The 474,920-nt window shown below is 39.6% G+C and overlaps 1 protein-coding gene, 2 long non-coding RNA genes and 2 pseudogenes across 3 annotated transcripts; 2 read left to right on the top strand and 3 right to left on the bottom strand.

The window, feature by feature from the left end:
- Positions 1–9,416: 9,416 nt before the first annotated feature.
- LOC141363577 (5S ribosomal RNA) lies at positions 9,417–9,533 on the bottom strand (annotated as a pseudogene).
- A 29,649-nt stretch (positions 9,534–39,182) lies between these two features.
- Positions 39,183–416,368, top strand: prkx (protein kinase X-linked). The gene is made up of 8 exons (XM_073863571.1): positions 39,183–40,433; positions 66,711–66,879; positions 145,527–145,790; positions 222,106–222,225; positions 320,498–320,593; positions 389,487–389,544; positions 410,695–410,772; positions 411,019–416,368. Exons 1-8 carry the CDS (start codon positions 40,286–40,288, stop codon positions 411,142–411,144), a joined length of 1,059 nt encoding a protein of 352 aa, XP_073719672.1. The 5' UTR covers positions 39,183–40,285; the 3' UTR covers positions 411,145–416,368.
- LOC129439329 (uncharacterized) lies at positions 120,465–122,588 on the bottom strand. Its single transcript, XR_012367975.1, has 3 exons — positions 122,039–122,588; positions 121,774–121,826; positions 120,465–121,628 (listed from the first exon to the last, which is right to left on the bottom strand). It is a non-coding gene; the product is annotated as an uncharacterized lncRNA (long non-coding RNA).
- LOC141361974 (uncharacterized) lies at positions 123,728–125,904 on the top strand. The gene is made up of 2 exons (XR_012367974.1): positions 123,728–124,718; positions 125,182–125,904. It is a non-coding gene; the product is annotated as an uncharacterized lncRNA (long non-coding RNA).
- Positions 159,389–159,505, bottom strand: LOC141363576 (5S ribosomal RNA; annotated as a pseudogene).
- Positions 416,369–474,920: the final 58,552 nt, after the last annotated feature.

The raw sequence follows: 474,920 nt of genomic DNA, 5'->3' as shown, positions 1-474,920 counted from the left end.
CTTCAAGATGCATGTGTGCTATCAGGGTCTGAATGCACTGACAGAGGGCCCCTCACAAAGCTTTGCTTAGGGCCCCCCAGCATCTAGGAACGGCACTGGTTGGAATGGTGGTTCATCCATTCTAAACCTGTATAATATTTTCCCTTATAATTAAATACGTAAATGCAAGTATCTACTTCTTATGAAAATCATAATTCACAGTTAAAATGTTTAGCAAATGGAGAAACACTTGTCAGCAAAGTATGTGGGTTTTGGAACATCAATATATTCTTGTCATTAATTGCTCTTAACACTCTGGGGTTGGCTGCGGCGCGGGCGCCGCCAACTCTTTATTTTTCAATCACTCCGTAAAGAGACTTAGATAACTCTGCTGATTTTGGACATACAGATATGACTTATACATCATTTAAAACGTTAAAGTGTCTAGTTTTTTTTCTGTCCACTCCCAATAAAAACAGAATGTTGTGCTTTTCGCAAAATTAAGAAAATAAACATGATGCGCGTTTTGTTCTCTTTCCCTCAGTGAAGCCATTTCAGAAACGCGTCAGAAAATTAACTGTAACTTCACGAATACATGTCATATAAACAAAAGATAAATGTCTACATAATGCTTGGAATGTCAGCTTTTAAATGATGTAAGTGAGATCGAAAACATATATTGTCATTCGGTGTAAACTGTATGAGAAGTAGGAGAGGGACCGTCTTTCTAATGTTACCTGATTATCTGTAATGAGAAGAGATCGCCACGCCCCCGCGCCATTGAAGTGAATGAGCAGAGACATCCATATGCATAACTTGTGCCTCCTGCAGTCAATGGATACGCAATCCAGTCCACAACCCAGTCTCTCCATTCCCTGTTGTTTCATCCGATTGCACCAAAACATGACATCTAAATCCTTATTTACTTGCGTATGTGTGTCAGTATCTCCAAACGCGAGTGTTTTCATTGTTCTTCCGTCAAACATTTCACGCGAGGGGAACACACATAAACAAACACACGAGTCAGGAAACTCGACGCGGTTTTTGGTATTCTTATAAAATACGCGATTGAAAACAGTACAATCCTTATTTACTTGCGTATGTGTGTCACTATCTCCAGACGCGAGTGTTTTCTTTGTCTTCCGTCAAACAGTTCACGCGATGGGAAACGCATGCACAAACACGCGAGTCAGGAAATCGACACGGTTTTTGGTATTCTTATAAAATACGCGACTGCAAACAGTACAATCCTTATTTAGTTGCGTCTAAGCATATATCTCCGCACAGCACGTTTATTAAACACAGGATCACTCGCATGTGCACACATAAGTTAATAGGCTTGTTCGACTTAGTGCGGCGCCGCGGGAACCGGCAGCCGGGTGACGTCGGAGTTTCGCGAGAGCGATTTAAAAGCAAACTCTTCCATATGATTTCGCGGATCGCTCTCGGGGTGGTTTGACGTCGCCCGGCTGTCGATCTGTGCGGCGCCGCATGAAGTCGAACAAGCCGACTGCTTTCATGAGCAACACGTGAGGTAATGGCGGCGGCTGTAAACAAACATTGAGCAAGTTTGTCGTGCAAGTTTATCATGCTTGTCCCTTGTTGTGTTTTTTACTATAATGATATAATGATTACAAAAACACAACTAAGAGTCCAAACAACGATAGGCAGTTGTTCTTTTGAGCTTTTTGCTGCACACAAACCCTGTGTTCACTTTGATTAGGCTACTATGGTTTTTAAAAGGTAACTTATAGCCTACATGTGAAATTAATGTAATATATATATATATATATATATATATATATATATATATATATATATATATATATATATATATATATATATTGTGTGTGTATTTACATTTAAATTGAAAAGTAAACCATCATGGTTTTACTACAGAGAAAGTTACATTCCTGTTGAACATCCCCACAAGGCTCATGTGGCTCATTATGCAACCCTTTTGTCTCTCAGCTGTCAATCATTGATTATTCAGGAGCTTTCCCGCCTCCACGCATACAGCCTTTCCCAAGCAAAAGTGTCTTAGAAATTGTAAATCAATATCTTGCTTTATGTGAACGAGTAGGCCGAATGATTTTCCCATCATTTTGAAGAAAAAACTCTAGACTACTAGATCCTGTTTTGAAAAGTCTTGGGAAAACATGTTTAGAATTAGTTTTGTGGACTTATATCAGTGACTTAAAATTTTTGCTTTTTCAAAAACCACGCATAAACATTTTTCTCTCAAAAATACAAACATGTACATACATGTTGATTATATGATATTGTAGCCCAGTTTGTGCTGAACGCAGTGTTATGAGACTTTTGCCATTAATATGTTTTTAAGCAACTGAAAAAAGCACAAATGTCAGTGCATGTCAAAACTTCCCCAGGGCCCAAAAAACCCCTTAGACCCCAGAGGTTTAAATTGTACACTAGATACCATTTAGATTTATGTGCTTGAAATGCTAAGTTTGTTTGTTATTTCTTTTCTCTATTCTCACAGCTTTTTTCTTGTTTACCTATGGTGTTATTTAAATTTATTTCTTTTATCTATTTTATTTTCCTTTCTGCCATAGCTGTTCTATGCCATTTATATTTGCTTTTTAGCTTAGTACCTTCATTGGAGTTCTACCTTCCTCTGTAGAATACCAAATTCAAAAACCCCAAATTTTCATTATGCATTTCTTCCTGTCAGATTAATAGGAGTCTGATTTGATTTCAGAACAGGTAGTCACACCTAACAACATAAGTTCTTGATCAGCCTTTAAATTTGTCTAGCTGATTTTCTCATAAAGATTGTCTGTGTCCCTATAGTAACAGGGTCTTTTGCTAAACATTGAACGGCTGTTTACTCTTTCCCCTTTTTCACTCAACGGCTTGTATGAAGATGGAGAGTTCAGTGTCCACTTTTTCTCTTGTCTCCAAGAAAATTATTGTCTTTGTGAGTCTCCTTCTGGACTCCACTCAGTCTTTTTGGTGTTTCATCCTTGTAATTGTCTCTGAACATATGCAGTGCCCCCTTCACTGCTTGAGATCAATTATAGTCCCATTCAAATAGAATGTGTTCTCAGTCCAGTTTATGAGTTACTCCTCTCTTTGCAACTCCAACACTTTGATGTCACACACAGTTTTTCATTGTCTGTTTCTTGCCAGCTTTTTAGTCACTTTCTTGAATGTCAAAGGATGAGAGCTTTCAGCCTTTCAAGGTTTAACTTAACCCATTGCAAAATATTGCCTTTCAATTTAAAATAAAATGTATTTTGTGACCACCTTTAATCATCAGATGAAGACTCTTCTTCATTTTGTTAAATCTTTTTTTTTCTTTATATAATTTATCTGTGTCATTCACCTTTTAATAATTTTTCTGTCCTTTTTAATTTTTCATCTTTATTTCCACCTTTAATAACTTGGTATCTACTCTTTTTTCTCTAATTTGTTGTTTTTCTTTTAAAGCTTCACCTCTGTCTTTCTGCTAGATTTTGCTTAATCCCACAATTCCCTCGAGCAATAAGAGTTGACCTTTACAGGTCAAATCTGGTGACCATTTAGAACCCTTTCTCTCTCTCTCTCTCTCTCTCTCTCTCTCTCTCTCTCTCTCTCTCTCTCTTTCTCCCTTTGAGCATTTCTTTGTCTGTTTTTTTTTAAGAATTAAGAATTATCTCCTCTTATCTTATTATTAGTTTATATTTTTATTTAGTTGTATTTCTCCTCACACGATGCCACATCAAATGTTTCCTCATTTGAACATCCAATTATTCTATTTTCTAATTCTCCACACAACAGTTGTTTAATCCTTATTTTTCCATCAATGTGACTGCCATAATCTTTTCTTTGCAATATAACACACCTTATATTTTATAATTATTTCTCATTTAACCACTTCACAAACGTATTGTTTTTATTTGTCCAATTTATATATTCTCCAAATAGTTACTTAGATTTCCAATGTGTCTTTAAAATAAAATTTCCTTTATAATATTTTGTAATGTTTTGTCAAATAATGTCAAATACCATCACCAACATCTGTCCTTTTTTGGACAAGCAATCTTTCCTATTGAGCACAATATTTTATTTTAATCAATCATTTAAATGAATTATTTAATTTCTAGAAGTAGCTGTATACTTCACTGTAATAACTAATATTTTTTGCTACAATACCTCAGAACCACAATGTCTTCAAATCTAATCTTTAATACCCAGCATTTATAACTGTCTCTTATCCATACTCATATTCTTACTCATATTCACATCCTTTAAACTTTATTCCCTTTTTTATAGTTTTAAACAACCATTCACTCCTGTAACACAACACCTCTCTGTGCCCTCTTTAGAGCCACAGGAGAAAGACACACCCACTACTCACTCAGCCCCCACTCTTTCCATCTCAGACCTGCTCACACAGACTCATTACATCACAGACACATTACATTCTCACACAAATAAAATAAAACAACTCTATCTAGAATACCTGGCCAAGTTCATCTTTCCACTACACTTCCATCAACGTGGAAAAGATTCACTTACACAATTTACCAATCCGACATGACAAATAAAACAAAAACAATATCTCTCATCAGCCCGGGCGTTCCAAAACAACAAGACAAATAACACATAGACCGTACCTGACCTACAGGATTTGAGTACTCTTCTCTCCGAACCCCAACGTGTCTGCCTCGACACGGTAACACTCAGGTTCCTCACGACTCTTTCGTGAAACTTCTTAGGCGTCTTCTCAACTTAACATTAAATCTTTATCCAAGCCACTCAATGACAAAATAAAAACTCATTCACACAATAAACCATCATCCGTCCTAGCACACATTCCTTTTGAAAATGAAACCCTTTATTCTTATCATTTAATCTAATAATCTTTAATTTGCCTTTTTATTCCTAAATTTGGAAGAGCATTTGTGAGTTTTGACCACCACGAGCCATCTCAGGTGAACAATACAATCTTTTAACAAGCAAAGCTGCTCATCTCTTTAGGTGGCCACCTGATTGCATTGCCCATCGAGAAAGCCAGCTGTGGTCTCAGGTTCTGTGCTCTTTTTGATGTCCCATCTGGTGTCAATTGTTTTTACCAAACCTTAAATTTCAAATGTATGTTTGATAACCTATAAACCAAATTATTAACCAAATCATTTTTCAGTAATAACCAATTAGCATTTATGTCAAACACTTTATTTATTTTTATTTTTTTAGGGCTCATTATTCCACACTCTAACCCAGTAGTCATTCACCCTACCCTCACAGGAAAGCAATTAAACCCCCCTTAACAGCCTGCAGAGACTGCTCAAGGGAAAGTCTCTCCCTGCTTACCAGATGCAAATTCATATTTCTCTCACTCACACAATGCAGCTGCATACACACTCAAAATTCAAACACACAGAGTACATATATTTTCATACATAAAACCTTGTATGCCACCTCTTGATATCACCTTATATACCCCAATCGAATGACCATTACATCTCCATCAACATGGTCGTTAACTAAAACAATAAAATATACCACTTTTACACGGTATACTGTCAATATCGATAAACACTTCCAACCACACGACATTGACCTCTGTGACCTTGCACCTCCGACCACAGGCACAGACTTCTATATCATACATTTACAACCACAGATATAGGCAACTCTTACGCGTTCTCTTCATTTAAAATCTGTTTCAATTCACCTTGATCATCAAAGCAAAAGTAATTTAATACAGATTCATGCATGCCTTAGTTAGATTGTACCCTTGAAATCAAAACCCAGTTCACATATATGGTTCTTAAATTTAGAAGAGCTTAAATTTCTCACCACTTGGAGCAAATTCTGGCAAACAACACAAACCTAATAAATAAGCAAAAAGTGCTTACCCTTTAGTATATGGCCATACGCTGTTTGTGTTGCTCGTCAGGTTCGCTCAGGTGGTGCGACTGTCCAGCTCTTTTCTATCCCGGGTTTCGGCACCAAATGTTGTGGTTTTCCTTTTCCTCAAATGCAACAATCTTCAGTCTAAGGTTTTGATTTCAAGAGATAGACTTTTATTTTCCGGTCAAATAAGAAGCCGAGGCCGCCCTGGTGAATCCCCCCAGAACCAGAGTGTAGTCCTGGGAGGATCCTCAAATCAGTCTGACTCTCTGAGCCATGGCTTGGTAAATATATAGGTTTTGGTTCTCTCCCCTCCCTGGTTCAAACAATATGTTTCTGTTCAGGCTTGTAACTTGAAGAACCACATGACATTCCTCAGACCAGTGTCTCCTTCCCATGACCTATTTGACCCTAGGTTATTCACTTACTTAAACCCTTTGTGCCCTTTGACATGAAACATGAATAAACACAGCTGGGTTGCAATAGCAATCCCATGTCAAACAAACTCCTGACCCACACACAGCATAACACATGACACAAATAATGCATAACTTCATGGTAAACAAATTGCATGTGATTATAATGGTAAACTCATATTCATGTAGATTAGGATTAAAATAAACTTCTTCATTAGTTAGAATTGAATGATAATTAAATAAACATTCTGTTTGATGACATGCTTTCTGTGTAGTCAATAACATGATGAGTTCAGTGCCATGGACAGTGAAACACTGTAAATATCAAATAATCAAATTTAGTGATGCACCGATGCATCGACCACCGATATTTATCGGCCGATTTTTGATGAATCTGAAACCATCTGCATATCGGCAATAGCACGAGAAAGGCCGATACCGACTGTTTATTAATAAACCGCATAAAGTCAACGAATTGCATGTCTGTTGTTCAATTAAAATGATTTAATGTTTGGGTGTGCACTAGGGCTGTTCCGAATACCATTTTTTGAGCTTCAAAGCTCTAGTAGAAATCAAATCAAATATTCAAAGCTTCGGAAGGAGGGGCTGAACATATGTTTCTCTTTAATAAAGGCAGGAATCTGTGTGCGTATGTAGCGGCGTGCCTGTCACGCGTGCTGCGAGAACAGCATTAGTGAAACAAAACACGAGCAATACTTTTAATAAGGTAACGTTAGCCTAACATTTTTCTAACAAACAAACACTTCCGTATCAGAAATTAGAAGCATAGTAATTACTGATAACGTAAAGGGTAACTTAGGCCTTTTAAATAAAACAACGTAAATAAATGAACGAATGAATGAAGTTCAACAAACTGTAATAAAACGGTAGCATACTTTCAAAATCAAGTTTATTTACTTACACTTACACCATCCAATATGTTTTTCATCAGTAGAACAATAAAGAAGATATTTTGCAGAAACCCCAGTGCTCCGTCATGCAAGTCAACCGATTCGCCACTTTAAACATGTATATCTAATACAAAAGTAATCCCCCATAACTCCGTGTGACATATTGATGTCTTGTGAAGAAACTGAACGTTATTTACAACACTATTAGCGTGAATGCCAAAGCAGGAAGCCCGCTTTCTGTTGGAGGCGATAGCCGTTTCTCAATACCAAGTACGCCAAACTCAGACTTGTGTCCTTCGTAGTTCGAACTTGCAAGTTTAGACTCGGAAGAACGAACTCCTGACGCAAAATGCATTCTGGGAAACTTCGCTGTCATAAGTCCACACAAGTCTCCTCTGATGCATCCTCGATAAAATGGGCGGATCAAGAACACATCCGAGGATTTTATGTGAACTTGGGCTTGATGCGAACTTTGAATTGGAACAGTACTTGGGCCGCGACTGATGATGTTTCACAAGTCCACAAGAACGCAAGTACAGACAAGAATGCATATTGAGAAACGGCTGATCTCTTTCTGATCTCTTCTACTGGTGGCGTTTGATGCTGTTGGCTATGGATGTTGGTCTCTCTGCGCCACCTATAGAGCTGGAGCGTAAAGCGCACTTCCTGCTTGGCAAAAGCTCTGCATTAACGCTGTAAAATATATATATATTCGAATCTTAAAACTGAAAATCGAATGTCAACCAACGGAACGAATATTCGAACATTCTGGTCCAGCCCTAGTGTGCACTATACTTAAGCACCGACAGAAAACCTTTGTTGAGCTGGCTCAAATGTCTTGGGACAATAAAAGAAACAGACTGCACTTTAGTGGGGCAAGAAGTCCAACTTTTTTGAAGTAGCAATATTTATACTCTGTTTAAAGCAATAGCACTGGTATTATTTATGTTTATTAAAGAAATCCATTATATGTAAAAAATTTGTTAATGTTGTTAATAAAAGAAATGCTGAATAGCAAAAACCACCTTTGAAGGTTGTCATGTTGTCTTATTATATTTGTTTAAGCTTAATTTGTGCCTCTTATTATGTTGGTCAGTTGAATGTTAATTAGATACAATCCATGTTCAGTAAAAATAATTTGATGCAGAAATAAACTAGCTAATAGACCAACTGTATAGTATTGTATACAAGTTTTTAATATCGGTATCGGCATCGGTATCGGCCAGAAGTTGTCTGCTTAAATCGGTATCGGCCCAAAAAAATCCCATCGGTGCATCCCTAAATCAAATCATAAATTAATGCACAACACAACAGTTAATACTGTGAGAGTTTAATGTAATAAATAAAGAAAATCTCATACAACAAGAAAATATAAAAGATGGTATACCCTGTCATTCAACATTTAACACATGAAGAACACTGTTACGTTTTATTATAATGATCACAACTCTTCATTACACTTAACAAAAACAGATAAGAACTCAAAAAACTGGGGTGTAACTTGTTCTGTATGGTCCAAAATAGGATTTCATTGGAGCACTCAGTCCATCTTTTCCAAACCTATTGAACTTCTTTATGACATTAATAAATCAACACAACACAGTGGCAGAAAAAAATCTTCATCTAATGCAAATAGTTATAATAGTTGTCTGATTATCACTGTGATGCACACAAGTGTGGATGGTATAACGTTTGTATAAACCCAAACATGCATGTATATTTCTGTAATGACTTTATCCCCGATATGCAAGAAACAAAGCACTTGATATGCTGTAAGAATTGTAAACTTAAAAACCGCGACTTTTTAATTAATTAATCAATTAGTTACATTTATATAGCGCTTTTCTCAGTACTCAAAGCACTTTACATATGAATGGGGGAATCTCCTCAACCACCACCAATGTGCAGCATCCACCTGGATGATGCGACGGCAGCCATATTGCGCCAGAACGCCCACCACACACCAGCTTATTAGTGGAGAGGAGACTGAGTGATATAGCCAATTAGTATGAGGGATGATTAGTAGGCCAATGGGCAAGTTTGGCCAGGATGCCGGGGCACACCCCTACTCTTTTTCGAAGGACATCCTGGGATTTTTAATGACCACAGAGAGTCAGGACCTCGGTTTAACATCTCATCTGAAGGATGGTGCTTTTTTGACAGTATAGTGTCCCCGTCACTATACTGGGGGGTTAGGACCCACACAGACCACAGGGTGAGCACCCCCTGCTGGTCTCACTAACACCTCTACCAGCAGCAACCTGGTTTTCCCAGGTGGTCTCCCATCCAAGTACTGACCAGGCTCAGCCCTGCTTAGCTTCAGTGGGCAGGCTGTCTTGGGCTACAGGGTGATATGGCTGCTGACTTAATCGCCTTGTAAAATATGCACATTTTGATTGGTAGGTGTAATCTGATGAAATTTTCACTATTAAATGCATATTAACAAAGTTATTGAACCCAAAAGTCCGAATGCCTGAATATCAAACCAACTTTACCGCAGTATTTAGCGAAGATAGCTTACCTGAAACTGACCTCCTTTTCAACACCCGACGTGGTTTAAAGTTACCGGAACATCGTTGTCGAACCATTACTTGGGAAAAGGGTGTTCCTAAGTCGGCTTCCCGTCCGTTAAAATTGGTAAGAAACAAACATAAAGGCGCTTAAGTGAGCTTTTTAAGTTTAACACGTCGCCTTCAGCCACTGCCTCAGCTGCTCATCTATGCGGCCGGAAGCACGTTGACAAAATGAGCGAAATGGCGCCGCCCTTGTTGTCGTGAAAAATAAGGTGAATAAGGTCGCAGCCCTTGAATTGGGACACAGCTCTATTGTCTTCTCTTCCGGCTCGAGCGTGAAGTCATGTGACTGTAGTGACGCGGCTGCCCTGTTCCTCAGACATGTTTGCTAAGTTTTTTTTTTTTTTTAACTTATAGCGTGCATCTCCCCAGACTGTAAAGCTGGGGCGCACAAAACAAAAGAAAAATAAAAGAAGCTGGGGTGGAACAAATAACAGTCAGCCGCATCGTACGTTAGCCGCGTCACTGACTTTATGCGGCGCCGCAGTCGGATGACGTCAAAGTACCGCGAGAGCTCTTCAAGAAATCTTACGGAGTAGTTTAATTTCGACTCGCTCTCGCGGTACTTTGACGCCATCTCTATGTAAGTTCTTGCAGCACAGCATGTGTCCAAACACACAGAAGTTACACAGAGATCGTTGTATTCTTTATATAATTGGCTACATGCTTTGTCTATCAATGTTATCCATGAAGTTATTGGCTGATGGAGGAACGAGCGAGCGATTGGTATCATCTCTAAAGGACGTCACGTTTTCGACGGCGCTGTTTGGATGATCTATTATACTACCTCACTATTTTAAATACAAACGTGAAGGCGGGTTCATGTGTTTAACGGAGTGTAATCTCATATACCCTTACATGTTACGATGTAAATAGTCTTCAGATTGTATATTATATTGTATTACCAGACATTCATGCGAAATCTGATGTAAACAATCTATATTTCACGGATTATACGCATTTGTGGACAAAAATGGTCATTGGATAATCTGAAACAGACTGGATTCGACTTGTGATCCCCACAAAGGTAAAAAGAGTCATGTTTATTTTTGCATGTTGTTATTTGGTCATAAAATACCACATATCATGCTAGAACAGCTGTATCTCAAAACGGCTTTACAGTAGGGATCGACCGATATGGATTTTTTTTGTGCCGATGCCGATTTTTTTCCATCAGCCTTAGCCGATGACCGATACAGGCTGCCGATTTTCATTTTTGGAGCCGATACTGCTTTTGCTCATTCAGTTCACATCATAAAAATGACACAATGATAAAACCAAATGTTACAACTCTTAATTTAAAAAAGGAACATTTATTGAACTATATTTAACAAATAGTAAAAACAGGTGAGGTAGAACAAGTAAGAAAATTCAGTGCTGCTGAAAATACTAAGCATAAATAAAATAAGTACACTATTGCACACAGTAGCAGCAACCAAGCAGCATAACAAGGGGAACACTGTACTTTTTCCTTGAAAGTACCCACCTATTTACAACCCATTTAATGCTTAGGTCTAAGTTTTAGTGCACTTCACTTAATCTCTTGTGGAGCAAATGTCTTTCATAAGAAGACAAGGGAAATGTAAACAGCAATACTGATCAAAAAACAACTTAAAAAGAATTGTGAATAACATGCATTGCCCCACTTCGTACCTCACACACCCTAGGGTCTGATAATAAATGCGAGGGATAGTTAGTTTGCCTCAGCTCGCTTGAAACGCATAAAACTGAACAAATACATGACGATTTGTGTTCGGACTTCGGTCAGATAGTAGAGCGCGTGCACGTGAGAGAGATGCAGTGAGAGAGACATGGATGAGAGAGTGCATTAGTGATGGGAAGTCCGACTCTTTTTTTTGTGAATCAGTTCTTTCGGACAGTTCGTTTCAAAGAACTGGTTCAAAAATCCGATTCACCAGTTCTTTAACGTACTTTACGTAATGACGTCATTCGCATCTAATTCTATCATCCAGGTGGGTAAAATGCATAAAAAAATTCAAGTAAAGTCGTGTATGGTTGATTTATTATTATTTAGTTGTCCAACTAAAGCACATTCAAAAACTTTTAACAGAAATCATGATCAAGCTCATAACAACTTAAAATATAATCTGCACACAAACCTAACAAATACATTTTAGTCAAAACTGTGTTTAATATAATTAGCTGTACCATGCATATTTCGCGTAAGTTTTATGGTAAAATTAAATAAACTTACTTTATGTCTGTCAATCATCTTAGTTCAGTAGGCTACAGTATTAGCACAGCAACTCACTGATGTCCGTACTGTTTGGCTCACGCATGCTGCTCAGCATCCACAGTTCTTTAGTTCTTCGGACGCGTCCGATAGAAACTGTTCTCAAATCAGTGAACTGGTGACTCCATAAATGCAGCAACCTGTTCCTTTCAGTAACACATGCGCAGTATTAACGGCTCATCAAGTCGGACGCGTCCGATAGAAACCGTTCTTGATTCAGGTATTCATTTTATCGGTGACTCTGGAATACCAGTATGTTTGTTGCGCATGCTCAGTATAACAAAATTCACCATGTGTCGGTTCAGTCAGTGATACTGTTGGGGAGAGCTTCTACGGATTACTCTCTCTTAATTAGAATCTGAATGACTGTCGAGCACATCTGAAAGTGAGTAACTTGTGGATCATTACTGTCTCGAGACACAAACGTTTTAAACGATTCAGTCCGATTAGGTGTACTGATTCAAGTCGTTCACTGAAAAAAAACAGTTCAAAAGAACGATTTGTTCACGAACTGGACATCACTAGAGTGCATGTACCTTTGCGCTCTTAATGAACGGAAATGTTGACAAAACTTACAAAATAACACTTCTCGGGTCACATTAAAGTCATTTGGGAACTGCTCTGAGCTAAGTGCTTAGCGTCGAATTTCTTAATTTTCTTCGCTGATGAAAATTCCAGTTAACAACCATGAACGTATGCAACCATGAACTGCGCTCTCCACAATGACGAGAAACTATCAGCTATCAAACTGTTGATTTTTAGCCTTTTACTACTACATATATTTATGGAGATGAGAATTAAAACCCACCCTGTCCAGCTATGATTAGCTGTTCGGTTGATCACATGACCTGCGTTCGCTTGCGGCATTATAAGCACCAAACGTCAGACTGGTGGTCGCTGAATAAAACTCCTACAAATACCACGAAATCACGGAACAACGTCAGCATTATTTAATCCTATGACCAGTGTTCGTAACAGCTGCCGTATGCATACGGTTAGCCTAAAAGCTATTTGAGGCTCCCTAAATACAATAGCAAGCAGTTTTATAGGCATTCGCGTTTTCCATTTGGATCACCAAACTTTCTTAGCTATGGTTGCACGCACATATAGAGTAACGTGTTTACACTTTCAAAGTATATGGCAATATTTCAGTCAAACAGTTAAAAGATGCTTTGAAGTTTAAAACTTACCAGAGCAGGCTTACAGAGCTCCGCTCTGCTAGTGGGGGGAGGGGCAATGCACGGGCTGCAGGCAGCTCTCAAGCAAAACAGAGCTGCCTGTGGACGCCTGTCTGTAATTAATGCCGGGGAAAAACTATCGGCGAACGCAAGCCACGTATCGGCCGATGCCGATACACCTAAAACCTGCTAAAATCGGCCCGATGTATCGGCCGGCCGATAAATCGGTCGACCACTACTTTACAGAGGGTATGGCTTAGCTAAATGAGATGTAAATGAGCCCTATTGTCTCCCCCAGTTGGAAAGAAGAGTCCCTTTCATCTCGATTTTCTCGGTTTGAGTATTTCTGAGTTCCTATATTCAAATGGCCACAACTTCTCCAAATCTTATCAGATTTCCATGTGTTACACATCGTTGGAAAGCTTAGAAACTTTCAGAATCTGTGAATAACTCAAAATGCCCCAGATCCGACTTGTGTCCCTACTTTCTGTGACTGGTCACATATTATTTAACACTGAAGTTAGAGGTCGTGTGTATAACGTTACTGTCTCCTTTTAATGCATCTCTCTCTCACACACTGTTGAGTTTAAGTATGGGTGCCATTTATATATTAATTCTCATGATGCAAGTTTATTTTAAATGTTAACATAAAAATGTTTATGGTTATATTATTTTCACAGATACATTGATGCGTGTCAGTGATGCAGTGGACCACTGTGAGGATGTTCCTAAACTGTGATGCAGAAACACAATGGCCCTCATTTTACACCAAATTTCTAGCGTACACCTGGCGTACACCCAAAACCACGGTGACTTTGAGATTTATCAATATGGACGTTGGCGTATGGCACGCTCAAATCCTATGCCAGCTCAGGAGATGGTGTACGCACATTTTGAGTTAGTGCAGAAATGCGCAAACACTTCCTAACACCACAAAACGCACTGACAAACTAAAATATATGATATATTATGACACACCGTAAAAAAAGCATAGTAATTATAAACTTCAGTGTTTATTTTTATGCAACATGAACTTCAATGTTTAATTTGTGAGACTTAACCAAAGCATTTGATTTGTATGCATATGCATTCCTTCAGTTGAGAGCCTGTACGCTTTACCTGACGTTTCAGAGCGAGCATGTGAACGGAGCTTAGTGGGAGTATTGGGTAATATTACCATCAAAGCGCCTTTCCGAAAATTCCGCTTGCTCAGCACCGCTCGTTGAACCCAGAACGATTGATAATTTGCTAGTTCGAGAATCTGTAAAAACGTCTAGCAATAAGTTATGGAATTCAAGCCTTATATATATATATATATGTAAAGTAAAAATCAAAATGCGGAGAGACTGTAAAAGTTAGCAAATATTCTTCATGGAATCTGAAGCGGCACATTGCAAGAAAGCACAAGGATGTGCTACGAAAACATGGTAATGCATTAAAAGGTAAGCTAGTTACATACCATTCGATGATAAATAAATACAGATGAGGTAAGGTAAAATGCTTGTGTTGAAAGGAGCCGTACATCCGATCATGATGACCTGCGGACAAAATTATGGCCACGAATGATCTTTTATGCTACATTATGGACACTTCTTTTTCTTATTTTGTCTAAAGTATGGCCATAAATTTAGAATTTGTTCCCAATATTCAACCGTTTGTTCCTTGGAATTAATTATTATAATATTTCGTAATTACTATTACAATTATTATCACTTCAAATTATGAATTAGCTTAGTAAAACATGTGGATGTCGTGGAAACAAATTGTTAATTTGAATTATATCCGGAGCTCCGTATCAAACTGGATCTAAAATACAGCTAAAACAACTTTATGTAAATACAGAACAAAACACAACAAAAGTTACTCCATCATTTTAAAATATTATTAAAACAAAACTTAACTGAACTATAAAGCAGACATAGGCAACAGTAAATAATAATAATAATAATAAATATTTATTCTTCTAAATATCAATAAGCGGCATTTATAATAAAAATAATAATAAAAATATTACAAATTGTCATGCAATTATTAATGTGTCTTTAATCCCACTCTTTAAACTCCCAAATAAAACAATTTTGTTTCTTTCCACTTCCCTGGTTTCTCTTCTTTGCCGTCTTTCGTGTGTCAATGCCGTAAAATGAGGGCGTGAGGGAGGTGGAGACTTGAATTTATATGGGCGTGTTATTCTAATGACGATCGTTTTCAGCCGCGGCATTTATGAAGGGCAGATATTGCTTACACCTGAATTTCAGAGGTACGCACAGCTTCATAAATCAGGCAGTGAGAGAAGTGTAACCATAAGGTGTGTTCGACTTCATGCGGCGCTGCGCAGACCGATCGGCGGCTGACTTGAAGCAGTGCATTCCGGTTAGTAATTTTGTCTGACTTAAGCTGGCGCTGCAGGCACGTGACTGTGTCATATGGTTTTTAAGTACCGCGAGAGCGGCTCGAGATCAGCCGCCTGAATTAGCCAGCGCAGTTCGCGAAGAGGAGCTGCACGGGCTGTAATGACGACACAGCTGTTTCACGATTGGTCGGATTCACCACATGACAACAATCACGTGTATTTTGTGTTTATTTTCACGCCCTCAGTTCCACAAATGCTCACAAATCTGTATTTTTATAACAGTTATAGCTCTTTTCATGTAGTCGCGATGTTATATTGTGTCATCTTCATCAAAATAAAATGGATAAAAAACGTAGACCCCACTACATTGGTATTTAAATAATATATGTTTATGTTGAACTATATTCTTGTAAAAACAGATGCTGTAAGCCTCTTCAGTTCCACTCATGCTCATACACGGACATTCAAAACAGTATTATTCACTTTTTATGTAGTTTACATCTTACAAATCATGTTTAATGCAATTAAGCAAGCAAACGGCACGTGATCAGCCATGCTTGTTTTATCACAAGATGCGCACCAGTCTTGTTTTTTTGTAGGGTTTGTTTGTAAAAACTAACATGTCCTAATATAATTAAGGCCTAGTCCTGGATACCCTGTCCGAGAAACTGCTCCAATGTGTTGAGCTGGCACAAATGTACATAACTCTGCTGAGAAAAAAACATCTTTGTCAGCTTTACACAGGGTTGATATTGCATGCATTACATTCAGGGTTGACATTCGATTTTCAGTTTTGATATATATATATAAAAATATTTTTCAGCGTTAATGCAGAGCTTTTGCTAAGCAGGAAGTGCGCTTCACGCTCCCGCTCTGTAGGTGGCGCAGAGAGACCAACATCCATAGTCAACAGCCACCAAACCACACCAGTGAAAGAGATCGCCTCAAACGGAAAGGGCGCTTCCTGCTTTGGCATTCAGGCTAATAGTGTTGTAAATAACGTTCAGTTTCTTGCAAAAACTGATTGATTTGCTTCACAAGACGTCAATATGTCACACGGAGTTATGGGGGATTACTTTTGTATTGGATATATATGCTTTAGCTCTTAAAGTGTGCGGATCGGTTGACTTGCATGACGGAGCACTGGGGTTTCTGCAAAATATCTTTATTGTTCTGCTGATGAAAAAAATATATTGGATGGTGTAAGTGTTATGAATAAACTTGATTTTGAAAGTATGCTACTGTTTTATTACAGTTTGTTGAACTTCTTTCATTTATTTTCGTTGTTTTATTTAAATAGCCTACCCTACGTTGTCAGTAATTACTGTGCTGATAATTTCTGATACGGGAATGTTTGTTTGTTAGAAAAATGTTAGGTTAACGTTACCTTATTAAAAGTATTGCTCGTGTTTTGTTTCACTAATGCTGTTCTCGCATGACGCGTGACAGGCACCCACTTCCGGCTTGCGCTGTTCTGTAGTATTTTTAAAGTTTATTAATTCTAAACGTGTCACATGTCCATATTGCACGAAAAAAAGGCACTACACTCCCTTGGGTTTGCAGCAACACATCCGCCACATATTAAAACTGTAGATAGACAGACAGACAGACAGACAGACAGACAGACAGACAGACACACACACACACACACACACACACACACACACATACACACAAAGATTCCTGCCTTTATTAAAGAGAAAAATATGTTCAGCCCCTCCTTCCGAAGCTTCGAATATTCGATTTTATTTCTACTAGAGCTTCGAAGCTCAAAAAATGGTATTCGGAACAGCCCTATATTAAACCTTAACTATGTGATCAGATGTTACCTGCCATGCAGTTATATTAAACCTTTAAAATGTGATCAGATGTCAGGAATTTCTTAAACCATATTTGAGCTCTGTAGATTCCAGTTTTTTTAAACCTTTATTTAACCAGGTAAAAACTCACTGAGATTAAAAATCTCATTTACAGGAGTGACCTGGCCAAGATGAGCAGCAATACAAGAAATTCAGTAACAGACTTACACAACCCAAAACAGTTTAAAACAATTACATATCACAAACAAAGTTTAAAAACAGTTACATCGTCATTCAGTTGCCAAATATCTGCTTTAAACTGGTCAAAAGACGGAAGGTTTTGCAACTTCAATTTCGATTGAATAAAATTCCAGTCAAACGGTGCTGCATATGCAAAAGATTTCTTACCCAATTCAGTTCTAGCAAAAGGAACTGACAGCATATAGCAGTTTTGAGAGCGTAAAGAATATTTTGTGACAGATTTCTGCTGTATTAAACTACAAATGTACGAAGGTAACATCCCCAAGATAGCTTTATAAATAATTAAGTACCAGTGGATTTTTCTCCTACTGGACAGAGAGGGCCAGCCCACGCTTTTATACAAGGTGCAATGATGCACAGAAGATTTGCAATTTAATATAAACCTAAGGGCGCCATGATAAACAGCATCTAAGGAGAGACAGAATAGAAATTGGAGCAAACTGATATACTACATCACCATAATCAAGTACAGATAAAAATGTAGCAGAAATCAATTTCTTTTGCGCATTAAATGACAAACAAAACTTGTTCCGAAAATAAAACCCAAGCTTAATTTTCATTTTTTTCTTCAGTTGCATAATATGAGAGCCAAATGATAAAGTATCATCAACAATAATGCCAAGATATTTTTACTCTTTAACTAATTCAAGCATTACACCTTGTAATGTCTGAAGAGAAATCAACTTACTATCAAATTTCTTTGAACCCGAGAACACCATATATTTAGTTTTCTCACCATTCAGAACAAGCTTTAAATTGAAAAGCCGTGACTGAATGACATTAAAAGCTGACTGAAGTTTACACAGAGCTTGCTGCACAGAAGGAGCACTACAATACAGGACCGTGTCATCTGCATAAAAATGGAGATTAACATCTTGTATGGCATGATCAAGACTGTTAATATAAATTGTGAATAAAAGGGGCCCCAACACGGATCCTTGGGGAACACCTTTAACAGTAACTAATGACCCAGATAGACAACTTTCAATTTGGACACATTGAGTTCTACCACTCAAATAATTTTTAAACCAAGAAATTACGTGACTTGATAAACCAACACTTTTCAATCTATGCAACAGTATGTCATGGTCCACCGTGTCAAAAGCCTTAGATAAATCAATAAAGAGAGAGGTACAGAAATTACCTTTATCAATCGAACCCACTATGTCATTTAAAACTTTCAAAACAGCTGTAGTGGTACTGTGTTTTTTGCGGAAACCAGATTGATTTATAGACAGCACTTTATTTGTATTCAAATAACATGTAAGCTGTTCGCTAATCAAACTTTCTAAGATCTTAGATAAAACACAAAGCTTCGAAATTGGTCTATAGTTATCTAACACCGCAGGATCTCCCCCTTTTAATAGAGGCAATACAAAAGCGGATTTCCAAATTTCCGGAACAGCACCAGTATTTAGTGAAAGATTAAAAATATAATTTAACGGGGAAGTTAAAATATCTGCAGCTAGTTTTAGAAAGAAGGGGTCTACTTGATCAGGGCCTGATGACTTATTTGTGTCCAACAATCTTGAGTGCTTTATAAACATCTGAACTCCTGAATTGTATAAACCTAAACTCCTCCTTTTTTAAATGACTTTCTGCATATATAAAATCTGAGTAACAAACCATACCTGTTTTATTTTGAGTGTCAAACAAAGCACCAGATGCAACAAAATGTTTGTTAAAACAATTGAGCATCTGCTCTTTATCTGAAATACTATTGGAATCCTTTTTTATACATGAAGGAAAACTAGAGCTATTTTTACCATCTCTTAACAATTTTATACTCTGCCAAAATTTCTTCGGATTATTTGAGCTAGCAGTGTTCGCAATAAAATAATCAGCCTTAGCTTTTCTGATAGCAGCAGTACACCGATTTCTAAGCTGCCTAAAGCAGATCCAATCTGAGCATGAGTCGGATTGTCTTGCTGTTGCCCAAGCAACATCACGCTCACGAATAAGAGCAGATAGTGTTTCAGAAAACCAGGGATTATATCTACCTTTAACTCGGAATTTTTTAAAAGGGGCGTGCTTATTAATAGACAACATTAAACCTTCATAAAAATATTTCCAAGCGGACTCAACATCCGGAATGAGGTAAATCCTGTCCCAGTTATACAGTGCTAAATCAAAAAGAAAACCTTGCTCACTAAAATGCCGCAAACATCGTCTTGTAATAATACGAGGCTTATACTTTGGTAACTTAGTATCTTTAACTGTAGCAATGACGCAATGATAACTAACATCATTAGCAAATACTAAGGCTGAAGAGTACTTATGGGGGGTGTTACAAAAAATTAAATCAATCAATGTGGACTTTTTAGGATCCTTCAAGTTTGGTCTGGTAGGGGTCTCTACTAACTGAAAGAGATTCAACGTATCACAGATTGCTTTAAAACTATCAGATACCGGCTGTAACCAGTTCACATTAAAATCACCCATAAGTACTAACTCCTTATAATTCAAAGAGGCCACTGCATGCATTAAAGAGGAAATAGCATCAATGCTAGCTGATGGAGGTCTGTAACATCCAACTAAAGTAAGATGCAAGGTTTTAGAAACAATAAGATTTAAGGCTAATAATTCATATTTGTTTACAACCGACTCAGAGAGTAGCAGTGAGACTTCAAATCTGTCCTTAACATAAACAGCTACCCCCCCTCCCCTTTTTGGTCTATCAGCCCTATAAACAGTATAACCATCTATGCCTATGGTTTTATCTGAAACCGTCCTATTAAGCCATGTTTCAGATATTACTAAAACATCAGGGCTTGTATTTAATACCCAAATACGCACCATATCCAATTTTGGGAGCAGACTTCTCACATTCATGTGAATAAAACCCAGACCTGATCTAGATCTAAAATCAACCGGAACTTTAAAAGTGGGACCACAATCATTAAATGAACCGGGGTTTGGAGAAACATTTCCAGATATGAGTAACATAAGAATTATAAAACTCTGTCGTCTCACCGTCTTACTTACATTTCTAGCAGATGAGCTTAAAAAAGTGGAGTACTTCACCATGCAATATTCAGTTTCTGTATAAAAATGCATGAAATCATCAAACACAAAATTTGAAAGTACTTCAGATGGTGATCCCGTGCAACATATACATATGTATACACACCTGTACTTGTCAAGTTGGACAATTCTAAAACAACAGGGAATTCATAATGTGAAAAGGAGATTGAATCATACCTGTTGTTGCCGCTTCCCAGGTTGATTGTTAAAAAAAGTGAAACCGCCAGTGCAGCGCAAATAAAATGTACGTTCCGCATTGTTCTAAAATCCACAGGTAATAAACACAAGAGTAATCAAGATAAGTCTTTCCTTGCTGATGTAAATGCGCCCCAAATCGCCTTCTTCCACGAAACGCTGCCCAGCGCCACGATACAGGGAAGAGGATCCACCACGCCAAACCACGGGAAGAAAAGCCAACAGAAAAGGGACACTATCAAAAACTGCGAAGGATATCTTGAAATCCAAAGCACCGAGCAAGTGCGCTTATATGGAATAAACACTTTCCTTTAATAAGGGAAGTGAAATCTTTAAACCTGGTAAAAAAGGATTTAAGTCTCCTGATTTGAAGGAATAAAAGTGTTGGCAAGTTTGCAAATGATTTATATCGTGGTACATTACCAAATGAAAACGGATGGATGAGTTATTGGACACGCTGGGGTGCACATTTGCTTTAAAAAAGACAAAATCACTGTGTAACAGTACACAACACTGTGTAAATATTGGTAGGCATCAGTACTTTTAATGCTGCTCCATCAACTCCTGACAGGACGAGGTAGTTAAATATGTCCTATAGGTTACCTGCTGCGGTCACAGCCACTTCGTATCGTTTACCTACGTAAAGACTGATGGGACATTATGAGACTATCCGAGCGTTGTATGTAAGTTTTCACCTTGCTCCCAACTTAAAACATTTACAGCCATTAGCGTTATTTGTCATTTTGCTAAAGTTATAGTGAACTATAAACAATCTTCTAACTACTAAGCTAGCTGTCGGATGCGTTGTGTCGTGCTAGCGGAAGTCGGTTGGCAAAATGCGGAAGAGCGAAGAATTAAAAAGGGGCGGAATAAGGTGAATAGATGGTATGCACATGACATCACCGTCGGCGAGAGAGACTGCGGTTACACCCACTGAGTGGCAAAAGACAGAGCGGCAGCATTCGAGTACAGCGTGACATCAGCAAAAACACGGTGAAAACGCATCGAAATGGGAAAAAGCTGTTGTGCGATAGACTGTACTAACAGATTAACAAGAATGCGGAGCAAACGTTTTACAGACTGCCAAAAAACACCGAAAGGAGAAGTAAATTGATCGTTCATGCCAACGTCCTCCACAGACCACAGGTGGGCTGATAAGTAGGGTCACTATCAACCAGAGGTTTTACTTGCTACTTAAAAGTATTTTTCAAGTATTTGTATTTCATCCGTGTTTTTCTTTGGAAAACATATATTCCAAAGCATATTATCATAATTTTTACTTTATTAAATTTTATAAATAATACGTTTTTGTTTTACATTTAATCTTCAAGTACATTAACGTACTTTAACTCAAGTAAAAGTACACAATTTAAATGTAATCAGGTTTAAATAAATTGTAATATGCAATAATAAAGGATACACCGTATGATTCTCAGTGCCGGTCTTTCCTATACACAAATTACACAATTTAAATAGGGCCCTGCACCACTAGGGGGCCCCCTTGTTCTCAAGATAATTTAAAACCATTATACCAAATAAAAATTATTATTATGTTTAATGAAAAATAATTTGCAAACATCTGTCACGGCCGGAGCGGACCACAGACTACGTGTGTCACTACCAAAGTTCCACCTCGAGGAGGTCCCCAAAGCACCCCAATGACCAGACAAACAAGAGATTAGTAAAATATAAGAATAGAATTTGATTTAAGCTAATTTAATTAAAATTAGAAAGGGGAAATGGGAAGGGAATCTAAAAACTTTCTTCTCTCTCCCTCAGGGGAAACTACGGGCCAGCGGGCGTTGGAGGGGGAGAAGCCTGGTTCCAGGGAATCTGGGAATAGCAGGGCAAGGGCCGGGAGGAGCTCCTTCGACCTCGGCCCACCTCCTGCAGAGAGGGGCTTCCCGGGGCTCCTAGGTTCCTCCTGAGGGCAAAGCAAACACACGTAAGTATTGCGTCGGTTCCAGTCAACTCAGTATCTCCTTACTAACGCTCTTTCTTCCTCTGCAGGCACTTGGCCCTGATACTACAGCTGCCAGGAGCTTCGACGACTGATGAGTGGGAAGACAACTCGGTGTAGGAACGGTAAGTATCTCCCTTGGTAAATATCCCTTAGGTGGTGCGGCTCGTACACAAGGGGGAGGGGGGTCTTACTTTACAGGCTTCTCTGGCCTTCGAGTCATGCGCGGTAGGTTCTAATCTTAGTTCGGGGTACGGTGAGTATCTTGCTTTTCAGGTTTCTCTGGCTTTTGAGTCGTACTGGGTAAGTCTTAGCCTTAGCTCATATCACAGTGAGTATCTTACGTTTCAGGTTTCTCTGGCTTTTGAGTCGTACTGGGTAAGTCTTAGCCTTAGCTCGTATCACGGTGAGTATCTTACGTTTCAGGTTTCGCTGGGCTGCGGATCGTGCTGGGTGAGTTTTAGCTTTAGCTCGTATCACGGTGAGTATCTTACGTTTCAGGTTTCTCTGGGCTGCGGATCGTGCTGGGTGAGTTTTAGCTTTAGTTCGTATCACGGTGAGTATCTTATTTTTCAGGGTTTCTCTGGGCTTCGAGGGGTATAGATATTCACTAGGCACAAAAGGAGGGGGAAGATATGAAGGCTAGGGTCATACGTCACCACACCGTCTAGGGCAGCACAGCACGGGGACGGGGCCTCTCCAGGCGTTGGGGTTGCGACCGATGCGACGACACCTGTGCTACCGGTGGATCCACACTAACTGGGTCCACACGTCCTCTTCCCGTTCTCCTAGGGCAGGCGAAGATCTAGACGAGATAGCAGGAATGAGTATACACTGGTCACACACAGTACACACACAGCGCCGGACCCTCCGTTTCCCCCTTAACAGTTCCTCTGCCAACGGGTGCCCAATCAACCTCCTACTTTCCCCTCAGTACCTTTGTCAGGATCGTAACCGATGCACACAGGGCGTAGCCAGCGACAAATGGATTTTTGGTAGGGGCCTACGACAGCGTAGCGACTCCCAATGGTCTCTACAGAAACTGGTCTCTTCCTGAGGGGAGCACAAACATCAAGGACACGACACCACACTGCAAGCTTAGTGTACTCATGTCAGAAGATCACTCTTGCACTACACAGCACACACTCTAGTGAATGATTATGGTTTGCTCTCCTCCTTTGGCACAAACCAGCTCTTGGCAGAGGGAGAAGAGATCTTGTCAGTCACACTGACGATGTCCCAACCGGGCTGGAAAGCTTCGCTGGCCAATGCCTGTAAACGCACTCGATTCCCGGCTCACCCACCCGCTTCACACTTGGTGGGGCCAATAAGAAGACAAAACACACACTCCTTTAATATTGTATCAGTGTTTCCCACAGATCTGAAATTTACTTGTGGTGGTAGCTCGTGAAAAGGGCAATCATTATATCCACCGACAAAAAATGGTCTACTATACATGTGACAAAGAACTAATAATGTGTGACACAACACAATACTTTGATTTATTAAACATTAATATTAATTTCACATTATAGTTCATTAATCTAACCACCCCAAACTTTCTTTGCCATAAACAAAGCTGACACTGTTTGTTAAAGCACCACGAAAACACTTTGTTTTTGCACTGATATATGAAGCAATTTGATGACCCCTTTTATCAAACTCAATTATACACTCTAAAAACAAACGGTGCTATATAGCACCAAAAGTGGTTCTTTGCTCGTAATCATAGAAGAACCGTTTTTAGTGCCATATAGCACCGGTGAAGCACCGGTGAAGCACCTGTGTAGAACCATATAGTGCTATGTAGAACCAAATGTGGTGCTATAGTGGTGCTACATGGCACCTATATGGTTCTACACAGGTGCCTCACCGGTGCCACACGGCACCAAAAACGGCTCTTCCATGGTTACGATTCAAATCAACAGTCTTGGTGCTCTATAGCACCGCTTGCTTTTTTAGAGTGTATACAATACTATGTACAGTATATTAATAGACAGTGCAGGTCTATAGATTATAAATGTGACTGATGTTATAATGTTAATAATTTCTATTAGTTAGGCACTTTTACTGCTTCTGCTTTCTATTTCTCTTTTGCAGATTAAAAAAGCTTAATCCACTCATTATTTCAGATTTAAAAGTCTACTTGCTGTCCCGATGACAGACTTTACATTACAGCTTTGCGTTTTTTATATCCTGAGTCAGCTAGAGCTTTGCTCATTCAGTATTAGCACTGCTTTTTGCTACAATCTCTGTGCAAACTGTTTAGATTTTAGTAAAGATATGGTCTATTAATTGTAAGATTATAAAAAAATGGGATAAAGAAAAAATGAAGCGGCGCGTGGTCGTGACAAGAGCCAGCTGTTATCGCCAAAGAAACCGGAGGCACGCTGAAACAGCACTCGAGCTTTGCGCTAGCGGCCGTTCTCCGATCGACTCGGGTTTTACACACAATATTAATCATACTTGGGACCCGAAGTAATGAACTAGGACCGACCCGGACCAGACTGACCATTTAAAATATAGACCCAGAACCATACGGGTCCCGCGTCCTCATTGAAGAAAGACCTCTAATGGTAAAACTCTGCTCAAGTTCAGAAACATGAAAGGATACAATGTGACACTGAGGTTGCTTCGCATCGCACCCAATTCATTGAGAAACAGAGAGCACGTGAACGGACACTCAACGGGAGAGACACAACGTGCTTGCACGCAAAATGAAGCCAACTTGGATGCTATAAACACATATGCACATAAGCATATGCGACCATTTTGGTCGCAGTGTAGTTCCCTGGTTGCTCAGTTACCTCAGTATGTGCTGCAGTTGATCCAGTTTGCCGCGCTGGATGATGAGTTTATGACGCGTGCATAATCTTCACGGTCACCCGGCCCCCACCTTTCTATCTCTCGCGCGCGCGCTCTCTCTCGCTCTCTCTCTCTCTCTCGCTCTCTCCAAAACACGGGTCATCCAGTCGAGTTCAGAAAATATGGAAATTCGTAAAGTGATTATTTTTACCTGGGCGGGTCGCAATTTACCTGGGCGCACCGCCCAAGTAGAGCCTATGTATGGGAAACACTGTGTATAGTCGTCATATACACATATCTGAGGTTACTCACGGCTCTGTTGTCTCTGATCAACACACTCGATTCCCGGCTCGCCCACCCGCTTCACACTTGGTGGGGCCGCTAAGAAGGCAAAACACACACTCCTTTAATGTTGTGCAGTCGTCATATACACATATCTGGGGTTACTCACGGCTCTGTTGTCTCCGATCGTCGTTTCTCCCTTCTCTAGGAGTCCTTCAGTGTCATCAACACGGTAGTTGCAATTCGCCCAGACTGTTGTCCACACACAGCGGTAATCCAATGTTCAAAATGCAGTGTTTCCCACAGATCTGAAATTTACTTGTGGTGGTAGCTCGTGAAAAGGGCAATCATTATATCCACCGACAAAAAATGGTCTACTATACATGTGACAAAGAACTAATAATGTGTGACACAACACAATACTTTGATTTATTAAACATTAATATTAATTTCACATTATAGTTCATTAATCTAACCACCCCAAACTTTCTTTGCCATAAACAAAGCTGACACTGTTTGTTAAAGCACCACGAAAACACTTTGTTTTTGCACTGATATTTGAAGCAATTTGATGACCCCTTTTATCAAACTCAATTATATACAATACTATGTACAGTAAATTAATAGACAGTGCAGGTCTATAGATTATAAATGTGACTGATGTTATAATGTTAATAATTTCTGTTAGTTACTCACTTTTACTGCTTCTGCTTTCTATTTCTCTTTTGCCGATTTAAAAAGCTTAATCCACTCATTATTTCAAATTTAAAAGTCTACTTGCTGTCCCGATGACAGACTTTACATTACAGTTTTGCGTTTTTTATATCCTGAGTCAGCTAGAGCTTTGCTCATTCAGTATTAGCACTGCTTTTTGCTACAATCTCTGTGCAAACTGTTTAGATTTTAGTAAAGATATGGTCTATTAATTGTAAGATTATAAAAAAATGGGATAAAGAAAAAATGAAGTGGCGCGTGGTCGTGACAAGAGCCAGCTGTTATCGCCAAAGAAACCGGAGGCACGCTGAAACAGCCCTCGAGCTTTGCGCTAGCGGCCGTTCTCCGATCGACTCGGGTTTTACACACAATATTAATCAGACTTGGGACCTGAAGTAATGAACTAGGACCGACCCGGACCCGACTGACCATTTAAAATATAAACCCGGAACCGTACGGGTCCCGCGTCCTCATTGAAGAAAGACCTCTAATGGTAAAACTCTGCTCAAGTTCAGAAACATGAAAGGATACAATGTGACACTGAGGTTGCTTCGCGTCGCACCCAGTTCATTGAGAAACAGAGAGCACGTGAACGGACACTCAACGGTAGAGACACAACGTGCTTGCACGCAAAATGAAGCCAACTTGGATGCTATAAACACATATGCACATAAGCATATGCGACCATTTTGGTTGCAGTGTAGTTCCCTGGCTGCTCAGTTACCTCAGTATGTGCTGCAGTTGATCCAGTTTGCCGCGCTGGATGATGAGTTTATGACCCGTGCATCATCTTCACGGTCACCCGGCCCCCACCTTTCTATCTCTCGCTCGCTCTCTCTCTCTCTCTCGCTCTCTCCAAAACACGGGTCATCCAGTCGAGTTCAGAAAATACGGAAATTCGTAAAGTGATTTTTTTTACCTGGGCGGGTCGCAATTTACCTGGGCGCCCCGCCCAAGTAGAGCCTATGTATGGGAAACACTGAAATGTCTTCAATGATTCCAATGCTCACCCCTTTGTTGTCTCTAACGATGTTCTCTTTCTTACAGGTCTCCAACACTTGCCCACTGTTATCTCCTCTTGCAACGACTCAGCCCACAGACACTTCCAGCGATCTTTTCGGCGCAAACGAACACCTCTTGTTTCCTCCCAACTCTCATCTATATACTCCTCTGCCAGCGTGACTCACTCAATCATTGTTTGCCACGTCAATGGCGCAGCTGCGTCTTGTTTTGAGTGATTGCGGGAATCCCCGGGAAACCCGGAAGTGACGGTGTTTGTACTACTGGGTCCGGGCGGAACCTCTTCCTACCTACTTTTGGTTCCGCCTCGTGGAAGTCACTCCGTGACACATGCATATTTATGCGGGTTTAAAAAAAATACTTTATGATTTCTTTATTCACTGATATGTACTCAGACAACATGCAGGCCGTTTCTTAATCTGAAGGCTGTTGGCTTCAGAGGTCACATTTGTAGGCTGCATGCGTCATAAAGACGTATTTCAGAATATTAACAATTATAAAGTTGACTACCACATTTATGTATACTCTTAATACCACATTACTGTATTAAGAGTATGTATTTATATTTAATTTGATTCATTAAATTAGTTTCAATTTAAATCAGTTTTTTTTGTGCTTCTCACAACACATTTTAAATCAAAACAGCTTTACAGCAAATACATGCTTCATGTTATAATCAGCAAGTTTATCAGTCAGGGTTTTAAAATAATGTGCATATGGAAAATTATACAGCTGTAAGATAATACAGTTTACAAATAGTTTACAAATAACTAACAGCAACATTGAATGGTTTTTAAAAATGCCCTGACAAGAGGGCCTGTCACAAAGGTTTGCTTAGGGCCCCCAGCATCTAGGACCAGCACTGATGAATCTTTTTTTTTTTATAACTGCAAACCATACAACAGATAGTTAAATAGTAAACAACAAAAACAAAACAGACAACAAAAACAACAATTGTGACAATGATTTGTTCTGCTCAATGATATAATAAATAAATGAATAATAAACTAAACGGATAATAATACGGATGATAATATTGTTATGAAGCAATGATAATAAGCAAAATAATAATAATAAGACAAAATAATAATAATAATAATAATAATAAGTTAAACAGATAATAATACATATTTGGGTAGTATTAATAATAATAATAATGATAATAATTATATATCATGTATATTATGCAATAACAGTATTTACAATAATAATGGTAATACCCATGATAATTCGGGATTGTTATGGTTTTAGGATTTTTTTTCTAATCCCATTATAATAATCTAATAATAATAAATAATAAACAATGATTATTATTAATAGTAATGATCATTATTAATAGTAATAACAGTAACAATACTGACAACAATCAATATAATATTATATAAAATGATGATGATGATATTAATATTTTGTAAAAAAAACAGCGACAGTATTAGTATTAATAATAATAGTAATAATAATACCAACAACTACATCAACAACATCAATAGCACACATACCCAACACATAACACACCAATCCAGACTTCTGTATCAGTGTTTGTTTCTTTTTCTTCTTTTTGATTCATGATAAAATGATTAATTGTATGTAAATATGTCTAAGCTAAGGTGGTGCATTAAAAGAAAGATGCGGTGCATCAAAATCTGCATGTGGTGCATTAAAATCAAGGGTAGTATGTGTTGGGTAATAGATTTAGTTATATTTATGTATTTTAATTATGTTTATTTTAATTTTGTTTTATAATATGTATTAAGTCGTTACTTATACAAAATAAAAAAAAACATCCCAACACTTTTCAATACCTCTATGTAATGAACAAAAATATCACTATTACTATTATTAATAATAATAATAAAAAAAATGTTTTCCCATGAGGAAAATGCATCTAAATGAGAAACAGCTGTTGTGCGATAGACTCTACTAACAGATTAACAAGATTTCGGAACTATCGTTTTACAGACTGCCAAAAAACACCGAAAGGAGAAGTAAATTAATTGTTCATAACGTCCACAGACCACAGGTGTGATGATAAGTTGCTAGGGTCACTATCAAGCAGAGGTACTTAAAAGTATTTTTCAAGTATTTGTATTTTTATCCAGGGGCGATTCTAGGATTTTCATTTTAGGGGGGCTCAGCCCCCAGTAAGGGTATGATTAAAAAAAAGTATTATTTGACTATTAGGGTAGGGTTGTATACTACTAACCTTATTGCAATCCACTAATCCATTGTATTCCCTGTGTTTCATATATGGGACTAGAAAATTTTCAGTTGGGAATGGAGATTTTTTTACAATGAAGGCTTCCTGATTCATTATTCACTGTGCAAATACACGACACACGTTTCCAGTACTAACACATCATTTTACTGTTTTATTGTAATTTATCTTATAGGTTAATATTATTAGTTGATATAGCCACGGTGTTAATCTGGGAACAAATTTATACAGATCTAAAATATAGAAATGGGGATTGACCAACAAGTGATCTACCTTAATACTGAGTTGTCAAGATGCAGTATGATGTGGTTTTCAGGACAGGGTTTAGATTAAGCCAGGACTAGGCCTTAGTTATATTAGGATGCTTATGTAGTTTTTACAAGCATACCTTACAAAAATAGTACAGGTGTGCATCTTGAGACAAAACAATGTGACGGATGTATTTTATGTAAGTGCAAGATACTTTTAGTTAAGAACTAAAACTCAAACAGGCATTTTAGTCTTGGACTTAAGCCCTGTCTGGGAAACAGCCCCTATGTCTATAATGTAGTAGGTGAACCCTCAAAAACTTACAAGGAATACACAATGTATACTACAGTACCATACCACAGACAAATACACAGGTGGCATACACTTTTTAAAAGGAAGGAGTTCAAATGTTAAAATATTAATATTTTAAATGAAACAAACATATTTAATAATCTATACTTTACTTATATTATTAGATTAAAAAAAGTTATTTTAAAGAACTGCAAATGTAAGGTGAAATGGCCATAAAAAGCTTGATTTGCACTTTTGATCCAGTTTTTCCACAAAAAAAAAAACAAGTTTTATAAAAGGATAAACTTCACAATCACCCGGTGTTTCGCTGCATGAAATTATCTGCCTGATGCGTTCAGAACAACAACTGTACATAAAGCAATGCATCACGCCAGCACATGACTTTAAAGAGCCAGTAAGATGACAATTTTAAGCATCCTATCACTATTTATAAGTCCCGGACAACAGGTTTAAATGCATGCAAGGTCAAAAAACACTGTAATTTTCTCAAAATATAAATTTAAAATTACCCCATTTCTCAGAGATCCCCAAAGGATTCGTGTGAAGCCGTTCAACGACTCAGTCTGCCTAAACCCCACCTTTCAGTAGCATACTCTGCTCTGATTGGTCAACTGACAGAGTGTCTTTGCACAGATCACAGATCAGTCTCACAGACTACAGATCGGTGGCACAGACCAACAAGACCAACCTCGTGCTAACATGATTTACTGAGAAGACATTATCAACGTCAATACACATCATTCATCATTAATCCAGGCAATAACAACGACGATTGAAACTAACATTTTACACTCATTTAAGCATTTATGTAAACTAACCGGGTCATAGCAAAACCGTAAATGAGCATGCGTTAGCCGTTTGCTAACGTGACTCTCTGACAGTAAATTAACAGTTTAAACACACAACATCATTCATCATTAATCCAAACAATACAAACAACGATTGAAACTAACAATTTTACACTCATTTAAGCATTTATGTAAACTAACCGGGTCATAGCAAAACCGCTTGCTATCATGACTCTGACAGTAAATAAGTTAGAGTTAAACAACGATATCATTCATCATTAATCCAAGCAATAAAAACGACTATAGACATTTTACACTCATTTAAGCAAGTATGTAGTAATCATACTTACAGGTTGTGGTTAGAAGACGCATGTTGTTCCAAATAAAGTGGGTACTGAATAAAGATGAAACTCTCAAAGTTAACACATACCTTGACTCTAGGGGTCTAAAGACACAAAATAAAGTCAGAAATCTTGGTGTAATTTTAGAGTCTGACCTTAATTTCAGTAGTCATGTGAAAGCAATAAGCAAATCAGCTTACTACCATCTCAGAAATATTGCCAGAATTAGCTGTTTTGTATCAAGACGGGACTTAGAGAAACTTGTTCATGCTTTCATCACCAGCAGGGTGGATTACTGCAATGGACTTCTTACGGGCAAGGGCGTAGGTTTGATTCTGGCATTGGTGGGGACATAAACAAAATGGTCGCATTGCAAAAACTGTTTATCACCGTTTACTTGACATAAACAACAGACAACTCAGTATGCACTTTACTCAGTGACATCTGACTCGCCACCCCCTGTGCCATCCCAAATTTAATGTACTAAACAATTTGTTATGTCCTAGAGCCTAATAAACAGTAACTGTTCAAGTCTTTGTCAAAAAAAAAAAGAAAATCACATTGTATCATATATGAATCCATATATTTACTTTATAACAATGAAGAATATGCAATTAATATTTAATTTTTAATTTAATTTTGCCAAAAAATCCCAGTGTTGAAGTAGGTATGTATATCATGCTGTTTCCTGAACAACGTTTATTAACGTTTCTGTAGTTCACATTAAATCTTCTTCTCATTAACAGACAGTTAATCAGTGTGAAAAAAACAGTTTAAGTTGAAAATGCAACCTTACATTATGTCTACATCTGTGCAAGTATGGACCACAGTGCAGTAATGTAAAGTATTCAGCAATCATGACATGAATTCATGTTTTACCATGTTGGGGTTATTTTCTTTCATGGATTAGGGACCCCCTAAATAACCTTGCTACCCCATTTATAAAAGGTTGACACAAGTTTGCAACTCCTCAGGTTATCATGGGATTGTCGTGTATTGGTGAAAACACTGTCCTTGAATCATTATGTGACACAACTTTTTTTGTGCATGAAACAGTTACAGTGGGTATAATAATACTTTCTTCCTCACTTACCTGTATCCCGAATAATCACGCGCGTCTTGTTGAGTGAACTTTGGCGCGTTGTACAAAGTGAAACCATCCTATCACACGTAGCGAGTAAAGACTAGCCCATCAGAAAGTGATGTGAGTTAGAGAGGCTGGACTCAAGAAATGCTAATCCAATCATATTAGCAATGTGAGTTAGAGAGACGGGACTAAAGAAATGCAAAGCCAATCATATTAGCGATGTGAGTTACGGAGGCGGGCATTGCAGAGAACGAAAGCTGTTAACCGTTTGTGTACCACATAGAGCGTTATTTTTACAGAACGGGATTGCAAAAGATTTCTAATCTCATTTAAATGATTCCTGAAAAAATATATAATAAATAAAAAATAGAAAACACAAGAATAAGACGGACACCAGTGGTTATATATAAATACAGATTAATTGTTTGGTCGAAATTATTGCTAGGGACAATTCAGTCTTCCCTGAATATTGGTAAGGACATGTCCCTAGCGTCCCACCCTAAATCTACGCCCATGCTTACGGGGATCCCCAAAAAGACCATTAGACAGCTGCAGCTCATACAAAACACTGCTGCCAGAATTCTGACCAGAACCAAAAAATCTGAGCACATTACTCCAGTCCTCAGGTCCTTACACTGGCTTCCTGTTACATTTAGAATAGATTTTAAAGTATTGTTACTCGTTTATAAATCACTTCATGGCTTAGGACCCAAATACATGACAGATATGCTAACTGTATATAAACCTAAAAGATTACTCAGATCATTAGGATCAGGTCAGTTAGAAACACCAAGGGTTCACTCAAAACAAGGTGCGTCAGCATTTAGTTATTATGCCACCTCTAGCTGGAATCAGCTTCCAGAAGAGATCAGATGTGCTTCAACAGTAAACACTTTTAAATCTAGATTAAAAACACATCTGTTTAACTTTGCATGTACTGAATGAGCACTGTGCTGCTTCACACTGACTGCACTTTTAACTCAAGTCACTTTTACTTCTGTTTTATTCTTTTTAACATTTTAAAGTGTTTTTATTAAAATCACATTTATTTTCTTTAATTGTTATTCTAAATTCTCATGTATCTTTGTTTTTATTGTGATTTTATTGTGTATCTATTATTTTTACATTTTCTTTTTTCTCTTTTATATATTGTTTTCTCATTTCTATGTAAAGCACTTTGAATGACCTCTGTGTATGAAATGTGCTATACAAATAAACTTGCCTTGCCTTGCCTTGCCTTGCCTTGCCTTGCCTTGCCTTGCCTTGCCTTGAATCATCTTTCATTGCCAAACGTCTAAATCCCTCCGTTAAAAATTAAACGTTTAGTATATCCTTCCTTGAACAAGTCTCCTTTGGTAGTGAAAACAACACAAGCTGAAAACACAGCGTGAGCTGATGTTTACACTCACACTCTAACTATAGTAACTATAGTACATAGTTTTCGTTTCTCCCGGGCAAGGCTGTAGGCGGAGATAGTGGCTGAATCCCAAACCGCCTACTTCCATACTATATAGTATGTAAAAATCGCTACTTTGCGTACTATATAGTATGGAAGTAGGCGGTTTGGGATTCAGCCAGTATCTCATGTGAAGTGTATGCGTTCGTGTGACGTGGATAAAGACAGGCAGGAGATTCAATCCAAATAACAACTCGTTTCAGCGATTCAGAGTCGACTCCCTGCTTTAGAAGCCAATAACTTTATTAATCGTGCACTTTTTGGTTCAACTACTTTAAACGTTGTTTACATTGATGGACAGCTACACGACACACTGCAATAAAGGTTAGTTTCGATTTTGGATCTGTGTGGCTCTTTAAAACCTGTAACGTTAATAAGCAATATATAGATGCATGCTTTTAATGGTAACTAGACTGACCTGCTCCCTTCTTGGTGAATATTTCTGTGATTTGGCAGCATCTAGCTGCGTCTGTCTTTCTCTGCTTCTTCTTTGCGCTGCATATTTGTTAGATAAAGCCAAAAAAGGCAGTGGGTTGCCGCCGTTAGGTCATGTGGTGGCATTTTTGCACCGCGATTGACTGACTCGTAGATTTTAAGAGGTCCGTCATTCATTCATATCATATCATATTATTTCACATGTCAACCTGAGCTGACTGCACGGCGGGTCAGAACAGCCGCCAGGCCGAAATGGCCAGTCCGCCCTGCACACACCTTGTACTACTGATGTTCGCTCTGCTCGGCCCCCCTGCGGATTTAAAAATGCGCTAAATCCATGCTGACTCAGATCAGGAGAGGAGCCGAAACTTGACGCAGCATGCCGCCTTTTCTAAAGAGTTTTTATATGGGACTGAAGCGATCACAAATTAATGAATCAAATAATTTTTTAGGGGGCTGGGCAGAATTTTAGGGGGGCTCAAGCCCTGTTTTTATCCCTGTTTTCTTTGGAAAACACATTCCAAAGAATATCAAATTCTTATTTGATTACATTTCATAAACACACGTGTTTGTTTTACATTTAATATTTAATTACATTAACATACTTAAACTCAAGTTAAAGTACACAATTTTAATTTAATTAGGTATTAAATAAATTTTAATATGCAATATGAAAGAATACACAGTATGCTATGCTTTAGAATGTAGTGAAGTAATATTTTTCCCAATACAACAACCTAATAAAGGACAGATGCTTGGAAAATGTAACTAATGTAACTAGTATTGTCCACCTCTGCTATCAATTCCAACTAAATTCCCTTTAAGCTGATAATTGTCAGTTTTACTGGCATTTTCGCAGCAGCCGCTATCAAAACAAGCCATTTTGTTGCACGTTTTGCCACTCAACCGGGTGCGCTCTCGCGTGGTCACGTGGAAAAGTGACGTCCATGCGCTCTATTCAAGTGGTCAAGTGCAAAGACGCAAGCAAAGAGTATAGAAGCCCAAGAGGCGAAACTCAATAGAACGCTCCATAGCAACAGTTGCCCCCATGACGTGACGGCGCGGCCGCCATTATGGACTGAAAACTGAAGGAAAACGCCGAAAAATAATGAGAGTCAATGGCACTGAACCAACTTAACATAACAAAAACTTGGCATAACTTTTTTTTTTCTGGTCGTCATATCTAAATACGAAAACAACGTGGTTATGCATGGCCTAATTATCCTTAGGAAAATAGTATTTTGGGACAAAATATTACTATAAAAGTACGATAAGACTACTATAGAAATACTATAGCGGCTTTAGGATATTATAGAGGTATTACAGAACATAACATACTTCTGTGATGTTCTAATACCTCTGTAATATTTTAAAGCTTCTATAGTATTTCTGTAGTAGTCTTATCGTACTTCTATAGTATGTCCCAAATTACTATAGTATTCCTATAAGATTACTATACTATTTTGTCCAAAAATACTATAAGATTCTTTTTCGTAAGGGTATGTCCCCCACCGAATCGGCTTCATTAGCCTACCACTTACGGTTTGCAAAGATACAATTATAAAATTACTGCAAACCTTTAATCTATCAATATTTATGTTATATTATGCATTTTACTTGTTATATGAATAACAGAAATTCATGAAAAAATATATAGGCAGACACACAGTAATAAGATATTTATTCAAATGTTGATTTTGAAATGAGTGAACATCACCATATATGATTTGGAAAAATAAATAAATAAAATAATAAATGAACATTTCTTAAGAGTTAATCTTTTACATAGAATATCACAAAAATATTAACAAGTTTTTTCAACATCTTCAGTGAAAGTGATAATTTTTGCAATTTATTGCAGAACACTGCTTGCGTTTTAACCACTTGCTCATCTTCACAGTTGTGAGGCGCGCTAACGATTTCAGCAGCTTTCAGTCCATAATGGCGGCCGTGGCTCCGCAGCGCCATCTACAGACTGTTACCCATAACACAACAGAGTTTCGCCTCTTGGGCTTCTATACTCTTTGCCGCAAGTGTGTTATTTGGACCCAGCCAAAGTCGAACACACCTAAAAACTTTGAGTTGGGTGGACGTACAGGCATAGATATGTATATAAAGGCTAGATGGCTCGTCCGCGGCCGCGCTGCTGACCAATTGAGTGCAACGTCCGCATTTTGGCGGCCATCTTACGACAGGGCGCTCGCTCACTCGTAGCATTGAGTTTTAATGATGCAGGTACTTTTAGATGACCATGACTTGCTTAATTTTTTACCGATTTTCAAACGGTTTGGTTTGTTATAAACGTCAAAGTACCTATGACACTGCATACCTATACTAAAAATAAAAAATAAATTCATGAAACATGTTAAAGCATCCAGAATTATAGCCACGTTAATAACGTTTGTAAAAACCCAAACCGTTTGAAAATCGGTAGAAAATTGAGCAAGTTATGGTCATTTAAAAGTACCTGCACCATTAAACTCAATGCTGCGAGTGAGCGAGCGCCCTGTCGTAAGATGGCCGCCATAGGGACTCCGCCTTGAGCCATCTAGCCTTTATATACATATCTATGCGTACAGGTATCGCCCGCCTCATCGTCCAGGCTGCACTAGGTGCAGTCCAGAGCCATAGAGCCATAGAAGGAGAGAGTTACGTCAAGTCTGTTCACTCCAATGGAACGTTTTTTTTACAGCAATGGCAGACCACGGAGTCTCTCCAGAGTTCCCGGAAGTCACAGTCAGCTCCATAGAGTTGCATTAGAAAGATTGAATGTGTTGAACTTAATACAAGTTTTAAGACTTAATACGCTTGACAAATAAGATTGTATGTTAGCAATACATGTGAATCGAATGACTTTATGCATCAGTGTGTTTGTAGTGCATTATTTCTCATTTAATTAGTACATTTAGGGGGTGTTAGTAGAAAACGGGTCAGGCTAGGACAAGCTGTGGATAACTTTAGCAACACACAACAAACCACGTAGGGATGGCTCCCGCGAAACTGACGTTTCGACACTGTGTCGAGATCCCGAAGCGTAAATGTTTCGAAACACTGCTCCGAAATGTGATTCGAAAAACCCATGTCACGTGATGAAGTGATTCGAAACACCAAGCGGTGCATTTCACAAGTATTTCGAAAGGTGGCGTGCCTGTCGAATCTGCGTCGAATCTTAAACTGACAGGGTAGGAAACAAATCTGACAATACATCATAGATGCGTTTTTGGCAAGATTAAATACTATAATTTACTGAAAAGAAGTCATTTTTCCTCATATGTATGTAACACTTACAAAAAAATGCATGCCAGCAAAAGTGTCCCTTGTGTGAGAATGTTTTCAAAGGCTGGAGAAATTATATGTAAAAAAGAAGCTGGTTGAGTTTATCAACACAGAACAATTTATATATTTGAATAAAGATATTTATATGTAAACAATGTGGCATATTATGGCTTGATATATTTTATGAATCTCTTATTCTATTCCATTTTTTTTTATTAAATAGACCCGAATAGCCTAATCGACAATTGTGAGCCTAAAAGCTCATGTAGTTGTCAAACAGATGTTAAAACAACAACAAAAAGCATTTTTTTATGATGACGTAGCACATGCATTTCCCGGGTTCGATCCTAAGATCTACGTATGAGAGTCAAGAGCACTATCCACTCTCCCATTCTATCACTTGTATGTCAATTAAACAACATGTGGGATACAATTTGTCAGCGCTCATCTAAAATCTTGTCAAGGCTGCTTCATGTAAAGACATGCAAACGACCGCTAGGTGTCACTGTGGAGGCGGTTTCGGATTGATGTTTCGAAGCCTCGAAACATAAGGCACAATTGATTCAACTGTTTCAGTGTTTCACGAAGCCTCGCTCTGCCCACCACTAAAACCACGAACAGCCTTGTATTGGTAAATTTCGTTTTCTTAATGCAGATTCATCCATTATTGTAAATAGTGTGTAATTAGAGAGGCTATTAAATAAAGTGATGGTGGTATAAAGTGCGTATTTATGCATGAACGTATGGGTGTTTTTGACACTGTGGTTTTGCTGGTTAATAAATAAAATAAATGTATTTATTAATAACTTGTCAAATGTATACTTACATAGTTAAGAGATTAGTAATCATTTAAAGTGATGATGATGTTATTTCCCATCAGATGTTTATATTAACAACAAAAAGAAAACTACACTAAGCCAGAAATATTATTATAATTTATAATAAATTAAACAAAGTGCTTTGTAAGTCTTTTTTTAATGTTGTGCTTTATTTATAAATTAAAACCAGTATGAGTTACATTCACAGCACATTCACTTTGTACATTATAAACAAGCATAACATTATAAACTTACATTAGTACAGTGTGATGCATTTTAAAGTGGCTAAAGGCAGCGTAATACATGTTAACAAGCCACATACCAGCAGATGACCATACAAATGTTCCTATATTGGTGGATTTAATTTGTCAAAAAACATTGTTTATATAACTACATAACAATACTACATTCTCATTTTGATGTGATGTATAAATATTGTAAAAAAAATGCGTTTCTTGACTATAAATTAAGAAAAATCACAGTTCTTTGCCTCTAACTCAATGTATTTCAATGGCTCACTATGGGCTTCTAGGAACTAACTGAAGTCTCCGTGAATCACGTGACGGCCGAGCTTCTGGACTTCCGTTGGCACAACTTTTGCTGCGTCCGAAAACTCAAGGCAGTGACTCGTTGCCTCGCTGCCTCATGAGGAAATGACTTCGGAGGCATGAAGGTAGCTCAGAGAAAGACTTTCGGACACACTTCTAAGGCAGCGTGTTTGAAATTTAAACAGAGAGCGCCTTTGTGATAACTAATCACATATTTGAAAACTGCAATACTAATTTCTCGCTAGAAATGCAATTAAAAGGTGTAAAAAGTGAAAATATACCTTTATTTACACTACATTGGTGGTCCAGTCGCGTCCTTGGCCGCCATTTTATTTTTTCGAACTCGACCAGACTCGACCAATCACATTCTTAATGTACGTCCACGCATAGGTATCTCAGGAGACAGGAAGTAAACCAAACATTGAATTCGGACATGCCTTGATGCCTTGCTGCCTTGGAAAGCTGCCTCAGAAGGCAGCAATTTAGAGTTTTCGGACGCAGCCCACGTTTCTCTATGGCTCTGGTGCAGTCAAGCTGTCAGTCAAGATATGCTCCACCTTTTCTATCTCTATTGGTCGTTTATGACATTGCGCTGCCTAGGATTGGTCGACTCCGCTGTCTGTCAGTTTTTAAGAGATTCTCTGCTTCCTTGCCGCCGTGCAATGTTTTGAAGGAAAATGGGTTCAGGTTTCTGACACGGAAGGGAAAATAATAATTGAAACATTTTTAATATCTGCCAGCCTAACGTTACATTAGAGGGACCAGCAACCAACGTCCATACCGTGTTCTTTCTGAACATTTGGACTGGGAAACTTCCGGAATTCGTAAGACTAAAGTTTAAAACCTCGAATCCAGTCCAGTTCTGTCCTGTCTTTTTTACTAAGTGCAGGAAACGCACTGGGAACTTCCGTGATGAAGTAGAGAATAAATTACATTCAAATTAAGATGAGTCGCTTACTATTTTAATTACTTTTGTTTACTAGTCTTTAGTTAAAATATCTGGTTCTGGAAAGCGGAGGTTTACAGTCCGGTATGTGCTAACAAAGAAAACGTTAACTCGGAACGAAACAGGTCAATGTGTGTATTATTCATAGCGCGTTGCCCACAAGTGGATATATTGGACTTTGTTTCTAAAAGAAGCCACTATTTAAAAAAAAGATAAAGCACACAGAAGAAAATGGCATCGACAAAGGGCAAAGCTGGAATAAATAATGAAAGCAGTTCTGCTCGGGATAGTAGCAGTACCACGATATCCGCAGGGGCCGCATCCCTGCCCACCAACAGTATTTATACCCTAGATGACCTGGACACTATTGCCACTGTAGGTAAGTTCCCAGCAAACCCAAAAATGTTATAAAAACGGTTTTTACGTTGTAAAAAGGTTGTGATAACTTTATTTTTTCGACGTACTTAATACGACAAATGTCGTTTTTTAAAATACGTATTTAACAACGTTGCAAAAAACGTTTTAATAATGTAATCTGAATGTCACCCCGCAACGTTTAAAAAAGTTATTAATACCTCTCATTTTGCACGTTCACCTGAAACACGTTGAGAACGCGTTAATCATGAAACATGTGAGCTTTCAATCCTTCTGGAGGTAGACTTGTAGATTTTGCCAACTTTGTCTTACATTATTCAGTGAAAAATGTAGTAGATTTCATTTAAATGAACTAATTTTGAACACAATTCTTCTTGGGACCCGTTAGCTACACTGACAAATCACTGGACAAAATATATTATGGTAAAAACATTCCCAAGAACTACAAGGATTTAATTTAATACAACCTAATATGACAAAACATCTAGTTGACACCACATATAATTATAAATATTATGAACAATGAAATAATGTAAAAAAAAGTTTATTAACTTGTCAAAGACGCCATAACACACACATCAGGTTAAAATAATTGTATACAAACACTGGAAAGGTTTACTAAAAACTAAACAAAATGCCAAAGAAATGTAACCCTTTGCATGGTAATTAAAATCGTAATAATACCAAAATATTTAATAATACCACTTAACTTAGTTCTCAATAATGAGATATTAATTTGTCAAACAAGGGTGAGTATTTTAATTATTAAAGTGTACTTTAATGCATTTGATTTATTTTCTGAGCTAATCTGCTTTCCCTTACATATGATATTTTACGTATAAAGTGTAAACCGAATTTAATCTTTTAATTCAACTGTTGGGGTTGTCCATAGAAGGTTGGCATCTTGGGTTTGTTATTAAATTAATATTGTGATTAGGGATGCACGATATATCGGCCGATAACTGCTTATTTTTAATATTATCGGTTATCGGTCTGATAGCAAAATTAGGCCGATAAATGAAAGCCGATAAATTATGGATTATTTTGGTTTGTTGAACCACTTCACTTGCTCATTGCTGGCCATGTGGAGTTTTGATTAGTGCTTTCTGTGACATAGCACAAAGATGACACGTGTTGCAGGCTTAAGAAGAGTATGCTAGTTTAGCGCAAAGACAAGATTTCCGCGGCCTGCAAGTTTTTCATTGTGAAAATAATATAAATATTTATCGGCCTATAGATATCGGTTATCGGCCCCCAAATTTAAAGAGTTATCGGTTATCGGCCAAAATTTCCATATTGGTGCATCCCTAATTGTGATTATTATTTACTAAATTATTATTAAATATTTTTATATACAAGTTCTTTACTAAAGTAACAATTTGCCAAATCCAAATTGATTTAAGCTATTTTTGTGTTACATTTTTTGGAAAAGACTGCGGAAAAATGGTTTACAATACAAATCCAATCATATTTTAGAAATAACATTTTAAATAAAAGCTTTGACTAATATGCCTGAGCTTATAGTCTGTTATTATTTTATACCATTCTATTATACTTTTTCCTGATAAAAGTGCCAAAAAAAGTTTTTATATAATGAATACTGGTCTCTGTAAAATGTATAGAAGAGCAGATGACAGCAGATTTGATCAACTGAGAAAGAGAAGTGATGATTTGTGATTGATTGGGGCTAATTCAATGAAAATTAAATGTCACAATGAAAATACACAAAAACAAATTAGCACTTTATATTAAACTAAAGCAATAGATAATGTGCATGTCAAGACCATATTATTATATTTTGTATTTAAATATATTATTGTTAGTAGGTGTCAAAAAAAGTTTTTTTTTCTTTTTTTACATTTTTCTTTAATTAAATTTTTTTCTCTTAAAAAAACTGTTACATCAAACGTCATATACAGGCTTACAAACATGCACGCGCGGTTGAAGGTTAATTAAATCTGCAGTTTTCTGAGGGTAACTGCATGCGTGGAATCCGGGCAGGTCTGCTTTTCATCCAGACCTTGACGCTTTGTGTGTTCGACTTTATATGGTGCGGCACTGACTGATTGGCGTATGACAACCAGGGGGCAGGGTTTCATATTTTATTGAAGCTTCTCCGGGCTCCGCCATCGATAAGCCGACCCCCACCTGCTGTTAGAATAACTTTACATCTGAGGTAGGGTTGGGCGATGTCCCCATAAATTGGCAGTTGACGATGGTTACGTAAACCATCGCGATGGACGATGATATCGTTAGGTGGGGGGGTATTTTAATTTTTCGTTATTATATAATTATTATTCGTTATTTTACTTTATTACTTTCACTTAAGAAGAGTTTTGCACTTTTTATTTTAATATATATTTTACATAAATACTATTCTGTACTTAAAATCTATAATTTTGTTATTTTACTATCCCAACTAATGTCTCTTTCCTATAGGTTGCACATAAGGGGAAAAAGTAGCTTTAATCCACTGAAGAAGAGTTGTGCACTTTTAAGCACTTTTTAATCTCTTTACATAAATATTTTTTTCTATTTAAAAGCTATAATTTCGTTATTTTACGAACCCAACGACTCCTCCGCGCTTTCCAAATTTTGCACGTAAATATCTGTGCATATGTGCCACAAGTACTACGTCAGAGAGCGGGTCTTCAGCACCGCGGGGAGCAGCCAGCACTTCAATCCGCAGCTTATTAAAACTAGACAAAGTGAACAGGGCCAGACACATCGAAATTTAAACATGGTCTGTGTATGTAAATCCCGCGTTTCGGTCGGAGTGTTGTTCCCGTTTTCTTGTTCTTGACGTTTGCTGAATTCTGGGTTTATATCCTAATCTGCCGCTTCAGTGCAGTATAGCCTCAATGTAACAATGAGCACGATCTCCCGAGACACTACAATAGGCTACTAATAAATGATTAATATGGGCTGTTTTCTTGTACAAAATGAATTATTTTAAGATAAATGTACAACATGTAAAAAGACAAGATTCTAGCAATGTCAAGATTAGGGATGGGCATTTTCCAGTAACTTACTATTACCAGTAATTTACTATTACTTTTAATATTTAATTTTTCGAATATTTAAGCTCTTAAAGAACGAATATTCGTTTATTTAAATTATGTTAATTAAGACATGCGTGTTTTGTATTTTTCATTTTGTCATAATTTCACAGAAGGCTTATAATTAGGAAATATCCACAACAAGCTAAACTTATATTCTGTATGTATATATATATGTATGTATTTTTAAGTTGAAAACATTGTAAAATATATATATATATATATATATATATATATATATATATATATATATTTATTAAATTCTTCTTAAAAAATATCCTACAGAAAAAAATGCGTTAAAACTTAATGCGGAGCGAAGTCTAGTCAAATCCTTAGTTTCAAGTCGGTCGTTAGTATTAATTCATTACTGTTTGATCTTACATACATTATATTATACCAAATATTATACACTAACCCCAAATCTAAGCGAAGTTTGAGGACTTGCGAAGTTTAAAGTTTGAGGACTTGACAAAGTAGGCTATCATCATTTAAACAGACTCAAAACACCAAGAGCCCGGAGCAAATGAAAAAACACATCTACATAACCGACTGCTCAGTCAACATATAAATATCTTCTAGTTTGACATGTATTTGTGAATAAAGAAACCATCTTTACCCTACCTGCTTCGGTGAAAGCCCGTTCTTCTGCCTAGATACAATAATGCCGGTGCTGCGGAGAAAACTCTTCCTGATGATGGTTATCCGGTTCATTTTCAAAAGAGCACCGCATATATTAAAAGTTCTCCGTTTCATTTCGTTCTCCGTATCTGTCTCCTTATTAACAAAATAAAGTAGACTTTATAACAGAAAGCTTACAAATCTCTCGTGATGTGTTGAGTCGGGCGGCGGAGAAGCACGTTTAATAACACGTGAGCCCTCACTGAGCCAGTGGCCAAATACGGCGCGGCACGGACAAACCCGGAGATAAAAGGAAAAACTTAAATTCGTCTGCAATCTGCATTGCCAAACAATCAGAAATACATAAAAATTAATGTTCATGTATATTTTACATTTAAGTCTGTAAAAGACAGTAATGAAGTGAAAAAGCATTAAATAAGTTGTTACCCTTTGGTGGCACATTAAAAACAAACAAACATTCGAATAGCATTTTTTAAATTCGAATTATTATTGCCATTCGAATATTCGAATATCCGTGCCCATCCCTAGTCAAGATCAAATGCCTGACAGGATATTTTCACAGACGTCACGTCTCAGGCATAGACTACAGTATTTAAAATAGCATATATGCATTAGTTATATTTTCTATTTAATTTATAGAGCAATTCACGCAAAGATATTAGGTTAACTATAGTCTATATAGAAGAGAGTAAGTGTATGTCGACTCGCAGCGGAGTGGGGAGGGGGCGTGGCATCACGATGGTGTCTCTCCATCGTGATGTCAGTCAACCATCACGATGGACGATGATATCGTCTATCGGCACAACCCTAATCTGAGGCGTTTAAAAACTCCATTTGTCCATTAATTATTTCTAAAGAAACACGAAAATGTATAAAAGGCTCCATTACCATGTATCTTACGTTATGGGACAGTAAAAGCAGTTTTTGTAAAAATAGGCTAACGATTGCATCATAACCTGCGACTCCCTTTCGCTCAGTAGAGAAATTACCGTATGGACAGGAGGAGAAGCTCGTAGGCAATTATTTTCTGTCTATGAGGCAATCGGGTGGACGTGGATGCATAAAGTGAAGGAGGATTATTAATCAGAATACTTAACAAAATTTGCTCCTGTTTAAGCTCACCGTCTCTGCAAGATTCGGTGGGTGATTAAAATTTGTCTTGGCACGGCTATTAGAAGACTTACAATTGTCAGGCAGGTTGCTGACGTGACATCTAGGTCATTAAGCTCAGTTTGAGTCTGCGCAGTACGTCCGACCCCCAGGAAGTGCGTGCTTCTAATTGACTTCACTTATCTCTGTTGAATCCAATGTGGATGCTGTGTCCATTTCTTTTACTGTCTATGATGACAACAGAGTACTGCGAGAGCAAAGGTAAAGGCGGACCATCTTGTAACATTTCGACTAGTTTCCGCGGTACTCTGATGTCCTCACCGCCGAACTTTCTGCGCAGAGCCATGTGAAAACGCCCTTTGCATCAAAGTACCAGGAACATGAGAAGTGGTGGCACGCAAAAGATAGTGAAGGTACGCTAAAATTTAAAAGTGTCAGTACTGCGAACACTGGTTTAGCTACTTACATCGTGTGTTGCTCTTTCACCCTCGCGCAGCCGCGCACTCACTCTGTAGTATGTAGCTCACGCTCCGGCTTTGATTTGATTGGCCATCGCATCATTTTGACTTTGACGAGCACTTTCATATGCTGATGGAGGCTTGCCGGCTAGAAATAGGCGTTGTATAGTATTTACAGTTATGGCGCTTTTCCATTGCATAGTACCCCACGGTTTGATTTAGTTTGGGTCGGGTCAGCTTACTTTTGGGAGCTTTTCCATTGGGTGCAGTACGTAGAACCCGATACTTTTTTTTGTACCACCTCGGTTGGGGTTCCAAGCGACCCTAGCTGATACCAAATGTGACGCGAAAACACTGTAGATCATTGATTGGTCAATTGTCACAAGCGTCATTGCTATAATGTAAATATTAGCTTTACCTTTAGTGCTAGCTTGCGCTGTCTCAAGGAAAAATGTTCTCATCTGTGCTCTGCTATAAGTTCCAAAACTCCCTTTTAGCAATGAATAACATCCACAGGTTGAGAATCAGGGACACCATAACAGTTTTTTTTAAACTTGCAGTTTGTGGCGAAACATTCAAGACGAGCACGTCAGTATTATATGCTTAAATGTAACTTCAATGAGGCTCAGCGGAGTGCGTCAACTACTGACGCCACGGGTGTTTAAACCAAAACTGTCAAGAGATATAGAGGTAACCTTAGTGATAAACGCGATGTGAAAACATCTATTTGTGGTAGCCAATTTTAATTTTGTGGCGGACTGATGAATAAATAAATGAATGGGAATGTACAACAACGCTCTCACTTGTATGATGTCACAGCAATATGCGCGCAAATATAACGACAATCCCTCTCACTGCGAAGTGATACCAAACTCGATGGAAAAGCTAACCACGCCAAAGTGAGGTGAGCTGACCCGACCCAAATTAAACTAAACCGTGGGGTACTATGTAATGGAAAAGCGCCATTAGGCATATTAGGCAATTATTTCATGACTTTTAACACTTAATGCCGGGGATCTCAATGGTGGGTACGAGACTCTGTGTAATAATGGATGTGTGGTAGACCTGCACGATTAATCGTTTTTCGAACCGAAATCGCGATTTAAAACGGCACGATTTTCGAATCGCAAAATCTGCGATTATTTCGATTCAGAACTATCACATATAACACGCATGTAGTATGCTGCTTTTGACAGTTAACGACAGTTTGCGACATGCACATTTTACGTTTGATGCAGAGTTCAACCAATTGTAGCTCTGACGTGCTGACTAAACGCCATTTGGAAAAGATGAGCACGAGCAGCAGTTCAACTTCCCAACAAAGTGCGTCTGCAGAAGAGCAAAGTTCTGCAGACGACTTGGTACCTAAGCTAAAAAGCACCGCATATGTTTGGAATTATTTTGGATTTCGTCCTTCTGATGCACTTCAAAGGCAGGTACTTTGCAAAACCCGCCGAACGTCTGTGTCGACCTCGCGGGGCAACACAACCAACCTGTATCAGCACCTGCAAAGATATCGCAGAAAATTCTAATATAATTCAATATAAATTAAAATGAGCTTAAATAATAAAAAAAATATATGTTGTGGATTTTGGATTGATTCACATCTTAGATATTGACTTGCATGCTGAACTTTTGATGGTATTTTTCAGAAAACGAACTGAAGGGTTGCAGGAGCAGTTAGCCTGGCTCCGCCCTCCTACGTGCTTCCGCTTAATTTTCATTTCGCTTCAGTACAACGTCTGGGACTGCTGTGTAGAGTTTCGTTTTCTCCGGCAAAAATCTGCAGGTCCAATCAGCGAACAGAGGGGGGGGGGGCTAAGAACGAGGACATTGAGGTCGTTCACCAGATACGTTATGGCCCTCCTCCCCACGGGGTTTGGGAAAAGTTTGATTCGTTAGCGATTGGTTATGGCAGATTCAGAGTGACTCTGGGCAGATCCAATAGTTTTAAACTTCAACAGAGGACCCTCCTTAACGGAAGTAACGCTTTGCAATGAAGCGTGGCCAGACTCTCTGTACAAATGAAATTAATGTACGAGAGTCTGGTTGGACCAGGCTAGCGAGCGGTGGGCATTTGCAAGAGGCTGGTCAGTCAATTCTCCTACAGCTGGAAGAAAAGAATGGCATTGACAGCAGCCCAAAAAGAGCTGAATCTGCCTGGGCATTCATTGATTACAGAGTGCCTCACAAGATGGGGAAACAAGGAAAAAATGATTGCAAGGGTTCTAGAGCAGTGTAAAGCTTTGAATCATGTGTTGTCTGCAGACAAGAAAACAAGGCTTCTAACGCTGACATGGCAAGACATGGAGGTGTTAGAATCCATCCACCAAGCTCTGCATCCACTTCAGGAGTTTACAGATGTGCTTTCGGGAGAGGAGTATGTTAGTGTCTCCTATCTTAAGCCAGTTATTCACCTTTTGAGAACAAAGGCACTCGCTGAAGATCAAGATGACACTAATCTGACAAGGGGAATCAAAGACAAAGTCCTTCGGTACCTAAAGGAAAAATATGATGACCCATCCACTCAAGAACTTCTGGATGTTACATCATTCTTAGATCCTCGCTTCAAAATAAATTACATCAGTCAAGACAACATTTCAACCATAAAAGACAGAATGATGACAGAGATGGAGGATGTGGCAAGAAAGGTAAGAAAATGGCACTTATGAGGAAATGTTTTGAGCATTCTTTTCGAACTGAAAATGTTAAAACAAGTAATTTGTTGCCCTTTTTGTTACAGGAGAAACGATCACGTGTCTCAGAGTTGCAGGATTTAGCAGCAGCCCCATCTGTGAAAGCTAAGACACTTGGAAGCTATTTCAAGATTTCTCTAGAAGTGTCTCAGGAAGAACCTCCTAATTTTCATCATGTGGTGGAAACGGAGCTAAACAGCTACTTAACTGCACCAGTAATTGATGGAGAAGAGAATCCCTTGACCTGGTGGAAACAGCACCAGATTAACTTTCCCAGGTGTAGTCCCGCAATGTAGTAACATGTCAGCGGTCATGCCTCAAACCAGAGAGAGAGTGGATATGCTGCTCTTTTTGTCAAAAAATCTATAAGCACATTACCCTAAACAATATCTAAATGTGAAGGTTTAAAGGCCTTTTGCCTCAGAATTATTTATGTTCTTTGCACTTTAAATGGCAAAAACTCACTCTCATGTTGTTTCAAACCCGCATAAATGTCTTTGTTCTGATGAACACAAAGGAAGATATTTTGAGAAATGTTTGTAACCAAACCATTCATGAGCCCTATTCACTTTCATAGTATTTTCTTTTCCTACTATGAAAGTGAATGGGGTCCAATGGTCCATGAAAGGTTTGGTTACAAACATTTCTCAAAATATCTTCCTTTGTGTTCATCAGAACAAAGACATTTATGCGGGTTTGTAACAACAGGAGAGTGACTAAATGATGACAGAATTTAATTTTTGGGTGAACTATCCCTTTAAACTTTTAAGAACCCAAACACACTGTAAACATTTTACATCAGTAAAACACTGACCATAACCTACATTAAGGTTGAAACAATGACAGCAAACGTTGCTCAGCTCAGGTTTTGTTCCACAAGAATTAAAAACATCATGCATCAGTAACCCCTATTCTAAACAAACCAGACCTGGACCCCTCTGTATTGACTAATTATAGACCAATTTCCCATCTCCCATTGCTTTCGAAGCTCCTTGAAAATGTCGTTGCAGCTCAACTTCACAACTTCTTGTCACAGAATAGCCTTTATGAAACTTTTCAATCTGGTTTTCGCACTCACCACAGCACTGAGACAGCATTATTTAGGGTGATTAATGATTTACTCATGGCTTTTGATCGTGGTTCGGTCTGTTTCTTGATTCTTCTCGACATTTCTTCAGCATTTGACACTATATCTCACCCCATTCTCATCTCACCACTATCTGCTCTGGGTGTCTCTGGTACTGTCTTGTCATGGTTTATTTCATACCTATCTGATTGTCAGTACTACATATCTATAAAACAGGCACAGTCTGCCACTGCTTCGGTCACATATGGTGTTCCTCGGGGATCTGTTGTTGGGCCTCTACTTTTCATCATATATATGCTTCCCTTAGGTCACATCATTCGTCGTCATGGGCTTAGTTATCACCTATATGCGGATGACACACAACTGTACTTGAGCTTTAAGCACACTGATCCCTTTCCCATAGATGTTATAACTCCTGGTATCAATGAAATAAACATATGGATGACCAAGAACTTCCTCAAACTTAATACAGGAAAAACTGACCTGCTCTTAGTTGCCCCTCCTAAATGTACTTCATCTCTTAATATTGATCAAATTAATATCCCTGGCTGTCAGGTAAAACCCTCAACCACTATCAAAAACCTGGGCATAGTGTTTGATTCTTCTCTGTCCTTCTCTTCTCACATCTCATCTCTTACAAAATCCGCCTTTCATCTACGAAGTATTGCCCGATTACGCCCATGTTTAAATATCAATGACGCTGAGACCCTTGTCCATGCGTTCACTGCCTCCCATCTAGATTACTGTAATGCTCTTTTCTATGCTTTACCATCAACTTCATTAAAAAACTCCAATACATCCAAAATTCAGCAGCAAGAGTGCTAACACACACACAAAGAAATCCTCCCACATTACCTCAATCCTTTACAGTTTACATTGGCTCCCGCATTCAATATAAAGTTCTCCTCACTACATTTAAAGCTATCCATGGCTCCTGCCCACAATATATCACTGATCTCATCCTCACATATTCCCCTGCACGTGCACAAAGGTCTTCTGACTCTAATCTATTAGAGGTTCCTCCCTATAGGCTGAAAATCGTTTGGTGGTAGAGCCTTCTGTATTGCAGCTCCCAGCCTCTGAAATTCTCTCCCCCAAAGCATTCGAGACGTGGCATCATTACATGATTTCAAAGTTAAACTGAAAACGTATCTTTTCATTTTGTTTTCATTTTGTTATTGTGAAACCAAACTTTGTACATGCATTTGGATCTCTAATGTGAGGATGCACATCATCAAAAAACATTTTTTTTTTCTAAAAATTTTACGCCGCCAAACAGGAAGTAGTTTATACCTCAGGAACGCTTTAACGTATTGAAACCAAACTTTGTACATGAATTTGGGTCTCCAATGTGAGGATGCACAACATCAAAAGAAATTTTTTTTCCTAAAATTTTACGCCGCCAAACAGGAAGTAGTTTTTATCTCAGGAACGCTTTCACGTATTGAAACCAAACTTTGTACATGAACTTGGGACTCCAATGTGAGGATGCACAAACTAAATCAGCGGCACCAGAGCAAGCACACTTTTGCAGTTCCTCCGGAAATGCATTTTCTAGTTATTATTATTATTGTTGTTGTTATTATTATTTAAAGTGCAAAGAACATGAATAATTCTGAGGTAAAAAAGCCTTTAAGAAAACCTTCACATTTAGATTTTCATATTGCTTAGGGTAATGTGCTTTTTTTGACAAAAAGAGCAGCATATCCACTCTATCTGGTTTGAGGCATGACCGTTGACATGTTACTACATTGCCTGCAGCACTGAAGAGTCTTTCCGACGGTGTGCTTGTGACAGGAACACACGGGTATCGGCAAGCCAACCTGGAGGGGTTGGTCTGGTGCTGTTTCCGCCGGGCCGGGGGATTCTCTTCTCCATCGTTTGCTGGTGCAGTTAAGTAGCTGTTTGGCTCCGTTTCCACCGCATGATGGGAATTGGTGGGTGGTTCCTGGGACGCTTCTGGAGAGGTCTTGGGGTGGCTTCCGGGTGTCTTGGCTTTCACAGATTAATAATAAATGGGGCTGCTGCTGGATCCTGTGACTCTGAGACACATGATCATGTCTCCTGTAACAAAAAGGGCAACAAATTACTTGTTTTAACATTTTCAGTTCGAAAAGAATGCTCAAAACATTTCCTCATGGGTGCCATTTTCTTACAGTACCTTTCTTGCGGCGTCTTCCGTCTTTGTCGTCGTTCTGTCTTTTGTGGTTGGAATGTTGTCTTGACCGATGTAGTTTGTTTTGAGGCGGGGATCCAAGAATGATGTAATATCCAGAAGTTCTTGAGTGTATGGGTCATTATATTTTTCCTTCAGGTACCGAAGGACTTTGTCTTTGGTTGCCCTTGTTGGATTGGTGTCGTCTTGGTCTTCGGCGGGTGTCTTTGTCCTCAAAAGGTGAGGAACTGGCTTAAGATAGGAGACACTAATATACTCCTCTCCTGAAAGCACATCTGTAAACTCCTGGGGCCTCATGTATAAAACTTTGCGTAGATTCCATCCTTAAAGCAACACCAAAGAGTTTTTTTACCTTAAAATAACGGTTCCAAAAAAGTTTCAGTCATTCATCCACTCGAAACAGGGTGAACGGCAATTTCACATTCGCTTTGCAGCCCTCTATCGGCCAAAACCGCACTAAAGAAGTTTCCAACCCTGGGGTTGCGGTCCTGTAGTTTGAATGAAAACTACAAAAACTTGCTTTACGGCAAGTTACAATTCAATCAGAGCCAGCCTTGCTGCAGTGGGCTAAATTATTTACGACAGTAGTAATGGACAATTCCTCTTCCAACCTGTAGGGGGAGCAAAGAGCAAAAACTCTTTAGTGTTGCTTTAAATTGTTCGTACGCACATAAAACAGAATTTGCGTACGCACAAAAGTTTTCAGATTTATAAAACCATGCGTACTCCAGAAACTGCGCAAAATTCCATTCATAAATCCCAGTGAGCGGAAGATTGTGCGTACGTGTGTCCCGCCCCATCTCCTCCCCGAAACAACCATATATGGAGCGTATAACCCTTAGTTTTACTGGGCATAATGTGGTCTGCATATCATTTTAATATGGATTGACGTTACAAAACATTAAAAAATATATTTAGCCCTTCATTTATTTGAATTCAAGGAAATATATTCACGTCGCATTGGAATAAAAAATTTGTTACGAACCTGTAAACATAACAGTTTTAAAAAGGTTAACATTAGTTTCAACTTTAAAAATATACTTGGAGATTGTTTCGGTTCATGTTCGTCTTTATCTCAGGTGGCAAGTGCATCAATAATAGGCTACAATTGAACGCGACCTAATGCATTAAGACTGCAATATTACATACCTTATAGAGAATAGGCTGCTATAGGCAAGTAGACGAGCACAGCATATAAAAGTTTTGCATTAAGTGTTTCCCATAATAAAACATAAAGACAATGATGTATTACGCAGCGCAGCCATAAGGCATTAATATATAAAAAACAAAAGTTTACTACAAACGAAAAGTTCAGTACAAACCTTAAAAAGCATATTTACAGGTAAGCAGATTAAACCAGAATATAAAAACCAATGAGTTTAAATACTTGTTAGTGTTTTTCTTATATAAACCCGCATAATAAGAACGTCTCTTTATATAAGGCTAAACTTTAATTATTAAATGTTCTAGTACATCACATTATTTTTCATCATCTTACAAGTTATAAAGTTTATTGTAGCAATGAAGTCACTCAGGTTTATTTCTCTCATTTGGCCTAATAAAATTAAAACTATTATTTTTTTACAGTTTTGTCTATGATCCGATGATAAAGCCTAACAAACTTCTTATTATTCCTAAAATTTATGAAACATTAGCCTTTAGTGTTTGATGAGTGAAGAAAAGACTTATTCATATAGTTCTTTTGCGTTTTAAACATACAGACGCGGTCATGACAGATGTGTGTGGCACTCCATTCACCGCAGAGGCTTCTTCTTTTCAATACTTTTCGTTTGTTAAATATTTGCTATTCATAGGCAGGTGCGACAGATGCAATTCGAGTGCTGAGCTTCATGACTGAAACAGGAATATTAAAACTAAATGTGTATAGAAACAAGAACAGAGTTTGTGTTCTTTCACTCCGCTCAAAAGAGTGCGTACGCACAGTGGAGAGCATTCGTACGGTGCACACTTATTTACGGCAAGTTTATTTTTTTATAAATCCCGATATGTGCGTGGAAAATTGCATACGCATATTTCTATGCCCATTTTTGCGTACGCAACGTTTATACATCAGGCCCCTGAGGTGGGTGCGGAGCTTTGTGGATGGATGACGCGAACTGTTGCTAACTGTCATAAACTGTCAAAAGCCGCATACTAGATGCGTGTTATATGTGATAGTTCTGAATCGAAGTAATCGCAGCTCTTGCGTTTCGGAAATCGTGCCGTTTTGGGCCGCGATTTCGGTTAGAAGGCGATTAATTGTGCAGGCCTTATTGAGAGTGTACACTTCAATGGAATACAAACTGATTTTAGACAAAACTTATGTTTTCTTATGTTGTGAATCTCATGTCACGTGTGTGTTGTAAGAAGCACTTACATCATACTAGGGCTGCACGATTAATTGAAAAATAATCGAAACCGAAATTCAGAAACTTACGACCCTATTTTATCATGTCGGTTATTTTCGGTTTTTAATCCTGTTAATACTTTCCCTTTAAAACAGTGGTTTTCAATTCCAGTCCTCGGGCCCCCCCTCCCAGAACATTTGAGATGTCTCCATATATTAAAACACCTGATTCCGATCATCAGCTCGTTAGTGTGTTAATTAAGGAGCCGATGAGTGAAATCAGGTGCTTCATATAAGGAGACATCCAAAACACTCCGGGTGGGGGGGGGGCCCGAGGACTGGAACCGAAAACCACTGCTTTAAAACATACCGCGTGTGAGATTACGTGGTTCTGCCTCGTCCAGTCAGTAGCATAGAGACACATGGAGGAGACCTCAAACACTGTGTTAACTGAGCAGATTATCTAGTGCCAAAGAGAAACTAAGTAGTTGCGCATATGTGCGCCCCCGTGATAAAACTACGGAATGCGCGATCAGGTTTTTACCGCAAATTTGCATGACGTGTAAAAGTTTTATTTCACCTTGCGCTCAGTTGAATCTACCCATGAGTCGACGCAGCCTGGGTAAAGTCAACACATACCTCAGAACCGCGAGAAGACGTGGGCAAGCAGGTTTTATTAGACATTGCAGAGATGAGAGAGAGAGAACGGGAGAACTTCTAGTCTACATTAACACCAGAAACATTATAGATGAGAGTAAAGGTCTAGGTTAGACAGCCGTGCCCAGTTAAGGAAAACTGAATAGAAGACAAGAAACGTGTGTAGGATACAATGTGTATTACCATGCCACTCATCTCATTATTTGGATATAACTTATTGCATATGTATGTATCTTATGGCTAGAATTAGTCATGTGGGTTGTATATGAATCTTTGGTTCATAAGTTCCTATTCTAAAAGTTTCATCAATTGTGCATAGTAACATGTGCAGCAACTGCATGTGGTCAAGTCTATTTAATATTTTTCAGTAATGCAGTTATTTTGGGGGGAAATGTGAATAATTGCATTGCAGGCTGATTTAAGGTGTGCCCTAAGTTTTCTGCTTGTGCTCCTAAAATTTTCAGTCAGGGGGTACAGTACTTCTAATAACAAAAAAGTTAGGTTGTGCATGTTTCACTGTGTCTGATGACAAAGTCGTCGCACGTATATTATGGCGGGTACACCTGTGAAGTTTTGCTTTTTGATCTAAGTTAAATGTGTGTTTACACTACACCTGGGGAAACTCACTTCACTCGGTCGCTCCAGCCAAGAGTTGCAGGGCCACAGCCGCAACGCAGCAGACTCGCTGTGTGTGTGAACTATGCTCAATGCGAACGCCGCTCACACATTTAAATTAGGGCCTCGCTTAGTATTTGAAGGGAGGGCCCAGCAAACATGTCCCTTTGGGCCCTGTGTGGTGCCATTGCGGGCAAAAAATTGGGGCCCACAGGGGCGGCCCAGCTACCGGCGTGAAATGCGGGGTTACGATGGGGACCCCAGTGGGACAGCCCAAAGTATGGGCTGGGTGTGGGCTTGCCCAAAAAAATCAGAGTGGGCCTCTATTGGTGTCAATTAGGGCTCACCGTGTGGGGAAAGTATGGGGCTTATTGTGGCACACTGGGCAAAGCGTGGGTTAGCTGTGGGCAAAGTGTGGGCTTACTGTGGGCACATTGGGTAAAGTGTGGGCTAACTGTGAGCAACATGTGGGCACAATTGGCAATAAATAGGCACCCTGGCTATAAATACATGGAAGTAAAATATAGAAAATGATGTGCAAAACATGTGAATTGAATACTGAATTTATTTTATTTAACAAAACCACACAAAACCACTTATTACTTAACAAAAGAGACAGAACAGTATGAATCTCCTCAGGGGCAACAGTTAATATTATCTTCTGGACCTTCTGATTCTTCCCCTGTCCTGTCACTGCAGATGTGGTGCCCTGGTTGCTTTTTATAAGTGAAAACATAAAAAAAACATATAAAAATCATAATTGAAAGACATTTTTTTAAAACAAACAGTCAATCATGATTAATCCAAGTATGTAACTTATTTTTGTTTTCTGCATTTTAACATTGTTTTTTAGCCCCAATTATTAAAATACTTCAAATACTTGATTTGAGACCTAGTTTTTATTTGCTTAAAGTCTAAGCTATATATAAGATATCTTTCAGTGCAAGATAACATTGGTGTAGCGTAGGGATGGGCATGATTAATCGACGATCGATAATTGATCGTTAACAATTTAGTCAATGACGTCAATTTGTTATTGATTAATCAAATACTTTTTTATCTAATGCAGGTTGTGTTGCCTAGCGTAGCGTGTGTCTTGAAGCAATTAAATGAATTTCACTGTGTGGCAGCAATTCAACATTTTACCACCAGGGTGCAATTTTTGACACCATACTCCGTTATCTGTGACCTTCCGTTTGAAAAAAAATCATGAAGAGGTCATGATTTTTTGGAACAAATGAGGTCTCTCTTTAAGAATGCGGCTCGCAGCTGCAGGTTCCGCTGCTTTAGAGCACCGCATATTCAAGCGCATATATGTTCCGTTTGTCTAAGTAAATGTAGTTTAACTGTTTGCCACAAGTTGATCTTGTAATAAAGGTCTCATGGAGGAAAACACGCTGTATTTTTGTATTCAACATTTTTTAATTATTAAAGTTAAATAATTATTTTTTATTATAAAAATATTAATGATTAATCGATAGTCGATCGTTAATTCTCCCGACAATCGACTAAATTTTTTTTATCGAATGCCCATCCCTAGTGTAGCGTATACAAGTAAATGTAAGCAAAGGGACTTTGGGATGTTTATGCGTGTTGTTTGCTCATGGCTCGCTCCGCCTGGATTTATTCCTAAAGAATCGGTACAGCTGATCTGTCTTTTATAAGTCTGATAAAACTAATATATCTGAAGGATGCAATACTACTCTATAATGAATGAATGAATGAATGAGTTTATTTTTTTTACATACTTAAGTAAGGGATAATGTAGAGGCAGCCGGTAGTTATCGCGAAATAAGCTTATTTTTGGCTTATTTTGCAGTAACTACAGGCTGCCTGTACATTATCCCGCTTATTAAACGGCTACTTGCCACATAAGGAAAAAACTGGACATGAATATGAATTTGAAACATTTTATTAGCATATTTGTTTTAAATTAACATTTTTATCCTTCCGCGAAACAATATAGTACCACGTGACTAACATTCAAAGGGATTACATAAAAAGACAGAAAATGCAGAAGGACTATTTATAACATCAACATATGAATATATATATATTTGAGTATTTTATATATTTACAAGTATTAAATTGCACATTTCCATTAATTGTGAACTGTGACATTGTAAATGTGGTCCCAGCGGGGATGTTGAAGTTGATGTTTTTGGTAGAGTCAGCGAAAGTTTCCTCTATGGACGTTGTGTTGATTGCACCTAAAATCACACTTATCATTAAAATATGTTGGTGATTGCATTTTATGATAAATATTATATTTAATACGAACACTTACTGCTTGCCAAGCTGTTGTCAGGATTTGATGAGAGTATACTGCTCCATTTTTGTCTGTCAGCGGTGGTCGGAGTCCAGTAAGTCTTTAGACTGCTTTCACATCTATGTCCGGTCACAGTCATAATCTTTCTTGTTTTCAATCCGGCACGCGAGAGAAGTTGCACAGCCGTGCTTCTTGAACTGTGGTTTGTGTATCTTCGTGAGAGGCCAGCTGCTTCGCTGATTGTGGGCATCATCTTGGCAAGGTAGTTATGTCCCATCAGCTCTTTAGAGTACCAGACTGTTCTTTTGTTCAGTGTTTCCTGGTTTTGTTGTAGTGGATGAAGATAAAATGCGTCTGACGGACAGAGTGCCAGGTATTTTTTGAAAGTAGTTGCTGTGTCTGGCGACAGCACATCGGAGTTTCGTATAAGATGTTTGTCCAGGTTGTCTGGTGGCAAACGTAGAGTACAAGTCCACTTGGGGGGTTGTCCCGAAATGTTCAGAAATGAGTTGGTAGTTTTCTGACGTCTAAAGATCCACAAAGTTACCAAATCCGTTCAGCTGAGTTTGGCCTAAACTCACAAACAAAAGGAAATGCCAGGCTTTGAGGACTTATCACCCGTTCAACCCAACAATCCCCCCACTGGGTTGTTGGATAGCTGTTAGCTAGAGAAGAAGGCCAAAGAGAAGAGACTGAACTAAACATCTCTTCTTGTCATAGTTGATCTAGAATAGTTATGGAAGCCCAAATGTACAGGAGAATACAGGTTAGGGCTGGGCGATTAATCGAAAATAACCGAAACCGAAATTCAAAACCTCTAACCGACATTATTTTATCATGTCGGTTATTTCGGTTTTTAATCCTGTTAATACTTTCCCTTTAAAAACAAACTGCTGCGTAACTCCGCCCCGTCCTGTCAGTGGCACAGCGAAACATGGAGGAGAACTCAAACACTGTTTAACTGAGCAGCAGGATCATCTAGTGCCCAAAAGAAGCACAGTACTTTTTTTAAGAAGTACTCGCGAATGTGCAGGCACCTGTGACAAAAATACGGAATGCGCGATCGGGTTTTTACCGCACACGCGCTCAGTTTAATCTACCGATGGGTCTCTAAGCAGCCCGGGTAATGTCATCACATCTCACTCACTCAAAACCGCGAAAAGACGCGCCCGCGTAAGTTTAATTAGACACTTCAGAGATGACGGAGAGAGAGAACGGGAGAACTTCTAGTCTACATTAACACCAAAAGCATTACAGATGAGAATAAATGGCTTAGACATCAGTGCCCAGTTAAGAAAAAATTGATTGAATACAAGAAACGTGTAAAGGATACAGTCCAAGTATGTATTTTGCCCTACTTATCTCATTACAATATGCTATCTGGATACAACTTATTATGTATGTATCTTATGTCTATAATTAGTCATGGGGGTTGTATGATTCTTTGGTTCATAACTTCCCATTCTGAAAGTTTCATCAATTGTACATAATGACATGCAACATCTGCATAGAGTTAAGTCTATTTAATATTTTTCAGTAATGCAGTTATTTTGGGAAAAATGTGAATAATTGCATTGCAGGCTGATTTAAGGTGTGCCCTAAACTTTCCAACCTTGTCAGGGAACTATGAGGCAAAAAATAATCGTTTATTAATCGTAACCGATGTCAAATGTTAGATTAACCGAGGTTTTGATTTTAGGTCAAATCGCCCAGCCCTAATACAGGTTGCTTAAAAGGTTTCAAAAAGGTAGCCAACATGCACACATGTATTGAAATGGACAGTTTTTGGTATGGTTTCATCAAAGACATTTCTTAAAGGTGCAGTGGGTAATTTTTAGAAGGATCTCTTGACAGAAATGCAAAATAATATACAAAACTACATTATCAGGGGTTTATAAAGACCTTTTTATAATGAAGCGTTATGTTTTTTATTACCTTAGAATGAGACGTTTTTATCTACATAAACAGAGGGTCCCCTTACGTGGAAGTCCCCATTTTATGCCGCCATGTTTCTACAGAAGCCCTTAATGGACAAACTTTTTTTACTAAGTTGTCTCTGACGATAACATGTTTTTCCGGTGGCGGCTACCATAGATTTTCTATGCGTTTCAAAAGCGAGGGGTGAGCAGTGGACTGAGCCATTGGTTGCAATTTGCAACCTCCCCACTAGATGCCACTAGGATTTACACACTGCACCTTTAAGTCTCTGATAGAGGCCAGGTGTAACATTTCACACCTAATCACCTTTCTATTGAGCTTCAAAAGGGGTCTTAATGTCTAACAGATATTGTTGGGATGCTTTCAGGTAGAGCCCGACCGATAAAGGATTTTGATACCGATACAAATGTTTGTTGGTTTTAAAAACCGATAATCCGATATATCGGCCGATAATTTTTTTTTCAGAAACGCGCAACAAAACATTAACAGATTTCCCTAACAGATTGCTGCTACAGCCACAACTATTACTTCTATTATTATTATTATTATTGACAGTAATAATTACAAAAAATAATGATGACATTATTACTATCATCATCATTTATATTATCATTAAACAAGATTAGGGATGCTCATATCAGTTAATTTTCCCGACCGACAACCGTAGCTTCTAAACCTAAAATTAACCGTTAACTTATAAGATTTTAATATGAAATTGTGATTGAGTAAAAATACAGTTGACGGTTGTCTGTGAACTAGTAAAAACAAAACATTTAATTTGAACGTGCAAACAGCAGCGACAGATCAACAACAGAACCAGGATTAATACATTATCAGATATTCACGCAACATTACCTTATTAAAAAGCACGCGATCGGTCCAGAGGATTAATATCCAAAGGGCAAATTGTCTCAGTTTCATCTACCACAGTGGTCATTTCTAAAGCAGGACGCTTTTCAGAAAGTTTTGGTTTTGCGTCGTCTTTCTCCGTTTGTGCAAACAACAGAGAGATGTTTATGGTTAGGGTCAGAGGCCATCAGCGAACGTCTGTCCGGATGTGCGCGAGACGGACCACGTCATCTTGCGCGGACTCGCGCGCGTCTCCGTTCAGCTTCCAAACACGCACACAAATGCATTTCTCATACAAATGATTACTTTATCAGACCGTCAGGGCAGCAATCCTTTGTGTCATTTACAGGACATTCACGAATTAAAGATAGAAAAGTGGCGAAATGTAGAGATGTTCCGATACCATTTTTCTCTTCCCGATACCGATTCCGATACCTGCGCTCAGGGTATCGGCCGATACCGAGTACCGATCCGATACCTGGGTGTATATCTGTAAAATATACAGCTATACATACTACTAGTCCTGTATGAATGGAGATAACGGTTTTATGGTGTGCTTCAGACTTATTCCTGTATAAAACATGAACAAATACATACAGTGAACTAGGGTATTTTTATTATCTGAAAGACATTTGACAGTAATATTTATTTTTCCTAAGAGAAAACGAGCCACAAATCTAACACTGTACACTGAAACGGTATTTTAGTTTTAGAATAATTTGAAAAATCTGTGGAATTCTGTGGGATGATTTTAAATGTTTTTAGAAGAAATTAGAGAATTTGAGCTATTAAATATTACAAAATTGCATCTAAAATAATTACTTTTTAAAGGCTTACAATTAAAATGAATACACCAAACCAATGAGTCCTCTGAATTAAACTGGACCAACATGAACCAGATAATGTGCATGTCAAGATAGAATTATAGTTTGTAGCCTATATAAAATGACATATATTATTGTTAATATATATTATAGCAGAATAAAAAAGCTTGTGTAAACGTTCTCATTATGAATTAAGCACGTATGAAGATAATTTCATCATTTTTACAACACAATGTAAACTTTATATTAAACATAACAAGAGCATTCGTCTTGTAAACGGATTTGAAATTATGGATGTGCTGTGCTGACTGTCGCATCACATAGACGACAGAGACAAGTAAGATCTGCGGTAAAACTCAGTGGTAAGTTTTATTTCATCTCAAATATCAAACGGTTCATGCTCTTATCATTAAAAACAATCACAGCAAACAGCACACGCAGGGTTTATGTACTTATCAATGCTGCTCACAAACGCGCGAGGCTATGTATGCGTACTTGTTGTCAAGGACAGTACTGGTCACTCACAAACGCGCTCAAGCGCAGGGTATGTGTGCTTGTCAATCACGGGCATTAACTCCGTTGAGTACTCCTCCAAAATCTGCGGGCGCGGATTCCGTTGAGACATGTCGATGTTTTGTTTTATTAGTCTGAAATACTAACAAACAGTGGACATACGGCTGCATGCTTTCATTTCTTTGCCGCTCTAAGTAAACGGTGGTTGCGTCACGCATGAGGTAACTTCCTGGTGTTTGCATTCAGAGCAGCGAAGAAGAAATGAGTTTCGCTTTGCAGCGTTAGCTTTAACGGGCATAACAAGGTTTAGTAAGAAAATGGTATCGGATCGGTACATGGGTTCAAGTACTCGCCGATTCCGATGCCAGAATTTTTTGTGCTATCGGCCGCATTTCCGATACTGGTATCGGAATCGGAACAACTCTAGCGAAATGTCTGTCGGCTCATGACGACACGCACCGTGTATTAACAATTTTTTTTTATTTTAACTGATAATGTTAATCGGTCATAAATTCTTACCTTCGGTTAACGGTTAAACGTGAACATCCCTAAACAAGATAAAGGTCACTCCTAAATGTTTGTGTGCGTGTGTAATAATTAGTCCCTATATTGCCTCACCGAATATAAGACAACCCCACCCCATTTTCCAAATGTATTTTTGGGTTTTCACCAGAAAATAAAATAAAATTAATTTTTTATTTTTTCTCTCTCTCTCTCTCTCTCTCTCTCTCTGCGCCTCACATGCGCACCTCTCTCTCTCGCTCGCTCTGCGTCTCGCTCGGCAAGTTTTTGTTAACCGTAAACGTGCAGCGTTTTAATTCAGTTAAACACAGATATTATGTTGCTGCTCTAATTTTAAATGCATATTGGAAGGGAGAGCTGGTTTTTTCTTAATGGGTTGCTTTTCAGACACTATTTCAGATTAATTCCGTTGTGCTTTCCCCCCGTCAATTTTTCTATATCGCGAATATAAGACGACCCCCTATTTTTTTAACCTACTTTTAGGACAAAAAACCTCGTCTTATATTCCGGTATGCTACAATGTCAGCTTGCTTGTCCCTTTACCTGCACTTTTCAAATTCTTTTCATCAAGCTACTTCAAACCATTTTTAATCATCAGTTGCTGCCTGCCTTCTAAAACCTACTATTTAACTAAAACCTACTATTTCTAAATCCATTATGTGACTCGTTAATGCTGCGGCTGAATGACAGTCTGCAACGCACACTTGGTGTCAGTGGATTTCACACACGTGTAAAAGAAAAGCTTACTTTTATGCACAAGCTACGTTTGATACTTTTTCTCTATGTCTAAATGTTCACTCCACGCAAGTCTAACTTTCATTTTACTATGCAGGGACTGTAACCAGAGATATGCTAGTTATAAATACAGTAATCATTACTTTATTTAGTGTGATGGCCATTGATGCAGCCACACATTAGAGCGGTAACTACATACATACATTACATTCACATTTCTGTTTACATAATTTGTTTCTTTAGTATTTAATGCAATATTTGTTAAAGATCACTTCATATTATTGGATAGTAAAAATGACAGACACAGTTGTTTTGTTTAAGTTTATTTTTCATTTGCATTCTTTCCTACCACCAACTAGTTTGGGTGCACACTTTCTAGTTAGTGGTTTATTTCCTTTTTGTTAATATTTATTTCTTTGAGTTTAAGTTACCTGTATGAGGAGTGGAGACCGGGCGCTGCTTAGTGCTGTGTGGAATGCCTGTGGAAGTCCGTGTCTATAGAGGACCGGCTGGCAACAACAACCATCTTTTAAGTTCCTGGAGTATTCCATGTTGTAAATTAGCTGGGGGAAATGTAAGATGGTTTGTTGATTTTGTCTGATATAATTTGTATATTGGCTAATGGTCTATTTTGATGATATATTTTGATGACAAAATTGTGTTTTGTGTTTTGATGCTATATTTTGATGACCAAATTGTGTTTTGTGTTATCCCCTGTGTGTGTGTAATGGACTAGTCCGGTGTGTATATAAGTTCCCTCATGTGTCATTTGAGTGGGTTTTTTTGTTCAGGTTAGAACTCTTGTGTTAAGTTTGTTTGTTTGTTTAGTTTATGTTAGCACAGATTTGAATTTCTTTATTCAAATTTAATTTGCTATTTTTTATGGTTTTGACCTTAAAATAAACCTTCTTTGTTTGGAAACCCTGTGTTCTTTTTGCCTCTGGCTGCTTGGTCCCTTACATTTAGGCAGAATAAGTTCGTTGTGGTTTCCAAGCTCGTTAACGTTAGCTCGTTGACATTAGCTAGTCTATGATGAGACATAATTTAGCAAAGGATAACGTCACACTGCAAATTGTAAAGCATACATTTTCAATATAACAGGCTAAGAAGAGATGATACGTCTCATTGCTTTAACTTTCACGCTATTAAAGAAATACTTCAGTCACATTGTCAAAAGTTAAAAGGACACTCAGTCAACTACTCTGTAACAACATAACATTACTAGGTAATTCCGCTTCAATCTCGGCTTATTTAACAGCAGCAAAACTGGACATGATAGTCACAAATTTTGTCATGCTTATTTGAGTTAAGAGAACTGATTGGGATGTTCTTTTAATTGTTATTCAAGCAATGTATGTCTCGTGACCAAACTCACCATCAACTAAACCTCTGTTGTCTCTGCCCTACTCTGGCTGGATCAGCAGGTTGCAGGATGTGTGACGCGTTATACACGAGTGTTGCCAACAGGGAGTTAGTACAATGCCCTCTGGTGGACAAACTATACAATGGTAACACTCATGACATGGTTGAAGGCTGTTTCGTCCGTGTTTTTTATTTATTTATTTATTTTTTAATATTAATTTATCGGCCATTATGAATGCCGATACCGATAGTTTGGAAAATGCCTAATATCGGGTCGATAATATCGGCCTGCTGATCTATCGGTCGCTCTATTTTCAGGGGAGTATTAACCTACTAGGAACAGACCAGTTTTTGGCCCTTTGATGTTGATTTCAAGAAGAGACCTTAGGAGATAAAGAGTGAAATTCAGTTATAATATTAATGCAACATTAAATCAGATCCAACAGTCATGGCTACCAACCAGACGTTACATCAACCTAACAAAGTCACATTTTAGAAAATCAAATTGGTTTAATGTAACAATTGTACGTGGAAATCTGCCACATAATTAAATTACATTCATCTGATGTCAGGGAACTACACTAACCTTTTCCACTGGTGGCACTTGCGCTACCAACTTTTTCAGTTACTGGCGCAAAATATGATTTGGTCGCACATATTTTTTTCAAGTTATATTAAGGTGCTCTGGATAATAATGAACAATAATGAAACTGTATTGCATACAGATATGCTTTTTATTTTACTTGCCATCTTTTAAACCACATGCCTTCTTGTTTTCTTAAACGTTGCAGTCGTGTTTCCCACAGATCTGAAATTTACTTGGTGGTGAAAAGGGCAATTATTACCCACTGACAAATAATGGTCTACTATACATGACGTAGAACTAATAATGTGTGACACAACACAATACTTTGATTTATTGAAAATTAATATTAATTTCACATTATATTTCATTAATCTAACCACCCCAAACTTTCTTTGCCATTAACAAAGCTGACACTGTTTGTCAAAGCACCACGAAAACACTTACTGTTTTTGCACTGATATATGAAGCAATTAGACCCCTTTTATCAAACTCAATATAATACATTACGATGTATAGTATATTAATAGACAGTGCAGGTCTATAGATTATAAATGTGACTGATGTTATGACTGATGTTATAATGGTAATAATTACTATTAGATAGAGCAGAAGCAGTAAAAGTGCCTATCTTTCTATTTCTCTCTTGCCGATTTAAAAAGCTTAATCCACTCATTTTTTCAGATTTAAAAGTCTACTTGCTGTCCCGGTGACAGACTTTACATTGCTTTGCTCGTTCAGTGCAATTGGCTTGACATTAGCATTGCTCTTTGCTACAATCTCTGTCCAAACTTAATATGGATAAGGTTTTAGAAAAGATATGGTTTATTAATAATAAGATTATTAAAAAAATGTGAGAAAGCAAATGCAGCGCGTGGTCGTAACAAGAACCATCGCCATAGAAACCGGAGGCACGCTAAAACTGCACTCGAGGTAGCGCTCATGGCCGTTTTCCGATCGACTCGGGTTATAAACACAACATTAATCAGACTTGGGACCCAAAGTAATTAAACTAGGACCTAACCGGACCCGACAGACCACTTAAAATATAAACCTGGAACCATACGGGTCCCGCGTCCTCAGTGAAGAAAGACCTCTGCTCAAGTTCAGAAACATGGAAGACACTGCGCTTGCGTCGCGTCGCTTTTAATTCATTGAGAAACAGCTGAGCACGCAAACGCACACTGATAGGGAGAGACACGACATGCTTTCACCCAAAATGAAGCCAACGTGTTGATGGCTCAGAGCACGTTATAAAACGTATTCTTAAAATCCACATTTCTGTTTTAATAAATGCTCATAGTAAATCATAGCATATTGTCTAAAACATTAGGTAGCACATTTGCGACCCATTAAAAATTAGGGTCGCAACGGCAGTTCAGAAGGTCGCATATGCGACCATTTTGGTCGCAGTGTAGCTCCCTGGATGTGGTGTTTGATTTTAATGAAAGTTACATCAGGTCAACGTAATAAAGTCAAATTGTTTTGAGTGAAGGCTGGTTTTTGAAAGGCAAGTCATACTCGATAGTATGATTTTGCACATTGTTAAAAACAACAACAAAGATGTTATTGCTAATGATATATCTTGCACATCCCTATAACATTGTTTTTAAAAGGCATCTTTTGTTTGCAAATACCACTTTCCTATATGGTATTTTATTATCTAATGGAAAATATGGTATGCATAACGCATGTTTAAGGGCATATTTTCTTATCTCGGCCCTTGCTGGGATTGAGGAGAGCATTTTAAATTAAAACAGACAGCAACAATAAGTCCTGTTTTTGTTTTTGTCTGTCAGGTTTTGTATAGCCACATTTTTACAGTTTTTTGCACTGTTTCAGGTACAGGGACCTTTGGAAGGGTTTTTCTGGTTAAGGATAAGAAGACACAAGGTTTCTTTGCACTGAAGGCGATGAAAATTCCAGATGTGATCCGTCTAAAGCAGGAGCAGCATGTTCTTAATGAAAAAGAGGTTCTGACAGAAGTGAGCCACCCCTTCCTCGTCAGACTGTGAGTGGTTACTACACAACGTTAACAAATATCATGTAGAACAGGGGTCCCCAACCTTTTTTACACTGCGGACCGGTTCCAGCTTTAATAAATATCCGCGGACCGGGGGGTGAGGTTGAGGGGGGGGTGGGGGGTTGGTCGCTGAGTTGCTGTTCAAACAAAGTGCTGAAAATTCTCTTTTTGAAATGTATAACGTTTTAAACGGAATAAACATAACCTTGCATTAGGAAAATGAATAATTGCTTTATTTATAGTATATTTTCTATAGATGTGTAAAACCATATTTTGGCGGATTGTTTTTTTACTTTCATTGTTTCACTAGTTTACCTGTCCATTTAGTCTTAATAATTAATGGTAAATGAACTTGGCTTGCTGTTCTCGGAGGCAGCTCGAATCTTGGTCGGGCTCGAGCCCCAAGTTCAAGTAACAGAACAAAAAAAAAAAATGCAGTGAAGGAGGAGAGATGCCAGAAGAATTGCGGCTGGGCGCAGAGGCTCACGTTGATTTTAATGATGATTGACAGTTTAGGTTCCTTTTCAAACCTACGTTAAAAGCACAGCCGTTAAAATATGATTAATAGTTTATTATGATGCCACGATCGCTGGATAATTCTGAAGTTGTTTTAAAGAAGAATAAAATAATTACTTTTCAGTCATTTGCGATGCCCATGTCACACAGTTGAACGTCTCCGCGTATTTACATGATTTGCGAGGTACATTTGCAAATTATTCATAAAGTTATAACTCTGCAATTCTTTGATCGATTGTGTTTTAGAAGTACTGTCTCCTTCCGTTTCAATGTGTATATATATATATATATATATATATATATATATATATATATATACCTCCCAAGGTTTTTTTCCTCCTATGACTTTTTTTACTTCCCCGGCTAAAATTCCGGGGTTTTTCACCCGGGGAGGCAGCCTTTTTGGGCTTAACTTCTATACGTTACATTAGTAATACGTTTGCTTATAATGTTGATTTATAGCCGTAGCAAATTTAACTGCTTGTGCTATCGTTTATTATGTTGTGCTATCTGTCGATTTTCTGTGCTTTTTACTGCATCTATTATGTAAAGCTGCTTTGATACAATTACCAAATTGTGAAAAGCGCTATATAAATAAAATTGAATTGAATTGAATTGAATTGATGCGCTGGTAGAGAGAGAGAGACCAAGAAAAAGAGAGAGCGACTCTGTACAACAGTGGAAATGATCACTGTTATTTGAAGTCGGCTCTAAGTACAAAATACCCGATTAAGCTATTACGTGGCTATTATAAAAAAAAGTTCCGGGACGTTCTTGCGACCCGGTGGCAACTTGTCCACGACCCTTAAAGTAAAACTAATTTACATTTCACCAAGTTACCCTCTGTAAAAAACTTGGCAAAATATCAAAATCATAACACAGTAAAATGTTTGTGAAAAGCTAATAATAGCATAATATTAATATTAAATAAATAAATAAAATAAAAGTGAGATTTAAATTTAACTCCCTGGGGTCGACAGCGCCGCGGGCACAGCAACCTCTTTATTTTGTAATCATTATACAAAGAGACTTAGATTACTATGCTGATTTTGGACAGATATGATTTATATTAGGCATCAGCTGGGTATCACGCTAACTTTAATTAATAAATTTAGCATTAACATTAATATTTGCCAGCCTCCAAGTTTGCAAATCTATGCATTATTCCATGATAAACCAGAGATATTGCATTAGTTGTTTTCCAAATTATTGTAATTTATTGTACATGGCATGCTACCTTTTTATTTTTCAGTTTTTAGCTCAGCAACCTCGTTTTTGCATATTAAGCTAGCCTTAATTGAAACCCTCATTTGTCTGCTATTAGTGATGCACCAATATAAAAAAATTCTGGTCCGAAACTGAAAATTTAGGATTCACGGTCAAAAACGGAAACAGATGCCGAAAATGGGTTCTTTTGAAAACTTTAAAATGTTTAACTTTTTTCTGTATATCTGCTTGAATTTAATGAATCTGAATTTTGAAACACAGAATGGCAGTGCATGGGGCTATATTTTGCAGTTGCATGTAAATATTTTTTTCTTAATTTTAAATTGCTGTGCAAAACAACAGTGTAAAAACAGCAGTAGAACTTAATCCAAACCCAAACTGTCAAAACGTAGCGTATTTAGCTAAACACATGTGTAGTGCTATGCAAATTTTAATGTAATACACACTATACTGTAAAAAAAAATTTGCCGCCCTAACTCAACATTTTTTAGTGACTTGCGGCATAGATTTTCTGTGAATTGAATTTTATCACTTCTGGCAATGATCTGTAAACATTAGCTTAATGGGAAATAACAGATTAAGCCAATTGAAAATAAGAAACTATGGTTTTTGCCCAATTAACTTTTTAAAATTGTGGTAGCATTCTTTTTTTAATTTACCCTTTTTTTAAAATTTAATCTGAAAATGTATATCTTAATTTAAAATCATCTTGCACCGACATATCTTAACAAATATCAGTGCCATTGTTTTGTCTCAAGATGCTCACCTATAATGTTTTTTATTAGGTTCGTTTGTAAAAAGCGACCTAAATGTCCTAATATAACTAAGGCCTAGTCCTGGATTAATCTAGACCCTGTAAACGCCCAAGTGTTCAGTAAAGCTTCACATAGATTTTAGTACTCAAAGCTCATGGAACTGCCACTTAACAATTCAAACGTTAAACATGTAAAACATATTACTAGGGCCGTGACTCGATTAAAAAAATTTATCTAATTAATTAGAGGCTTTGTAATTAATTAATCTAAATTAATCGCATTTTAATCACATATAAATATTTGACCTGAGAACATTAAGAAGTATTTTTTACAAGGATTTTTAGTATACACTCTTAGAAAGGATGTGTTAATTTTTTACACATCATTGTGCGGTAAGCTTTTAACACATTATGTGTAATTTTAACACATTATGTGTAATTTTGTGTTGATTTTGTGTTCAAGTATAACACATGTTGTGTTAAAACTAACACAAAATTTGTTGTTTCAATAATAACACAGAGATGGGTGGATTCCAGGACGACGCAGTTAGTGTGTTGTCCCAGAATCAACACTAATGTGTTGTTTTTAACACATCGTTCTTAGAGTGTACCATGAATAATGACTGAATAAATAAGCTTAAGCAACAAAATATTGTTTATTTTTGTTCAACCAAGTCGTTGTAATCGGAGTCGGGCTAATGTCCACGCTAGCTGCTGTATGTTTTGCATTGAGATGATACTTGAGGCTTGATGTGCTGCGGTGATATGTGAATTCCTTGTTGCATAGCTTACACACAACCATGCTCTTATCGACGCTTACATCCGTTCATTTTTTATAAAAAAAAATTCCCATCCACCGGGCCAACCACAGCGATCTCATCAGCCTCTTCGTTCATGTTCACTGTGGGTTGTTGTTGTCTGAAGTCATGAACGCTAGTTGGTGCTCCAGTATAATCGGTCCGCCGAAACTCATCCAATGAGAAATGTTCCGCGGTGCAAAAATAAGTGCGATTAAAATGCGTTAAAAATGTTTAACGCGTTATTTTTTGTGTAATTAATTAATCTTAATTAACACGTTAAAGTCCCGGCCCTACATATTACAAATATTTCCAAAAACACCAATATAAAAGTTGGGAGGGTTCCGTACCCAATGTTAATCACAATTTCACTTGAATTTAACATTCTCACACTAAGTAAGAGCTTATGAAACTACTACTTCAAACATCTTACAAATATAAAAAAATTGTCAAAACACTATAAATGTAAGTAACTGAGGAAAGGGTTCCTCTCTCAGTGTTCAGCAAAATGTCACTTGATTTTAGCATTCTTACACTCTTAACCCTTTGTCTTAATTTGGCCACAAGTGTCTCTGTGTTTCAGCAAATTGAATGATTTTTGGTGACAAATCTTATATTGTCACATATTTTGAGAAAATGCTTTGAAATTTTTCAAAAACGTAACAATATACCGTGGGCAGATTTACTACCCTTACGTGTTGTTAGCGGCCAAAAAGGCCACTAAATTAACCCCCTGGGGTCCAAAAACGCTGGGCCGCGTTTTGATCTGTTTTTTCCTTATCATGGCAGAATCAACTTAAAATACTCCATTATTAATAATCATACACTTACGTGTTTGACATCATTTGAAACGGTAAAGGGTTTTCTTTAATATGTGTTCATTCACAATAACAACAGATCCTTGTGTTTTTGTCAAATAAAGAAAATAAACAGGGTGTGCATCCAGACATTTCTGTCTCCGCCAGCTGTCTCTCAAAACACGTTACAAAAATCAATTGAAACTCTGCGAATAGTCGTCACACAAGCATGATACACACATCCAAAGAAAGCCTGAAATGTCTACTTTTAAACAAGCTAAATATAATCAAAAACAAATATTGCCTGTTTATGTAATCTGCATTGAAGTAAAGAGAGTACCGTTTTTCCTGGCTGACTTCATTATCTTTAATTTGGTCACGCCCACAGCTGTTGACATGGTAATGAAGACACGAGCTGTTCAACCATAACAAGCAAAGCGTAAAGTTTGATCAGATTTAAAGACTTTTTACCGCATGTTTGGATTATAAACTTTATTCACACACGTGAGGAATATCTTAATTTATGTCTGGACATTGAAGAAGAGAAGCATTTATCTTTAACGTTGCCTAAGAAGAACAATGGAGAACGCACTGCTGGATTAGAAGTAAGTAATGTTAACAGTTAATTTATACCATTTATATTTGCTATCATGTAACTTAATATGCTCATGGCTTGTGCAGTTCAGCCTACATACAGTAACGTTAAGCAACCTTAGCAGACTACACGCTTCGGATTGAAAAAGTTTCGCATTGTTTACAAACGAACGCGATCTCACGTAATGGCGGATTTCACTGTTTCATCCTGTAACAGTGTTAAACACAGTTATTCACTTATATCCTTCGTGGAAACTTTCAGTAAGCCTGAACTGCTGTATCTTTTAAGTGTGTGCTGTAATATGATTCCATGTTTACATGCTTATTTACAAACGAGTACGCGTGACCTCCCATAATGGCGGATATCTGTTACATGTTGTACAGTGTTAAGACACAGTTATTCACTTTCATATCTGTCATGGCAACTTTGAGTAAATGCTGCACTGGGGGATTTGCTGTAAAATGATTCCATATTGTTTACATGCAAGGTAATTCCATACATTGCGCTTTACACGCGACACCGTTTATTATGAGCTCCGCGTTGTTTACACGGAGACGCGAGCTCACGCACATCCATTTGCGATGTGTTTTTAAAGTTCATACTCGCTTACAGAAACGCGTTTAAAACAGAAGCTAGACGATAAGGGGATGGGCATCTGAAAACAGTCATCTGAAAACAGCTTTTTATATAACTAATTATTGCAGATGTTTATGATAGTTTATCTGAATGTAGTGCTATCATTTACCCATCAGTTATGTATGTAAGGGTATTTCTGTGGACAACTTATGCTAACAGCTGTTTATAACTCTCTTAGAGGTCTGCATCCCTCTCATCAGTACAAAACTATGAAGTGGAAAAACATATTCACACTCTTTGGACATAAAGTTATATGGTAACATGAGCCACATGAAGTTTACAGCTCTGTTGTTTATCAGTTTCTTATACAAGTTAAGGTTTTTAATAGGGTTCGTTTCCAAATAAACTGAAAATGTCCTACTGACCTTCATTTCTATTTTGATTATATTGTTAACTTCTTAATAAACCTCAAACAAACGTGTACATTTGTCCTCACATTCTTTACTGTAGTTCCCTCCTGCCTCATTATGCAGCTCAATATGCAGCTCATTATGCGAGCCTTTGTTTGCTAGCTGTCAATTAATCCTTCTCGCATACGGCCACTCTAAACAAAAAGTGTCTTACAATTTCTAAATCAATACATTGTTTTATGTGAATAAGTAGGCAGGATGATTTTCACATCATTTTAAGGAAAAAAACTCTAGGCTACTAGATTCTGTTTAGGAAAGTCTTGTTAAAACATGTTTAGTATGGGTTTTGTAAACTTATATCAGTGACTTAAAATTTTTGCTTTTTTAAAAACCACGCATAAACCTTTTTCTCTGAAAAATACAAACATGTACATACATGTAGCTCATATAATATTTTAGCTCAGTTTGTGCTGAACACAGTGGTATGAGACACTTGCCATTATTATGTTTTAAAGCAACTGAAAAAAGACCAAATGTAAGAGCATGTCAGAACCTCTGACAGTGTCCCAAAATGGTTGGACCCCAGAGGGTTAAACTGCTGTAACTTTTTTTGCATAAATCTGTTAATCAACCTCAGTACTGATCAAAACTACCAAATGTTTGCAAAAATTCCATGATTTTAACTCTTTCATTGCCAAGTTTATAAGTAGTGTTACTGATTTGTGGGAAAAAAAACACACAAAATGACCAATTTTCAATATAAAAAGTGACTGTGGACTGGATTTTTTTTTACCTTTTTTACAGTCTTGGGCATGTCAAAGATTGGTAAAAACATTGGATTTGATGCATTTTTAGTTTTTGTGCAGCATCAGATTTAATTGTTTTCTCCCTAATTTATTGTTTGTGGCCATTTTTTCCCCATTGACTTCTATTATAACAACATTTTTTGATTGTAGAGCCATGACACCTTATTATTATGCATTTTTGATTCTTTGTGGTTTTACCTTTTGCAAAGAGGTACAATTTGTCGTTTTTACTGTTGATCACCATGTGGCACCATTAATATGGAGCGAGATATGCGTCTTTATTACATGCGATAAATTAAATGATCTGAGAGAAATAAAACTATTTGAAAGAAAAAGTTATCACACTGATAGCAAAGAAGCATTTCGTGAGAAAAAAGGAATATTTGAGAGAAAAGGTTTTCATACCAATTGCAAAAAATAATAATATTTGAGACTAAAAAAAAGTTTTGAGAGAAAGTATTTTCTCATGATAGAACATAAAAATTATAAATTTGAAATTTTTAAAATTATTTTTGAGAAAAAAAAATCTCTCAAGTATATGTTTTTTGCTATTAGTGTGAAAACATTTTCTCTTAAAAAAAAAGTGTTTCTATCAAAAGGCTTTTCTTTGCTCTCGATGCAATTTCTTGCTCTCGTGTCAGGATTTTGCTTTCTCTGTGAAAATTGTGTCATGGGCGTGGCCACGTTCCTATTGGCCTGTCGGGAAAGCATCGTCTCTCCAGTCTTGGGAATCGAACTGAATCATTACACCGTTGTTCGGTTCACCTAGATAGATGCCGTCTCTGCTTTTAGTTGAGCACGGACTCCAATGTTTGAGTAAGATGATGACACACAACTCGATGGACAGCCGGCTGAGCAAGTTCACAGCACCGAAGACCAAACACCAAAAAATGAAATGGCACCCCCATTCATGAACGAATGCGTATTATATTGTTGGCTTGCTGGTCGCTGGTTGGCCATCATGCTGGGTGGACTTGCAAATGCCAAATGGATGTTCCGAGTCACTCCCCACCTAGTGAGCAGTGATCCAGTTTCCACCTTTGCACCTGCCAGCCTCAAAGCACCCGAAGAGCAACTGCCCGTTCATCATACACAACCTCCCGTACAACCCCCAACCAACGTCAGTGTGCATGGAAGGTGGCAATGCCACCCGTCCCGTGAAACACGAAATCGTCCCGTATTTACAGGCAAAATGACGCGTATCAAATCAATACGGGACGCGATTTGTTTTACATACACTCTTAAAACGAATGTGTTAAATTGAGACATCGGACAACACATCTAGTGTTTTATTTACATGAACTCAAAATCAATACGAAATAACACATAATGTGTTGTTGAATAGTTTAACATAAAACAATGTGTTACAATTAACACACCCAGTGTTGTTACAAACATAACACATTATTGATATTGATATTTGATGATCCGATAGGTGAACACAGCTGTCAAACACCTTGTGCCACTACATGTCAATCACCTTGTACCACTACATATGGATCTGTTAATTTAATAAGTTAATAAAAATATGGTTCAAATCTCACAAGTTCCTCCAAAGCTTATTTTTTGTGGTGTTGGTTGAGGAGATTCCCCCTTTTATATGTAAAGCGCTTTGAGTGTTGCAGAAAAGCGCTAAATAAGTGTATCAAATTATTATTATTATTATTATTACTTTGTTGCCCTATTTATTATTGTCATAGCTGTGTATTGATATTGATAGACTGAGTGCATCTGTTCACACTGATTTCAATAGCAGCTATCTTATTATAATGGTATCAATGTTAATATTTTTATGAAAACAAAAAACACATTTAAGTTATGATATACCACCAATGGCACGTACATCGGGACTGTGGTCACCGGCGTAGCCCCGACGCGTGTGGCCCCCCGCGCTGCGGCAGCTAGGCGTCCCTTATTTTTCTGTACTTCCTCCATGCACACCAACGCTGGTTAAAAGCCACACAGGAGGCCGCACATGATGAACAAGCAGCCACTCCTCAGGTGCTTTGAGGCTAGCAAGTGCAAAGGTAGAAACTAGATCACTACTCACTAAATAAGGAGTGACTCAAAACATCCATTTGGCATTTGCAAGTTTACCTAGCATGATGCCTAATTAGCGATTAGCAAGCTAATAATATAATACACATTCATTCATGAATAAGAGTACCATTTCATTTTTTAATGTTTAATCTTCAGTGCTGTGAACTTGCTCAGCCAGCTATCCATCGAGTTGTGTGTCATCATCTTACTCAAACATTATAGTGTCCGTGCTCAACTAAAAGCAGAGACGCCATCTATCTAGGTGAACCGAACAACGGTGTAATGATTCAGTTCGATTCCCAAGACAAGACGATGCTTTCCCGACTGGCCAATAGGAACGTGGCCCCGCCCATGACACAATTTTCACAGAGAAAGCAAAATCCTGACACGAGAGCAAGAAATTGCATCTAGAGCAAAGAAAAGCGTTTTGATAGAAACACTTTTTTTTTAGAGAAAATGTTTTCACACTAATAGCAAAAAACATATACTTGAGAGATTTTTTTCTCAAAAATAATTTTAAAAATTTCAAATTTATACTTTTTATGTTCTATCATGAGAAAATACTTTCTCTCAAAACTTTTTTTTAGTCTCAAATATTATTATTTTTTGCTATTGGTATGAAAACTTTTTCTCTCAAATATTCTTTTTTTTCTCATGAAATGCTTCTTTGCTATCAGTGTGATAACTTTTTCTTTCAAATAGTTTTATTTCTCTCAGATCATTTAATTTATCGCATGTAATAAAGACGCATATCTCGCTCCATACATTAACCCTTTAGTAGCCTGTGCAAAAAAACAGAGCTTAAATTCTGGATTGTACATTGAGTAATATGGAGTATAACGGCATATGAGAGAGAGAGAGAGAGTGGAAAATCTGTAAAAAAATCTTCTTTGCATCAGATTTATGAACAACATTTATTATGAACCAAAATGCAAAAACAATTTCAAATAAACTGAACAATGAAGCAAGAGTAGAGGATCGATGGGGAACTAAACAATCAAACAAATTTTTAGTGTGTGTGTGTGTGGGTTCAGTCTTTTAAGCAGGACTTGGAGCATATTAATTTGTGATCTCTGCAAGTGTGTCTACCACAACGGATACAAGTGCTGACTGTTCTTTTTTTTTGTTGTGTAAACCACTTGCATGTTCCCCTCTTCACTCCTGAGCTGCTGGTGTCTGTGGATTTGTGTCTAGAGGGACAGCTACAGGAGACTAAATCCCTCTCACCAGTGCAGCACTAACTGGTGCGCGAGGGAGGTGCTCTCTCCTCAATACTAACACTAACCCTACACACACACACTCGTACACACACACACACACACACACACACACACACACACTATGGTTTTATAGTCCATATAACTCAATGTACAACCAGAAATTAAGCTCTGTTTTTTTGCACAGGTTACTAAAGGGTTAAAGGTGCCACATGGTGATCAACAGTAAAAATGACAAATTTTACCTCTTTGCAAAAGGAAAAGCCACAAATAATCAAGAATGCATCGTAATAAGGTGTCATGGCTCTGCAATCAAAAAATTTTGTTATAATGGAAGTCAATGGGAAAAAAATGTCCACAAACAATAAAATATAGCTGCAAGCAGCAATTGCGGGGTCAAGCACCTTCAACGCAATGAGGACCCAAAGCACAGCAAAAACCACACGACGCAGCAAATGCGCAAAGCGCAGAAAGCGCGCAATACAGAGCCCGAACCCGAAGCAAAGCAAATGCAGAGCACAACCACTGCAGTGCGGAGCAACAACAGAAAAGATGGCAAAAATATAACACGTGTGGAAAACCAGACAAGTCGAGAAGAACGTGTTAAAGGGAACACAAAAGGAAATCTCAATAAGTGAAAGTAAGAGCTGGGATTCGAACCCATGACCTCAGGTTCCCAAAGCACGGCACTAACTGCATGCGCCACTGAGTAAACAATTAAACCACTGAGTTGGTGTGTCCAAGCTATAGAATACAGCTTTACAGCTATAAACATTGATATCCAGTAGGGGTGGAACGGTACATGTATTCGTTTCGAACCGAATCGGTACGGGGGTCACGGTTCGGTGCATGAATTTAAACGGAGAATACACGGTATGAAAATAAAAAAACTTGCGTGCAAAATAATTAATGTAATGCGTAACTACTGTTGGATACGCGGGTTCTTTATGGACAGCTAATCTGTTGCCCCGCTTTAGCTCTGAAGCTCTGATTGGCGCCGATGCAGCCGAGCTCCGCCTATGTATGCGCTCTATCAGAGCCCGTCTACATTCTGGCACTCTGCAGTTTTTTGTCAGGTCGACGCCGGTCAGTCAGTTAGTGAGCAGCGATAGCGAGGATGGCAAGTGGTGTTCCACAAGACGCTCCGCCAGCCTCTTTAAGATCGCAAGTTTGGCAAAATTTCAGTTGTCCAGTCAGTTACAATAGTACAGGCGAGAGAGTGGTGGAAAAGACAAGGACTGTGCGTCGGCGTTGTTCAGCAGTTGTTAGGTAACGTTATGTGAGTGGAAATACATCTAATCAGGGCTCTCAAGTCTCACGCATTCACCTTGACACGCATTTCAGTCAGTTCACACGCTCACATGCCACACTTTGTATTTCTCACGCTGAGAAGTAGGAGATAAATTGTCCTGCTAATATACAATTAATGGATGAGGCGCAGTTCTGTCGAGTTCAGCTGCTTTTGTAAAGTGTGCTCAACTCAGCGCCATCAGCGTCAGAGTACCGCGAGAAATCTTGCGGAGGAGGCTGATTTCAAATCGCTCTCGCGTTACTCTGACGTCATCCACTTGTCGTTTCTTGCAGCGCCTCGTTTAGTTGTACACGCCTATTAATTCATCCTACAAGCCTATTTTTTTGTTCTTTAGTACATTAATATGAAATAAGGCCAAAATGTAATTTTAAAATGTATTTAGGTAACACTTGTAATACATTTGAACCCATATTTGTATGAAAGATGAGTACAAGATTACTTAAAGTGGTATACATTTTTTGAATATGAGATAGTATGTTAATGCATTTCAGTTCATATTCATGACATCTCAAAATAACACTGATAAGGACACCTATGTTTTTAAGATTATCTTAAGTACAAAAAAAAATGCCTTCTTCATTTTTGTTTTGCTTTTCCCTCCATTGTACCGCAAGTGAATCGAACCGTGGGTCCTGAACCGAGGTACGAACCGAACCGGGACTTCTGTGTACCGTTCCACCCCTAATATCCAGCAATTACCAAAAGTGTAGAAATGACAACAGAGAGCACAAATAACTGAAATACAATGTATAGTATGAGGATCACAAAACAAAATAACACTGCACATGGGATTCAAACCCATGACCTCAGAATCTCATGGCATGTAATTAACCAGATGCGCAACTCAGCTCAAGTGGCAGCAAAAAACAGCTTAGGTGCTTCAAGGATTGACATGTGCCAATCAACACAGATGCAGAACTGACAGTGCAGAGCAGAACTATCAGAAATACCATGTATATGATGATCAAAAAGCTCAAATGAGATTGAAGACAAGAACATCATTCTGTATAGTAATGCTATACAATGTAATATACAGTCACATTAATTTACTATGACATATAGACAACGTCACAGGCATGGTCGAAGCTCCTTACTAATTTTTGAACAAATAGTTCAAAAAATATAACAAATTATGTGAAATTTCAAAATGGCGGACAGGCAGTTCGGTCAAACCCGGCATAATACACATCGACAGATGCGGCATGAGGTAAGCAATCCATAGATATCAAGATCATAATTTTCTGACAAACAGTTCAGAAGTTATGGGCAAAAATAGCCAATTTTATTATCTCATGACCCATAGGTGGAACTGTCACCAAATTTGCAATGGACCCCAAGTTCATGGTCCACATGAAATGTACCAAATTTAATTTCAATTGATCAAAGAATGACTAAGCTACAGCTTCAGAACCATTTTTACGTCAACCTTGTTAAGTTTGCGCATTTATTACTTTTGAACAAAGATAAATATCAAAATTCTGTTTGGTCATTTCTGTGCGGCTCACTCCAAAGATCACCTGTGCCAAATCTCATAAGAGTTGAACCACATTTGAAGGAGGAGTAGCGTAAAAACAAAATACTGTACATTTCAAAATGGCCGCTACTTTAATGGGTGGAGTTTTACAGTAAAGTATCAAATTCAATAAGCAGGATGAGAGCAATCACGTGTACTAACTAGAATTTTCATAGATCAAGCGGATCACCAGTTATAACCATTTGAACATTGAATTTTTGCACTGCTGGTGGCGCTATAGAGTTAGTGCTAGAGACCCCATTTTTGGTCACTTGACTTTCCAGGACCACCTCTACAACTGTGCCAAATTTCATAATTTTTCATGTATGGTTCATAGGGCTGCCATTGACTCCCATTGGGAAAAAATAATAATAAATATAGCTGCAAGCAGCAATTGCAGGGCCAAGCACCTTCAGCGTAATGAGCACCCAAAGCCCAGCAAACACCACACGACGCACCTCAGGTTCCCAAAGCACACAAGTAACTGCATGCGCCACTGAGTAAACGATTAAACCACTGAGTTGGTGTGTCCAAACTATAGAAACAAGTTTTAGAGCTATAAACATTGAGTGCACAAAAGTGCAGAAATGACAACAGAGAGCACAAATAACTGAAATACAATGTATAGTATGAAAATCACAAAACTTAAGTGAGAAAAAAAGTTAAGACAAAAAACCACTGCACATGGGATTCGAACCCATGAACTTAGGTTCCCAAAGCACGGAACTAACCGCATGCGCCACTGAGTAAACGATTAAACCACTAAGTTGGTGTGTCCAAGCTATAGAATAATTCAATTCAATTCAATTCAATTTTATTTATATAGCGCTTTTCACAATACTCAATTGTTTCAAAGCAGCTTTACATTAATAGAAGCAGTAAAAGCACAGAAAAATGACAGATAGCACAACATAATACACAATAGCATAAGCTGTCAAATTTGCTGAGGCTATGACTCGACATTATGAACGAGCGTATTACTAATGTAACGTCTAGGAGAAGAAGCTAAATTAAGCCCAAGCAGGCTACCTCCCCGGGGTAAAAAACCCCCTAGGAGAAAAAAAACAAAAACCCCGGGTTGTTGAGCCGAGGAAAAAAAAATAAAAAGTCCTAGGAGGGAAAAACCCTTGGGAGATATATATGTATAAACACATATAAACGGATAAGGAGATTAAGCGGAGATTAAGCGGGGTTTAAGCGGGTTCTGCCGGTGGTCGTTGGTCAGGCATCAGCTGGGCATCACAGTGATGGACGACCAGTAGATCATAGGTGAGTCGACTTTCACATCTACCGGAACTGGGTCTGTTTGTCCCATTGTCCTCAGGGTCGAGGACAGGACAGGGAGAGAAAAACAAGATCATATTAGCGTAGGGGCCGTTCACATGTAATGCAAGTGTCACACAGTGATGTGGTTTAATCAGCTTAGTTTCAGACAGACTAACTATTGCGGCATAATTATATTATCCACAGTTGAGGATTTTGCAATTTGGGGGCCCACTGCGACGGTATATATGGTAACTAAGGGTCACCTTCTGATTTTTAAGAGAAAGAGAAAATGAAACCTGTCGACCCGTTTGACTAAGGCCTGTAACCCCACTGTCGTCGTTAATGCAGGTTCAGTGGCAAACGGGTCTATATTGCATGCTATTTACAAGATCATGAGAAAACGCCAACATCGCAACCTGACCATACGTGCCAACCCGTTTGACTAAGGCTGGAGGCCCCACTGTCGTCGTTAATGCAGGTTCAGTGGCAAACGGGTCTGTATGGCATACTATTCACAAGACACAAAAAAGCGCCAAAATCGCAACCCGACCATACGTGCCAACCCGTTTGACTAAGGCTGGAAGCCCCACTGTCGTCGTTAATGCAGGTTCAGTGGCAAACGGGTCTGTATGGCATAGTATTCGCAATATAAAGAAAGCGCCAAAAGCCCAACCCAACCGTACGTGCCAACCCGTTTGACTAAGGCCGGATGCCCCACTGTCGTCGTTAATGCAGGTTCAGTGGCAAACGGTTTGTATGGCATACTATTCACAAGAACACGAAAGTTCCAAAATCGCAATCCGACTATACGTTAAGATAAGGTTTTTATTTATTTATTTGGTTGGTCTGTTTTATGACCGCGAGTGCTTTGTTCGGTACAAATAACTATTTCGAGTTAAGTACTTTTACTAGACAAATTATGCGAATGCTTTGTTGAAGAGAAAAGTTTTAAGTCTAGATTTAAAATTATCGACTGTGTCTGATTCTCGGACATCGGTTGGTAAATCATTCCAGAGCTTAGGGGCTAAGTAGGAAAATTACCTTCCACTTTTAGACACTTTTGATAGTCTAGGGATAATCAAGAGACCAGAATTTTGTGACCGTAGTGTGCGTGATGGATTGTATTCTGATAGTAATTCTCTAAGGTATGAGGGTGCTAGGCCATTTAAAGCTTTGTAGGTGAGTAGTGATATTTTAAATTGTATGCGATATTTAACTGGTAGCCAGTGTAAAGATGCCAGAATTGGGCTTATGTGGTCGTACTTTTTAGATCGAGTAAGTACCCTTGCGGAAGCGTTTTGAACTAGCTGAAGCTTGTTTACTTGATTTGCATGGCATCCCCCGAGTAGCGAGTTACAATAGTCTATTCTAGAGGTCATAAAAGCATGGATAAGCTTCTCTGCGTCAGATGTAGACAGTATATGGCGTATTTTCGAGATATTTCTAAGGTGGAAGAAAGCTGTACGGCAGACGTTGGCGATATGACTATCGAAGGATAAGTTGCTGTCGAACATCACACCTAAGTTCCTTACCGTGGAAGATGGCACCACAGTGCAGCCATCTATGTGCAACGTGTAATCTGACATATTATGTTTGTAGCGATTCGGTTCAATAATAAGTATCTCTGTCTTATTGGAGTTCAGCTTAAGAAAGTTATGTGCCATCCAGTCACTAACATCGCTAAGGCAGTCTGTTAGCTTAGAAAACGTGTGTGTTTCGCTGGGATGTGAGGAGATGTAAAGCTGGGTATCATCCGCATAGCAGTGAAAACTTATGTTATGTTTCCTGATAATGTCTCCTAGAGGTAACATGTATAACGAGAACAGGATAGGACCTAAAACCGATCCCTGCGGTACACCGTATTTAACCAGGGAGTGATATGACTCTTCCTCGTTTACATAAACAAAGTGATAGCGATTGGTTAGATACGACCTAAACCATGCTAGCGCCTGACCACTGATACCAACATAGTTTTCTAGTCTATTGAGTAAGATTGTATGATCTATTGTGTCAAAGGCTGCACTAAGGTCTAATAATATAAGAATTGAGATTTCACCACGATCGGATGTTAATAGGAGGTCATTTGTAACTCTAAGCAACGCTGTCTCTGTGCTATGGTGGGGCCTGAATCCTGATTGGAACTTTTCATATGTACTATTATTTGTCAAAAATGTGCGTAACTGGCTTGCCACTACCTTTTCTAATATTTTCGAAAGAAAAGGGAGATTTGAGATTGGTCTAAAGTTATTAAGCTCTCCCTGATCAAGCTGTGGTTTTTTAATCAGCGGTTTAATAACTGCTAGTTTGAAAGATGTTGGAACGTATCCTATTTCTAGCGATGAGTTAAAGATATTTAGAACCAGGGTTGACACTACAGGAAATACCTCTTTAAGTAGTTTTGTGGGAACGGGGTCTAATATACAGGACGATGATTTGGATGACGTTACTAGTTTAGAGAGCTCTTCTATTGTAGTAGGTTTAAATGAATCAAGATGTTCGTGTGGTAGTCTAGTGTTAAGTGAACTAACGGGTAGAGTGGTGGCTGCCTGTGTAGCTACGATGTTTTCCCTTATAGCCGTAATTTTGTTAGAAAAGAAGTTCATGAAGTCGTTACTATTGTGTTGGAGTTTACTATTGGTTTCTGTTTGTTCTTTGTTTCTAGTCAGTTTTGCAACGGTGCTAAAGAGGAAACGAGGGTTATTATGATTCTCATTTATAAGCTTGCTAAGATAGGTAGATCTGGCGGTTTTAATAGCCTGTCTGTAGTGTTTAACACTATCTTTCCATGCTGCACGCCATACTTCTAATTTTGTGCTTCTATAATTTCTTTCCATTTTCCTAGTTGCCTTTTTAAGAGCTGCGGTGTGATGATCATACCATGGAGCTGGCGGCTTTTCTTTGATTCTCTTTTTTCGAATGGGAGCAACGGCATCCAATGTGTTAGAACAGACATTGTTTAGGTTTTCTATTACAATATCTAGATCATCACAGTTATCTGCATGTTTAATTTGGGACAGGTCTGGAAGAGTGCTAATAAAGCTATCTTTAGTGGTGGAAATTATTGTTCTGGCTAATCTGTAGCATGTTGTGGATTGAGTGATCCTATCTAGAAGTACAGTGTATGACACAAGGTAATGGTCAGAAACTGCATCACTCTGAGGTGATATTTTGATGTCATTAATATTAAGCCCGAGTGACAGAATTAAGTCTAATGTGTGCTTACGAGTATGCGTTGGCCCTGTCACGTTTTGTCTAATATTGAGAGAATTTAGAACATCCATAAACGCACGTCCTAATGCATCTTTATGGTTATCCGCATGAATATTAAAATCACCAACGATAAGAGCTTTATCTACAGTGACTACAAGCTCAGACAGAAAATCTGCTATTTCTTTAAGGAAATCTGCATGGTGGCCCGGAGGTCTATAGATTGTAGCTAAGGCAAAAGAGAGCTGTTTGTGGTTACGATCAGTTATTTCCATATTTAACAACATTAGTTCAAATGATTTAAATTTTAGTTCAGATTTTTGGTTTACTTTAAAAATTTTGTTGTATATTGTAGCTACACCACCCCCTCTCCCCTTTAACCTAGGTTCGTGTTTATAATAATAGTCTTGTGGGGTGGATTCGTTTAAACTAATGTAGTCGTCTGCTTTAAGCCAGGTTTCTGTTAAACAGAGTGCATCTAAGTTTTGGTCATTAATTATTTCATTAACAATAGGTTCTTTATTGGTAAGCGATCTAATGTTAAGAAGGCCGAATTTTAACATTCGAGGTTCATCTTGTAATGTATTGTTTTCTAATTTTATGTTGGTCAAATTTGTACGTGATGTGGCAAGCGGTGCTCTGTATTTGATTTTTCGGGGAACAGATACAGTTGAAATGTGTTGATATTCTGGTAAGATCGACTCGAAGTTCTGGGATATATGTGATCTAGACATATCATGCCAGCTAACAGACGGACAGTTAAGCTGATCCATCTGTTTCCTGACCTGGGCCCTGGATAGTCATACTATATCAGAATTAAGAATATTAATCAGATTTCTGGTGAGTATAGCACTTCCTTCTGATGTCGGATGAAGGCCATCTCGGGTTAGGAGAAATGGTCTACCCCAGAAATGCTTCCAATTGTCTATAAACCCTACATTATGCTGAGGGCACCACTTTGACATCCAGCCATTGAGAGACACTAATCTACTCTGTGTTTCATCTCCCCGGTAGGCGGGGAGGGGACCAGAGCATATTACATTGTCTGACATTGATTTTGCAATTTCACACATCTCATTAATATTATCTTTGGTGATTTCCTACTGTCGGAGTCTGGTGTCATTTGTTCCGGCGCGAATAACAATCTTAGAAAACTTCCGTTTAGCATTAGCCAGCACTTTAAGTTTGGATCTAATGTCAGACGTTCTGGCTCCCGGTATACAGTCGACTAGGGTGTTTGGTGCCTCAATGTTAGTGTTCCTGAGTATAGAATCTCCAATGACCAGGGCACTTTTAACAGGTGTTTCAGCTAGTGTATTCCTTAGGGGATCGAATCTGTTAGAAAGTACCGTAACGTTATGGGTCTTAGATGGACGCCGTATATGACTAGGCCGCCTGACAGTCACCCAGTTAGACCGCCGATTTGACTCTGATGTCGGAACCGAGCCATGTGTATTATGATAAACACTATGCGCGCTCGATACAGTATTTATAATGTTTACATTAGCATCTGATGTCGGAACACTATGTGCGCTCGATACATTGTTTGTAATGTTTACATTAGCATCTGATGTCGGAACCGAGCCATTAGTCTTTTCGCTCGATACAGTATTTACAACAGTAACATTAGCGGTTTTGCTATCCTCAACTAGCGTTCGGATGCGCGATTCTAGTTCAGCAACCTTCTCAGTTAATCTTAATACTTCAATACACTTAGTGCATGTAAACCCATCTATGCTAACGGCAGAAGCTAAACTATACATGTAGCAAGTAGTACATGTTACAATAACAAGCGGAGTCTTACCGCTTTCATGCTGGGCGATGGCGTCTTTGTTTACCCGAACGCGCTCCGCGGAGCTGCATCGCGTTGGGGGTTTGGTTGTGGTACGCCTCAGTCGCCTGCGAACGTCTGGGTCCAGGGTGATGTTGGGCATGCTGAATCTGCGAAGGCCGGGCAGCGGCTCCTCCACAGCTTCCCGATCGCTTTCATGTTGGGCAATGGCGTCTCCGTTCACTCGCTTACGGTCCGTAAAGCTGCATCGCGTGGAGCACTCGTTTGTCGCATTCCTCGGTCGCTTGTGGACGTCCGGAGACATGGTGAAGTGGGCGCTGTAGCTCGCGTTGGATCTGCTCAAACCGATCAACTCCTTCGCAGCTTCCCGCTCAGGCGAGGACAGGTCAGAAAAGCATATATCAGATGAATCCGCCATTAGATCGGAAAATGCTAGCTTCGGTCGGCAGCGTTTGTTGAAGCTAGCGGGCTATATGCTAACACTGTGGGTGTTTATTAGTGATAAATAGTTTCACGTGGTAGTACTGCTCAATAATCCTCACGGTAAAGTATTCCTAGGTAAAACTTAATATATAAATAGGAATAAGATAGTAAAAAAGGCTTTTTAGATGAAGAACTCGACGGAGCTCCGATGCACGATCTGTTCAGCGTGAAACCGGAACAATATTAAATGCTGGAGGACGCTACCACTATAGTGATTTAGAGCTGTAAACATTGATATCCAGCAATTACCAAAAGTGCAGAAATGACAACAGAGAGCACAAATAACTGAAATACAATGTACAGTATGAAAATCACAAAACTTAAGTGAGAAAAAAGTTCAGACAAAATATCACTGCACATGGGCTTCGAACCCATGACCTCAGAATCTCATGGCATGTGATTAACCAGATGCGCAACTCAGTTAACACAGCTCAAGGGGTAGCAAAAAAACTGCTTATGTGCTTCAAGGATTGACATGTGCCAATCAACACAGATGCAGAACTGACAGTGCAGAGCAGAACTATCAGAAATACAATGTATATGAGAATCAAAAAGCTCAAATGAGATTGTAGACAAGAACATCATTCTGTATAGTAATGCTACACATTAATTTACTATGACAAATAGACAATATAATAGGCACTGTCAACTTTGGAGTGGTATTTCTAATACTAATAAGAGAACAGAATATCAAAAATCTGTTCGGTCATTTCTGTGCGGATTGCTCCAAACATTATACGAGCAGTACCTGGCATAAAATAAACAACATTTGTAAAAGGAGTAGCGAAAAAATCATACACCATATGCTTTACAATAACACATGAACAGAATGTTGGAAAATGACAAACAAGGCATCGTTGCAATCGGCATAAACCAGTGAATACAATTTCACAAAGAAATTAATATCAGACAAAGTATTCAGAAGTTATAAGCAGTTCCATAAGAACTGTCATAGTTTATAACCCCTAGGTGGCGCTGTACTCTGACTTCCCAGGTACCTTCAGGACATCATGTCGAAGCTCCTTACTAATTTTTGCGCGGATATGTCCAATAGTTAAAAAAATATAACAAATTATGTGAAATTTCAAAATGGCGGACATGCGGTTCGGTCAAACCCGGCATAATACACATAGACAGATGCGGCATGAGGTAAGCAATTCATAGACATCAAGATCATAATTTTCTGACAAACAGTTCAGAAGTTATGGGCAAAAATAGCCTATTTTCATATCTCATGACCCATAGGTGGCGCTGTCACCAAATTTGGCATGGACCCCAAGTTCATGGTCCACATGAAGTGTACCAAATTTCATTTCAATTGATCAAAGAATGACTGAGCTACAGCTTCAGAACCATTTTTGCGTCAACCTCGTTAAGTTTGCGCATTTATTACTTTTGAACAAAGGTAAATATCAAAATTCTGTTTGGTCATTTCTGTGCGACTCACTCCAAAGACCACCTGTGCCAAATCTCATAAGAATTGAACCACATTTGAAGGAGGAGTAGCGAAAAAACGAAATACTGTACATTTCAAAATGGCCGCTACTGTAATGGGTGGAGTTTTACTGTAAAGTATCAAATTCAATAAGCGGGATGAGAGCAATCACGTGTACTAAGTATAAATTTCATAGATCAAGCGGATCAGCAGTTATAACCATTTGAACATTGAATTTTTGCACTGCTGGTGGCGCTATAGAGTTAGTACTAGATACCCCATTTTTGGTCACATGACTTTTTAAGACCACCACTACAACTGTGCCAAATTTCATCATTTTCCTATGTACGGTTCATAGAGCTGCCATAGACGCCTATGGCTAAGAAGAAGAAGCAGAATAATAATAATAATAAATATAGCTGCAAGCAGCAACACGGGGTCAAGCACCTTCGGCGCAATGCACACAAAGCACAGCAAGCTCACAATGCACAGCAAGCACACAAAGCACAGCAGGCACACAAAGCACAGCAAGCACACAAAGCACAGCAAGCACACAAAGCACAGCAAGAACCACCACAATGCAGAGCAACAACAGCAAACATGGAAAAATAGAACACATGTGAACTACAGACAGGTTGAGAAGAATTGATGAGGAAGAACAAAACGTCATGACTCAGGTGGGATTCGAACCCAGGAACTCAGAATCTCAATGCATGTGGTTTAACTAGATGCGCCACTCAGTTGACACAGTTCATGAGGCAGCAGACAAGAGATTAGAGAGCTGAAAGGATTAACATATGTCAATCACCAAAGATGCAGGAAAGAAAGAGCAGAAGCAGAAATAACAGAAATACAATGTACATGAGCTCAAGTAAGATTGAAGACAAGCAGATCATTCTGTATAGTGATGCTATACAATGTAATATACAGTCACATTAATTTATTACTATGACAAATAGACAACGTCACAGGCACGGTCAACTATAGAGTGATATTTCTAAGAAAGAGAACAGAATATCAAAAATCTGTTCGGTCACATCTGTGCGGATTGCTCCAAACATTATACGAGCAGAACCTGGCATAAAATAAACAAAATTTGTAAAAGGAGTAGCAAAAAAATCATCTACCATATGCTTTACAATAACACATGAACAGAATGTTGGAAAATGACAAACGAGGTATCGTTGCAAACAGCATAAACCAGTGAATACAATTTCACAAAGAAATTAATATCAGACAAAGTATTCAGAAGTTATAAGCAGTTCCATAAGAACTGTTATAGTTTATAACCCCTAGGTGGCGCTGTACTCTGACTTCCCAGGTACCTTCAGGACATCATGTCGAAGCTCCTTACTAATTTTTGCGCGGATATGTCCTATAGTTAAAAAAATATAACAAATTATGTGAAATTTCAAAATGGCGGACAGGCGGTTTGGTCAAACCCGGCATAATTCACATCGACAGATGCGGCATGAGGTAAGCAATCCATAGACATCAAGATCATAATTTTCTGACAAACAGTTAAGAAGTTATGGGCAATAATAGCCTATTTTTCTATCTCATGACCCATAGGTGGCGCTGTCACCAAATTTGGCATGAACCCCAAGTTCATGGTCCACATGAAGTGTACCAAATTTCATTTCAATTGATCAAAGAATGACTGAGCTACAGCTTCAGAACCATTTTTGCGTCAACCTCGTTAAGTTTGCGCATTTATTACTTTTGAACAAAGATCAATATCAAAATTCTGTTCGGTCATTTCTATGCAGCTCACTCCAAAGATCATCTGTGCCAAATCTCATAAGAATTGAATTACATTTGAAGGAGGAGTAGCGAAAAAACGAAATACTGTACATTTCAAAATGGCCGCTACTGTAATGGGTGGAGTTTTACTGTAAAGTATCAAATTCAATAAGCGGGATAAGAGAACTTAAGTGTACTAAGTAGAATTTTGATAGATCAAGCGGATCAGCAGTTATAACCATTTGAACATTGAATATTTGCACTGCTGGTGGCGCTATAGAGTTAGTGCTAGAGACCCTATTTTTGGTCACTTGACTTTTCAGGACCACCTCTACAACTGTGCCAAATTTCATCATTTTCCTATGTACGGTTCATAGGGCTGCCATAGACTCCCATTGGGGAAAAATAATAATAATAATACTGACAATAACAATAGGTGTCTCAGCACCTTCGGTGCTTGACCCCTAAAAACAATAGGTGTCTCAGCACCTTCGGTGCTTGACCCCTAATAATACTAACAATTCCAATAGGTGTCACAGCACCTTCGGTGCTTGACCCCTAACTAACAATTCCAATATGTTTCTCAGAACCTTCGGTGCTTGACCCCTAACAATTCCAATAGGTGTAACAGCACCTTCGGTTCGTGACCCCTAAATATAGCTGCAAGCAGCAATTGCGGGGTCAAGCACCTTCAGCGCAATGAGCACCCAAAGCACAGCAAAAATCACACGACGCAGCAAATGCACAAAGCGCAGAAAGCGCGCAATACAGAGCCCGAACCCGAAGCAAAGCAAATGCAGAGCAGAACCACTGCAGTGCGGAGCGACAACAGTAAAGATGGCAAAAATATAACACGTGTGGAAAACCAGACAGGTCAAGAAGAACGTGTTAAAGGGAACACAAAAGGAAATCTCAATAAGTGAAAGTAAGAGCTGGGATTCGAACCCATGACCTCATGTTCCCAAAGCACGGCACTAACCGCATGCACCACTGAGCAAACGATTAAACCACTGAGTTGATGTGTCCAAGCTATAGAATAGAGATTTAGAGCTGTAAACATTGATATCCAGCAATTACCAAACGTGCAGAAATGACAACAGAGAGCACAAATATCTGAAATACAAAGTATTGTATGAAAATCACAAAACTTAAGTGAGAAAAAAAGTGAAGACAAAAACCACCACACATGGGATTCGAACCCAGGAACTCAGGTTCCCAAAGCACAGCAGTTACCGCATGCGCCACTGAGTAAACGATTAAACCATTGAGTTGGTGTGTCCAAGCTATAGAATAGAGATTTAGAGCTGTAAACATTGATATCCAGCAATTCCCAAAAGTGCTGAAATGACAACAGAGAGCACAAATAACTGAAATACAATGTATAGTATGAAAATCACAAAACTTAAGTGAGAAAAAAGTTAAGACAAAATATCACTGCACATGGGATTCGAACCCATGACCTCAGAATCTCATGGCATGTGGTTAACCAGGTGCTCAACTCAGTTAACACAGCTCAAAGGGCAGCAAAAAACAGCTTAGGTGCTGCAAGGATTGACATATGCCAATCAACACAGATGCAGAACTGACAGTGCAGAGCAGAACTAACAGAAATACAATGTATATGAGAATCAAAAAGCTCAAGTGAGATTGAAGACAAGAAGATCATTCTGTATAGTAATGCTATACAATGTAATATACAGTCACATTAATTTACTATGAAAAATAGACAACGTCACAGGCACGGTCAACTTTGGAGTGGTATTTCTAAGAAAGAGAACAGAATATCAAAAATCTGTTCAGTCATTTCTGTGCGGATTGCTCCAAACATTATACGAGCAGTACCTGGCATAAAATAAACAAAATTTGTAAAAAGAGTAGCGAAAAAATCATCTACCATATGCTTTACAATAACACATGAACAGAATGTTGGAAAATGACAAAAGAGGTATCGTTGCAATCGGCATAAACCAGTGAATACAATTTCACAAAGAAATTAATATCAGACAAAGTATTCAGAAGTAATAAGCAGTTCCATAAGAACTGTTATAGTTTATAACCCCTAGGTGGCGCTGTACTCCGACTTCCCAGGTACCTTCAGGACATCATGTCGAAGCTCCTTACTTATTTTTGCGCGGATATGTCCAATAGATCAAAAAATATAACAAATTATGTGAATTTTCAAAATGGCGGACAGGCGGTTCGGTCAAACCCGGCATAATACACATTGACAGATGCGGCATGAGGTAAGCAATCCATAGACATCAAGATCATAATTTTCTGACAAACAGTTCAGAAGTTATGGGCAAAAATAGCCTATTTTATTATCTCATGACCCATAGGTGGCGCTGTCACCAAATTTGGCATGGACCCCAAGTTCATGGTCCACATGAAGTGTACCAAATTTCATTTCAATTGATCAAAGAATGACTGAGCTACAGCTTCAGAACCATTTTTGCGTCAACCTCGTTAAGTTTGCGCATGTATTACTTTTGAACAAAGATAAAAATCCAAATTCTGTTCGGTCATTTCTATGCGGCTCACTCCACAGATCATCTGTGCCAAATCTCATAAGAATTGAACCACATTTGAAGGAGGAGTAGCGAAAAAACGGAATACTGTACATTTCAAAATGGCCGCTACTGTAATGGGTGGAGTTTTACTGTAAGGTATTAAAAACAACAAGCATGAGGAGAGCAATCACGTGTACTAAGTAGAATTTTCATAGATCAAGCGGATCAGCAGTTATAACCATTTGAACATTGAATTTTTGCACTGCTGGTGGCGCTATAGAGTTAGTACTAGAGACCCCATTTTTGGTCACATGACTTTTTAAGACCACCACTACAACTGTGCCAAATTTCATCATTTTCCTATGTACTGAGTAAACGATTAAACCACTGAGTTGGTGTGTCCAAGCTATAGAATAGAGATTTAGAGCTGTAAACATTGATATCCAGCAATTACCAAACATGCAGAAATGACAACAGAGAGCACAAATATCTGAAATACAATGTATTGTATGAAAATCACAAAACTTAAGTGAGAAAAAAAGTGAAGACACAAACCACCACACATGGGATTCGAACCCAGGAACTCAGGTTCCCAAAGCACAGCAGTTACCGCATACCCAGTTCATAGGGCTGCCATAGACGCCTATGGCTAAGAAGAGGAAGCAGAATAATAATAATAAATATAGCTGCAAGCAGCAATTGCGGGGTCAAGCACCTTCAGCGCAATGAGGACCCAAAGCGCAGCAAAAACCACACAACGCAGCAAATGCGCAAAACGCAGAAAGCGCGCAATACAGAGCCCGAACCCGAAGCAACGCAAATGCAGAGCAGAACCACTGCAGTGCGGAGCAACAACAGAAAAGATGGCAAAAATATAACACGTGTGGAAAACCAGACAGGTCGAGAAGAACGTGTTAAAGGGAACACAAAAGGAAATCTCAATAAGTGAAAGTAAGAGCTGGGATTCGAACCCATGACCTCAGGTTCCCAAAGCACAGCACTAACCGCATGTGCCACTGAGTAAACAATTAAACCACTGAGTTGGTGTGTCCAATGTATAGAATACAGCTTTACAGCTATAAACATTGATATCCAGCAATTTTCAAAAGTGTAGAAATGACAACAGAGAGCACATATAACTGAAATACAATGTATAGTATGAGAATCACAAAACAAAATACCACTGCTAATGGGATTCGAACCCATGACCTCAGAATCTCATGGCATGTGATTAACCAGATGCGCAACTCAGTTAACACAGCTCAAGGGGCAGCAAAAAAACAGCTTAGGTGCTTCAAGGATTGACATGTGCCAATCAACACAGATGCAGAACTGACAGTGCAGAGCAGAACTATCAGAAATACAATGTATATGAGAATCAAAAAGCTCAAATGAGATTGAAGACAAGAACATCATTCTGTATAGTAATTCTTTACAATGTAATATACAGTCACATTAATTTACTATGACAAAAACACAACATCACAGGCACGGTCAACTTTGGAGTGGTATTTCTAAGAAAGAGAACAGAATATCAAAAATCTGTTCGGTCATTTCTGTGCGGATTGCTGCAAACATTATACGAGCAGTACCTGGCATAAAATAAACAAAATTTGTAAAAGGAGTAGCGAAAAAATCATCTACCATATGCTTTACAATAACACATGAACAGAATGTTGGAAAATGACAAACTAGGCATCGTTGCAATCGGCATAAACCAGTTAATACACTTTCACAAAGAAATTAATATCAGACAAAGTAATCCGAAGTTATAAGCAGTTCCATAAGAACTGTTATAGTTTATAACCCCTAGGTGGCGCTGTACTCTGACTTCCCAGGTACCTTCAGGACATCATGTCGAAGCTCCTTACTAATTTTTGCGCGAATATGTCCAATAGTTCAAAAAATATAACAAATTATGTGAAATTTCAAAATGGCGGACAGGCGGTTCGGTCAAACCCGGCATAATACACATTGACAGATGCAGCCTGAGGTAAGCAATCCATAGACATCAAGATCATAATTTTCTGACAAACAGTTCAGAAGTTATGGGCAAAAAAGGCCTATTTTATTATCTCATGACCCATAGGTGGCGCTGTCACCAAATTTTGCATGGACCCCAAGTTCATGGTCCACATGAAGTGTACCAAATTTCATTTCAATTGATCAAAGAATGACCGAGCTACAGCTTCAGAACCATTTTTGCGTCAACCTCGTTAAGTTTGCGCATTTATTACTTTTAAACAAAGATAAATATCAAAATTCTGTTCAGTCATTTCTATGTGGCTCACTCCAAAGATCATCTGTGCCAAATCTCATAAGAATTGAACCACATTTGAAGGAGGAGTAGCGAAAAAACGAAATACTGTACATTTCAAAATGGCCGCTACTGTAATGGGTGGAGTTTTACTGTAAGGTATTAAAAACAACAAGCATGAGGAGAGCAATCACGTGTACTAAGTAGAATTTTCATAGATCAAGCGGATCAGCAGTTATAACCATTTGAACATTGAATTTTTGCACTGCTGGTGGCGCTATAGAGTTAGTACTAGAGACCCCATTTTTGGTCACATGACTTTTTAAGACCACCACTACAACTGTGCCAAATTTCATCATTTTCCTATGTACGGTTCATAGTGCTGCCATAGACGCCTATGGCTAAGAAGAAGAAGAAGAAGCAGAATAATAAATATAGCTGCAAGCAGCGATACGGGGTCAAGCACCTTCAGCGCAACGAGCACCCAAAGCACAGCAAAAACCGCACGACGCAGCAAATGCGCAAAGCCAGAAAGCGCGCAATACAGAGCCCGAACCCGAAGCAAAGCAAATGCAGAGCAGAACCACTGCAGTGCGGAGCAACAACAGTAAAGATGGCAAAAATATAATATCAGACAAAATATTCAGAAGTTATAAGCAGTTCCATAAGAACTGTTATAGTTTATAACCCCTAGGTGGCGCTGTACTCTGACTTCCCAGGTACCTTCAGGACATCATGTCGAAGCTCCTTACTAATTTTTGCGCGGATATGTCCAATAGTTAAAAAATATAACAAATTATGTGAAATTTCAAAATGGCGGACAGGTGGTTCGGTCAAACCCGGCATTTTACACATCGACAGATGCGGCATGAGGTAAGCAATCCATAGACATCAAGATCATAATTTTCTTACAAACAGTTCAGAAGTTATGGGCAAAAATAGCCTATTTTATTATCTCATGACCCATAGGTGGCGCTGTCACCAAATTTGGCATGGACCCCAAGTTCATGGTCCACATGAAGTGTACCAAATTTCATTTCAATTGATCAAAGAATGACTGAGCTACAGCTTCAGAACCATTTTTGCTTCAACCTCGTTAAGTTTGCGCATTTATTACTTTTGAACAAAGATAAAAATCAAAATTCTGTTTGGTCATTTCTATGCGGCTCACTCCAAAGATCATCTGTGCCAAATCTCATAAGAATTGAACCACATTTGAAGGAGGAGTAGCGAAAAAACGGAATACTGTACATTTCAAAATGGCCGCTACTGTAATGGGTGGAGTTTTACTGTAAGGTATTAAAAACAACAAGCATGAGGAGAGCAATCACGTGTACTAAGTAGAATTTTCATAGATCAAGCGGATCAGCAGTTATAACCATTTGAACATTGAATTTTTGAGCTGATGGTGGCGCTATAGAGTTACTGCTAGAGACCCCATTTTTGGTCACTTGACTTTTCAGGACCACCTCTACCACTGTGCCAAATTTCATCATTTTCCTATGTACGGTTCATAGGGCTGCCATAGACACCAATGGCTAAGAAGAGGAAGCAGAATAATAATAATAATAAATATAGCTGCAAGCAGCAACACGGGGTCAAGCACCTTCAGCGCAATGAGCACCCAAAGCACAGCAAAAACCACACGACGCAGCAAATGCGCAAAGCGCAGAAAGCGCGCAATACAGAGCCCGAACCCGAAGCAAAGCAAATGCAGAGCAGAACCACTGCAGTGCGGAGCAACAATAAAAAAGATGGCAAAAATATAACACGTGTGGAAAACCAGACAGGTCGAGAAGAACGTGTTAAAGGGAACACAAAAGGAAATCTCAATAAGTGAAAGTAAGAGCTGGGATTCGAACCCATAACCTCATGTTCCCAAAGCACGGCACTAACCGCATGTGCCACTGAGTAAACAATTAAACCACTGAGTTTGTGTGTCCAAGCTATAGAATACAGCTTTACAGCTATAAACATTGATTTCCAGCAATTACCAAAAGTGTAGAAATGACAACAGAGAGCACAAATAACTGAAATACAATGTATAGTATGAGAATCACAAACCAAATATCACTGCACATGGGATTCGAACCCATGACCTCAGAATCTCATGGCATGTGGTTAACCAGATGCGCAACTCAGTTAACACAGCTCAAAGGGCAGCAAAAAAACACCTTAGGTGCTGCAAGGATTGACATATGCCAATCAACACAGATGCAGAACTGACAGTGCAGAGCAGAACTAACAGAAATACAATGTATATGAGAATCAAAAAGCTCAAGTGAGATTGAAGACAAGAAGATTATTCTGTATAGTAATGCTATACAATGTAATATACAGTCACATTAATTTACTATGACAAATAGACAACGTCACAGGCACGGTCAACTTTGGAGTGGTATTTCTAAGAAAGAGAACAGAATATCAAAAATCTGTTCAGTCACGTCTGTGCGGATTGCTCCAAACATTATACGAGCAGAACCTGGCATAAAATAAACAAAATTTGTAAAAGGAGTAGCGAAAAAATCATTTACCATATGCCTTACAATAACACATGAACAGAATGATGGAAAATGACAAACAAGATATCGTTGCAATCGGCATAAACCAGTGAATACAATTTCACAAAGAAATTCATATCAGACAAAGTATTCAGAAGTTATAAGCAGTTCCATGAGAACTGTTATAGTTTATAACCCCTAGGTTGCGCTGTACTCGGACTTCCCAGGTACCTTCAGGACATCATGTCGAAGCTCCTTACTAATTTTTGCGCGGATATGTCCAACTGTTCAAAAAATATAACAAATTATGTGAAATTTCAAAATGGCGGACAGGCGGTTCGGTCAAACCCGGCATAATGCACATCGACAGATGCGGCATGAGGTAAGCAATCCATAGACATCAAGATCATAATTTTCTGACAAACAGTTCAGACGTTATGGGCAAAAATAGCCTATTTTCATATCTCGAGACCCATAGGTGGCGCTGTCACCAAATTTGGCATGGACCCCAAGTTCATGGTCCACATAAAGTGTACCAAATTTCATTTCAATTGATCAAAGAATGACCGAGCTACAGCTTCAGAACCATTTTTGCGTCAACCTCGTTAAGTTTGCGCATTTATTACTTTTGAACAAAGATAAATATCAAAATTCTGTTCGGTCATTCCTGTGCGGCTCACTCCAAAGTTCAACTGTGCCAAATTTCATAACAATTGAACCAAATTTGAAGGAGGAGTAGCGAATAAACGGAATACTGTACATTTCAAAATGGCCACTACTGTAATGGGTGGAGTTTTACTGTAAGGTATTAAAAACAACAAGCATGAGGAGAGCAATCACGTGTACTAAGTAGAATTTTCATAGATCAAGCGGATCAGCAGTTATAACCATTTGAACATTGAATTTTTGCACTGCTGGTGGCGCTATAGAGTTAGTACTAGAGACCCCATTTTTGGTCACATGACTTTTTAAGACCACCACTACAACTGTGCCAAATTTCATCATTTTCCTATGTACGGTTCATAGGGCTGCCATAGACTCCCATTGGGGAAAAATAATAATAATAATAATACTGACAATTCCAATAGGTGTCACAGCACCTTCGGTGCTTGACCCCTAAATATAGCTGCAAGCAGCAACACGGGGTCAAGCACCTTCGGCGCAATGCACACAAAGCACAGCAAGCACACAAAGCACAGCAAGCTCACAATGCACAGCAAGCACACAAAGCACAAAAAGCACAGCAAGCACACAAAGCACAGCAAGCACACAAATCACAGCAGGCACACAAAGCACAGCAAGCTCACAAAGCACAGCAAGCTCACAAAGCACAACCAGCACACAAAGCACAGCAAGCACACAAAGCACAGCAAGCACACAAAGCACAGCAAGAACCACCACAATGCAGAGCAACAACAGCAGACATGGAAAAATAGAACACATGTGAACTACAGACAGGTTGAGAAGAATTGATGAGGAAGAACAAAACGTCATGACTCAGGTGGGATTCGAACCCAGGAACTCAGAATCTCAATGGATCTGGTTAACTAGATGCGCCACTCAGTTGACACAGTTCATGAGGCAGCAGACAAGAGATTAGAGAGCTGAAAGGATTAACATATGTCAATCACCAAAGATGCAGGAAAGACACAGCAGAAGCACCACAATGCAGAGCAACAACAGCAAACATGGAAAAATAGAACACATGTGAACTACAGACAGGTTGAGAAGAATTGATGAGGAAGAACAAAACATCATGACTCAGGTGGGATTCGAACCCAAGAACTCAGAATCTCTATGCGGTTGCCTTACTCGCCACGCCACTCAGTTGCCACAGTTCAAGGGACAGCAGAAAAGAGATTACAGAGATGCAGGATTGATATATGCCAATTACCAAAGATGTAGAAATGACACCACAGAGCAGAAATAACAGAAATACAATGTATATAAGAATCAAAAAGGTCAAGTGAGATTGAAGACAAGAAAAACATTCTGTAGAGCAACGCTATAAAATGTAATATACAGTAATTAACTATGACAAATAGACAACATCACAGGCACGATCAACTTTACAGAGGTATTTCTCAAAAAACTGCCTAGGTGCCAGAAAAATCTGTTCAGTCATTCCTGTGCGGATTGCTCCAAACATTATACCAGCAGAACCTGGCATAAAATAAACAAAATTTGTAAAAGGAGTAGCGAAAAGATCATTTACCATATGCCTTACAATAACACATGAATAGAATGTTGGAAAATGACAAATGAGGTATCGTTGCAATCGGCATAAACCAGTGAATACAATTTCACAAAGAAATTAATATCAGACAAAGTATTCAGAAGTTATAAGCAGTTCCATAAGAACTGTTATAGTTTATAACCCCTAGGTGGCGCTGTACTCTGACTTCCCAGGTACCTTCAGGACATCATGTCGAAGCTCCTTACTAATTTTTGCGCGGATATGTCCAATAGTTCAAAAAATATAACAAATTATGTGAAATTTCAAAATGGCGGACAGGCGGTTCGGTCAAACCCGGCATAATACACATCGACAGATGCGGCATGATGTAAGCAATCCATAGACATCAAGACCATAATTTTCTGACAAACAGTTAAGAAGTTATGGGCAAAAATAGCCTATTTTCATATCTCATGACCCATAGGTGGCGCTGTCACCAAATTTGGCATGAACCCCAAGTTCATGGTCCACATTAAGTGTTCCAAAATTCATTTCAATTGATCAAAGAATGACCGAGGTACAGCTTCAGAACCATTTTTGCGTCAACCTCGTTAAGTTTGCGCATTTATTACTTTTGAAAAAAGTTAAATATCAAAATTCTGTTCGGTCATTTCTGTGCGGCTCACTACAAAGATCACCTGTGACAAATTTCATAACAATTGCCCCAAATTTGAAGGAGGAGTAGCAAAAAAACTAAATACTGTACATTTCAAAATGGCTGCTACTTTAATGGGTGGAGTTTTACTGTAAGGTATTAAAAACAACAAGCATGAGGAGAGCAATCACGTGTACTAAGTAGAATTTTCATAGATCAAACGGATCTGCAGTTATAACCATTTGAACATTGAATTTTTGCACTGCTGGTGGCGCTATAGAGTTACCGCTAGAGACCCCATTTTTGACCACCTGACTATTTATGACCTCCACTACAACTGTGCCAAATTTCATCATTTTCCTACATACGGTTCATAGGGCTGCCATAGACACCAATGGCTAAGAAGAAGAAAAAAGTACAATTCCAATAGGTGTCTCAGCACCTTCGGTGCTTGACCCCTAATAAATATAGCTGCAAGCAGCAACACGGGGTCAAGCACCTTCGGCGCAATGCAAACACAGCACAGCAAGCACACAAAGCACAGCAAGCTCACAATGCACAGCAAGCACACAAAGCACAGCAAGCTCACAAAGCACAGAAAGCACACAAAGCACAGCAAGCACAGAAAGCACAGCAAGTACTCAAAGCACAGCAAGCACACAAAGAACATCAAACACCCAAAGCACAGCAAGAAACATACAACGTATAAATCACCCAGGGCGCATTGAGCACCCAAGGTGCATCAAGAACAAAAGGCGCTGCAAAGAACCCAAAGCGTAGCAATCACAGAGCAGAACCACCGCAGTGCCAAGAAGCAACCGAAAACACGGCAAAAACTGAACATATGTGAACTACAGACAGGTCGAGAAGAATAGGTAAGAAAGAACAAAATGTAATAGAAGCGACGAACACTTGCCTCAGGCGGGATTAGAACCCAAGAACTCAGAATCTCATTGCGTGTGCCTTACCCGCCACGCCACTCAGTTAACACAGTTCAAGGAACAGCAGAAAAGAAATTACAGAGATGCAAGGATTGACATATGCCAATTACCAAAGATGTAGAAATGACACTGTAGAGCAGAAATAACAGAAATATAATGTATATGAGAATCAAAAAGCTCAAGTGAGATTGAAGACAAGAAAAACATTCTGTAGAGCAACGCTATAAAATGTAATATACAGTAATTAACTATGACAAATAGACAACATCACAGGCACGATCAACTTTACAGAGGTATTTCTCAAAAAAATGCCTAGGTGCCAGAAAAATCTGTTCAGTCATTTCTGTGCGGATTGCTCCAAAGAACCTACGAGCAGAACCTGGCATAAAATAAACAAAATTTGTAAAAGGAGTAGCGAAAAGATAATTTACCATATGCTTTACAATAAAACATTAATAGAATGTTGGAAAATGACAAATGAGGTATCGTTGCAATCGGCATGAACCAGTGAATTTAATTTCACAAAGAAAATTAATATCAGACAAAGTATTCAGAAGTTATAGGCAGTTCTATAAGAACTGTTATTGTTTATAACCCCTAGTTGGCGCCATACTCTGACTTCCCAGGTAACTTCAGGACATCATGCCGAAGCTCCCTACCTATTTTTTCGCCGATATAGCCAATACTTCAAAAGTTATAGCAATTTATGACTCATTTCAAAATGGCAGACAAGCGGTCCGGTCAATCCCGGCATAATACACATCCACAGATGCGGCATGAGCCAAGGAATCCGTAGACACCACAATCATAGTTTTCTGATAAACAATTCAGTAGTTATGGGCAAAAATTGCCTTTTTTCATATCTCATGACCCATAGGTGGCGCTGTCACCAGATTCAGCATGGTCCCCCAGTTTATGCTTGACATGACGTGTACCAAATTTCATTTCGATTGATAAAATAATGACCGAGATACAGCTTCAAAACCATTTTTGCGTCAACCTCGTTAAGTTTGTGCATTTATTACTTTTAAACAAAGATAAATATCAAAATTCTGTTCGGTCATTTCTATGCGGCTCACTCCAAAGATCACCTGTGCCAAATTTCATAACAATTGCACCAAATTTGAAGGAGGAGTAGCGAAAAAACAAAATACTGTACCTTTCAAAATGGCTGCTAATGTAATGGGTATAGTCTTACTGTAAGGTATTAAAAACAATAAGCATGAGGAGAGCAATCACGTGTGCTAAGTAGAATTTTCATAGATCAAACAGATCTGCAGTTATAACCATTTGAACATTGAATTTTTGCACTGCTGGTGGCGCTATAGAGTTACTGCTAGAGACCCCATTTTTGGCCACCTGACTATTTATGACCACCACTACAACTGGGCCAAATTTCATCATTTTCCTACATACGGTTCATAGGGCTGCCATAGACACCAATGGCTAAGAAGAAGAAAAAAGTACAATTCCAATAGGTGTCTCAGCACCTTCGGTGCTTGACCCCTAATAATACTAACAATTCCAATAGGTGTCACAGCACCTTCGGTGCTTGACCCCTAAATATAGCTGCAAGCAGCAATTGCGGGGTCAAGCACCTTCAGCGCAGTGAGCACCCAAAGCACAGCAAAAACCACACGACGCAGCAAATGCGCAAAGCGCAGAAAGCGCGCAATACAGAGCCCGAACCCGAAGCAAATGCAGAGCAAAACCACTGCAGTGCGGAGCAACAACAGAAAAGATTTCAAAAATATAACACGTGTGGAAAACCAGACAGGTCGAGAAGAACGTGTTAAAGGAAACGCAAAAGGAAATCTCAATAAGTGAAAGTAAGAGCTGGGATTTGAACCCATGACCTCATGTTCCCAAAGCACAGCACTAACCGCATGCGCCACTGAGGAAATGATTAAACCACTGAGTTGGTTTGTGCAAGCTATAGAATACAGCTTTACAGCTATAAACATTGATATCCAGCAATTACCAAAAGTGTAGAAATGACAATAGAGAGCACAAATAACTGAAATACAATGTATAGTATGAAAATCACAAAACTTAAGTGAGAAAAAAGTTAAGACAAAAAATGACGGCACATGGGATTCGAACCCATGACCTCAGAATCTCATGGCAAGTGGTTAACCAGATGCGCAACTCAGTTAACACAGCCCAAGGGGAAGCAAAAAACAGCTTAGGTGCTGCAAGGATTGACATATGCCAATCATCACAGATGCAGAACTGACAGTGCAGAGCAGAACTAACAGAAATACAATGTATATGAGAATCAAAAAGCTCAAGTGAGATTGAAGACAAGAAGATCATTCTGTATAGTAATGCTATACAATGTAATATACAGTCACATTAATTTACTATGACAAATAGACAATGTTACAGGCACGGTCAACTTTGGAGTGGTATTTCTAAGAAAGAGAACAGAATATCAAAAATCTGTTCAGTCATTTCTGTGCGGATTGCTCCAAACATTATACGAGCAGTACTTGGCATAAAATAAACAAAAATTGTAAAAAGAGTAGCGAAAAAATCATCTACCATATGCTTTACAATAACACATGAACAAAATGTTGGAAAATGACAAACGAGGTATCGTTGCAATCGGCATAAACCAGTGAATACAATTTCACAAAGAAATTAATATCAGACAAAGTATTCAGAAGTTATAAGCAGTTCCATAAGAACTGTTATAGTTTATAACCCCTAGGTGGCGCTGTACTCTGACTTCCCAGGTACCTTCAGGACATCATGTCGAAGCTCCCTACTAATTTTTGCGGGGATATGTCCAATAGTTAAAAAAATATAACAAATTATCTGAAATTTCAAAATGGCGGACAGGCGGTTCGTTCAAACCCGGCATAATACACATCGACAGATGCGGCATGAGGTAAGCAATCCATAGACATCAAGATCATAATTTTCTGACAAACAGTTCAGAAGTTATGGGCAAAAATAGCCTATTTTCATATCTCATGACCCATAGGTGGCGCTGTCACCAAATTTGGCATGGACCCCAACTTCATGGTCCACATGAAGTGTACCGAATTTCATTTCAATTGATCAAAGAATGACCAAGCTACAGCTTCAGAACCATTTTTGCATCAACCTCGTTAAGTTTGCGCATTTATTACTTTTGAACAAAGATCAATATCAAAATTATGTTCGGTCATTTCTGTGCGGCTCACTCCAAAGTTTACCTGTGCCAAATTTCAAAACAATTGAACCACATTTGAAGAAGGAGTAGCGAATAAACGGAATACTGTACATTTTAAAATGGCCACTACTGTAATGGGTGGAGTTTTACTGTAAGGTATTAAAAACAACAAGCGTGAGGAGAGCAATCACGTGTACTAAGTAGAATTTTCATAGATCAAGCGGATCAGCAGTTATAACCATTTGAACATTGAATTTTTGCACTGCTGGTGGCGCTATAGAGTTAGTACTAGAGACCCCATTTTTGGTCACATGACTTTTTAAGACCACCACTACAACTGTGCCAAATTTCATCATTTTCCTATGTACGGTTCATAGGGCTGCCATAGACGCCTATGGCTAAGAAGAAGAAGACGCAGAATAATAATAATACTGACAATTCCGATAGGTGTCACAGCACCTTCGGTGCTTGACCCCTAAATATAGCTGCAAGCAGCAACACAGGGTCAAGCACCTTCGGCGCAATGCACACAAAGCACAGCAAGCACACAAAGCACAGCAAGCTCACAATGCACAGCAAGCACACAAAGCACAGCAAGCACACAAAGCACAGCAAGCACACAAATCACAGCAGGCACACAAAGCACAGCAAGCTCACAAAGCACAGAAAGCTCACCAAGCACAGCAAGCACACCAAGCATAGCAAGCACACCAAGGACAGCAAGCTGACAAAGCACAGCAAGCTCAAAATGCACAGCAAGCTCACCAAGTACAGCAAGCTCACAAAGCACAACCAGCACACAAAGCAGAGCAAGCATACAAATCACAGCAAGCTCACAAAGCACAGCAAGCACACAAAGCACAGCAAGCACACAAAGCACAGCAAGAACACAAAGCACAGCAATTACACAAATCACAGCAGGCACACAAAGCACAGCAAGCTCACAAAGCACAGCAAGCACACAAAGCACAGCAAGCACACAAAGCACAGCAAGCACACAAAGCACAGCAAGCACACAAAGCACAGCAATTACACAAATCACAGCAGGCACACAAAGCACAGCAAGCTCACAAAGCACAGCAAGCATACAAAGCACAGCAAGCACACAAAGCACATCAAGCACACAAAGCACAGCAAGCACACAAAGCACAGCAAGCTCACAAAGCACAGCAAGCTCACAAAGCACAGCAAGAACCACCATAATGCAGAGCAACAACAGCAAACATGGAAAAATAGAACACATGTGAACTACAGACAGGTTGAGAAGAATTGATGAGGAAGAACAAAACGTCATGACTCAGGTGGGATTTGAACCCAGGAACTCAGAATCTCAATGCATATGATTAACTAGAAGCGCCACTCAGTTGACACAGTTCATTGGGCAGCAGAAAAGAGATATCAGTATAATATCAATAAGAATTGTTATAGTTTATAACCCATAGGTGGCGCTGTACTCTGACTTCCCAGGTAACTTCAGGACATCATGTCAAAGTTTCTTACCAATTTTTGCGTGGATATCTCGAATAGTTCAAAAAATATAACAATTTATGTGAAATTTCAAAATGGCGGACAGGCGGTTTGGTCAAACCCGGCATAATACATATCGACAGATGCGGCATGAGGTAAGCAATCCATAGACATCAAGATCATAATTTTCTGACAAACAGTTCAGAAGTTATGGGCAAAAATAGCCTATTTTCCTATCTCATGACCCATAGGTGGCGCTGTCACCAAATTTGGCATGGACCCCAAGTTCATGGTCCACATGAATTGTACCAAATTTCATTTCAATTGATCAAAGAATGACCGAGCTACAGCTTCAGAACCATTTTTGCGTCAACCTCGATAAGTTTGCGCATTTATTACTTTTGAACAAAGATAAATATCAAAATTCTGTTCAGTCATTTCTATGCGGCTCACTCCAAAGATCAAATGTGCCAAATCTCATAAGAATTGAACCACATTTGAAGGAGGAGTAGCGAAAAAACAAAATACTGTACATTTCAAAATGGCCGTTACTGTAATGGGTGGAGTCTTACTGTAAAGTATCAAATTCAATAAGCGGGATGAGAGCAATCACGTGTACTAATTAGAATTTTCATAGATCAAATGGTTCACTATTTATAACAGTTTGAACATTGATTTTTTGCACTGCTGGTGGCGCTATAGAATTAGTGCTAGAGACCCCATTTTTGGTCACATGACTATTTATGACCACCTCTACAACTGTGCCAAATTTCATCATTTTCCTATGTACGGTTCATAGGGCTGCCATAGATTCCCATGGGACGATAATAATAATAAATATAGCTGCAAGCAGCAACTCGGGGCCAAGCACCTTCAGCGCAATAATGAGCACCCAAAGCAAGCACAGCAAGCACACAAAACACAGCAAGCTCACAAATCACAGCAAGCTCACAAAGCACAGCAAGCACACAAAGCACAGCAAGCACACAAATCACAGCAGGCACACAAAGCACAGCAAGCTCACAAAGCACAGCAAGCTCACAAAGCACAACCAGCACACAAAGCAGAGCAAGCACACAAATCACAGCAAGCTCACAAAGCACAGCAAGCACACAAAGCACAGCAAGCACACAAAGCACAGCAAGCACACAAAGCACAGCAAGAACACAAAGCACAGCAATTACACAAATCACAGCAGGCACACAAAGCACAGCAAGCTCACAAAGCACAGCAAGCACACAAAGCACAGCAAGCACACAAAGCACAGCAAGCACACAAAACACAGCAAGCACACAAAGCACAGCAAGCACACAAAGCACAGCAAGAACCAGCACAATGCAGAGCAACAACAGCAAACATGGAAAAATAGAACACATGTGAACTACAGACAGGTTGAGAAGAATTGATGAGGAAGAACAAAACATCATGACTCAGGTGGGATTCGAACCCAGGGACTCAGAATCTCAATGCATGTGGTTTAACTAGATGCGCCACTCAGTTGACACAGTTCATGAGGCAGCAGACAAGAGATTAGAGAGCTGAAAGGATTAACATATGTCAATCACCAAAGATGCAGGAAAGACACAGCAGAAGCACCACAATGCAGAGCAACAACAGCAAACATGGAAAAATAGAACACATGTGAACTACAGACAGGTTGAGAAGAATTGATGAGGAAGAACAAAACATCATGACTCAGGTGGGTTTCGAACCCAGGAAGTCAGAATCTCAATGCATGTGGTTTAACTAGATGCGCCACTCAGTTGACACAGTTCATGAGGCAGCAGACAAGAGATTAGAGAGCTGAAAGGATTAACATATGTCAATCACCAAAGATGCAGGAAAGACACAGCAGAAGCACCACAATGCAGAGCAACAACAGCAAACATGGAAAAATAGAACACATGTGAACTACAGACAGGTTGGGAAGAATTGATGAGGAAGAACAAAACGTCAAGACTCAGGTGGGATTCGAACCCAGGAACTCAGAATCTCAATGCATGTGGTTTAACTAGATGCGCCACTCAGTTGACACAGTTCATGAGGCAGCAGAAAAAGATTAGATATCTGCAAGGATTGACATATGTCAATCACCAAAGATGCAGAATTGACACAGCAGAAGTAGAAATAACATAAATACAATGTACATGAGTTCAAGTGAAATTGAAGACAAGCAGATCATTATGTATAGTAATGCTATACAATGTAATATACAGTAATATTCATTTACTATGGCAAATAGACAACGTCACAGGCACTGTCAACTTTGGAGTGGTATTTCTAAGAAAGAGAACAGAATATCAAAAATCTGTTCAGTCATTTCTGTGCGGATTGCTCCAAACATTATACGAGCAGAACCTGGCAAAAAATAAACAAAATTTGTAAAAGGAGTAGCGGAAAAATCATCTACCAAATGCTTTACAATAATACATGAACAGAATTTTGGAAAATGACAAATGAGGTATCGTTGCAACCGGCATAAACCAGTGAATACAATTTCAGAAAGAAATTCATATCAGAAAAAGTATTCAGAAGTTATAAGCAGTTCCATAAGAACTGTTATAGTTTATTACCCCTAGGTGGCGCTGTTCTCTGACTTCCCAGGTACCTTCAGGACATCATGTCAAAGCTCCTTACCACTTTTTGCACGGATATGTGCAATAGTTCAAAAAATATAACAATTCATGTGAAATTTCAAAATGGCGGACAGGCGGTTTGGTCAAACCCGGCATAATACACATCGACAGATGCGGCATGAGCCAAGCAATCCATAGACATCAAGATCATAATTTTCTGACAAACAGTTCAGAAGTTATGGGCAAAAATAGCCTATTTTCATATCTCATGACCCATAGGTGGCGCTGTCACCAAATTTGATATGGACCCCCAGTTCATGGTCAACATGAAGTGTACCAAATTTCATTTCAATTGATCAAAGAATGACCGAGGTACAGCTTCAGAACCATTATTGCATCAACCTTGTTAAGTTCACGCATTTATTACTTTTGCATAAAGATAAATATCAAAATTCTGTTCGGCCATTTCTATGCAGCTCACTACAAAGATCATCTGTGACAAACTTCATAACAATTGAACCAAATTTGAATGAGGAGTAGCGAAAAAACAAACAACTGTACATTTCAAAATGGCCACTACTGTAATGGGAGGAGTCTTACTGTAAGGTATTAAAATCAATTAATGTGAGAAGGGCAATCACGTGTACTAAGTAGAATTTTCATAGTTCAAATGTATCATTAGTTATAACAGTTCGAACATTGAATTTTTGATCTGCTGGTGGCGCTATAGAGTTACTGCTAGAGACCCCATTATTGGTCACATGACTATTTAGGACCACCACTACAATTGTGCCAAATTTCATCATTCTACTACTTATGGTTCATAGGGCTGCCATAGACTCCCATTGGACAAGAGTAAGAATAATAATAATAATAATACTAACAATAGCAATAGGTGTCTCAGCACCTTCGGTGCTTGACCCCTAATAATAATAATAATAAATATAGCTGCAAGCAGCAACTCGGGGCCAAGCACCTTCAGCGCAATAATGAGCACCCAAAGCAAGCACAGCAAGCACACAAAACACAGCAAGCTCACAAATCACAGCAAGCTCACAAAGCACAGCAAGCACACAAAGCACAGCAAGCACACAAATCACAGCAGGCACACAAAGCACAGCAAGCTCACAAAGCACAGCAAGCTCACAAAGCACAACCAGCACACAAAGCAGAGCAAGCACACAAATCACAGCAAGCTCACAAAGCACAGCAAGCACACAAAGCACAGCAAGCACACAAAGCACAGCAAGAACACAAAGCACAGCAATTACACAAATCACAGCAGGCACACAAAGCACAGCAAGCTCACAAAGCACAGCAAGCACACAAAGCACAGCAAGCACACAAAGCACAGCAAGCACACAAAACACAGCAAGCACACAAAGCACAGCAAGCACACAAAGCACAGCAAGAACCAGCACAATGCAGAGCAACAACAGCAAACATGGAAAAATAGAACACATGTGAACTACAGACAGGTTGAGAAGAATTGATGAGGAAGAACAAAACATCATGACTCAGGTGGGATTCGAACCCAGGGACTCAGAATCTCAATGCATGTGGTTTAACTAGATGCGCCACTCAGTTGACACAGTTCATGAGGCAGCAGACAAGAGATTAGAGAGCTGAAAGGATTAACATATGTCAATCACCAAAGATGCAGGAAAGACACAGCAGAAGCACCACAATGCAGAGCAACAACAGCAAACATGGAAAAATAGAACACATGTGAACTACAGACAGGTTGAGAAGAATTGATGAGGAAGAACAAAACATCATGACTCAGGTGGGATTCGAACCCAGGAAGTCAGAATCTCAATGCATGTGGTTTAACTAGATGCGCCACTCAGTTGACACAGTTCATGAGGCAGCAGACAAGAGATTAGAGAGCTGAAAGGATTAACATATGTCAATCACCAAAGATGCAGGAAAGACACAGCAGAAGCACCACAATGCAGAGCAACAACAGCAAACATGGAAAAATAGAACACATGTGAACTACAGACAGGTTGGGAAGAATTGATGAGGAAGAACAAAACGTCAAGACTCAGGTGGGATTCGAACCCAGGAACTCAGAATCTCAATGCATGTGGTTTAACTAGATGCGCCACTCAGTTGACACAGTTCATGAGGCAGCAGACAAGAGATTAGAGAGCTGAAAGGATTAACATATGTCAATCACCAAAGATGCAGGAAAGACACAGCAGAAGCACCACAATGCAGAGCAACAACAGCAAACATGGAAAAATAGAACACATGTGAACTACAGACAGGTTGAGAAGAATTGATGAGGAAGAACAAAACTTCATGACTCAGGTGGGATTCGAACCCAGGAACTCAGAATCTCAATGCATGTGGTTTAACTAGACGCGCCACTCAGTTGACACAGTTCATGAGGCAGCAGAAAAAGATTAGATATCTGCAAGGATTGACATATGTCAATCACCAAAGATGCAGAATTGACACAGCAGAAGTAGAAATAACATAAATACAATGTACATGAGTTCAAGTGAAATTGAAGACAAGCAGATCATTATGTATAGTAATGCTATACAATGTAATATACAGTAATATTCATTTACTATGGCAAATAGACAACGTCACAGGCACTGTCAACTTTGGAGTGGTATTTCTAAGAAAGAGAACAGAATATCAAAAATCTGTTCAGTCATTTCTGTGCGGATTGCTCCAAACATTATACGAGCAGAACCTGGCAAAAAATAAACAAAATTTGTATAAGGAGTAGCGGAAAAATCATCTACCAAATGCTTTACAATAATACATGAACAGAATTTTGGAAAATGACAAATGAGGTATCGTTGCAACCGGCATAAACCAGTGAATACAATTTCAGAAAGAAATTCATATCAGAAAAAGTATTCAGAAGTTATAAGCAGTTCCATAAGAACTGTTATAGTTTATTACCCCTAGGTGGCGCTGTTCTCTGACTTCCCAGGTACCTTCAGGACATCATGTCAAAGCTCCTTACCACTTTTTGCACGGATATGTGCAATAGTTCAAAAAATATAACAATTCATGTGAAATTTCAAAATGGCGGACAGGCGGTTTGGTCAAACCCGGCATAATACACATCGACAGATGCGGCATGAGCCAAGCAATCCATAGACATCAAGATCATAATTTTCTGACAAACAGTTCAGAAGTTATGGGCAAAAATAGCCTATTTTCATATCTCATGACCCATAGGTGGCGCTGTCACCAAATTTGATATGGACCCCCAGTTCATGGTCAACATGAAGTGTACCAAATTTCATTTCAATTGATCAAAGAATGACCGAGGTACAGCTTCAGAACCATTATTGCATCAACCTTGTTAAGTTCACGCATTTATTACTTTTGCATAAAGATAAATATCAAAATTCTGTTCGGTCATTTCTATGCAGCTCACTACAAAGATCATCTGTGACAAACTTCATAACAATTGAACCAAATTTGAATGAGGAGTAGCGAAAAAACAAACAACTGTACATTTCAAAATGGCCACTACTGTAATGGGAGGAGTCTTACTGTAAGGTATTAAAAACAATTAATGTGAGAAGGGCAATCACGTGTACTAAGTAGAATTTTCATAGTTCAAATGTATCATTAGTTATAACAGTTCGAACATTGAATTTTTGATCTGCTGGTGGCGCTATAGAGTTACTGCTAGAGACCCCATTATTGGTCACATGACTATTTAGGACCACCACTACAATTGTGCCAAATTTCATCATTCTACTACTTATGGTTCATAGGGCTGCCATAGACTCCCATTGGACAAGAGTAATAATAATAATAATAATAATACTAACAATAGCAATAGGTGTCTCAGCACCTTCGGTGCTTGACCCCTAATAATAATACTAACAATTACAATAGGTGTCTCAGCACCTTCGGTGCTTGACCCCTAATAATACTAACAATTCCAATAGGTGTCACAGCACCTTCGGTGCTTGACCCCTAAATATAGCTGCAAGCAGCAATTGCGGGGTCAAGCACCTTCAGCGCAATGAGCACCCAAAGCACAGCAAAAACCACACGATGCAGCAAATGCGCAAAGCGCGCAATACAGAGCCCGAACCCGAAGCAAAGCAAATGCAGAGCAGAACCACTGCAGTGCGGAGCAACAACAGAAAAGATTTCAAAAATATAACACGTGTGGAAAACCAGACAGGTCGAGAAGAACGTGTTAAAAGGAACACAAAAGGAAATCTCAATAAGTGAAAGTAAGAGCTGGGATTCAAACCCATGACCTCATGTTCCCAAAGCACAGCACACACCGCATGCGCCACTGAGTAAATGATTAAACCACTGAGTTGGTGTGTCCAAGCTATAGAATACAGCTTTACAGCTATGAACATTGATATCCAGCAATTACCAAAAGTGTAGAAATGACAACAGAGAGCACAAATAACTGAAATACAATGTATAGTATGAAAATCACAAAACTTAAGTGAAAAAAAATTAAGACAAAAACCACTGCACATGGGACTTGAACCCATGAACTCAGGTTCTCAAAGCACAGCACTAACCGCATGCGCCACTATGAATCATGGGTTGAAAGGCTTTGGAAAAGAGGCTTCAAAGCTGCAAACATTGACATGCCAATCACTGAAAGGGCAGAAATAACACAACAAAGCAAAAATAAACAGAAATACAAAGTGTAGGGCAATCAGATAACTTAAATGGCACTGAATTCGTGAAGAACATTTTGTACAATAATGAACAACATGGGCAAATTTTGTCAGATTCTTTTTAATATGACAAAGGGACAGCATGACAGGCATGGTCCGCTTTACAGAGGTATTTCTCAAAAATTTGACACTCAGCAGAAAAATCTGTTCAGTCACGTCTGTGCGGATTGCTCCAAACATTATACAAGCAGAACCTGGCATAAAATAAACAAAATTTGTAAAAGGAGTAGCGAAAAAATCATTTATCATATGCTTTACAATAACACATGAACAGAATGATGGAAAATGCCAAACAAGGTATTGTTGCGATCGGCAAAACCAGTGAATAAAATGTCACAAAGAAAATGTATATCAGTCAAAGTATTCTGAAGATATAAGCAGTTCTATAAGAACTGTTATAGTTTATAACCCCTAGGTGGCGCTGTACTCTGACTTCCCAGGTAACTTCAGGACATCATGCCGAAGCTCCCTAACTATTTTTGCACGAATATGTCCAATAGTTCAAAAGATATAACAATTTATGACCAATTTCAAAATGGCAGACAGGTGGTGTGGTCAAACCCGACATAATACATATCGTCAGATTCGGCATGAGCCAAGGAATCCGTAAACACCAAGATCATAATTTTCTGACAAACATTTCAGTAGTTATGCGCAAAAAAAGCCATTTTCCATATCTCATGACCCATAGGTGGCGCTGTCACCAAATTTGGCATGGACCCCCAGTTTATGGTCGACATGACGTGTACGAAATTTCATTTCAATTGATGAAAGAATGACAGAGATACAGCCTCAGAACTATTTTTGTGTCAACCTCGTTAAGTTTGCGCATTTATTACTTTTGAACAAAGATAAATATCAAAATTCTGTTTGGTCATTTCTGTGCGGATCACTCCAAAGTTCACCTGTGCCAAATTTCATAACAATTGAACCAAATTTGAAGGAAGAGTAGCGAATAAATGGAATACTGTACATTTCAAAATGGCCACTACTGTAATGGGTGGAGTTTTACTGTAAGGTATTAAAAACAACAAGCATGAGGAGAGCAATCACGTGTACTAAGTAGAATTTTCATAGATCAAGCGGATCAGCAGTTATAACCATTTGAACATTGAATTTTTGCACTGCTGGTGGCGCTATAGAGTTAGTACTAGAGACCCCATTTTTGGTCACATGACTTTTTAAGACCACCACTACAACTGTGCCAAATTTCATCATTTTCCTATGTACGGTTCATAGGGCTGCCATAGACGCCTATGGCTAAGAAGAGGAAGCAGAATAATAATAATAATAATAATAATACTAACAATTCCAATAGGTGTCACAGCACCTTCGGTGCTTGACCCCTAATAATACTAACAATTCCAATAGGTGTCACAGCACCTTCGGTGCTTGACCCCTAATAATACTAACAATTCCAATAGGTGTCACAGCACCTTCGGTGCTTGACCCCTAATAAATATAGCTGCAAGCAGCGATACGGGGCCAAGCACCATCAGCGCAATGAGCACCAAAAGCACAGCAAGAAACATACAACGTATCAATCACCCAGGGCGCATTGAGCACCCAAGGTGCATCAAAAACACAAGGCTCAGCAAAGAACCCAAAGCGTAGCAATGACAGAGCAGAACCACCGCAGTGCAGAGCAGCAACAGAAAACATGGCAAAAATAGAACATATGTGAACTACAGACAGGTCAAGAAGAATAGGTGGGAAAGAACAAAACTTTAATAGAAGAAATTAACACCTGGCTCAGGTTGGATTCGAGCCCATGAACTCATGATCTCTTTGCATACGACTTAACAGATGCGCCACTCAGTAGACACAGCTCAAGGAGCAGCAGAAAAGAGCTTACATGCCATACAAAGAATTCAGAAGTTATAAGCAGTTCTATAAGAACTGTTATAGTTTATACCCCTAGGTGGCGCTGTTCTCTGACTTCCTCAGGACGTCATGCCGAAGCTCCCTACCGATTTTTGCGCCGATATATACGATACTTCAAAAGTTATAGCAATTTATCACAGATTTCAAAATGGTGGACAGGTGGTTCGGTCAATCCCGGCATAATACATATCGACAGATGCGGCATGAGCCAAGGAATCCGTAGACACCAAGATCATAATTTTCTGACAAACGATTCAGAAGTTATGCACAAAAATAGCCTTTTTTCCTATCTCATGACCCATAGGTGGCGCTGTCACCAAATTTGGCATGGACCCCCATTTCATGGTCAACATGAAGCGTACCAAATTTCATCTCGATTGATCAAAGAATGACCGAGATACAGCTTCAGAACCAATTTTGCGTCAATCTCGTTAAGTTCACGCATTAATTACTTTTGAATAAAGAAAAATATCAAAATTCTGTTCAGTCATTTCTATGCGGCTCACTCCAAAGATCAAATGTGCCAAATCTCATAAGAATTGAACCAAATTTGAAGGAGTAGCGAAAAAACGAAATATTGTACATTTCAAAATGGCCGATACTGTAATGGGAGGAGTCTTACTGTAAAGTATCAAATGCAATAAGCGGGATGAGAGCAATCACGTGTACTAAGTAGAATTCTCATAGATCTAATGGATCACGAGTTATAACCATTTGAACATTGAATTTTTGAGATGATGGTGGCGCTATAGAATTACTGCTAGAGACCCCATTTTTGGCCAAATGACTATTTATGACCACCACTACAACTGTGCCAAATTTCATCATTTTCCTACATACGGTTCATATGGCTGCCATAGACTCCCATTGGGGAAGAAGATTAAGAAGAATAATACTAACAGAAACAATAGGTGCCACAGCACCATAGGTGCTTGGCCCCTAATAATACTAACAATTCCAATAGGTGTCACAGCACCTTCGGTGCTTGACCCCTAAATATAGCTGCAAGCAGCGATACGGGGCCAAGCACCATCAGCGCAATGAGCACCCGAAGCACAGCCAGAAAGATACAACGTATCAATCACCCAGGGCGCATTGAGCACCCAAGGTGCATCAAAAACACAAGGCGCCGCAAAGAACCCAAAGCATAGCAATGACAGAGCAGAACCACCGCAGTGCAGAGCAGCAACAGAAAACATGGCAAAAATAGAACATATGTGAACTACAGACAGGTCGAGACAAATAGGTGGGAAAGAACAAAAGTTTAATAGAACAAATTAACACCTGCCTCAGGCGGGATTCGAACCCATGAACTCATGATCTCAATGCATACAACTTAACAGATGCACAACTCAGTAGACACAGCTCAAGGGGCAGCAGAAAAGAGCTTACATGCCATACAAAGAATTCAGAAGTTATAAGCAGTTCTATAAGAACTGTTATAGTTTATACCCCTAGGTGGCCCTGTTCTCTGATTTCCTCAGGACGTCATGCCGAAGCTCCCTACCGATTTTTGCGCCGATATATCCGATACTTCAAAAGTTATAGCAATTTATCACAGATTTCAAAATGGCGGACAGGCGGTTCGGTCAATCCCGGCATAATACATATCGGCAGATGCGGCATGAGCCAAGGAATCCGTAGACACCAAGATCATAATTTTCTGACAAACGATTCAGAAGTTATGCGCAAAAATAGCCTTTTTTCCTATCTCATGACCCATAGATGGCGCTGTCACCAAATTTGGCATGGACCCCCATTTCATGGTCGACATGAAGCGTACCAAATTTCATCTCGATTGATCAAAGAATGACCGAGATACAGCCTCAGAACCAATTTTGCGTCAATCTCGTTAAGTTCGCGCATTAATTACTTTTGAATAAAGAAAAATATCAAAATTCTGTTCAGTCATTTCTATGCGGCTCACTCCAAAGATCACATTTGCCAAATCTCATAAGAATTTAACCAAATTTGAAGGAGGAGTAGCGAAAAAACATTTCAAAATGGCCGCTACTGTAATGGGTGGAGTCTTACTGTAAGGTATTAAAAACAATAAGCATGATGAGAGCAATCACGTGTACTAAGTAGAATTTTCATAGAGCAAATGGATCACGAGTTATAACCATTTGAACATTGAATTTTTGAGATGATGGTGGCGCTATAGAGTTACTGCGAGAGACCCCATTTTTGGCCAAATGACTATTTATGACCACCACTACAACTGTGCCAAATTTCATCATTTTCCTATATACGGTTCATAGGGCTGCCATAGACTCCCAGTGGGGAAGATTAAGAAGAATAATAATAATACTAACAGAAACAATAGGTGCCACAGCACCATAGGTGCTTGGCCCCTAATAATACTAACAATTCCAATAGGTGTCACAGCACCTTCGGTGCTTGACCCCTAATAATACTGACAATTCCAATAGGTGTCTCAGCACCTTCGGTGCTTGACCCCTAACAATTCCAATAGGTGTCACAGCACCTTCGGTGCTTGACCCCTAAATATAGCTGCAAGCAGCGATTGCGGGGCCAAGCACCTTCAGCGCAATGAGCACCCAAAGCACAGCAAAAACCACACGACGCAGAAAATGTGCAAAGTGCAGAAAATGCGCAATACAGAGCCCGAACCCGAAGCAAAGCAAATGCAGAGTAGGACCACTGCAGTGCGGAGCAACAACAGTAAAGATGGCAAAAATATAACACGTGTGGAAAACCAAACAGGTTGAGAAGAATGTGGTAAAGGAAACGCAAAAGGAAATCTCAATAAGTGAAAGTAAGAGCTGGGATTCGAAGCCATGAGCTCAGGTTCCCAAAGCACAGCATTTACCGCATGCGCCACTGAGTAAACGATTAATCCACTGAGTTGGTGTGTCCAAGCTATAGAATAGAGATTTAGAGCTGTAAACATTGATATCCAGCAATTACCAAACGTGCAGAAATTACAACAGAGAGCACAAATAACTTAAATACAATGTATTGTTTGAAAATCACAAAACTTAAGTGAGAAATAAAGTTAAGACAAAAACCACTTCACATGGGATAAGAACCCATGAACTCAGGTTCCCAAAGCACAGCAGTTACCGCATGCGCCACTGAGTAAACGATTAAACCACTGAGGTGGTGTGTCCAAGCTATAGAATAGAGATTTATAGCTGTAAACATTGACATCCAGCAATTACCAAACGTGCAGAAATGACAACAGAGAGCACAAATAACTGAAATACAATGTATTGTATGAAAATCACAAAACTTAAGTGAGAAAAAAAAGTGAAGACAAAAACTACCACACATGGGATTCGAACCCATGAACTCAGGTTCCCAAAGCACAGCAGTTACCGCATGCGCCACTGAGTAAACGATTAAACCACTGAGTTGGTGTGTCCAAGCTATAGAATAGAGATTTAGAGCTGTAAACATTGAGATCCAGCAATTACCAAAAGTGCAGAAATGACAACAGAGAGCACAAATAACTGAAATACAATGTATAGTATGAAAATCACAAAACTTAAGTGAGAAAAAGTTAAGACAAAATATCACTGCACATGGGATTCGAACCCATGACCTCAGAATCTCATGGCACGTGGTTAACCAGATGCACAACTCACTTAACACAGCTTAAATGGCAGCAAAAAACAGATTAGGTGCTGCAAGGATTGACATGTGCCAACACAGATGCAGAACTGACAGTGCAGAGCAGAACTAACAGAAATACAATGTATATGAGAATCAAAAAGCTCAAGTGAGATTGAAGACAAGAAGATCATTCTGTATAGTAATGCTATACAATGTAATATACAGTCACATTAATTTACTATGACAAATAGACAACGTCACAGGCACGATCAACTTTGGAGTGGAATTTCTAAGAAAGAGAACAGAATATCAAAAATCTGTTCAGTCATTTCTGTGCGGATTGCTCCAAACATTAAGAAGAAGAAGAAGAAGAAGCAGAATAATAATAATACTAACAATTCCAATAGGTGTCACAGCACCTTCGGTGCTTGACCCCTAATAATACTGACAATAACAATAGGTGTCTCAGCACCTTCGGTGCTTGACCCCTAATGAGGGAGAAACATTTTTTATCTGATGCTGCACAAAAACTAAAAATGCATCAAAGCCAATGTTTTTACCAATCTTTGGCATGCCCAAGACTGCGAAAAGGGCGAAAAAAAATCCAGTCCACAATCACTTTTATATTGAAAATCTATGATTTTGTGTGTTTTTTCTCAAATCAGTGGCATCACTTATGAGCTTGGCAATAAAAGAGTTAAAATCATTAAATTTTTGGAAACATTTGGTAGTTTTGATCAGTTCTGAGGTTGATTAACAGATTTATGCAAAAAAATTGAAAAAAATATTAATTTGATACATTTTTACAGCCGTTTAATTTAGTGGCCATTTTTTGTTCTATATAGTACCAAATAAGGGTTCTTCAGCTCGTAACAATAGCAGCACCCTCTTTGGTACTATATAGAACCATTTTTTAGATGGTTCTATATAGAACCTTGCCTTGAATATTAACATATTATGACATTACATTCAGATGTAAACACTTTAGCACAAACATATAGAATACAAATGAATGGGATGTTAATAATACATTACTAAATGTAAAAATAAAAGTCAAAAGGATTGTGTCAATGTTTGTAGAATCTCGCCAAAAAAGTCCATATTATTATCATTGTACAGTACATGTTCCATTCAATGTTCTTTGTTTTGTGGCAGTGACGTTGAACATTTCGTCAGATAAGAGTAAGATAAGAGATGACCTGCTGTTGTCATGTTGACCTTGAGACGCAGGCTGTGATTAACACAGATCTCCATCACCTTGCAGTGGTCATCATCATACAAGGTTGAGCATCAGGCTGAACAAGATTTGGATCTGTTGGTCATGGGTGAAAGGATAAGATATAGAGACAAAAAGTTATTATTAGCCTGGAGTTTGCTTACATACTGTATGTAAAACATGATTTGACAGAAGTTTTAATATGATTCTGCTCAAGCTACCCGTTTTGTCAGTAAACATGTGAATGGTTGCCGAGAGATTTATTCATAAATTGAATAAACATAAACCCCTGTTATCAAGTCAATGGCCGACCTGCAGAGCTTCACTCATGATCCACCTACAACAGATAGACCAAAATAATAATAAGTAATTCTGCTATTACATGTAAATGTGCCACAAGATCACACACACAATCTTCAAAATGTTTTAACAGTAAATAACTATTATTTTAATGCCAGCATTGAAAGAAACATGCATAAATCACCTTTAAAAACAGGATGTGTCTCTCATATCAAGCGGTCATAAGCACTGCCTTCACTCCCAGCAAGATTACCTCACATACGAAAACTCTGAAATATCAATAAAAAAAAAACAATACATGTTGTACCACATTCTTCTGATAAATAGTTTAATAAACTTAATGTACAATATACATGTATTAGCTTTTTAACACTTTAACAAATCAATATCCTAAGTCTTAAAGCAGAGTCCTCTAAATATATAATTTAAAAATTAATGTATGAAGCTTACCTGTTATTAAGGGAATGAAGCTTACAGTATAAAGTTTACCTCCTATAAAAGAAATAAATTACAATAAGAACACACAAAACTTCAATTTTCAAAATGTTTTTAACAGTAAATGATGATTATTTGACTCTCTTACCCGTTTGTGTTGTAAGTCTTCAGGCGGGTTCAGCAGGAGTTATGATTCAGGGCATTTACAGGTGAAAATAATCATGAGGCTGCTTGAAAATAACTGACTAAATTTAAAATCAAAAAAGGAGGGAAATAAAGAACACTTTTTGTCAAGACAAGAACCATTTCGGGAATAAAGGGTTCTTCAGTAAGCTATGGTTCTAAATAGAACCTTTACCATCGTTTCAGAACCTTTGAAGAACCATTTTTCTTAAGAGTGTACATGTAGCCCATGAAAATGCCTCATAACAGTTTAAACATTAAACACTTAAAACATTCTACAAATTGAAGGCATTTATAAAGTCTCACAAATTTTCCAGCACAACCTGCTCACTGGAATGTAATCTTGACATGGAACGGCTACTGCTCACAGTTTTACGAATTCCCATTTTCATGTCACGTGTGTAAATCTCCAAAGCCTTGGTACTCTGTAAGACGTGAAAAAGTATTACTGAGTTTACATGTACTAAATGAAGCCAATGTAATAAATAAAACCAGATCAATACAGAATATCCTCCAAGTTAACACTTCTGAACATTCTGAAAAACGACTGCTCGTCACACTGTTCAACACAGTTTTAACACTCTTAAGAAAAATGGTTCTATATAGTACCAAATAAGGGTTCTTCAGCTTGTAACAATAGCAGCACCCTCTTTGGTACTATATAGAACCATTTTTTAGATGGTTCTATATAGAACCTTGCCTTGAAAAGTGCTACATAGAACCTCAGTGGTGCTATAAAGAACCCTTTCATTTATCAGCAGTCAGGAGGATTATTTTTGTCTATATTTTTGTTTTGTTTTGTTATTTATAGCACTTTACACAGTTTAACAGTAAACAGAACTGTAAGACATCAGAAAAATACTTTTATTTTCACTTTTTCATTACATGAGATATCATACAATAATAAATATATGTGCATTAAAATCACAATCAAAATAAATATATGAATTATTATGCAAATATAACAAATCACTACTCAAATAAAATATGGATGTTAAATGACAGCTTCAAAATTAAATAAATGAACAATAACATTTGGCAAAGGCAATCATTCTAAACATTCTAACAATTACGTGAAATCAATAAAATCATGACATATGCCAGATATAAACATGCAAATGATAATAAATACTGAATATTAACATATTATGACATTACATTCAGATGTAAACATTTTACCACAAACAGATAGACAGCATAGAATACAAATGAATGGGATGTTTATAATGCATTATTAACTATAAAAATATAAGTCAATAGGATTGTGTCAATGTTAGTAGAATCTCGCCAAAAAAGTCCATATTATTTTGTTTGCTGGATCATTGTTCAGTACATACTCCATCCAATGTTCTTTGTTTTGTGGCAATGATGCAGAACGTTTAGTCAGATAAGAGTAAGATAAGAGATGGTCTGTTATTGTCACATTGATCTTGAGACGCAGGCTATGATTACCACAGATTCCCATCACTTTGCAGTGGTCATCATCATACAAGGTTGAGCATCAGGCTGAACAAGATTTGGGTCTGTTGGTCATGGGTGAAAGGATAAGACATGGAGACAAAACAAGTTAATATTAGCCTGGAGTTTGCTTACATACTGTATGTAAAACATGATTTGACAGAAGTTTTAATATGATTCTGCTCAAGCTACCGGTTTTGTAAATGGGTGAATGGTATCAAGTCAATGGCCGACCTGCAGAGCTTCCCTCATGATCCACCTACAACAGATAGACAAAAATAATAAGTAATTCCGCTATTACATGTAAATGTGCCACAAGATCACACACACAATCTTCAAAATGTTTTAACAGTAAATAACTATTATTTTAATGCCAGCATTGAAAGAAACATGCACATAATCACCTTTAAAAACAGGATGTGTCTCTCATATCAAGCGGTCATACGCACTGCCTTCACTACCATAATAAGAAAGATTACCTCACGAAAACCGAAATATCAATAAAAAACCTAAACACATGTTGTACCACATTCTTAAGATAATTAGTTTAATAAACTTAATGTACAATATACATGTATATGCTTTTTAACACTTTAACAAATTATTATCCGAAATCATTGTTAAAGCAGAGTCCCCTACATATATCATTTAAAACAGCATGAAGCATACCTGCTATAAAGGGAATGAAGCTTACGGTATAAAGTTTACCTGTTATAAATGATATAAAGTATAATAAGAACACACAAAGCTTAAATTTTCATTATGTTTAAACAGTAAATAACCAATATTATAATTTCAGCATCGAAAGAAACATGCATGCATCACCTTTAAAAGTAAACTGACTAAATTTTAAATCAAAAAAGGAGGAAAATAAAGAACCTTTTTATCAAGACAAGAACCATTTCGTGAAAAAAAGGGTTCTTCAGTAAGCTATGGGTTTATATAGAACCTTTACCAACGTTTCAGAACCTTTGAAGAACCATTTTTCTTAAAGGGAAACTTCACCCATTTGCATTTAAGCTTTGTACCATTAGAACCCCAGTCATGGTTTTGAATGGTCGTGCATCATTCCCTCAGTTTCCCCTGAGAGGGGAGAAATACTGATTCACTAAATATGTTTCCATCCACATGTTTTTATCCGAATTAAGTGATATCGAATGAAAAATGCGTTATGGAAACAGTAAAATTCGATTGAATTTCATGAATATCGACTCAAAAGAAATACGTTCGATCTCATCGGATTTTATCTTGATCGATATACGGCTTATGCGATAAACGCTGATGGAAACGTTATTTGCCGAATAAATAATGATTTGCGATTAAGGTTAAGGTCCTTTTATGGTTGCAACCCACGCACAAAACAAGAAGAAAAAGTTTTAGGTAATTTCCGCTCTGGTGGCACAAATGGCGTGTGTCAACAAAGTCAGATGTAAGTGGACAAACGACGAGACGAGATTCATTTTAAATTTAATTGAGCAGAGAAAATAACGGCTATAGAGCTGAAGATCTTTGCCTGAACCCGACGGGTTCGGTCGGATTCGGGCTTCATTTCTAACATTTTACACGGGCTCGTGCTCCGCCTTTGCACGGTAAATGAGCGGTCAAGTTCAATGCTGCTGAATGCCCTATCAGTAAGCGCAGGACCACGCTGAAGCAATTTACAGTGGATTTAATAATTTCCTCAACAAAAATGCCTAATCTTGGTGAGTAAAGGTTTTTTAATTTATAACTAAATATTACTTAGTCTTAAATACATAATTTAGACTAATGTTGGCATTAATGTAAAGAAAGTGCCGAAGCAAATACCACAGAACCTTTATCCTAATTTCGTTATTCCCAAATAACGATGTTACAGATGACTTTTTTTTCTTTGTTTCAACTTCCAAGTGACATGTAGCCAAGTTAGTCATTAATAAATAATGTTAAAACCTGTGTAAATTACTCATTCTTGATAAAAGCTGTTTGCGTGCGCAAATTTAAATAATGTATGGCTGTAAACGGTTTCAGGCTTTTAAAAAGCTGTCAATCTAAATATACTTTCGGGTTCGATTACAGCTCTATTTTAGATAGCAAAAATCTAAGAAATGCCATAATTTATCAGGAACTCGCGAAGGAAATGTCCAACAATGGTTATGACAAGACGTGGGACGTCCTCCGTAGTAAATGAGGCGCTCAACCAGCGATACGTGTTTCAAAAAAGAGAGTTATCTCGCAACGGTGCTGGAGGGAAAATAAAAGCAAATTCGACCTTGATGAGATGGATCCTCGGCCAAAGAACCCTCGTAGCTTTATTGGCTTATTAACAACTCTAAAGATATTTTTTCGTTCTCATTTACGTTAAGAATTGATCCGGACTATCATTTCACGTTAACGCCTCCGTTGTCGTTGGGCATGTACATGCATCTGCATCATCATAGCAATTTGATGTTAACGTCATTTTCTTATTATTATAGCTTGATATGTCGCTATCAGCTCAGCTGGCACATAAGCACTTATAACTTGTGAAATGCCGCAAATTTGTCTGGCAAAACTTTGTTCGCAAATGTTTGCTTGAATATTGTGCGATTCAGTGCGAAAATGAATGGAAACACCTTCAAATGTCTCAAATCAATTCGATATACCAATTTGATCGCAAACCAGCATGTGACGTCATTACGCACAGGTTTTTATTCGCTTTAAAGCCGTTGGATGGAAACACACTTTCACCAGCTTTATTCGCATAAGTTTTTTAACCGAACTTCAGATAATTCGATTGACAAGTGGATGGAAACTTAGCTAGTGAGGCACTTCCTTCTTTCAATGATGTAAAAATCGTCATTTTGCGTCATTGAAAGAAGGAAATCCTGTATCTCTATTGAGTGTGAAAGACTACAGACACTCATTCCTCATTTTTCCAAGGTGGGGGCTATGGGTGGGACCCACTCACGCTTCAGACCAATTACAGATCAGTGGGTGGGACTTAGGAAAATATACGAGCACAGACGGAAAAAAACGATCAGCCGCCATCTTTATGCTAAGCTAAGCTAAACAGAAGTTGTGGAGCGAGTCAGACTTCATGTTACAATAACAGTGGAAGTTAATCAATATGATATTCACCTTATTTTTCACGATAACAAGGGCGGCGCCATTTCGCTCATTTTGTCAACGTTCTTCCGGCCGCATAGACGATGAGCAGCTGAGGCAGTGACTGAAGGCGACGCGTTAAAGCTTAAAAAGCTCACCCGAGCGCCTTTATGTTTCTTTCTTACCAATTTTAAGCCAACTGAGGAATACCCTTATCCCAAGGTTCGACTACGATGTTCCGGTAACTTTAAACCACGCCGGGTGTTGAAAAGGTGGCCAGTTTCAGGTAAGCTATCTTAGCTAACTTTATGCTCGTTCGCCTAAAGTTAGATTTGTGAAGTCCGTTCTACAAATACACTTAAGATCAGTAACGTTAGTTTATAAAATGCAACTATTTGAATGGTTTTAATTGTCCACCTATGTTTTTATATTTACGATAGTGCAACGAGATATTATAGTACATTACATTCTTACAGTAGCCCACGTGATTCCTACAAGTTACTGAGATTTCAGATGCTAGACTGTCAGTTCATTTCTCATTAAGATATTGATAATGACCTATTAAACAACGTATTATTTAACACTGAAGTGAAAGGTTGTGTGTATAATGTTACTGTCTCTTTTTAATGCATCTCTCTCTTACACACTGTTCTGTTTAAGTATGGGTGCCATTTATATATTAATTCTCATGATGCAAGTTTATTTTAAATGCTAACATAAAAATGTTTATGGTTATATTGTTTTCACAGATGCATTGATGTGTAGTGATGCAGTGAACAACTGTGAGGATGATACAATCAACATGTTCCTAAACTGTGATGCAGAAACACAATGGGAGGATCCATCCGTCTCTGACCACAACTACACTTTAAAATCACAACTCAACCTGAAGCAACCTACATCTGATATGGGAAAACAATGGTGCAGTTTCCCTGACAGGGCTTATCCTGGTCCCAGGCTAAAATGCATATTTGAGCTACAATAATTTAAAAACACCTTTTACTGACATACCTCAACATATGAGTGCCATTGTTTTGTCACAAGATGCGCACCAGTCTTGTTTTTTTGTAGGCTTTGTTTGTAAAAACTAAAATGTCCTAATATAATTAAATCCTAGTCCTGTAAACCCTGTCCGAGAAACTGCTTCAATGTGTTGAGCTGGCACAAATGTACAAATCTCTACTGAGAAACAACCATCTTTGGTTCAGCTTTACACAGGGTTGATATTGCATCCATTACACAGTCGCCAAGCACTTTACCAGTACATACACCAACAGCTTCCAGATAAACACTTGGGATCAGCTCCTGATGACTCCCATAAAGCTGTGTCTTAATTTATTGCAGGGTGGTCTTGCTTTACCTGTTGTAAAGTTACATTAAACCTTCATATGTGATCAGATGTCATGCAGTGATATTAAACATTTACAGTGTGATCAGATGTTGTGCATTTATATTAAACATTTACAGTGTGATCAGATGTTGTGCATTTATATTAAACCTTTACAATGTGATCAGATGTTGTGCAGTTATATTAAACATTTACTATGTGATCAGCTGTTACATGTCATGCAGTTATATTAAACATTTACTATGTGATCAGATGTAACCTCCCATGCAGTTATATAAACCTTTACAGTGTGATCAGATATTATCTGTAAGGAATTTCTTAAACCATATGTGAGCTTTGTAGGATATAAGTTTCCTGATTTGAAGGAATAAGTGTTGGCAAGTTTGCAAATGAATTCTATCATTGTACCACATAAAAACGAAATAGTTATTGGACTGGCTAAGGTGCACATTTGCTATAAAAAAAGACGAAATCACTGTGTAAATATTGGTAGACATACTTTTAATAATTTTCAATGCTGCTCCATCAACTCCTGACAGGACGAGGTAATTAAATATGCCAAGTTACTTGCCGCGGCCGCTTCATATCGTCTAACCACGAGACGATTGATGAGACAATATAAGACTATCCGAGCGTCGTATGAAGTTTTAACCGTGCTCCTAATTTAAAACATTAACAGCAGTAGCGATATTTGTCATTTCGCTAAAGTTAGAGTGAACTACAAACAATCTTCTAACCACCAAACTAACCACCGAATGCACTGTGCCATATTAGCAGCGGAAGTCGGTTGACAAAATGCGGAAGAGCGAAGAATTAAAAAGGGGCGTGGCGGAATAAGGTGAATAGAAGAGGGTGATTTCGCAAGCGTGATGCTCTAATCCGCTGTTCATTGCACCTTTATGAGCCACAATACAGCAAAGAGCTGAGGCAGATCAGAAGCCCGAGGAGAAGCTGGAGCCTGGGCATCGGCTGGGTAGAGGAGCCCGGGGAAGACACAGCAACCATCGGCCTCTGCTGCGTAGAGAAGCTTGCCTGTTCTCTCGCTGTGTGCCCTCTTTATAACATTTCTGCATCAGATAAGGATATGGACGTTCGTTTGGTAAAGGTTTTCAGGCAAGAAAGCAACTTTGCTTCCGAGCAAACACGCTGCGGATTATATGAGCTTGGACAGACTCGCGCTGTGTGCTTTCAGTGTAAGATTTCTGGATCAGATAAGGATATGAACGTTTGTTTTGTTAATGTTTCTGGGCGCGTGCTTATTTCAAAGACGTGTTTCGGCTTACGAGCACAAGCTCCAAGAGCTGAGGCAGCGCGTCTGTGGAGATATTGTGCAGGGGACGCGTTTGTGTGGAGGAAGCAGGGATAAATGGACGTCTAACTTAAGTAAGTGTTTCTATTTTCTTTGTTATACTAAGGTGGCATTTATATACACAATAGCATATCTGAGCGGGGTTTTATATGTCTATATTGTGAGAGCAGTGAGGCCAATATAACACAGATGTAATTACAGTAAACACGAGACAAAAAGAAAATTGGTAAAACTAAATAAACATTTAAAATGCATACCCTTTTTAACTACTTGAAAAGACATTTGTACTCGGATCTGAAACCACACGTTACTGTTTGAATAAGACTTTGCTACACAGCAGGCCAGAGTGTTATTGTGTGTAACACATTGTAACATCACATTTAAAAGTAAGTCATGATTGGTGTCTGTCAGACACAGTGGTGGTGGCTATTTTCTTTGTTTTACTAACGTGGCATTTATGTACACTATCATATCTGAGCCGTGTTCCGATTAATGGGAGTGGCTTGCAGAGCTGTGCATTGTGGTGCATAGTGGGAGTTGTAGTTTTTCATACAAATGTGCTCTAAAGTCACATTTTGTCTTTTCTCTGTCAAATAGGCACAAAATTCTACATTTATGTTACATTTTGACTACAAATATGACTCACTTTCCATAAAGATTAATGTTCCTATCGGTGAAATGGCCCTTTAAGAGTGTAAAAGTACAGTTATTTTGGTATTTGACCTTTTTTTATTACTTTATTATAGTTTCACTGAAAATATCTTGGTTAAACTATTTTTTCTGTAGTGAGACTATGGTAAATGTATGGTTACATGGTTATCCAACACAAACAATAGTAAAACTATGGTTAATTTGCTAAGAGATGCGCGTTGTTCAAGCAAACCTGTACTAAGTGCTACTTTGTGTTGGTTTTGTACTCGATTATTTAGGCCCTGTTTACATTAGAGCATTTGCGTTTTAAAACAGCATTTAAAATTAAAATGATCCTCATTTATACTGGCATTTTAAAAAGAATCTTCATCCACACTTAAGCCCGATTTGTAGTCGTGTGTAAGTTCTACGCCGTAGCTACGGTGTAGGCTATCCGTAGCCTGTGCGTACCCCTGCGTAGCCTGATGTGCACCTCTCAAACATTTTAACAGCGCGTCAGTTCTACACGGACCACACGCGCTGTGATTGGTCCACCAGTACCCCTCCCGTCAGGTAAAAAAACGCTAGTTACGTATGTAACTGTGGCTCTGTGAATTCCGGATGACCGCCAGAGGCGGTGCAAAAGCACTAGTGGATTATCGCAGCGCCAGCTAGATAGGTCGAGAAAATATACCAACAAAGTCACATGGTGACATAGGCTGAGCCCTGAGCAATAAATAGCCAACCAGCTCAGCCTTCTGCCTCATGAACGCCTTTCTCACGCATTCCGCATGACAAAGAACTCTGGCGGTCATCCGGAATTCACAGAACCACAGTTACATACGTAACTAGCGTTCTGTTTCATTCCTCCTGACCGCCAGAGGCAGTGCAAAAGCACTAGTGGATGACTCCTACCAACATAGTCATGAGGAATGCCACCCACCTGAAATCAAGGTTGTCCTCGGAGGACCGCAGAACAGACAGCATGAGGGGCAACAACGTTGATCTTGTAGAAACGGGCAAAGGTACAAGGAGAAGACCAAGTAGCAGCTGTGCAGATATCCGCCATAGATTCACCCCTGAAGGCAGCCCAAGACGTAGACACCGCCCTAGTGGAATGACAAGCGACACTGCCTGGCAAAGGTCTTTGAGCATGCTTGTACGCCATAGTAATAACCTCCACAATCCAATTTGACAATCGTTGTTTCGATATTGCGGCTTCTTTCCGCACGCCGCCATAACAAACAAAGAGCTGATCCGTTCGCCTAAGGTGAACGGTAGCGGACACATAACGTTTCAGGGCACGCACGGGACATAAAAGATGACTAGACGACCCGTCCGACTGCGGCGTGGGCAGAAAAGACACCAAAGTGATAGACTGGTTAATGAACTGCGGGAGCAGGACTTTAGGTAGAAAAGAAGGATTCGGCCAGGGAGCAGGACTTTAGGTAGAAAAGAAGGATTCGGCCAGAGAACAACACCGGAATCCTCTGGCAACCAACGCATGCATAAGTCACTAATGGACAAAGCCTGTACTCACCCACACGCTTAGCAGAGGCCATTGCCAACAAAAAAACAGTCTTCAAAGATAGCCATCTCAGATCAGCTGTCTGCAGGGGTTCAAACGGTGGCAGACAGATAAAATCCAGAACAAAAGCTGTAAGTCCCATCCAGGAAAACGGGGACTACGAGCGGGCCTCAGCCGCCTAGCCCCTTTCAGAAAACTATACACGAGGGTGTGGGAATCAAGTGAACAACCATTAACTGGTCCATGATGCGCAGAGATGGCCGCAACATACACCTTCAACGTGGAGGCTGCTTTGCCTGAATCCAGAACGTGTTGTAAAAAACTAAGAACGTTTGGGACATCACAACATACCGGATCAAAACCTCGCTCCTCACACCATGAGGAGAAGAGCTTCCAACGTGCGGCATAAAGCTGACGTGTAGATGCTGCTCTAGCATTAGTAATAGTCTGGACGACAGCAGGTTCCAGATTAGCTAAAAGACAGTCCGACCCAGAGGCCAAACCCAAAGTTGTAGACGGTCCAGATTGGGGTGCCAAACAGCTCCGTCCATTTGAGACAACAGATCCCTCCGAAGCGGAAGCTGCCATGGTCTGCCCACCAGCATGGAGAGAAGCAAAGGGAACCAAGGCCTGGCTGGCCAACGGGGTGCCACAAGCAACACAGTGTGATTTCCCAGCGCTATCCTGTGTAGTGTTTCCCACAGAGGTGGAAGCGGAGGAAAGGCATAAAGCAGCCGGCTTGGCCACTCCTGGGATAGAGCATCCTGTCCCAATGGGCTGGATGTCTCTACTCTCGCGAACCACCAGCGACAATGAGTGTTCGCCTCTGTTGCAAAAAGATCCACTTCTGCCTCCCCGAAACGCTGCCATATCATCCGCACCACATCCGGGTGGAGCCTCCATTCCCCCGGATGTAGAACGTCCCTGGAGAGAGCATCCGCTACCTGATTTTGCAACCCTGGAAGATGAACCGCCCTCAAAGAAGCTATTCGAGGGAGCGCCCAGGTGAGTATCCTGCGGGTAAGATTCAGGGACTCGAGGGACCTCGTCCCACCCTGATGGTTCAAGTGAAACACTGTTGAGGTGTTGTCTGACCGGATGAGGACATGTCGGCCTGCCAGAACTGGTAAGAAATGCTGCAGAGCCAGAAAAACTGCCCATAGTTCCAGAAGATTTATATGATCCTTGGACCGGGTTGGGGACCAGCGTCCGCAAACACCCCTGTGGTTCCACGATGCTCCCCAACCGAGCAGAGAAGCATCGGTTGTGACCACCTCTCGACGGGAAGGAATGACTCCTAGAGGAACACCTGACATCAGAAAATCCAGACGATTCCACTGTGTCAACGCCAGCATACAACTGCGTGAGACAACAATCAGACGATGAAGATGTCTGGCAGGGCTCAAACAAAGACTGTTGTTCCACCGTTGGGGAGGTCTGAGGTGGAGCAAGCCGATTGGGATAACCGGAGTAGCAGCAGTCAGCATCCCCATGAGCTGTAAAACAGTCTTGTATCTTAAGCTCGCTCCCAGCCAGAAACGAGCAAGCAGCTGTAGAATATTGTCCACCCTGGCCTGTGAGAGGGTGGCCGACATTGCGCAGGAATCCAACGTCATTCCAATGTAAGTGATTCTCTGCACTGGACTTAGATGACTCTTCGCCTCGTTGACGACAAGGCCTAGCCTTTGAACATGCATCAGAAGTAGGCTGGTGTCTTGCACAGCCTGCCAGCTTGTGCCTGCACACAGCAGCCAGTCGTCCAAGTAAGGCAGGATTCGCATCCCTTTGGACCACATGGGATGTAGGGCTGCCGACATGCATCTCGTAAACACTCGGGGGGCCAGAGACAGGCCAAAAGGAAGGACCCTGAACTGGTAGGCCTGGTTTTTGAAACTGAATCTGAGAAATTTTCTGTGCTGAGGAGCAATCGGCACGTGAAAATAAGCATCCTTCAAGTCGATGCTTGTGAACCAATCCCCCTTCCTGACAGACCGAAGAACGTCAGCTGCCCGCAACATTTGAAAGGGCAGATGTTTCAGGAACTTGTTTAGATGTCTCAAGTCCAGAACCGGACGAAAACCACCATCCTTTTTTTGCTACGAGGAAGTATGTTGAATAAAAACCGTCCCTTTGAACACAGGGATGAACTCTTTCTATGGCTCCTTTCTCCAGAAGAGAACTAATTTCCAGAGAGAGGGCCACTGAACGTGCCGGATCTTTTATGACCGTCTGAACGATCCTGGATAAACGTGGGAGCTGGCGTCGAAACTGTAGAGCTTACCCCTTTCTTAACGTGGTCTGAACCCAGGGATCTACAGTCGTCTCCCTCCAGTACGACAGCTGTGTATCCGAGAAACGGTCGACCACCGGCCCGATGGTTTCAAGCTTTGTGAGTACGCCCTTTAACGGCTGTGGGGGGGCGCTGATGTGGACCCCCTGAAAACTGCCGTTGCTGTGGACGAAAACCTTGAGTGTCCTCAGCAGCACGGGGCCTCTGTGACCCTTGAGGTTGTGGGTTAGGACGCTGGCGGAACCTCTGATCCTGGGTCGGAAAACGAGGACGAGCCTGAGGGCCTGGCACTTTAAAGACGGGATTACGCTGGGTCAATTGTCGAGTGGCCTCGGATAGTTTTAACCTCTTTTCCAGAAGCTCTGGAACAGTAGGTCCGAACAGGTGACCAGGAACAATTGGAAGGTCACGTAATGTCTTCTTGCAGTCTTCAGGCAGTCTTGCTTGGGCGAGCCATACCTGTCGACGAGCTGCCAGGAGTGTGGCCGTCAAGGTACCCAGCTCACGGGTGACATGGCCCATAGCCAAAAGTGCAGTTTGAAGAAACTGCAAGACCGAGGGGTCAGGTTTAGATGACTCGAGAGTGTTAGTAGTGGCAAGGAGTAATTGACAAATGGTGTTCTCTGCCCGGGTAATATATGCAGTAGACTCGTATGCCTTCTTAAGTAACGAGTCGGTGCGGCCACACTGGGCACTGGGGCATTGCACATTGCCTTGAAGGGCCTCATCGGGTGACACCACTAGGGCAGCGACCGCCTGTTCGATCTCCGGAGCACGGCCAACTCCAATAGTATCTGCCCCAACCATAGATGCCAGAGTACGGGCTGTCCTTGGTCGCCTTTTCGAAGCATTAGAACTCGTAAGGGAGTTGGAAAACTCTGCAATGAAGTCCTTGCAAGGTGGCATAGCGAAGCTGGATCCGGCTGCAGTCTGTCTGAAAAAGACGCTGGACTGTGCTGGCTGAGTTGGCGATTCATCCAGCCCTAGGCGTGCGACTGCCATCTGAAGCACAGCCACAGTGTTATCTGTGGAGGACATAGTCTGCCCTGAATGAGCTGATTCCCCACTAGAGCCCCCAGCTACTGAATAGCTACCGTATAAAAAACCAATGAGAACTAACGAAAAAAATCACCGGGTAATACCGAGAGCTGTAAGAGGTTAACGGGAAACCGTAACTATTGAAAAACACCGGCCATCGGATAGCACAGAGAGGCCCGAGCAGTTACAAAACAAAACCAAAAATTATGGGGAACGTCGGTATAACCGTCCATAGAAAAAACTCTTAGCCCCCGGATAGAACCGAGAGGCACGAGCAGTCACACAAATCCGTCTGAAAATAAAAAATGACGGGGAACCGTCACTAAAAAGGCCGTAGGAAAAAACAATAGCCGCCGGGAGCTAACACCGAGAGGCTCGAAAACCCGTATATCCGTCAGTTGTAAAGATGTAACGATGACGGGGAACCGTCATACAAAACGCCCGTAGAACAAGAAAACACTAGCCACCGGACGGCACCGAGAGGCACAAAGTGTTGACAGAGACCGAATGTAATAAACCCACGACTCACCGATCGATGCAAAGAAGAAAAGACTCCAAATAGCGCGCTGTCACAGCTTGCGAGGACGAAAAAATTCGCTGCTCAGGTAAGCTGCACTTGACGGCGCGAAAATCAAGGAAAAACGACCTATCACAACAAGCGAGAAAGCAAAAGAGGCAGAAGGCTGAGCTGGTTGGCTATTTATTGCTCAGGGCTCAGCCTATGTCGCCATGTGGCTTTGTTGGTGTGTTTTCTCGACCTGTCTGGCTGGCGCTGCGGTGGTCCACTGGTGCTTTTGCACCGCCTCTGGCGGTCAGGAGGAATGAAACAGAACTGCGTCATAGGTATTTCCGTTTGCGACGGTGAAAACAAAGAATGCCCAAGTTGAGGAGTGATTTAACTCAAACTGCAACAAACGTCAGTGTTTATTTACTTCCATCATTGCTGGTCTTCTTAAATCATACGCAACAAGTTGCTGTTTCTTCTTCGTTTGTGGATTAACTTGCCAAGCTGCTTCTTCTTTGACAGTCGCAGCTGCACAGCTGCTACTGTGCTTACACGCGTGTATAATGCCTACCAGCGGTCTGCGCGTGTTTGCACGTCAACACGGATGACGACGCAAAAGTATAAATGAAAACCGACGCGGAACCTACGTCGTTGCGAATACGCCGTAGTGCCTACGCACAACTATAAAAAGCCCTTTAGGCCCTGTTTACATTAGAGCATTTGCGTTTTAAAACGGCATTTTAAAATGAAAACGATTCTCGTTTATACTGGCATTTTAAAAAGAATCTTCATCCACACTATACACAACCATAAACACGTGAAACATGACCAATCACGTAACTGGGCATTTGTATAAAAGTGTAAAATAACTTATTACTTGAATAATAGCGTACCTTTGCGCATTTATGCAGCCTAGGGGTGTGCAATATTGACAAAAAAATCATACCTGGATCCTTTGCCGGCAACTACAACAGACACTATTTTTGAACCAATAAAAATGTGTTTGGGAAAGTCTTATATTGTTCTAGCTCCCCCTACAACATATTAATATTATTAATAAGTTAATGTTGATGTTATAAACCAAAAAGAAAGGTCTTTATGATTTAAAAAGGAAGCATTCAAGTGAATAGTACTAAACAGTAGCGAACTTGAAGCAAAAATAAATGTCAGCAAATGCAAACTTTAATCAAACATAATAAGAGGTGAAGTATAGCTTTAACCTACAGAAATGCTTATTGCTTTAATGTAGGGAGTTCCTCTTCAGTCATTTCACGCTGTTAAACTCGAAATGAATGTCTGACCCATTACAATTCTCCCTTCATATTGGCCTTTACAACGCCCTATATGGCGTTTAAAATTACAGTCTATCTTTTGTAATAAGCTAAATTTAAACAAAACATAAACAACATAACAACAATATTCAAGCCCAACAATACTTAAACAAAAATATAAAACAGACATTATCTATAATATCTATATACATGTTAAAACAATCTAATATAGCGTTTATAATAGCTGCAGTGTTTCCCCTACCATTATATAAGGGGGGGGCGCCCCGCCCTCCTAACGGCTCGACCCGCCCCCCTTGAAGGTCAAGTAAATCAGATTTTTTTTATAGCGCCAGATAACAATTTGATATTTTAGTAAACAAACTTAATACCCCTCAAGAAATATTTTATTTATCTTATTTCTACGATGGCATCTCTTTTGTGTCTGTGTTTGCACGTTTAAAATTATCCAATTGAGTGCGCACCTTTATATTTTACTATTCGGCTTAATTCACTGCACGCGCGCTCTGTCATGGTGCGTGCAGCGCACGCCTCATAACTGAAAAGGTTAGCTTGTTAGCTAACGTTGTTAGCTCGGTGCGTTATACTGCCCTTACGAAAATTAGCCATGTTTTTTTGTGGTAAAAGTGTAGTAACTATGTTTTTTCAATGTATTGATTACTTTCAGCAAAACCATGGTTTTACTACAGTAACCATGTTTTTTTTTTGTTTTAACTGTAGTAAAACCATGGTTAATTTTCATAAGGGTGAGGAGAAAACATATCTGTTTTATAACAAACATTGTATACCTACTAATCTAGTGTCTCAAACAATCAATACCATCACAATAAAGTTATACAGTCATTTTATAACATCAAAACAATTGGAAAATCTATCTTGCTTTCAGTTCCCCTGGCTCGGCAATATGATTTTTGTTAGTATGCTGTAATTATTCAGATTTTCACTCAGTTTAACTTAAAAATTATTTAACTAATACTTTTAAGTGACTTAAATATAAATAATAAAGTACTTACCATAACTTTATTGTAGAAAATGTACTGCAAAGTTACCCTGCTAATTTTTATTTTTGATATATGTGAAGATAAATTAACCTTTGCAAATCTGCTGATTTGACCCATTCATGTCCTGACCACCAGGCTAGAGATTTTAAACATCCTTACGGCTCTCAGCCCGCCCTCTGTTCATTGATTGGGCCGGCCGTTCTGAGGTAACCAGAAGATCAGCAGTAAGCAGTGGCGGCTGGTGCTAAAAAAAATTGGGGGCGCAAACAAACTCAAACTACAAACTTTTACAGTAGTAATGCGGGACTGTAAATAGCCATTTATTCAGGGATGAATATAATAATGTTAATGTTAATTAATGTTAACTCTTTCCCCGCCATTGACGAGATATCTCGTCAATTAAGAGAAAACGCTTCCCCGCCAATGACGAGATTTTCTGTCTTTCCGCAATACCGCTATTATCCACCAGGTGGCGCACTTCAGCAACTTTTTAAACCCGGAAGTATTGCCCTCTGGCAAGCTGCTGCATGTCCGTGTCTGTTTTAATGATCGCTCTGAATAGGATCTCTATGAAAAGTCCGTCACAAAAATGGAATTATCTCTGCTTTTTGCTCAAAATGTGGTGTTTTTGCAGAAACCTACCCATATTCAAAAGCTGATTACAAAAGAACCACTGAAGGTAGGAAGAAAAATTTTTTTTTTGTTTGAAAGCAGAGGGTCTGTTCTTTCATTTGGTATATTGTATGTTTATATATTCAAAGAAGAACATTTTCTGGAAGGCATTAAACTTTGGTGAAAATCATGAAAAACGCTGGCGCTGGCTGGCAACTTTTTTTAAAAACGCTGGCGGTGAAAGAGTTAAACATGTTAAACATTTCATGAACCAGATGAATGAATGTTTTTTTCTCACAGTGACAGCGGAGGCGATGAAACACGTGAGCTTTATGCTGAACAGGGAAATATAAACAAATCAAATAACAAAATGCTACTGCCATTAAAATATCAATAAACGTGTAAAAATCTTAATTGAACTAAACTCATCTGAAACCATCTTGTGTAATAAACGCATGAAGGCAGATTAATTCAGACCCTTGTCATTATTTTGTGTCTTTACCTTAGACAGGCGTCTTGTTGCAGCGCTCCTGTTTAACTTCAGCAGCGATGCGCAGACCAATCAGTGTATGACATCAAAATATTGCGAGAATGTTTAGAAACCAGGGCGTCATTTGAGCAACACACTGCACACAGTTATCTTAAACACAGTGGTTTTCTCGTGGGTGCTTTTTAAAACTCTATAACAACAAAACTTTAACAACAAAGTTGACCAAGCCACGGAATATACCGGATTATATATGAGCTCTCGCTCTCATTTTCCACACAAAGGCAGCTCAAATGTGCCTCACAATTTTGTGCAGTCTATCACGCATTTAGACTTTAAAGCAGCAAACAGGGGGAAAAAAAACTCAGCACTTACATGATATCCAGCTAGCCAACTCGGTTTGCCATTAGAAGTGGTGGAGCACACAGACTGCAATTATTTGACTCTGTTGGTCGATCTGGTCCAAGCTTCTTAATCTTTATTTATTCATCAATTAAATACCTTGTAAAGGGTGATTTTGTAAGGATAAAATAATATTTTCCTTCATCTCAATATATTTCACTTGCTTTCACTGATCAGTAGCCTACTGTAGCTACCACACCAATCTGCAACACAGTTATGAGACTCTGAGTAATGATCCAATCACATGAGGTCAAAGAAATTAAAAACAATATTGATTCGCTTACAACATAAGTGGGAGGGTTTGGGGCGCACAGTCCTGCGCCCCAGGGCGGATCCGAAACCAGCCAATTAGAGCTCAGCCTCAGGTCACGTTTTTACCCTTTTTACTGACCTACATAGACACTCATTAGGGGTGTGCCTGAGGCACACAAACGTGTCACACACACACACACACACACACACACACACACACACACACACACACACACACACACACAACGAGTTTTGATTTTTAATTTTTTTAAAATAAATTATAACTTGACTAACAGTTAAATAGTACAGCTAAATTATTTTATTTTGTATTAATTTGCACTATATATTTAACTTTTTGGTAATATGTTATAGTAACTTTCCTCTCTGGCCAACTTTAAGGGGGCGGCGCCCCCTACTGACCAGCCGCCACTGTCAGTAAGATCAGCATCCTGATCTTATGCATTCTTTCAAGTTTATCATCTGCCTCTCTAAGCAGCTCAGTCACGCGTCATGTCACCCCATAATGATTTGGATCACCTGCATGGCGTTAGATCCATCGCTTTTCCATGATCACCTTTTGTTAGATTTAATCCTGAACAGCTGATTCCACTTGATGACTTGTGATTAAGAGGAGCATTAAGCATTTGAATTGTTACGTGTTGTGCATCGCACAATTAGGAAACATGAATGTAAAGTGTTTTGCAGCCGCGTTTTAAACGAGGCATTGATCAATATGCTTGTGTGCGCTGGTGGGCAAACCTTAAGCGCTGATCATTTATATTAAGGGTGTTTAATAATGCATAATTTCCCACGCTTCCATGTTCAAGTGTTCACTTTCAAGGGTCCGTCATCAGATCTGTTGATAACACGCATTTTACATTGATGTGTGCTAAGACATTTTAGAAATTATGATCGGATGGTGGTTTGCCGCCATTTATTGAGTACAGTATGTATGCTATGTGTAGTGACCCTATATACACACAGTTAGGGTGATATAACATTAATTAAAACATGAAATAAGATTTTGTATTTTGCCCATCTCTAAGTCACATGCAACTTTGTTTGCTTGGTCATACTACAAGGTGTCACTGTGGCCTCAATACTTCAGCACTGGCACTCAGAGATCGATTGCTATATCTGAAGTGAAACACGCCCCCCTAATTAGCCGAAATAAATATATGTGAAAATAAATAGACATAAAAATAATAAATGTGAAAATAAATAAATTTTGACATAAATACATATTGACAGAAATAAATGTGGAAAAAAATGAAAACAAATAAAAGTATAAATAAATAAATGCATTAATAAATAAATGTGGAAAAAATACAATTATACATAAATGTTTTTTAAAATAATTTCCTTAATAAATGATGTTTTCCGGGATATGCTTGATCACTGGGTCACTGTGTACATCGATGATATCTTCATCCATTCTGAGACCTTGGAAGAACACATCCAACACGTGAGGGCAGTGCTTAAACGTTCAATTCAATATCAACTTTATGCAAAGGCTGAAAAATGTGAATTCCATCAGACTTCCACCTTGTTTTTAGGATACATCATCTCAACAGAGGGGGTTGCCATGGACGACACAAAGGTACAATCAGTGCTTACCTGGGTACAACCCAAAACCATTAAAGAACTTCAACGCTTCCTTGCATTTGCTAACTTTTATCGTCGTTTCATCCGTGACTTCAGTTTCATTGCTGCTGCTCTGACCTCCATGACGAAGAAAGGCTCTGCCCGTCTTTCCTGGTCTCCTGCAGCTTTAGTGGCTTTTCAACGACTCAAAGAATGTTTTACCTCATCACCCATTCTCCATCATCCTGATCCTACTCAACCTTTGAGTGGTCCGAGAGGGAAACGAGAGGAGGCTGCTGATCCATCGGGTCCACTGCATCTGCTGGGCGGTGGCGAAGAGGCTTATCAGGTTGACGACATCCTTGATTGCTGACGCCGGGGTGGCTATCAAGAATATCTGGTCGACTGGGAGGGGTGCGGCCCGGAGGAATGCTCTTGGGTAAGGGTGAGGGACATCCTTGACCCTTCACTCACCACCGAGTTTCATCTGAATCACCCAGACAAACCAAGCCCTCGACCTTGTTAAAGACCTCAGCGTCGCACGCATCCTCGCTTCGGGAGCCGCTCGCAGGGGGGGGGGGGGCGTTGGGGGGGCTGAGAGCCATCACCTGAGTTTTAATACCCCTTTCGGACTGCATTTCCCATGATTCCACATACCAGGACTGATTACGTTACCACCTGCATCCAATCATGAACTGCCTATATAACCTCACTTAAACTTGCACTCATTGCAAAGTCTTGATTTGCCACGACTGTCATTTCTGAGCGTTATCCTGTCTGTCTCCCGGTTTGTTACTTTGATCTGTTTATTGGTTACTATGATTGTTTGCTGCCTGCCTTGACTATATTGCCTGTTCCCGACTATGAATTTGCCTGTCCTTTTAACATTGTGTTTGTTGGTGTTTAACCTGTTCTGTTTATCTTGAGAGATAATAAAGACTGCAAATGGATCCTCAGCCTCATGGTACATCATTACAGTAAGGATGGTTGTGCTGCCATCATATGATCCAGTACCAAGCATTACTACTCTTAGCACTGCATATTAATACAGCTAATTATTGTTAATAGAATCCCTATTGGTGCTTTCATTTAAGAAAATAAAGAACAAATTAAACACAGAATTAGCATTGCTTTATTTTCTTAACTCTTTCACCGCCAACGTTTTTAAAAAAAGTTGCCAGCCAGCGCCAGCGTTTTTCATGATTTTCACAAAAGTTTAATGCCTTCCAGAAAATTTTCTTCTTTAAATATATAAATACAATATATCAAATGAAAGAACAGACCCTCTGCTTTCAAACAAAAAAAATGTTTCATCCTACCTTCAGTAGTTCTTTTGTAATCAGCTTTTGAATATGGGTAGGTTTCTGCAAAAACACCACATTTTGAGCAAAAAGCTGAGATAATTCCATTTTTGTGACAGACTTTTCATAGAGTTCCCATTCCGAGTGATCTTTAAAACAGACACGGACATGCAGCTGCTTGCCATAGGGCAATACTTCCGGGTTTAAAAAGTTGCGGAAGGGCGCCACCTGTTGGATAATAGCGGTATTGCGAAAAGACGGAAATACTCGTCATTGGCGGGGAAGCGTTTTCTCTTGATTGACGAGATATCTCGTCAATGGCGGCAAAAGAGTTAAACAAATTTTCTTTAGCTTGAACATGCGGTATTAAAAGAAGTGGACTGGTTCTTTATTCCTGCAACTTTGAAAGAAAGTTTCACAAATGTTTTTAGAAAAAGTAGTGGCAAGCCAGCTATGCACATTCTTAGTGAATAATAGTACGTAAAAGTTTTTTCTACTCTAAGGTTTAATTATTATTTAAGTCATTTTGTTCTAGGATAAACTATTGGCCCACTCACTTTTGCCCCGGCCCACCCAAAATACAATTTCTGCCTACGCCCCTGAACCAAGTATTCCATAGAGTCGTATAAAAATTCAAAATAATGTACAGTAGGCCACTTGTAATGGAAAAATGAACCTTGACAGGTTAATCAAGTCTTACCATAAAATTACATTCATAAAATTATTTCATATTAGATGGCTGGATGGTGTGCTAGACCAATCTGAAACCAGCATTTCAGAGACACATGTAAAAGTTTCAATCAGGATTCAGACCCCACCATAGCACAGAGACAGCACTGCTTAGATTTACGAATGACCTCCTTTTAACATCCGATCGCGGTGAAATATCGATCCTTATATTACTAAACCTTAGTGCAGCCTTTGACACAATAGATCACACAATTCTACTCAATAGGCTAGAAAACTATGTTGGTAACAGTGGTCAGGCGTTAGCCTGGTTTAGATCGTATCTAACCAATCGCTACCACTTTGTTTATGTAAATGAGGAAGAGTCATATCACTCCCTGGTTAAATATGGCGTACCACAAGGTTCAGTTTTAGGACCTATCCTATTCTCATTATATATGTTACCTCTAGGAGACATTATCAGGAAACATAACATAAGTTTTCACTGCTATGCGGATGATACCCAGCTTTACATCTCGTCACATCCTAGCGAAACCCACCAGTTTTCTAAGCTAACAGACTGCATTAGCGATATTAGGGACTGGATGGAACATAACTTCCTTATGCTAAACTCCAATAAGACAGAGATACTTATTATCGAACCGAATCGCCCCAAACATAATTTGTCAGATTACAAGTTGCCCATAGATGGCTGCACTGTGGTGCCATCTTCCATGGTTAAGAACTTAGGTGTGGTGCTCGACAGCAATTTATCCTTCGATAGTCATATCTCCAACATCTGCTGCATAGCATTCTTTCTTCCTTAGAAATATCTCAAAAATTCGACATATGCTACATCTACATCTGACGCAGAGAAGCTTATTTGACCTCTAGAATAGACTATTGTAACTCGTTACTCAGGGGATGTCACGCAAATCAGGTAAACAAGCTTCAGCTAGTTTAAAACGCCGCTGCAAGAGTACTTACTCAATCTAAAAAGTATGACCACATAAGTCCAATTTTGGCATCTTTACACTGACTACCAGTTAAATATCGCATACAATTTAAAATATTATTAATCACCTACAAAGCCTTAAACGGCCCAGTACCCTCGTATCTTAAAGAATTACTATCAGAATACATCCATCACGTACACTGCGATCACAAAATTCTGGCCTATTAATTATCCCTAGAATATCAAAAGTGTCTAAAGATGGTTCATTCCCATAACTCATCTGGGTAATATACTTATGCTGCAATAGTTAGCCTGTCTGGAACTGAGCGGATTTTAAACCAAAATACTGTATGACACTTGCATTACATGTGAACGGCCCCTATGCTAATAGGATTCTGTTTTCTCTCCCTGTCTCGTCCTTGACCCAGTGGTTTTCTCGTGGGTGCTTTTTTACTCTTCTCCAAACAGGGGAAGAGTAAACTCAGGACTTACAGGATATCCAGCTCTTTAGTTATTTTTTTGGGGCGCGATGCTAATGGACTATCAGATTCTATGGTTTGTGCTAAGCTATGCTAAAAGTGGTAGCGCCAGGTCTGGAGATTAGCTAAATGGATTCCAAAGCAGTAAGAAACAAATGTTATTTTCAAAAAATTGGAGTGTCCCTTTAAGAGAGCTTAGCATAATGAAATGCCCACAAACCCTATTGAACTGAAGCAACATTGTAAAGAAGTCCCAAAATTGGTTGTTGTTCATCTAAGGATGTATTTAACAAATTTTAAGGCCTGCTTAAATGAATTTATTATTCTGTCCTGAAAGCCATAGAATTAAAAGATGGTGTTACTCCTTTTAAAATATTACCTTTTTAGGGGTCAAGCACCGAAGGTGCTGAGACACCTATTGGAATTAGGGGCCAAGCACCTATGGTGCTGTGGCACCTATTGTTTCTGTTAGTATTATTCTTCTTAATCTTCCTAATCTTAATTTTCCCCAATGGGAGTCTATGGCAGCCCTATGAACCGTATGTAGGAAAATTATGAAATATGGCACAGTTGTAGTGGTTCTGAAGCTGTATCTCGGCCATTCTTTGATCAATCGAAATGACATTTGGTACACTTTATGTAGACCATGAACTGGGGGTCCATGCCTAATTGTGATCTTGGTGTCTATGGATTCCTTGTCTCATGTCGAATCTGTCGATATGTAGTATGCATTGTTTGACACCGCCTGTCCGCCATTTTGAAATTTGTCATAAATTGCTATAACTTTTTAAGTATTGGACGTATCCGTGCAAAAATCAGTAGGGAGTTTCGGCATGATGTCTTGAAGGTACCTTGGAAGTCAGAGTACAGCGCCACCTAGGGGTTATAAACTATAACAGTTCTTATAGAACTGCTTATAACTTCTGAATACTTTGTCTGATATACATTTTCTTTGTGACACTGGATTCACTGGTTTATGCCGATCACAATGATATCTCTTTGGCATTTTCCAACATTGTGTTCATGTGTTATTGTAAGGCATATGTTATTTTTTCGCTACTCCTTTTACAAATCTTGTTTATTTTATGCCAGGTTCTGCTCGTATAATATTTGGAGCAATCCGCACAGAAGTGACTGAACAGATTTTTGATATTATGTTCTCTTTCTTAGATATACTGCTTCAAAGTTGACCGTGCCTGTGACGTTGTCTATTTGTCATAGTAAATTAATGTGACTGTATATTACATTGTATAGCATTACTATACAGAATGTGCATCTTTGGTGATTGGCATGTCTCTGCTGTTTCTGCTGCCCTCTTGAACTGTGTCAACTGAGTGGTGCATCTAGTAAATCACATGCATTGAGATTCTGAGTTCTTGGGTTCGAATCCCGCAAGGGGCATGTATTAAGTTCTTCTATTAAAGTTTTGTTCTCTCTCACCAATTCTTCTCAACCTGTTTGTAGTTCACATATGTTCTATTTTTGCTGTGTTTGCCGTTGTTGCTCTGCACTGCGGTGGTTCTGCTCTTTGATTGCTGTGCCTTGTGTTCTTGATGCACCTTGGGTGCTCAATGCGCCTTGGGTGATTGCTGCGTTGTATGTTGCTTGCTGTGCTTTGGGTGCCCATTGCGCTGAAGGTGCTTGACCCCGCAATTGCTGCTTGCAGCTATATTTTACATGTGTCTCTGAAACGCCGGCCCCAGACCGGTCCAGCACACCATCCAGCCATCTAATATGAAATCAAGTAATTTTATGGTAAGACTTGATTAACCTGTCAAGGTTCATTTTGCCATTACAAGTGGCCTACTGTACATTATTTTGAATTTTTATACGACTCTATAGAATACTTGGTTCAGGGGCGTAGGCAGAAATTGTATTTTGGGTGGGCTGGGGCAAAAGTGAGTGGGCCAATAGTTTATCCTAGAATAAAATGACTTAAATAATAATTAAACCTTAGAGTAGAAAAAAGAATAGACAAACTGCAAAAACAGTGACATCTTTCCTTTGCAATTTTCGGCTAAGGCAATAATAAAACACTGTCTAAACATGTTCAACCAACACATACTGTAGCTCAATAAAGGCTGGACAAACCAGGCCAGGCAGTCTTAGGCTAGTCAGTAGTGCAAAAACAGTTCACCTGAAATAAAGTAGTAATAAAATAAATAACAACACACTGCCTAATTTATATTAAATCAACCATATACACTGCAATCAGCCTGGTGGAAATTAAGCTTTTGTGCCAAAAAATAGCAACTCGTTTAAATTAAACAATGTAACTTAACCTATAAGGCATACATCTATACACAACACACCACTTAGTTAAATCACTTCCCGAGCAAAAATTAAGGAAATGAGTTAAACAACAGGCTTACCTCTGTTGTTTTAATTCTACAAAACAAGACGCAAAAGCCTGGGTTTAATGTTGAAAACAGAAATGATCTCATTATAGTCCAAAGAGTCACAGAGTTATTTTTCAAAAAACAAAAGGCACAGGTTTTTGAGGCGAGTAGTACTCGTGGATTCAAATTGGGTCGTACGTGGTTCATCAGTTGCCGTTAGATCAGCGGGTCAACCTGTGTCAGTCTGACCGGAGAGCGCACTGGAACTGCCGCCAGGGAGCAAGAGGCAACGGGCGCCACCAGCGCCTGACTAGCCGCCTTGGGGGTTGATGAGTTTGAAGAACTGGGCTGGTAGGACTCGGCAGATGGAGGCAGTGCCGTATCGTCTTCCTCAACTCTTGCTTTTTTAAATAACACATTAAAGAGACTTTAGCCATTATTGTGGCAATTTTAATATTAGCTAAAAAAGCAGTTAGCAAAGTTAGCTGGCTGGCTGCCAGAGCCCGCCGCTCCCCACAGAGTCTACCTGTCAGAACCCCTAGCAACCAATTACGTTCCGGAGGCTTCCTACAGCTTGCTTTAACAATTCCATTTTATTTAGAAAGCAAATTATACACACACCGGTCAACAATAAATCAGGTTTATATTAATATATTTTCTTAAATACATTTGAATAATAAAAATAAACAAAAAATGTATTTTGATTAAACTTGCCTAGGCGGGCCAGCGAGTTATGTGGGCGGGCCAGTGCCGCCCTGGCCCATTACTGGCTACGCCCCTGACTTGGTTATGATTGGTGACTTGTGACATTCTGAGGTCAGCTCTTCCCAAATAATGAACGCTGAAACTGATAAAACACCACTCATCTGGGTGCTGTGATTCATCCTGAGTGGTACTAGTTATGTGTATAATTTATCACTTTGCTGTCTCTTTTCTAATGCCAAGAAAATATAAAAAACAACCAAAAATTATTTAGTACTGTGTTAGTACTGTAATAAGCAGATAAATGTACATCCAGTGATTATCCTTTGCATTAATGCATTGTATGCATAAATCATCATTCCTGTGGACTTTTTTAGGTTCTGGACGCATCACGATGACCGTTTCCTGTACATGTTGATGGAATATGTAAATGGTGGAGAACTCTTCAGCTATTTACGCAGTCAAGGACGTTTCAGCAACAACACCGGACTCTTTTATTCAGCTGAAATCGTGTGCGCCATTGAGTACCTTCACTCCAAAGAAATCATCTACAGAGACCTAAAACCGGAGAATATACTGCTGGACAGTGAGGGACATATTCGCCTGACGGATTTTGGCTTTGCCAAGAAGCTTTCAGAAAGGTATGGTGAAAATATATAAATAATATTTGTGTGGTTTTCTTATAAACATCCTCACACATACATATTTTATGTTGATATGCAAATATGTCATTTAACTTGTACTTTTAAAAATACATGGCAAAACTTTACTTGAATGGGGTGTTCATAAGACTGACATGACACCTTCATAATCATGACATGGCAGGTATAAGATCAGCCTCTCACCGGTTAGATCACTAGCCCACCGTGACACCGTTCACCGTCGTGTTGATATTTTAGTGTAATTAAATCATTTAGTTTCGTTAGAGAGAGCAAACACTTACAACTGAATGTGTCTTCTGCCTGAATTCAGTTGAGCTGAACGCGCGTCACGTCACAGAGCAGCAGGTGTCAGATTTCATTTATTTCTGTCAGAGTTTGCGAGGCGAGCAGACTGACCCGATGATGACAGAAGCCGCGTGCTTACTCGTTTTTGTTATAATATACATATATGATGTTTAATTAAGCGAGATCCTTTTGTTGTTGTGTTTTTCATCAAGAAAAATATTAAACCCATCATTTAAGCAGCGCTTTTATGGAGAAGTAGTCGGTTGCTCTGCTTGGGACTGGCGGGTTCTGTGAGAATTACCTGCGCACATTGACTCGAGCACTTAATTAATCCAGCTGTTGCACTCGCATTGCACGCAAATTCATGTGCGATTTAACGCAGCATACGCAAGCGCTGCATTTAAACAGTTGCATAATTCAAAAGTGAAAGTAAAATCCAGATTTATAAGCCCCTCCCACCCAGTGATACCGGTGTCACCGGGTTTGTCACACGCTGATTAACCGGTGGAAAAATTACGTCACCGCGGCAACCCTAGAGGATAGTCAAGTCCTTAATTTCATGAGTTTGAATACTGATTATTGTTCATCCAATTTTTGTGTTTTTTGGTGAAGAAAAATAAGTTATAGCTACATCAGTTAGTGTACATCAGCATAGCAATACGATTTCTGAGAGGAGTCATAGTATAAATTATTATTATATAGAGTATTTCTATGTATGATCTTCTCTGTAATATATATATATATATACATACATACATAAAATCAATGGGAACTTAGTGTATAATAGTGTATAGTAGTAAGTATAGTAATAATAGTTGCTGTAGTGGTGGAAGTAGTGGGAACAGTGGTGATTACAATGAAAATAAATAGTAGTTATTTATAGTAATAATGAAGATAATAATATAATAATATTAACTGAAGTAGTCTTGTCCCTCAAGGTACTATAGCCCCTTATCCCCGCCGGCACACATCCCATCACGTACCTGGTCTGTCTTGTCCTGACTTCTGTGCCATTCGATTTTTATATATATATATATTCTGTGCCATTAGATATATATATATATATATATATATATATATATATATATATATATATATATTTTACGGGTGGAACGGTACACAGAAGTCCCGGTTCGGTTCGTACCTCGGTTCAGGCGCCACGGTTCGATTCACTTTCGGTACAATGGAGGGAAAAGCAAAACAAAAATGAAGAAGGCATTTTTTTAGTACGTAAGATAATCTTAAAAACATAGGTGTCCTTATCAGTGTTATTTTGAGATGTCATGAATATGAACTGAAATGCATTTAACATACTATCTTGTATTTCAAAAATGTATACCACTTTAAGTAATCTTGTACTCATCTTTCATACAAATATGGGTTCAAATGTATTACAAGTGTTACCTAAATACATTTTAAAATTACATTTTGGCCTTATTTTATATTAATGTACTAAAGAACAAAAATATAGGCTTGTAGGATGAATTAATAGGTGTGTACGACTTCACAAGGCGCTGCAAGAAACGACAAGTGGATGACGTCAGAGTAACATGAGAGTGATTTGAAATCAGGCTTCTCCGCAAGATTTCTCGCGGTACTCTGACGCTGATTGCACTGCGTAAAGTCGAGCACACTTTAAAAAAGCAGCTGAACTCGACAGAACTGCGCCTCGTCCATTAATTGTTTATTAGTAGGACAATTTATCTCCTACTTCTCAGCGTGAGAAATACACAGTGTGGCGTGTGAGCGTGTGAACTGACTGAAATGCGTGTGAACTGACTGAAATGCGTGTGAACTGACTGAAATGCGTGTGTGTCAAGGTGAATGCGTGAGACTTGAGAGCTCTGATTAGATGTATTTCCACTCACATACCTAACAACTGCTGAACAACGCCGACGCACAGTCCTCGTCTTTTCCACCACTCTCTCGTCTGTACTACTGTGACTGGAAAACTGAAGTTTTGCTAAACTTGCGATCTTAAAGAGGCTGGCGAAGCGTCTAACTCTTGTGGAACACCACTTGCCATCCTCGCTATCGCTGCTCACTAACTGACTGGACCGGCGTCGACCTGATTAAAAACTGAGTGCCAGAATGTAGACGGGCTCTGATAGAGCGCATACATAGGCGGAGCTCGGCTGCATCGGCGCCAAACAGAGCTTCAGAGCTAAAGCGGGGCAACAGATTAGCTGTCCGTAAAGAACCCGCGTATCTAACAGTAGTTCTGCATTACATTAATTATTTTGCACGCAAGTTTTTTTATTTTCATACCGTGTATTCTCCGTTTAAATTCATGCACCGAACCGTGACTCCCTTACCGATTCGGTTCAAAACTATTACATGTACTTTTCCACCCAAAAAATGTTACCCAAAAAAGGGTAATTGGCCATCACACCCGGTATCTCCAGATCAGGTTCCCCTAGTGGATGACTGTGTGTTGTTAGGTTGTATGTATATTGTTATGTTTGCATCAATTGAAGAAGTTATCTTGGACTGTGAATCCTGGTATTCACTAGTTAGCTCCCCAACAAGAGACACCATACACAGTCCAGATTATACTGTTATTATGACAGACTAATTGGAGTAGGGAAATTCTGACAGGGGATCAAAGGCAGGGAGTATTCTGTTGATAGTGCTCATGCCAACCGGTCGGATCATTCAGGCTCACAGATAGCAGAGGTGACCCAGCAGTACCCAGAGGGTTTATGGATTATCTATGACAATACACTTACATGATAGATACATAACCATCTATATATTTTCAATATCAACACTGTAACCTCTACTACCTCCACCTGTATCAATATAAATAATAGTATTAATAGATTTATTAAACGTTACCGTATGCAAAGTTTCAAGTAAAAAGAGAAAATATATATAACATAAAATAAATAAACAGGATAGTATGACTTCCTCATAGTCAGTTATCAGTATATAAATACACACACACACACACACGCACGCACACACATAAATTGAAAGTACTGGGCTACAATATATACCTATACATATCCAAAATTGTATACATAAAATATATGGCAAACATATACAATACTTATTTTTAATTATTCTATTGTAGATGCAGTTTGTGTTTAAATTCCATGAGACTTAATATATATATATATATATATATAATATATATAATGCTAACAAAAGAGGGCTGAATGTTGTGTTAAATTTTAACAACTGGTTTTGTGTTTTTGATGTATGTTGTTCTTGAATGATATGTTCCCTTAACAAGTGTAGCCATTGTGTAATTGATATTTGGCTTTTATTTTTCCAGTTGAGTAATATAGTTTTCTTGGCAACAGCTAGAGACAGAAGTAAGGGTGTTGAATGTCTAAAAGATGAGTTCATTTTTGTGGTATCGCCCAATAGATATAATTCAGGAAGCATTGGGATTTTAATTTAAAAAATTTCTGTTAATTTGTTTGTGATATCGGTCCAGAATTGAAATACTGGCGGACATAACCAAATTGCATGAATGTAAGAGTCCTGTGTATTAAAGTTGCAATTGGTACATCTGTCAGAAGTTCCCAGGCCCATTTTAAACACATTGTGTTGTGTAATGTGTGTTCTATGTATTACTTTATACTGAATTAATTGAATATTTGTATTAGTGCTAAAACTATTTCTGCAAACTGTTTTCCAAAAGTTCTCATCTGTCTGTATATTGATGTCTTTCTCCCACTGTTTAACTGGTGTGGATGTGTTTGTGTCTATAGATGATATTAAAGTATATAGTTTTTGTTAGCATCTTTACTGAATTACTAATTGTAGTGATATGTTTTAAAATAGTTGGGGGGTTTGCGATATATTTGATTCCAGTTGTAGTTTTAATAGAATTTCTGATTTGTAGATGGTAATATTAGTGTTCTTTTCCTAGATTAAATTTCTGCATTAGTTCGTTAAATGTGATGAATGTCTTACCCGGAAACAGGTGAATTAAATGTGTGATGCCTTTCTCCTTCCATTTGGTATTGTTGAGCGGACTATGGTTGATAGTAATGTCTGGGTTGTTCCATATAGGTGAGTTGATATGTGGAGTGAGATCATGATTTATCAGCATATTGGTTTGCCACCAAGCGTTAAGAGTTGTTTAAATCATTATATTTGTAAATAGGTTATGTTGTTTAATTTTTTTGTGAGTGATGGGAGATCAGATGTAATAATGTCTTTACATTCTGCTTGTTCTAACTCTAGCCACGGGTTTTGGGTGGTATCATATCTTATCCATTTGCAGAGATATTGTAGATGCGATGCTAAGTAGTAATGTAAAAAGGGTTTTTTACCCCGGGGAGGCAGCCTTTTTGGGCTTAACTTAGCTTCCTCTTCTAGACGTTACTTTAGTAATACGCTCGCTTATAATGTTGAGGCATAGCCGCAGCAAATTTAACTGCTTATGCTATCGTGTATTTTGTTATCTGTCGTTTTGTGTGCTTTTCACTGCTTCTATTAATGTAAAGCTGCTTTCAAACAATGAACTTTTGTGAAAAGCGCTATATAAATAAAATTGAATTGAATTGAATTGAAAAAATTAGGTGCTGCTAAACCATCTTGTGCTTTATTTATTTTTTTAGCTTTTGTAAACTTATTTTAGGGTTCTTGTTTTTCGAGTAAAATTTCCTTATTGTTTGATCTAGTGATGTGAACCATTTCTTTGTTGGCTGTACAGGTGTCATATTAAATAAATAATATGACACCTTTGTTGGCTGTACAGGTGTCATATTAAATAAATAAAGGACTTTCGGTATACACATTTTAACTGTATACACATTTTAACAGTTACACATTTTAACTGTTGCAATACGACCTATAATGGAAAGTGGTAACATCATCCATCGGTTCAAGTCGTCTTCTATTGTTTTTAATAGTGGAATAAAATTAAGGTGAAATAAGTCTGACAAGTTCTGGGATATCTTTATTCCTAAATATGTAATGTTATTTATTGTAAATGGTGCATTCTGTATACTAGTGTCGTGCGAATTCATATTTAGTGGTAACATTGTAGATTTTGTCCAGTTTATAGAGTAGTCTGATATAAGAGAGTATTTATTGATGAGTCTAATTGTTTCTGGGAGTGATATTTGAGGATTTTGTAGGACAAGCAATATGTCATCTGCATATAGTGAGATTTTATGATTAGTTTTGTGAGATAATACTCCATGGATTTTTTAATTTTGTCTTATTGCAGCTGCAAGAGGTTCTATTAATAAAGCGAAGAGTAATGGAGAGTCCCTCGCTGTAGCTGAAATGGTAAAGATATTATACCGTTTGTTATGACAGAAGCTAATGGTGTACTGTATAATGTTTTAATCCAATGGATAAAGGAGTCTCACAGTCCAAATTTTTTTTGTGTTGTATGAAGAAAGTACCAATTAACTTTATCAAAGGCCTTTTCGGCATCCAATGATAAAATTAATGTTTTTTTCTTGTTTTGTTTACATATATTCATTATATTAAATAATCGTCTGGTATTATTAGATGATTGTCGTCCTTTGATAAAACCTGTTTGATCTGGATGGATGAGGGTTGAAATAACTGATTCTAAATGGGTTGCTAAGGCTTTGCTTATTATTTTGAGATCTGTATTAATAAGAGATAAAGGGCGATAACTAGTACATAATGTTGGGTCTTTATTTGGTTTGAGTAAAATTGTAATTAATGCTGTGTTCATATGTACTGGAATGGATAAGGTGTTTTTAATTTCTGTTGTCATTTGCATAAACAATGGGGATATTGTCGACCAGAAGTGTTTATAAAATTCGGGTGGGTATCCATCTAAACCTGGGGCTTTGTTATTTAAAAGGGAATCAAGAGCCTGTTTATATTCGATTTCTGATATAGATTTATCTAGTGATTCTTTTTGGGTTAAAGTTACGCTAGGTAGAGTTATGTTATTGAGAAGTAAGTTAGTTTCTTTAGTTTTGGGATCCTTGTCGTCGCTGTACAACTGTTTATAGAATCTACGAAAGGTGTCATTGATGTCTTGTGTGGTGTGAAGTGTCTTCCCTTCTGTGCTCTTAATTACAGGGATTAGTGTTTTTTCTCTATTACGTTTGAGTTGATTTAAATTGTGAAGATCTTGACATTTAGTTAAAGGGGCGTGTTCGTGGCGGCCTGGCAAAGTTTGATGTTTCACCATGAGAAAGCTGTTGTAACTAGGGCTGCACGATAAATCGCATGTGATACCACGCGCATCACGTCAGTAATGCCGGTTACTTGATTAGTATTAAATCGCCATCAGCTGTTTTCAGATGGCTCGACATTAACTGCACAGAGCCGTAGTTCCCTGACAAGCTGGGCCATATCGCATATATCCGCGATAATTAATGCGAAATTGCCCCGATTGTCAGTGAACTACAGCTCTGTGTAGTTAAAGCTGCTCGGTCTGAAAACAGCTGATGGCGATTTAATACTAATCAAGGAACCGGCATTACTGACGAGATGCGCGTGACAAACGCATGCGGTTTATCGTGTAGCCCTAGTTGTAACTCAGGCATACAATGTCCGACCTGTCACAGACTTCATATGTTAGACAAGGTTCCTGGCGGTGCATATGCGTGCGAGGGCCCTTCTATCGCTGCTTGCAGCTTTAATTTATAATTGTATTTTGACAGCAACACAATACAAATATGCAATTATATATTATAGCCTTTATTTCTGCATATGTACCTGTGTAGTTAATAGACTTTAGCTTAATCTAATGTGACAAAGCTAATCTTACGTGTCAGTATAAATCCAAGCAATTTTTGGGAATTACTAAATGTCTTTCTTGTAAGTAAATTAAAAGTCAGCTTTAAGAACAGCTGATGTCTATTAACAAAAGCAAAAGTTGGTATGTACGGTTGTGTTCTCAATAATACAGGTGTTTGATTGATTTAATACTCAAGCATTCAGCAGGTTTTGATAATTCAAGTGTAGTGTTTAGCATATACGAAGCAACGAATGTCTTAAGCATATATATCTTTACCATGCTTCAAAATGCAACGCAGTGCAATGTCATTTAAACATCTGAATTTATATAATATAAATTGGTACATTGTTATACTATTTAAATCAGGTATATGAGTTGGTTGTATCAGCAGCCAATGCTATACATAATTTATGCAGGCTTGTGAATGTGAAACTGACCTGAAAGTGATGCACAGGTTTTATTTTGGACCATTTGAAGACAAAATGCGGTGTCTTACCGGGGATACAGTAGCTGTTCATCCAGTAATTACTGGCGTGTTACTGTGCAAACGGATGGCATATGATATCAAAGGATCACAAGAGGAAACTGCTCTGCATATTTTTTAATTGCTCTCGCTATACTTTTATGTTTTTTGTGGGTCGATCTGCGCAGCGCCATCTAACAAAAAATATATTTTTTAAAACGTACCCCAATACTGGCTATTTCCTCCTTGCTGGAGTGTGACGTGATTAGGGTCATGTGCGATCAGTGGCGGAGTGGCAATCGGGAGAGTGGGGACATTTCCCGGTGGGCCGGTGTTTTGAGGCCGCCAGGGCCGGTCTGATAATAACCCCGTCTGGCGGCCTGATGTGCGACCGCTTCCTACCTCCCACTTGTTAAACTGTGCAGCCTCTCTGCTCAACACAGTATATAACAGTGCTCAACCTGTTCGGCAGGTCCAACCATGTCTAGGTTTTTTATAAATATAGGGGGATCAGTGAGCACCCCTCCCCAAATGGCATAGCCTGTTGATCTTTGATGTAAAATGCCGCCGAACGCCTGTTTATTGCAGTATGTATGCGGTCGGATCCATCATGCGGATAGACTACTCGATAGACTAATAAGTGTGGATTAAGGATGTTTAAAATCTTTAGCCTGGTGGTCAGGACATGAATGGATCAAATCAGCAGATTTGCAAAAGTTTATTTATCTCCACATAGGCTATATCATAAATAAAAATTAGAAGGATAACTGTGCAGTATCACATTATATATTTCCTAATATGTGATTTCCATATTATAGACAAGAGTTTTCCTTGGCAATATGGCAATAAATATCCTCAGAACATTATTTTTTTCAGAACTTTGACAAAAAATATTTTCAAAGAAACTGTATATTCTTACAGTTATTCAAAGATGCACTCATTATTCTGCATATGATTTGAATATTAGAGTATTCATGTAACAGCAATGAACGTCTCGTATAGCAATACATATCCACACCTTACTTAACATAACAGCATAATGAAATGAATAAACAGACAAGGAAGCAGAATTGACATGTAAATTGTATTATTATTACGGGAAAAACAGCAATATTACTGAAATAAACTCTGAGGTAAATGCGTCAAACACGCTGTTAACCGCACTAACAAGTCTATGCTAAATAAGCAATAACAGTGGAAAAACATTATTATCTCCCAAAAATTTTATGACAAAAATTATATTTAAAGGAACTGTATTCTTACAGTTATTCAAAGATGCACAAATTATTCCATATTTATACCACGGGTCTGTTGAATGCTGCATTCTGATTGGCTGAGAAATGTTCTATGGGTGTTGATTATTTTTCTGTAAACCGCACACCTAATTTTTCAAATGTCTTAAAAATAGGCACCAGAGCAATGTTTGTGTTAACCGTGGTATAAGCAGATTAATTGACTCCAGTCCTTTGAATTATTTGAACATAATGCACACTTGCGGTGTAACGGAGTACCACCTTGGTGTGCATTATTTTCTTATAATTCAATGGCCCATCGTCAATTATTCCTTACATTATTTCCTGTTTAGAAGCACATTCGTCTCTGGCCTTGCTCTGTTATGTAATAGATTGACAGGTACGCATCCCCGTCTTTCAAACAGGTATCTTTTTGTATAGTTACTCATTTAGGAAAATTAGCCATGATTTTATTATTTTAATGATTATTCTGAAAGTTTTTTGGCAGATTGATTAGGATTTGTATAACCCTAGTTTTACTACAAATACGAGACCTTAGTATTTTATTTATTTATTTATTGACCACAGAGGGCCGTTTGTCTATGAAAAATACCGGTAGATTTTTTGGTCCCACTCCGCCCCTGTTTGCGGTGGATCGCGTACAAACCAATAGGGTGTCGGAATGGTATATGTTTATACTTCTTATCCAACCACAATCCAGGGAACTACACTAACCTTTTCCACTGGTGGCACTTGCTCTACTAACTTTTTCAGTTACTGGCGCAGAACATGATTTGGTCGCACAAATTAGTTATATTATATTATGGATAATAATGAACAATAATGAAACTGTATTGAATACAGATGTGCTTTTAATTGTACTTGCCATCTTTTATACCACATGCCGCCTTGTTTTTTTTTAACGTTGCAGTGTTTCCCACAGATCTGAAATTTACTTGTGGTGGTAGCCTGTGAAAAGGGCAATCATTACCCACCGACAAAAAATGTTCTATACATGCAGGGGGGGATGCGTGGGATTTCCCCCTTTCTGGTCAATGTATCCCTGCCTCTGCTTAATTATTTTTATCCCCGGTGGAGATACATTTATCCCCCCTCAAAGTGATCAGTGCTACTACAGAAGTGGCGAGACGGATCACAAAACTTATCACGGATCCGTGGTTTGATTAAAGTCAATTTTATTTTAAAATGTGCTACTTTGGCTGGCTCTGATAGAGCTGCCGCGCAGCCTCTCTGTATTCACCACTCTGAAGACTTGCTCAATGTCCCACCCACGGCGCTATCTGATTGGTTACACACCCGGTTGCAACTCATGAGTAATGGTCTATCAACACTTGCTAGATGGTTTTGGAGCTGTGTGTCGAAATGAAGGAAGGCAGCTTATGCAGCAGTATATTATTCAGCATATTAAAGCAGGAATAAACATCACAATCTGATTATCTGTTTATGATGACAAGCAGAGTTGGTGTCCCAGTCACACCAAGAATGGCCATTGCTACACGTATGATAAACCCAAATGAGGCGTTTAGCGAGGCGCGGACGCGTCCAGTTCTTGACTAACGTAATGCATCTGTATTTTCTATCATTTCACTGTAGCATAGTATAGCAGTGTAACTTAAAGTTAACGTTATTACTTTAAAAGCAGCAGTTAAACTGTTTCTACTGTAATGGTTTAACTTTGCAACCAATCCATTGTTCATACTTATGTTTAAGTTGACACTACGTTGTGCCATAATAGTTTTGCCATTCAAGATTTAATTCTTGCGTGTTTTTTCGTTGTGCATGATCACAGTTCATATGTGTGGGAAAAGAAAAGCTATTAGAGTAAAAATATTGCATTAGGCTGCTTCATGAGTTAATAAGAAAAAATATTTTACAATTCCTGCAAATGCAGTGATGAAGTTCATGTTCTCATGATTAATTTTTATGAATTAAAATGTTTTGAAATGTGCTTTGGACAGAGGCGCATTCATTCGCGCAGGTTATGTTTGGAAAGACGATGTCCTGTAGCTCAGGCACAGGCACAGACCCACTTTTCAACAGGCTCACCTAAAACCTTTTTTCCAAAAAAAAAACCCACTTTTACTATATTCTAATTTTGTCAAGAATTATAAAACATTTTTTAGTTTTAAAACCATTTTAAAAAGCTGTTTATATTTTGATGTTTCTGCGCAAGTTCAGCAGACAGTGAGGTTCGGGTTTGTTCCGACCAGAGCTCGTGAGCTGAGAGCACATATCTGAATATTAGAAATATTTTAAATAGAAATATAATTTTTTTATATTATAATGGATTTTTGTTGGGTCGGACAATGATTACCAAATTTCTCTCTTGTATTGCTCCTCATAACCACTGAAAACAGTCAAAATTATTATGGACGGAAGTTAAAAGTGGTGGGTACAAAATGACGAAATGTCACCGAAAGACGCCTATGAAAACATCCCCCACTCTGTTTTTTTCACAATTCGCACCCTGTATACATGTGACAAAGAACTAATAATGTGTGACACAACACAATACTTTGATTTAGTGAACATTAATATTAATTTCACATTATAGTTCGTTAATCTAACCACCCAAACTTTCTTTGATCAAAGCTGACACTGTTTGTCAAAGCACCACAAAAACACTTACTGTTTTTGCACTGATATATGAAGCAATTAGATGACCCCTTTATATTCAAACTCAATATATACAATACTATGTACACTATATTAATAGACACTGCAGGTCTATAGATTATAAATGTGACTGATGTTATAATAGTTATCATTTCAATTAGATGGAGCAGAAGCAGTAAAAGGCCTATCTTTCTATTTCTCTCTTACCGATTAAAAAAAGGTTAACCCACTCATTATTTCAGATTTAAAAGTCTACCTGGTGACAGGTGACTTTACTTACAGCTTTGCGTTTTTTATATCTTGAGTCAGCTTGAGCTTTGCTTGTTCAGTGCAATGCTTGACAACGTTTTAGAAAAGATATGGTTTATTAATAATAAGATTATAAAAAATAGGAGAAAGAAAATGCAGCGCGTGGTTGTATAACAAGAGCCAGTGGTTATCGCCATAGAAACCGGAGGCACGCTAAACTGCACTCGAGCTTTAGCGCTGTAGCGCTCAAGGCCGCTCTCCGATCGACTCGGGTTATACACAAAATATTAATCAAACTTGGGACCCAAACTATGACCGACCCCGACGCGACTGACCATTTAATCTCATGGGTCTCGGGTCTACCGTTCAGACACATGGAAGGATACAATGAGACATTGAGCTTGCTTCGCGTTGCACCGACCCAATTCATTTAGAAACAGCAAGCACGCGAACGCTCACCGGGAGAGACACGACGTGCTTGCACGCAAAATAAACCAACTTGATGTGTTGAAGGCTTAGAGCACGTTATAAAACGTATTCTTAAAATACACATTTCTGTTTTAATAAATGCTCATAGTAAATCATAGCATATTGCCTAAAACATAAGGTAGGTACAAAAATAACCAGTGATACATTTGCGACCCATTAAAAATTAGGGTCGCAATGGCATTTCAAAAGGTCGCATATGCAACCAAAATGGTCGCAGTGTAGTTCCCTGCCACAATCGCATTCATCCAGATGGCGCAATTTATCTGGATAGTTTTTTTTAACAATGTCAAGCTGAAATGAAAACAAGCCAAAATGAAATAGGAGTAATGAGGTTATTTTTAAAATGTAAGGAGTAGAAAGTACAGATAATTGCACGAAAATGTAAGGAGTAGAAGTGAAAAGTCAGCTGAAAAATAATTACTCCAGTAAAGTATAGATACCCCAAATTTATACTTAAGTAAGGTAAAAAAGTATTTGTACTTCGTTACTTGACACCTCTGTTTATGACAACTGTCATTAAGTGTCATTCACTCAATTATGTATTTTTAATGCAAATATGACATCTTTTGACGTCTTTGTTGCATTCTGTAAAGGTATTTAAAATTATTTGACATATTATTAACACTTAATGACATTTTAAATGACAAAGTTCAATTTGTACAACTGCAAAAAGATATCCATGACACTATTTGAGTATTAAAAGTATTAAAATTCTATAGAAATAAAGTTAAAGTTGAGTTTAATGACATTTTTAATAACAAATTCAATTTGTATCACTAGTAAAAAGTGGTCAAACACATGACAATTATAATGGCCTCAGGACAGCCAGTGTCAAAACCAACCACATAACAGTTTAATGTAATATTAACCCATAAAAATAGGTAGATTCTTAAGTTTGATAATCAATCTGCTCTGTCATATTTATGACAGATTTATGACAAGTTATGTTGTCTTGGTAATGTCAAGTTGTCATGACAAGTTATGATGTATTGGTTTATGTCAAGTTGTCATAACAAAGACATCTCAAACAATACTATTGACTAGGGGTGTCACCATTCTCCAAATCCTCAATTAGATAATAATAATAATAATAATAATAATTCATTACATTTATATAGCGCTTTTCCAGTGCTCAAAGCGCTTTACATATGAATGGGGGAATCTCCTCAACCACCACCAATGTGCAGCATCCACCTAGATGATGCGACGGCAGCCATATTGCACCAGAACGCTCACCACACACCAGCTTATTAGTGGAGAGGAAACAGAGTAATATAGCCAATTAGTATAAGGGGATGATTAGTAGGCCAATGGGCAAGTTTGGCCAGGATGCCGGGGCACACCCCTACTCTTTTTCGAAGGACATCCTGGGATTTTTAATGACCACAGAGAGTCAGGACCTCGGTTTAACGTCTCATCCGAAGGACGGTGCTTTTTTGACAGCATAGTGTCCCCGTCACTATACTGGGGCATTAGGACCCACACAGACCACAGGGTGAGCACCCCCTGCTGGTCTCACTAACACCTCTACCAGCAGCAACCTGGTTTTCCCAGGTGGTCTCCCATCCAAGTACTGACCAGGCTCAGCCCTGCTTAGCTTCAGTGGGCAAGCTGGCTTGGGCTACAGGGTGATATGGCTGCTGGTGATGACATTTTCGATTCTAAGGTCATGATTTAATTCGATTCTCGATTTTTAAAATTTTTTAAAAAACAAAAAAATGATAGGCCATTATTATTTTTTATTATTATTTTTATAGTTTCACATTAACATGCACATTGCGTGCTTTGTGTAAATTGTCAGATAGTTTAACTCCTCTTCTAATCACCACACTGGACGAAGATGAATCATTCACTTCTTTAATGATGACAAAAGTAGGGTAAAACTGAAACCAAAAATATACATAAATGAGTACTAAATCTTCACATTAAGTCTGTTCACGTTTTAAACAATACTAGTACAAATAACGCGTTATTTTACGCAATGAAATAGCTATTTAAAGATTTTAGTCATAAGTTTGCTATTCTATTTATGCCACAGCCGGGATAAATGAACACCCGGAAATCTATTTTAATAACATATATGTCATCTTACATGAAAATATTCCTCTGCATAGATAGATGACATGTTAAAGAACATTTACATACCAACGATGCTCGTTTATAGCTTGAAATGTGACCAGATGGACTTAGACTGGTTCTGAAATACCAGAAGCTGCTTACTGAAGACATTACTGAGCGCTTCCTGATGATGTCATTAAAAGAAGCCACAGAACAAATGTGACTGTAATTTCTTTAGTATCTACTAGGGGGAGTAGGAGGAGTAACACATTAACACAGAACACACTAATACAGAACACTCCCCATCTGGTGTCCCTGGATACCATTACTTAATCTATCATACATGTCTGAAAGGGCAGGCAATAGTCTAGTCTTCGGATGGTTAGAGGAGGACCAACTCTGTAACTCGCCTCAGGTACACTTTAACCCCATCTGGATGTGCTACTTTCACTTCCACTTTGCGAACTCTGTCATCCTTGCTGGGAAACACTTCTGTGATACGCCCTATAGGCCATGTGTTTCTTTTGGCTTGATTGACTTTGATAAGCACTAAACACACCTTTTTCCACTCACAATCCACAAGCCTGCAGAACGAATTGCACCCTCTGTAAAGAGGCGTCCCTGATGTTGAGTCTGTTCATGATAATAGTGCACAAGAAGAGTGGCAATGTGGTGGCGACCAGGAACTATTATAGGTTGTTTCTCCTCATATCCCATACTAGCCTCTGTGATGCGTCCGCCCACTCTGAGACCGTTCGTGTCAATGAAAGGGCTCAGAGCTCTGATGAGACTGTCCTGTGGAAGAGATGTTTGATCCCTGATACACTGCAGCTCTTTTGCATAAGTCTCCTCTTGAACTGTACGTATGATTGTGTTTTGGGCCTTGGTGAGCATCTCTACCGTGTGACCTTGGGCGCGGTGATGCCATTAATTGCAACCATCAGGAGAATCTTCTGTATTCTTCTTTTAGAGGTGGACTATATGGGTAAGACATGAAATGGCACAGGTGAGTGACTTCCAGCTTGAGAAACGACAAAACCGTTGGGACCCAAGCATTCTTTCCCTGACAGTAGTGCTCAGAGTAGACACAAGAAGGCGAACATCCACGTCGTGTTCTGGATTCACTAGGTCAAAGGTGCCCTGTTGGTTGGGCATTTGCTGGGGCTGCGACAGGAAAGCTGGACCTGTGAGCCACATGGTGTCTTTGAGGCGTGCTGCTGAGATGAATCTCGTTGCATGATCAGCAGGATGATTGTCCGTTGATACAAAGTGCCACTGTGTGGGGCTGGAAAACCTTCTTATCCACTGCACTCTGTTGTTCACGAAGACATAGAATCGGCGCTTTTCATTGTAGATGTAGCCCAACACTACCTTACTGTCTGTGAAATTTATTTATTAAGGATAGCCCCTTAAGATAGCTGATGTCATCTAGCTGAATGTCCAGCTCAGCAGTAATGAACTCTGCGATGTCCACTGCTAACACGGCAGGACATAGTTCCAACCTCGGAATAGTCAATTCCGGTCGATGGGCTAGTTTTGCTTTGCCAAGAACAAAGCTTACGTGACTGCTTCCATCTTGATCAAAGAGCCTTAAGTAGGCCACAGCTGCTACTGACTTGACTGATGCATCCGAGAAAATGCAGAGTTCTCTGCGTTGGGCTGTGGATGGAGAGACCTGTGTATAGGACCTAGGTATCTGTAGGTTTCTGAGCTCTTGGAGTAATCCTCTCCATGCTGTCCATAGCTGCTCTTTCTCGGCAGATAGCGGTGCGTTCCAGTCGTGACAATCAACTGTTAATTCTCGAAGTATGGCTTTTCCCATCAGCAAGATTGGGGCGACGAATCCCAAGGGGTTATACAGGCTGTTAATGGTTGACAAGACTAAAAGGTTTGTGTTCATCAGACACCTGAAATGTAAATGTGTCATTCTTCAGATATCAACTGACACCTAAACTTCGCTGCATGGGAAGATCACCGGCTTCCGGATCTAGATCCTTTAGGTCGCTGGCATGATCGTCTGAGGAGAAGGCTGCCATGACTTCTGCATTGTTTGACGCGATCTTATGCAGCCTGAGGTTGGAACATGCCAGCATCTGCTGTGCTCTTTTGAGCAGATCGATAGCAGCTGAAGTTGAAGGTAGAGATTTTAATGCATCATCTACGTAGAAGTTTCTCTCCACAAATCTTCTAACATCTCTTCCAAAGGTCTCCTCTCCCTCTTGTGCTGTCTTCCTCAGTCCAAAGATAGCAACAGCTGGTGAAGGACTGTTGCCAAAAACATGCACGCGCATTCTATATTCCTTGATGTCTTTGTTAAAGTCGTTGTCTTGATACCACAGAAAACATAAGTTCCTGTGGTCTGGTCTGACAAGGAAGCAGTGGAACATATGCTGGATGTTCGCTGTGATGGCAACAGAGTCCTGACGGAAACGAAGCAGCACGCCTAGGAGGTTATTATTAAGGTCCGGACCAGTCAGGAGAACATCATTAAGAGAAACACCATTGTGCGTGAGTGGAAGACTGGTCTGATCTGCCCATGTTTTTTAGGGTGATACCCCCCAAAAATAGGTAGATACCAGCACTCCTCCTCAGGTTTGAGCAGGGGGGCTTCTTCTGCATGTTTATTTTGAAATATCTTTTGCATAAAGGCGAAGAAGTGCTCCTTCAGCTCTGGTTTCCTGTTAAAGGACCGCTGCAGCAATCTGAAATAGGTAAGAGCTTGAACCTTGAAGTAGGGCAGGTGGCGTCTCGGTGTCTTAAAAGGTAAGGGAGCCGTCCAACTGTTATCTTTATCTTTGTAAAATCCTAGTTCCATGATGTTCAGAAACGCTGCGTCTTCAAATGAAGGTGCAATTTTGTCGTAATCTTTGGATCTCTGAAACACAGCGCATCCTATGTGGTCCTTGCAGATGAGAGACCCAGTGTTGTCATGTATTTCTTTCACAAAGTAGCGGTTGGGGCATGGTTTGAAGAGGGATGCTCGTCCATTTTCCAGTGTGTTAGTGTAGGTGTTCACTACGTCTGGTTTGTGGACTTTACCAAGGCAGACACTGCCCACTATAACCCAGCCCAAGTCGAGCTTTTGTGCGTATGGAGAGTCGTGTGGGCCGTTAATTTGTTTACGCACTTTGTGGACTCTGATGAGGTCTCTGCCAAGCAGCAACATTATGGGTGCCTGGTTATGTAAAGTTGGAATCTGTTTTGCGATATATTTTAGGTGCGTGTGCTGGACAGCTACCTCTGGAGTGGGAATTTCAAATCGGTTGTTGGGAATCTGATTGCACTCTATCAGAGTAGGGAGGGAGAGAGTGACTTTTTCATCCAAAGACTGTACCTGGAAGCCTTGTGCTCTTCTCCCTGACTTCTCCACTACTCCCGCACATTTCCTGAGGGAATATGGAGAGCAGTCACCTTTAACATTGAAGAGCTCGAAGAATTCCGATCTTACCAGGGACCAATTACTCTGTTCATCCAACATGACATACAACTCCACAGCTTTCTCCTTTTGGCCGGTAGGGAAGACTCTGACCAAACAAATCTTAGAACAGGATCTTTCAGTCGTGTCTCCGCCACAAACTTCTGTACACTTTCAACATTTGGAGTCACTGCAACTTTGGACCGACGATCTCATCCTCCCCGCCATGCTCGTGTTGAAGTTTGAGGGTCTTGATGGACCATGGAGCGGGCCCTGGGTGTAAAATCGAATGGTGTCTGTCATCTTCACACTCGGTGCATCTAACATTCTTTACACAGTTCTTCGTTAAATGAGATGTTGAAGCACAACAATGAAAACAGATGCCAATTTGTTTCAAAAGGGCTTTTCTCTCCTCGAGGGGTCTTTCTCTGAACGCACGGCATTTGTAAAGGGGGTGGGGCTTCTTATGAATAGGACATGTCTTTGCTGGGTCTTCTATCTTTGTGTGTGAAGGGTTAGCTGCAGTAGCTGAGGCTGATGAGATGTCAGTCTTATGGACTGATACGGATGTACGGTAGCTCATGTTTTTATTTGTATATTTGTCTGTCTTGGTCTGTTCTCCAGTACAAGGAACAAACATGAAACTTAAGTCGTTACGTGTCCTTGCTTGTTGGGAGACAAAGTTGACAAAGAAAGAGAATGGAGGGAAGGCAACTCGGTAGCTGTCTTTGTAGCTGGAGCCTTGTGTCATCCATCTTTCTTGCAAAGCAAACGGTAGCTTCTGTACGATATTGATTATACCGCGTGCTGTGTCTAGATATGCAAGGACTGGGAGTTCACCTTCTGATTTTACAGCTTGTAGCTCGGTCAGCAAGTCTGCGAGCTCCCTGAGTTTCTGATTGTCTTTGTTTGAAATCCTTGAAAAGTTATCTAGTCTCTTCCATAGTGCGTCCTCAATGACTTCGGGTGCACCGTAGCACTCTTCAATTCAATTCAATTTTATTTATATAGCGCTTTTCACAAGTGTTAATTGTTGCAAAGCAGCTTTACATGAGTAGATGTAAAGGAGAACACAGAAAATCAATAGATAATATAAGCAGTAGAATATAGCGGCTAAGGTTAAACCGTACAAGCAAACGTATTAATAATGTTACATATACAGTAGGGCTGGGATAAACGATTATTTTTTAAACGATTAATCTAAAGATTCATTTTATCAGTCCGATTCGACTTCGATTCGATTCTCGATTATCTCCCCATTAATTAACTAATAGCAATTTATACATGTTGATTTTCATATCTGAATGTAAACATTTCAATATATGTTTATTGCTCTTAAAATTTCAAAATAAAAAAAGACTATACAAGTGCAAAATACTGCATTCTTAGTCAGAGGTAGCATTCAATAAAGCGTTTGCAGCTCATACTGTGCAGTATAACAGTATAAAAATCTCAAGTTCAAATTACTTTATTTTACATGCATTTATGAGCAAAACCTCTTCAATGTGCCTTTTGATTGTCAGTGTAACTTTTATAACTTGATTTGTTTAATCCACATTGTTTTCGTGCTGTTCTAGTCCATTTAATGACAGATATAAACACAATTATAGACTTAAGATTTATATTATTAAATCTCTTTCTCTTAAGTTTGTTAAGATAGACTAGGACTCATTTACTGCTGTACAGAGAGTGAATGAAAGCGCAGTCTTCTGGTAACAGCAGTGCCGGGCAGTAGCTTCACTACAAGTAGCGAAGCTAGTAGTTTAACTACATTTTTCAGTAGCTTGGCGGTAGCTTAGCTGCTTTCTAAATCAAAATAGCTTTTTAGTAGCTAAGCTCTTTTTTTGACCAAGTAGTGCGGTAGCTTCCACAAAAGCTACAATTTTCCAAACATTTCTGAAGTCGTCCTGAATTTGTGAATAAGTGCGTCATTTTGAATCGACACGGAACATTGTTTTTCCATATTTTCAAGTTGTGCAGCCTTTATTCATACAAAACATGACCACTCGCATCCTGTGAAGACTCGTGCTCTACCTCTGATTGGGTAATGTCACTGCCATCATCAGTTTGATTAGTTGTTTCATACAGTCAGGGTCAGGTCGGGGCCAATCAGGGTGAAAGGGAGGGTGGGTCTTGTTACTGTGTCTGGAGTTGATTTTAAAGGATGGTAGAGGTAGCTCCAGATCCGCGTACACCTCTGAAAGTTTCGGAGCTGTGTTAAGGTATGCAGGGCAAGGTGTTTTTAAATTAAGGCAGCTCACTCATGAATTTTATTCTGGGAGTAGAATGAGACCTGTCTAGGAAACTGCCCCATAATGTGAAGTACCTAGGTCTACATTATGTTTTAATTGCCTATAATTATCAAAATTCTAAATGGAAACTGAATAAATAATTACATAATAAAACTGGTTAAAAATTAAAAAGTAGCTTGGATGTAGCAAGCTACTATTGATGTAGCTTAGCTTGCTACATTTCCCAGGGGGGTAGCTTCAGTGTAGTGAAGCTTTATTTAATGTGAAGTAACTGGTAGCTTAGCTCACTACATTTTCCAAGTAGCTTGCCCAGCACTGGGTAACAGTGACATATTTCATTGCTTTCTGTTAAATTGCTCAAAGTCATGACTGTTTAAAACACACTTCACATTCATGATTTTAAGGAAAAATGACACTTTTTCGCATCAATCCACGAGCATTTAAACAATAAACAAAGCACTTTCACTTTAATTCAGCGTGACCAGCGCAGCAGAACCGACGCAGAAACGATTGCAGCACTGTTGCTACAGAGCCGCGAGCTCGCGCTGCTCATGCGGCGGGGTGCATGCTTGTTAACATGGGCGCTGAAAAAAACACGCGCCGCACGTACTGCTCACACTTGCTGTGTGAAACCGGCTTGGACTGAAGCCACTCGCGTTGCTACTATTCTACGGCGCCGCCTTTTTGGGTCTGACGTATTCTACGGCGCCGCCTTTTTGGTCTGACGAATCGACGCGCATATTTTGCGTCGACGTATTTTTGGACTTGGACTGAAGCCACTCGCGTTGCTACTATTCTACGGCGCCGCCTTTTTGGGTCTGACGTATTCTACGGCGCCGCCTTTTTGGTCTGACGAATCGACGCGCATATTTTGCGTCGACGTATTTTTTGCGTCGACGTCGTCGATTACGTCGACGCGTTGTCCCAGCCCTAATATACAGTAATGTGCTCAGTTAAGCCAAAGTTGGCTGACTCTCCCTGGGACGAAAAACCCCCTAGGAAAAAACCCGTTGGGAAAAACTCCTAGAAGGACAAAAACCCTTGGGAGAAATTGATTATATATATATGTATATATATATAAATACGGTAGGGATAGGAAGCGGGTAAGCGGATTAAACTGGTTCAGCCGGTGGTCGTTGGTCGCGCATCGGCTAGGCATCACGTTGAAGGACAGCCAGTAGATCAGTGGTGCGATGACCTTTACAGCAACAGGAACTGGGTCTGTTTGTCTCATTGTCCTCGGGGTCGAGGACGAGACAGGGAGACAAAAACAGAGTTTTATTAGCGTAGGGGCTGTTCGCATGTAATGCAAGTGTCATAAATTATAGTGGTTTAAGTCAGCTCGGTTCCAGACAGGCTAACTATTGCGGCAATAGTGTATTACCCATATGAGGTATGTGAGTGCTTTGTTCTAGACAAAATAACTACTGCGGGAAAAGTACATTTACTGGACATATTTTATGTGAATGCTTTGTTAAAGAAGAATGTCTTAAGTTTAGATTTAAATTGATCGACTGTGTCTGAACATTATTTGGTAAATCATTCCAGAGCTTAGGGGCCAAGTAGGAAAAGGATCTACCACCTTTAGACACTTTTGATATTCTAGGGATAATTAAGTGACCAGAATTTTGTGATCGCAGTTTACGTGGTGGATTGTATTCTGATAGTAGTTCTTTAATATACGAGGGTGCTAGGCCATTTAAGGCTTTGTAGGTGGTTAGTAATACTTTAAATTGTATGCGATATTTAACTGATAGCCAATGTAAAGATGCCAGAATTGGACTAATGTGGTCATACTTTTTAGGGCGAGTAAGCACTCTTGCGGCGGCGTTTTGAACCAGCTGTAGCTTGTTTACCTGATTTGAATGGCATCCCCCGAGTAACGAGTTACAATAGTCTATTCTAGAGTTCATAAAAGCATGGATAAGCTTTTCTGCATCTGATGCAGACAGCATATGTCGTATTTTTGAGATATTTCTAAGATGGAAGACTGCTGTGCGGCAGACGTTGGAGATATGACTATCGAAAGATAGATTGCTGTCGAACATTATGCCTAAATTCTTAACCGTGGAAGATGGCACTACCGTGCAGCCATCTATGGACAACTTGTAATCTGACATATTATGTTTGTAGCGATTTGGTTCAATAATAAGTATCACAGTCTTATTGGAGTTTAGCATAAAGTTATGTGCCATCCAGTCCCTAATATCACTAATGCAGTCTGTTAGCTTAGCAAACTGGTGGGTTTCGCTAGGATGTGACAAGATGTAAAGCTGGGTATCATCCGCACAGCAGTGAAAACTTACGTTATGTTTCCTGATAATGTCTCCTAGAGGTAACATATATAACGAGAATAGGATGGGGCCTAAAACTGATCCCTGTGGTACGCCATATTTAACCGGGGAGTGATATGACTCTGCCTCATTTACATAAACAAAGTCATAGCGATTGGTTAGATACGATCTAAACCAGGCTAACGCCTGACCACTGATGCCAACATAGTTTTCTAGTCTACTGAGTAAGATTCTGTGATCTATTGTGTCAAAGGCTGCACAAAGGTCTAGTAATATTAGGATTGAGATTTCACCACGATCGGAAGTTAATAGGAGGTCATTTGTAACTCTAAGCAGCGCTGTCTCTGTCCTATGGTGGGGCCTGAATCCTGATTGGAACTTTTCATATGTATTATTATTCGCTATGAATGTGCTGTAGACTTGGAATTAAGCCTTTTCCCCTTTATTATTTGATTCACGGATCCGGACACCAATTGTCTTGCCAAGAAAAAATCTTTAATATATATATGTCAGGAGAGAAACTAGTAAAGATGTTCTATTTATGACAGCCAATACATTTCTTTAATTCTCCTTCCTTTCACCCCGTCATCCCTCAGTTTCTCTGGGGTGGTACAGTAAGGTTTGAGCTTTTATACATCACAGAAAGACTTCCATGTAAGGTAGAAAAACATGTTGCTTAAGCATCTCAAATATAGAACATATATGTCATGCTAACACATGGCACAGTTCACTCCTATATTAAGATACTATTCTTAGTGTATACTTCTATGGTGCTTTGCAAACTGTACACATCTGACATGTCATATCAATGAAGTGTATTACCCTCTTTCAATCCCCATGGCATGTCTCGTGCATTCAAACACATGCATTTAACACTCCATAAGATAACACAACTGATTATGAATATAAAGAATAATAATACAGATACATAATATATAATAATAAAATCATATTAAGATAATACATTTTAATAAAAGAATAAATGTAATAATAAAAGACTAAATTTTAAGTCTTCATCTCCCTCCACTGGAACTACGGCCGTCAGTTCCACACCATTACTCTCAGGTGGCCAACCTATTGAAGTTATAGTGAGGAGAAGAAATTGCAGACCAAGAGATAGTCAGAAAGGACAGAAGAATAGGAAAAGAAAGGAAAGGAAAACAAAAACAAAGAACCCCAACCCATGGTATGTCCCCGTAAACTATGTGTCAATTAACGACTATGTGTACGCATTTAAAATAAACCCCAATCATCCTATTCCTTAGGGTTGAAAATCAGTAAGCAAGTGTGCATTGTTATGTAGTTGTGTAGTATGTGTAAAATCTCCTATTTCACTCTGTATGTCCCATTAACCATCTCTAATCAATGTCAATGGAATTGATTCCTGAAACGGAAACAGAGAAATAATTAAACATCAATTCTTTGTTCCCATTCTTTAAAGCTAATGGACGAACATTGCTCAATCTCAGGCCATAAGACATTATCATCATTTTGTTCATTCACTAAGCAAGGTTTAACTTGTGACCAATGATACCATCTATCTGTCCCTACACCCTTCCCTTTGAGGCAAACACTTGTATCAGTTGTTAAGAGTATCTCATATGGTCCCTCCCATCTAGGCTCTAAACCTTTCCTAGCAATGCGTTTGACCATAACAAAACTGCCTAACTCGGGAATATGTGAAATATCAGTAGTGGTGTGTTTTGCGTCCCATTGCTGTTGAGCTTCTCGCACTTTCTTATTATTGTCTTTAATAGCTTTGTCCAGCATTGCAAGATAGCGTCGCAACTTTTCTTGGAACAAAGTAGAATCTCCTCCTGTTCCTGCAGGTGGTGGAGCATCAGGAGGCAGAACCATTGCTCTTCCAGTCATTAATTCAAAAGGTGTTAATCCTGTAACTCTGTTTGGAGTTGCTCTCAAATTCCACAAAATAGCAGGTAATAGTTTATGCCAACCTTGGCCAGTTTGCAAAATAGCCTTGGTTAGAGATGTTTTCAGTGATCGGTTCATTCGTTCTACCATTCCTGAACTTTGTGGATGATATGGAATGTGGAATTTCTGTTTAATCCCCATCAACTTCATTGCTTCCTTCATCAGTTTTCCAGTGAAGTGAGTTCCATTGTCAGAATCAAGTTCATATGGAAGACCCCAGCGGGGAAAGACTTCCTCCACCATTACTCGTGCTGCTGCTTCAGCCGTGCAAGTTTTCGTAGGGAATGCTTCTACCCACCTAGTAAACCTGTCCAAAATTACTAGAATATAGTGGTACCCTCCACTGGGTGATAAAGGTCCTGTGAAATCGATTTGCAGATGTGTCCATGGACCTGTAGGTCTAGGTGCATGTGACATTCGCACCTTTACAGATTTTCCCACATTTGCTTTTATGCAGATCAAGCATCTTCTACAGTAATCATCAATGTCTCTCATCATTCGTGGCCACCACCAAGTCTCACTGATTTGAGCTTTCATTGCTTTTGCTCCAGCGTGCACTTCTCCATGATACAGCTGCATTAGTTCTCTTCTTGTTCCGATAGGCATTACCACTTGTCCTGTTGGGATTCTCCAAATACCTTGATCATCTTCTTTTGCTCCTGCTTCTATCCAGTGTTCTTTCTCTTCATCTGTCTCCATTTGATATGACAGAAGGTGGAGCTCAAGATTATCTTTGCTGTTTTCCTTTACCAAGGTAACAGGAGTAAGAGGAAGTAGAGCTGCTTCTCTAGCTGCTGCATCTGCTGCCGTGTTACCCTGACTTTCTTTGGACTTGTCAGATTGATGTGATTTTACTTTGATCACGGCTGCTTCTCTAGGTAAGTGACAAGCTGCAATCAAGCGACGAATTATGGAAGCATGTTGTATTTCGCTTCCACTGCTAGTGATAAGTCCACGTCTTTTTTACAGGGCTAGATAGTCGTGGACCACGCCTAAGGCATAGCGGCTATCCGTGTAGATATTGACTCGATCTCCTTCTGATAGTTCAAAGGCTTCCGTAAGTGCTACAAGCTCAGCTACTTGTGCTGAAAACTGTCCAGAAAGAGATCCTTTCTTTACAACAGTTCCATCAGCTTCTACTACAGCCCATCCAGTATGTCGTTTTCCATCGACATAGTAACTAGATCCATCGACCCATAACTCTTTGTCTGGGTTTTCAAGAGGGATTGGATTAACTGGACCAAGACTATCTTCTTCTACTTGTTTTTCACACTCATGTGGTATTCCCTCATGTGGTTCCAGCATCATTGTTGCAGGGTTAAGAGAAGTGTCCCTGATGATTTCCACTCTCAAATCCTTGTTTAACAAAGTTGCTTCCCATTTTGCTCTTCTTGCGTCAGTTATGGTCTTGATGTTTGTGTTGTTCAACAGTGTCACTATGCTGTGTGGGGTGTGCAATATGGACTGCATTTTGGACTGGACTGCATTTATATAGCGCTTTTAACAGACCTATGGCCATCAAAAGCGCTTTACAAGTTTTGCCTCACATTCACCCATTCACGCACACATTCATACACCGACGGCGGTGTCAGCCATGCAAGGCGCCATCCAGCTCGTCGGGAGCAGCTGGGGTTAGGTGTCTTGCTCAAGGACACCTCGACACTTGGTCCGGTGGAGCCGGGGATTGAACCACCAACCTTCCGGTTTGTAGACAACCTACATGAACCACTGAGCCACTGTCGCCCTGTTTGTGCTCCTATCAGATTTTCAACTGCATCCATTGCCCATGTGGCACCATCGAGAGCTTGTATACATCGTGGTTGACCAATCATAGTGACAGGTATTTTTGTGGAAAAGTATCCAACTGGTTTGTATCGATCACCTGGTTTTTGACACAGTACTGCTGAATACGTCTCATCTCCCACCCTGGTCCACAAATGAAATGGCAACCGTCCATCAGGAAGTCCCAAAGCTGGGGCTGAAGTCAGTTTTTCTTTCATAGAAGTAAACGCTTCCTCAGCTTCTGGTGTCCAGTTTATCTTTTCCACTCCAGGCTTTCCTCCCTTGTACAGGTCGATAAGGGGGCTAGTGATGCTGGCAAAATCAGGTATATACTGACGACAGTAGTTGAAAAGTCCCATCACCTTCCGCATTCCTGTAACTGTTAGAGGTTTTGGAAGTTGTCGTAATGCTTCTACACGCTCGGTTGTCATTCTCCTCCCCTTGACAGATATTTCTTGGCCCAAGTAGATCACCTTGGTTTTGGCCAGCTGTGCTTTGTCGGGGTTGACCTTGAATCCTCCTTTCCTAAGGGCTTGTAGGACAACATTCAGAGCAAATAGATGGCTGTTTTCATCTGGGCTTGCAATCAACAAGTCGTCAACATACTGAAGGCAAACACTTCCTGAACTCTCAATTTCAGCTTTTTGCTCTGTTAAGAACTGGTCCAAAGCTCTATGAAATACAACAGGAGACAAATTAAGGCCTTGTGGGAGTCTATTCCAGACATATTGTTTTGTGCCCACTGTGAAGGCCAATTTCTCTTGAGATCTTTCATCAATAGGTATAGACCAGAAAGCTGACAGTACATCTAGTACCGTAAAAATTCTTGCATTTCCTGGAATATCATTCAGAATGGTGGCAGGATTGGCTACAATAGGATGCGGTTTTGGTGTTACACTGTTAAGTCTCGTGTAATCGATGGTTAATCGCCATGAGTTGTCTGATTTCTTGACAGGCCATACAGGACTATTAGTGGTTGATGAAGCCTGCCTGATAATTCCTTCAGCTTCCAAGTCTGCCACTATCTCTTCCATGGCTTGTCTTGCTTCAGGTCGGATGGGGTACTGTTTATGAGGGGCATGTATTGGTCCTTTAATAACAATGGGGTCAATGTTGGCTTTGCCACAATCCAATTTGTGTTTAGCCCAAACATCTGGATATAAACTGCACAGAAGACCCCACACACCGTCTTTTCCCCAGTCTCTAATAATTGGCTTTGCTGTACCAACAGACCATAGATTACAAGTGCGATCTTCATGTGGTATTATCCCAGCTGTTGTAGTGATTTGACGGCTGTCAGTGAATATGATCATGTTTAACAATGGAAGGATGTCCATGCCAATAAGGCTTCCTTGTGAATTCGGTCCCACCCAGAAAGATGTCCATAAGACTTCATCTTCATGTATTTGCAGAGGAACTTGTATACTTTTGCGAAATTTTGTGATACCACCTCCAACTCCTTCAACTTCCATAGTTTCATTTGTTGTAGGTAGGTTCAGATCTGTTATTGAAATTGCTGCTCCTGTGTCCACCAAAATGTCACATGGGTGGCCCCCTATTAATGCATTGATGAAAAGGCGATTGTCTCTTTTCTTATTAATACAGGGGGCCGCTGGTTGCTATTGCGGACGCATAATTCCCTCAATGAGCTGACGAACTTGTGCTTCAGTCCATGTCTTCCCTTGAGAGTTTTCATCATAATTTTTCGCACTGACCTGTTTAAATGATGGACCTTGACCTTCTGATCCACCTCCTTTAGCCCAGCAATCTTTTCTAACGTGGCCAGGCTTTCCACAATTGAGACAAACAATCAGCTTTTTCTTTGTGTCCATGTTGTATTGAGCTGTCGCCACTCCTCTTCGATATGACTTGTTTCCTTCTTCCTTGTTTGATCTCATAGCCATCTCTAGGCGGCCAGCCCATTGCATAATTTGGTCAAATGTCTCACCTGGGTTGACTCCAAGTAACAAGGCTTGTTGGTATTTTGCGCTCAGTCCATCCACAAGTGTGTCGGTAAACTGTACATCATCTCTGTCAGGTTGTTTCTTAGCACAGAGTGCCCATCTCTCATAAGCATTCCACTTACGCAGAGCATATTCATCTGGAGATTCATCATCCTTTTGCTTAATCAATGTCACTGACGTGAAAGGAATTTTACCGCTGCCTAAGATTTCTTGGATTTCTTTTCGGAACCCATCTAATGCTTGCCAAAGACCCAGGGGTCGTCCCTGGCCATCAACCCACAAATCCATCCATTGGGCTGTTGTTATCGAAGCTGGCAAGCGTTCCCATCTGTCTCTTGGAATCTTAGCTTTAACAATAGTGTGTATATCTCTTAATGTCATTTGATGTGCTTCAACCAGAGAGTCTAATTCTCTCCAAAACTCTGTGTTTTTTGATCTTGTCTCTTTAAAGGAGGCAGGGCTGTGAGAATGGCTTGACGTTCTCCTGGTGTGAATGGTCTCTCTTCTGTCATCATTTCAGATTCTTCTCTTTTAATTGCAGGTGAAGAACTTTCAGGACCGATTTTATCAATTGTGATCATGTCATCATCTCTTGTCTCATCACCCCAGTCAGATCCATTATCACGAGCTGGTGTACATCGTAGCATGTCTCTATTTGGCTGGGCTGATTTAGATCTCATTATTATTGGAGCTGCTTGTGCAGATGCAATATACATTTTGTCAACTGGACCTTCATTTGATCTTGAAGCCTGAGGCTGCATCAGAGGTTTAGAAGAACTTCTATATTGTTCAGGCAATGTTGGATAAGTTGGGTTGTAAGGAGGAGGTGTTACAGTTATTGTGGATTTTTCTGGTGTTTGTGAATATTTCCTTTCAGCTTCAGTTATTATATTTGTCCAATCTGGATCAAATGAATCATCATCATCTTCTTTAACTGAACATTTAATAGACATGATTTTATTCAACTTGTTATATGCTTCAACTTGAGGCTTCATTGCTTCAACAAGTGAAACTGGACACCCATCAATGCCACAACAAATTCCTCCTTGTTTCACAATCCAACTAGCAGCCAGTATTGGGAATACTTTTGTCTTGATAGAGTCTTTTTGGGACTCGAACCAGCTTAGCTGCACATCCATAGATGCGTTGATATCCAGTCCTTTTTTTAAAAACTTAGTTTGCTTCTTCTTCTTTTTATCCAAATACCAAACAGATATCATTTTGCTGTTACAGGCACTTGCCATCTTGCAAATTATTTGTCCCTCAGTCTCTTGTATTTTCAAAACAGCAGGACTATTTTTGTGTGTGTGTGTGTGTGTGTGTGTGTGTGTGAATTCCAAGGGAGGCCCCAACAGCAGCAAGGCTATTTATATGTGTGTGTGCGTGTGTGTGAATTTCAGGGGAGCCTCTCAGCTTCTCTCTGCTTCTCTTCTCTCTAACCTGCTCTAGTTTACTCGAGGAACAAAGAAGGGGGGGAATAAAAAAAACAAAATAAAATTAACTAATTATTTATAAGTAACTTAATCAATTTTATATTTCCTTTTTCTTCTATTTTTTCCTTATTTTATTTAATTTAATTTTTTTCAAGTTGCTCTCAGATCAGTCTCCTCCACAAAACACTAAACAGCTTCATTGTCAAAATTGAAATGCACGCGATTCTAGCTCCTTTTAATTGATTCCCTTCTTCTAAGGGTTCAATTCCCAGCGTATTTAAACGTTTTAGGGTTTCTTCGTATCTTCTATACTGCACTGCACTAACTCGGAGCACAGACCCGCCACTTTAAATCGCAATAAATCACCACTGTCACACTATCCTCATTTCCTTCTGAAACGATTCTTCGGTGTGTTGGAAATATTTTAGAGATTACTCTGCCATCGTTTTTACAGTCTCGCCATATTCCAACCACCTCCCAGTCATGACAGCTGATTGCTAAATCGCCTTACAGCTATCCCAATATATTGACTAAATGGTCTTCTTTCTAAAAAAGATCCACTTTTTTTATAAGTCTTTTCAAACATAGAAAAGACTACCCCAGCTTCATTCAATATTTTTTAGAGGTTTACTGATCAGAGCAGCTCAAATAAGCCACATCAAATTTATATTATTTAAATTATTTTCCTATTACTGACACATATATTCATTGGCAACACAACTGATGTTTAAATGACACAGTTCTTTTAAGCAGTTTCAGTCAAAGTCCAATCATCAGGCAGACTTATAATTATTTTGAAATAAAATAAAGTCTTACCTGAAGTGATTGAGACAAATGCCTGAAGATGCAATCCTTGTTCGTGACGCCAAATTGTAGACTTGGAATTAAGCCTTTTCCCCTTTATTATTTGATTCACGGATCCGGACACCAATTGTCTTGCCAAGAAAAAATCTTTAATATATATATATGTCAGGAGAGAAACCAGTAAAGATGTTCTATTTATGACAGACTATACATTTCTTTAATTCTCCTTCCTTTCACCCCGTCATCCCTCAGTTTCTCTGGGGTGGTACAGTAAGGTTTGAGCTTTTATACATCACAGAAAGACTTCCATGTAAGGTAGAAAAACATGTTGCTTAAGCATCTCAAATATAGAACATATATGTCATGCTAACACATGGCACAGTCCACTCCTATATTAAGATACTATTCTTAGTGTATACTTCTATGGTGCTTTGCAAACTGTACACATCTGACATGTCATATCAATGAAGTGTATTACCCTCTTTCAATCCCCTGACATGTGATCCATACTATCTATAGTCTCGTGCATTCAAACACATGCATTTAACACTCCATAAGATAACACAACTGATTATGAATATAAAGAATAATAATACAGATACATAATATATAATAATAAAATCATATTAAGATAATACATTTTAATAAAAGAATAAATGTAATAATAAAAGACTAAATTTTAAGTCTTCATGTGCGTATCTGGCTTGCCACTACTTTTTCTAATATTTTAAAAAGAAAAGGTAGATTTGAGATTGGTCTAAAGTTATTAAGATCTCCCTGGTCAAGGTTTGGTTTTTTAATGAGCGGTCTAATAACTGCTAGTTTGAAAGCTGTTGGAACGTATCCTAATTCTAGAGATGAATTAAAGATATTTAGTATCGTGTCTGACACTACATGAAATACCTCTTTTAGTAATTTTGTGGGAACGGGGTATACAGGACGATGATTTGGATGACGTTACTAATTATTACTAACTATTTAGAGAGCTCTTCTATTGTAGTAGGTTTAAATGACTCAAAGCTGCTTGCGTAGTTTCTATGTTTTCCCTAATAGACATTATTTTGTTAGTAAAGAAGTTCATGAAGTCATTACTATTGTGTTGGAGTTAGGGATGCTAAACAATTAATCGCGATTAATCGTTAGCAGAATAAAAGTTTTTGTTTACATCACATATGTGTGTAAACTGTGTATAATAAATATGTATATATATAAATATGAACACATTCATGTATAATTTTAAGAAAAAAAAAATGTATATATTAAGTATTTATATTTATATATAATATAAATTATACATAAATATACAAATGTATATACGCATGTAAACATTTCTAAAACATATACATGCATGTGTGTACATTTATTTATACAAATTTATTATACACAGTTCACACACATATATGATTGAACAAAAACTTTTATTCTGCTAACGATTAATCGCGATTAATTGTTTAGCATCCCTAGTTGGAGTTTACTATTGGTTTCTGTTTGTTCTTTGTTTCTAGTCAGTTTCGCAACTGTGCTAAATAGGAAACGAGGGTTGTTATGATTTTCTTTAATAAGCGTACTGAGATAGGTAGATCTGGCGGTTTTAATAGCCTGTCTATAGTGTTGAACACTCTCTTTCCATGCTAAACGCCATACCTCTAACTTTGTAATTTGGTAGTTTCTTTCCATTTTTCTGGCTACTTTTTTAAGGGCTGCAGTATGATGGTCATACCATGGAGCTGGCGTTTTTTCTTTGATTCTCTTTTTTCGAATGGGAGCAACGGCATCCAATGTGCTAGTGCAAACATTGTTCAGGTTTTCTATTATAATATCCAGATCTTCACGGTTATCTGCTACATGTTTCACTTGAGACAGGTCTGGAAGAGTGCTGATAAAGCTATCTTTAGTGGTTGAAATTATTGTTCTGGCTAATCTGTAGCATGTTGTAGACTAAGAGGTCCTAACTAGAAGTATCGTGTAAGACACAAGGCAATGGTCTGAAACGGCATCGCTCTGGGGTGATATTTTGATGTCATTAATATTGAGTCCGAGTGACAGAATTAAGTCTAATATGTGTTTACGAGTATGCGTGGGCCCTGACACGTTTTGTTTACAGTTTTTACCTATATATGGTAGCTAAAATGAACGAAAGCTGTTTGTTGTTACGATCAGTTATTTCCTTTTTTAACAGTATTATTAATTAAATTTTAGTTCGGATTTATGGTTTACTTAGAATATTTTGTTGTATATTGTAGCTACACCACCACGAGGAACGTGTTTATAGTAATAGTCTTGTGGGGTGGATTCGTTTAAACTGGAGGCTATCTCTCTTTAGCAGGTCAGGTCTTCCCCGGAAATGCTTCCAATTGTCTATAAACCCTACGTTATGCTGAGGGCACCACTTTGACATTCAGCCATGAAGAGACACTAATCTACTGTAAGTTTCATCCCCCCGGTAGGCGGGGAGGGGACCAGAGCAAATTACATTGTCTGACATTGTTTTTGCAATCTCACACACATCTTTAATAGTATCTTTGGTGATCTCCGACTGGCGGAGTCTGGTGTCATTCGTGCCGGCGTGAATAACAATCTTAGAAAACTTACGTTTAGCATTAGCCAGCACTTTAAGTTTGGATCTAATGTCAGACGCTCTGGCTCCCGGAATACAATCAACCATGGTGGCTGGTGCCTCAATGTCAATGTTCCTGAGTATAGAATCTCCAATAACCAGGGCACCTTTAACAGACGTCTCAGCCGGTGTATTTCTGAGTGGAGAAAATCTGTTTGATATTAAAACAGGAACGTTATTTGGATGCCGAATGTGACTATGCCACCTGACAGTCACCCAGTTAGTCAGCAGCCTTGACTCTGAAGTTGGAACCGAGCCATGTGTATTACGCTTAACACAAGTCGCACCCGAAACAGTGTTTGTAACATTAACATTAGCGGTCTTACTGTCCTCAACTAGCGTTCGGATGCGCGCTTCTAGTTCTGCAACCTTCTCCGTCAGCCTTACTACTTCAATACACTTAGCACATGTAAACCCCTCTATGGTGACGGAAGAAGCTAAACTGTACATGTGGCAAGTAGTGCAGGTTACAATGACAAGCGGAGTCTTACCGTTTTCATGCTGGGTGTTGACGTCTCCGTTCGCCCGAACGCTGTCCATAAAGCTGCATCGAGACGGGTGCTTGCTCGCAGCAGCCTCGGCCGCCTACGAGGGTCTATGGTCAGGGTGATGTTAGGCATGCTGACTCTGTGAAGGCCGGGCATCAGCTCCTTCACAGCTTCCCGATCTGGTGTGGACAGATCAGAAAAGCATATATCGGATGAATCCGCCATTTGATCGCCAACGAAGGGAGGTTTAAGTAAACAGAAGGTAAGAAATGCTAGCTTTAGCCTGCACCGATTGGTCATGCTAGCGGGCTATATGCTAACACAGGGGGCCCTATCTTGCACCCAGCGCAATTGACTTTGTCAGTGACGCATGTATCATTTCGTATTTTGCACCGGCGCACAGCGGGTTTTTCCCTCCACAGACGCACGTCAGCAAACTAGGGAATGAACTTGCGCTCCCTGGGCGGTTCAGCGCAAAAAAGGAGGCGTGTTCTGGCGCAAACCATCTCTTATGCTATTTTGCAGTTTCAAAAAACAATTGCGCTACTAACCAAAAAAAAACTAGTCTAAAGTCAGTGGCGCGTTGCGCGTAGTTCATTATGCTATTTTAAGGGCGCATACTTGACCATAATGTATAGCGTGCACAACACGCATTGCTTATCTAATCTACAGATGCAACAGTTATTTTTGCAAATCATAAATTGTTACAATAAAAAATATTAACACATGAGATAAGGGAAACCATTGTGGTGAGCATTGTGGTGATTGTGGTTTTTATGTATTGTGTGGCTGCGTTAAAAAATTCTCATGCAAATAACGATTAAAATATTTTCATAAGTTTGTTGTGTGGCTGTATAACGTTTATTTTATGTAAATAATAATTAAAATGTTTTCATAAGAAACCTTAATGTTAGGGGTGTAACGATTCATCGTGCAAATGCACGTTTTCTCAATGAATGAATTTGAATGAATTACGGTGAAATCCCGGCACATCCGAACGCCAGGGGGCGCTCTCATGCAGAAACTCCCTTTGTGCCACAGAAGAAGTAGCATTACAAACCCTATTCCAGGAAATGTCTACACAGGAATATTTATACGCTGTTCTTCAAATTTTTTCAGGTATTTTCATGATAATAAAGAATATTTTGAATGATTTTGTTTAACGAGTGTTGCTTTTATAAATGCACGTTATAAACGACTCCGACTCATAATGATTTTCCAAATGCCGTAATACAGGCACAAGCTGTGCATAAAACAAAGAATCGCAGCCTTGCGATTCAGAATCGATTTCAGACAGGCATTTTTAATGAGGACCGCGATTGAATCGCGATTGAATCGTTACATCCCTACTTAATGTATATGAACTTGATTTGTAAGTGTACTTTGGGGTTGGACCTTGCTTGCGTTTCCGATTTCAAAGCCCCCAAACCCTTTCAGCGCTGAGGGTGGACGCAGCGATGTCCTCTGCTGGCGTCAGGTCCTGTTTAGAGGCAGATCCACCTCCCGTTACACGTCGTGCCCAATTTATGCTGGCAAGCTTGGGATTCCCCCGTCTCCTGACATCATTGTAGCGGATGCCAGCTGATGAGACAATTGTGGCTATATTTCCTCTCACGCCTGTTTAACCGACGCTGATTTGTGCGAGTTTCTCCCAAGTCCCATTCCCATACAAAACAACTTCTCTGTCTTTGACTGCTCTTACAAGAACGTCGGTCTCCTCGGCTGTGAACCGCTCCTGGCGTGCGCCTGGTAAATCCGTCATTATAATAGCAACCTGCCATGGAACTTGCGCCCTTGCGTTTAAAGGGAATGTTGGATAGCGTTCTGATTGGTTTATTTGACGTTACGCCCAAACCACACCGATGAATAATGAACCTACTTCAGACCAACCCCTTATTGATTTGCGCCTCATGCAAGGGTCATTTCTCCCGCCGGGAAAATAGCAACAGCGCCCACGATCCGCCCACAAAGTTACTTGCGCTTTGCGCTTCGCACTTGCGTTTCAGATCGTTAAAATAGGGCCCTGGGTGTTACTAGTGATAAAATCGTATCGCTTAGTAATACAATTCAGTAATCGTCAAGGTAAAGTATTCCTAAGATAAACTAATAAGTCATATAATATAGATAGTAATAAGATAGTGAAAAAATAGGATTTAGCTGATAAGCTCAACGGAGCTCCGGGCTTGCGACTCCTCGTCTCTCTCTCAGCATCTCTCTCTCTCTCTCTCAGCGTGGCGGAGAGAGTCTCTCCCACACAATTAACAGCCCCTTTTCTGGGTCATTGACGTGTACAGCTCTCAAGCGTTTCGTATGTTCTGCTGACTCTGGCCCCAGCCACTTTACTAACAAATCTATTTCTTCTTTTGCGCTAAGATTAAGGCCTCTGACAGTGTTCAGGAAAGACGCCCTCCATGCCCTGTAGTTTCCAGGTTTATCATCAAACTTCAACAGTCCTGTTGAAACAATTTCTCGTCTGGCAAGAAAGCTTACAAAGTCTGTCACATTTTTATTTTCATCATTTTTTTGTTTTCTCGCAGGTCGCTGTGGACAGACGTACTTGGCAGGTAGTTATGGCCGTCATAAGCCCCTATGTGACTATCATGATATGCTGGTTGGTAGTTATTTATAGGTGTGCTAATGGAGGGTGATACCTGTCGTAAATTTTGTGACCCCAGTACTCAGTGTGTTTTCCATCTATTTGTGCGTGTACAGGGTTCTTGTTTATTGTGGTAGAACATTTTGGAGAATGATGTTTTTCAGTCTGTGGGTCTTCATTCCTTTCAGGCTTGAGCTGCATGGGTTGATAAGTGAGTGTTGTAGGCACTTGCGGAGGGGGTGTATGCTGAGGTTGGGTGTTAGTAGGGAAACCCTGTAGTTGTGACTCTGGCTTAAGACTGCTGTCCAATATACTATGTTTTTGTACATACTCTTCAGTCATTTGTATGGGGTTGTAAGATCACTGTTCTGATCCACACATTAGCTTGGAGCAATGCCCATCATTCTCATACTCCAGAGCAGCCTCCAAAACCTCTGCTTTGGCTACGGCCGCAGCTGTTGTCTTTTCTGCATTCAGTTTCTCCAATGATGCTTCCAATTGTGCTTTTTTATTTTGATTTGCATCTCCTTTTCAGCATATGCTACTTTTGCTCTGGCTGCTTCCGCTTCTGCGCGTGCCATAGCTGCGGCTGCACTAGATCTGCTATGGCGACTGGATGTGTGAGAAGCTTGAGATCTGGTGATCCATGAGCCCCTTGATTTTGCATCGTCTTGGGACATTGTGTATGCTGGCTACTAGGGCTGTGTATCGCCAACAATTCCCCGATACGATACGTATCCCGATACAAGGGTCCCGATACGATGTGCATCACGATACAAGACTATTTTGAATTACATTTTTTGTTCAGACTTTTGTAACATAATTATTATTATTATCTGTTTATTGTACATTGAATAAGCAGTGTTGTAACAGTTGTGTTTTTGCCATTCATTTATTAGCTTTTGGGGTAACATAGAAATGCTTAAAATCCCAGAGTTAGTACTTGTGTTTTTTAAAGCAGTTTTACAAAGGTAGTGCCTTACTCTAGGCATTATATTTGTCTCTCATTTAATTATTTTACATCTTTGAACATATCTATAAACATCCAGTCAGAGTTAATACTATTTAGTAGAAATCAGATTATTAATGTGACAGCTATAGTTTGAAGTAGCTCTGTATCTCTAGACGTACACTTTTCACATGCAAATCTTTGTTCTTCTCAAATAAGTTAGTACTGTTTTATAAGAGAGTGGCTAATAAAGCCCTTTGCTGTAGTATAGGCTAAGATATCTGCGCTTTCATACTGAACTCATTGATTTTAAATATGCGTGCGAGCGAGAAAGAGAGAGAGCGCGAGTACGCGGCTCGCTATGCAGACACGTGCGCCAGCGAGACAGACACGCAAAGTGAAACTATACCCCGCTACCTTAACTCTACGTACTCCACGGGACACATGCGTCCTTTCCATATGGATCAACAGCGTTTCGTCACGTTACTTTCAAAAGTGCATCCGAATCGATACGGAAGGTGCTGTATCGATGCGCGCATCGTCATGCGTCCATGACGATGTATCGTCATATCGATATTTTGAACACAGCACTACTGGCTACCTTTATTTCAGAACTGCAGCGTGCGGGGTCCAGATCTGCTGTAGATCAGCTCGCTTATGAGGCGTTGTTTTACTATTCCGTCCTTATTACATACCTGCAAACTAGTCGCTTTTCGGCGAAAATCGCCGTTTTGAATTGAAAAAGGTCATCCACGTGAATCATATAGATCCGAAGAGTTATTGTATACTGCTTCACAAAAACAATAAAAGCTCTTTGGTCATCACGTGAGGTCATCACAGTGTGGTTAAAGTTAGGATAGCCGATTGGTCAATGGATGGAAGCTGAACAAGTGGGGTTAAGTGAAGGGCGGGTCTTTGCGTTGCCAGCAGCTTCTCTAAAAAGGCCTTGGCTGCATCAGCTTTTCCTGCGGATTAAACTTTTCACGCTACCCACCAGAGGCCGTTTAAGGAGGATATATTCTGAGGCGATACTTTAATGGACACTGATGTTAGTTTTGAGGTTAGTTTTGAGGCACTTTTGCAGCGCTTGTCCGATTGCTGCAGGTTTTTGAAAATATAAGCCATTCTTGCTGCTCATAAAGGGTTTAAACATTGACATGCGCTCTTTTATATGTCAATGGCATTAATTAGGCATCGTTTAAAGGCGGAAATCTGTAACTGTTCAGATGCATACCAGTTCAAGATAATTTGCGATTTATAGATTTCACATCTGAAAGAAAGGGGTACGCGCGTTTTCTGTGCGTGCGTTTGTTTTGTGAATCACACGTACGCTTTTTTGATAAATGATCGTAAGAGGCTTTTAGGGCTTTTTTACACCTGGTCACTGGTTTTCTCTGATTAGATGGCTATCTGATTTGTTAAAAATTAACATTTGGCCACATAAATGTGTCTTGGCAAAACGGATATGAATCCAATCTTTTACCCCCGCCAAAAATGCAAATACACTATTTATTACTCCGCCTTAAAAAACTTAAGATGATGTTTACGCAACAATATGTAGCACTTACTGTATGTTGTACTGTATGTTGGGCAGGGGACTTGCGTCTCCTTGCTCGGCATGAGCTGAAGCTCGCAGTACAGCGCAGCAAGAGAGTGACAGCGCGGTGATTTAATGCAGGTCCATGATGGGAAAAGCATTCACAAAACTCTTTTAAAGTTTTATTTCTTTGTTTAATATCATTGGAGTTTGTCATTAGACTATTTTATTGATTCTAGGAAGCTTTTTTACCCGCTGTCATCACTCCATAAAGCAACGAGCGTGTCGTCTTTGTTTGTTTACCTCTTTGACGGCTAACTTCTGGGTGACGTGCTTACGTTTGGGAGGAGTTATGCACTGAAAGATGTGGTTTCATCAACCAGATGTATTTACGCTTGTCCAGCTTCACCTGAAATGCGTCCCAGACCACCTCCTGAAGTGGTTTGAGCGATCGGATTTAAATCCGTCTCGAAAACGTTTTGAAGGGCATTTACACCTGGTCTTTTTACGATCAGATAGTTATCCGATCAAAGAAAACGCATGAAGTGACCAGGTGTAAAAAGCCCCTTAAGATCAAATGTACGCTGGTTTCTACGGAGCATTTTATAAATGAGGCCCCTGCTCTGGCAGTTAAGTTAGCCTTAAAGGAAAACACCACCGTTTTTTAATATTTTACTATGTTCTTACCTCAACTTAGATGAATTAATACATGCCTAACTTTTTTCAATGCGTGCACATTTAGTCTATGTACAGTGCTTCATGAATGTGTTAGCATTTAGCCTAGCGGGCGCGTATACAATGTGTCACCTTTTTCAGCCCTTCTGAGTTTGCAGGTATGTTATTACAGCCCTTTGTGTAAATTGACAGATAGTTTAACTCCTCTTCTAATCACCACACTGGACGAAGATGAATCCTTCACTTCTTTAATGATGACAAAAGTAGGGTAAAACTGAAACCAAAAATATACATAAATGAGTACTAAATCTTCACATTAAGTCTGTTCACGTTTTAAACAATACTAGTACAAATAACTTGTATTTTACACAATGAAATAGCTATTTAAAGATTTTAGTCATAAGTTTGCTCAGACTATTCTATTTATGCCACAGCCGGGATAAATGAACACCCGGAAATCTATTTTAATATCAAATATGTCATCTTACATGAAAATATTCCTCTGCATAGATAGATGACATGTTAAAGAACATTTACATACCAACGATGCTCGTTTATAGCTTGAAATGTGACCAGATGGACTTAGACTGGTTCTGAAATACCAGAAGCTGCTTACTGAAGACATTACTGGGCGCTTCCTGATGATGTCATTAAAAGAAGCCACAGAACAAATGTGACTGTAATTTCTTTAGTATCCACTAGGGGGAGTAGGATGAGTAACACATTAACACAGAACACGCTAATACAGAACATACGGTCTAATCATGTAAAAACAATTCAAATTTGATCTGATTGTTTTACACAGCCTCTTTACATGCACATCAAAATTTAAATGAAAATCTAAAATAACACCTAAATATTTAAAATCGTTAACTGTCTCTATTGCCTTCCCAGGTGAAAAAGAAATATATTTAACTCTTTCACCGCCAGCATTTTTTTAAAAAGTTGCCAGCCAGCGCCAGCGTTTTTCATGATTTTCACCAAAGTTTAATGCCTTCCAGAAAATGTTCTTCTTCAGATATATAAACATACAATATACCAAATGAAAGAACAGACCCTCTGCTTTCAAACAAAAAAACAGTTTCATCCTACCTTGAGTAGTTCTTTTGTAATCAGCTTTTGAATATGGGTAGGTTTCTGCAAAAACACCACATTTTGAGCAAAAAGCAGAGATAATTCCATTTTTGTGACGGACTTTTCATAGAGATTCCATTCAGAGCGATCTTTAAAACAGACACGGACATGCAGCAGCATGCCAGAGGGCAATACTTCCGGGTTTAAAAAGTTGCGGAAGGGCGCCACCTGGTGAATAATAGCGGTATTGCGGAAAGACGGAAAATCTCGTCACTGGCGGGGAAGCGTTTTCTCTTAATTGACGAGATATCTCGTCAATGGCAGGGAAAGAGTTAAATAGTTTTTTTTGGGACATACTTAATATATTTAAATGCTACTATACTAAATGCATATTAAATGTATTATATTGAAACAACTTTAAATATATCTTGAAATGCATTTAATATATTTGAAGTTAAAGGGCGTGTTGCAGGTTAACCACCACTGTCGATTAATGGGTACATAAATCACTCAAGATATGAATATCATATTTAAAATGTCTCAAAAATGGTCTTAACCCCCTGGGGTCCAAAAAACCCGGGGCCGCGTTTTGACGTGTTTTTTCCTTATCATGGCAGAATCAACTTAAAATACTCCATCATTAATCATTTGAAACGGTAAAGGGTTTTCTTTAATATGTGTTCATTCACAATAACAACAGATCTTTGTGTTTTCGTCAAATAAAGAAAATAAACAGGGTGTGCATCCAGACATTTCTGTCTCCGCCAGCTGTCTCTCAAAACACGTTACAAAAATCAATTGAAACTCCGCGAATACTCGTCACACAAGCATGATACACATATCCAAAGAAAGCCTGAAATGTCTACTTTTAAACAAGCTATATAATCGAAAACAAATATTGCTTGTTTATGTAATCTGCATTGAAGTAAAGAGAGTACCGTTTTTCCTGGCTGACTTCATTATCTTTAATTTGGCCACGCCCACAGCTGTTGACATGGTAATGAAGACACGAGCTGTTCAACCATAACAAGCAAAGCGTAAAGTTTGATCAGATTTAAAGACTTTACAGCATGTTTGGACTATAAACTTTATACACACATGTGAGGAATATCTTCATTTAACGTTATGTCTAGACATTGAGGAAGAGAAGCGTTTATCTTTAACGTTACCTAAGAAGATCAATGGAGACAGCACTGGAGCTGGATTAGAAGTAAGTAACGTCAACAGTTAATTTATACCATTTATATTTGCTATCATGTAACTTAATAGGCTATGCTCATGGCTTGTGCAGTTCAGCCTACATACAGTAACGTTAAGCAACCTTAGCAGACTGCACGCTTCGGATTGAAAAACTTTCGCATTGTTTACAAACAGACGCGATCTCACGTAATGGCGGATTTCACTGTTGCATGCTGTAACAGTGTTAAACACAGTTATTCACTTATATCCTTCATGGAAACTTTCAGTAAGCCTGAACTGCTGTATCTTTTAAGTGTGTGCTGCACTCTAAAAATGGTTGGGTTAAAAACAACCCAATTGGCAACCCAGCGCTGGGTAAATATTGGACAGAACACATGCTGGGTTAAAGTAACCCAGCCCGTTGGGTAACACATTTTAACCCAGCAGGTTGGGTTGTTGAAAAAACCCAGCGTGTAGTCATTTTAACCATTTATGGGATTAATATTCTAGGTTTGGGTTATTCTTGCTGGGTTATTTTTATCATGTGCTTTATTTTAAATCAAGACCATTGTGAACACCAAATAAATGTTTATTTGACTGCAAAATAACTACAAACTCTTACATTTTTACAGTTGGCATTTGCAAAATCATTTAAAGGACTGCTTACTGACATCAAGTATAAATATATTTATTAAATATCAGAAATCATGCACATTGAAGTAACAATGTAACAGGTTAAATCAATTTGTTTGAATTTAAGTAAGAATTTTACAGTATATAAATGAAATACTGAAATGTACATAAACAAAACTACAGCAGTGTAAGAAAAGAAACAAGGCAATTGTTAAATTAAAAGTAAAATTATTCATAGATGTGTAAAGTTTTTAACAGAACAAATGTTTTAAGTTTCACAGTATGGAATGTATTTGACTAAAAATACTTAATTAATTAAAGTTACTCCTTGCAAACAAAGATGTACAAAGGAATCGAACAGCAGAGGATTCATCCATTTGGAAAATGCACATTGCCTGGGGTATTTATTTTCAAGCAGGTAAAATGTCTTTAAAGGCGGAGCGGGGGGGTGGCTTTTGGGGCTCGAGTCCCGAATGTTTTGTCAAAAGCCCCGAATCTTTTCAGATCTTTAAAATGAATTCATCCAGGAGGCTAGGTGGCGGCACTCAGCTTTAACTCTCCAGTCCCCCACTCAACTGAAAATGAATAAGAGATGCCTGTTGAATGCAAAATAACATTCTGAATCTCCCCACAGTAAACGCATTTTCAAAGTGTCTTTATTATTACAGTGCCTTCGTTATTACTGTAAGTGTATATTTATAGTTATGTGATGTAAATACCGTTAAATAGCGTGAACTGATATATTATCTGCATGGCTAACGTCTAACTTACTGTGGTGCTCTGGTCTAGTCTGCCTCATTGGTCATTGGTAACGTTGTATTTAAAGTACATTTAATAACAGTGAATTAAAACTTTGAAAAAACTTGCTCATTGTTGCATATATACTTTTTTATAGATGGATATACGATTTATATTTTTAAAGACGTCAGAAGTAAAAAGGTGAGAAAGTATATAGTTAGTTAGGTATGTTTTGTCCATATGCATTTGAAATTCGCAATGATTTTACCTCAGAAATACATTGATAGACAGTTATAAAATGTGAATCCCCAATCTCTTACATTAAAATATCCTTATGTGTGATAACTGTCAGTGCAAATAGGAAGAGAGGAGGGTGGAGAGAGATCACAGACAGACAGATAGACAGAAAGAGAGAAACGCTTCCATAAGCAGGTGAGAAATTGTTTTGTCAATGAAGTCAAAAATTGTTATTCTTATGTAGCTTTATAGTTACTGGATTAGCCTTCAGCAAACATGTTTGCCTATTTTTGGATAAGAGAAATTAAAGTATCATTGTCAAAATTTGTTATGTTGCAGTTTCAAAATGACAATACCAGTGTTGGGTAAGTTACTCAAAAAAGTAATTAATTACTAGTTACTAATTACATCTTCAATCATGTAATTAAATTACTTTACAAATTACTCCAAAAAGTATTTAATTATTACTTATTACTTTCTAAATCCTATTTAGTACATGATACAAGGATAGGCTTGAAATGGCTCGAAGAAACAATATATTAAAGTACATCAATTATTCTGGTCCCACTTTAGGGTTCATTTCTTTCTATTAATTATCTATTAACTACGTTTGCCTCAATTTACTCCTACTACTGCTTATTAATACTAAAGTAGTTGTTTATTTTAAGTATTTGTAGAAATGGGGAGGGTTAAGGGTGTAGAAAAAGGTTTTGCAGAATCAGGCATTAATATGTGCTATTTAAGTAGGCCTACTAAAAAACAGTCAACATCTCAGTAATATAATGCTAATAATCACTCAGTTAATAGTGAGAATTGTAAACTAAAACCATGTTAAATCCACTATTTATTATAGTATACATAATTGTTCTACAGTCCATAGACAGTATTTAGTTACATCAGAAGTAACTGTAATTCGATTACAAGAAAAATAAGAGTAATCCCTTACAGTACTTTTTCAAGGAATTAAATTACAGTAACAAATTACTTAGTAACTAGTTACACCCAACGCTGGACAATACAGAGAACACTTAGATTAAAAAATAGTTTATGAAGCTTAAAAAATAGTTTAAAAAATATCAACAGGGGACCAAGCTTTGAAACCCCTAGATTTGGGCTAAGCCCCCAATGTCTACAATGTCTGGCTCCGCCCCTGGTAGTGTCAGTGACGTCACCCACTGGTTTGTGAAGAGCATTTTTGAAGCTTAAAGTAGGCTGTGCGTGCCGTCGCCATCTTGGCTGAATTGCAGTTTAAGTCACTTCCGTATTGGCTCCATCAGAGAGACTGGTTGAGAAAAAAAATTGAGAGATCTCCTACATGTTTCCCGTGGCCAGGACGAAAGGAAAGGGTTTCGAGGATTCTGTCCAGGGAAGAAATTCCACCACATTTGTTGCAATCTACAAAACAGAAAAAAACTTTTAGTGGTCTGAACTGAATGATCAGATTTAAGTATTCAGAAAACCATGAGGGCCAAGTGAATTATCCATTTTATAAAAATTATAATGCTTCCTTTTGCATCCCTGGCCGCATTACCACCACGTGTGAGATTTTTTTTCCCAAAAATGCAATGCCCTGTTGTTGGTTTGCATAAGACTTTGGTGTTACACTCCTTTAACTGTTGTGCCAACAACAAAGGCTGCAAACCACACAGACTGACAAATAGGATGATCTGACTATAAATAATAAAGTGCTGCAGTACTAAATGCAGCAGATAATTAAGACATTCCCAATACATTTTAAATAGGAATTATTAAATGATATACTTACTGGCTGAAGTTGTATGAAGGTCTTGCTAGCCTCATCAATGAATGGACGTAAAAACTCTGCACACTCTAGAAAAAAAGAATTGGAAAACAACATCACATCTAATCTCTGCAAAAAACATAACATCTCTGTTACAGTATCAGCCACAGATCAGAGGGTTGGTCAATATAATTTTGAAATCACAGGAGACAACCCAAAAATAGTATAAAATGAATATAAAGTAGTAACTAAATACGACTCAATAACACATCTAAATTCATATAACACATATAAATGTTTGTTAACCGATAGTCACTGTCACGCAGCCTCTGTCTTGGTGACAAATACGTTTATGTTTTCAAGTTCATGTCCAAACACTTAAATTATTGTTTCATTTTAAAAGAGAGGACGAAGCAATATACATAAGACACCGGTTCTTGGAAACGCTGTTTCGTTTTCATTTATCGACGAGTTACCTGCCGTATTGACGGTGAATTGAGTGCTGCTTGTCCCTGCCTCTCAGTGACAGTGTAGACGCCGGCTCCGCGATTCTCCGCCGCCGGTAAGGTTAACTTGTGCTCGCGGTCTGTCTTTCCATATCGAATGACGAGAAAGCAACTCGTTTGTCACTAAATTTAAGTTAATAGTGTCGCTATGGCTAAGCTGGGTAAACTATGCGCGTGTGTGACACAAAAAGCCGAAGTGGGGTTGCGGAGGTCGACTCGGTTCCGGTTTAAAGGCTTAGGCTACAGAAATTGTCATCAGTTAATAAATCCACCGTGTGATGGGGATTTTGTAACATCGATTTTAATAATTTTATTAATATGCCATATTAAACATTTAGAACGATTATTCAAGTCAATTTGTGTAAATGGCGATCTGAGGTAACAGTCGTCATTCCTCTAAATTACACCCGTCGTCTTAGTCTGTATGAATTAACACGTTGCTGTCTCGCAAAATGTTATAATCTTGTTTATATTCATGAAATGTTCACAAAAACATATAAACTTACCTTGAAACAACTGCTTCCAGTGACTCTTTCACGAGGACCGTTGCCGAGCACATTTAAACATCACAGGGCGCGAACCTCTTCAAACAACCCAGCATAATAACCCAGCAGTTTTAACCCAACAACCAGAAAACTGAATGACCCAGCAAAACAACCCAACAGACTCAACCCAGCATTTTGGGTTAAAAAATAACCCAGCCATTTTTAGAGTGTGTAATATGATTCCATGTTTACATGCTTATTTACAAACAAATCCGCGTGACCTCCCATAATGGCGGATATCTGTTACATGCTGTACAGTGTTAGACACAGTATTCACTTTCGTATCCTTCATGGCAACTAATGCTGCACTGCGGGATTTGCTGTAAAATGATTCCATATTCTTTACATGCAAGGTAATTCCATACATTGCGCTTTACACGCGACACCGTTTTTATGAGCGCTGCATTACACGGAGACGCGAGCTCGCACACATGCGATGTGTTTTTAAGTTCATACGCGCTTACAGAAACACGTTTAAAACAGAAGCTAGACGATAAGGGGATGGGCATCTGAAAACAGTCATCTGAAAACAGCTTTTTATATTAATTGCTGCAGATGTTTATCTGAGATTAAGTTTATGTACAAGATAGTATATGAATGTTACTTATATAACTGATGGGTAAATATCACTGATACTAAGTAAGGGTATTTCTGTGGACAATTTATGCTAACAGCTGTTTATAACTCTCTTAGAAGTCTGCATCTCTCTCATCAGTACAAAACTATGAAGTGGAAAAACCCTTTTTGGACATAAAGTTATATGGTAACATGAGCCACGCGAAGTTTACAGCTCTGTTGTGTATCAGTTTCTTAGTTTATACAAAGTTTTTGAATAGGGTTTGTTTCCAAATAAACTTAAAATGTCCTACTGACCATCATTTCTATTTTGAGTATATTGTTAACTTAATAAACCTCAAACAAACATGTATACATTTGTCCTCACATTCTTTACTGTAGTTCATTCTCACATTCCTGCCTCATTAGGCAGCTCATTGTGCAGCTCATTATGCAGCTCATTATGCGAGCCTTTGTTTGCTTGCTGTCAATCAATCCTTCTCGCATACGGCCCCTCTAAACAAAAAGTGTCTTACAATTTCTAAATCAATACATTGTTTTATGTGAATAAGTAGGCAGGGTGATTTTCACATCATTTTAAAGAAAAAACTCTAGACTACTAGATTCTGTTTAGGAAAGTCTTGTTAAAACATGTTTAGTATGGGTTTTGTGGACTTATATCAGTAACTTAAAAATTTTGCTTTTTTAAAAACCACGCATAAACATTTTTCTCTCAAAAATACAAACATGTACATACATGTAGCTCATATAATATTTTAGCCCAGTTTGTGCTGAACGCGGTGGTATGAGACACTTGCCATTATTATGTTTTAAAGCAACAAAAAAAGACCAAATGTAAGAGCATGTCAGAACCTCTGAGAGTGTCCCAAAATGGTCGGACCCCAGAGGGTTAAAGACCACTTTTTTATGTTTTTGGTATTAACGTTTTTTTTACGCAATTCGGCGATGACGTCACGTTGGGGAGAAGTGGAGAAAGCCTCAGCCAGAGCCATAGAGATAGATGAGACATTTATTGCTGTTTAATACTTACGTATATAATTTGGAAATCATATATACATCGTAGGAAATATATAATGTGGTATACTGCAAAGTTACCATGCTAATTATTATTTATGATATATGTGGAGATAAATAAAACTTAGCAAATCTGCTGATTTGATCCATTCATGTCCTGACCACCAGGCTAGAGATTTTTAAACATCCTTAATCCACAATTACTAGTCTATCAAATAATATCTAAAATATATTGTTTTGTGAAATAAAAGGATGCTTTGTTATATTGTTTATGCGATCATAACGAATCACACGATCATTTACGCAGTAGCAGCGGTCAGCAGCTGCAGCACACTCTGATCCAACCGCATACATACTGTAATAAACAGGCGTTCGGCGGGTTTTTACATCACGACAGGCTATGCCATTTGAGGAGGAACCGCTCATTGATCACCGTATTGTTATAAATCCTGTAACTTACATGGTTGGACCTGCCGAATAGGTTGAGCACTTTTATATACTTTGTTGATCAGAGATGCTGCACAGTTTGACCAGCGGGCTGCGGGAACCGGCGGTGTTACTAATATAACTCGAAATGTATAACTATTATCAGATCAGCCCACCGGGAAAGTCCCGACTCTCCCGATTGTCACTCCGCTACTGGCTGTAAGGAAGTGAGTGCGTTTGGGTCGCTGGTCGACCCTGCGAACAGATGTGACGTGCCTCACTCGGCTTCTAGGATTTGACATGCTGCCTAAATCCGTTTTTGCTGAAGATTGCATAAAGTTACACCCATTTCAGGCAGGATCATGGACCCCCTCAAGACAGCACGCACGAGTATGTATATTTTTGTTTACTTTCTACGATTATGCTAACGTTATGCTATCTGGCTGTCTGCCTATCTCTCTAGCCTATCCATCTGTCTGTCTGTCTATCTATGATATCTATGATATCTATGTATTTATCTATAATCTGCGCTATCAGAACTGTACTTTACTCGTCTCTCTATAGTCACTCTCAATGCTCTCAAGGCGGCTTTGCTAAATTCTCTCCCCAGCGTGACGTCATGCAGTGCGTTGTGGGGGAAAGGAGAATCATTGCAAACCGCTGTACTTTTTCGTATATTATTCCGTTTCGTGATACCCAACAACATAAAATACAATGGATAACAGTTTAAATGTTTATTATCAACAAACAAATTGCACAAATTCGTTGAAAAATTTAACCTGCAACACGCCCTTTAATTTTAATCTTATTTTCATTATATTTTGTTGATAATGACCAGAGGAATGATAACACCCCCTCCCAGCCTTCAGGAACACCAGAATCACAGCTGATGTCGTCACACTCTCTCTCCCTCTCTCCAACATCACCACTTCTGGGCTTTTCAGAGAAAATGGAGAAACTGGTATCTGCTGGAACAAAGCTCTCCCACTCTATTGCTGCGAGTCCCCAAATATCAACCAAGAAACGGCGGGCTCCTCAACCACCAAAGCCTTCGGGCTCAGCCCGCCCTCCCCCTCCATCTGAGAGAGCACTCCGACCTCTGCCTCAACGTCAGGGATCACACCAACCCTCATCTGCAAACAGCACTGGTAACTGATGTGTGTTGGGTTCCCGCTACGTCAGCAGTAACAATCATAAATATTTTAAGAACAAGCGGGTGCCCGATGTCCCTTTAGCTTTCCCTATCTCTGTCCTGACATGTGATAGAAAGATGAAGGCCGTCTCCAGCCGCACAGCAATTCTATCTAATCTACTGCCTATTATACGTCATTCTGAGATTGATACAGTGCCAAAACCAGTTACTGTTAAGTTAGCACTTCTGAACATCCGTTCACTAAAGAACAAATCCTTTTTAGTTAATGATCTTATCACCACTAACAACCTGGACTTTATGTTTCTAAATGAAACTTGGTTAGATGACAGCTGCAGTATACAGTCCTCAATGAATCAGCCCCACCCAACTTTACCTTTATAAATGTCTGTAGAGCTGTTAGAAGAGGTGGAGGAATAGCTGCTTTATTCAAAGATGCCTTTCAATGCAAGCAAGTGTTACTTGGTGATTACCAGTCTTTTGAATATTTGTGTATTGCTGTAAAAGGTACACCACGCATTCGGTTTACAATTATTTATAGACCTCCCAAATACACCTCAGCATTTGTTGATGAATTCACAGAACTTTTATCAACAATTTCCTCTGAATTTGATTATTTTGTTATTGCTGGAGATTTTAATATTCATATAGACAATGCAGAAAACAATGCTGCAATTGAACTGTTAAATGTTTTAAACACCTTTGATCTGACCCAGCACGTGCAAGGTCCTACACACAATCGGGGACACACTCTTGATCTGCTCATTAGCAAGGGTCTAAACATTTCATCCACTGTAATCAAGGATGAAGCCCTATCTGACCATTTCTGTGTTTACTTTGATTTATTGATCTGTCCTGCCACTGATGCTAGATCTGTCTATGTTAAAAAAAGGTTCATAAATGAGAACACCAGTGAGGTATTTATGAATGCTATATCAATGTTGCCAAACATATCGGCAGACTCTGTTGATGTTCTCCTTGAAAACTTTAACATAAAAGTTAAAGATGCTATTGATGGTATAGCTCCAGTAAAGGTCAGGGTGATCACTGGCAGACGTAAAGCACCCTGGAGAAACACAACAGCAGTACAGCACATGAAAAGAACATGCAGAAAAGCTGAACGTATGTGGCGGAAAACAAAACTTGAAGTACATTATAGCATCTATAAGGACAGTCTTCGTGCTTTCAATGTAGAACTAGGCACAGCTAGACAGACCTTCTTTTCAAACATTACAAACAAAAACATAAACAACACTCGCACTCTTTTTGCTACTGTAGAGAGACTAACAAACCCCCCAAATCAAGTTCCTAGTGAAATGCTCTCTGACAACAAATGCAATGAGTTTGCAACCTTTTTCTCTGAGAAGATCAGTAATATCAGAATGACGATCAATACGGCCTCATATTGTACTGTGATCAGTCAGATATCATTGCAACAACCTCAGAAATTAGCCATTCTCTCAGAATTTGACATAATTGATATAAAAACCTTGGAAGAAACAGTACAACATCTTAAAGCATCAAGTAGCAGCGTTGACTGGCTCCCCACATCTTTTCTCAAAAAGGTACTTAACTGCTTAGAAACTGACCTCTTAAAAATAGTAAATACCTCTCTGATCACAGGCACCTTTCCAGAGTCATTAAAAACAGCAGTTATTAAGCCTCTCCTAAAAAAGAGTAACCTAGACAAAACCATACTTAGCAACTACAGACCAATCTCAAATCTTCCGTTTATAGGCAAGATCATTGAAAAGGTTGTTTTTAATCAGCTGAACAAATTCTTAAATTCAAATGGCCATCTGGACAATTTTCAATCCGGTTTCCGTCAGCATCACAGCACAGAGACAGTGCTCATAAAGATAATAAATGATATTCGCTTAAACTCTGATTCAGGTAAAATATCAGTGCTGGTGCTACTAGATCTTAGTGCTGCCTTTGACACAGTAGATCACACCATACTCTTACATAGACTGGAAAACTGGGTAGGGCTCTCTGGGATGGTCCTCTAATGGTTTAAAACATACCTACAAGGAAGAGGTTACTATGTGAACATAGGTAACCATAAATCTGAGTGGACATCCATGACATGTGGAGTCCCACAGGGTTCAATTCTTTCACCGCTTCTGTTTAATTTGTATATGCTCCCACTTGGTCAAATAATGAAAAATAACCAAATTGCTTACCACAGCTATGCAGATGACACCCAGATATACTTAGCCCTGTCACCTAATGACTACAGCCCCATTGACTCTCTATGTAAATGCATTGATGAAATTAACTGTTGGATGCGTCAAAACTTCCTCCAGTTAAACAAAGACAAAACTGAAGTCATTGTATTTGGAAATAAAGATGAAACTCTCAAAGTTAACACATACCTTGACTCCATGGGTCTAAAGACACAAAATAAAGTCAGAAATCTTGGTGTAATTTTAGAGTCTGACCCTAATTTCAGTAGTCACGTGAAAGCGATAAGCAAATCAGCTTACTACTATCTCAGAAATATTGCCAGAATTAGATGTTTTGTCTCAAGACAGGACTTAGAGAAACTTGTTCATGCTTTCATCACAAGCAGGGTGGATTACTGCAATGGACTTCTTACGGGGATCCCCAAAAAGACCATTAGACAGCTGCAGCTCATACAAAACACTGCTGCCAGAATTCTGACGAGAACCAAAAAATCTGAGCACATTACTCCAATCCTCAGGTCCTTACACTGGCTTCCTGTTACATTTAGAATAGATTTTAAAGTATTGTTACTTGTTTATAAATCACTTCATGGCTTAGGACCCAAATACATGACAGATATGCTAACTGAATATAAACCTAAAAGATTACTTAGATCATTAGGATCCGGTCAGTTAGAAATACCAAGGGTTCACTCAAAACAAGGTGCGTCAGCATTTAGTTATTATGCCACCTCTAGCTGGAATCAGCTTCCAGAAGAGATCAGATGTGCTTCAACACTAAACACTTTTAAATCTAGATTAAAAACACATCTGTTTAACTCTGCATTTACTGAATGAGCACTGTGCTGCTTCACACTGACTGCACCTTTAACTCAAGTCACTTTTACTTCTGTTTTATTCTTTTTACCTTTTTAAAGTGTTTTTATTAAAATCACATTTATTTTCTTTAATTGTTATTATGTATCTTTGTTTTTATTGTGATTTTATTGTGTATGTATTATTTTTACATTTTCTTTTTTCTCTTTTATATATTGTTTTCTCATTTCTATGTAAAGCACTTTGAATGACCTCTGTGTATGAAATGTGCTATACAAATAAACTTGCCTTGCCTTGCCTTGCCTAATGTCTAGTGACATATCAGGGCCATTTTATGATTCATTTATATAAATTTCTTACATACTGTTCCTTTAACATTGGCTTTCAAAAATAGTGCACTCCACCTTTAACCAACTTAAGATAAACCTATAAAAAGCTGAACCAAAACACAAAACAGTTTAGATGTCACATGTTTAAGTGAAGGGTCACTTCTTCTTGCAATTCAGACACCGTAGTAATTAAAGACTGCTTTATCACACGGTCTGTGAAAAGGAAACAGAATATACCAATTAACCAATAATGAATGAACATTTGGCTATCCATGTTTAAAATAAATTGGCATAGATATGCATGTATGGAAGTTTTGTTAACTTCTCAGTTTACCTTTTAAAGCTTTCACTGTGTCCTCATCAAGCGTGTCAGTTTTATCTGTCACAGCACTCTACAAGTGGGAATGAAGATAGGATTAGAACAGGCTCATGATATAAAGCAACCTGTGTGTATTACAGGATGTGTTTTACATTGATAATTGTGTTTTATTTGAACCTAGATCATTTTCCATTGTTTGTCTATTGTGGTCTTGCAAACTTAAGGTTCACCTCTGTTTAAGGAGATTTAAGAAAATCAGAAATGATGCCAAACAGGGCTCCAGACTGCCATCAAATGGTGGCATTTTGTCACCTAAATTTGAGAGTGTGCCACTGAATTTTACATCCAGTCGCACGTGCGACCAGCAAATTTGACCTTTTTTTTGTGATATGACACTGAATTTGAAACAGCACATTGTACTTTCTGAATTTATAATTAAAGTATTTATTAGTAATACAGTGGAAATTAGTAGACATGTGAATATTTGGTTAGCATGTTGATTTACCGTGTGTGCCCCTACATTTTCTGGTTGCGCCCCTAAAATTTTCAGTTGGGGGCCACTGTGCTCCTAGTGAAAAAAGTTAGTCTGGAGCCCTGCCAAATGGTATATGCAAGGATGACTAGGCCAAGTCCCTTAAAGCTTTACAATAAAAAAACAGGTTTTTACATGAATAATAGTGATGCGCGGGTCTGCGTTTTTTCCAACCCGCAGGTCCTGCTTTTATTCAATTCAATTAAATTTTATTTATATAGCGCTTTTCACAAAAGTCAATTGTTTCAAAGCAGCTTTACATTAATAGAAGCAGTGAAAAGCACAGAAAAACGACAGATAGCACAACAAAATACATGATAGCATAAGCAGTTAAATTTGCTGCGGCTATGACTCAATATTATAAGCGAACCTATTACTAAAGTAACGTCTAGAAGAGGAAGCTAAGTAAAGCCCTAAAAGGCTGCCTCCCCGGTGTAAAAAAAACCCTAGGAGAAAAAAACCCAGGGCTTTTTAGCCGAGGAGTTAAAAAAAGTCCTAGAATGGAAAAACCCTTGGGAGAACGGATAAGGAGATTTAGCGGAGATTAAGCGGGTTCTGCCGGTGATCGTTGGTCAGGCATCAGCTGGGCATCACGTTGAAGGACGGCCAGTAGATCAGAGGTGTGGCGACTTTCACATCTACCGGAACTGGGTCTGTTTGTCTCATTGTCCTCGGGGTCGAGGACGAGACAGGGAGAGAAAAACAAAATCATATTAGCATAGGGGCTGTTCACATGTAATGAAGTGTCACACAGTAATGTGGTTTAAATCAGCTTAGTTCCAGACATACTAACTATTGCGGCATAATTATATTATCCACAGTTGAGGATTTTGCATATTGGGGGCCCAATGCAAAGGTATATATGGTAAATAAGGGTCACCTTCCGACCTTTAGGAGAAAATGAAACCTGACGACCCGTTTGACTAAGGCCTGAAGCCCCACTGTCGTCGTTAATGCAGGTTCAGTGGCAAACGGGTCTATATTGCATACCATTTACAAGACCACGAGAAAACATCCCAACCTGACCATACGTGTCAACCCGTTTGACTAAGGCTGGAGGCCCCACTGTCGTCGTTAATGCAGGTTCAGTGGCAAACGGGTCTGTATGGCATACTATTCACAAGACACATGAAAGCGCCAAAATTGCAACCCGATCATACGTGCCAACCCATTTGACTAAGGCTGGAGGCCCCACTGTTGTCGTTAATGCAGGTTCAGTGGCAAAGGGTCTGTTTGGCATACTATTTACAAGACACACGAAAGCGCCAAAATCGCAACCCGACCATACGTGCCAACCTGTTTGACTAAGGCCGGAAGCCCCACTGTCGTCGTTAATGCAGGTTTGGGGGCGGGCCAAATATTTTATAAAATATTTGGCCCGGCCCAACCCGCCCCGCAACACTATTTTTACAACCCCCACCGCCCCGCGCCCGCGACCATTAAAATATACTTACTAGGCATTTGTAATGTAAATAAAAAGAGGCTTTATTTCAGCCTAAATGTGCTTGGAAACAACCATTAGATTACATCGCCCTGTAAACTGGCAACAACATGTGCGAATGAGCCATAGAAACCAGCATGGTCATATTAATATAGAGATAGGATAATGATAAACCAGGGGTGTCCAATACGTCGACCGCAAAGGAAAATTGGCATTATGAGTAATTGTGAAACACGTAAGTCTTTTTGAGTTGCTGTGCCTTTCTTCTCATATGTGTTTTTATAAACCTTATGCCTGCCCGCTGCAGCTCAGTCGTGTAAACTTCCAAAATTTACAAGGATGCAATCGCATCGCATTCTTCTTGCCTTCATGCACGAGCTGATGCACGCGCCCAGTGTGTGTGTGTGTGTGTGTGTGTGTGCGAGCGAGCGAACGAGGGAGAGAGAGAGGCAGCGTTGTGCTGATATATGCTTCTGGTACTATTGTAATTTTCTTTCTAGTTTGTTTCACTAAATCTCCGCTATACAGTACTCGACATGTGCTCCAGGATTTTTTTAACTCCTCAAGAAAATAGAGTAATGGTGACAGCCCTAAATCCAATGTAGAGATATATGCAGTATAGTCCACGCATTTAAAGTAGGTATGTTGCTAAAATTTTCAAAATGGTTAAATGCTAAAAGTAGTTGATCAGATAGAAAGAGCTTGAAAAAAGCTTTTAAATGAGACCAAGATCATGTATATGGGTTAAAGAATAACAAAATACTGGTAATTTGAAACTCGAAAATCATCACTTTATTTTGTCCCATGTTTTCCATTAAAATTCAAGAAAATGTGTGACTGAATCATGAAAATTATAAAATTTTTGCTATAACTTTTTACATTTTTGAGATATTGACGTTCTTGACCCTTCTTACAATGTCATTTTTTGTCCATATGTAATTAGAAATACATTTAAAAATAAACAAAAAGACAACAAGGTTGTCAAGATTAAACTGCTATACATTAGCCATTGAACATTACTGGAGTTATAATAACCATATGGTCACATCATGGTATTTTCAGGTAAGACAGCTCAAACATTCATTTTAAACTAACGTTAGCATTGCAAGAGAAACAATAGAAAAACTTAAACGTGAACTTAATGTTATTCAAATAGCAACAACAAACTTACCACCAAGAATAAGTATTTCTATGGGCTGTATTTTCATTTGTTCCTGTCTTCTTGGCTCTTGTTGGTCACATTTATGTCGCTGTGCTAAAAAAAAAGAAAGGTTTTAATTATTTCTGAAATGCTTAAGAGAAATGCTTAGTCACACAATAACGATGTTCCAATTACCACACGTGACACCGACATATTGTTACATAAAGAAGCTGGGTTAAAATAAGGACAACTGTAATGTTTTACTTGTTTAATAGTTAACTAAATAAAGTAAATGCGAAAATCTGTCATCACTTACCCTCGTGTTGTCTCGTTCATCTCCAAACAAAAAGCGAAATACTTTTTTCCTCGACGTCAGATGCACTAAAACTGCTCACATTTTAAATTGAGTTGTTTTATCTTAGTCCTCTGGTGAAACATGATCACCGATTAATTTAGTTTATACGTTTAATGCAAGCAACCGCATGCACGTTGTGAACTTACTGAACAACAGCTTTCAGATAGCACCGTGACGTGTTACTATGACAACAACCAATCAGGTTTAGTCACGTATGTCACGTGTGTTTTTTGAAAATAAACGTATAGAGACAGAGCGCAGTTATGCAAACTTGAAAACCACTTTGCCACCGGGGGGGAATACAATCCAACCGTCTCTATTGACTTTGTATTGCGAGAGGCCGCCTCCTTGTCATTTCTGGCTTATAATAAAAACTGAATAATGCCTAAAAGCTGCTGTGTGATAATATGTACAGCTAACAAGCCAAAGAACCCAGAAATAAGTTTTTATAAGCTGTCGAGCCGTAAAACCCAGCCTTTAAGGAGAAAAAAGTGGATCGCCGACTAATTTCCCCCTAGTGGACGCAGTTCTACTAATATGAGTACTATGAAAAGTTGCCTGTTTTCACTTTTGTGTCTGTAAACGCTCGTTTTTTGAGGTCGACAGCTTATAAAAACTTATTTACAGATAAAACTTAAAAACAGAATAATAGCTAAAAGCTGCTGTGTGACAAGGTGTACATCTAACAAGCCAAAAAAACATATACTAGGAGTGTGACGAGATCTCGTGCGACGAGATCTCGCGAGATTAAATATGTATCGCGAGATTAAGTGTAGGTGAAATTCTGTCCGTTTCTCAAATAAAAGACTGCATCCTTCGGAGGTCGCATTTTTAAACTGCATTTACTTTATAAAGACTGTCTTATTAGAGACTACTAACAATTATAAAGTTTACTAATAATTTAGTTAATCGCAAATTGTTGTAATATGCTCATGACTTGCGAATGTAATGCTCAGTTAATGATCTGAAATAAACCTTAATGACGTATGCAGCCTGCATATGCGACCTCCGGAGGATGCAGCTTTCTGTTTGACCCTTTTAGGGGCCAGTTACACCAAAAGCGTTTATGGCAGTTGCAGGCGACTTTTTAAATGATATTCTATGGGCATGGAGCGTTTGCGCGCTGTTTATGCGTGCTGAGCGCCTTGCGGTTTTTGCCGGCGGCCGCAGCACGCGCCTTTGAAGGAACGCCGAGAGCGGAGAAGCGCCCAACGTCATTCGCGTCTTTCCATTGTCCACTCGAATGAGGGGAGATGCGGGCCTGACGTTGTGGTGAGGGAAGTTTACAGTTGCTTTGAAGAACCGGACTCCACTCGCTCACTCTCTCCTGCGTGTTTGTGCACCTCTCACCCTCAAACAAGGACAGAGCAAGCGTCATCTTTTTAAAGTTTCTGCTAATGTGACAGTTAACAGCAAAAGAGCGCACGCTTCAATATTTGATTGACAAGACAGCTGACTAGGTGGTTGCCTAGCAATATTAAAAGCCGCGTCGACTCGCACTGCTCTTTTTTTAAAAAAGGGAGTGCGTCGCACCTTGCATTTCCAGGCGTTTAAATTGTGGTTGGTGTAATTAGCCTCTTACAATGCATGCATTATATTATGTCTTTTACTGCATTTGCTTTTTTGTTTGGGTTTCCAATAATGTTCGTTTGGGAGCTCGTATGAAGTCTGAGACGTGTTGTGTTTGTCTGTTGATCACTGTCAGATGTGAAGTCTCAGCACAGATTAAACCATCACAGAGTTTACATGATTTAATGTCTGCATGTTCATTTCTATTGTAAAGAAATGGACGTATATTAAATATTCAAATGAATTTAACTTCTTCCACCCTGAAGCTATTTTGGGGATTTTCGCCTGGACTTGGCCTACCCAATTTCGAAAGCTTCCCATACCCACATGCAGAGGTTTACATACAAATGTTTGGTATCATTTTACAGGAAACCCTGTGAAATTACATAAAACACTGTTGAAAGTGCTAAACATGGTTGTATGTGATGTCAGTCCTCTAATAAACACAAAAGTTTTTCTAAAGTTTTTATTTGAAAGTGTATAACTCTGGCCCTGGGTGCCTCAGCTCCCTGCAGACAGTTTTGTTTGATTCCAGCAATTGCCAGCTTACAGAGGAAAAAGGATTTTTTCTCTATCATAATATTTACAAAAGTTATTTTACTCCAACTGAAGGGAGGAATAATACCCTTTTTGTATTTAATTTCCACCTAAAAATATTTGAAGTGCTCCCATAAGCACATACAGTGGAATAAATGCAATTGCTTTATATAATTTTAAAGAAAACACTTTAAAGTTACATAAAAAGCTGCTGTTTGTGAAAAATATTGTTATTTATGTTGTTTTTCATACGATGAAACACCAAATTTTCTTTTTTTATGTTGTAAATACTGCCTTTGATAGTGTATAACTCTGGTTCTGTGTGCTCTAGCAGACTGCAAACAGTTCTGGTTGTTAACAGCAGCAGACAGTAAACACCCAAAAAAAGAATGATCTCTTTATCATGTCGCATTCAAAAGTTATTCTTATTTTACTGAAGTGTGCGAAATTAAATTTTTCATATAAATATAAATTTTTTGTTTTGCACATATAATAAATAGCAAGGGATTAATTATGCACACAACAAAAGAAAATGTTGTGAATGGACTCATTTTTTAGAGTAAGACCTAATATAAAAGATGGTGTATCATTTGTGGCTATATGTGCTATCTGAGGCAGTTCATGCTCAAGTTTCACATAGGTTTACAAAAGACGATTTTTTACCTTATTATTCATTCAACTATTGTTGGATATGTGTTAATAATAGAACAAAAATAACACTGTAGCCTTATTCCTGAGAATGAGAGCTTTCATTTGATATAAGACTTGCCCATGTTTGTCATATTTTAAAAATATGAAATATGTGAATATTAAATCATATACAAAATTATGGGGGGGTGATAGTGTAAATTAAGTGTAAATAACTTTCTTACAGTAAAAGATTTCTCAAAGTGATGCATATCTGCAGAAAGTAGAGACTCTAAGCTTTCAAACAGTATCTCATATGTGTTACTGGGGTCCATGACAGACCATTAACAATTAAAAGAATATTTTATATTAAGTCAAAATGAGAAATTTTGGACCCGGGACAGGGTCCTAGCGTTGAAGAGGTTAAACATTGTTTGGCTAAAAAATAAGCGTTTCTCTCCGTCTAAAGTGAAAGTGAAGATAGCGTCCGCGAGACGAGTCAACTATCTCCCCCTGCAGGCATTTATTATAATACATACATAATGCTTTTTATTTATAGACCACAAATGTAATGTGTTTGTTAATGTAATGTTGTTTAATGTAACTTGGTTTTAATACTTTATTTGAACCAATTATTATTGCATCTTCGTTATTATGTTATTTTAAAGGCTACTGCTCACTTGGGTCTATTTTTATTACCCAAAAATAACAAATTACTTCATTATCAGTTAGTAAAATAATTGTTAGGGCCAGTCCTTGATTAGTTAAAACATTTAAAAATAACATGATTTCAGTTTCTTATTCATTTATTTTATCATCGAGGGTATCTTAAAAAGTGTAAAAATATCGTCTCGTCTCGTTCTCGTGAACCCAATCTCGTGTCTCGTCTCGTGGATTTAGTGTCTCGTCACACCCCTAATAAATACGTTTCATCACTGTATCAAATGCCTTTTTGAGATCTAAAAACACAGTGCCTACTACATTGCCATTATCTAAAGCTCCCTTAATAAATTCTGAGAAAAAGCAATTTGCCATTTTCTGTTGAATACTTAGGCCTAAAGCCAAACTGTTTAGAGTGAAGTAGATCGTGTTTTTCTAAATACTTAAGTTGTTCAGATACCAACTTTTCCAAGATTTTAGAGATTACAGGAAGTATAGAAATTGGTCTATAATTTTGAACTTCATCAATTGATCCTGACTTAAAAATGGGGGTTATAATAGAAGTTTTCCAGTTTGAGGGGAATTTACTTTCTCTAATAGATAAAATTATCAAATTTACAAAGGGCTTTAGCAAACAAGCACTGTATTTTTTAACGAATGAGGTATCCATCCCAAATATATCCTTAGCTCTTGAATTACTCAATTGATTAATAATTTGAAGTATCTTACCTTCATCATGCGTCATGGGGGTTTGTGGGCTTCACTTTACGCGAGAGGGCTTGTAGAGAGAGGATTCTTCTTGAACACACAAAATGCGCATGTCTTGGATTCCTAGCATCTGAAATTAAACCAGCGTGTCATAAGCAGCTGTGCTTCTCTCTGTCTCACGTGCACGCACTCTCACATCTATCCGAAGTATAAACATAAACTAAAGTAGTAATCCTTACGTATTTGTTCAGTTTTATGCGTTTGATGCGAGCTGAGGCAAACTATCCCTTTTGCTTAAAATATAACCCGCTGCATCTTGGCGGCTCTCTTGCGCACGTGCAGTGAGCTGCGCTCTGTTCCGAAGTCAGATCACTAGGTAGTAATCCTGTTTATGATATGCATTTCAGGGAGTTGTAGCAATACATCCCTCGTGTTTAAAATATAAATCACGTTCCGCTGGATCTATGTTTTTAAACACACCTCTGAGAGGTTTATTTTCCCCCTGCTTGGCAGGCCGACCGTACATGACATGGGGGCGTGGCAGCATCGACGATCCCATTTTTTAATTTAAAGTTCGAGGTTGTGACTTAATTTCGATCGATTTCAATTTAAAATCAAAATCGTGACACCCTTACTATTGGCCTACCAGGCACACAGTAAGACTGGTCAACATGAATGATCTGCTCCATCGCGTTCTTTAGCCTATTGGCCAGCGCCTTAGAGAATACTTTAAGGTCGGAGCATAACAAGCTCACCGGTCTCCAGTTCTTAATTTTCTGCAAGTCTCCCTTCTTAGGCAATAAGGTAATCACAACTCTTCTGCAGCTCAAGGGCAACTGACCCTTAGTCAAGCTCTCATTGAGAACGGCTAAGAGGTCATTACCCAACACTGACCCAAAAGCCTAAGGGCGCACTCACACTATCCAAACCAAACCGCGCTCGGGCGCGTTTGACCCCCAAAGCCAGGTTTGTTTAACTAGTGTGATCGCTCTGTTCCGCGCCCGGGCGCGGATTGGTTAATCGTGCCACGGCCGGCTTGCAGAGGTGGGCCGGAGCGCGGTTCAAAAGGCGAAGACATCAGTTGCGCGACCACTCACCTTCATCTACCTCCGTAAAAACCTTTTGATGCGAGCAGCGGGGTTACGTGAATGTCCGAGCTGCACACGTGACAGATCAACTAAGCAATATGATGACATGTGAGAGGGCTGTCTGTAATCGCGCACCAAACGAATCTGAATAAAAAACACAGACTTATCATTACGGTGGGTTCCAGTGTTAAGAGAGAGCTTTACTTCCTGCTTTATTCAAAACAATCGCATCTTAATGACGAAAGCGCGCCCAGACTCGGATCAATAAAAAGTACAGTGTTAGTGCGTGCACCTGGGGGAGTAGGGAGGGGTGACAATCGCGCTGAGGCATGGTTTGGTTTGCTTTGGATAATGTGAGTGCGCCCTAAAGTCCACTGTAAGCCCATCAATTCCAGGAGCTTTGCCACTTTCCATCTTCTGAAGAGCTGCATAAAGCTCCTGTACAGACAGAGGTCTCTCCAGTTCTGACTTGGAATCCTCAGATATACTATCAAGGCCTTCCAAGAACGTAACGCATAGCTCTTCATCTTTTATATATTGACTGGTATGCAACCCAGCATAAAACTGAACACCCCTTTGACTTATAGCAGGGGATTATGTTAACTCTTGCACATTTTCAGAGTGTAGGGAGGGAATAAAACGACTCTGACCATTTTTCCTCTCAAGGCCAAAAAAGAATTTAGATTGGAGCATCCATATGTGTGACATTTTGAAAATGCGACCGCACCAACGCTCCTTTTGCCTTAATGTCTAACAAGTCAACAAGGCGAAAAATTTTAGGGTTAATGATTTCATTGTATTGCTCTTCATTGATATGTGTTCATTCTTGTAACTTTAAAATTTCTAATTCAAGCTTTCTCATAGATTGAGTGATGTTACGAGAGACATTGAAAGTATACTGCTGACAAAACTACCTTATTTCCATTATGCCATAATCCCACCATTGTTGTAAATCTGTAGAATGCTGCTTTCTCAACTTAAAATTGTTCCAAAAAAGTAATGACATCTTTAAAATTAACATAATTTAATAAGGAAGTTTTAAAAAGGCCAGTAGGCACTCTGCACCTTTAAATTTGCAATAAAAATCTGATGTGTAACTAGACAATGATCAGTAAAACCAACTGGAATAATAGGACATTTTTAACAATATTAAAATGGTGCTTCAAACAGTACAGCCTTTCAAGCCTTGCCAAAGAGATAATATTATCCCTATTATGTGCCCATGTGTACTGTCTTACATTACTATTTAGTTCTCTACAAATATCACAAAAATCATATGTGCCTAGTAACGGAAACTAGTGACACAAGTCGGCAGCACAACTTTCGAGCTAATGAGAAAGAAACTTGTTTTTTTTTCTCAAAATTGGTGATTTTCGTTTTTTTTGCAGAATCTGTTAGTGGAAATCATGAAGAAGCCTCTCCATGTTTGAGATACCAGTATTTGTATAGTAAAAAGCGTACATTTTGAGGTTGAAATAGGCTTATTTTTCCACAGATTCTAGCATGCAGTGAGGGGTGTCGTAGTCTGTGTGTATTTACATACTGGAAAAGCCGGCAATTGTTTCTTTTGTTATTGCCCCTGCCCTCCAAGGGAACAGCGTGTCTACTTACAGTTTTTTTCAATCGCTAATAAGCGCTTATCCAACTGACAGAGTGTCTTTGCACAGATCACAGATCAGTCTCACAGACCACAGATCAGTGGCACAGACCAACAATAGTGCAACATGTATTGACCTTGTGCTAACATGATTTACTTAGAAGACATTGTCAACATCAATACACAACATTCATCATTAATCCAGGCAATAACAACGACGATTGAAACTAACATTTTGCACTCATTTAAGCATTTATGTAAACTGACCCGGTCATAACAAAACCGTAAGTGAGCATGCGTTAGCTAACGTGACTCTCTGACAGTAAATTAACAGTTTAAACACACAACATCATTCATCATTAATCCAAGCAATACAAACGACGATCGAAACTAACAATTTTACACTCATTTAAGCATTTATGTAAGCTAACCGGGTCATAACAAAACCGTAAGTGAGCATGCGCTAGCCGTTGCTATCGTGACTCTGACAGTATATAGAGTTTAAACAACGATATCATTCATCATTAATCCAAGCTATAAAAACGACTATAGACATTTTACACTCATTTAAGCATTTATGTAAAATAACCGGGTCATAACAAAACCGGAAGTGCAGCGTGCGTTAACCGCTTGCTAACGTGACTCTCTGACAACAATATCATTCATCATTAATCCAAGCAATAAAAATTATGATTTTTTATTTTACACTCATTTAAGCAAGTATGCAGCTATAATCATACTTACAGGTTGTGGTTAGGAGACGCATGTTGTTCCAAATAAAGTGGGTACTGAACCATCTTTCATTGCCAAACGTCTAAATCCCTCCGTTAAAAATTTATTTTAACCACTGATTCTTTACAGCCAGACACGTTTAGTATATCCCTCCTTGAAAAAGTCTCCTTTGGTAGTGAAAACAACACAAGCTGAAAACACAGCGTGAGCTGATGTTTACACTCAAACACTAACTAGCTGTGGGCGGGTCATAGTTTTCATTTCTCCCGCGGGCAAGGCTGTAGGCGGAGATTAGTATCTCATGTGACGTGGATGCGTTCGTGTGACGTGGCAAATATCAGGAAGAAGACTCACTCCCTATAACGACTCGTTTCAGCGATTCAGAGTCGACTCCCTGCTTTAGAAGCCAACAACTTTATTAATCGTGCACGTTTTGGTTCAACTACTTTACACGTTGTTTACATTGATGGACAGCTACATGACACACTGCAGTAAAGGTTGGTTTCGATTTTGGATCTGTGTGGCTTTTTAAATACTAACTCTTCATTTCAAAACACATCTTTCTCTGCACATAATAACTTTACCAAAACACTGGAAATCTGACTCAAAATGAAAGTATTCTTTCAAAGAATAACACTTCTTTTCACTTCACAAGGTACATGCAATCAATTAAAGTACACCAGGTTTCAAAATACTGGCTATTGATGCCATTACAAAAACTGCATAGACTTTTATGTTTCAGTTTTACAGGTATTTGCATGCAAAACATGCAATCAACCGCTTTTACGCTAAAGGTCTTGGTTGGGAACTGTATGTCCACATGTACAGTAATGTTCGCATTCAAAAGCATTTCAGTAAAAGTTTTTCCCCTTACTCTTGACTACAGGAGGTCAAGTAGAAACACGATATGATAGAACAGAAAAAGTTTTACAGTATTGATCTTGATTATTTTTGGGAGCTTTCCTCTTCTCCCAGAGGGTGGAAGACGTTGCATTTTTAGAGGGACAAAAAATTCTACATATGCATTACACTCTAAAAAAATGGTGCTATGTAGCACCAAAAGTGGTTCTTTGCTCGTAATCATAGAAGAACCGTTTCCAGTGCCATACAGCACCGGCGAAGCACCTGTGTAGAACCACATAGTGCCACGCAGAACCATATTTGGTGCTATAGTGGTTCCACACGGCCCCTATATGGCTCTACACAGGTGCCTCACTGGTGCTAAATGGCACTAAAAACGGTTCTTCTATGATTACGAGCAAAGAACCACTTTTGGTGCTATAAAGCACCGTTTGTTTTTAGAGATACTGTATGAACTTATTGACATGTCAAGTGAGAATAGAAACAATCCATGTAAAATGCAATACTTACCTGTTGGTTTGTTGAAAGATGCGTATAATGGAGGCAACCGTTGACCACCTCAAATTGGGGTGCACTCTTTTAGCAGCCTCTCTTACTGAAATCAGTGAATTTCATCACTGACTACTGTTCTTCACTCTTATAACGAATGTGTTAAAAACAACACATGAGTGTTGATTCTGGGACGACACACTAAATGCGTTGTAATCCCACCACCATGCATTCTTACCTCTACATTGCCCTCTCCTTGGGCCTGCTCTTCTCACTGCTCCTGCACCTGCCAGGCCAGCCAGCGCCAGCGTTTTTCATGATTTTCACCAAAGTTTAATGCCTTGCAGAAAATGTTCTTCTTTAAATATATAAACATACAATATACCATATGAAAGAACAGAACCTCTGCTTTCAAACAACAAAAAAAAACGTTTCATCCTACCATATGTGGTTCTTTTGTAATCAGGTTTTGAATATGGGTAGGTTTCTGCAAAAACACCACATTTTGAGCAAAAAGCTGAGATAATTCCATTTTTGTGACGGACTTTTCATAGAGATCCCATTCAGAGCGATCTTTAAAACAGACACGGACATGCAGCAGCTTGCCATAGGGTTTTAAAAAGTTGCGGAAGGGCGCCACCTAGTGGATAATAGCGGTATTGCGGAAAGACGGAAAATCTCGTCATTGGCAGGGAAACCGTTTTCTCTTAATTGACGAGATACCTCGTCAATGGCGGTGAAAGAGTTAATGTGGGACATGCACTCAAAATTTATTCTAAACTGAAATACTGATGTCGGCCCACTACACAGTTATAATCAGCTAGCAATGTTAGAAAACACAAAAGTGATACCACAGTGACAATTTAACAACTTTTTTATTAAACACAATGTGCTTTTTAAAAAGGCACACATCAAAATGGATCAGTCAAAAAAGTGCTTGTGATGAATTAAAACAAAACAACTCTATAAAAACAAAATGTGTTTTAAAGAACATTAAGTGCTATTATTTCCATATTCTGATAGTGGTCATTGCTACAGAGGGTAGATTCAGTATTTTTGGTAAAAATAGGATTAAAACTCACAAAGGGATTCATGATAAAAAGATTTTAAGTATACTCTATCCTCAAGAACAATGACAACTATTATAATGTGGAGCCATTTACGGTTTAAAAACATTTTGATACTACTGTATCTTGAAGGCTGCAACTCACTTTTTTAAAATACAACATTCAAATAAAGTGCTGGTGTTTACTGTGCCGGCAAAGGGATTGGTAGTGAGGCCAGTACACTTACATTACAGGTCCTGAAGAACTTATAGACATCTTCACGTAGGTACACAGGAAGTGCACGAAGGACGAGGGCCCGAGACATGGATGAGCTGTAGTCAAAGCTTGAGCAGCCATTGCCAATTCCTTTTCATGTGGGTATGGTTTAAAACTATAGTTCGTTTCTGCCATTTTTTTAAGGATTTCACTCTTCTGTGGCCTCTTTAACTTCAGCAATTTTCCTGAATCTTCATGAACACGATTTCCTTCTTCTAGTATATGCTCCATTTCATAACTGAAACCAGGAACCACAAAGTGATCAGGCCAACTCTTCTGGCGCTGTAATTACTATTTCGGAAGAAAAAGAAAGTGATATGCAGTGTTGGAAAAGTTCACTTTCTACATGAACTAGTTCAAAGTTCAGTTGACAAATTTTTAAATGAACTAGTTCAGTTCATAGTTCATATTTCAAAATTTTAGTTCAAAGTTCCAAAAATGAACTAATTTATAGTTTTCTTTCCCATATTATTAAAAAAAATGATTGCCATCATAGCCCATATAGAACCACAGCAATTATTTTATCAGTTTTAACACTGAAGCTAAATGCGTCTTCATCTTCATTTCCAACTTAAGATCTTTATCCAACCAGGGTTTACATTAGCATTGACTGTCTTTTTACTTTTGTATTTGCTTGCACATACCTTTAAAGGCTAGCCAGGTGCTTCGGGTGTTTTTTCCGATACACATTAAGGTCTGTTTACAGTGTGTTTTAGCCCGGTTTTCGCCTGGAAGACTCTATAGAAATCTGATACCCTATTAAACGACGTTAAACTGAGAGAGTGTGCCATTCACAAACACCAAAATGAACAAGTTTACAGTAACGTTTCATCAGGCAGTAATACAGTATGTTCAGTTCACGTTCGCCCAAAATATGAACAAGCTCATGAACTTTCGTTCAATTAACTCGTTCAGGCACAACAATGTACATTAGCATTGACTGTCTTTTAATGTTTGTATTTGCTTGCACATACCTTCAAAGGCTAGCCGGGTGCTTCAAGGGGGTCGCACACCGGGCGAGAAGGGCTGCGCGGCGTCGTTTGCAGTACATGTTAAATAGCGTGAGCGTAGTCAGAGTCTATTTCAAGATCCAGAATTTGCGTTAGCAGCCTATGTTAATCGTTAACGATTTGGGACAAATACGATGTTATTTAATGTTAAACTATGTGAGTGGCGTGGCAGGGATTTCAGCAGCGTCCAGAGTCAGTGTGTCACCTCCATGCTTCTTTTTGTTTTGAGGATGCATGCAGCTGTAAAACGCTGGTGTTGCCAGATTGGATGTTTTTTCCGATACACATTAAGGTCTGTTTACAGTGTGTTTTAGCCGGTTTTCGCCTGGAAGACTATAGAAATCTGAAACCCTATTGAACGACATTAAACTGAGAGAGCGTGCCATTCACAAACACCAGAATGTACGAGTTCACAGTAACGTTCATCAGGCAGTAATACAGTACGTTCAGTTCACGTTCGCCCAAAATATAAACAAGTTCATAAACTTTCGTTCAATTAACACATTCAGGCACAACACTGCACTGAACACTAGATTACCACATGAACATCTTGAGTCATTTAAAACTACTACAATGGAAGAGCTCTTAAAATTAATAAAATCATCCAACTCATCGTCGTTTATATTAGACCCTGTTCCCACAAAATTACTAAAAGAGGTATTCCCTGTAGTGTTAGACCCAATACTAAATATATATAACTCGTCGCTAGAAAAAGGATACATTCCAACAGCTTTCAAACAGGCAGTTATTAGACTGCTCATTAAAAAAACACACCTCGACTAGGGAGATCTTAATAATTTTAGACCAATCTCAAATATCCCTTTTCTTTCTAAAATATTAGAAAAAGTAGTGGCAAGCCAGCTAAGCGCATTCTTAGTGAATAATAGTATGTCTGAAAAGTTACAATCAGGATTCAGACCCCAACATAGCACAGAGACAGCACTGCTTAATGTTACAAATGACCTCCTTTTAACATCAGATCATGATGAAATCTCAATTCTTATATTACTAGACCCTTAGTGCAGCCTTTGACACAGATCACACTATCTTACTCCATAGACTAGAAAACTATGTTGGCATCAGTGGTCAGGCATTAGCCTGGTTAAGATCATATCTAACCAACCACTATTATGTTATGTAAATAAGGAAGAGTCATATCACTCCCCAGTTAAATACGGCATACCGCAGGGATCAGTTCTAGGTCCTATCCTGTTCTCGTTATATATCTTCACCTTCCTAAAATAATAACAATTTTTTGACAAAAATGATTTTTTTTTGCATAAGTCATCTCCTCATGATCCTGGCCACATCTGGTAAAATCGCCCACATCCTCATTTGAACAGATCATGCTATTCTACCCCTGTAGTATAATCGCCTAAGTCAAGAGCATGACTTAGGCTGTTTTATTTTGGCAATTTTACAAGCTTTTCTAAATGGCAGCTAGGGCTGCACAACTTATCGGAAAAAGAATCATGATCTCGATTCATACATAAATGTGATCTTCAGTCTAAATGACAGCGATTCACTTGCAGATACAGTATTTCCCTGTATTCAGATGCTGCATTCACGTATTTACATTACAATCCAAGATGCTGTAATATCAGTCAAACTTGCTAACACACACACTCATACAGGTTAAAACCAAACCATATTCATTCACCAATCAGACCCGATCGTTTCTCTCCTCTCTCATTTCATTTGCAGCTTTTCGCTGTCACTCGTGTGACGTATAACAAGGCGGCAGACCTAAACACAGTCGTTTACTTGGTGGATTTGGAGCGGCAATTTTCACAAAACAGAGAGAATAAACTAGCGTCATTGTGGAAAATCCTGGTGGCGACGGAGAAAGTGACGATTCAACAACATTGGTTTCGAAAGAAGGCAAGGAAATTAGTTACCTCCGGACGCTTCTAAATCGGAATGCTGCAGCCTCTGGAGGTCGCATCTGCAGGCTGCATATGTCATCAAGCCTGGTTCATTCGAGTTAACGGAGCATTACATTCGGAAGTCATAAACATACTACAACAATTTATAATTAACTAAAAATAGTAGTCAACTTTATAACGTTAATTGTAAATATTCTGAAATTATGATGCACTGCTTAGAAATGCGACCTACATAGGCTGCAGCCTTTAGATTGAGAAACGGACTCTATGTCACTGCCACAAGTTCCAAATTAGAAAGGGTTTTAGCACAAGGGGAACATTGTAACATATCTGTGTTTCTCTCTGATGCCTCAAAAAAGAATAGTCTTTTAAAGGTTAAGTGTTACACTAAATACAGGTGCTATTTTACAGCTAACAAATTTTACAGTTTTTCTTAATTGCTAAAACACAATTTCTGAAACCTTGCTCATTTTTCTGAAAACATTAAACACAAAACCTCATCTTCAAACACATTATTTGCAAAACCTCTGAGTTCTCTTGCAAAAGGAAACTTTCGCCCCAAAACAGTTTTACCTGTGTGCAAAATTAAACACTGTTCTCAAAACAGTTTTACCTGTGTGCAAAATTAAACACTAGTCTCAAAACAGTTTTACCTGTGTTCAAAATCAAACACTGTTCTCAAAACAGTTTTACCTGTGTGTAAAATCAAACACTGCTCTCAAAACAGTTTTACCTGTGTTCAAAATCAAACACTGCTCTCAATTCATAAACAAAGTGATCAAAATGATATACACTATCAAACAGTGAGTAAACACTACACCAAAAAATAGAAAACACATGGTTCAAAACATATAGTTCTCAGTCTAACTTTCATTGTTTTGGACAAATTGCAAATGTTTTGATACAATCAAGCAGATAATTATGTACAAATGTCTGCTGTTTGCATTTTCAATTTAATTTTCATGAAAATACATTATTCTGGTTTCTGTTGAATAGTCTTACACCTCAAAACATTTAGGAATTAGTTCATCGTGCATAGCATGAAATTGTTGACCATATGTGTCATAATCTGTTATGTAAGCATAAAGCATGTTTTCTGTTTTTTTTTTTTTGTAAATGTGAACTGAATTGATAAATTCCTGTCAAGTGAATCCTGAAATTTGTTGTCATTTTTTGAAATTTTTTATTTTTACTGTCATTTTTTTTCAAAATCACAATTTGTTTACAGAAAAAAAGGTGAACATGTAAATTCATCCACAGTTTACATAAAAACAACTAACACATAATTGTGTACACTTGACAACATGGCAACATTTTGACTGTCTTGTTCATGAACAATGACACACAGACTTGCCATTTTGATGGAACTGACATGTTCACTAATGTAAAAATTTACTTTTCACCCCTAGTTTTACAGTACTGTACCCTGCATTTCACAAACTTGTCTTTTGTTTCTGTGATACTGTAAAACTGTAAAGCACTCAGTACTGTTAACAAAAGGAAAGCACAATGTTCAGAGCCATACAATTTGTTCATTGTACAGTATACAGCCTAAAATGCACTGTACTCCAGTATACAACAGTGAACTGGCTTATATTGGTTGTATCACATCATTTGAACAGGTTAAATCAATTTTGAGGGGTTGTGTTTAATCAATGACATGTGTGATGACATTTGTAATTGATTGTTGCCGCTTGTGTTTAGCAGTATGCATGACATGTGCATTTGAGTGCAGATTGTGTTTTGAGAATGAGTATGTGTTTGGAGTTTTGCTAAAAAGTCTAATTGAGATCTGCAAATTGTGTTTTATGATGTGAAATGGTTTAAGGTATTGACAACAGACTGCACAATTTGATAAATGAGTTCAGGCAACTGAGAACTTTGTTCAGCCAATCGGTTTTAGTGTTTTAGCAATTGAGAAAAACTGTAAATTACTCTTAATTTTAAGGGGCTTAAAAAAAGAGACTTTTAACACACTTTATTATAACTGAAAGTCCTGTAGCAAATTGATTTAAGTTAAGTGTTTTTGTAAAAAAAAAGAAAGAGATAATCGTGTGAGAGAATCGGGATCTCATTTCCCATGGAGAAAAATTGTGATTCACATTTTAGCATGAATCGTGCAGTCCTAATGGCAGCTGCATCAAGAAGAACACAAATCTACTCAACCTCTGGAGTTAGTTCCATTTATTTGTGTTTTCTGAGAAACCTGAAAAATTAGTTTTTAGGCAATTTTTTAGGCAATTATTTTAGGAATGTGACAATATGTTACCTCTAGGAGACATTATCAGGAAACATAAGTTTCCACTGCTAAGCAGATGATACACAGCTTTACATCTCCTCAAATCCTAACGAAGCCCACCAGTTTTCTAAGCTAAAAGACTGTATTAGGGATATTAGCGTGATATTATTTCTCGATGCTGGGTTCGCGATACGATACACATCACAGGGTTTTTATTTTTTAGCAAATTTAAACAATAAACTGTTATTTAAATTTCAAATTAATTTTCATAATAATTACAATTTCAGTAACGTTGTTGTTGTACATAAAACTTAATAAAGAATTTTAACATTTTAAGGCTTAACTGAACCTTCTGTACTCCAAGTCTGTCACTGAAAAAAGGGGAATTTTACATAAAATTAGCATAAAACATAAAATTAGACATAGCAGGGGCGTTGTTAGACATAAAGCTCTACTGGGGCACAGGACCCCTATTTTTTCTGACTTTTTTGAAAGCCTAACAAACACTTCTATTCAATGTCCTTTGGTTAACCCACTATTCCTACATGTATTTAAATATATTTAAGTATCATGTTCATTATACTTAACATGAACATTGTTAACATGTTTGGAGGCATAAAGGTTTGTAAATAGTGACAACATATTTTCTTGCACATTTGCATTTTATATTATACAATGATAACAATGATCAATAACTTATTTTTACAAGAATATTTTTTGTCCTACAACTAGTGAACTAAACATTAATTTCATATTTGTCCTCAGCATTTGAAATATCCTGGCTACGGCCTTGAAAACAAATGTGTTAGCTTCCTGTTACTATAGCTTATTTTATTTATGTAATGCAGGGCTAATAATAATAATAATTTGTTACATTTATATAGCGCTTTTCTGCAGACCTCAAAGCGCTTTACATATAAATGGGGGAATCTCCTCCTAAACGAGACAGACACAGAAAATAAAATGTAACAGAGAACAGCATTTATTATGTGCAGTGTATTGTGGTTGAATGAGGCAGAGAGCTGCAGATGGCTCATAGACAGCAAAGAGTAAAACGAAAAAGAAATGGCTCCATCTTAGTTGTGTGGTGTTGTTAAATTAAGCTCTTTACTTTGAAGATACCACATGCTGACTGTACAGTCTGTTATGTAGCTGATGTTTTTTGTTCGCACCACTTGGGTTTAAATCCGTTTCTGTGATTTTAAAAATAATGTTTTACTGCGTTTTCAGCATTCAGAAGGTGATTTGCATTGAGTATTTATGGTTAAAAATGGGCATTTACAGGGCAGGACATGAGGCTGGTTCACATATGCACCCTTGCAAGTGATCTGTGATTTATAAAGGAAACATTGCATACTGGTGTGTGTACGCATGGAGCAGGCCAGTGGTCATTGTTTTTGTTACGTTTATTATTATTATTATCCGAAATGAATCGCATTTTTGAGGGCCTTAACATGCTCGAAAACTCATAAAACGTTGCACAGGTGTCAGAAGTGGCGAAAATTTACAAGTGTAAATAATATTTTACTGTGTTTTCAACTAAAACATATTTACCACAATTTAATTTTAGCGTGTTGTGGATATTTCTGAGGCTTTTTGTGAAATTGTGACAGAATGAAACAGTTAAGTCTTAATAAATGTCATTTACATGAACAAATCAAATATTCGTTTTTTACTAGATCAAATATTCAAATATAATATTTTTGAAAAATGCCCATCCCTATAGAAGGCAGGTAATCTTTCAGCATCAAGCCTCCTTGACTTCCACTGCCATCAAAGCAGTATTATGAGTATATCAACAGTAGTATGGCATAAAGAGATAATGTACAGTATATTGAAAAGAGAGATGGACCCAGCACTAAATCCTGAGGTACCCTGGTTGGCTTTGATGATGTAGACATTATTTCCTATCAAGAAACCTTTGAAGTATCTGTCCAGCAGGTGGGCTAAATATTAGTATTATGGTGGTGCTCTTGTTTCCTTCCTTAAAGTTCTCTGGAGATATGTACATGTTTACTAGTGAAATATACTTGAATTTCACATCACAGTTTCTGCCAATCTCATGTTAATCTTTAGTACTTATAGAGTAGTAATGCATCCTTCATATCTCTGAAGATGCTTTAGATTATCAGATTTAGTTTTATTTTTTCCCAAATTACGTTTTATTTGTTCTCAAATTTAGTGTTTTTCTTTTTCATTTTTCTGGATTGTAATTTTAATGGTTAATTCAATTTCAGTAATCAAAAAGCATATTTTAAAAACATTAAAACAAAGACAATTTAACAACAGTTTATTGACAGTTTTATTTAAAAGTACATACAGGCCGATGTATTTTGCTGTCACAGGAACCGTAATGTACTACAACTTTGCTACTGACAAGCAACCAAATGCTAGTTTTTTTTCTTTCAATCAAGCATCTGTATTAAATATAAACATATTAGTTATGAAATTGTTTGTCAACAATCTATGATTTAATATGCTGTTGCATTTTTAGAATTTGTTGAGAATTGAGTGTGTAGTACAGGAGTCTCTTACCTAAATTTTTAGGGGTCAAGCCCAGAATGGGCGAAGACCCCTATTGTATTTGTTAGTTTTCTTCTTATTATTATTCTAATAATTCTTCTTCTTCCGCCATTGCAGTCTATGGCAGTTCATAGAAGTGTACGTAGGAAAGTTATGAAATTTGGCACACTGATAAAGGACAGTCCAATGTGTCCCCGCAGCAAATTTGGAGTCTCTATCTCTAACCCGCTAGCGCCACCAACAGTCCAAATTTGCACTTATGTTTTTGCTTTTAAAGTGCCCATCTTATGACTGCTTTTCCACAAGTTATATAGGTATATGAGTTCCATAAAGCATGTTTCAAAAATGGTTTGCTCAAAACAGCTTGTAGTAAAAGATTGTTACCCATCTCTAGGAGCCTCTGTTTCAAAGCAGTTCAGATTGTGCCGTTTTGAGACAGTCATTACATATTAATGAGTTGCTGCTCCTTTGATCACGCCCCACTACTAACGTCATGTGCCCGTGCGCGTGCTCAGTGGTATCGTGAGCAGTACAGACCATACTGTGTTATTTGTATATATTATTATTAACGATTTATGTTGCCAACAGACAAATCATGCAGAAAAGTATCACTAATAAGTACACTACAGGAGAAGAAACTCATGACACACAATGATTCCAGAGTAAATTGTGATGTAACGTTAGCAGTCTCAACAATAAACTCATTTTCCCTGGACAATACTAACATATTCCCGTTATAAACATTTTCAAACACATTATTTTTGCAAATTACAGAAATTAAGACTCGGTAGGGGATGTATACTGCTTGTGGACCGCGTGCTAATTGCTAGAAGCTAGCAGGAGCTCCGGACCGTACAGTTATTAGAGGCTCGGGGGTTAACTTAGCCTCGTCAGAAAAGCCGGTGCGTAAGGCCCGGTCTCGGTTAGTTTGGCAAAAAAAATTTAGCTCTAGCATCATAAATGTAGTATTTTGTTATAGAAGATGACAACATGCAAAATATAACGTGACTTCTTACCTTTTGTGTTTGATACAAAGATCGCGAATCGAATCCAGTCTGTTTCAGATGTGTGAATGATCCATGAAAGTCCAGTAAAATACAATACAAATAAAAAATACATCCATTTTTGTCCACAAATGCGTATAATCCGTAGGAGCTACATAGTCTGTTGTTTACATCAGATTTCGCATGAAGGTCTTATCGCCTACAATCTGATGACTATTTGCGTCGTAACACACTGTATATAAGATTACTCCGGGTTCCAATAACCACGCTTTAAAACTTTGTTTTTAAAAGTAGGCGGAAGTATAATCCATAATATCCAAATAGCGCTGTTATTTCAGTGAGACATGATAACAGCAGGGTATCAGCGAGCGAAGTGACTGACTGTTCTGTGCTCTCTCTAGCTCCCTGGTGGGTGGGGACCTGCGAGTGGGGTGGTGGGCGGGAAAATTCAAACTGAATGTGACGAAACGGTTTGTGACGTCACAACGGAGCTGAGTTTGAACTCGCGCAATCTGAGACTCAAGGCAGAGGACATTCAGAAACGTGTATCTCACTCAAAACAGCATGGATGGATTTTTTTCCAAGTTTGTATGCGTGTGGGAGCATCAGAGACACAAAATAACACCCCAAAACCCAGAAAAAGTGAGTTTTTCATAATATGGGCACTTTAACTTCTGATCCACGATTAGATTGGACCCTAAGACATCATTTTCCGTCATGAAAATTCCGCCATTTTGAATTATTCGTAAAACCTACTTTTTCGAACTCGTCCTAGAGCTTTTGTCCGATTGCCATGAAAATCGGTATGTATCATCTAGAGCAGGGGTGCCCAACCCTGCTCCTGGAGGGCTACCGTCCTGCAGACTTCAGTTCCAACCAGCTCCAACACACCTGTCTGTAATTATCAAGCAACCCTAAACACCTTGATTAGCTGCTTCAGCTGTGTTTGATTGGGGTTGGAGCTAAAATCTGCAGGACGGTAGCCCTCCGGGAACAGGATTGGGCACCCCTGATCTAGAGACACTCATGGGAAAAAGTTATCAAAAGAATTTCTATACACCAATCCGTTGTCGTATACCGCCTTAACGAATTTTACGTAGAGCGCAAAAAAACTGATTTTTGGCTGTATCTTCGTCAAACTTAGGCCTATTGACATGACACTTGGTACTTGTGATGACAGACAATTTTGTCATTGCGCCACCTACTGGTTTTGAGATAGAATATGGTATTTTTTGCCTAAAACTACTGCAACAACACATCTAAAACCATGAGTTATCATGGATTATTCCTTTCATGGCTTTGACTGGTGGATGTCAGTTTATTCTCTAGCAATCAATGAGAGTACCTTATCAATCGTTTTTGCAATAGCTTTTTCTGTGCATTAGAACATTGTAGAGACAAGGGGATGGTCACTTTTGACTCATTTAACTGGTTGTAACATGTTGTGACCCATGTTTTGCCACTGCAAACACCACTCACATGTCCTTCAGTGCTTTAATGTTTCATGATTGTCAATAACAGAAGGAAGATTACAGTAGACAAGAACATAAATTATTTTTGTTGATTTACTTTTAATTTTAATTTCTGATAATATCAGATTTATGTGATATATATTTTCTTTCTCTGCTTCTTTTACTGATTATTTTTCTATTTCTTTAGGACATGGACGTTGTGTGGTACCCCTGAGTATTTGGCTCCAGAAGTGATTCAGAGTAAAGGTCATGGTCAAGCAGTGGACTGGTGGGCGCTGGGTGTGCTAATTTTTGAAATGCTAGCAGGGTAAGACAACACTATCAATTTCTAATAATCATTTTAAGAAGTCATATTTTTCTTTCATGTCAAATATAGTTCTTTCTGCCCTATTACAGTTTTTCTCGGTTGCTTAAACAGATTTCTTGAAAATATGCCTCATATTCTCAAAACAGTAAACACAATATCACAACGTCTCACCCAATTCCCCAAACATCCTATTTTCAGGTCAAAATGAAGCTCTACACTCGAAACCATTCACTCTTACTGAAAAACCAACATTTTCCCTCAGGCAACACACACAAGCTTTCAAAAACCCACACACAACAACATAGTATTACACACTGGTGCAATAAATTCAAAACAATATATCCAAAACAAGCTATGTTGCTTATGGTTCTCCCGCTCAAAAACCTTTTCACATGACCAAAAAAGACACAATCAGTGTATGCATTAGCACATTTTTATTCATTCATGTGATACACAGCACAACTGTAAAACATTTTTTATTATTATGTTGGCTTGAGAAAGCCAACATACTGTTGTTGCACTTAAACTTATTAGGGCCCGAGCACACCGGGGTGTGAGGACCCTATTGTTCTTCAAGGAGTTATTAGGGCCCGAGCACCGAGGAGCAGGCCAGAATGGCCTGCACCGAAAGGTGCGAAGCCCTATTGTTTTTGCTCGGATTATTATTAGGGCCCGAGCACCGAGGAGCAGGCCAGAATGGCCTGCACCGAAAGGTGCGAAGCCCTATTGGTTTTGCTCGAATTTATTAGGGCCCGAGCACCGAGGAGCAGGCCAGAATGGCCTGCACCGAAAGGTGCGAAGCCCTATTGGTTTTGCTCGGATTATTATTTTTATTATTATTATTATTATTTTATTTTTATTATTTTTTTTTTTAACACTTTTGAACATTTTGGGGGCCTTAACATACTCGAAAACTCTTGAAATTTGGCACACACGTCAGAGTCGTCCGTCATCGCCGAAAGCCAAAGGCTGGAACACGGGCGTGGCAGGGGGGCTCTGTAGCGCCCCCTGTAATGCAAAAACAAACAGTAGTGCACAGATCGGGCAAAAATGTACGCACATGTATGAAAGTTGGTACACATATAGATCTCATCGACCCGAACAACTTTCGCCCTCTAACATTTAAGTTCCGCCCAACAGGAAGTCGGCCATTTTGGATTGTTTAAAAAATGCATGCGGTGAACTTTTGAATACTCCTCCGAGGGGATACATGGGATTGACTCCAAACGTGGTGATCATGATGTCAAGACATTGGACTTGCTAAATTGCGAAGGGATTTTTGATATCTCGAACGGTTCTGTCATGGCGAGGCGACAAACTTATGGCGAAATCAGAGAAACAGGAATTGTCTAATATCTAAGGCAAAAAATGTCTTATTGTAATGACATGCGGGGTGTTTGTTCGTCTGAAGATTCCGATCGCATCGATATGCCTATTGTGACTCCCGGTTATAGCGCCACCACCAGGCGCCAGGAAGTGTGTCAGTCACAAAGGTGGATTTTTTTGACAGTTCCATCCGATGTTCTTTTAAATACTCCTTCTAGGATTTTCATGCGATTGACGCCAAAAGTGGTCAACATGATGCTGAGACATTGTAGATGATATATTGCGAAGGAATTTTTGACATCTCGAACGCTGTTCCCATGGCAACGCGTCAAACTTTACTTTTATTTCAGGCATATTTAAGGCTCTTGGCCTGCTTAGATTAACTTTAAATTTGGCACACACATCAGAGTTGTCGGCTGTTAAGTGTTGACAAAAAGGTCAGATAAAGGCATGTCTATTTAGTGGCTCACTAGCGCCCCCGATTGTCTAAAATGTGGGGTTTCTTTTACCTACAGTACCTAAATAGGTCAGTAGCAACATGAAATACTCCACAGATATTTACCCACTTGATGCACTTGCCCACCGTGCATCGTTTTCCTCGAAGGCACCGTGTAGCGGTACATAAACGTGCGAGGGCCCGCCATCGCTGCTTGCAGCTATATTTATTATTATTTTTTTATTTTTATTTATTTTTATTTTTTTCAACACTTTTGGACTTTTTAGGTGCCTTATCATACTCGAAAACTCTTGAAATTTGGCACAGACGTCAGAGTCGTCCGTCATCGCAGAAATCCAAAGGCTGGAACACGGGCGTGGCACGGGGGCTCTGTAGCGCCCCCTGTAATGCAAAAAAACCCATTGATGCACAGATCGTGCAAACATGTACGCACATGTACGAGAGTTGGTACGCATATAGATCTCATCGACCCGAACAACTTTCGCCCTCTAACATTTAAGCTCCGCCCAACAGGAAGTCAGCTATTTTGGATCGTTTAAAAAATGCATGCGGTGAACTTTTGAATACTCCTCCTAGAGGAATCATGCGATTGACACCAAAAGTAGTGAACATGATGTCGAGACATTGGACTTGCTAAATTGCGAAGGGATTTTTGATATCTCGAACGGTTCTGCCATGGCAAGCCGACAAAGTTGTGGCGAAATCAGAGAAACAGGAAGTGTCTAATATCTAAGGCAAAAAATGTCTTATTGTAGTGACACGCGGGGTGTTTGTTCATCTGAAGATTCCGATCGCATCGATGTGCCTATTGTGACTCCCGGGTATAGCGCCACCAGCAGGCGCCAGGAAGTGTGTCAGTCACAAAGCTGGATTTTTTTTAAAGTTCCATGCAATGTTCTTTTAAATACTCCTCCTAGGATTTTCATATGATTGACACCAAAAGTGGTCACCATGATGCCGAGACATTGTAGATGATAAATTGCGAAGGGATTTTTGATATCTCAAACGGTATTCCCATGGCAACGCGTCAAACTTTACTTTCATTTTAAAGGCATATTTAAGCCTTTCAGTTTTATACAGTTAACTTTTAAATACTCCTTCTAGGATTTTCATGCGATTGACACGAGAAGTGGTCAACATGATCCCGAGACATTGTAGATGATAAATTGCGAAGGGATTTTTGATATCTCAAACGCTGTTCCCATGGCAACCTGTCAAACTTTACTTTCATTTAAAAGGCATATTTAAGCCTTTCAGTTGCATACAGTTAACTTTTAAATACTCCTTCTAGGATTTTCATGCGATTGACACGAGAAGTGGTCAACATGATGCCGAGACATTGTAGATGATAAATTGCGAAAGAATTTTTGATATCTCGAACGCTGTTCCCATGGCAATGCATCAAACTTTACTTTCATTTTTACACATATTTAAGGCTGACAGTTACATGCTGTGAACCTTTAAATACTCCTCGTATGGGATTCATGCGATTGACACCAAAAGTGGTCAACATGATGCCGAGACATTGTAGATGATAAATTGCGAAGGAATTTTTGACATCTCGAACGCTGTTTCCATGGCAAGGCGTCAAACTTTACTTTAATTTCAGGCATGTTTAAGGCTCTTGGCGTGCTTAGTTGAACTTTAAATTTGGCACACACATCAGAGTTTTCGGCTGTTAAGTGTTGACAAAAAGGTCAGATAAAGGCGTGTCTCTTAAAGGGAAATTCCGCCCTAAAACGGAATTTAGGGTGTTTTTTCGTTGTTAACGAGTCAAACTTTCATTTAAAAGCATATTTATGACTGAAGAGCAACATTTAAGATATTTAAGATGTTCGTTTTCTGGTAAACTGGCCTTTGAATGGGAGTGAATAGGGCACGTCGCATGAGCGCACAAAATCTCTATTTTTACAACACTAAGAAGGCTCGACACAACGTGATACTTTACTCGAAGTATCACGTGGGTCTCTACACATGAACGCGAGCATTGAGAACATTGTTTGTGTACACAGATTTTAGTAAAAGCGAAAAGTTTGGAACAACTTACCGTGCTGTTAAACTGCGTCCCGCCGCCATATTGCCAGTCATGAGCAATCGATCTCAGAATGCGACATAAGGAGGAAGGAGAGTAAAGATGGATAGCTCCTAAAGCATAGTTCCATATAAATGCACGGATAATTTGTTGTTTTGTCTCAAGTGAAAAACAATATTGACCCTGTAGTTGAAAAAGTAGCGTCCTATGGAGTCCATTCAATCGCATTCTGAAATCGATTGCTCATGACTGGCAATATGGCGGCGGGACGCAGTTTAACAGCACGGTAAGTTGTTCCAAACTTTTCGCTTTTACTAAAATCTGTGTACACAAACAATGTTCTCAATGCTCGCGTTCATGTGTAGAGACCCACGTGATACTTCGAGTAAAGTATCACGTTGTGTCGAGCCTTCTTAGTGTTGTAAAAATAGAGATTTTGTGCACTCATGCGACATGCCCTATTCACTCCCATTCAAAGGCCAGTTTACCAGAAAACGAACATCTTAAATATCTTAAATGTTGCTCTTCAGTCATAAATATGCTTTTAAATGAAAGTTTGACTCGTTAACAACGAAAAAACACCCTAAATTCCGTTTTAGGGCGGAATTTCCCTTTAAGTGGCTCACTAGTGCCCCTGTTTGTCTAAAATGTGGGGTTTCTTTTACCTACAGTCCCCAAATGGCTCAGAAACAACATTAAATAGCCCACTGATATTTTACCCACTTGATGCCCTTGCCCACCGTGCATCGTTTTCTCGGACGCACCGTGTAGCGGTAAAAAAACGTGCGAGGGCCCGCCATTGCTGCTTGCAGCTATATTTTTTATTATTTTTTTTTCTTATTTTTTTCAACACTTTTGGACTTTTTGGGGGCCTTAACATACTCGAAAACTCTTGAAATTTGGCACAGACATCAGAGTCGTCCGTGATCGCCAAAAGCCAAAGGCTGGAACACGGGCGTGGCACGGCGGCTCTGTAGCGCCCCCTGTAATGCAGAAACAAACAGGAGTGCGCAGATCGGGCAAACATGTAATTCAATTCAATTCAATTCAATTTTATTTATATAGCGCTTTTCACAATACTCAATTGTTTCAAAGCAGCTTTACATTAATAGAAGCAGTAAAAGCACAGAAAAACGACAGATAGCATAACATAATACACAATAGCATAAGCAGTCAAATTTGCTGCGGCTATGACGCGACATTATGAGCGAGCATATTACTAATGTAACGTCGAGAAGACGAAGCTAAGTTAAGCCCAAGCAGGCTACCTCCCCGGGGTAAAAAACCCCCTAGGAGAAAAAAAACAAAAACCCCGGGTTGTTTAGCCGAGGAAATAAAAATAAAAGTCCTAGGAGGGAAAAACCCTTGGGAGATATACATGTATATACACACATATTAACGGATAAGGAGCTTAAGCGGAGATTAAGCAGAGATTAAGCAGAGATTAAGCGGATATTAAGCGGGTCCTGCCGGTGGTTGTTGGTCAGGCATCAGCTGGGCATCACATTGAAGGACGACCAGTAGATCAGAGGTGTGCCGACTTCCACATCCACCGGAACTGGGTCTGTTTGTCCCATTGTCCTCAGGGTCAATGGGAGCCAGGGACGAGACAGGGAGAGAAAAACAAAATCATATTAGCGTAGGGGCCGTTCACATGTAATGCAAGTGTCACACAGTGATGTGGTTGAATCAGCTTAGTTTCAGACAGACTAACTATTGCGGCATAATTATATTATCCACAGTTGAGGATTTTGCAAATTGGGGGCCCACTGCGACGGTATATATGGTAACTAAGGGTCACCTTCTGATTTTTAAGAGAAAATGAAACCTGTCGACCCGTTTGACTAAGGCCTGTAACCCCACTGTCGTCGTTAATGCAGGTTCAGTGGCAAACGGGTCTATATTGCATACTATTTACAAGATCACGAAAAAACGCCAACATCGCAACCTGACCATACGTGTCAACCCGTTTGACTAAGGCTGGAGGCCCCACTGTCGTCGTTAATGCAGGTTCAGTGGCAAACGGGTCTGTATGGCATACTATTCACAAGACACAAGAAAGCGCCAAAATCGCAACCCGACCATACGTGCCAACCCGTTTGACTAAGGCCGGAAGCCCCACTGTCGTCGTTAATGCAGGTTCAGTGGCAAACGGGTCTGTATGGCATACTATTCGCAATAGAAAGAAAGCGCCAAAATCACAACCCAACCATACGTGCCAACCCGTTTGACTAAGGCCAAAAGCCCCACTGTCGTCGTTAATGCAGGTTCAGTGGCAAACGGGTTTGTATGGCATACTATTCACAAGAACACGAAAGTTCCAAAATCGCAATCCGACAATAGGTTAAGATAAGATTTTTATTTATTTATTTGGTTGATCTGTGTTATGACCGCGAGTGCTTTGTTCCGTACAGATAACTATTTCGAGTTAAGTACTTTTACTAGACAAATTATGCGAATGCTTTGTTGAAGAGAAAAGTTTTAAGTCTAGATTTAAAATTATCGACTGTGTCTGATTCTCGGACATCGGTTGGTAAATCATTCCAGAGTTTAGGGGCTAAGTAGGAAAATGACCTTCCACTTTTAGACACTTTTGAAAGTCTGGGGATAATCAAGAGACCAGAATTTTGCGACCGTAGTGTGCGTGATGGATTGTATTCTGATAGTAATTCTCTAAGATATGAGGGTGCTAGGCCATTTAAAGCTTTGTAGGTGATTAGTGATATTTTAAATTGTATGCGATATTTAACTGGTAGCCAGTGTAAAGATGCCAGAATTGGGCTTATGTGGTCATACTTTTTAGATCGAGTAAGTACCCTTGCGGAAGCGTTTTGAACTAGCTGAAGCTTGTTTACTTGATTTGCATGGCATCCCCCGAGTAGCGAGTTACAATAGTCTATTCTAGAGGTCATAAAAGCATGGATAAGCTTCTCTGCGTCAGATGTAGACAGTATATGGCGTATTTTCGAGATATTTCTAAGATGGAAGAATGCTGTGCGGCAGACGTTGGCGATATGACTATCGAAGGATAAGTTGCTGTCGAACATCACACCTAAGTTCCTAACCGTGGAAGATGGCACCACAGTGCAGCCATCTATGTGCAACTTGTAATCTGACATATTATGTTTGTAGCGATTCGGTTCAATAATAAGTATCTCTGTCTTATTGGAGTTCAGCTTAAGAAAGTTATGTGCCATCCAGTCACTAACATCGCTAAGGCAGTCTGTTAGCTTAGAAAACGCGTGTGTTTCGCTGGGATGTGAGGAGATGTAAAGCTGGGTATCATCCGCATAGCAGTGAAAACTTATGTTATGTTTCCTGATAATGTCTCCTAGAGGTAACATGTATAACGAGAACAGGATAGGACCTAAAACCGATCCCTGCGTTACACCGTATTTAACCAGGGAGTGATATGACTCTTCCTCGTTTACATAAACAAAGTGATAGCGATTGGTTAGATACGATCTAAACCAGGCTAGCGCCTGACCACTGATACCAACATAGTTTTCTAGTCTATTGAGTAAGATTGTATGATCTATTGTGTCAAAGGCTGCACTAAGGTCTAATAATATAAGAATTGAGATTTCACCACGATCGGATGTTAATAGGAGGTCGTTTGTAACTCTAAGCAACGCTGTCTCTGTGCTATGGTGGGGCCTGAATCCTGATTGGAACTTTTCATATGTACTATTATTTGTCAAGAATGTGCGTAACTGGCTTGCCACTACCTTTTCTAATATTTTCGAAAGAAAAGGGAGATTTGAGATTGGTCTAAAGTTATTAAGCTCTCCCTGATCAAGCTGCGGTTTTTTAATCAGCGGTTTAATAACTGCTAGTTTGAAAGCTGTTGGAACGTATCCTATTTCTAGCGATGAGTTAAAGATATTTAGAACCGGGGTTGACACTACAGGGAATACCTCTTTAAGCAGTTTTGTGGGAACGGGGTCTAATATACAGGATGATGATTTGGATGATGTAACTAGTCTAGAGAGCTCATCTATTGTAGTAGGTTTAAATGAATCAAGATGTTCGTATGGTAGTCTAGTGTTAAGTGAACTAACGGGTTGAGTGGTGGCTGCCTGGGTAGCTACGATGTTTTCCCTTATAGCCGTAATTTTGTTAGAAAAGAAGTTCATGAAGTCGTTACTATTGTGTTGAAGTTTACTATTGGTTTCTGTTTGTTCTTTATTTCTAGTCAGTTTTGCAACCGTGCTGAAGAGGAAACGAGGGTTATTATGATTCTCATTTATAAGCTTGCTAAGATAGGTAGATCTGGCGGTTTTAATAGCCTGTCTGTATTGTTTAACACTCTCTTTCCATGCTGCACGCCATACCTCTAACTTTGTGCTTCTATAATTTCTTTCCATTTTCCTAGTTGCCTTTTTGAGTGCTGCGGTGTGATGATCATACCATGGAGCTGGCGGTTTTTCTTTGATTCTCTTTTTTCGAATGGGAGCAACGGCATCCAATGTGTTAGAACAGACATTGTTTAGGTTTTCTATTACAATATCTAGATCGTCAGAGTTATCTGCTACATGTTTAATTTGGGACAGGTCTGGAAGAGTGCTAATAAATCTATCTTTAGTGGTGGAAATTATTGTTCTGGCTAATCTGTAGCATGTTGTGGATTGACTGATCCTATCTAGAAGTACAGTGTATGACACAAGGTAATGGTCAGAAACTGCATCACTCTGAGGTGATATTTTGATGTCATTAATATTGAGCCCGAGTGACAGAATTAAGTCTAATGTGTGCTTACGAGTATGCGTTGGCCCTGTCACGTTTTGTCTAATATTGAGAGAATTTAGAACATCCATAAATGCACGTCCTAGTGCATCTTTTGGGTTATCCACATGAATATTAAAATCACCAACGATAAGAGCTTTATCTACAGTGACTACAAGCTCAGACAGGAAATCTGCTATTTCTTTAAGGAAATCTGCATGGTGGCCCGGAGGTCTATAGATTGTAGCTAAGGCAAAAGAGAGCTGTTTGTGGTTACGATCGGTTATTTCCATATTTAACAACATTAGTTCGAATGATTTAAATTTTACTTCAGATTTTTGGTTTACTTTAAAAATTTTGTTGTATATTGTAGCTACACCACCCCCTCTCCCCTTTAATCGAGGTTCGTGTTTATAATAATAGTCTTGTGGGGTGGATTCGTTTAAACTAATGTAGTCGTCTGCTTTAAGCCAGGTTTCTGTTAAACAGAGTGCATCTAAGTTTTGGTCTGTAACTATTTCATTGACAATAGGTTCTTTATTGGTAAGCGATCTAATGTTAAGAAGGCCGAATTTTAACATTCGAGGTTCATCCGTTAAAGTATTGTTTTCTAATTTTATATTAATCAGATTTGTACCAGATGTGGCAAGCGGTGCTCTGTATTTATTTGTTCGGGGAACAGATACAGTTGAAATGTGTTGATATTCTGGTAAGATTGACTCGAAGTGCTGGGATATAAGTGATCTTGACATATCACGGCAGCTAACAGATGGACGGTTAAGCCGATCCGTCTGTTGTCTGACTTGTACCCTGGATAGTCAGACTGTATTCGAAGTAAGACTATTGGTCAGATTTATAGAGAGAATCGCCCTTCCTTCCTGAGATGGATGGAGGCCATCTCTCTTTAGCAGGTCAGGTCTCCCCCGAAAATGCTTCCAATTGTCTATAAACCCTACGTTATGCTGAGGGCACCATTTTGACATCCAGTCGTGAAGAGACAATAATCTACTGTAAGTTTCATCCCCCCGGTAGGCGGGGAGGGGACCAGAGCATATTACATTGTCTGACATTGTTTTAGCAATTTCACATATCTCTTTAATATTATCTTTGGTGATCTCCGACTGGCGGAGTCTGGTGTCATTCGTGCCGGCGTGAATAACAATTTTAGAAAACTTACGCTTAGCATTAGCCAGCACTTTAAGTTTTGATCTAATGTCTGAAGACCTGGCTCCCGGTATACAATCGACTATGGTGGCTGGTGCCTCAATGTTTGCGTTCCTAAGTATCGAATCTCCAATGACCAAGGCACTTTTAACAGACGTCTCAGTCGCTGTGTTGCTTAGAATATCGAACCTGTTTGAAATTACCAGGGGGATCTTGGGTGGGCACCGGAAACGACTTTGCCGCCTGACAGTCACCCAGTTAGTCGGCCCCCTTGACTCAGATGATGGAACCGAGCTATGTGTATTACGTTTAACACTAGGCGCACCCGAAACAGTGTTTGTAGCATTAGCGGTATTAGCGTTTGTAACATTAGCGGTATTAGCGTTTGTAGCATTAGCGGTATTAGCGTTTGTAGCATTAGCGGTATTAGCGTTTGTAGCATTAGCTGTATTAGCGTTTGTAGCATTAGCGTTTGTAGCATTAGCGGTATTAGCGTTTGTAGCATTAGCGGTATTGCTGTCATCAACTAGCGTTTGGATGCGCGCTTCTAGTTCTGCAATCTTCTCCGTCAGCCTTACTACTTCAATACACTTAGCACAAGTAAACCCCTCTGTGCTGATGGAAGAAGCTAAACTGTACATGTGGCAAGTAATGCAGGTTACAATAACAAGCGGAGTCTTACCGCTTTCATGTTGGGTGATGGCGTCTTCGGTCACCTGGACGCGGTCCGTGAAGCTACATCGCGAGGGAAGCTCACTCGCAGCACGCCCCGATCGCCTGCGGACGTCTGTAGCTAGTGTGATGTGAGGCAAGCTGAATCTGCGACGGCCGGGCAGCGGCTCCTCCACGGCTTCCCGATCGCTTTCATTCTGGGCGATGGCGTCTCCGTTCCCTCGAGCGCGGTCCGTGAAGCTGCACTGCGTAGGGTGTTCGCCTTTTGCACTTCTCGTCGCTTGTGGATGTCTGGAGCCTGGGTGAACTGGGCGCTGTACTTCGCGTAGGATCTGCGATAACCGGGTATCAACTGCTCCTCAGCTTCCCGCTCAGGTGAGGACAGGTCTGAATAGCATACAGTGGATGAGTCCGCCATTAGATCGGCAAAATGGTAACTAAAACCGGCACCTGTGATGCTAGCGGGCTATATGCTAACACTGGGTGTTTAGCAGTGATAAATCGTTTCACGTGGTAGTACTGCTCAATAGTCGTCACGGTAAAGTATTCTTGAGATAAACGAATATGTTATATTATATAAATAGGAACAAGGTAGTCAGAAAATAGGATTTGGATGATAAACTCGACGGAGCTCTGATGCACGACGCTCCAGTGGCGGAACTAGAATTTTTTTAAATGTGTGTACTTTCGTACACACATTTACGAAAGTTGGTACACATATAGATCTCATCGACCCGAACAACTTTCGCCCTCTAACATTTTAGCTCCGCCCAACAGGAAGTCCGCCATTTTGGATTGTTTAAAAAATGCATGCAGTGAACTTTTGAATACTCCTCCTAGGGGATTCATGCAAATGACACCAAACGTTGTGATCATGATGTCAAGACATCGGACTTGCTAAATTACGAAGGGATTTTTGATATCTCGAACGGTGCTGCCATGGCGAAGCGGTAAAGTCATGGCAAAATCAGAGAAACAGGAAGTGTCTAATATCAGAGGCAAAAAATGTCTTATTGTGATGCCATGCGGGGTGTTTGTTCGTCTGAAGATTCCGATCGCATTGATGCGCCTATTGTGACTCCCGGGTATAGCGCCACCACCAGGCGGCAGGAAGTGTGTCAGTTACAAAGCTGGATTTTTTTGACAGTTCCATGCAATGTTCTTTTAAATACTCCTTCTAGAAAAATCATGCAATTGACACCAAAAGTGGTCAACATGATGCCGAGGCATAGTAGATGATAAATTGCGAAGGGATTTTTGATATCTTAAACGCTGTTCCCATGGCAACGTGTCAAACTTTACTTTCATTTTAAAGGCATATTTAAGCCTTACAGTTGCATGCAGTGAACTTTTAAATACTCCTTCTAGGGAAATAATGTGATTGACTCCAGAAGTGGTCAACATGATGCTGAGACATTGTAGACGCTAAATTGCGAAGGAATTTTTGACATCTCGAACGTTGTTCCCATGGCAACGTGTCAAACTTTACATTTATTTCAGGCATATTTAAGGCTCTTGGCGTGCTTAGATTAACTTCAAATTTAGCACACACATCAGAGTTGTCAGCTGTCAAGTGTTGACAAAAACGTCAGATTAAGGCGTGTATATTTTGTGGCTCACTAACACCCCCGTTTGTCTAAAATGTGGGGTTTCTTTTACCTACAGTACCTAAATGGATCAGCAGCAACATGAAATAGTCCACTGATATTTACCCACTTGATGCACATGCCCACCCTGCATCATTTTCTCGGAGGCACCGTGTAGCGGTAAAATAACGTGCGAGGGCCCGCCATCGCTGCTTGCAGCTATATTTAGGGCCCGAGCACCGAGGAGCAGGCCAGAATGGCCTGCACCGTGGGTGCAAAGCCCTATTGTTTTTGCTTCGTTTATTATTAGGGCCTGAGCACCGAGGAGCAGGCCAGAATGGCCTGCACCGTGGGTGCAAAGCCCTATTGTTTTTGCTCCGTTTATTATTATTTTTAGGGCCCGAGCACCGAGGAGCAGGCCAGAATGGCCTGCACCGTGGGTGCAAAGCCCTATTGTTTTTGCTTGGTTTATTAGGGCCCGAGCACCGAGAAGCAGGCCAGAATGGCCTGCACCGTGGGTGCAAAGCCCTATTGTTTTTGCTCCGTTTATTATTAGGGCCCGAGCACCGAGGAGCAGGCCAGAATGGCCTGCACCGTGGGTGCAAAGCCCTATTGTTTTTGCTCCGTTTATTATTATTTTTCTTCTTCTTCTTCTTCTCCGAAATGGATCGCATTTTTGAGGGGCTTAACATACCCGAAAACTCATGAAAATTTGCACACACGTCACAAGTGGCGGAAATTTACATGTAGTATAGGTGTCAGAAGTGGGCGTGTAAAAATGGCTCGATAGCGCCACCTGCAAAATTTCAAGAGAACAGCCCCCCCACTATGAAAAACGTACAGATACGAAATTTGGTAGGGTCATCTATGACCCCAAGACCTTCAAAAAAGTCTATTGGAGCTTAGCTCTAAACCCCACAGGAAGTCAGCCATTTTGAATTTTCTCTGTCATTTTTTTACATTTCCAAGCGTCGTACTTTAACGAACTCCTCCTAGAGATTTTATCAGATCGTCATCATATTTGGTCAATCTCGTCTAAAGGCCTTTGCGATGTTAAATTGCGGAGCTTTTGACTTTTTGTTGGAGGGTGTGTCCGTGGCGGCCTCAAAAAGTTCAGCGTTTTCGCAATGAAACAGGAAGTTGTTATAACTAAGGCATACAATGTCCAATCTGCCATACACTTCACACGTTTGATAAGAGTCTTGGCCTGAACACATTTCAATGCCAATATTCAGCTTCAGTCATAGCGCCACCTAGAGGTAGCAGGAAATGCCATGTTTTAGACTGTGATTTACTGCACTTAGAGATTTAATTAAATCATCATCATATTTGGCCAAAATGATTTTAAGCACTTTGCGATATTAAATTGCGAAGATCTTGACTTTTCGTTGAAGGGCGTGTCCGTGGCAGCCTGGCAAAGTGTGATGTTTCACCATGAAACAAGAAGCTGTTGTAATTCAGGCATACATTGTTTGATCTGCTCCAGACTTCACACGTTTGATAAGGGTACCGGCCTGAACACATCAATATAACAATAATCAGGTACAGTCGTAGCGCCACCTGCTGCACACAGGTGGTGTGGCACATCAGTTTCCCTTTGAATATTCACCTATATTTACCCACTTTAATTCATACCCCCCTGGTTTACTGCTTTACTAATGCCATAGGGTAGCAGTGCACATGCGTGCGAGGGCCCTTCCATCGCTGCTTGCAGCTTTAATTAGGGCCCGAGCACCGAGGAGCAGGCCAGAATGGCCTGCACCGTGGGTGCAAAGCCCTATCGTTTTTGCTTCATTTATTATTAGGGTGCGAAGCCCTATTGTTTTTGCTCGAATTTATTATTATTAGGGCCCGAGCACCGAGGAGCAGGCCAGAATGGCCTGCACCGAAAGGTGCGAAGCCCTATTGTTTTTGCTCGGATTATTATTTTTATTATTATTATTATTATTATTATTATTTTTTTTTTTTACGTTTCGGGGCAATTTGGGGGCCTTAACATACTCAAAAACTCTTGAAATTTTGCACAGACATCAGAGTCGTCGGCCATCAGGTCCGGGCAAAGGCCGGACCACGGGCGTGGCAAGGGAGCTCTGTAGCGCCCCCTGTAATTCAAAAACAAACATTGGGCCACAGATCGGGCAAAAATGTACGCACATGTACGAGAGTTGGTACACATATAGAACTCATCGACCCGAACAACTTTTGACCTTAAACCTATTAGCTCCGCCCAACAGGAAGTCGGCCATTTTTGATTGTTTCAAAAACGCATGTGATGAACTTTTAAATACTCCTCCTAGGGGATTTATGCGATTGACACCAAACGCGGTGAACATGATGTCGAGACATTGTACTTGCTAAATTGCGAAGGGATTTTTGATATCTCGAACGGTTCTGCCATGGCGAAGCGACAAAGTCATGGCGAAATCAGAGAAACAGGAAGTGTCTAATATCTAAGGCAAAAAATGTCTTATTGTAATGATACGCAGGAAGTTTGTTCGTCTGAAGATTCCGAACGCATCAATGTGCCTATTGTGAGTCTCGGGTATAGCGCCACCACCAGGTGCCAGGAAGTGTGTCAGTCACAAAGGTGGATTTTTTTTGACAGTTCCATCCAATGTTCTTTTAAATACTCCTTCTAGGATTTTCATGCGATTGACACCAAAAGTGGTCAACATGATGCCGAGGCATAGTAGATGATAAATTGCGAAGGGATTTTTGATATCTCCAACGCTGTCCCCATGGCAACGCGTCAAATTTTACTTTAATTTTAGGCATGTTTAAGGCTCTTGGCGTGCTTAGATTAACCTAAAACTTGGCACACACATCAGAGTTGTCGACTGTCAAGTGTGCACAAAAAGGTCAGACATAGGCGTGTCTTAAGAGGCTCACCAGCGCCCCCGTTTGTCTAAAATGTGGGGTTTCTTTTACCTACAGTCCCCAAATGGGTCAATAACAACATGAAATAGCCCACTGATATTTACCCACTTGATGCACTTGCTCACCGTGCATCGTTTTCTCGGAGGCATCGTATAGCGGTAAAATAACGTGCAAGGGCCCGCCATCGCTGCTTGCAGCTATATATTTTTTTTTTATTTATTTATTTTTTCAACACTTGTGCTAATTTGGGAGCCTTAACATACTCGAAAAGTCTTGAAATTTGGCACACACGTCAGAGTCGCGTGCCACTAGGCTCATGCAAAGGCTGGAATACGGGCGTGGCAAGGGAGCTCTGTAGCGCCCCCTGTAATTCAAAAACAAACATTGGGGCACAGATCGGGCAAAAATGTACGCACATGTACGAGAGTTGGTACACATATAGATCTCATCGACCCAAACAACTTTCGCCCTCTAACATTTAAGCTCCGCCCAACAGGAAGTCGGCTATTTCGGATTGTTTAAAAAATGCATGCGGTGAACTTTTGAATACTCCTTCTAGGGGATTCATGGGATTGACACCAAACGTGGTGATCATGATGTCGAGACATTGTACTTGCTAAATTGCGAAGGGATTTTTGATATCTCGAACGGTTCTGCCATGGCGAAGCGACAAAGTCATGGCGAAATCAGAGAAACAGGAAGTGTCTAATATCTAAGGCAAAAAATGTCTTATTGTGATGACACGCGGGGTGTTTGTTCGTCTGAAGATTCCGATCGCATCGATGTGCCTATTGTGAGTCTCGGGTATAGCGCCACCACCAGGCGCCAGGAAGTGTGTCAGTCACAAAGGTGGATTTTTTTGACAGTTCCATCCGATGTTCTTTTAAATACTCCTTCTAGGATATTCATTCGATTGACACCAAAAGTGGTCAACATGATGCTGAGACATTGTAGATGATAAATTGCGAAGGGATTTTTGATATCTCGAATGCTGTTCCCATGGCAACGTGTCAAACTTTACTTTCATTTTAAAGGCATATTGAAGCCTTTCAGTTCCATGCAGTGAACTTTTAAATACTCCTTCTAGAATATTCATTCGATTGACACCAGAAGTGGTCAACATGATGCTGAGACATTGGAGATGCTAAATTGCGAAGGAATTTTTGACATCTCGAACGCTGTTCCCATGGCAACGCGTCAAACTTTACTTTTATTTAAGGCTTTTTTAAGGCTCTTGGCGTGTTTGGATTAACTTTAAATTTGGCACACACACCAGAGTTGTTGGCAGTTAAGTGTTGACAAAAAGGTCAGATAAAGGCGTGTCTATTTAGTGGCTGACTAGCCCCCCCCCCCTTTTGTCTAAAATGTGGGGTTTCTTTTACCTACAGTCCCCAAATGGGTCAGTAACAACATTAAATAGCCCACTGATATTTACTCACTTGAGGCCCTTGCCCACCGTGCATCGTTTTCTCGGACGCACCGTGTAGCGGAAAAATAACGTGCGAGGGCCCGCCATCGCTGCTTGCAGCTATATTTATTATTATTATTTTTCTTCTTCTTCTTCTTCTTCTTCTTCTTCTTCTTCTTCTTCTTCTTCTCCGAAATGGATTGCATTTTTGAGGGCCTAAACATACCCGAAAACTCATGAAAATTTGCACACGCGTCAGAAGTGGCGAAAATTTACATGTAGTATAGGCGTCAGAAGTGGGCGTGTAGAAATGGCTCGATAGCGCCACCTGCAAAATTTCAAGAGAACAGCCCCCCCACTACGAAAAATTTACAGATACGAAATTTGGTAGGATCATCTAGCACCCCAAGACCTACAAAAAAGTCTCTTGGAGCTAAGCTCTAAACCCCACAGGAAGTCGGCCATTTTGAATTTTCTGTGTTAAATTGCGGAGATCTTGACTTTTCGTTGGAGGGTGTGTCCGTGGCGGCCTGACAAAGTTCAGCATTTTCGCCATGAAACAGGAAGTTGTTATAACTCAGGCATTCAATGTCCAATCTGCCCCACGCTTCACATGTTTGATAAGAGTCTTGACCTGAACACATTTTAATGCCAATATTCAACTTCAGTCATAGCGCCACCTAGAGGTAGCAGGAAATGCCATGTTTTACGCTGTGATTTACTGCTCTTAGAGATTTAATCAAATCATCATCATATTTGGTCAGATTGATGTTAAGCCCTTTGCCATGATAAATTGCGAAGATCTTGACTTTTCGTTGAAGGGCGTGTCCATGGCAGCCTGGCAAAGTGTGATATTTCGCCATGAAACAGGAAGCTGTTGTAATTCAGGCATACATTGTCCGATCTGCCCTATACTTTACACTTTTGATAAGGGTCACGGCCTGAACACATCAATATAACAACAATCAGTTACAGTCACAGCGCCACCTGCTGCACACATGCGGTGTGGCACATCAAAGTTCCTTTAAATATCCACCTATATTTACCCATTTTAATTCAAATCCCCCTGGTTCACTGCTTTACTAATGCCATAGAGTGGCGGTGCACATGCGTGTGAGGGCCCTTCCATCGCTGCTTGCAGCTTTAATTAGGGCCCGAGCACCGAGGAGCAGGCCAGAATGGCCTGCACCGTGGGTGCAAAGCCCTATTGTTTTTGCTTCGTTTATTAGGGCCCGAGCACACCAGGGTGTGAGGACCCTATTGTTTTTGCTCCGTTTATTATTATTATTATTTTTCTTCTTCTTCTTCTTCTTCTTCTTCTTCTTCTTCTTCTTCTTCTTCTTCTTCTTCTTCTTCTTCTTCTTCTCCGAAATGGATCGCATTTTTGAGGGCCTAAACATACCCGAAAACTCATGAAAATTGGCACACGCGTCAGAAGTGGCGAAAATTTACATGTAGTATAGGCGTCAGAAGTGGGCGTGTAGAAATGGCTCGATAGCGCCACCTGCAAAATTTCAAGGGAACAGCCCCCCCCACTACGAAAAACGTAGAGATACGAAATTTGGTAGGATCATCTAGCACCCCAAGACCTACAAAAAAGTCTCTTGGAGCTAAGCTCTAAACCTCACACGAAGTCGGCCATTTTGAATTTTCTCTGTCATTTTTTGACATTTCCAAGCGTCGTACTTTAACGAACTCCTCCTAGCGATTTAATCCGATCATTATCATATTTGGTCAGTCTCATCTAAAGGCCTTTGCAATGCTAAATTGCGAAGATCTTGAGTTTTCGTTGGAGGGTGTGTCCGTGGCGGCCTGACAAAGTTCGGAATTTTCGCCATGAAACAGGAAGTTGTTATAACTAAGGCATACGATGTCAAATCTGCCCCACGCTTCACATGTTTGATAAGGGTCTTGACCTGAACACATTTCAATGCCAATATTCAGCTTCAGTCATAGCGCCACCTAGAGGCAGCAGGAAATGCCATGTTTTATGCTGTGATTTACTGCTCTTAGAGATTTCAATCAAATCATCATCATATTTGATCAGACTGATGTTAAGCCCTTTGCGGTGATAAATAGCGAAGATCTTGACTTTTCGTTGAAGGGCATGTACGTGGCAGCCTGGCAAAGTGTGATATTTCGCCATGAAATAGGAAGCTGTTGTAATTCAGGCATACATTATCCAATCTGCCCCCGACTTCATACGTTTGATAAGGGTCCCGGCCTGAACACGTCAATATAACAATAATCAGGTACAGTCATAGCGCCACCTGCTGCACAAAGGCGGTGTGGCACATCAATTTTCCTTTGAATATCCACCTATATTTACCCACTTTAATTCATATCCCTTTGGTTCACTGCTTTACTAATGCCATAGGGTAGCGGTGCACATGCGTGCGAGGGCCCTTCCATCGCTGCTTGCAGCTTTAATTAGGGCCCGAGCACCGAGGAGCAGGCCAGAATGGCCTGCACCGAAAGGTGCGAAGCCCTATTGTTTTTGCTCGGATTTATTATTATTATTTTTTTTTTTTTTTTTTTTGTTTTTTATTTTAACACTTTTGGGCATTTTGGATGCCTAAACATACTCGAAAACTCTTGAAATTTGGCACAGACGTCAAAGTCGTCCGTCATTGCGAACGGGCAAAGGCTGGAACACGGGCGTGGCAAAGGAGCTCTGTAGCGCCCCCTGTAATGCAAAAAAAAACATTGATGCACAGATCGTGCAAACATGTACGCACATGTACGAGAGTTGGTACGCATATAGATCTCATCGACCCGAACAACTTTCGCCCTCTAACATTTAAGCTCCGCCCAACAGGAAGTCAGCTATTTTGGATCGTTTAAAAAATGCATGCGTTGAACTTTTGAATACTCCTCCTAGAGGAATCATGCGATTGACACCAAAAGTGGTGAACATGATGTCGAGACATTGGACTTGCTAAATTGCGAAGGGATTTTTGATATCTCGAACGGTTCTGCCATGGCGAGCCGACAAAGTTGTGGCGAAATCAGAGAAACAGGAAGTGTCGAAAATCTAAGGCAAAAAATGTCTTATTGTAATGACACGCGGGATGTTTGTTCGTCTGAAGATTCCGATCGCATCGATGTGCCTATTGTGACTCCCGGGTATAGCGCCACCACCAGGCGCCAGGAAGTGTGTCAGTCACAAAGCTGGATTTTTTTGAAAGTTCCATGCAATGTTCTTTTAAATACTCCTTCTAGGATTTTCATATGATTGACACCAAAAGTGGTCACCATGATGCCGAGACATTGTAGATAATAAATTGCGAAGGGATTTTTGATATCTCAAACGGTATTCCCATGGCTACGCGTCAAACTTTACTTTCATTTTAAAGGCATATTTAAGCCTTTCAGTTTTATACAGTTAACTTTTAAATACTCCTCCTAGGATTTTCATGCGATTGACATGAGAAGTGGTCACCATGATGCCGAGACATTGTAGATGATAAATTGCGAAGGGATTTTTGATATCTCAAACGCTGTTCCCATGGCAACGCGTCAAACTTTAATTTCATTTTTAAGGCATATTTAAGCCTTTCAGTTCCATACAGTTACCTTTTAAATACTCCTTCTAGGATTTTCATGCGATTTACACGAGAAGTGGTCAACATGATGCCGAGACATTGTAGATGATAAATTGCGAAGGGATTTTTGATATCTCAAACGCTGTTCCCATGGCAACCTGTCAAACTTTACTTTCATTTTAAAGGCATATTTAAGCCTTTCAGTTGCATACAGTTAACTTTTAAATACTCCTTCTAGGATATTCATGCGATTGACACCAAAAGTGGTCAACATGATGCCGAGACATTGTAGATGATAAATTCCGAAGGAATTTTTGATATCTCGAACGCTGTTCCCATGGCAATGCATCAAACTTTACTTTCATTTTTACACATATTTAAGGCTGACAGTTACATGCTGTGAACCTTTAAACACTCCTCGTATGGGATTCATGCGATTGACCCCAGACGTGGTCAACATGATGCCGAGACATTGTAGATGATAAATTGCGAAGGAATTTTTGACATCTTGAACGCTGTTTCCATGGCAACGCGTCAAACTTTACTTTATTTTCAGGCATGTTTAAGGCTCTTGGCGTGCTTAGTTGAACTTTATATTTGGCACACACATCAGAGTTTTCGGCTGTTAAGTGTTGACAAAAAGGTCAGACATAGGCGTGTCTCTTAAGTGGCTCACTAGTGCCCCTGTTTGTCTAAAATGTGGGGTTTCTTTTACATACAGTCCCCAATTGGCTCAAAAACAACATTAAATCATGCATCGTTTTCTCGGACGCACCGTGTAGCGGTAAAAAAAGTGCGAGGGCCCGCCATTGCTGCTTGCAGCTATATTTAGGGCCCGAGCACACCAGTTTGAGGACCCTATTGTTTTTGCTCCGTTTATTATTATTATTATTATTATTATTATTATTATTATTATTATATTCCGAAATGAATCGCATTTTTGATTGCCTAAACATACCCGAAAACTCATGAAAATTTGCACACGCGTCAGAAGTGGCGAAAATTTACATGTAGTATAGGCGTCAGAAGTGGGCGTGTAGAAATGGCTCGATAGCGCCACCTGCAAAATTTCAAGAGAACAGCCCCCCCACTACGAAAAACGTACAGATACGAAATTTGGTAGGATCATCAAGCACCCCAAGACCTACAAAAAAGTCTCTTGGAGCTGAGCTCTAAACCCCACAGGAAGTCAGCCATTTTGAATTTTCTCTGTCATTTTTTTACATTTCCAAGCGTCGTACTTTAACGAACTCCTCCTAGAGATTTAATCCGATCATCATCATATTTGGTCAATCTCATCTAAAGGCCTTCGCGATGTTAAATTGCGGAGATCTTGACTTTTCGTTGGAGGGTGTGTCCGTGGCGGCCTGACAAAGTTAGGCATTTTCGCGATGAAACAGGAAGTTGTTATAACTCAGGCATACAATGTCCAATCTGCCCCACACTTCACACGTTTGATAAGGGTCTTGACCTGAACACATTTTAATGCCAATATTCAGCTTCAGTCATAGCGCCACCTAGAGGTAGCAGGAAATGCCATGTTTTAGGCTGGGATTTACTGCTCTTAGAGATTTCATCAAATCATCATCATATTTGATCAGACTGATGTTAAGCCCTTTGCGGTGATAAATTGCGAAGATCTTGACTTTTCGTTGAAGGGCGTGTCCGTGGCAGCCTGGCAAAGAGTGATGTTTTGCCATGAAAGAGGAAGCTGTTGTAATTCAGGCATACATTATCCGATCTGCCCCCGACTTCACAAGTTTGATAAGGGTCCCGGCCTGAACACGTCAATATAGCAATCAGTTAATAATCAGGTTCAGTCATAGCGCCACCTGCTGCACACAGGCGGTGTGGCACATCAATTTTCCTTTGAATATCCACCTATATTTACCCACTTTAATTCATATCCCCCTGGTTCACTGCTTAACTAATGCCATAGGGTAGCGGTGCACATGCGTGCGAGGGCCCTTCCATCGCTGCTTGCAGCTTTAATTATTATTATTATTATTATTTTCCGAAATGAATCGCATTTTTGAAGGCCTAAACATGCTCAAAAACTCATGAAATTTTGCACACGCGTCAGAAGTGGTGAAAATTTACATGTGGTATAGGCGTCAGAAGTGGGCGTGTACAAATGGCTCGATAGCGCCACCTGCAAAATTTCAAGAGAACAGCCCCCCCGCTACGAAAAACGTACAGATACGAAATTTGGTAGGATCATCTATCACCCCAAGACCTACAAAAAAGTCTCTTGGAGCTAAGCTCTACACCCCACAGGAAGTCAGCCATTTTGAATTTTCTCTGTCATTTTTTGACATTTCCAGGCTTCTTACTTTAACGAACTTCTCCTACGGATTTAATCCGATCATCATCATATTTGGTCAGTTTTATCTAAAGGCCTTTGCGATGCTAAATTGCGAAGATCTTGACTTTTCGTTGGAGGGTGTGTCCGTGGCGGCCTGACAAATTTTGGCGTTTTCGCCATGAAACAGGAAGTGGTTCTAACTCAGGCATACAATGTCCAATCTGCCCCACGCTTCACATGTTTGATAAGGGTCTTGACCTGAACACATTTCAATGGCAATATTCAGCTTCAGTCATAGCACCACCTAGAGGTAGCAGGAAATACCATGTTTTACGCTGTGATTTACTGCTCTTAGAGATTTAATCAAATCATCATCATATTTGATCAGACTGATGTTAGGCCTTTTCGGTGATAAATTGCGAAGATCTTGACTTTTTGTTGAAGGGCGTGTCCGTGGCGGCCTCGCAAAGAGTGATGTTTCGCCATGAAACAGGAATCTGTTGCAATTCAGGCATACATAATCCGATCTGCCCTATACTTCACTCTTTTGATAAGGGTCCTGGCCTGAACACATCAATACAACAACAATCAGTTACAGTCACAGCGCCACCTGCTGCACACAGGCAGTGTGGCACATCAGTTTCCCTTTGAATATCCACCTATATTTACCCAATTTAATTCATATCCCCCTGGTTCACTGCTTTACTAATGCCATAGGGTAGTGGTGCACATGCGTGCGAGGGCCCTTCCATCGCTGCTTGCAGCTTTAATTAGGGCCCGAGCACACAAGTGTGAGGACCCTATTGTTTTTGCTCCGTTTATTATTATTATTATTAGGGCCCGAGCACACCAGGGTGTGAGGACCCTATTGTTTTTGCTCCGTTTATTATTAGGGCCCGAGCACACCAGGGTGTGAGGACCCTATTGTTTTTGCTCCGTTTATTATTATTATTATTTTTCTTCTTCTTCTTCTCCGAAATGGATCGCGTTTTTGAGGGCCTAAACATACCCGAAAACTCATGAAAATTTGCACACGCGTCAGAAGTGGTGAAAATTTACATGTAGTATAGGCGTCAGAAGTGGGCGTGTAGAAATGGCTCGATAGCGCCACCTGCAAAATTTCAAGAGAACAGCCCCCCCACTACGAGAAACGTACAGATACGAAATTTGGTAGGATCATCTAGCACTCCAAGACCTACAAAAAAGTCTCTTGGAGCTAAGCTCTAAACCCCACAGGAAGTCGGCCATTTTGAATTTTCTCTGTCATTTTTTGACATTTCCAAGCGTCGTACTTTAACGAACTCCTCCTAGCGATTTAATCCGATCATTATCATATTTGGTCAGTCTCATCTAAAGGCCTTTGCGATGCTAAATTGCGGAGATCTTGACTTTTCGTTGGAGGGTGTGTCCGTGGCGGCCTGACAAAATTCGGCATTTTCGCCATGAAACAGGAAGTTGTTATAACTAAGGCATACAATGTCCAATCTGCCCCACGCTTCACATGTTTGATAAGGGTCTTGACCTGAACACATTTTAATGCCAATATTCAGCTTCAGTCATAGCGCCACCTAGAGGTAGCAGGAAATGCCATGTTTTACGCTGTGATTTACTGCTCTTAGAGATTTAATCAAATCATCATCATATTTGGTCAGACTGATGTTAAGCCCTTTGCCGTGATAAATTGCGAAGATCTTGACTTTTCGTTGAAGAGCGTGTCCGTGGCAGCCTGGCAAAGTGTGATATTTTGCCATGAAACAGGAAGCTGTTGTAATTTAGGCATACATTATCCGATCTGCCCCCGACTTCACAAGTTTGATAAGGGTCCCGGACTGAACACGTCAATATAACAATAATCAGGTACAGTCATAGCGCCACCTGCTGCACACAGGCGGTGTGGCACATATTTTTTCCTTTAAATATCCACCTATATTTACCCACTTTAATGCATATCCCCCTGGTTCACTGCTTAACTAATGCCATAGGGTAGCGGTGCACATGCGTGCGAGGGCCCTTCCATCGCTGCTTGCAGCTTTAATTATTATTATTTTCCGAAATGAATCGCATTTTTGAAGGCCTAACCATGCTCAAAAACTCATGAAATTTTGCACACGCGTCAGAAGTGGAGCACCGAGGAGCAGGCCAGAATGGCCTGCACCGTGGGTGCAAAGCCCTATTGTTTTTGCTCCGTTTATTATTTTTCTTCTTCTTCTTCTTCTTCTCCGAAATGTATCGCATTTTTGAGGGCCTAAACATACCCGAAAACTCATGAAAATTTGCACACGCGTCAGAAGTCGCGAAAATTTACATGTAGTATAGGCATCAGAAGTGGGCGTGTAAAAATGGCTCGATAGCGCCACCTGCAAAATTTCAAGAGAACAGCCCCACCACTACGAAAAACGTACAGATACGAAATTTAGTGGGATCATCTATTACTCCAAGACCTACAAAAAAGTCTCTTGGAGCGAAGCTCTAAACCCCAGAGGAAGTCGGCCATTTTGAATTTTCTCTGTCATTTTTTGACATTTCCAAGCGTCGTACTTTAACGAACTCCTCCTAGAGATTTAATCCGATCATCATCATATTTGGTCAGTATCATCTTAAGCCCTTTGCAATGCTAAATTGCGGAGCTTTTGACTTTTCATTGGAGGGCGTGTCCGTGGCGACCTGGCAAAGTGTGATGTTTCGCCATGAAACAGGAAGCTGATGTAATTCAGGCATACATTGTCCGATCTGCCCCTGACTTCACACGTTTGATAAGGGTCTTGGCCTGAACACATCAACATGGCATAATTCAGTAACACTCATAGCAAAACCTAGAGGCAGTAGGAAATACCATGTTTTACACTGTGACTTACTGCTCTTAGATATTTAACCATATCAACATCATATTTCACCAGTGTAATCTCAAGACCTTGTGTGATGATAAAAAGCAATGACCTTGACTTTTCATTAAAGGGCGTGTCCGTGGCGGCCTCGCAAAGTATCGGTAAATGAATCGCATTTTTGACAGGCTAAACAAGCTTAAAAAGTCATAAAACGTTGCACACATGTCAGAAGTGGCGAAAATTTACATGTGGCATAGGCGCCAGAAGTGGGCGTGTAGAAATGGCTCGATAGCGCCACCTGCAATATTTCAAAACAACAGCCCCCCCACTACGAAAAACATACAGATACAAAATTTGGTAGGATCATCTAACACCCCAAGACTTACAAAAAAGTCTTTTGGAGCTAAGCTCTAAACCTCATAGGAAGTCTGCCATTTTGATTTTTCGCTGTGATTTCTGTGCAAATTTTGTCATTTCCAGCCTTTGTACTTTAACAAACTCCTCCTAGAGATTTTATCAGATCGTCATCATATTTGGTCGATCTCATCCAAAGGCCTTTGCGATGTTAAATTGCGGAGCTTTTGACTTTTCATTGAAAGGTGTGTCCGTGGAGGCCTGACAAAGTTCAGCGTTTTTGCCATGAAACAGGAAGTTGTTATAACTCAGTCATACAATGTCCAATCTGCCCCACACTTCACATGTTTGATAAGAGTCTTGACCTGAACACATTTAAATGCCAATATTCAGCTTCAGTCATAGCGCCACCTAGAGGTAGCAGGAAATGCCTTGTTTTACACTGTGATTTACTGTTCTCAGAGATTTAATCAAATCATCATCATATTTGGTCAGACTCATCTTAAGCCCTTTGCGATGATAAATTGCGAAGATCTTGACTTTTCGTTGAAGGGCGTGTCCGTGGCAGCCTGGCAAAGTGTGATGTTTCACCATGAAACAGGAAGCTGTTGTAATTTAGGCATACATTGTTTGATCTGCTTCAGACTTCACACGTTTGATAAGGGTCCCTGCCTGAACAAGTCAATATAAAAATAATCAGGTACCGTCATAGCCCCACCTGCTGCACACAGGCGGTGTGGCACATCAATTTTTCTTAGAATATCCACCTATATTTACCCACTTAAATTTAAATCCCTCTGGTTCAATGCTTTAGTAAGGCCATAGGGTGGCGGTGCACATGCGTGCGAGGGCCCTTCCATCGCTGCTTGCAGCTTTAATTATTATTATTATTAGGGCCGGAGCACACCAGGGTGTGAGGACCCTATTGTTTTTGCTCCGTTTATTATTATTATTATTTTTCTTCTTCTTCTTCTTCTTCTTCTTCTTCTTCTTCTCCGAAATGGATCACGTTTTTGAGGGCCTAAACATACCCGAAAACTCATGAAAATCTGCACACGCATCAGAAGTGGCGAAAATTTACATGTAGTATAGGCGTCAGAAGTGGGCGTGTAGAAATAGCTCGATAGCGCCACCTGCAAAATTTCAAGAGAACAGCCCCCCCACTACGAAAAACGTAGAGATACGAAATTTGGTAGGATCATCTATCACCCCAAGACCTACAAAAAAGTCTCTTGGAGCTAAGCTCTAAACCCCACAGGAAGTCGGCCATTTTGAATTTTCTCTGTCATTTTTTGACATTTCCAAGCGTCATACTTTAACGAACTCCTCCTAGCGATTTAATCTGATCATTATCATATTTGGTCAGTCTCATCTAAAGGCCTTTGCGATTCTAAATTGCGGAGCTTTTGACTTTTTGTTGGACGGTGTGTCCGTGGCGGCCTGACGAATTTCGGCGTTTTTGCCATGAAACAGGAAGTTGTTATAACTAAGGCATACAATGTCCAATCTGCCCCACACTTCTCATGATTGATAAGGGTCTTCGCCTGATCACATTTCAATGCCAGTATTCAGCTTCAGTCATAGCGCCACCTAGAGGTAGCCGGAAATGACATGTTTTACGCTGTGATTTACTGCTCTTAGAGATTTGATCAAATTATTATCATATTTGGTCAGACTGGTCTTAAGGACTTTAAGATGATATATTGCGAATATCTTGACTTTTCGTTGAAGGGCGTGTCCGTGGCGGCCTGGCAAATTGTAATGTTTCCCCATGAAACATGAAGCTGTTGTACTTCAGGCATATATTGTTCGATCTGCCCCAGACTTCACACGTTTGTTAAGGGTCCCGGCCTGAACACGTCAATATAACAATAATCTGGTACAGTCATAGCGCCACCTGCTGCACACAGGCGGTGTGGCACATCAGTTTCCCTTTGAATGTCCACCTATATTTACCCACTTTAATTCATATCCCCCTGGTTCACTTCTTTACTAATGCCATAGGGTAGCGGTGCACATGCGTGCGAGGGCCCTTCCATCGCTGCTTGCAGCTTTAATTAGGGCCCGAGCACCGAGGAGCAGGCCAGAATGGCCTGCACCGTGGGTGCAAAGCCCTATTGTTTTTGCTCGGTTTATTATTATTATTATTATTATTATTATTATTATTCCGTTTCTTCTCCAAAGTGAATCGCAATTTTTAGGGCCTAAACATACTCGAAAACTCATGAAATTCTGCACACACGTCAGAAGTGGCGAAAATTTACATTTGGCATAGGCGCCAGAAGTAGGCGTGTAGAAATGGCTCAATAGCGCCACCTGCAAAATTTCAAAAGAACAGCCCCCCCACTACGAAAAACGTACCAATACGAAATTTGGTAGGATCATGTATCACCCCAAGACCTACAAAAAAGTCTCTTGGAGCGAAGCTCTAAACCCCACAGGAAGTCGGCCATTTTGATTTTTCACTGTGATTTCTGTGCAAATTTGGTCATTTCCAGCCTTCGTACTTTAACGAACTCCTCCTAGAGATTTTATCAGATCGTCATCATATTTGGTCAATCTCATCTAAAGGCCTTTGCGATGTTAAATTGCGGAGCTTTTGACTTTTTGTTGGAGGGTGTGTCCGTGGCGGCCTGACAAAGTTCAGCGTTTTCGCCATGAAACAGGAAGTTGTTATAACTAAGGCATACAATGTTCAATCTGCCACACACTTCACACGTTTGATGCGAGTCTTGGCCTGACCACATTTCAATGCCAATATTCAGCTTCAGTCATAGCGCCACCTAGAGGTAGCAGGAAATGCCATGTTTTACGCTGTGATTTACTGCTCTTAGAGATTTAATAAAATCATCATCATATTTGGTCAGACTGATCTTAAGCCCTTTGCGATGATAAATTGCGAAGATCTTAACTTTTCGTTGAAGGGCGTGTCTGTGGCAGCCTGGCAAAGTGTGATGTTTCACCATGAAACAGGAAGCTGTTGTAATTCAGGCATACATTGTTTGATCTGCTCCAGACTTCACACGTTTGATAAGGGTCCCGGCCTGAACACGTTAATATAACAATAATCAGGTACCGTCATAGCGCCGCCTGCTGCACACAGGCGGTGTGGAACATCAGTTTCCCTTTGCATATCCACCTGTATTTACCCACTTTAATTCATACCCCCCTGGTTTACTGCTTTACTAATGCCATAGCGTGGCGGTGCACATGCGTGCGAGGGCCCTTCCATCGCTGCTTGCAGCTTTAATTAGGGCCCGAGCACCGAGGAGCAGGCCAGAATGGCCTGCACCGTGGGTGCAAAGCCCTATTGTTTTTGCTTCGTTTATTATTATTAGGGCCCGAGCACCGAGGAGCAGGCCAGAATGGCCTGCACCGTGGGTGCAAAGCCCTATTGTTTTTGCTCGGTTTATTATTATTATTATTATTATTCCGTTTCTTCTCCAAAGTGAATCGCAATTTTTAGGGCCTAAACATACTCGAAAACTCATGAAATTCTGCACACACGTCAGAAGTGGCGAAAATTTACATTTGGCATAGGCGCCAGAAGTAGGCGTGTAGAAATGGCTCAATAGCGCCACCTGCAAAATTTCAAAAGAACAGCCCCCCCACTACGAAAAACGTACCGATACGAAATTTGGTAGGATCACGTATCACCCCAAGACCTACAAAAAAGTCTCTTGGAGCGAAGCTCTAAACCCCACAGGAAGTCGGCCATTTTGATTTTTCACTGTGATTTTTGTGCAAATTTGGTCATTTCCAGCCTTCGTACTTTAACGAACTCCTGCTAGAGATTTTATCAGATCGTCATCATATTTGGTCAATCTCATCTAAAGGCCTTTGCGATGTTAAATTGCGGAGCTTTTGACTTTTTGTTGGAGGGTGTGTCCGTGGCGGCCTGACAAAGTTCAGCGTTTTCGCCATGAAACAGGAAGTTGTTATAACTAAGGCATACAATGTTCAATCTGCCACACACTTCACACGTTTGATGCGAGTCTTGGCCTGAACACATTTCAATGCCAATATTCAGCTTCAGTCATAGCGCCACCTAGAGGTAGCAGGAAATGCCATGTTTTACGCTGTGATTTACTGCTCTTAGAGATTTAATAAAATCATCATCATATTTGGTCAGACTGATCTTAAGCCCTTTGCGATGATAAATTGCGAAGATCTTAACTTTTCGTTGAAGGGCGTGTCCGTGGTAGCCTGGCAAAGTGTGATGTTTCACCATGAAACAGGAAGCTGTTGTAATTCAGGCATACATTGTTTGATCTGCTCCAGACTTCACACGTTTGATAAGGGTCCCGGCCTGAACACGTCAATATAACAATAATCAGGTACCGTCATAGCGCCGCCTGCTGCACACAGGCGGTGTGGAACATCAGTTTCCCTTTGCATATCCACCTGTATTTACCCACTTTAATTCATACCCCCCTGGTTTACTGCTTTACTAATGCCATAGGGTGGCGGTGCACATGCGTGCGAGGGCCCTTCCATCGCTGCTTGCAGCTTTAATTATTATTATTATTATTATTATTATTATTTTCCGAAATGAATCGCATTTTTGAAGGCCTAAACCTGCTCAAAAACTCATGAAATTTTGCACACGCGTCAGAAGTGGTGAAAATTTACATGTGGTATAGGCGTCAGAAGTGGGCGTGTAGAAATGGCTCGATAGCGCCACCTGCAAAATTTCAAGAGAACAGCCCCCCCGCTACGAAAAACGTACAGATACGAATTTTGGTAGGATCATCTATCACCCCAAGACCTACAAAAAAGTCTCTTGGAACTAAGCTCTAAACCCCACAGGAAGTCAGCCATTTTGAATTTTCTCTGTCATTTTTTTACATTTCCAAGCGTCGTACTTTAACGAACTCCTCCTAGAGATTTATTCCGATCATCATCATATTTGGTCAATCTCATCTAAAGGCCTTTGCGATGTTAAATTGCGGAGATCTTGACTTTTCGTTGGAGGGTGTGTCCGTGGCGGCCTGACAAAGTTAGGCATTTTCGCGATGAAACAGGAAGTTGTTATAACTCAGGCATACAATGTCCAATCTGCCCCACGCTTCACATGTTTGATAAGAGTCTCGACCTGAACACATTTTAATGCCAATATTCAGCTTCAGTCATAGCGCCACCTAGAGGTAGCAGGAAATGCCATGTTTTACGCTGTGATTTACTGCTCTTAAAGATTTAATCAAATCATCATCATAGTTGGTCAGACTGATGTTAAGCCCTTTGCCGTGATAAATTGCGAAGATCTTGACTTTTCGTTGAAGGGCGTGTCCGTGGCGGCCTGGCAAAGTGTGATGTTTTGACATGAAACAGGAAGCTATTGTAATTCAGGCATACATTATCCGATCTACTCCAGACTTCACACGTTTGATAAGGGTCCCGGCCTGAACACGTCAATATAACAATAATCAGGTACAGTTATAGTGCCACCTGCTGCACACAGGCGGTGTGGCACATTTTTTGTCCTTTGAATATCAACCTATATTTACCCACTTTAATTCATATCCCCCTGGTTCACTGCTTAACTAATGCCATAGGGTGGCGGTGCACATCCGTGCGAGGGCCCTTCCATCGCTGCTTGCAGCTTTAATTATTATTATTATTATTATATTCCGAAATGAATCGCATTTTTGAAGGCCTAAACATACCCGAAAACTCATGAAAATTTGCACACGCGTCAGAAGTGGCGAAAATTTACATGTAGTATAGGCGTCAGAAGTGGGCGTGTAGAAATGGCTCGATAGCGCCACCTGCAAAATTTCAAGAGAACAGCCCCCCCACTACGAAAAACGTACAGATACGAAATTTGGTAGGATCATCTAGCACCCCAAGACCTACAAAAAAGTCTCTTGGAGCGAAGCTCTAAACCCCACAGGAAGTCGGCCATTTTGAATTTTTTCTGTCATTTTTTGACATTTCCAAGCGTCGTACTTTAACGAACTCCTCCTAGAGATTTAATCTGATCATTATCATATTTGGTCAGTCTCATCTAAAGGCCTTTGCGATGCTAAATTGCGGAGATCTTGACTTTTCGCTGGAGGGTGTGTCCGTGGCGGCCTGCCAAAGTTTGGCATTTTCGCCATGAAACAGGAAGTTGTTATAACTCAGGCATACAATGTCCAATCTGCCACACACTTCACATGTTTGATAAGAGTCTTGGCCTGAACACATTTTAATGCCAATATTCAACATCAGTCATAGCGCCACCTAGAGGTAGCAGGAAATGCCATGTTTTACTCTGTGATTTACTGCTCTTAGAGATTTAATCAAATCATCATCATATTTGGTCAGACTGATGTTAAGCCCTTTGCGGTGATAAATTGCAAAGATCTTGACTTTTCGTTGAAGGGCGTGTCCGTGGCAGCCTGGCAAAGTGTGATATTTCGCCATGAAACAGGAAGCTGTTGTAATTCAGGCATACATTATCCAATCTGCCCGCGACTTCACAAGTTTGATAAGGGTCCCGGCCTGAACACGTCAATATAACAATAATCAGGTACCGCCATAGCGCCACCTGCTGCACACAGGCGGTGTGGCACATCAGTTTCCCTTTGAATATCCACCTGTATTTATCCACTTTAAATCATACCCCCCTGGTTTACTGCTTTACTAATGCCATAGGGTAGCGGTGCACATGCGTGCGAGGGCCCTTCCATCGCTGCTTGCAGCTTTAATTAGGGCCCGAGCACCGAGGAGCAGGCCAGAATGGCCTGCACCGTGGGTGCAAAGCCCTATTGTTTTTGCTTCGTTTATTATTATTATTATTATTATTTTTTTCCGAAATGAATTGCGTTTTTGAAGGCCTAAACATACCCGAAAACTCATGAAAATTTGCACACGCGTCAGAAGTGGCGTAAATTTACATGTAGTATAGGCGTCAGAAGTGGGCGTGTAGAAATGGCTCGATAGCGCCACCTGCAAAATTTCAAGAGAACAGCCCCCCCACTAGGAAAAACGTACAGATACGAAATTTGGTAGGATCATCAAGCACCCCAAGACCTACAAAAAAGTCTCTTGGAGCTAAGATCTAAACCCCACAGGAAGTCGGCCATTTTGAATTTTCTCTGTCATTTTTTGACATTTCTAAGCGTCGTACTTTAACGAACTCCTCCTAGCGATTTAATCCGATCATTATCATATTTGGTCAGTCTCATCTAAAGGCCTTTGCGATGCTAAATTGCAGAGATCTTGACTTTTCGTTGGAGGGTGTGTCTGTGGCGGCCTGACAAAGTTCGGCATTTTCACCATGAAACAGGAAGTTGCTCTATCTCAGGCATACAATGTCCAATCTGCCCCACGCTTCACATGTTTGATAAGAGTCTTGGCCTGAACACATTTTGATGCCAATATTCAGCTTCATAGCGCCACCTAGAGGTAGCAGAAAATGCCATGTTTTACGCTGTGATATACTGCTCTTAGAGATTTAATCAAATAATCATCATATTTGGTCAGATTGATGTCAAGCCCTTTGCCGTGATAAATTGCGAAGTTCTTGACTTTTCGTTGAAGGGCGTGTCCGTGGCAGCCTGGCAAAGTGTGATATTTCGCCATGAAACATGAAGCTGTTGTAATTCAGGCATACATTTTCCGATCTTCCCCCAACTTCACAAGTTTGATAAGGGTCCCAGCCTGAACACGTCAATATAACAATAATCAGGTACAGTCATAGCGCCACCTACTGCACACAGGCATTGTGGCACATCAATTTTTCTTTGAATATCCACCTATATTTACCCACTTTAATTCATATCACCCTGGTTCACTGCTTTACTAATGCCATAGGGTAGCGGTGCACATGCGTGCGAGGGCCCTTCCATCGCTGCTTGCAGCTTTAATTAGGGCCCGAGCACACCAGGGTGTGAGGACCCTATTGTTTTTGCTCCGTTTATTATTATTATTATTTTTCTTCTTCTTCTTCTTCTTCTTCTTCTTCTTCTTCTTCTTCTTCTTCTCCGAAATGGATCGCATTTTTGAGGGCCTAAACATACCCGAAAACTCATGAAAATTTGCACACGTGTCAGAAGTGGCGAAAATTTACATGTAGTATAGGCATCAGAAGTGGGCGTGTAAAAATGGCTCGATAGCGCCACCTGCAAAATTTCAAGAGAACAGCCCCCCCACTACGAAAAACGTATAGATACGAAATTTGGTAGGATCATCTATCACTCCAAGACCTACAAAAAAGTCTCTTGGAGCAAACCTCTAAATCCCACAGGAAGTCGGCCATTTTGAATTTTCTCTGTCATTTTTGGACATTTCCAAGCGTCATACTTTAACGAACTCCTCCTAGAGATTTACTCTGATCATCATCATATTTGGTCAGTATCATCTAAAGGCCTTTGCGATGCTAAATTGCGGAGCTTTTGACTTTTCGTTGGAGGGCGTGTCCTTGGCGGCCTGGGAAAGTTTGATGTTTCGCCATGAAACAGGAAGCTGATGTAATTCAGGCATACATTGTCCGATCTGCCCCTGACTTCACACGTTTGATAAGGGTCCAGGCCTGAACACATCAACATGGCATAATTCAGTAACACTCATAGCGCCACCTGGAGGCAGCAGGAAATACCATGTTTTACGCTGTGTCTTACTGCTCTTAGAGATTTAAACATATCAACATCATATTTCACCAGTGTAATCTCAAGACCTTGTGTGATGATAAAAATCAACGACCTTGACTTTTCATTAAAGGGCGTGTCCGTGGCAGCCTCGCAAAGTATCGCTAAATGAATCGCATTTTTGACAGGCTAAACAAGCTCAAAAAGTCATAAAACGTCGCACACGTCAGAAGTGGCAAAAATTTACACGTGGCATAGGCGCCAGAAGTGGGCGTGTAGAAATGGCTCAATAGCGCCACCTGCAAAATTTCATGAGAACAGCCCCGCCGCTACGAAAAACCTACAGATACGAAATTTGGTAGGGTCATCTATCACCCCAAGACCTACCAAAAAGTCTCTTGGAGCGAAGCTCTAAACCCCACAGGAAGTCGTCCATTTTGAATTTTTGCTGTAATTTATGTGCAAATTTTGTCATTTCCAGGCTTCGTACTTTAACGAACTCCTCCTAGAGATTTTAATAGATTGTCATCATATTTGGTCAATCTCATCTAAAGGCCTTTGCGATGTTAAATTGCGGAGCTTTTGACTTTTCGTTGGAGGGTGTGTCCGTGGCGACCTGCCAAATATCAGCGTTTTCGCCATGAAACAGGACGTTTTTATAACTCAGGCATACAATGTCCAATCTGCCCCACGCTTCACATGTTTGATAAGGGTCTTGACCTGAACACATTTCAATGCCAATATTCAGCTTCAGTCCTAGCGCCACCTAAAGGTAGCAGGAAATGCCTTGTTTTACACTGTGATTTACTGTTCTCAGAGATTTAATCAAATAATTATCATATCAGGTGAGACTGATCTTAAGCCCTTTGCGATGAAAACTTGTGAAGATCTTGACTTTTCGTTGAAGGGCGTGTCCGTGGCGGCCTGGCAAAGAGTGATGTTTCGCCATGAAACAGGAATCTGTTGCAATTCAGGCATACATTATCCGATCTGCCCTATACTTCACACTTTTGATAAGGGTCCCGGCCTGAACACAATAATATAACAACAATCAGTTACAGTCACAGCGCCACCTGCTGCACACAGGCGGTGTGGCACATCAGTTTCCCTTTGAATATCCACCTATATTTGCCCACTATAATTAAGATCCCCCTGGTTAACTGCTTTACTAATAGAATAGGGTAGCGGTGCACATGCGTGCGAGGGCCCTTCCATCGCTGCTTGCAGCTTTAATTAGGGCCCGAGCACACCGGGGTGTGAGGACCCTATTGTTTTTGCTCCGTTTTTTATTATTATTATTATTAGGGCCCGAGCACCGAGGAGCAGGCCAGAATGGCCTGCACCGTGGGTGCAAAGCCCTATTGTTTTTGCTTCGTTTATTATTATTATTATTATTATTATTATTATTATTATTATTATTATTATTATTATATTCCGAAATGAATCGCATTTTTGAAGGCCTAAACATACCCGAAAACTCATGAAAATTTGCACAAGCGTCAGAAGTGGCGAAAATTTACATGTAGTATAGGCGTCAGAAGTGGGCGTGTAGAAATGGCTCGATAGCGCCACCTGCAAAATTTCAAGAGAACAGCCCCCCCAATACGAAAAACATACAGATACGAAATTTGGTAGGATCATCAAGCACCCCAAGACCTACAAAAAAGTCTCTTGGAGCTAAGATCTAAACGCCACAGGAAGTTGGCCATTTTGAATTTTCTCTGTCAATTTTTGACATTTCTAAGCGTCGTACTTTAACGAACTCCTCCTAGCGATTTAATCCGATCATTATCATATTTGGTCAGTCTCATCTAAAGGCCTTTGCGATGCTAAATTGCGGAGCTTTTGACTTTTCGTTGGAGGGTGTGTCCGTGACGGCCTGACAAAGTTCAGCATTTTCGCCATGAAACAGGAAGTTGTTCTATCTCAGGCATACAATGTCCAATCTGCCCCACGCTTCACATGTTTGATAAGGGTCTTGACCTGAACACATTTTGATGCCAATATTCAGCTTCAGTCATAGCGCCACCTAGAGGTAGCAGGAAATGCCTTGTTTTACGCTGTGATTTACTGCTCTTAGAGATTTAATCAAATAATCATCATATTTGGTCAGACTGATGTTAAGCCCTTTGCCGTGATAAATTGCGAAGATCTTGACTTTTCGTTAAAGGGCGTGTCCGTGGCAGCCTGGCAAAGTGTGATAATTCGCCATGAAACAGGAAGCTGTTGTAATTCAGACATACATTTTCCGATCTGCCCCCGACTTCACAAGTTTGATAAGGATCCCGGCCTGAACACGACAATATAACAATAATCAGGTACAGTCGTAGCGCCACCTGCTGCACACAAGCGGTGTGGCACATCAGTTTCCCTTTGAATATCCACCTATATTTACCCACTTTAATTCATATCCCCCTGGTTCACTGCTTTACTAATGCCATAGGGTAGCGGTGCACATGCGTGCGAGGGCCCTTCCATCGCTGCTTGCAGCTTTAATTAGGGCCCGAGCACACCGGGGTGCGAGGACCCTATTGTTTTTGCTCGGTTTATTATTATTATTATTATTATTATTATTATTTATTCTTCTTCTTCTCCAAAGTGAATCGCATTTTTGAGGGGCGAAACATGCTCGAAAACTCATGAAATTTTGCACACATGTCAGAAGTGGCGAAAATTTACATGTGGTATAGGCGCCAGAAGTGGGCGTGTAGAAATGGCTCGATAGCGCCACCTGCAAAATTTCAAGAGAACAGCCCCCCCGCTACGAAAAACGTACAGATACGAAATTTGGTAGGATCATCTATCACCCCAAGACCTAAAAAAAAGTCTCTTGGGGCGAAGCTCTAAACCCAACAGGAAGTCCGCCATTTTTAATTTTTGCCTTGATTTTGTGCAAATTTGGTCATTTCCAGGCTTCATACTTTAACGAACTCCTCCTACAGATTTAATCTGATCATTGTCATATTTGGACAATCTCATCTAAAGTCCTTTGCGATGTTAAATTGCGGAGATCTTGACTTTTCGTTGGAGGGTGTGTCCGTGGCGGCCTGACAAATTTCTGCATTTTCGCCATGAAACAGGAAGTGGCTCTAACTCAGGCATACAATGTCCAATCTGCCCCACGCTTCATACGTTTGATAAGGGTATTGGCCTGAACACATTTCAATGCCAATATACAGCTTCAGTCATAGCGCCACCTAGAGGTAGCAGGAAATGCCATGTTTTACGCTGTGATTTACTGCTCTTAGAGATTTAATCAAATCATCATCATATCTGGTCAGACTGATCTTAAGTCCTTTGCGATAATAAATTGCAAAGATCTTGACTTTTCATTGAAGGGCGTGTCCGTGGCAGCCTGGCAAAGTGTGATGTTTCACCATGAAACAGGAAGCTGTTGTAATTCAGACATACATACTCCGATCTGCCCCCAACTTCACACGTTTCATAAGGGTCCCGGCCTGAACACATCAACATGGCATAATTCAGTATCAGTCATAGCGCCACCTAGAGGAAGCAGGAAATACCACCTTTTATGCTGTGACTTACTGCTCTTAGAGATTTAACCATATCAACATCATATTTCATCAGTCTAATCTCAAGACCTTGTGTGATGATAAATAGCAACGACCTTGACTTTTCGTTAAAGGGCGTGTCCGTTGCGGCCTCGCAAAGTATCGCTAAATGAATCCCATTTTTGACAGCCTAAACGAGCTCAAAAAGTCATGAAACGTTCCACACGTGTCAAAAGTGGCGAATATTTTCATGTGATATAGGCTTCAGAACTTGGGGTGTTAAAATGGCTCTATAGCGCCACCTACAAAAATTAAATAGAGCAGCCCCCCGCTACGTTAATCGCACAAATACGAAATGCAGTAGGATCATGTATCACCCCAAGACCTACAAAAAAGTCTCTTGGAGCAAAGCTCTAAACCCCACAGGAAGTCAGCCATTTTGAATTTTCTCTGAAATTTGAGTGCAACTTTTGCCATTTCTGGCCTTCGTATTTTAACAAACTCCTCCTATAAATTTAATCAGATAATCATCATATTTGGTGAGTGTCATCTAAAGGGCTTTGCAATGCTAAATTGCGGAGATCTTGACATTTCAATGGAGCGTGTGTATGTGGCGGCTTGCCAAATTTCTGTGTTTCTCAATGAAACAGGAAGTTGTTCTAACTCAGGTTTAAAATGTCCAACCTGACCCACGCTTCACAAGTTTGAAAATTGTCCTGTCCTGAACACATCAACATGGCAATATTCAGTAAAAGTTATAGCGCCACCTGCTGGAAGCAGGAAATGACATGTTTTACACTGTGATTTACGGCTCATTGAAATGTATTCAGATCATCATCATATTTGGTCAGTCTGAACTTAGGAACTTCACAATGATAAATTGTGAAGATCTTGACATTTCGTTAAAGGGGCGTGTCCGTTGTGGCCTGTCAATGTTTGATTTTTCGCCATGAGAAAGCTGTTGTAACTCAGACATGCAATGTCCGACCTGTCACAGACATCATACGTTTGACAAGGGTCCTGGCCTCAACACATCAATGTTACAACAATCAATTACAGTCATAGCGCCACCTGCTGCATAAAGGAGTAGTGGCACTTCAAAGTTCCTTTGAATATCCACCTATATTTATCCACGGAAATTTCAATCCCCCTGGTTTATTGCTTTACTAAGGCCATAGAGTGGCGGTGCACATGCGTGCGAGGGCCCTTCCATCACTGCTTGCAGTTTTAATTATTATTATTTTTCTTCTTCTTCTTCTTCTTCTTCTTCTTCTTCTCCGAAATGGATCGCCATTTTGAGGGCCTAAACATACCTGAAAACTCATGAAAATTTGCACACGCGTCAGAAGTGGCGAAAATTTACATGTAGTATAGGCGTCAGAAGTGGGCGTGTAGAAATGGCTCGATAGCGCCACCTGCAAAATTTCAAGAGAACAGCCCCCCCACTACGAAAAAGGTACAGATACGAAATTTGGTAGGATCATCTAGCACCCCAAGACCTACAAAAAAGTCTCTTGGAGCGAAGCTCTAAACCCCACAGGAAGTCGGCCATTTTGAATTTTTTCTGTCATTTTTTGACATTTCCAAGCGTCGTACTTTAACGAACTCCTCCTAGCGATTTAATCCGATCATTATCATATTTGGTCAATCTCATCTAAAGGCCTTTGCGATGCTAAATTGCGGAGATCTTGACTTTTCGTTGGAGGGTGTGTCCGTGGCGGCCTGACAAAGTTCGGCATTTTCGCCATGAAACAGGAAGTTGTTATAACTAAGGCATACAATGTCCAATCTGCCCCACGCTTCACATGTTTGATAAGGGTCTTGAAGTGAACACATTTTAATGCCAATATTCAGCTTCAGTCATAGCGCCACCTAGAGGTAGCAGGAAATGCCATGTTTTACGCTGTGATTTACTGCTCTTAGAGATTTAATCAAATCATCATCATATTTGGTCAGACTGATGTTAAGCCCTTTGCCGTGATAAACTGTGAAGATCTTGACTTTTCGTTGAAGGGCGTGTCCGTGGCAGCCTGGCAAAGTGTGATATTTTGCCATGAAACAGGAAGCTGTTGTAATTCAGGCATACATTATCCGATCTGCCCCCGACTTCACAAGTTTGATAAGGGTCCCGGCCTGAACACGTCAATATAAAAATAATCAGGTACAGTCATAGCGCCTCCTGCTGCACACAGCCATTGTGGCGCATCAGTTTCCCTTTGAATGTCCACCTATATTTACCCACTTTAATTCATATCCCCCTGGTTCACTGCTTAACTAATGCCATAGGGTAGCGGTGCACATGCGTGCGAGGGCCCTTCCATCGCTGCTTGCAGCTTTAATTATTATTTATTCTTCTTCTTCTCCAAAGTGAATCGCATTTTTGAGGAGTGAAACATGCTCGAAAACTCATGAAATTTTGCACACATGTCAGAAGTGGCGAAAATTTACATGTGGCATAGGCGCCAGAAGTGGGCGTGTAGAAATGGCTCGATAGCGCCACCTGCAAAACTTCAAGAGAACAGCCCCCCCGCTACGAAAAACGTACAGATACGAAATTTGGTAGGATCATCTATCACCCCAAGACCTACAAAAAAGTCTCTTGGAGCGAAGCTGTAAACCCCACAGGAAGTCGGCCATTTTGAATTTTCACTGTGATTTCTGACCAAATTTTGGCATTTCCAGGCTTTGTACTTTAACGAACTCCTCCTACAGATTTAATCCGATCATCGTCATATTTGGTCAGTCTCATCTAAAGGCCTTTGCAATGTTAAATTACGGAGATCTTGACTTTTCGTTGGAGGGTGTGTCCGTGGCGGCCTGACAAATTTCTGCATTTTCGCCATGAAACAGGAAGTGGCTCTAACTCAGGCATACAATGTCCAATCTGGCCCACGCTTCACACGTTTGATAAGGGTCTTGGCCTGAACACATTTCAATGCCAATATTCAGCTTCACTCATAACGCCACCTAGAGGTAGGAGGAAATACCATGTTTTACGCTGTGATTTACTACTCTTAGAGATTTAATCAAATCATCATCATATTTGGTCAGACTGATGTTAAGCCCTTTGCGGTTATAAATTGCAAAGATCTTGACTTTTCGTTGGAGGGCGTGTCCGTAGCGTCCTGCCAAAGTGTGATGTTTCACCATGAAACAGGAAGCTGTTGTAATTCAGACATACATGGTCCGATCTGCCCCCAACTTCACACGTTTGATAAAGTTCCCGGCCTGAACACATCAACATGGAATAATTCAGTAACAGTCATAGCGCCACCTAGAGGCAGCAGGAAATACAACCTTTTATGCTGTGACTTACTGCTCTTGGAGATTTGATTATATCAACATCATATTTCATCAGTCTAATCTCAAGACCTTATGTGATGATAAATAGCGAAGGCCTTGACTTTTCGTTAAAGGGCGTGTCCGTGGCGGCCTCGCAAAACATTGTTCAATTCATCGCATTTTTGACAGCCTAAACGAGCTCAAAAAGTCATGAAACGTTGCACACATGTCAAAGGTTGTGAAAATGTTCATGTGATATTGGGTTCAGAACTGGGGGGAGGTAAAAATGGCTCTATAGCGCCACCTACAAAAACTCAAGAGAGCAGCCCCCCCGCTACATTAAACGTACAGATACGACATGTGGTAGGATCATGTATCACCCCAAGACATACAAAAAAGTCTCTTGGAGCCAAGCTCTTTACCCCACAGGAAGTCAGCCATTTTAAATTTCCTCTTTAATTTGAGTGCAAATTTTGCTATTTCTGGGCTTCGGACTTTAATAAACTCTTCCTACAGATTTCATTAGATTAAAACCATATTTCGTTCGTGTCATCTAAAGGCCTTTGCGATGCTAAATTGCGGAGATCTTGAGTTTTCATTGGAAGGTGTGTCCGTGGCAGCCTGCCAAATGTTGTTTTTTCGTCATAAAACAGGAAGTTGTTGTAACTCAGGCTTACAATGTCTAATCTGACCAACGGGTCACATGTTTGATAAGTGTCCTGGCCTGAACAAATCAACATGGCAATATTCAATAAAAGTTGTAGCGCCACCTGCTGGCAGCAGGAAATGTCAGGTTTTACACTGTGTTACAAATCAAAGTTCTTTTGAATATCCACCTATATTTACCCACTTAAATGCATATCCCCCTGGTTCACAGCTTTACTAAGGCCATAGGGTGGCGGTGCACATGCGTGCCAGGGCCCTTCCATCGCTGCTTGCAGCTTTAATTAGGGCCCGAGCACACCAGGGTGTGAGGACCCTATTGTTTTTGCTCCGTTTATTATTATTATTATTTTTCTTCTTCTTCTTCTTCTTCTTCTTCTTCTTCTCCGAAATGGATCGCATTTTTGAGGGCCTAAACATACCCGAAAACTCATGAAAATTTGCACACGCGTCAGAAGTGGCGAAAATTTACATGTAGTATAGGCGTCAGAAGTGGGCGTGTAGAAATGGCTCGATAGCGCCACCTGCAAAATTTCAAGAGAACAGCCCCCCCACTACGAAAAATTTACAGATACGAAATTTGGTAGGATCATCTATCACCCCAAGACCTACAAAAAAGTATCTTGGAGCTAAGCTCTAAACCCCACAGGAAGTCGGCCATTTTGAATTTTCTGTGTCATTTTTTGACATTTCCAAGCGTCGTACTTTAACGAACTCCTCCTAGCGATTTAATCCGATCATTATCATATTTGGTCAGTCTCATCTAAAGGCTTTTGCGATGTTAAATTGCGGAGATCTTGACTTTTCGTTGGAGGGTGTGTCCGTGGCGGCCTGACAAAGTTCAGCATTTTCGCCATGAAACAGGAAGTTGTTATAACTCAGGCATTCAATGTCCAATCTGCTCCACGCTTCATACGTTTGATAAGGGTCTTGACCTGAACACATTTTAATGCCAATATTCAACTTCAGTCATAGCGCCACCTAGAGGTAGCAGGAAATGCCATGTTTTACGCTGTGATTTACTGCTCTTAGAGATTTAATCAAATCATCATCATATTTGTTCAGATTGATGTTAAGCCCTTTGCCGTGATAAATTGCGAAGATCTTGACTTTTCGTCGGAGGGCGTGTCCGTGGCAGCCTGGCAAAGTGTGATATTTCGCCATGAAACAGGGAGCTGTTGTAATTCAGGCATACATTGTCCGATCTGCCCTATACTTTACACTTTTGATAAGGGTCACGGCCTGAACAAATCAATATAACAACAATCAGTTACAGTCACAGCGCCACCTGCTGCACACATGCGGTGTGGCACATCAAAGTTCCTTTAAATATCCACCTATATTTACCCATTTTAATTCATATCCCCCTGGTTCACTGCTTTACTAATGCCATAGGGTGGCGGTGCACATGCGTGCGAGGGCCCTTCCATCGCTGCTTGCAGCTTTAATTAGGGCCCGAGCACACCAGTGTGAGGACCCTATTGTTTTTGCTCCGTTTATTATTATTCTTATTCTTATTATTCTTTTTCTTCTCCGAAATGGATCGCATTTTTGAGGGGCGAAACATGCTCGAAAACTCAAGAAATTTTGCACACATGTCAGAAGTGGTGAAAATTTACATGTGCCATAGGCGCCTAAAGTGGGCGTGTAGAAATGGCTCGATAGCGCCACCTGCAAAATTTCAAGAGAACAGCCCCCCCGCTACGAAAAACGTACAGATACGAAATTTGGTAGGATCATCTATCACCCCAAGACCTACAAAAAAGTCTCTTGGAGCGAAGCTCTAAACCCCACAGGAAGTCGGCCATTTTGAATTTTTGCCTTGATTTTTGTGCAAATTTGGTCATTTCCAGGCTTCATACTTTAATTAACTCCTCCTACAGATTTAATCAGATCATCGTCATATTTGGTCAATCTCATCTAAAGGCCTTTGCGATGTTAAATTGCGGAGATCTTGACTTTTCGTCGGAGGGTGTGTCCATGGCGTCCTGACAAATTTCAGCATTTTCGCCATGAAACAGGAAGTGGCTCTAACTCAGGCATACAATGTCCAATCTGCCCCACGCTTCACATGTTTGATAAGGGTCTTGACCTGAACACATTTCAATGCCAATATTCAACTTTACTCATAGCGCCACCTAGAGGTAGGAGGAAATACCATGTTTTACGCTCTGATTTACTGCTCTTAGAGATTTAATCAAATCATCATCATATTTGGTCTGACTGATTTTAAGCCTGTTGCGGTGATAAATTGCAAAGATCTTGACTTTTCGTTGAAGGGCGTGTCCGTGGCAGCCTGGCAAAGTGTGATGTTTCACCATGAAACAGGAAGCTGTTGTAATTCAGACATACATAGTCCGATCTGCCCCCAACTTCACACGTTTCATAAGGGTCCCGGCCTGAACACATCAACATGGCATAATTCAGTATCAGTCATAGCGCCACCTAGAGGCAGCAGGAAATACCACCTTTTATGCTGTGAGTACTGCTCTTAGAGATTTAACCATATCAACATCATATTTCATCAGTCTAATCTCAAGACCTTGTGTGATGATAAATAGCAATGACCTTGACTTTTCGTTAAAGGGCGTGTCCGTTGCGGCCTCGCAAAGTATCGCTAAATTAATCCCATTTTTGACAGCCTAAACGAGCTCAAAAAGTCATGAACAAGGCACACGTGTCAAAAGTGGCGAATATTTTCATGTGATATAGGCTTCAGAACTTGGGGTGTTAAAATGGCTCTATAGCGCCACCTACAAAAATTCAATAGAACAGCCCCCCCGCTACGTTAATCGCACAGATACGAAATGCGGTAGGATCATGTATCACCCCAAGACCTACAAAAAAGTCTCTTGGAGCAAAGCTCTAAACCCCACAGGAAGTGAGCCATTTTGAATTTTCTCTGTAATTTGAGTGCAAATTTTGCCATTTCTGGCCTTCGTATTTTAACAAACTCCTCCTATAAATTTAATCAGATAATCATCATATTTGGTGAGTGTCATCTAAAGGGCTTTGCAATGCTAAATTGCAGAGATCTTGACATTTCAATGGAGGGTGTGTATGTGGCGGCATGCCAAATTTCTGTGTTTCTCAATGAAACAGGAAGTTGTTCTAACTCAGGTTTAAAATGTCCAATCTGACCCACGCTTCACAAGTTTGATAATTGTCCTGTCCTGAACACATCAACATGGCAATATTCAGTAAGTTATAGCGCCACCTGCTGGAAGCAGGAAATGACATGTTTTACACTGTGATTTACTGCTCATTGAAATGTATTCAGATCATCATCATATTTGGTCAGTCTGAACTTAGGGACTTCACAATGATAAATTGTGAAGATCTTGACATTTTGTTAAAGGGGCGTGTCCGTTGTGGCCTGTCAAAGTTAGATTTTTCGCCATGAGAAAGCTGTTGTAACTCAGACATGCAATGTCCGACCTGTCACAGACATCGTACGTTTGACAAGGGTCCTGGCCTCAACACATCAATGTTACAACAATCAATTACAATCATAGCGCCACCTGCTGTATAAAGGAGTAGTGGCACTTCAAAGTTCCTTTGAATATCCACCTATATTTATCCACGGAAATTTCAATCCCCCTGGTTTATTGCTTTACTAAGGCCATAGAGTGGCGGTGCACATGAGTGCGAGGGCCCTTCCATCACTGCTTGCAGTTTTAATTAGGGCCCGAGCACACCGGGGTGCGAGGACCCTATTGTTTTTGCTCGGTTTATTATTATTATTATTATTATTATTATTATTATTATTATTATTTATTCTTCTTCTTCTCCAAAGTGAATCGCATTTTTGAGGGGCGAAACATGCTCGAAAACTCATGAAATTTTGCACACATGTCAGAAGTGGCGAAAATTTACATGTGGTATAGGCGATAGAAGTGGGCGTGTAGAAATGGCTCGATAGCGCCACCTGCAAAATTTCAAGACAACAGCCCCCCCGCTACGAAAAACGTACAGATACGAAATTTGGTAGGATCATCTATCACCCCAAGACCTACAAAAAAGTCTCTTGGAGCAAAGCTCTAAACCCCACAGGAAGTCGGCCATTTTGAATTTTTGCCTTGATTTTTGTGCAAATTTGGTCATTTCCAGGCTTCATACTTTAACAAACTCCTCCTACAGATTTAATACGAACATCGTCATATTTTGTCAATCTCATCTAAAGTCCTTTGCGATGTTAAATTGCGGAGATCTTGACTTTTCGTCAGAGGGTGTGTCCGTGGCGGCCTGACAAATTTCTGCATTTTCGCCATGAAACAGGAAGTGGCTCTATCTCAGGCATACAATGTCCAATCTGCCCCACGCTTGATACGTTTTTTTAGGGTATTGGCCTTAACTCATTTCAATGCCAATATTCATCTTCACTCATAGCTACTCCTAGAGGTAGGATGATATACCATGTTTTACACTGTGTTTTACTGCTCTTAGATATTTAATCAAATCATCATCATATTTGGTCTGACTGATGTTAAGCCCGTTGCGGTGATAAATTGCAAAGATCTTGACTTTTCGTTGAAGGGCGTGTCCGTTGCAGCCTGGCAAAGTGTGATGTTTCACCATGAAACAGGAAGCTGTTGTAATTCAGACATACAAAGTCCGATCTGCCCCCAACTTCACACGTTTCATAAGGGTCCCGGCGTGAACACATCAACATGGCATAATTCAGTATCAGTCATAGCGCCACCTAGAGGCAGCAGGAAATACCACCTTTTATTTTATTTACTTACTGCTCTTAGAGATTTAACCATATCAACATCATATTTCATCAGTCTAATCTCAAGACCTTGTGTGATGATAAATAGCAACGACCTTGACTTTTCGTTAAAGGGCGTGTCCGTTGCGGCCTCGCAAAGTATCGCTAAATGAATCCCATTTTTGAAAGCCTAAACAAGCTCAAAAAGTCATGAAACGTTGCACACGTGTCAAAAGTGGCGAATATTTTCATGTGATATAGGCTTCAGAACTTGGGGTGTTAAAATGGCTCTATAGCACCACCTACAAAAATTCAATAGAGCAGCCCCCCCGCTACGTTAATCGCACAGATACGAAATGCGGTAGGATCATGTATCACCCTAAGACCTACAAAAAAGTCTCTTGGAGCAAATCTCTAAACCCCACAGGAAGTCAGCCATTTTGAATGTTCTCTGTAATTTGAGTGCAAATTTTGCCATTTCTGGCCTTCGTATTTTAACAAACTCCTCCTATAAATTTAATCAGATAATCATCATATTTGGTGAGTGTCATCTTAAGGGCTTTGCAATGCTAAATTGCGGAGATCTTGACATTTCAATGGAGGGTGTGTATGTGGCGGCTTGCCAAATTTCTGTGTTTCTCAATGAAACAGGAAGTTGTTCTAACTCAGGTTTAAAATGTCCAATCTGACCCACGCTTCACAAGTTTGATAATTGTCCTGTCCTGAACACATCAACATGGCAATATTCAGTAAAAGTTATAGCGCCGCCTGCTGGAAGCAGGAAATGACATGTTTTACACTGTGATTTACTGCTCATTGAAATGTATTCAGATCATCATCATATTTGGTCAGTCTGAACTTAGGGACTTCACAATGATAAATTGTGAAGATCTTGACATTTTGTTAAAGGGGCGTGTCCGTTGTGGCCTGTCAAAGTTAGATTTTTCACCATGAGAAAGCTGTTGTAACTCAGACATGCAATGTCCGACCTGTCACAGACATCATACGTTTGACAAAGGTCCTGGCCTCAACACATCAATGTTACAACAATCAATTACAATCATAGCGCCACCTGCTGCATAAAGGAGTAGTGGCACTTCAAAGTTCCTTTGAATATCCACCTATATTTATCCACGGAAATTTCAATCCCCCTGGTTTATTGCTTTACTAAGGCCATAGAGGGGCGGTGCACATGAGTGCGAGGGCCCTTCCATCACTGCTTGCAGTTTTAATTATTATTATTATTATTATTTTCCGAAATGAATCGCATTTTTGAAGGCCTAAACATGCTCAAAAACTCATGAAATTTTGCACACGCGTCAGAAGTGGTGAAAATTTACATGTGGTATAGGCGTCAGAAGTGGGCGTGTAGAAATGGCTCGATAGCGCCACCTGCAAAATTTCAAAAGAACAGCCCCCCCACTACGAAAAACGTACAGATACGAAATTTTGTAGGATCATCTATAACCCCAAGACCTACAAAAAAGTCTCTTGGAACTAAGCTCTAAACCCCACAGGAAGTCAGCCATTTTGAATTTTCTCTGTCATTTTTTGACATTTCCAAGCATCGTACTTTAACGAACTCCTCCCAGAGATTTAATCCGATCATCATCATATTTGGTCAGTATCATCTAAAGGCCTTTGCGATGCTAAATTGCGGAGCTTTTGACTTTTCATTGGAGGGCGTGTCCGTGGCGGCCTGACAAATTTCAGCGTTTTCGTCATGAAACAGGAAGTTGTTATAACTAAGGCATACAATGTCCAGTCTGCCACACACTTCACACGTTTGATAAGAGTCTTGGCCTGAACACATTTCAATGCCAATATTCAGCTTCACATATAACGCCACCTAGAGGTAGCAGGAAATGCCATGTTTTACGCTGTGATTTACTGCTCTTAGAGATTTAATCAAATCATCATCATATTTGGTCAGACTGATCTTAAGCCCTTTGCGATGATAAATTGCGAAGATCTTGACTTTTCGTTGAAGGGCGTGTCCGTGGCAGCCTGGCAAAGTGTGATGTTTCACCATGAAACAGGAAGCTGTTGTAATTCAGGCATACATTGTTTGATCTGCTCCAGACTTCACATGTTTGATAAGGGTCCCGGCCTGAACACGTCAATATAACAATAATCAGGTACCGTCATAGCGCCACCTGCTGCACACAGGTGGTGTGGCACATCAATTTTTCTTTGAATAGCCACCTATATGTACCCACTTTAATTCATATCCCCCTGGTTCACTGCTTTACTAATGCCATAGGGTGGCGGTGCACATGTGTGCGAGGGCCCTTCCATCGCTGCTTGCAGCTTTAATTATTATTATTTTCCGAAATGAATTGCATTTTTGAAGGCCTAAACATGCTCAAAAACTCATGAAATTTTGCACGCGCGTCAGAAGTGGTGAAAATTTACATCTGGTATAGGCGTCAGAAGTGGGCGTGTAGAAATGGCTGGATAGCGCCACCTGAAAAATTTCAAGAGAACAGCCCCCCCGCTACGAAAAACATACAGGTACGAAATTTAGTAGGGTCATCTATCACCCCAAGACCTACAAAAAAGTCTCTTGGAACTAAGCTCTAAACCCTACAGGAAGTCAGCCATTTTGAATTTTCTCTGTCATTTTTTGACATTTCCAAGCGTCGTACTTTAACGAACTCCTCCCAGAGATTTAATCCGATCATCATCATATTTGGTCAGTATCATCTAAAGGCCTTTGCGATGTTAAATTGCGGAGCTTTTGACTTTTTGTTGGAGGGCGTGTCCGTGGCGGCCTGACAAAGTTCAGCATTTTCGCCATGAAACAGGAAGTTGTTATAACTAAGGCATAGTACGATGTCCAATCTGCCCCACACTTCACACGTTTGATAAGGGTCTTGACCTGAACACATTTCAATGCCAATATTCAGCTTCAGTCATTGCACCCCCTAGAGGACGCAGGAAATGCCATGTTTTACGCTGTGATTTACTGCTCATTGGGGTGGTTTCCCGGACAGGGATTAGCTTAAGCCAGGACTAGGCCTTAGTTTAATTAGGACTAACTAGTTTTAACAAACATGCCTTACTAAAAACATTACCTGTGTGCATTTTAAGGCAAAACAAAGGGCCCTGATGTATTTTAAGATATGTTAGTGCAAGTTGTTTTCAGTTGTTTTAGTCTAGGATTAGTTTAATCCCTGTCCGGGAAACCGCTCAATTGAGATTTAATAAAATCCTCATCATATTTGGTCAAAATGATTTTAAGTCCTTTGCGATGATAAATTGCGAAGATCTTGACTTTTTGTTGAAGGGCGTGTCCGTGGCAGCCTGGCAAAGTGTGATGTTTCACCATGAAACAGGAAGCTGTCCCTGCCTGAACACGTCAATATAACAATAATCAGTTACCGTCATAGCGTCACCTGCTGCACACAGGCGGTGTGACACATCAGTTTCCCTTTGAATATCCACCTGTATTTACCCACTTTAATTCATACCCCCCTGGTTTACTGCTTTACTAATGCCATAGGGTAGCGGTGCACATGCGTGCGAGGGCCCTTCCATCGCTGCTTGCAGCTTTAATTAGGGCCCGAGCACCGAGGAGCAGGCCAGAATGGCCTGCACCGAAAGGTGCGAAGCCCTATTGTTTTTGCTCAAATTTATTAGGGCCCGAGCACCGAGGAGCAGGCCAGAATGGCCTGCACCGAAAGGTGCGAAGCCCTATTGTTTTTGCTCGAATTTATTATTTTTTTTTTTATTTTTTTTTTTTTTAACACTTTTGGGCATTTTGGGTGCCTTAACATACTCGAAAACTCTTGAAATTTGGCACAGATGTTAGAGTCGTCCGTCATTGCGAACAGACAAAGGCTGGAACACGGGCGTGGCACGGGGGCTCTGTAGCGCCCCCTGTAATGCAAAAACAAACAGTAGTGCGCAGATCGGGCAAACATGTACGCACATTTACGAAAGTTGGTACACATATAGATCTCGTCGACCCGAGCAACTTTCGCCCTCTGGCATTTTGGCTCCGCCCAACAGGAAGTCCGCCATTTTGAATTGTTTAAAAAATGCATGCGGTGAACTTTTGAATACTCCTCCTAGGGGATTCAAGCAAATGACACCAAACGTGGTGATCATGATGTCAAGACATTGGACTTGCTAAATTGCGAAGGGATTTTTAATATCTCGAACGGTGTTGCAATGGCGAAGCGGCAAAGCCATGGCGAAATCAGAGAAACAGAAAGTGTCTAATATCTAAGGGAAAAAATGTCTTATAGTGATGACACGCCGGGTGTTTGTTCGTCTGAAGATTCCGATCGCATCCATGTGCCTATTGTAAGTCTAGGGTATAGCGCCACCACCAGGCGCCAAGAAGTGTTGCAGTCACAAAGGTTGATTTTTTTTTAAAGTTCCATGTGATGTTCTTTTAAATACTCCTCCTAGAATGTTTATGCGATTGACACCAAAAGTGGTCAACATGATGCCAAGACATAGTAGATGATAAATTGCGAAGGGATTTTTGATATCTCGAACGCTGTTCCCATGGCAACGTGTCAAACTTTACTTTCATTTTAAAGGCATATTTAAGCCTTACAGTTTCATGCAGTGAACTTTTAAATACTCCTTCTAGGATATTCATGCGATTGACACCGAAAGTGGTCAACATGATGCTGAGACATTGTAGATGATAAATTGCGAAGGGATTTTTGATATCTCGAATGTTGTTCCTAAGGCAACGCGACAAATTTTACTTTCATTTTAAAGGCTTATTTAAGCATTACAGTTGCATGCGATGTTCTTTTAAATACTCCTTCTAGGTAAATAATGTTATTGGCACCAGAAGTGGTCAATATGATGCTGAGACATTGTAGATGCTAAATTGCCAAGGAATGTTTGACATCTCGAACGCTGTTCCCACGGCAACACGTCAAACTTTACTTTTATTTCAGGCATATTTAAGGCTCTTGGCGTGCTTAGATTAAATTTAAATTTGGCACACACATCAGAGTTGTCGGCTGTTAAGTGTTGACAAAAACGTCAGATAAAGGCGTGTCTATTTAGTGTCTCACTAGCGCCCCCGTTTGTCTAAAATGTGGGGTTTTTTTACATACAGTACCTAAATAGATCAGTAGCAACATGAAATAGTCCACTGATATTAACCCACTTGATGCACATGCCCACCGTGCATCGTTTTCTTGGAGGCACCGTGTAGCGGTAAAAAAACGTGCGAGGGCCCGCCATCGCTGCTTGCAGCTATATTTTTTTATTAGGGCCCGAGCACCGAGGAGCAGGCCAGAATGGCCTGCACCGAAAGGTGCGAAGCCCTATTGTTTTTGCTCGGATTATTATTTTTATTATTTTTTTTTATTTTTTTTTTTTATTATTTTTTTCAACACTTTTGGGAATTTTGAGTGCCTTAACATACTCGAAAACTCTTGAAATTTGGCACAGATGTCAGAGTCGTCCGTCATCGCAGAAAACCAAAGGCTGGAACACGGGCGTGGCAGGGGGGCTCTGTAGCGCCCCCTGTAATGGAAAAAAAAACATTGGTGCATAGATCGGACAAACATGCACGCACATGTACGAAAGTTGGTACGCATATAGATCTCATCGACCCGAACAACTTTCGTACTCTAACATATTAGCTCCGCCCAACAGGAAGTCGGCCATTTTGGATTGTTTAAAAAATGCATGCAGTGAACTTTTAAATACTCCTCCTAGTGGATTAATGGGATTGACACCAAACGTGGTGATCATGATGTCAAGACATTGTACTTGCTAAATTGCGAAGGGATTTTTGATATCTCAAACGGTTCTGCCATGGCGAGGCGACAAATTCATGGCGAAATCAGAGAAACAGGAAGTGTCTAATATCTAAGGCAAAAAATTTCTTATTGTGATGACACGCGGGGTGTTTGTTCATCTGAAGATTCCGATCGCATCGATGTGCCTATTGTGACTCCCGGGTATAGCGCCACCACCAGGTGCCAGGAAGTGTTGCAGTCATAAAGGTTGATTTTTTTGACTTTTCCATCCAATGTTCTTTTAAATACTCCTTCTAGGATATTCATGCGATTGACACCAAAAGTGGTCAACATGATACTGAGACATTGTAGATGATAAATTGCGAAGGGATTTTTGATATCTTGAAGGCTGTTCCCATGGCAACGTGTCAAACTTTACTCTCATTTTAAAGGCATATTTAAGCCTTACAGTTGCATGCAGTGAACTTTTAAATACTCCTTCTAGGGAAATAATGTGATTGACTCCAGAAGTGGTCAACATGATGCTGAGACATTGTAGACGCTAAATTGCGAAGGAATTTTTGACATCTCGAACGCTGTTCCCATGGCAACGCGTCAAACTTTACATTTATTTCAGGCATATTTAAGGCTCTTGGCGTGTTTAGATTAACTTCAAATTTGGCACACACATGAGAGTTGTTGGCTGTTAAGTGTTGACAAAAACGTCAGAGAAAGGCGTGTCTATTTAGTGGCTCACTAGCGCCCCCGTTTGTCTAAAATGTGGGGTTTCTTTTACCTACAGCCCCCAAATGGGTCAGTAGCAACATGAAATAGTCCACTGATATTTACCCACTTGATGCACATGCCCACCGTGCATCGTTTTCTCGGAGGCACCGCGTAGCGGTAAAATAACGTGCGAGGGCCCGCCATCGCTGCTTGCAGCTATATTTAGGGCCCGAGCACCGAGGAGCAGGCCAGAATGGCCTGCACCGAAAGGTGCGAAGCCCTATTGTTTTTGCTCGGATTATTATTTTTATTATTTTTTTTATTTTTTTTAACACTTTTGGACATTTTGGGGGCCTTAACATACTCAAAAACTCTTGAAATTTGGCACAGACGTCAGAGTCGTCCGTCATCGCCGAAAGCCAAAGGCTGGAACACGGGCGTGGCACGGGGGCTCTGTAGCGCCCCCTGTAATGGAAAAACAAACAGTAGTGCACAGATTGGGCAAAAATGTATGCACATGTACGAAAGTTGGTACACATATAGATCTCATCAACCCGAACAACTTTCGCACACTAACCTATTAGCTCCGCCCAACAGGAAGTCGGCCATTTTGGATTGTTTAAAAAATGCATGCGGTGAACTTTTGAATACTCCTCCTAGGGGATACATGGGATTGACACCAAACATGGAGATCATGATGCCGAGACATTGTACTTGCTAAATTGCGAAGGGATTTTTGATATCTCGAACGGTTCTGTCATGGTGAGGCGACAAACTTATGACGAAATCAGAGAAACAGGAAGTGTTTAATATCTAAGGCAAAAAATGTCTTATTGTGATGACACATGGGGTGTTTGTTCGTCTGAAGATTCCGATCGCATCGATGTGCCTATTGTGACTTCCGGGTATAGCGCCACCACCAGGCGCCAGGAAGTGTTGCAGTCACAAAGGTTGATTTTTTTACAGTTCCATGTGATGTTCTTTTAAATACTCCTCCTAGAATGTTTATGCGATTGACACCATAAGTGGGTCAACATGATGCCAAGACATTGTAGATGATAAATTGCGAAGGGATTTTTGACATCTCGAACGCTGTTGCCATGGCAACGCATCAAACTTTACTATTATTTCAGGAATATTTAAGCCTCTTGGCATGCTTAGATTAACTTCAAATTTGGCACACACATCAGAGTTGTCAACTGTTAAGTGTTGACAAACAGGTCAGACATAGGTGTGCCTCTTAAGTCGCTCACTAGTGCCCCCGTTCGTCCTAAATGTGGGGTTTCTTTTACCTACAGTCCCCAAATGGGTCAATAACAACATAAATTGTCCACCGATATTTACCCACTTGATGCACCTGCCCACCGTGCATCGTTTTCTCGGACGCACCGTGTAGCGGTAAAAAACCGTGCGAGGGCCCGCCATTGCTGCTTGCAGCTATATTTTATTTTTATTTTTATTTTTTTTAACACTTTTGGGCATTTTGGGGGCCTTAACATACTCGAAAACTCTTGAAATTTGGCACAGACGTCAGAGTCGTCCGTCATTGCGAACAGGCAAAGGCTGGAACACGGGCGTGGCACGGGGGCTCTGTAGCGCCCCCTGTAATGCAAAAAAAAACATTGATGCACAGATCGTGCAAACATGTAAGCACATGTACGAGAGTTGGTACGCATATAGATCTCATCGACCCAAACAACTTTCGCCCTCTAACATTTAAGCTCCGCCCAACAGGAAGTCAGCTATTTTGGATTGTTTAAAAAATGCATGCGTTGAACTTTTGAATACTCCTCCTAGAGGATGCATGCGATTGACACCAAAAGTGGTGAACATGATGTCGAGACATTGGACTTGCTAAATTGCGAAGGGATTTTTGATATCTCGAACGGTTCTGCCATGGCGAGCCGACAAAGTTGTGGCGAAATCAGAGAAACAGGAAGTGTCTAATATCTAAGGCAAAAAATGTCTTATTGTAATGACACGCGGGGTGTTTGTTCGTCTGAAGATTCCGATCGCATCGATGTGCCTATTGTGACTCCCAGGTATAGCGCCACCACCAGGCGCCAGGAAGTGTTGCAGTCACAAAGGTGGACTTTTTTGAAAGTTCCATGCAATGTTCTTTTAAATACTCCTTCTAGGATTTTCATGCGATTGACACCAAAAGTGGTCAACAGGATGCCGAGACATAGTAGATGATAAATTGCGAAGGGATTTTTGATATCTCAAACGCTGTTCCCATGGCAACGCGTCAAACTTTACTTTCATTTTAAAGGCATATTTAAGCCTTTCATTTGCATACAGTTAACTTTTAAATACTCCTTCTAGGATTTTCATGTGATTGACACGAGAAGTGGTCAACATGATGCTGAGACACTGTAGATGATAAATTGCGAAGGGATTTTTGATATCTCAAACGCTGTTCCCATGGCAACCTGTCAAACTTTACTTTCATTTTAAAGGCATATTTAAGCCTTTCATTTGCATACAGTTAACTTTTAAATACTCCTTCTAGGATTTTCATGCGATTTACACGAGAAGTGGTCAACATGATGCCGAGACATTGTAGATGATAAATTGCGAAGGGATTTTTGATATCTCAAACGCTGTTCCCATGGCAATGCATCAAACTTTACTTTCATTTTTACACATATTTAAGGCTGACAGTTACATGCTGTGAACCTTTAAATACTCCTCGTATGGGATTCATGCGATTGACACCAGAAGTGGTCAACATGATGCCGAGACATTGTAGATGATAAATTGCGAAGGAATTTTAGACATCTGGAACGCTGTTCCCATGGCAACGCGTCAAACTTTACTTTAATTTCAGGCATGTTTAAGGCTCTTGGCGTGCTTAGTTGAACTTTAAATTTGGCACACACATCCAGAGATGTATAAAGTACTAGGGACCCAGACTTGAGTAAAAGTACAAGTGCTCTATCAAAAAAGTGAGCACACCACTTAAGTGGAAGTACTGAAGTATTAAACATGTTTTGTACTTAAGTATTGCAAGTAGTTTATTTTAAAATATACTACTCAAGTACTGAAAGTAAAAGTACAAGTATTGTGTAATGTAGTTATTAAAGAAAACAGTCAAAAGTTTGAATATAATATTGTTTATATTATTTCAAATGTTTAAGCTAAAGGACACTCACAATTGCTTTGGCTGTAGCAGGAGTACAAGGACAGGAATGTTCAGATTAATTTAACTAATATGGCAATAGAAAATTCAGAATTAATAAAATATTAGTCGATGTAATGGTAATAGGTAAAGGTACAAGATGTTTCAATGTATTTAGGTTTCCTTCTTTCGCGCACACTCGCCCTTTATCGCGAATTCTCTCTCTCTATCGGTCTCTCTCGTGCACTTTGGTTCTCTCTTCACATTTGTCCACAACCGCGGCTCATATTTGTGAGTGAGAGGGAGGGAGGGGTCCGCTCTTCACTATCTCCTATTGGTTTAGACCACAATCTGTGTGTGTTTCTAATGTGTATCACCGCTCCGGCAGTGATAATGTAGGTTTGGAATGATTCGTAACATTTGAGTGTAACGAGTAACTATGCAGCACATAAAAAATGTATTGGAGTAAAAGTATTAAACTCATCGAAAATATGTACTGAAGTAAAAGTGGAAGTAGGAGAAAAAAATAATACTTCAGTAGAGTACAGATACTGCCTATTAGTACTTAAGTACAGTAGTGAAGTAGTTCTACTTCGTTACTATACATCTCTGCACACATCAGAGTTTTCGGCTGTTAAGTGTTGACAAAAAGGTCAGACATAGGCGTGTCTCTTAAGTGGCTCACTAGTGCACCTGTTTGTCTAAAATGTGGGGTTTCTTTTACCTACAGTCCCCAAATGACTCAGAAACAACATTAGATAGCCCACTGATATTTTACCCACTTGATGCCCTTGCCCACCGTGCATCGTTTTCTCGGACGCACCGTGTAGCGGTAAAAAAACGTGCGAGGGCCCGCCATTGCTGCTTGCAGCTATATTTATTATTATTATTATTTTTTTTTTTTACACTTTTGGGCATTTTGGGTGCCTTAACATACTCGAAAACTCTTGAAATTTGGCACAGACGTCAGAGTCGTCCGTCATTGCGAACGGGCAAAGGCTGGAACACGGGCGTGGCACGGGGGCTCTGTAGCGCCCCCTGTAATGCAAAAAAAAACATTGACGCACAGATCATGCAAACATGTACGCACATGTACGAGAGTTGGTACGCATATAGAGCTCATCGACCCGAACAACTTTCGCCCTCTAACATTTAAGCTCCGCCCAACAGGAAGTCGGCTATTTTGGACTGTTTAAAAAATGCATGCGATGAACTTTTAAATACTCCTCCTAGAGGATGCATGCGATTGACACCAAAAGTGGTGAACATGATGTCGAGACATTGGACTTGCTGAATTGCGAAGGGATTATTGATATCTCGAACGGTTCTGCCATGGCGAGCCGACAAAGTTGTGGCGAAATCAGAGAAACAGGAAGTGTCTAATATCTAAGGTAAAAAAATGTCTCATTGTGATGACATGCGGGGAGTTTGTTCATCTGAAGATTCCGATCGCATCAATGTGCCTATTGTGAGTCTGAGGTATAGCGCCACCACCAGGCGCCAGGAAGTGTGTCAGTCACAAAGGTGGATTTTTTTGACAGCTGCATGCAATGTTCTTTTAAATACTCCTTCTAGAATATTTATGCAATTGACACCAAAAGTGGTCAACATGATGCCGAGAGATTGTAGATGATAAATTGCGAACGGATTTTTGATATCTCGAACGCTGTTCCCATGGCAACGTGTCAAACTTTACTTTCATTTTAAAAGCATATTTAAACCTTACAGTTGCATGCAGCGAACTTTTAAATACTCCTTCTAGGGAATTAATGCGATTGACACCAAAAGTGGTCAACATGATGCCGAGAGATTGTAGATGAAACATTGTGAAGGGATTTTTGATATATCGAACTCTGTTCCCATGGCAACACGTGAAACTTTACTTTCATTTTTACACATATTTAAGACTAAGATTTAAATGCAGTGAACGTTTAAATACTCCTTCTAGGGAAATAATGTGATTGACACCAGAAGTGGTCAACATTATGCTAAAACATTGTAGACTCTAAATTGCGAAGGAATTTTTGACATCTCGAATGCTGTTTCCATGACAACGCGTCAAACTTTACTTTTATTTCAGACATATTTAAGGCTCTTGGCGTGCTTAGATTAACTTTAAATTTGGCACACACATAAGAGTTGTCGGCTGTTAAGTCTTGACAAAAACGTCAGATAAAGGCGTGTCTATTTAGTGGCTCACTAGCATCCCCGTTTGTCTAAAATGTGGGGTTTCTTTTACCTACAGTACATAAACGGGTCAGTAGCAACATGAAATAGTCCACTGATATTTACCCAGTTGATGCACTTGCCCACCGTGCATCGTTTTCTCGAAGGCACCGTGTAGCGGTAAATAAACGTGCGAGGGCCCGCCATTGCTGCTTGCAGCTATATTTATCATTATTAGGGCCCGAGCACCGAGGAGCAGGCCAGAATGGCCTGCACCGTGGGTGCAAAGCCCTATTGTTTTTGCTTCGTTTATTATTTAGGGCCCGAGCACCGAGGAGCAGGCCAGAATGGCCTGCACCGAAAGGTGCGAAGCCCTATTGTTTTTGCTCGGATTATTATTTTTATTATAGCACCGAGGAGCAGGCCAGAATGGCCTGCACCGAAAGGTGCGAAGCCCTATTGTTTTTGCTCGGATTATTATTTTTATTAGGGCCCGAGCACCGAGGAGCAGGCCAGAATGGCCTGCACCGAAAGGTGCGAAGCCCTATTGTTTTTGCTCGAATTTTTCACTTTTTTTATTTTTATTTTTATTTTTATTTTTTTTAACACTTTTGGGCATTTTGGGTGCCTTAACATACTCGAAAACTCTTGAAATATGGCACAGACATCAGAGTCGTCGGTCATTGCGAACAGGCAAAGGCTGGAACACGGGCGTGGCACGGGGGCTCTGTAGCGCCCCCTGTAATGCAAAAACAAACAGGAGTGCGCAGATCGGGCAAACATGTACGCACATTTACGAAAGTTGGTACACATATAGATCTCATCGACCCGAACAACTTTCGCCCTCTAACATTTTAGCTCCGCCCAACAGGAAGTCCGCCATTTTGGATTGTTTAAAAAATGCATGCGGTGAACTTTTGAATACTCCTCCTAGGGGATTCATGCAAATGACACCAAACGTGGTGATCATGATGTCAAGACATTGGACTTGCTAAATTGCGAAGGGATTTTTGATATCTCGAACGGTGTTGCCATGGCGAAGCGGCAAAGTCATGGCAAAATCAGAGAAACAGGAAGTGTCTAATATCTATGGCAAAAAATATCTTATTGTGATGCCATGCGGGGTGTTTGTTCGTCTGAAGATTCTGATCGCATCGATGTGCCTATTGTGACTCCCGGGTATAGCGCCACCACCAGGCGGCAGGAAGTGTGTCAGTTACAAAGCTGGATTTTTTTGACTGTTCCATGCAATGTTCTTTTAAATACTCCTTCTAGAAAAATCATGCAATTGACACCAAAAGTGGTCAACATGATGCCAAGACATAGTAGATGATAAATTGCGAAGGGATTTTTGATATCTCGAACGCTGTTCCCATGGCAACGTGTCAAACTTTACTTTCATTTTAAAGGCATATTTAAGCCTTACAGTTTCATGCAGTGAACTTTTAAATACTCCTTCTAGGATATTCATGCGATTGACACCAAAAGTGGTCAACATGATGCTGAGACAGTAGATGATAAATTGCGAAGGGATTTTTGACATCTCGAACGCTGTTCCCATGGCAACACGTCAAACTTTACTTTTATTTCAGGCATATTTTAGGCTCTTGGCGTGCTTAGATTAAATTTAAATTTGGCACACACATCAGAGTTGTCGGCTGTTAAGTGTTGACAAAAACGTCAGATAAAGGCGTGTCTATTTAGTGTCTCACTAGCGCGCCCCCTTTTGTCTAAAATGTGGGGTTTCTTTTACCTACAGTACCTAAATAGATCAGTAGCAACATGAAATAGTCCACTGATATTAACCCACTTGATGCACATGCCCACCGTGCATCGTTTTCTTGGAGGCACCGTGTAGCGGTAAAAAAACGTGCGAGGGCCCGCCATCGCTGCTTGCAGCTATATTTATTATTATTTATTTATTTTTTTACGTTTCGGGGCAATTTGGGGGCCTTAACATACTCAAAAACTCTTGAAATTTTGCACAGACGTCAGAGTCGTCGGCCATCAGGTCCGGGCAAAGGCTGGACCACGGGCGTGGCAAGGGAGCCCTGCGGGCAAAAATGTACGCACATGTACGAGAGTTGGTACGCATATAGATCTCATCGACCCGAACAACTTTCGCCCTCTAACATTTAAGCTCCGCCCAACAGGAAGTCGGCTATTTTGGATTGTTTAAAAAACGCATGCATTGAACTTTTAAATACTCCTTCTAGGGGATTTATGGGATTGACACCAAACGTGGTGATCATGATGTCGAGACATTGTACTTGCTAAATTGCGAAGGGATTTTTGATATCTCGAACGGTTCTGCCATGGCGAAGCGACAAATTCATGTCAACATCAGAGAAACAGGAAGTGTCTAATATCTAAGGCAAAAAATGTCTTATTGTGATGACATGCGGGGTGTTTGTTTGTCTGAAGATTCCGATCGCATCGATGCGCCTATTGTGACTCCCGGTTATAGCGCCACCAGCAGGCGCCAGGAAGTGTGTCAGTCACAAAGGTTGATTTTTTTGACAGTTCCACCCAATGTTCTTTTAAATACTCCTTCTAGGATATTCATCCGATTAACACCAAAAGTGGTCAACATGATGCTGAGACATTGTAGATGATAAATTGCGAAGGGATTTTTGATATCTTGAAGGCTGGTCCCATAGCAACGTGTCAAACTTTACTTTCATTTTTACACATATTTAAAGACTGACAGTTACATGCTGTGAACTTTTAAATACTACTCCTATAGGATTCATGCGATTGACACCAGAAGTGGTCAACATGATGCTGAGACATTGTAGACGCTAAATTGCGAAGGAATTTTTGACATCTCGAACGCTGTTCCCATGGCAACGCGTCAAACTTTACTTTTGTTTCAGGCATATTTAAGGCTCTTGACGTGCTTAGATTGATTTTAAATTTGGCACACACATCAGAGTTGTCAGCTGTTAAGTGTTGAAAAAAACGTCAGATAAAGGCGTGTCTATTTCGTGGCTCACTAGCGCCCTGTTTGTCTAAAATGTGGGGTTTCTTTTACCTACAGTACCTAAATGGATCAGCAGCAACATGAAATAGTCCACTGATATTTACCCACTTGATGCACATGCCGACCGTGCATCGTTTTCTCGAAGGCACCGTGTAGCGGTAAAATAACGTGCGAGGGCCCGCCATCGCTGCTTGCAGCTATATTTATTTTTTTTATTTTTTTTATTTTTTATTTTTTTTAACACTTTTGGGCATTTTGGTTGCCTTAACATACTCGAAAACTCTGGAAATTTGGCACAGACGTTAGAGTCGTCCGTCATTGCGAACAGACAAAGGCTGGAACACGGGCGTGGCACGGGGGCTCTGTAGCGCCCCCTGTAATGCAAAAACAAACAGTAGTGCGCAGATCGGGCAAACATGTACGCACATTTACGAAAGTTGGTACACATATAGATCTCATCGACCCGAACAACTTTTGCCCTCTAACATTTTAGCTCCGCCCAACAGGAAGTCCGCTATTTTGGATTGTTTAAAAAATGCATGCGGTGAACTTTTGAATACTCCTCCTAGGGGATTCATGTAAATGACACCAAACGTGGTGATCATGATGTCAAGACATTGGTCTTGCTAAATTGCGAAGGGATTTTTGATATCTCGAACGGTTCTGACATGGCAAGGTGACAAAGTTGTGGTGAAATCAGAGAAACAGGAAGTGTCATATATCTAAAGCAAAAAATGTCTTATAGTGATGACACGCGGGGTGTTTGTTCGTCTGAAGATTCCAATCGGATCGATGTGCCTATTGTAAGTCTCGGGTATAGCGCCACCACCAGGCGCCAGGAAGTGTTGCAGTCACAAAGGTTGATTTTTTTGACAGTTCCATGTGATGTTCTTTTAAATACTCCTCCTAGAATGTTTATGCGATTGACACCAAAAGTGGTCAACATGATGCCAAGACATAGTAGATGATAAATTGTGAAGGGATTTTTGATATTTCGAACGTTGTTCCCATGACAACGCGTCAAACTTTACTTTCATTTTAAAGGCATATTTAAGCCCTTCAGTTGCATGCAGTGAACTTTTCAATACTCCTTCTAGGATATTCATGCGATTGACACCAAACGTGGTCAACATGATGCTGAGACATTGGAGATGATACAATGTGAAGGGATTTTTGACATCTCGAACGCTGTTGCCATGGCAACGCATCAAAGTTTACTATTATTTCAGGAATATTTAAGCCTCTTGGCATGCTTAGATTTACTTGAAATTTGGCACACACATCAGAGTTGTCAACTGTTAAGTGTTGACAAACAGGTCAGACATAGGTGTGCCTCTTGAGTCGCTCACTAGCGCCCCTGTTTGTCCAAAATGTGGGGTTTCTTTTACCTACAGTCCCCAAATGGCTCAGAAACAACTTTAAATAGCCCACTGATATTTAACGCACTTGATGCCTTTGCCCACCGTGCATCGTTTTCTCGGACGCACCGTGTAGCGGAAAAAAATGTGCGAGGGCCCGCCATTGCTGCTTGCAGCTATATTATTAGGGCCCGAGCACCGAGGAGCAGGCCAGAATGGCCTGCACCGAAAGGTGCGAAGCCCTATTGTTTTCCTTAGGATTATTATTATTATTTTTATTTATTTTTTTTTTCAACACTTGACCTAATTTGGGTCCCTTAACATACTCGAAAACTCTTGAAATTTGGCACACATGTCAGAGTCCCGTACCACTAGGCTCATGCAAAGGCTGAAACACGGGCGTGGCACAGGGGCTCTGTAGCGCCCCCTGTAATGCAAAAACAAACATTGGTGCACAGATTGGGCAAGCATGTACGCACATGTACGAAAGTTGGTACGCATATAGATCTCATCGACCCGAACAACTTTCGCCCTCTAACATTTTAGCTCCGCCCAACAGGAAGTCCGCCATTTTGGATTGTTTAAAAAATGCATGCGGTGAACTTTTGAATACTCCTCCTAGGGGATTCATGCAAATGACACCAAAAGTGGTGATCATGATGTCAAGACATTGAACTTGCTAAATTGCGAAGGGATTTTTGATATCTCGAACGGTGTTGCCATGGCGAAGCGGCAAAGTCATGGCGAAATCAGAGAAACAGGAAGTGTCTAATATCTATGGCAAAAAATGTCTTATTGTAATGACAAGCGGGGTGTTTGTTCATCTGAAGATTCCGATCGCATCGATGCGCATATTGTGACTCCCGGGTATAGCGCCACCACCAGGCGGCAGGAAGTGTGTCAGTTACAAAGCTGGATTTTTTTGACAGTTCCATGCAATGTTCTTTTAAATACTCCTTCTAGAAAAATCATGCAATTGACACCAAAAGTGGTCAACATGATGACGAGACATTGTAGATGATAAATTGCGAAGGGATTTTTGATATCTCGAACGCTGTTCCCATGGCAACGTGTTAAACTTTACTTTCATTTTAAAGGCATATTTAAGCCTTACAGTTTCATGCAGTGAACTTTTAAATACTCCTTCTAGGATATTCATGCGATTGACACCAAAAGTAGTCAACATGATGCTGAGACATTGTAGATGATAAATTGCAAAGGGATTTTTGATATCTCGAATGTTGTTCCTATGGCAACGCGACAAATTTTACTTTCATTTTAAAGGCTTATTTAAGCATTACAGTTGCATGCGATGTTCTTTTAAATACTCCTTCTAGGTAAATAATGTTATTGACACCAGAAGTGGTCAACATGATGCTGAGACATTGTAGATGCTAAAATGCGAAGGAATTTTTGACATCTCGAACGCTGTTCCCATGGCAACACGTCAAACTTTACTTTTATTTCAGGCATATTTAAGGCTCTTGGCGTGCTTAGATTAAATTTAAATTTGGCAAACACATCAGAGTTGTCGGCTGTTAAGTGTTGACAAAAACGTCAGATAAAGGCGTGTCTATTTAGTGTCTCACTAGCGCCCCCATTTGTCTAAAATGTGGGGTTTCTTTTACCTACAGTACCTAAATGGATCAGTAGCAACATGAATTAGTCCACTCATATTTACCCACTTGATGCACATGCCCACCGTGCATCGTTTTCTCGGAGGCACCGTGTAGCGGTAAAAAAACGTGCGAGGGCCCGCCATCGCTGCTTGCAGCTATATTTATTATTAATTTCCGAAATGAATCGCATTTTTGAAGGCCTAACCATGCTCAAAAACTCATGAAATTTTGCACACGCGTCAGAAGTGGTGAAGATTTACATGTGGTATAGGCGTCAGAAGTGGGCATGTAGAAATGGCTCGATAGCGCCACCTGCAAAATTTCAAAAGAACAGCCCCCCCACTACGAAAAACGTACAGATACGAAATTTGGTAGGATCATCTATCACCCCAAGACCTACAAAAAAGTCTCTTGGAACTAAGCTCTAAACCCCACAGGAAGTCAGTCATTTTGAATTTTCTCTGTCATTTTTTGACATTTCCAAGCGTCATACTTTAACGAACTCCTCCCAGATATTTAATCCGATCATCATCATATTTGGTCAGTATCATCTAAAGGCCTTTGCGATGCTAAATTGCGGAGCTTTTGACTTTTCGTTGGAGGGTGTGTCCGTGGCGGCATGACAAATTTCAGCATTTTCGCCGTGAAACAGGAAGTTGTTCTAACTCAGGCATACAATGGCCAATCTGCCCCACGCTTCACATGTTTGATAAGGGTCTTGGCCTGAACACATTTCAATGGCAATATTTAGCTTCAGTCATAGCGCCACCTAGAGGTAGCAGGAAATGCCATGTTTTACGCTGTGATTTACTGCTCGTAGAGATTTAATCCAATCATCATCATATTTGGTCAGACTGATCTTAAGCCCTTTGCAATGATAAATTGCGAAGATCTTGACTTTTCGTTGGAGGGCGTGTCCGTGGCGGCCTGGCAAAGAGTGATGTTTCGCCATGAAACAGGAAGCTGTTGTAATTCAGGCATACATTGTCCAATCTGCCCCCGACTTCACACGTTTGATTAGGGTCCCAGCCTGAACACATCAACATGGCATAATTCAGTAACAGTCATAGCGCCACCTAGAGGCAGCAGGAAATGCCATGTTTAACGCTGTGACTTACTGCTCTTACAGATTTAACCATATTAACATCATATTTCATCAGTCTAATATCAAGACCTTGTGTGATGATAAATAACAACGACCTTGACTTTTCGTTAAAGGGCGTGTCCGTTGCGGCCTCGCAAAGTATCGCTAAATGAAACGCATTTTTGACAGCCTAAACAAGCTCAAAAAGTCATGAAACGTTGCACACGTGTCAAAGGTGGCGAAAATGTTCATGTGATATAGACTTCAGAACTTGGGGTGTTAAAATGGCTCTATAGCGCCACCTACAAAAATTTAATAGAGCAGCCCCACCGCTACGTTAATCGTACAGATACGAAATGCGATAGGATCATTTATCACCCCAAGACCTACAAAAAAGTCTCTTGCAGCAAAGCTCTAAACCCCACAGGAAGTCAGCCATTTTGAATTTTCTCTGTAATTTGAGGGCAAATTTTGGCATTTCTGGCCTTCGTATTTTAACAAACTCCTCCTAGAAATTTAATCAGATAATCATCATATTTGGTGTGTGTCATCTAAAGGGCTTTGCAATGCTATATTGCGGAGATCTTGACATTTCAATGGAGGGTGTGTACGTAGCGGCTTGACAAATTTCTGTGTTTCTCAAAGAAACAGGAAGTTGTTCTAATTCAGGTTTAAAATGTCCAATCTGACCCACGCTTCATAGGCTTGATAAGTGTCCTTTCCTGAACACATCAACATGGCAATATTCAGTAAAAGTTATAGCGCCACCTGCTGGAAGCAGGAAATGACATGTTTTACACTGTGATTTACTGCTCATTGAAATGTATTCAGATCATCATCATATTTGGTCAGTCTGAACTTAGGGATTTCACAATGATAAATTGTGAAGATCTTGACATTTCGTTAAAGGGGCATGTCCGTGGTGGCCTATCAAAGTTTGATGTTTCGCCATGAGAAAGCTGTTGTAACTCAGGCATGCAATGTTCGATTTGTCACAGACATCATATGTTTGACAAGGGTCCTGGCCTCAACACATCAATGTTGCAACAATCAATTACAATCATAGCACCACCTGCTGCACAAAGGAGGTGTGGCACTTCAAAGTTCCTTTGAATATCCACCTATATTTACCCACTGAAATTTCAATCCCCCTGGTTCATTGCTTTACTAAGGCCATAGAGTAGCGGTGCACATGCGTGCGAGGGCCCTTCCATCACTGCTTGCAGTTTTAATTAGGGCCAGAGCACACCAGGGTGTGAGGACCCTATTGTTTTTGCTCCGTTTATTATTAGGGCCCGAGCACCGAGGAGCAGGCCAGAATGGCCTGCACCGTGGGTGCAAAGCCCTATTGTTTTTGCTCCGTTTATTATTATTTTTCTTCTTCTTCTTCTTCTTCTTCTTCCGATCTGCCCCTGACTTCACAACTTTGATAAGGGTCCAGGCCTGAACACATCAACATGGCATAACTCAGTAACACTTATAGCGCCACCTAGAGGCAGCCGGAAATACCATGTTTTACGCTGTGACTTACTGCTCTTAGATATTTAACCATATCAACATCATATTTCACCAGTGTAATCTCAAGACCTTGTGTGATGATAAAAAGCAACGACCTTGACTTTTCATTAAAGAGCGTGTCCGTGGCGGCCTCGCAAAGTATCGCTAAATTAATCACATTTTTGACAGCCTAAACAAGCTCAAGAAGTCATAAAACATTGCACACACGTCAGAAGTGGCGAAAATGTACATGTGGCATAGGCGCCAGAAGTGGGCATGTAGAAATGGCTCGATAGCGCCACCTGCAACAGCCCCGCCGCTACGAAAAACCTACAGATACTAAATTTGGTAGGGTCATCTATCACCCCAAGACCTACAAAAAAGTCTCTTGGAGCGAAGCTCTAAACCCCACAGAAAGTCGGCCATTTTGAATTTTTGCTGTGATTTCTGTGCAAATTTTGTCATTTCCAGGCTTTGTACTTTAACGAACTCCTCCTAGAGATTTTATCAGACCGTCATCATATTTGGTCAATCTCATCTAAAGGCCTTTGCGATGTTATATTGCGGAGCTTTTGACTTTTCGTTGGAGGGTGTGTCCGTGGAGGCCTGACAAAGTTCAGCGTTTTTGCCATGAAACAGGAAGTTGTTATAACTCAGTCATACAATGTCCAATCTGCCCCACACTTCACATGTTTGATAAGAGTCTTGACCTGAACACATTTAAATGCCAATATTCAGCTTCAGTCATAGCGCCACCTAGAGGTAGCAGGAAATGCCTTGTTTTACACTGTGATTTACTGTTCTCAGTGATTTAATCAAATCATTATCATATCTGGTCAGACTGATCTTAAGCCCTTTGCGATGATAAATTGCGAAGATCTTGACTTTTTGTTGAAGGGCGTGTCCGTGGCGGCCTCGCAAAGAGTAATGTTTCGCCATGAAACAGGAATCTGTTGCAATTCAGGCATACATTGTCCGATCTGCCCCCAACTTCACACTTTTGATAAGGGTCCTGGCCTGAAAACATTAATATAACATTAATCAGGTACAGTCATAGCGCCACCTGCTGCCCACAGCCGGCGTGGCACATAAATTTTCCTTTGAATACCCACCTGTATTTACCCACTTTAATTCATATCCCCCTGGTTCACTGCTTTACTAATGCTATAGGGTAGCGGTGCACATTCGTGCGAGGGCCCTTCCATCGCTGCTTGCAGCTTTAATTAGGGCCCGAGCACCGTGGGTGCAAAGCCCTATTGTTTTTGCTCCGTTTATTATTAGGGCCCGAGCACCGAGGAGCAGGCCAGAATGGCCTGCACCGAAAGGTGCGAAGCCCTATTGATTTTGCTCGGATTATTATTTTTATTATTATTATTATTATTATTATTTTTTTTTTTTTTTTTAACACTTTTGGACATTTTGGGTGCCTTAACATACTCGAAAACTCTTGAAATTTGGCACAGACGTCAGAGTCGTTCGTCATCGCCGAAAGCCAAAGGCTGGAACATGGGCGTGGCACGGCGGCTCTATAGCGCCCCCTGTAATGCAAAAACAAACATTGATGCACAGATCGGGCAAAAATGTACGCACATGTACGAGAATTGGTACGCTTATAGATCTTATCGACCCGAACAACTTTCGCCCTCTAACATTTTAGCTCCGCCCAACAGGAAGTCAGCTATTTTGTATTGTTTCAAAAATGCATGTGGTGAACTTTTAAATACTCCTCCTAGAGGATTCATGGGATTGACACCAAACGTGGTGAACGTGATGTCGAGACATTGTACTTGCTAAATTTCGAAGGGATTTTTGATATCTCGAACGGTGCCGCCGTGGCGAGTCGACAAAGTTGTGGCATAATCAGAGAAACAGGAAGTGTCTAATATCTAAGGCAAAAAAGTTCTTATTGTGATGCCAAGCGGGGTGTTTGTTCGCCTGAAGATTCCGATCGCATCGATGTGCCTATTGTGAGTCTCGGGTATAGCGCCACCACCAGGCGCCAGGAAGTGTGTCAGTCACAAAGGTGGATTTTTTTGACTGTTCCATCCGATGTTCTTTTAAATACTCCTTCTAGGATATTCATGCGATTGACACCAAAAGTGGTCAACATGATGCTAAGACATTGTAGATGATAAATTGTGAAGGGATTTTTGATATCTCGAACATTGTTCCTATGGCAACGTGTAAAATTTTACTTTCATTTTAAAGGCTTATTTAATCCTGACAGTTGCATGCAATGTTCTTTTAAATACTCCTTCTAGAGAAATAATGTTATTCACACCAGAAGTGGTCAACATGATGCCGAGACATTGTAGACGCTAAATTGCGAAAGGATTTTTGATATCTCGAACGCTGTTCCCATAGATCTTGACTTCGTTGAAGGGCGGGTCCGTGGCAGCCTGGCAAAGTGTGATATTTCCCCATGAAACCGGAAGCTGTTGTAATTCAGGCGTACATTATCCGATCTGCCCCAGACTTCACACGTTTGTTAAGGGTCCCAGCCTGAACACATCAATATAACAATAATCAGGTACCGTTATAGCGCCACCTGCTGCACACAGGGGGTGTGGCACATAAATTTTTCTGTGAATATCCACCTATATTTACCCACTTTTATTCATACCCCCCTGGTTCACTGCTTTACTAATGCCATAGGGTAGCGGTGCACATGCGTGCGAGGGCCCTTCCATCGCTGCTTGCAGCTTTAATTATTATTATTATTATTTTTCTCCGACTTCAGCGGGACTTTAGAGGGCCTAAACATACTCGAAAACTTTTGCACAGATGTTAAGAGTGCTGAAAATGTACATGTGGTGTAGGCTTTGGAATTAGGCGTGGGAAAATGGCTCTATAGCGCCACCTACAAATTTTCAACGAAGCAGCCCTCGGACTGTGTTTAACGTACAATTACGAAATTTGGTACGCTTCTGTAGCATGACCAGACCTACAAAAAAGTCTCTTGGAGCGAAGCCGTAAACCAAACAGGAAGTCAGCTATTCAGAGTTATTTTTGTGATTTGGGCGCAGTTTTTGTCATTTCCATGCGTCATACTTTTAACTAACTCCTCCTACAGTCGGATCATCTTCATATTTGTTGAGTGTCATCTTAAGGCCTTTGTGATGCTAAATTGTGAAAGATTTGACTCTACGTAAAAATTTGTATCGGTTCTGGCCCGACAAATTTAGATATTTTCCCATGAAACAGGAAGTTGCTGTAACTCATGCATACAATGTCCGATCTGTCCCAAATTTCACATGATTGCTAAGAGTCCTGACCTGAACACATCTACATAACAATTTTCATTTATAGCCATAGCGCCACCAGCTGGCAACCTGAAGGAACATGTTTTAGCGCCACTTTCAAATATTCAATTCAATTTTTTCAATTCAATTTATTTATATAGCGCTTTTCACAGTGCTTGGTTGTTTCAGAGCAGCTTTACATTAATAGAAGCAGTAAAAGCCCAGAAAAACGACAGAAAGCATAACATAATACACAATAGCATAAGCAGTCAAATTTGCTGCAGCTATGACGCGACATTATGAGCGAGCATATTACTAATGTAACGTCTAGAAGAAGAAGCTAAGTTAAGCCAAAGCAGGCTACCTCCCCGGGGTAAAAAACCCCCTAGGAGAAAAAAAACAAAAACCCCGGGTTGTTTAGCCGAGGAAATAAAAATAAAAGTCCTAGGAGGGAAAAACCCTTGGGAGATATACATGTATATACACACATATAAACGGATAAGGAGCTTAAAGGGAAATTCCGCCTTGAAATGATCCTAGGGTTAATAACAAACGTGTACCGAGTTCGACCGTTCACTGGAGTTTGTTTTCATGCTAGTCTAACGTGACCAGTGTTATTGCTAAACGCAAATTAGCATGTTATGGTAGCCTTCGGGGCATCAGTGCATTAAAAACAAAATCGCTATGTCTATACTACTAATAATGGTCAAAATAACCCCACACTTACACTGTAGCACAATGAGGGTCTCTATATGTAAACCGAAGCATTGAGAACTTTGCAAGTGTACAGGCAGTTTATTAAAAAGAAACATTTACCGTTCACGTCTGGATCACATATCCATGCGGGCGCCATCTTGGGAAAACTAAACTCTCGCGTGAAACGTTGTTGCCCTGAACAGGTGTTGTGCTTTCACGCGAGAGTTCAGTTTTCCCAAGATGGCGCCCGCACGGACATGCGATCCAGACGTGAACGAAAAATGTCCCTTTCCAATAAACTGCCTGTACACCTGCAAAGCTCACAATGCCTCGGTTTACATACAGAGACCCCCACCGTGCCACAGTGCAAGTGTGGGGCTATTCTGAGCACCACTAGCAGTATAGACACAGCGACCCCGCTCCCAATGCACCGATGCCCCGAAGGCCACCACAACATGCCAACCCGCGCCCAGCAACAACACTGGCCACGCCAGACCAGCATGAAAACAAACTCCAGTGAACGGTCGAACTCGGCACACGTTTGTTATTAACCCTAGGATCATTTCAAGGCGGAATTTCCCTTTAAGCGGAGATTAAGCGGAGATTAAGCAGAGATTAAGCGGATATTAAGCGGGTCCTGCCGGTGGTCGTTGGTCAGGCATCAGCTGGGCATCACATTGAAGGACGACCAGTAGATCAGTGGTGTGCCGACTTTCACATCTACCGGAACTGGGTCTGTTTGTCCCATTGTCCTCAGGGTCAATGGGACCCAGGGACGAGACAGGGAGAGAAAAACAAAATCATATTAGCGTAGGGGCCGTTCACATGTAAGGCAAGTGTCACACAGTGATGTGGTTTAATCAGCTTAGTTTCAGACAGACTAACTATTGAGGCATAATTGTTTTTTCCACAGTTGAGGATTTTGCAAATTGGGGGCCCACTGCGACGGTATATATGGTAACTAAGGGTCACCTTCCGATTTTTAAGAGAAAATGAAACCTGTCGACCCGTTTGACTAAGGCCTGTAACCCCACTGTCGTCGTTAATGCAGGTTCAGTGGCAAACGGGTCTATATTGCATACTATTTACAAGACACAAGAAAGCGCCAAAATCGCAACCCGACCATACGTGCCAACCCGTTTGACTAAGGCCGGAAGCCCCACTGTCGTCGTTAATGCAGGTTCAGTGGCAAACGGGTCTGTATGGCATACTATTCGCAATAGAAAGAAAGTGCCAAAATCACAACCCAACCTTACGTGCCTACCCGTTTGACTTAGGCGTCATGCCCCTCTGTCGTCGTTAATGCAGGTTCAGTGGCAAACGGGTCTGTATGGCATACTATTTGCAATACAAAGAAAGCGCCAAAATCACAACCCAAACATACGTGCCAACCCGAATGACTAAGGCTTGAGGCGCCACTGTCGTCGTTAATGCAGGTTCAGTGGCAAACGGGTTTGTATGGCATACTATTCACAAGAACACGAAAGTTCCAAAATCGCAATCCGACTATAGGTTAAGATAAGGTTTTTATTTATTTATTTGGTTGGTCTGTGTTATGACCGCGAGTGCTTTGTTCCGTACAGATAACTATTTTGAGTTAAGTACTTTTACTAGACAAATTATGCGAATGCTTTGTTGAAGAGAAAAGTTTTAAGTCTAGATTTAAAATTATCGACTGTGTCTGATTCTCGGACATCGGTTGGTAAATCATTCCAGAGCTTAGGGGCTAAGTAGGAAAATGACCTTCCACTTTTAGACACTTTTGATAGTCTAGGGATAATCAAGAGACCAGAATTTTGCGACCGTAGTGTGCGTGATGGATTGTATTCTGATAGTAATTCAATGAAGCAGCCCTTGGACTGTGTTTAATGTACATGTATGAATTTCGGTAGCTGACGTATTATTACAAGCCCTACAAAAAAGTCTCTTGGAGCAATGCCCTACACCAAACAGGAAGTCAGCTATTTTGAATTATTTCTCTGATTTTGGCTCAGTTTTTCTCATTTCCAGCAGTCATACTTTAACTAACTCCTCCTACAGTTTTCGTCGGATCATCATTATATTTGGCAAGTCTCATCTTAAGGCCTTTGTGATGCTAAATTGCGAAGGATTTGATTCTATATTAAAATTTGTGTCTGTTTCGGCCAGCCAAAGTTTGATGTTTCGCTATGAAACAGGTTGCTGGAACTCAGGCATACAGTGTCCGATCTGTCCCAAACTTCACATGATTGCTAAGAGTCCTGACCTGAACACATCTACATGTCAATAGTCACTTATGGTTATAGCGCCACCACCTGGCAACAAGAAGTGACATGTTTACAATGATTATGCAATGTGTGATCTGTCCCAAACTTCACATGATTAATAAGAGTCCTGGACTGAACACATCTACATGTCAATAGTCACTTATGGTTATAGCGCCACCAGCTGGCAACAGGAAGTGACATGTATACAATGATTATGCAATGTCTGATCTGTCCCAAACTTCACATGATTGATAAGAGTCCTGACCTGAACACATCTACATGTCAATAGTCACTTTCACGCTGAACAGATCGTGCATCGGAGCTCCGTCGAGTTCTTCATCTAAAAGCCTTTTTTACTATCTTATTCCTATTTATATATTAAGTTTTACCTAGGAATACTTTACCGTGAGGATTATTGAGCAGTACTACCACGTGAAACTATTTATCACTAATAAACACCCACAGTGTTAGCATATAGCCCGCTAGCTTCAACAAACGCTGCCGACTGAAGCTAGCATTTTCCGATCTAATGGCGGATTCATCTGATATATGCTTTTCTGACCTGTCCTCGCCTGAGCGGGAAGCTGCGAAGGAGTTGATCGGTTTGAGCAGATCCAACGCGAGCTACAGCGCCCACTTCACCATGTCTCCGGACGTCCACAAGCGACCGAGGAATGCGACAAACGAGTGCTCCACCCGATGCAGCTTTACGGACCGTAAGCGAGTGAACGGAGACGCCATTGCCCAACATGAAAGCGATCGGGAAGCTGTGGAGGAGCCGCTGCCCGGCCTTCGCAGATTCAGCATGCCCAACATCACCCTGGACCCAGACGTTCGCAGGCGACTGAGGCGTACCACAACCAAACCCCCAACGCGATGCAGCTCCGCGGAGCGCGTTCGGGTAAACAAAGACGCCATCGCCCAGCATGAAAGCGGTAAGACTCCGCTTGTTATTGTAACATGTACTACTTGCTACATGTATAGTTTAGCTTCTGCCGTTAGCATAGATGGGTTTACATGCACTAAGTGTATTGAAGTATTAAGATTAACTGAGAAGGTTGCTGAACTAGAATCGCGCATCCGAACGCTAGTTGAGGATAGCAAAACCGCTAATGTTACTGTTGTAAATACTGTATCGAGCGAAAAGACTAATGGCTCGGTTCCGACATCAGATGCTAATGTTAACATTACAAACAATGTATCGAGCGCACATAGTGTTCCGACATCAGATGCTAATGTAAACATTACAAATACTGTATCGAGCGCGCATAGTGTTTATCATAATACACATGGCTCGGTTCCGACATCAGAGTCAAGTCGGCGGTCTAACTGGGTGACTGTCAGGCGGCATAGTCATATACGGCGTCCATCTAAGACCCATAACGTTACGGTACTTTCTAACAGATTCGATCCCCTAAGGAATACACTAGCTGAAACACCTGTTAAAAGTGCCCTGGTCATTGGAGATTCTATACTCAGGAACACTAACATTGAGGCACCAAACACCCTAGTCGACTGTATACCGGGAGCCAGAACGTCTGACATTAGATCCAAACTTAAAGTGCTGGCTAATGCTAAACGGAAGTTTTCTAAGATTGTTATTCACGCCGGAACAAATGACACCAGACTCCGACAGTCGGAAATCACCAAAGATAATATTAAGGAGATGTGTGAAATTGCAAAAACAATGTCAGACAATGTAATATGCTCTGGTCCCCTCCCCGCCTACCGGGGAGATGAAACACATAGTAGATTAGTGTCTCTCAATGGCTGGATGTCAAAGTGGTGCCCTCAGCATAATGTAGGGTTTATAGACAATTGGAAGCATTTCTGGGGTAGACCATTTCTCCTAACCCGAGATGGCCTTCATCCGACATCAGAAGGAAGTGCTATACTCACCAGAAATCTGATTAATATTCTTAATTCTGATATAGTATGACTATCCAGGGCCCAGGTCAGGAAACAGACGGATCAGCTTAACTGTCCGTCTGTTAGCTGGCATGATATGTCTAGATCACATATATCCCAGCACTTCGAGTCGATCTTACCAGAATATCAACACATTTCAACTGTATCTGTTCCCCGAACAAGCAAATACAGAGCACCGCTTGCCACATCACGTACAAATTTGACCAACATAAAATTAGAAAACAATACATTACAAGATGAACCTCGAATGTTAAAATTCGGCCTTCTTAACATTAGATCGCTTACCAATAAAGAACCTATTGTTAATGAAATAATTAATGACCAAAACTTAGATGCACTCTGTTTAACAGAAACCTGGCTTAAAGCAGACGACTACATTAGTTTAAACGAATCCACCCCACAAGACTATTATTATAAACACGAACCTAGGTTAAAGGGGAGAGGGGGTGGTGTAGCTACAATATACAACAAAATTTTTAAAGTAAACCAAAAATCTGAACTAAAATTTAAATCATTTGAACTAATGTTATTAAATATGGAAATAACTGATCGTAACCACAAACAGCTCTCTTTTGCCTTAGCTACAATCTATAGACCTCCGGGCCACCATGCAGATTTCCTTAAAGAAATAGCAGATTTTCTGTCTGAGCTTGTAGTCACTGTAGATAAAGCTCTTATCGTTGGTGATTTTAATATTCATGTGGATAACCATAAAGATGCATTAGGACGTGCGTTTATGGATGTTCTAAATTCTCTCAATATTAGACAAAACGTGACAGGGCCAACGCATACTCGTAAGCACACATTAGACTTAATTCTGTCACTCGGGCTTAATATTAATGACATCAAAATATCACCTCAGAGTGATGCAGTTTCTGACCATTACCTTGTGTCATACACTGTACTTCTAGATAGGATCACTCAATCCACAACATGCTACAGATTAGCCAGAACAATAATTTCCACCACTAAAGATAGCTTTATTAGCACTCTTCCAGACCTGTCCCAAATTAAACATGCAGATAACTGTGATGATCTAGATATTGTAATAGAAAACCTAAACAATGTCTGTTCTAACACACTGGATGCCGTTGCTCCCATTCGAAAAAAGAGAATCAAAGAAAAACCGCCAGCTCCATGGTATGATCATCACACCGCAGCACTTAAAAAGGCAACTAGGAAAATGGAAAGAAATTATAGAAGCACAAAATTAGAAGTATGGCGTGCAGCATGGAAAGATAGTGTTAAACACTACAGACAGGCTATTAAAACCGCCAGATCTACCTATCTTAGCAAGCTTATAAATGAGAATCATAATAACCCTCGTTTCCTCTTTAGCACCGTTGCAAAACTGACTAGAAACAAAGAACAAACAGAAACCAATAGTAAACTCCAACACAATAGTAACGACTTCATGAACTTCTTTTCTAACAAAATTACGGCTATAAGGGAAAACATCGTAGCTACACAGGCAGCCACCACTCTACCCGTTAGTTCACTTAACACTAGACTACCACACGAACATCTTGATTCATTTAAACCTACTACAATAGAAGAGCTCTCTAAATTAGTAACGTCATCCAAATCATCGTCCTGTATATTAGACCCCGTTCCCACAAAACTACTTAAAGAGGTATTTCCTGTAGTGTCAACCCCGGTTCTAAATATCCTTAACTCATCGCTAGAAATAGGATACGTTCCAACATCTTTCAAACTAGCAGTTATTAAACCGCTGATTAAAAAACCACAGCTTGATCAGGGAGAGCTTAATAACTTTAGACCAATCTCAAATCTCCCTTTTCTTTCGAAAATATTAGAAAAGGTAGTGGCAAGCCAGTTACGCACATTTTTGACAAATAATAGTACATATGAAAAGTTCCAATCAGGATTCAGGCCCCACCATAGCACAGAGACAGCGTTGCTTAGAGTTACAAATGACCTCCTATTAACATCCGATCGTGGTGAAATCTCAATTCTTATATTATTAGACCTTAGTGCAGCCTTTGACACAATAGATCATACAATCTTACTCAATAGACTAGAAAACTATGTTGGTATCAGTGGTCAGGCGCTAGCATGGTTTAGGTCGTATCTAACCAATCGCTATCACTTTGTTTATGTAAACGAGGAAGAGTCATATCACTCCCTGGTTAAATACGGTGTACCGCAGGGATCGGTTTTAGGTCCTATCCTGTTCTCGTTATACATGTTACCTCTAGGAGACATTATCAGAAAACATAACATAAGTTTTCACTGCTATGCGGATGATACCCAGCTTTACATCTCCTCACATCCCAGCGAAACACACACGTTTTCTAAGCTAACAGACTGCCTTAGCGATGTTAGTGACTGGATGGCACATAACTTTCTTAAGCTGAACTCCAATAAGACAGAGATACTTATTATTGAACCGAATCGCTACAAACATAATATGTCAGATTACACGTTGCACATAGATGGCTGCACTGTGGTGCCATCTTCCACGGTAAGGAACTTAGGTGTGATGTTCGACAGCAACTTATCCTTCGATAGTCATATCGCCAACGTCTGCCGTACAGCTTTCTTCCACCTTAGAAATATCTCGAAAATACGCCATATACTGTCTACATCTGACGCAGAGAAGCTTATCCATGCTTTTATGACCTCTAGAATAGACTATTGTAACTCGCTACTCGGGAGATGCCATGCAAATCAAGTAAACAAGCTTCAGCTAGTTCAAAACGCTTCCGCAAGGGTACTTACTCGATCTAAAAAGTACGACCACATAAGCCCAATTCTGGCATCTTTACACTGGCTACCAGTTAAATATCGCATACAATTTAAAATATCACTACTCACCTACAAAGCTTTAAATGGCCTAGCACCCTCATATCTTAGAGAATTACTATCAGAATACAATCCGTCACGCACACTACGGTCACAAAATTCTGGTCTCTTGATTATCCCTAGACTATCAAAAGTGTCTAAAAGTGGAAGGTCATTTTCCTACTTAGCCCCTAAGCTCTGGAATGATTTACCAACCGATGTCCGAGAATCAGACACAGTCGATAATTTTAAATCTAGACTTAAAACTTTTCTCTTCAACAAAGCATTCGCATAATTTGTCTAGTAAAAGTACTTAACTCGAAATAGTTATTTGTACCGAACAAAGCACTCGCGGTCATAAAACAGACCAACCAAATAAATAAATAAAAACCTTATCTTAACGTATAGTCGGATTGCGATTTTGGAACTTTCGTGTTCTTGTGAATAGTATGCCATACAAACCCGTTTGCCACTGAACCTGCATTAACGACGACAGTGGGGCATCCGGCCTTAGTCAAACGGGTTGGCACGTACGGTTGGGTTGGGCTTTTGGCGCTTTCTTTATATTGCGAATACTATGCCATACAGACCCGTTTGCCACTGAACCTGCATTAACGACGACAGTGGGGCTTCCAGCCTTAGTCAAACGGGTTGGCACGTATGGTCGGGTTGCGATTTTGGCGCTTTTTTGTGTCTTGTGAATAGTATGCCATACAGACCCGTTTGCCACTGAACCTGCATTAACGACGACAGTGGGGCCTCCAGCCTTAGTCAAACGGGTTGGCACGTATGGTCAGGTTGCGATGTTGGCGTTTTCTCGTGATCTTGTAAATAGCATGCAATATAGACCCGTTTGCCACTGAACCTGCATTAACGACGACAGTGGGGTTACAGGCCTTAGTCAAACGGGTCGACAGGTTTCATTTTCTCTTTATATTAAAAATCAGAAGGTGACCCTTAGTTACCATATATACCGTCGCAGTGGGCCCCCAATTTGCAAAATCCTCAACTGTGGATAATATAATTATGCCGCAATAGTTAGTCTGTCTGAAACTAAGCTGATTAAACCACATCACTGTGTGACACTTGCATTACATGTGAACGGCCCCTACGCTAATATGATTTTGTTTTTCTCTCCCTGTCCTGTCCTCGACCCTGAGGACAATGGGACAAACAGACCCAGTTCCGGTAGATGTGAAAGTCGACTCACCTCTGATCTACTGGTCGTCCATCACTGTGATGCCCAGCTGATGCCTGACCAACGACCACCGGCAGAACCCGCGTAATCTCCGCTTAATCCCCGCTTAATCTCCTTATCCGTTTATATGTGTTTATATACATATATATCTCCCAAGGGTTTTTCCCTCCTAGGACTTTTTATTTTTTATTTCCTCGGCTAAACAACCCGGGGTTTTTGTTTTTTTTTCTCCTAGGGGGTTTTTTACCCCGGGGAGGTAGCCTGCTTGGGCTTAATTTAGCTTCTTCTCCTAGACGTTACATTAGTAATACGCTCGTTCATAATGTCGAGTCATAGCCTCAGCAAATTTGACAGCTTATGCTATTGTGTATTATGTTGTGCTATCTGTCATTTTTCTGTGCTTTTACTGCTTCTATTAATGTAAAGCTGCTTTGAAACAATTGAGTATTGTGAAAAGCGCTATATAAATAAAATTGAATTGAATTGAATTGAAAAAATTGAACTTTCCCAACATGAAAGCGGTCCCGACATGAAAGCGGTAAGACTCCGCTTGTTATTGTAACCTGCATTACTTGCCACATGTACAGTTTAGCTTCTTCCATCAGCACAGAGGGGTTTACTTGTGCTAAGTGTATTGAAGTAGTAAGGCTGACGGATAAGATTGCAGAACTAGCAGCGCGCATCCAAACGCTAGTTGATGACAGCAATACCACTAATGCTACAAACGCTAATGCCGCTAATGCTACAAACACTAATACCGCTAATGCTACAAAAGTTAATACCGCTAATGCTACAAACGCTAATAACGCTAATGCTACAAACACTGTTTCGGGTGCTCCTAGTATTAAACATAATACACATAGCTCGGTTCCGTCATCTGAGTCAAGGCGGCCGACTAACTGGGTGACTGTCAGGCGGCACAGTCGTATCCGGTGCCCACCCAAGACCCCCCTGTTAATTTCTAACAGGTTCGATATTCTAAGCAATAAACCGACTGAGACGTCTGTTAATAGTGCCTTGGTTATTGGAGATTCGATACTTAGAAACGCGAACATTGAGGCACCAGCCACCATAGTCGATTGTATACCGGGAGCCAGGTCTTCAGACATTAGATCAAAACTTAAAGTGCTGGCTAATGCTAAGCGTAAGTTTTATAAAATTGTTATTCACGCCGGCACGAATGACACCAGACTCCGCCAGTCGGAGATCACCAAAGATAATATTAAAGAGAACTGTGAAATTGCTAAAACAATGTCAGACAATGTAATATGCTCTGGTCCCCTCCCCGCCTACCGGGGGGATGAAACTTACAGCAGATTACTGTCTCTTCACGACTGGATGTCAAAATGGTGCCCTCAGCATAACGTAGGGTTTATAGACAATTGGAAGCATTTCCAGGGGAGACCTGACCTGCTAAAGAGAGATGGCCTCCATCCGTCTCAGGAAGGAAGGGCGATTCTCTCTATAAATCTGACCAATAGTCTTACTTCTAATACAGTCTGACTATCCAGGGTACAGGTCAGGAAACAGACGGATCGGCTTAACCGTCCGTCTGTTAGCTGCCGTGATATGTCAAGATCACTTATATCCCAGCACTTTGAGTGAATCTTACCAGAATATCAACACATTTCAACTGTATCTGTTCCCCGAACAAATAAATACAGAGCACCGCTTGCCACATCTGGTACAAATCTGATTAATATAAAATTAGAAAACAATACATTAACAGACGAACCTCGAATGTTAAAATTCGGCCTTCTTAACATTAGATCGCTTACCAATAAAGAACCTATTGTCAATGAAATAATTACAGACCAAAACTTAGATGCACTCTGTTTAACAGAAACCTGGCTTAAAGCAGACGACTACATTAGTTTAAACGAATCCACCCCACAAGACTATTATTATAAACACGAACCTCGATTAAAGGGGAGAGGGGGTGGTGTAGCTACAATATACAACACAATTTTTAAAGTAAACCAAAAATCTGAACTAAAATTTAAATCATTTGAACTAATGTTATTAAATATGGAAATAACTGATCGTAACCACAAACAGCTCTCTTTTGCCTTAGCTACAATCTATAGACCTCCGGGCCACCATGCAGATTTCCTTAAAGAAATAGCAGATTTCCTGTCTGAGCTTGTAGTCACTGTAGATAAAGCTCTTATCGTTGGTGATTTTAATATTCATGTGGATAACCCAAAAGATGCATTAGGACGTGCGTTTATGGATGTTCTAAATTCTCTCAATATTAGACAAAACGTGACAGGGCCAACGCATACTCGTAAGCACACATTAGACTTAATTCTGTCACTCGGACTCAATATTAATGACATCAAAATATCACCTCAGAGTGATGCAGTTTCTGACCATTACCTTGTGTCATACACTGTACCTCTAGGTAGGATCACTCAATCCACAACATGCTACAGATTAGCCAGAACAATAATTTCCACCACTAAAGATAGCTTTATTAGCACTCTTCCAGACCTGTCCCAAATTAAACATGTAGCAGATAACTGTGACGATCTAGATATTATAATAGAAAACCTAAACAATGTCTGTTCTAACACATTGGATGCCGTTGCTCCCATTCGAAAAAAGAGAATCAAAGAAAAACCGCCAGCTCCATGGTATGACCATCACACCGCAGCACTCAAAAAGGCAACTAGGAAAATGAAAAGAAATTATAGAAGCACAAAGTTAGAGGTATGGCGTGCAGCATGGAAAGAGAGTGTTAAACACTACAGACAGGCTATGAAAACCGCCAGATCTACCTATCTTAGCAAGCTTATAAATGAGAATCATAATAACCCTCGTTTCCTCTTTAGCACAGTTGCAAAACTGACTAGAAACAAAGAACAAACAGAAACCAGTAGTAAACTTCAACACAATAGTAACGACTTCATGAACTTCTTTTCTAACAAAATTACGGCTATAAGGGAAAACATCGTAGCTACCCAGGCAGCCACCACTCTACCTGTTCACTTAACACTAGACTACCATACGAACATCTTGATTCATTTAAACCTACTACAATAGATGAGCTCTCTAGACTAGTTACATCATCCAAATCATCGTCCTGTATATTAGACCCCGTTCCCACAAAACTACTTAAAGAGGTATTCCCTGTAGTGTCAACCCCGGTTCTAACTATCTTTAACTCATCGCTAGATATAGGATACGTTCCAACAGCTTTCAAACTAGCAGTTATTAAACCGCTGATTAAAAAACCACAGCTTGATCAGGGAGAGCTTAATAACTTTAGACCAATCTCAAATCTCCCTTTTCTTTCGAAAATATTAGAAAAGGTAGTGGCAAGCCAGTTACGCACATTCTTGACAAATAATAGTACATATGAAAAGTTCCAATCAGGATTCAGGCCCCACCATAGCACAGAGACAGCGTTGCTTAGAGTTACAAATGACCTCCTATTAACATCCGATCGTGGTGAAATCTCAATTCTTATATTATTAGACCTTAGTGCAGCCTTTGACACAATAGATCACACAATCTTACTCAATAGACTAGAAAATTATGTTGGTATCAGTGGTCAGGCGCTAGCCTGGTTTAGGTCGTATCTAACCAATCGCTATCACTTTGTTTATGTAAACGAGGAAGAGTCATATCACTCGCTGGTTAAATACGGTGTACCGCAGGGATCAGTTTAAGGTCCTATCCTGTTCTCGTTATACATGTTACCCCTAGGAGACATTATCAGGAAACATAACATAAGTTTTCACTGCTATGCGGATGATACCCAGCTTTACATCTCCTCACATCCCAGCAAAACACACACGTTTTCTAAGCTAACAGACTGCCTTAGCGATGTTAGTGACTGGATGGCACATAACTTTCTTAAGCTGAACTCCAATAAGACAGAGATACTTATTATTGAACCGAATCGCTACAAACATAATATGTCAGATTACAAGTTGCACATAGATGGCTGCACTGTGGTGCCATCTTCCACGGTTAGGAACTTAGGTGTGATGTTCGACAGCAACTTATCCTTTGATAGTCATATCGCCAACGTCTGCCGCATAGCATTCTTCCATCTTAGAAATATCTCGAAAATACGCCATATACTGTCTACATCTGACGCAGAGAAGCTTATCCATGCTTTTATGACCTCTAGAATAGACTATTGTAGCTCGCTACTCGGGGGATGCCATGCAAATCAAGTAAACAAGCTTCAGCTAGTTCAAAACGCTTCCGCAAGGGTACTTACTCGATCTAAAAAGTATGACCACATAAGCCCAATTCTGGCATCTTTACACTGGCTACCAGTTAAATATCGCATACAATTTAAAATATCACTAATCACCTACAAAGCCTTAAATGGCCTAGCACCCTCATATCTTAGAGAATTACTATCAGAATACAATCCATCACGCACACTACGGTCGCAAAATTCTGGTCTCTTGATTATCCCTAGACTATCAAAAGTGTCTAAAAGTGGAAGATCCTTTTCCTACTCAGCCCCTAAGCTCTGGAATGATTTACCAACCGATGTCCGAGAATCAGACACAGTCGATAATTTTAAATCTAGACTTAAAACTTTTCTCTTCAACAAAGCATTCGCATAATTTGTCTAGTAAAGGTACTTAACTCGAAATAGTTATTTGTACGGAACAAAGCACTCGCGGTCATAACACAGACCAACCAAATAAATAAATAAAAACCTTATCTTAGCGTATGGTCGTATTGCGATTTTGGAACTTTCGTGTGTCTTGTGAATAGGATGCCATACAAACCCGTTTGCCACTGAACCTGCATTAACGACGACAGTGGGGCCTCCAGCCTTAGTCAAACGGGTTGGCACGTATGGTTGGGTTGTGATTTTGGCATTTTCGTGTGTCTTGTGAATAGTATGCCATACAAACCCGTTTGCCACTGAACCTGCATTAACGACGACGGTGGGGCCTCTAGCCTTAGTCAAACGGGTTGGCACGTATGGTTGGGTTGTGATTTTGGCGCTTTCTTTGATATTGCGAATACTATGCCATACAGACCCGTTTGCCACTGAACCTGCATTAACGACGACAGTGGGGCTTCCGGCCTTAGTCAAACGGGTTGGCACGTATGGTCGGGTTGCGATTTTGGCGCTTTCATGTGTCTTGTGAATAGTTTGCCATACAGACCCGTTTGCCACTGAACCTGCATTAACGACGACAGTGGGGCCTCCAGCCTTAGTCAAACGGGTTGACACGTATGGTCAGGTTGCGATGTTGGCGTTTTCTCGTGATCTTGTAAATAGTGTGCAATATAGACCCGTTTCAATTCAATTCAATTTTATTTATATAGCGCTTTTCACAAGTGTTAATTGTTGCAAAGCAGCTTTACATGAGAAGATGTAGAGGAGAACACAGAAAATCAATAGATAATATAAGAAGTAGAGATAGCGGTAAACCGTACAAGCGAGCATATTAATAATGTAACGTACAGTAAAGTGCTAAGTTAAGCCAAAGTTGGCTGACTCTCCCTGGGATTAAAAACCCTCTAGGAAAAAAAACCCAATGGGAAAAAGTCCTAGAAGGACAAAAACCCTTGGGAGGAATTAATATATATTTATATATATATAAAAACGGTAGGGATAGGAGGCGGGTAAGCGAATTAAACTGGTTTAGCCGGTGGTCGTTGGTCAGGCATCGGCTGGTCATCACGTTGAAGGACAGCCAGTGGATCAGTGATGCAATGATCTTCACAGCAACCGGAACTGGGTCTGTTTGTCTCATGGTCCTCGTGGTTGAGGACGAGACAGGGAGAGAAAAACAGAATTCTATTAGCGTAGGGGCCGTTCGGATGCAATGCAAGTGTCAAACATTATAGTGGTTCAAGTCGGCTCGGTTCCAGACAGGCTTACTATTGCGGCAATAGTATATTACCCATATGAGGTATGTGAGTGCTTTGTTCTAGACAAACTAACTACTGCGGGAAATGTACATTTACTGGACATTTTATGTGAATGCTTTGTTAAAGAAGAATGTCTTAAGTTTAGATTTAAATTGATCGACTGTGTCTGATACTCGAACATTATTTGGTAAATCATTCCAGAGCTTAGAGGCTAAGTAGGAAAAGGACTACCACCTTTAGACACTTTTGATATTCTAGGGATAATTAAGTGACCAGAATTTTGCAACCGCAGTGTACGTGATGGATTATATTCTGATAGTAGTTCTTTAATATACGAAGGCGCTAGGCCATTTAAGGCTTTGTAGGTGATTAGTAATATTTTAACTTGTATACGATATTTAACTGGTAGCCAGTGTAAAGATGCCAGAATTGGACTGATGTGGTCATACTTTTTAGATCGAGTAAGCACTCTTGCGGCGGCGTTTTGAACCAGCTGTAGCTTGTTTACCTGATGTGCATGGCATCCCCCGAGTAACGAGTTACAATAGTCTATTCTAGAGGTCATAAAAGCATGTATAAGCTTTTCTGCGTCTGATGCAGACAGCATATGCCGTATTTTTGAGATATTTCTAAGATGGAAGAATGCTGTGCGGCAGATGTTGGCGATATGACTGTCGAAGGATAAGTTGCTGTCGAACATTACGCCTAAATTCTTAACCGTGGAAGATGGCACCACCGTGCAGCCATCTATGGGCAACTTGTAATCTGACATATTATGTTTGTAGCGATTCGGTTCAATAATAAGTATCTCTGTCTTATTGGAGTTTAGCATAAGAAAGTTTTGTGCCATCCAGTCCCTAATGTCACTAATGCAGTCTGTTAGCTTAGAAAACTGGTGGGTTTCGCTAGGATGCGACGAGATGTAAAGCTGGGTATCATCCGCATAGCAGTGAAAACTTATGTTATGTTTCCTGATAATGTCTCCTAGAGGTAACATATATAACGAGAATAGGATAGGGCCTATTATTGCCACTGAACCTGCATTAACGACGACAGTGGGGTTACAGGCCTTAGTCAAACGGGTCGACAGGTTTCATTTTCTCTTAAAGATCGGAAGGTGACCCTTAGTTACCATATATACCGTCGCAGTGGGCCCCCAATTTGCAAAATCCTCAACTGTGGATAATATAATTATGCCGCAATAGTTAGTCTGTCTGAAACTAAGCTGATTAAACCACATCACTGTGTGACACTTGCATTACATGTGAACGGCCCCTACGCTAATATGATTTTGTTTTTCTCTCCCTGTCTTGTCCTCGACCCTGAGGACAATGGGACAAACAGACCCAGTTCTGGTAGATGTGAAAGTCGACACACCTCTCATCTACTGGTCGTCCCTCAATGTGATGCCCAGCTGATGCCTGACCAACGATCACCGGCAGAACCTGCTTAATCTCCGCTTAATCTCCTTATCCGCTTATATGTGTGTATATACCTGTATATCTCCCAAGGGTTTTTCCCTCCTAGGACTTTTTATTTTTTATTTCCTCGGCTAAACAACCCGGGGTTTTCGTTTTTCTCCTAGGGGTTTTTTTAACCCGGGGAGGTAGCCTGCTTGGGCTTAACTTAGCTTCTTCTTCTAGACGTTACATTAGTAATACGCTCGCTCATAATGTCGAGTCATAGCCGCAGCAAATTTGACTGCTTATGCTATTTATTATTATGTTGTGCTATCTGTCGTTTTTCTGTGCTTTTACTGCTTCTATTAATGTAAAGCTGCTTTGAAACAATTAAGTATTGTGAAAAGCGCTATATAAATAAAATTGAATTGAATTGAACTTACGGTCATAGTGGCACCAGCTGGCAACAGGAAGTGACATGTTTACACTGATTATGCAATGTCCGATCTTTCCCTAACTTCACATGATTAATAAGAGTCCTGGACTGAACACATCTACATGTCAATAGTCACTTATGATGCCAATAGTCAGTTATGGTCATAGAGCCACCAGCTGGTAACAGGAAGTAACATGTTTACAATGATAATGCAATGTCGGATTTGTCCCAAACTTCACATGATTGCTAAGAGTCCTGAACTGAACACATCTTCATGTCAATAGTCACTTATAGTTATAGCGCCACCAGCTGGCAACAGGAAGTGACATGTTTACAATGATTATGCAATGTTGGATTTGTTCCAAACTTCACATGAGTGATAAGAGTCCTGAACTGAACACATCTTCATGTCAATAGTCACTTATGGTCATAGCGCCACCAGCTGGCAACAGGAAGTGACATGTTTACACTAATTATGCAATGTCTGATCAGTCACAAACTCCACATGATTGATAAGAGTCCTGGACTGAACACATCTACACGCCAATAGTCACTTATAGTTATTGCGCCACCAGCTGGCAACAGGAAGTGACATGTTTACAATGATTATGCAATGTCTGATCTGTCCCAAACTTTACATAATTGACAGGAGTCCAGGACTGAACACATCTACATGCCAATAGTCACTTATGGCCATAGCGCCACCTGCTGGCAACAAGAAGTAACATGTTTTACACTGTCTATTCAAAGTCAGATCTGCCCTACATTTTACATGATCCATAAGAGTCCTGGACTGAACACATCTACGTGCCAATATTTACATGTAGTCACTCATACTCTCTCACACACACACACACACACACACACACACACACACACACACACACACACACACACACACACACACACACACACACACACACACACACACACAATCGCTCTCTCTCTCTCTCTCTCTCTCTCTCTCTCTCTCTCTCTTTCTCTCTCTCTCATGCTATCTTACACGATGCTACCTCGCTGTAATTTGTAATTAGCAACAGGAAATGTGGCACATTATACTACACTTTTAAATAGTTCACCTATGTTTACATGCTTAAATGCCTATTTACTACTGTTCCATTTAGTTCTTATGCCACGGCGTGGCGGTGTCATGTGTGTGAGGGCCCTTCCATCACTGCTTGCAGTTTTAATTATTATTATGTTGGCTTGAAAAAGCTATTAAATCTTATTATTCTTTTTCTCCCCCCAAAATTTCTGACACTAACTCGTCCTAGAGCTTTCAAGCTACATGCACCAAATTTTCCACAGATTGATATTGCTATTAAACTTATATCTTATTATTCTTTTTCTCTCCCCAAAATTTCTGACACTAACTCGTCCTAGAGCTTTCAAGCTACATGCACCAAATTTTCCACAGACCTTCAGACTGGTCTGACTTAGTGTGCTATATCTTTTCTAACTGATGGGACCTTTCGAATTCCTAAACGGGGGGCTCGAACACCCCAAAATTTCCATTGACTTAACATTGAGACAAACTTTGACGGGTCATAGCTGTGAGTGAGAAACTTGTAGAAACTTGTGGCTTACCACATTTAATAGGGCCCTATAATTTCCGCGATCACGGAATCGCGGACGGAATCGCGGTATTGGGTAATTAACACAGAATCTAGTATTAACGCGGAATTTTGCGGAATTTTACATATTTTGAATAAAATTATGTTTTTGTGTGGGAGACGAACCTATCTGTGGGGGAAATGCAGACCGGGGGAAGTAAATCTGGGCGACACGCCCCCTCCTGTCGTTTCAGACCCCCTCCAAAACACTGAAACCATGGCGAAGCGGCTCTCCATGACTCTGCTTTCGTCAGCAAAAAAATTAAGAAATTCGACGCTAAGCACTTAGTTCCGAGCAGGTCTCACATGACTTTTATGTGACCGGAGAACTGTTATTTTGGAAGTTTTGTCAACACTCTGTTCACGGTGAGCGCAAAGATACATGCACTCTCTCATCCACGTCTGTCTCACTGTACCTCTCTCACGTGCACGCGTTCACGCATCTGTCCGAAGTGCGAACACAAATCCTCATGTATTTGTTCAGTTTTATGCATTTCAAGCGGGCTGAGGCAAACTAACTATCCCTCGCATTTAAAATATAATCATCTGCATCATGGCGCCGCTCTCTGTCTCTCTTTCGCTCGCACGTGCAAAGAGCTGCGTGCTCATCCTGTCCTAAGTCAGATCACTATCCTGTGTATGTTTGTAAAGTTATATGCATTTCAAGCGATTGTGTATAAAATATGGATCGCGTTCCGCTGGATTGATGTGTTTAAGGCACTTCTGAAGGCACCACTGCTTTGACACCTTGTTGTAGCCTCCTGCAACAACACTAAAAACAATGCATTGAATTGAGTTGTGTGTGTGCGCGCGCGAGTGTGTATGTGTGTGTGTAAATGCATCTTTTATAGTCATTAAGTAATTCTGTTATCCAGTTTTTCCCCAAATCATTTACATTTTAATCATTAACATTAAAGGCACACTCTTTTTATGACTAAAATAAAAGTAAAGGGTAAAAAATATAATTGCCAAAAATTAAAACGGATAAAACGGAATTTGCAAAAATTAAAACGGAGAAAACGGAATTTGGGAAAAAATAAAACGGAATTTGGGAAAAAATAAAACGGATTTTATAGGGCCCTAATTTAAGGAGGCTGACAGGCTCTGTAAGAACATACATCACAATGGGTGTAAGCTATACCCCTGGGGTGTAAGAGGCCCCCAAAATTTCCCATTGACTTATAATGGGGCAGGAAACATATAAGGGAATAAAAGCGTCCCAGATGGAATATCTTCACTTTAGAGTGTCGTAGAGACATGGGGGTGGGCTCATTTTACTCAGTCATCCTATCAGTCTCTTAGGATCGCCCCAAAGCTATTTAGGTACGCCCCAGCAACAATTTTGGGTACCCTAGCAACATCTCTCATAGACTACCATTATAAAAAGCCCAGATGGATATCTTTGCACCAGAGTGTCATAGAGACATAGGGGTGGGCTCATTTTACTCAGTCATCCAATCAGTCTTAATAGGATTCTTATTGAGGTGTTAAGCCATGCCCCTAGCAACCAAATATGAGCACCCTAGCAACATATTAAACAAAGCCTTATATCTCTGGATCTGAACATCATAGAGACATGGGGGTTGGGTCTTTGGGTCATGTTAGCTTCATGCTAGCTCCATGCTAAGTCATACTAGCTTCATGCTAGTTTCATGCTAGCTTTATTCTAATTTCATAATATAGCTTGCTAACTTCATGCTAAATCATGCTAACTTCATGTTAAATCTTGTTAGCTTCACGCTAAATAATGCTAGCTTCATGCTAATCATGCTAGCATCATGCTAATCATGCTAACTTCACGTTAAATCATGTTAATCATGCTAACCTCATGTTTACTTCATGTTAATCATGCTAGCCTCATGCTAGCTTCATGCTAATCATGCTAGAATCATGCTAGCTTCATGCTAATCATGCTAGCTTCATGCTACTCATGCTAGCATCATGCTAGCTAGGGGTGCACGATTAATCTTTTTTAAACCGAAATCGCGATGTGAATGAATGCGATTTTCGAATCGCAAGAGCTGCGATTATTTCGATTCAAAACTATCAAATATAACAATCATCTAGTACGCAGTTTTTGACAGTTCGCTTCATGCGCATTTTACGTTTGATGGAGTTTAAACCAATAGAGGGCATTAACACTGAGGTGCTGACTACACGTCAGATAACACCATTTGGAAAACATGAGCGCGAGCAGCAGTTCAACTCCTCAACAAAGTGTACGGCCATATGATTTCCGCGATGCGGAAAACATGGACAGAATCGCGAAATGCATACAAATGGAATTAACTGCACAACGCGAAATGTCATGGAAGTTGGCAGATTTTGGATTCAGTCATTTTAAAAACCCATTATAACTCATTAACCGGCAATTGAAAGGACAGAAATGCGTGAAAACATTTCCCTTTTGTGTAATGTTGGACTTAAAGAAAGGTGTATATACGTCCCTTTCTCGTCATGCATCGCAAACAATGACAAGCGCCTCATCAGACAATAAGCAGCTTTCATTAAAGCCGGAACACAGCAGACGAAAGAGGTACATATTACTTTCTAGCACGCGCACATCTGCACCGCTTTGAATATTTACAGGCACGAGGGTTCATGAAGCGCGCACACAGACAGCAGTCAGCACACGCGTGATCACTAAACTTACGTTTTCTTTCTTGTCTAAGTGAACATAAACAGCTGGATGTTTATCAGTATATTGAAGCAGAGCAGTTTAAAAGCTGTCTTGTGTCTTAAAGTGACAGTAACCTGGTGCTTTCTGTGTCAGAAATGTTTATTACACACCAAAAATTAAAATCACTCCTTACTCTTAACTGAACAAGCTTCTGCAGCTCCACATTTAAAATCCTACAGTGAGGACTGTGCAGTGTTTTATTTGTATTTTTTGCTTATGTTAAATCATAGATTCTAATAACTAATATATTTACTCTTATTCTCTTATTCTCTTATTACAGATGCCTGAAAAGTAAAACAAGATGAGTATAGTCTTATGATTAAAAGAAAAAAACTAAACATTTGCTTGTCAGAAGCATTGTTGTAGTGACAGCCAAAATACATTGGCCTATACGTTATTTTAAAAAATATTTTTAAAATTTTTGTTAAATTGTATTTTTTTTATGTTCTTAGATTTAAAAAAAACAGTCCTGCAGACAACTTGGTACAATGTTTAAGAGGTTTTAAATAAACACTTTCTTTGGTGCTATTAAAACCACCACAACAAACCTTTTATTATATACTAATGTATCGCACTTTAAATCGTGAATCGCAATTTTGATCAGAAAAATCGCAATTAGATTTTTTCTCCGAATCGTGCAGCCCTAATATTTAATTAAAAAAACTGCAATGATGATACACATTTGACTTTTTATCTAATATTTTTAAAGATCTAATATTAGTAAAGCCTTATATATCAGAAATTTGCACGATTCAATTTAATTCTGTTACCTACTTTTTGAACTTGTTTTTTGAATGTAAGCTGTGAATGTAATATAATACCCACATATTTATATTCTTGCACTACTTCCAATGTTCTTCCAGCCACTATAACATGCGGGTCTGGTTCTCTGTTAACAGAAAAAAACATACAGTCTTACTTACATTAAGGTGTAAACATGAATTTGACAGCCATTTAGAAACATTAACCAATGTGGCTGATAATTCTCTTTCAGCTTCAGTTTTACTTTTTGCATGCAGATATTTAACCGTATCATCGGCATACATTTGACACTTTACTTTAGATGAACAAACTTTTGGCAAATCGTTAATATATAAACTAAATAACAAAGGACCCAGAGTTGAACCTTGAGGTACACCAGTAGTATTGCTTACTATTCGAGAGATCTTATCTTTAACACGTACACACTGTTCTCTACCGGTAAGGTAAGATTTTATCCATGCAATTGACTTATGAAAAATTATAATTGAATAGCTTATTAATTAAATCCTTGTGATTTACTGTGTCAAATGCTTTCTTAAAATCCACAAAACAGCTCCCACAACACCACATTTATCCAAAATATATTTTATATTTTCTAAAAGGTAGCAGTTTGCAGTTTCTGTTGAATAATTTTTTTCTAAATCCAAATAGCATAGGATGCCGTGTAGGTGTAGTATTATTCAAGTCATGATTTGTTCTGAGATCCATTTTTCTAAAATTTTACCACTGTAAGGATGCTAATTAGTCTATAATTATTAACCCCCTGGGGTCCAAAAACGCGGCGCAGCGTTTTGACGTGTTTTCTCTTTATCATGGCAGAATCAACTTAAAATACTCCATCATTAATAATCATACACTAAGGTGTTTGACATCATTTGAAACTGTAAAGGGTCTTCTTTAATATGTGTACATTCCCAATAACAACAGATCTTAGTGTTTTTGTGAAATAAAGAAAATAAACAGGGTGTGCATCCAGACATTTCTGTCTCCGCCAGCTATCTCTCAAAACACGTTACTAAAATCAATTGATACTCCGCGAATACTCGTCACACAAACATGATACACATATCCAAAGGAAGCCTGAACTGTCTACTTTAAAACAAACTAATTATAATCGAAAACAAATAATGCCTGTTTATTTAATCTACATTGAAGTAAAGAGAGTACCGTTTTTCCTGGCTGACTTCCTTATCTTTAATGCGGTCACGCCAACAGGCGGTACACGCTGTTGACATGGTAATGAAGAGCAGCTCAAACATTAAGAAGTAAAGTTTGATTTAAGTTCAGATTTAAAGACTTTACCACATGTCTGGATTATAAACTTTATACACATACGTGAGGAAGATCTTCATTTATGTCTGGACATTGAGGAAGAGAAGCATTTATCTTTAACGTTACCTTAGAAGAACAATGGAAGACGCACTGGAGGAGGATATTTGAAGTAAGTAACAGTTAATTTATACCATTTATATTAGCTATCATGTAATATGCTTATGGCTTGTGCAGTTCAGCCTACATACAGTAAGCAACCTCAGCAGACTGCACGCTTTGGATTGAAAAACTTTTGCATTGTTTACAAACGAGGACGCAATCTCACATAATGGCGGATTTCACTGTTGCATGCTGTACAGTGTTAAACACAGTTATTCACTTATATCCTTCCTGCCAACTTTCAGTGAGGCTGCACTGCTGTATCTTTTAAGTGTGCGCCGTAATATGATTCCATGTTTACATGCTTATTTTACGCGTGACCTCCCATAATGGCAGATATCTGTTACATGTCAGTGTTAGACACAGTTATTCACTTTCATATCCTTCATATCTTTCACTTTTTTTCATATTTTTTACATGCAAGGCAATTCCATACATTGCGCTTTACACACGACACCGTTTTTATGAGCACCGCGTTACACGGAGACCCGAGCTCGCGCAAATGGACGCCATATGCGATGTGTTTTTAAAGTTCATACGCGCTTAAAGAAACGCGTTTAAAACAGAAACTATACGATCAGCCGATGGGCATCTGAAAACAGTCATCTGAAAACAGCTTTTTATATAACTAATCACTGCAGATGTTTATCTAAGATGTTCTGAATTTAGTTTATGTACATGATAGTTTATATGAATGTACTATCGGTGATATTTACCCTTCAGTTATATATGTAAGGGTATTTCTGTGGACAATTTATGATAACAGCTGTTCATAACTCTCTTACAGGTCTGCATCCCTCTCATCAGTACAACACTATGAAGTGGAAAAACTTTTTGGACATAAAGTTATATGGTAACATGAGCCACATGAAGTTTACAGCTCTGTTGTTTATCAGTTTCTTATATAAGTTAAGTTTTTGAATAGGGTTTGTTTCCAAATAAACTGAAAATGTCTTCATTTCTATTTTGATTATATTGTTAACTTCTTAATAAACATCAAAAAAACATGTATACATTTGTCCTCACATTCTTTACTGTAGTTCCCAACATTCCTGCCTCATTATGAAACTCAAGACTACTAGATTCTGTTTAGAAAAGTCGTGTTAAAACATGTTTAGTATGGGTTTTGTTGGCTTATATCAGTGAAATGTTGCTTTTTAAAAAACCATGCATAAACATTTTTCTCTCAAAAGTACAAACATGTACATACATGTAGCTCATATAATATTTTAGCCCAGTTTGTGCTGAATGCATTGGTATGAGACACTTGCTATTAATATGTTTAAAGCAACTGAAAAAAGACCAAATGTAAGAGCATGTCAGAACCTCTGACAGTGTCCCAAAATGGTCAGACCCCAGAGGGTTAACAACCGACCGGTCTCCTGCTTTAAATAATGGTGTAATTACAGCAGTTTTTCACGCATTTGGGAACACACATTCATTTATGGACCAGTTTATAATTTTTAAAATGTGAGGCGGAAACGTGTCCTTGTGAGTTTTTAAAAAATAGAGCATCCATCCCATATATATATATATCCTTTGCCCTAGTACATTTTAAAGAGGAAGAAATCTTTTGTAACTTAATATCACTCATTTCTTTAAAATTTAAAAGAGGAAAATTTTAATTCATATTAGGTATGTCAACAGATACGACATTTAGATCTGGGATCTTTGGAGCCAAGTTATTAGTACAATCAATAAAATAGTTGTTAAAGGCTTCTGCCACCTTTAATGGATCATTAATCATATTTCCTTCAATATTTAATTCTATTTTAGAATTTCGCTTTATATGATTTATTACCGCTTGCAGTTATTTCTTTAAATGTTGCCATATTTCTTTTGTATTTCCTCTAGCCTCATTAACTATTTCGCCGCCAGCTTTTTTAAAAAAAGTTGCCACCCAGCGCCAGAGTTTTTCATGATTTTCACAAAAGTTTAATGCCTTCCAGAAAATGTTCTTCTTTAAATATGAAGAGTTTCTTTGCAAAACGAGATAAATCCATTTTTTTACATTTTTGTCAAAAAAAAATGTATTATTATGTTATCATGTTAATATTTTGTTTTATGGTGCTACTTAGCTGTATTTTTAAGTTATGAAGGTTAAAACCAAAACAAACCAACTGCAGTTGAATTGAAATTAATTGGAATGCACAACCAAAAACGATAACGGTGGTTATCTCGGTTTGCAATGAAACTCTTCATATATAAACATACCAAATGAAAGAACAGACCCTCTGCTTTCAAACAAAAAAAGTTTCATCCTACCTTCAGTAGTTCTTTTGTAATAAGCTTTTAAAATATGGGTAGGTTTCTGCAAAAACACCACATTTTGAGCAAAAAGCTGAGATAATTCCATTTTTGTGATGGACTTTTCATAGAGATCCCGTTCAGAGCGATCTTCAAAACAGACACGGACATGCAGCCGCTTGCCATAGGGCAATACTTCCGGGTTTAAAAAGTTGCGGAAGGGCGCCACATAGCGGTATTGCGGAAAGCCGGAAATACTCGTCATTGGCAGGAAAGCGTTTTCTCTTGATTGACGAGATAATAGCTTTAATAAAAAATTAGCTTTTGCCTTTCTAAGCTCCCTCACAACCTTATTTCTTAGTGTAGTAAATGAATGCCCATCACATTCCATCTTTGAATTTAAAGCTAATTTGAGAGCATAATCTCTCTGTTTCATAATTGAGCGAATTTCTTCATTTGACCATGGTAAATATTTCTTTTTACTTTTACTTTTTACTATCCGTGTATGGTTATCTATTATTGCTTGAATTTCATGCATAAAGGAATTAAAATTTTCATCAACACTTTCATACAGTAAACAATCATTCCAATCTTTATCTGCCACTGCAATCCTAACATTTTCTAACTGGCTTTTTGGGATTATGGACTTTTCGATCTTACCAGATAATAGGTTTAACCTAATTTTTTCAGCTTTCTTTGTATTAAAATCATATTATGATCAGAGAGACCAGTTAACAAATTATGATGTTTCTTAATTTTATCAGGTTTATTTGTAAACACCAGGTCAATGCAAGTCTCTGAAAAATTGGTAATCCCCTTCAATAATTTGCTGAAAGTCAAAAATACTCATTACACCCTGTAACTTTTTCCTTTGTGTTTTATCGTTCCAATTTATATTAAAATCTCCTAATAAAATAATCTCTTTATTTGTATTACATTCTTTTAGTAGAGTGTGTAGTTTATCATAAAAGTCGAATGCTTTCGATTTCAAATCCCAAAGAATTCGAGCATGGTTTACTGTTCTAAATCATCTAAAACGGCGATTATAAAAAATCGCCATTTTAGATTATTTAGAACAGTAAACCATGCTCGAATTGATCATAGACCTCTGCAACAATATCTCATCATGACCATAGTTTACAAAAGAATGCAAAGTATCAGTTGTTAAGGCAGTTACCTGTTGTACAGTTCCTGTTATTGAATCCTTGAATTTGAATCCTTGAATTTTCCTGCATACTAACGATGTAGTGCTGTTCTTGGCTGTAAACGGGAACCTTTTAGCCTCTCTGGTCTCAAAGGGGAAGCCTAGTAGCCAAATGAGGCAACAGTACTTTATGCAATGGAGAGTGGGGATCTTTAGCACAAGCAACTTAGTGCTCCTGGGTGAAATTGCTGCTTTTCCCTTATTGTAATTTTATTACCGGTAATTTGATTGTACCTCCAAGACTCATTGTACTGTATATGTTGTTTATTTGTTTGGTTTGTTTATTTTCTGTATTTTTCTAAAGGGGTGGTTGTTTTGTTTTGTGGGTTGGCAGACTGTATTATAATGTTGTGCAGCACTCACCCAAAAGTTAGCCTCAAGTGTAGAGTTTGGTGTGGTTTCACATGTACTATGCAATTTTGAGTGTGTCGTGTACAAAGTTTTCTATTGGGGTGCTGTGCTTCGGAGATTGCGGTGGTTACTACACTGTGTCTTGTGTGATAGTGAGGCTTTCCTGTTGGCCCTGTGTGTGCCTGGGAACAGTATTGTTTGCCAACTTTCAACCAGTGGTGGCTCGTGACTGCTCTTCCGAGGATGCGCTAATTCAAAATAAGTGTTCGGATTGTCACGTGTGTGTGGTTCCCTTTTCCAAAATATGTGTCATGCATGTGGAGAGATCCTGTGTGCATCACGTGTTTTGTCAAAATTAGTGTTGGGCGATATGCCCTATTTTGAGATCGTCTTATCGTCAGCCTTTGAGATCGGCGATACACGATATTATCGGGGGGCGGGGCAGTAGTTTACTCATTTTTTTATTTGTTAATTTTTTACTCATTATAACAAGTCACTTGATGGGTGGACAAAAAAGAACAAAAGCAACAACGTCATGACCGCAACCTTCTTAAAACCGATTAATGCTAGCGCGTCATTAAAACCCAAATAATGATTAATTAATAACTGTAAAAACATGCATCTGCGCACGCACACACACGTGCGCACACATACAAACAATTCAATGCATTTGTTTAGTGCTGTTGCAGAAGACTACACGTGTCAAGCAGTGGTGCTCTCATGAGGTGCCTTTTTAAACGCATCGGTCCAGCGGAACGCGATTAAATTTAAACACAATCATATATTAAACACGAGGGACGTGTTGCTACAACTCATTGAAATGCATATCATAAACAGTATTAATACCTAGTGATCTGACTTCAGACAGAGCGCAGCTCTCTGCACGTACGCGCGAGTGAGAGAGGCACCATGCAGCGGGTCATATTTTAAACAAAAAGTAAAGTTTGCCTCAGCTCGCATGAAACGCATTAAACTGAACAAATACATAAGGATTACTACTGTAGTTTATGTTTAGACTTCGGACAGACACGAGAGCGCGTGCACGTGAGACAGAGAGAAGCGCAGCTGGTCATGACGCGGCGAGATGGATTTAGTGCTAGAAGGAGTCCAAGACGCGCGCATTAAGTGCAGGTACGTGCAAGAAGGAATTCTCTCTTTACAAGCTCTCCGCATAAAGTGAAGCCCACAAACCCTCATCCGAGGAAAAGCATGCAATGTGGATGTTCATGTAAAACTGTGATGATAATAATAACCATTCGTCATGACTAATGCCATGAAAGCCTGCCATTGGCGATATGTCTGAAGTCTTTCAAGTTCACGGCAGCAGGCACTTATTTTGGCATGACACGTGATGCACACACGATCTCTCAAAGCGCAGAACACATATTTTGAAATGACGAACCACACACATGACAAGCTACATACATGTTGTGACGAACTTCTCATCGTGCGTTTCAAAAAAAGAAATGTCACCAGCTGCCACTGCCTTCAACCCTTTAACCATACCATTGATATTAATAAACTGATTTGTTTTCCTTTTGTATACCAGTCTTTGGCTTCCCTTTATTTGAATCCTTTAAGAAACCTGTGAGTAAAACTGGGTAATGTTAATAAGGAACAGTAGCACAATGCTACATGTGTGCTAATATATTTATAGAATAACATTTTCTGGAAAGCATTCAATATTTATAAAAATACAAAAAAAATGCTAGGGCTGGCTTGTAACGTTTTTAAGATACATATTTCAAAAATGTCTTTTGTCAGCAAAACCAATATTTCAATCTCTCTCTGGTTGTTTACAGGGCGCTTTCTGATCATAGTTACTGATAACAAATAAAAAATTTTATTAAATATTTATTGTTTTTGTCTTTCTCTGTTGAAGGTACCCCCCATTTTTTGATGATAATCCCTTCAGCATCTACCAGAAGATTCTAGCAGGAAAGCTGGAGTTTCCACGACATCTGGATTTCTATGTAAAGTGAGTTTGATTAAAGAAAACGTGACATATTTGCAAAGCCCAGTGAAATCATATCCTTGTTAATGTAAAACAGAACTGTGCTTTCTGCACATTAAAAGTGCATCTCACTGAGCTCAGCCATTGTTAATAAATTCTGTAACTGCAGTTTTTAACTTTAAAAGTCCAATTCTTAAAACGAAGAATTTAATGCCACCTAATTTAAGCGAAGAAACACTTATTTTTTTGCTTAAATGTTTGGGAACAATGATCTTCCCTCATCTTACAAGGCCTTGTTTATATATTCTCCTTAAGTTAAACCAGTGCTTCTCAAATAGTGGGGCGGGACCCCCAGGGGGGGCTCGAAGCGACACCAGGGGGGGCGCGCGAGACCCTGGGGAAAAATACTTTTTCAGGAAGTGATTTTTTTGCACTATCACTTAAAGACATTACATCCCAATCACGCTGATAAGCCGCTTGAGTTTTTATTATTATTTATTGATTATATTTAATTTAATTTTTCAGTATCAAATGGTCAAAAAAATTATACTTTAAATAAGGATTGATTTTTTTTTTTCAGGCAAATTGATGCATTTTAAGTCATTTCTGTTACAGACTAAAAAACAATGTTAATAAAGTTATTCTTTGCTGTAAGTTGATCAATATTTTTTTATTTGTGTTTTCTTTAATGTTAAAGAGGAAACAAACTTTTGCAGATGTGTCATTTTATAGACAAATTATAATATTTACAGTCGCGGCGGAGAGTTGGGGGGAACGAAATGTTTACTTCTTCCTAGGGGGGGCATGACAGAAAATAATTGAGAAGCACTGCGTTAAACAAACCTAGCTTAACTGTTTTGTGCATCTTGTTGGATTAAATTTAATTACTACAGGTCAGTTTTACTGTTTAAATGTGATTTTTTTTATCTTGATCAAGTACATATTGATTGTGACGAAATCCCATCAAAGATTTAACATTTTATTGTCTTTAGCAATGGTAGGCCAGAACAGGCTGCTACCTAACCCAACTCTAAGATCCACCAAATGAAATTGCATTTGTTGTAGCAAATCTGCTTTCAGTGTTGTTTCTACGTTGATCGTAGTCAATCGGAATTAAGTTAAGATGCATTACCTCTAACTTACATTAGAGGGCAGAATGATGCTCTTCCCTCGTCTTACAACATGGCTCAACATAAAAGACTGCCCGGTGGCCAGTGTGAGAGACGCTTGGGCCAGTAAACAGTATTAACTAAAATATATTTTCTGCCTGCAGCCGTTTGTCTGTATGTACTCTTGCAATGCAATGTTACCCTCAAGACACGAACGTAAACTTCTTAGCAATGTCATAAAGTCTCTCTTACCTTATTGGTTGTTGTGGACACTGTTGTGTGTTTTGCGTGATACGTCAGCTGGTAAAAGTAGAGCAAAGATACGTTAAGATGTTGGAGACACCGGCGCCCTCTAATTTTGAGGCCAACGTAAACCCACGTAAACCACTTAGCATCTTGGAAGCAGACATTTACTTGGATAAAACGGAACAAGCTATTTATTTGGAAATGAATCGGCAACCAATCTGAAATATTCAAATATCATATTGATTGATTGAATATTGACTAGTGTCATCAAACAGTGTGACTTAGGTAGTCATGACCTATAGGCAACTTGTAATTAAAACAAATTCTTTAAGATTGTTTTAATGTTCAAATCTTTAATTTACTTTTCATTTATACATATAGGTCAGTGATTCTTAGGAATTTGGATAAAACAGCTTTAAATTTTGAAAAAAAGTTGGTTAAATTACAAAATCTGAAGGTATATCATTTTGGACCTAGGTCTTGGCTGTTCAGCAATTTACTGGTGCAACCTCCCCTGTTCGTATTTTTTTCATAAAATAGGTGTTTTTCCAGTTATTACTCATACAACATTTAACTTTAAGCCTAAATAGAAAAAGTAATGATTTTTTTATTTAATAAACATATTTTTGTATTAATAGAGACTATTAATTTAATAACTCAACAGCACTGAAGAAACATATTGTGAGCATATTCATTTAAAACAAATAAAACTCCGTCTGACGGTGGTGACATTGGCCTCATTATTCCAAAATGTATACCACTCAAGTCAATGGCGTCTTGCTTAAACTTTATGTAAATATTTGGTCCAAAAAATAACAATCCTGAGCACTGTGATGAACAAATATCCAATCATAACTTCCTAAAATACATAAAACCTGACAGAAAAGACAGAAAACCTGACGGTGGTGACATCTGACGGTGGTGACAAAAACCTAATATAGATAAAAAAAATAGATGAGTTGTTCACATTAGCCATCTTGTTTCCCCTCGCTTGCTAGCGTCTTTAGACTTCTTCTTAAAAATGATACATTTATTTCATAATCTAATCTAATAATTTTTTTTACAAAGATGACGGTGTTGACATGTTATGGTTGTCACAGTAGCAGTGTCCAAAAATATGAACAAGTTTAAGAGAAAATAGCAAACATACAGGAGCTTGAGTGATCTTGAAGCATACAGTAGAGCTGAAGGTTTGAAAATGGGGTCCTCAGCACTGCAGTTGACCCTGTAGTTGTCTGATTTTATTGCTTTTTAAAAATATCTGACGGTGGTGACGAATATTTGGGACACATTTTGAGCAATCAAAAAATAATAGTAAATATTGTTCAAAACTCACTGTTTGTAGTTTTTAATACATATTACGATGTACTCTTTTATGTGGTAAATATATTATTCAATTCAATTATTACTTTTGGCTTATTTAATCAAGTTGAAATGATTTTCTCTTAACCGAGGACAGCTGATTTTGTAGGCAATGGGCCAGCATATAATCATTAAATTAATAAAAAATAAAAATAAACCTATAAAAGAACCTTACATATGTGCAAAGGACCCCCTTATTATAACATTGATTCCTTTTCTTCATGAAAATGTTATTAATTTCCAACAGAATTAGCACTTTTCTTATGGGACATGTTTTTGCCAAAGTGTCAAGAATCAGTGAGGTATTAAATAAATTAGTAATAGTAATAAATTATCTCTACCCTAAACACATTAATTTCTGCTGGCCTGGCCTGTAGCACATATGGGTTCAGACAGCTCGCCTTTCCTGCAGTGATGAGAAACAGGTGTATCACGTAACGCAAGTGTGGACAGATTTAAACTCCCTAGGGTCCAAAAACGTGGCGCTTCATTTTGACGTGTTTTCTCATCATTAAAGCAGAATCAACTTAAAATACTCCATCATTAATAATCATACACTTAAGTGTTAGACATCATCTTAAACTGTTAAGGGTCTACTTTTATTTGTGTACATTCACAATAACAACAAATCTTTCTGTTTTTATCAAATAAAGAAAATCTTTATATGGACATCTCTGTCTCCGCCAGCTGACTCTCAAAACAAGTTACAAAAATCAACTGAAACTCTGTGAATACTTGTCACACAAACATGATGCATATATCTAAAGAAAGCCTGAAATCTACTTTTAACACTCTAAACTCTTTTTTTCCCATCACTCCGCAAAGAGACTTTGATTACTCTGTTGATTTTTGACATACAGATAAGATTTATACATCATTTAAAATGTTAAAAGTGTCTAGTTTTTTTCTGTCTACTCCCAATAAAAACAGAATGTTGTGCTTTTCGCAAAATTAAGAGTATAAACATGAAACACGTCAGAAAAATTAACTGTAACTTAACGAATACTTGTCATACAAACAAAAGATAAATGTCTGCATAATGATTGGAATGTCTACTTTTAAATGAAATTGAAAACAGATATTCTCATTTGGTGTAAACTGTATGAAAAGGAGGAGAGGTACCGTCTTTCTCCTGTTACCTCATTATTTGTATAATGAATTGAGATCACCATGCCCAGCTACATTGAAGTAAACAAATAGAGACATCAATATGCATTACTGTCAATCCCTGGTGCAGGCTCCATTCCTTGATATGCTGAGTTGTTTCATCCGAGTGCACCAAACATGACATCTAAATTTTTATTTACTTGCGTATGTGTGCAGTGGTGTAAAGTAATAAATTACAAATACTCTCATTACTGTAGAGTAGTTTTTTTCCAGGAATTGTACTTTATTAAGTAGTTTAAAAACAATGTACTTTTACTTGTACTTGAGTACATTTTAGTGCTGTATCTGTACTTTTACTCCACTATTTTCTCTCAACCTGCCATTGCTACATTTTCTGATTATTTTTTCCTGTCATTGATGATTGGCTAAAGAGAATCATCAGTCCAGTGATTCCTGTCCAATCAAATAGCGCATAGACAACTTGCATCAGACAAACTTTTTGCAGTGAAGGCAAAGAAAGGCAATTGTTAGACGGTGGGCCGAGGGGAGATTTCAATTCAATTCAATTCAATTCAATTTTATTTATATAGCGCTTTTCACAATTTGGTAATTGTATCAAAGCAGCTTTACATAATAGATGCAGTGAAAAGCACAGAAAATCGACAGATAGCACAACATAATAAACGATAGCACAAGCAGTTAAATTTGCTACGGCTATAAATCAACATTATAAACAAACGTATTACTAATGTAACGTATAGAAGTTAAGCCCAAAAGGCTGCCTCCCCGGGTTGAAAAACCCCCTAGGAGAAAAAAACCCCGGAATTTTAGCCGGGGAAGTAAAAAAGTCATAGGAGGAAAAAACCCTTGGGAGGTATATATATATATATATATATATACACATTGAAACGGAAGGAGATTGAGCGGAGATTAAGCGGAGATTAAGCGGGTTCTGCCGGTGGTCTTTGGTCAGGCATCAGCTGGACATCACGTTGAAGAACAGCTAGTAGATCAGTTGTGTGCCGACTTTCACATGTACCGGAACTGGATCTGTTTGTCTCGTCCTCGGGATCAAGGACGAGACAGGGATAGAGACACAAAATCTTATTAGCGTAGGGGCCGTTCACATAGAAAACAAGTGTCACACAGTAATGTGGTTTTAGTCAGCTCGGTTCCGGACAGGCTAACTATTGCTGGTTAAGTGTATTACATATAGTTAATGATTTTAGAAACGTAAACAGAACTCGTTTGAATAAGGCCAGAGGCCCCACTGCCGTCGTTAATGCTAACGTAAAGTGGCAAACGGTTCTGTATGACATACTATTTTAAGGTCATGGGAAAAGGCCAAAATTGCAAGCCGGCCATATTTGGCAGTTAAGACTCAGTCGAAAACCAATTCAAAGTTTCAGCATATTACTAAAGAGTATTAATGAGATTTACCATGCTTTGAAGTGTTGACGAAAAAAAAGGTTTTAATTTATTCATTAATTTATTTATTTATTTATTAGGTTGTACAAGCTAGCTATTAGGAGATAAGTACCATTGTTAAAACAACTATTTGAAAGCCTTGTTAAAGAGAAAAGTTTTAAGTCTAGATTTAAAGTTATCTACTGTCTCTGATTTTCGGACGTCGGTTGGTAAATCATTCCAGAGCTTAGGGGCTAAGTAGGAAAAGGATCTGCCACCTTTAGACACTTTTGATATTTTAGGGATAATTAAGAGGCCAGAATTTTGTGACCGCAATGCACGTGATGGATTGTATTCTGATAATAATTCTCTAAGATATGAGGGTGCTAGGCCATTTAAGGCTTTGTAGGTGATTAGTAATATTTTAAATTGTATACGATATTTAACTGGTAGCCAGTGTAAAGATGCCAGAATTGGGCTTATGCGGTCATACTTCTTAGTTCGAGTAAGAACTCTTGCAGAAGCGTTTTGAACTAGCTGAAGCTTGTTGACCTGTTTTGCATGGCATCCTCCGAGTAACGAGTTACAATAGTCTATTCTAGAGGTCATAAAAGCGTGGATAAGCTTCTCTGCATCTGATGCAGACAACATATGGCGTATTTTTGAGATATTTCTAAGGTGGAAGAATGCTGTGCGGCAGACATTGGAGATATGGCTGTCGAAGGATAAACTGCTGTCGAACATCACACCTAAATTCTTAACCGTGGAGGTTGGCACCACAGTGCAGCCATTTATGGGCAACTTGTAATCTGTCATATTATATTTGTAGCGATTCGGTTCGATAACAATTATCTCTGTCTTAGTGGAGTTTAGCATAAGAAAGTTATGTGACATCCAGTCACTTATATCGCTGATGCAGTCTGATAGTTTAGAAAAATTTTGTGTTTCGCTAGGATGCGAGGAGATGTAAAGCTGTGTGTCATCTGCATAGCAGTGAAACTGTATGTTATGATTTCTGATAATATCTCCCAGAGGTAACATATATAACGAGAACAGGATAGGACCTAAAACTGATCCCTGCGGTACGCCGTATTTAACCAGGGAGTGATGTGACTCCTCCTCATTTACATAAACAAAGTGATAGCGATTGGTTAGATACGATCTGAACCAAGCTAGCGCCTGACCACTGATGCCAACATAGTTTTCTAGCCTATTAAGTAAGATTGTGTGATCTATTGTGTCAAAGGCTGCACTAAGGTCTAATAATATAAGGAGTGATATTTCACCACGGTCGGATGTTAGGAGAAGGTCATTTGTAACTCTAAGCAGCGCTGTCTCTGTGCTATGGTGGGGCCTGAATCCTGATTGGAACTTTTCATACGTACTATTATTTGCTGAGAATGTGCGTAGCTGGCTTGCCACTACCTTTTCTAATATTTTGGAAAGAAAAGGGAGATTTGAGATTGGTCTAAAGTTATTTAGATCTCCCTGGTCAAGGTTTGGTTTTTTAATGAGCGGTCTAATAACTGCTAGTTTGAAAGCTGTAGGAACGTAGCCTAATTCTAATGATGAGTTAAAGACATTTAGTACTGGGTTAGACACTATAGGGAATACCTCTTTGAGTAATTTTGTGGGAACAGGGTCCAATATACAGGACGATGATTTGGATGATGCTACTAATTTAGATAGCTCATCTATTGTAGTAGGTTTAAATGACTCAAGATGTTCGTATGGTAGGCAAGCGTTAAATGTATTACTGGGTAGAGTGGTGGCTGCTTGGGTACCTACAATGTTTTCCCTAATTATCATAATTTTCTTAGTAAAGAAGTTCATGAAGTCGTTACTATTGTGTGGGAGTTTATTAGTGGGTTCTGTTTGTTCTTTATTTCTAGTCAGTTTCGCAACTGTGCTAAAGAGGAAGCGAGGGTTATTATGATTTTCTTTAATAAGATTGCTGAGATACGTAGATCTGGCGATTTTTATAGCCTGTCTGTAGTGTTTAACACTCTCTTTCCATGCTGCACGCCATACCTCTAACTTTGTGCTTCTATAATTTCTTTCCATTTTCCTAGTTGCCTTTTTGAGTGCTGCTGTGTGATGATCATACCATGGAGCTGGCGTTTTTTCTTTGATTCTCTTTTTTCGAATTGGAGCTACGGCATCCAATGTGTTAGAACAAATACTGTTCAGGTTTTCTATTACAATATCTAGATCGTCAGAGTTATCTGCTACATGTTTCATTTGGGACAGGTCTGGAAGAGTGCTAATAAAGTTATCTTTAGTGGTGGAAATTATTGTTCTGGCTAGTCGGTAGCGTATTGTGGATCGAGTGATCATATCTAGAAGTACCGTGTATGAGACAAGGCAATGGTCTGAAACTGCATCGCTCTGAGGTGATATCTCGATTTCATTAATATTGAGCCCGAGTGACAGAATTAAGTCTAATGTGTGCCTATGAGTATGCGTGGGCCCTGTCACGTTTTGTCTAATATTGAGAGAATTTAGAATATCCATAAATGCTAATCCTAATGTATCTGTTGGGTTATCAACATGTATATTAAAGTCACCAACGATAAGAGCTTTATCTACAGTGACTACGAGGTCAGACAGGAAATTTGATATTTCTTTAAGAAAATCTACATGATGGCCCGGAGGTCTATAGATTGTAGCAAGGACAAAAGAGAGCTGTTTATGGTTACGATCAGTTATTTCCATATTTAATAGCATTATTTCAAATGAATTAAATTTTAGTTTGGATTTATGGTTTACTTTAAAAAAAATTTTGTATATTGTAGCTACACCACCCCCTCTCCCCTTTAAACGCGGTTCTGTGTTATCAGATGATCTCTGGTGATGGATAACCCAGTTTTTTTTTCCATGTAACCGCTACGCTTTTCAACAAAGCAAATAAAAATTGTTGCCACTTACATACTTTGCACATTTCTATAATATCGGTAACTTTCTCCAGGTTATTTTCCCGGCGAATAGAGCAAGCAGCTACGTTTGGGGTCAGAAATTCATGACGTATTTGTTGCCTTCATCCAATAGCGTGCGTGGAAAAGTGATGACGCATGTCATCACACTGGCGAGTTTCGCAGGAAAGATTGAACTTGTTAACTAATTTAAGCCACTAATGCAGTTTTAATATTCAGTTTGACACAAAATGTGAAAGTAGAGGTAACGTTGCCAATTCTTACTGTTTCTACTTTATGTAACCATCTTTGTCATGTTCTGTAATTTTTTTTGTAAACTTTAATTAATACACCGTTCTATTTTTTACACCGTTTTGATTTCATACATTTGATCTGTGTTATCGCTTGGAAACACAACGTCTTAAAAACCAGACAGACAATTATTTCCCCTGTTTACTGGAAAGAAATGTCAAAAAATGAAGTGCTGCATGCATGTATTTGAGGGTAGTGGACCCACCATTCCCTTCACAGGCACAAGTTGGCAAAAATTGATTAAATCAGTGTTTTTGTGGAAAGACCTTGAATGCAGAGAAAGAACAAGCAGTACAGGCATATAAGTTACAAAGTCAGGATCCAACAAACAAGTTAGTCAAACTAGCTAGCACTGGCTACCACAGGCAGTGCTACAGCCATTTCACAAATATCACAAAGATAAAACGTGCACAAAGGAGAAAAGATTAAGTTTTTATTGAAGAAACTGCAAAGGAAGGTTGGTATTATATTGTATAGACATGCAGTGAAGAAAGTAGTATGGTTTACAGTAGTATAAATTAAATATGCAATGTTTTAGCAGTAGCCTTTAAATAGCAAACCAAAGATGCATCATAGACAAATGGTTTAAGATTATTATAACAGTTACATAGAAAATCGCTGGGGGATGGCGACATATACAGTGTATATACATACACATGTGCAGTGAAGTAAAAGTAAAAGAGTAGTAGAAATGTAGATGCAGTGTATTAACCCTCGTGTGGTGTTCATATTTCTGTTACTTAGACAATGTTTGTGGGTCTAGTGGACCCACTGTATTATTCGTATCTTAAACCAATGCAGTTATACAAATTTATGTATAACTGTTTACAGATGATTACTTTAGCCTTATTGCAAGTAATATAGACATAATTTATGGTTAATATTTGTCATTTACCACTGGTACAGGACTATTTATAGATTAAAGTGCCATTCGTTTTTGTAAAAATATGAAATAAGAGAAGAAAATTCTATTCTCCCACAGATGTTTATATAAAATACATATTTTCATCACTTTGATATTTAATTATTTGAACTTAGTTTGAAATTGTAGACATTTGTGTCCGTCTACACAGCACAAGCCTCATCTGAAAAGATGCGGTATTATAACACATTATCTACACTGAACACATAACCTGTTCATGCCAGCCTACACAACACATAAGAAGCAGATTTTTACTGTGTAGTTGTGTTGCATATGCATTTCTTGCATTTTATAGACGTATACTGTGTCTTCCTGTCCATCTTATCTCCACACACACTGCAGTACAATGTGTTGCTTTTGGCTACAACCTAAAATTATGAAAATGCTTAGATATGAAATTTTACTTTCTCTATTTCTCACTCTTTCTCACACACTCATACACACACACACACACACACACACACACACACACCATAGGTTTTGTGGTAAACTCATGTGTTCAGGCCAGGAATGGTAATCAATACACCAATTTACCATGATTACTACACTTTTACTATAATACAACCATGGTTATTTTTTGTAAGGGATATAATGGTAAAATGTAGAATTGTTCCTTTTAGACAAAAGGTAAAGTTTTTGGGACAGTGGGGGCAGACAAAGTGTTCATGCTTGATATATAATGATGTATCCTTGCGCTGTTACAGCAAGTGCAGAACGACAAAACTCTCTGACATGCATCCATCACATATGTACAAACATATATACAAACACACTCATGCACTCACAGGAGTCCCAGATAGGAGAAAAACAGAGTAAAGTTACATAGCACATTCAATTTTCACTCTCTTATTACCCCCGGGTCCAGTGGACCCGAACACCACATATCGCCTGAAAAGTCCGCTCCCCTTCTCACTCTCATAATGGGAGAGGAAGGGTGTTACTGCGCCGAGTCGAAGTACTCCCAAAAGTGCTATTACGCCATAAAATATAGTTCCTCTTTTAAATCCGCTTAGAAAAGCGTTACGTTTTATTTTGTACCACCAAACTTGCTCGTATAACTACTCGTCTTAAAAAGGAAAAACGTTGATGTGTTTGGTCACTTCTAACATTATCTCTAAATGGTACAATTGAATGAATGGGGCTAAGCTAAATGCTATCGAAGCGTCGCAGCGCGCTCCAGCGCTTACGTGCACGCACACAGATGATAGAGGGATGTATCAACAGTTCTTAGTTAAGGTAATAACATATTTTAATATTGAAAATGAGTAGACTATTCCTTTAAGCCCATGGTCTTTACACATCCAAGCAGGCCCCACACCTGCTTCCAGTACAATGCATTATCTGCAAACATGAGAAGTATAAGGTTCAGAAAAACAGCAGGAAAGGGGTTAAAATAAAATTAACACAGTATAAAACAAGGTATCACTTCACCTGCCCTTACGAAAATTAACCATTGTTTTTCTACAGTTAAAAATGGTTACTGTAGTAAAACCATGGTAACCACAAAATAACTATTGTTTTGAAAACTATGGTTTTCAAAAACCATAGTTTAATCGTGGTTAGTGTAGTAAAACCATAGTTTTGCTGATAGTAATCAATACAACAAAAAACCTTGGTTACTACACTTTTACCACAATAAAACCATGATTTATTTTCGTAAGGGTGCTATCGAGATTATACCGGTACCTCAACACACAAAAAACCCGAGAACATTAACTAACATATATGCAAATGGCTACAAGCACTTCTGCAAAACAGTCAATTTTCAAGCAGAGTGGGCGCAAACTTTATGAAATATTACCAGAACAACCAGCTGGGACGTCTCTCTTAAACGGAGATGGAAAAGAAATGAAGACGACACAGATACATATTTTGTGTATATGACCTATTAGTATTTATTCAGCGATCGGCGGTAAAAGTGAATCTGCACGGAACATCGTTGTTGTACGGAACCATGGTACGGAACGGTTAGTCTACGCCAGTGTTTCTCAAACTTTTTCAGCCCAAGGACCACTTTATCTTCCAATTTTGTTCTGAGGACCACCTAACAGAATCCCACTCTAACACTCCCCCAAAAAAACAACAAAATAGAAAGGATAAGCTAAGTTTAAGTTTAATATGCAACTGTTTCAAGTCAAAAACTATTTTTTTTAAAACAAATGCAAGGCTATGTTCAGAAATTATTATATGAATTTTATTTCATTTGAAAAAGTACAGTCTTGTTCAAAATAATAGCAGTACAATGTGACTAACCAGAATAATCAAGGTTTTTAGTATATTTTTTATTGCTACGTGGCAAACAAGTTACCAGTAGGTTCACTAGATTCTCAGAAAACAAATGAGACCCAGCATTCATGATATGCACGCTCTTAAGGCTGTGCAATTGGGCAATTAGTTGAATTAGTTGAAAGGGGTGTGTTCAAAAAAATAGCAGTGTGGCATTCAATCACTGAGGTCATCAATTTTGTAAAGAAACAGGTGTGAATCAGGTGGCCCCTATTTAAGGATGAAGCCAACACTTGTTGAACATGCATTTGAAAGCTGAGGAAAATGGGTCGTTCAAGACATTGTTCAGAAGAACAGCGTACTTTGATTAAAAAGTTGATTGGAGAGGGGAAAACCTATAAAGAGGTGCAAAAAATGATAGGCTGTTCAGCTAAAATGATCTCAAATGCCTTAAAATGGAGAGCAAAACCAGAGAGACGTGGAAGAAAACGGAAGACAACCATCAAAATGGATAGAAGAATAACCAGAATGGCAAAGGCTCAGCCAATGATCACCTCCAGGATGATCAAAGACAGTCTGGAGTTACCTGTAAGTACTGTGACAGTTAGAAGACGTCTGTGTAAAGCTAATCTATTTTCAAGAATCCCCCGCAAAGTCCCTCTGTTAAAAAAAAGGCATGTGCAGAAGAGGTTACAATTTGCAAAAGAACACATCAACTGGCCTAAAGAGAAATGGAGGAACATTTTGTGGACTGATGAGAGTAAAATTGTTCTTTTTGGGTCCAAGGGCCACAGGCAGTTTGTGAGACGACCTCCAAACTCTGAATTCAAGCCACAGTACACAGTGAAGACAGTGAAGCATGGAGGTGCAAGCATCATGATATGGGCATGTTTCTCCTACTATGGTGTTGGGCCTATTTATCGCATACCAGGGATCATGGATCAGTTTGCATATGTTAAAATACTTGAAGAGGTCATGTTGTCCTATGCTGAAGAGGACATGGCCTTGAAATGGTTGTTTCAACAAGACAATGACCCAAAACACACTAGTAAACGGGCAAAGTCTTGGTTCCAAAACAACAAAATTAATGTTATGGAGTGGCCAGCCCAATCTCCAGACCTTAATCCAATTGAGAACTTGTGGGGTGATATCAAAAATGCTGTTTCTGAAGCAAAACCAAGAAATGTGAATGAATTGTGGAATGTTGTTAAAGAATCATGGAGTGGAATAACAGCTGAGAGGTGCCACAAGTTGGTTGACTCCATGCCACACAGATGTCAAGCAGTTTTAAAAAACTGTGGTCATACAACTAAATATTAGTTTAGTGATTCACAGGATTGTACAAAATGTTTGTACAAAATAGTTTTGAGTTTGTACAGTCAAAGGTAGACACTGCTATTTTTTTGAACAAACCCTTTCAACTAATTGCCCAATTGCACAGCCTTAAGAGCGTGCATATCATGAATGCTGGGTCTTGTTTGTTTTCTGAGAATCTACTGAACCTACTGGTAACTTGTTTGCCACATAGCAATAAAAAATATACTAAAAACCTTGATTATTCTGGTTAGTCACATTGTACTGCTATTATTTTGAACAACACTATAAATGTGAAATGAGTTGCAGCTTAATATGAACAACAAACTGCACATGTGTAGAAAAAAATGCAATTAAACATACTAAAACTGAGGTGGTGGGTATATGAAGTCTATGATTGTAACTATGGTAACAATAAAATACTGGAAAACATGTTCCCCTTAATGTCCAAAATCACTGAAATTACAGGGATTTAACACATGAACAAAAACTAGTACATTACAAAACTAATAGATCTGTGGATTTTAGCTATCAGTTGATGCTTGATCTTTTATTTTGACTCCTCTTTGGTTTAGCCAACCGATCCATTTTTATGTTATTAAAACAGAAAGGCAAGAACTGATATCACAGTTTCGCAAGTGCATTAAAAATCTACTTAAATAAGTGACAATTGTATAAACCAGGGGTTCTCAAAGTTTACATTCAAAGGTCCAAATCTGAATTCTCATCATTTACATAGGTCCGGAAAAACTTTATGTAAATCATTTTTTATATAACAAATCAACACAAATAGTTTGGGAAAAACATAAGTGTATTTTGCATTTAAACTAAAAATATATTTTTAAAAATAAACACAAGAAATAATGCTTACTGTGCTTCTCAATGTCTCAATGAATTACGGTGAAATGACGCTACATCCATAAGCCAGGGGGCGCTCTCGTGCAGAAACTCAATATGCCCTCTAAACGAAGAACCAGACACGCAGCTCCAGGAAATGTCTTAAGGATATATTTATATTGCTGTTCTTCAAACGTTTTCAGGTATTTTCATGATAATAAAGAATATGTATAGTGATTATGTTTGACGAGTGTTGCTTTTTCAAATGCATGTTTTAAACGACTCAAACCAACAGTGATTTCAGATTAATATGGACTAACTGATCAAAAGCCGTAGTGCATGAAGTAGCTGTGCATAATATCTGGGTGTGATGGCTACAGCGTCACACAGGAAATTTTTAAATAACTCGTTTTATTTTCGGACCAGGAATACTCTTAAAGTAGCAAATGCACACATTTAGCAATCACATAGAAATTAATGCACTTGTAATATGAAGTGGACGCGGGTCCGGATCAAGTTCCCGTCGGGTCCGGATCCGGACCGCAGTCCGGACTTTGAGAACCCCTGGTATAAACACTTGCCTAGTTTAGGTCATCTTTTGGCGGACCACTGGGGGAACACTTTGAGAATTACTGGTCTACGCCTACGCAAAACGACACTAACGAGACGCATACATACGTTTGAACAAACCAGTGTACACAACAAACATTTTATATAGATATAAATTTAAATAAAATTAATACTTACAATCACACAAAGAATGTCCTTGGCGATGGTCAATGTGCTTCCGCTGCAGCTCGTGTCTGAATCGGTGTAACAGCTGTTCTACTAACCTACATCTGATTGGTTAATAATAATCCTATTTCAGTATCTTGCCGCTCTATTGGTTCCACTGATATAGTAGGCAACCGCATTTGCCTGCATATTTACCGGGAAATTGTATCATTTCGGGAGAAAATGTGCAATAAATGCGAGTGGCAACACGTTTCATATCGTTGAGAATAAAACAATCGTCCAAACTTTACAAATTCAGGTTCTCCCTCCATGGGGATCATCCATTTCGAAAAGTAAAGCAGATACGGACCCTCGGCCCACCGTCTATGTGTCATTATGCCTAATTTGCTTGCGCAAACTGGTTGAAATATCACAATTCAAGAGTTATTTATTCAATTTAAAAAAAACTCATTGAGGTAAGTTTTTAATATCGGCTAAGTATCATGTCTTAAATATTTAAACAGTAATAAAAGTCACAAATATAGGTTTTATACTGTGGGTTTGGCAATAAACATATATTACATTTAGTTTTGTATAAGCAAAAATCTTTTCTGGGTTAATTTAACCCAACTAAATACCTGTGGCTTACCTAAGCATTGCCAGGTTCTGAAATATAGCGTCCCCAGAAGCCAAAAAATCAACACTGCTTTATTGAAAGTCAACTTCTCTTCTAATATAACACGCTCTACTAAATCCTCCCCTTCAGCTCTCCAAAAAACAATAGGCAGATGAAAAGCAAGAAATTAGTGTAATAAACCATATATTACCAAAAATATTTTTTTTCTTTTAGGAACAATTACATTTGTTGATGCAAATGGTTTAGTAGTTACGGTCAAATAAATATGGCTCAGCTTCTCTCCAAGTCCAATGCCCTGAAAAGGGGGCACAAAGAAAAACTTGCTGGACTTAAAGCCCTTAAAACTGTGATTGGTGCTAAAGGGGATCAACTCAGACATGTAGGGTTGGGTTGTATGTGTTAGTGTTGTATTTGTAATATGGATGTCAGAAGTTCTGTCACCTATCATCCATAACTATTTTGATTATATTTTAATACTGAGTTTATTTTATATTTTTCTATATCAGAATCAATAAAATAGAATGTTTTGTGAATAAAGCTGCATTAACCCAACATGCAGGATCCTACCGAGTCCATGGTAAATCCTGTTCGCGGTCCATTTGTGGAATTGGTACAGGGAGTTTGTCAATCTCTACTACCCCACACCACCAATTAATCCACCCTTGGTACCTGAAGAATTTCTTCATGCAGCACGCCAACGCATACTTCTGCAAGACCCTGTTACTTCGTCAGCGGTCACTGCCAGTCCCATGGCCCGACCAGCGATGTATAACGGTGAGGCGGTGGATTGCAACGGTTTTCTACTACAGGTATCTCTGTATCTACAAATGCAAGTTCATCAATTTTCTAATGATTCATCTTGAGTGGCATTTATTATCTCCCTGTTGTCCGGACGAGCACTCAAACTGGCTCAATCCCTTTGGAACTCGAAATCTCCCATTCTAAAGTCTCTCTCCAGTTTCATCAAACACTTTAAAGAAGTCTTCTGTCAGACAGCAGCTGATTTATCCATTCATGATCAACTCTTTAATCTTTGTCAAGGGAAACTCTTCGCCAGCGCATATACCCTTCAGTTTCGCACATTGGCAGCCTCTAGTGGATGAAACGAAACAGCTCTGATTACAACTTATTGGCATGGTCTCAGTCCCCAAATCCGTCAGCTAGTGGTCGACTATGATGACAATATGGGGTTGGAGAATCTCATCCAAAAAACATCAGAGTGTCTCAACGTCTATCTGCATGTGACGAACCTGCCTCCAGTACACATCCTTCGCCCTCGGATCCCATTCTGATTCCTCCAGCACCTGAACCCATGCAGATTAACTTAACTTACCTATCCCCCACTGAGCGATTACGTCATATTTAACTTAAGCTCTGCCTATATTGTGGTGGTGACAAGCATCTCATTGGTGACAGCCCCATTTGACCTCCGCACCCCACAGTAAGGTCTGTCCAAATCCTCCTTAAAGTTGAAGTTCTCAATCGCACCACTGTACATCTGTTAACCTCCTTTCGTTTGTGTCTCCGCGCAAGCCCTCATCGACTCCAGATCAGCAGGCAACTTCATTTCCACCCAACTCTACAAAAAAATAAACTAACAGCTGTCAACAGGATCTCAGGGTGCAAACCATGCAAGGGAAACCACTGGGCCAGGGTTGCATTCGACACTTCACCCCCACGACCATTCTTCAAATTGGATGTTTAAATTAAGAGGACATCTCCTTTATGGTGCTGGAGGAATACACAGCTAAGCTCATCCTGGGATGCTTTTGGATGATCCAACATCAACCCACCTTTAACTGGCGTACTGATAAGGTCCTCGGTAGGGGACCTCAACTGCTTCCAATCCTGTTTAACTCCTGTTCAGAAACCTTCCAAATCATCTTCTTTCGCCTCTACTGAGATTTTCTAATTCATTTACTCCATGTCAGTCAAAAGTCCACCAGTCCAACACCAAGTGGAGATACCCACCGAGTACCGGGCGTTCCAGGATGTCTTTAGCAAACAACTGGCTACTAAACTACCACCCTACCAGCCATGGGACTGCGCTATCAACCTGCTACCTAGAGCCACTCTACCCAAAGGTTGTATTTATCCTTTGTCCATCTTGGAGCAAAAGGCCATGGAGGAATACGTGGAGGAAGCCTTACAACAGCAGTTCATCCTCACTATCTACTTCCCCTGCCACTTCCAGCTTTTTCTTCATTGGAAAAAAGGACGGAGGTTTAAGGCAGCGTATCGATTATTTTCATCTCAACTTCCAAACCGTAAAGTTCAGTTATCAGTTATTAATTAATTTATGCTGGGCAGAGAGTGACAGCGCAGTCTTCTGGCAACAGTGTGTTTTTTAAATATTTCATTGCTAAAAGTCTTTACTGTTTAACACTCTGGGGTCGACGGCGGCGCAGGCGCCGCAAACTCCTCATTTTTCAATCACTCCGCAAAGAGAGTTAGTTAACTCTGCTGATTTTGGACATACAGATATGATTTATACATCGTTTAAATCGTTAAAGTTTTTTTTTAGTCCACTCCCAATGAAAACAGAATGTTGTGCTTTTCGCAAAATTAAGAAAATAAACATGATGCGTGTTTTGTTCTCTCTCCCTCAGTGAAGTCTTTTCAGAAACACGTCAGTAAAATTAACTGTAACTTAACGAATACTTGTCATATAAACAAAAGATACATGTCTACATAACGCTTTGAATGTCTGTTTTTGGAAGATGTAAGTGAAATCGAAAACAAATATTGTAATTCATTGTTAACTGTGTTAGAATAGGGAGATGTACCGTCTTTCTCGTGTTACTGCATTATCTATAATGAGCCACGCCCCGCTCCATTGAAGAGAAGAGCAGAGATCATCCATATTCATTAGTCAACCCCAGTCAATGGAGACTCCGTCTCTGTAGCCATTCAGTGCTGTGTTGAGTTTTAATCCAAGTGTTGGTGACATGACATCTACTTGTTTACTCAGACTGTAACTTATCTCCAGACGCGAGTGTGTGTGCTTCATCAAACAGACGCGATCGACGCCCAAACGCACACACAAATACCTCATATTTGACGCGCTTTGTGGTATCATTATAAAATATGCGATTGTAAACATCACATCTACTTGTTTACTCGCGCCTAAAGTTATCTCCAAACAGACGCGAGTGTTTGTGCTTCGTCAGTGACGCGATGTCCAAACGCACACACAAACACAATGCCTCATATTTGACGCGCTTTGTGGTATTCTTATAAAAGGTGCGATTGCAAATATCACATCTACCTGTTTACTCGCGCATAAAGTTATCTCCAAACAGACGCGAGTGTGTGCTTCGTCAGTGTGACGGGATCGATGTCCAAACGCACACACAAACACACGATGCCTCATATTTGACGCGCTTTGTGGTAAAATTGTAAAATATGCTCTCTCGCCTGTAAATACAAGTTATCTCCAGGCGCTATGTTTTCTTTGTGCTTCCGTCAGACGCGGTCAACGGCCAAACGCACACACAAACATACAATGCCTCATATTTGACGTACTTTTGTATTAAGACGCATCTAAACACATCTAAAACCCTGTTTGTTCGCGTATATCTCTGCACAGTAAGTTTATTTAACGCAGGATCACACATGGGAAGGCATTTCTTTTGTGTTGCTTTCACAAACAAACACATAACAAGGCGTCATCTTACTGCCTAAAGGCTCATTATGCAGCTCATTATGCAAGTGTTTTGTTCTTCAGCTGTCAATCACAGACTATTGAAGAGCTTACAGCCTCCTTGCATATTGCCTTCCTAACCAAAAAGTGACTTTGAAATTGTAAATCAATATATTGTCTTATGTAAATGAGTAAGCAGAATGATTTTCACATCATTTTAAAGAAAAAACTCTAGACTACTAGATCCTGTTTTGAAAAGTCTTGGGAAAACATGTTTAGTATGGTTTTTTTGGACTTATATCAGTCACTTAAAAATTTTGTTTTTTCAAAAACCTCGCATAAACATTTTTCTCTCAAAAATACAAACATGAACATACATGTTGATCATATAATATAGTAGCCCAGTTTGTGCTGAACACAGTGTTATAAGACTTTTGCCATTATTATGTTTTTAAGCAACTGAAAAAAGCACAAATGTCAGTGCATGTCAAAACTTCTCCAGGGCCCTAAAAACCCCTTAGACCCCAGAGGGTTACACTTGGCATCAGATTCATGATTTTATAGTAAAATGACACTTTCACATCAATCCACGAGCATTTAAACGAGCAAAACTCCCCCCCACCCCCCACCGACGGTTATGTTACGAACCATCACATTTGACTCATGTCATAACCGTCTTCACCAATTCTGAACCCAGCCCTTAACCTTTTCAGTAAAAGACCTACAACGTTTCCTAGGCTTTACCAACGTTTATAGAAGATTCATCAATAATTATGGTCTCACCAGTGTTCCCCTTCCCCCTTTGTTAAAGGGTCGACCCAAATTATTGTCCTTATCCCCAGAAGTCTTCTCCCCGTTCAACCTCCTCAAAGAAGCCTTTCAGTTCACCCAAGTTCAGTTATCCCCTTCCTCTGGTCTCCGCTGTGCTGGAGCAGTTACGTGGAGCTCACATCTTCTCCAAGCTGGACCTACACAGTGCTTACAATTTAATTTGTATCAGACAAGCAGATGAGTGGAAGACTGACTTTGTTACCCCTTCTGGCCACTATGAATACCAGGTCATGCCCTTCGGACTCTCCAACTCACCAGCAGTTTTCCAAGGTTACATGAACAAAGTTTTCCAGGAGTACCTAAACAGATCGAATCATTACCACAAAATCTATATTGACAACATCCTCATCTACTCTTCCTCTCTCGCAGAGCACCAACGTCACGTCAAGCTAGTCCTGGACAAACTTAGAGAACACCACCTGTACCTTAAACTGAAGAAATGTGAGTTCCACACAACCAACATACAGTTCCTGGGTTACATCATAAACCAACAAGGCGTACAGATGGACCAGAGGAAGTTGGAGACGATTCGCAACTGGCCCTTAATAGGGGTGTGACGTGATTATATAAGAACTTATAGAACTACATAACCGCCAAAACCGTGTAATTAAAACATGTATTAAAAAATGTATCATAAAGAATGTTTAAATACTAATTAAACACAATTGTTAACAGTTTGTGTTACATGCCCCACCATGTTCTCACGCAGTGAAAAATACAGAGTGGAGCAGACACTGACAACGCACTGACATACAGGACAGACCAGGTTACTTTTCGGTTACTTTTGAGATTAAACGTATTAAACTAAGTCTCATCTTTCAAATCATCTCTTTCTTCTAGTTAATTTATAGCATCAAATAAACATGAATGACCATAAGAAGGAATGTTGTTTTAACGGCGGAAAGGCGTCAGTAGACTCTTCAAGTTCAAATCCTCCCATGCTAATCTACTAACTCTCCTGAAAGCACATTCACTGCTAGTTGTCTTGCTGTTAATTTTAAATAAATGTAGAGCAAGTAGCTAATCAGTGTCTAGTTCATTCACACGCCGGTTTCACATCGCAAGCGTGAGCAGCGCGTAGCCATTGTGCTTTTACATCGGCTGCGTTTGCAGCACATACTGTGCAGTTTAATAACAGTATAAAAATGGGAAAAACCCTTGGGAGATATACATGTATATACACACATATAAACGGATAAGGAGCTTAAGCGGAGATTAAGCAGAGATTAAGCGGATATTAAGCGGGTCCTGCCGGTGGTCGTTGGTCAGGCATCAGCTGGGCATCACATTGAAGGACGACCAGTAGATCAGAGGTGTGCCGACTTTCACATCTACCGGAACTGGGTCTGTTTGTCCCATTGTCCTCAGGGTCAATGGGACCCAGGGACGAGACAGGGAGAGAAAAACAAAATCATATTAGCGTAGGGGCCGTTCACATGTAATGCAAGTGTCACATAGTGATGTGGTTTAATCAGCTTAGTTTCAGACAGACTAACTATTAAGGCATAATTGTTTTATCCACAGTTGAGGATTTTGCAAATTGGGGCCCCACTGCGACGGTATATATGGTAACTAAGGGTCACCTTCCGATTTTTAAGAGAAAATGAAACCTGTCGACCCGTTTGACTAAGGCCTGTAACCCCACTGTCGTCGTTAATGCAGGTTCAGTGGCAAACGGGTCTATATTGCATTCTATTTACAAGATCACGAGAAAACGCCCAACATCGCAACCTGACCATACGTGTCAACCCGTTTGACTAAGGCTGGAGGCCCCACTGTCGTCGTTAATGCAGGTTCAGTGGCAAACGGGTCTGTATGGCATACTATTCACAAGACACAAGAAAGCGCCAAAATCGCAACCCGACCATACGTGCCAACCCGTTTGACTAAGGCCGGAAGCCCCACTGTCGTCGTTAATGCAGGTTCAGTGGCAAACGGGTCTGTATGGCATACTATTCGCAATAGAAAGAAAGCGCCAAAATCACAACCCAACCATACGTGCCAACCCGTTTAACTAAGGCCAAAAGCCCCACTGTCGTCGTTAATGCAGGTTCAGTGGCAAACGGGTCTGTATGGCATACTATTTGCAATACAAAGAAAGCGCCAAAATCACAACCCAACCATACGTGCCAACCCGTTTGACTAAGGCTGGAAGCCCCACTGTCGTCGTTAATGCAGGTTCAGTGGCAAACGGGTTTGTATGGCATACTATTCACAAGAACACGAAAGTTCCAAAATCGCAATCCGACTATAGGTTAAGATAAGGTTTTTATTTATTTATTTGGTTGGTCTGTGTTATGACCGCGAGTGCTTTGTTCCGTACAGATAACTATTTCGAGTTAAGTACTTTTACTAGACAAATTATGCAAATGCTTTGTTGAAGAGAAAAGTTTTAAGTCTAGATTTAAAATTATCGACTGTGTCTGATTCTCGGACATCGGTTGGTAAATCATTCCAGAGCTTAGGGGCTAAGTAGGAAAATGACCTTCCACTTTTAGACACTTTTGATAGTCTAGGGATAATCAAGAGACCAGAATTTTGCGACCGTAGTGTGCGTGATGGATTGTATTCTGATAGTAATTCTCTAAGATATGAGGGTGCTAGGCCATCTTAAGCTTTGTAGGTGATTAGTGATATTTTAAATTGTATGCGATATTTAACTGGTAGCCAGTGTAAAGATGCCAGAATTGGGCTTATGTGGTCATACTTTTTAGATCGAGTAAGTACCCTTGCCGAAGCGTTTTGAACTAGCTGAAGCTTGTTTACTTGATTTGCATGGCATCCCCCGAGTAGCGAGTTACAATAGTCTATTCTAGAGGTCATAAAAGCATGGATAAGCTTCTCTGCGTCAGATGTAGACAGTATATGGCGTATTTTCGAGATATTTCTAAGATGGAAGAATGCTGTGCGGCAGACGTTGGCGATATGACTATCGAAGGATAAGTTGCTGTCGAACATCACACCTAAGTTCCTAACCGTGGAAGATGGCACCACAGTGCAGCCATCTATGTGCAACTTGTAATCTGACATATTATGTTTGTAGCGATTCGGTTCAATAATAAGTATCTCTGTCTTATTGGAGTTCAGCTTAAGAAAGTTATGTGCCATCCAGTCACTAACATCGCTAAGGCAGTCTGTTAGCTTAGAAAACGTGTGTGTTTCGCTGGGATGTGAGGAGATGTAAAGCTGGGTATCATCCGCATAGCAGTGAAAACTTATGTTATGTTTCCTGATAATGTCTCCTAGAGGTAACATGTATAACGAGAACAGGATAGGACCTAAAACCGAACCCTGCGGTACACCGTATTTAACCAGGGAGTGATATGACTCTTCCTCGTTTACATAAACAAAGTGATAGCGATTGGTTAGATACGACCTAAACCAGGCTAGCGCCTGACCACTGATACCAACATAGTTTTCTAGTCTATTGAGTAAGATTGTATGATCTATTGTGTCAAAGGCTGCACTAAGGTCTAATAATATAAGAATTGAGATTTCACCACGATCGGATGTTAATAGGAGGTCATTTGTAACTCTAAGCAACGCTGTCTCTGTGCTATGGTGGGGCCTGAATCCTGATTGGAACTTTTCATATGTACTATTATTTGTCAAGAATGTGCGTAACTGGCTTGCCACTACCTTTTCTAATATTTTCGAAAGAAAAGGGAGATTTGAGATTGGTCTAAAGTTATTAAGCTCTCCCTGGTCAAGCTGCGGTTTTTTTAATCAGCGGTTTAATAACTGCTAGTTTGAAAGCTGTTGGAACGTATCCTATTTCTAGCGATGAGTTAAAGATATTTAGAACCGGGGTTGACACTACAGGGAATACCTCTTTAAGCAGTTTTGTGGGAACGGGGTCTAATATACAGGATGATGATTTGGATGATGTAACTAGTCTAGAGAGCTCATCTATTGAAGTAGGTTTAAATGAATCAAGATGTTCGTATGGTAGTCTAGTGTTAAGTGAACTAATGGGTAGAGTGGTGGCTGCCTGGGTAGCTACGATGTTGTCCCTTATAGCCGTAATTTTGTTAGAAAAGAAGTTCATGAAGTCGTTACTATTGTGTTGAAGTTTACTATTGGTTTCTGTTTGTTCTTTATTTCTAGTCAGTTTTGCAACGGTGCTGAAGAGGAAACGAGGGTTATTATGATTCTCATTTATAAGCTTGCTAAGATAGGTAGATCTGGCGGTTTTAATAGCCTGTCTGTATTGTTTAACACTCTCTTTCCATGCTGCACGCCATACCTCTAACTTTGTGCTTCTATAATTTCTTTCCATTTTCCTAGTTGCCTTTTTGAGTGCTGCGGTGTGATGATCATACCATGGAGCTGGCGGTTTTTCTTTGATTCTCTTTTTTCGAATGGGAGCAACGGCATCCAATGTGTTAGAACAGACATTGTTTAGGTTTTCTATTACAATATCTAGATCGTCACAGTTATCTGCTACATGTTTAATTTGAGACAGGTCTGGAAGAGTGCTAATAAATCTATCTTTAGTGGTGGAAATTATTGTTCTGGCTAATCTGTAGCATGTTGTGGATTGAGTGATCCTATCTAGAAGTACAGTGTATGACACAAGGTAATGGTCAGAAACTGCATCACTCTGAGGTGATATTTTGATGTCATTAATATTGAGCCCGAGTGACAGAATTAAGTCTAATGTGTGCTTACGAGTATGCGTTGGCCCTGTCACGTTTTGTCAAATATTGAGAGAATTTAGAACATCCATAAATGCACGTCCTAGTGCATCTTTTGGGTTATCCACATGAATATTAAAATCACCAACGATAAGAGCTTTATCTACAGTGACTACAAGCTCAGACAGGAAATCTGTTATTTCTTTAAGGAAATCTGCATGGTGGCCCGGAGGTCTATAGATTGTAGCTAAGGCAAAAGAGAGCTGTTTGTGGTTACGATCGGTTATTTCCATATTTAACAACATTAGTTCGAATGATTTAAATTTTACTTCAGATTTTTGGTTTACTTTAAAAATTTTGTTGTATATTGGAGCTACACCACCCCCTCTCCCCTTTAATCGAGGTTCGTGTTTATAATAATAGTCTTGTGGGGTGGATTCGTTTAAACTAATGTAGTCGTCTGCTTTAAGCCAGGTTTCTGTTAAACAGAGTGCATCTAAGTTTTGGTCTGTAACTATTTCATTGACAATAGGTTCTTTATTGGTAAGCGATCTAATGTTCAGAAGGCCGAATTTTAACATTCGAGGTTCATCTGTTAATGTATTGTTTTCTAATTTTATATTAATCAGATTTGTACCAGATGTGGCAAGCGGTGCTCTGTATTTATTTGTTCGGGGGACAGATACAGTTGAAATGTGTTGATATTCTGGTAAGATTGACTCAAAGTGCTGGGATATAAGTGATCTTGACATATCACGGCAGCTAACAGATGGACGGTTAAGCCGATCCGTCTGTTGCCTGACTTGTACCCTGGATAGTCAGACTGTATTCGAAGTAAGACTATTGGTCAGATTTATAGAGAGAATCGCACTTCCTTCCTGAGATGGATGGAGGCCATCTCTCTTTAGCAGGTCAGGTCTCCCCCGAAAATGCTTCCAATTGTCTATAAACCCTACGTTATGCTGAGGGCACCATTTTGACATCCAGTCGTGAAGAGACAATAATCTACTGTAAGTTTCATCCCCCCGGTAGGCGGGGAGGGGACCAGAGCATATTACATTGTCTGACATTGTTTTAGCGATTTCACATATCTCTTTAATATTATCTTTGGTGATCTCCGACTGGCGGAGTCTGGTGTCATTCGTGCCGGCGTGAATAACAATTTTAGAAAACTTACGCTTAGCATTAGCCAGCACTTTAAGTTTTGATCTAATGTCTGAAGACCTGGCTCCCGGTATACAATCGACTATGGTGGCTGGTGCCTCAATGTTCGCGTTCCTAAGTATCGAATCTCCAATAACCAAGGCACTTTTAACAGACGTCTCAGTCGGTGTATTGCTTAGAATATCGAACCTGTTTGAAATTACCAGGGGGGTCTTGGGTGGGCACCGGAAACGACTTTGCCGCCTGACAGTCACCCAGTTAGTCGGCCCCCTTGACTCAGATGATGGAACCGAGCTATGTGTATTACGTTTAACACTAGGCGCACCCGAAACAGTGTTTGTAGCATTAGCGGTATTAGCGTTTGTAGCATTAGCGGTATTAACGTTTGTAGCATTAGCGGTATTAGCGTTTGTAGCATTAGCGGTATTAGCGTTCGTAGCATTAGCGGTATTGCTGTCATCAACTAGCGTTTGGATGCGCGCTTCTAGTTCTGCAATCTTCTCCGTCAGCCTTACTACTTCAATACACTTAGCACAAGTAAACCCCTCTGTGCTGATGGAAGAAGCTAAACTGTACATGTGGCAAGTAATGCAGGTTACAATAACAAACGCAGTCTTACCGCTTTCATGTTGGGTGATGGCGTCTTCGGTCGCCTGGACGCGGTCCGTGAAGCTACATCGCGAGGGAAGCTCACTCGCAGCACGCCCTGATCGCCTGCCGACGTCTGTAGCCAGTGTGATGTGAGGCACGCTGAATCTGCGACGGCCGGGCAGCGGCTCCTCCACGGCTTCCCGATCGCTTTCATTCTGGGCGATGGCGTCTCCGTTCCCTCGAGCGCGATCCGTGAAGCTGCACCGCGTAGGGTGTTCGCTTTTTGCACTTCTCGGTCGCTTGTGGATGTCTGGAGCCTGGGTGAACTGGGCGCTGTACGTCGCGTAGGATCTGCGATAACCGGGTATCAACTGCTCCACAGCTTCCCGCTCAGGTGAGGACAGGTCTGAATAGCATACAGTGGATGAGTCTGCCATTAGATCGGCAAAATGGTAACTAAAACCGGCACCTGTTTGTTGATGCTAGGGGGCTATATGCTAACACTGGGTGTTTAGCAGTGATAAATCGTTTTACGTGGTAGTACTGCTCAATAGTCGACACGGTAAAGTATTCTTGAGACAAACGAATATGTTATATTATATAAATAGGAACAAGGTAGTCAGAAAATAGGATTTGGATGATAAACTCGACGGAGCTCTGACGGAGCTCTGATGCACGATGCTCACTCTCAATCTAACCGGAAGTCGATGAGCAAAACCTCTTCAAGACTCTGTTTAATCCACATTGTTTTCATAATGTTCTGGTCCGTGTAATGACAGATATAGACACAATTATAGACGTAAAAAGCCAATGGCACAAATCTGTTTCTCTGAAGGTTATTAAGATAGATGATAAATAAAGGATGAATTTATGCTGGACAGAGAGTGACAGCGAGGTCTTCTGGCAACAGTGTGTTTTTTAAATATTTCATTGCTTTCTGTTAAATTGCTAAAAGTCATTACTGTTTAAAACACACTTGGCATCACATTCATGATTTTATAGTAAAATGACACTTTCACATCAATCCACGAGCATTTAAACGAGCAAAACTCCCCCCCACCCCCCACCGACGGTTATGTTACGAACCATCACATTTGACTCATGTCATAACCGTCTTCACCAATTCTGAACCCCCCAGCCCTTAACCTCTCCAGTAAAAGACCTACAACGTTTCCTAGGCTTTACCAACTTTTATAGAAGATTCATCAATAATTATGGTCTCATCAGTGTTCCCCTTACCCCTTTGTTAAAGGGTCGACCCAAATTATTGTCCTTATCCCCAGAAGTCTTCTCCCCGTTCAACCTCCTCAAAGAAGCCTTTCAGTCCGCACCAGTTCTGGTTCATCCTAATCCCAATCTCCCTTTCATTGTCGAAGTAGATGCCTCCTCCACTGGAGTCTATTCGCTAGTCAGATCATCTGGGATATCGACGAACAGATAAACCAGGAGAACTTCATCCCACTCTGCCAGAAACCCCTGATGGTCTCATCTTCGTGCCTGAGCATGCACTGAACTTCTGAGTTCTGCTCACTGTGCTCCTGGCTCTGGACATCCAAGTAGCAGGTGTACCCTCTCGCTCCTCAGTCATCCGTACTGGTGGCCATCTCTCTTCCAGGATGTTTCACGGTACATCAAGGTATGCTCAGTCCCAGAAGGCTCCCCATGGGGAATTTGGTCCCTCTTCCTATACCTTAGCAGCCATGGTCCCATTTAGGCATAGACTTCATGACAGGCCTGCCCAAATCCTAAAACCATACCTGTATCATAGTAGTTGTGGACAGATTCTCCAAGGTTTGCAAATTAATTCCTCTGCCCAAACTACCTACTGCCTTTGAAGCAGTGGAAGCCCTCTTCAATCATGTGTTCCCCAATTTCAGTATTCCAGAGGACATAGTTTCTGATCGCGGACCTCAATTCATATCTAAGGTGTGGTGAGCTCCTTGGAGTGACCGTGAGTCTGTCCTCTGGATAGCACCCTCAAACTAACAGAATGAGCGTAAGATCCAGGAAATTGGACGTTACCTACGTACCTACTGCCACCAGTACCTGAACAGCTGGAGCCGCTATCTCCCCTTGGCTGAATAGGCCCAGAATTTGCTTCCTCAATTGACTACCACCCTCACCCCTTTTTAGTGCATCCTGGGTTACCATCCTCCTCTGTTCCCCTGATCTGACGTGCCCTCAGCAGTTCCAGCTGTCAACTACTGGTTTCACTAGAGCGAGAGGCTTTGGGTACCTACGTACAACTCCAACCGGCTGTGCAGAGGCACCAGAACCAAGCTAACCACTGTCGCACCTATGCACCGGAGTGCAGTACCAACCTGGACAAAAGGTATGGTTATCCACCAGAGACATCTGTCTCCGCCGGACATGTTGTAAGCTGAGTCCTCGTTACATAGGCCCTTTTACTATTCAGAGGCAACTGAACGCAGTCATATACCGGCTCAACTTACCACCACAGTATAAGATTTTACCCTCATTCCATATCTCTCCTTTACCCTTACACTGAACCTGTCTCTCTTCCTCCCACAGACACCGACACGGATGATGTGCCTCCTCCTCCCATTCCTGTAGAGGAAGAATCTATCTACCGGGTCCATAACATCCTGGACTCACCGTGGTGAGGTCCCTGACTGGAGTATCTAGTCAACTGGGAGGACTATGGTTCAGAGGAATGTTCCTGGGTTCCCCATGATGATGTTTTAGATCCTTCACTTCTCACTCAGTTCCACTCCGATCATCCGGATCGTCCCAGTCCTCGACCTTGAGGACCTTGAGGTAGACCTTGCTGCCATACTCACCCCTCTCCACCGTCATCAAGACCCTTCTTGGAAGGGAGGGGGTACTGTCAGGACTGCATCACTGTCATCCTCATTCACTCCACTCACTCGTTCTCACTGTCCTGAGTACTGATCATCTACACCTGAACCTCATCACCTCTACCCTTTATTACCTGCACTCTCACATCCACTCATTGTCTGGTCTCATCAGTAATGACACAGACTCTATCGAACTACTTACCTCAAGGACTTACCTGTTACTCTCCCCATCATTGTCTTCCAGTCATTCCTCGTCGGACTTCCAGTCCAGGATCCTCATCAGCCACCTGCAACCAAAGAGACTCAGTCAATCACCAAGCTAAGTTCCCATCTGAAGAACTATTGCATACTGCTTACATTTATCCATTCCATATCTCCTGTCAATCAATAAAGCTGCATTTAACTTACCATCTGTCTGCCTGCATTTCTCTGTGTGACAGTTGGTTGAAACATATTGGCTTATTTATTTTAATATGACTTAAGCCACACCTAATAAAGGCTTTTTATTTATTCATTCTCCTCTTTTTATGTTTGACTGAGTGCCTGAGACCTGCTTTTTTGTCTTTGGATTTTTCCTATCCCTAGAGCACCTATCACAAACTATATATTCTACCTGAGCGCCGGGTTGAACCGCTTGCAGTTTAATGGCATTAGCTGCGGTTACATGGACATTTGTAATCCGCTTAAATGATCAATCTTAATAAAAATGCTCCATGTAAACACCTCAATCGGACTAAAATGTGCCAATCTGATTAAAAATCAAATCCGCTTGTTAGGGGTGGTTTATACCTTTTGTAATCTGCTCAAAAGGACATGTATACACTTGATCGGATGGATAACTGAAACTGGGACGCTCTGCGCATGTGCCATTTTTTCTTTTTTTTAATGGCGGTTGGCAAACCCACTGAAAGGCGCATTTCCGCCACCTACAGGACGGGAGTGTGGAGCATATTCACACGTACAATGATGTAGAATTGCCGTAATGACATGTGACGCAAATAACTCGAGTTTGTTTTGTTGAAAGAAGTCACAAGAAGTGATTGTCTTGTTAATCTTGTTCCTATTATCCTTCCAATTCCCCATAAAGAGATACAAGACAGCGTTGTCCGGTCAGTCCATGATTTATTCTCTGATCCACAAACGCGTGTGTTTGGACTCGCTCTCGCGAACGGTCTCTGCAGCACTGCGTGAAGTAAAATACGCTTTTTGGGCACACATGAATGGATGTTTTTGCTGCTGCTTTTACGCACAAAGCAAGTCTTGAAACAGCGTGAAACTATATTTGTGCAATGTGCGCATGTCAAATTATCAAATCTGATGTAATCTTTTTTTTTTATTGGAATAGATAAAAAAGACATGTATACATACTGTATATATGAAATACAAATATCAATTCCTTTTGTTTTTCCCTCATTAACAAGTACTAAGGGTGGACACAAACATGAACAATCCCAACCCTCAGTCACCACCCCCCACCCACCCCGAAGGAGGAGAATAAATACATATTTCAATTGAAAAAAAGATAAATAAATAAATGAATAGAATAATAACAAAAAGGAATAAAAAATTTAATAGAAAAATAAACGGATGAATCTGTGGAATTATTAAACAAACATATTAAGGATCAGCAAAAGTAAGTGATGTGTTTTTAACAAAAGCAAGTAGAGCAGTGGTTCTCAAACTTTTTCAGCGTGAGGCCCCCTTTGTGTTCGGTGCATTCCTTCGCGGCCCCCCCAAAGAAAATTTATGAAAAAAAAAAGTTCTAAAACTTCAAATTTTAATTAAACAAAACATTAAATTATACAAAGTAATCCTGCATTTTTTTTAGGTTTAATTTTACAGAATTCATGATAAATTAATGTGTTTTATAAAATGTCATAAAACTGGGACCCCCCTGGCACCATTTCGTGGCCCCCCTGGGGGCCCCGGACCCCAGTTTTAGAACCACTGAAGTAGAGGACCCCATTCCTTATAAAACTTGTCATTGGAACCTCTTAAAGCAAACTTAATTTTTTTCAATGTATAGAAAAGATAACAAATCTTCTAGCCATGAAAAAGTGGGAGGAGATTTAGAAGATTTCCAATGAAATAAAATTCGTCTGCGAGCTATTAGCGAGGCAAAGCCAAGAACATTGGCATACTTTTTGTGTTTATATTCAGGGCCGATGGAACACCGAAAGTAGCAATCAGAGGACACGGTTCAAGTGGGATATTCAAAACTTTAGAAAAAGTATCAAAAAAGGAATACCAAAATTTTTTACGTTTCGAACATGAAAAAACATATGGGTATGGTCAGCAGGAGCGATAGAGCACCTATTGCAAGAAGCCTCTACATCTGGAAATAATTTACTTAATTTGAGATTAGTAAAATGAATTCTATGAAAAACTTTAAATTGAATCAGACTCAATCTGGCACAGGATGATGAAGAGTTTACTCTAGAAGCAGCTAATTCCCACCATTCCAAATCTAGACTACAGCCGAGTTCTTCTTCCCACTGATTTTTAAAGCGAGAGGAAGAAGGCAGAACATAAGGAAGAATTAAATGATATAGGGAGGATACAGACCTATAGTTCTGTACTAAGCACTTCTCAAGTAAAGAAGATTCAGGCAAATCCGGAAACGAGGGACAATGAGATTGAACGAAACTGCGTACTTGAAAAAACGAAAACATATTAGATTGTGGTAAACTGAATTTTTCAGCAAGCTCAGAAAAAGTAGAGAAAATTTCATCAATAAATAAGTCTGAAAAATTCACGAGGCCTTTAATTTTCCATGAAACGAATACAGAATCTAAGGTTGAGGGGACAAATAAATGATTATTGCAGATAGGTCCATAAAGAGAGGCATTAGCAAGCTTAAAATGTTGTCTAAACTGCCTCCAGATCCTAAGAGAGGTACATACTACTGGATTAGTAGTTAACTTTGAGGGGCGGTTGGAAAGAGGAGCACATACCAAGGCAGAAAGCGAAGATGAAGGGCAGGACTGTGCTTCTAGCCTACACCAATCTAAATGCGGAGAATTATACCAGCTATGAATTTTATTGATATTTGCTGCCCAGTAATAAATCAAAAAATTAGGCAGCGCAAGACCCCCATCTTTTTTATGTCTCTGAAGATATGTCTTCTTTAACCTAGGAGGTCTGCCCTGCCATATATAAATAGAAATAATCCCATCCAAAAGTTTAAAAAAGGACTTGGGTAAAACAACTGGGAGAGTCTGAAAAAGAAATAAAAACCTAGGTAAAATATTCATTTTAATTGATTGGATTCTACCAAATAAAGTAAGAGGTAGTTTATCCCAACGTTGCAAATCTGTTTTAACTTGTGTGAGCAGTTTAGAGAAATTATACTGATATAATAAATCAAAGGAATGTGAAATAATTACTCCCAAGTAACGAAACTTTGTGGAGGATATCTGAAATGGTAACATCCCAGCCAGAATTTGTTTAGCCAAATTATTTACTGGGAAACATTCACTTTTATTTATATTGAGCTTATATCCAGAAAAGGATCCAAAAGTGTCAAAAATATGCAGCAAATTAGAGATCGAGCCGACAGGATTTGAAACATAAAGCAGAAGGTCATCAGCAAAGAGTGAGACACGGTGTTCTATCCCTCCCCTAGTGAAAATCTGATGTAATCTTGTGTCATATAAATACACACATCAATCCGATCACATTATTAAGTGTTCATGTAAACGCTATGATAGGATTTATTAATCGGAAGGATTTTAATCCGATGGAGGCAAAATGTGTCCATGTAAACGTAGCTACTGATATGTTTAAGAAATGTCAGGACAAGTTTTATGAAATTTCTATTTAAGATGTGTCAGAACATGATTTTAGTCTGGTACTCAGCTTAAAGAGCCACACAGATGCAAAATCGAAAATTACCTGTATTGCAGTGTATCATGTAGCTGTCCATCAATGTAAACAATGTGCAAAGTAGTTGTAGAATATTGGTTTAACCTATATTCATAGATGTGAGTGTACTGTCTGTTTAAGAATCAATACGGGGTGGGGACTAGGAGAACAGAGTGTGCGGAAACCTAAGGAAGTACACATTAAACAAGTTCATCACAAAGAGCTTACACGACTCTTCACTTTATTGTGCACATCTACATGGTGTCAGAAGCGGGATCGCTGACGAATCATGGCACAAAATCTACGAAGCATAGAACCGCTAGTTTTTGATAATGACATCGCTAACAACTGGTTGAAATTCAAGAGGGAATGGGAAGTGTACAGCCAAGCAGGACTTTCAGACAAATCAAAAAAGGTGCAAGCTTACACTTTCCTAAACTTAGCAGGTTCGGATGCACTAGATAAATACGAGTCATTTCACTTTCAAAAGGATGAGGACAAAGAGGATCCTCATCTCTTAATTAAGAAATTTGATGAGATATGCTTACCAGAACGGAACTTAATAATGGACAGGCATGCATTTAATATCACGGTGCAAAAACCTGATGAAGGCATACAATCTTATGTGGCCACCTTAAGACTGTTGGGAAAGAAATTAGATTTTGGTGCATTGACAGATAAACTAATACGTGACAGAATTGTCTGTGGCATCCACAACGATGCAGTTCGTGCACAGTTATTACGGGAAAAAGATTTGACATTAGAATCAGCCATTAGAATATGTATGCTGTTTGAGCGTTCTGAAAGGGGCACTAAAGAACTAAAAAAAGAAACAGAAGTGTTTGCAGTGCAGCAGAACAGAAGGCGATGTAACAATTGCGGTGGTGAGCACGCTACTGAGCGCAACAAATGCCCAGCTTTTAACAAAAGCTGCAACTCATGCAACAAATGGAATCATTTTGCCAAGTGCTGTAGATCCAAGCCTCAAAACACAGGTGGATGGATGGCGCCATCTAGTGGAACTGGCGGAAAAAACCCGCATAGGATAAATGAAGTGGAAGGTGTGGACCAACATGATCATTTTCATTGTGAATGCGTGGATTTGATGGTAAATAAAGGAGACATTTTCACCACTCTCTTAACAACCTGCAACAAAAAGGTCAAATTGAAAATAGACACTGGTGCTAAATGTAATGTCATGACCCTATTCACATTGCAGTATGTTGACCCCAAAGCTCAAATTGATCAGTCAAATAGGGTAAACCTGATAGCCTATGGTGGTCAAACAATTCAGACACTGGGTACTGCCACCCTCATCCTCTCAGCTGATGAATTGCTATTCCATATAGTGGACAGAAACGTTAAAAGCCTTTTAGGCTTAAAAGACAGCATTAGGTTAAATCTCATCCAACTCAGCCCAGAGGTACATACTGCACAACAACAGGCTCCTGAGATGACAGATTATGAGGATTTATTTTGTACTGACAGCATCGGCAAGCTTCACTTATCACATGCGCCTAGATGAATCAGTGCACCCCACTGTGTGTGGTGGAGGATCCCGCTGGCCATGAAAGACAAAGTTGCCAAAGAATTGGAAAGAATGACTAGACTGGGCATCATCTCGCCAGTAGAGGAAGCAACCCCTTGGGTGTCTGCTATGGCAGCTGCAGTCAAAAAAGATGTCTCAGTACGCATTTGCATCGACCCTGTGCATCTTAATAAAGCTCTCTTGAGGCCTCATCACCCATTAAAGACTATTGAACAAGTGATCGCTGATATGTCACAGGGAAAGGTCTTCAGCACACTAGATCCTCTGGATGAGGAATCTTCAAATCTCACAACTTTTATGACCCCACTCGGAAGATTCAAATTTCTAAGAATGCCGTACGGAATTTCCATCGGAAGTGAAGTTTTTCAGAGATGTATGGAACAGCTCTTTTCTGGACAGCCATGTGAAATAGTTGTGGATGACATACTGGTCTGGGGCTCTTCTGTAGAGGAACATGACAAATGCCTTAAATGTGTCCTAGATCATGTCAGAGCCATAAATATGCAACTGAACCCCACAAAATGTCGTTTCAGGGTCTCAGAGGTGCCATATGTGGGCCACCTTCTCACGGATAAAGGTGTAAAACCCGACCCAGACAAAACTAAGGCCATTTGTCATATGCCTATTCCAGAAGACAAAAATGGTTTGCAGAGGTTTCTTGGCATGACCAATTATCTCTCAAAGTTCATACATTGTTACAGTGAGATAACATCTCCTCTCAGTCAACTCCTGTGCCAAGACGTAGAATGGTGTTGGACTGAACAACATTCTGCTGCTGTTGAGACACTCAAGGAACAATTGACATGTCCTACAGTATTTTGATGTGCACAAGCCAGTAAACACTGTCTGCTGATGCTTCACAGCATGGCCTCGGTGCAGTCTGTCTCCAGGATGGCAGACCTGTTGCCTTTGCATCGAGAGCTCTCACTGACACTGAAGTGCGCTATGCACAGATTGAAAAAGAACTCTTGGGATTAGTCTTTGCCTTTGTTAAGTTCCATGATTACATCTATGGCCGCCCAGTGACTGGAGACAGACCATCAGCCACTTATAACGATACTAAGAAAGCCTCTGCATACAGCATCTGTGCGTCTTCAGCGAATAATGCTCAAGCTTCAGCGCTACCATCTAAATGTGATCTATAAACGAGGCCGTGAACTGTATGTTGCTGATGCTCTTTCACGTGCGCACCTCCCCACCACAGACAGCCCTGAAGCCATTGAGGACTTTGATGTTTTAGCTCTGGAAAGGGTTTTGTCGTCCAGAAGGATTGAGGAACTTAGGCACAGCACACAAGCAGATGCTGTCTGCAAACACCTCATGGACACCATCCGCGCTGGGTGGCCTGGCTCCTACAAGGAGGTCCCACATGACATCCGTTCATTCTATGCTATGAGGGATGAACTAACAGTGGATGATGGATTGATTCTGCGAGGTCAGAGGTATGTTATTCCTCATTCTCTACAGAAATACTACTTGACACAGCTTCATCAAGGCCATCCTGGCATTCAGTCCACCAAGCAAAGGGCACGTGAAACTATGTTCTGGCCAACCATATACAGTGACATTGAAAGAGAAGTTTCCAGATGTGCTCCATGCAATGCGCTATGGCAGCACCAGATGAGAGAACCCTTACAACTTCACGAGATACCAGACAGTCCGTGGTCCATCACAGCAGCTGATATTTTCGAATGGGCAGGCAAAAATTACCTTGTCTTGGTGGATTCATAATCTGGCTGGTGGGAGTTTGATGTTCTTCCAAATCTGAGCAGTAATAATGCAATCAAACAATTGAAACAGCATTTCTCTGTACATGGAATTCCCCACCAATTGATGACAGACAATGCAACAGCATTTTCAAGTAGGAAATTCAAAGACTTTGCTCATCTGTGGGATTTTCAACATGTCACAAGCAGTCCCAATTATCCCAGATCTAATGGTCTGGCAGAGCGTGCTGTCAGGTAAGCAAAGCATCTCCTAAAGAAGTGTGCACGTGATGGTTCTGACATTTATGCAGCCCTGCTCAACCTGCGTAATACACCCAGGGATGGCATGCCTTCTCCAGCGCAACGTTTGGTGTCACGTCGCACCAGATCTCTGATCCCCATGGTACCCTCCCAACTAATGCCAAGAGTTAAAACTGATGTTCAGGCTGCGTTGTTTGCACACAGACAAAGAGGAAAGATAAGCCATGACAAATCAGCCAGACGTCTTTCATCCTTGGAGCCTGTACAGACTGTAAGGATGGAGACAACCAGTGGATTTGACAAACTGCCTAAAGTTTCTGAAAAGGCCTGCCAACCTAACAGCTATGTTGTCCAATCTAATGGTAAGACCTATGTATGGAACCGCTGCCCTCTCCTATGGGTAGCTTAGTCGTATTGTCCTACTACCACCTTGTCAGTGCCCACAATCTCCTCAGAAACCCAAGCAAGACCATGTACTGTAGTCCCACAGGACACTTCAACAAAGGAATGTAACATGGCAATACCACAAAATACTGATAGTTCCAGGCATGATGGTTCAGGCTTACAGGCCCCATTGGTGGTCACTCGATCAGGAAGAGTGTCCAAACCTAATTCTAGGTTTAAAGACTTTGTCACAACCTGATTACTTTCTCAGTATGTTCTGTTTAAATATAGGAGCATGGGTGCATGATGTTACTGTTCATTGTTATGTTGCACCTTTCCTTTATGTTAGTTCATGTTATGTTCTTGCATAAAACAAAACAAAAAAGAGAAGGATGTAGAATATTGGTTTAACCTATATTCATAGATGTGAGTGTACTGTCTGTTTAAGAATCAATACGGGGCAGGGACTAGGAGAACAGAGTGTGCGGAAACCTAAGGAAGTACACATTAAACAAGTTCATCACAAAGAGCTTACATGACTCCTCACTTTATGGTGCACATCTACAGTAGTTAAACCAAAAAAAGTGCACACATAATAAAGTTGTTGGCTTCCAAAATAGGGAGTCAACTCTGAATAACTGAAACGAGTCTTCATATGTATTGAATAGTATAAAAATGTTAGTGTCTGTCTGCATTTTTGTAACTTGGACTAATGATGAATGATGTGTGTTTTGCTATGGGCCCGGTTAGCTACATACTTGCTTAAATGAGTGTAAAATGTTTGTGTCTGTGGTGGTTTTTATTACTTGGATTAATGATGAATAATGTGTATTGATGTCGCTAATGTCTTCTCAGTAAGTCATGTAAGCACTAGGTCAGTACATGTTGCACTATTGTTGGTCTTTGCGGAGACTGTGTCAGTTGACCAATCAGAGCAGAGTGGGCTACTGAAAGGTGTGGTTTAGGCAGACTCACGAATCGCTTCACATGAATCGTTTGGGGATCTCTGAGAAATGGGGTAATATTAAATTTATATTTTGAGAAAATGACAGTGTTTTTGATCTTGCATGCATTTAAACCTGTTGTCCGGGACTTATAAACAGTGATAGGAAGCTTAAAATTTGGATCTTACTGGCTCTTTAAGACTTGACTGAAACTGGGCCTCTGAGTAATATCAGAATAAGGACTGTTCACTACTGCACTAATTTAGTATCTAAATTAGGGCTGGGCAATACAGTTAAAATGTTTATCATCCATATAACGTGCTATATCATTTTATAGCGATGATTATTGATACATTTTGTAAGCTTTAAAAAAAATGAAAAGTAGAAAAAAATTATTTTAACCACTGTATGTTTTACACACTTTATTAAGGCAAAATAATTTTAGTTTAGCAGTACAAAAGTTTTTGTAGAACTTATATAAAGATTAAGAGCTCTATTATACACCCGGCACAATGCAGCGCAATGCGCGACGCAAGTGTCTTTTGCTAGTTTCAACACGGCGCAATTTTCATTTTCAGGTTTGAAGCCACGTTGTTTAAATAGCAAATGCATTTGCACCCAATTTTACGCACATGGTCATTCTGGTCTGAACATGAGGTGTGTTCAGGTGCATTGTTGGTGCGTTGCTATTTTGAGGCAACTAAAAAGACTATGCCATTGACCAACAAAACCTGGTGTAAAGTCTAAAGTCAATGGCGCAATATTGTTTTTGTTATTTCATGAGTGTGTTAGTAATGCGCCTATAAATGGGACGACCACGCGCATTTGCTTATCACATGGATGCGCAGCAGCACATAAACGTTTTAAAATATGAAAAATCAAAGGATTAAAATGTAAAAGATTATTATGAATTTTTTTTTCTTTTTTTTAAATGTTACTCCACGGATTTATTGTATATGATGACTTTGTACCTGTGGATATGATGAGATGAGAACTGTTTTTATTAGTGATGCACCGATGTATCGGCCGCCGATATTTATCGGCCGATTTTTGATAAATTTGAAACCATCGGCATATCGGCAATAGCACGAGAAAGGCCGATACCGATTGTTTATTAATTAACTGCATAAAGAAATCCATTATATGTAAAAAAAAAATGAGTTAATGTTGTTTATCAAATAAATGCTGAATAGCAAAAACCACCTTTGAAGGTTGTCATGCTGTCTTATTATATTTGTTTTAGCTTAATTTGTGCCTCTCTTATTATGTCAGTCAATTGAATGTTAATTAGATCCAATCCATGTTCAGTAAAAATAATTTGATGCAGAAATAAACTAGCTAATAGACCAACTGTATAGTATTGTATACAAGTGTTTAATATCGGTATCGGCATCGGTATCGGCCAGAAGTTGTCTGTTTAAATCGGAATCGGTATCGGCCCAAAAAAATCCTATCGGTGCATCCCTAGTTTTTATGTAATGCTTTTCAAACCAATAATGGTGCTGTCCGTGTGCTGAAGGCTCTCCCCACGCTTGTAAATTCTTTATCTTGTAGTGAATGTGAAAGACATAATTCACCTTTGTTATTAACAGTAGTGTTTCTGTGTTTCTTCATAACTGTTCAGGAATTGCGGTCCCTTTAAATGTAGGGATGATGCTGATGAGCGATGAATTTATCTTTTGTTTACCTAGAAATAAATGAAACACGCATTTGTGTGCTCAAACTGAGAAGTTGTCTCTTGCAAATTCCACACTGGTGACCCCGACATTAGTCTGCTGGACGTATCCAGAGAAACGACGCGATCATGACCGCGAACACTATCACCCTCAAACTCCCCGAATTCTGGGAATCGTCAGCATCGGCATGGTAAGTCCAGACTGAAGCGTACTTCGCGTTGCGTGAGATCACCACAGATACAACAAAATATTACTACTATATTACTAAGTCTGCTCTCGGAAATTCAACAGCATTCAGGGTAGTGAGCCTTCTTACAAATCCTCCCGAAGATTAGAAGTATACAGCACTTAAAACCCACCTGTTGAAAATGTTTAAACTGTCAGATGCTGATAGAGCCAGCAGGCTTTTCTCACCTCAAGGACTGGGTGACAGCAAACCATCTGAGCTCATGGACCATACAGATGTGGCCTTTAAAAATGCATGTCTCTGAGAGCAGAATGCCGCGAGCACTTCCGAAATTCTGCGAGATCCCGCAGAAGGGGGGTTCGGTGGGGGACGCAGGAAATACAAAAACCTTTAGATGGCAGTCGTGTTTCATGTAGGCCATACTGACGACCATTTGTGTGCTTGACTTCATGCTGAGCGTATACTGTATGAAATTGAAGTAACATGACACGGAATTTCTGTGTTTAGGCGATAGACTTTGATGTCATACAAATGCACGCTTTTTTTGCAAACATTTCGTTGGCGAAGTTTTCTTTGCCTGTTACATAAACAGTCACATATTCTTCATAAAAATCCGACTCAAACGCGCATCATTTGTCTTATTTTTTTTTACGTGTACTTACAGTACAAGAGACGTGATGTATGATAACTGAGTCTTATAACAAAATAAAGGCCAGTTCACACTGGTCAGACAACTACCAACTCCAACAGACACCAACAGATACCAACAGACACCAACAGACAACCACATTCTAAAGTCTAATTTACTTTGATCCAACAACTGCCAACAGGGGTTTCACACTGGTCAGACAGAGTCCAACAGACGCTGTCTGTCTGACCATTGTGTAGTGGCCTTAACTCGCGAAGACCTTTGAAGAGACGGAGCGCATTTACGCAATATCATTAACTAGTTTATCTAATTTTAAATTTAGTTCATTTTTGCATCTGAACGTTTTAATAGCTTTAACATGGTTGTGTTGCGCTTTTCTGCATTACTGAACAGTAGGAATATAAGTAGAAATATAAGAAAATATAAGGTAAGCGTGTTGTGTGTATTTCCTAATTATAAGCTTTTGGGAAATTGCACCAAAACTAAACGTGCATAAAAACATAAACAAGTAATTTAAATAAGCAAAAAATCTTTTTTTATGAGCTCAAAATTTTGAATATAATGTGCTATTGCAAAAAATTGCCCATCTCTAAAGGAGAATATTCATCTTTAAAGTTGAAGAAACAAAAAAGTAATGTACTGATAAGCATTCGTCAAATATATATATATATATATATATATATATATATATATATATATATATATATATATATTAGGGATGTGCCCGAAGCCGAATACGTTATTCGGAAGGGCACGGATAATGGCTTTAAAACGAATAATGAATTCATCCGAATAACAGAAAAAATATTCGGCCAGACATAATCAAGTGTTTACTGTAACAGCTAAATATAAAGCCCTTAAAGCACGTATAATATGTGTGTGAAATGAATGAGTGTAATCTATAAAATTACATGAATGACATTTTCTGCGCGTCCCTTATTTAGAAACTCGAGATGTTTTGGAATTAGTTTTAAAACGCTGCTAATATCAAACTTCTTTTAATCCAACTGTAAAAAATTACCCTTTTAGTTTTTTTTTATTTAATTACACAAGACCAGAAAACCTTGATAAAATGTTGCACTCTGATAATAAAATATTCGTTAATAACTCCGTGTCTCCGTGACTTCGGTCACAGATGATCTTTTAATTACTTCAAGTTAAAGCCAGCTTCATTGTCAATCTAGGTGAATATAAAATAAACAAGTAAATAGATAAAAATATGAAAATGTAACATTTTAAAAGCAAAATTTATACTGAAGATTATTATGACATGAATTGCAATTAACATTAAAAAAAGTTAGTAAATAGCAACTGAAACATTTGAATTACATCTTTCTAATTACCTTGTTTAAAATCATTTTGCTTGTTTTGAACTTAGTCAAAACTGACTTTTAAATAATAGAGCATACTGTTATTTGAAATTATGAACGAATATCTGATTATTTATTAATTTAGATGAAGATTAATGAGAAAGTTTTTTTAAACAGTTCGTTCTGTTCGCGCAAACGCTGTAGGCTATGGACATATTTAATAATGAGCTTAGCAAGTTTGTTGTATGCTCAATATCCTTTCGTAAATTCTTGCCAAAACAGATGTTTTTTTACTGTTCTGTCAGTGCAGGTACTTGCGTGTCTGTGCGTTGCGTTACGGATCTGTCAGTCAGCGCGAGTCTTGTTGATCTTAATAACTTTTTAACATAAATCAGTCCCGAACTTTATCTCTCTTAATAACTCTTTAAACATCAAGCAAGTCCTGCATTTTATTTTCAAATTCCTGCATGTTTTTAAACCGAAACCAAGATGTCAGACATGACATGCATCTTAGTATTAATCATTTCACTCTCAGAAAACGTAATAGATGTTTAATTAATAGAGTATTTGAAAACATCCCACTCATTTAGACAGAATGGGTCACATATGTAATGTGCTGAAAGACACAATAAACGCTTAAAGCGCTCTCAAGTTCGACGCAGATAGGCACAAGCTGTATGAGGCTTTGAAAATTAGAAGTTTGTTTTCCATGCCTATTATTAATGAGAATCGAGTTATTTGTCTTTTTGATAAAAAATGTGTAATATTATTTTTAATAAATATTTACAGTTATTTAAGTTATAATTATAATAAAAGCAAAAATTCATTTAAAATTGTAAAACATATTTAATGCTAACTTTACTTACAAATTCAGAAAATATTTTTTACGGTTTATAAATAAAACGACATGAAGGAAGTTCATTCCAAAATGTAATGCGTCTAGTTTTAGCAGCTACCAGTGACACAGAAAGTCAAGAAATTAAAAACCACCCACCCCCAGGTCTGACAATTCTTTGCCAACCCCCAATTCTAATCGATTACCTCTCTGCGAATCAAAAGAAAACCGGTTTTTCAAGTTTTGACCAGCGTGTGGTGTTTTAATTCCCACCCTTGCAGTTCCTTTGTTTAAATGCAAATCTAGGCCTACTACATACGCTGTAAGTTATTTTAAATGAATGTTTATAACTAAAATTAAGTGGATATCGGGTAACGTAATTTGACATATGTTGATATAACCTAGCTGGGCTCTCAAGTCCCACGCATTCGCCATGAGACACACGCATTTCTGTTTACCCCATCTGGTTCACTTTGCCCCACAGCCACCATTTTGGGAAAACTGCCTAGCTTAGTAATTCAGGCTAATCTTTAGCTAAATCATTCACATGGTTTCATACATTAGCCTATCACCAATATTTATGGTATAAATATTTAGACCTGAATAAATCTACTTTGACATAACAACCTGGTGTGTATACATTTTACTTTGATAGGATAAAAACAGCTTTTTGTAAAAAAAATCACTTTAATCATAACTCTTTAATTTGTCCTTCTCTTTAAAGCAACACTATGTAGTTTCCATGTAAAAAATTACTTACAGCTCCGCCATGTGGTTGAAAAGTGCAACAGTGCCTGGTATCAGACAGGCAGTGGAGGGGTGGGGCTGTGTTTCCTACCCTCCACCACCACTTTCAGAGTGTGCTTGTAGCAGCTAGGAGGCTGCTTAGGTTGCAGCAACATACAGTTTGTCCAGTTAAAAGTTGTTCTATCACTGAAATAATTTTAGAGACATTATTTAAAGGTAAAAAACTACATAGTGTTGCTTTAACATAGCCAAATAGAAATTATGGTTGCTACCTGTATTTGTGGTCACACGGCTACAAATCTGTATGGTTGCCTAGATAAAGGGGGTGGGTCAACTTACCCACTGGCTTATTTGCCCCACTCTCCCCTACTTGGTATTAAGAAACGGCCATTGTTTACAGAAGCCGGAGCGCGAGCTACAAACTACAGAGCGAGTGCGCGGGTGCACAATGGTGAAAGAGCAACACACAATGTAAATAACTAAACCAGTGCTCGCAGTACAGACACTTTATATTTTAGCGTACTGCGCACTTTCTTCTGCATGCCACCACTTCTCATGTTGCTGGTACTCTGCTGTAAAGAGTCAAAGGGCGTTTCTATGTGGCGCTGCGCAGACAGTTCGGCACCGGAGACATCAAAGTACCGCGAGAGCAAGTCGAAATGTTACAAATGGTCCGACTTTACCTTTGCTCTCGCGGTGCTCTGATGTCATACACCGACCAGTCAGCGCCGCACCATTTTAAGTCGAACACACAAAGCGTCAAGGTCTGGGCCCGGTTTCCACACGTAAATGAACAACGAATGTTCGTTAAGTAGCTCGTAGAAACTGCTCTTAAGTGCTAAGTTCAATCGTTATCGGGAAACCCGGCCCTGGAGGAAAAGCATACCTGCCCGGAACCCACGCACGCAGATGTGGAGGACCAGGAGTGCAAAAATTGAAAATAAATAAATAAATAAATACATGTACAAAGAAATATATAAAACAAACATAAATAAATAAATACAAAAATAAATATGCAGAGAAATATAAAAAACAAACATAAATGAGTATTGCAACTTTGATTTCTTTATTTTTGTATTAAAATATTTTTAAAACTTTTATTTATTTCTCTATTTAATTATACATTTTTATTTATTCTTTTATTCATTTCCACATTTATTTATTTATTTATGTATTTATGTGAACATTTAATTATTTTTTTACATTTATTTATTTATACATTTATTTATTTAAACGTTTATTTATTTCTACATTTATTTTTTCCACATGTATTTATTTATGCATGTATTTATTTCCACACGTATTTATTTTTTTCATTTATGTGCCTAATATGTTAATGAGGAGGGGGCGTGTTTTTCTTCAGCCGTAGCAATTGAGCACAGAGTGGCAATGCTACAGTAGTGTATACACGTGTTCTGAGGCCAAAACAGTCACATCTTTTGCTCTTACAAAATGACACGCAAGGAGAGAGCGTGGACGTGATTTTGAGTGTTTCTGTATGTATTTACAGGATAAGCATGCATATTCTTTACCCCGAACATCGCGTTATAAACCGTTCGGGATTCTTGCACACATTACAGAAACCGCATCTTTAACAGGTCTGGTAACAGACAGTGAGACACGATAGGGTGTGCACATAAAATACACTGATCATATTTAATAAACGCCATATGCAGCTGACAGATCATTGATAGAGCTTGATGTCAACGAGGATTGTGCACGATAAGGAGAAAAATCACACGCACTTTCGCTGATGCCCACAGGCATATTGAGTGTTGCGTTTGAAACGCGACTGAAAGTGACTTTAGTGTTCGCGTTTCTTGGTTTTGTGTGGGCGGCGCGTGATGTGGTCATTCGTGTGCCTGATGTGTGGGCTCAGTCTCCTCTTCCAAGGTGCCCCTCTCAAACACCAGCGCAAGTTGAAACACACGGCTCGTCCAGTCGGAGACCTCGCTATCAGCAGGCAATGGTCATTGCTTTCTGTCCTTTACACATCATAATAGTTATGGCAAAATGCAGGCGTATGTAAAGGCAAGCAGATAGGCATAGAATATAAAGGCAACAATTTCGCGTTAAGTGTTCTCCAATAGTAAAACATTATAAGGACACTACATTACGCGGAGTAAGACAGTGATATTAAAAGACAAAATTCAGTACACGCTTTAAAACATAACATGTACAGGCAATAGCTGAGACCGGAATATGAAAGCGATCCGATAAATACAGTGTTTTCACGTCATATCGAATGATAAGAAAATGCTTCTCTACGATTCATTATAAAATTCATACATAATGTAGTAGTGCATCACATAACGTTTTCATCATCTCACAGGGAATAAAGTTTGTGGCAATCTAGCTTTCAATATTTTCCTTTCATTTGGCTGAGGTTGTACCTGGAAGAGGGGAGGATTTCTTGTATGTCTGTCAGAACAGGATCACTTCATTACACTAAACCACACTATTTAGTACAATTACAAAATAAATATGAACATATGATATCAAAGCCATTACAATAATAACATACATGATATGATATCAAGCATAATAAAACTAAAAAGCAATAAAAACTGTAATGACAGCATGTTCGACATTAAATAATTAATCATTCCACATAAAACAATTTTCCATCTTGCAGCGTATAAATAACTCAGATATAAGGAAGCAGGATGGATACATCGTGGTAGCCTATTATTACCAAAAACCCGAAATATGAAAAAACTCTGAGGTAACTCTGAGGTAAACCGTGCCAAATGCGCTATTTTAACCGTTCACAATAAATCTAAATACTCTTAATAATGACAAAAAAACATAACTGAAACAGGTTTTAATTGACAAAGATTGTATTTAAAACTGGTGTATACTCACATTCATGCAATGACGCACACAAAAACACAAATATCTGTACGAATGCTGCTATTCACAGCGCACATATAGCCCCACTACGCAATAATGATGATTGACAGATGTACTTATATTCGTCTTTCCAACATTTGGCCAAACATAAAATATGTTTATAAAACTATAAGACAGTATTGTATATGACTAGACAAAAAATGCTAGACAAAAACTTCTCTCCACTCACATACATGAAACACAGACTTCGGTGTTTGCCGGGTAAAGAAAATGCTGTACATGTTTGTAAAGTTAGTTTGGCTACTCTTGCATTATACAAGCAGTTATGACAGAGACGCTCCAAAATGTGTGAGGCATTTCATTCACTGAAGAGGCATGGTAGGTTTGAGTGTCGGTCCCGACACGTTGGAAGAGGAGACTGAGCCCACATCTAATATGAATGATTACATCACGCGTTGTTCATACAAAATTAAGAAACGCGAATATTAAAGTGATTTTCAGTCGCGTTTCAAACGCAATATTCAATATGCTTGTGGGCATCAGTGAAAGTGCGTGTGGTTTTTCTCCTTATCGTGCACAATCCTCGTTGACATCAAGCTCTATCAATGATCTGTCAGCTGCATATGGCGTTTATTAAATATGATCAGTGTATTTTATGTGCACACCCTATCGTGTCTCACTGTCTGTTACCAGACCTGTTAAAGATGCGGTTTCTGTGGTGTGTGCGGGAATCCCGAGCGGTTTGTGGCGCGATGTTCGGGGTGAAGAGTGTGCATGCTTATCCTGTGGGTGCATGCAGAGGCACTCGGAATCGCGTCCACGCTCTTCCCTTGCGTGTCATTTTGTGGGAGCGGGGGATGTGACTGTTTTGGCCTCGGAGCACGTGTGTGCACTGCTGTGGCATTGCCACTCTGTGCTCCATTGCTACGGCTGAAGAAAAACACGCCCCCTCCTCATTAACATATTAGGCACATAAATGTAGAAATAAATACGTGTGGAAATAAATACATGCATAAATAAATACATGTGGAAAAAATAAATGTAGAAATAAATAAACGTTTAAATAAATAAATGTATAAATAAATAAATGTAAAAAAATAATTAAATGTTCACATAAATACATAAATAAATAAATAAATGTGGAAATGAATAAAAGAATAAATAAAAATGTATAATTAAATAGAGAAATAAATAAAAGTTTTAAAAATATTTAAATACAAAAATAAAGAAATCAAAGTTGCAATACTCATTTATGTTTGTTTTTTATATTTCTCTGCATATTTATTTTTGTATTTATTTATTTATGTTTGTTTTATATATTTCTTTGTACATGTATTTATTTATTTATTTATTTTTAATTTTTGCACTCCTGGTCCTCCATACGCAGATACCCTCAGAAAACGGCAGATTCATTAACCCTCACCCACGTGTGCATGTTTGTAAGTAGTAGCAGCCAGTGTTATGTTTGCTGTGACAGTTTTTAATATAAATATATATATATTTATATAGTATAAAACCGCTTGAATTAACAATATCTGAACTGTGCTCTTTTGCATACCTCTACTTTGCTCATGTCTTTCCTTATACCACCTTTATCTCTTTAAAATATTGCTACTTTTAGAAATAATTTGTTTGCATTTTTTTGTGTACTGCACACTTTATTTGCATCAACTATACCCATAATAACATTTTCTACGTTTTTCTTTCAATAAAGATAAACATATTTATTATTGTCTTAACTTAAAACTTTGTTTTTTTTATTTATAAATTAGATTATATATAAATAAGTTTTGAAAACTGTTGAATGCGAATGTCTGAGATAAGATATCTGGAAGGAGACGCGGCGTGTTTGTCTATATAGCCACATGTTATTAAATTTATTATTTTACTCACACATTTCACAAAGTACAAATTGTAGGTGTAAATATTCATAAACTCAACACTTCGGAGGTGTTTTCCGTCCGTAAAAGGCGCAGTTTCTCTGTTCGCTATTTTATTAGATGTAGCATATGCTTATAATATATTATACATTTTAAATTAAAATGTCTGTTCTATTTCTAATCATTTATTTTGGTTTGACCAAATAAAAAATACATAAGTGACATTAGGAGATTTTATTAAGTTAATTAATACACTTTTTATATAAATAAGTTTTGAAAAGTGTTGAATGCGAATGTCTGAGATAAGATATCTGGAAGGAGACGCGGCGTGTTTGTCTATAAAGCCACATGTTATTAAATTGATTATTTTACACACACATTTCACAAAGTACATATTGTAAGTGTAAATATTCATAAACTCAACACTTCGGGGGTGTTTTTTGTATGTAAAAGGCGCAGTTTCTCTCTTCGCTAATTTATTAGATGTAGTATAGCCTACATATAAAGTAAATTTTAAATAAAAATGTCTGTTCTATTTCTAGTCATTTATTTTGCTTTGACCAACTAAAAAATACATAAGTGACATTAAGAGGTTTTATAAAGTTATTTTAATCCATTATTTTAGTGATATTTACAAAGCCACTGGATATTTTTACAGATATGAATTACGGCTGAAAGGATTTTAAAAAAATCACAACACTGCCTATATGCGCAAAAAAGGTATTATTAAAGGTATTATAAATATAAATATGTAAAACTAAATAAAGATATCATATGCCAACTGTACAGTATGCATAGGCCTATGTTTTCTTGTTCGCTCTGCGTGGGTTTAAACGTTTAAACACTGTTTTTCTAAAGAATAATTTTTAAACTTTATTGGTGGTGGTTGAGAAGAATTCCTCTTTCCATATGTAAAGCATTTTAGCGCAATATACATGTGTCATATTATTGTTCTTAATATATAAGAATACTAATATATTTTTACAACACTTTTAACTTTAAAACATGTATTTTTATACCACATTAATCTCTTTAAAATATTGATACTTTTAGAAAAACTGACATAATTATAAATATTATGAACAAACAATGAAACGGTGTCAAAATTCGACAACACAAATAATTAAGATATTCATTGTAAATAGAGTTACGTGTATTAGGCTCACACTAAATTCTCCGTTGCACTTAGTATAAATGCATTGTACATACAGTCATCTTAATAGTTGTATGAGCTGTTATGCTAGCAAGAAGGGGTTGACGTCACTTTGCTGTTTTAATAGCAATGTTAAATATACGGCAATGCCCTTATTAACTTCTAAAAACAACCGCAATGACAACGCATATAAAAAATGTAGTTTTTTATGCGCCACCTGGTGGATTTTCTGTGAAGCGAAAAACATTAAGGGAAAAGGCAAAGTAGCCCCCCCGAAAACACTTGCAGAATTCTGCGAGACTCCGCGAGACGATTTGGCGAATGCCGCGGGAGAAAACGCGCATTTTTAAAGGCCACATCTGTATGCTGGATCTTTTGGGTGAACACAAACCTGATTTTCTTTTCATCCAGCTTTTCCTGCGCCAGCTGCCTTACCAAGTGACAGCTGCATTAACCAACACCACAATCACTGACTGTCTTAAACTAGATGATGAGGCTGATTTTTTTCTGGCGAGTCAGTTACATTTTGCGGCTGCGTTTTTTCCCCGTGCATCTCTTCAATGACGCGGGACGATTCCACATTCATTGCTGCGACCACTTCCACAATCTTGTGCTTCTTACAAATAAAGTATTTTTAGAGTACAAACCTTTTCTTGCTGATTTGTTAAAGGGACACTTCACTCATTTGCATTAAGCTTTATATAGTTAGAACCCCAGTCATGTTTTTGAATGGTCGTGCATAATTTCCTCAGTTTCCGCTGAGACATGAGAAATACAGATTTCAGTGTTGCACTTCCTTCTTTCAATGATGTAAAATCATTTTGCATTATTGAAAGCAGGAAGTCCAATATCTTTGTTGAGGGGGTGAGACTACAAACACCCCTTTTCTCTGTCAAATATAGGCACCAAATTCAAAATGTATGTTACATTTCGACTACAAATATGATGACTTTCAATAAAGATCAATGTTTCTACGGGTGAAACGCTCCTTTAATTATTTTTTGAGATAACAAAGATCATGTAGGTTATCTATTCATTTACAGCAATTAATAGCCTGCTAATTTTACTTCCATGACTGGAAGAAAATTACTTTTAAAGGTTTTTATACCAAAGAATAACAGTTTCAATACAAATGAAAACAATGCAATTTTTTAATATCAGTCTTAAACTGGTGGTCTTTTTTCCGCTTAGCTTTTCAGTTTAAAATTCCGCCATCTAAATAGGAATTCAGAATGGCGCCAGCGCAACTGGCTTTTGAAGGGGATGAGAGCTGAGACTCTAATTGGTTTATTGCACGATACGCCCAAAACACACCCATTACTCATTATGAGAATAGGAACAACCCTTTTAGGCCGTGCGCTTTGTCACGACTACTTGGCTCACAGCAGCAATGACATAGAGGAGACCACAACAACTGTTCAGTTAAATCAAAAGTAATTGATTAAATCAATTAAATTATTAATAAAAGCATAATTTAAATCAATAAATGTATCTAGTCAGTAAATGTAGAAAATGAAAAGACTAATCCAAAAGTGTAATGCAAATCAGTAAAGTGTAGACTATGTGTTGTGCCAAAAAACAAAAATTAAAGGAGTATGATGATAGCACTGCTGCCAGCACAAAAGCCAGAGCCCAGGCCATCAAAACGTGCAGAGCGTGAGCAGCTGGAAGGAAATGTCTTTTATAGTCCTGCCCATCAGCTGCTATCAGATGGACCGAGAAACGACAACTCCCCCTTCAGCCTGGGAGGAGAAAGACGGGCCAAACAAATTAGATCAAAAATAGAGGGAGCACCCCAGCACAGCAAAACCGGGCATGACATCACTCCCCCCACAAGACAGAGTCCTGTAAAAACTACTTCCTACTCATTTCACCATTTCCCAAAACCCAATAAATCCATATACAACACAGGTAAACACCTTACCTTTTTTCTTTTATTAATGTACTTTTGAAACCAATTACCCCGAAAAACAAATGTTGGACTATACCAAACTCATTACCTTCCCATACACTCAATACAACAGCCACCACAAGTAGTGACTAAACTAACCCCTTACCCCACCTAGTTCCCACCACCCCAACCCTTACTTCCCACCCAGCAAATCCTGGTGCCTGGATAGCAATTTAAGAATGGAAAGACAGGGGACAGGAGAAAGGAACCAGGGACAGGAGAAGCAACAAGACACCCCTTAACAGTCATCAAGAGCCCATGACAAGGCATCAGCCATGACGTTTTCGGACCCCTTAATGTGCCTAATAGACAGGTTATAAAGCTGTAGAAAAAGAGCCCAGTGCATAAGGCGCTGGTTAGTGTTCTGAAGAGAAGAGAGAAAAGTAAGAGGATTGTGGTCAGAAAAGACCACCATTGGGTGTAAACCACCACCAACATAAACCTCAAAATGTTGGAGTGCCCAAATAAGGGCCAAAGCCTCTTTCTCAATAGTGGAATAGTTAAATTGGTAACGATTAAATTTCAGAGAAAAATAGGAAACTGGCCTATCTACTCCATTTTCATCCTTTTGAAGAAGAACGGCACCTGCCCCTACCTGGCTGGCATCTACTTGTAGCTGGAAGGGTTCCTCCAACCTAGGAGCAGCCAGGACAGGTGCAGAAGTCAGAAGAGACTTGCCGTTTTCAAATGCACGTTGGAAATCATCAGTCCAATTAAATTTGACTGAACCCCTCAGCAGGTTAGTTAGTGGAGCGACAACAGAAGAGAAATTTCAGCAAAAATTCCTGTAATAACCGATCATACCAAGAAAGCCCATTAACTCTTTCAGGACGTGGGAATTTATCAATTGCTAGCACTTTCGCTCTCATTGGTCGAACGTTCCCCTGTCCAACCACCTTTCCCAGATACACCACTGTAGCCTGAGCAAACTCACATTTTGCTAAATTTACAGTGAAATTTGCAGCCGCAAACTGCTCGAATAATAAACGTATGCGGGCAAGATGGATTGTCCAAGTGTCTGAATAGCAGACTACATCATCAATATACTGTACAAAGCGCACCCCTCCAGTTCCGCAACAACCCGATTCATGAGTCGCTGAAAACTGGAGGGGGCGTTACGCATCCCAAAGGCCATTCTCGTATAAGAATAGAGTCCAGATGCTGTAATAAAGGCAGATATCTCTTGTGCCCGAGAAGTAAGAGGAACCTGGTAATACCCTTTTAGCAAATCAAATTTGCTCACATACCGAGCCGCCCCTATTTGGTCCACACAATCTTCTATCCTAGGTAGTGGATATGAGTCTGGTTTTGTTACACTGTTTACTTTTCTGTAATCTGTGCAAAATCTTTATGTATGATCAGACTTTTTAACTAACAAACAGGGCGAAGCCCAGCTAGAATACGACTGTATGGCCAAACCATTATCCAAAAGATATTGAACACTATCATCCAGACTTTTGCGCTTGTCAGGACCAGTGCGGTAAAACCTCTGGCGGATTGGCTTTGCATCACCCACTTCTATGTTATGCTCAATTAAAGTTTTACAGGTCGTAGTATCTGAAAACAGACAAGGAAATTCAAAGATTAAAGCCTTCAATTCTGTTTGCTGTTGCACATCCAAATGTTGTAAGACTCCCTCTAACTTAGCTAACGTCTCTGAATTATTGAGAGGAGCACGCATCATGGAATCATCAGGACCCTGCACGTCATCATCTGCCTCTGGAGAAGCTATAGATGTTCTTGCCACAACTAAGACAGATGATTTACCCTTACAATTAAGTGACTGTAAAGAAGCATAATATGGCTTAAGTAAGTTGATATGACATAACTGTGTCACCTTCCTACGGTCCGGTGTAGCAATTACATAATTGGTCTCTGACACTTGGCGAACCACACTGTAGGGTCCAGAATACTTTGCACTAAATGGCGATCCAGGTATAGGCAATAATGCCAAAACCTGATCCCCTGGACTAAAGACACGAGCTTCTGCTTTTCGGTCATAATTTTGCTTCATTTTTCTTTGGGCATCAGTCAAATTTTCGGTTGCCATTTTACATGCTAAAAATAACCTGCATCGGAAACCATGCACATAACTGGACAAACTTTTGGGTGGTTCAGTAGAATCCAAATCACCTGACAACACAGACAATGGGGTACGAACCTTATGACCAAATACCAATTCATTAGGACTATAACCTGTGCTTTCTTGCACAACCGCTCTAGCCGCTAACAATAACCATAGTAGACCATCCTCCCACTCCCGTTTCATTTCTATGCAGTACGTGCGCAATAGAGACTTAAGAGTGGCATGGAAACGTTCCAAAACCACTTGACTTTGTGCATGGTATGCACTACTCAAGTTGTGCTGAATACGCAGCTGTTTCAATGCTGCTGCGAAAGTTTTTGATGTAAAATTGGACCCTTGATCGCTTTGAATGATCCTTGGCAACCCAAATACTGAAATAAACTGTGACAATGCTTTCACCACAGATCTTGTAGTAATGGTCCTTAAAGCATACGCAACAGGATAGCGAGTTGCCTGGCACATGATGGTAAACAGATAAACACATCCAGATTTTGACTGAGGTAAGGGGCCCACACAATCAATGATCAAATGTTCGAAAGGCTTACCAACAGACTGAATGGGCTGTAAAGGCGCAGGCTTAATGACGGCATTTTGCTTTCCTGCAACCTGACAGACATGACACGTTCTCACAAATCGTGCAACGTCCCTCTTTATTCGTGGCCAATAGTAATGTTTTAACAATTGATTGTATGTTTTGTTTGACCTGCAAAATCTGCTCTCTCACCTCAGTTCCCACAGTGGGTGCCCACCGTCTTAGCAACAAGCCATCCTTCACAAGATAAGAACAATTTACATTGTTATCTACAATCAAGTCAAAATATTTCTGTAAGCTCTGATCACTCTTTTGCGCTTCAATCATTTCAGATCGAGAGAAGGGTACTGGTAACTGTGGAATAAATACCTGAGCAGACGTATTTTTAGACACATCAGACGAGTCGACATCTTGTTTATGTGCCATAACGCGTGTTACAGCGCATGCCACATCTGGAAAATCTTTTTGACACTTATCTGACTCGTCCACCAAAACAGCTCCAGACTTAACCACAGGAGATGGAGAGACCTGATCAGGGAAAACACAGTCATGAGCAAAATTATTACCCACTATCAGATCAATTCCCTCTATAGGTAAAGAAGGACGCACCGCAATGGTTACTTCCCCACTCACAAAGCCAGAAAACAACTGAATTTTGCTATCAGATGGACCGAGAAATGACAACTCCCCCTTCAGCCTGGGAGGAGAAAGACGGGCCAAACAAATTAGATCAAAAATAGAGGGAGCACCCCAGCACAGCAAATCTGGGCAAGACAGCTTGGCTCAAAAAACATTTTCCCCTCGTTAAATTAGCAAAAGTGGAATCGGACATGCCCATTTTGACCGTGTGCTGTATGCTTTAGACAATTCGCTTAGATTGTTAAAATAGGGCCCAAAATTGGTGTTAAATAAACACTATAAATGCTCTCTCTGGAGCATTTTCATCACCATAATGTTTGATTCCTATTCTTTGTTTCTTGTTGTTTGTTCTAAACTTTGTTTGCAATGCTACTTTTCTTCACCTACATTTTTTATGTACTGTAAACCACAGGAAGTTTGTAATATTGATGGTCAATTTGCACAGGATTAGAAATCTCAACATTCAGAATTGGGGGGGTGGGCGTAACTTGATTACGCAGCACGTCTCCTCTATCGTTGTCACGTGCACATTACCTTGCTTGCTGATATCACATGTGCAAACAACATGACATGAGATGAGAAAAACTTGAAACACTGTGTTTAATTTTACTTTGGGAAGAACGTCGGTTTCAGAAACAGTTTCGTGCATCTGAGAAGTGCATTTGATTTTTTAACTGCCATACCAATAAAAAGACATTTGAAACTTTTTTGTTTGCATTTCTTATCTCCTTATATCGCTAGTTAACACACTCAATGTATTTTTTTCAACACATCCCATCATTTTTTAAATATCGGCCTCTACCAAACTGTTGATATGTCACTTAAAGGAATTCAAACACATACTATGGAAATCAGAAAATAGGAACTATAATAAATTTTTTTTTAAAAACATAATCAAAATAAAATAGTTTTGTATATTAAATCTTCTTTATTTATTGAGGTATAAAATATTATAATATTTCAGGTTTTCATTTTAAGACAGGAAATGAAAGTTTTTTTTGTTTTTTTTAACAATAAAAATAGCTAAAAGTAACAAAAATAAAGACATTACATTCTTTCTGTCTTTAAAACCTAAAATAAATAAGGCAAAAGATAGTAATACAATAGCATTTTAGGCTTTTATGAATCAAGAAACACACTGTCAGGTATGGTAGTGCAACAGACTTTTATTTTCTTTTTTTAGTTAAATTAGCATTTCTTTGTAAACCAGCAATGCAATGGTTTAGTAGAGTAGGCCAACATTAGAAACAATCCATCAAACATTTTAAAATATCATTTAAGAAGTAATTATGATTTCCATACATTAATTATATGAATTCATTATATTTATTTAAAAAAATCCAGAAGTGGCAAAAATATATACTTAAGAAATGATCTCAATATATTCAATAAGAAATAACAATAGCTGTGTCATATTCATACCTGTAAATGATGAGAAATTTATATTTCTCTGCAAATAGTACATTTTGACTGCAGAAATGGATGATCTGAAAGCATTACCTTAGCTTTTCTACATTTACCGTAAAGTGACAATCAACCGTTTGGTTGAGCAAGTATTTGAAATATTATTAAAAACATACAAAAGTTTTTCATGACACCAAATAACATAATTTTGTAAAGTTAGGGCTCTTACATTCTAATATTTCAAAAAAAGGTGCTTTCCTTGCAAAATTTCAACAAGAAGAGAATTTCAACAATCTTCTTAGATGGATTTCAAAGTGCTGTTGATTGATACATTGACATCTGGTGGATTTTTTTTTTTTGCATAACAGCTCAACCAAATAGTAGAGATGGCTCAATCAGCTTAAAGGGGACATTCAATGAAAATCAGACTTTTTCCATGTTAAATGCTATAATCGGGTCCCCATTGCCTCTACCAACCCAGAAAACATGAAAAATAGCAACCCTGTAACTTTGTTTTGGTAAGGCTCTCTCTGCAAGCATGTGAATATATAGGTCATTCGGATTTTGCTCCCCCCATGACATAGTAAGGGGATCTTATTATAATGATACCGCCACTTCATCTGTGCTATCCAACCATGATGCGGCCTCATGAGTGCGAGGGACAGAGAAAAAGAATGACTGACAGCACAACACATTTGTATTCCCACAAACAGTAGCCTACAATCTTATAACTTGTAGTTTTAATGGTCTTTCTAAAGGTAGAAGATGAGGATTAATGTTACCTTAGTGCAAGAGAGAGAGCGAGTGAGTGAGAGCGAGTGAGAGAGAGCAACGCGACGGTTCCCTTTTCATCAAAAGTATGTTGTTTAATATGTTTCTCTGATGTTTATATGAATGAACACGAGGATTAATGCACTGCACGAGACAGAGTGAGAGAACAATGTGTATTCACTATCATACACAATAAGCATAAATATGTTGTTTAATGTTTCTCTGAAGTTTCAAATAATTACGAGGAGTCACAAGATAGAGAGTGAGAGACTGACAGGAATGCAAATTTGTTCAATTATACACAATAAGCATAAACATGTCATTTGATCTGTTTCTCTAAATTTTAAACATGTTATTTTATTACAGATCATTTAAATGTGCTTGTGTGGTTTGATCAAAAAGTAAACTTCTGAGTGTTTGTGGAAGTGTACTTTATTGTAACATGCTGAAAATCATTGTGCCTGTTTAAAATACTGGCAGAATGACATCTTAATTTTATTCCACAATGTTCCCCATCTGCTGATAAACATGTATTTAGTCTGGGATGGTATAAAAACTGTTATCGGCACCAGGACAGAAAAGAATGTTAAGGTTTCAGTTCTGACAGTCTATTTGCATCTGAACTTAACAAGTTTTATCTGAGGTTTGATACCTCAAATTTTATGAACGTCATTTTAGAACAGAAATCCTATCTATTGGGAAATGGTTTTGTCCCCTTCTTTGATGAACTAGCTGTGGTCAACATGTTTAAACACTCCAGAACTGGAAAAAGGCCTGGGCCTGACAACATAAGCAGTCGCCTGTTCATCTCTTGTGCTGATCAATTAGGCCCAAATTTTCATTATATTTACCAGTTGTCTTTAGAGCAACAGAGAGTGCCAAACTTATGGAAACAGTCTATGGTCATTCCAATGGCCAAACAAAACCATCCAAAATTTTTAAACGACTTAAGGCCGATTGCTCTAACCTCATTAGTAATGAAGTGTTTTGAAAAACTGGTTAAAAAGTAGTTCTTGCAAAAACAAAGAATCTCATGGATCCACTACAATTTGCTTATAGCGCTAAGCGAGGGGTAGATTATGCCAATACTACTTTGCTAAATTTGTTATTTCAACACCTTGAAGGTAGTAAAACACATGCAAGGATTTGATTTATTGATTTTGCATATGCTTTTAATACAATCCAACCACATATTTTAGTGGATAAGCTCTTAAAGAACTTTGATCTTGATTTTAATATTGTGGGATGGATTCTTGACTTTTAAACAAATAGAAATCAGAGAGTAAGGGTGAATGGCTGTTTGTCGGAGGAGATGTCTTCATCCATGGGGTCTCCTCAGGGGCTCTCACCACTTCTTTATATTCTTTATTCTGATGATTGCTGAAGTCAGCATGAAAATAGACAGATTTTAAAATTTGTAGATTACTCTGCTATTGTTAGTCTGCTCTCCTTTGAGGAAAGTGATCATGGTCCTGTTGTGGATAATTTTGTGCTCTGGTGTGATAGGGCATTCCTTAAATTAAATGTAGAAAAGACAAAGGAAATGCTGATTGATTTTAGACGTAAGTCTATAACTCCACAGAACACTACCATAAATGGGCAGATGGTGGAATTTGTAGAAACATACAAGTATCTCGGCAGTTTGATTTGATAATTAGTTAAATTTTAATTCCAACACTGAGATGATCTGCAAAAAGGCCAACAAAGGCTGTTTTGCCTTCGCAAACTATCAAAATTTTGCATCGTTAAGACCTTGATGACCCTTTTTTATAAATCATACATTGAGTCTGTACTAACATTCTCAGCAATCTGCTGGTATCGAAATCTCACTGTCAAGTCCAAAACTGCTCTTTCAAATATAGTGAAGGTTAGCAGTAAAATTATAAGTGTCCAGCAGTGTAGCCTCACTGACCTGTGTAATAGACAAGTAGTTAGGAAGGCCAAATCAGTAATTTCTGATAGCTCCTATCCCTTTCAATTAGAGTTTCAAATCTTACCTTCTGGGTCTCAATTTAGATTACCTCCAGTAAAGAGTAATGGATACAGGAATTCATTTTTGTTCAAACAGCCATATCTTCTTCAACTCTCTGGGGTCTGACCATTTTGTGACACTGGCAGAGGTTCTGACATGCTCTTACATTTGGTATTTTTTCAGTTGCTTTAAACATATTAATGGCAAGTGTCTCATAACACTGCGTTCAGCACAAACTGGGCTACAATATTATATGAGCTACATGTATGTACTTGTTTGTATTTTTGAGAGAATAATGTTTATGCATGGTTTTTAAAAAAGCTAAATTTTTAAGTCACGATCTAAGTCCACAAAACCCATACTAAACATGTCTTTTCTATACAGAATCTAGTAGTCTCAAGTTTTTTCTTTTAAAATAATATGAAAATCATTCTGCCTATCATTCACATAAAACAATATATTATTTTAAAAATTGTAAAACACTTTTTGTTTAGAGGTGTCGTATGCGAGAGGGATTGATTGACAGCGTAGCAAACAAAAGACTCACATAATGAGCTGCATAATAAGCCTTTAGGCAGGAATGTGAGAGGGAACTACAGTAAAGAATGTGAGGAGGACAAAAGAAATGTATACATGTTTGTTCGTGGTTTATTAAGAAGTAAACAATATAATCAAAATAGAAATGAAGATCAGTGGGAGATTTTCAGTTTATTTGGAAACAAACCATATTCAAAAACTTAACTTGTATAAACTAAGAAAGTGATACACAACAGAGCTGTAAACGTCATATGGCTCATGTTACCATATAACTGTATGTCCAAAAGTGTGAATATGTTTTTCAACTTCATAGTTTTGTACTGATGAGAGGGATGCAGACCTGTAAGAGTTAAAAACAGCTGTTAGCATAAATTCTCCACAGAAATGCTTACATACACAACTGATGGGTAAATATCACTGATAGCACTACATTCAGATACACTATCATGTACATAAACTAAAGATGACTAAACTTTTCAGATGACTGTTTTTAGATGCCCATCGACTGATTATCTAGCTTCTGCTTTTAACAATGTTTTAATGCATTTCTGTAAGCACGTATGAACTTTAAAAACACATTGCATATGGCGTTCATGAACAACGCGGCGCTCATAAAAACAGTGTCGCGTGTAAAGCGCAATGTATGGAATTGTGTTGCATGTAAACAATATATGGAATCATATTACAGCACACACTTAAAAGATCCTGCAGTGCAGCCTTACTGAAAGTTGCCATGAAGGATACGAGAGTGAATTACTGTGTTTAACATTGTACGGCATGTAACAGTTATCCACCATTACGTGAGGTCGCTTATGTAGGCTGAACTGCACAACCCATAAGCATATTACATGATAGCAAATATTAAACAAAAAAATTAACTGTTACTTACTTCAGGAATATATCCTCCTCCAGTGCGTCTTCCATTGTTCTTCTTCTTAGGTAACGCTAACATTAAAGATAAATGCTTCTCTTCATCAATGTCCAGACATAAATAAGGATTTTTCTCACATGTGTGTATAATCATCCAAAACATGCGGTAAAGTCTTTAAATCTGATAAAACTTTATGCTTTGTTTGTTATTGTTTGAACTGTTCGTCTGTTCATTATTGTGAATGTACACAAATTAAAGAAGACCCTTCACAGTTTCAAATGATGTCAAACACGTAAGTGTATGATTATTAATGATGGAGTATTTTAAGTTAATTCTGCTATGATAAGGAGAAAACACGTCAAAATTAGGCCTGGCAAACTCGATTCCTTTTAAGGATCCGGGTTACTGTGAGTCACTCACTAAAGTGATCTGGGTTGTGTGATTCACTTGAGTCATTTGAGTCAGTATTGCTAAATCACCAAGGAAACTCAGTACAGACTCACTTGTAACCGGCTGATCCACGTGACTCTCAGACCTGGAAACATTGCAGACTCGCAGACCATGGGACTCATGAGACTTCACTCGCTCTACAGATCTATAGAGCGACTGAAGTCTCCTCAAAAGCAAATCCACAACAAAAGCCTTTCACTTCTGAAAAACATGCTTATAGGTTTTAGATTTGGTGTGTATGGTCGACCATTTAAAAAATAGGCCTAATAATAATAGCAAAATAATATAGAGAAAATGTAGAAAAAACTGTGTCCTGATTAGTAGCCCCCGAGCCGGAGAGTCTGCAATGTTTCCGGCAGATCTGCAAATCTGCAGTGCTTCCGACTCTGATTCGAGAGATAGTTCGCGCAGATCAGCGGTTACGGATCAGCCGGTTACGAGTTGAGAGATTCTCGAGTCAGAGCAGATCCGCATGTCTCTCGAGTCCTCGATCAGCCGGTAAAGAGTGGATCTGTAGAGCGAGTGAAGTCTCATTAATAATGTTGAAAGAAGTTTGTGTGTGTGGTGGCGCTGTTTATGGTTTTACATTGAATTGTAGTAGGACTCAACTGATCCGGGTTACTGATACTAGAGACTCGCGACTCATGAGTTAATTTAAAGATCCGGGTGAAAGTTCCGAGTGAGTCACGACTCAAACAGGTCTAGTCAAAATGTGGCACCGCATTTTTGGACCCCAGGGAGTTAACTTCAGCCCGGAGGACTTAATTAAACATTAATCTCGACCAAATGGTTGAGCACATTTTGAGTCCCTATATTTTATTGAGATGAGTACCTAACTTAACTTAAAGGGGACATTCCACAAGACGTTTTTAAGATATGAAATAAATCTTTGATGTCCCCAGAGTACATATGTGAAGTTTTAGCTCAAAATACCATTTAGGTAATTTATTGTGGCATGTTAAAATAGGCACTTTATGGGTCTGAGCAAAAATGCACCGTTTGTGTGTGTGTATCCCTTTAAATCCAAATGAGCTGCTCAGGTGGGCAGAGTCTCAAGCGCTCACGCTGTAAACAAGACAAAGCATAAAGAGTGAGATTCTCTCACGAAAGAAGTTAGTAAGCGATGTTCATTATATATTTGAACAAGTTTAAAAAGTCAATCTTTTATGCATACGTAGATTTCTCCCACCAAAGTCTCTCTCTGTTTTTTCTTTGTAACCCTGCTTAGCTCTCCTAATTTCACTTCTTATTTCCTTTTTAACAGGTTCAATTCTAATAAGTTACCTTCCCTGAATACCTGCCTCTTAATTACAGCTTAAGTGATTTTCTTACCCATGGCTTATTGTTGGGATACACATTTTACAATTTTATCAGGAATTACATTATCAACTATCAACACAGTAGGAAGCATAACAGCTGACAACATCTGTAAGATCATCTGTGGTGGAACAGGTCTCTTTAAACATGCCCCAGTCAGTGCAGTCGAAACAGCCCTGAAGGCTCAGAAAAGCTTCCTCAGTCCAGATCTTAACACGTTTAGTTAGAATTTTTCCAATCCTTAAAGCCGTGCAGTATGACGGGCTGAGATGGACGCAGTTATGGTCAGGCCCGCCCAGAGGGGGAAGAGGAAGAGCTTTATATGCGCCTTTAATAGAACCCTATAGGTCCAATTACTTATTTTGTCTGGTCAGGCACATAACATATTGATAAATTATAAATTATTTATACCCTTAAGTAATTTATTACTACATGGACCCTATTGTAATATTACATTGTATGTATGACAAATTAAGTCTATGCGGAAATGATGTATTGAGTTTTTATGATTTTATTGCAAATTGTTCATATTCGCTACTTACCTGATGAAAATATATTGTATACTGTCGATCTCCACGAGCCACGTCGACAAATAAATATAACAGTACGTCACTTTTATTTTAGTAGCCTATATTACTAATATGGTTTTAATAGTAAAAGTCCAGCTGATTTAGTGTGGTTATCTGTGTTTTAAGACAAGTACAATAAAAATAGCAACTTATTCCCTATTTACCAGGTAACTGTAACATTTGCAGGAATATTTAAAGTGTTGCTTTTCAATCGGATATGCTTGACTCTAAAACTCTTGTTAAAAATGTCTTATTTGAAATGACACAATAGTGACAACAAAGCAGCATGCTATTTGTTCATTTTTAATAGGTGTTATCATTGGTAGAATAAAACTTTGCAACATGCATAAATACAAGCATTTTAGCCAAATATAATTTATGCAATGTCAAACCAGAATGAAACAGCAGATGGGTATCCAGCTCGCACTGAAGCAAAAGATGACTACATGCGTACTGCGCAGGTGTAGTGTGCACTAGAGCCCGACCGATTTATCGTTTTGCCGATTTTATCGGCCGATATGAGCATGTCGCAGATATATCTGTATCGGCGTATAAGCCGCAGATATGCGCCGATATGAACGTTTGTTACAGAACACATTAAATGCATTTGAAAGATGTAAGTACTTGTTTGTCCAGCAGAGTGCGCCATACTGGTTGCTAATGGCGACCCAGATCACTCACTGTAGTGACACCAGCCAATCCCCCACCCCCTTCACTTCAGTCAGTCAGTCTCTCAGTTCAGGTGGCTGCAGTCACGCAGTGTCTTCTTCACAACATTTTTACACCTGGTATTAAGACGCGCTTTGGTCGATTGGATTATAAATGGACAAGAGAGACGCATTCCCGTTTACATTTGGTGTTTTTAATCCGTCTCTTTGTCGACTTGCGAGTTAAAACGCAAGCGGGAGAAATGACCCGAGACGGAGAAATGACACGTTTAAACTACGCGCAGCCGTGCACTTATATATCACTATATGAGATTACTGCTGCTTGTGTTGTTAGGTAACATGCTCATTTCAGAGCAATTGATTCAATAAGCTCGCGCAACTCTACACCCTTGCTAAATAAAAGAGGCGGAGCGAAGACGCATTAGTTTTATAAAAGTCTAAAGTTTGCACGGAACCCTGGGTTTGTGTTATAAAAACGTTGTGCACAAGCACAACATTAAACATAGCGTACATTAGTATGTGCTCCGTCAAGCATTGTCTTCGTAACTGTGAGTGGCTAACTAATTTGTGAAGTACACAACTTACTGTAAAGCTAATATTAATCAATGACTTCATAAGTTTCTCTTTATAACGTTATTCTCGTCAAAACTGCAAATGATGCAAGTTTTATGTATTTTGTTCTCTTTGTGTTTTAAAGTTATTTATAATAAGTCAAGTTTACTGTTTAGTGCACTGATATCCAACTAATTTTGGATAATAAAGTTTATTGTTAACTTCTTGCCTATAGTACAGATCTTTGTCACATCAATATAAGTGTTGGATCACCACATTTGTGAGGGATCACCACATTTGTGAGTGATCATTGCATTGCATTGTATTTATTCATAGTATATTATGTTAAAGTATATAGTGTATTATATGTACAGTACTTTAGTATAATATACTGTAGTATATACTGAACTATAATGTACACATAAAGAATATCGGCCGATATATCGTTATCGCTCTTTTTTTACTCCCTAATATCTGTATCGGCATCGGCCCGAAAAAACGCATATCGGTCGGGCTCTAGTGTGCACGCCCGTCTGCAGTAGGTCTGCTGGAACACGATGGTGTGGTGACATTTTTTTTAAGAGGGTTTAAAAACTTTCTACACTGGAGTATGGCTGCGAGTGATGTGAGCAGGATCGCTGGATAAGGTGACAAGTTTTGTTAATACATGAACAACGTTTCAAACAATGTTTTTTCAAGAAAGTTGCCAGCTAGTGTTAGCAGCAGGTTATGGCACTTTTCCATTGCATAGTACCCAATGGTTTGGTTTGGGTCAGGTCGGATCAACTCACCTCACTTTGGCGTGGTTAGCTTTTCCATCGAGTTTAGTATCACTTTGCAGTGGGAGGGATTATAGGCGTGTCTTTATATTTGCACTGCCTCCTGCTGTGACATCATACAAGTGAGAGCGCCGTTGTACATTCCCATTCATTTATTTATTTCTTAGTCCGCCACAAAATTAAAATTGCCCACCACAAATAGATGTTTGGAGTAGGGCTGGGCCGGTTTGGATTTTTTTTTTCCGTGGTCGGTAATCAACAAATTCCCACAGTTTTGTGGTTTATTGGCAAGACAAGTGTTAAATAGCATGCATGATTTATTTATCTTTAATACAAAACATGTGCAAATTACTTAAGAAACATGTAAAGTGAATTTTATTTCCTTCAACATTTCTTCAATTTCAACATTCAACAGTTTGAACAATTAATATTATAAGTTAAAAGAAAAAAATATGTTAACGCATTGTGCGTGTCCACACGTGCCTACAGACATTTCGTCACTTTTCTATCCTTAATATGTGGATGACCTGTAAATGACGCAGACCACCTCTGTCTAATCCGCTCGGGCAGACCGCCTCTGTCCTCGACCCTTACAAAAAAAAATCTTTCTTTTCCACAAAGAGAGAAAGAAGACGCAAAAGCATGGAAGCTGCACGGAGACGCGTGAGCGCAAGATGACGCGGTCTGTCTTTGTCTCGCATGCATCCGGGCAGACCGCCTCTGTCTTGCGCACTCGGGCAGACCGCTTCTGTCTTAGATCCTTACCATAAACATCATTCTTTTTCCACAAACAGAGAAAGAAGACGCAAAAGCAAAACTTTTTGAAATGTGTCCTGCTTTAGAAATGGCCACTTCGATAGGCTAGATGAAAAAGAGACAATATGACCCCTGTGATATTAATCCTCTGGACTGATCGTGTGCTCTTTATGTTGCTAGCACATAATAAAGGTAAAGCTACATTGTAGCGATGACGCTGTAGTGGTGGTTTCTCACCTCCGTAAAGATAGTTTGCCGGTTTCACATTTAGACTTCTTTTAGGCTGTGAATCTGCAGAGCGCTGCTTTTTGCATGTGAAAAACATCAATATTCATTCTGATTTGTGAATTCATGTGATGCCGGTCCCAATGTCAAATATTCACTTTAACGTTTAACCGCGTATAACTCCCGAAACTAAACACATACAAAACTGAAACTACCATCATTTTGTCCAGCTTAATTTGTGAATTTTTCACAGTACAGTCAAGTCATATGAAGCCGTTTATGCGGAATATGGCAAATACACGTTTTTACAATTAACAGCTATTTTCAATGAACACGCAATCAAAAATCATGCCAATTTACTTGTTTTAGAAAGAGCCTGATTTGTGAAAACTTTCACAAACAAATGTACTCACAATTGACGATATTCTACAACTGAATTGTTAGTTTGCCGTATAATGCAGTAAATCACAGCAGTAAATTTTAACTTTAAATATTATTTCGGATCTGTGAAACATTTCACAGGTCAAATACACTTCAGTATAATCTGTGAAAACTGTATACTGCACAATAATGATGATCTTTACCTTTAAATGAACATGAGAGGCATGCAATTCATACAAATGACCTATCAAATTGGACTTTAAATATTATTTCCGATCTGTGAAACATTTCATGGATCAAATAGAGGGTATGCATTGACGTCACTTTTCCATGTGACCAAGCGAGAGCTCGCCCGGTTGAATGGCAAAACGTGGAACAAAATGGCTGGCTTTCATAGGGGCTGCTGCAAAAATGCCAGTAAAACTGACTATTATCAGAATGTATGTTATCCAAAGAAAAACGCGGATTAAATACAAATACTAGAAAAAATAAGTTTAAGTAGAAAGTAAAACCTCTGCTTGATAGTGACCCTAGCAACTTATCAACCCACCTGTTGTCTGTGGACGTTGACATGAACAATCTATTTATTTCTCCCTTCAGTGTTTTTTGGCAGTCTGTAAAATGATAGCTCCAAAATCTTGTTAATCTGTTAGTACAGTCTATCGCACAACAGCTGTTTCTCATTTAGACGTGTTTTCCTCATGGGAAAAACATTACTTCACTACAGTCTAAAGCATGGAATCATACTGTGTATTCTTTAATACTGCATATTAAAATGTATTTGATACCTAATTACATTTAAATTGTGTACTTTTACTTGAGTAAAAGTATGTTAATGTACTTAAATATTAAATGTAAAACAAAAACTTACTATTTATGAAATTTAATAGAGTAAAAATTATGATAAATTGCTTTGGAATGTATGTTTTCCAAAGAAAAACACAGATAAAATACAAATACTAGAAAAAATATGTTTGAGTAGAAAGTAAAACCTCTGCTTGATAGTGACCCTAGCAACTTATCAACCCACCTGTGGTCTGTGGAAGTTGGTGTGAATGATCAATTTACTTCTCCTTTCTGTGTTTTTTGGCAGTGTGTAAAAGGATATCTCCGAATTCTTGTTAAATCTGTTAGTACAGTCTATCTCACAACAGCTTTTTTCCATTTCGACGCGCTTTCACCGTGTTTTCGGCGATGTCACGCTGTACTCAAATGCTGCCGCTCTGTCTTTTGCCACTCAGTGGGCGTAACCCCAATCCCTCTCGCCGACGATGACTTCATATGCATACCCTCTATACACTTCAGTACTACCTGTGAACACGAAAGGCCCATAATTTATAAAAATGACCTCCCACACCAGTCAAATTGGACTATAAATATTATTTCGGATCCGTGAAACATTTCACAAATTAAATACACTTCTGTGCTATTTGTGAAAACTTTATAGTGCAGAATAATGATGATTTTTGCCTTTGAATGAACACGAAAGGCCTGCAATTCATACAAATGACCTCCCACACCGTCAACCATCCCACACCATCAAATTTGACTTTAAATATTATTTTGGATCTGATCACGTGACTTGACGTGAAAACTGTACTGTGAAAAAATTCAAAAATCAAGCTGGACAAAACGACCGTATTTTGTAGGTGTTCAGCTTTGAGAGTTGTACGCGGTAACATAAAAAGGGAAATAATAATAATAAAATGTGAATATTTGATATTGGGTCCGGAATCACATGAATTCACAAATCAGAATAAATAGAATGTGATTTTTTTTACATACAAAAAGCAGCCCGCCGCAAATTCACAGCCTAAAAGAAGTCTGAATGTAAAAACGGCAAACTATCTTTATGGCGGTACAATACCGTCAGATTAATCAGGGATCTACAGTGTTTTCAGGTCACATTTGGTATCAGGTCGGATCGCTTGGAACCCCAACCGAGGTGGTACGAAAAAAAGTATTGGGTACTACGTACTGCACCCGATGGAAAGGCTCCCAAAAGAAAGCTGACCCGACCCGGACTGGGCCGGGCCGTTGGGTGCTGTGCAATGGAAAAGTGCCATTAGCTAGCACATCTGTTAGCCTAAAGTTAATAGTTCCATAATAACTGGCATAGAAAACTCAGTTTTTGTCAAGGCACAGTGAAGAAACGTTTACTGGAGGCTTAAATTTATGTTTTTTATATGTAATGCAGAAAAGCTACATTTGTTGACTACATCAACTCAACATCCGAGTCATTGTTGGACAAGAAGAGCAACAAACGATTTTAATGTTAATGTTGACTTAAATATAGTGTTGTAAAGATGTTTTGAAATAAGTTGTTTTTAAAATAAAAATCACAATATTGTGTGTGTTTATTTACCCTATGTAACTAAATTTATAACAAGAGGTGAACAAAGCACCACTTTCATTTACAGCCCGCAAACCTAAGAGTTACCTGGTAAATACACAGAACAAGGGAGCAACAAGCACCACTTTAATTTAAAGCCTGCAAACCTAAGAGTTACATGGTAACTCCTACTTACATATACAGATCAAAGAGGTACAAGTTTCTATAATTTTTATTGTACTTGCCTTAAAACACAGATTATCAAATTAAAGCAACTGCACTTTTGCCATTATAAAATACTGAAATAAAAGGGATGTGCTGTTATATTTATTTGCAGACGTGGCTCGTAGACATCGACTGTATACATTACACTTTCATCTGTTAAGTAGTGAATATGAAAAAAATCTAAATCAATAGACTAACAAATAATCAATAGACCATATTACCCAGACGTAAGTCATACTTAACACGTAATATTACAATAGGTACCCTGTAGTTATAAAATAGAGTTTAAATCATTTATAATTTTCCATATTCTTTCCCACTTATTACCCCAAACTTAACATGTAACATATATATTTACATATACCCTTATACCTACCAGTAAGTACTGTAGAGGTACTCTGTTGTTACAAATAGGTACGCTGTAAATTCAGTTTAATTACGCGGTACATTGCGGGTCGTAATATAAAGCATTACCGATTTGTATTACCTGGGGTAATATCTCCGGACCTTTTTACAGAAGGTAAAAGTCGCGTAATCTTTACTTACATTGTCCATAATGATTACTGACATGGAGCATTCGGATGGGACTAAAATTACTGAGAAGCTCTGATAAAAATTGCTTTACCCCACCTCCCTATGTAAAACTAATCTGAATAGTCCTTTACACACACAATATTGTTCCGATGCTTCTTAGATGGAAAAAAACAAAAAAAACTAAGAACTGCCACACTGGCGAGCTAACATTTCCTTTTATTATTGACGATCTCCTCAACAACAGCACTCATTTTTACACATTTTTGTGCTTTTCCATGGCGATGGCGCAACTGAACCCCACAGCAACACTTGTTATTGTCTGGTTGCTTGTCACTCGCAGGCACGCTCCTTTATCAAGGCATATAATAGGCTGTTTAAGATATAGGAATGGCAATGTAATGTATTACAATGCAGTTTTAGTAATTCATTAACATGCGTCATATTGAACGCTTTTTTCTATCACTATCGATAAAGGTGTACGACGATACATATCACTATCGTTTTTTCGCCCAGCCCTAAATCCAGTGCTTTTTCCTATCATTATGATTTTTATGTTCTCTTTTCTCTCTCCTTGTTAGAGATCTAATCAAGAAATTTCTGGTGGTTGACCGGGCAAGAAGACTTGGGAATATGAAGGTAAGCATAGAGTTGGTGGAAATTATTTTTTGTAGATCTAAGATCAGTTTTACTGTTTTTCGTGAATGTTTAAGGAAAGCATCTCAGCGAAAATCTATGTCTGGTATCTTTCCTAAGATATCAGTTTTGACAATACTTTCATCTTTTATTAATGGTCTTAATGGTCATCTTGTTTCTAGAGCAGTTTTGTATTTTAAATAAACCGCAATGCTAGTCCTGGATTGGATCCTGTAGCGACTCAACCAAGGTTGGATCCATATGCAACGCTTTATTAAGCACAATCACAGGATGATTCAGGCAGTAAACAGGACAAAGCAGCATAAACTCACAAACCGGATGCAGGCTGTTGGTCGGGGCAGGCATATATCATAAGTAGTAAACAGTCCAGGGTCGGGGCAGGCAGCATAAATACACAATCCAGGAAACAGGCAGCAAACAAACTCAATAATCCAGTAAACAGGCAAATGGTCACAACAAGAAAACAAACTCGGGTACACAGGGAAAACACTCAAAAATGTGGCACTAGGCAAACAAGACTTTGCAAGGAAAGTGTGCATGAGTCCCAGGTTAAATAAGCCCAATGACGAGGAACAGGTGGAGCGTAATTAATCGGTGAAAGGTATTATGAAGTCTGTATTAGAATTCGGGTGACTGAGTTAACTGAACACGGGGGTGTTGGCGCTAAAATCCGTAACAGATACAGTGAAATATTATGGAGAGACTCCCTAAGCACTCGAGAGTGGTTTTGACAACAGGCAACTTTCCCTCTATCTCCTCCTTCCAACCTCAGTCAGACAAGGTGTATGCGAGTAGAGAAATTGCAGACTAAGCCCTTTTCCAAAATGGTTTCACTTTAGGTATTCAACCAACTGCCTATTTAACTCTTTCACCGCCAGCGTTTTTAAAAAAAGTTGCCAGCCAGCGCCAGCGTTTTTCATGATTTTCACAAAAGTTTAATGCCTTCCAGAAAATGTTCTTCTTTAAATGTATAAACATAGAATATACCAAATGAAAGAACAGACCCTCTGCTTTCAAACAAAAAAAACCGTTTCATCCTACCTTCAGTAGTTCTTTTGTAATCAGCTTTTGAATATGGGTAGGTTTCTGCAAAAACACATTTTGAGCAAAAAGCAGAGATAATTCCATTTTTGTGACGGACTTTTCATAGAGTTCCCATTCAGAGCGATCTTTAAAACAGACACGGACATGCAGCTGCTTGCCATAGGGCAATACTTCCGGGTTTAAAAAGTTGCGGTATTGCGGAAAGACTCTTGATTGACGAGATATGTGACGAATATTGTAATGGTGATGTGATGGGAGGTTTTTGAGTGGTTGTATCTGGGTTTCATTTTCCCATTTAGCTACAGTTATAAATCATATTTTTATTCCCAGCATGTGAGGAATTAGCTCTGCTTATATATACATATTGCAGTTAATAACTTGTAAATAGGGCTGTCACGATGATTAAATAATTGTCTAATTTTTCCCACCACTTTTCTTGCTGATCCGAAAAATGACTCGATCTGTGCCTCAAAAACCGTAATGTGATCCAAACCTTGAATTTTGTGATCCGTTACACCCCTAGAAGTGAAGGATGCTATTCTTAAGGATCTGTCAGGAATTGATTTATTGCAGCCACTACAGACATGTGGTCCAGTACTAATATGACCTTAGCAGGATTGGCTATTATTTAAGGCGTGTTCTGCTATATTCAGTTTATTTTGATTGCATTTTTTTTTCCGTTATTTTTCACACTTTATTGTGTTTATTTCTTTTAAATAATTTTCAGTTTTTGAAAGATATATTCTTTAAATAATTACTTTCAAATATATATGTGTTATGTGTATTAATATTTACTGTCAGGTAAACCTGGCAAAATAATTCATTGAAATAATTACACCAATGTGTGGAAATTATTTCACGAACAAACAAAAAAATTATGAGAATTACATGTCAAAGCAGTAAAACTGGCAATTAATCGTCATAATCGCCAAAGTCCCCAAACAGGCAATTAATTGTCATAATCGCCACAATGTTTAGACAATTAACCGTCAACCAAATTTCATAATCGTGACAGCCCTACTTGTAAACACTATCCATCTCAAATCTATTTCTTTTCTGTAGTCAGAACACCTTGATCCAAACCACATCTGTATGCGGTCCAACATAGGATATAAATCTTGTTTTTCTTAAAGGCATCAATATTTTTATTGTTTGTGATGTGGCACGTATGTAACGTTATGCAAAGTCTGTAATATTCTCTGAGACCAAGTCCAATACCCTCTGTTTTACCCATTCTTTCCTAATGAACAGGATGATTTTGGACACAGTATTTGCATGAATTTGTAAAAGCTTCTGTCATTTAAATTCTGATCATGATTTCAGCACCTCAGCCTCAGACATGAGTAAAAGGCAAAGGTTCCAGTTTTCCATTCTCTCTTCTAATGCCGACTTTTACTTGTTGTACCAGATTCGGCACATTGACCTCATTGTCTGAGTGGATGAATCACATTTTATTACTTACAGAATGACTGTGCAAACAATCAATTTTAAAGCGCAGAAAATAACATGGAAAACAGAGTCTTAGAGGCTGAGACAAATATACAAAACAGTTTTTAGAAGATGTTGCTTTTCGGTGGAGATCTCAGACTAGATGTGTCTGTTGTTGATTTTAAATTCCTCTCTCTTTCACTCAGTGTGCTCAGTTGTCTTATTCACATAGAGAGGCAGTTTAAGAGCATGCAGTTCAATCACAGCTGTGTTTGCACTGTTTCCACAGCAGGGCCAGGGGCCTCATGTATAATACTTTGCGTAGATTCCATTCTTAAAGTGTGCGTACGCACATAAGGCAGAATTTGCGTACGCACAAAGTTTTCAGATTTATAAAACCATGCATATTGCGCAAAATTCCATAAATCCCAGTCAGCGGAAGATTGTGCGTACGTGCTTTCTGCCCCATCTCCTCCCAAAACAACCATATATGGAGTATACGACCCTTAGTTTTACTGGGCATAATGTGGTCTGCATATCATTAATATGGATTTTCCATCCATGTGACGTTACAAAACGGAAGGAAAATATCTTCGCTGTCCGATTTAAACCTGTCATGTCCAAAAACCGCTACTTACCCATACGCCAAATACTTTCAAAATATAAAAAAAATGGACAAAAAATATATTTGCTGAAATATATTTTGGAATATGTTTACATTATAAATATATTATACGGTTCGCCAGAGTCCTGCACGGGTCCATTTTTGGAGACCCGCTACCGTCCGTACCGGCAAAGTTCAATACCCCAGATCCGGCCCGTCACCAGTCATAATATCAAAAGTAAATCCGCACCCGCCCAGACCCATTAATATTTGGCCCGTTACCCGCACACGCATAAATGACACGCTAAAATCATTCTAATTAAAGTGCTTTATTTTTTATCTCGTACCTCTCTCAACATCACAACAGCGTCATGAATGGGCTAATGAAACAGGCTAAACTGTGCTTTGTATTGCGCCATTCAAGTAGCCTACCATCGGCACCTAAATAGGCTATGGAACCTGATAACTATACACAAATAGACCTATTAATGAGAAAAGAACAAGGAAAAATACAGCCTAACTACACAACACCTGTTGTGCTCCTACAAGTCTCGAAATGCTTTCTAAGAGAAGACGTTCCCAGCTTCTAGCTATCAACAGCAAAACTTTATGCAACTCCTGCAACGGTCCCTCCAACTTGGCTACGAGAAGCATCAACAAAGGTCGCGCACTGTCGCAGTGGTGGTGACGTGATGGGTCAAATGCCATATGTTGTGCGTGTAATGGTAATTTAGACATACAAATATTGCACATATTTTCATTCACGCTACTACCCGCCCGCACAGAGTTAATTATCCGCCCGCATCCCCGCCCGTGAATTTTAGGAATCCACCCGTTTTAGACACTTTTATGCAGGTACCAGACCCGTTGCAGGACTCTGAGTTTCGCGTCAAGTGTTTCCCATAATAAAACATAAAGACAATGATGTATTATACGCGGTGCATCCATTAAGACGGTAATATAAAAAAAACTAAATTCAGTACAAACCTTAAAAAGCATACTATTTACAGTTAAGCAGATGAGACCAGAATATAAAAAACAATGATTTTAAATACTTTTAAATGTTTTTTTTTTTTCATAAATGAAACAGGAATTTTATAACTAAATGTGTATAAAAACAAGAACAACGTTTGTGTTCTTTCACTCTGCTTAAAAAGAGTGCATACGTAGAGTAGAGAGCATCTGTATGGTGCGCACTTATTTATGGCAAGTTTATTTTTATAAATCCCGATATATGTGTGGAAAATTGCGTATGCATATTTCTATGCCCATTTTGTGCTTACGCAACGTTTATACATCAGGCCCCAGGTCCTGTTGGCAGCAGTCATTCACAAGTGCAGATATCTGTTATTACACTTGAGTGAATGTGTATCTCTTATGGCACTTTTCCATTGCATAGTACCCCACGGTTTGGTTTGGTTTGGGTCGGGTCAGCTCACCTCACTTTGGCTTGGTTATCTTTTCCACCGAGTTTAGTATCACTTCGCAGTGGGAGGGATTATAGGCGTGTCGTTATATTTGTGCTGCCTACAGCTGTGACATCATACAAGTGAGAGGAGAGCGTCCTTGCACATTCCCATACATTTATTTATTTCTCAGTCCACCACAAAATTAAAATTGGCCACCACAAATAGATGTTTGCACATCGCGTTCATCACTACCTCTGTGTCACATGACAGTTTCTGTTCAAACACCCGTGGCGTTAGCCGACTGCGCCCCGCTGAACCTCATTGAAGTTGCATTTAAGCATATAATGCTGACGTGCTCGTCGCGAATGTTCCGTCACAAACTGCAAGTCTGGAAAAAACTGTTATGGTGTTCCTGATTCTCAACATGTGGATATTTTTCATCGCTAAAAGGGAGTTTGGGAACTTATAGCAGAGGACAGATGACAACATGTTTGCTCGAGACAGCGCAAGCTAACACTAAAAGTTATATATATATATAGTTCGTCCGTCGAGTCGACGAAGACCACTCTAGTCATCCGAGGCATGCCGGGACTGACTCTGTCTGTGCGTGCGTAGATGGCTGACGAGGCCGATCCTGGCACAGAAGGTTCGGGAACAGAAGGGACATGGGACAAGTGGGATGTCTCCAGGAGGGTTGACAGCACGGGCCTTTCGGGTTTGCCTCTTCTTTTCTGCGGCAATGATCCTGTTTGCCTCGCATGTCTTGGCACCTTTGTGGATGGAGAAGCGCCAGGTGGATCGGTCCATTGCAGCTTGTTCCCACATGTCTGGGTTGATGGCAAACGCTTTCAGTGAGGCTTTCAGGGTATCTTTGAAGCGTTTCTTTTGCCCACCGCGAGACCGCTGGCCATGCTGGAGCTCGCCGTAGAGGAGTCTCTTTGGCAGTCTCTCGTCTGGCATTCGGACTACGTGCCCTGCCCAGCGAAGCTGGGACTGCATCAGGAGGGTGAAGATGCTAGGGAGACCTGCTTTGTTCAATACCACTGTGTCTGGAGTTTTCTCCTGCCACTTCATGGCGAGAATCTTCCTAAGGCTTGTTGTATGAAAGTGGTTCAACTTTCTAGCATGGCGTTGATACACAGTCCATGTTTCACATGCATATAGCAGTGTGGGGAGCACCACTGCCCTGTATACTTTCAGCTTGATCTGGATGGTAATGCCTCTTCTGTTCCAGACATTTGGGTACAACCTGCCAAAAGTAGAGCTGGCTCTGGCAATTCTGACGTTCACTTCGTCATCGATGGTGGTAGTCTGAGACAGTGTGCTGCCTAGGTACGTGAAACGGTTCACTGTGTTGAGTCTCTGGCCGTTGACAGTGATGTTGGGCTTAACGTAGGGCTTTCCAGGCAATGGCTGATGGAGCCAGTCAGATAACTCTCCGCTGTCCTGGACTCTGGCATGCATGCCCTCTATGAATTTCCTTGGGCAACTGTACTTGGCCATGATCTTCCACAGACCCTTTCTGCTGACGGTGTCAAAAGCCTTGGTCAGGTCGACATATGTGGAGAACAGGTCGGAATTCTGCTCCTGACATTTCTCTTGCAGCTGCCTGGCAGCGAATACCATGTTGATGGTTCCTCGCTCTTTTCGGAATCCACACTGACTTTCAGGCAGGAGTCCTTGGTCAAGGTGGGTTGTGAGGTGGTTGAGCAGGATTTTGGCAAGGATCTTTCCTGCGATAGAAAGCAGGGATATGCCTCTGTGGTTGTCACAAGCCTGTCTACTTTCTTTTTGCTTATAGATATGTATGATGGATTCATCTTTGAATTCCTGCGGAATCGTCTCTTGCTCCCATATCAAGAGAAATGGCTGGTGGAGCCTTTTATTCAGGGCTGATCCCCCCTCCTTGTAAACCTCAGCTGGTATGGCGTCTGAACCAGGTGCTTAGCCACTGGAGAGAAGACGAATTGCTTTCTGGGTCTCGAACAAGGTTGGGGGGGGCCATCCAGTGCTTCGTTGGTGGGCACTTGGGGGAGACGATTGATGCCTTCGTCATTGATTGTCGAAGGGCGATTTAGGACATTGTTGAAATGCTCGGCCCACCTCTCCAAGATCTTCTCTTTTTCTGTGATGAGAGTGTTACCGTCTGCGCTGAGGAGGGGGTTTGATCCTGAGGACTGTACAGTTCTGCGTATGTTGTTGAATGCATCTCTCCTTGCCGTGGACTTGGGGTTATTGAGGTAAGCTTGGTGGAGGTGGTGTTTCTCATTCAATAACTGCTTGATGTCTTCGCAGTTCTCATCAAACCAGTCCTTATGTTTCCTGGTCTGGTGCCCCAGGGTCTCTGTAGCTGTGGTGTAGATCAACTCTCTGAGTGACGCCCAATCTGCCTCAACATTCTGGTTGTCCGGAGAGGTGGATTCCAAACGCTCTTCCAGAGCGTCCACAAAGGACTGCTTACATCTGGCGGACTTCAACTTGGCAACATTCAGCCGTTTGGGGGCCTTTTTCCCTTGTGGGCGTCGTTTAGGCTGAATGCGGATGTTGAGCTTTGTGATAATGAGGCAGTGGTCTGTCCAGCATTCAGCGCCACACATGGACTTGGTCACTCGTACATCCTGCCTATCCCTCTTCCTCACGATGACGTAATCAATAAGATGCCAGTGCTTTGAGCGGGGGTGCATCCATGACGTCCGGTTACAGGTAGGGAGGCGGAAGATCGTATTGGTGATCAGCAGTTCATGTTCAGCGCAGGTCTGGAGCAAAAGAAGACCGTTGCTATTGCAGTGGCCCACTCCATGATGTCCGAGGACTCCTGCCCAGGCAGCATTGTCCATGCCAACTCTTGCGTTGAAGTCACCTAGCAAGATGAGTTTGTCCACCTTTGGAACATCGGCAATGACAGTATGAAGTTCTTCGTAAAACTTTGCCTTTACTTCATCTGGGTTGGTCATGGTTGGGGCGTAGGCACTGATGATGGTGAGATGCTTCCTTTCAGCCATCAGTGGGAGTTTCATGGTCATGAGCCTGTCGTTCACTCCCTTGGGAAGTCCTGCCAGCTTTCCGACAAGAGTTGTTCAACTGCAAAACTAATGCCTGCTTCACGCCGCTCCTCGCTAGGTCTGCCACTCCAGAAGAATATGTAACCAGAGCCTCTTTCGCAGAGCTCTCCTTCTCCCGCGAGCCTGGTCTCGCTCAGGGCTGTGACATCAATGCTGTATCTGGCGAGTTCTTTACCAATCATGGCTGTTCTCCTCTGTGGTCTGTCTGCATCGTCTCTGTCCAGGAGTGTGTGCACATTCCATGCGCCCAATATATAAAGCTAACATTATAGCAATGACGCGGGTCGTGATGTTTCTTTCAGACCAATCAGTGATCTACAGTGTTTTCGCGTCACGTTTGGTATCATCTCGGGTCGCTTGGAACCCCAACTGAGGTGGTACGAAAAAAAGTATTCGGTACTACGTACTGCACCTAATGGAAAAGCTCCCAAAAGTGGGCTGGCCCGGCCCAAACTGGACCGAACCGTGGGGTGCTATGCAATGGAAAAGTGCCATTATAGTCCCGAAGTGAACTGCATTGGCCTGAGGGGTTTCTGAAATATTTCTTTAGGTTAGCAATGATCTTCTACTTACTTTCTATGAAACAATAAAGACAGATAAAAAAAAACGGTCTTTTAACACTTAAGAGTGTTGTCTGTGTTGTATAAATTTGAGACAAAACCTTTTACATTTTGCTCAGATGTTGAATGAAGTAGCTGTTGCTTAAAGGGACAGTAAGTAGGATTTTTCCCCATCTAGTGGTGAAATTGTATTTTGCATGCAAACAAATAGTGCTCTCTAGCACCTCGCTTTTCCAAATGCCATTATGTAGTCATTGATCTCCTTGTCCATTTCAGTTAGTTCACGTGTTCTGAACGAAACATGTTGTGGAAACGTGTTGCGTTAGCCTAGTGCTTTTTGTCCCTCTCTGCTATTAAAGTTTTTCTATATGGTGGAACGATATGGAAGCCTCCTTGGACTTCCGTTCAATGTAAATAAAAAGAAGAAATTCAAAGCTTACAAAGAAAAGTGAGCTCATTGTCAGAGGTCTCACCAATGAGGACATATTTATAAATAAAGACACTGATTTTGACTAATAAAATACTAAAAAAACTACACATTGTATGTTTAAGGTCATTTGTTTAAAGCAAGGCTTTGAACCGCTTCATGGAACAAAAACCATAAACTTTTGATGTTTTGCAAGGAACAGAAACGAAACCAGAAACTTTCAAAAAATATATGTTCCAGAACAGAAACATTTATTTTAAATAATGGTAACCGGTTAATACGGTTATTTTTTCGTTCTTTGGCAAGATTTCTGTGCAATACTCGGTAAAGTTTACTCCCGTTCGTCATTGACTCATCGGAGAATGAGAAGCTTGCCACCAGCCAGTAACCTACTCAAGCCCAAGTCTCTAATGATCAATCATAAGAGGTAAATATTGTAGGCTACCAAGTAACTCAAGATGTTTGTTTTTTACTAATTAGTGGTGTAACAGATCGCAGTTGATCCGTGATCCGTACAAATCACGACCCACAGTTCGGCTTGCATGTGATTTCCGGAATAATACGCAAATTTAAATAGGGTGAAAGTTGATCTTTGCACGTGTTTCAAAGGCTTGCAAATGTTAACACTTAAGTGATTTTAAAGCAACACTATGTAGTTTCCATGTAAAAATGACTTACAGCTCCCCCATGTGGTTAAAAAGCGCAACAGTACCTGGTATCAGACACTCTTCTGCAGGCAGGGGGAGGGGCGGGGCTGTGTTTCCTACCCTCCACCGCCACTTTCAGAGTGTGCTTGTAGCAGCTAGGAGGCTGCTCAGGTTACAGCAACAGTACAATTTGTCCAGTTAAAAGTTGTTCTATCACTGAAATAATTTTAGAGACATTATTTAAAAGTAAAAAAACTACATAGTGTTGCTTTAAACAATTTAACTGCTAAAAGATGCTAAAGTGAGCAATTTTCTGTATGCACATGCGGTTGAATGAGTCCGGTCAAACTCGCCCTTCAAAGATCAGGGCCCGGTTCCCCAAAACGTTCTTATCGCTAAGTAGTTCTTAACCTATTCCTTAACCTCTCTCTTAACTCTATGGCATGATTCCCGAAACGTTCGTACGCTAAGTATTAGGGATGTCAAATTATGCATTTTCCCATATTCGATGATCATTTAAATTAACGATCAATCAATCGAATAATCGTTAACAGTAATAGTGCAATAAGCCATTACAGCAGTGGCATATAGCCAATGACATAAAATTGTGCATAAAAACGCAAGCTTCCTCACGCGAATTAAAAGATTTTATTTTGTCTAAATAATATGCTAGTGGGATTGTAAAATGAGTCAATGTAGTTGGTGTTTTGATAAAAATCATCAATTTAATCTCGTAACAAAATATAATGACTAATAGACACAGTAAACTCCGCCTCATAACGGGCACTCTGCACAGTCGCATGCATCCATGACAAAATAAAAGTTTCATTATCATCAAGTGTTATTTTTCTAGTTGTTCACCTCGCTTTCTGAGTCGTCGATACACCGCTTGTTGTAATGATATATCCAAGAAGCACACGAAAGGGCACTTTTCCCATCGTTACCTCAGCTTTAGACCTGCGGCGTACTTTCAGCAAAGATGCTTATGTTATGAAGACTTCAACCTTCCATTAGAAAACCCACAACAGTTTTTAGCGTGTAGCGCCTCAGCCAGTCATGATGATGATCAATGATATATGTTGCGGGCGTTCAGAGTGTAACGACAGTCAGTTACAGTTTACATTTAACAGTTTCTTGCCAGAATTTAAGTTTTTCATTTTAATCTGTTTATTAAAAACGGCTTCTGGACGCCTTCCCTGTTTAAAGCAGCGTTAGCAGCGCTGCTATGCAAATCTTGCAGGCTTCCCTGAAGAGGGTCTTTGCTTTCAGTATCCTAACTGTGTTTAGATTTTCGGCATCGGACCGTCTCAGATCCTCTGCGGATGCAATTTTGTTACGTTAGCAGCCAGCCTCGTCTCGAATGAGGACAAAAAGCCCAAGTGTGTGTTTGGCATCGAGCATCGTTGTGATCATGGCTAGTTTAACTTCTTCGCGCTTGGTAAGTTTTTTCACCAGCTGTGTATGTGCTTTGCGCAGGTGCCGGACACACGTGCTTGCTTTTTCGACAATCGTTAAGTTTTATCGATTTAATTCTTATCGACAATTAATCGAAGATTGATTAATTGTTAACATCCCTAGTAAGTATATCTTCTGTAAGTCACACTTTCGTAAGGTTGGTCTGGACCATTCGTAAGCTCTCTCTTAGTGTTGTTTGAGCGCAAGACACTAGGTGCCGCCACTGTCACAAGTCAAACTATGGTATGTTGACAATGTTGTGGCTCATGAAGAAGTTTATTTTAATCCCAATCTACATGAATATGAGTTTACCATTATAATCACATGCAATTTGTTTACCATGAAGTTATGCAGTATCTGCCCAATCTACATGAATATGAGTTTACCATTATAATCACATGCAATTTGTTTACCATGAAGTTATGCAGTATCTGGGTCATGTGTTATGCTGTGTGTGGGTCAGGAGTTTGCCATGGGATTGCTATTGCAACCCAGCTGTGTGTATTCATGTTTCAGGGCACAAAGGGTTTTAGTATTAGCAAATAGCCAAGGGTCAAATAGGTCATGGAAAGGAGACACTGGTCTGAGGGATGTCATGTGTTTCTTCCTATCACAAATCCTATATTGTTTTAAGCATATGGAGGGGAGGGAACAAAGACCTATATATTTACCAAGCCCTGGCTCAGAGGGTTAGACTGATTTGGAGGATCCTCCCAGGACTTCACTCTGGTTCTGGGGGGATTCACCAGGGCGGCCTCGGCTTCTTATTTTGTCCGAAAAATAAAAGTCTATCTCTTGAAATCAAAACCTACGACTGAAGATTGTTTCATGGGAGGAAAAAGAAAACCACAACACTCAACAATGATTTTATGTTATGGACATTTTAAGACTAATAATAAAATATGTTTGCAATAAATTCATGCCTATTTATGAAGTTTACTTTATTTGGTATCCATACTAATATGGTGGTAATTAAGCTATTTCATAATGTCATCAAAGCGTTTAAATTTGCAATCACTTTTGATAAGTAACATCTGGCAAACAATTTGGCTCTAAATGGCTAAGACCTATAAATGGGTAAGCATGGTGGTGTCCAGTAAGCGACCAACTATGGCAGCGATCCAACGTGTCCTTGTACTTAATCAAAGACGGCGCCAACCGCGGAGCCGTTTAGTCCATGTAAATTTTTTTATTCTGCAAAACTTAAGCCCTTTTGACAGTTTGCCTGACATAGCTATATTGAAAAAATGTCGCCTTCCAAGACAACTAATTATGGAGCTGCTGGACCTTCTCAGACCTGCACTTACCAGGCTAACAAGGCGGAATTTGAAATCTGAAGTCCCGCTGCTTGCAGCACTAAGGTTTTTTGCTACAGGAAGCTTCATCGAGGTCGTGGGAGAGGGCTACGGCCTAAGCAAGACCTCGGTGTGGAGGTGCGTCCACACTGTCACCAACGCCCTTCTGCCCCATGCCAGGGATTACATCTGGCTGCCAGCAACACGTCAGGAGGTGCACCAGGGCTGTCATGCCATTGCTGGCATTCCTAGAGTCTTGGGCCTGGTGGATGGCACACTCATCCCTATCGCCAATCCATCAGTGGTTGATCAGGCGTACATATCGCGGAAGGGGTATGCAGCCATAAACGTACAGGTTATAGTGGACCATAGGGGTGTGATCTCTGACCTGGTGGCAAGGTGGCCAGGCAGCACCCACGACAGTTTTGTCTGGGCCAATTCTGCTGTGGGTGAACAAGCGGAGAGAGAGGGGTTTGGTCAGAGCCTGTTCCTCGGGGATAGTGGATACCCTCTGAGGACATACTTATTGACACCGATGACCAACCCACAGACTCGGGCTGAAAGAGCCTAAAATGTTGCACAAGAACAAGTGGCTCACCTGGCAGCAAGATTGGTACCGAGATTGTGGGCCTTTTGAATTGCACCTCTGCTAGGTCAGGGGTCCCCAACCTTTTTTACACTGCGGACCGGTTCCAGCTTTAATAAAAATCCGCGGACCGGGGGGTGAGATTGGGGGGGGGGGGGTTTGGTCGCTGAGTTGCTGTTCAAACAAAGTGCTGAAAATTCTCTTTTTGAAATGTATAACGTTTTAAACGGAATAAACATAACCTTGCATTAGGAAAATGAATAATTGCTTTATTTATAGTATATTTTCTATAGATGCGTAAAACCATATTTTGGCGGTTTGTTTTTTTACTTTCATTGTTTCACTAGTTTACCTGTCCATTTAGTCTTAATAATTAATGGTAAATGAACTTGGCTTGCTGTTCTCGGAGGCAGCTCGAATCTTGGTCGGGCTCGAGCCCCAAGTTCAAGTAACAGAACAAAAAAAAATGCAGTGAAGGAGGAGAGATGCCAGAAGAATTGCGGCTGGGCGCAGAGGCTCACGTTGATTTTAATGATGATTGACAGTTTAGGTTCCTTTTCAAACCTACGTTAAAAGCACAGCCGTTAAAATATGATTAATAGTTTATTATGATGCCACGATCGCTGGATAATTCTGAAGTTGTTTTAAAGAAGAATAAAATAATTACTTTTCAGTCATTTGCGATGCCCATGTCACACAGTTGAACGTCTCCGCGTATTTACATGATTTGCGAGGTACATTTGCAAATTATTCATAAAGTTATAACTCTGCAATTCTTTGATCGATTGTGTTTTAGAAGTACTGTATGCTCAAAACTCTTATGACAGCAATGTGATCGCTGATGCGCTGGTAGAGAGAGAGAGACCAAGAAAAAGAGAGAGCGACTCTGTACAACAGTGGAAATGATCGATGTTATTTGAAGTCGGCTCTAAGTACAAAATACCCGATTAAGCTATTACGTGGCTATTATAAAAAAAAGTTCCGGGACGTTCTTGCGACCCGGTGGCAACTTGTCCACGACCCTGTACTGGGTCGCGACCCGGTGGTTGGGGACCTCTGTGCTAGGGCATGCTGCTGCTTGGCCAGTTCCAGCTTGGCTCTCTTCAGTTCCAGAGACTGGCGAGCGAGCTCATTTGCTTTGGTCAACTGGCACTGAATGTCCTGCAACACGACCAACTTCTCTTTTTCAATGTTCACCAACTCTTCGCTACACCGACATGGTGAGATTGTCGAGCGACGTTGTGATGTCATGTTGCAAAAAACTGGTGGAGACGTGTGTACGGGAGGTGGTGGTATAGTGCATTCTTCCGGCTCAGTGCTCCCAGGTGAGGAGAGTACTGCTGGTGGCTCAATGTCTGGGGAGCATGGCACATTGAGGGGTGGCGATGACCTGGAGCATGAGGCCTGTTCAGCATCACCTCTTCTAACGTCAATCCCCCCAGGGATTCCATGTGAGACTGTGTCTCCCATTATCGCCAGTGCCTTCTCCTCATGTGCTATTAAGGGTTGCACTGAACTGGTCCCCGCACCTGTCCTCGCCCGGTCTCTACGGACAGCAGAACCTCTCACCTTAACCTGGCTTGAAAAATCATGCCATTTTTTCCTGACGTCCTGCCAGGACCTTGGTGTGCCTGACCCGGAGGCAGCCATCTTCCTTGCTATGTCGCTCCATAGCTCCTTTTTGTTGCTGTTGGGCAAATTATTCCGAAAGCTGGAAAACAGCGTCACTTTGGGCAAGCTTACCTCGTCCAGCAAAACTTCAAGTTCCTCTGACGAGAAGCTTGGTGCCCTTTTTTTACGTTGCTTCCCCACCATATTCTCTCTCTCTCTCTCTCTCTCTCTCTCTCTCTCTCTCTCTCTTTTCATTGTTGATATGTTGCTTTTTATTGAAAACATTAACCAATGACAATCAATACCTCATTAAACAGAATTAACTGCAGCTGCTTGCCAATCAATTCTGATTGTGAAGTACCTTACTGTCATGTGATGTGATAGTGTATTGTTTCAACACTGTTCCTTTAAGTGAGAGTGACTGAAGTACGGGGAGGGGGTGTGTCTGAGGGCGACATTTTTTAGTCAATACATTGACTGTGTAGTGCGTTGCTGGTTGTTAATAAACTTGTTGTTCATCTGCAGAAATCGCCTATTTATGGTCGATTTTACACTTACCATTAATCTTAAAGTGTATTACATAATTTTTAGAAGTCGTTAAATCCATATCAAGAAGCGGCACAAGTGGCACAAGTGGATAAGGAAGGTGAATGATTAGCGAGGGATACCCGGTTCGTCTACCTTTATTACTGACAATTTGATAATTTAATTAATAGTCTATATTTTACAGATAACTAAACTATGTTAAAATAAATGTTACTGGAATAATTTGAGTAATGTTCCATTTGTATAGAACGTGTTGTCTTTCTTAATGCCGTAATGCACCTTCACGTGAAGTGGAAAATCGATCCCTGAGAGATCGATCGCAAATAATTCAGCACCTTCACTTGGGACAGCGACATTGTTACGTCGAACTTAGAGGCAACGTGTTAAGAAGCTTCCTAAGAGACACTTCGGGGAACACACTTAGGAACACAAACAACTTTGGTAGGATATATCTTTTTGAGTCTTCTTAGCACGCTAAGAGTGAACGTTATCGGGGAACCGGGCCCAGAACTCTTGATTTAGAGTGAGAGTTGCGCTACTGTGTCTCATACTGTAATCCATTAAAATACATTTGGCAAATAAAGCACTAAAAAACAACATAATTTTCACTTTATGTGGAGCGACTGTTTATGCTGCATCTTCTTTCCCAAAGCACTGTTTGGCATTTGTCATCCGTCTGTGTGTGTGCGTGTTTAAGTGCACTTAACAAATGTAGGCATGTTAGAATTACAGTAATGCGGCTTACATAATGTAGCCTTTTTTAATGTTTGATGACAAGATAGAGACTTAAGGACAATTATGTAGACTAATAATTTAAGTTTAATGTCCTAATGATCAGCCTACTTACTTATTTGTATGTCCCACAGCTGACATGGAACGTTAACCGGTTTGAGAACATTATTTTTTTGTTCTAACAGGTTCAATAACGTCATTTTTAGGGTTGAACAGAAAACCGGAAACGTTAAAATACTGTTTCTGTTCGGAACGAACCAATTGGAAAAAAATTCTGGTTAAAAGCCCTGGTTTAAAGTGTTAAAATACTTTTTTGGTAGCTATTTTGGGGCTGCTTGTGGAATTTTACCTTGTTGAACTTGAATAATTATGGTTAGAACCCAATACAGTTTAAAATGGTTTTAATATCTTGCAAGAGGCACTTCCGTCTGCCCCATTTAGACTGTGCAGAAAAAGGCAACCTTCAACTCTGCGCTCACACTTTATACTCAGCTGCTAGACACACACATCCTGTTTATTCACAGTCTGTACACTCTGTACAGAAGATTAAGTCTAAACAGTAAGACAATACATTTCCATTGCTATATATCATATAGCCAACCAGAGTTGGGAACGTTACTTTAAAAAAGTAATTAGTTATAGTTACTAATTACTTCTCACAAATAGTAACTGAGTTAGTAGCTGCGTTACATCATTATAAAAGTTACTAATTACCAGGGAAAGTAATTACTGCAACTTAAAAAATTATAATATTTCAAATAACTTGGATGCCCCTTAAAATTAAATTAATAAAATGGATTCTAAAGAGAAACCACTAATTTTGTGGCAGCATGTGACGATGTGAGGTGCTTTATTAGATCAGAATTACTTGCCACAGACATGGAGAGACTTTTTCTTCTTGGGCATATGTTGCACATTACACAAACATTCACGCCTTTCACATCAATAATGGAAAAGTAATGCTTATTACACTTTGTGTTTGCGACCGCTACCTTTAAGCTCATTGTATTTGCCATCGCCCTGTCGCTGGTGTGTTCTGAGTGATTGCTGCGTGATGACTGGGCTGCCTGTCAGTGCTTCGTTTGAGATGGGGTACAGCAGCAGCAGCCGCTGCTCGTTGAGAAGAGAGAACGACGCGTGTTTTCATGTCAGTCTACAAAAGTCTCCAACCACGCCAGAAAAGATCACTAGATTTGTCCTTGTTGCTTTTTTGAAATTAAGTCGCTAAAGTGATAGAAAGTTGCTAAATCTAGCGACTAATTGACCAAGTTGCAGTGTCTGGCTGAGAGAGCGAGCCTATATGGGTGAAAATCACTTCAGTGAGATAAATTTTAGTAACGCGCATCATTTTAATGTAAGTAGCGATAACGACGTTATAACGGGGGAAACAGTCATTTATTTTATTACTCGGTTAGTAACGGCGATTACTTATAACGCCGTAATTACTGTAGCCAACTAAACTTTAGGTCAAGACAGAAAAATGTAGCTCAGTTAACTTATGCAGCTTATACGATAAAACTATTAATAAATAGTAATAATGTTACTAATAAATGCTCAATATCATAAAACAGTAGAAATAAGTTCAGATAAATTAAGTAAAGATCAAATTTTCCATGACAGGCTAAATTATAGGCTGTAACCCCTGAAGCCCATGTTTTCATGTTTATTTTGAAGCAAAGTTGGCCAGAGAGAAAAGCTACTTTAACGTGTTACCAAAAAGTTAAATATGTAGTGCAAATTAATACAAAATAAAATCAATTAGTTGTACTATCACTGTTGTCATGTTATCATTTATAAAAAAAAAATCAAAACTGAAAAAGTTTGTTTTGTGTGTGTCATGTGTGTGTGTGTGTCTGGGGCGCCACCGAAATGAGTGTGTATGTAGATCTCTAAATTTGTTAAAAGCCTGTGACTTGAGACTGAGCTCTAATTGGCTAGTTTCAGATCTGTCTTGGGGCGCTGCACTGTGCGCCCCAAACTCTCACACTTTTGTTGTTAGCAAATCAATATTGTTTTTTATGATTTTGACCTCATGTGATTGGATCGTTTTAGGGGTGGGCGATATCTCGATATTCAAACTATATCGATATATTTTTCAAACTCGAAATGGATTTTGACATATCATATATATCGATATAATGTTTATATTAAATTCTGATTTCGCCACTTTGCTTCTTTGCCTTCTCTGTGTGCTGTGCTCGCCCCCGCCTCCTTGCGTTTGTCCGCCTCCCCTCGCGTGTTCTCTCATTTATGGCGGCGCCCGTCGTGGAATCAACACTGGCCACCGCGAATAGATCTTCCATGATTCCCGTTTACATGTACTGTATATTTTACTGTTTAAAACGGCTTTAATTCATTGTTGTGAGCGCTCAGCGTGCCCCTGTCTCTCTCTCTCTCTCTCTCTCTCTCTCTCTCTCTCTCTCTCTCTCTCTCTCTCTCTCGTTGCGCTTCGACAGTGAAAAGGTGGCAGTGCTTTAATGTCCGTTTCTCCGTATACTTTCTTTTTCGCGTAAATGTCATCAGTCACGGATGTTACTGACAGAGAAGACGACTGATCTAGTTTATAATGACTAAACAAAGGTTAGCAGTACACACACGTTTTCTTGATGGGAGAGCTTTCTCTCTCTCTATGATGCGGTGTGCAAGCGCACGTGTTCTGTAGTTTTCTGTGTAACAACAACAGTGTTTTCTCTTATATTTAACCCATTTACTCCTAAAACGCCTAAAACCTGTTATTCCAGGATAAATACCCTTACCTCTTGAGGGTTTTCAGAAAAAATACTAAGAATTGTCAACGTCTACCAAAAACTTAATATCTGTAGTTAACTTGTTTTATTTTTTTAATAGAAAGAAGACAATGGGCCCTATCTTGCACCCAGCGCAATTGACTTCGTCAGTGACGCATGTATCATTTCGTATTTTGCACTGGCGCACAGCGGGTTTTTCCCTCCACAGACGCACGTCGGCAAACTAGGGAATGAACTTGCGCTCCCTGAGCGGTTCACCGCAAAAAAGGAGGCGTGCTCCGGCGCAAACCATCTCTTATGCTATTTTGCAGTTTCAAAAAACAATTGCGCTACTAACCAAAAAAAACTAGTCTAAAGTCAGTGGCGCGTTGCGCGTGATTCATTATGCTATTTTAAGGGCGCATGCTTGACCATAATGTATAGCGTGCACAACGCGCATTGCTTATCTAATCTACACAGATGCAACAGTTATTTTTGCAAATCATAAATTGTTACAATAAAAAATATAAGATAAGGGAAATCTTTAAATCATAAATTGTTACAATAAAAAATATTAATACATGAGATAAGGGAAATCATTGTGGTGAGCATTGTGGTAGTTTTTGTTTATTTTGTGTGGAAGCGTTAAACAATTATCATGCAAATAACGATTAAAATATTTTCATAAGTTTGTTGTGTGGCTGTATTAAGTTTATTTTATCTAAATAATAATTAAAATGTTTTCATAAGAAACCTTCATGTATGTGAACTTGATTTGTAAGTGTACTTTGGGGTTGGACCTTGCTTGCGTTTCTTGTGTCCGATTTCAAAGCCCCCAAACCCTTTCAGCGGTGAGGGTGGACGCAGCGATGTCCTCCTGTGTGCCCGGCGTGCCCGATTTATGCTGGCAAGCTTGGGATCCCCCCCGTCTCCTGACATCATTGTAGTGCTTGGCGCAGCTGATGAGATAATTGCGTCTATTTCCTCTCACGCCTGTTTAACCGACGATGATTTGGGCGGGTTTCACCCATCCCCATACAAAACAACTTCTCTGTCTTTGACTGCTCTTACAAGAACGTGGGTCTCCTCGGCTGTGAACCGCTCCTGGCGTGCGCCTGTCAAATCCGTCATAATAATAGCAACCCGCCATGGAACTTGCGCCCTTGCGTTTAAAGGGAATGTTGGATAGCGTTCTGATTGGTTTATTTGACGTTACGCCCAAACCACACCTATGAATAATGAACCTACTTCAGACCAACCCCTTATTGATTTGCGCCCGGCGCAAGACTTATTTCTCCCACCGGAAAAATAGCAACAGCGCCCAAGATCCGCCCACAAAGTCACTTGCGCTTTGCGCTTCGGACTTGCGTTTCAGATCGTTAAAATAGGGCCCAATATGTATTTTCTTAGTTAAAGTGTAATTTTTTTATATATTTTTTAAATGTTGCAGAAGCACTTTGTTCCTACATGAACTACCTCTTTGCACTTCAATAAAAAAGACCTTGTGGATTTTGACATATTTGTTTTGCAGTAGTTTTTTGGGAAGGGTATTTTCCACGCAAAGCTATCGAGATATATATCGGCTACCGAGATATATCAAAATATACCGAGATATAATTTTCACTACATATCGCCCAGCCCTAGATCGTTTTCAAAGTCTCATAACCGCGTTGCAAATTGCCATGTAACTGATTACTTTACTGATTAGTGGAACCAAGTGAAATATCTTGAGAATATGATTTTATCTTTTGAATCCTTTTATGATTTTATCCTGCCTTTTAATGTTTTCCCTGTTTGCTGTTTCAGCATGATAGACTGCGTAAAATTTTGTGGCACATTTCAGCTGCCTTTGCCTGGACATGATACTCAGATAATGCGGTATATTTCATGGCTTGGATGACTTTTTTCCAATATACCGGTCTATGATTGGGGAACTTTACTGCGTGTGTGTCAGATCGCGTTAACCAAAGTGTAATTTGTATGCTTGTTACGTAAGTTCATGTTAAAGAACATGTGAAAGAAAAAAATTATTATCATTAAAACAAGAAATGACGGAATCTTTACAATGTTGTTCGTATAAAAATGATAGAGATTGAAAAAGCCTAACGCAACCTCTGGTGTGTGTGTGTGTGTGTGTGTGTGTGTGTGCGTGCGTGCGTGTGTGTGTGTGTGAGAATGATTACCTTGATTTGTTCATTACTGATGATAAACCCATATGTGACCCGCTCTGGCGAAATGAGTCAGAAGTCACAACGTTCCATTTTAAGATATGGGCCAATAATGTGGAAAAACAATAAAATAATCAAAATTTTTAGCTAATTTCAAAGAACATACATTCAAAAATAATCTTCCAAAGTTTCCTAATCCAAATAATTGAGTAAAGGTATTTAAATGACTATTAAACTTGAAAAAGTTTTACTTAATTCGCTGGAAATGAACATTGCTTTTCTCAAATCCTCTCTGAGCATTTCCCGGGTATCCCCTGAAACGTCACTATCTCTCCAAATATGGTGTTACACGTTGTATATATTAATGTCTTTGGTCAAATTAAACTGTAAAATGAATAGTTTATCCTGTTAAAAATGCAATGGATTTTGAAAAATATCTACAAAAAAACGGGCATAAAACTTTAAAGGTAATTTTCTCAGGTTTTCAGTTGGAAAAAGAGCGCACATGACCATAATTCAAATGTCTCTATCTTAAAAAACATTCATGTTTTAACTTTTTACTACAGTAAAAGTTTGATTTTGAGTTTGTTTGCCCCCCTCCCCCCAAAAAAATGTTTAGCACCAGCCCCCACTGTATACAATATTGATGAGTCAATATTGAGTTCTTGAGCTTTCCAAATAAAATATTAGTTGTCAAGAATGATTTTAATTTCAAAGTTGGCGTTTTTTCACAATGGCTTGTACAATTATTGGGTGGCTTATCTATTTATCTATTTACTTGTGGTGATTGTTTTATAAGAATGCATTATGGTAATCCATCACTTTTTTTCAGAATGGAGCTGATGATGTTAAAAAGCATAGATGGTTTAGGTCGATAGACTGGGATTGTGTGCACACTAGAAAACTCAGGGTAAGAACGGCTATTCTGTTGTGTATTTGTCATCCTGTTTATGTAATTAAAAGAAAACATCACGCAGTCATTACTGTAACAAATGCTAATTTAAAGGTCATCATTGTCCCTGTATTTGCCATTATATGCTCAGAACATTCCCCAACATGAGGCATTTGATACATAAATAGTGATAGTTGTATAGTGTGTTTTTGGTTAAGAGATCTTAAAAGCCGCCTTAATAATTCTCTCTTCTTTTTGTGACAGCCTCCCATAGTCCCGAAGGTTTCTCACGAAGGTGACACATCTAACTTTGACACCTATCCTGAGGACGAGTGGAAGAAAGATGCACCAGTAGCAGCTAAAGATCTGGAAATATTTAAAAATTTTTGATAAGATTTTCCTTAGGATTTTTGAGAAGACATAAGGGCTGGTAAACAAAATGACTGTCTATTTTAACCATTCAGGTGACATTAAAGGTGCCGTTTTTTATAATTTCATGTTTCAAACTTTAGTTGGTGTGTAACATTGCTGTTAGAGCATAAATAATACCTGCAAAATTAAAAAGCGATATACAGTATGAGATATATTTCTTTAACTGAATTTGACTACAGAGAACAGCTGGTTTGGAATATAGCCCTCTACTTCCCAGTTATATAGCGACAATATTCTGAATTTTTGACTAACCTCCACCTACATCAATAAGCCAAAAAAGGGAGAAGAGGAAGAGTCAATAGAGTGTTTTGTCGGCATGCCATCAACACACCCAGCTCATCAGGAGCGGCTGGGGTTAGGTGTATTGCTCAAGGACACCTCGACACTTGGTCAGGTGGAGCCGGGGATTGAACCACCAACCTTCTGATTTGTAGACAACCTACATGAACCACTGAGCCACTGCCGCCCACTGGACCAGCTACAAAATCAGAACTTGTTTTTCTGAAGTATTTCTAAAGGAGGGACTTCATAAAACAAGAAAGACATCAGCCTGATTTTAGTACAGTGAAAACAGAGGTATAGCAAAAAGTAAATTGTTTGGAAAATACTTAATTTCTTCAAACAGGAAACATGAACACATTATATTGGGCACAATATACACAATCAAAGCTTCAATAAAAATAGGAAAAAACGGCACCTTTAAAAGGTCATAGTTTCATCATTATAGACATTTTCTTTCAAAACTTGACAGACAGATACAGACTTTGTATGAGAGCATTGCAATCATCATTATAATTATGATAAGCACCTAGGGTGACCACCCATCCCGCGTAGCGCGTGAACGCACAGCGTTTGAAGCCCAATTCATGCGTCCCGCAAATTGAGACCGTGTCACGCATAATCAATGCTTGCTTAAAAAAAGTTGGTCGCTCTATATCCTTGAGCCCCAGGCAGCCAAACGAACATTACTAGACAGTTCAGGTTCGCTCGCCGCTCGCCACTCACTACTCGCACGCTACTGTTGCCCCTCAGCTGAACTGCTGACTAGGTTGTTGTCAACTTTTCGTTGTTGTCATGACAGCGCAGTCCGCACGCAGCCACGCACGTGCATCCCTTTTAGATGCGCGCTTTCCAATTCGAAAAATGGAGAAAGAGACTGAGTCTGACTCTGCACCGCCATCATCAATTAAAAAGAGAAGGTGTGGGTACAAGAAAGACTGGGAAAATAAATATTTGTGGCTGAAAGTCCTAAAGGTGTCTCCAAAGCACTGAACAGTTTTTTTTCCTGCGCCTGCCTTTACTAACATGCAAGTTCACCATCCTTCCTCCCCCTTCTCGTTCCGTGAACCTCTGGAGTTGTGAGTTAAGACTTTTTTAAACTGTTTCTGTGTTGTTGAGCAACTTCAATTCCTGTTAATTCTATAATTTTATATTATAATTTATTTAAAGTGAATAAATTATAATGAAAAATAAATTAAATAGCTAAAGTAAATCGTAAATGAAAGTGCATCTGTCAATCATTGAATGTTCAAAATATTATGAATCTTTATTTTTTAAAAATACACATTGGTTGGCCTATTCATGAGCATACATCATGTTTAGGGGAATAGGGCATTATTAATATGCCATGTACACTGCAAAAAATGATTTTCAAGAAAAAAATGTCTTGGTGTTTTTGTCTGGTTTTCAGTGAAAATATCTAGAGATTCTTGAATTGAGATGCTTTGTCTTGGGGAGCAAAACGACCCAAGAAATGTCTGGTTTGTGGACCAAAAATATCAAATTTAAGTGATTTTGTGCATAAAACAAGGAAAAAATCTTGAATTTAGTGTTTTAGAAAAATTTTCAAGATTTTTTTGCTTACCCCATTGGCAGATTTTTTTTGTTTTGTGCACAAAATCACTTAAATTTGGTATTTTTTTGTCTAGGAACTGGACTTATTTTCTTGGGTCGTTTTGCTCATCGGGAGGAGGCACCTTCATTTGAGAGTTTTTGGATATTTTTGCTGAAAACAGGACAAAGATACAGGATTTTTTTCTGGAAAATACGTTTTTTGCAGTGTAAGGTGGTATGTGCTAGAAATGGGTAAACCACTATAAGTCGGCCCGTGGGTCGGGTGCACCGCCGGGCCAGGGAGTGTCCCACATTGTCCCTCAGAAACACACCCCTTGTCCCCCCCCCGGGGCTTATTAGCAGGTGGTCACCCTATAAGCACCTAATAAATTATTATGGAGGAAACTTCTTCAGCATCCACTAAATGATGAACAATTTAATTTTGTTCACATAGACTTTATATTATGCAAAAAAAAATTAAAATGGCAATAACAGGGGTCTGTTAAAGATTCTTTTTGTTGGATCGGGACAATGCTTTTGCTTACCTAAAAGTGTATAGTCATGTTGTTTTGTTTTGTTGGAGTCATTTTGTTATGACTCCATAGCTTGAAAAGTTTGATAAAAGAGTGATTTTAACCTGACTAAAAACTGAACTAGTTGTGTTGATCCCCAGTCTTATAAGCATATCTGGATGTACACCACCACAACAATTGAATCCAATGAGCTTTAGAACAGATTTCTGCCAGTCAAAATAAAGCTAGAACTTACCTTCTGAAACTTGACCTCACAAACCTAGTGGCAGAGCTGGGTAGTAACGGATTACAAGTTATCTGGACGCGTTTAGACTCTTTTCCCCCCGTTTTCGCTGATTTCACATTGTAAAAAAAAAATGATGCAATACACTCCGTGTTTAATTAGGCAAATATTTTTATATTTAAAGAATAAAACATTCACATAATTAGACATCATTACATGTTAGATTTTTAATTATGTTTTCCAAAGGGACATCAGCTGCGAACTAATAAATGCTACAGGATTAAGAAACTATTTAAAAAATATATTTTGGGTGATGGAGTTGGTTAAACTGGCAGCTATACAGCAAATCCTACTATTTTATTTGTGCATTTCATATCCGTTAAATCTTAGTCTACCAGCTAGTATTTTAGCTGCATAAATAAATCGGGTAAAATTACAAAAAATAAATAATAATAATTATGATTATTAATGTTTATTCAATTTTGCATCGAAGTTTTTTAATGTTTTATAACTTTGAGGCAACTGCATGCCATATTCTTTATAAACATTCAAAATAAACTGCGCACTTGATTACTGCTTGTATAGTCTCATAAGGTCAACAAAATTTCCACATTAAAACTAATCAAAGCTAAAATCTAAAGCAATCATACTATATATTTATAAAAGCTATTATATAATATTTCATATGTTATATTAAGACAGACAGGCTTCAGAAATGCGTCCATTAAGCTTTATCCGCATTGTAACCACGGTGCTTGCGCATCCAGTGTCCGGGCACAATAAAAGCGTGAACTAATGAACAACAGAAGTTTGTTTTTATATATTTTAAGTGTAATGCACAGCCAAGTACTTGCACGACCCACCTTATTCCCCTGTGCAACGCACTTATTGGGAACCCCTAATATAAATGATCCTTTCAAGGCATAGCGGATGAATTGGAGCAGTTTAAACATGATACGTTTGGAAATAAAGTTGCGGGTTTTGCACGGGTTTGATATAAAATATAGAAGGTTGAATTTAGTTGTTTGCAATTTGAAATATTTTTTACCAGATATTCCTAATAAATTGAACTTGAACTATTTCTAAAATGTTTATTTAATAAAGAACACAGCTATCTCATAACGCAGCGAAACTTATTACATGAAGTGAATAATTGATTGTCGAGCAATCGATATCAACCTATTCAGCGCCTCCACCATGGACAGCACCCGCTAAGGTCGAATGAAGAAGGTTTACCTTAAGCAACATCCTAAGGTATAGTTCGAAGAACACACGTATAAATGTTGTTAAGGTTTAACTTAAGAGTCTTCCTAGCGTGCTAAGAGACAACGTTATCGGAGAACGCAGCCCAATTCATTTTTAATGTTAAAAAATTTAGCATTTTTAATCATAAAATTCAATATGTTTTTGCAATATTGCTGTTTTTGTTTTTATTTACTTAAAATTAAGTAATTATGTTTTAAATGTATAAATTTATAATTATGTTTTATTCAATGTGTTACTATCAGTTGACACTTATAGCAAAGTAAATCAGTGTTAGTTTTCTGAAGTATTAACTGACCGCACATTGCACTTAAAAAATTTTAAGGCTCTTGTTGTTTGTTGTTGAAAAATAATTGAATATATTTTTCCTCTTTATATATTTGAAATCAAAAAAGACTTGTCAAAAGTAATCTAAATGTAATCCAAAAGTAGTCAGATTACGTTACCAACGATGTGTAATCTAAGAGATTATATTACTGACTACAAATTTTGTCATGTAATTCATAATCAGTAACTGATAATGTATAATAGTAATTTACCCAGCTCTGCCTACTGGTGATCTTAATGCTTGGTAGCATCATATACTGTACTGTTCAAAACACTTTGGCTATTGTGCTATGTGGTGCATCGTGTTATTTATGTTTTTACGTACTGGTTAAGTGTATAAACACTTCAGGATTATAGGAGCCATTCCCTGTCTTGCAATGGCATGGGGTTGAATCACAAATACATGTTGCTAAAGTCTTGATGAGAAGTGACTGTTGTGTAAAATGCTTTAAAACTGTAGCTACTGTCTGTTTAAAACAATTCTTCCTATTTCCTAAATGCTTTAGACTGTTTTTGACTGGAGCAAAGATCATTGTAAAGTGTCTACTGAACAAATAACACTTTTGGGATCATTTGTAAAAAACACATTTAAAATTACAATTTTATTTTACAAAAAACAACCAAAAATATCTTATGGCAATGCATGTCTTTTATAAGGTTTCTAATTCTTGTTAATTCATACGACCACATTTGTCAATTTTTGTACGATTTGATTTTGCCCTTATGACATTGGGGTTAGGGCTGGGGTTTCGTTATTGTTTTTCTGTATGAGATTCATATGTTTTTGTATGATTTACTAAGTACAAAATTAGCCAACTTGTAAAATACTATAGAAATCTTTTGAGATCAAGCCGAACCAACATGCGGATTTCGTGAAGTTCTTTACCATATTGCATGGTCAGTGATATGTATCGTATAAAGAGGTGTCTGATTTTTTCTGTTAATCATGTATGTATGTCTTTGTACCTTAAATAAATCATTTTTGTGCTATTTGAGAAAAAAATATACTTAATGTTGTTTGCAAAAACAAAGGATAAACTGTTACTTAATAATTGACAAAAGCACAACATAAAATTATACCAATTTACAATGATTTGTAATAATACCTTTTTTAGTTTAATAATATTTTCCTTTTATTGCCTTGTGAACATTGGTGGTATATTCATAATGGTACAAATGCAATGTTACCTTGCTGTTATGAAGAAAGACTGCAAAATAAGGCCATAAGTATTTGACTAATAGGTGAACTACCATAACTTCTCGCCATCTGACCCAACTTGTTGATACCTCATTATTGAGATGTTGTCTGATGTAACTGTGCCAGTAAACTCTGAATGCTGGGTTGTTTTTAACCTATGCTGAGTAAATGTTGGACAAAACATGCCACTGGGTTAAAAATTATCTAGTGCTATGTTGCTTCTATGATGAATCTGTCCCTTGTCTTCTATTGTTATGGCATGTGAGCACACTTCCACACTTTTTTGTAATATATTCTCAGGAAAACATAAAACATCTTACTTTTACACAGAAAGCAACATTCATATGTGTATGTTTATATTACTAGAATACACCAAAATTCCATTACTTCCTCGCCCTTGTCAAAAAATCCTTAAGGATTCCAATAAGAATCTATGGTAGTTTTTGTTTGGGGGGTTTCATTGGTTTTAATATTGGTTATATACATGTCTTTTGAGTCGAACACACCTTGAGCATCGTGCATCAGAGCTCCGTCGAGTTATCATCCAAATCCTACTTTCTGACTAAATTGTTCCTATTTATATAATATAACATATTCGTTTATCTCAAGAATACTTTACCGTGACGACTATTGAGCAGTACTACCACGTGAAACGATTTATCACTACTAAACACCCAGTGTTAGCATATAGCCCGCTAGCATCAACAAACAGATGCCGGGTTTAGTTACTATTTGCCAATCTAATGGCGGACTCATCTGATGTATGCTATTCAGACCTGTCCTCACCTGAGCGGGAAGCTGTGGAGCAGTTGATACCCGGTTATCGCAGATCCTACACGACGTACAGCGCCCAGTTCACCCAGGCTCCAGACATCCACAAGCGACCGAGGCGTGCAAAAAGCGAACACCCTACGCGGTGCAGCTTCACGGACCGCGCTCAAGGGAACGGAGACGCCATCGCCCAGAATGAAAGCGATCGGGAAGCTGTGGAGGAGCTGCTGCCCGGCCTTCGCAGATTCAGCGTGCCTCACATCACCCTGGCTACAGACGTCCGCAGGCGATTGGGGCGTGCTGCGAGCGAGCTTCCCTCACGATGTAGCTTCACGGACCGCGTCCAGGTGACCGAAGACGGCATCACCCAACATGAAAGCGGTAAGACTCCGCTTGTTATTGTAACCTGCATTACTTGCCACATGTACAGTTTAGCTTCTTCCATCAGAACAGAGGGGTTTACTTGTGCTAAGTTTATTGAAGTAGTAAGGCTGACAGAGAAGATTGCAGAACTAGAAGCGTGCATCCAAACGCTAGTTGATGACAGCAATACCGCTAATGCTACAAACGCTAATACCGCTTATGCTACAAACGCGAATACCGCTAATGCTACAAACGCTAATACCGCTAATGCTACAAACACTGTTTCAGGTGCGCCTAGTGTTAAACGTAATACACATAGCTCGGTTCCGTCATCTGAGTCAAGGCGGCCGACTAACTAGGTGACTGTCAGGCGGCACAGTCGTATCCGGTGCCCACCCAAGACCCCCCTGGTAATTTCGAACAGGTTCGGTATTCTAAGCAATACACCGACTGAGACGTCTGTTAATAGTGCCTTGGTTATTGGAGAGAGATTCGATACTTAGGAACGCGAACATTGAGGCACCAGCCATTATAGTCGATTGTATACCGGGAGCCAGGTCTTCAGACATTAGATCAAAACTTAAAGTGCTGGCTAATGCTAAGTGTAAGTTTTCTAAAATTGTTATTCACGGCGGCACGAATGACACCAGACTCCGCCAGTCGGAGATCACCAAAGATAATATTAAAGAGATATGTGAAATTGCTAAAACAATGTCAGACAATGTAATATGCTCTGGTCCCCTCCCCGCCAACCGGGGGGATGAAACTTACAGTAGATTATTGTCTCTTCACGACTGGATGTCAAAATGGTGCCCTCAGCATAACGTAGGGTTTATAGAAAATTGGAAGCATTTCTGGGGGAGACCTGACCTGCTAAAGAGAGATGGCCTCCATCCGTCTCAGGAAGGAAGGGTGATTCTCTCTATAAATCTGACCAATAGTCTTACTTCTAATACAGTCTGACTATCCAGGGTACAGGTCAGGAAACAGACGGATCGGCTTAACCGTCCGTCTGTTAGCTGCCGTGATATGTCAAGATCACTTATATCCCAGCACTTCGAGTTAATCTTACCAGAATATCAACACATTTCAACTGTATCTGTTCCCCGAACAAATAAATACAGAGCACCGCTTGCCACATCTGGTACAAATCTGATTAATATAAAATTAGAAAACAATACATTAACAGATGAACCTCGAATGTTAAAATTCGGCCTTCTTAACATTAGATCGCTTACCAATAAAGAACCTATTGTCAATGAAATAATTACAGACCAAAACTTAGATGCACTCTGTTTAATAGAAACCTGGCTTAAAGCAGACGACTACATTAGTTTAAACGAATCCACCCCACAAGACTATTATTATAAACACGAACCTCGATTAAAGGGGAAAGGGGGTGGTGTAGCTACAGTACACAACAACATTTTTAAAGTAAACCAAAAATCTGAATTAAAATTTAAATCATTTGAACTAATGTTGTTAAATATGGAAATAACTGATCATAACCACAAACAGCTCTCTTTTGCCTTAGCTACAATCTATAGACCTCCAGGCCACCATGCAGATTTCCTTAAAGAAATAGCAGATTTCCTGTCTGAGCTTGTAGTCACTGTAGATAAAGCTCTTATCGTTGGTGATTTTAATATTCATGTGGATAACCCAAAAGATGAATTAGGACGTGCGTTTATGGATGTTCTAAATTCTCTCAATATTAGACAAAACGTGACAGGGCCAACGCATACTCGTAAGCACACATTAGACTTAATTCTGTCACTCAGACTCAATATTAATGACATCGAAATATCACCTCAGAGTGATGCAGTTTCTGACCATTACCTTGTGTCATACACTGTACCTCTAGATAGGATCACTCAATCCACAACATGCTACAGATTAGCCAGAACAATAATTTCCACCACTAAAGATAGCTTTATTAGCACTCTTCCAGACCTGTCCCAAATTAAACATGTAGCAGATAACTGACGATCTGTAATAGAAAACCTTAACAATGTCTGTTCTAACACATTGGATGCCGTTGCTCCCATTCGAAAAAAGAGAATCAAAGAAAAACCGCCAGCTCCATGGTATGACCATCACACCGCAGCACTCAAAAAGGCAACTAGGAAAATGGAAAGAAATTATAGAAGCACAAAGTTAGAGGTATGGCGTGCAGCATGGAAAGAGAGTGTTAAACACTACAGACAGGCTATTAAAATCGCCAGATCTACCTATCTTAGCAAGCTTATAAATGAGAATCATAATAACCCTCATTTCCTCTTTAGCACAGTTGCAAAACTGACTAGAAACAAAGAACAAACAGAAACCAATAGTAAACTTCAACACAATAGTAACGACTTCATGAACTTCTTTTCTAACAAAGTAACGGCTATTAGGGAAAACATCGTAGCTACCCAGGCAGCCACCATTCTACCCATTAGTTCACTTAACACTAGACTACCATACGAACATCTTGATTCATTTAAACCTACTACAATAGAGGAGCTCTCTAGACTAGTTACATCATCCAAATCATCGTCCTGTATATTAGACCCCGTTCCCACAAAACTACTTAAAGAGGTATTCCCTGTAGTGTCAACCCCGGTTCTAAATATCTTTAACTCATCGCTAGAAATAGGATACGTTCCAACAGCTTTTAAACTAGCAGTTATTAAACCGCTGATTAAACCACAGCTTGATCAGGGAGAGCTTAATAACTTTAGACCTATCTCAAATCTCCCTTTTCTTTTGAAAATATTAGAAAAGGTAGTGGCAAGCCAGTTACGCACATTCTTGACAAATAATAGTACATATGAAAAGTTCCAATCAGGATTCAGGCCCCACCATAGCACAGAGACAGCGTTGCTTAGAGTTACAACTGACCTCCTATTAACATCCGGTCGTGGTGAAATCTCACTCCTTACATTATTAGACCTTAGTGCAGCCTTTGACACAATCTTACTCAATAGACTAGAAAACTATGTTGGTATCAGTGGTCAGGCGCTAGCCCGGTTTAGGTCGTATCTAACCAATCGCTATCACTTTGTTTATGTAAATGAGAAAGAGTCATATCACTCCCTGGTTAAATACGGTGTACCGCAGGGATCGGTTTTAGGTCCTATCCTGTTCTCGTTATAAATGTTACCCCTAGGAGACATTATCAGGAAACATAACATAAGTTTTCACTGCTATGCGGATGATACCCAGCTTTACATCTCCTCACATCCCAACGAAACACACACGTTTTCTAAGCTAACAGACTGCCTTAGCGATGTTAGTGACTGGATGGCACCTAACTTTCTTAAGCTGAACTCCAATTAGACAGAGATACTTATTATTGAACCGAACCGCTACAAACATAATATGTCAGATTACAAGTTGCACATAGATGGCTGCACTGTGGTGCCATCTTCCACGGTTAGGAACTTAGGTGTGATGTTTGACAGCAACTTATCCTTCGATAGTCATATCGCCAATGTCTGCCGCACAGCATTCTTCCATCTTAGAAATATCTCGAAAATACGCCATATACTGTCTACATCTGACGCAGAGAAGCTCATCCATGCTTTTATGACCTCTAGAATAGACTATTGTTAACTCGCTACTCGGGGGATGCCATGCAAATCAAGTAAACAAGCTTCAGCTAGTTCAAAACGCTTCCACAAGGGTACTTACTCGATCTAAAAAGTACGACCACATAAGCCCAATTCTGGTATCTTTACACTGCCTACCAGTTAAATATCGCATACAATTTAAAATATCACTAATCACCTACAAAGCTTTAAATGGCCTAGCACCCTTATATCTTAGAGAATTACTATCAGAATACAATCCATCACGCACACTACGGTCGCAAAATTCTGGTCACTTGATTATCCCTAGACTATCAAAAGTGTCTAAAAGTGGAAGATCCTTTTCCTACTTAGCCCCTAAACTCTGGAATGATTTACCAACCGATGTCCGAGAATCAGACACAGCCGATAATTTTAAATCTAGACTTAAAACTTTTCTCTTCAACAAAGCATTCGCATAATTTGTCTAGTAAAGGTACTTAACTCGAAATAGTTATCTGTAAGGAACAAAGCACTCGCGGTCCTAACACAGACCAACCAAATAAATAAATAAAAACCTTATCTTAACGTATGGTCGGATTGCGATTTTGGAACTTTCGTGTGTCTTGTGAATAGGATGCCATACAGACCCGTTTGCCACTGAACCTGCATTAACGACGACAGTGGGGCTCCCGGCCTTAGTCAAACGGGTTGGCACGTATGGTCGGGTTGGGATTTTGGCGTTTTCATGTATCTTGTGAATAGTATGCCATACAAACCCGTTTGCCACTGAACCTGCATTAACGACGACAGTGGGGCCTCCAGCCTTAGTCAAACGGGTTGGCACATATGGTCGGGTAGTGAATTTGTCATTTTCGTCTATCTTTTGAATATGAAGCCATACAAACCAGATTGACATTGAACCTGCATTAATGACGACAGTGTGGCCTCCGGCCTTAGTCAAACAGGTTGGCACATATGGTTGGGTTGTGATTTTGGCGCTTTCTTTGTATTGCGAATAGTATGCCATACAGACCCGTTTGCCACTGAACCTGCATTAACGACGACAGTGGGGCTTCCGGCCTTAGTCAAACGGGTTGGCACGTATGGTAGGGTTGCGATTTTGCCGCTTTCATGTGTCTTGTGAATAGTATGCCATACAGACCCATTTGCCACTGAACCTGCATTAACGACGACAGTGGGGCCTCCAGCCTTAGTCAAACGGGTTCACACGTATGGTCAGATTGCGATGTTGGCGTTTTTTCGTGATCTTGTAAATAGTATGCAATATAGACCCGTTTGCCACTGAACCTGCATTAACGACGACAGTGGGGTCACAGGCCTTAGTCAAACGGGTCGACAGGTTTCATTTTCTCTTAAAGATCGGAAGGTGACCCTCAGTTACCATATATACCGTCGCAGTGGGCCCCCAATTTGCAAAATCCTCAACTGTGGATAATATAATTATGCCGCAATAGTTAATCTGTCTGAAACTAAGCTGATTAAACCACATCACTGTGTGACACTTGCATTACATGTGAACGGCCCCTACGCTAATATGATTTTGTTTTTCTCTCCCTGTCTTGTCCTCGACCCTGAGGACAATGGGACAAACAGACCAAGTTCCGGTAGATGTGAAAGTCGGCACACCACTGATCTACTGGTCGTCCTTCAATGTGATGCCCAGCTGATGCCTGACCAAGGATCACCGGCAGGACCCGCTTAATCTCCGCTTAATCTCCGCTTAATCTCCTTATCCGTTTATGTGTGTGTATATACATGTATATCTCCCAAGGGTTTTTCCCTCCTAGGACTTTTTATTTTTTATTTCCTCGGCTAAACAACCCGGGGTTTTTGTTTTTTTTTCTCCTAGGGGGTTTTTTACCCCGGGGAGGTAGCCTGCTTGGGCTTAATTTAGCTTCTTCTCCTAGACGTTACATTAGTAATATGCTCGCTCATAATGTCGAGTCATAGCTGCAGCAAATTTGACTGCTTATGCTATTGTGTATTATGTTGTGCTATCTGTCGTTTTTCTGTGCTTTTACTGCTTCTATTAATGTAAAGCTGCTTTGAAACAATTAAGTATTGTGAAAAGTGCTATATAAATAAAATTGAATTGAATTGAATTGAATTGTTTCCATGAATATATTCTTTCTCACAAAGCCTTGAGATGCACTGGAAGTTTAGTTTCTTGGTTAGGAATCATTTTTCTAAGAATGAGTCAAGCTGTGCTTTGCTACAATTATAGTAAAAACACAGAATAATAACTTAATTGTGGTAGGCCAAAGCCAAAAGAACCAATAAATGTATAAAGAAAGGAGTCAGATGTTAGAAAAGCAGATAATCATTTGTTGCCTCTTGGAGGGCTTTTTGATGGTCTCACTTTGTCACTGGGGTTTCTTATAAAAAATTAAGTTAAGACTTTTTGCTAAGTGTGTTGGGGTCCAGAGCTAGGGAGCTCACCAAAACCTGTAGGGACAGGGCACGCAAGAGGCAACCTGAGTGTAACCGCGTTAAGCTAAACGTGTGGGGTTCAGAGTGAAGAGCATGTCACAGGTCGGAGCGGACCCGAGATAGCTAAAGGGTCACGCCCCTTCCTAGTTTCCACCTCGAGGAGGTTCCCAAAGCAACCCCAATGACCAGACACACAAGGTACAGGTAAAATTAAAATAAGCTTTATTTAAATTATTTAAAAATAGTAAGTTTGGGAGGGGAAAGGGGAACTTAAAATAAAGGCCTCTTCTGGCCTCCAGGCAAAGCTTTTCAAAAGGGAGGGGACGGGGCCTTTTTGGGGTTTCTTCTTCTATCTGTGGTGCCCTTCGTTATCCTGGAGGCAGAACTTCAGGGGGAATAGCTGAAGTTACGGTCAGTTCTCTTTGGTATCCAGTTCACGTCTGCAACACAGAATTGTCACTTTATATATATATAACTGTAATTTTTCACTCTCTTACAGACAGCTGGTAGCGGTGGATCCGGTAAGTATTCGTCAGGTGTCTGGCTCGTGGTCTCCTCCCTTCGAAGGTTCGTGACTGTAAACACAGAATCACACTTCCCTGTTAACTGTATCTCTTCTTCCTTACAGATGACTGGTAGCGGTGGGCACGGTAGGTACGTTTCAGGTAACTGGTTTGTGGTCTCCTCCTTTAGAGGGCTAGGCATTGTAAACACAAGATCACACTTCTCTGTTAACTGTGACTCTTCTTTCTTACAGGTGGCTGGTGGCAGTGGATACGGTAAGTATTTTCCAGGTAACTGGTTCGTGGTCTCCTCCTTTAGAGGGCTTGGCACTGTAAACACAAGATCACACTTCTCTGTTAAAGGGAAATTCCGCCTTGAAATGATCCCAGGGCCAACAACAAACGTGCACCGAGTTCGACCGCCCACCGGAGCCCGCCCCCACGCCAGTCCAACGTGACCAGTGCCACCGCCAAACGCAAATCAGCATGCCATGGTAGCCTTCGGGGCATCAGCGCATCAAAAACGAAATCGCTATGTCTATACTACTAATAATGCTCAAAATAACCCCACACTTACACTGTAGCACAATGAGGGTCTCTATATGTAAACCGAAGCATTGAGAACTTTGCAAGTGTACAGGCAGTTTATTAAAAAGAAACATCTACCGTTCACGTCTGGATCACACATCCATGCGGGCGCCATCCCGGGAAAACCGAACTCTCGCGCGAAAGCACAACACCTGTTCAGGGCAACAACGTTTCACGCGAGAGCTCAGCCCCCCCAAGATGGCGCCCGCACGGACACGCGATCCAGACGCGAACGGCAAATGTTTCTTTTTAATAAACTGCCTGTACACTTGCAAAGTTCTCAATGCTTCGGTTTACATATAGAGACCCTCATTGTGCTACAGTGTAAGTGTGGGGTTATTTTGAGCATTATTAGTAGTATAGACATAGCGATTTCGTTTTTAATGCACTGATGCCCCGAAGGCCACCACAACATGCCAACCTGCGTCCAGCAACAACACTGGTCACGCCAGACCAGCACGAAAACAAACTCCAGTGAACGGTCGAACTCGGTACACGTTTGTTATTAACCCTAGGATCATTTCAAGGCGGAATTTCCCTTTAACTGTGACTTTTCTTTCTTACAGGTGGCTGATAGCAGTGGATACGGTAAGTATTTTCCAGGTAACTGGTTCGTGGTCTCCTCCTTTAGAGGGCTCGTGTCTATGGGTGGCTTTCAAATGGCCTATCGTGTTCACAGGGGGTGGATCTACTCACAGACCTTTCGTGGTAAGATGTTTACTCGTGGTCTTTACCTCCAAGGCCTCTGTTTCGGCCGAGGGGTTCAGCACTGTCACCGTTGAGCCGAACGCTGCCCTCTCCTCTCCGTACGTGTAGCTCCAGAGCTCTGGACAGGGGCGCACCTTTGAAGAGGCTCCACGACAGGCATGTTACTAGACACTGGGCTTCCACAACAATGTACTTTTTCCTCACATATGCATTCGCACTCTGCAATTCTACTCACGCAGAGGTCTGGGTCTTCGGTGCAATCCACCACCGTTTCCACACTGTATCGCTGCACAGCATATGATTTAAAAGCACTTCACCCACCTTACGGCGTCTTCTCTCACGGCCGATTCCCTATAATGGCTCCTGACAACAGATACACAGCACTGCACTGCAGACATCAAGTGTACACACACACTCTGCAAAGTCAAGACTCACCCACGACACACTTCAAGTGACAAAAAGTAAGGTCAGGCCATGATCTTTCTGGAGCCGGGCTGTGAACCTGCGGGGCGTTGTAATAGTGGAAAGCTGATGGTTAAGGGTAGCTGCTGCGATGATCTTCCTTCCTTATAATGCTACGTTGCCGGCTCACCCACCACTCTGCTCCGTGATAGGGCCGTTATCCTAGTTTGCTGGGGGCTCACACACACATTAAACAATGCACTCTCAATAAACACTTCCAGCTGTATGTTCCTTGTACTCACGGTAAGTTATCGCACTTCTCTCTTAGTTCTCCACGAGATCCACACTGGCTGGTTTCCATCACACTGCAGGTAATCCAATCATTTTATCCAACTATCATATGCGTGTCAGTATTCTCACAATGTCAAAGAACTTCCAATATACTCAGCCAAACGATGATCCTCTTCCTCCGTTTCCACGCCACAGCAGCACAATATCCACTTCACCACCATATACGGCCGCACCACCGCCGACTGCAACCAAATGACAGCAACCAACAACAACAGCCAACGACAACCTTGGTGCTCCTTTGATAAACAGCCTCCACTCCTTCCTTTCGGCTCCTTCGGCCGCCTTCTTCCCGCTCGCTATAGCGATCCCCGGGTCAACGGCGCCTTCTGAGGAGTGGACGTTTAATACACCCTTGGCGGAGCGGAGCTTTTCCCAAAATCAACTCTACTCTCTTTGTGTTTCACAGGTCTATTTATATTGCCCATCTTCATTACCTCTTCTAATTACACGCTGCCACATTAACTTGCCACACCTGTTGCTTGTGAATCCATAATTTGGGTTGTCAGGGAGACCAGGAAGTAAAGGTGTTTGTGAAAGATCTGGCAGGAAACCATCTTCGGGCGGAACCAATCTTCTCTGCTTTTGGTTCTGCCCTATCATATTCACCCTGTGACAAGCACTCAAAATTCTGTAAGTCAGGAGGCCATCATGTGTTGTTTGTCCTATTGTTTTGTTTCTTGTTTTTGTCATTCATTATAATACTCTGTTGTGAATTGTGTTGAAACAGCAATCACTCCCAAAAAGAAGTACCAGGAAGCTTGTGTGTTTTGTGTGCTGGCCCAGGTCGATGAGAAAATAATTCTGAAAGGGACATCAGTTGCATGTGAGTGAAATTGAATTGTGAATTCTCAGAGTGAGCTGTGAGAGCAAATGAGAATGCATGCTGTCTGACGACCGGCTCTGTGCGTGCGCGTGCGTGTGGTGTGTGTGTGTGTGTGTGTGTGTGTGTGTGTGTGTGTGTGTGTGTGTGTGTGAGCGAGAGAAAGAGAAAGAGAAAGAGAAAGAGAGAGATTTTCTGTGAATATAAGCTATGAATATAAGCTATAAATAACTGCAGAAAAAATTAAAACTTTAAGATTTAAACTGAAACCAAAGGTGTCATGACATATAGAGAGTCAGAGACCCAGGTGCGGGGATAACAGAAAAAATGTATTAAATGTTCAAGAAAAAAACTGCAAAGGGGGATGGTATCGGCTGAATGCTTCCCCTCTGGTACCCTGAACAGATGAGATTGGACTTGACATTCTTGGATCCAGGCTGGTACGAGAGGGTGAAGTTAAACCGGCCAAAGTTTCGTCCATTTCATCTCGAACGCAGCGCTGAGACAAAGCTGCACCTACCCCAACGTCAGAGGCATCCACCTCCACAATGAACTGCCGTTCAGAGTCTGGGAGACAAAGCACAGGAGCTGAGACAAATTGGGACTACAGGTTATCAAGGGTTACTTGGGCCTGGACGTTCCATCTGAACGGGATCTTCATGGAGGTGAGGGTGAATTGTGGCTATCTAGTAAATTGTTGGTAAAAGTTAGTGAAGCCCAAGAACTGCTGTAGCGCATTGCAAACTCAGTGACAGGCCAGGTTGGCTCTGATCTTGGCTGGATCAGGCTCGATGCCTCTGGAGGAGACAATGGCCTCATTTATCAAAAGTGCGTACACCAAATTTCCAGCGAACACCCAAAACAACGGTGACTTTGAGATTTATCAATATGGATGTTGGCGTAAGGCATGCTCAAATCCTTCACCAACTCAGGGGGTGTTGTGCGCATGTTTTGAGCATGTGAACGGAACTTAGCCGGAGCGGAGGGTTGAGCGGTGCGGTAATATTACCATCAGAGCACAGAGCACCTTTCCAAAAATTCCACTCCGCTCGCTCAACCCAGAACACACTTTGATAATTTGCTAGTTTAAGAATCTGTGAAAACGTCTACCAATAAGTTATGGAATTCAAGCCTTATACATAAATGTAAAAATCAAAGTTCAGATTGAGCAGGGAGACAGAAAATTAAAAGGGAGTCGGAGAGACTGTAAGAGTTAGCAAATATTTTATGATAAATAAAGACATGGATAGGTAAGGTAAGATGCTTGTGTTGAATGGAGCCATGAATCCGATCATGATGACATGCAGACAAAATCATGGCCACAAATTATCTTTTATGCTACATTATAGACACAAATTAACAATTATTTTTCTTATTTAGTCTAAAGTATTGCCATAAATTTAGAATTCGTTCCCAATATTCAACAGTTTGTTCCATGGAATGAATTATTATAATATTTCGTAATTACAATTATTATTACTTTAAATTATGAATTAGCCTAGTAAAACCTGTGGATGTGGTGGAAACAAATTTGAATTATATCCGTAGCTCCATATCAAACTGGATCTAAGATATAGCTAACAAACAACTGTATGTAAATACAGAACAGACACACTACAGAAGTTACTACACCATTTCACAACATTATTTAAAAAAAAACTTAACCAAACAGCAGACATAGAATTTAGATGTAGGCAACAGTACATAATAATAATAATAAATAATTCTTCTTCTAAATATTAATAAGCGTCATTAATAATAATAAAAATAATAATAATACTAAAAGGAATATTACAAATTGTCATGCAATTATTAAATGTGTCTTTAATCCCACTCTTTAAACTCAAACGTAAAATGAGGGTGTGGGGGAGGCAGAGACTTGAATTTATATGGGCGTGTTATTCATGTATTGGGTACACTTGAATTTCAAAGGTACGCACAGATTCATAAATCAGGCAGTTACGCCAACATATATACGGCCGTTTCTATGCGAGAATGATAAATGAGGGCCAATGTGACCAACGAACGAAACTGCAGAACTGGAATAAAATTCACACTTCTTTGCCTTGACAAAAGGCTGGTTCTCAAGTAATTGCTGGAGGATCTCACACAGGTGTCGAGCATGTACCTGGTGTCAGGGTAAGAAACACAAACACAGATCCAAATGCAGATATGACTTTTATTTTTGCACAATAAGAAGAGAAAGAGGAGAATGCTGAAAGAGATCCACTGCTTGGTGACAGGGTGAAAGTTCTGCCGGGCAAAACCCGTTGCTTAGAGTCTGGACGAGATGTCCGCTGTACATAGACAGGGTGAAGTTTCTGCTGCACAAAGACGAAGATTCCGTGATGTGATGATAAGACGTGACCTCTGCTGGATGTAGACTAAGAGAGGCTCAACTTCCGGTTGAGTGAACGCTGTGCGTGTGTCTGCCGCTACTCGCAGAGGTCTCTACTGTTCTCGTCTGTTTTCTGTTTTCTTCTGTTGGACTTCCTTGTGTCGATCTATCTCCGTGTGTGTGCCGCTATTAACCGGGGCTTTCTTGCCCTGTTGGACTCTTTTGTGTTGAACTACTCTTGTGGATCAGTTTACCGTATCTTTTCTCAGCGCCTCCCGAATTTTCCCGGAAGCATCGCTGCTCGTGTCAATCCATGGATTATTGCTACAAACTTCCTGATTATTGCGACAACTTCCAATCTGTGGATTATTGCTACAAACTTTTAATCCGTGGACTATTGTGGATTATTGCTACATACTTTCAATCCATGGACTATTGCTACAAACTTACAATCTGTGGACTACTGCTTCATGTTTTCCGCTGGCAACTGTACTAAAGTCCTCTCAGCTTGCTCTATACTGTGTGTGTATTTTTTACAATTTGGAAACGGAGCATGTTTACACCCCTACTACTCTCAAACTTCTACGCTGCTACACCCCTTTGGACTCGACGTTGTATAAACTCTGTAGCTCGCTAGGTATTACTCGTCGTCCATGTTATATTCGTCGCAGCAAAAGAGGACCGACTCTCACCTATGGACATGATGCGCTCATTCCATCTACATTCATGCCCGATCGTTGTAGGTGCCCCCAGCATAAGAACAGTGGAATTAACTTTAAAAACCTGCGTTATCCCGCCAGACTGTCAGCTTCTCCCTCTACGTCAAATCAGAACTTTAACATTGCTCTTCTAAATGCGCGATCAATCACAAACAAAACATCCATCATAAATGATCTTATCCTTGAGAAAAAATTGAACTTGTTTTGTATCTCAGAGACTTTTCAGCAACCTGGTGATTGTATTCATTTAAATATGCTGACTCCCCCTGGCTATTGTTATATAGCCAAACCAAGATTGGTTGGGAGAGGAGGCAGGTTGGTAGTAGTACACCACTCTGATCTGTCTGTTAAAGAACTCAGGCCATTCGAAGTGACTCTGCTCCTCTGGCATTAATGACATCTCTGTTTCTGGTTCCCTCTCTGGTGTATCTGAATGCTGTTTTCATACTGTCAAAACTCCAACCTCCTCTGAGAAAACAACTATTACTGGTCGTAATATCAGGTCAATTGACAACAGTATGCTTGCTGCCTCCATACAGGCCTCATCGTTATCTGCCCTGGATGAGAACTCATCCCCGGATAACCTGGTTAATATGTACAATGACTCCCTGAACAGCCTGCTTGATGGCTTAGCCCCTGTCAGGTCTAGGCTTGTACCAACAAACCGTAGGTGTCCCTGGTTTACCCCTGAGCTCAGGGATCTAAAGGCAAATGGCCGCCGTCTTGAACAGCTATATAAAAAAACTGGCCTTACAATCCATTCTTTGCTCTACACTGAACATACCCAGACCTATAGGGACGCCCTCAACACTGCCCGCTCAAACTACTACTCATCACTCATCACCTCCTCCCTGTCCAGGCCAAAAACCTTATTTTTTACAATAAATCACAATGTCTTAATCTCCCGTCTGTCTGCTATTGGTGTTTCTGGCACAGCCCTAAATTGGTTCCAATCATACCTCACAAACAGAAAGCAATTGGTTGCACTTGGTTCACAGAAGTCTTCCCAGTCCTCAGTCACTCGTGGTGTCCCTCAGGGTTCGGTTCTCGGGCCACTCCTTTTTCTCATATACATCTTCCCTATTGGTCAGATTATTCGCAGCCACGGTCTAAATTTCCACTGCTATGCAGATGACATTCAACTCTATCTTACCACCACTTCACCCTCTGATCCCCCCCGCACTTACTCACTGACTGCCTTTCTGACTTAAAAACATGGATGCAAAACAACTTTCTTAAACTCGACACGGATAAAACTGAATTTCTGCTGATTGGCCCTAAAAGCATGCTCTCCAAACCATACACTTTCACCCTTAATATTGATGATTCACCTGTTCACTCTACCGCGACTGTCAAAAACCTTGGGATAACATTTGACTCCACTCTCAGTTTTGACCATCATATCAAATCAGTCACTAAAACTGCCTTCTTTCACCTCCGTAACATTGCCCGCCTTCGACCCTTCCTTTCTGTCAGTGATGCACAGACTCCTTCGTCATGTCCCGCTTAGATTACTGTAATTCACTTTTCCTTGGTATCCCCACCAAATCCCTTCAAAGATAGCAATATATCCAAAACTCTGCAGCCAGGCTCCTTACACATACAAAACATTCTGCCCATATCACCCCCATTCTCCATCAGCTCCACTGGCTACCAGTTTCATCCCGGATTAAATACAAAGTACTACTACTCACCTTCAAAGCCCTCCACAACCTTGCTCCTCCGTACATTTGCAACCTCTTAACTTCTTGTTGTTTTGTTAGTTGTATTAAATTTCCTCATGTTTCATGTGTAATGTTTATCTGACTGTGTGTTTCTATTTCAATGTAAAGCGACCGTGGGTTTGAGAAAGGCGCTATATAAAATAAACTTATTATTATTAAACTTATTACTGTACATACACTGTAAAAAATTTGCTGTAATTTTGCAGCTGGTTGCCAGTAACTTACTGTAGAAGATAAAGTCTAAAAATGTTTCATGTTCATTTAACTTTGAACAATATGTTGCCAGTAAATAACATAAATGTAAAATCTACAGTAAGTTACCGGCAGCTAGTTGCCAGTAATACCCAGAAATACTGTAATTATACAGACATTTTTTACAGTGTAGACAGGAAGACGATTCCGCTGTACGGTGTCAGCGTGATGATTCCACTGTACGATGACAGGGTGATGTTTCTGATGTACAATGACAGGGTGATGAGTCCGCTGTACGAAGACAGGGTGCGATGAAGACAGCAAAGCAGTAGAGTATGAGTAACACGCTGCGGATGGTCAGCATACACTGCTGTACAGCGACAGTACTGAAGAGGCGGAGAGAATGTCCAAAGCAGCGAGTGCCCATGGTGAAGTAATCCTGAGGGCAGAGAAAACACACAGAGCACAGAATGACACAGCAGAGCGCACAGATGACAAAATAAACTCTGAAAACTAGAACTAGATAAAGAAACAAAAACTGGACAAGACAGGGACGGCGAAGCACTTAACATAACAAACTCGCAGGGAAACTGAGGGAGGAAGAGAACTAAATAGCAAACCCTGGGAGAGAAAATTGATAACAGGTGTGGGGCACAGGTAAAACAAATGAAGCGGGAGGAGAAGCACCCGAGTGACAGACGCGCATGTGAAAGCTGTCAAAACACACAGACACATGACAAATCCCAAAGCAAAGCGGTCGATCACATGGAGAGAGGGAGAAAGATGAAAATGTCATCCAAGTAGACAAAGACAAAACGGTTGATCATGTCACCCAACACAGCGTTAACAAGGCCCTGGAATACAACCAGTGCATGTTGCAAAGGGGGATGGTATTGGCTGAAAGCTCTCCCTCTGGTACCCTGTACAGATGAGAGAGTGCTTCGGACTTGACACTCTTGGACCCAGGCTGGTACGAGAGGGTGAAGTTAAACTCTCACGCTCTCACGTGACGCCACACATCAATTTTCTCACACACAGTAACTTAAAATCGCAAAGTGAAGAGGACACGAAGACCGACAGACAAGACAGAGCAGGATACTTATGTTATAAAAAATAATCTCAGCTCTCAGATTCTGTCAATTTTATTACAAATTTCAAGCAATAAATACCGTTTTGGCACTTATAAATGTGATGTGACAGATCCCTATAGCGTCACGTGAACCGATGTTTTATGTCGAGTTCAGCTGCCTCAAATTTTTCTCGAGTGTGTTCAACTTTACGTAGCACTGACAGAACTGACTAGCAGATGACATTAGAGTACCGCGAGAAATCTTGCAGAGGAGGCTGATTTCAAATCGCTCTCACGTTACTCTGATGTCATGCACTTGTCGTTTCTTGCAGCGCCTCATGAAGTCGTACACACACATTAATCCGTCCTACTAGGGCTAGGCAATCAGAAAGAAACGAGAAGTTGTTTCTGGTTAAAGTATATTATCCCGCAGCAAGCACGTTCGTTACTAACATGGATTTAACAGAGTGGAAGTTGGATGAGCAAGCATTTTCATTTTAGGAATCCTGGACGAAATCATTGATTAAAGTAGAAAACTACTAGAGGCTTCCCGAAATTAATGTAATAGAGATGCATTTCATCATTAAATGTTCTGCAATACTGTATGTGTACAGTAAGCTCAAATTAAAAAAAGTACAATTCCAAAATCTACTTAAAGTGCTCTATTTTCATGTACTAATTCTGTACTTAATATAGCCTAATTTTTTTTGTTCTATAGTAATATGAAATATGCTAAAATGTAATTAAGGTACCACTTGTAAAACAATTGAACCCATCTTTGTATGAAAGATGAGGATGGGTAACACTTTACAATAATGGTACATGAACAATCATGCACCAATACATAAATTAATAATCCCCCCACTACGAACTAATGATGAGTTAAGCTATGTACTAATCAATAACTAACCATAACTATGTCATGAGTCATATGAATTCATACATGAATTACAGCCACCTTAACTACCCATTAATACATGTTTGTTAGTTAATGCATTAATTAACACTTTGCGTAACCCAAATCAACCCTGCTCTCTAGAAGAACGTAAATAACTTGTTTATGCAAAATGTTTAGGTTTGTAATGCAAAACTGTTTACATTTGCTCCTGCAGCTGCGCTACAAACATAATTGAATGGCACTGGATTTCTTGCAATATTTACAGTTAACCTTAATCATTAAATGTACAATTATACATTCATAAATAAAATGAGTTTTTCCACTGCTGCCATTAAGAGTGACAGAAGATATTCTTTATCAATTTAAATCAGTGTTAGCCTACAGATAATGATTATTGTGTGAACTGGCTTGTCTTATTATCAAAATGCACATACAGTATCTGTCTTGTGTTCTTGTTCTTCTTTTAAGCCATTATTGCCCCTTCCAAATGCCTGCACAATTTTCTCCTCTGCTCCTCTCCTTTACAAACCACCAAAAATTAGGATTTAGATGAGCTGATTATGTATAGAATGTGTACTTGATAACTTTTTAATAATGTACCCCTTCAAGAAATGTAATTACCTACACAATAATATAGTAACAAATCATTCATTTATGTTAGTTTATTATAAGTTAATGATGAGTTATTAATGATGTGCCCCTTAAAGTAAAGTCATGACCTAAACATACTTAACAAATCATTAATTCATGTTAGTTTATTATAAGTTAATGATGAGTTATTAATGATGTGCCCCTTAAAGTAAAGTCATGACCTAAACATACTTAACAAATCATTAATTCATGTTAGTTTATTATAAGTTAATGATGAGTTAAAGTAAAGTCATGACCTAATCATACTTAGCAAATCATGAATTTATGTTAGTTTATAAGTAGTCTGTTTCTCAGTTTGCTGCGGTGAAGGGAGAAAGTTTTTGATGGGTGGGTCTCTTAAAATCTGCGTGCCAGATTAACAGATCGTTTAACTTAATTGGGAGAATAAAATGACTCTGTTCTGTCGATTCAAGTTTAAATGACGTTATACAATCTAACCGTATTACAATGGCTAAAACAGAAGGCTACATCCTCCGGAGGTCTGATATACAGGCTGCATACGTCATTAAGCCTAATTTCAGTTAAATGAGGATTACATTCGCAAGGCATAAGCATATTACAACAATTTACGATTAACTATTTAAACATTTATTTAGCTACACGCCCGTGGCTTACCTACAGGTTCTGAAACATAGAGGACCCAGAAGCAAAAAATTCAACACTGCTTTATTGAAAATCAACTTAAACAGTCCAGTTGGGCCGTCGAGTCCCGATCTACCAACAGCGAGATAATGTCACAAGCCAGGGGCTGGCCGCTAGTGGTTAAGCCGCGCCCCTTCTAAACTTCCACCTCGAGGAGGTCCCCAAAACCAATCCAATGACCAGACAACAACGAGTACAAGGTAAGTATAAAATATTCTTTATTTATTTAAATAGTTAAAATATACGGGGAGTTGGGGAAAGGGAAATTAAAACTAAAGTCAGGATCTGTCCTCCAAAGGGGGGGGTTTGCGTCGGGGAACGGGCTCCCGCCTCTGGTTCCCTCAGCCCGTGGCGCGCTCCTCTTCCTTCCTGGAGGCAGAATGAAATCACAATGAGTGTTGGTCTAAGCTTTTCCTGTCAGTGTACCTTTAACAGCGCACGGCGGTTCGCCGCCTATCTCCCACGGCTCCTTGCTCGTTGACTCACTCTTCTTCCTTATTCTCTCTCTCTCCACAGACTCTGCTGGGACACAGGGACACAGTGAATCGGTTCCAAGGTTTTCTCTCACCTCTGTGCTGGTTACAGCTTCTAGGTAGGTATGGCTCTCTTCACCGCTCAATATCTCAGTGTTCACGCTGGCTCTCTTTCTCTCCACAGACGACTGCTGGGATACAAGGATACAGTGAATCGACTTCAAGGTTTTCTCTCACCTCTGTGCCGGCTACAGCTTCTAGGTAGGTGTGGCTCTCTTCACAGCTCAATATCTCGGTGTTCACGCTGGCCCTCTTTCTCTCCACAGACGACTGCTGGGGTACAAGGATACAGTGAATCGCCTTCAAGGTTTTGCTCTCACCTCTGTGCTGGTTACAGCTTCTAGGTAGGTATGGCTCTCTTCACAGCTCAATATCTCAGTGTTCACGCTGGCTCTCTTTCTCTCCACAGACGACTGCTGGGGTACAAGGATACAGTGAATCGCCTTCAAGGTTTTGCTCTCACCTCTGTGCTGGTTACAGCTTCTAGGTAGGTATGGCTCTCTTCACAGCTCAATATCTCAGTGTTCACGCTGGCTCTCTTTCTCTCCACAGATGACTGCTGGAATACAAGGATACAGTGAATCGACTTCAAGGTTTTCCCTCACCTCTGTGCTGGTTACAGCTTCTAGGCAGGTATGGCTCTCTTCACAGCTCAATATCTCAGTGTTCACGCTGGCTCTCTTTCTCTCCACAGACGACTGCTGGGATACAAGGATACAGTGAATCGACTTCAAGGTTTTCTCTCACCTCTGTGCTGGTTACAGCTTCTAGGTAGGCATGGCTCTCTTCACAGCTCAATTTCTCAGTGTGCGCGCTGGCTCTCTTTCTCTCCACAGACGACTGCTGGGATACAAGGATACAGTGAATCGCCTTCAAGGTTTTCTCTCACCTCTGTGCTGGTTACAGCTTCTAGGCAGGTATGGCTCTCTTCACAGCTCAATATCTCAGTGTTCACGCTGGCTCTCTTTCTCTCCACAGACGACTGCTGGGATACAAGGATACAGTGAATCGACTTCAAGGTTTTCTCTCACCTCTGTGCTGGTTACAGCTCCTAGGTAGGTATGGCTCTCTCCACAGCTCAATCTCTCACAAACGGCTACGGGTGGCGGGCTTAACGCTGGCTAGCTATGCAATGCGTCGATTGAACAGTAGTTTACACTGGGACGCCGGGGACCAAGACCCACTCGGCGAACTTGTTGGTTGACAGAGGGGCGAGGACGTCACGCCGGCACACCGGGTCGAGCGCTGCCCTTTTCCTCGAGACCCGTTGGTCAATCGAAAACCGGACCGGGGCGCCCTTTCGTCGAGACCTCGGGCCGGCGGATCTCGTTCGCCTCTACTCTGTAGTGATGAAAAGGACACAGATAAAGTAACAACAGCAAATGTAGTACTCACGCACACCGCCACTCGCACAGTTCTTCACCGCCACTCTATAATACCGTCAGACTGAAGCACACTACAGCATAATCGTGCAGATGTTCTCTAGCGCCGTTTTTCCTCTTCGTCGTCCCGGGACGAGTGACTGAAGGCAGGGTTACGTCAGACAAGACACAGCACACTCCCTGCCCGACACACCATTACACAGCACCACTTCAAGTGAAAATTTCTACATCCAAAAGACTCACCCACCACGCTTAGTGCACACAATGACACCCGCCTTCTTCCACTTTGCTCTGGGCGAGAATAGGGAGATGGTAGACGGCCTAGTGTTTGTTTATTGTCGTCACTGTAGCTGCTTACACCAAAAACCCTTCGGCTCACCCACCACGCTGGTACAGGGGTAGGGCCCTCGTCTGCTCTTGAAAACACTCCAAACGATTGTATAAATCAACTGCATATAAAACACCTACTTCAAGTGATGTATTTACTCACGACTTTGGTCTCCCTTCGTCCTAGGTTGACTTCACACTGTAATGACTCCAGATGCATAGACGAGGCGTTTCCAGCCACCGACACCACTTTTCCACAGGTGTGTACTCACAACAGTAAGTTTTCCTCTTCCTCCGTTTCTCTCATTCAGCGTCGGGATCTGTCTAACATTCCACCCATAAGGTCATCGATGTCTTCCTTTGTATAGATCTATAATCCAAACGAGAGAGAGAGGGAGCAATACAGCGATCCAAAACAGCGTATCCGGCGAGCCCAACTCGGCGCTACGATACACAATCACCCACCGTAACAACAACCAAGGCTGTGATTCACGTTGTCCTAAAATACTCTCTTGGTGTCGCTTTTGTCCAATCACCCGGCGCTCCTCCTAATAACTCCCAGCTGTGTGTAATTTGGCTGATTTCAGCGTTCGCGACGCTACCGGATGTCCGGTGTTTTCTCTTACCGGTCCGGGCGGAAACATCCGGGCGGAACCAAATTTTCCCAATTTTTGGTTCCGCCTAAAAGATCGTCACTCCTGTGACAATAACATCAGTGTTACTAGTGCACACCGTTTTTATTTACGAGGCTTTTCTTTACCACAGTGATCCACGCGTTCTTACTCCACACGAATCTGCTACTGAGTGCACCCTAATTTGCGCGCTGTGTTTAAACCCGCCCCTTCCGCTCTAGATAACAGCAGCGATTGGTGGATGGAAAGCAAGACATTACCGTAATACACCATATAATGTAAAAAAGTATAACAGGAGCAATTCAAATTTTTTTATATCCCCAATTGTTGGAGAGTTACGGTCGAATCAAAGCGCTTTCCATGGATATGATTGGTTGGGCAAGCTGTCAATCCACCAGTAGATCCGCCACTGAACACTGATCCTGATGCAATGAGAAAAATGAAATAAATATTGTTTAAAATAAAATCAAGATAATATCGCAGAGGTTCTCATTTTAATGGGTATCACAAATAAACTGGTATGATTTGGGGGTTTGATGGTCTCTATATGAACACTATACATTTGGCATTGTGACTTTGGTTAACGCGTTTGTCATTTTTGAGGACTGGTCAGAGTGATTTTAACAGCGCAAAAAGCAGCAGACTACGGAGCCCCAACGAGCACGCAGCCTGTTAGGCTCTAAAGCAGGGGTCTCCAACCTTTTGTGAGCAAGGGCTACCACAATGGATAAAACAATCTGGAGGGCTACTTTTTGATATTGTCTAGTCTACTCAAAACCTTTTTGTTTTACTTGTTAATTTAATTTAATTTAATTTTACTTGTTGATGTTTTAGTATTGTTAAAAATAAACCAGGTCAACCTAATACAAAAAATCTGTAATGAATAAATATTACAATTGAGACAATTACAGTTTTTTACAATTGCTATGACACTTTTTTCAATACTTTTAACAAATTTTCTAAACTCTTAACGCACCAACAAACCTAAAACACACAACTGTCAAAACAGTTAATTTTATCCTCAAAATCACAAATTGTAAACTAAACTCTCACACTGTTTACAAAAACACTGTAAACATGTTTCAGAATCAACTATACCAGATCACCAACACATGTTCTCTTCCAACAGAAACATTTAGTCAATCATAACACAATGTCATGAAAAACACAAACATAAGATGGAAAAACAAAAACTGCATACGTTTATGTGTAAGTCTGTCCTTATACAACAAACAGTTGTTTGTATGATTATAGACTGGGTTTTGCACTGCAGTTTCTTTTGAAAACTTGGTTATATGTTTGTTTTGCTGCAGAAATTCAAGACAAAAATGAATCATCTATCTTAGAGTACGGTTTATGAAGAAAAAGTAGAATTGTTGCAGTAAAGACTTTACAACAGGACATTACTGCAAGATAACAAACATATTCAATATAACTTCCATTTACAGTAAAAAAGTAAAAATAAACAAATACAAACAGAAAAAGCCACTGAAGAATAAAGCAAAAAAGAAAATCTCATCATCTAATCTATTGCGTTTCTATTTGGCCACATGTTCTCATTCACATTACACCTGATTTTTCTCTGGCAAGGCATCTTATGAAGAACCTTTTGCCATGTCTTATCCACCTCTGACAGTGTTCAGTTGTGATGTCTGGGAATGCACCATCTATTGCATCCAGGTGGGACTTGAGGAAAACCTCTCCCTTGTCCTGGTGGTCTTCCGTTGACTTGTGCAGACATATATCTTATTTTTTGTGTTGCTCATATTGTTCCTTTTACAAACAAGATCGACCTAAAGAGGTCCTCCTTTACTCTATTGTATACCATATAGTCATGCAATTGAAAGAACCTGAGTGTGTTTCCAGGTGGGAATCAGCTGTGATTTATATATTTGCATTGGTAGAATAAGTTTTTCAATCCAAATGGAATAAAATACAGGTAATATATTTAAGTTTCAATTCATCATATAAACAGCTGTTTACTTTGACTATAAGTCTGGTTTAGCACATGATGTTATCTGTTTTGACATGCTTTGTGTAAGCATTTGTAAATTTGACATTTAAAATCTATTGTTTTGGTATTGTTTGAGCTTGTATGTAAAAGAAGTTAAAGCATTTTAAATTTGTGTTAATTATATGCATTTTGTGTTAAACCAACAAGAAATGTGATAATAGTATAGCTTACATAGGTGGATGTAGTGCTAACTGTGTTAAGAGTTTTGAAAACTTGTTAAAAGTATTGAAAAATCTGTCATAGCAATCGTAAAAAAACTGTAATAGAATGTGCTTTGGCGGGCACCTCACAGACGTTGTTGGAGACCGCTGCTCTAAAGTTTACATTCACCTTTCTTTTGATTTTGCATCAACATTGACAAGCACCTAAGCAAAAAAGGGAACAATTATTTTACATAATAAAATACTTTAACAACCCTCTATCTTGGTATTGTGAGCATATGCATTTTAAAAATATATTGTACATATAAATTTATTCGTTTAACATTTTATGCATCTTTATTTGACCTCAAAGCATCAGATCCTGCGGACCCCAGGTTGAGAACCATTGTTCTAAAGCATGTTTGATTTTGGTTACCCAAAGTGTTAATTAATGCATTAACTAACAAACATGTATTAATGTGTAGTTAAGGAAGTGGTTATTCATGCATGAATTTATATGACTCATGACATAGTTACCGTTAGGGTAACACTTTATTTTAAGGTGTCCTTAATACAGAGCAATCACCTCATTAAGTACTTAGTAGTAGCCGGTGTAATTACATGCAACTAGATGTACTTAATATGTAACTAAGTTATGGAACAGCATGTACTTACAGATTGTAATTATGCACATGTAATAAGCTGCAACTATGAGGGGCCGTGCGGCTAAAAAAACATACTTCACTTATGAATACATATGTAAAAGCATGCATACACATATATAAACACTCGCATATACATGCATACTGTTGGATGTTTAAGCAAATACCTATGAAATACATGTGCATACTAATGTGAAATTCATACCAATACATCTTAAGTTAGTAATGCATACATATACACTTGTGAATAACTTGCATATACATGTAAACTTAATGCACGCATACACCTATAAAAACTGAAATATACATATAAACTTAATACACGCATACACATATAAACACTCGCATATAAATATAAACTTGATGCACGCAAACATATATAAACATTCGCACATACATATAAACTCTGTCCATGCATATACACCCATTAAACACTTGCATATATATGTAAACTTGATGCACGCATACACATAAAACTCTCGCATACACATACAAAAAAACCCGCACACACATACAAACTCGATGCATGCATACACACAAAAACACCCGCACATACATACAAACTTGACGCACGCACACACACAAAAACACTCGCACACACACACAAACCCGATGCACGCAAACACCTATTAAACACTCGCATATACATACAAACTTTCAGTATAAAAGGAAGTCATTTCAGTATAAAAGGAAGTCATTTCAGTGTAAAAGGAAGTCATTTCAGTGTAAAAGGAAGTCATTTCAGTATAAAAGGAAGTCATTTCAGAATAAAAGTCTCGATGGAGGGGAGGAGCCAAGGCGACCGCAGCCACCATGAAGCAAGCGGGCGCACCGCTATATTTGATGTAACTTGCAGTAATTAACAAAAAACCCGAGCCTTATTTGACAGCAGCATTAATTGAACTATTTGATCGGATGCATTTGATATACAGACCGTGACCGGAATGCACTCACAAATCGCGCTGTTATTAGAAATCTTTAACTGTTTCCAGACTGAGCATGGACACAAACATCAGAAGACGTTTATAAAAGCAGCTGCCTATCAGCGTGTACGGAACCGAATCAAAACTTTGACTTCCAGACCCGCAGCCCGCCCGCGCCACTCCACCCCAACCCGGACCGCAAACCAAACGTCAATACCATTCTACCCGTTACAATAAACATCAACAGCTCACTCGCTGGACACCCGCATCCGCCCGCCAGCCCGCGGGCAGGACCCCGACACGGAGTGCGCCCAAACAAAAAATCCCTGCCACCCATCCAGCCGACTCTTGTAACTCTTGTAATAGATTTTTGTGAATCTAGAAGGACCTCGATCATAGTCTATCACATTACGTCCTGTAGGTTCGTTTGGAATGTGTCCGCCGCACAGCTCCAGCCAGGACAGACCAGCCACCAGCGAGATTAAAAGGTGGGCTTTGTTTAATAAAAAAAATGTAATGCATTTCTTTATATTACAATAAATATGATGAACAAGTCACCCATTTATCAAGTATCGATTAATTATTTTTACTTAATCCCTTTTGCCTTTTACAAAAAGTAGAATAGGCACGCATATTCTAAATTTAACCAAAATAATGGCTGTGGCGTTGAAGGAACTTTCCTGTTTTAGTGAAAAAGAAATAAGTTCTATTGCTGTTATTATGTAGCATATATTGGTGATTTTTTGATAACAAATATGACAGTTTTAAACATACTAAGTAGATTATTTATTTATTTATTTATTGGCAAATACAGAACAACGAGGAACAAGTAGAAAAAAGGTAGGCGACACGCCTTTCTACCTTGCGACAAAAAGATTAATCTTAGCCAACTTAGGCTAAATGTAATTTTAAAATTTCGTTAATTGAACATTTTTTCAAACCGAAAGCCCATTGTTTATGCTTGTCAAATTTATGCTGACTCGGTCACAAAATTTCGTCACGCAGTATTTGATATACAGTTTTTGTTATATATTATTAGTTTACAGTATACTAGCCTAAACAATTATTTTTGCCATAATCGTGCAGCCCTAGGTATTTTAATATTATTTAAGTAAACTTATTCAAAAATACTAAAAGGGAACAAATGTGTTTTCCCCTATATTTCTATAAAAAAATGGTAGGTCTTGTAAAAACATATTTGCAATAGTTTGGAACCCCCTGATATACAAAACACAAGTAAGATTTTTCAAGTATGCAGGAGAAACAGATGGAAAAATAAAAATCCTTATATTATTTGTTTTACTTATATATATATATATATATATATATATATATATATATATATATATATATATATATATATATATATATATTGCCAAATAACGTATCAGTGGCGGCTCCAGAGATTTTATGATGCAGGTGCTATGGGGATGCTCAACACTTAAGAGAAGGTGCTTTACATTTTGGGGCGTTTCATTAAGGAGGTCGCATCGGACCACCCTTTATACACGCATACACGCCCGCATTAACTAGCCTATACTTGTCCCACGACTATGTAAAAGTATTTAACACAAGGGCTATAGAAACAACATACATAAGCTTGCCAATGTAAACCTCTGAAAATATTTCACAGATCTGTCACAGTCTAGCCCTGAATACAACGGAGCAGCAAACGCAGCAACAGACACTGTGCACACTTCGGCTCAGATCACGAAATCACACAGCCAGTTACCAACACTAGTGATGAATCAGCATTGTTTCTATTGTTGGAGCATCATAGGGTGACCATACGTGTCATTCTTACCGGTCCCGGACGCGTCCTATCCAGGATTTCGGGTGCATCTTCTGGAAGTCGTATTTGTCTGCCGCATACGTCATACATAGACGATTATTATTATTATTACAGAAAAGCAACCGTTACATTTTAAGGTAAGAATTAAACCACGATTGTATATCTTATGTTTTTAACTGAATGGCGTATGCGGTCAACAAATACGACTTCCGAAAGACGCACCGAAATCCTGGACAGGACGCGTCCGGGAAGTATGACACGTATGGGCACCCTATAGATGTAACAATGCATAGCCAAGATTTATTCTTTAAACACCAAATTCATTCAATTTGTAATAGCCAACAGAGGGGAAAATCAAGCACTTATCATAGACGTCTTCACAACAAAACAGCATCATCACTGATGTTGACGCAGTCAAGGGTCCTCATTCTCTCCGTATTTATAGCCAAAAGTGCCAGATTACTGGTCCTAGTGTGTCCACTGCTGTTCCTCGGGTAGTTTTTGGTGTATCCATTTTGGTGTATTTTACTCGGCTAAATTTCTAAACTCGCTTTCAAAAACAAACTGCCGTGCGTTAAGGTCAAAAGTTCACCGAGCGCTGCACCCATTGGCCAAAGAAGATCACATGTTTGGGCGTCATGATATTTTAGCTAAATATATGTTTTTAAATTATTATTTAACTCCCTTTTTTAACAATATGAAAACACTATTCAAACATGACATTAAAATATACATATAAAAATTAAAGACATTTCTTGGGGGTGCTGGGCGGGTGCTATGGATATTATAGCCGGAGCTACAGCACCACCTAGCTCCTCCCTGGCGCCGCCACTTAACGTAATGTATGCATACCTTGTGTCAAAAAAAGAACAAATATATAATGGACTTTCAAAATTTTGTTTTACTTGAGAAAACATTACCTTCATTCATATAAAACTTACTTTTTTCCAATAAACTGATGAGTTTCGGATCAAATAGATTTTTGTTCATCTTGCAATAAAATATGAATAATGACTATTCATAGACGATAAAATACGGTTTGTAGATAATTTTCCTTTTAGAGGCCGCTCGTATCGCGCTTAAGTTCATTTTAAATCTAGACGCGCAGCCAGCGCACTCAAATATAGACGCGTCTGAGCGCACTGAAAACCAGAAGAAAGCGGCGCCTCCTGCGTTTTCCATTTGTTTTAGATGTTAATGGACCCTAATGCAAGAATTCTTCCAATAAGTGATCGGGACTCGGGACACAATCAACTTGGGCATAAAGCGGTGGGGACATCACCCGCAAATTGGGGGGCTGCTGTGAGTGCTGGCAGCCTAGGGACAGCAACCTTCAACCCGGTGGCATGACAACACCAGCCCTCGAGGCCAGGAATTCTCTCGGTCCTCCCTATGGCCACTCCGGGCCTGCTACAACGAGAGCAAATCGAGAAGAATGTTCCTTTTCTCTGGGATATGCGGACAACGCGCCCAACGCAGTAACCTATTGCCCGAGCACGAGGGGGAAAAGCCCGCAGGAGAAACTCTATAGCTTTAATGTAAAAAACCTTATAGATGAGTCACGACAAACGGTCTAGCGGAAGCCTTTAGTTGAGCAGGATAAAAAGGGGATTAGAAACGTGCCAAGGATACAATGTACAGTATACATATGCAACATATGCAGTTATGTCATTCATAACTACTGGAAACTTTTAGAAAAACTTTTAAAGGCGGAGTCCACGATGTTTGAAAAACGCGTTGGAAAAGGAGACGGGCCGACTACCAAAACACACTTATAGCCAATCAAATCAAATCAAATGCCGGTTTGCGTATGTGTGGGGCGGGTCTATCAACAGAAGGTCCAGATTCTATTGGGGTAGGGGCGTGTTTGTTTAGGTGATTTCAAATATCAACATTGGCTTTCAAACATCATGGACTCCGCCTTTAAGTTATTGATTTTGTTCACTTGTTCACAAAGTTTGATACATTGTGCATAATGACATATGTATTTGGAAAAAGGGATAATTCAACAAAAAAATCATAATTTTATATCTTTCATTAATTTTATGAAATACATTAAACTATATTTCAATGGACATTTACAGGCCCTGAACAAGAACAACTCGCGAGGGGAGGACTAGAAATTAATGCTGCAAATTCAGGGTCTAGGGTGGTTAAAAACAATAAAAAATAAGAATTCTGTGTGCTTTTTGTTTAAAGTGCTTGTTTTTATTTTATATGTATTTATTTATTTACTGGTGGTGGGGTTGGTGGGCACTGAAGGGGGGCAGTTAACATGTCACCTGCAGTCCAGGTTAGGGTGGATTGCAGACTGCGGGTCTAAAAGTCAAGACCGTTTTGACTCGATTTGAGTGTAGCTGGGTGTGCGGTTTTACCAACAAAAATGATTTTGTGGCTTAGTAAATTTAACTAAAAAAAAGTAAATTCTATAAAAACATTCTTGTTTTTTAACCAAATTTGAGTAAAAAATAACACAGAAATGGTGAGTAATTCTAACTGAACACATTATTTAGTAAATTCAACTAAATATTTATCATGTTATATTTTTAAAAAGGAAATTAAATTAATTTATTTGAATAATTTTAGTTAATATAACTAACTAGGCAGTGGACTTGTATACTGTTAAAAATAATTAGCTGGATAAGATTTACTTAAAGTGCATCATTTAAAGTAAGTTTTACATGTAACTTTAAGCAATTGCTTTAAAAAAATGTAAGCTTAAATTGCTTAAAATTCATGTAAAACTTACTTACATGGAAAGAAAATGCAAAAATAATGCACTAGGCATATATTTAATTTTTTTATTAATCCCAGTGTATTTTTTTTTTCAAAGTACACTGAAAAAATAAAGGTTGGATTTACTTAAAAATATAGTGCATCATTTTTGCATCCATTTTTTAAAGTAAATATTACATGGAATTTTAAGTATGAAATTGGTTAAAATTTCAAGTAAAAATTAAAAAAATAGTGGATGCAAAAATGATGAACTATATTTTTAAGTAAATCCAGCGTATTATTTTTTTACAGTGTAAAAAATAAACAAGACAACAATTTTTATGAAGCATACATTGTTTTTTATAACAAATGTAACAGTTTTAAACAAACTAAGTATTGATTTATTCATTAGCAAATGCAGAACAATGAAGAGAAAGTAAAGGTAGGCTACACACCTTTCTCCCTTATATGATTAAAGGATTAAATGTCATTTTTAAAACGAGAGCGCATTGTTTATGATTGTCAAATTTATGCTGGCTAGATGAATGCAGAACCAACAATATCTTAAGGCATTTTGTCATGAAATAGATTTATTTATTCGTATTTATTGACAATATTTTCCTCTTTTATTCTCTCGTGTAAATTATCACGATTGTCTTTTTCGTGTCACTCAGCACGAACTTCTATAGCCTATATTGTTTTCCATTAACACAAATAAATACTGTATATCAAATACTGCGTGATGAAATTTTGTGACCGAGTCAGCATAAATTTGACAAGCATAAACAATGGGCTTTCGGTTTACTTTTTTTTTTTAGTTAACGAAATTTTGGGATTGCATTTGGCCTGGGTTGGCTGTGATTGGTCTTTTTGTCGCGGGGTAGAGGGGCGTGTCGCCTGCCTTTTTTTCTGCTTGTTCCTCGTTGTTCTGTATTTGCCAATAAATAAATAAATAAATAGGCTACTTAGTATGTTTAAAACTGTCATATTTGTTATCAGGGGATAACCAGTGTATGCTATACATAGTAGCAGCAATAGAGCTTATTTCTTTTTCACTAAAACAGGAAAGTTCCTTCAACGCCACAGCCATTATTTTGGTTAAATTTAGAATATGCGTGCCTATTCTACTTTTTGTAAAAAGCAAAAAGGATTAAGTAAAAATAATTAATCGATACTTGATAAATGGGTGACTTGTTCATCATATTTATTGTAATATAAAGAAATGCATTACATTTTTTTTTATTAAACAAAGCCCACCTTTTAATCTCGCTGGTGGCTGATCTGTCCTGACTGGAGCTGTGCGGCAGACACATTCCAAACGAACCTACAGGACGTAATGTGATAAACTATGATCGAGGTCCTTCTAGATTCACAAAAATCTATTACAAGAGTTACAAGAGTCGGCTAGATGGGTGGCAGGGATTTTTTATTTAGGCATACTCCATGTCAGAGTCCTGCACGCGGGCTGGCGGGCGGATACGGGTATCCAGCGAGTGAGCTGTTAATATTTATTGTAACGGGTAGAATAATATTAACATTTAATTTGCAGTCCGGGTTAGGGTGGAATGGCACAGGCAGACTGCGGTTCTAAAAGTCAAATTTTGATTCGATTCCGTACACGCTGATAGGCAGCTGCTTTTATAAACGTCTTCTGCTTGTTTGTGTCCATGCTCAGTCTAGAAACAGTTAATAACAGCGCAATTTGTGAGTGCATTCCGGTCACAGTCTGTATATCAAAAACATCGGGTCAAATAGTTAAATTAGTGCTCCTGTTAAATAAGGCTCAGGTTTTTTGTTTATTACTGCAAGTTACATCAAATATAGCGGTGCACCCGCTTGCTTCATGGTAGCTGCGGTCACCTTGGCTCCTCCCCTCCATTGAGACTTTTATTCTGAAATGACTTCCTTTTATACTGAAATGACTTCCTTTTACACTGAAATGACTTCCTTTTACACTGAAATGACTTCCTTTTATACTGAAATGACTTCCTTTTATACTGAAAGCTTGTATGTATATGCGAGTGTTTAATAGGTGTTTGGGGCATCAAGTTTATATGTATGTGCGAGTGTTTTTATATGTATGCGTGCATCAAGTTTATATGTATGTGCGAGTGTTTTTATGTGTATGCATGCATCAAGTTTATATGTATGTGCAAGTTTTTTTATATGTATGTGCGAGTATTTTTATGTGTATGCGTGCATCAAGTTTACATATATATGCAAGTGTTTAATGGGTGTATATGCATGGACAGAGTTTATATGTATGTGCGAATGTTTATATATGTTTGCGTGCATCAAGTTTATATTTATATGCTAGTGTTTATATGTGTATGCGTGTATTAAGTTTATATGTATATTTCAGTTTTTATAGGTGTATGCGTGCATTAAGTTTACATGTATATGCAAGTTATTCAGAAGTGTATATGTGTGCTTTACTAACTTGAGATGTATTGATGTGGATTTCGCATTGGTATGCACGCTTATTTCATGGGTGTGTGCTTGGACATCCAACAGTATACGTGTATATAGAAGTGTTTATATATGTGTAAGCATGCTTTTACATATGTATTCATAAGTGAAGTATGTTTTTTTAGCCGCACGGCCCCTCATATGCAACTGTTACACATATGTAACAGGTCGAGTCTGTTACAAAGCTAAGTACTGGTGTAATAAAAGGTCTTGTTACATATGTGTTACAATGTAATCATATTGAAAGTACTTTGTGTAGTACTATAACAACAAGTACCTACATATGTTACTAGTTACATAGTTCACAGTTTAATTACATGAATTAGCTTCTTAATTACATTTAAATTACATAATATTACACAGGGATAAGCTACGTAAAATAAAGTGTATCAAGAGTGTACTTAAGTGTACTTCATGTGTATCTACATACCTTATTCATCTGTAACGTAGTTTGAATCAGCTCACTAGTTCACAGTTTAATTACATGAATTAGCTTCTTAATTACATTTAAATTACATAATATAACACAGTGATAAGCTACGTAAAATAAAGTGTATCTAGAGTGTACTTAAGTGTACTTCATGTGTATCTACATACCTTATTCATCTGTAACGTAGTTTGAATCAACTCACTAGTTCACAGTTTAATTAGACGAATTAGCTTCTTAATTACATTTAAATTACATAATATTACACAGGGATAAGCTACGTAAAATAAAGTGTATCAAGAGTGTAGCAGAGCGACACGATCTCAATTTCAATGGAAACCGGGTGACTTCCAGTGGCACGAGCGAAAGTGACTGTTGGCGACCGTATGAGCGTGTCCAGCGACGCGAGAAAGTTAAAAGTTTAACTTTATGCAAATGTCGAGCGAATTTCGGGAGCGAAAACCAATAAGAATGAACACATCGCTGGGTGTCTGAATGTGGCTTTAGCTTATAGCTAACATTACTGTTAGCCTTTAACATCGACAAATTAATGCGCGATTGTTTTGTTAAATATGAAGAGTTTCGTTGCAAAACGAGCAGTGCTGGAAAAAGTTACTTCCAAAGTGTAATACATTATATATTACAAATTACTGACATTTGAAAGTAATTAGTTACATTACAATATTACTGTCTCTGAACTGTAATGAGTTACACTACTTTTGCGTTACTTTTGAGTTACTTTCATCAACATAACAGAAGTATGACTAGGCATTATAAAATGTTAAAATGTACTTTATTGCTGCTTATAAACCTAGAAGTTATGTGTTGGCCCTTGAGCTTTGAATAGGCACAGTGAAGACTTATGGCAAAATACAGTAACAATCACTGTCAGAATCATAAACAAAGACAAATGATCTGGTAAGAGTCTGGTAAATTATGGTACACATACCAAACACAATAGATCTAGAGCCCACTATAATGCAACCTATAGCCTAATAACATCATAGCAAGACACGCAACCTCTTTTTATTTCTATTCTTTAATTCACTTTTAATTCAGAGTCACAGCATAAACCTGTCATGCACTGGGTTGAATGAATGAATGAATATAGGTTCCCATACAAAGGCTGCTAAAAACTTTAAACAGTGAACTTTAAATGTACTATTTAGATAACCATGTTTAAGTCTACACTAATGTTACGTTGTAGTTTAGGTTGCTGTTTGTAATAAAACTGTAGATAGCATAGGAATAGCCTAGCAATCTATTATGTATATGGACTGTAACCATAGCAACGTTAGCTTACCTTGTCATTGCTGGTGTTCATTTGGATTTAACTTGGAAGCTTTTAAAAAGTCTCTTTACTTCTGGGGTTCAAGCAGCACAGGAGACCGATAGAAAATTTCTTTTGCTTTTACTAAGTGCTCTCATTCGCAGAATTATGCGTGTGCAGCGCTACCGGACCTGATTGCGACCACTTTAGTCAATGTTTATACAGCCGCTGACTTCCCAGAAGCGGCTCATTAAGAAACGCGTCTATATTTGACGCGCACCGCGTCCAAATCGCAGTTCAAATACAAAATTAAAGTAAAAATGAACATGCTGCATACAGCACCCGGAAACAGACATACCATTTTACCTGCAGCTTTTTCCTGTTTGGATGCTGGTCGCGCAAATTGGACAAAATTTTTTTTTTAAAAATAACACGGTCTATTTTTAAATGCATTGTTGTAACACGCGCATTTTTTTTTTGTCAAAACATGTTTATTATTATGTTATCATGTTATTATTTTGCTTTATGGTGCAACTTAGCTGTGTTTTTTACGAGGCTGAATCTAGCTTCTTATTCGCAGCTTCTTATTGACGCTTTTCGTTCCACCTTAAAAGACGCGACCCTTCCGCGTTTGCAGTTCTTTTTCACGCACAGCTTAGGGACCGTAGCGCAATATCTCTTATTCGTGCTGTTTTGAGTGATCATGTTTCTTTTGTTACTGTGAGAGTAATATACATTTGAAAATAAACGGATAGTCAGTAAAGATACACTAAATATGTTGTAAATTTACATTGTTAAACGTGTCATCTTTGGATTGCATTAATGGATCATCCTAATATATATGTCTTTGTGATGTTTGTGTGGGTGCTTGCGTGTGTGTGTGTGTGGATGTGCGTGTGTGTGGATGTGCGTCTGTGTGTGTGCGTGTGTGTTTGTGTGTGTGTGTGTGTGTGCGCGCATGCGCGGGCGTGCTTGCGAGTATGCGTGTGCTCGCGGGTGCGTGCATTTGTGTGTGTGTGAGCACGCGGGTGTGTGTGTGTGTTAGAGAGAGAGAGAGAGAAAGAGAGAGAGAGTGCGCGAGGGTGTGTATGTGTGTGGGGCCGTGTGTGTGTGTGTGTGTGTGTGTGTGTGTGTGTGTGTGTGTGTGTGTGTGTGTGTGTGTGTGCGCGGGTGCGTGCTTGCTAATGCGTGTTTGTTTGAAGTTTGCAGATGACTCTAGAAATGATGAATCTATACATACAGAAGCTTAGAGAGCCTGTTGCTTCAAACTGTGGAGATGAGAGTAGAGTTCCTGAAGAGCCCCTATCACTCCCTCTCAACATTTTCAAATTTACTGTGCTAGAATTTTTTTCCACAAGACATCTTCACCTTAAGCAGTTACAGTAGCACATTTGCTCCGACCTTGCTGTTTTAAAATGCAGTATTGTATAGTGCAATATCCCACACTAGGGTTTAATAGGGTTAACTGTGTAAATACACAGTACGATATACATTATATACAGTTTTATATACAGTACTTATAGATATTTGTAAATAACTCTCTCACTTGCTTCTTATCTATATTATTTGTTTTAATTTCTAATTTTACATTAAATGAAGTTTATTTAACTAAGTTCGGGAGGAGCATGGTCATGTGATCCAACCAATCAGTGCAAAGAGGTGCCTATAAAGGGCAGTCCCTCACCTCTGTCCCGTGACTGATTTTTTGCAGCATTTGGCCCCGCCCATATGTCGTCACGTCCGGTTTCGAGCGTTGTTGTGCGACGACATGCTTTCTCGGCCCGCCACTACTTACTCAGCAAGGATTCATTTCTTTCTACCTGAAAATTTGGGGATATTAACCGACACTTTCCACTTCACACCAGGACGCCGAATCCAATCGAGCAGAATCATTAAACAGGGACTGATAAAAGCCTCGAAACGATCACTATTGAACTATATCTTTCGCGCAGGTTTAACGCTATGACTAAATGTCTCCTTTCAGACTACTAACCATTTCCCATTGAGCCTCTCGTACTCATCTAGCAAGCAAGGCCACCGGGCCCAAATTTCGCGCCCTCCAACTTCCACCGTACTCCGCCGAGTACCGGGTTTTTTCCTAATGCCTCTCACCACCGGTGGCAGGCGCTCGGCAGGTCCGGGCCGCGTCCTAGAGCGCCGGTTTCAATCAGTTCCCTCGCCCGCATAACAGTGACTCCCGCTTCCATTTCACCAAATATTTCTGTTATATTCGCCAGCGTCGCAATCCGTTTTCCTCATCTGTATTTTTGTCCATAGGATGTTAACTTCAGGTGCTTCATAGCGTGAGGCTGCCTCCGCTAGCGGCTCAAGCACTGACGCTATTATCTCTCATTCCTCTGTTTTTAGTTCAACCTGTTCTAAATATCACCAAATATAACGGGAGATTGCCTCCGCAGACCACCGATCCTTATTCATTCAGTACCTCCCCATGCAATCGTTTTGAAACGCATGGATTATTAACACAGGGACCCAAAATAGTCATTGGTTTTTAATCGATATAATATATGCTTCCCTTTTTTATCGATATTTTCCTCCGCAACTCGGACTTCTCGATCTCAATGTAGACCCTGTTGATTTTTCTTTCCACGTTACTCTTAAAGTATTGTACTTACATCCTTCGTTTTGTATTGATTTAGCTACTGTACAGAAATAATTTGCTCTGCTTTTCCCTCTAGTTGCAAACCTAATAAGCAACCGCTCACGCTTTCATCACAACGGCAGACTTTTGCGCTATCACCACTGGCCCGAATCATACTTTTAAATCAAATCTGTCAGTCAGTTCTGTAGTTTTTCAAGTCGTGCGATCTCACATTTGCCATTATGTATGTTATCTAGAAGCAGCGTCTCCAGCTGCTGGTGATACGCTACCAGGCGGACCTAACTCGCTTATTACACACTATTTTAGAATATATTGCGTTTTCTCGTCACAGACCCCCAATACGAACTTACTTAAATGGTTTTTCCCGCTATTAAGACGATCATTTACTGCCGACACCGTGCCTCTATCGTGTCCGGCGTTAAAGTGTCGGCTCGTATGTCCTTCTACAGGACTGTGTTTTGTTCCCTAAGAAGTGCACTAACTAGCTCCATCCTTGCCGCCGACGTTAAAAGCTGTTCCTTGTTCGCGTCATACCCTGATGGATATACAGCTTACCAGGGTTTTTCAGCACCCGCAGCAGCGCGCTCCGCATGTTTCCTTCACGTTAAGGGGTTATTTATTTCAAAATCTAACTCTATATTCGTCACCTGCCAGTCGATTCGTTCTTTTGTAGTCGATGGTGGAGCTATGACGCTGATTTTACCATTTAAATGATGTCTGACATTAATCATTGCTTAATTCTGTCCCAGGATCCCTGCATACTCGAAATATATTATTCCAATCTGCCTCTGCAGATCCCGAGCTGTTTAAATCATATGCCGCACAAGGTAATCTCTTAATCTTCCTTTAAGCGTTTTTCCTATTTTTAAACAGCCCGTAAAATAAAAACCTGCAAGTATAGACCATGGGAAAGTTGACATTAGTCTAATACCCTGATTCGCAGCATTCATTTAACGCCCGCTGGCGTAATATAGGCTACCGCATTCAATTCCGCATCACGGTTTATTTAACTTGTGGGGAATTCAGTCGCAAAAAAGTTGGGTTTTCGGTTTTATTTAATGTAACTATGCAATTCCCATATTCGCTGAAAAATCTCAATCTAACCACCCGATGCTTTTCCAGCAGATCTCCCTCACAGTTCAAAAAGTTTAAAGATCCTGGCACTTTGGCATCGCTGAGTGCAAATCATGGACCCATCCACCTCCTTCGGGTTTCTGGGTTTTAAGCTATATTTCGGTCATATAGCGTTGTCGTATTTAATCTCCTTAGCCAGTTTTGTTTTAAATGTAAACTCCTCTCATCTAAAATTTTGTTCTGTCCTACATGCTGCTCTGGTAGCATTCTAAATAAAATTGAAAACGCTCAAATTTTCTAAATTTGTCAACGAAACACTGCGCCCCCTCGCTATGCTTTTACGTTGGTCTTCGGAATCAAATTTAACTGCCACGCATGTGCCAGGGAGCAAATCGTATTAATTTTTTTTCCATCACCGGTAGTTAGCCTGCCGGCATCAGAACTGGATGCAAGTCCATCCCTAGTAAGTCATCATACAAAACCGTTTTTACAAAGTCACCAGGTAAAATCTTGATACCTCGATTTATATTCAGAGACATTTACCCTATCCTCCAAAGGTATTATTCAACGGTAAATCATTTAACCATGAACTCTTTTTTTTCTCTACACTGTAAAAATCAAATTGTTGGCCCAATTAATTATTTTTTAGTAACTAAGAAAATTGGTTTAACATATATATATATATATATTTTTTGCCCGTCCAACATTTCATTAATTGGATTTTTACAGTGTAAGGAAACCACACCTGGAACTAATTAATTTGCTCGTTTCCAACACCTGAGCATTCCCGCTGTTACCAATCACATTCGCGTGTTCACATGTCAATTCAATCGTGTTTTTTCTAATTGCTCAGCGCTTGCATATCAGCTCTTATTTCACATAAATTTCTATCAGCATTTGCTGCTTGTCTAAACCTCATTATATTGTCATTAAATAACAATAGTTTTCTTTTTAAGCTCTGCTATTTGCATTACTGCACATTTCCCCCAATCAGAAACTATGCAAAGTTTCTTTCTTCTGTTTATTCGTCTTGCCCCTTCAAAGTGCTGGGTGAGCCCCATTTGACCGCAGGTGGGACCTACCCGTCTGGTGCTGTGAGCATTCCAGCTAAAGCTCCCGCAGACGCTGCGAGGGTCCTCCCTGTCAAACACTTAAATTCGATGCCCAGTTTTGCTCCAAAAAATTCACGCCTTTTAATATATGCACTCTTGTTTCGACTGCATATGGGGTCTACCTCTCCGATGCCATGGGCATTTCAGGTCAGTTTCCGGATTTTTCTTTGTTGGGCATCTCATTTATTCAACAGTTAAGTCATTCAGGCTAATTAAGTGGCATTAATTTTTATAATCTAATCTTTGGCAAACCTTCATCAGCTATAAACAACTCTAAAACTCTCACCCGCCATCAAAACTATATTTAGAAATAAGCCCATTCGCCCAAACTCCATGCCGCCCATTACAATTGACTTAATGTCTAGGTGCCTTTCCGCCTTTCGGCTCGGTCACCACTCTCTCTACCACTTCATCCATACTGCCCGCACACTGGACGCAGTGTTCATTTTGAGTTTTTTGCTTTTTAAACTGTTCAGGATTTGCAGTCATCTAAAATTTCAGTCCAGTCATCTATCCTACAACTTCTGATTAAAAAGTTCTAAAACCTTGATACAATCTCGTTTTTCTTCAAACAAAGCAAGACTTTCAAATTTAAGAAGGGGCACTTTCTATTTTCAGTTTACCGAACCCCATCCAATTATATAATTCGCTACTAAATTACCTGCAGTACAGACGATCCTGGTCGAAACTTGTTTTGATCCTCTTTTTATCGACAACCGAATTTAATTGGCTACGAGATTTTGGTAAAATTTGTTTTAATCCAGTCTGATATCCAAGCAATTAAATTTTCATTCAGCTAATTCATTCAGCATCAGTGCCCCAACCACTCCCGCTCCAAACGGCCTCTCTAATCAACAAACTTAGGCCCTCAGTTGCCGGATGTCAGAATCATTCAAATTCTACATTAGATTCAACCACTTGCATATCAGAAAATCTTGTGTACGCCTAGTTTGTTTTGTTTGCTTCACCTGCACATTCATTAAAATGAATAAATAATTATATGTATATTTATCTGCATGCGTTTATACTTGTGAGAATACACTGTATGTACAGTATTCGTATATATTTTTTCCCAGCATTTTTTTTCACACACAGTTGCACTCTACCGTGCACGTCGTTGTATGGGCTCCCCGTTTGTAGGCAGTGCGGGATTTTCTTCCACCAATTTAAGTTTCGCCCCTTCAAATCGCTGGTCGAGTCCCATCACTCATCACTCATAATTTTCTTACCTTTATATTTTCATGTTGAATTTGCAACAGGACCTACCCATCCAATGCTGTGAGCATCTCCGCAAAAGCTCCCTTTGGATGCTGCGAGGGTCCTCCTGGTCGGACCCAAATTTTTTGCCTTTTTAACCCTATTCTAGAGCCTTCCTGTTTGACTGCAGGCGGGACCTACCCGTTCGATGCTGTGAGTATCTCCGTTAAAGCTCCCTTCGGATGCTGCGAGGGTTCTCCCGGTCGAACACCAAAATTTTTGCTTTTTAAACCTTATATCAAGCATTTCCTTTTTACTACAGGCGGAACCTACCCATCCGATGCAGCGAGCATCTTCGCTCAAGCTCCCTTCGGATGCAGCGAGGGTCCTCCCGGTTGGATGCTTAATTTTGCTTATTTAAAAAATCTATCGTCAAGCATTCCCGTTTGACTGGTGGCAGGAACTTCCCGTCTGATGCCGTGAGCACCTCAGCCAAAGCCCCCGTCAGATGCTGCGAGGGTCTTCCCGGTCAAACGCCTAATTCGAATTTTGCTTGTCTCGCTTATTAGATTTCTCTCCGTCCTCACCAGCATTTCCCCTCTGCATGTGGAGACGTCTCGTTCGATGCTGCTAGCATCTCAACCAAAGCTCTCGTTGGACACTGCAGCGGCCTTCCAGTGAATTGGCCTTAACTCGTTTAATTCCGCACCTTGTTCTAGTTCGCAAATGCGCTCCCCGTTTGACTGCTGGTGGGGCTTTCCCGTCCGATGCTGCGAGCATCTCAGACAATGCCCCCGTCGGATGCTGCGAGAGCCCTCCCAGTCAAACCACTAGTTTTCCCACCGCTTTCTATAGGTCTTTACGCTTACACTTTTTGGGGGCTGTTTTTTCTGGCTGCTGTCTGTCATTTATGTGGCATTTTTGGGGAGTACTCTGGGTTCGGGCTAAAATTCCGAGCTCGGAGCCCTCTCCTCGGACAGCACGCCAAATATGCTTTATCTCATTCCCTATCGATTACATGTTAATGCGAACTCGTGAAATTAAGTTTATTTAACTAAGTTCGGGAGGAGCATGGTCATGTGATCCAACCAATCAGTGCAAAGAGGTGCCTATAAATGGCAGTCCCTCACCTCTGTCCCGTGACAGATTTTTTGCAGCATCCCTCCTCCACCCCATCACCTCACTCTCATCTAGATTCATTCATCACAGTTAAAGAGGGGGGAGTACTCTGGGTTCGGGCTAAAATTCCGAGCTCGGAGCCCTCTCCTCGGACAGCACGCCAAATATGCTTTATCTCATTCCCTATCGATTTCATGTTAATGCGAACTCGTATAATGTTGCTTTTTGCTGTTTATCTATATACTGTTTGTCTGTAAGTACCAAACTAAAATACATTTCTTGTGCAAGTGTGCACAATTGGCAAATAAAGCTTATTTTGATTCTGGTTCTGATACTTATTGTAGCTGTTTATACTTTACAAGACGTAATGACACAACATCAAACTCAATGTGCATTTATTATACAAATTATTTCTTATTACATAGCACTCTCAAATTACTTTAAAGACGAATTGCATTGTCAGCTCAGTTGTTGGCACTATATCTGAGCTGCTTTCTGAGGTGCGTTTAAACTTTCACTGCAGGGTCACACCCAGTGCTCCTGTCTATCCTCGTGAAAAAATCTGATTTATTTACAGGAACATTTTAAAGTTATGGTCCCATAAACTTGGCATTTTTGACAATACAGTTACAGACACTGCATTTTAACCATATTTGAGGTGCAATATCTCAGTTGCCCTCTGGGGTGTGTTTAATATTTCAATGCAGGGTCACACTGAGTCCAAACGTCTATCACCATGCCAAAAATCAGACTTATTTACAGCAGCTTTTTTACTTGTTAACACGCACCGGCCCGGCGGCGGGCCCTAGGGGGCGTTTTTACGTGTTTTTGTACTTTGTTTAACATCAAATATTCAATCAACAATCATAAACTTTGCATTATTTAAAAGTTTAAACACTCCAAATTCATGTTCTGAGCTTATTTTTGCAATCAATACACTGGTGTGGAAAAAATTAAATGAAATGCAGACGGAATGCATATAAAAAATTTTGTGGGTACTCACATGGCTTGCCATATGGTTCTGATAATTTCTGACAATTCCCAAAAACTTCAACGTACATTGCAAGGTAAGGGTCCACTCTTCAAAAAGCATCCCACGTTTTAATCCAAAACAATGAAAAATAGTGAGAAATCCAGCAATATCCTCCTTTGTTTACATCCGCGCATCCGTTAAGTATGATCGATCATGTTTATTTTCTATCAAATATCGATTTTTATCAGTGAAAATCCACCTTTTCCTGCTTCGTTAGACTGTTCAGATAAATATCCCGCCCTATTTTTCTGTTTTGTCCAATCAGAAAAGGTTTGACAACTCAAAATCTCATGCGAGCTATGATTTGCCTAGATATATGTCCTTCAGCTTACCATAGGCTTTTGACTGGATTACACCAAAACAAAGCCAGCCAATGCATAGTGAGCAAAGCTTTGATTGACAGAGGAAGTAACCAATCATGAAACGATTACAAGGATTCAACTTACGTCAGTAAAGTGTACTTCTGCGCAAATCTTCAGAAGCGCATGGAGAGAAATGCCCACGCCCCCTCCGTGCGCGTTTGTTTGTTTGGGTACAAGCGTGCCGCACAAGCCCTGAAAAGTGAAGCCAAAACATCTCGATCGCCCCCCAGTGACCGGTCCCAGTATAGGTCATAAAGCCCGCCTCCCCATGTTATTCAATGGGACTTGAGACCAACTAAAAAAATTAATTACACTTCAATTATCTTTTTTCCGAAGTTGGTTTCTGTCATTTACTGTAGTTTGTATCACGCTGATGTAAATTCAAATGTTTGTTTTTAAAATAGGTTTGTGTTTAGTTAGTTATTTAATGATATAAAAACGGTGGTGTCACGTCATGATTGACAGCTGTGAAATCGTGTGATATGCGCATTCTACGAGAGCGAGGGCGGGGTTTTGACTTCGCGCCTTCCCTTCCTGCTCACTACTGCGCATGACTGGTCCCGAAATCGCTATTGAGCAGACTCAAGACCCAAGATGTCAGCGCCATATCGGGACACTGGCGGCTTCACTTTTCACCAATGGAAGAGAGCGAACAGGCGTCGTCCATCTTTTTTACAGTCTATGTTTGGGGTAGCATAGCAGCCGGCTAGGCACTCCGGAGCCGCTGAGAAACCTCTTCAAATGTTAGATATAACATCTCCATTGTGGATCGTGGACTGCAGATGACTTTTTTGTGTTGAAAGTGTTTTGGAGAAGTTGATAAAGAGCATGATCGCGGATCAACAATGCAAGACTGGATATAAACAAAGCGCGTCGTCGAGGAGAGATGGACCGGATTATGAGCTCAGCTGCGCTCGCTTGGATAAAGTAAGTGGATTCTTTTGTTGATTTACGTTACATTTCTTGTTTCATGTTAGCTGTTTTAATTATAAAGTAACACTGGAGATGACTAATATACGAGTTTTACATGGTTTCGTTTTTGTATGACATGTTATATAAATGCATCATATTTATAGCTATATGAATCAAATGCACAGAACATACAAACTAAAAACTAGAAAATAAGATATGTGGTGGAAAACATGAGTACCACCAGCCGAGAAATATAGGTTATTTGGCAAACACAAGACACCTGCAATTATAAATAAATACATTCATGTAATGTGTGTGTGTTTGTGTATATGTATTATGTTCATGTATATTACATCATAGTTTCTCATACAAATAGTTGTATGTCTCTAACTTTTGACTCAAACTAAAATCCTATCTTGCTTTGTGTGTGATGTGATGTGATGTAAAACAGGACTTCAGCTGACACAGGAGGACTGGAATCTGGAGTGCATTCATGAGCGACCACATTCAAAATAGCAAGTATTTCGTTATAATGTGCAAATGTTTTTTTCTAAAATAGTTTTTTCTATGTGCTTTGGTGGGCAGAGAAGTTCTGAATTGATATACATAATGTAATATGTAGTCCTGACTCATTTTCTTTTTATAATCATGTCATATTGTTATCATGTGTATATTTGGAGTTTCCAAGTGCACTTTTTCTGAAAGGACGCCTGGACTTTTTTGAAATAAAAGCTCACAGAAACCACATTTTTTGGAGTATCATTCTCAAATTTGAATCACAGCATGGTCAGACATTCAGTTCACCTATATGGTGTCCCCAGGTGTCTCACATGACCATTTCATACCTTTTTTGCTAAGTGAATGTTATTTAAAGAAAAACGGAAGTAATTTAATGTATATTTTACCTTGTTTTACTCTGTTTCTTTACTACTCTGAGTTGTTATGACTATTAGGCAACAATATGTCAAGTGTCTAGTTTCAAACAAGACCAGAATTATGAATATAGACCATAGGGTTTAAGAGCTGCAGATGTGTTAGTTTGGAGTTGTCGTTTTTCAGTAAATGCTCAAAAATATAAGTGCTAGCTAACAGGTTAAAGTTATGGTCACATAAACTTGGTAATTTTGACAATACAGTTAATAGACATTGCATTTTAAACCATATTTGAAGTGCTATATCCCAGTTGCCCTCTGGGGTGCGTTTAATATTTCAAGGCAGGGTCACACTCAGTGCCCCTTTCTATCACCATGCCAAAAATCAGACTAATTTACAGCAGCATTTTAAAGTTATGGTCCCATAATCTTGGCATTTTTCACAATACAGTAACAGACACTGCATTTTAACAAAATTTATGGTGCTATATCTCAGTTGCCCTCTGGGGTGCGTTTAATATTTCAATGCAGGGTCACACTCAGCCTGCCTATCACCATTCCAAAAATCAGACTTATTTACAGCAGCATTTTAAAGTTATGGTCCCATAAACTTGGGCATTTTTGACAAGACAGTTAAAGTAATTGCACTTTAATCAAATTTGAAGTGCTATATCTCAGTTGCCCTCTGGGCTGGGTTTAATATTTCAATGCAGCTTCACACTCAGTGCTCCTGCCTATCACCATACCAAAAATCACACTTATCTACAACAGCATTTCAAAGTCATGGTCCCACAAACTTGGCATTTTTGACTAGACAGTTAAAGTAATTACACTTTAACCAAATTTGAGGTGCTATATCTCAGTTGGCCTCTGGGGTGCGTTTAGTATTTCAATGCAGGCTCACACTCAGTTCTCCTGCCTATCAACATAGCAAAAATCAGACTTATTTACAGCAGCATTTTAAAGTTATGGTCCCATAAACTTGCCATTTTTGACAATACAGTTACAGACACTGCATTTTAACCAAATTAGAGGTGCAATATCTCAGTTGGCCTCTGGGGTGCGTTTAATCTTTCAATGCAGGCTCACACTCAGTGCTCCTGCCTATCAACATAGCAAACATCAGACTTATTTACAGCAGCATTTTAAAGTTATGGTCCCATAAACTTGCCATTTTTGACAATACAGTTACAGACACTGCATTTTATACAAATTAGAGGTGCAATATCTCAGTTGGCCTCTGGGGTGCGTTTAATGTTTCAATGCAGAGTCACACTCGGTGCTCCTGCCTATCACCATAGGAAAAATCAGACTTATTAACAGCAGCATTTTAAAGTTATGGTCCCATAAACTTGGCATTTTTGACAATACAGTTACAGACACTGCATTTTAACCATATTTGAGGTGCAATATCTCAGTTGGCCTATGGGGTGCGTTTAATATCTCGATGCAGCGTCGCACTCGGTGCTCCTGCCTGTCGCCATGGCAGGGATCAGGATGATTTGCAGCGGCATTTTGAAGTTGTGGTCCCGTAGACTTGGCATTTTTGACACTGCATTTTAACCATATTTGAGGTGCAGTGTCTCAGTTGGCCTCTGGGGTGCGTTTAATATTTCAATGCAGCCTCACACTCAGTGCTCCTGCCTATCACCATACAAAAAAATCAGACTTATTTACAGCAGCATTTTAAAGTTATGGTCCCACAAACCTGCCATTCCTGACTAGACCGTCAAAGTAATTACACCCTAACCAAACTTGAGGCGCCACATCTCAGCTGCCCTCCGGGGCGCGTTCAACACCTCAATGCAGCGTCACACCCAGTACTCCTGCCCATCAGCACACCAAAAATCAGACTCATTTTCAGCAGCATTTTAAAGTTATGGTCCGATAATCTTGGCATTTTTGACAATACAGTTACAGACACTGCATTTTAACCAAATTTGAGGTGCTATATCTCAGTTGACCTCTGGGGTGCGTTTAATAGTTCAATGCAGGCTCACACTCAGTGCTCCTGCCTATCACCATAGCAAAAATCTGAATAATTTACAGCAGCATTTTAAAGTTATGGTGCCATAAACTTGGCATTTTTTACAATACAGTTACAGTCACTGCATTTTAACCAAATTAGAGGTGCAATATCTCAGTTGGCCTCTGGGGTGCGTTTAATATTTCAATGCCGGCTCACACTCAGTGCTCCTGCCTATCAACATAGCAAACATCAGACTTATTTACAGCAGCATTTTAAAGTTATGGTCCCATAAACTTGCCATTTTTGACAATACAGTTACAGACACTGCATTTTAACCATATTTGAGGTGCAATATCTCAGTTGGCCTCTGGGGTGCGTTTAATATCTCAATGCAGCGTCACACTCAGTGCTCCTGTCTATCACCATACAAAAAATCAGACTTATTTACAGCAGCATTTTAAAGTTATGGTCCCATAAACTTGGCATTTTTGACAATACAGTTACAGAAACTGCATTTTAACCATATTTGAGGTGCAACATCTCAGCTGGCCCCTGGGGCGCGTTCAACATCTCAATGCAGCGTCACACTCAGTTCTCTTGCCTATCACCATAGCAAAAATCAGAATATTTACAGCAGCATTTTAAAGTTATGGTCCCATAAACTTGGCATTTTTGACAAGACAGTTACAGACACTGCATTTTAACCAAATTAGAGGTGCAATATCTCAGTTGGCGTCTAGGGTACGTTTATTATTTCAATGCAGAGTCACACTCAGTGCTCCTGCCTATCACCATAGGAAAAATCAGACTTATTTACAGCAGCATTTTAAAGTTATGGTCCCATAAACTTGGCATTTTTGACAATACAGTTACAGACACTGCATTTTTACCATATTTGAGGTGCTACATCTCAGTTGGCCTCTGGGGCGCGTCCAACATCTCAATGCAGCGTCACACTCAGTGCTCCTGCCTATCACCAAAGCACCACAAATATGGTTAAAATGCAATGTCTGTAACTGTATTGTCAAAAATGGCAAGTTTATGTGACCATAACTTTAAAATGCTGCAGTAAATAGGTCGGATTTTTGGTATGGTGATGGAAAGGAGCACTTACTGTGACCCTGCATTGAAATATTAAACGCACCCCAGAGGGCAACTGAGATATAGCACCTCAAATATGGTAAATATGCAATGTCTATTAACTGTATTGTCAAAAATGCCAAGTTTATGGGACCATAACTTTAAAATGCTGTTGTAAATAAGTGTGATTTTTGGTATGGTGATGGACAGGAGCACTGACTGTGACCCTGCATTGAAATATTAAACACACCCCAGAGGGTAACTGAGATATACCAGCTCAAAAATTGTAAATATGCAATGTCTATTAACTGTATTGTCAAAACATGGCAAGTTTATGTGACCATAACTTTAAAATGCTGAGGTAAATAGGGCTGATTTTTGGCGTGGTGATAGACGGGGAGACTTAGTGCGAGGCTGCATTGAAATATTAAACGCACCCCAGAGGGCAAGTGAGATATAGCAGCTCAAAAGTGGTAAATATGCAATGTCTATTAACTGTATTGTCAAAAATGCCAAGTTTATGGGACCATAACTTTAAAATGCTGCTGTAAATGAGTGTGATTTTTGGTGTGGTGATGGACAGGAGCACTGACTGTGACCCTGCATTGAAATATTAAACGCACCCCAGAGGGTAACTGAGATATACCAGCTCAAAAATTGTAAATATGCAATGTCTATTAACTGTATTGTCAAAACATGGCAGGTTTGTGTGACCATAACTTTGGAGTGTTGCAGTAAATAGGGCTGATTTTGGCGTGGTGGTGGACGGGGGGACTTGGTGTGGGGCTGCTTTGAAATATTAAACGCACCCCAGAGGGCAAGTGAGATATAGCAGCTCAAAAATGGTAAATATGCAATGTCTATTAACTGTATTGTCAAAAATGCCAAGTTTATAGGACCATAACATTAAAATGCTGCTGTAAATAAGTCTGATGTTTGGCATGGTGATAGACAGGGGCACTGACTGTGACCCTTTAGTGTAATATTATACGCACCCAAGAGGACAACTGAGATATATCACCTCAAATATGATTAAAATGCAATGTCTGTAACTGTATTGTCAAAAAATGGCAAGTTTATGGGACCATAACTTTAAAATGCTGCAGTAAATAAGTGTGATCTTTGGTATGGTGATGGACAGGAGCACTGACTGTGACCCTGCATTGAAATATTAAACACACCCCAAAGGGTAACTGAGATATAGAAGCTGAAAAATTGTAAATATGCAATGTCTATTAACTGTATTGTCAAAACATGGCAAGTTTATGTGACCATAACTTTAAAATGCTGCAGTAAATAGGGCATATATTTGGCATGGTGATAGACAGTAGCACTGAGTGTGACCCTGCAGTGAAATATTAAACGCACCCCAGAGGGCAACTGAGATATAGCACCTCAAATTTGGTTAAAATGCAATGTCTGTAACTGTATTGTCAAAAATGCCAAGTTTATGGGACCATAACTTTAAAACGCTGCTGTAAATAAGTGGGATTTTTGGTATGGTGATAGACAGGAGCACTGACTGTGACCTTGCATTGAAATATTAAACGCACCCCAGAGGGCAACTGAGATATAGCACCTCAAATTTGGTTAAAATGCAATGCCTGTAACTGTATTGCCAAAAAAGGGCAAGTTTATGTGACCATAACTTTAAAATGATGCAGTAAATAGAGCTGATCTTTGGTATGGTGATCGACAGGAGCACTGAGTGTGACCCTGCATTGAAATTTTAAACGCACCCCAGAGGTCAACTGGGATATAGCAGCTCAAATATGGTAAATATGCAATGTCTATTAACTGTATTGTCAAAAATGCAAAGTTTATGGGACCATAACTTTAAAATGCTGCTGTAAATAAGTGTGATTTTTGGTTTGGTGATAGAAAGGAGCACTGACTGTGACCTTGCATTGAAATATTAAATGCACCCCAGAGGGCAACTGAGATATAGCACCTCAAATTTGGTTAAAATGCAATGTCTATTAACTGTATTGTCAAAAATGCCAAGTTTATGGAACCATAACTTTAAAATGCTGCTGCAAATAAGTCTGATGTTTGGTATGTTGATAGACAGGGGCACTGACTGTGACCCTTTAGTGTAATATTATACGCACCCAAGAGGATAACTGAGATATAGCACCTCAAATATGGTTAAAATGCAATGTCTGTAACTGTTTTGTCAAAAATTATAAGTTTATGGGACCATAACTTTAAAATGCTGCTGTAAATAAGTCTGATGTTTGACATGGTGATAGACAGGAGCACTGAGTGTGACCCTGCAGTGAAATATTAAACGCACCCCAGAGGTCAACTGGGATATAGCAGCTCAAATATGGTAAATATGCAATGTCTATTAACTGTATTGTCAAAAATGCCAAGTTTATGGGACCATAACTTTAAAATGCTGCTGTAAATAGAGCTGATCTTTGGTATGGTGATAGACAGGAGCACTAACTGTGACCTTGCATTGAAATATTAAACGCACCCCAGAGGGCAACTGAGATATAGCACCTCAAATTTGGTTAAAATGCAATGCCTGTAACTGTATTGTCAAAAAATGGCAAGTTTATGTGACCATAACTTTAAAATGATGCAGTAAATAGAGCTGATCTTTGGTATGGTAATCGACAGGAGCACTGAGTGTGACCCTGCATTGAAATTTTAAACGCACCCTAGAGGTCAACTGGGATATAGCAGCTCAAATATGGTAAATATGCAATGTCTATTAACTGTATTGTCAAAAATGCAAAGTTTATGGGACCATAACTTTAAAATGCTGCTGTAAATAAGTCTGATGTTTGGCATGTTGATAGACAGGGGCACTGACTGTGACCCTTTAGTGTAATATTGTACGCACCCAAGAGGATAACTGAGATATAGCACCTCAAATATGGTTAAAATGCAATGTCTGTAACTGTATTGTCAAAAATTATAAGTTTATGGGACCATAACTTTAAAATGCTGCTTTAAATAAGTCTGATGTTTGACATGGTGATAGACAGGAGCACTGAGTGTGACCCTGCAGTGAAATATTAAACGCACCCCAGAGGACAACTGAGATATAGCACCTCAAATATGGTTAAAATGCAATGTCTGTAACTGTATTGTCAAAAATGCCAAGTTTATGGGACCATAACTTTAAAATGCTGCTGTAAATAAGTGTGATCTTTGGTATGGTGATCGACAGGAGCACTGAGTGTGACCCTGCATTGAAATATTAAACGCACCCCAGAGGTCAACTGGGATATAGCAGCTCAAATATGGTAAATATGCAATGTCTATTAACTGTATTGTCAAAAATGCCAAGTTTATGCGACCATAACTTTAAAATGCTGCTGTAAATAGAGCTGATCTTTGGTATGGTGATCGACAGGAGCACTGAGTGTGACCCTGCATTGAAATTTTAAACGCACCCCAGAGGTCAACTGGGATATAGCAGCTCAAATATGGTAAATATGCAATGTCTATTAACTGTATTGTCAAAAATGCAAAGTTTATGGGACCATAACTTTAAAATGCTGCTGTAAATAAGTGTGATTTTTGGTTTGGTGATAGAAAGGAGCACTGACTGTGACCTTGCATTGAAATATTAAATGCACCCCAGAGGGCAACTGAGATATAGCACCTCAAATTTGGTTAAAATGCAATGTCTATTAACTGTATTGTCAAAAATGCCAAGTTTATGGAACCATAACTTTAAAATGCTGCTGCAAATAAGTCTGATGTTTGGTATGTTGATAGACAGGGGCACTGACTGTGACCCTTTAGTGTAATATTATACGCACCCAAGAGGATAACTGAGATATAGCACCTCAAATATGGTTAAAATGCAATGTCTGTAACTGTTTTGTCAAAAATTATAAGTTTATGGGACCATAACTTTAAAATGCTGCTGTAAATAAGTCTGATGTTTGACATGGTGATAGACAGGAGCACTGAGTGTGACCCTGCAGTGAAATATTAAACGCACCCCAGAGGTCAACTGGGATATAGCAGCTCAAATATGGTAAATATGCAATGTCTATTAACTGTATTGTCAAAAATGCCAAGTTTATGGGACCATAACTTTAAAATGCTGCTGTAAATAGAGCTGATCTTTGGTATGGTGATAGACAGGAGCACTAACTGTGACCTTGCATTGAAATATTAAACGCACCCCAGAGGGCAACTGAGATATAGCACCTCAAATTTGGTTAAAATGCAATGCCTGTAACTGTATTGTCAAAAAATGGCAAGTTTATGTGACCATAACTTTAAAATGATGCAGTAAATAGAGCTGATCTTTGGTATGGTAATCGACAGGAGCACTGAGTGTGACCCTGCATTGAAATTTTAAACGCACCCTAGAGGTCAACTGGGATATAGCAGCTCAAATATGGTAAATATGCAATGTCTATTAACTGTATTGTCAAAAATGCAAAGTTTATGGGACCATAACTTTAAAATGCTGCTGTAAATAAGTCTGATGTTTGGCATGTTGATAGACAGGGGCACTGACTGTGACCCTTTAGTGTAATATTGTACGCACCCAAGAGGATAACTGAGATATAGCACCTCAAATATGGTTAAAATGCAATGTCTGTAACTGTATTGTCAAAAATTATAAGTTTATGGGACCATAACTTTAAAATGCTGCTTTAAATAAGTCTGATGTTTGACATGGTGATAGACAGGAGCACTGAGTGTGACCCTGCAGTGAAATATTAAACGCACCCCAGAGGACAACTGAGATATAGCACCTCAAATATGGTTAAAATGCAATGTCTGTAACTGTATTGTCAAAAATGCCAAGTTTATGGGACCATAACTTTAAAATGCTGCTGTAAATAAGTGTGATCTTTGGTATGGTGATCGACAGGAGCACTGAGTGTGACCCTGCATTGAAATATTAAACGCACCCCAGAGGTCAACTGGGATATAGCAGCTCAAATATGGTAAATATGCAATGTCTATTAACTGTATTGTCAAAAATGCCAAGTTTATGGGACCATAACTTTAAAATGCTGCTGTAAATAAGTCTGATGTTTGGTATGGTGATAGACAGGAGCACTAACTGTGACCTTGCATTGAAATATTAAACGCACCCCAGAGGGCAACTGAGATATAGCACCTCAAATTTGGTTAAAATGCAATGCCTGTAACTGTATTGTCAAATAATGGCAAGTTTATGTGAACATAACTTTAAAATGATGCAGTAAATAGAGCTGATCTTTGGTATGGTGATCGACAGGAGCACTGAGTGTGACCCTGCATTGAAATTTTAAACGCACCCCAGAGGTCAACTGGGATATAGCAGCTCAAATATGGTAAATATGCAATGTCTATTAACTGTATTGTCAAAAATGCAAAGTTTATGGGACCATAACTTTAAAATGCTGCTGTAAATAAGTCTGATGTTTGGCATGTTGATAGACAGGGGCACTGACTGTGACCCTTTAGTGTAATATTATACGCACCCAAGAGGATAACTGAGATATAGCACCTCAAATATGGTTAAAATGCAATGTCTGTAACTGTATTGTCAAAAATTATAAGTTTATGGGACCATAACTTTAAAATGCTGCTTTAAATAAGTCTGATGTTTGACATGGTAATAGACAGGAGCACTGAGTGTGACCCTGCTGTGAAATATTAAACGCACCCCAGAGGACAACTGAGATATAGCACCTCAAATATGGTTAAAATGCAATGTCTGTAACTGTATTGTCAAAAATGCCAAGTTTATGGGACCATAACTTTAAAATGCTGCTGTAAATAAGTGTGATCTTTGGTATGGTGATCGACAGGAGCACTGAGTGTGACCCTGCATTGAAATATTAAACGCACCCCAGAGGTCAACTGGGATATAGCAGCTCAAATATGGTAAATATGCAATGTCTATTAACTGTATTGTCAAAAATGCCAAGTTTATGGGACCATAACTTTAAAATGCTGCTGTAAATTAGTGTGATTTTTGGTATGGTGATAGACAGGAGCACTGACAGTGACCTTGCATTGAAATATTAAACGCACCCCAGAGGGCAACTGAGATATAGCACCTCAAATTTGGTTAAAATGCAATGCCTGTAACTGTATTGTCAAAAAATGGCAAGTTTATGTGACCATAACTTTAAAATGATGCAGTAAATAGAGCTGATCTTTGGTATGGTGATCGACAGGAGCACTGAGTGTGACCCTGCATTGAAATATTAAACGCACCCCAGAGGGCAACTGAGATATAGCACCTCAAATATGGTTAAAATGCAATGTCTATTAACTGTATTGTCAAAAATGCCAAGTTTATGGGACCATAACTTTAAAATGCTGCTGTAAATAAGTCTGACCTTTGGAATGCTGATAGACAGGAGCATTGAGTGTGACCCTGCAGTGAAATATTAAACGCATCCCAGAGGACAACTGAGATATAGCACCTCAAATATGGTTAAAATGCAATGTCTGTAACTGTATTGTCAAAAATTCTAAGTTTATGGGACCATAACTTTAAAATGCTGCTGTAAATAAGTCTGATGTTTGGCATGTTGATAGACAGGGGCACTGACTGTGACCCTTTAGTGTAATATTATACGCACCCAAGAGGATCACTGAGATATAGCACCTCAAATATGGTTTAAATGCAATGTCTGTAACTGTATTGTCAAAAATTATAAGTTTATGGGACCATAACTTTAAAATGCTGCTGTAAATAAGTATGATCTTTGGTATGGTGATCGACAGGAGCACTGAGTGTGACCCTGCATTGAAATATTAAACGCACCCCAGAGGACAACTGAGATATAGCACCTCAAATATGGTTTAAATGCAATGTCTGTAACTGTATTGTCAAAAATTATAAGTTTATGGGACCATAACTTTAAAATGCTGCTGTAAATAAGTCTGATGTTTGACATGGTGATAGACAGGAGCACTAAGTGTGACGCTGCAGTGAAATATTATACGCTCCCCAGAGGACAACTGAGATATAGCACCTCAAATATGGTTAAAATGCAATGTCTGTAACTGTATTGTAAAAAATGCCAAGTTTATGGGACCATAACTTTAAAATGCTGCTGTACGTAAGTATGATTTTTGGTATGGTGATAGACAGGAGCACTAAGTGTGACGCTGCAGTGAAATTTTAAACGCACCCCAGAGGTCAACTGGGATATAGCAGCTCAAATATGATAAATATGCAATGTCTATTAACTGTATTGTCAAAACATGGCAAGTTTATGTGACCATAACTTTAAAATGCTGCAGTAAATAGGGCTGATTTTTGGCGTGGTGATAGACGGGGCGACTTAGTGTGAGGCTGCATTGAAATATTAAACGCACCCCAGAGGGCAAGTGAGATATAGCAGCTCAAAAATGGTAAATATGCAATGTCTATTAACTGTATTGTCAAAAATGCCAAGTTTATGGGACCATAACTTTAAAATGCTGCTGTAAATAAGTGTGATCTTTGGTATGGTGATCGACAGGAGCACTGAGTGTGACCCTGCATTGAAATTTTAAACGCACCCTAGAGGTCAACTGAGATATAGCACCTCAAATATGGTTAAAATGCAATGTCTGTAACTGTATTGTCAAAAATGCCAAGTTTATGGGACCATAACTTTAAAATGCTGCTGTAAATAAGTGTGATCTTTGGTATGGTGATCGACAGGAGCACTGAGTGTGACCCTGCATTGAAATATTAAACGCACCCCAGAGGTCAACTGGGATATAGCAGCTCAAATATGGTAAATATGCAATGTCTATTAACTGTATTGTCAAAAATGCCAAGTTTATGGGACCATAACTTTAAAATGCTGCTGTAAATTAGTGTGATTTTTGGTATGGTGATAGACAGGAGCACTGACAGTGACCTTGCATTGAAGAATTAAACGCACCCCAGAGGGCAACTGAGATATAGCACCTCAAATTTGGTTAAAATGCAATGCCTGTAACTGTATTGTCAAAAAATGGCAAGTTTATGTGACCATAACTTTAAAATGATGCAGTAAATAGAGCTGATCTTTGGTATGGTGATCGACAGGAGCACTGAGTGTGACCCTGCATTGAAATTTTAAACGCACCCCAGAGGTCAACTGGGATATAGCAGCTCAAATATGGTAAATATGCAATGTCTATTAACTGTATTGTCAAAAATGCAAAGTTTATGGGACCATAACTTTAAAATGCTGCTGTAAATAAGTCTGATGTTTGGCATGTTGATAGACAGGGGCACTGACTGTGACCCTTTAGTGTAATATTATACGCACCCAAGAGGATAACTGAGATATAGCACCTCAAATATGGTTAAAATGCAATGTCTGTAACTGTATTGTCAAAAATTATAAGTTTATGGGACCATAACTTTAAAATGCTGCTGTAAATAAGTATGATCTTTGGTATGGTGATCGACAGGAGCACTGAGTGTGACCCTGCATTGAAATTTTAAACGCACCCCAGAGGTCAACTGGGATATAGCAGCTCAAATATGATAAATATGCAATGTCTATTAACTGTATTGTCAAAACATGGCAAGTTTATGTGACCATAACTTTAAAATGCTGCAGTAAATAGGGCTGATTTTTGGCGTGGTGATAGACGGGGCGACTTTGTGAGGCTGCATTGAAATATTAAACGCACCCCAGAGGGCAAGTGAGATATAGCAGCTCAAAAATGGTAAATATGCAATGTCTATTAACTGTATTGTCAAAAATGCCAAGTTTATGGGACCATAACTTTAAAATGCTGCTGTAAATAAGTGTGATCTTTGGTATGGTGATCGACAGGAGCACTGAGTGTGACCCTGCATTGAAATTTTAAACGCACCCTAGAGGTCAACTGAGATATAGCACCTTAAATATGGTTAAAATGCAATGTTCTGTAACTGTATTGTCAAAAATGCAAAGTTTATGGGACCATAACTTTAAAATGCTGCTGTAAATAAGTGTGATCTTTGGTATGGTGATCGACAGGAGCACTGAGTGTGACCCTGCATTGAAATATTAAACGCACCCCAGAGGTCAACTGGGATATAGCAGCTCAAAAATGGTAAATATGCAATGTCTATGAACTGTTTTGTCAAAAATGCCAAGTTTATGGGACCATAACTTTAAAATGCTGCTGTAAATAAGTGTGCTTTTTGGTATGGTGATAGACAGGAGCACTGACTGTGACCTTGCATTGAAATATTAAACGCACCCCAGAGGGCAACTGAGATATAGCACCTCAAATTTGGTTAAAATGCAATGCCTGTAACTGTATTGTCAAAAAATGGCAAGTTTATGTGACCATAACTTTAAAATGCTGCAGTAAATAGGGCTGATTTTTGGCGTGGTATAGACGGGGAGACTTAGTGTGACCCTGCATTGAAATATTAAACGCACCCCTGAGGGCAACTGAGATATAGCACCTCAAATATGGTTAAAATGCAATGTCTATTAACTGTATTGTCAAAAATGCCAAGTTTATGGGACCATAACTTTAAAATGCTGCTGTAAATAAGATTTTTTCATGAGGATAGACGAGAGCACTGAGTGTGACCCTTCAGTGAAAGTTTAAACGCACCGCAAAAATCAGCTCAGATATAGTGCCTTGAACTGAGCTGACAATGCACTGAGTCTTTAAAATAAATTGAGAGTGCTATGTAATAAGCAATAATTTGTATAATGAATGGACATTAAAAATTGAGTTTGTTGTTGTGTCATAACGTCTTGTAAAGTATAAACAGCTACAATAAGTATCAGAACCAGAATCAAAATTAGCTTTATTGGCCAATTGGGCACACATGCACAAGAAATTCATTTTAGTTTCGTACTTACAGACATACAGTAAACTTAAATGGCAAAAAAGCAAAATTTCATGTAAAATTGAAAATTAAAACAAATAATATAGATAAGAAGCAAGTGAGAGAGTTATTTACAGATATCTAACATACAGATATCTATTTACAGAAGTACTGTCTATAAAACTGCATATAATGTACATTATACAAAATGTATTTACAGAGTTACCCTGTTAAACCCTATGGGATATTGTAATATTCAATACTTTCAAAACAGCAAGGTCGGAGCAAATGTGCTACTGTAACTGCTTAAGGTGAAGATGTCTTGTGGGAAAAAATTTCTGGCACAGCAAATTTGAGAATGGTGAGAGGGAGTAATAGGGGCTCTTCAAGAAATCTACTCTCATCTCCACAGTTTGAAGCAGCCAGCCTCACTTCTGTAGTAGATTCATCATTTCTAGAGTCATCTGCAAACATCAAACAAACACACACACACACACACACACACACACACACACGCGCGCGCACACAAGCAAGCAAGCACACACGCACCCGTGCGCCGCCCGCACACATACAGGCACACGCGCGCGCCCGCACACATACACACACACGCACTCACACACACACACACACACACACACACACACACACACACACACACACACACACACACACACACACACACACACACACACACACACACACACACACACACACACACACACACACACACACACACACACACACACACACACACACACACACACACACACACACACACACACACACGCAAACATCACAAAGACATACATATTGGGAACATTCATTAATGCAATAAAAAGATGACACATGTAACAATTTAATTTTACATTAACATATTTTAGTGTATCTTTACATTCTGACACTAAATTTTCTTTCATAACTCTGTTATTCTGTATATTTTGAGAATGGTGAGAGGGAGTGATAGGAGCTCTTCAAGAAATCTACTCTCATCTCCACAGTTTGAAGCAGCCAGCCTCACTTCTGTAGTAGATCCATCATTTCTAGAGTCATCTGCAAACATCAAACAAACACACACAGACACACACACACACACACACACACACACACACACACACACACACGCACGCAAGCAAGCACACACGCACCCGTGCGCACGCACACTCGCGCGCGCGCACACACACACACACACACGCACACACTCACCCGTGCGCCCGCACACATACACA

The sequence above is a fragment of the Misgurnus anguillicaudatus genome, chromosome 3 (genome assembly GCF_027580225.2).
Source record: "Misgurnus anguillicaudatus chromosome 3, ASM2758022v2, whole genome shotgun sequence".
Lineage (NCBI taxonomy): Eukaryota > Metazoa > Chordata > Actinopteri > Cypriniformes > Cobitidae > Misgurnus > Misgurnus anguillicaudatus.
The sequence above is the reverse complement of the archived record's forward strand: the minus strand, read 5'-3'. Positions and strand labels throughout refer to the sequence as shown.

What these genes read in the sequence shown, in the direction of transcription:
- prkx (XM_073863571.1), top strand. Translation starts at nt 40,286, where the DNA reads ATGGCATCGACAAAGGGCAAAGCTGGAATAAATAATGAAAGCAGTTCT. An exon ending in GGACACTATTGCCACTGTAG is followed by an intron (nt 40,434 to 66,710) that starts GTAAGTTCCCAG and finishes GCACTGTTTCAG; the next exon opens with GTACAGGGACCTTTGGAAGG. An exon ending in GCCAAGAAGCTTTCAGAAAG is followed by an intron (nt 145,791 to 222,105) that starts GTATGGTGAAAA and finishes CTATTTCTTTAG; the next exon opens with GACATGGACGTTGTGTGGTA.